Here is a 489,186-nt window from a genome sequence, read left to right as displayed (position 1 = left end):
TCTGCCCCTTTTCTGGCCAGTTTATCTGCCTTTTCATTTCCTCTATACCTGCATGCCCTGGTACCCATATTATTTTGACAATGTTGTACTTTGAGAGCTTCAGGAGAAGTGAATGGCAATACCAGACAATTCTGGATGTTAACCGGACTGCTTCTAGTGCCTTAATGGCTGCTTAGCTGTCCATAAAATGAAAATATTCTTATTCCTATAGTTAATTTTCAGATTTTCTTCAAGACATGTTGTGATAGCTATCGCTTCAGCTTGAAAGACTATAGTGTTGTTTGCCCAGGCTCATCTGGATTGATCTCTCAGGTCTTCCCCCGTTGATCCCTCCTCCTGTGCTATCCACAGTCTTTGAGCCATCAGTCGACGACACTACATCTTCTTTTTCAGTATTCCGTTTGTTGATATCCCAGTCTTCTTTTTTGATTATCTGGGTCTCAAACGGTTTTTCAAAGTTGTACTTTGGTATCATATGATCAGAAGGCATGTGTAGAAATTCCTATGTTATTACTCTGTTAATTTTACAGTGTCGTAGATTGGGTCTTTGTGCATTCCAGCACTCTGATTATGCCATTCTTTATGAACTCATTCTAGCCTGTCCTGCTTTGAAATTGCATAGTGATGGGAGATCTAGTAGAGTATTGAAGGCTTCTGTAGGCATAGTTCTCATTGCCCCAGTTATGGCTATGCATGCCATTCTTCGTAGGTTATCCAATCTACTGCTGACTTTTCCTCGACTTACTTTCTGCCACCAGATGATTGCAGCATAGGCCATCAACGGTCTAATAATTGTGTACATCCACATTACCATTGATGGTCTTTGGCCCCATGTCTTCCTGACGGCTCTTTTACATGCATAAGCAAGTTCTTGGCCCGGGTTATGTTCCTTTCTACATGTGGGTTCCAGGTTAGATTTTTATCTAACACTACACCTAGGTGCAGTGCCTGTTCTTCCATATATATATCTTGTCCAAATAGCTTCAGTGATCTCTTTCCCTCTAATTTTTTCCTTCTTGTAAAAGGGACCAGAGTTATCTTGTTCGGGTTGAACTGATAGTTGTTTGTCCCGACACCAGTACTCCTTAAGGTTAAGTGATCTTTGCATGAGGTCCTGGATAGCACTCATCACCTTACCTCGTACCACAATCACTAGATCATCTGCATATCCTTGTGTATAAAAACCAGCTATGATTTTGTTCACCACGAGGTTTCACAGCAGAGGCGAAAGAACTCCTCCCTGAGCACAGCCTCGGGTGGTCCTAACCATCAGCGTTTCTTCAAACAGGGTTGCTTTTATCTTCCTTCTGTTTAACATGGATTTAATCCATTTGATGACGGTTTTACTCACCTTACTCTTTTCCAATGCTTTGATCATAGAGTCATAGGTTGTATTGCTGAAGGCTCCTTCTATATCTAGAAATGCCGCTGACAGGGACATACTTTTGACGCAAGTGTAATAGACTAATATAACTTGGTAACAATATTCCTTAACCCATGGGTAAATAATGAAAATATTGATTATTATTATTATTATTATTATTATTGTTATTGTTGTTGTTGTTGTTGTTGTTGTTGTTGTTGTTGTTGTTATTATTATTATTATTACTTGTGAGGTATGGCTATGAAGTGTTTACATCCATTTAGTATTAGTATTATTATTTATTTACGTAGTTGTGTACGAACCTTAATTGGTATAATCACAATCATATTATTTGTGAGGTTTTGTCATGAAACATCTGCTGTATATATATTAATATGAGTTTATTTAATGTAAGAACACGTAATTAATAGTATATAATTTATTATTACCTGTATATATGATGTATGATCCAATGTAACATCGTGCAATACACTGTAATAAGTCCAAAACAATGCATTGTACAACTAGAATTGTATAGAGAATTCTTTACATTGTAAATAAGCTACTGGAAAATCCTGAATTTATGAGAAAAGTTTGTTATGTCATATCCTTCTAGAAGCCTGGCCAGGCAACGTATATAAAGAGGCAGTCTTGTGAGTGAGAGTTGCACTGTTTTGAGGATACTTGTGTGGAAGTCGTGTTAGCCAAGTGTTCGAAGTCAAGTCAAAATCAAAATCAAAATCTCTTTATTTGCAAATGAGGTGTCTACCTCGGTGGCAAATGGTACACTAAAATACATTATTGTCAAGCACTAAATATTAAATTAACAAGAGAAGAAAATTTTTCCTATAATACAATATTATACAATTTACGCTAACAATGTTTTCTATTAAACACACAGCTCATCCTTAATAAATTTATATTGTTTACAAAATTCTACTTATAATATCTCCTGTACTACTTACAAATATAGTCAACTGATATACAGTATGTGGAATTACTTCAAATGATACTATACAACTGGTATAACATTAATATTTACATTGCATTTATTTATTTATTATTATTATTTTTTTTTTTTTTTTTACCCTTCTGGATCCTAAGTAGCATAACGACCTGCTGCGTCTTAACCAGAGCCCCTTTTGCCACCACTTTTCAGAGTTCCTGAAGGGCCTTCACAGCTACCGTAGCGGTCCTAGGGCCCTCGAAGTCCCCACTGTACTTCACCCCTACAGGCAGTCCCCTACTTTGGCTGTCCAAACTCCTTAGACCAGGGGATGGAATTAATTTATTCACACACATTTTTTTATTTACAATAACCTGCACTGGTTGAATGCCCTCTAACACTTCATTTATTTTCTCTGTTGCTGTTTATTCTCTTCTTGAATATCTGTACAGATTTTGGAAAAGGATCAAACACTACCCCTGGTAAACTGTTCCACTCCTTCACACCCTTCCCAATGAATGAGAATTTACCCCAATCGCTTCTGCTAAAATTCCTTCTAATTTTATATTTGTGGTCAGTCCTGCCGATATAATTATTTTCCAACTGAAGCCTCTCACGGATATCTCCCCATGCTTCTTCTCCTGTATAGGCTCTATATAATCCTATAAGTCTAGTTTTCTCCCTTCTCTTACTTAAAGTTTCCCACCCAAGTTCCTTTAACATTTCTGATACACTACTCTTTCTCCTGAAATCCCCTGTTACAAATCTTGCTGCTTTCCTCTGCACACTATCTATTTCTTTTATTAGGTATTCTTGGTGAGGATCCCAAACACTGTTTGCATATTCCAATAATGGACGAACCATACTCAAGTAACTTTTTTCTTTTAATTCTTTGTTGCATCCCTTAAGTAGCCTCATTATGACATGTAATGATCTGTATGCTTTCCCAACAATGTCATCAATATGACCCTTCCAGTGCAAATTACTTTCAAATCTCACACCTAAGTATTTGCACTTGCCATCTTTTGGGATAACTACCTCATCCAAAGTATATTCAAATTCAGTTTTAAAGCTCCTGTTTGTAAAAGTTGTAACAGTTGATTTGCCTCCATTAACCTTCATATTATTTTCTTCAACCCATTGTTAGATACTTTCAAGGTCCCTTTGTAATTCTGAACAATCCTCAATGTTGTTTATTTCTCTATAAACAATTATGTCATCTGCATACAATCTTATTTTTGATGTTATATTGTTCCCTAAATCATTTGCGTATATTATGAAAAGTAACGGACCGATTATACTACCCTGTGCAATTCCCTTCCAAACTTTCTCTTCCTGAGATACATTATTTCTTACTTTGACTTTCTGAACCCTTGATTTAGAAATGCTTTTATCCAACGTGTAACCCTTACGACCAATCCTATTCCCTCCAATTTCTTTAATAATATTCCATGTTCCACTCTATCAAAGGCTTTGGAAAGATCTATGGCTATGCAATCTAACTGACCTCCTGAATCCAACTGATCTGATATGTCCTGCTGAAATCCCACCATTTGTGCCTCACAAGAAAATTTCTTTCTAAATCCATACTGGCTCCTCATGAACCAATTTTTATCATCACATATCCCTCTGATGTACTTCGATATTAAACTCTCCAGAATTTTACAAACTATACTGGTCAGGCTGATTGGTCTGTAGTTCTCTGGTTTCCTTTTATCACCCTTTCCTTTATAAATTGGTATTATTATAGATTCTTTCCATTCCTTTGGTATTACACTATTATTTATGACATAGTCAAAGAGAAATTTTAAATAAGGCACTATGTACCACCCCATTGTCTTTAATACCTCCCCAGTAATTTGATCACTTCCTGCTGCTTTTCCTTGCTGAAGCAGTTGGATTTCTCTGAAAATATCTTCGTTTGTGAATGAGAAGTATGTGAATTGGTTTTGTTGGAACTGTAGTTGACATGCAACTGTTGCAGTCTCTCCTTATTCTTCATAGTAGTGTTTTGTTTATCAAGATGGCAGTTCATTAGTGCGTGCATGTGGAAGATGTAAATACAATTTGTAAATAAATAGTGTACACAACTGACAACATTTTGTGTGCGTCTTCGTGAATACGTCACTTTCCAGAGCATATTTCCTCTTCTGGCTCAGAATCTGAGGACGATGTTATATCAAAAGGACTATCATTGAAATTATTATTATAATTGTCATACAGTTTATTCAAATCCTCTTCGCTACTGCTTGAGTATATCAGCTTTCTTCTTTTACACTCTTCATACCACTGCCCTTTGGTTTTCCCTTCTCTAGTTTTATGATAATTTTTTCCGGGGTGTCCGTCAGGATGCGGCTTTTGGCTCCTTTCAGACTTTTTCCCACATTTTTTCTCAGTGGGGCCTTTGGAAATGGTCATATCTGTTCAGGTGATGTTATTTGAGTGTTAGGGACTGTTGATTCTGCTTGCAGTTCACTGGTACTTGAGCTGGCAGATGGAGAGTTTACTGCAGTTTTGGACATAGAGGCTGTAGTACTAGATTTTTCATTGGGAAGAGGGTGATCTTTTACTCTTGAACCAAGAAAATCTGACTCAGAAAATATTTCAGAGTCGAAAGGACGGATGCCACTTTTCGTAAATCCTGACAGGATATTTCTTGGTGGAAATGCCTGTGTGATTGCAGTGGTTGATAAGGCAGCTATGTTATAAATGGAAATAGTCTTGCCTAGATTAGACAACATCCAAGAGTCACAAGCAATGTTGTAATACTTTTTCAGAGGTCCAAACACAGCAATATCTAACGGCTGGAGTTTATGGCTGCAGTGAGGAGGTAGTGTAAGAAGAATGATATGATTCTCTTTGTAAAAGTTCAGAGATTCAATAGAAGTGTGGCTATCATGGTTGTCAAATATAAGGGGAACTGGCTTATCCCTGTTGGAGAAGCAAATCTCTTAAAATAATAATTATTATTATTATTTATTTTCCTTAAATTGTACTTGTACAATCTCGGAGTGGTAGATGAAGAAAGGGCAAGCCCCACATACTTGGAAATGCCTCCTTCCCCTGCATTTAAGGACACCTTTATTCTCCGTCCTGCATAGTAGTGAGAATAATAGTAATCCACCAGCTGTAAAAATCATACAACCACATTTCGAGACTTGTAGTGTAGATACAAAATATTAGATAGTATCTTGCCTGCTATAATCTTGTGTATCTTTATGTGTGTATCTATTAGAGCATGTGTTATTGTGTTTGAGTCATCAGTCCATAGACTGGTTTGATGCAGTTCTCCACACCAGCCTATCCTGTGCTAACCTTTTCATTTCTATGTAACTACTGCATCCTACATCTGCTCTAATCTGCTTGTCATATTCATACCTATGAACCATAATATATTCCTCGGCCTATGTAAAGGTAAAGGCAGATTTCAAAAAAAGGGTGCACCGTTGGCATGTAAAGTACGTAAAAGTCAACCGTAGTTGACATCACAGCAGATGTGAGGTACACTAGAGAAAGCTAGATCTACATTTGTGGTAGGAGCTATAGCAACTACCATAGGAATAATTAAGTGATTTCACCAATATGATAATTCCCTTTTATTTTTAGGATTAGCTTTAATTACTCTAACCATAATTCAATGATGACGTGACATCACACGAGAAGGAACATACCAAGGCCTTCATACATTAACAGTAAGTAAAGGATTACGATGAGGTATAATTTTATTTATTATTTCTGAAGTATTTTTCTTTATCTCCTTCTTCTGGGCTTTTTTTTCATAGAAGCCTTTCACCTAGTATTGAATTAGGAAGACTTCCTTCACAATTCTTACCGCCAACACTTCAAAAATCAACTGAACAAGTTTTGGGTGCCTTAAGATGCGTCCTATCATTCTATCTCTTTTTCTCGTCAGATTTACCCAAATCGATCTCCTCTCACCAATTCGATTCAGTATATCTTCATTCGTGATTCGATCTATCCATCTCACCATGCCTTTTCTAGATCTACAAACGCCATGTATGTGGGCTTGTCCTTCTTAATTCGATCCTCTATGATCAGACGTTAAGTCAGGATTGCTTCACGTGTTCCTACATTTCTTCTGAAGCCAAACGGGTCTTCTCCCAACTCAGCTTCAACTTGTTTTTCCATTCTTCTGTAAATAATATGTGTAAAAATTTTGCTGGCATGAGATACTAAACTAATGGTGTGGTAGTTTTCACACTTGTCCGCACCACCTTTCGTGGGAATAGGTGTAATACATCCTGCCGAAAATCCAGTGGCACTACTTCTCTCTCATACATCTTACACACTAAATGGAATAACCTTTCCATGCTGGTTTCTCCTAAGGCAATCAGTAATTCAGAGGGAATGTCATCAATTTCATGTGTCTTGTTCCTATTTAGGTCTCTCGGAGCTCTGTCGAACTCTGACCTCAAAATTAGGTCTCCCATTTCATCAGCATCAACAGCCTCTTCTTGTTCCAGAGCCATATCATCTACATCTTTACCTTGATACAACTGTTGGATATGTTCCTGCCATCTTTCTGCTTTGTCTTCTTTCCCTAGAAGTGGTTTTCCATCTGAGCTCTTAATATTCATTACACCTAGATTTCCTTTCTCCAAAGGTTTCCTTGATTTTCCTGTATGCAGCATCTACCTTTCCTAGGACCATACAACCTTCAACATCCTTGCACTTCTCCTTCAGCCAGTCTTCCTTAGGTATCTTGCACTTTCTATCCACTTCATTTTTTAATCGCCTGTATTTGTTTCTGCCCTCTCAATTTCTTGCATTCTTGTATTTTCGTCATTCATCAGTCAGGTCTCCTGAATTATTGATTGGATTATTAGTTGATCTTTCCTTCCTTCCTAATATTTCTTCAGCAGCCCTACTGACCTCATTTTTCACGACTGTCCATTCTTCCTCTAATGTGTTTCCCTCAGCCTTTTCAGTTAGTCCTTGTGCAACATGTTCCTTGAAACAATCCCGCGCATTCTTTTCTTTCAACTTGTCTAGATCCCATCTCCTTGCACTCCTTCCTTTCTTCAGTTTCTTCAACTTCAGATGGCATTGCATGACCAGCAAGTTACGTTCAGAGTCCACGCCCGCTCCTGGGGATGTCTTGCAATCCAACACCTGGTTTCTGAATCTCTGCCTAATCATAATGAAGTCTATTTGATACCTTCCAGTGTCTCCAGGTCTCATCCACATATACAGCCATCTTTGTGGTGTTTGAACCAACTATTAGCAAGGACTAAATTATGATCAGTGCAGAATTCATCAAGCGGACTTCTTCTTTCATTCCTTTGCTCCAATCCGAATTCTCCTACTGTATTACCTTCTCTTCCTTGGCCTACCACTGCATTCCAGTCTCCCATCACAATTAGATGCTCGTCACCTTTTACATATTGTATTAAGTCTTCTATCTGTAAATATACTAGAAAATACACATGGCTTCGCTCGCGTGGATTTCGTATTTTGATAAAAGTAATCATTCCTCGGCATTGTACTAAGACATTATCTAAAAATCCCCAAAGTATAAAAACTCACCGAAAAATTGAGCTTCATTTACCGCAAAAACACTTTGTAAACCACGTTTGTGGTATTACCTTTTCGGGCTAAGACGACCATGCGACATAAAACTGTACATGTGAGAAACAGTCTTCTCTCAAGTCGAAAAAAATACATGTTTCTTTATTTTTAAAGGAAATTCCAAATACCCATTTTCACATCTGTAACAACTTCACTTTTTGAGATATAAGATCCTCATAAAAAATAATTCCACTCTTTTTCACTTCTTTTCACCCCTGTTAAGTGCCTTTTCCAGAAACAAAAAGGTCCATGTTCCTATATTTTTAAAGGACTTTCCAAATACTAAGTTTCATGCCTGTAACATGTTGAGTTATTGACATATACTGTAGATATACCGGTACTCATTATAAAAATTCACCCGCTTTTTCAATTCTTTTCAGTCCCTTATTTGCACTTTCCGAAAACAAAAAATATCTGTTTTTTAATTTTTAGATGAAATTCAAAATATGAACTTCCACATCTGTAACAGCTTCAGTTTTTAAGATGTAAGTATCCTCATAAACATAATTCTACTCCTTTACTTATTTTCAACCCCCCCCCCTCCTTAAGTCGAGTTTTCGAAAGCAAGAATATACGTGTTTTTTTTTTTAAGGAGATTCCAAATACCAATTTTCATATCTGTAACATCTTCAGTTTCCGAGATATAAGTATCCCCATACAAAGAATTCAACTCCTTTTCCACCCCTCCCCCCACCCCTTCAGTTGATTCCCTCTTCCAAATAAGCGTGTTTCTTTATTTTTGAATGAGATTCCAAATACAAATGTTCACTTCTGTAACCTTCAGTTTTTAAGATATAAGTTTCTCAATAAAAAGAATTCAAGGGTTTCACTTCCTTTCACTCTCTCCCCCTTAAGTGAATTTTCCAAAAACATAAAATACGTGTTTCTTATAAAGGAGCATGCAAATACCAATTATCATGACTGTAACAACTTCAGTTTTTGAGATATATGTATCCTCATGAAAAGAATTAAGCTCCTTTTACACCGCCCCCTCCCCCAAATTGATTCCCCCAGCCCCAAATGCGTGTTTCTTTACTTTTAAAGAAGATTCCAGATACCAATTTTCACGTTTTTAACATCTTTAGATTTTGAGATATAAGTATCCTCGTACAAAGAAATCAACTAATTTTTAAAGTCATTCACACCCCCTTCCCCCCCTTAAGTGGTTTTTCCGATGGCAAAAAATACACGTTTCTTTACTTTGAAAGAAGATTCCAAATACAAATGTTCATGCCTGTAACATCTTCAGTTTTTGAGATATAAATATCCTCATAAAAAGTGTACCGGGTGGTACACCTCCATGCCGCTTATTTAAAATTTGCGCCAATTGAAACTCCTCTGCTGGAGGAAGTCTGAACTTTATCTACGGTATTAATTTTCAAGTTTCTCAGAAGATGTCACTACTTGGAAATTTTGGAGTTTTTGAACTGGGTCATTTTTGATGTATTTTTGTTTTACCTGTAGTAAAAAGTGTGAACTTTCTCTTCTAGAGGACACTACTGAAAATCTACAATGGTGCACCCTAGTGCGAAGTGAAAGAACTGTTTTTTTTTTTGGAGAAAATTTAATTTCAAAAGTTTGTTTCTTGTTAAATTTCTTTCTGTTATTGTTTAAGTTGGCTGTATACCCCTTTCTTTCCCCTTGTTTTGAATTTAGCCAATCCTGAATTTCTCGAATTAATTTTCCACCAATAATATGTTTCTTCTTCGCATTGTGTAGGGGTTTTCTTGGTGAACCAATAAAATCCTTGTGGGAGGGTGTTCTCATTCCAAAAACGCCTCGAACTTTCCGCGAGAGTATATAAACTGCTGATTTTCGGGTCTCGATGCCACTTCTGTACCATCTTTCAGTGTGTAACGTACATAGCAGGGGGCGGGAAGCGCCTCTTTCTTCGGGCAGCAGTTCAACTACCAGGTAATGGCCATTTAATAACTTCTTTTCTTGCTAGCTCAGCAGTTTAACTCTCGGGGCGGGTCCGAAGCGTTTCCACCATGTAACTTTCCCTAAAATGTAAAGACACTTTGTATTTATTCTATCTTTTAAGATACATATTGGGATAGAGAGTGCTTAACCCTCTCGAGCTCCCACTCATATTGTTTTGAGGTGAACTTATTTCTCACAACCGATTCTTCCTTAATGTAATGTAAATTGTTCTTTTCTAAAGTCACCTCTGTAGTATGGGATTAGCCCTTGCATTAGTGGTCTAGAGCCAGATTAGGTTTTAAAACAAATGCATTAGGAGTGCAGATCGCCTCCTCTCAAGTTGGTATTTTAGAGGCCATGTAATTAACCTTTTCTCACTTAATAGGCCTCAGTAGGTTGGGTATTTTACCCCTGTGTTTATGTCCTTAGAGGACAGCTTGAAGGTGGAATTTGGTGTGGCCTTTGACAGGCTTAAAATTTGAGAGCGGGTTGCTCTTTCTTGAAAATTTTGTTTTCTGCGCGCCTCAAGGAGGCTTTACTGTGTAATTTGGAGCAAGTGCTCCTGGGTATGAACGGGGTTTTCCGCCCCTCTGTTGAAACTTGTGTGGGGGTAAAACTGGGCTAATTGCTCAAGAATTGTGAGGTCGGGGCTCGAAGCCCAAAGCCTGTAAATATTGTAATTGTACTTTTATTGCCTTGCTACTCTGTACCTGTCTTTCGTGTTATTTCTGAATTTTGAAAAGAGAATATAACCTTGTTAAATTTTACATTAACTTTAATTTCGTAGTTTGAGACCCGTTCACACCCACACCTTCTTTCACCTCTACCTACCACAAAAATACGGTAACAAAAAGAATTCAACTCTTTTTTCACCCCCCTCCCCGGTTAAGTGATTCCCTCCTCCAAAAAAGGCATGTTTTCAAATTTTTAAATGAGATTCCAAATACAAATGTTCACGTCTGTAACCTTCAGTTTTTAAGATACAAGTTTCTCCATAAAAATAATTCAATTGTTTCACTCGTTTCCACTCTCCCCCCTTAAGTGAATTTTCCGAAAATAAACAATACGAGTCTGTTTATTTATAAAGGAGCTTCCAAATACCAATTATCACGGCTGGAACATTTTCAGTGTTTGAGATATATGTATCGTCAAAAATAGAATTAAACTCCTTTTTCACCGCCCTACCCCCAAGTTGATTCCTACCCCCCCACCCCACAAAAGTGCGTGTTTATTTTCCAAGGAGATTCCAAATTCCAATTTTCACGTCTGCAACATCTTTAGTTTATGAGGTATAAGTATACTCATACAAAGAATTCAATTAATTTTCTAATTCATTCACCCCCCTCAAGTGGATTTTCCGAAGACAAAAGAATACGTGTTTCTTTGGTATGAAAGAAAATTCCAAATACAAATTTTCATGTCTGTATTATCTTCAGTTTTTGAGATAAGTTTCTCCATAAAAATATTTCACAGTTTTCACTTCCTTTCACACTCTCCTTTTAAGTGAATTTTCCAAAAAATACGTGTTTCTTTATTTATAATGGACCTTCCAAATACCAATTTTCACGATTATAACATCTTCAATTTTGTGATGTCTGTATCCTCATAAAAAGAATTCAACTCGGTTTTCATCCCCCCCGCCCCCAGCAAGTTGATTTTCCCCCCAAAAATGCGTGTTTATTTTTAAAGGAGATTCCAAATATCAATTTTCACGTTTGTAACATGTTTAGTTTATCAGATATGAGTATTCTCATATAAATAATTCAACTAATTTTTCAATTCTTTCACCCCCTACCCCCTGTTAAATGGATTTTCCGAAAATAAAAGAATACATGTTACTTTATTTCTAAAGAAGATTCTAAATGCCAATTTTTACATCTGCACCATCTTTAGTTTTATACATATAAGTATCCCCTTAAAAAGAATTCAACTAATTTTCAATTCTTTCACCCCCTCCCTTAAGTGGATTTTCTGAAAACGAAAAAATACATATTTCTTTTTCAGATATGAGTATTCTCATATAAATAATTCAGCTAATTAATTATAATTTATTGAGATATACTGTAGAATGCTTCATTTTAAAAATTCACCCCTGTTTTTCAGTTCCCCTTAAGTGGATTTTCCTAAAACAAATTATCTGTGTTTCTTTATTTTTACAGGAGAATCCCAATACCAATTTTTACATCTGTAAACTTTTAAGTTTTTGATATGCCGACATCCTCATTTTAAAAATTCACCCTCCACCCCTCGCTTTTAACACCCTTAGCGATGGAATATCCGAAAATCCTCCCTTAGTGAGCACCTAAACCCTAATATAAATGTATCCCCAAAATTTTGCTTCTTTTTGTCGATGAATCCGTCAGTTAGTCAGGACATGTTATTTGTATATACGTATTTGGAATATTTTTTAAAAATAAAGAGACTCTTTTGTTTTCGGAAAATCCACTTAAGGGGGATAAAGGATTGGAAAATTAGGTTTTTTTCCTTTTTTTTTTTCCTAGTGGCTTTACGTCGCACTGACACAGATAGGTCTTACGGTGACGATGGGATAGGAAAGGCCTAGGAGTTGGAAGGAAGCGGCTGTGGCTTTAATTAAGGTGTGAAACCATGGAAAACCACCTTCAGGGCTGTCGACAGTGGGATTCGAACCCACTATCTCCCCAATGAAAGCTCACAGCCGCGCGCCCCTAACCGCACGGGAAACTCGCCCGGTAGTTGAATTCTTTGTATGAGGATACTTATCTCTCAAAAACTAAAGTTGTCATAGTTGCTTATTTTCTTTATGTTCTCTGCGAAACGTAAATAATTTCATCTTATTTTCTTGACACGGCATAAGCCCAAAACCGTATACAGTATCATGTCTATAAGTACGGGCCGTGAAAGCATCAATGGCAACTTGTATATAATAACTTGTCCTGACTGACTGACTGACTGACTGACTGACTGACTTATTCACCATCGCCAAGCCAAAACAACAAATGAAATTTTGGGGATACATTCATATTACAATGTGGGTGCTTACTAAGGGAAGATTTTTGGATATTCCATCGCTAAGAGGGTGAATGTTTAAAATTAGTGTATCTATATCTCAAAACCTGAACAGTTAAAAGATGTGAAAATTGGTATTTGGAATCTCCTTTAAAAATAAACATATATTTTTTTTTGTTTTCTGAAGAAACACTTAATGGTGGTAAAAAGGACTGAGAAGGGAGTTGAATTTCCCTTAGGATACTTATATCACAAAAACTGAAGATCTTACAGGCGTGAAAATTGATGTTCGGAATGTCCTTTAAAAATAAGGAAACACGTACTTTTTTGTTTTCAGAGAATCCACTTAAGTAGGTTTGTACGAAGGTCTGAAAAAGGGGTTAATACCTTTTATGAAGATACCTATATATAAAAAACATGTGGTGTTTTTTTTTTTTTTTTTTTTTGGAAAATGAACTTATGGCAGGAAAGGGGGGGGGGGGGGGGTGAAAAGAAATGAAGAAAGAGTTGAATTATTTTTATGAAGATGCTCATATAGCACCTGAAGATGTTACAGACATGAAAATTGGTATTTGGTATCTTTTTTTAAAAATAAAGAGACGCGTGCTCTTTTATTTCGAAAAATCCATTTTACGGGGGTGAAAGGATTGGAAAATTAGTTGAATTCTTTTCACGAGGATACTTATATCTCAAAAACTGAGGATGTTAAAGACGTGAAAATTGGTATTCATAATCTCCTTTAAAGGCAAAGAAACACAGAACAACATAACCCTAAGGGGTTTGACTTTGGGGAGGTAGCTGACGACATCAACATTCATTTCTCTCAGACCGTTTGACATACAAGCTTGATATTTCATATGATAGTTATCCTACATGTCTTGGATTTTAAATAACTACTGATCTTAAAATACACCCCTAAGGTGTTTTGACCAGGATGGTAAGGCCTGAAAACATAAATATTCATCTCTCTGAAACTGTTTCACTTAAGAGTTTGCAATTCCACATGATAGTTACTCCTGTATGTAATAGATTTGAAATAAAAAGTGGTCTTAAAACAATGCACCCCTGAGGAGTTTTGACTGGGGGAGGGTATGAGGCCCGATGATAAAAATATCCATTCCTGTGAAATTGCTTAACATACGAAGTTGAAATTTCACATGGTGATTATTCCTCACTGTCTTACATTTGAAATAAGAAGTGGCCTTCAAACAGTTCACCCCTAAGGGGTTTTAACTGGGAGGGGGGGATGTCTGATGACAAACATATTTATTTCTCTGAAACCGTTTGACGTACGAGGTTGAAATTTCACACGATTGTTGCTCCAATATATCTTAGATTTAAAATAAGAAGTGGTCTTGATACAATATGTTCCTAAAGGGTTTTGACCGGGGTTTGGGACCTGATGATAAAGTACCAATTTGTCTGAAACCGTCAGGCATACATGGTTGAAACTTCACATGATGATTGCTCCTGTATGCCTTACATTTTAACTAAGAAGTGTAATTAAAACAACACACTCTTAATGGGTTTTAACTGGGATGGAGGGGGAGGTTCTGCTGCCATAAATATTTATTTTCTCCATAATCATTTGTCATACGAGGTTAAATTTTTACATGATGCTTGCTCCTATACGTTTTAGATTTTAAATAATAACAGGTATAAAACAATATACCCTCAAGGGGTTTTGGCTAGGGGTGAAGACTTACGACAACATTATTCATCCCTCCAAACCGTTTAACATACAAATTTATAATTTTACAAGAACTTTGGATGTCGTAGGTGTCAAATATGATACAGTATAATTCAAAATATGTCATGTACGGTATATAACGATTGGAACCATATAGAAGTTGAAGTTATAAATCTAAGTCTTCACAACAGCCTAGGTACTCGACCAGTTTCTGATTTCTCCTCTTTATTGCCAAAAATATTTATTTGTAAAACTTAGGTGTTTAACTGAAATAATCTTAAACTTGGTACAAGACTGAAGGAACATTTTTGAGATTGTATACCATTAATGGTAGGCTACTACGTAATCTTACACACATTGAATGTCTGATTTTTAAAGATTTAAACCTCTCAAATTACCAATCAAATCCACAAGCTTAATTCCTGTACTAGGCCTAAGTAATAATGGAGGTAATGGAGGTTTAATCTTGTTTTTTATCAAAAATCGGTGCTGCTCAATAAACATAAAATTCTTTCTTAGAATTTAAATAAACATTAACAATACAATACACCCCTACAGGGTTTGACTGAGGGGTGAGGAATGATGATAAAAAGTGCATTTATATGAAACCATTTGAGCTACGACAAAATACATACAGCTATGATATCCTAGGTGTTGAATAACATACGGTCAGAAACAAATTTAACCCCTCAGAGAGTTAAATGGGGGTTAAGATCCGGAAACAAATATATTCATTCCTTCCTCCAAAACTGTTTTAACGTACAAAGACAAAATTTCAAATAGTGGAATATATTTTAAATCCTAGGTGTGAAATAAGAAATACTTTTTTTAACGTTTCACCCCTAAATGTTAAAATGAGGTTAGCTCCGGAAACAAAATTATTCATCCCTCCAAAACCGTTTGACGTACAGAGTTGTAATTTTTACGAGAAGATTCTTCTTTTATGATCTAGGTGTAAAATATCGTATACTTCAAAATATTCCTCCGCTAAGGGGTTTGGATAGTGGTTGACTCAAAAGCACAATACTGTATCCATTCTTCCGAAACTGTTTCAGGCACAAACTTAAAAGTTTACATGAAGGGTGGTTGTCTATATCCTAGATGTTAATAAATATTTTAAAACATTCACCCCCTAAAATAGCATTCATTCCTCCATTACTGTTCGACGTACGAAATCAAAATTTCACAAGTTGGTCGCTTTTACGTCCTAGATATTAAATAAGATAGCGTTTAAAACATTCCAATTCTTCTGTACGTGTTTCAAAGTAAGTGTTAGATCGGAAAATAAATAATAGTTCCTACAAAACCGTTTGGCGTACAAATTGAGGGTGTCTTTTACAGGCTCAGCTAACAGTGGACTCTCGGAAATGTAAAACTTTGAGTAATAAATTTCAATTTAAAAACTTAGTGATATTTTGCTAGTCTTCATATATTTTTGCTATTTCTTTATCATCCGCTGAACTAGTAGGCATATAAACCTGCACTCTTGTGGTGGGCATTGGTTTGGTGTATATCTTGACAACGATAATCCTTTCACTATGCTGGTCATAGTAGCTTACCCACTGCCCTAATTTCTTATTCATTACTAAATCAACTGCATTTCCCCAGTTTGATTTTGTGTTGATAATTCTCTGGTCTCCTGACCAAAAATCCTGTTCTTCCTACCAATGTACTTCACTTACACCAATTTCATCTAACTTTAGTCTATCCATCTCCCTTTTCAGATTCTCTAACCTAGCACAACGATTCAAACTTTCAACATTCCACGCTCCGACTCGCAAAATGTCAGTATCCATCTTCTTGATGGTCGCCCCTCTTGTGCAGGCCCCTGGAGGTCCAAACGGGGGACTATTTTACCTCCAGAATATTTTACCCGGGAGGAAGCCATCATCAGTACATCATTCATACAGAGAGAGCTGCATGTGCTTGGGAGTTAATTACGGCTGTAGTTTCCTGTTGCTTTCAGCTGTATAGCAGTATCAGCACAGCTAAGCCATGGTGAGTATTATTACAAGGCCATATCAGTCAATCATCTAGACTGCCGCCCTTGTCCGAAAGGCTGCTACTCCGCTTGCGATAAACCATTCGTCTGGTCTCACAACAGATATCTATCCGACATGGTTGCATCTGCGGTTTGGCCATCTGCCTCACTGGAACGTGCAAGCCTCCGCACCGCAGCAAGTTCACATGGTTTGCAGGGTAGGTATTAGAGCATAGTAGGATAAAATAGCAGTACTAATAATCTGTATACTCATTTAGCTTTGTTGATAATCTGTGAGTAGTTCTTGCGAATTTTAAACTTGTAATTTTCATTTCTGTTTGTGCTTTGTAATAACATATTGTAATTAGGATACATCTGAACGTAGTGTAAAAATTATTCTAGTATATTATTAGAAATTAAGGTGCTTATTCTACTATTGTAAAATGTTTGTGTAGTACAGTATAGCAGAAGTATCCTTAGAAACCCTCTTACTAGAATTCTGTTGTAATTAGGATAGGATTAACTGCAGTTTAGAATTGTGTAATTCTTGTGTATTCCTTTCAGTATTCGTTAATTAATGCCACTTTTTTACTGTTAGGGTGTTGTAGGATTAAAATATAGTCTGACAAAGTAGAATTGTAGTGCAGCAGTATATAAATTACCCTATTGTTGTGTGATCCTTGCGCGCTATCCCAGACAATATTTTTTTCATTTAATTTTTTTTTCTCAGAATAACTCATTTTATATTTCCTTTTATTTTCATTTTTCCATAAGAATGGCTAAGTAGTGCAAGTGTAGGAATTGTTGGTGTGACCAGGCATTAAAAAGTATGAGTGAGGAGTTCAAGAGTTTGAGGGAGATAATTAGGATTCTCTCAGAAGACAAGAAGGAAGGTAGGCCTCCCTCAAACAATGTACAGGATACAATAGGTGTAAAAGAGGGATGGGAAGGTAAGGGGATAATTGTAGAAGACAGGTGGTCTAATGTTTTAACGGGAAAGGAGATTGCAAGCTAAGGGCTCTATTCAGGATCAGAATTCAGGACAGGTGTCTGTCAGAAATCGGTACGAGTCACTGCCGGTAGAACAACAGAGGGAAGATCAGGAACAGGGAACTGTTGCTGAGAAGTGTGGAAATAAGATAAAGGGAAAACGTAGGAAAGGGAGCCAGGGTAGAGTGTTATCCAGGAATTAGGTTGAGGCAGATGTTGAGGAAAGTAGAAGAGGAGGAGGAGGGAAAGGAGAAGGTGCTAGTGTTTCACATTGGTACCACAACGTAAGGCAAGCAGGTATAAGTACCAACATATTTGGGGATGTGTGGGATCTGGTAAATGCAGCTCAGGTGAAATTTAAGGAAGCGGAGATTGTTATCAGTGGAATACTGTGTAGGAGGGATACTGACTGGAAGGTGATTGGAGATTCAAATGAGACTATGGAGTGCATATGTGGGAAACTGGGAGTGAGATTTCTAGATCCTAATGGGCGGGTAGGAGATAGGGATCTGCACTCAGATGGCCTTCACTTAAACCGCAGTTGGACGTATAAGTTAGGAAATTTGTTTAGAAGGGTTATAGGGAGGTACATTCAGGGAAACAGGGTGGTCTAGGGGGTGGTGATAATAGTACAGGGATCTGGAAATCAAGTAGGGATGACAAAAATGTTAGTGTTGAACTGTAGATGTATCGTAAAGAAAGGAATGGAATTAAGTAATTTAATAGATATATACTTACCAGATATTGTAGTAGGATTTGAATCATGGCTGAGAAATGATAAAATGAAGCAGAAATTTTCTCATGGAACAGGAGTGTCTATCGTAGAGATAGGATAGGAATGGTAGGAGGGGGAGTATTCATTCTGGTGAAAGAAGAATTTGTAAGCTACGAAAAAGTTAAAGATGACAAACATGAAATTCTAGGTGTAAGGCTCATTTCTAAAGATAATAGGACCGAGCTCGATAGCTGCAGTCGCTTAAGTGCGGCCAGTATCCAGTATTCGGGAGATAGTGGGTTCGAACCCCACTGTCGGCAGCCTTGAAGATGGTTTTCTGTGGTTTCCCGTTTCCACACCAGGCAAATGCTGGAGCTGTACCTTAATTAAGGCCACGGCCGCTTCCTTCCCACTCCTAGCCATTTCCCGTCCCATCGTTGCCATAAGACCTAATTATGTCAGTGCGACGTAAAGCCAATAGCAAAAAAAAAAAGATAACAGGCAACTTGATGTCTTTGGAGTGTACAGATCGGGAAGGGGTAGCGCTGACACTCATTCAGAATAATTTGATAAGATAATCAGCAATGTGGGAATCGGTATGGAAAGGAATGTGATTTCTAGTGGGAGATCTCAGTTTACCAAATATCAATTGGGAAGGTAATGCAAATGACAGACAATGGGTTGATATATAGTACCAAATCTGAAGTACTTATTTGATTATTGTTTGCTGACTGAGCTATACCTAATGAATGGAGAGTTGCTATAGTAGCCCCTTTGTATAAAGGGAAGGATGATAGACATAAAGCTGAAAATTACGGGCCAGTCAGTTTGACATTTATTGCATGTAAGCTTTTGGAAAGCATTCTTTCTGGTTGTATTAGGCATTATTGTGAAATTAATAACTGGTTCAATAGAAGGCAGTTCGGGTTTGGGAAAGGTTATTCCACTGAAGCTCAGCTTGTGGGATTCTAGCAAGATATAGCAAATACCTTGGATTCAGGAGGTCAAATAGATTGTATCGTGATTGACCTGTCTAAGGCATATAATCATGGGAGACTACTGACAAAAATTTGTGCAATAGGACTTGACAAAAGAATGATTGAATGGGTGGCTATATTTCTAGAAAAGAGAACTCGGAGAATTAAGAGTAGGTTCGTCTGACCCTGTAATAATTAAGAGGGGAATTCCTCAAGGCAGTGTTATTGGACCTTTATGTTATCTTATATAATAAATGATATGAGTAAGGAAGTGGAATCAGAGATAAGGCTTTTTCCTGGATGGTGTTATTCTGCATAGAGTAATAAATAAGTTACAAGATTGCGAGCAACTGCGAAATGACCTCGATAATGATGTGAGATGGACAGTACACAATGGCGTGATGATAAACGGGGTTAAAAGTCAGGTTGTGAGTTTCACAAATAGGAAAAGTCCTCTCAGTTTTAATTACTGTGTTGATGGGGTGAAAGTTCCTTTTGGTGATCATTGTAAGTACCTAGGTGTTGTTATAAGGAAAGATCTTCATTGGGGGATAATCACATAAATGGGATTGTAAATAAAGGATACAGATCTCTGCACATGGTTATGAGGGTGTTTAGGGGTTGGGGTAAGGATGTAGAGGAGAGGGCATATAAGTCTCTGGTATGACCCATGGTTCCAGTGTATGGGACCCTCACCAGGATTACTGGATTCAAGAAGTGGATAAAATCCAAAGAAAAGCAGCTCGATTTGTTCTGGGTGATTTCCGACAACAGAGTAGCATTATAAAAATGTTGCAAAGTTTGGGCTGAGAAGAGTTGGGAGAAAGGAGACGAGCTCCTCGATTAAGTGGTATATATATAAAAATAATGAAGGTGTTGTTTAATCCACCTATTCAATACTTTATTTCCACTTATAGTGGTTACATAAACATAACACTTATTTGGGACATGTTTCGCCCTCAATTTAGGGCATCTTCAGCCTAAAATAATCTTCAAAAGTACATATAGTATTACAAATAAAAGCTGAAAGATTAGCTAGTTATTAAAATTTGGTACATATAATCTGAATATTGATATATCATTAAAAACATGTTAATGAAGCACTGTCACTGATACTAAAACTATCTTGTCAGAGACTAAAACTTCATCCATTAAAAATACGTAGTTCTAATTAAAATGGTTCAAATAAAATTGTTTTCGGATTATCAATGTGATAATGCATAATGCCAACGAAATAAGGGTGTAAACATAAGCACAAAAACGTATGTCATATATACAATATGTTCAAGGCCGCTGCTAAAGTCGTAAGCGTGAAGGTATTAAAACATTCAAAGGTAGATATACGTAAAGGCGAAACTGAAGCATTAGTAGAATTATTGTAGAAGAAGTGGCCCTTTGTACAGATTGGAAATATTGTCAGAGACCTTTGTCGAGAAATGTTGGTAGATTCTGGAATAATGTTCACTGTAAGAGAAGGAAAGGAAGTCTTAAGATGGTGAACACAAGGAGAGAATTCTTTTTACTTTGCCTAGAATAAATGAGGACTTAAGTGTTTGTTGAAAGTTGTTGCTTGTTATCTACCGTTGTGTTGGTAACCGCCCTTCTGTTGGCTCTGAGTCTCGTATTGTAACTGTGCTGCAGAGTCGGTAGTGAACTCGGAGGGGAAGGAATGGGGGAATGTGGAAGGGAGGAGAGGATGGGTGGAGTTAACTGTGACGAGGCTGACGAAGGGGCGGAGTTATCAATTTTGCTGGAAGTAGGCCTATTACCCCTAGGTATGGGTGGAGTATTAGAGTATGAAGAATTAAATATTTTAGGTGTCCTAACTTTATTTGAACTATCTATCTTTAATAATTTAGGCGTTAATTCATGTAACAAGCTTTTACTGTCCGTGATGTAATTAAGATTCCACTCCTTATTATACGTCTGGTCTAAATATATATGTGTGTCGGTGCGACGTAAAGCAAATAGCAAAAAAAAAAAAAAAAAAAAGAGTCTGACAAGATAGTTTTAGTATGATCAATGACAGTGTTTCATTAACATGTTTTTAGTAATGTATCAATATTCACATTATATGTACCAAATTTTAATAACTAGCTAATCTTTTAGCTTTTATTTGTAATATGATATGTACTTTTGAAGATTATTTTAGGCTAAAGAAGCCCTAAATTGAGGGCGAAACATGTCTCAAATAAGTGTTATTATATTTATGTAACTACTATAAGTGGAAATACCGAGCTCGATAGCTGCAGTTGCTTAAGTGCGGCCAGTATCCAGTAATCGGGAGATAGTGGGTTCGAGCCCCACTGTTGACAGCCCTGAAGATGGTCTTCCGTTGTTTCTCATTTTCACACCAGGCAAATGCCGGGGCTGTACCTTAATTAAGTCCACGGCTGCTTCCTTCCAATTCCTAGGCCTTTCCTATCCCATTGTCGCCATAAGACATATCTGTGTCGGTGCGACGTAAAGCCAAAAATTAAAAAAAAAAAGTGGAAACAAAGTATTGAATAGGTAGATTAAAGAACACCTTCTTTATTTTTGAATTGTAAATTTTCAATTCGGACCAAAAATGAGGTTTATAACATGTAATAAGTGGTATATTCTGAGCTGTCAGTGGAGAGATGGCATGGAATGACATTAGTAGACGAATAAGTTTGAGTGGTGTCTTTAAAAGTAGGAAAGATCACAATATGAAGATAAAGGTGGAATTCAAGAGGACAAATTGGGTCAGCTATTCATTTATAGGAAGTGGAGTTAGGGATGGTAATAACTTACCAAAGGAGGTGGTCAATAAATTTCCAGTGTCTTTGCAATCATTTAAAAAAGGCTAGGAATACAGCAGATAAGGAATCTGCCACCTGAGTGACTACCCTATATGTGGATCAGTAGTGATTGAAAAAATTGAATACATAAACTTTACTGATTATTTACAAATGTGTAGATAATTTTAAATTTACATATTTACACTCAAAACACTGTACTCTTAGAATAATAATTGTCTTGATTTATGCTATACATATTAAAAGACCCAATCATTTATACTGTGAGTTATATCCCTGTATACACACACATTCACAACCACTCTCGCACCTGCACGCATACACATTAATTCCCATTCAACTGTTCTTGCACACATTATTCTTGAAATTCTAATTTATACAGGTTATACACAGATAATCTACAAAATTATTGACAGTCATCATCCTGAAGAATTTGTGGACCCTCTTGATCCTGGCAGGCACCCATTTAACATGTGTTCTTTGAAATGCACTCTGGGGAAAACATAGTAAGTTGGGTGAATATACCACTAGTAGATATTGTTGCACTAAGAATCACCAATTACACTTCGTTCTGCTGATGTTGCCTGGCTCACTTGCTTAGCTCCTCTTGTAGCAATTTCAATCTGTGGAGGGGGTGGGGGCTATCTCCTGTTTCATTTCTCTCATTAAGTTAAAATTGGCCTACATCTCGACGATGAGGGTTATATCAGAGGGAAGGTTGAGAAAATCTCCACGAAGAAACCTGTCTTACATATTAAACGACTTTAATGCAACAGTAGGTTGCAGCAGCTGAACTGAATGTTATATTCCCTTCCATTTCTTTGAAACTTATTTCTTCTATGGCCAGTCTTTATCTTACAATGCCTCAAATTTCTTTGTTACTTAAAGACAGAATCCCATGGGTTCATGATTTCAAGGTAAGAAAATAGCATAGTGTTCAGGATGCTATTTAGAAAAAGTGACTCTGGAAGTTTTACCCTTATCTTTCTTCTTCAGTTAATCCTACGTGTTCCGCCTACAATTTTTCAAGTTTAGATATGTGTCTATCGATACTAACACCTGTATTTTGTATTTAAACCCAAAACATGACTTAAGAGTAGTAGTCTTTTGTTCGTGTACCAAATACAATTTATCCAACATAATCCTTTGAACAGTTTGAGACAAAATGATTGCTCCCTTTTGCTTCAAAATGTTTCAGAAATTGAGAATTCATTGGTAAAGAATTTCTTCTGTTTTCAAGTATGAGAATTTGAGAAACCCTATTTGAGTACACCTTTGAAAATTAGAGATATCTGAGAATTGCAGTCACTCTTCCATTGCTCACTGAAAGCTGTAGGGACATTTTTGACTTTTGATGTGCCAGATCTAGCTTAGTGCATTTCAACATGCTTAATCTTGCAAGTCTGTCACTCTACATTCGGATACATTAACTATGTTAGGTCAGCAACTTGATGTTCCTATTAGCCGAAAAACTTGCGTGCACAGCCATAAATGTTGGAATACTACTGTATTTGAAATACTGCACTTCTATCAAGTTCATTTTCCAGTTTGAGCTGCATCATCATTTTATATAACCAACTTTTAGAATACATTGCATTATTCTTAATTTGAGGTAATCAGTCTCCCTGGCATTTAAAATCAGTTGTTTCATGTATCTTATGTATAGATTGCTGACTTTTTTAAATACATTGCAGTATTCTTCATCAAAATGACTGATGTACTCCTACTCTATCTAAGGTAATCAGTCCCTCCAAACACTCAGAAAAAGAACTTCACAATAGTTTAAAGGATCACGGAAGTTTCCCCTCGAAGATTCCAAGTACTTGCCTTCTCTAATGTCAAGAATTCAACAACAATGTGTTATTTGTAGTGCAAATTGTTTATTATCATCATATATATGTGAGAGTTCCATGAAATTCCACTCATGCATTTGGGAAATTTCAAATATGCATGCTGCAGTTCAACCTTGACTAACAACTACCTGTACCAGATTTGATCCTATAATATTTTAAATTTCTCTGCCAATGTGGCAGGAGCAGTTGCATCCACTTTTTTATTTTGTGATTTTTTCTTCAACAAATGAAGAAAACTGATATACTTCATAATCTGGAATATTTTCTAATATTGTGCCCACTTTCCTTTCCTCAAACACTGTTTAGAGATGTGAATTTTATTATAAAAGATTAGTTAACTTTTCTGCTCTTTATGGTGAAAATTAGTTTTATGTACTTACAAATTTATATTCCCTTTAGGATTTGCAAGGTTATTGTCTAAAATTTGAAGGTTTTTAAATTATATTAGGAATAATATAATTTTGTTGAAATAATGTACATTGTTTATCCATCTTTTGCCAATCAGTGATGCATTAACATACAGGGTTATTCACCTAAGACCGAGCTTGATAGCTGCAGTCACCTAAGTGCGGCCAGTATCCAGTAATCGGGAGATAGTGGGTTTGAGCCCCACTGTCGGCAGCCCTGAAGATGGTTTTCCGTGGTTTCCCATTTTCACACCGGGCAAATGCCGGGGCTGTACCTTAATTAAGGCCAAGGCTGCTTCCTTCCACTTCCTAGGCCTTTCCTATCCCATCGTCACCATAAGACCTATCTGTGTCGGTGCGACATAAAGCAAATAGCGAAGAAAAAAAGGTATTCACCTAAGATGCTACATGGAAATAACATCTAAATCATGAAAGATATCAGTATTCTGTTTTCATAGCCCAGGGGCTTATAAAATAATGTGCTACATATTCTCATGGGGTGATTAATATCCGAGATATTGATAGCAACTCCATATTTTTAAATGGAACGGCACAAATTCGTACAGCGGCCTAAAAGTTCAACTGCGTACAAATTCAAATATGTAAGTATTTTCAAAATTAGACATTTACTTTTTGAGATATTAATACGAACAGTATGCGCAGTTTTGCATGTCGCATCAGACAGGGTGCAGTCGGGCAAGGACATATTGACGTGGAAGCAGTTTCCTGGGTGTGATTACAGCCACAGATTTGATACCAGGCATATAAGCATATCGTACACATGTGATGGGTTTGCAAAGTGTGTATAACAGGCAAACTCATGACAGGACAGGGAGGGTTGATGTGTTTAAAAGGAATAAAATAATAACTTTGGCTTCAGAATTGAGAAATAAACATAACACAGGACACCTGAAGAGCTCCTTCTAGAAAAGCAAATTAATAATGTAGTAGCGTGCATTCAGGTTCGAGTCCTGCCTCTCTCGACCTGAAAGTGATTTTCATGGTGTCCCATGTTCAACACCAGGCAAATACCGGATTGGTACTTTAGAGATAGGCCACGGCCATCGTCTTTTCCAAATCCTTCCCATTCCCATCCTTGGGGAAAGATGCCAAACTGAACGCAATCTGGTACACATGGATTTCAAAACAAACCAAACAAAACAAAGAAACTTCTATCTCCCTTCCCTGTTGTGTGTTCGGTGGATCAGCGGTAGAGTGTCGGCCTCCGGATCCCAAGATAGCAGGATCAAACCCGGCAGAGGTAGTCGGATTTTTGAAGGGCGGAAAAAAGTCCATTCGACACTCCATGTCGTACGATGTCAGCATGTAAAAGATCTCTGGTGACACATTTGGTGTTTACCCGACAAAATTTATTAAATCTCAGCCATAGACGCCCAAGAGAGTTTCGGTTTACTCGATCTGCCATCTAGTGGGGGACTAGAGTAAAATGGAATGTCGAAATTGACGAGCAGACAGCCAGATGGCGTCAAATTGAAATGTCTGTACACGGTAGCTGAGGCCATACGATTATTATTATTATTATTATTATTATTATTATTATTATTATTATTATTATTATTATTATTATTATTATTATTATTACCAGTCGTACAGTAACGTTGCACACCCAGGGTATGTTACGGTACATCACATTATGTGTGCAATAGTTTACAGTTCATGCCTGGTATCCATTCTGGGGCTGAAATCAATTGCAGGAAACAGCTTGCGTGCCAATACATTCTTGGCCAACCGCATGCTGTCTGATGGGGCACACAAAAGCCCAAATGCAGTTTTTATTGATAGCTTAAAAAGTAACTGCCCGATTTTGAAAATACTTACATATTTGAATTTGTACGTGGTTGAACTTTTAGGCAAGCTGTATGTATTTGTGCCATTCCATTTAAAAATATGGAGTTAGTATCAATATCTCGGTTATTAATCACCCCATGGGAATAAGTAGCACATTATTTTACAAGCACCTGGGTATCATTTACGAATATGAAAACAGTATACAGGGTCATTAATGGTTTAGATATTATTTCCATGTAACACCTTAGGTGAATAACCCTGTATAACACTTGCATGAAGATTTATTTAAATATTTATAAACTTTATAATAAAATACAGTACTTTTCAAAATATGACTTGTCATTTCCAAATATTGATTTTCCCATTTCAATAGAAGTTATCATTAAAATATACTGCGAATTTCTTAGTAGGCCACAAAGTTTGTTTTTTGTTTTCTTTAAAACTTATAAATTTGTACATATCTGCTTTTGTCAGATTTACACAGATTTAATATAGGTTGTGCATTACAGTTTGCACAGCCCTCACAAACTTTTGAGATTAGTAAAATAATATTTAAGTAGGCCACTCAGTACATGCATGTTTTTCAGGTGGCATATTCATAGACATCTTATGGATGCCTCATAAATAAAGATTTCCTGGTCTCCTGTTTTGCTTATGCGGTAATTCAAAGTTATATTGCCTTCTTTTGTTTGGTCCTTTTAAATGTAGGGTACATGTATTTCTGGTGGTTCATGTTTGTGGACTACTGTAGTCACGTCCTAGTTCGTGAACCATGGGCAACGGCTGAGCGGCCTAGTAAGTGGTCCTGAGAGTCGGGATACCAGTTGCTATGGAATGGGAGTGGGCATCTCGGACATATTCTCAGTCCTGGCCATCCTTGTGCTCAGGCGGCTAGGACTATACAATCCACTGGTGGTCCATAACCCGTTAGAGGAGAGATCCTCACTTGGACTATGTGCAAGTAGGGCAGCATCCTGCTTCATGAATCGACCGAGCTCAGAACATTTTAAGCAAACCTCGGACCTATGGGAGTAACGGAGTCCCACTCCCATTTGACAGGCGAGGGACTCCTTGGAAACAACTTGGCGAACGAAATGGAATTCGATGGGGAGCTATCAATATTAATGGGGCTTATGGAAGAAAGAAAGTAGAACTGGCTGAGTCAGCAAAGAGAATGCATCTGGATGTGCTAGGAGTAAGTGATATTCGGGTAAGGGGAGATAACGAGGAAGAGATAGGAGATTATAAAGTGTACTTGACGGGTGTTAGAAAGGGAAGGGCAGAGTCTGGGGTAGGGCTCTTTATCAGGAATACCATTGCACGGAACATAGTTTCTGTTAGGCACGTAAATGAGCGTATAATGTGGGTAGATTTGTCAGTTGGAGGAATTAGGACTAGAATTGTGTCCGTGTATTCACCATGTGAAGGTGCAGATGAGGATGAAGTTGACAAGTTTTATGAAGCATTGAGTGACATCGTAGTCAGGGTAAACAGCAAGGATAGAATAGTGCTAATGGGCGATTTCAATGCGAGAGTTGGGAATAGAACTGAAGGATACGAAAGGGTGATTGGTAAATGTGGGGAAGATATGGAAGCTAATGGGAATGGGAAGCGTTTGCTGGACTTCTGTGCTAGTATGGGTTTAGCTGTTACGAATACATTCTTCAAGCATAAGGCTATTCACCGCTACACATGGGAGGCTAGGGGTACCAGATCCATAATAGACTATATCTTAACAGACTTCGAATTCAGGAAATCTGTTAGGAATGTACGAGTTTTCCGGGGATTTTTCAATGATACAGACCACTATCTGATCTGTAGTGAACTAAGTATCTCTAGGCCTAAGGTAGAGAAAGTGAAATCTGTCTGCAAACGAATAAGGGTAGAAAATCTCCAGGATGAGGAAATTAGACGGAAGTACATGGAAATGATTAGTGAGAAGTTTCGAACAGTAGACATTAAGCAGGTTCAGGATATAGAAAGTGAATGGGTGGCATACAGGGATGCTGTAGTAGAAACAGCCTGGGAATGCCTTGGAACAACTGTGGGTAAAGATGGGAAAAGGCGAACATCTTGGTGGAATGATGAAGTGAGAGCAGCTTGTAAACGTAAAAAGAAGACTTATAAGAAATGGCTCCAAACAAGGGCCGAGGCAGATAGGGAGTTGTATGTAGATGAAAGAAACAGAGCGAAACAAATAATTGTTGAATCCAAAAAGAAGTCGTGGGAAGATTTTGGTAACAACCTGGAAAGGCTAGGTCAAGCAGCAGGGAAACCTTTCTGGACAGTAATAAAGAATCTTAGGAAGGGAGGGAAAAAGGAAATGAACAGTGTTTTGAGTAATTCAGGTGAACTCATAATAGATCCCAGGGAATCACTGGAGAGGTGGAGGGAATATTTTGAACGTCTTCTCAATGTAAAAGGAAACCATCCTGGTAGTGTTGTGAACAGCGAAGCTCAAGGGGAAGAGGAAAATGATGTTGGTGGAATTATGCTTGAGGAAGTGGAAAGGATGGTAAATAAACTCCATTGTCATAAGGCAGCAGGAATAGATGAAATTAGACCTGAAATGGTGAAGTATAGTGGGAAGGCAGGGATGAAATGGCTTCATAGAGTAGTAAAATTAGCATGGAGTGTTGGTAAGGTACCTTCAGATTGGACAAAAGCAGTAATTGCACCTATCTATAAGCAAGGGAACAGGAAGGATTGCAACAACTATCGAGGTATCTCACTGATTAGTATACCAGGCAAAGTATTCACTGGCATCTTGGAAGTACAGCTTCATCCATCGAGTTCATTCCTAAATTAGCCTTCATCTCCTCATTCCGAGTACCCTCCTGCAATTGTTCCCACCTGTTTGTACCAGCAATCATTCTTGCTACTTTCATGTCTGTTACTTCTAACTTATGAATAAGATATCCTGAGTCCACCCAGCCGTTGAAAGGAAGTTGGATGAAAACCAGTGTGGTTTCAGACCACAGAGAGGCTGTCAGGATCAGATTTTCAATATGCGTCAGGTAATTGAAAAATGCTACGAGAGGAATAGGCAGTTGTGTTTATGTTTCGTAGATCTAGAGAAAGCATATGACAGGGTACCGAGGGAAAAGATGTTCGCCATACTGGGGGACTATGGAATTAAAGGCAGATTATTAAAAGCAATCAAAGGCATTTATGTTGACAATTGGGCTTCAGTGAGAATTGATGGCAGAATGAGTTCTTGGTTCAGGGTACTTACAGGGGTTAGACAAGGCTGTAATCTTTCACCTTTGCTGTTTGTAGTTTACATGGATCATCTGCTGAAAGGTATAAAATGGCAGGGAGGGATTCAATTAGGTGGAAATGTAGTAAGCAGTCTGGCCTATGCTGACGACTTGGTCTTAATGGCAGATTGTGCCGAAAGCCTACAGTCTAACATCTTGGAACTTGAAAATAGGTGTAATGAGTATGGTATGAAATTTAGCGTCTCGAAGACTAAATTGATGTCAGTAGGTAAGAAATTCAACAGAATTGAATGTCAGATTGGTGATACAAAGCTAGAACAGGTCGGTGGTGGGGTCATGTGAGGCGAATGGAGGAGGATAGGTTACCTAGGAGAATAATGGACTCTGCTATGTAGGGTAAGAGAAGTAGAGGTAGACCAAGACGACGATGGTTAGACTCGGTTTCTAACGATTTAAAGATAAGAGGTATAGAACTAAATGAGGCCACAACACTAGTTGCAAATCGAGGATTGTGGCGACGTTTAGTAAATTCACAGAGGCTTGCAGACTGAACGCTGAAAGGCATAACAGTCTATAATGATAATGTATGTATGTATGTATGTATGTATGTATGTATGTATGTATGTATGTATGTATTTCTGATTTTATCTTCCCTTCTTCCATATGTATTCTGTCATATGTATGAATTGTATATTGCTTTGTTATACTGTATTATTATTATTATTATTATTATTATTATTATTATTATTATTATTATTATTATTATTATTATTATTATTATTATTATTATTATTATTATTTCTGTAATTGGAGTAGTATTGACTCTGTTGATGATAAATAAACAAATCAAATCAAATGAAGTACCTTTCTGTTGTATAAACAGAGTGTTTTCTGCATGTTGATTTTTTTACAGTTGAGCACTTTGTAGATTCAAAATTTAAAATAATTTCATTCAACACAAGGTTGGGTGATGCAGTTGGCTTAACGCTTACTTCTTGTGCTCAGCATTGCAGGACATTTCCTGTGTAGGTAGTTATAATGAAGGGTGCTTAAATAAGAAATTTTCAAATCAGTAGATTTATTGTTAAATTATAGAGCACCCTTCAGGGTGAAATTCTGTACTTAATGACTCTTACAGCAACTAACTGTTCATGAAATATCGAACATACATCATTTATTACATCAATCTCAGTATTTTACATTACAGAAGGTTCAGGGAGAAACAGGATGAAACTGATAAGGAACTGTTTAGTAAATCAGTGAAGTTTGCTTTGAATAATTGTATTTTAACTTAACTATACAGCTAATTAAAAAATAAATATGACATGAGTAATTTAGGTACTATATTTAACATGTTGAGTGCCATCATATGGTGACACGTTTTTAATTCAAATTTGATATAGCATGCAACCATATAGTGACAGTTCTCGAAATCTGAGTTGGCGTGACGCCAAATGGCGACGCAACAAGGTTTTAGGTGATGTGGTGTTGAAGGTAATGTGTGCCATCTATGCACGTTACATTGGTACTATGAGAAGAGTGGAGTACATGGCCTATACCAACTGTGTATTTCTACCATGTGTCACCAAGTGGCATGACAATATTCTTCTGTATTCATTGACTGGTGAACTATGCAAACATTGTGGATTCCTAAGACATAGGTGATTGAGTGGGTGAAAACAGTAAGATGAATCAATGTTTCCCAGAAGGGGCCACACGTTGTTCTGACAAGTATGGCTGGCAAGGCCACAGAGATGGTATCAAAGAATTCAAACTATGCAACGATACAGGCTACATCTACAAAACCAAAGTATATGCTGGTATTAAACAATCATACTCCACTTTGATGGAACTTATTGATCTATACCTACTGAGTGAGTTGACATGTGGTTAGGGTCGCATAGCTGTGAGCTTGCATTCGGGAAATAGTGGGTTCGAACCCCACTGTTGGCAGCCCTGAAGATGGTTTTCCATGGTTTCTCATTTTCATACCAGGCAAATGCTGGGGCTGTACCTTAATTTAAGGCGTTCAACATTAAAAACTTCATAAGCCCATGGCCGCTTCCATCTCACTCCTAGCCCTTTCCTATCCCATCATCGCCAAAAGATCTATCTGTCAGTGCAACGTTAAAAGAAAGAAATCCATATCTGGACAGTGGTCACTTTCTCTGTGCTAATAGTTACTACACACCAATTAATTAAGCTAGCTGAGATGCTATTGGACCGTAAGACACACTTTATGGCACGATTATGAAAAATAAAAATGGTTTACCAAATAATTTTGTAAAGTTTAAATAGGTTAATGTGAGCAGTTATGAAAATATTTTCAAACTAGTAGCATTATTCAGATAAATGAGTACTTTTTTAGTATTTCTAAAAGTTGTTTGTTGGTATCAAGGCCTTTGGTTCAGAAGGTTCCGGGTTTGATTCCCTTTTGGGTTGAGAATTTTATTTCTGTGCGGTTAATTCCTGTGATCTGGGGCTGGGTGTTTGTATCAACACACTCCTCTTCATAACACTCACAGCACATTACAGTACGAATCACCACAGAAACGTGCCTAATGAATACAGGGTTGGTGCCAGAAGGTCATCCAGCCATAAAAGAGAGCCAAGTCCATATGTGTGACACATATTGCAACTGACCCCACGAGGGCGTGGGTAAAGTGGTACAAGAAAAAGATATTCAGAATGATACTGCATGGCATCACACTATATTTTGTGTCACGCAGAAAGTCGTGTCACCATAAGGCATCACACGTGAGTTTGATATGATGGGATACTGTTTACTTAGTACGTCATATAAATCAATTCCAAGATTGTATAAACAGCCTACATTGTGTATATTTGCTTTGTCACCAGCAGAATATTATTAAAATTCATTACTGGCAACACAGGAATAATGTAGTATAATCAGCTCGACACTCAACATGTTAAGAGTAAAAAAGAGAATTATCTCTAATACTATGATGAACAGCTCTGCTGCGTGGTAGATCATTCATTCTTCATCATGAGAATACAATCTTTCTCTGCTAAATACAACTTTGAAATGTTTCATTAATTTAGAATACTGGTTATTAACTGATATTAATACAGGAAATTAAGCATATAGTGTAACATATATAGTACTTGAAAACAGAAGGGCTATAAACAATTGGAGATCAAAATAATGCAATTCAAGTTGGTTGGGTGAAGACTACTAAGAATTACAGTATAAGTGAAGTTAAGTACCCAAGTACAAACGTAACAGTTCTATAACAAGGAATATAATTTTCTTTGAATATAGTTTTTCTCTCTTTGCCTGGCAATATCATTTAAATTAAAGTACAGTATATATAGTCTGTAATCCTTCTCTTACTAGTTTTACATATCCAAATCTATAGAATGCATATGAGAGAAATAACATGTATTTCCTTAAGTTGTTTATCATGCGAGACAGTTACTTGGAGAATCCTGCACATTTGAGCACCACACGATCCTACTCAGGCACTTGGCACCTCAAAACTACTTATTTTGATGTGAAAGTGTCTTGCTGCACACTCACTTCACACCAACTCTGCCCTCATAGTTTACAGCATATCTGTAGTTTCCTTAACCGCTAACTCAAAAATACTGTTCGTTACTATTTTAGTTAAAGTAACAGGTACTAGAAGTTCCTTATTTATCTAACAGTTGGTAAACAGGGTGGAAGGTACAAGGAATAACAATGTCGGATACCAGTTCAGTCACAGTGGCTTTAATTTGAGTTGAATGATGATTTGATTTTATATTTAATACCAGAACTATTTTGTAACAATTTTTTTATAATGTGTAATCATGTTCTATGGTGTTTTCCAGAATTCTGATATTATGATCCTTAACATAAACATTTGTAATGCAATTGTGTTTGTTACCAATATTTTACCTTTTTAAAGAATGCAACTCACAAAAACAACATTTAGCCCTACAATGTATAATATAGCAGAAACAGAACACTGTTCTTTCATTAGGATGTGGTCTGTGGTTTGCCAGAGCTAACTAAAAAAATCATTTTGTAATTTAATTTACTGTACTAGACATAGTAAACTCTGTAACATAGTTAATACATGAAAGAAAATAAAATGTCAGATGAAGATATCATCACATAACATGTTGCAGTATGGTTGGGTGCTAATTCATTCACACTTTGATTTCTTTTTCCTCTCAAATAAGCCAATGTGTTCAAATGCACAGTTTCATTAGTACTTTATTAAGTTTTATATATATAGACTCTTAGTTACAGTTATCTGATACTACCCCAGAAATATTGCCTTCCTCCCTGCATACACTAGAAATAATATCACTCTTATTACAGAATATATCTTGAACAACATTTTTAAAATATTTTATAGTACAATATTTCTGAAACTTTATTTCTAAGTTGCAATGAAGTAATAACAGTTTGTGTACAGCTCTATATATCATTTCTACTTACAATACCTACTGCCTAGTTAATGGTCCTTCACACAGTATCAGGCCCACACTTTTTCACTCTTCATTTGAGAGAGGAAAAACTCCAGGAATCTTCAGGAAAAGGGATCTGTATTATTGGAGATAACTTCTATTACTGCAATTGCTATACGTATCTTGAGAAGTAGGTTAAAATACTAGCCTACCCTTGGCATCCCAGAAATACTTTTCCATGCTGTATCACCACAACTCCAGATTAATACTGGAATGATATTTAACAATAGAAGCCACATGGGTGCTTCTATATCATTTAAACCCCAAATAAGTACAGATGCACTAGCACAGATACCACAGCCACTTAGGTTATCAGTATATAGGTTTTGTTGACCATGATGTCCCAGACCACTTACATGAGGCAATGTCATCGTCAAATTGGATCTGTTCCAAATTTTAATTTTCATCTGTTTCAAATGGGTTTTTATACTTTCTGATCATTTTCTTTTGCTAATGTGAATCAAGTGTATTTTGAGTCAATTGTACATTGTTGCTATGTTTTACTGTGGCATTAAATTAAAAGAATCACCATTTTGTTGCCAAATTGGCACCTTTTAGAGATCTAGGCTAGGTAAAGGGGAAACTGAAGTTCATTCAGTTCAGATTTATCTATTATTCGTAACTCAGGCGATTATCAGAAATTTCTTTTGAATAACAGTGTAACATTGACCTGTCGAAGGCATTTGATAGGGTGGATCATTGGAGACTGTTGGCAAAAATGAGTGGAATTGGACTAGACAAAAGAGAGACTGAATGGGTGGATATATTTCTTGAAAGTAGAAGTTGGAGAATTTGAGTATGCGAAGTTTTATCTGACCCTGCAATAATTAGAGGAGAATTCCTCAAGGCAGTGTTACTGGACCTTTATGTTTTCTTATATATAAATGATATGAGTAAAGAAGTGGAATCAGAGATAAGGCTTTTTGCTGATGATGTTATTCTGTATATAGTAATAAATAAGTTACAATACTGTGAGCAACTGCAAAATGACCTAGATAATGTTGTGAGATGGACCGTAGGCAATGGTATGATGATAAAGGGGGTTAAAAGTCAGGTTGTGAGTTTCACAAATAGGAGAAGTCCTCTCAGTTTTAACTACTGTGTTGATGGGGTGAAAGTTCCTTTTCGTGATCATTGTAAGTACCTAGGTGTTGTTATAAGGAAAGATCTTCATTGGGGGATAATCACGGGGTTGTAAATAAAGGGTGCAGATCTCTGCACATGGTTGTGAGGGTATTAAGGGGTAGTAGTAAGGATGTAAAGGAGAGGACTGCGTAGGCTACTCCACGGTATGCACTAGCCATGCGTCTTGGTAGGTGTGCTATTTACCAACTGATGAGCCCAACTTAGCACACTGGGGCAAATCGCTGGCAACCAGGAATGAGTTAGGTGGAAAATTTATTTATCCAATAACGGACCAACTATATTGGTATTATAAATTTACTCATTCGGAACAAATATTTCAGGTTCCCTATGGGAGTCAACATCTTTATTATAAGGCATGTTCCGAGCTGTCAGTGGCCAGATGGCGTGGAATGACATTAGTAGACGAATAAGTTTGAGTGGTGTGTTTAAAAGTGGGGAAGATCACAATATGAAGATAAAGCTGGAATTCAAGAGGACAAATTGGGGCAAACGTTTGTTTATAGGAAGGGGAGTTAGGGATTGGAATACTTTACCAAGGGAGATGTTCAGTAAATTTCCAATTTCTTTGCAGTCATTTAAGAAAAGGCTATGGAAACAACAGGTAGAATATCTTCCATCTGGGCCACTGCCCTAAATGCAGATCATTAGTCATTGATTGAAACGATGAAAAGAAACTGTAAAACTTCAGAATTAGGGTACATTTCCATTTTACTTGTTAGAGTGAACTGTAAGGTTGTTCAGATAAAAAATAGCAGGGAGTAAAGAATACAAGGAGGTGCCTTGGATCTCCGAGTGTGAAGTCCAATAATGGTGAAGTACATAGGAGGCATAGTCATATCCTAGGATACTGTCATCTATTGCTCTAATAACACATACTGTAGTGAAGAGCTGCCAGTTTCATCACCACCGGGCGAGTTGGCTGTGCGGTTAGGGGCGTGCAGCTACGAGCTCGCAATCGGGAGATAGTGGGTTCGAACCCCACTGTCGGCAGCAGTCCTGAAAATGGTTTTCCGTGGTTTCCCATTTTCACACCAGGCTGTACCTTAAGGCCACGGCCGCTTCTTTCCCATTCCTAGGCCTCTCCTGCCCCATTGTCGCCATAAGACCTATCTGTGCCGGTGCGACGTAAAGCAAAAAAAAAAAAAAGGGTTCCATCACCGCCAAACTAGACTACTAGTGAAAAGGAAGTAGGCAAATTCAAGTGATGACAGTGACTTAACACATTGGAGACGGCCATATTTGAATGTGCTATCCTCCAGAAATCGTGGGATTTTTAATGGTTTGTGAACATTTTTCAATGCTAGGGTAAGCCTTGATTATAACAATGTTTGGAATGCATAGAAAGATCACACTTTCTTCTACACAAAAATGAGTTTTAATTATCATAATAGTGCAGCAATTTTAAAATATAAATTTATGAAAATAACATGTTTTACAAACGAAAAAAAAATCTGACGCAGCTATGGATGCCAGTTCGGTTAATATTTCGAAATTTGACTTTGTGGGCACATCTACTGAAACACACTAATGCAGATTCTAACCTAATTAGTCAATTGACACCGGTAATCTGGTTTACAACAAGGAATTTGCATTCCCACTGTTCTTTGTTTGACGACGGTGTTGCATCGAGTTGCTGCAGGTACACGGGAAACACCCACATTTTTAGGAAGCGGTATAAAATAGTATTACAGAACCCACTTCAAGGAAGCGATGTAAAACTACGTTACACTTCACACCAGTTTGATATGAGCTCATTTTCTACATTTACTAACCTGAAGCGCCAGAATCATCATGTTTACTTAGTGTGTAATTGTTATCCTTATTCTCATTTTCAGAAATCGTGTCTTCCATAAGAACATCCATTATGGATTCGTTGTCGAAATTTCGTACACTTGAATCAGACATGCTAAATATTCACAAGAATTACGCAAACTAGTCTGCCTCTCGAACACACACTCTTCCTGACTGCATGTACCGTACGTACTTTTCCGCCCATTTCACAGCTGAGAGTCAACGATGACGCAGCCGTAGGTTATGTAGGAACGTGGCTGTGTTATCAATGTTTTGAAAGAAGAGCTCTCGACTTATGCTCATAACTAGTATATTTTATGCTTATAGAAGCATTCAGCAGTATCTTATTGAAGCCACAGCACGCTGAAACGGCAAATACAATTTTTTAGCTACAGTGAAATCATGCCCGTAGATTCTCCGAGCTCCGTCAGCAGCAATGAATTAGCGCGCCCGTAGTTTCTACGAGCGGCGTCTCCAGTGTGTTAAGCACCATGACCTTGGTAGGGAGTTTTAACTAACCACATCAAAGGAATATAATCTTAAGGAATACAACTTGCTTGATAAATCCTACAAAATAAAAAAAATAGGGTAAGGCATGAACATTTTGCTTGCTTCTAACAAATGCATGAAAATCTTTGTTTTTGATGTGATGTTAATGGTCTCTCTGAACACATTAAGGTCCCTCATTATTCGGCCTAATGGTGTCTACTTACAGATAGCTCAAGTCTCAGAGCTGTTGTACTCCACAAGGAGAACAAGTTTCCTTCCATACCAGTAGCTCATTTTTCACAACTTAGATATATGAAAATATCAAGCTGCTCTTGGAGAAACTAAAATATGGATGCTACAAATGGGATGTTTGTGGTGATTTTAAGATGTATGGCTTTCTTCTGGGGCTTTAAAGTTGCTACACCAAATATGCTTGCTTCCTCTATGTGTGGGATAGCGGAATACATGATCAGCATTATGCCAGGAAAGAATGGCCAGCAAGAAAAGAAATTGTTCCAGGTGCACCCAGCGTAAGAAATGAGCCCCTTGTGTCCAGGGAGAAGATCCTGTTATCACTACTCCATATGAAACTTGAACTTGTTAAGCAATTCATCAAAGGTTTAGATAACAACATTGAAGCTCTGAGCCTCATCTGACAAATGTTCCCCAGCTTATCTACAGCATAAATATAAGGTGGAATTTTCACCAGACCTCAATTTGTGTGATATTAAAATCAAAAGAACTTGTAGATACAATGACTCTTGATGAACAAAATGCTTGGAATACTTTTAGAATGGTAGTGTGACAGTTTCTGGGAAGCAATAGAAGTGAGAGTTATGTGCAACTACAGTATAGAGAATTTGATAGTCACCATGTACTTGGATGTAGCATGTCAATGAAAATGCACTATTTGTTTTCTCATATTGATTTCTTTAGGCCAAATTTAGGAGCTGTAAGTATTCTTTCATGTATCATACTTCAGTAGGTCGTACCTGTGTTATAGGTGCATATACCTCTGCTAAAAATTACCCCAGTCTGCACCATCACCAAAGAATTCACACAAACTTGTTAAAAACGATGGAAAGGTGAAATCATGCTTGTTCTGTTTGAAAAATAAAACAAATTGGAGTTTTAAGTGCATGCTAACAACTAATAATAAAGCCACGGTTTACCGCACAAACTTCCACGTTCGCGCTTTGAAGGAGTCATACAAGCAGCTCCTGACACAACCATCACATGGCCTGTGCCGTGTGGACAGAATGATCAGGCCTCTGCTGAACTTCACTGCTAGCAAGGAAGGTTTACTGGTTACCATGGCAATGATATCACGCACATCATTTCGAGCACCCAGGCCCATCTGGTCACACATCTACACAGTCAATTGATTTCACTTTTAAGAGGCTTTACACAGTCAACCAGCGTACGTACCAGCCTACACACTATACATTAAATTACATAAAATAATCATTCCTATACGAATCATTGCAGTATGTCTCACGTTGTACATATGAAGATATTACTGTATTATTAGTTACGCAGGTGGAATCCAAACAAAAGTGTATGTAATATCCCTTGAACTTCTGAAAGGAAATAAATTAGGTCCTCAGTTGGTTCACAGGAAAATCTGAATGCTTCTGAAATACAAGTAAACTAGGCTGGGCCTCCTATGCCTCCATCCAAAAACCACCCTTGGTTTACTGGATTAAAATTGATAGGAGATACTGAGAGTTGCAGAGATCGCCTGTACTTTCTCTACTTTGTCCAGTTTAACGCCAATATGCAGTCATTAAGATGTGCATGAGGGACATATACTGAATATGTATGCTTGTCGCTGAGGGGGAGAGAACTTAAGGAGAGAAAATTATGATTGCTTTTTAATAATTTTCAGAATAGGAACCCTTAATTAAATGGATGGAAACCATAACGGTATAAGTGACATTTAAAAAAAAAAAGAGTTATGTGCTGGATGTAACTCCGGGAGGATGTATCCTTTCACCAGCACAGAGATACAAGTGATAGCGGTAATATTCTGTGCTCTAGTGATGGGTGGTATAACTACAAATAGCATGTTTTATATGAGTGTTGAAGATGTTTAAGTGCCTTTTTCTCGGAATGACCAAAATGCTACTTATACCGTTATGGTTTTCATCAATTCAATTATTCTTGAATTTTTACAATATCATAGTATATGACTGTCTCACAGAATAATGCAATTACTTTTTTTTAACGTAGAATGAAAAAATCATTGGTTTGATACCTGAGAGGAATTGAATCTAAAAGTCTGATGAGAAGAAATTGTCAAAAGTTAAGTACTGAACTGATAGAAAATTTGTCTCTTTATTGACACTTATTGTTTTTCAGCACTTACTGCCCTCCAGTGGTTGAAGAGTGTAGTTATGGATTTATACCAATAGTATAAAGTGTGGAAAGCAAAAAATTCCCTTTGTGGTTGTGTGTGCAAAAAGGGTATTTGTTTCAAGAACTGCATAATATATTGTGAAGAGAACTGTTTGAGCACCCTATAGGAGACCAAACGCTTCATTTCTCATGACTTTCTGATGCCAGAAAGAATTCTTGTTTTGGGTGTTCTGTTCTATGTCAGAGAGTGTGGGAATTTTCCATCCTCATGCAGTAAGATGCGAGGGCTGCTCTGGTTGAAATTTTGCGTGTGATTGGTCGATTGATTCCATTGTTTTGGAAGGGTGATGAATTTAATTCTTGTTAGCTAAAGAAAGAAAAGTCTGATTAGAAGCCAATGAAAAGATTTGAATGTCACAGTCCAAGGAAATGGTCCAGTGTAAAGTACTATTCCAGATAAATAAGGAATGCGATGAAATGAAGTTAATTACAAGTCCAATAAATTATATTAGGGCTAAACCATGTTTCTAAACAACAGAATTAAATACTATGCTAATAATCATTGTGATAAATTAGCAGATTTTAAATCAGAGATAGGTTTATCATCCTAAAATTAATCATAACAAATCCCTGATTAATTAATTCTTAAATAATTGTCAAGATATATAATCGTATGGCCTCAGCTACCGTGTGCATACATTTCCATTTGACGCCATCTGGCTGTCTGCTCGTCAATTTCAACGTTCTGATTTACTCTAGGCCTGCTAGATGGGAGGTCGAGTAAACCAAAACTCTCTTGGACATCTATGGCTGAGATGTAATGAATTTTGTCGGGTAAACACCAAATGTGTCACCAGATATCTTTTACATGTCAACATCGTACGACATGGAGTGTCAAATGGATTTTTTCCGCCCTTTAAAAGTCCGACTACCTCTGCCGGTTTGAACCCGCTATCTTGGGATCCAGAGGCCGATACTCTACCGCTGATCCACTGAGGCAGCTAATTGTTAAGAAAAATAGGTTGACATAAACCTAATAATAATAATTATTATGGTAAATTTTGGATCATTATTCTTGTGGAAAACTAAGTACTGAGTAATTAATTAATTAAAAATAATTAAACTTGAATCAATTGATAGCTTCATTTGGATAAGGAAATCAGGGATTGTAAATAGGATTTAAATACGGTAATATAAATAAGCTTGTGTAAGATAATTACTGTAGATATTGGACAAGAAGGAAAATAATAGATTGTGAACCACATGGTTAAATGGAATTAATCCTAATATTGGAATAAAATTAGGTGAGGCAATTATTATGCTCAACTGAGTGAGGATGATCTTTGAATTATGTTAGGGAGATTCTAATAATGATAGAATCTATGAAGAATGTAATTTGAGCATACAACTATGATAGTTGAACTTCAGTTCAGGAGGACAAAGTTTGAACTATGTGTAAATAAATCATGGTCTTCCTTTAAATTAATATAGACTAAATTTCCTCCATTTTTCAGTTAATATTTTAGTACGATCAAGTTGTGAAAGCAGTGGAGAGTAACCAGGTGTATTCTCGACGTAGTAATTAATTCAACAACAATAAAGGTGTTTTAATTTAATCCACCTATTCAACACTTTTATTTTCACTTATAGTGGTTACATAAATAGACTCACAGTTAAATGGGACATGTTTTGCCCTCAATTAAGGGCATCTTCAGCCTAAAAACAATCATCAAGAGTACAACTAATATCAAAAGTGGAAGCTAAAAGTTTAGCCAGTTATTAAAATTCGGGACATAAAAATGTGAAAAATGATACAATATATAAAGATGCTAATGGAAACACTGTCAATGATTAAACTATAATCTTGTCGGAGACTAAAACTTCTTTCATTAAAATTCCAATTAAAACAGTTCATTTAAAATGTTAGTGGAAAACCGAAGTGGTAATAATATAAAGCCAACGACATGAGGGCGTGAACACAAGCATAAACATGATTGTCATAAATACAATATGTCCAAGGCCGCTGATGAAATTCGTCAGCATGAAGTGAGACAGACGCATCAGTTGAAAAATTGTTGGTGGCCCTTAGCACCGGTAGGTAATACTATTGGCTGAAACCTTGCCAGGAAATGTCAGTAGATACTGAAATAATGTTTTCTGTGAGAGAAGGAAAAGATGAAATAAGAAGTTGAACGTAAGGAGAGAATTCGGATTACATAAATTGAAACAGATGAGGACTTACATGTTAGTTGAAAGTTATTTGTTATCTACTGTTGTGTTGGTTGCTGCCGTTCTGTTGGCTCTGAGTCTGGTGTTGTAACTGCGCTGCAGAGGCGGCAGTGAACTCGGAGGGGAAGGAATAGGGGAGTGTGGAAGGGAGGAGAGGATGGGTGGAGTCAATTGTGACGAGGCTGACAAAGGAGCGGAGTCAACCGTATTGTTGGAAATAGGCTTAATATCTGTAGGTATCGGAGGAGTATTAGAGTATGAAGAATTAAATATATTAGGTATCCTAAATTTATTCGAACTAACTGACTTTAATAATTTCGGCATTCGTTCATGTAACATACTTTTACTGTCCGTGGTTTCATTAAGATTCTGTTGCTTATTGTACGTCTGATCTAAATAGATATATAAACTTTCTAATTCGTTCAACATTCTCCCTTTTTCTATGTTTCTAATTATCGCTAGGTCTTTCTCTATGGATTCAAATCTGTGACCAGTCTCCCTCATATGCAAACTCATCGCTGAGTATTTCCTATGTTTTTCCACGTTAACATGTTCCATGTATCTTGTCATAAAACTTCTCCCAGTCTGTCCAACATATGAAAAATTACACTGAGTACATTTGAGTCTGTATACTCCTGATCCCAAATAACGATTTTTATCATAATTAACTTTTATATGATTAGAGAATATGGACTGGTTAGTATTAGTAGTTCTAAAAGCTATATTAAAATTATGTTTCTTGAATACGTCAGTAATCTGGTGTATAGCTGGATTATTAAAAGTGAATGTAGCATACTCAGTTTTTTGTTTTCTGGTATCAGATTTGTGGATAACTTGTTCTTAATTTTATTGATTAATTTGTTGATCATTTCTATTTTGAAACCATTTTGTTTAGCGAGGTACCTAATATAATTTAATTCTTTCTTTAAATTTTTGGGAGATAGAGGGATTCTAAGTGCTCTATAAATCAGACTATGAAAAGATGCTTGTTTATGTGAATTTGGATGTAAAGAAAAATTGTTTATAGTTGTAGATGATTGTATTGGTTTTCTAAATATTTGGAAATCAAAAGTGTTAACCTTACGCGTAACTGTTACATCTAGAAAATTCAATGAGTTATCGACTTCGTCCTCTTTCGTGAATTTCAAATTAGGTTCGATTTCATTTAACTTATTTAAGATTTCTTGACTGTTCATGACATCTTTGTTTATGATTACAAACGTATCATCTACATATCTCAACCATAAATCAATTCCTTTAATTTTTGCTATTATTTCGTTGTGTTCGATTGAATCCATAAATGTCGGCAAGGATGCCCGATATTGGATCACCCATTGCTAATCCATTCTGTTTATAAATATTATTGTTAAACGAGAAGTAATTATTGTCTAACACGAAATTTAACAATCTAGTGAATTCTTCTAGTTCCATTTTACTAAGATTACTGTGTTTACAAATATTATCATGAATGATATTAACAGTTTTATCTTTCGGAATATTCGGGAACATATTCACTACATCATAATGGTTGTTTATTATTAAAAGTGTAATGTCTTTTCAAAAAATTATGAATGTATTTGGAGACCTTATACGTGGGAGAATTTCGACAATTGATAATCGGACGAATCGGAATATCTTTTTTATGTATTTTGGGCAAAGCTCTAGTTTCTGGGAGCCTAGGATTCATATTGATAAGTTTTAATTGTTCTTGTTCGGTAAAGGTTTCAACCAATAGTATTATCTACTGGTGCTAAGGGCCACTTACAATTTTTCAACTGATGCTTCTGTCTCACTTCATGCTGACAAATTTCATCAGCAGCCTTGGACATATTGTATTTATGACAATCATGTTTATGCTTGTGTTCACGCCCTCATGTCGTTGGCTTTATATTATTACCACTTCGGTTTTCCACTAACATTTTAAATGAACTGTTTTAATTGGAATTTTAATGAAAGAAGTTTTAGTCTCCGACAAGATTATAGTTTAATCATTGACAGTGTTTCCATTAGCATCTTTATATATTGTATCATTTTTCACATTTTTATGTCCCGAATTTTAATAACTGGCTAAACTTTTAGCTTCCACTTTTGATATTAGTTGTAATCTTGATGATTGTTTTTAGGCTGAAGATGCCTTTAATTGAGGGCGAAACATGTCCCATTTAACTGTGAGTCTATTTATGTAACCACTATAAGTGAAAATAAAAGTATTGAATAGGTGGATTAAATTAAAACACCTTTATTGTTGTTGAACTGTAAATTTTCAATACGGACCAAAAATGAGATTTATAACATGTAATAAGCAGTAATTGTAAAATTCAAGGAGTGAGAATTTCACAATATCTTGTTATTCAAGCAGCAGTTTAACTGGAAGAAAGTTGTGTTATTGTTTTTGTTGTTTTTGCTTTTTGAATAAATGTCCACCTATTTTTTGTTTTCTATTTCTTTTGTTCCTGCATGTCATAGCCACATGCCCATTCTGTTACATTCCCCTATTATTAAAAAAAAAAAGTTTGTTTAAAATGCCTCGATAGTAAAACCAGTCACACAAATGTTCCACATTGGGAAGCCTCCTGGTCTCCGATTGAGCTACCTGCGGACGGAGGGGCACTACTAAGCATGATTTGGGACTAAATAGAAAGGGAACTTTTGTCAGCACCAAGTACAAGGTCTAGAGCATCAAATATGGCTGTGGCACTATCATCCTCAGGAACACATTTGACATCTGTATGCCTCCATGCTCAACAATTTTGGTGCATGTCTTCAGCATTACCCCTTACAAATTTACTCTTAAAGTGTATGTTTTCCCACAGTAAATTACTATAAGTAAGCATATTTAATCCTTTTGATAATAACTACATCTGTAATGGAGAAAGATCTTCTATTTTCTTGCATTAAGTAATCTAAATGTTGATCCTCAGAATTTAAACAGATTCAGCCTTCTGATCCATTGTTATACAGCTAACTCCCGATTATCCGGGTGCGGATTATCCGGTTTGCGGGTTAACCGTGCACCCCAAAGATTTATTGTATTACAATTTTTATTTTATTTCCTTCATTTTGTCATGGCATTTTGAATACATGTGTTCTGATCGCTTGAAATTTGAGTGCGCTCTCGAGTGCAAGCGTGCTTTGTTTGAGAACTAAACAATGTACTGTACAGCATTCGCTTCTTGGTGTTCTGTGATAGCAGTCATGGCTACGAAGCGAAAGAAAGAGCGTGCTTTTAAATTTAAAACAAAAGCTTGAATTAATTGAAAAGTTCTAAAAAGGAGAATTGGTAAAGAAATTAGCAAATGAATATGGGATTGGTTAAGAGACATTATAAAAGGCAAACAGAAACTCTTAGAATTAACTTGTTATATCTCAAGAATGTTCTACCAATAATAGAGGTAAGTAATTTTTAAATTGGCCTACGTTATTGATAAAAGTGGTTACTGAATTTGGTAATTGTTTGACATTATAGCATATTCAAACAGAATTGTATGTTTTATATTATTAAAAGTTCTGTTATGCATTAAAAAGCACAAATTCATATTATCTGTTTTTTCAGTTATCCATTCAAATTTGTCCAGTGATTAGCCCACACAATCGAGAGTTTGCTGTATTTTAGATCCCATCTTCTATGTAACATACAAACAAATAAGAATTTGAATATACTGTACTCTACTCATAATAGCAAAATTCTTTTATTTGAGCACCAGTACTGTGTGGGTAGTGTATAATTCTGCTCAACATCAGTTTCTAGATGCTGAAACCACATGTAATCTTCTCAGCATCACAGGTGTACACCGGGCAAGTTGGCCATGAGGTTAGTGGCGTGCAGCTGTGAGCTTGCATCCAGGAGATAGTGGGTTCGATCCCCTCTGTCGGCAGCCCTGAAAATGGTTTTCCGTGGCTTCCCATTTTCACACCAGGCAAATGTTGGGGCTGTACCTTAAGGCCACGGCTGCTTCCTTCCCATTCCTAAGCTTATCCTATTCCAATGTTGCCATAAGACATATCTATGTCGGTGCAATGTAAAACAAAATACTTTTTAAATTAAAAAAAAAAAAAACAGGTTTACAACCACTATGTCATAAACAGTTGAACTTTTGGTGATATAACTTGAATTACCCTGGGATTTGCATACAAAATCATAGTACAGATCAGTCACACTGGAGAAGAAATATGAATCATAACCATGCCTTGATATTATTACGGCATTTATGTTAAGTACAGTACAGAAGTTCTCCAAGTTCAAGTTGTGTGTGTTTAATGAGATTTGTGCAAGGATATTGGAATGAAAGATCATAACACATGAACCTGGAGAAGGTCCATTGGTCACAGCAGAAGGATATTTACTCAGCAGCACCAAAAGGATTATTGTAGCTAGATAATGAAATATAATACATAGTAGTAATATCTGTATTAGAAATTAAAAGCAATCTCTGATATGCTAGACATATTGAATTCTAGCATAACAGTAACAATGACATGTACTTTAAATCTGGAGTAAGTACATACATAACAGTATTTAATTATATCTACATTGGAAAAGTCCATCAAGGAGATTGTATGAAAATATAGTAGAAAACAGTAACAGGTCATTTCCTGCTGTTTCCTTGAAATTGTTTATAAGTCAACAAACAATCAGGAACTTGTAGCTCTTACAAATTCCTTACCATACACTATAATCAAACATATATACATTACTATTCTCAAAGTTAAAGGAATGATTTAATACTATTACACAACTTAGGCCTACATAATACTTTCTGCAACACTTTTTACAAAACTGCAACTGCAAAAATGAAAGTGAACCTGAAATATCTGTCACTTTCTAGCCGTCACTTTCTTGTGCGGAAGTGTGAAATATATTATTTAGTTCACAGTTTACAGTTCACTGAGTATTGTCATTCACTTCAACATTCTGCAACGGATACCGATGTGAATAATGTGGAGGTTCTAAAGGCAGAACAACACACAAAGAAGGCACTTGAGAAATATAAATATCAGTTCAATCCAGTACACCAGAAATCCTAATACACCAGGTTTTTACATGAAGTTTGCTTCCAGCTTTCTACACTATTAATCACCGTATCAAAGTCGATTACTGAATGTTCAGGTTTATTGCTTAAATAATGATTACCTACTATATTATACTAGTTGGTAATCTTGGTGCTTGAGTTAGATTATGAAAGACAACTGTTATACTGATATTTTGCATTATAGAATACCCAAATCAAATTCTGAAGAACAACCACTTTATTCCTTCTCCTTAACCTGGCAGTAGTGCTTCAGTATAAAAATCTGGCTCATCTTCATCTGGGTCAGCATCTGCTTCTTCACTGTCCAACTGAAAGGAAAGAGCATAACTGTAATTCATGTATGTTCTTGTCTCCTTTCTGGTGCTCAGTGTTGTGCATTCACACACTTGTTTCCATTCCATGTACAGTATGTATGTATGTATGTATGTATGTATGTATGTATGTATGTATGTATGTATGTATTCTTCCAAAGCATAACAAAGTCAGTAACTATTTTGAGTTATTTTAAGTAACATGCAAAACTACATACACAAAAAGCACTTGATATTAGGAGTGTTTCAGTAAAAGATTTGTTAAGTACCCAAACTGACTTGAGTTTTTTAAAAAAGTAAAGAAAGAAAGAAAGAAATGTTTCATATTTTCAGATCTAGTCATGTCTCAGTTCGCTGTATTTTACAGCCTATATATATGATTGTTGTTATTATTGTCAGACTTGTTGGCTGAAGGGTCAGCATACTGGCCTTCGGTTCAGAGGGTCCCGGGTTTGATTCCCAGCCAGGTCGGGGATTTTAAACTTCATTGGTTAATTCCAGTGGCTCAGGGGCCGAGTGTTTGTGCTGTACCCAACATCCCTGCAACTCACACACCACACTATCCTCCATCACAATAACACGCAGTGACCTATACATGGCAGATGCCACCCACCCTCATCGGAGGGTCTGCCTTACAAGGGCCGCACCCTGCTAGAAATAGCAACACTAAATTTATTTTTATTATAATTAGTAGCCAGCCCTGCAGTGTAGGGGTAGCGTGCTTGCCTCTTACCCAGAGGCCCCGGGTTCGATTCCCAGCCAGGTTGAGGATTTTTACTTGGATCTGAGGGATGGTTCAAGGTCCACTCAGTCTACATGATTACAATTGAGGAGCTATTTGATGGTGAGATGGTGGCCCCCGTCCAAGAAGCCAAGAATAACAGCCAAGAGGATTCGTCACACTGACCATACGACATCTCATAATCTGCAAGTTTTCGGGCTGAGCAGAGGTCACTTGGTAGACCATAACCCTTCGGGGCTATTGCACCGTGGGGTTTGGTTTGGTTATTATTATTATTATTATTATTATTATTATTATTATTATTATGGTTATTATCATTTTTACATTTTCCAGCAGACTTCCACTTATCTGTCGTTGTTTTGTAGGTTCTTTGTTGACAACCGTAATCTTAGATTTTTTTTTGCGCTAGTGGTTTAATATCGCATTAACACATTGAATATTTTCAATGATGCAAGGATGGGAAAGGACTAGGATTGGGAAAGTAGCAGGTTTGGCCTTAATTAAGGTACAACTGCAGCACTTGCCTGGTGCAGAAATGGGAAACCACGGGAAACCATTTTCAGGGCTGTCGACGTTGGAATTCGTACCCACTATCTCCCAAATGCAAGCTCACAGCTGCACGACTGTAATTGTACAGCCAACTCATTCAGTGATGTTAGTTTTTACAATGTTAAGATTTAAACTCTACTCTTAATGTATGGTGCTGCCATGTTTTATTGGTGAGGAGTTTCTGAGAATGGTGTCATCAGTGTACTTAATATTATTGGCTTTACGTCCCACTAACTACTTTTACAGTTTTTGGAGATGCCGAGTTGCTGGAATTTAGTCCCGCAGGAGTTCTTTTGTGTGCCAGTAAATCTACCAGCATGAGGCTGAAGTATTTGAGCCCCTTCAAATACCACCGGACTGAGCCAGGTTTGAACCTGCCAAGTTGGGTCAGAAGGCCAGCGCCTCAACCGTCTTAAGCCTCCCAGCCCAGCCTTAATTTGTTGATCGATACTCTGTTTATCTCCTTGATACTAGCTTCTGGACTTTCCAGAAATAGAAGTACAGGGTATTATGCAATTAAAAATCATTCAGTGTTTGACTATGCACTAAGAAACTAACAGACACTAAAGAGACTGCCAGACTGACAAATGCCCGCAGCAAGCGGGTGAATCAAACCTGTGTCCATGACCTTGGCAGAAAAAAATATACCCCTGCTATCCTTCCTCGCAGCTCATGCTAAGTCTCCACTACTTGCTGCGGTGCTATACCAATCGGTTACCTGTGATGAAGGACATTTGGTGCGTATTTCCGCTAATAACTTTGTTATTAATTAAAGAAAATAAACGAAAGAATTGGCTGATAAGACAACAGGGCTTGTACAAATTGCTTTCTTTTTAATAATTCCTATAATTCCTTGTTTCAGCCAGCTAAAATGAACAAAAATATAATGTTTTCTCCACAAAGTGGCGGGGCATCTGCCCTCGTCCCCTCCCCTCCCCCAATCGCCGCTACTGTACACAAGTATCAGTTTACAGAAGAGGGCATCCCTTAGAGCATTTCCTCCTCCTCATGGTCATCATCATGGCGCATAGCTTGCAGCCACTGGCTGGGTCTGTGTACAATAAAAACATCTCCATCATCTTCTGTCTTCCCACCAACTCTCTATCATCACTTTAGGCCAGTCCTCCACTATTTTTTTCATTTGTTCCTCCACTCTTTTCAGCTGATTCTCCCTTGGTATCCTCTTTACAATTTTCCATCTAATCCTTGATTCCTCTATCCCAGCCATTCCCAAACTGTGATCTACGGCTATAATCCAAGGGGTCCGCAAAGATAATGTAAAGAGCGAAATCTTATTGTACACACACAATTCATAGATCGTTATAGTTAAAATCAGTAACTATGTCTTCACTGGTGTACTATATAACTTGGGTGATAGATGGCATGTTGTTTCCTCCTTGATAGTTTGGTTTGGTACACAGACTTACGCCAAGGCAGTCAAGTGTGTCACCTGATGATTATCGACCGGGCGAGTTGGCCGTGCGCGTAGAGGCGCGCGGCTGTGAGCTTGCATCCGGGAGATAGTAGGTTCGAATCCCACTATCGGCAGCCCTGAAAATGGTTTTCCGTGGTTTCCCATTTTCACACCAGGCAAATGCTGGGGCTGTACCTTAATTAAGGCCACGGCCGCTTCCTTCCGACGCCCAAGCCTTTCCTATCCCATCGTCGCCATAAGACCTATCTGTGTCGGTGCGACGTAAAGCCCCTAGCAAAAAAAAAAAAGATGATTATCGAGAAGCAAAATGTTGACTCGCTTGTTTGAACTGCGAGATGAAGTTAGACCTTTTCTTCTCGACAGGATATGTAACTCAAAAACTTGTTTAAGGATGTCTCATGGCTTGCTTGTTTAGCAGACATATTCAGTCACTTGAATGAATTGAATTCAAGTCTGCACGGAATGCAAGTCCCGCTCTTCATATTCCAAGACAAAATTGATGGAACAATAAAGAAAATGAGTACCTATACAGACACGCCAAATCAGCAAAATCGAATTTTATCTTTCCTTACACTTAATGCTTTGTTGTCTGCAAATGAAGAAATACCACCAAACAGTGTAAGTAATATAATGGTAAAGTAAACTCGTGTCCTCATCCCGATGTGGTGCAGCTCTTTTCAGTCACACCCCCATTGGAGGTGAGCTGCATGTACCATTTTAACCACATACAAGCCCTCCTGCCATTCTTAAATTTCTGGCTACTGAACTCAATAGCTGCAGCCGCTAAGTGCGGCTAGTATCCAGTATTCGGGAGAAAGTAGGTTCGAACCTCACTGTCGGCAGCCCTGAATATGTTTTTCCGTGGTTTCCCATTTTCACACCAGGCAAATGCTGGGGCTGTACCTTAATTAAGGCCACATCCCCTACCTTCCCACTCCTAGCCCTTTCCTGTCCCATCGTCGCCATAAGACATATCTGTGTTGGTGCGATGTAAAGCAACTAGCAAAAAAAAAAAAAATTCTGGCAATGCTGGGAATTGAACCCAGACCCCCGAGGGCGGGAGTTGAGTGTTCTAACTGTTACACTACGGAGGTGGACTATATAATGATAAAACACCTGGAATTCATAGGATCTATACTCAGACAATATTTTGTCTTTGAGAAAATAAGGGTCAGAAACCTCTTCTTGGAAAATGAACATAAACTGCCCTACTTGGAGGAATATCAACAAAACGAAGTATCTTGCAACTCTTATTTAAAGACCCTGTATCACAACTACACGTGTCTGATCGATTTCTGCATCCAGGCACGTCCCCTATACCCTGCCATTTCTAGAAAGGCAGTACTGCATGTGAGTGTACATTTTCTCCTCTCACAGAAATGAAAACTAAGTAAAGAAACAGAGCTAATATAGAAGCTTTTCCTAAATATTGCTTCCTTAGTTTTAATATTCATCTTGGTAATTTTTCGTTTTCCTTCTAGATTTCATATCGCACAACATGACCGGATGGCAGTTGATTTCCACTCAACGGTCTGGTGGGCATTAAATCAATTTGATCAACTGTATGTGTGTGAATTTGTAACATTTTAGAAGTTTTTATATGAAGCGGAACAACAATTCTTCTGAATCAAGTAATTATTTTTGTATGAAACAAATTTTAAGGACAGAAGAAACTTTTAATGGCATCATCATCATCATCATTTATTATGTAGAACTGTTCTGACTTCATCACATTACATCTAGTGACTTCTTCACCTGATGATGATTCAACATGCACTTATATTAATTTCTAACTGCCATATATCAGATGAGAGTGAATTTTATTCATGTTTATAACATTTAGTATATTAATTTTAAGTTAATTCTAGACAGGTGAAGATCAATGAGTCATTACTGATCTGCATTTAGGGCAGTCACCCAGGTGGCAGATTCCCTATCTCTTGTTTTTGTAGCCTTTTCTTAAACGATTGCAAAGAAATTGGAAATTTATTGAACATCTCTCTTGGCAAGTTATTCCAAACCCTAACTCCACTTTGTATGAATGAATGTTTGCCCCAATTTGTCCTCTTGAATTCCAACTTTATCTTCATATTATGATCTTTCCACACAAACTTATTCGTCTACTAATGTCATTCCATGCCATCTCTCCACTGACAGCTCAGAACATACCAATAACAGTAAATTTCCACCTTTTTGATACTTAAGTATACAAGATTTGATGCGGGAAATGACTGAGCTCGATAGCTGCAGTCGCTTAAGGTAAGGACACCACCATCGAAAAGTTCCAAACATTGGTGCCGACTCCACGGGAGCACTTGCCCCCATGTATATAGTGGTACGGGGACATAATCGTGTTTTTGCTCCCGTAAAAATGTTTGATATATTCATCCTTGCCCCCGTCCTCAAGACGAAAAGTTGGCGCCTGTGGTGCCAATGAGTGTATTTGGGTAATTCTATGAGAACTGTCCCATCCATTACTAAAAGACACATTTGTTATGATGTTAATGTTAAAAATCAAATAGAGAAATAATAAAAAAATCATAGTTTAAGTAAAATACCTACTTTACAGACCACTCCAAAATTAAATAATATTCAGTGTTATTTGCACAGATTTTTAAGTGACAGATGAGACGTTCTCTTTCAAAAGCATTTGAGCAAAATTTTAAATAATTTGATCTGATTTTAAAAATTCAGGACATTTAGGAATTTTAAAAAATTCAGTCAGGACGTCAGGACAAATGCTCAAATTCAGGACAGTCCTGCTTTTTCAGGATGTATGGCAACCCTAACAAGAGATGAAAAAGAAGTTTTTGATACAGATCAATAGCATTTGACTAATCGTAAGTCTTCATCCGTGCAATAAATAAGGTTGCTGATCATTCTCTTCCTATATTATTTTGCTGTTGTGAGCAAATCTTGTTTTATTTTCTTCAGTAAAGAGATTATTATTATTATTATTATTATTATTATCATCATGATCATCATCATCATGTCCGGCTCCATGGCTAAATGGTTAGCGTGCTAGCCTTTGGTCACAGGGGTCCGGGTTCGATTCCTGGCAGGGTCAAGAATTTTAACCACCATTGGTTAATTTCTCTGGCACAGGGCTGGGTGCATGTGTCATCTTCAACATCATTTTCATACTCATCATGACGCGCAGGTCACCTACGGGAGTCAAATCGAAAGACCTGCACCTGGCGAGCCAAACATGTCCTCGGACACTCCCGGTACTAAAAGCCATACGTCATTTTTTTGAAAATCATCATCATCAACATCTCATAAACCTGAAGGGTAGTCATGAGTGAATTTTAACTAAAATTTGACCAAAAATACCAATTTTTTTTTTTTTTTCTATACCTTGAAAGCCCCACACCCTGCTCTAGAAGAGACACGTTAATTTTGTCTCTTGGTACCATTTTTAAATGACTAGGGCTGAGCATGGTTAATTAAAAGCTCTGTGAGATTATGGCAACTACTGTAATATGGTGGATCTGTTGATTTTTAGATGTTTATTTCACTCTCTTACTACCCCATGTAGTGTTAGGTTGGCATTGATATTTACCGCAACTAACCGAGTGAAAAGAAAAGGACCCACCTATGGGTCTGGGCTGACGAGGCACGTTGCATGTAAATGTTTATCTGCATCCATCCTTCTCTGATGAAGGCAGCAGCCAAAAATTTTGGACCTACATCTTTCTTTTGTGTGTACTCTATCTACACATCCTTACATGGTAAGTCGCGCTACTCCCCCTTCGTTTCCCATACCTAAATACACAACCTGTGTCCGAAAAGTTCAGTGAATGGTCTCATGAAATAAAGACAATGTAAGTTACACACAGAACTCCTTTACTGGCCTTGAAAGTAATCTCCGTTAACTAAAACACACTTTTGACTTCGACTGTAAAGCTGCTGAAAGCTGGCAGCAAACGCTTCTTTTGGAATCTCCTGGAGAACCCTAGTCATGCGTTGTTGCATACCTGCTACACTGTCGAACCAGTGGCCTTTCAGGGCTAATTTAAGACGGGGAAACAAAAAAAATCTGCCGGCACCAAATACGGAGAATATGGAGGGTGTGGAAGAACAGTCACCGAGCGTTCAGCAAGAAACTGGGTCACGCGGATCGCGGTGTGTGGGTGGGAATTGTCGTGGAGGAGCTTCCACTGTCCACTCCGGTACAGTTCAGGCCGAACCCATCTGAAGCGTTGCAGTAGCTGTTTCAAAACTCCCTTGTAGAATTCCGTGTTGGCAGGTGTACCCGCACGTACAAATTCGTGATGAATGACACCACTCCTGTTGAAAAAGGCGATCAGCATTGTCTTAATCTTGGACTTGGTGCTCATCTGTTGCACTCGTTCGATGTTGTCTGGAGATGGGCCTGTGGTTGGTTGACCCGAACGTGCCTTGTCCTCAACACCTTCCTTTCCACCTCAAAAGCATTTAAACCAGTCAAAAATGCACTTTTTACTCACTGCTTGAGCGTGGTAAACTTGCACTAACATTGCGTATGTTTCCGTTGCCGTTTTGCCTAGGTGGAAGCAAAACTTCATGTTAACACGTTGCTCCGTTTTGCACTCCATTGTGCAATGACACGAGTCCTCACACTGACTCCGTGTGATGTGTTGCAGCGTTCAACTCTGTTTAACTGTGTTGAGTTGACCGATAGGGGGCACTTGGTGTCATGTCTTGCAATGCCTATGCTCGAGCGCATCGTGCGAACTAGCACGGTGTATAAACTAGGCGACCATTCACCAAACTTTTTAGACACAGGTTGTATATTTCTCAAAACTAAATTTATTTATACTTCTCTTCCTTCAAGAAGTTCCTTGAGTCACCATTTTCATGCTATGTGATTGAAATTTGTATATATATCAATATACAGAGAACACAAGTTGCTATGGATCTATGTCAGTTACATATGAGGGCATGTTCTGATTTGCATAAAAAGTTGCTATCTTGTGTGAAGGAAAAAAGAAATGCAGTACATTTTAAGATGGTAGGAATGGTCTTTGAATGAGCTCTATAGCTGCAGTCACTTAAGTGTGGCCAGTACCCAGTATTAAGGAGATAGTGGGTTCGAGCCCCATTGTTGGCAGCCCTGAAGATGGTTTTCTGTGGTTTCCCATTTTCACACCAGGAAAATGCTGGGGCTATACCTTAATTAAGGCCACGGCCGCTTCCTTCTCACTCCTGTCTCTTTCCTGTCCCATCACCGCTATAAGACCTATTTGTGTTGGTATGACATAAAGCAAATTGTAAAAGAAAAAAATGTCTGTGCCTACAAGTCAAATGTGCAAGTTATAAAGTGATATAGGTGTTTAGAACCTATCGACATACATAAGCTCAGATGATATAGATGTTGATTCCCATAGGGAATCAGAAATATGTGTTCCGAATGAGTAAATTTATAATACCAATATAAATGGTCCGTTATTAGACATCTGGAATCAACATCTATATCATCTGATGGCCAAGCAGGCATCAATTTTTGGTAGTGAGACAAAGTATCTCATAGTGCATTAGCACTGCCAGTGGCTACAATTAGCCTACGCAGTGGCCTCCACGGTATGCACTAGCCATGCGTCTTGGCAGGTGTGCTAGGTACCAACTGATGAGCCCAGGCTAGCACACGGAGACGAAACACTGGCAACCGGGAATGAGTTAGCTGGAAAATATATAATGTCTAATAACGGACCATTTTTATTGGTAATATATAAGCTCACCGGCCAAAAAATGTCAGCCCTGGAGAAATCATACAAGCATCATTTAATACCATGTAACTCTGCTCTCGACTTGATAACCGCCTGGATTCATTTATGAAGCGAGGCCCAAAGGTTGTGCAGATACATCACACCCAGGTTAAGCCACTCGCTGAGGATTTTATTGTGCAATTCTGCCAAATTGCGGGGACGCTGATGTTGGCGTTTTACCCGCTGTTTAAACATGTCCCACAGATTTTCAGTGGGATTCAAGTCAGGTGATTTTGCAGGCCAATCAAATTGTAATAGGGTGGGGGAGTGTTCATAAAACCAGTCACATTTGTGTCCAGCCCGATAAACTTTGCTGTTGTTATCTTGAAAATTCCAGGTACCAACAGGATAATCATCATGCAGATGTTAACTAAAAGGCAACACCTGATTACGTGGAAATGTGCTGGTTCATGTTAGTGGTCACCTCAGTGAGCGGACGCAATCCATGATACGAAAAACACCCTGAAATCATCACAGGCCCATCTGTGACTTGAACCTGACAGTGCACACATCCAGGATGAAATGCTTCATTTGGCCTTCGGTGCACTCGACGACGTGCATCATTGGAATACAGGCAAAGACGTGGTTCGTCAGACCACATTATGTTCCAGCAATCGGCTACTGTGCAAGTTCGATGATTTCTAGCCCATTGAAGATGCACAACTTTATGTGCCTGTGTGAGCAATGGCCTCTTGTGAGGTGACGGACTCTAAATGTTCCTTGCATGCAGTTCCCGTTGCAATGTTTCCTCTCTAACAGGTTGGGATGGACCTTCATTCACTGACTGCAGTAATTCCCATTGGGTTTGGAAGCAATTTTGATTCACAAATCGTGAAACGCATCTTCGGTCCCTCTCAGGATCTTTTTTCCAAGCACAATTCTGAAGTCGTGTTTAATGGCCACATGTAGTAAACCACTGCTTATAGACATGTTGAACTGTCCACTGTGAAACACCAACAAATTCAGCAACTTCACGCACCACATGGCCATGGGCACGGCAAAACACGATTGCCCCATTTTACCACTCTGTCACAGCCTTACATCTACCCATGTTTACGTACACTGTCCGCTTGAAACATCAATGTCTCACTGATCACTACAGTCTTGTGCTCACATAGAGGCAGTGCACGTGCGGTTGAGCATGGGACTCATTCCCTGCGCCCTTTGTACAGGTTCAACGATCCATCTGTCCGTGTGCACTAGGGTGACTAATTATTTGTCCGGTGAGCGTATATATACATATTCTATACTATGGAGTATAGTGTATAATATCAATTGTTACACAAGGAACTTTTTGGTAATCATCATCATCATCATCATCAATGTCCCACTCCAGTCGCCCAGGTGTGGTTCTTTTTGGTAATGCAGCTACTAATTTCATAAAACATTCAGCAACTCAGAAAATAAGAGACATTTTGGAGAAATGTGTATAAAATTGACAGGAATTAATGGTAAAGATGTCATAGTGTTAAGATGAAAATGTTTCTAACTTCCAGATTTTAATTATGACTAATCTTAACAACATCAAGCACCATTAGGAGCTTTAGTTTAATTAAAGCAAGAAATAAGTCTTACCGCTCGGAGTTCAGCTGGAGTAAAAAGGAAGCGGAGTTGAGCTCTTAACGGTACCATGAGGATGAGGAAGAAGGGAAACGCTAGAGCTGCATCCGTTGATTTCACAATCCACAACACAATCAGGCAAAGTAGTTGGATGACTGTGAACATATGCATCTTCAGTGTATGGACCTAGAACAGAAACATCTTAATTAATATTTCAAATATATTCAAGTAAAAATATACCAGTGATTGTTCATACAGTTCAATACCATCTTGTGAAGATCACATACAAAACTATTATAACTGGATCATCTTAAGATAAAGGGCACAATAACTGATCCATTAATGTATTTTGACACTTGCAGGTCATTTTCATCCACTTTTCTGAACTGAATACTCCTGAAAGAAGGTAGGATGTGCAGAAGAATCTCTTCTGGAAGTCATTCCACACTAGTAGAAGAATCTCTAACTTTTTACATTTGTTTCAATTCAGTCTGGTCAGCTTTCACACACTTAAATTTTCTATAACATAACAGTATTTTGAAAACATTTTCTTTTCTTTGGTACTATACACATTGAAATACTTCTCCACTTAGTCACCACCATTATTAAGGCACTTCTCATAATGGGGCACCACATTTTGTATGCCTTCATCATAGATTGATATGCTTGTGATGGAAGACACCCAAGGCAGAGATAGTAACAAAATTGTGTGAAGTCTGTCCTCATGAACTTTTGCCTCAATCACACACACCGAATCATCTGTGATGATAGATGGTTGGACGCTCTGCTGGATATCATGGACATATTGATGACTTTCTTTGAACATTCAAACCTATTTCCTTACCATTTCATCCACTTGATGATGAATGTCAATTGGTTTAATGTTTCATGCATTCAAGAAATGAATCATGGACAGTATCTCACAGTTTCTGGGTTGATGTATAGTCTTGAAGATTTTAAACATTCACTACTTGATGGCTACACTAAGTAACTGTCTCCAATGTTATGAAGGCCGTATTAACAGATGAAGGAAACCACTGTACGTGCTTGACATTGCAACTGCAGTGCTGCTAGAAACAGTACTTTCTAAAGAAATAAGAGACAAAGTCACCTCCGTACAGGCCATGACGGCCCTTGGAGGAGTGGAAGGTAAAGGCTTCCACCATTGTTAACCGTGGCACATGATGGGGTAGAGTGGTTAGCTCTATGCCTGGCCGCCTTTGCACCCAGGAATTAACCTGGTACTCATTTTTGGTGTAGGCTGAGTGAAACTTAGGGCCATATGCACCTCCGGAAGTGGAAATCTCGTTTCTTAAATTTTATGACTTCCTGACAGGGATTCGAACCCACGTCCTTCCGAGCGAACCGAGCATGCCTTTACCGCCTCGGCCAGGCAGCCCCTTTTAAAGAAATACCCCTTGTAAAATAAATAAAATACACACAATTCTCAACACCCAATTATTATTGTACTGTACTTAGATTATACAGTAATTGAAAGATTTGGGGGGGAAAAGCAGGTAAGTCACCTCCCTTTAGAACTCAGAAAAAACAAATTTTTAATTTCAAAATGTTACTAAATAAACAAATTTTAATTTCAAAATGTTACTGAATAAACAAAAAGTAAGTTATGTAATCTTATGCTTTGAATAACTGAAGTTCAAAATGGTGTAAATTGAATTAAGTTTGATCCAGTGCCCAGTATGTCACTGCTAAGTCAATTATGACAAGAAATTGACTTAGCTGTTTTTATCCCCGACCTTTCAATTATGTATTACAATTAGTTTCAGAACTATTATAATCAAATATTATTGATTTAGAATATAATTATGTATTATGTTAAATTTTACAGTTATGTATTCATCATAATCATCACCACTTGCTGTTCTGTTTAATTTTGTAGCATTTTAGTCAAATTATGAAACAATGGTTAAGTGCCCTAACTTTGCCACCATAAAGACAATATCTATCTGTCTATATATCTATCTAAAGAACACTGTAATACATATCGTGAGGCGCACGGCTGTGAGCTTGCATCCGGGAGATAGTAGGTTCGAATCCCACTGTCAGCAGCCCTGAAAATGGTTTTCTGTGCTTTCCCATTTTCACACCAGACAAATGCTGGGGCTGTACCTTAAATAAGGCCACGGCCGCTTCCTTCCAACTCCTAAGCCTTTCCTATCCCATTGTCGTCATAAGACCTATCTGTGTCGGTGCGACGTAAAGCCCCTAGCAAAAAAAAAAAAAAAAATACATATCGTGCTATGCAGTCTCTTAAGTTTCACAAAAGAGGTACCTTCCAAGCTTTTTTTACAAGTTGTTTTACGTCGCACCGATAATGGGATAGGAAAGGGCTAGGAGTGGGAAGGAAGCGGCCGTGGCCTTAATTAAGGTACAGATCCACCATTTGCCTGGTGTGAAAATGGCAAACCACGGAAAACCATCTTCAGGGCTGCCGACAGTGGGGTTCGAACCCACTATCTCCCGAATACTGGATACTGGCTGCACTTATGCGACTGCAGCTATCAAGCTCCATCCTTCAAAGCTTTACACCATTTTCATATTTATACAACATACATGAGAGGCTGACATTTGCACACAAAATGAACCATGCCATGCGAAAGAAACCACTTGAATAAAAAGTAATGCCTTGAAAACAATTTTAGGATTGCATTGTCAGGTCAGAGCTATGGGGAAGCGAAAGTTTGAGGATGGCTGCCCAGTGGTTTTTCCTCTTAAAACAATAATCACCACCAAAGTAGATTTTGCAAGAAGAAGGTTTATCTTTTGGCTAGTGGTTTAATGTCAAAAATTACTCAGATAGTTTTCCAGTGATGGTGGTACAGGAAAGGGTGAGGTGTGGAAAGGAACTGGTACAGCCCCCAGCACCTGCCTGGTACAAAAATGGGAAAACCATGGGAGATCCATCTTAAGGTTTGCCACCACTTCCCAAGTGCAAGGTTACTACTACACAACCTGTACTGCACAGCCAACTTGTGCAGTCATTTATTTATTTAATAATTAGTGACTGGTATCCCTTAAGAACTTGGTTATTTAGAAGGAGATCACATATTAACAGAAATATCTTACCCTTCGTACATATGCTACTTGAGGATGGTGCTTAACGGGCATAAGAAACAGTTGGAGACGCTCAAAGAACTGAATTCCGTTCATGGAAGATATACCCATATAGAGGAAGACTCCATATAAAACAGATATTGGAACCAGACGAAGAAGTGGAGCCATCAAAACAGATATGCCCACGAAAATGGCTACAATCAGAGCACTTAGCCGTTGTTCTGAAACAGACAAAAACAGAAAAAGGAATGTTTTATTCCATAATTATAGTTGTACATAAGTATACAGTGAAACCAGACACAGAGAAAGCACTGTTTTTTTTAAGATACCAACAAGAATATGTAACACCCATAATTGAGTTCATATTTAGTTTTTAATTACACTCGTCCTGTGCTTTGAAATATTGGCAGTTTCTGATACCACCAGCCTGCTTGATGTAACCAAATGGCTTGGTCAGTTACTTGTTATATTTCTTTTCCCAAGATAGCAGGTTCAATGGTGACAGAAGTCAGTGATATTTAAGAGAGTTTAAATGGCACAGCTCTGTGGTATTGGCATCCAGCATGTTAAGGAATTGCTACGGGACAAAATTTTGAGGTTCCAACATCTCTTAAAATCCATTGAAATTAAAGAGATGTAAAACCAATATCATCATCATCAACTGGTTCCTTGTCTGAATGGTCAGCATACTAGCCATCAGTTCAGTGGATCCTGGGTTCGATTTTCCTGGTGGATGTCTCAAATATTATTACAGTATTATAAGTCCACCTGTTCCTGGTGGAGTCGAGGATTTTAACTATGAATGGTGAAATCACCTGGCTTGGGATCTGGATGTTCTTCTTAATACACTTCTCTTCATCTCCATACAACACATCACACTAGCAACTCCCATAGAAGCATACAATAGTGAATACCTCCCTCCCCATACAGTTGATATCAGGAAGGGCATCCAGCCATAAACCTCAGCCAAATCCACAACAAGTGCTAAACCCAGTAAATTGGGAAAAAGGCCAGAAATATTATTATTAATAATGATGATGTAACTCGGTTCAAATAATCAGTGACTTAGGTATGTGGAGTTTCCTTTAAAGCCTTTTTTTTAAAAATTTTTTGCAACAAGTCCAAGCTAAGAAGTCCACATAATTAATTCAAACTTATCTTCATTTAATATTTTCTTGGTTTTAACTTTCTTCATTTGAATTTTTAAATCCTACTGCAAGGATTCACCATGGACATACACAATATAAGGACGAGTAAAGAGAAAGTGTGCTGATCTACCGCAAGATCGTATGGTTTAGTGCAATGCTGGGAAACATTGAGAGTGATGTAATAACCTATTATTTGTGCAAGAGCGAATAGTGAGTTAATGTAACACTGGTTCTTATTGCAGTTCAAGCTCCAAAAGAGGAGCAGCATACTGTGCTGAGATTGGTGTCATTACCAAAAAAATATTGCAACATGAACCACTGAATGACTGCAGTATACAGCAAGAATCGAGCTACAAAGAAGATGCTTGACCAACATTGTGGCGGCCAATAAAGATGAGGGTGACCAAGGACAAGTTGGCTGGACACCATCTTGAGAGATCTGGAGATGTTAGGGATCTGAGGTGGAGAAGATGAGCTCTAGACCAAAGGAAGTGGGTGGGTGCTATAAGAGAGACCAGGGCTGTAGCACCACTAGAATGAATGTGTAAGTATATGGTCAGACTTCTTTTTATTGGTTGCAAAGGGATGCTGGTGCAAATGTTTCCAGCTGCAAACATGACCCAAGACCTGGATAAAGCTATCATATTACAAAAGCAGACACAAATGCACAGGTTAATACATTGCTCCAAGATCAATTCTGGAGTGCTGGTGACGTGGCCTTAAGAAGTGAACAGTAGATGTGGCTCGTTGTACATGATTATTAATGAGCATTCAGACTACTGCCAAAGTTCTAAGTGAGAAAATGAAGTCGGAGAGTAGTTATCACATTTACCCATCTGTAAAGAAGAAGTCAATGTATTTCTGTATCAGAGAGGGAGGGGAGAGCACTTGAGGCATTCCATCAGAATCCCTCTCTGCATATACCTCTCTACTCTGAAACAATGATGCAGGGATATTCATGTAGGCCACTTAACTGGGTTGTTACTATAAGATTTCAACATAAATTTTCATGGGCTTTGCCACTTAAAACACTTTTTAATTGTAATATTGGTAAAGGGAACATGCATCATGTGTTCCTATCGCAAAAGTCTGTTGCTGAAGGAAGTCAAATTTAATTGGTGGAAACAGGGATGCAGTTAAATGAACGAAGTCGTTCAAATGAATGAGGTAGTTCATTTGTGGTGTCTTCATGGAAACAGCTCTCTTGGCACGTCGTTCAAATGAACGAGGCAGTTTATTATGAGCTCTCTTGGCAACAGCACTAGCGGCGTGAGGAGAGGTAGTTTTCCATACCGCATGCAAGCTAGTATGTAAATTTTACAACAGATGGTACTTGAGTACGTCTTTGTCTTCCTTTGATTGAATGGCAAAACAGCCTTGACCCCACCCCACCTCCTAAGTTGTTTAAAGCTTGGCGGCTTTAAGCGGCGTATGAATCAGCTGTTTGCGACAGAAGAAGCTATTTACCAGCTTTATCCACGGGAAAACGTTGCTCTAAGATGATAATTGTCCTTCTTATCTGATAAAGAGCTGGGAAGATGAACCCTGTGAAAAATGTCCTGTTAATAAGGAATGTTCCTAACTAATATTACAATGATAGATGTAAGTCTTTTCAGGTGTTTGCTGTATAAAACTAGAGTTTCGTCTTAGGCCTAACATTACATTCAAAAGAGTGGAATGTTTCAGACCCTATACACTGATGATGATGATGATGATGATGATAGGGTGTATGCATGTGAATTTACAGAAGCCCATTAACTTTCGATAATATGCTCTATTGGTATGAAAAATCTAATTCCCTCATTGAGAAACATTTTCCATTAATATTACAGCATATTACGGGGAGTCGTGACTGACATTATGAACTTCTATAGTTTTCTGTCCATCACCACCTAATTTTAACCACTGACATACAGTCTCATTAGACATCATTACACATATTTTTTAGAATATTGGTCAATATAAACATTTTATTGCTTTTTACCCTGCAATATGGGAAATGCCCCTTGCGACACTTTTTTAAAAAAATTTTCGAACTTGAAATGCAGACCCATCTGTAATTAATAGTTTCGTTGTCAGGGGAGAAATGTAGGACATACACAATTTCATTTTGTCTTCATCACACCATTTTAAAAGCATAGTTCTTTGCTCTATTCACTTGATCATAAGAATGTACGGTAATTTCGAAGGAAAATGATAGAAAAACATTTTGTATACGACAAAGTGACAAAAAATATGCACATAGGTTAATGGGAATGAAAAACTCCCTCTGTAGACCGTAGTCTGCTTCCGATCCGCAAGATTGCAGGTTCAAACCCGGCAGAAGTACTCGGATTTTTGAAGGGCGGAAAGAAATCCGTTTGAAACTATATCGTGCAATATCGGCATGTAAAAGATCTCTGGTGACACATATGGTGTTTACCTTAACTCAGTCAGATCACCCACCTGGTAAAATAAAGCAGAACATCAAATCAAAATGCCTGTACATGGTAGCTGAGGCATACTTATAATAATAATAATTATAGTATTATTTATTTGTTTATTTATTTATTTATTTATTTATTTATTTATTTATTTACCAGGGTTGGTTTTCCCCTCGGACTCAGCAAGGGATCCTACCTCTACCTCCTCAAGGGCAGTGTCCTGGAGCGTGAGACTTTTGGTCAGGGGATACAACCGGGGAGGAGGACCAGTACATCGCCTAGGCGGCCTCACCTGGTATGCTGAACAGGGGCCTTGTAGGGGGTGGGGGAGATCAGAAGAGGTAGAGAAGAAGGAGGGAAGGAAGCAGCCATGGCCTTAAGTTAGGTACTATCCCGGCATTTTCCTGGAGGAGAAGTGGGAAAATCACGGAAAACCACTTCGAGGATAGCTGAGGTGGGAATCGAACTCACCTCTACACAGTTGACCTCCCGAGGCTGAGTGGACCCCATTTCAACCCTCGTAATACTTTTCAAATTTCGTGGCAGAGCAGGGAATCGAACCTAGGCCTCCGCGGCTGGCAGCTAATCATGTTAAGCACTACACCACAGAGGCGGACATTATTATTATTATTATTATTATTATTATTATTATTATTATTATTATTATTATTATTATTATTAATACAGCAATTTAACAAGTGCACTTGCTACACACATGTCCATTTCCTTTTTAAAATTTGTGCTTGGAGCTTTAAAAACAGTGATAGGGTGATAGTAATTATATTTTTTTATACAGGAAAAACTGCACAGTTTTTTAAAGCCCAACATTGAAATACTGCCAGGCCTATTTTGAACGAAAATAGCCAAATTTTCACTCTTGACTCACCTTACCGTAGTTTAGGGTACTATTTGCTAAAGATGTATTTGTATAGAGAAAATATTCGTAAGGCTTATGTGGTTTATGATGGTGGAAATTAAGAAAACTTTCGCGTACTCTGTGTTAATAGCAGAATGTGAAGTGTACTTCTGTCCCTAGGTAGGAACTTCTCTGTAGCCATTTGTATACCAAGCGAGTTGGCCGAGTGTTTAGGGGCGCAGCTGTGAGCTTGCATTCAGGAGATAGTGGGTTGGAACCCCTCTGTCAGCAGCCCTGAATATGGTTTTCCGTAGTTTCCCATTTTCACACCAGGCAAATGCTGGGGCTGAACCTTAATTAAAGCCACTTTCTTCCAATTCCTAGCACTTTCCTATCCCATCATAAAGCAACACACACACATACATACATACATACATACATACATACATACATACATACATACATACATTATCATTATAGACTGTTATGCCTTTCAGCGTTCAGTCTGCAAGCCTCTGTGAATTTACTAAACGTCGCCACAATCCTCGATTTGCAACTAGTGTCGTGGCCTCATTTAGTTCTATACCTCTTATCTTTAAATCGTCAGAAACCGAGTCTAACCATCGTCGTCATGGTCTACCTCTACTTCTCTTACCCTCCCATTGCAGAGTCCATTATTCTCCTAGGTAACCTAACCTCCTCCATTCGCCTCACATGACCCCACCACCGAAGCCAGTTTATGTGTACAGCTTCATCCATCAAGTTCATTCCTAAATTAGCCTTTATCTCCTCATTTCGAGTACCCTCCTGCCATTGTTCCCACCTGTTTCTACCAGCAATCATTCTTGCTACTTTCATGTCTGTTACTTCTAACTTATGAATAAGATATCCTGAGTCCACCCAGCTTTCGCTCCTGTAAAGAAAAGTTGGTCTGACAACAGACCGATGTAAAGATAGTTTCGTCTGGGAGCTAACTTCCTTCTTCCAGAATACTGTTGATCGCAACTGCGAGCTCTTTGTATTAGCTTTACGACACCTTGATTCAATCTCACTTACTATATTACCATCCTGGGAGAACACACAACCTAAATACTTGAAATTATCGACCTGATCTAGCTTTGTATCACCAACCTGACATTCAATTCTGTTGAATTTCTTACCCACTGACGTCAATTTAGTCTTCGAGAGGCTAATTTTCATACCATACTCATTACACCTATTTTCAAGTTCCAAGATATTAGACTGCAGGCTTTCGGTAAAATCTGCCATTAAGACCAAGTCATCAGCATGGGCCAGACTGCTCACTACATTTCCACCTAACTGAATCCCTCCCTGCCATTTTATACCTTTCAGCAGATGATTAATGTAAACTACGAACAGCAAAGGTGAAAGATTACAGCCTTGTCTAACCCCTGTAAGTACCCTGAACCAAGAACTCATTCTACCATCAATTCTCACTGAAGCCCAATTGTCAACATAAATGCCTTTGATTGCGTTTAATAATCTAACTTTAATTCCATAGTCCCCCAGTATGGCGAACATCTTTTCCCTCGGTACCCTGTCATATGCTTTCTCTAGATCTATGAAACATAAACACAACTGCCTATTCCTCTCGTAGCATTTTTCAATTACCTGGCGCATGCTGAAAATCTGATCCTGACAGCCTCTCTGTGGTCTGAAACCACACTGGTTTTCATCCAACTTCCTCTCAACCACTGATCGCACCCTCCCTTCCAAGATGCCAGTGAATACTTTGCCTGGTATACTAATCAGTGAGATACCTCAATAGTTGTTGCAATCCTTCCTGTTCCCTTGCTTATAGATAGGTGCAATTACTGCTTTTGTCCAATCTGAAGGTACCTTACCAACACTCCATGCTAATTTTACTACTCTATGAAGCCATTTCATCCCTGCCTTCCCACTACACTTCACCATTTCAGGTCTAAATTCATCTATTCCTGCTGCCTTATGACAATGGAGTTTATTTACCATCCTTTCCACTTCCTCAAGCATAATTTCACCAACATCATTCTCCTCCTCCCCATGACCTTGGCCGTTCGCAACATAACCAGGATGATTTTCTTTTACATTGAGAAGATGTTCAAAATATTCCCTCCACCTCTCCAGTGATTCCCTGGGATCTATTATGAGTTCACCTGAATTACTCAAAACATTGTTCGTTTCCTTTTTCCCTCCCTTCCTAAGATTCTTTATTACTGTCCAGAAAGGTTTACCTGCAGCTTGACCTAGCCTTTCCAGGTTGTTACCAAAATCTTCCCACAACTTCTTTTTGGATTCAACAACTATTTGTTTCGCTCTGTTTCTTTCATCTACGTACAAATCCCTGTCTGCCTCGGCCCTTGTTTGGAGCCATTTCTGATAAGCCTTCTTTTTACGTTTACAAGCTGCTCTCACTTCATCATTCCATCAAGATGTTCACCTTTTCCCATCTTTACATACAGTTGTTCCTAGGCATTCCCTTGCTGTTTCTACTACAGCATCCCTGTATGCCACCCATTCACTTTCTATATCCTGAACCTGCTTACTGTCTACTGTTCGAAACTTCTCACTAATCATATCCATGTACTTCTGTCTAATTTCCTCGTCCTGGAGATTTTCTACCCTTATTCGTTTGCAGACAGATTTCACTTTCTCTACCCTAAGCCTAGAGATACTTAGTTCACTACAGATCAGATAGTGGTCTGCATCATCGAAAAATCCGCAGAAAACTTGTACATTCCTAACAGATTTCCTGAATTCGAAGTCTGTTAAGATATAGCCTATTATGGATCTGGTACCCCTAGCCTCCCATGTGTAGCGGTGAATAGCCTTATGCTTGAAGAATGTATTAGTAACAGCTAAACCCATACTAGCACAGAAGTCCAGCAAACGCTTCCCATTCCCTTTAGCTTCCATATCTTCTCCACATTTACCAATCACCCTTTTGTATCCTTCAGTTCTATTCCCAACTCTCGCACTGAAATCGCCCATTAGCACTATTCTATCCTTGCTGCTGACCCTGGCCACGATGTCACTCAATGCTTCATAAAACTTGTCAACTTCATCCTCATCTGCACCCTCACATGGTGAATACACGGACACAATTCTAGTCCTAATTCCTCCAACTGACAAATCTACCCACATCATTCGCTCATTTACGTGCCTAACAGAAACTATGTTGCGTGCAATGGTATTCCTGATAAAGAGCCCTACCCCAGACTCTGCCCTTCCCTTTCTAACACCCGTCAAGTACACTTTATAATCTCCTATCTCTTCCTCATTATCTCCCCTTACCCGAATATCACTTACTCCTAGCACATCCAGATGCATCCTCTTTGCTGACTCAGCCAGTTCTACTTTCTTTCTTCCATAAGCCCCATTAATATTGATAGCTCCCCATCGAATTCCATTTCGTTCGCCAGGTTGTTTCCAAGGAGTGCCTCGCGTGTCAAATGGGAGTGGGACTCCGTTACTCCCATAGGTCCGAGGCTTGCTTAAAATGTTCTGAGCTCGGTCGATTCATGAAGCAGGATGCTACCCTACTTACACATAGCCCAAGTGAGGATCTCTCCTCTAATGGGTTATGGACCACCGGTGAATTGTATAGTCCTAGCCGCCTGAACACAAGGAGGGCCATGACTCAGAATATGTCTGAGATGCCGACTCCCATTCCATAGCAACTGGTAGCCCGACTCTCAGGACCACTTACTAGGCCGCTCAGCCGTTGCCCATAATTCACGAACTAGGACGTGACTACAGTAACCCACAAACATGAACCATTCATAAAGCAAATTGTATAAAAGTCTCTGATATCACTTCCCTCTTATTTTGGGTTCCCCAACACAAAGTAGCCCAATTAAACCAGTACTAGGTCTACTGATTTTGCAGTCCCTTTTTAACCATCCATTGATCTGCTAATGAAAATAGAAAAAGTGGGTAAATGTACTGTTTTTTGAGCTCTCATGACATATATTCGAAGAGATCTTTCCGTAAATCAATGGGAACACCCTTTCCTATACCATCACCTTGAGCTTATTCACCCTGGCTACTACGGACAGAAATGAATGCAAATGGACTAGACAAAAGAGTGACTAAATGGATGGGTATATATTTTGAAAACAGAGCTCAGATAATTAGAGTAGGTGAAAAATTATCTGTTTCTGTAATCACTACAAGGGGAATTCCTGAATGCAGTGTCTGTATTACATGTGCGAATTTCATTACCTGTGAGTAGTACCATAATGTGTGGAATACCGCGAGTCTACGCTACTTTTGATTAGTACCGTAACATGGCAAATACTATGGTTCTACTTTCCTAGCGATAAGTCCATTATGAGGGGCCGATGACTTGGATTTTGGACTCCTTTAGACTACAAGCATCATCAATGCAGTATTATGCTATAGAAGCAGTCCCTTGGTCAGTAATATTATTGTTTTACGTTAGTCTCTGTGAATGTGAGGCAGTGCGTGTCAGATCCACTGATTGTTTTAAATTCATATCCATCCATTCATTCTTCATCCTCACGTTTTGAAATCTGGTCAGTGGAGGATTTTGGACTTTTAATTTGTCATTCCATTTCATCTCATTTCATACCAGTAGGGACCGACGACCTATATGTTAGGCCTCTTTAAACAACAAGCATCATCATCATCATCATGTATGGCATTCCATTTCAGCAGCTTCCTTCCATCTACTCTCTTTACTTAAAACTGACATTCCTCAATATGAAGTTGCAGGAAAAGATTATAATTAAGATACGATCAGTAAAAATAGTTTGATAGACAAGCTTTTTGCAAAAGCAAATATAATTAAACTTAGTGATTATTTATTTTTATCTAGCACAGCTGCAAATGTTCTGTAGGCTGCCACTTATCACGTCGGCAATTTTGAACCCATTTAATTCTTATCCTTCGGGAATCTAAATAATCTAGTCCCTTTGTCTGAATGACAGGAGCGATACAATAACTCATGACAACTTAATCTCACTGCACTGTATATTACACAGTGAAGACCTTTGGTTCTAATATGACCACTGCCACAAAGAATTCTGGGAGCATGACCAGACCTGTGTATATAGACCTTGCTAAACACGAACAGCACTAAAGCACTCTGGTGGCCATTCTACCTGTCAAAGAGAATCGCAACTCTAATTATTTACATACCCACCAATGATGTTTACGTGTTCAAAGTTACATTGACATCCAACCATTTCTTCTGAGTGCTTCAATTTTTTTGTCAGGCAGTGTACAATGAGCTCAACTGGTACACACCATTCAGTCTTGAGCGAGTCTGTTGTGAATGCACCAATCACGAATGAAGGTAAGCAGATGGTTGCACGTCCATGATAAATAATTCATGGGGAATGGGTCTATTAGTCAGCTATATGGAGTTCAACAAATCTTGCTAGTTGTGAATTGTTCTGAAATGACACTGCGTTGTGAGAAGCCACGTGGAGAACAGGAGTTTGACGCACTGACTATCGTACATGTGCGTTTTAGTGTGTGTTATAATCATGAGTAAAACCTGTGTTGGGTGGAAAACTCAAACACAAGTGAACTTTTGGTTAACTGTAAATAGTATTTCAATAAATTTAGTGCGTAGCATACCTCTCTGTGAAGTAATTTTAGTTTTAAGGTCCCCAGTAACCTGCAACAATATATAGGCCTCATATGTTTATGTTAAAGACTTGTTTTTTCCATCATTTAGGCTGCTAGCCTCTGTGAATGTTTTAAGCACCTCTGTAATTTTCTATTTGCAAGTACAACTGTGACCTGCTCTTAACTTAAAATCATCCCATGTAAATGCTTTTTGCACAGGATGGACTGTGTTTTCGTACACAAAACAGTTGCATTCTTTGTCTGGGTTGGACTGTGTCATCACACATTAAACAATTATGTTCTTTGTCTGGGTTGGACTGTGTTGTACATGGACAATTGCATTCTTTGTCTGGGTGGACTGTGTTGTACGCAGAAAATTGCGTTCTTTGTCTGGGTTGGACTGTGTTCCCATACATTAAACAGTTACACTATGTGATCAAAAGTATCCGAACACCCCCAAAAACATACGTTTTTCATCTTAGGTGCATTGTGCTGCCACCTACTGCCAGGTATTCCATAGCAGCAACCTCAGTAGTCATTCAACATCATGAGAGAGCAGAATGGGGCACTCCGCGGAACTCACAGACTTTTAAACGTGGTCAGGTGATTGGGTGTCACTTGTGTCAGAAGTCTGTACGCGAGATTTCCACATTCCTAAACATTCCTAGGTCCACTGTTCTGATGTGATAGTGAAGTGGAAACGTGAAGGGACACGTATAGCACGAAAGCGCACAGGCCGACCTCGTCTGTTTACTGACAGAGACCGCCGACAGTTGAAGAGGGTCATCAAATGTAATAGGCAGGCATCTATCCAGACCATTACACAGGAATTCCAAACTGCATCAAGATCCACTCCAAGTACTATGACAGTTCGGCGGGAGGTGAGAAAACTCGGATTTCGTGGTCGAGCGGCTGCCCATAAGCCACACATCATGCAGGTCAATGCCAAACGATGCCTCGCTTGGTGTAAGGAGCGTAAACATTGGACTATTGAACAGTGGAAAAACGTGTGGAGCGACAAATCACGGTACACAATGTGGCAATCCAATGGCAGGGTATGGGTATGGCGAATTCCCGGTGAACGTCATCTGCCAGCGTGTGTAGTGCCAGCAGTAAAATTCGGAGGTTGTGGTGTTATGGTGTGGTCGTGATTTTCATGGAGGGGGTTTGCACCCCTTGTTGTTTTGCATGACACTATCACAGCACAGTCCTACATTGATGTTTTAAGCACCTTCTTGCTTCCCATTGTTGAAGAGCACTTCAGGGATGGCGATTGCACCTTTCAACACGATCGAGCACTTTTTCATAATGCACGGCCTGTGGCGGAGTGGTTACATGACAATAATATCCCTGTCATGGACTGGCCTGCACAGAGTCCCGACCTGAATCCTATAGAACACCTTTGGGATGTTTTGGAATATCGACTTCGTGCCAGGCCTCACTGACCGACATCGCTACCTCTCCTCAGTGCAGCGCTCCGTGAAGAATGGGCTGCCATTCCTCAAGCAACCTTCCAGCACCTGATTAAACGTATGCCTGCGAGAGTGGAAGCTGTCATTAAGGCTAAGATTGGGCCAACACCATATTGAATTCCAGCATTACCGATGGAGGGGGCCACGAACTTGTTCGTCATGTTCAGCCAGGTGTCTGGATACTTTTGATCACATAGTGTATGTTCTTTTTTTTGGGGGTTGAACCATGTTATCATACATGAAACAATTGTTCTTTGTCCAGGGTGGACTGTGTTGTCGTCCATAAAACTGTCACTTTCCTTGTCCAGGATGGACTGTGTTATCATTCATAAAGCTATTACATTCTTTGTCTGGGTAGGACTGTGTTGTTGTAAAAGACATTGTAGAGGAGATCTGTAAGTGTACTTCTGCCTCATTGACCAATAATATCATTCACCCTGGACAAAAAACATAAGAATAGTTTAATAGACTGTGAAAGATTTTAACTCCATTCATCAGATGTATTTCTTTATTTACCTTGACATTTGCTTACCTTTAACTTCAATTATATGAGGCTTGTCTCCTGGAGCATGAGTCCGAGACATCACAGTGACTGCTGCAACATGAGCAATGGAGCGAACAGTAGCTGCACACACCCATGGAGCTCCCATAATTCCACACCCTACATTGACTAGGCATATGAGGACAATATCCAAGTGGAAACCACATCCTTTCTTCAGTTTCCTGTCCTTCTTGTCAATTATCAATCTGAAAATTATGATCTATACAGTGGTAGCAAAATACGAAATAAGGATACATACATGGATAATAAAGTGAGAAGCATTTGCATAGCCCTGACATTTTCCCATTAAATATTATCCAACTTAACCCATTTTCAACCTAAAAATGAATGTAACGCAATAAGCCATTTCAATGAAAAGAATATGGAATGAGAATTTGTAGTATTATCCAGTGAGTAATAATATTACTTTGTTTTGGTGTGATGATGGGGTACAGATCTGTCTACAAGAAGTGTGTGTTGAGTTATCTGATACTTGCAAACATGTCATTGACCTCCAACTTCTTTGCTGGACTCCCTGGTAACCGTCAGTAGCCCTTTATGGACTTTATGTATCCCAACAACAGCTTATACAAAAAAAAATCACATCACGTCCATGTTATTAAAAATGTGCTTGTGGAGCATTCTGAACCATTTCAGCAAGTGTTGTGGCATCCGTACTCACCCAGCATATAAACTCAATTGAGTATTTATGGACAAAGTTGGAAGGGCTATTTAACACCCAAGATCATATCAGGGAAAACTATATAAAACTATATAAAACACCTCTTGACATTTGTCCTTAAGTTTTGCTTCTATTTGTACAAGCTAAGCCATATCAAGTTTTACAAACCATGCAAAATGAATACTGTACTAAAAAAATTTCATCAAATTATATTCCTACAGAGGTAATATGTAATGGCAAGTCATAAGCTAGACTCTCCCACTCAACAAAGATCTTGTTGCATATATCTCACTTACCTAAAACACAATCTCATTCACCATGTTCTTCAAAGAGTGGGGTCCTATTTCATATTCATAGCCAAGGAGACAGGAAATGCACATTAAGGAATTAATAGTCATAAGTAGAGCCCAGAAGTTAGGGCAAAATGCCTTTTTTATCTGACTGGATATATTGAAGAATCAGATGGAGATAAATATGTTTTCATGAATTTAGAAAGTGTAGAGACAATTTTTATTTTTCCTTTTTTGCCTGTTTTGGCTTCCGTTGCCTATTTTAAGATTTAAAGCCTTTTTTGCCTTTTTTGATCGTTTGCAATTTTTTCTGCGATTTACACATTTTAAAAGGCACATAATGAATTTCCATACATCAAAGACAAAAAAAGGTTGCACAAATTAAATTACATATTGCCGTCACAAATATCTGTTTTAGAATATTGTTCCCTGTAAATCGCTTATTTGTTTTCAGGCATTCGAAAGCTTATTTTCTCAACCCATTAACTTAACCTCTGTAAATATCAGAATATTCATTAGTGAAAGGAATGCACAAGCATAATGAATACCAGAAAAGAGAGAGGATGAGGGAAGTACGTCTCTTCTTCCTCACACCCCTTTTGCTGTGACATTGCGTAATTACCTGGTATTCCCGATTTTGAAATGATAAGATAGTGCAGAGGAAGGGAGGAAATCATTTCTGTCTAACAGGTCAAACATAAAAGAAGCTGTTAGTCTACTGTTGAACTTGTTAAAGGTAACTCGGGTGTTGGCGCTGACTTATTTATCATGCCGAAATTTTCATTGTTGCGTGGTAAATTACATGGCTATGTTCGCGAATTCGGTTCGGATACACTTCGTACTGATGGAGCTATACTCTTTCGCAAAATCTGTGAAAAATCTATTAATCACGAAGAAAAGTACTTTATAACTCAACATTTTGCAACAGCGAAACATAAGTCTAGGTTAAATATTGTTGGCCCTAACAAGGGGGCATTCCCTACTCATCACCACCGATTTCACTCAAATTTAGCCGGGCTGAGTGGCTCAGACGGTTAAGGCGCTGGCCTTCTGACCCCAACTTGGCAGGTTCGATCCTGGCTCAGTCCGGTGGTATTTGAAGGTGCTCAAATACATCAGCCTCGTGTCGGTAGATTTACTGGCACGTAAAAGAACTCCTGCAGGACTAAATTCCGGCACCTCGGCGTCTCCGAAAACCGTAAAAGAGTAGTTAGTGGGACGTAAAACAAATAACATTATTATTATTGTCACTCAAATTTATAGAACATGCAGGGCTTGGCTAGAAATGAAAGTACCCAAAGTGGGAACTCCAGATGGCCAAGTGTATAGAAAATAAAAATAAAAATGTTGACGCGGCTCTCGCACCGTATAAGCCACTTACGTTAGTGCACACGCCGAGCAGTAGTTGGCGTAGCGGTAAGAGCTCGGACCAGTAACTCGATGGTCCTGGGTTCCACTTTTTCTCAAGTTTTATATTATCATTTTCCAAGAGGTGAATTATTTATTTATTTATTTATTTATTTATTTATATGCAAAAGGCAAATATTACATCATTTTTTAATGAGCGCATAATTGTAGAAAATTTGGAGTTCCAAACTTTTCCGACGTGTTCAAACAGAAATTCTTATTTTTTCCCCTTTATTGGCTATCTCCCCTCCTTGGGGAATGTGCCATAAACGTGAATAGTCATTTCAAATAAGATTCGTTTTCACCTGAAGGTTGCTCCTGGCGGCTGTACACGAACAATAGATTCTTGGTGCAGGTAGGAGACAGGTGTTCCTGACCGTTAAGGATGATGCTAGCTAGGGAGCTCATTTGTTTGTTAGCTCTTGGCCAAGTAACTTGAATTGTGTGAGAATACTGTTAGAATATTCTGAAAGATATCGAAATTTTTGTGAGGAAAATATTGTGGTAAAATGGACAATGTCGGACAAAAATGAAACTAATATGCTTGGAACGTCAACAGAAAAAGAACAGGAGCCAGGCGATAGCATCCACAGCGAAGCGTCGAAGCAACGATTGAAGACGGCGATGCATTATAGCTTACATGTTTTGGCCGAAGAAAATCTAATCTCATCAGAAAGTTCTGAAGCGATAACCGAAGAGCACATTCAATTGGGAAATAAAATACATGAGAAAGTAGTGGAAGTTTTACCAGAGTATCAGTTTATATGCGACGAAGAGTTGATCTGGCGTGAAAAAATCGACCAATAAGAAGAATATCAAATGTTGGAGGGTGCCAGATCGTTGTCAAGTGATGAGTATGAACCCAATGAAAAGAAAATGAAAGAGGATCCAGATTACGTTGCACTGGACAACAAAATAATGGTGGTTAATTTAGCCAAAGTGCATCCAACGTGGAGTTTAAAAAGTTTGCAAACAAAAGGAACATCTCGCTTGAAACATATGCGAGATTTGAAAATTTGGAAACAACATATTAAAAATGGTGGAACTCGGAAGGATAAATAGAATACAATTGACTCGTGGACATATGATCACTTCGGAGAAGCGCGATGTTGTAACCAGCAAGTCACCACAAGAAACTTGCAACAATGGGCACTTGCTGCTGCCAGTCAATTTCCGGAGTTGAAATTCAAAGCCTCCGAATCGTGGGTCATCGACTTTAAAAAAAGACATAAGATTCATCAGAGGAAAATTACAAGATTTGTGTCGGAAAAGGAGACAGCTACACAACAGGAAATCCTTGCTGTGGCAGATACGTTCTGACTCCTAACTCGAGCTCTCATTCCTCCATACGACAAGGATTTTGCTATCAACACTGATCAAATGGGTAAGTCAAGAATTCTTATTTCTCTACCTCAAGTGAAATAGTCTTTAACGGCGCGAATAATACATTTACATTCGTATATTCTCTTTCCAGATTGCCAGTACCAGTCGACATATAACCGAACCCTGGAACAGTTAGGGGTAAAAACGGTTTTCGTAAAAAGAAAGGATATAAACAAAGTAACCCACCATATACAGCGCAATATGCTGTGAGCCTTTCCGGAAAGTATTGCCAAAAGTTTACGTATGCTTATAAGAGAATACTGGCTCTTTTGGACCGAGGATTAAAAAACCGGTGGATGAATACGCAACAAAATACAAGAATGTCGTCATCACTTTTGTATACAAAAATTTTAACGGATGTGATGAAGCCATACGTACAAAAGAACAAATTTCTTCTGCTGATTGACTCATGGGGAGGACAAACAAATCCGCAATTATACGACGAACTCTTCCTAGATGAAGAAGAATTGCCAACTTGTAGAATCAAAGTAATTCCCCCTAGATGTACTCCACTGGTGCAACCCTGCGATGTATGTTTCTATCGTCACATCAAAAACTTGATTTAAAAAAATACAAAATTGATCTCATCTCATCGAGCAAGAAACAGAAATAACTTCCCGAGAAGACTGCATAAAAATACATTTGATTGTTGAACATCAATTATCCGCACCAATATTCGGTAACATGTTATGTTATGCATGTTTCGCTTGTAAACTTTGCGATGAGAGAGAATGCTTTATGACTGTCAATCAATTATTCTTTTCTATGGAGACGTTGGAACAACGATGTGGTTGTAAAAATGCGGCGTTTATAACTTGTGCTAGATGCAGAAGTAATATTATTGTTTCTCCTGTTCCTACGATTAATATCATCCTGATACATGTACATCATTGAATGTCAATGAATAAAGTTTTGAATTTTCATGTACAAAGTCTTTTCGTACGCGCTTTAATTACAATCCCTTGTTGAAAAGCCTGACAATGAAATCCCAATGTTTTACCTTTTCTATGCCTTTTGCATATGAATAAATAAATAAAATGAATTATTCACCTCTTTGCTTAATTGAAAAATGAATAATATAAAAGTTGAGAGCAAAAAGTCTCCACACGGGGAGTCGAACACACGACCATCGAATCACCAGTCTGAGCTCTTACCGCTACGCCAACTACTGCTCGGCGTGCGAACTAACATACGTGGCTTATACGGTGCGAGAGCCGCATCAACATTTATATTTTTATTTTTATTTTTATTTTCTATACGCTTGGCCATCTGGAGTTCTCACTTCGGGTACATTCATTTCTAGCCAACCCCTGCATATTCTATAAATTTGAGCGAAATCGGTGGTGACGAGTAGGGAATGCCCCCTTGTAAGATCAATTTAATATCAACAGCAGTTACAACATCCAGCAGGCAATCTCAGTTTTCCCTGGATCTATGTAAAGCTTTCTTGGACTCTGGAATTCCTTTCTGGAAACTGGAAAATCAATCCCTCAGGAAGTTTCTGCAGAAGTACACTAAAGAAGAAGTTCCGTCAGAATCCACATTAAGAAAAACGTATTTGAATATCTCCTTTGAAGAGACCCTGCAGAGGATTCGAAGCAGAGTTTCAGAAAAGAAGATCTGGATCTCCATTGATGAAACTACGGATGCAGTGGGACGTTACATGGCCAACGTCATCATTGGAACTATGGAAACAAATTAAACTGACCTATCATCAGTATTTCTTTTGACGACAGAAGAGATGGAGAGAGCAAATGGTTCCACACTGGCACAGTTGTTCACAAGTTCATTAATGTTAATCTGGCCGGATGGAATACGGCATGATGGTGTCCTACTTTTTGTCACCAAAAAAAAAAAAAAAAAAAGCAGCCACAGCCTTGAAATTTCTCTTTCTTAAAATGCTCTACCTCACATGTCTAGCCGATGGACTGCACAGAATTGCTGAAGAGATAAGAAGTTTGTATCCTCACGTGGATAAGTTAGTTTCGAATACCAAGAAAATCTTCCTAAAATCACCCTCCCGAATCCAGGTTTTCAAGGACGTGGCACCAGAGCTCCCTTTACCTCCATAGCCGGTTTTCACCAGATGGGGAACCTGGATCTCTGCAGTCATAGGTATATTACAGCAACAATTTGAACAAGGTACGCGAGTTACTTCATGCCGTATCAGTAGACGAAGTTGCTTCAGTTCGCATGGTAAAAAAGTTGTTGGACCACGAAGATCTCAGCAATGATCTGGCATTTATAACAGCACATTATAGTGTGATACTTACTTTCATTGACCTGTCTCATTCTTATCCTTGGCTTTGACAATATGAAAGTGACAGGTATGAGTGATGCTAGTAATGCCATTCCTTATGCAGCCAGTCCCTGCTATGAATGGTGTGAAAATGTTGCTCATAGGGTCGGTTCATGCATGGATTTCAGTGGGCTTGGCAGACTGGTATGCAATAGCAACTTCTGGCTCGGCGAGGAAAGCAACAGGAAACTACCTCACTCCTCATTTCCCTAGTACGCCTCTTCAGTGATGCCTAGGTAATCTATGACAGCTGATGGTGGAGCTGTTGAGGATCCAACCAACCTTAGGGCTGACGACTGAACATACATACACTGGAAGCAATCTTGAAGTTGGAGAAAAGAGATGATTCGCTGATATCATCTATGGCGATCTTCGAAGATGCAGTAAATCAACTGCTGCAAGCAGCAGGAGAAAAAGGAAGCAGTGTTAGTGAAAAGTGTAAACGTGTTCTGAGTGCTAATGTGGACATTGAAAATATGAAGAACATTCGTGATGTTCTGAAAGGTGAAAATTCTGTTTTAACTGGCATGTGTCCTTCCGAAACAGCTTGTTTCAAATTTGCGCCAATCACTTCATTGGAAGTAGAACGTTCCTTTTCCATGATGAAAAACATTCTTTCTGACAAGCGACTGTCTATGACAGTTGATACTTTGAAAAAGCACCTTATTGTTGCTTGTAACGAAGAAAAGTAAGAGTAAGTATGCTAATTATGTGATAAATTGATAATAAAGAAATGAATGAGTTCGGTATTTAAAATACATATTTTCATTAATAATGAGTGAGATTCCTCTTTGCTTTCACTGCTAATAAAAGTCTATTTTAATTACAGTAGTGCCTATTTTCAGTATTTCAAGTGCCTTTTTGCCTGCCTATTTTAACCAAAAATAAATGCCTAACTTCCGGGCTCTAGTCAAAAATTAAGAACCAGTGTCAACAATGAACTTGAAATTTCCTATTTGGAAGACTATTCAGAACTTCACATAATAGGCCAAGCCAGTAACTGGGCACTGCTACACACTGTGTGTCATTGAATATGACAAAGAGGACTTGGTTCCTATTGGGTTGCAGTAATTATGCTGTAATATTTAAGATGACATTACAAACCATTTTGCCTAATGAAGATATGATATACAAATAGAAGAGAAGACTGAATTGTTTGATTTTGTAACTTTATTTATTTATTTAATGAATGGACAATATAGACATATTTTAGGACAAATACAGGTGCAGGTTAGGTTTTGTGTGTACAGTATAACTTGAAAACAATTTTTCATATATGTTATAGGTTAGGTTATGTATTCAGGTTGTTTCCAACTTGTTCAGGAAGCTTCTAGTTGTATGTGTGCCGACTCAAGAGAAGTCTGGAGAAATGATGTACCAAGGACGTCTGCATAGCAATTCTAGGTCTTTGTGGATATCTTGAGGTAATATGCTATAATGATAAACTTTTAGATGTGCAGATATTAATTCAAGAGAATTCTAGAACATGGACATACCAAGGATTTCTGGATGTCAGTTGTAAAACTTTCCAGGCATTTTTATCTTGAAACATAGCCAACATATATATAAAGAGTGGTGATCATGTTGTGAGTCCATTGTTGAGTTCAGTTTAGTTGTTGATTTGTAGTAGTTCAGTTGTGATGTTGAAGTGTGTTGTTGATGTTAGCATGTGAGCACAACAAAGTGAGTTTAATGTTGATTATGCTTGGTGGATGAATTGTTAATTGTACTGTGTATTTTGTATACATGGAAGTGGGTGTTTAGTGAAAATATATACGGGTAATCATTGATTATAGTGATTTTTTAAAAATTGATATATATATCGTTGCACCTTTATTAATACCTTTGAGATATACAAATATGTACGTAACAAAGAAACAATGATTACTGGTCAAGGATTCTTGTTCATAACAACTGAAAATCAAGGTTTGCAATCAAGTACAGAATTCTGCTTTCTGCTGTAAATAATAAAAGGCTAGGAGGGAGACATGTTACTCACTCGCATATGTGTGTTTCCATGAAGAGGAGGATGTAGACCAGAATTGCTGGTGCAAGGGCAGCAAATCCAATCCACACAGCTGGTAGATCAGCCGGTGAAACTATCCACCCACGTTCTTCTGGTTTCGATGGTGAAAGCCCCTCCGGAACTTTCAGTTTTTCGGTATAAGTTGCTGAAGTAAAGTAGTCAAGGGCAACCATTGACACGATTGCAATGGGTACTCCAAAGTCACCGAGTGCTCTTCTTGCCTAAAATAATGTATATTGAGTACAGTTTCTATATGATATAAAAATAGAAAATAAGGAAGCTATAACATTCCAATTAGTATATTGTTATACATAATTGACTCAAAAATAGGAAAGTGTTTCTTCATACAACATCTAGATATTATGCCATTTACAAAAAGAAAGGGATGATGATGTCCTATTGTATGGGTTTGTTCTAGTCCTAGTTTATAAAAAACCTCATGTTCAAGAAAGTTCAACATACACACATACATACATACATACATTACATACATACATACATACATACATACATACATACGGTGGCGGCGGCTGTAACTTGATCCAAGTATATATAACTTCTTCCTGCATACATTAACCAGTTCAACTCAGTTTATGGATGTGTTTGCGATGACTAAACAGACCAATCCTGGCATAAAACATACGCCCATACAAATTACACTGAATGGAGGGCGGGGTTGTAACTAGGGTTGGGCAGACCGGAACATTCAGTTGTTCCGCAACATTAGGAGCTTGGAGGCGGAGCGTTTCGGTACAGAGTGCCGCAACATGGGACGCGGGACTGTAACTGCATAGTAGAGAGAGAGACAACATGACATGCTCCGCGTCAGCTGGAATGTGCCTGTAACGAACGTGCTGTGTCGAAGGCGGCACTAGATAAACTAGTTGGCCTTGGCTGTGTGCAGAGGACACTTCGGACGCGGGGCTGTAACTACGCACTGCGCAGTAGAGAGAACTTCGAGAGGCAACATTACATGCTCCGGGCCAGCGGGACTATGCCTGTATCAGTGTATCGAACGTGCTGTGTGTACTGTGTAGTTTCTAATGGCCATGGCCAGCATAAAGCTGCACGAAACGCGAACGAACAGTTGGAACACTGAAATTCGCGCACAATAATCTCGTTTAAAGGCTGCGTTTAGGTCAAGATTTTTTCGATCAATACGAAATACAGATAACACAGTTACAATGGCAGTACAGGTGTTTAAAAGTAACTAATCTAAGGATATTTCCACCAGTTGAATGTATCGGCAGGTATTGTAATTAGGGCCAGGATAAAACTTCACGGCACGTGAAAAACCAGTCGAAAATCTGAAATATGCACCCAGAAATATCATGTCTAAAATGTTTTTAGGATAAGAATGTCTTCATTCATTCTGAAATACACCTGTCATAATTACACTGGCAGTAGATGTGTTTACAAATGTCACAATGTTATTTTCACTAATTAAACATATACTCGCACAATTAAAGAGATATTTACCGAGCTCGATAGCTGCAGTCGCTTAAGTGCGGCCAGTATCCAGTATTCGGGAGATAGTAGGTTCGAACCCCACTGTCGGCAGCCCTGAAAATGGTTTTCCGTGGTTTCCCATTTTCACACCAGGCTGTACCTTAATTAAGGCCACGGCCGCTTCCTTCCCACTCTTAGCCCTTCCCTGTCCCATCGTCGCCATAAGACCTATCTATGTCGGTGCGACGTAAAGCCACTAGCAATATATATATATATATATATATTCGTCAGTACCGGTACTCTATTTACGTACACGATATTAAAGCAGAACACTAAAATACAAATTAAACAGTATATACTATACAAGGAGAATACGAAAATAAAAATTAAACACTATATACTGTACTAGGAGAACACGAAAATAAAAATTAAACACTGTAACTTATACTGTACAAGAAGAGCACGAAAATAAAAATTAAGTGAAACTACCGACAAATGTTAATCTTCCAATAGGCTACAACACTTTAAATGGTGCTCAAAATGTTCACGGCATATTTTCATTCAGGAACATGATTTTAGAGTTGCAGGGATGTTGGGGACAGCACAAACACCCAGCCCCCGGGCCATTGGAATTAACCAATGAAGGTTAAAATCTCTGACCCGGCCGGGAATCGAACCCGGGACCCTCTAAACCGAAGGCCAGTACGCTGACCATTCAGCCAACGAGTCGGACATTGTGCCGGTTGAAGATCCCTTTGCACACAAAATAGAAAAAACATATATTGTATTTCACTCTGTCGGGTTTTATTCTAGTAAAAAAGTCCCAAACAGGACTCCGGTGCGACGTCATGGAAAGTTTACCGTCCTTTGTACGGTGTATATTCCTAGGCTTCAATAAAAACACACTTATAGAACAGTTGAACACAAAACAGAACACATTAAGTTATTCGCATGTACCGATTTACTACCGAAGGCCAGTGGCAGGCTGCAACGGAACTCACAGAACAAAGAGGATATGACAGAACACGGAACACTCCAATACGAGCAGCACATGGCGGGACTGGCGGCGGCACGGGCACACTGCACTTCCGTCTAGCGCCTGACACTCAGGAGCCGTCATGAGCCGTCATCGGCTATATCCGCTGTCACTTGACTCATGGTGCCGAACGCATCGTGTCGTCACAGGTCCCGCTTTCCTTTGATTACTGCGAATCTCGAAGTGAAACCAATTAAACTAGTGTATTATTTAATTGTAAAATAGCCAAGTATAACTTCGTGTGCCCAGTATGTTGTACCCGTACTTCATTTTATTATACACAAGACTTTCTTTCTTTTCTTTCTTATAGTGTAAGCATTCTCGAAGATCCCGCGTGAAAAGATGCTTCCAGTCAGTTAACTGTAGCTTGCGGTAATGATGTGAAGTTTGTTAAAACGTGGACTTGAGTTTCTTTCTTTCAGAATGTTCAGTGAAATCATCACTTAAGCTAGTGAAGTGTATTATTTAATTCTCTAATAGTTGTGAATAACTTGGTGGGCTCAGTATGTCAGAATGTTATACATCCTTTAATTATAGGAAAACTTGAATTGTCATTTTAAGACGAAACATTCAGGTGAAGAAGTGATATTTACAAGTCATGTAGATGTAAGTGTTTCAGAATAATATTAGCGACTTAGTTTCTCTTTAAGGTGTTAGAAATAATGAATGTGTACCTAGTAGCATTAGAACCGATTACAAATTGGGCAAGCGATAGCATTGTGAGCGTTCAATTATATCACTGAGCCTGTAATTCTGTTCACAATACACTCTGAACTCGAGGAAAGTGAAAATCATAAGTTCTGAAAAGCTCATGCAGAGGGAGAGTGTGGTGGCTAAATATCCTGCTACGCGATCATGCACAAACTTAGCCGATAAAAATGAAATGGCGTATGGCTTTTAGTGCCGGGAGATCCCAGGACGGGTTCGGCTCGCCAGGTGCAGGTCTTTCGATTTGACTCCCGTAGGCGACCTGCGCGTCGTGATGAGGATGAAATGATGATGAAGACAACACATACATCCAGCCCCCGTGCCAGAGAAATTAACCAATGATGGTTAAAATTCCCGACCCTGCCGGGAATTGAACCCGGGACCCCTGTGACCAAAGGCCAGCACGCTAACTTAGCCGATGACGGCTCCTGAGTGTCAGGCGCTAGAACAAAGTGCACACGGCCGGTATCGACAGTCAGCTAGTACATGTAATTAATCTCATAATGGAACCGTATTGAGGACAATATATTAAAATTATAAAATCCTTTTAATCACAACCACCTACTCAATACATTATATTACTCATTGAATTATAAAACAATCATGAGGTGTCTTAAATAAAGGAACATGTTTCGTTCGACATAGCGAACATCATCAGCCTTAATTTACAAGGATTAGGTCAGGGCCCTGAACTGAATGATAAAAATTGTTAAAAAAGTGACAATACCATAATAAAAAGTAAAATGATAACATTAAACATGAAATTATAACGATATGTACAGATTAACAGCAAGAATGCAGAGGAATACTTTGAATGATGGTAGTCTATAGAGTTAAAACAAACATGAGGTTGTAAAAGTAAAAAGATACAGATGTAGTAGATCCCAAATTATAAGTCAATGTGTGAAGCGTGGACCAATCGCCGACCATGGAGCTCCTAATTGAGCAAACCAAAAGTTAAAATAGAGTCTACTGAACAGCGCGAGCCAAGCTGAGTCAGTCAAAAGGCGCAAAGCGACGAAGCTAAGGTTGAAATGACGTAAACTTCAGTAGTTAGGAATTCTGTAGGAGAGCCAACACAATGCCAGAAGGAAATACTGGTTGAACTAGTCCGTATTTACACGCTAGCAGTAGAATTAAACTTATACAACGTAGGACACCAATGTGGACTCGTTAAGTAACTATAACTTGAAAGTAGGGAGAGTTCCAGCAAACCAGATTGAATGGAGCAGATTATGGCGCAATTGGAGTTAGAAATCTGAAAAGAAAGAAAAGGGAGGAAATATAAAAATATGTTATAATGAAAAAAAGGTTAGTAAAAGTTAGACGGAGGCTTACCCTTGGGACTAGTGTGAGGTGTTCACTAACGTTGGCTGCGCGAATCAAACTGGCGAGTAACCTTATTGCTGCTTCTAGTATTGTATGTATGTATACGTAGAGGCGGGGAGTGAGTCATGTGAGGAGGAGGGGTGACCGATTCCTTAGGCGGGTCGGGTAATCGTGGAGGGGGTGTCGCATGAGAGGGCAGTAGAGTAGTAGTTGTTGTATTATTAACAGTTGTATAATTAAAGATTCTCGTAAAGTTATTATTATTTATATTGAAAAGAGAGAGTAGTTCTGGAATTTTCTCGATTATTGGACTTTTAATTTCTGAAGTATCATTTAAATTTTGATGCCCGTTGAAATGCTGGTCTAGGAATATGTAAATGTTCTCAAACTCTGTCATAAGTTTACTTTTATTGACGTATTTCAAGATTTGAAGGTCTTTTTCAATTGTAGTAAAACTGTGGCCAGTCTCTTCCATATGGGTGCTCATGGCGGAATACTTTTTATGTTTCGAAGCGTTGTAATGTTCAAGGTATCTGGTCAAAAAACTACGTCCAGTCTGTCCGATGTAGGAGAATCCACAATGGGTGCATTTAAGCCTATAGATACCAGAGTTCGAGAATTTATTGTGATTAATGTTAACTATATTTGAATTGAAAAATATGTTACGGTTCGTATATCGGGTTCTATAAGCGATATTAATATCGTATTTCTTTAGAGGGTTAGTAACTTGAAATAGGCCTGGATTTGTGTAGGTGAAGGGAGCATATTTCGTTTTTTTAGGCTTGTCTGGAATCAATTTTGTTGCAGTTTTTAATTTTATCTTGTTAATGATTTTATTAATCATTAAGGGGTTATAGCCGTTAATTCTGGCTAAATCCTTAATATAGTTTAGTTCTTTTTTGCGATTATCAGTTGTTAGCGGGATTTTTAATGCTCTATAGACAAGACTAAAAAATGCAGCCTGTTTATGAGATTGCGGATGTAAGGAATCGTTTCTTATAGTGATGGGGGCACAAGAAGGCTTTCTAAATATTTGAAAAATGAACTTATTATTCTCTCTTGAAATGTTTAAATCCAAAAAGTTTAGAGAACCATTGATCTCATCTTCCTTAGTGAATTTGACATCATTGTCAAGCTCATTAAGGGATGTTAGCACACTATGACTATCGTTTTTCTGTGTATCTATAATGGCAAAAGTGTCATCAACATACCTTAACCATAATTGAAGACCATTAATATTATTGATTATTTTGTTATTTTCCAAATCATCCATAAAGATATTAGCTAGAATGCCCGAGATCGGGTCACCCATTGCTAGGCCCTTTTGATGATATATTCTATTATTGAAGGTGAAATAGTTGTTATTAAGTACAAATTCTAACAGACTGATGAAATTATCTATTTCGCATTTGCTAAGGTTACTGTGTTTTAAAAGGTAGGCGAAGGGGAAGGGCGCTTCTGACGGGATAGCAAGTCAATATCTCGGTCTCGCTTAAGAATGTTTCGGAGCAATTGACACTCCGTGTTCCGGAACAGCGGAACATAACGGTGCACCGGCACAGTGTCCCGAAACAGGGACATAGTGCCCAACCCTAGTTGTAACTGATGGAGTTTTCTTGCTTTTCGCTTGGCCTCTTGATGTCTGCGGCATTCTCTTTCAGATAAGTTGACAGCGGTAGATGTAGTGTTCCGCCACATTGAACGGTCCACGGCACGTTCTTCCCATCTCCTTATATTTATACCAGTTGTCTTCGTGTTGTGTTTCAGCTGGTCCTTAAAATGCTTAAGAGGGGCTCCATGAGGTCTACTGCCGGAGCAAAGTTCACCATAAAGAATTTGGCGGGGAAGTCTGGTATCACCCATGCAGTGAACATGGCCTAACCTTCTCAGTTGATGAGCGATGATTGTTGCCTCAATGCTATTTAGCTCCACTTTGTCAAGAACTGCTGTGTTGGTCATGTAGTCCTCCCACTTAATATTCAAGATGTATCTCTTTCTGTTGGTGGAAGCGCTCAAGTTTTTTGATATCACGGCAACAGAGTGTCCAAGTTTCACAGCCATACAGCAGCAAAGAAATGACAACAGCTTTGTACACCATGAGTTTGGTATGCAGTTTTAGGTCATTATTCATGAAGGCTGTGTGCATTAACTGTCCGAATGCTGCATGAGCAACCCCAATTCCTTTATCAACGTCCTTTTCACAGGTACACCGTTTAGACTAGATGCTTCCAATGTGTTCCAATGTTGTGTCTAAGATGGAGATACTGAACTCCGGAAGAGTTAATCCTGGGGCAGGTTGTGCAAGTACTTTTTGTTTGCATTAATGGCAAGACCAAAGTGATCCCATGCAGTTTTAAAGCAGTTGACTGACTGTTGTAGTTCTGCAGGTGTTAGAGCAGGAGATGCGTTGTCATCGGCATACTGCAGTTCTGTCATCTGGGTAACCAGAGTACATCTTTGAGAGCGAAGTCTTGCCAGATTGAAAAGGCCGCCATCAAAACGAAATTTAATCTCCATGCCTAAGTTGTTTGCAGATGATTCATGCAGCATGGCAGCCATGTACAGTGCAAAGAGTGTAGGAGCAAGCACACAGCCTTGTTTCAATCCATGAGTGATTGGGAACGAATCTGATACTGAGTTACCTTGAAGAACCTGTCCAGACATGCCATCATGAAGAGCTCGAACCAATTTCTCATAATGTGTAGGACATCCAAAATGTCTCAATACTTTCCACATAGCAGATCTTGGTACTGAATCAAAGACTTTTTCCAGATCATAGAAAACTAAATACAGAGGCTGCTGTTGCTCTCTGCATTTTTCCTGGAGTTGTCTAGCACAGAAGATCATATCTGTTGTGCCTCTGGAGGTTCGGAAACCACATTGAGACTCAGGCAAAATCCTCTCTGAGATAACTCAGAGCCGGTTTAAATAGAATTCTTGCAAGAATTTTACCTGCAATTGACAAAAGCGATATACTACGTTAGTTCCCACATACCCTACGATTGCCTTTTTTGAAGACAGTGATGATGGTAGCATTCTTCAAGTCGTCAGGTACTTCTCGGGTTTCCCAAATCAAGAGGATGAGTGTGAAAAGTCTAGTCTTCAAGGGCATACCTCCATTTTGTATCAGTTCCAGAGGGATGTTATCAGGACCAGGAGCCTTTCTTTGTTTTAGTTGATTGAGTGCTTTGGTGAAGTCTCTGTATGTGGGTGGAACTGCCATCCAGGTTTGTTGGGGTTGCTGAGGGACATTACAAAGAAAGTCCTCAGCGACATTGGAGACACGATTTAGAAGCACAGAGAAATGTTCCTTCCAACGCTCTGAAATTTCTCCATTATCAGTTAAAATGATGGAGTTGTCAGCAGTCTTCATACATACATACATACATACATACATACATACATACATACATACATACATACATACATACATACATACATACATACATACATACATACATACATACATCTTCATTATAGACTGTTACACCTTTCAGCGTTCAGTCTGCAAGCCTCTGTGAATTTACTAAACACCTCGACAATCCTATGTTTGTAACTAGCTTTATGGCATCGTTTAGTTCCATACCTCCCTTATTTTCTGTCATATATAGTGCCTAAATGCTTGTGCTTAGTTTTCTTAAGTAACAAATCACCATATTTTGGAAATACATCAGTGTCTCATCTTGTAAACATTAATGACTGCTTTACAGTTCCTTATACTGCTGCTAGATCAGACCACTGACTCTTGCTGAATAGAATTTGAATGCTTGTTTTGAAAAGTAGCAAGCATGTGTTCCGTGGTCTTTGTTTTTCACTCGTTCCTACAATGACATCATGGTGTCTTGTTTTTCTGAGTGATACTGCCCTAAATGCAGATCAGTATTGATTGATTGATTGATTGATTGATATTGATTGATTGATTGATTGACTGACAAACTGGAATTCAGGATCCAAACTGGATGATGATAATGATGACTTATGATTTCTGCATTCTGTCAGCAATTTGGGTAAAGACACATGTCCAGTTATGATGATAATAGCAATACGCCTCTCTATTTACCCAAATGTTTTGAACTTCATCACACAAAGTCAACATTTTCTTAATGGGGACCTTAGAAAGAGGATTGTTTTTACCAATCACATTTCTCTTTCCTTTGGATAGCATATTAATGCTAATGTAATAATTTTTCATGTGGATTTGAACAAAATTAATTACAGGCATGTTTTGAAATAAATGAATACATAAAAAATTAAAATATAAACCCTGTATATTGGCCCCCCTTCATATTGCAGTGTCAGAAATGAAAGAACCAAATGAGTTCAGTGCTGAGCCAGATAATTATAGTTTAAGTACAAAAAGAATAATTTATTTAGCTCAGGAAGTTATAAAGCCTCAAAATATGGCTAAAATGAACAGTATACAGCAACTGACACATTATAAATATGCCAGTGTTCAATGTATTAAATCACTGGAAACTAAGTGTAACTATCACCGTCTTGGTCTCCCTCAACTTCTCTTACAATTTATGACTGACAGTCAATTATTCTCCTAGGTAACTTGTCTTCCTTCATTTACCTCACATAACCCACCACCAAAGCTGGTTTGTGTGTACTGCTTCATTCACTGAGTTCATTCCTAACTTAGCCTTTATCTACTCATTCCAAGTATACTCCTGCCACTGTTCCCACCTGTTTGTTCCAGCGATCATTCTTGCTACTTTAATGTCTGTTACTTTTAACTTATGCATAAGATGTCCTGAATCCACCCACATTTAAATTTTTTTAACAATTTGTTTTACGTTGCACCGACACATATGGGTCTTTTGGTGATGATAGAATTAGAAAGGGCTAGGAGTGGGCAGGAAGTGGCCGTGGCCTTAATTAAGGTACAGTCCCAGCATTTGCCTGGTGTGAAAATGGGATATTACAGAAAACCATCTTCAGGACTGCCGACAGTGGGGTTTGAACCCACTATCTCCCAAATACTGGATACTGTTACAGGTCATTATCCTTATGGTTAATCTGATAATAGGAAATTATTTATTGCCCACCTATTCAATACTATCCACCCATTAGGTGGTTACAGTTTCATACAATTATATCTCTTTATGGGACATGTTTCGCTCATTTAATGAGCATCTTTAGCCTTAACTTAATCTTAAAATGATGACCTTGAAAAATAGTGAACATATTAAAAAGTCAATCGTCAGTATTAAAATTACATCACCCACAACATCAAGTTTTCTTTTTTCATTACAGATCCCACTATCCGTTTAACACATTTGAAGATCAAACATGAAGCTTTATACTTTGTAAACTGCGTAACACAACCTTTTATCTACACTGAAAATAAGTTTGACAGCAACTTCAACCGGGTCCTACTTTTGGCTTCCACACACATTCTACATTCTGCCTGTTGTGTCTTAAGGCAATATGATTTCTAGTGTATTCACAGTTCATCATGATGACCTCTAGATTAATACATATATCTCAGATACACTACGTCAAATAAGTTTTGTGTTCAGTTTCGTTTCCGTAAGATTGGAGTTTACCGTCTAGCAGTTTTGGGATTATAAAAGCTTACTACTGTCTATAAGATGAAGATCTATTATTAGTTTCAGACACAAGGCTTTGGATTGACAATGTGATAATTCCAATCACTCAAGTTATCATGTTTTATGAAGTGTTTAGTATCGTCTCTTTTTTTTTAGATGTAATTTAGTTTTTAGAGACTATGGTGATATTTTAATACTGACAATTGACTTTTTAATATGTTCACTATTGTTCAAGGTCATCATTTTAAGATTAAGTTAAGGCTGAAGATGCTCATTAAATGAGCAAACCATGTCCCATAAAGAGATATAATTGTATGAAACTGTAACCACCTAATAGATGGATAGTATTGAATAGGTGGACAATAAATAATTTCCCATTATAATTGTTGTTACTGGATACTGGCCGCACTTAAGCGACTGCAGCTATCGAGCATGGTCACCCACATATCACTTCAATAAAGCAAAGTTGGTCTGAAAACAGACCAGTATAATGATAGCTTTGTCTGGTAGCTGACTTCTTTCTCACAAAACACTAGCGGCAACTGGGAATTAAAAGTGGGGAGCCACAAACATTTGTAGACAACAACAACAACAACAACAACAACAACAACAAAAGTACCAGTGGTCTGGGGGACGTGGTCGGTGGGGGGCAGATAAGTGTTTGATGCTTTCTGAGCAAATTTTGACAGAGAAGTAAAGGTTGACACTTTAAAACTTAACTGCGGTAATAATAGTTTTGATACTTTTATGCAGTACTACCTATACAATAAAACTTTCACAAAAGGAACAATTACACATGTATTAAATTAAATAGAAGTATGGCATGATTATACATTAAAAATTTAAAAAAATCTATAATTTGGCTACACACTAAGAAAGAAAGACACTAGCTAGAACTACACAGACGCATTGACTGAGTGAGAATGCCAGACTGACGAGTGCGCATGGCAGGCGAGTGAAACATATCTCATTGACCATGACTTTGGCAAAAGTATACCCCTGTTTCCGTTCTTCACAGCACATGATAGAAGTCCAATTATTATAGCATGTTACAAACATGCTGGAAGCCCTTAGCTTGAGGGGAAAGTAGACGAAGGAAGGTAGTGGAGATTATTAACTACTGCTGAGCTATTGGGAGCAAAATGAAGCTTTGTCACCCTAACATAGTTGCCAGGAGCCGACATGAACACTTCCGTAGCAACTAGCGAAGTGAACATTCCTCCCCTCTCAGGCATGCTGCAGCATATGGACTAGTCCGCATACAAAACTGATTTAGTGCACAACTAAGGTTTTGCGCCATTACATACTAAGCGTGCTTCTACACGCTACTGTGCGTCTCCACTACTTGATATGGCGGTGGTGGGGGTGGTGGTCGTGATTACAGTTTTAAAAGGTAATACTACTAGACAACCATCCTCCCTTGCTGTGGTGCTGTACGAATCGGTTAACTGTGTTAACTGATTTTTTTCTCCACAATGTGGAGAGGCAACTGCCCCCCACAATCACTGCCACTGTTACAGAAAAATGTTGATCACAACTGCGAGATCACTGTATTAACATTGCTGCAACTTGATTCAGTCTCATGTACTATACTACTATCCATGATTAGTGGATTCCTCACCAACATAAATTTTCTTTACTTTTGATCTTTTCTTTGTCAATAAAATTGTTTCTTCAAATTCCATATCTTATTCTTTGTGTTACCTTGGCAAAATCGTGATATCTCCTATCCCTGTTTCAAGCATCAGCCTCATGAACAGTCTGTCCCTATGGATCCTCATGACTCCTGACTTCTAGACAGGCTCCATATACACATGTTATAAAAGAAATTTGGTTGAATCTGAAGATGTTCTTGCAGAATGGAACATATCATTCTGTTATTAACACTTTCATCACTACCATATTTTAACATCCATCCATCAATCAATCAATCAATCAATCAATCAATGAATGAATGAATGAATCAATCAATCAATCAATCACTACTGATCTGCATTTAGGGCAGCTGCTCAGGTGGCAGATTCCCTATCTGTTGTTTTCCTAGCCTTTTCTTAAATGATTGCAAAGAAATTGGAAATTCATTGAACATCTCCCTTGGTAAGTTATTCCAATCCCTAACTCCCCCCTCTATAAATTAATATTTGCCAACATTTTTCCTCTTGAATTCTAACTTCCCTTCATATTGTGATCTTTCCTACTTTTTAAGACACCACTCAAAACTTATTCGTCTACAAATGTCATTCCACCCCGTCTTTCCACTGACAGCTCGGAACATACTACTAACATTAAATCAATAAACGTAAATATCCACCTTATTTGATACTTATAACTGCTTTAAGCAAATTAATTATTTATAGTACATGTTTCGTTCGAATGTTACAATGCATAGATGAAATTACAAAAAAAATTTCATCTTCTCAAGAAACATCATAAAAAGTACCTTGTTATGCTTAAAAACTATTTGAATTTAAAAGAAAAATACAATTCAAATCTGTGAGGAGGGTTGAGTGGGGCAGAGAAATGGGAAGGGAAATGGATCTACTTTGTTCTAACCTATTTTGAAACAACTTCTACTCACTTGAACAGATGTCTTCTTTTTTTTGCAGACTTTTGTTCACTATGAAGTCTTGTTTCCTAGCTGTATATTATTTAAAAAGTTTTTGAAAAATATATATTTTTGTCGATGTTCTGATTTATCACAAAAATTTAATCTTCAACTGCACTTTTCCAAGACGAATGTTGTCGTTTGTTTTAATTTTATAAAAATGAGTCTCTTGAATTCCATTTATTGCGGAAACCTACTGTGAAGATGGTGAGCTGCATCAGTTGCCGTTATACCCCTCCACGGACACAGTAGATTGTCGTAATAATAAGATTTTGGGGAAGCTCTTTTCACAATAATAACAACAGTAAGAGAGCAATGAGCTTCAGGGATATTTCAGGTGCATATTTACTTTTATTGATTTAATGCAAATAAGATTTGATACAGGAAATTAAGCTGATTTCTTGCAAACACATCCCTTAGTCGAGCAGCTCGTCTCCTTTCTCACAAGTCTTCCTAGCCCAAACTTTGCAATATTTTGTAATGTAATGTTTCTCTTTTGTTAGAAATCACTGGGCTGCTTTTCTCTGGATTTTTTCCTAGTTCTTGAATCGAGTAATCCTGGTGAGGGTCTCATACACTGGAACCCTACTCCAGTTGGGGTCTTACCAGAGACTTATATGCCCTCTCCTTTACATCCTTACCACAACCCGTAAATGCCTTTACAACCATGGGCAGAGATCTGTACTCTTTATTGACAATCCATTTTATGTGATCACTCCAATTACGATCTTACCTTATATTAACACCTGGGTACTTACAATGAACCCCAAAATAACTTTCACCGCATCAACACAGGAAATAAAACTGAGAGGACTTTTCCTATTTGTGAAACTCACAACCTGACTTGTAACCCCGTTTATCATTATACCATTGCCTACTGTCCATCTCACAACATTATTAAGGTCATTTTGCAGTTGCTCACGATCTTGTAACTTATTTATTACTCGGTACAGAATAAAATCATCTGCAAAAAGTCTTATCTCTGATTCCACGTCTTTACACATATCATTGAAATATATATATAAGAAAACATAAAGGTCCAATACCACTGCCTTGAGGAATTGCCCCCTTAATTATTACAGGGACAGATAAAGCTTCGCCTACTCTAATTCTCTTGAGTTCTATTTTCTAAAAATATAGCCACCCATTCAGTCACTATTTTGTCAAGTCCAGTTGCACTCATTTTTGCCAGTAGTCTCCCATGATCTACCCTATCAAATGCCTTAGATAGGTCAATCGTGATACAGTCCAATTGACCTCCCGAATCCAGGATATCTGCTATATCTTGCTGGAATCCTACAAGTTGAGCTTCAGTGGAATAACATTTCCTAAACCCAAACTACCTTCTATCAAACTAGTTATTAATTTTGCAAACATGTCTAATATAATCAGAAAGAATGCTTTCCCAAAGCTTACATGCAATGCATGTCAAACTTTCAGCTTTATGTCTATCACCCTTTCCTTAAACACAGGGGCTACTATAGCAACTCTCCATTCATTTGGTATAGCTCCTTCATGCAAACAATAATCAAATAAATACTTTAGATATGGTACTATATCCCAGCCCATTGTCTTTAATATATCCCCTGAAACCTTATTAATTCCAGCTGCTTTTCTAGTTTTCAGCTTTTGTATCTTACTGTAAATGTCATTGTTATCATAGGTAACTTTTAATACTTCTTTAGTATTATTCACATCCCCTATCTGGACATTATCCTTGTAACCAACAATCTTTAGATACTGCTGACTGAATACTTCTGCCTTTTGAAGATCCTCACATACACACTCCCCTTGTTCATTAATGATTCCTGGAATGTCCTCCTTGGAACCTGTTTCTGCCTTAAAGTACATATACATACTCTTCCATTTTTCACTAAAATTTGTATGACCTCAAATTATGCTTGCCAACACATTATCCTTAGCTGACTTCTTTGCTAGATTCAATTTCTTATTAAATTCCTTCAATTTCTCCTTACATCCACGGCCATTTCTAACTCTATTTCTTTCCAGCCTGCACCTCCTTCTTAGTCTCTTTACTTCTCTGTTATAATATAGTGTATCTTCACCATTCCTTACCAAATTTAAAGGTACAAACCTATTTTCACATTCCTCGACAGTTGCTTTAAACCCATCCCAGAGTCTGTTTACATTTTTATTTACCGTTTTCCACCGATCGTAGTTACTTTTTAAAAGCTCCCTCATGCCTGTTTTATCAGCCATATGGTACTGCCTAATAGTCCTGATTTTAATATCTTCCTTTCTTTCACATTTATTTTTAACTACCACAAAAACAGCTTTGTGATCACTAATACCATCTATTACTTCGGTTTCTCTATAAAGCTCATCTGGTTTTACCAGCACCACATCCAGAATATTCCTCCCTCTAGTTGCATCCATCACTTTCTGAATCAGATGCCCTTCCCATATCAACTTATTGGCCATTTGTTGGTCATGCTTCCTGTCGTTCGCATTATCTTCCCAATTGACATTTGGTAAATTGAAATCACCCGCTACAATCACGTTCCTTTCCTTATCGTTTCCCACATAGCTGATTATCTTATCAAATAATCCTGAATCAGTGTCTGCCCTACCCTTTTCTGGTCTGTACACTCCAAAGACATCAAGTTGCCTATTATCTCTAGAACTGAGCCTTACACCCAGAATTTCATGTTTGTCATCTTTAACTTTTTCGTAGCTTACAAATTCTTCTTTCACCAGAATGAATACTCCCCCTCCTACCATTCCTATCCTATCTCTACGACACACACTCCAGTTCCGTGAGAAAATTTCTGACCGAGCTCGATTGCTGCAGTCGCTTAATTGCGGCCAGTATCCAGTATTCGGGAGATAGTGGGTTCGAACCCCACTGTCGGCAGCCCTGAAGATGTTTTTACGTGGTTTCCCATTTTCACACCAGGCAAATGCTGGGGCTGTACCTAATTAAGGCCACGGCCGCTTCCTTGCCACTCCTAGCTCCTTCCTTTACCATCATCGCCATAAGATCTGTCTGTGTTGGTTCGACCTAAAGCAACTTGCAAAGAACATTTCTGCATCCATTATATCATTTCTCAGCCACGGTTCAACTCCTATTACAATATCTGGTAAGTATATATCTGTTGAATTACTTAATTCTGTTCCTTTCTTTACAATACTCCTACAGTTCAGCACTAACAATTTTATGTCACCCCTACTTGATTTCTAGTTTTCACACCCCTTAATGGGATTTTCTGAATACAAAAAAAGATACGTGTTTCTTTATTTTTAAAGGAGATTCCAAATACCAATTTTTATGTCTGTAAACTTTTAAGTTTTTGTGATTTAGATATCCTCATTTTAAAAATTCACTCCCCCCCTTTTCACCCCTTTAGTGACGGAATATCCAAAAATCCTCTCTTAGCGAGCACCTACATGTTAATATGAATGTATCCCCTAAATTTAATTCCTTTATGTGCAGTAGTTATGGCTCGGCGATGATGAATCCATCAGTCAGTCAGTCAGTCAGTCAGTCAGTCAGTCAGTCAGTCAGTCAGTCAGTCAGTCAGTCAGTCAGTCAGTCAGTCAGTCAGTCAGTCAGTCAGTCAGTCAGTCAGTCAGTCAGTCAGTCAGTCAGTCAGTCAGTCAGTCAGTCAGTCAGTCAGTCAGTCAGTCAGTCAGTCAGTCAGTCAGTCAGTCAGTCAGTCAGTCAGTCAGTCAGTCAGTCAGTCAGTCAGTCAGTCAGTCAGTCAGTCAGTCAGTCAGTCAGTCAGTCAGTCAGTCAGTCAGTCAGTCAGTCAGTCAGTCAGTCAGTCAGTCAGTCAGTCAGTCAGTCAGTCAGTCAGTCAGTCAGTCAGTCAGTCAGTCAGTCAGTCAGTCAGTCAGTCAGTCAGTCAGTCAGTCAGTCAGTCAGTCAGTCAGTCAGTCAGTCAGTCAGTCAGTCAGTCAGTCAGTCAGTCAGTCAGTCAGTCAGTCAGTCAGTCAGTCAGTCAGTCAGTCAGTCAGTCAGTCAGTCAGTCAGTCAGTCAGTCAGTCAGTCAGTCAGTCAGTCAGTCAGTCAGTCAGTCAGTCAGTCAGTCAGTCAGTCAGTCAGTCAGTCAGTCAGTCAGTCAGTCAGTCAGTCAGTCAGTCAGTCAGTCAGTCAGTCAGTCAGTCAGTCAGTCAGTCAGTCAGTCAGTCAGTCAGTCAGTCAGTCAGTCAGTCAGTCAGTCAGTCAGTCAGTCAGTCAGTCAGTCAGTCAGTCAGTCAGTCAGTCAGTCAGTCAGTCAGTCAGTCAGTCAGTCAGTCAGTCAGTCAGTCAGTCAGTCAGTCAGTCAGTCAGTCAGTCAGTCAGTCAGTCAGTCAGTCAGTCAGTCAGTCAGTCAGTCAGTCAGTCAGTCAGTCAGTCAGTCAGTCAGTCAGTCAGTCAGTCAGTCAGTCAGTCAGTCAGTCAGTCAGTCAGTCAGTCAGTCAGTCAGTCAGTCAGTCAGTCAGTCAGTCAGTCAGTCAGTCAGTCAGTCAGTCAGTCAGTCAGTCAGTCAGTCAGTCAGTCAGTCAGTCAGTCAGTCAGTCAGTCAGTCAGTCAGTCAGTCAGTCAGTCAGTCAGTCAGTCAGTCAGTCAGTCAGTCAGTCAGTCAGTCAGTCAGTCAGTCAGTCAGTCAGTCAGTCAGTCAGTCAGTCAGTCAGTCAGTCAGTCAGTCAGTCAGTCAGTCAGTCAGTCAGTCAGTCAGTCAGTCAGTCAGTCAGTCAGTCAGTCAGTCAGTCAGTCAGTCAGTCAGTCAGTCAGTCAGTCAGTCAGTCAGTCAGTCAGTCAGTCAGTCAGTCAGTCAGTCAGTCAGTCAGTCAGTCAGTCAGTCAGTCAGTCAGTCAGTCAGTCAGTCAGTCAGTCAGTCAGTCAGTCAGTCAGTCAGTCAGTCAGTCAGTCAGTCAGTCAGTCAGTCAGTCAGTCAGTCAGTCAGTCAGTCAGTCCTATATATATATACACTGGTATCTAAAAAAGGGAAAGAACATAATGTTACCCGTAATGCACAATGATAATGCCATTGATCCTAGCTCAGGTGAGACAGAGAAGCGTGAGGGATTTACGTTCGATAACCTCACATAATATGATAAGGACATAGTGGATCACTTAAAATCTGAGTGTTCTGTTTCAAGAATAAATAATCACTGGCCTCTTTCTATCTTCTTCAGCCTTATAAAAAACTGAGCAATAAATGCAAAAATCATTTACAAGGCAAATACGAATATTTGCTCCCGAAGGAAATTTCTCATACGATTCAGTTATTGATCCTCGTAAGACCACATCTGTTCAGAGGCATGTCAAATCGAACCCTTCTTTTCATCTCTAGGAGAAACAAAAAAAATTTCCAGAGTGGACTAGCTACCAAGAAATGAACTTGCAGGAAAAAAATGTCTTCACAGTCCCATAAAAAATATTAGTTTTACTCAAAATTTCAGTAACAGTTGCTCCAGGCCCATGTAAAAGGCACACAGAAGAAACAGCTTAAGTGTGCAAATGTTCAAATTGTGGACAGCATGGGAAAGCCACAGATATATTTTATGTAAAGAGAAATTAATTTTAATTTATCTTAATAAATACTGTATTTCAAACATCACATAAAAATGTTTTGTAAATTTACTCTACTGCAATAAACAATTATAAATGCAAATGGTGTATGTGAGATAAAATCTAACACACGAGTGATGGTGTGTTAGAAATATAGTGATCCTGGGTTAAGAACATCTCGTACTGGTTCTTCCTTATTTCACTACCTGAACATTGGTAATTCCTTACAAACCCAGTCCCATTAGTTTGTTGGGTAAGCAAATTCTGTTTCCTTTGTTCCACAAAACTCATTGATCTTGATAAGTCCGAGGCTAGTGGAAATCATTTTAGGTTTCATATGATGATTAACTCTAATGTACGGTGCACATGGTTCCAGTGAGAACTTAATAAACTGGGGATCATTCATGAATAGTGTAGTCCAAGATAGCCGAGCACAAGAAGATCTGGTACTCTGATTTTGTCCAAGATGCTCCTTTTTATTCCCTTGTACTGGAATCGTGACTGTTAGACCAACTTACTAGGCATGATGCAGGACACAGAAACAAGTACTGAAAACCAAGATGGTTGAAAAAACGGGAAGTTCAACCAGAAGGAAGGAAAGAAGTGCTAAGCTTTCTTTTCACCCGATATTGCAAGATATTTTTACAAAATGAGTGGATATTAACAATAATGGAAGCCACCACTTTGAAAAATTTTACACATGAAATAATACTGGTAGTCTACAGTACATGGTATATTTAAATGAGAATCTCTAATGATCTCTGTTGTGAATAACCAGTTCTGTAAGAATAAAAATTCGGAGAAATATTCAGTTTCGGTTCCCAGTGATCTGTACTTACCCACTGTAAAACTACACGTATGTAACAAGGTGGTGTCGTAGTAGTAGTAGTTGTAGTATACTTACATTCCTTCCAAGGAATTTACTGTTTCGGAACTGCCGCAAGTAGTAGGCTATGAAGAAGGTACCCAGTGCCAGAATCAGACAAAACAAAGCCGTATTTGGTTGATTAATCAAGTCCTGATGCATTGCATTCATCATTAAAGATGGTCTGCTCCCATTGGTGAACCTGTGCACAAGAGATCAGAAAGGCAGTTGAGAAAAAATTAAAGCAGCTCGTATGAATTAGTAGAATTTTAAATATATGTTATGAAAGTCTGAGTCAATTGGGAACACTTTTGGCCTTGAAAGGCTACGTAGAAGTGTACAACCAAACAGTTGCTATGTTGCGTTATCCTGCCCGCTCCGCAAAGAATTTCACTGTAGTAAATACCACTTATGCCAGATCAAATTACTTTTACTTCATGAAAATGACAATTACGGAAAGAGTTTCCCATTTGAGACAGACTGTACTGTTGTTTGCATGTTTAGTGTGGCACCAGGCTTGACTCAGGGGATTGGTGAAGTGGCTATACTAAACTTGTTAGTTGTTTTCTATGGAATAGAAAATAGACCTATCATATTACTTCTAAAACTATATATTTAATGCCACTTCAATTGTTATAGATTTTAAGATATATCAGATGCCAGAATTTTGCCCCAAAATGAGGACATGGTTCAAGCATTTAAGTGTTCTAAAATGCAAGCTGACTGTATCAAAATTTGATTTGGTTATGTCATTTCTAAGGCTCGGAAATTCATGCCCTAAAAAACTAAGAAATATGCGTGCAAATATGCTCTTAAAAAAATTGAAAATATGCCAATAAATATGCACTATTAAAATGAAAAATGGCGGTAGACAAGTCAGGTTAGTATGATAATAATAAACATACATTTATTCCTTGGAGGTTGAAGCAGAAATGGTCCCGCTGTCAATGCTGAGTGATGAATTGATCACTTTGCACACATTTTCATCTGAAAAACATCATCTCTTGTCTCGCAAAACACTTTTGTAATGTGAACATTTTTTTTTCCACATCACAAGATGTTATTGGGGCATATTTAAATGATGATAACTGCTCCACAGAAAGAGGCAAATTGATCTACCAATGGGAAAGAATTGCGTACTGTCTCAGCAATGCGATTAAGAGCATGTGCCAAACAAGTTATATGAATTAAGTTACGAAAAATTCCTTTCAGTGTTTGTCCAGATTTTAACATCGTTAAAAAATAAAAGTAGCTGGTCGTATTTGATTCCAGATGGCCATAATAATTTCAATGAGTCCATCACACACTGCGTTACAGTTACATTGTTAGTGGCCGGCAATTCACACATATTAAGAAGATATGGTATCGTCGTTTGTTCCTTATTTAAGGCGCCCACAATTACATTAGCAAAAAATCGGCCCTCAGAATCAGTGATTTCATTAATAGACAACCACACAAACTGATCCGCTAATTCAACTTGTAAATTTGACAATACGTTATTGTAACGTCCTACGTAAGTCTTACGCAATGTACTTGCTTGAGGCACATGTTGTCGAGTGTATTTGGCAAGAAAATGTTTTAATGTGGGGTTATTAATTTTATACAAGGGAATATCAGCAGCTAAAAATGCTTGGCACAAGTTGTAAGAAAATTCACTAATCCTACTTCCTACTTTCTGAACAGGCTCTTTATTTGCGAGTTTGCTAGTTAAATTCTCCATATGTTTTGCTGTGTTTGTGTGTTGAACTATTTGAAATCTTTTCTCACTCTCTATAGTTTTCTCACATGCTCCACAGAACAGTACCCTATTATCTGTAGATATCAAGTCACCTGAAAACTCCTGCTGTAAATTAGTTAATCTACAACTCGAAGTTGCTCTTATTTTCAGCACTTAAAGAACTTTTTAATGGACACTTTATATGCGAAACATAGTTTGGTCACAAACAGTTCACAACACCATTACATGACTCAATGGACAGCCAGTCGACTGCTAAAGTGCTAAGCACAAAACGCGAGGGTAGATGATGAAACAGGGGATTCACTGCGTGACATCATAACTCCTCATCACATGACAAGTTGCATCATCATGCGCAACATTACTGCCAACATCAACCAGATGAAAAAACTGATTAAAAATACTGTAAAACCATTAAACTGATTAAAATATGCCATATAGGCACTAAAATATTAAAATATGATGCATTTATCAAAATGAAATGAAATGGCGTATGGCTTTTAGTGCCGGGAGTGTCCAAGGACATGTTCGGCTCGCCCGATGCAGGTCTTTTGATTTGACTCCCATAGGAGACCTGCGTGTCATGATGAGGATGAAATGATGATGAAGATGACACATACACCCAGCCCCCGTGCCAGAGAAATTAACCAATCAAGGTTAAAATTCCCGACCCTGCCGGGAATCGAACCCGGGACCCCTGTGGCCAAAGGCCAGCACGCTAACCATTTAGCCATGGAGCCGGACGCATTTATCAAAATCACTAAAATATGCAGTTATATGCATCATTTTCAAATGACTCAAAATTCCATAATTCGTGCACATAATGCATAAGCATACATTTTAACCCCTAATAAAAAACATGCAAAATGCATGAACTCCCGAGCCCTAGTCATTTCTATTTTACTTCAATTAATCTACAAAGATAAGTACTTCCATCTAGTGTGAATAGCACACCTGGAAGAACGCCCACATTCTAATCACCTGTCATGGCCCAGTCATAGTTTTCACTGCTATGGTTATTGCTCATTTTAAGGATAGGGGCAACATGGTCATCAACCCTATTTATTAGGTGTCATGAAAAAATTCTATTTTCTTGTTGGGAAAACAAATGAAAGTTCTTGGTAACCCTTCAAAATCAGTAATCAATATTGCTCGTATCAAGCTAGGGAATTAATGTTTTGAAGATAAAAGTGACATTTGCAATGCCCTAAATAATTATTTTATCTCAGTCCCTGCAAGACTTTCCTCAAATATTGTTCCACATCCTGAATGAACTGCTACAATCAACAATCATCCTTATTTCCTTTTCTTAGAACCATGTTCTCCAGAAGAAGTGTTTGCAATTATCAATTCTCTGAAACATGCTCACTCAGTTGCTAGCGATGGTATTTGCAGTAAACTTCTCAAAATCTGTAATTCAAGCACTCTCTGGTCCAATATCTGAACTTATCAACTGCTCTTTGGCAATAGGCATTGCCCCTGATTCATTAAAGATCTCTAGAGTGGTTCCTATACACAAAGAGAATGATAGATCCGACCCAGGAAACTGCCAACCCATCTCGGTACCACCTGAATTATCTAAAATATTAGAAACTGTTGCCAAAGTTAGGCTCATTAGTTACCTCAAAAAATGCAATATGGCTTCAGAGAAAAGGCTGGGGTGAATCTCACCATAATGGATATTATAATTGAACTTCAAAATTATAGTGATAAAGGTTACAAGACTGCTGGGTTGTTTATTGATTTAAAAAAGGCTTTTGATACTGTTAGCCATGAACTTACGATATACAAACTGGAAAAGGCAGGTGTGAGAGGTCCCTCATTGATCTGGTATAAGGATTTCTTATCAAATCGACAACAATATGTTCAGATTGGCATGAATAAAAGTGAACTACAAAAGATCTCCTTTGGTGTAAAACAAGGTTCCATACTGCATCCAATTTTGTTTCTCATTAAATCATGCACGTGCTATATGATTGTCCCATCAATGATGGGTACTACAGTTAATAACTAAATAAAAGAAAAAGTAACAACTCTTAACCCCTTCTCAGCGTCAACCGCTTATAAGCGTCATCCAAGTTTGTGTGTTTATTACAGATTGGGTCAACCGCTTATAAGCGTCGGAAATTTATAGATACCTCCGACATCTATTGGCCTTAGTTTGCAACAAAGTGCTACATTTTATTTCCATGGAATATCGTATTCCATGTAAAATTCATGTGGCCATGCACATGTGTTTTCCGTGTAGTCAGCAGTCAAAGCAATATGGCTTCCACGCTATAACCCCGGAGTGTAAACAAAGAAAGTAATTTAGCAGTGATATTGAGCGAATGCTCTTGCTTTGAAATGAAAGTGAAAGTGACCGTTATTCTTCCAAATCAAGTGATGAATTCCACGATGACAGACCTGAATGTGAATAAATTGAAGATGTTCAGACTGACTGGGTTACGTTTGGAGGGCCATGCAACAGATTTGATTTTACCGGCAATAGTGGGGTTAATACCAACTTTGGGATAATCCCAAACCATGGACAATATTCAAACATTTTGTTAGTGATGAAAAATTATGTGAAGTAAAAAAAAAAAAAAAAATGCAACATTTGGAAAATTAATGCTCAGTTAAGGGGTTAACAGTAAACTTACCCAACAGTGGCATCATCATATTCTGATGGGTCTGACATGGTAGTATACAGTTCTGTGCTGTTTTCTGGCACTGTTCCATTTTCTAACCATTTGGTTTCATTTAATAACAACTCGGGGCAGTAGTTTGGTAGTAGAGGATGCTTCTTGAAAATCTACAACAGAAAAATGATGAACTCAGTGATAAGAAAATAATATGATCAAGTGGTATGATCATCACTCTGCACAATCATAAAAATATTTTAAACATTTTTCAGCATTATCCACACCAGCTGCAGGATACATATTTATTGATCAACTGACAAAAGACAGACAAATTGACCTATTTCTGAAGGAGCTCATGAGATAATTCCCAAGTCCAAAAATAACACAGAATTGAATTATTCCTTAATCTAAGTAGCTGGACTGGAATATTGTCTTGAACTTCCACTGTTCTACAAAGTCAAAGATGGGCATTCTAAAAACTTGACAATGGAGGATGGTTAATATTGGTTTTATGTTGAGTTTATAACAAACAAACTTAAGTAAAAGCAAAGTCACCTCCGTACAGGCCATGAAGGCCCTTGGAAGAGTGGAAGGTAAAGACTTCCACCATTGTTAACCTCGGCACGTGATGGGGTAGACTGGTTAGCTCTATGCCCGGCCGCCTTTGCCCCCAGGAATTAACCTGGTACTCATTTTTGGTGTAGGCTGAGTGAACCTCAGGGCCATATGCACCTCCGGAAGTGGAAATCTCATTTCTTAAATTTTACGACTTCCTGACGGGGATTCGAACCCACGTCCTTCCGGGCGAACCGAGCACGCCTTTACCGCCTCGGCCAGGCAGCCCCTAAACAAACTTAAGTCCAATCTATTAACCCTGAACTCCTGACATTCTTTATTATATTCCTCAGAAGTTCTGTTGCATTCTGAATTAATATTTCCCCTAAAATCTTTCCTAAGATTAAAAATAATTAATACAGTATCCATGTCTTGTAATCTAAGTTCTTAAAAATTACTTTCCTTAATTCCCATGAAAGTCAATCCTATTTTGGATGGCAATGACAGTAGGCATACATGTATCTAAGGAGGTTGTGTGCTTACTTAAAACAAGTCTCTATTTTAGAAGAAAGAGAGTTTCAGATGTTTCTGGCATGAATCAGATACATTGTAGCAGTAATTTCAGGTTTGTCATAAAATTTAGCATAGGGTTCAAATGCAAATATCCTGCCAGTGTATGAATTCTTCATACGATATTGGATATCAAAGAAAGACAATGAAAGAGAGGGAATTAGAAATGAAGAGAGTAGGAAGGAAATTGGAGCAGAAAGTTGAATGACGGAATTGACAGGAATAAACTAAGATGGTTTCAACATGTAAAGAGAATGGAGGAGGGAAGGATCCCAAAATTAGGTGATGAAGATTAAGTTTGAGGGAAAGAGAGTGAGACCCAGAGACTTGATCAAGATCAATATAAGAAGAACCTGGAAAGGAACAGAATTGCAGAAGAAAAATTACAGAATGAGAGAGGAAGATGGAGAAGTACCATAAATGCCTCAGCCCGACTGGTGTTAGATAAGGTAAAATGATAAACATGATCAGTTGCGTATACTGAGGGCTACCAAGGCTATTGGTGAAGCCCAAACCTCAAATGAGAATGATGGAAATCTAAAGCACATTATAATGTAAGCTTCTAGCACATTGTTCCATTTACAAAACTTGAACACAATGAGATAATACGTCGCTCGTATTTCTGAGTGTAAGGCATCTGAGAATGACATTGCAGCCCACACGCTGCATCCCTCTCCCCTTGACTCACCTCACGCGGCTTGCTGTTGAATGCCCAATGGGTGCGGGGACCGGGGGATAGGTGTGCTAGGCTTTGCTCCGTCAGATCGTCACTGCTGACAAAAGAGAGATAGCTCAAAGACTCGGAGTTCTCCAGAAGTTTCCAAATTGACACACGAGTTCCTCATCGTATATACTTCCTCACCTTATACTTCTGACTTAATTATACAGATAACAGAGTGATGTATTTCACTTCCTTTTGCTTCTACATCCTTGTAGGAAGATACTGCAGGGCTGCTGTTATAGGAGTAATAGAGTTTTATTTTTATAGGCAGATGCTAAAATGAAAATGAATCTTTCAGGTTTAATGTTATCTTTGGATGGTTGGAATAGAACCCATGATGATGGGTCAGACACCACCACATAACCCAGTGGACTATGGGTACAACTGCTGGTAGTGCTGTATAATAATAATAATAATAATAATAATAATAATAATAATAATAATAATAATAATAATAATAATAATAATAATACATGGCATCTGTATTCTGCAAAGGCTTGTTGGTGATTTAATTTTAATTATTAACAAAATATAATTCACCTCCCATGTAGATAAAAATCCTGTGAATATGCACAGCTAACATTATATTTGCATATTTAATTGTTTTTGAGAACAATGTATCTGCTAGGAACTTATACAGTACCACATGCTCATTTTCTTTTTTACTTACTGTACATACAAGAGGCAATTATAGAGATGGAAACAAAAATAGATGGAATTAAAATCAATGAAAAACATTTAAATGGTGGCCCCAGTATGGAGGATTCGTCTTGCCGACCACACGACACTTTGTAATCTGCAGCTACTGCCCTTCGGGCTCTTGCACCAAGGGGTTTGGATTTTTTTGTTTTTGTTTTTTGTTAAGGAGACTGTGGAAAATGATAAACTGCTTTGTGGTTCTGGTACACCAACTCAACCCAAATATTTTCCATTATATGCTCTTTACAGTCCCGTAATAAATAATGCTCTGCGATGCAGTTTTCTTTCTGCTGCTGGGTCATTAACTGGAATCTGCTGCATTTCTTCTTCTGCTTTGAATTGTTATAACAGAAAAGATATTAACTTTAGTCATGTTTATAACCTGGCAAGTTGGCCGTGCGGTTAGGGGCGCACAGCTGTGAGCTTGCATCCAGGAGATAGTGGGTTCCAACCCCACTGTCAGCAGCCCTGAAGGTAGTTTTACCTGGCTTCCCATTTTCACACCAGGCATATGCTGAGACTGTACCTTAATTAAGGCCACGGTTGCTTCTTTCCCACTCCTAGTCCTTTGCTATCCCATCGTCACCATAAAACCTATCTGTCAGTGCGACGTTAAGCAAATTGTAAAAAAACTTCATATAAAAATTTGAATTCATTGTTAAACAGCATTCTTTAATGTAAAATGTAACTCTTTTCAAAATTAAGTACAAATTACAAATAATCTGGATGATTAAAATTTTTAAAAATAAACGGATATTTGAAAATATAAGATTTAAGAATTGTATAAAAACTGATATAACAAATGAAACAAAAGAAAATTAAGCAAAAATGGTCACTAATATGCACAATATTAATTTGAATGAATGAAGAAAATTTCTGTTGTAACAAATACATTTTTAGATCTGCCCAGTTCTGGTTCAAAGTCATGAGAAGCCTATAAAAGCTGCTCCGGAAAGAACAAGACACACTGAGAAGTACAGAAAAATGGAAAGCTGTACAACTAATTTCTTCCTTATTCCTTACGTATTCTTCAGAAGCCAACCAAAATTTGAATATGGTGAGCTGAGTCATAGAGTATAACACTTGAAAAGACTATGTCCTCTTTTGATCTTTGTGTTCTATTTGCAATGTTCATTCATCTCATATAACCTGATTATTATTGTTTAACCAAATGATACATTCTAGTAAAATAAAATGGCGTATGGCTTTTAGTGCCGGGAGTGCCCAAGGACAAGTTGAGTTTGGCTCTCCAGATGCAGGTCTTTCGATTTGACTCCTGTAGGCGACCTGCACGTCGTGATGAAGATGAAATGATGATGAAGACGACACATACACCCAGTCTCCATGCCAGCGGAGTTAACCAATTACGGTTAAAATTCCTGACCCTGCCGGGAATCGAACCCGGGACCCCTGTGACCTAAGGCCAGCACACTAACAATTTAAACGTGGAGTCGGACATACATTCTAGTATTAATAGCAAATACTTACAGCATAAAGCTTCTCCATACTCTCAACGATGTACAGGAGCGAGATAAGGGCTGCAAATATCTCTTCTGTGAATCTTGTGAATAGTTTCACAAGCACGCTGCCCTCAAAACAAACCACAACTAGAGCAATGACACCCAGCCATAATCCAATATAGACTCTTACAGTGAGGAAACTGATACCATTTTCTATACAAAACTGTAACAAATGAAGCAAACAGAAATGTTAATCATCACAGCACAAGAAATCAATCAATCAATCAATCAATCAATCAATCAATCAATCAATCAATCAATCATCATTGACCTGCAGTTAAGGCTGTCACCCTATGCATAATATGAAGGCTTTTTTTTAACCTCCGATGGGCAATAAAAGAAAGACACACTGACATAACAAAACTATTTTATCATTAAAAGTTTAGTAGTTGCATACTTATTTTTCCACATAATCGCCAAAACAGTTTAGGTATTTGTCGTATTGTGACACCAGCCTTCGAATGCCCTCTGCAAATAAGTCTGCCGCCAGTGAGGTAATGTAGGTCTGGACAGCCTCCTGAAGTTCTTTGTCCAAATAAGCCTGCCGCCAGTGAGGTAATGTAGGTCAGGACAGCCTCCTGAAGTTCTTTGTCTGTCTGCCACAAATGGAGGTTCATGATCAGTGAACATTCTACAGCAATCCCGCACATTTTAAGGTCTTCTCTGTACACAATTGTGACTCATCATTTAGGAACCAGAAACTTTGTTCACATTGAGTCCCAGCAATGTTGACTGACGATCACAAAACTCAGCGAATGACATTAGCCGTAATGTTTCTCACACATTACCATAGCGATGGGGAAGAGTTTTTAAAGTCTATCGTTACTGGCGATGAAACCTGGAGTCCTGTATGACACTCCAGAAACTAAAGAACAGTCTAAGCAGTGGATGTATCCTTCTTCTCCAAACAAGCCCAAAATGTTTAAACCTGACACTGAGCAACAGAAAAACAATGGCTACTGTTTTTTGGTACCATAAACGTGTCTTGTTGGTGGACTTTATGGAGCAGGCGGCTGGACTCAGAGCCAACAGAAGGGCAGCTACCAACACAACAGTAGATAACAGACAGGGGCAGCCGTATCTTATGTGCTGAAGTGCTGCAGCACATTGCCTATTGGGAAAATAAATTAGTTTTAAAATATTATCTACAATCAAATACAGTGCATTGAAAAAGACGTCAGCCAAAGAATAGGGAATTATTCAATTCCCCTCACAACCAGGTAACTACGGGTAAGCTCCATGCCGGGTGCTGTGCGATCACAGCTCAGCGAGCCTTTAGCCAGAAACCAGGCACTCTGCCTTTTGCGCATGCGTGCCAAACTTTTCCGATACAAAGAGAATGTGTTCCGATAGGCTGTGGAAACAACAGCCAAGACATCACTTCACAGCAATTCTTCGTTCGACCACAGAGAAGCAGCACTTGCACTAGTCACACTTGCATTACGAACGATATGAGAACGTGGCAGCTGGCACCCTCTTGACTCAGCGGTAGTGTTCAAGAGGGGATCGCTCAAAGCAAATGGGAAAACAAAATACTACAGAGCTGTTTGCGCCAGGTCTTTTAATACCAAAGAGGATAGAATACTACCAATCTGCCTATTCCATAGCCACATTTGTAAATCGATGAACTATAAAAATTGTACTTTTTACGTTGTCAAAATAAGGACATGATATTCTGATTTTCTTTAATTAAAAATGTCTAGTTTATAAATGACACTATAAAAACATAACATATAATTTTGCATTACAACGTTGCTGGTTTTATTTCAATGATGTTGGTAACATTGGGAAGTTCTGTTTTTGCGCGCTCACACCAAGTGTTTGAGATCGTAAATATTTTGCCATTGCAGCTGTGAATGTGTGTTTAATTATATAGTTTTATAATTTTTTATGAGGAATGTCTATATGTGTTGGGGTTGTTTGCGTGTTTGTTCAGTATGGAAAACACAGTGGAGAGCCTCTTGAAAACCACATACCGGTGTGTTTCTAAATATTTTTATTTTTTGGAGTGGGGATGTGTTACAGCACACAACTGATTTTCTGCACCAGCCGCCACTGATAACAGATAACAACTTTCAACTAACATAGAACATTTTCCAGTATCTACTGACATTTCCTGACAAGGTTTCAGACAATAATATTGCCTACCAGTGCTAAGGGCCACTTCTACAATAATTCAATTGATGCTTCTGTTTCACCTCATGGTCACAAATTCATCAGCGGCCTTGAACATGTTGTATTTATGACATTCATATTTGTGCTTGTCTTCACGCCCTCATGTCATTGGCATTATGTTATTATCACTTTGGTATTCCACTAACAATTTTAAATTAATCATTTGAATTAGAATTTTAATGGAAGAAGTTTTAGTCTCCGACAAGATTATAGTTTAATCATTGACAGTGTTTCCATTAACATGTTTGTATAATGTATCACTTTTCACATTTTTATGTCCTGAATTTTAGTAACTAGCTAAACTTTTAGCTTCTATATTTAATATTAGATGTACTCTTGAAGACTGTTTTTAGGCTGAAGATGCCCTAAATTGAGGGCAAAACATGTCCCATTTAACTGATAGTCTGTTTATGTAACCACTATAAGTGAAAATAAAAGTATTGAATAGGTGGATAAAAAAACACCTTTATTGTTTTTGAAACATACCACTTAGTCGAGCAGCTTGTCTCGTTTCTCCCAAGTCTTCCCAGCCCAAACATTTTAACATTTTTGTAACGCTACTCTTTTGTGGGAAATCACCCAAAACAAATCAAGCTGCTTTCCTTTGGATTTTTTTCACTTCTTGACTCAAGTAATCCTGGTGATGGTCCCATACACTGGAACCATACTGTAGTTGGGGTCTTACCAGAGACTTATATGCCCTCTCCTTTACATCCTTACTACAACCCCTAAATAATCTCATAACCATGTACAGAGATCTATACCCTTTATTTACAATCATATTTATGTGATTACCCCAATGAAGATCTTTCCTTACATTAAGACCTATATAATTACAATGATCCCCAAAAGGAACTTTCAACCCATTAACGCAGTAATTAAAAATGAGAGGACTTTTCCTATTTGTGAAACTCACAACCTGACTTTTAACCCCGTTTATCATCATACCATTGCCTACTGTCCATCTTACAACATTATCGAGGTCATTTTGCAGTTGCTCACTATCTTGTAACTTATTTATTACCATACTCTGTACAGAATAACATAATCTGCAAAAAGCCTTATCTCTGATTCCACTTCTTTACACATATCATTGATATATATATATAAGGAAACATAAAGGTCCAATAATACTGCCTTGAGGAATTCCCCTCTTAATTGTTACAGGGACAGATAACGCTTCGCCTACTCTAATTCTCTGAGTTCTATTTTCTAGAAACATAGCTACCCATTCAGTCACTCTCTTGTCAAGTCCAATTGCACTCATTTTTGCCAGTAGTCTGCCATGATCTACCCTATCAAATGCCTTAGGTAGGTCAATCACAATACAGTCTTAATATACATACAGCTGATGTATCGTGACATAACCTCACATGTTTTGTTACACAAGACGGATAATACAACACACAAATAATAAATGATACGACCAAGATTTGTACCAAATAAAGTCCATACATAACTATGTAAATAATAATAATAATAATAATAATAATAATAATAATAATAATAATAATAATAATAATAATAATAATAGATGTAAACAACTTCATAGCCACCTCACAAGTAGTAATAATAATAATAATAATAACAACAACAACAACACCTACTAATCGAGCTTGATATTTCTACTTTTTACCCATGGGTTTAGAGAATTGTTTTCAAGTTATACTAGTCCATTACACTTGCATCAAGGTAAACACAACGGGAGGTCAGAGTGGGGAGAGGGAGCATAGAAAGAAAATGTAAACATAAAGATGACAAATGAAAGAAAATTAATGGATGCAGAAAAACTGTGAATGATGAAGAGAAAGCCAGTCTTTTTAAAGATGGCAGTGTAATAAGATGAGGAGATTGTCCTTGTTCTTTTGTGTTTTCATTTTATGCTGTCTTACTATACTGACACCGTATTCTAGGGTTACCCAGTTTTTAAAATGTCAATAAGGGACACGTCATGTTGACATGACATAACGACATTCGATCAAGGAAACAGACTTATAATTGACCACACTATAATTACTGCCTGACAAAAAAAAGTTAAGCACCCAGAAAGAATGGTTAAAAGTGAATGAAACTACATATGCTGAAAGACCATGTGCCTTTAATGAACTGAATAAAATATGGAATATGGAATGAAAGAGACAAGGCCATTGGCAGTTACAGCTGGAATATTGGCGCCAGGTCAGTAGGGTGTCGCACCCCCACCTGGCCGCAATGCATGCCCTTATGCGGTTTGGAATGGTGTCGAACAGCCTTTGAATCCTCCCCTGAAGCAAATTCGTCTACAGTTGTTGCAGCTGTCTCTCCATATCCCGCAAGTTGGTACTGGGACGGAGTGCCCTTCCAATGTCATCTCCACGTGTTCAGTGATGGAGAGATCCGGGGAACTTGCTGGTCATGGGAGGACCTCAACACGCTCTAGGCATCCCATAGACACACATACTGTGTGTGTGGACGTGCATTATCTTGTTGGAACAGAGTCCGAGGGTGCTGTGCCATAAAAGTCTGCCGAAGCACTATTAGAGATGACCTGAACACATATCCTATGGCTCCCCACAACATGATGCCAGGGATTACACCTGTGTGTCTTTCCACAATATGGGCAGGATATGCCCTCTGCTCTTGATGCCACCAAACCCACAGCCGATGGTCATCGGAGGTTATGGAGAAGCAGGACTCATCACTGAACATGATGCGACGCCAGTCGTCCTCTGTCCATGCCTCCCGGGCAAGGCACCATTCCAAATGTAGGCATTGGTGTTCTGGTGTCAATGGCAACTGACACTTGGGGCTAGAGGACCCCAATCCAGCGGATTCAAGTCATCGAGACACTGTGCGGAAACTCACAGAATGTTGTAGATTTTCCATTACATGCTTGCGGATGGCGGGTGCCGAAGTCATGGGATCCCGCAATGCTTGGCACACCATACAATGGTCCTCCCTCGAGGTGGCGTTTCTTGGTCGACCTAAATCTGCACGACGTGATTGAGTGCCCTCATGTACCCAGTGATTTCAACATCGGGCCACTGTGACATCTGAGTGGCCCACATACCTGGCAGTTGCACGATACGACCAACCAACCTTATGCAGTCCCACAGTGCGATCTCTGTCAAATGCTGTCAGTTGGTGGATAGGCTGTCTAGCACATCTGCGAGACAGCACGGGTTCTTCGTACTGTATGTAGTCCTCTCCGCATGTCTGACTCACAGCAGTAGACTGGTAACAACTTATTGACAACAGGATGGTGCCATCATGAATGCACTCTGGTGGCTGTTCTACACATTACAGATCCTTGTAAGTCTAATAATTTACTCACACATCAATGGTATGCACGCATACTGAAATGGGATAATATTGGACCACTCCTTTTGGGTGCTTAACTTTTTTGTCAGGCAGTGAACACTGTAGGCACAGACTTTATTGCAGTATTTTGCCGTTTGATTTTCTACATAGAAAGTTTAAAACTCATATTTTTCTTCACTTTTAGCTTTTTTTTTTCAATAATGCTTAACACTTTCAACACTATCCCGTGCAGGATACGGGCGCACTGCTTTCCTGGTTTTGGAAGGCGCCCGTATATCATATGGGCATGATTTACGCTCATGTTTATAGGCAGCTGCACATATCCCATACGGTTCTAGTCCCTTGCTATCGGGCGAGTTGGCCGTGCGGTTAGGAGTGTGCAGCTGTGAGGTCGCATCCGGGAGATAGTGGGTTCGAACCCCACTGTCGGCTGCCCTGAAAATGGTTTTCCATGGTTTCCCATTTTCACACCAGGCAAATGCTGGGGCTGTGCCTTAATTAAGACCATGGCTGCTTCCTTCCCATTCCTAGACCTTTCCTGTCCCATCGTCGCCATACCTATCTGTGTCGGTGCGACGTAAAGCAAATGGCAAAAAAAAAAAAAGAAAAAAAAAAGTCCCTTGCTTGGAGGTTGTAATTTATCTAGTGTTCACTAGAATGCAGCAGTTATTGGGAAGTTCAAACCTAAATGATAAAAAGGGTAGTTTCTCCTTGCCGTGACCTCTAACCGAAGGACTCAATGTGCCAGGTGCTGAGTGCGCCAAATATGTCGCGCTCTCAGTTGTGTTACTGTATAAACATGTCCTCATGCCGGCTCAATGATAGCGATATCTTGGATATATCATCATGAGAAGCAGGCTCAGAAATGGATGACAATGATGATTACTCTGCTTACAAACCAAATAACATATCAAGTGATAGTCCGGGCAAAATTTTTATTTGTTATGTCACTTTCGAGTGCAAGTTTCTTTTGGCTGCATTATTTTACTCCGAATACAAAGAATAGAATAGAAATAATTCACCTCTCCTGAAATTGGGCTTCAGGCTACTGTATCAAAGCAAACTATTCCTAAATAGGTAAATTTTGTATTTCAAATGTACTTGTGCTTATTTGTGGCTTAGGTAGCCATATTAAATGATTTGTTTTTATTGTTTGAGCAGGCTTATGCTGTTGAAACGGGACAGTACTCCAGACCTTCAAATACGGAAAGTCCCATATAATATGGGACACCTGACAATCCTACTGTGTTCAGAATGCAGTACACCTTGTTGACAGGACAATCATACATAATGTGCAAAGTTATCTATCGCCTCAGCTATTTTCTGCCAATATTCAGGCGAGCTGTTTTACTTGGGATGCAGCAGTAACCCCATCTTTCCGAGATGAGTGGCAGCAGAACAGACAAATTACATCACAACAATGGTCAATATAATGCTATTGTTGATCAGTTTTATGAGCTTTCGATATTGTCTGCCTTTGCATTCAGTTTTCTTCCGACTCTGGGATCTTAGAGCATCTATTGTAAAGACGGTTCTTCTTCCTCCTTTTATGACTCCCTCTTGTCTTATTCTTCAAGCGATCGTTCCTTTACGTTTTTTTCTCATTTTTTATAGTCGTCTCCCCAGTTTTCCTTGTTGATATGGACTGATGAGCACGGGATTTTACACCTTCAGACAATCATGACAAAAACCATCACCAATTAACACAATTAAACAATATTTGCGTGTTAACAACGCTTGGCGTTGATATGAACTAAGCAACAAAAGTCTAAATTCTTTATTCTATTATCATAGTTGGTATGGCAAATCTGTATAAGATATAAATGACTGAAACTTGTATTCTCTAGAACTTTTGTTATGGTATGTAATACTTTTTGATAAGACCATTAACATTGGGTATTTAAAAAATTACATTTTAGGCACCTTCCCCTAAACTACCATTTTATCCAGCATGAATGTCCGACTCGTTGGCCGAATGGTCAGCACACTGGCCTTCGGTTCAGAGGGTCCCGGGTTCGATTTCCGACCGGGTCGGGGATTTTAACCTTCATTGGTTAATTCCAATGGCTCGGGGACTGGGTGTTTGTGCTGTCCCCGACATCCCTGCAACTCACACACCACACATAACACTATCCTCCACCACAATAACACACAGTTACCTACACATGGCAGATGCCGCCCACCCTCATCGGAGGGTCTGCCTTACAAGGGCTGCACTTGGGTAGAAATAGCCACACGAAATTATTATTATCCACCATGAATAAAAATTATTTATAGACTAGACTGTAGCACTTTATTCCCAGAATTTACATACCAATTTTCATTAAATTCTGTTCTCCCATTTTCTCGTGGCTCGGAGTTGATATGGACTTAACAAAAAAAAAAAAAAAAAAAAAAAAAAAAAAAAAATTCACAAATATCTCTGTTATCATAGCCGGTACAGTAAAAATTTATAAGACATAAATGACCGGAAATATAATTATATATAACTTTACTTATATAGTATTTATTGATAGGACCATTAATAACATAAATATTTGGGAATTACATTTTAGGCCTTCCCCTAAACTACCATTTCACTCAGCATGAATAAAATAATTTATAGCCTAGATTGTAGTGCATCATTCCCGATTTTACATACTGATTTTCATTAAATTCTCTTCAGCCAATTTCTCATGATGCCTGTACAAGCAGACATGACATGATGAAAAATTAAATAGTGCATTTCCTTGTTACTGTGGCCACAACCAATACAGAAATACCGTTCTTTCTAAATTCCGAGCAATGTACAGACAAAACTCTTATTATATATATATACTAGCAAGATACCCATGCTTCACCACGGTATTATAATGAAGTTTATAATTGAATGCTTAATGTTTTATATATAATCCGCCGAAATTCGAGATCTAACTCGTTCTGAGAGAATCCGCTAAAATTCGTAATCTGACTCGCTTTCTGAGAGATTACGGCAAAGTTCCTCCCATATTTCAATCTTTCCTTCCAGCAATCGATTTTGTACTTCCCGGGCTAGGTCCAGGTACTCCACCCGGTCAGTTGGGCCCCTAAATCTTTGCCATCTTTTCCTATAAGCATTTTTAATATGGATCAAATCCTTGAGGAGATCTGGCGTGGTGTCGTCTTGGGTGTCTTGGCGGTATTGAACCCGCGGCCGGACTGCATTACCTGGCCAGGACCCGTTTCTAGCACGGTCTGCACATTTTGACAATGGTCCAGAACATTATTATTATTATTATTATTATTATTGTACCGGGCGGTACACCTCTACGCGATGCAAGTTCAAATCTTGCGCCAATTGAAACTTCTCTACTGGAGAAACCCGGAACTTTAACAACTGAACTAACTCGACGGTTTATCAGAAGATGTCACTGAGTGTTTTTGATTTGCTTTTGTTTTTCATTGATCAAGAAGTGTGGACATTCTCTTACAGATGTCTCTACCAAACCTATGATAACGCACTCTGGTGTAAAGGAATGAACCTTCTTGGAGAAATGTTGTATTCATAAGCTTTGTCTTTACTAAATTTTGTTCTGTGGTTTGTGGGTTGGCAACATTAATCCTTTCTTTCCGCCTGTTTTGAATTTAGCCAATCAGTAATTTCTGTAATTAATTTTCCTCAATCATAGCTTTCTTCTTCGAATTTCCATGTGTAACTCCTTGTCAACCAATAAAAATTGTGTGGGTGTGTCTACTCATTCCTGAAAGGTCTCGAATTTTCCGCAAGGGTATAAAAACTGCTGATTTTCTTGTCTCCGGGCCACTTCAGTAACATCTAGCTTAGTGTGTGGATATGTAGCAGGGGGCGGGAAGCACCTCTTTCTTCGGGCAACAGATCTCCAACAAGGTAATGGCCTTTTAACATCTTTATTTCTTGCTAGCTCAGCAGTTTAACTCTCGGGGAGGGTTCGAAACCTTTAATATGTAAACTATTAAACATGTAAACCCTTTTCCTGGTAAACTTCAGTTTTTTTTAAATTTTAATTCGGGGATAGAGAGTGCCTTACCCTCTCGAGCTCCCCTTCATTTGAAATTGAGGTGACTACGTTTTCATAACCGTTTCTTCTCTTCCTTAATGTATTAAAGTTTTCTCATACGAGTCACCTCCCTAGCTTGGGATTAGCCCCTGTGTATTGGCCTAGCGCACTTAGGTTTTAAAATGTAGATTTAGGAGTGCAAATTCACGCCTCCATCCGTTTTGTTTTGGGCCATTCAAATTAACCTAGTTTTTGCACACTAAGGCCCAGTAGATTGGGTACGAGATACCCCTGTTTCTTTATTATGCCTTGATGGCAGTTTGTGTAAAAGTCTGTTATTGCCTTTATAGGCTTGAAAGATCGAGAGCGGGTCAGCTCTTTATGGTGTTGTGGTAAAAATGCCTTAGAGAGGCTTGAGATGTAAAGTTGGGAGTTAATGCTCCATTTAATTAAGGGTTTTCTGCCCTTTGGTAATTTGTGGTTATGAGCTGAGAGCTCAGACTTTGGGGCTCGTAGCCCAGAATTTGTAAAATTACATTGTACCTGATATTCTTGTTATTTCACCTTGTGAAAATTGTTTGTTGTCTGTTGAAAATATAACCGTTGTTTACATTTTAAATTCATATTTCGGACTTATACTTAGACCCATTCCAGCCTGCACCTTCTTTCACCTCTGCTGTTCCACAGATACCTCGGAACAATTATTATTATTATTATTATTATTATTATTATTATTATTATTATTATTATTATTATTATTATTATTATTATTATTATTATTGATGGGCTGGAACCCTCAGCAAAATGCAAGACCGCTACTTGGCGGTAAATTTCATCTGCATTACATGTGACCAGCACCATCGTCACGCGTAGGCAAGTGCACGAATGATATACTTCCGTGCATTATTGACCTTTTTACAGAGGTAAACAATTGCACGGTCAATTTCATTCCTATCGTTTATTTCAAATGTGTTTAAATTTTTATATATATACCAGGGGAATCTACTGTAATCTAACTTTATTTTCTCCAAAGGAAAAGATATTTCTTGAAAACGAACCCAGGAAAGATTAATGACCAGAATAAGTACATTATGAACAGTAAAATCAATTGGTATCAACTCCTTTTTTCACCCCACCGCCGTAAATACATTTATCCCCCCCCCCCTAAAAAAGGAAGGCGTGTTTTCTTATGTTCCTTTCACACTCCCCACTTAAGTGAATTTCCTGTTAAAATACTTGTTTCTTTAATAGTAAAGGAATCTTCTATATACCAATTATCATGACTCTAACATCTTCAGTTTTTGAGATATGTGTCCTCATAAAAGGAATTCAACTCCTTTTCGCCCCTGCCCCCCAAGAAGATTTCCCCCCAAAACGCTTTTTTCTTTGTTTATAAAGGAGATCCAAATACCAATTTTCACGTCTGTAACATCTTTATTTTTTATTAGAGGCAAGTATCCTCAAACAATTCATTCAATTAACTTTTCAATTCTTTCACCTCCCCACCTCCCTTCATTGGTATTTCCGAAAATACATGTTTCTTCAATTTTAAACCAGATTCCAAATACCAATTTTCACATCTGAAAAATCTTTCATTTTTGAGATAATAGTAACCTCATACAAATAATTCAACTCATTTTTCAATTTCCCTTTAGGTGGATTTCCGAAAACCAAAATATACGTATTCTTTTTTTTTTAAAGGAGATCCCAAATACCAACTTTCAGGTCTATAATATATTCTGTTTCTGAGATATAAGTATCCCCATTTAAGGCATTCAACCCCCTTTTCACCCCTCCTATTGGGATTTTCCATAAACAAAAAAATATGTGTTTCTTTATTTTTAAATGGGATCTGAATACCAATTCTTACATCTGTACACTTTAAAAGTTTTGCGATATAGATACACTCATTTTAAAAATTCACCCCTCCCCTTGTCATCCCCCATTAATTGGATTTTCCAAAAACAAAAAATACGTGTTTCTTTATTTTTAAAGGAGATCCCAAATATCAATTTTCAGGTCTGTAATATCTTCAGTATCTCAGATATAAGTATCCTCATTTTAAAGTTTTGAGATATAGATACACTGATTTGAAAATTTCACCCCCCATTTCACCCTCTTAACGAAAGAATATCCAAAAATCCTCTCTTAGTGAGCACCTACATGTTAATATGAATGTATGCCCAAAATTTCATTTCTTTATGTCCAGTAGTTTTGGCTCGGCGATGATGAATCAGTCAGTCAGTAAGTCAGGACAAGTTACTTTATATATATAGATTTCCTGTATCACCAGACTTCATTCAACTGCACACCATTACTTTGAATTTATTTGTTTTATACTTGTCCTCCTTCTCCAAGACTGAGCTTCCCATCCAGATCTTCTGCAGACTCAGATAAAATAACAATATTATCAGAAAATCTCAAGAGTTTACATTTCCTCTTCTTGGATTGTGATTCCCTTTCCAAATTCCTTTCTGATTTCCTTAACCCCCTGTCCTACATAAATATTGAAAAGTAGAGGGGACAAACTGCAGCCTTGCCTCACTTCTTTCTGGATTTCTGCCTCTTCTTCATTGTCCTCGAATCTTATCACTGCAGACTAATGTTTGTACAGTTTGCAGATAATTCTTTCTTGGGATCTGATCCCGATCACCTTCAGTGTCTCAAATAGCTTGATCCAATCAACATTATTGAAAGCCCTTTCTCCATCTGTGAATACCATGTATGTGGGCTTGTCCTTTTTATTTTGATTCCCTAAGATAAGAAGTAATGTCAACATTGCTTCGCGTATTCCTACATTTCTTCTGAAGCCAAATTGATCTTCTCCTGACTAAATGTCGCTTATTGAGTATAAAATGGATTATAAACTACAGTATACTGAGCCAACCTTCTGCAAATCTTGGGATCAGGAACACTTATTAATTTCTATCAAAATATCACGCAAAATCTTTGAACGTCAGAATATTGCTACTGTGATGAAAGTTTAGCAGCCTCTGGGGATCTACAGTAAAACTGGGACATGCAAAATGTAACCAAGTGTTGTTTTACGGGGTGAGTTGGCTGTGCGGTTAAGGGCGCACACCTGTGAGCTTGCATCCGGGAGATAGTGAGTTCTAACCCCACTGTTGGCAGCCCTGGCGATGGTTTTCCGTGGTTTCCCATTTTCACACCAGGCAAATGTACCTTAATTAAGGCCACGGCTGCTTCCTTCCCACTCCTACCTCTTTCCTATCCCATCGTCGCCATAAGACATATCTGTGTCGGTGCGACGTAAAGAAAATTGTAAGTGTCGTTTTATTAATATCGTTGATTTATTGTCACCCAAGTACAAGGCGAGTCCCTTAAGAGCTGCTGTCCTTCCGTAGAATACTCATCAACTTCGATGAATAGATAATTCAATTGGTCTCAGGTGTGAAGTGGAATGCCCAGGTTTTGTCAACCATGACAATCGAGTCCAAAAAGCTGTCTGTTTCATCTACATAGCAACAAAGGCCAAACAACAATCATGTGAGTGGCAGCATCCTTCTTTTCCCAAGCTGCAAAAATTCAAACAAACACCGACGTTGAGGTCAGAGATGAGGTTCAACAATTTCTGAAAGGCATGGCGGTGAGCTGGTATGACATGGATTTACAAAAACTGTCACTGCATCTATAAAACTGCATCGAGCGAAATGGTAATTATGTAGAAAAATATAAAAATGTTCAACCTTTAGTAAGTATTATACAGGGTGTATCCGTGATGATGTTACAAACTTTCAGGGATGATGGAGGATGGCAAATGAATCAATTTGAGATAAGGAACCATATTCCGGAAACATTCAAGTCAAATTTATTAATAATACAAGTTGTTTAACCATCCACAGAAAGTGCAGGCTTTGAGTCGTTCTGACTTCGCACTTCAAGTTGTGTTCAGCCAATGGGTCTTGCAGCGCCTTGCAGTCGAGCCTCACTTTCCTGCGCATGTGCTTTTCACAGATGAAGGTTGTTTCACCAGATGGAATGCTAAATAGTCCAATAGTCATCTTTGGGCCAATGAGAATCCCCATGCTACAGTTGTGAAGACCCATCAGCACAAACTTCTGGGCTCTAGTTATCACAGACTAGCTGAGACCATGATATCGGTGAGCAAGCTATACGAGTTAGGTAACTGTTGCATCATCCACTCACCCAGACATGGCACAGGGAATAACTGGCACTTGGCAGAGGCTCACACTATATATGGGTTTGATCCCAGTTGAATTTGGTGGCATTTAAAAGGGTTTAAATAAAACAGCTCCATGTTGTTAGCTTCTAGCCAGACAAAGAACCCATGCAGAACAAAACTTTGATACCCTTGCAGCTCTTAAAATCTATAAAAATTGAAAAATATTGAACAAATAACACTAATATTTAGTGTTTCAGAAAGGCAGTGTTGGATTTCACACCACATAGAAAGTTTTAAGTGCACTGGAAGGCCTGCATGAGGTAAATATTGAAATACAAACCAGTGTAATGCCCTTCTATAAATTTACCAAACTAGCTTCTTACGATGTGGAGTAAAATTTTTCCACGTACAGCTCAGGGTTCTGCAATGAGGATAGTTATAATTCTACCAAAAGTAAACATATAAAAGGGGAAGAAATGAGAGTGACAGTAGAACAGGGGTATCTAGTCAAATTATGTGGACATCTATGAACTCTGAAAGGCAGTGACACTGAATCAAAAACAGAAATACAGAATATTGCTGTATATCATTTATACACAGGCTGGTTCAAATATGGACATTAGTACTGTTGCAATTTAGCTGAGACCTGATCCCAATTTCTGTAGAAATAAGAATACCATAAACATTTGATGAACATTATACTTACACTATAGAGACTTTCATCAAATAGTAGTAGCGGCCCAGTTGCTCCAATAATGATGAGAGGCTGCCCCGACAGAAGAGAGAACACAATTCCAGCAGCTGATGTAGATATTAATGTTTCTGATATACCAATCAGGTTGTCAGTCTTGTTACCTGCACAGGGAAATGATCTCATCACATTGCTACTCTGTGATCTACATAGTATTCTGAAATTAAGGGAAAACATTAAGAGGGAAGTATTCAATTATTTCAAAACTATGAGGGCAAGTCAATAAATATCTGCAATTTTGCTCTAATTGATTGTCTTTAGGTTGGCTCTACGGCGTTGCGTGCTCACCAGCTGCCAGATGGCACCGTTGTCTACGTCTGTGGTAGGTTTCAGTGTTATCAGATCAGTACAGCTTTCGCTGTTGCGACGTAAAGATGGCCGTGCCACTTCTGTGTACACCAAGGAAGAACAGTGTTCCATAATCCATTTTTTTGTGGTCTGAGGGTGTACCAGGAGCGGAATTTCATAGAACATTTCTGGTCATTGTCAACTTTTTCATGGAGAGGTTTGTGATAGAAACAGCAATACACAAATACCGGTATACCAGATGGTACTGCTCTGTTCCATGTATGTTCCTCTATCATTACATGGGGGAAAATACAGCTCACATTTCTCCAGTACCTCATTAGCATTCATCCCAAAATCCATTTCAAAGGGAGAAGAGGGCTTCCATTCCTGGATTTGCTTGTGAAGAGGGAAGTACCACACCTTGCCTACAGTGTGTCAAGAATCCAACACAACATGACTTGTAAGTGAACAAATATTCCAGCCATCACTCCAAATGGAAACAGATAATGAGAACCTCACTACCTGAGCAAAGTAAAACGTTAAGTCAAATCTGTCGGTACCAGAGAGAAATGGAGCATCTCCTTTCAGTCTTGTAAGCTCATGGATACAGAAAAAAATTATATCAAGAGAACTGTTAACCTTCACCCACACTTTGAGAAGAAAGAGGAAGAGATATGTGAGACAAATGCAATCCTCCACACATCCTAATAATTACCAACAGGATCAGCAAGATTTTAAAGCATTACAACTGATACACTAATGGCATCCTCAGTTCATTTATAGTTATGAATTTCATTGGGTTCCGTATTGAAGTGGGATTTCAGTAATTAAAATTCTTTTAAGGTCCACCTATTCAGTACAATGACATTTTATTATGATTCACTCACATGTCAAATGGTACTAATTTCGGCATCTATGTGCCATCATCAGCCTTAAGTACAAATTAAACAATTATATGCATATTCTTAAAACATCTAAAACACATTTTAACACATTATAAAATACATTACTGTAATGACACATAAGATAAGATAAAATTATGTTACAAGTGATTGCTGTGATATAAAATTCTTAAAATTCCGGCAGTTTGTTATATAGTCCAGTCTGTGTACATCCGGAATAAGTGAATTTGTGCTGTTATATGCTTGAAGGAGAAATTAGCTAAGTTAGACGTTGGAAGCAATGAATGGAAGTTACTAGAACCATTACAATCATTGAAAGAGAATTGACTCACCTTGAGCAGCATGTTGAACGTGTTTTTTACACAGACGGAGCCGGACAATGTGTGTGTGCAGCAGTAATAAAGGAGGCGAGGAGAAGAAAGGAGGCGGAGCACCTGCGGGGGAATGGAACGAAGGCGGGGTGGAAGGATGGGGTAGTGGGTGTAATTGACGGGAGTGTGTATTGCAGATTACTTGGAAAATCGAACTGTTTTTCGATAGTTTGGTATTTTTAAGCCAATTGATTAAAAAGATCAAAAAAGGATATTGGGTTTCTCGTAAATTTGCTGTTTGGAGAACTTCCATATCAGATTCAATGTCGGTAAATTTGTGATTAGTGTCGTGCATATGTAGACATATGGCTTATCGCATTGACATGTTCTGAATATCTCATCACAAAATTACTTCCTGTTTGACCCACGTAAGAGCACGAACTGCCAGAATTTTGAGAATTTTATATCACAGCAATCACTTGTAACATAATTTTAAATTATCTTATGTATCATTACAGTAATGTATTTTATAATGTGTTAAAATGTGTTTTAGATGTTTTAAGAATATGCATATAATTGTTTAATTTGTACTTAAGGCTGATTATAGCACTTAGATGCCGAAACTAGTACCATTTGACATGTGATTGAATCACAATAAAACGTTATTGTATTGAATAGGTGGACCTTGAAAGAATTTTAATTACTGTAATCTTCAGTTCACTCAGAAGGAGATTAGAAATGAGATATCCTCTTCTGGAGAAGCACATGGCCTCAAGGTTCACTCAGTCTACACCAGAGATGAGTACCAGGCTAATTCCCGGAGGTATAGAGCTAACCTACATAGTGCTAAGGTTATGGATTGTGGAAGCCTTCATCTTCCACGTCTTTTTGCTTTGCTTTGTCGTTAGTAGTTTAAATATAGGATATTGCAGTTAAATAACTATGATATTGATGTGTGAAGCCGTATTGCTCATGAAATAAATTTGCAAATGACACTAGGTGAACCAACAGCTCCTCATTATTCTGGAAGATAAGTCTTTAGACAGTGTATAAATTTCTGGTAAGACCCCAATTATATTATGGTTCCAGTGTATGGAACCCACACAAAGATTACTTGATACGGTACATGAAATGGGAAAGACCCAAAGGAAAACAGCACATTTTTTGTCTGGGTGATTTTCAACAAAAGAGTAGTGTTATGAAAATGTTGCAAAATTTGGGCTGGGAAGACTTGGTAGTAAGGAGACAAACTGCTCGACTAAGCTTACTGTATGTTCCGGGCTGTCAGTGGAGAGATTGCACGGAATGACATTAGTAGGTGAATAAACTTGAGTGCAGCTTTTAAAGGTAGGGAATATCATAACATGAAGATAAAATTGAAATCAAGAGGACAAATTGGGGCAAATATTCATTTATAGGAAGAGGAATTAGGGATTGGAATAACTGAGGTGCTTGGTACTAGATAATGACAAGCCACAAACTGAGCAATAATGAGATTTGTTCTCCTTTTGTATCTGCTAGAGCAGGGGTGATCAACATATGGCCCACAGGCCAGACTTGGCTTGCAAAAGCATTTTGTGTGCCCCCCTAGCCAAGTTTCCATAATGTGCCTAAGTTTCAGTTTATGATTTTCGTAGATACCAGAAAACCTAGTTAATAAGAACTTTGTTAAAATTTATGGAAAGCTTGGGACATCCACAGGAAGTTGCCAGTTTACACCCGGATATTTAAAGTTGTTTTGTGAATGAAAATGTCCCGTTCCAAACGTAGAAATTTGAACGGTGAGTGCCATGCTTTTAAATAAGAATGGATTGATGACTTTTTTTATATTGAGAACAGTGGAAAAGTAATATGTCTGGTATGCAAGAAAAATATTTCAGTTTTTAAAGAATACAATATCAGACAACATTATGATTCTAAGCACAGATTTGTATATAATAAATACAATGGAGTATTATAGAAGGAAAAGGTTTTAAATTTAATGCAAGGTCCCACTACTCAAAAACAGATGTTTATGAAAGATATTGAGGAAAATATAGCTGCAGTGTGCACTAGTTATAGAGTTGCACTTTTATTAGCTGTGAAAGGGAAACCATTTCTCGTGGTGAGTTTGCAAAGAGTCCGCCTCTGTGGTGTAGTGGTTAGTGTCATTAGCTGCCATCCCCAGAGGCCCCAGTGGCTCTGCCAAGAAATTTGAAAAGTGGTACGAGGGCTGGAACGAGGTCCACTCAGCCTCGGGAGGTCAACTGAGTAGAGGTGGCTTCGATTTCCACCTCAGCCATCCTGGAAGTGGTTTTCTGTGGATTTTCCACTTCCCCTCCAGGCAAATGCTGGGATTGTACCTAACTTAAGGCCATGGCCGCTTCCTTCCCTCTCCCTTCCAATCTTCTCATCTCCCCGCAAGGCCCCTGTTCAGCATAACACGTGAGGCCGCCTGGGCGAGGTACTGGTCATCCTCCCCAGTTTTATCTCCAGACTCAGAGTCTGAAGCTCCAGGATACTGCCTTTTAGGTGGTAGAGGTGGGATCCCTCGCTGAGTCCAAGGGAAAACCGACCCTGGAGGCTATACAGATAAAGAAGAAGAAGAGAGTTTGCAAAGAACTGTATACTTTCTGGCATAGAAAATGTGTCCTGAAATGAAACAACTGATAAATTCTGTCAGCTTATCGTGAAGTACAATGACAATAAGAACAAAAGAACTCTGGGCAAATCTGTGCTCAGAACTGCGCGAAAAATCAAAATCATTGGAGTTCTTTCCGTTGGCTTTGGATGAAAGTATTGATGTCCGTGATACAGCACAACTTTTAATTTTTATTTGTGGCATTGATAAGGTGTGCAAAATAACTGAGGAGCTGGCATCCTTAAGAAGCATCCATGGAATTAGTACTGTCATAAGTTTTGTCAGTAAAATCTGAACACGCTCTAGTATGATAATTGTGAATGAAGAATCGTGGCAATGCTGTATGTTGTCATCCACAGGGTCACCTTCACGACTCTGCCAGTAACCGGCTTGCAGTGTGCCAACAGCAGGCAGCAGTGAAAGATGGAGAGGGGAGTGTATGAGAATCATATTATTTCGTAGCGGAAAGCGAGCTAACGAAACTTTTTTCTATGCTAAAACCTCTCAGTATCAATGAACGATTTGTGTTTTGGATAATAGCATGGTTTAAACAAATGGGTGCAACTGTTGATCACATCAGATCAGGCCATCCGAAGTGTGTGTACTGAAAAGAAGTTGTGGATGCTGTTTGTGCAAGTATTCAATGCAATCCTTTGCGTAAACAAACAATTTTGTCTCGTGAAATGAATATAACTCTATGAACTACATCACATATAGACATGATACTGTATAGGCTTTTGGGCTTATGTGCTCTGTGTTATCAGAAGAAAATCTCGAATGTCCACGAGAAAGGCTTCTTAAATAATGACTTTTGAAATTTAGATGTTATAATAGAAGTGGAAATGGTACATTCATTCATCACCAGATGGCTCCCCGGATGTGGCACAGCGCTAGCGTTTGAAGCGGAAGCTGACCGAACCATCAGAATCACATACAGTAGAACCCTGTTTATCCGAAATAAAGGGGGCAGAGTCACTTCGGTTGACGCGTTTTCTCGGATGACACATGATAAATATTTTAGGAACTTAAATGTCGAAAAAATACATAAACTCTGTTAAGCAAAGGTGCATACTGTATATTGTATTAACATTAATATGTTTACATAATGTCACTCATTGTACAAAATCAGTGATTTTCTTCTGAAGTTTCTTGGTGCAGTATTGTCATTCAGCTATGTCGCGCCACCGTTTAATCAACAATACACCAGCTGGTGTAGGTTCATTGCTTTGTTCAACAAAGCGCAAAGCAATCTGAAATAATGAAACATTGTTTTTGTTACTACTGAACTGAATACTGTATACAGTAATTTTATTATAGTACTGCAATTAAAGCAGTACTGCAATTAAAGCGTGTGGTACTCTATTTTAATAAAAATTCGAAATCAGTCTTACCTCCAATGCATTAAATCCATCATCTAATATAACGCGATTCTCAGAACTACTATTGTCAAGGTCAGAGTCGTCTGCATGATCTTCCTGACGAATAATACAGTAATAATAATTATTATGATAATGATGATGATAATAATAATGCAGTAGGTAATAATAATAATTCCTGCTTGTTCAAGAAAAAATGTATCTTGGAACGAACTAGAGGGTAAGAAACTCTTTTGTTTTATACTACACGTGCATTCTGGCATAAGTCATAATATAAAAATAGGGTTTGCCTAGTAGCTCTCAGCACATATAGCAAGAGAATTAGTAATATCAATGGCTAAGAATGAGAGGGTAAAACAAAATATTAAAATACAATTTTGCCAGAGCATTTCGGTTAAGTCGGGTTCCGGTTAAGCAAAGTTCGGTTAAGCGGGGTTCTACTGTATTTTAAAGGATGATTTACATGTTGCTGCTTATAAAAGATACATACAGCATTTGCTAACTGAAAAATTAAAGGAGATATACCGGGTTCGATCCCAGGCTTTGTTGACGACGTATGGGGAGAGCAAGTATTTGTTCATCGCTGCTGCTGACTGGCCTAGTGGAAGTCCGAACCTCAATCCATAGGATTATTCTCTGTGACAGAGCTTGAGGCAATAGCATGTCAGAAACAGCATTGCAATATTGATATGTTAAAAAAATCAATCACGCCAGCTATCAAAAACTTTCCACTGTACACTATTCGTGCAGCTATTGATGAGTAGTCTCAAAGTCTTCAACACTGTGTTGCCACACATGGTGAGCATTTTGAATATGAGTATGTTCATTCTGTAGCATTTTTTGTGGTTCTTCAGAATATATATTAATTGATTTGCATAGTTTTATGCATTGAAAGTACTGACAGAATTTATGGCAGTACTGTGTACAACAGGCGAAGACTTGTTACTCCAACTGAGTGAGACAATGAAGGATCTCGATTTAGGATGGGATGGGTTGGCAGCTATAACAACAGATAGAGTGAGGAATACATAGTTGTTTTTTTCTACAATTTGTTTTATGTCACACTGACACAGATAGGTCTTACGGAGATGTTAGGATAGAAAATGTCTAGGAGTGGAAAGGAAGTGGCCGTGGCCTTCATTAAGGTACAGTCCCAGCTTTTGCTGGTGTGAAAATGGAAAACAGAGAAAACCATCTTCAGGGCTGCCGACAGTGGGGTTTGAACTCACTATCTCCCGAATGCAAGCTCACAGGTGAGTGACTCTAACAGCATGGCCAACTTGCTTGATAAGCAAGGCTTATGAGTGGTACAAAAACTGGATTAATTTTAAGAATAAGAAATAAATTTACAAACAGAAATACTGATATGCCTCTTGAACTACACAGCATTATTCATAAACAAGTGCTATGTGGAAAAGTATTAAATTTACAACATGTGATAAACACAGTGACATCTACAATTAATTATATTTGATCACATGGACTCAATCATCAGCAGTTCCAGTCATTTCTGTCTGAAATTGATTGTGATTATGGTGATGTATTTTATCATAGCAAGGTACGCTGACTTCGTTGTAACCCTTCTTTCATCTTCCTGACAAAATACATGTAAGTACGTTTCTGAACATGAAATGGAATGAAGTGGCAGAATTTGGGGACAGAAACTGGATGTGGGATTGAGCATACTCACAGATTTAACACAACATCTAAATAATTTGAATAAGGGATTACAAAGTAACGGCAAGCTTTTAAATGAAGTGTATAGGTATATGTTAGCATTCCAAAATAAATTGAAATTCTTTTGACAACAATTAGAGAAGGGCATGTTCACACAATTTTCATTTTGTACTGAGCTTCAAGAAGCATACACAAACAGTTCAGTGCCATATGATCAGTTTATTATGTTGACTGCCTTATTGAAGACTGGGTTCGAAAACAGATTTAAAGACCTTTGTATGAGTGCAGAGAAAATTCATTTGTTCAAAAATTAATTTTCAGTTGACGTCGGTGATGCTCCTGTGCAGCTACAGGTCAAATTAATTGAACTTTAGGGTTTTTCCCAATCTAAGGGACAAGTTTGCAGATGGAATTCTTATTCACTTTTAGACGGAGCACTTAGTAATGAAAATTTTCTTGATTTCTTAAAGTTTGTAAGAAAATACAAATTTGCATTTGCAACTACTTACATTTATAAACAAACATTTTCAAAGATTAATTTTATAAAACCATAATTACAATCCTAGATCAGTGATGAACACCTACATCCCATTCTGAGGATGGACACAGCCATAATTCAACCACTGTCACTTCCAGCGAATTGGTATGTTTATCCGAAGTTACAGAGTATTGTTTATTTTTCTCTATTTGTTTTGTATTGTCGAACAGCCATGTGAGAGGGTGGCTGGTTGAATGGTTGGTGATTGAAGAAGGGGGTACGTAGGTGTGTGGATGGAGTTGTGTGTTAGGGAAAGACAGCGGGGGAGAATAATGTGACCTGCGGTTCATATAGGAATCTGCCATTCGGCCAGCCCACAAAATTAATTTGAGCACCACTGTCCTAGAAGATGGCAAGCTATTGGCAGAGTAGTGTTTGAAGAAACCAAAACATGATAGATCACACCCTATTGTTATGTATTACACCAAAATAAACCATCTGATTTATGGACTTTTTTTGAACTTTCAGATGACTCTCCTGTAAAATTAGCTTAATGTGCCTTACCATTATTTAGCCCCAAGTGTCTCAGTTTATGAAGGAAAATGTTCAATAAATTTCAAAGTTCTATGAAATCATTTAAGAAAAGGCAGCAAGCTGGCTTGTAGATTACAGCTGACCCCGTACTCGTAGTAAGTTCGCACAATACACTTCCTGTTGTACGTACGTTTCTCTCACATATGGGACTCTTTAGAGCATTCCAGTTTTATATTATTAAATAATGTATACCTGCTGGAGGGGTTTCACAAAGAAAACAATTTTATATTAATTGTGATACTACAAGGATTGACATTTAATGCGATGTTGATGATGCTTGTTTAAAGGGGCCTAACATCTAGGTCATCGGCCCCCAATGGTACAAAAGAAACAAAATGTAATGACAATTTAAAAGTCCATAATCTTCCACTGACCATAATTCAAAATGTGATGATGAAGAATGAATGGATGAATATGAATTTAAAACAATCAGCAGATCCGACCTGCAATGCCCCACCTTCCCAGAAACTATCTTAGAACAATAGTATTACTGATGAAGGGACTGCTTCTAAAGCATAATTCTGAATCGATGATGCTTGTCTAAAGGGATCCAAAATCCAGGTCAACGGCCCCTCATAATGGTACTTATCACTAGTACCATAGCATAGACCTATGGTGTTTCTCAAATAATGGCACCACTCATAGACAACGCAAATCCATGGTGTTCCTCACATAGGTGTTGTAATCATGGGCACTGGTATTCCCTTGGTGTTCCTCACTTAGTGGGTAGTAATCACAAACAACGCAGACCTACAATATTGCTCATATAGTGCTACTAATCACAGGCAACGCCCAGATCCGTGGTGTTTATCGCATAATGGTACTTATCACAGGCAATGTAAGTCCATGGTGTTCCAAATATAGTGGTACTAATCACAGGTACTGTAAACTCACAGTGATACTACTCGCAAGTAAAGGCACCCTATGGTGTTCTCCACGTGATGGTATGGATCACAAGCAGTTTCATGGTTCTAATACAATTATCCCTTGGTTGCCCCTTTTAGTCACCTCTGACAATAAGCAGGGGGATATCTTGGGTGTATTCTTCATCTGCGTCTCCAGCCCATGGAGGTTGACATGTAATGTAGTCTTTATGTAAGAGAGGTAACTTAAGGGGTCCAGCTTTTCAATACAAATAAATGTTATCATATTTACTTGGAACTAGTTTCAATGCTTTTTAGCGTCATCTTCAGCCAAAAGATGAGAAATAAGCATAGGTACATACATACAAACATATACATTACACAAAATATCATAACATCGTGACACTTTTTGAAAAATTAGGGGTTAAATTCTGTGTAATACACTGTTTGATGAATCTTATATCCTTGCATATTTCCCCAATTTTGATTTTTAAGCCCAAGTATTGGTAGGCTATCGATTTTGCCTGGTTGGCTGCTTCATTTAAATTTAAGAATTTAAATTTAAGAATTGTAATGTAGTCTATAAAAAGCCGGTAAAATAAAACTTTGTTAAAAGGGGCAGCTAATTCATCTGGTATAATTGAAAAGAACCTTTATTTAGGTTAGTGATTAACTGACTAAATTTCTATTACAAGCAATAAATTGATACAGCAAACTCCTAACTATCCAGGTGTGGATTATCTGGTTTGTAGGTTATCCGTGCACCTCCGAGGTTTATTGTATCATTTGCTTTATTTCTGTCATGGCATTTTGAATACATGTGAAGCGAGTGCTTGTAATTAGAGTGTGATGGCAGCATGCTTTGTTCGAGAACTACACACTAAACAATATACTGTATAGTAGTTCCTTGCTGGTGTTCTGTGATAGCAGTCATGGCTACAAAGTGAAAGAAAATACTTTGAAATTTAAAACAAAAGCCTGAATTAATTGTAAAGGTTGAGAAAAGAGAATCAGCAAAGAAATTAGTGAATGATTATGGAATGGTGTTCAGACAGTTAGAGACATTAAAAATAGTAGCAAACAAGAACTATTAGAATTTAATAGAAATTGCAGCCCCTCAAAATAAAAATGTATGAAGAAGTTGACTTATGAATACTTGGACGCAGCACTATTACAATGGTTTCATCAGAAGAGATCAGTAGGGATACCAATTTTGGGTGCTATGTATGCTGAAGAAGCAAAATAATTTCAAGGGGCCTTAGGTTTGGAAGGTTCATTTTGTGAACCATCAGGTTGATTTATAAGGTTTAAAGTCCTATATATAATACGGTAAATTGTATTTTCAAACAGTATTGTATGTTCTGTATTATTAAAAGTTTCACTGCACATTAAAATGCACAAAATTGTATTATCCACATTTTCAGTTATCTGTGAAAATTTGTCCAGTGTTTAGCCTGGATAAGCCAGAGTTTGCTGTAATTATAATTTTTGTGTTTTATAGCTGAAATCCACAGGTCCTAATAGCTTCTTCTTCTCCTTCTTCTTCTTCTTCTTCTTCTTCTTCTTATTATTATTATTATTATTATTATTATTATTATTATTATTATTATTATTCCTTATACTCTTCCACAATTATCTGAGGTTACCACTGTATGTCTTACAGCCGGTTGCCTTTCCTGACGCGAACCCTATGTAGAGGGATGTTTTTCACCATTGCCTGTTTCTGTGGTGGTTGGTAGTGCAGTGTATTATATTTAAATGATGTGCATCAATGTGATCAGAATCACCTATCCCCAAAGTTAAGAGAAATTAATCAAACACGATTAAAATCTCTGGCCCACCCAGAAATCGAACCCAGACCTTATGATCCAAAGGCCACCATGCTGACCATTCAGCCTACGAGACAGACACAGGTGCTAACATCGTTCTTCAGTTATTTAGTCAGGCTGTATATTTCTCAATAGTAAACAGCATCAATAATGACTTGTAATCAAATAATTGGATTTAATTTAATATGGACACATACATACTTACATACATACATACATACATACAGTATCATTATAGACTGTTATGCCTTTCAGCGTTCAGTCTGCAAGTCTCTGTGAATTTACTAAACGTCGCCACAATCCTCTATTTGCAACTAGTGCTGTGGCCTCATTTAGTTCTATACCTCTTATCTTTAAATCATTAGAAACTGAGTCTAACCATTGTCGTCTTGGTCTACCTCTACTTCTCTTACCCTCCGTAACAGAGTCCATTATTCTCCTAGGTAACCTATCCTCCTCCATTCGCCTCACATGATCCCACCACCGAAGCCAGTTTATCCATACAGCTTCATCCATCGAGTTCATTCCTAAATTAGCCTTTATCTCCTCATTCCAAGTACTCTCCTGCCATTGTTCCCACCTGTTTGTACCAGCAATCATTCTTGCAACTTTCATGTCTATTACTTCTAACTTACGAATGAGATATCCTGAGTCCACCCAGCTTCCGCTGCCGTAAAGCAAAGTTGGTCTGGAAACAGACCGATGTAAAGATAGTTTCGTCTGGGAGCTGACTTCCTTCTTACAGAATATTGTTGATCGCAAGTGCGAGCTCATGGCATTAGCTTTATTACACCTTGATTCAATCTCACTTATTATATTACTATCCTGGGAGAACGCACAACCTAAATACTTGAAATTATCGACCTGTTCTAGCTTTGTATCACCAATCTGACATTCAATATTGTTGAAATTCTTACCTACTGACATCAATTTAGTCTTCGAAAGGCTAATTTTCATACCATACTCATTGCACCTATTTTCAAGTTCCAAAATATTAGACTGCAGGCTTTCAGCACAATCTGCCATTAAGACCAAATCGTCAGCGTAGGCCAAACTGCTTACTACATTTCCACCTAACTGAATCCCTCCCTGCCATTTTATACCTTTCAGCAGATGATCCATGTAAACTAGAACAGCAAAGGTGAATGATTACAGCCTTGTCTAACCCCTGTAAGTACTCTGAACCAAGAACTCATTCTATCATCAATTCTCACTGAAGCCAATTGTCAGCATAAATGCCTTTGATAGATTTTAATAATCTACTTTTAATTCCATAGTCGCCCAGTATGGTGAACATCTTTTCTCTCGGTACCTGTCATATGCTTTCTCTAGATGTACGAAACATAAACACAACTGCCTATTCCTCTCGTAGCATTTTTCAGTTACCTGGCGCATACTGAAAATCTGATCCTGACAGCCTGTCTGTGGTCTAAAATCACACTGGTTTTCATCCAACTTCCTCTCAACCACTGATCGCACCCTCCCTTCCAAGATGCCAGTGAATACTTTGCCTGGTATACTAATCAACTAAGGTTAAGTTATAAGGAGATTCCCACCTTCCAATAATTGTTAATTTCTTATAGCTAGTTTATTGTCTGCATAACATAATCCAGCTTAATCTCTAGGTGTATACTAAATAGAACATGTTTCATTCCGATTATGGAACATCTTCAGCTAATAGATTTAACAAAAAAATTGCAGGACAGTTAAAACACATAATGATTATGGTGATGAAATAAAATGTTCATTCATGTTGGGTTAAAATTTCCAACAAGTCAATGTCCAAGTAATGAATAAAATTGGCGTAAGAGGTCTTCTTTTATGCTGGAGATGTATATGCTTGTTGATCTTGAAGATAAAATTAAGAATATACAAGATTTTCTTAAAATAACTTGAAAACAACTATAGTTGAAGTTGAGTTTTGAAGTTAGACTGTTAAATTGAGTCTGAAACAAGAAGAAATTAAGTAAAGAGGGGGATATTTTAAAGGAGAAAACCCTGTAAGAATGTATGTTGGTGTGGTTAATACTAATCAATGAGATACCTCGGTAGTTGTTGCAATCCTTCCTGTTCCCTTGCTTATAGATAAGTGCAATTACTTTTTTTGTCCAATCTGAAGGTACCTTACCAAAACGCCATGCTAATCTTACAACTCTATGAAGCTATTTCATCCCTACCTTCCCACTATACTTCACCATTTCAGGTCTAATTTCATCTATTCCTGCTGCTTTATGACAATGGAGTTTATTTACCATTCTTTCCACTTCCTCAAACATAACTTCAACCAACATCATTTTCCTCTTCCCCATGAACTTGGCTGTTCGCAAAACCACCAAGAAGATTTCCTTTTACGTTGAGATGTTCAAAATATTCCCTCCATCTCCCCTGTGATTCCCTGGGATCTATTATGAGTTCACCTGAATTACTCAAAACCATGTTCATTTCCTTTTTCCCTCCCTTCCTAAGATTCTTTATTACTGTCCAGAAAGGTTTCCCTGCTGCTTGACCTAGCCTTTCCAGGTTATTACCAAAATCTTCCCACAACTTTGTTTTGGATTCAACAACTATTTGTTTCGCTCTGTTTCTTTCATCTACATACAAATCCCTGTCTGCCTTGGCCCTTGTTTGGAGCCATTTCTCATAAGCCTTCTTTTTACATTTACAAGCTGCTCTCACTTCATCAAATCAAATCAAAATCTCTTTATTTGCAAATGAGGTGTCTACGTCGATGGCAAATGGTACACTAAAATACATTATTGTCAAGCACTAAATATTAAATTAACAAGAGAAGAAAATTTTCCTATAATACAATATTATACAATTTATGCTAACATTATTTTTTCTATTAAACACACAGCTCATCCTTAATAAATTTATATTATTTACAAAATTCTACATATAATATCTCCTATACTTGCAAACATAGTCAACTCATATACAGTTTGTGGAATTACTTCAAATGATATAATATAATTGGTACAAGATTAAAAAAATTTACATTGCATTTATTTACTTTTTTTTTTAACCTAAGTAGCATAACGACCTGCTGCGTCTTAACCAGAGCCCCTTTTGCCACCACTTTTCAGAGTTCCTGAAGGGCCTTCACAGCTACTGTAGCGGTCCCAGGGCCCTCGAAGTCCCCACTGTACTTCACCCCTACAGGCAGTCCCCTACTTTGGCTGTCCAAACTCCTGAGACCAGGGGATGGAATTAATTTATTTACACACATTTTTTTTTTTTTGCTAGGGGCTTTACGTAGCACCGACACAGATAGGTCTTATGGCGACGATGGGATAGGAAAGGCCTTGGAGTTGGAAGGAAGCGGCCGTGGCCTTAATTAAGGTACAGCCCCAGCATTTGCCTGGTGTGAAAATGGGAAACCACGGAAAACCATTTTCAGGGCTGCCGATAGTGGGATTCGAACCTACTATCTCCCGGATGCAAGCTCACAGCCGCGCGCCTCTACGCGCACGGCCAACTCGCCCGGTACACACATTTTTATTTACATTAACCTGCACTGGTCGAATTCCCTCTAACATTTCATTTATTTTCTCTGTTGCTGATTATTCTCTTCTTGAATATCTGTATACATGTTGGAAAAGGATCAAACACTACCCCTGGTAAACTGTTCCACTCCTTCACACCCTTCCCAATGACTGAAAATTTACCCCAATTGCTTCTGCAAAAATTCCTTCTAATTTGATATTTGTGGTCAGTCCTGCCAATATAATTGTTTTCCAACTGAAGCCTCTCATGGATATCTCTCCATGCTTCTTCTCCTGTAAAGGCTCTATATAATACTATAAGTCTAGTTTTCTCCCTTCTCTTACTTCAAGTTTCCTACCCAAGTTCCTTTAACATTTCTGATACACTACTCTTTCTCCTGAAATCCCCTGTTCCAAATCTTGCTGCTTTCCTCTGCACACTATCTATTTCTTTTATTAGGTATTCTTGGTGAGGATCCCAAACACTGTTTGCATATTCCAATAATGGACGAACCATACTTAAGTAACTTTTCTCTTTTAATTCTTTGTTGCATCTTTTAAGTAGCCTCATTATGACATGTAACGATCTGTATGCTTTCCCAACAATGTCATTCACATGACCCTTCCAGTGAAAATTACTTTCAAATCTCACACCTAAGTATTTGCATTTGCCATCTTTTGGGATAACTACCTCATCCAAAGTATATTCAAATTCAGTTTTAAAACCCCTGTTTGTAAATGTTGTAACAGTTGATTTGTCTCCATTAACCTTCATATTATTCTCTTCAACCCATTGTTGGAAACTCTCAAGGTCCCTTTGTAAATCTAAACAATCCTCAGTGTTATTTATTTCCCTATAAACAATTATGTCATCTGCATACAATCTTATTTTTGATGTTATATTATTCCCTAAATCATTTACATATATTAAGAAAAGTAACGGACCGATTATACTACCCTGTGCAATTCCCTTCCAAACTTTCTCTTCCTGCGATACATTATTTCCTACTTTGACTTTCTGAACCCTTGAATTTAGAAATGCTTTTATCCAACGTGTAACCCTTACGTTCAATCCTATTCCCTCCAATTTTTTAAATAATATTCCATGTTCCACTCTATCATAGGCTTTGGAAAGATCTATGGCTATGCAATATAACTGACCTCCTGAATCCGATTGATCTGATAGGTCCTGCTGAAATCCCACCAGTTGTGCCTCACAAGAAAATTTCTTCCTAAATCCATACTGGCTCCTCATGAACCAATTTTTATCATCACATATCCCTCTGATGTATTTTGATATTAAACTCTCCAGTATTTTACAAACTATACTGGTCAGGCTGATTGGTCTGTAGTTCTCTGGTTTCCTTTTATCACCCTTTCCTTTATAAATTGGTATTATTATAGATTCATTCCATTCCTTTGGTATTACACTGTTATTTATAACATAGTCAAAGAGAAATTTTAAATAAGGCACTATGTACCACCCCATTGTCTTTAATACCTCCCCAGTAATTTGATCACTTCCTGCTGCTTTTCCTTGCTGAAGCAGTTGGATTTCTCTGAAAATATCTTCATTTGTGAATGAGAAGCTTCTTGTTTCCCTCTGTGTCTCTCCTTCTCTATCTTCTGTTTCGGTTTCCAACTCCTGACAATCATCTACTGAATCTCTGAATTCCCTACTAAATAGGTTTGCTTTCTCAGTATCTGTTAAATAGAGTTCACCCTCTTGTCCCACCATTAAAGTAGGAAAAGTCCTCTCAGTTTTAATTACTGCGTTGATGGGGTGAAAGTTCCTTTTGGGGATCATTGTAAGTATCTAGGTGTTAATATAAGGAAAGATCTCCATTGGGGTAATCACATAAATGGGATTGTAAATAAAGGGTACAGATCTCTGCACATGGTTATGAGGGTGTTTAGGGGTTGTAGTAAGGATGTAAAGGAGAGGGCATATAAGTCTCTGGTAAGACCCCAACTAGAGTATGGTTCCAGTATATGGGACCCTCACCAGGATTACCTGATTCAAGAACTGGAAAAAATCCAAAGAAAAGCAACTCGATTTGTTCTGGGCGATTTCCGACAAAAGAGTAGTGTTACAAAAATGTTGCAATGTTTGGGTTGGGAAGAATTGAGAGAAAGAAGAAGAGCTGCTCGACTAAGTGGTATGTTCCGGGCTGTCAGCGGAGAGATGGCGTGGAATGACATTAGTAGACGAATACGTTTGAATGGCGTTTATAAAAGTAGGAAAGATCACAATATGAAGATAAAGTTGGAATTCAAGAGGACAAACTGGGGCAAATATTCATTTATAGGAAGGGGAGTTAGGGATTGGAATAACTTACCAAGGGAGATGTTCAATAAATTTCCAATTTCTTTGCAATCATTTAGAAGTGGCTAGGAAAACAACAGATAGGGAATCTGCCACCTGGGCGACTGCCCTAAATGCAGATCAGTATTGATTATTGATTGATTGATTTGGATTCCTTTTCCTTTTAGATTCCTGATATATGAATACAACTTTTTCCATTTCCCTTTGCGGTCATTACCCTCTTGAAGTATGCCATTCATATAATTCTCTTTAGCTTCCTTTTTCACTCTATTCAGTTCCCTCATTAGCTGTTTTCTAGTTTCTCTACTCTCCCTACCCTCTTTGATTTTCCTGTTTACTATTCTACATTTTCTTTTTAATTTTCTTATTTCCCTTGTATAATAAACAGGGTCTGAGGTCATTTTACCCTTCTTAACAGGTACAAATCTCTTCTCTCCTTCCCAAATGATTCCTTTAAATTTAGCCCAAAGTGTATCCACATTACTCCCTTCACTTATCCAACAACTGAATTGTTATTTAAGGTAAGTCCCAAATTCATCAACTTTCGTTTTTCTGTACAATCTTTTGTCTTGTGTGACCTTCTTATTAAGCCTTTTTGGTACCAGTCCTACATCCATTATTACAGCCTTATGGTCACCTATTCCTTCAATTACCTCAGTTTTATCAACAATTTCCCATGGTTTAACCAAGAATACATCTAGTAGTTATTGAGACGAGTCGGTTCTTGTACTACTTGTGTAAATCCTCCCTCCCAAATTAACTTATTTGCCAGTTTCTGTTCATGGGCTTCACTTGCAGCTCCATTCCATTCAACTTCAGGCAAGTTTAGATCTTCCCCATTTATTATCATATTATTGTTTTTATGAGTATAATATATTATTTTCTCAAATATTTCCATGTCTCTTTTCTCTCTTCCAGGCCTGTATGTTCCTATAATTCCCACCTCCTTCATATTATCACAAACTAATTTTATCCCTAATATTTCATCCCTTTCATCGGTAAACCATTCATGTGAACAATAAGTTTCCTTCATCAGAATAAACACACACACACCCCCCCCTCACCTTTTTATCTCCTCGGTCTCTACGATAGACTGTGTACCCTTCTGGAAATACTTCTCTATTACCCACCCCTTCTCTCAACCACGATTCCACTCCTATCACCACATCAGTCTCATAAGTTTCCATCAATGTACTGAATTTTAATTGTTTATTTACTACACTCTGACAGTTTACCAAGAGCAATCTCAGACCCCCTTCCTCCCTAAAACTTGACTGTTGCAATTGGGTAACTTGAAATTCCTTACTTTCCTGAGTTTCATTTTCTAGTTGACTGAGCCAGCTTGAAGTACAGCTGGCTCTTTCTACTAGTTTTCCTGGTCAGTATTATAACTCAAAGGAGTTGCCTTTTTTTACAGTACATATCTTAAGATTAATAAAATCTAGAACAATATTTGCTATCTTTCGTTTACCTGAATTGTTTAGATGAAGGCCATGCTTTGAGTAACAGTGTCTCTCGAAACTGCTGCTATCAATTACCTGTGTATTACGAAAATGTTTACAAATTTTAACCATATCTGTATTAACTTTGTCCACTTCAATGTTCACACATGAGTGTCTAATCAAATCATGCCTGTGGGGCACCTTCACTACAAAGATGTTAGTGTGAGTCAACTTACCTAGTGTACACTTAAGTTGAGAAATTACATTCTTAGCGTTGTTGTGAGCTACGTCATTCGTCCCGCCGATGATCACTACTGCATCACGACTTCCGAGATTTCTTGCTGCCTGTTCCGTGTTTTCCAATACCTTCTTGATTGGAGCCCCAGGATAGATGACGGTCGATGCTGCAATACCTTCATTGTTCATTTTCTCCGCAATTCACCTCGCCTGGCTATCACCAAATATAAGAATGTTCAACATTTTCGCCGGTGCACTGTGTGGGATTTTAGGCCTAACTTTGCTTCTTGTAACAGATTTTGCGCTATACGTTTGACTGCTTCCCATACGGATAAGTCCTTGCGTATCGCTTACTTCCCTCAAGGCTGAAAATCTATTTGTGGTGTCAATTACAAAGTTGTCCTTATTTAACTGTACACTTTTCCTCCTAGAATCTGAAGCAACTTGACACCACGCGCTAGAATTCACAGAGCCACCTGTTTTCTGAGTGTTTACTGGTACCGGTACTTTCGATTCCAGTAAACGTACCTTCTCCTTTAAAATCTCATTCTCCGCTTTTAATGCTTGTAAATCCTGTTGCAATAAAGCGAAAATTACAAGTACATTATCATTACCTCCATCCTCCAAGGAATGAGACGCCAGCGATTCGTTAACCGTTGTAGGCCTAGGTTTGTTACCGCTATTCAGACTGCTCTTGCCACAGCTCACACAGGTCCAAGTATCTTCATTTTTAGCAAAACCAGCACTACATATACACTCAAAATGGTACCAAATCAAACACTTTTCACACTGGATACCATTCTTCACTCACTTCTTGTTTACACCACACTTATTCCCAATTATTTCGCAAGAGAACCGAGAGCTATCTTCACTTACAGCCTTTGCTGACGCCATCTTGTATTGTTACTCCACCAAGATGTTCACCTTTTCCTATCTTTATACACAGTTGTTCCTAGGCATTCCCTTCCTGTTTCTACTACAGCAACCCTGCAGCCATCCATTCACTTTCTATATCCTGAACCTGCTTACTGTGTACCGGTACTGTTCCAAACTTCTCATTAATCATATCCATGTACTTCTGCATAATTTGCTTGTCCTGGAGATTTTCTACCCTTATTCATTTGTAGACAGATTTCACTTTCTCTACCGTAGACCAAGAGATGCATAGTTCACAACAGATCAGATAGTGGTCTGTATCACTGGAAAATCCCCAGAAAACTTGTAGATTCCTAACAGATTTCCTGAATTCGAAGTCGGTTAAGTTATAGTCTATTATGGATCTGGTACCCCTAGCCTCCCATGTGTAGCGGTGAATAGCCTTATGCTTGAAGAAGTATTCGTAACTGCTAAACCCATACTAGCACAGAAGGCCAGCAAACACTTCTCATTCCCATTAGCTCCCATATCTTCCCCATATTTACCAATCACCCTTTCGTATCCTTCAGTTCTATTTCCAATTCTCGCACTGAAATTGCCCATTAGCACTGTTCTCTCCTTGCTGTTGACCTTGACCACTATGTCACTGAATGCTTCATGAAACTTGTCAACTTCATCCTCATCTGCACCCTCACATGGTGAATACACTGAGACAATTCTCATCCTAATTCTTCCAACTGACAAATCTACCCACATCATTCGCTCATTTACGTGCCTACAGAAACTATGTTGCGTGCAATGGTATTCCTGATAAACAGCCCTACCCCAGATTCTGCCCTTCCCTTTCTAACACCCGTCAAGTACACTTTATAATCTCCTATCTCTTCCTCGTTATCTCCCCTTACCCAAATATCACTTACGCCTAGCACATCCAGATGCATCCTCTTAGCTGACTCAGCCAATTCTACTTTCTTTCTTCCATAAGCCCCCTTAATATGGATAGCTCCCTATACACAGTCTCCTCAAAATGCTGGTGTTATGTTACTCATTAATTCAGAAGTAGCCCTTTTTGGTTCTTTGACACTGTAGAAATCAACTATAATTAAAAGCAAAAAAGCAGAAAATGGACTAAGTACCATAAATCTGGCAGCTGAAGAACTGGGTGGACCACTGAATAAAAATAGTGACTTATTTGAAATAGCACTTATCAAAGCACTTCAGTTTTGATTGATGGAACAGAGAGGATCTAGCCTTTTTCACCATGTGATGAAAATTTAGCTAGATAAGCTTGAGAAGTTTCTGATGGCCCGATGCACTACACTGCACAGTGGGAAGCTCCAGGAATAACCTGAAGAGACGGGGGTTCAGCACAAGTGATACAAGTTGCGAATGTGGACAAGAACAAACTACAAGGCACACGCGTCAGTGCCCTCTGTGCCCAACATTTTGCACAGAGGATGATCACCTACAAGCCACTCAGAATGCATTGGACATTGCAAAATACTGGGCATGTGTAATATCTCACGTGTTATGTTTTGTGAACTTCAAACTGACTTGTACATTAACTGTAAATTTGTATGTTTTCGACTCGAGTATAATAATAACCTCATAATATGCAGGCTATTGGGCTGAGCAGCGGAAGCTTGGTAGGCCAAAGCCCACAATGACTGCAGTGCCATGGGGTTTGGTTCACTCTATATGCACGTACTTACGTGGTAAGTTGTTTCTGTCCAACTGTTGCCTGTACATATCAATCACAGTTTAAATTAATATCAGTAACACAGCTGCACAAAATTGGTACGTTTCTCCATATACTGATACAAAGCAAAAAGTCTAAAATTACTGGAAAAAGTGAAGAAACATATCACTGAACTCACCCATAAGTCCACCAAATGTGATAGCTCCTGAAAGTGCTGCAAAGTACATGAAGATGGCAGCAGCAAAGCATTGCAAGTTGCAACCATCTCTGAAATCAGCTATATAATGCGGGAATCTTCTCTTTATGTCATTGTACAGTCCTCCAAATGGCTTCTTTGTCCTCTGAAGAGGGTCATCTGGGGGTCGTTTATCGTCACCTGAAGCGACAGTTTTCACTGCAAAATGAAAAGAAACAGTCAAGGAATAAGAAATCCTTTAAATAATGTTATACACATGGCAATAAGGGTATTTAGAGGTTGCAGTAAGGATGTAACAGAGAGGGCATATAAGTCTCTGGTAAGACCCCAAATAGAGTATGGTTCCAGTGTATGGGACCCTCACAAGAATTACTTGATTCAAGAACTGGAAAAAATCCAAAGGAAAGCAGCTCTATTTGTTCTGGGTGATTTCCGAAGAAAAAAAAAAAAAAAAAGAGTAGTGTTACAAAACGTTGCAAAGTTTGGGCGAGGTTGACTTGGGAGAAAGGAGATAATCTGCTCAACTAAGTGGTATGTAATACCAATATAGCTGGTCTGTCATGGGACATGGTATGTTCCAAGCTGTCATTGGAGAGATAGCGTGGAATGACATTAGTAGACGAATAAGTTTGAGTGGTGTTTTTAAAAGTAGGAAAGATCACAGTATGAAGATAAAGTTGGAATTTTAGAGGACAAATTTGGGCAAATATTTGTTTATAGGAAGGGGAGTTACGGACTGGAATAACTTACCAAGGATGATGTTCAATAAATTTCCAATTTCTATGCAATCATTTAAGAAAAGGCTAGGAAAACAACAGATAGGGAATCTGTCACCTGTGCGACTCCCCTAAATGCAAATCAGTAGTGATTGAATTGTGACTGGTTTTATGTATATAACTAAAGTAGTTCCTTTTTTTTTTTTTTTTTTTTTTTAAGCATTCACTCCCTGGAATCTGTATTAACAATAAATTTTATGGGAAAAGGTAGGAAATTATATAAAAGTAGCAGAGGTAATAATAATGCTATACAGTCACAATCCCTTTAACTGCTCTCTCAAGAGGTTCTGGAATGTTAAAGTGTTACCCTGAAAAGAAATTCTTTAAGATATCAATGAATTTAGCGATATGGGTCTTTTTCATTTCAGCACTCGTGCTAACCAACTACATCAATATTTGAACCCATAACCTTAAGCACAAGAGACAAATGGCTAACAACCTGCACTACTTAGCCAGTACTACCAAATACTGTATAGCGCCAATACTGGACACACAGTGTTAAAGAAGCATCAGCTACTACTAGCGCTGCAAGAGGTCTAATCTAATGCACAGTTGGTGCTCAGAAGGATTGGTGCCCTTAAGTTTACTAGCAGATGCTTTTAGATTTTTATAATGAGCTGTAAAGCTGGAACACTGCGTTGGTATATTTTTGCAAGAAGTATCAATTGCAGCAAGTGTCTTCTTCATATTTCCAAGAGATAAGGTTATGTAAGTAATGGTAGAATAAAAATTCTTCCTTATAAAACTTTTCAGCTCTAGTTTTATATATCTGTTAATAATGATATTTGTTTGTGGTGTCGACCTCTAGAGATCGTTTGCCACTACTTGCACCATATGATATGAACTTGCATGTAATTGGAATTGCGGAAGTGTAAAGTGTTTAATGTGAGGAAAGGAACGTTAAGGACGACACAAACACCCAGTCCGCAGGCCAGGGATATTAATCGTTTACAATTAAAAACCCGACCTGGCCGGGAATCGAACCTGGGGCCACCGGGTGACAGACGGACGTGTTGCCTCCTACATCGCGGGGCCGGACTAGTTTAATATAAAACTAGTGTCCAAAAGTTAAGCATAAGTTACGAGTAAGCAGGGCAACAGGAAATAGACCGCGAAACGCACGACATATGCACCTACCAAACTTACATGTTCGCTTTGTATAGGAAAGGAGTATTCTCTGTTTTGAATAGCAGTGTAACCGCAAGGTAAACACAGCCAGTGCCTGTGCCTCATATTCCCTCAGTCGTGTTTGCACCGTTATAGTGTGCGGGGTGTAGCCTCGTGGTGAACATGACAACATAATGGAACAATGACGCCATTGGACCCCGTTTTGCAGGCTAGAATACTCATATGCCTGGAAGCAGGCCAGACACAGACTGAAGTCGCCATATCGTTGAATGTGTCACAAGTGTCATTTCCAGGCTTTGGAGACGATTTAGAGACACAGGAGATGTTAGTCGTAGGCCAGTACCAGGTCAACCAAGGGTAACCACCCCATAGCAGGACTGATATCTGGCCTTAACCGCCCGATGAAATCTTAGTGCACCTGCAAGACAATTGTTTGTGGAGCTTGCAGCCGTCTCAGGGGTTGCCGTTTCCCAGCAAACTGTGTACCGGAGACTCAGAACAGCAGGGCTGTTTGCCCGACGTCCAGCGGTGTGCATCCCGCTCACTCCAGCACAGAGATGAGCCTATTTACTGTGGAGCCGTCAACATCGAAACTGGACCATGAATGAATGGAGGCATGTGGTCTTCACAGATGAATTCCGCTTCAGTTTGCAGAACGATTCCCATTGCTACATTAATCTGGAGAGGACCGGGTAGCCGATACAACCACAGGAACATCGTGGAACTGGACCAGTATGGTGGTGGCGGCATCATGTGTGGGGCGGCATCATGTTGAATGGCCGTACGGACCTGTACATCTTCATGAGTGGTCCGAGGAACACTGGCTCGGAGATACAGCGATGAGGTACTGAGACCACATGTTTGACTCTTCAGAGGTGCGGTTGGTCCAGACTTCCTCTTAATGGACGATAATACCCGACTGCACCGCGCTGCTCTGGTGGATGAATTTCTGGCTGGTGAAGACATTGACATCCCATGGACTGGCCAGTGAGGTCTGCGGATCTGAATCCTATAGAACATGCCTGGGATGCATTGGGGAGGCGAATTGCATCCCATCAGCCTCCACCAAGGACCCTCCAAGACCTTCGCATTGCCCTTTTGGAAGAATGGTATCGACTGTCACACGAGCTCTTGGACCATCTGATAGAGAGCATGCCATGTCGCTGTGAAGCATGTGTGGCCGTTAGGGGTAACCATACACCCTATTAACAGCATATTTTATTATGGAAGACATTGCCAAGTTTTGTTAGTTGTTGTCAAAGGTGTACCTTAGCTATCAGAACCTTTCTAACACTGGTTTTTTGGAGAAGTTGTGTGACATATGGTGTGTGAGTCAGCTTCCGTTTGTTCAGCAATCCGTCTGACATTCTTATCAGGCGGTATGCCCTTGTTTAGTGATTATGCTTAACTTTTGGACACTAGTGTAGTTCTAAAGATTGGACTATCTATTGTTGTTATAATCTTGTATTCCAATCTTGTTGTTCTACTGAGCGGGTTCCTTTAAGCCAAGTTGCAGATTTATACACTTTATTCAAATGATACTGTCTTGAGAAACTGATGAACAATAATATTTTTGCAAAACATTTCCATTCATTGTATTTTAGGAATCTGAATTTAACCAGCCATTGGTAAGACGCATTTTTATCATTCATTTACAGTCCATTTAATACCACACGTAATGTTCAACTTACCAATATGGTATCAATTCATGGTAATAGCTTGAAGAACAAAGCAGTTCCTGCTCTGAATTTATCTGGAAGGAAGATGGTTTCCAGCACAGAAGACCTAGTCCAAAGACGAGAATGGCAAAATCGAAGACTATTCTTTACATGAAACAGATCATTTTGTATGCAGTAGAATATTGTAATGCTCCGTGGTAAGAAAATAATCAAGTGCGGTGTTTCTCCGCTAGAAGCCTAAGATTTGAGTGCATTTTTGCCTGCGGGGGGGAGGGGGGGTGTGATAAAATTGAAAAATTAGTTGAATTATTTGTATGAATATATATACAAAAAATCTAAAGATGTTATAAACATGAAAACTTGTATTTGGAAACTTCTTTAAAATTAAAGAAACACGCATTTGGGGGGAATCAACTTGGTACGGGTGATAAAAACGGAGATGAATTCCTTTCATGAGGATACATATATCTAAAAACCTGAAGATGTTACACTCACGAAAATTCGTATTTGGAAGTTCTTTTAAAGAGGCGGGTACTGTTTATTTTTGGAAAATTCACTTAAGTGGGGACTGTGAAAGGAAGTGAAAAAATTGAATTCTTTTTCTGGAGAAACTTATATCTCAAAACTGAAGGTTACAGGCGTGGAAATTGGTATTTGGAATCTCCTTGAAAAATAAATACGCATTTTTTTGGATGGGGTGAAACCAACATAACGGGCGGCGGTGGAGTGAAAAAGGAGTTGAATTCTTTTCATGAAGATACTTATATCTCAAAATCTGAAGATGTTAGAGGCGTGAACATTTGTATTTGAAATCTTCTTTCGAAGTAAAGAAACGTGCTTTTTTGTTTTCGGAAAATCCACTTAAGGGGGTGAATGAATTGAAAAATTAGTTGAATTCTTTGTTTGAGGATTCTTATATCTCAAAAGCTAAAGATGTCAAAGATTTTCACGATTTTATGCTAAGTTTTTAACATTTAAAGACCGAACATTACTACCTACTGGCCATGGGTACCGTAAAGTGGGGTAACTTCGGCCATACAGGGTAACTTCGGCCACTGACGAATAGCGATACTTATTTTCTCCTACCTCCTAAACTGAAAAAGATAAACCACTTGCAACAACTGAAATGCATGTACAATAGAATGTTCTATCAAAACTCGGTAGTCCAAAGAACACTGGCGGTCCCATTTTTGAGTCAATCCATTTTTTTCGCAGCCCCGACTATTGTCTTATCTGGTAACAGCAGAAAACAAACTGTTCTCTAGCCCCAGCATTCGATTCTCCATTCCAGTGGTTTATGGGGTCAAAATGTAAGTATGTCTGGTAACTGATCAACCTAATTTGATGCATTTTATTCAAATAGGTTCTTCAGGGAATAGTTTTGTGATGAAAGTTGTCCACTTCCGGGGTAACTTCGGCCATGCCAAGAACGTACAGGAAAACATTACGCGGCTGCGGGTTTTGTAATTACAAGCCTGTTTACTTCAGGAATGCTTTAGAAGAGATTAATAAAGCCACAATAACAATAAACGGGGAAGTTTATCCCGACAGGGAGGAGAAAGACGGTTCCAATTTTCAATGATAAAATAGACGGAAATCAGTTGACATGGACGAGGCGCAATTAAGAACTTGATTGACGGCCCAGATATTTTCTAATTTAGAAGACAGTGTATTATGAGAATAGTCTACAAGATTGCTTCTTTTTCGATCTCCTTTTCCCTCCATACTATTGGGCTTTATGATTTTCGTACTTTTTATTTATTATCTTTTGTACCATTACGAATAATTATGCAATGCAACACGTAATTTGTAATATCATACAATGCTTGTATGCTTAAGCTAAATTAAATAGTTTCTTCTTTGTGAAAAATGCGAATTTGATCACTATACTTCTGTTTCACCACAAATCGTTTTAATTTGTTTGTGATTGTTGATACTGAGCTTTTTGCAGGCTTTTAAAAAACATTCACAGTGGCCGAAGTAACACTACATCGAAGAAAACTTCGTTTTAAGAGATATTTTTATGGCGGCCGAAGTTACCCCAAAACATGGGGTAACTCCGGCCACTCTTTCGATAATCATAATTCATTACTGAATAACAATTAGAATTATGTTCATATTTAGAAATGAAGAACAAACATGGCAGAACTTATATTATATTTTTCAGAAAATTAGAGGGAATATTTCACATTTTAATTTAAAAAACATACGAGAAAGTGGCCGAAGTTACCCCGTTTTACGGTACATACTGCAAGGCGCAAGTACAACTTGCAGAACCGTAGGTCGGTAATGTCTATGAGGTTGAGCCAGAGGTACTCCTGAAGCCTGTGGTAATGTGATGGGGAGGGCCCACATAAAATAAACGGTGGTACTGCATGAATTATTTTTCGTTTTCGTTTGGTGAAGAAAATTTCAAGCTTTAATGTTCAACATACGTTCAGTGTATTAGATGTACCAGCAATTCTTAACTGGGGCTAATAGCTTTACACTCATATGTGATGTGGATTGCCATAGTTGAATATATATACGATTTTTCACGATTTTACGCTAAGCTTTTAACATTCAAAGACCGAACATTACTACCTACTGGCCATGGGTACGTACTGCAAGGTGCAAGTACAACTTGGATGTGTAATACCACAAACATGGTTTACAAAGAATTTCTGGGATAAATGAAACTCAATTTTTGGGTGAGTTTTTATACTTTAGGAATTTTCAGATTATGTCTTAGTTCAATGCCAAGGAATGTTTACTTTGATCAAATTACGAAATCCACATGAGCGAATAATTTAGTTTTATATATATAGATAGATAACTTGTCCTGACTGACTAACTGATTCATCATCGCCAAGCCAAAACTATTGGACATGAAGAAACGAAAACTGGGGATACATTCATATTACAGTGTAGGTCATACTAAAGAACTATTTTGGATATTCCTTCGCTAAAGGGGTAAAAATGGGGGGTGAATTTTAAAATTGAATGTATCTATATCTCGAAAAGTTAACAGTTCACAGATGTTAAAATTGGTATTTGGAATCTCCTTTAAAAGTAAAGAAACAAATATTTTTTGTGTTTGGAAAATCCCTTTAAGGGAGTGAGAAAAAGGTGAAAAACTTGTTAAATACCTTTTACGAGGATAACTGATGTTATAGACATGAAAGTTGGTATTTGGAATTTCCATTAAAAATTAAGAAACACATACGTTTTTGTGTTTGGAAAATCCACTTAAGGGGGCTGAACAGGTGTGACAAATGGGATGAATTATAAAAATGAGCATATCAACAGTATACCAGTATCTCAAAAACATAACATGTTACAGACATGTAAACTGGTCCTTGGAATCTCCTGTAAAACTAAAGAAAAACACATAATTTGTTTTTTGAAAATCCACTTATGGGGAGGAGAAAAGGGGGTGAATTAAAATGAGAACATCTATAGTATATCTCAAAAACCTAACATGTTACAGACGTGAAAATTGGTATTTGGAATCTCCTTTAAAAATAAATACATATTTTTTTGTTTTTGGAAAAAACACTTAAGGGGGGAGGTTGGGGGGGTAAGAAGGACTGAGAAGGGAGTTAAAATGTTAAATGAGGATACTTATATCTCAAAAACTGAAGACGTTACAGATGTGAAAATTGATATTTGGGATCTCCTTTAAAAATAAGAAAACACATCTTTTTTGTTTTTGGAGAATCCACTTAAGGGGGTTTGTACTAAGATGTCTGGAAAAGGGGTTAATTTCTTTTATGAGGATACTTATATTTCAAAAACTGGAGAAGATGTTACAGGCATGAAAATTTGTGTTTGGAATCTTCCTTATAAGTAAAAAACATGTATATTTTTGTTTTCAGAAAATCAACTTAGGGGGTGGGGGATGAAAAGAAGTGAAGAAGGAGTTGAATTATTTTTATGAAGATACTCATATATTAAATACGTGAAGATGTTACAGACATGAAAATTTGTATTTGGAATTTAAAAAAAAATAAAGTGACACATACTATTTTGTTTTCAAAAAATCCACTTGAGAGAGGGTGGGGGGCAGCGGTGAAAGAATTGGAAAAATAGCTGAATTCTTTGTATGAGGATACTTATATCTCAACAACTAAAGTTGTCACAGACATGAAAATTGGTATTTAGAACCTCATTTAAGAATAAAGAAACATGTACTTCTCTTCTCAGAAAAGCCACTTAAGGTGGAATGGGGAGAGGTTGAAGGAGTGGAATTCTTTTTATGAGGATACTTGTATCTCAAAAACAAAAAATGTTACAGTTGTGATAATTGGTATTTGGAATCTCCTTTATAAATTTAAAAAACAAGTATTTTTGTTTCTGGAAAGGCCACTGAAGGGAGCATGGAAGGGGGGCGGGGGAGGGGTGAGGAAGGAGTCAATTTATTTTTATGAGGATACTTATATCTCAAAAACTGAAGATGTTACAGTTGTGAAAATTGGTATTTGGAATCTCCTTTATAAATAAATAAACATGTTTTTTTTTTTCTTCATTAAATCCATTTAAGGGTGGTTGAAAACAAGTGAAAAATGAGTTGAATTCTTTTCATGAGGATACTTATATCTCAAAAACTGGAGATTTTACAGACGTGAAATTTGGTATTCATAATCTCCTTTAAAGGTAACGAAACACAGAACAATACAACCCTAAGGGGTTTGACTGGAGCGGGGGTAGCTGATGACAACAATACTCATTTCTCGCAAACCGTGTGATGGTTGTCCTACACGTCTTAGATTTTAAATAACAATTGGTCTTAAAATACACCCCTGAGGTTTTTTGACCAGGATGGTAAGTCCTGAAAACATAAATATTCATCTCTCTGAAACTTATGAGGCTGTAATAGATTTGAAATAAAAAGTGGTCTTAAAACAATACACCCCTAAGGAGTTTTGATTTAGGGAGGGTGTGAGGACCGATGATAAAAATATCCATTCCTCTGAAATCGCATAACATACAAGGTTGTATTTTCACATGGTGATTACTCCTCACTGTCTTACATTTGAAATAAGATGTGGCCTTCAAACAATTCACCCCTAAGGGGTTTTAACTGTGCGGGGTGGTGGTGGTGGTGGTGGTGGGGGAGGGTGATGTCTGATGAAAAACATATTTATTTCTTTGAAACCGTTTGACATACGAGGTTGAAATTTCACATGATTGTTGTTCCTGTATATCTTAGATTGAAAATAAGAAGTGGTCTTGATACAATATGTTCCTAAAGGTTTTTGACTGGGGTTTGGGACCTGATGATAAAATACTAATTTGTCGGAAACCGTTTGGCGTACGAGTTTGAAACTTCACATGATGATTGCTCCTGTATGACTTACATTTTAACTAAGAAGTGTAATTAAAACAACGGACCCTTAATGGGTTTTAACTGGAGTGGAGGGGGAAGTTCTGCTGCCATAAATATTTATTTCTCTGTAATCATTTGTCATACGAGGTTAAATTTTCACATGATGTTTGCTCCTATACATCTCAGATTTTAAATAATAAGAGGTCTTAAAACAATATACCCCCTAGGGAATTTCGCTAGGGGGTGAAGACTTATGACAACATTATTCATCCCTCCAAACCGTTTGACATACTAATTTATAATTTTACAAGAACTTCAGATGTCGTATGTGTCAAATATCATACAGTATAATTTAAAATATTTCATGAATATAAGATTTGAGACTGTATAGAAGTTGAAGTTATAAATCTAAGTCTTCACAACAGCCAAGGTACTCAACCAATATCCGATTTCTCCTTTTTATTGCCAAACATATTTATTTGTAAAACTTAGGTGTTTAACTGAAATAATCTTAAACTTAGTACACGACTGGAGGAACATTTTCAAGACTGTGTACCATTAATGGTAGGCTACTACATATTCTTGCAAACACGGAATGTCTAATTTTTAAATATTTAAACCTCTCAAATTACTAATCAAATCCACAACCTTAATTCATATACAAGGCCTAAGTAATAATGGAGGTAATGGAGGTTTCATCTCGATTTTTATCAAAGATCGGTGCTATTCTATAAACATAAGATCCTTCCTTAGATTTTAAATAAACATTAACAATACAATAACCCCCCCCCCCTACAGGGTTTGACTGGGGGGGTGAGGAATGTTGATAAAAGATGCATTTGTATGAAACCATTTAAATTATGACAGATTACATATGATATCCCAGGTGTTGAATAACATAAGGTCTGAAATAAATTTAACCCCTCAGAGAGTTAACTCTTCGTGGGCGGAAACATATATATATGGTCAACGTTTCTTACGCTCTGGGCGAAAACATATATATGTATGTTCCATTCGAAAATCGCGGGCTTATTAGCCATGGAGCTACCGAAATATGCTCGGAGATAGCAGGAGCTGTTCTCTCAACTCTTTCGGTGAGGGAAATCCCTGCAGTATCTTGCTGAGTTTGTTCTCCTGTTTGTTGGAGTTACGTAATACATACATTCCGTGACAAAGTTTTCTCGTGTGCATACTTCTTGCGTATTTTCCCGGTTTTCCGGTAAAATGGCATTGCAAAAACAGATCAGTGATACAGACAGGGTGTCAATATTGGATGATACGGTCGAAGAATTGTCTGATTTTAGTGAATGTGAATCTGAGGACGAAAATTCTTTCTCGAGCTCGTCTGAGTGCAACAACGACATGAGTGACGCTGACACAGACAGCGACAGAGCGGACATCTGGACGGACGTGAGTAATAGCGACCCTGGGCCAACAAATATTATTCCCGTTCATAACATTGATCAAGGGCCAATATTACCATCACATTTTGATACTGATACGCCCCCTGTAGAATATTTTCATCTATATTTTGATGAGAAAATATTTGATGATATTCTCAGTGAAACTAAATTACATGGGGACAAAAGGAAAATACAAGCAACGCTGACCATAAAAAGAAAAGAAAAAAAAAAAAGAAAAGCAGAATGAGAAATTGGCATCACCCAACAATGCGTGACATTAAAGGCATTTATTGGAGTTTTGAGGATCCATCACATTGACACTTACAAATTCAGGGTATTATTTGTGTACAGCGTAGGTTCAACTGCTATGACTATATTCTGACAGATTGTTTTCACTTTTTAATGAACAAAGACAAAAAATTAAACCAAAATATCATTGAAAATAGTTTTATGTACATGTATTTCATAATCAAATAGCGAATATTTAAGATTAACTTAAATATTATATTTAAGTGGTCTGCCTATTCAATACATATGTAATTTATTATGTTTAGTACATGTTTATTCCCCTAAGGGATATCATCAGCTATAATAAACTACAATAACATATCAGAATACCAAAATTACAATATTAAATTGGAAAGACACATTAAAAACATTGTTGTATGATAGGACATTTAATATAAAATATTGGCAAACTTTGTTAAAGTTGCAAGTCATACAGTATAATCAATAAAACAGGTTGTATTGTTCATGAAACTCTTGATGGTAAAGTTCGTGGGAACTAACAGTTGTATTCATAAAAATCTTAAAATTATCGTTGTTGTAAACAAGAACTCTTGATTTAAAATATTTCTTGATGAAAGATCTATAAGATATTTGATGGACATTCCTTAATTTTTACATAAGATTGAACGCTTCAGGATTTAAAGTTAGAAAGAAACGTCAAACTTTAACGTGTCACACTCTCGGTGACACTCAGGTCGTTACCCCTAGGACACGCCCTCCCACTTCACCTCCACATTCCCCGCTCAACATAGCAACTACCAGTACTTGTTTTGAATCAGATACACACTTACCCCAGCAGAAGCAAGTCCTTTACCACACATCAGAGCCAATAACAAGGAAGTAACACGATTTAAATCATATTATATTATTTCATCTTCTAACTCTCTTTACTTACACTTAGTTTTTTCTTTTAATTTCAGACAGAATATTATTCAGTTCTACAAATAACTTTACTGCTTTGGCCCCGTGTTGACTTTAAATTATTATTATTATTATTGGAAACGCACACATGCCGTGCAGAATACCATTACATTACATTTACATTACATATACATTACATTTCTTTGCTATAAGCTACGATGGATTTCTGTCTATTCCTGCATTTTACAATATGGTATCTATCACAGAATTCCAAGCACAACTCACACACACATTCATTATTTGGTTCGTGAAATAATTTGTTACAGCACACCTTGTGGTGGAAACCATGGATCGCCAACCTCGTCGTCACATGTCGCATATCATGATTAGCTTCCATCCAGGTCCTGTCTTGCATAGCAGATGTTGCATAGAAGTCCTCCGGTATGTTGTTTTTCTTCTCATGCAGATCTTGTATAAGCTGTTTGAAGCTGGTACAAGCTGGAAGTATGAGCTCGCATCTCAGATCCTCTATTAGGAAGGTCTCCCTGGTAAGCTCATACACTAGCCTCGATCTTGCATTCTGCGGGACTCCTAAAATTCTCTTCAGGTATCTAGCCTTTACCTTATTATAATAGAGAAATAAAGAGACTAAGAAGGAGGTGCAGACTGGAAAGAAATAGAGTTAGAAATGGCTGTGGAAGTAAGGAGAAATTGAAGGAACTTACTAGAAAATTGAATCTAGCAAAGAAGACAGCTAAGGATAACATGATGGCAAGTATAATTGGCAGTCATACAAATTTTAGTGAAAAATGGAAGGGTATGTATAGGTATTTTAAGGCGGAAACAGGTTCCAAGAAGGACATTCAAGGAATAATTAATGAACAAGGGGAGTGTGTATGTGAGGATCTTCAAAAGGCAGAAGTATTCAGTCAGCAGTATGTAAAGATTGTTGGTTACAAGGATAATGTCGAGATAGAGGAAGAGACTAAGGCCAAAGAAGTAATAAAATTTACATATGATAACAATGACATTTACAATAAGATACAAAAGTTGAAAACTAGAAAAGCGGCTGGAATTGATCAGATTTCTGGGGATATACTAAAGACAATGGGTTGGAATGTAGTACCATATCTGAAGTACTTATTTGATTATTGTTTGGTCGAAGGAGCTATACCAGATGAATGGAGAGTTGCTATAGTAGCCCCTGTGTATAAAGGAAAGGGTGATAGACATAAAGCTGAAAATTACAGGCCAGTAAGTTTGACATGCATTGTATGTAAGCTTTGGGAAGGCATTCTTTCTGATTATATTAGACATGTTTGTGAAATTAATAACTGGTTCGATAGAAGGCAATTCGGTTTTAGGAAAGGTTATTCCACTGAAGCTCAACTTGTAGGATTCCAGCAAGATATAGCAGATATCTTGGATTCTGGAGGTCAAATGGACTGTATCACGATTGACCTGTCTAAAGCATTTGATAGGGTGGATCATGGGAGACTACTGGCAAAAATGAGTGCAATTGGACTAGACAAAAGAGTGACTGAATGGGTTGCTATATTTCTAGAAAATAGATCTCAGAGAGTTAGAGTAGGTGAAGCTTTGTCTGACCCTGTAATAGTTGAGAGGGGAGTTCCTCAGGGCAGTGTTATCGGACCTTTATGTTTTCTTATATATATAAATGATATGAGTAAAGGAGTGGAATCGGAGGTAAGGCTTTTTGCGGATGATGTTATTCTCTATAGAGTGATAAATAAGTTACAAGATTGTGAGCAACTGCAACGTGACCTTGAAAATGTTGTGAGATGGACAGCAGGCAATGGTATGTTGATAAACGGGGCTAAAAGTCAGGTTGTGAGTTTCACAAATAGGAAAAGTCCTCTCAGTTTTAATCACTGCATTGATGGGGTGAAAGTTCCTTTTGGGGATCATTGTAAGTATCTAGGTGTTAATATAAGGAAAGATCTTCACTGGGGTAATCACATAAATGGGATTGTAAATAAATGGTACCGATCTCTACACATGGTTATGAGGGTGTTTAGGGGTTGTAGTAAGGATGTAAAGGAGAGTGCATATAAGTCTCTGGTAAGACCCCAACTAGAGTATGGTTCCAGTGTATGGGACCCTCACCAGGATTACCTGATTCAAGAACTGGAAAAAGTCCAAAGAAAAGCAGCTCGATTTGTTCTGGGTGATTTCCGACAAAAGAGTAGCGTTACAAAAATGTTGCAATATTTGGGTTGGGAAGAACTGAGAGAAAGAAGAAGAGCTGCTCGACTAAGTGGTATGTAATACCAATATAAATGGTCCATTATTGGACATTATAAATTTTCCAGCTAGCTCATTCTTGGTTGCCAGCGTTTCGCCCTCATGTGCTAGGGTGGGCTCATCAGTTGGTACCTAGCACACTTACCAATACGCTGGCCAGTGCATACCGTGGAGGCCACTACGTAGGCTAACTGGAGCCACCGGCAGTGCCAATGCACTAAGAGACTTTGTCTCATCACTAAAAATTGATGCCTGCTTGGCCATCAGATGATATAGATGTTGATTCCCATAGGGAATCTGAAATATTTATCCTGAATGAGCAAATTTATAATACCAATATAAATGGTCCGTTATTGGACATTATAAATTTTCCAGCTAGCTCATTTTTGGTTGCCAGCGTTTCGCCCTCATGTGCTAGGGTGGGCTCATCAGTTGGTACCTAGCACACTTACCAATACGCTGGCCAGTGCATACCGTGGAGGCCACTACGTAGGCTAACTGGAGCCACCGGCAGTGTGCTAGGTACCAACTGATGAGCCCACCCTAGCACATGAGGGCGAAACGCTGGCAACCAAGAATGAGCTAGCTGGAAAATTTATAATGTCCAATAACGGACCATTTATATTGGTATTATAAATTTGCTCATTCAGGATAAATATTTCAGATTCCCTATGGGAATCAACATCTATATCATCTGATGGCCAAGCAGGCATCAATTTTTAGTGATGAGACAAAGTCTCTTAGTGCATTGGCACTGCCGGTGGCTCCAGTTAGCCTACGTAGTGGCCTCCACGGTATGCACTGGCCAGCGTATTGGTAAGTGTGCTAGGTACCAACTGATGAGCCCACCCTAGCACATGAGGGCGAAACGCTGGCAACCAAGAATGAGCTAGCTGGAAAATTTATAATGTCCAATAACGGACCATTTATATTGGTATTATAAATTTGCTCATTCAGGATAAATATTTCAGATTCCCTATGGGAATCAACATCTATATCATAAGTGGTATGTTCCGAGCTGTCAGCGGAGAGATGGCGTGGAATGACATTAGTAGACGAATAGGTTTGCAGGGCGTTTATAAAAGTAGGAAAGATCACGATATGAAGATAAAGTTGGAATTCAAGAGGACAAACTGGGGCAAATATTCATTTATAGGAAGGGGAGTTAGGGATTGGAATAACTTACCAAGGGAGATGTTCAATAAATTTCCAATTTCTTTGAAATCATTTCGGAAAAGGCTAGGAAAGCAACAGATAGGGAATCTGCCACCTGGGCGACTGCCCTAAATGCAGATCAGTATTGATTGATTGATTGATTGATTGACAGGTAGTATCTTTAACCTAAACGGGTCCATAGCTGTGCTAATCGATAGTTGTGTGATGTTTCTGATTTCATTCATAGCTCTAGTGGCCGCCACTGCTCTAGATCTTATAATGTTGACTTTAAATCCTGAAGCATTCAATCTATATATATAAAATAACATGTCCTGACTGACTGACTGACTGACTGACTGACTGACTGACTGACTGACTGACTGACTGATTCATCATCGCCGAGCCAAAACTACTGGACATAAATAAAATTTTGGGGATACATTTATATTAGGGTGTAGGTGCTCACTAAGGAAGGATTTTTGGATATTCTGTCACCAAGGGGGTGAAAAGGGGGGTGAATTTTTTAAAATGAGGATATCTATATCTCAAAAACATAAAAGTTTACAGACGTAAAAATTGGTATTTGATATCTCCTTGAAAATAAAGAAACAATTTTTTTTTTTTCAGAAAATCCCATTGGGGGGGACGAAAAAAGGGGGAAAAGTGGTTGAACACCAATTATGAGGAGACTTGTATCACAAAAACTGAAGATGTTGCAGACATGATAATTAGTATTTGGAATCTCCTTTAAGAATAAAGAAACGCACATTTTTGGGGGGGAAATGCATTTGGGGGCGGGGGCGGTGAAAAAGGTGTTTAATTCCTTTTTATAAGGATACATGTAGTGGTATCTCAAAACTGAAGATGTTACAGTTGTTATAATTGGCGTTTGGAAGCTCCGTTATAAATAAAGAAACAAGTATTTTTGGTTTTCAGAAAATTCACTTAAGGGAGAGGGTGAAAGGAAGTGAAAAAATTTAATTCTTTTTATGGAGAAACTTAGATCTCAAAAACTTAAGGTTACACATGTGAAAATTTGTATTTGGAATCTCCTTTAAATATAAACACACACTTTTTGGAGGGGAGGAATCAACTTAATGGGCTAGAGTGAAAAACGGGTTGAATTTTTTTATGAGGATACTTATATCTCAAAAACTGAAGATGTTAGAGGCATGAACATTTGTATTTGAAATCCTTTTTCAAAGTTAAAAAACACGTGTTCTTTTGTCTTTGGAAAATCCACTTAAGGGGGGTGAATGAATTTAAAAATAAGTTGTATTCTTTGTATGAGGATACTTATATCTCAAAAGCTAACGATGTTAAAGACTTGAAAATTGGTATTTGGAAAATCCTTTAAAAATAAAGAAACACGCACTTTTGGGGAGGGGGGAATCAAATTATAGGGTAGGAAACGGGGGTTGAAAAAGGAGTTAATTACTTTTATGAGGATAATTATATCTCAAAAACTGAAGATGTTACAGATGTGAAAATTAGTATTTGCCATCTCCTTTAAAAATAAACATACATTTGTGTTTTTTCGGAAAGTCGACGTAAGGGGTGTGGGGTTGAAAATAAGTAAATAAGGAGTTGAAATATGTTTATGAGGATACAAAACTGAAGCTGTTACAGACATGAAAGTTGGTATTTTGAATTTCCTTTCAAAATAAAGAAACACATATTTTTTGTTTTCGGAAATTCCACTTAAATTCACAATTAAGTATTTATTTTCCACCTAGTCGATACAATGATTGCTTAAGGCAATTTTTAATGGTCAAAAGTGGTACATGTTTCGTATATTATCAACATCTTCAGCCACATAACACTGTTTAGCTGATTTTATGTAATTCCACTTAATGCGGGAGACTGGTGGAAAGAAGTCAAGAAGAAGAAGAAGAAGAAGAAGAAGAAGAAGAAGGAGAAGAAGGAATTGAATTTTTCTTATGAGTATACATTTATCTCAAAAGCTGAAGGGGTTACAGACGTATGGACATGAAAACTGGTATTTGGAATCTCCTTTTAAAAAATGAAACATGTAATTTTTTGTTTTCAGAAAATCCAGTTAAGGGGCTGAAAAGAATTGGAAAAGCGGGTGAATTGTTAAAATGAGTACTGGTAAACCTACATTATATGTCAAAAACTTAATATGTTAGAGACAAGAAACTTGGTATTTGGAAAGTCCTTTAAAAATATAGGAACATGTACCTTTTTGTTTTCGGAGAACGCACTTAACGGGGGGGGGTGTGTGAAAAGAAGTGAAAAATAGTTGAATTATTTTTTATGAGGATACTTATATCTTAAAAACTGAAGATGTTACGGATGTGAAAAATGGTATTTGGAATCTCCTTTAAAAATAAAAAAATGTGTATTAATTTTTTGACTTGAGAGAAGACTGTTTCTCACATTTAGAGTTCTATGTCGCATGGTCGTCTTAGCCCCAAAAGGCAATACCACAAACATGGTTTACAAAAATTTCTGGGGTAAATGAAACTCAATTTTTGGGTTAGTTTTTATACTTTAGTAATTTTCAAATAATGTCTTAGTACAATGCCGAGGAATGATTATTTTGATCAAATTACGAAATCCACACGAGCAAAGCCGCGGATAATTGCTAGTCGTATATAAAAATTAAGAAATTTCCATCAAATACTTTATAGATCTTTCATCAGGAATATTTTAAATCAAGACAACAATCACAACAATGATCATTTTAAGATTTTATGAATACAACTGTTAGTTCCCACGAACTTTATCATCAAGAGTTTAATGAACAATTCAACCACTTTTATTGATTATATGACTTGCAACTTTAAAAAAGTTTGCCAATATTTTTATATTAAATGTCCTATCATACAACAATGTTTTTAATGTGTCTTTCCAATTTAATAATCTAATTTTGGCATTCAAAAGTTTAATGAACAATTCAATGAGTTATTGATTATATGACTTGCAACTTTAACAAAGTTTGCTAATATTTTATTTTAAATGTCCTATCATACAACCCCGGTCTAGAAAGCCAAGAATAACGGCCGAGAGGATTAGTCATGCTGACCACACGACACCTCATAATCTGCAGGCCTTCGGGCTGAGCAGCGGTCGCTTGGTAGGCCAAGGCCCTTCAAGGGATGTAGTGCCATGGGGTTTGGTTTTATCATACAACAATTTTTTTAATGTGTCTTTCCAATTTAATAATGTAATTTTGGTATTCTGATATGTTATTGTAGTTTATTATACCTGATGATGTCCCTTAGGGGATGAAACATGTACTAAACATAATAAATTACATATGTATTGAATAGGCGGACCACTTAAATATAATATTTAAATTAATCTTAAATATTCGCTATTTGATTTATAGTCAATACGGGATTATTATCTAAAATGAAGCTGTTAAAGCTTGTTACATGTAATATATTTCATAACAGCGGACTACAGTGTACTTCAAGTTAACCACTGTTACATCATAAAGTGGAGTGAGCCTTGTGCCGTTCTTCCAATGAAAAAAATGATTTTACGATTTTTATTTTGCCTACAAACCGCTTTAAATTTGGATTTCCACTCCTAAACAAGGTATGTGGTATATTTAGGCATATTTTCATAATTTTAGTAAATTTCCCAAATTTTCATGCATTTTAATTTTTTATTTTCTTTGCCGCCTACAGCCATAAATGACCGCTGCCCGCGAAGTGTTAAATGGGAGTTAAGATCTGGAAACAAATATATTCATTCCTTCCTCCAAAACGGTGTAACGTACAAAGACAAAATTCCAAATTGCGGCATATATTTTAAATACTAAGTGTGAAATAGGAAATATTTTTTAACGTTCGACCCCTGAATGTTAAAATGTGATTAGCTGCGGAAATGAAATTATTCATCCCTTCAAAACCGTCTGACATACAGAGTTGTAATTTTATGAGAAGGTTCTTCATTTATGTCCTAGGTGTAAAATATTGTATACTTCAAAATATTTCTCCCCTCAGGGGTTTGGATAGTGGTTGACTCTCAAAAACATAATATCCATTCTTTCAAAACCGTTTCAGGCACTAACTTAAAATTTTACATGAAGGGTGGTCCTCTATATCCTAGATGTTAATAAATATTTTAAAACATTCAACCCCTAAAACAGCATTCATTTGTCCATTACTGTTCGACGTACGAAATTAATTTTTCACAAGTTAGTTGCTTTTACATCCTATATATTAAAAAAGATAGGTTTCAAAACATTCCAATTCTTCTGTATGTGTTTCAAAATGAGTGTTAGATCAGAAAATAAATAATAATTCCCACAAAACCATTTGACGTACGAATTGAGGGTGGTTTTTACAGGCTCAGCCAACAGTGGACTCTCGAAAATGTAAAACATTGACTAATAAATTTCAGTTTAAAACCGTAGCGAAGCACGGGTATTTTGCTAGTGTCTACATAGTGTAAAATACAGTCCTTGATTCAGTCTGTCTGTGACAGCTAATCTCAAGAAACACTCAATGGATTTTTATGCTGTTTTCAACATTCTATAAAGCATTTCTCGAGAAGGGTTTGTATATAGAAACACTCTTCTATGACCAAAGAAAGTGGAGTAGTATTGATTTCGGTAGAGCAAGTCAAAGGTAAAAGGACATTCTGTGTGGCGTTTTGTTCACGCTGGGTAAACCATTAAAGATATATCTATACTATGAGGGTAAAAATTGTTCAGCACAAAATGTTCTACAAAAAGTCCATAACAGTATGTATCTATCTTTAATACATAAAATGAACCAAAACCCTATGGCGCAACAGTCCCGAAGGGGCATGGTCTACCAAGCAACCGCTGCTCAGCCCGATGGCCTGCCGATTACGAAGTGTCGTGTGCTCAGAATGGTGGATCCTCTCAGGCATTATTCTTGGCTTTCTAGGCCAGGGCTGCCATCTCACCGCCAGATAGCTCCTCAATTGTAATCATGTAGACTGAGTGGACCTCGAATCAGCCCTCAGATGCAGGTAAAAATCCCTGACCTGGCCGGGAATCGAACCTGGGGCCTCCGGATAAGAGGCAGGCACGCTATCCCTACACTGCGGGGTCAGCATCTTTAACACATAGCTCACTATAAATGTTTTTAAATTGCAGTTTGCAGAAAGAACGTCAATTTTTTTTCACGCGTGTACTGATTTTAGTGAAGGAAGACGAAGAAAAAAAACGGTCATCTGTGTGACTTTTTGGCTTATGCTGGCTTATACTATATAGGTAAGAATTATTCAGCACATTATGTTGTACAAAAATGTCTGTGAAAGCATTTATCTATCCTTAATACATAAACCATTATAACTGATTTTATGTTACAGTTTGTAATAAAATACTGTCAAATTTCAAAACATCTCTTTAAATTAATCAGTTAATCCTTATCAAGATAAATTTTTACTAATCCCAAGTAACAAATGTAGATTAAAATATAATTTACAGTATGCAATTTTCATAAATGTTTTCAGAGATATTGTTGTTTTCATTTTATTGCTCTGTATGGAAATGTAAATGATCAGCTTCCGAGCAAGTGAGAAGATTGCGAGCCACCATGGTAGTCTCTCACCCAAGCTATCAACAGCTTTGAGCTCGCCTTTTCTGTATTCTGATTGTAAACATTTTGTTCCACAATCTGGTAGGAGTTTTCATGGTTATTTGATGCACATTCGGCTTCATTTGATTCCATCTGTGAACATTCCTTGCACAGGCTACACAGTCGAGTTGGTACTGGAGAGAGGGGGGATGTGTTTCGGGTGTTGCTATTAATTTTATGCCTCTCAGTGCACGCTATGATACAATAATAGTTTTCCAGTGATGTTCCATTATTTATATAAAATCTGTGATAAACCATCATGCTATGATTGAAAGCGAATATAGATCGTAGTACATTGTATTCCAAATACGTAATCTACACTTGCCAAAGTTATGCAATGGGATGTGACTGGTAGTAAAACCTTTGAAAAATTGTTTGATTAAAGCTACTATTTTAAATGGCTGTGGCACAGGAGAGATGGTCGTAATAACAAGAATCCCTATGCATCCTTCCAATTTGCCTTTTGATTTCAAACGATTCCAAATACCGATAAGAGTCTGCTTTGGCATGAGAAGAAACAAAGCAAAGAGTCAGACACTTAGCATGGCTGGAGTTAATCACAGTGAAAAATGCTTTTCTCATGGACAGTTTTATATGTCCCTTCTGCATGTTACATCAAAACAAAAATTTTTCATGTTCATTACTGGAGGAAAGAACGAATAATGTCATATACAAGGAAATGTTATAAGTCATCGGTTAAGAGTAGCCTATCGCCTGAAATGCATATTTGGTCCCATCTGAAGCTGGGGTGGGTAGCTATAGATTAATGCCTACCGGGCATTGGGATTTATCATACGGAGCACTAAACTGATCAGGAAGACGAATTCATTCATAGCGCTCAATAATGCCTTTGTACAAATAAAACTGGAATATGCTAGCGTTGTATGGAATCCAAGGTTCGATAAATATATTAAGTTAGTCGAAAGAGTGCAAAACTGTTTTGTAAGATTCCTTCATCACCAAACACATGGCCATGGTGCCATACAAAAATTTACTAACCAGTGTCGGAATGACCAGTCTTGAAAATCAGAGAAAAATAATTGATGCCAAGTACCTGCATAAATTATTAAACAATAAAATAGATAATATGAATTTACTGTCTCTATTGAATTTTCGCGTACCTCGCTTGCACTTCAGAGAACGCAGCATGTTTAGGACTGTAAGAGTTCTGACGACCGCCCACAACCATTCACCACTCTATAGGTTATGTAACAACTATGTGTGTGTCGTGTGGCCTCCGGAGAGGCTTAGTGCAGGTCTTTTGATTTGATGCCCACAGGCGACCTGCGCGTCTTGATGAGGATGAAATTATGTTGAAGACGGCACATATACCCAGTCCCCGTGCCAGGGAAATTAACCAATCATAGTTAAAATTCCCGACCCTGCCAGGAATCGAACCCAGGACCCCTGTGACCAAAGGCCAGCACGCTAACCATTTAGCCATGGAGCCGGACATGTAACGACTATAATGGAGCTGTTAGCATGGACAATAACTTGGACTTCGACAGGTCAACATCCAAATTCATAAAACGTTTTTCACCTACACTGCCACGACACTAAGCATTAAAATCACGTTGAAAGCCATCAAAAAGTTATAGGTACTGGATAATTTAGTTATTATTTAATTATTAAGAATTTTATTTTTATTTATTAGGATCTAAGACTTGTATCAATGTAATTTAATGAAAAATTTAGTTATTAAGATTATTTTTAGTTATTAAAATCTAAGACTTGTATCAATGTAATTTAATTCATAATTTAGTTATAAAAAATTGTATTTTTAGTTATTGATATCTAACATTTGTGTCAATGTAATTTAATAAGTAATTTAAAGATTTTTAGGTTTACTATAATTGGGGTCTACTACCCTGTTGTAAACTGGCTATTAAATAAATGAATATACTGTAATAAATGCTGATTCAGAATTATTTGATAAGATAATCAGATATGTGGGAAATGATAAGGAAAGGAACGTGATTGTAGCAGGTGATCTCAATTTACCAAATAAAAATGAAAGAGAGGAAGATATTAAAATTAGGACTATTAGGCAGTACCATGTGGCTGATAAAACAGGTATGAGGGAGTTAAAAAAAAGTAACTATGATTGGTGGAAAATGGTAAATAAAAATGTAAACAGACTCTGGGATGGGTTTAAAGCAATTGTTGAGGAATGTCAATTGGGAAGGTAATGCAAACGACAGGAAGCATGACCAACAAATGGCAAATAAGTTAATATGGGAAGGGCATCTGATTCAGAAAGTGATGGAACCAACTAGAGGGAAAAATATTCTGAATGTGGTGCTGGTAAATCCAGATGAGCTCTATAGAGAAACTGAAGTAATAGGTGGTATTAGTGATCACGAAGCTGTTTTTGTAGTAGTTAAAAATAAATATGAAAGAGAGGAAGATACTAAAATTAGGACTATTAGGCAGTACCACATGGATGATAAAACAGGTATGAGGGAGTTTAGAAAAAATAACTATGACTGGTGGAAAATGGTAAATAGAAATGTGAACAGACTCTGGGATGGGTTTAAAGCAATTGTTGAGGAATGTGAAAATAGGTTTGTATCTTTAAAGGTGGTAAGGAATAGTAAAGATCCACTATATTATAACAGAGAAGTAAAGAGACTAAGAAGGAGGTGCATACTGGAAAGAAATAGAGTAGGAATGGCTATGGAAGTAAGGAGAAATTGAAGGAACTTACTAGGAAATTGAATCTAGCAAAGAAGTCAGCTAAGGATAACATGATGGAAAGCATAATTGGCGGTCATACAAATTTTAGTGAAAAACGGAAGGGTATGTATAGGTATTTTAAGGCAGAAACAGGTTCCAAGAAGGATATTCCAGGAATCATTAATGAACAAGGGGAGTGTGTATGCAAGGATCTTGAAAAGGCAGAAGTATTCAGTCAGCAGTATGTAAAGATTGTTGGTTACAAGGATAATGTCCAGATACACGAGGTGACTAATACTAAGGAAGTATTAAAATTTACCTATGACAACAATGACATTTACAGTTGGATACAAAAGCTGAAAACTAGAAAAGCAGCTGGAATTGATAAGGTTTCGGGGGATAGACTAAAGACAATGGGTTGGAATATAGTACCATATCTAAAGTACTTATTTGATTGTTGTTTGCATGAAGGAGCTATACCAAATGAATGGAGAGTTGCTATAGTAGGCCCTGTGTATAAAGGAAAGGGTGATAGACATAAAGCTGAAAATTACAGGCCAGTCAGTTTGACATGCATTGCATGTAAGCTTTGGGAAAGCATTCTTTCTGATTATATTAGACATGTTTGCGAAATTAATAACTGGTTTGATAGAAGGCAGTTTGGGGTTTAGGAAAGGTTATTCCACTGAAGCTCAACTTGTTGGATTCCAGCAATATATAGCAGATATTCTAGATTCAGGTGGTCAAATGGACTGTATCGTGATTGACCTATCTAAGGCATTTCATAGAGTAGATCATGGGAGACTAATGGCAAAAATGAGTGCTATTGGACTTGACAAAAGAGTAACTGAATGGGTGGCTAAGTTTCTAGAAAACAGAACTCATAGAATTAGAGTAGGCAAAGCTTTATCTGTCCCAGTAATAATTAAGAGGGGAATTCCTCAAGGCAGTATTATTGGATCTTTATGTTTTCTTATATGTATATATATTTATATCAATGATATGTGTAAAAAAGTGGAATCAGAGATAAGGCTTTTTGCAGATGATGTTATTCTGCACAGAGTAATAAATAAGTTAGAAGATTGTGAGCAATTGAGAAATCACCTCAATAATGTTGTGAGATGGACAGTAGGCAATAGTATGATGATAAACGGGGTTAAAAGCCATCAGACCAGCCTTCGGGCTGAATACCCAACATACAGTAAGGATGTAAAGGAGAGGGCATATAAGTCTCTGGTAAGACTCCAACTAGAATATGGTTCCAATGTATGGGACCCTCACCAGGATTACTTGATTCAAGAACTGGAAAAAATCCAAAGAAAAGCAGCTCGATTTGTTCTGGGTGATTTCCGACAAAAGAGTAGCATTACAAAAATGTTGCACAGTTTGTGCTGGGAAGAGTTGGGAGAAAGGAGATGAGCTGCTCGACTAAGTGGTATGTTCCGAGCTGTCAGTGGTGAGAAGGTGTTGAATGACATCAGCAGACGAATAAGTTTGAGTGGTGTCTTTAAAAGTAGGAAAGATCACAATATGAAGATAAATTTGGAATTCAAGAGGACAAATTGGGACAAATATTCGTTTATAGGAAGGGAAAATAAGGATTGGAATAACTTACCAAGGAAGATGTTCAATAAATTTCCAATTTCTTTGCAATCATTTAAGAAAAGGCTAGGAAAACAACAGATAGGAATCTGCCACCTGGGTGACTGCCTTAAATGCAGATTAGTATTGATTGATTGATTGATTGATTGATTGATTGACTGATTGATTGATTGATTGATTGACTGATTGATTGATTGATTGATTGATTGGTTGATTAACACCATAATTGGATATTATAAAAAATGATAAACATGTACTTAAACATGGTTTATCTCGTACAGCCCAAAAGAATAAATTAAATGCAAAAGAATAAGCAATTTAAATACTGATGTAATTTGCACATTTATTTGGGGTAGCTTCCAGGTATCAAGCATCTTTCTTGTTAGATGGGTTCTTCAATGAGTGGAGTTGGGTTCAGCGCATTGATTAGCCTGAGACAGTTTTATTAGACGAACATCTGACAAGGAAGAAGGAATCTGGGTTTTACATAACAGTAAATCTGCTGTTCACATAGGTACACAGTCACAAACATACTGGTGATTTTAGCAGCCAGTCTGCGTAAATGTGGAGACCTTTCTCAATAATGGTTTTGTAAGAAATCCTGAAGATTTTTTGCACGATAGACGATATTTATCTTGGTTTGTCTGGTCACTCAGCAGTGTTGCAGATGTTGCATTTGGTCAGGGGAGAGAATGGGAGTGTAACTGCTATGTGGAAGCGACGAGTGATGTTGCTATAGGGGCAAACGTACAGTCAATAGAAAGTGGCCCAGAGCTTGACCTCGGCAGTGTGAGGGCCATGCTGCCCGCTATCACATATTCCTGTATATCCTTCCTCAAGGTTATGTCATCTCGACTTCTAGTTTACAGTTCTCGAGTATAGAACAGCTTGTATCTGTTCTCTCTTCCCTGCCTTGTGGTCTCAGTTCAGGGATGGGTTAAGTACTTCTTCTTCAAGAATTCAACCAATTTCTATTTGCCAATATTGACCATTTTCAATTTAATGACGTTCATCCAAGAGAAATTCAATGCAGGTTGCCCACATTTCACCTCTCTCCCATTTAGCATTTTGCTTGCAGGAAAAAGACTAGGATTTTCTGAGGCATTAACATTTTCAGTCATTCTCATAATGGGCTATTATTTTGCTGAGGTTGTCACTTCCAAAGGAACTTTATATCTTGTTCCAGATTTTAATTAGGCTGCTCTGACATGGCTTTTGACTGATTGTTACTTAGGAGAAAATGTTACTGTTCTATCTCTGTCCTGGAAAATGACATTGCATAATAAATTTTTGTTTAATTTAATTTCTCCAGAGGGGCTTCTCTGTCCGAAGCTGCTGTCCTTTCTAGAAAAGGCCAACAAAGAGAGGTGAGTTAATGGCTGCATAATTTACTCCATTACTGCAGCAGATACCAGGTAAGACAGCCAGACACACACCAAATATCCATAAAACTACAAATCAACACAATCAACAAAAAAATGCAAATAATACATTTAAAATTGCATACTGCATGAAAATAACTAAATAAGTCTTAAATTCCCCTAAATGTTATCTACAGATATAAAATAAAATGTAAGACATGATATGGATCTGTTTTGCCACATACAGATACTGGTCAGAATTTGGGCTATGACAACAGTTAACAGTCGTCCTGATTATGACTTTTCTTGAAAGAGTCTTTGGTCAACTTAGAAGATGTAAATAATATACACAGTTTGAGAAATCCTACGTATTCTAAACCTCACAAATTATATATAACACATATTCTTGGAGACAATCCTGGTCCTAAAAGGTTTAACCCCACAGATTATACATAACACATATATTTACAGACAACACCCACAGGATGTAAAAGTAGCTCAATTCCATGTGGGGGCTCTTAGCAACAAGGGCTATAATTAGTTGCAAATTATGTTCTAGGTCACTATCGTCTTTGAATGCCTTATGCTTAAAAGAAAAATACAACTAATTTACCTTTTTGAGCTTCTTCAGGATCAAGTAGGCGTGTGTTCTTCCTGCGCCTTATCATATCACTTTTTGCTTTGAGTTCTCCAAAGGGAAGTAAAGCCTTTCTTTCCCAATCACCAGGCGGAAGTACAATACTGTCATCCAAAAACTCATTGATGGCCGAGAGAAGTTCTCTGCGTTCGGAGGCCTTGTAAGCGACATTATGGAATTGCTAAACAGGTAAAAAACACAAAACATAAATTATATGAGGCATAATTAAGGCAAAACTGCACATAGTCATTCTTGATTTTATAGCCTTCAAGATTTATACCATACGAATGATGAATGCTATGATTAAGTCTGGATGTTTCACAAAGAGCTATAGTGTACATCCTCAGCAGAAACAACTGCTTCTCTAGATAGCTGGCTCAGAGCAATTCTAAAGGAGAAGTGACGCATAGTATGAAAGCAAGTTGGTTACCCAGAAAAAAATGATAACTCAATGTGTGCTGAAGTTAACAAAGTTTCTGTACCGCATTATATATATGATACATATTTTCACAACAATCTATATACTATATATAAAATAAGAGTTTTGTCTGTACATTGCTCATAATTTGAAAATAATGGTATTTCTGTATCGGTCATGTCCACAGTAACCAGAAAATGCATTTTTTACTTTTCCGTAATTTCTGTCTGTCTGTCTGTGTGTATGTACACGCACCACTAGAAAACGGCCAAAGAGAATTTAATGAAAATCGGTATGCAAAGTCGGAGAATAAGTCGCTACAATCTAGGCTATAAATAATTTTATTCACGCTAATAGAAATGGTAGTTAAGGGGAGGGCCTAAAATTTAATTTTCAAGTATTTATGTTTTTAGTAGTCCTATCTTCATAAAAATTGGTATGCAAAGTTGAGGAATACGTCGCTAAAATCTAGCCTAAGAATAATTTTATTCACCTTGAGTGAAATGGTAGTTTAGGGGAAGGCCTAAATGTAATCCTCAAATATTTATATTATTAGTTGTCGTATCGAAAAATATTACATAACCAAAGTTATAGCGAATTAAATTTTAGACCATTTATGTCTTATAGACTACATTTTTACCGTACCGGCTATGATAACAGATATTCATGAATTTGTATTTTTGTTGCTAAGTCCATATCAACGCCGAGGGACGAGAAAATGGGTTAACAGAATTTAATGGAAATCGTATATAGAGTCGGGGAATAAGAAACTACGGTCTAAGCTATAAACAATTTTATTCATCCTGGATGAAATTGTAGTTTAAGGGAAGGTGCCTAAAATGTAATTTTTAAATACCAATATTATTGCTCCTATCGAAAAGTACAGAATACAATTTCCGATCATTTATCTTTTATTCAGTTTTACCGTACCGATAAGAGTGATAAGAGTGATAAGAGTGGTATTTCAGAGTCGGAAGAAAACGAAATGTGAAGGCCTATAATATCGAAAGTGCATAATGTTGATCAACAATAAGATTACATTGACCATTGTTTATTGTGATATTCTTTGTCTCTTATGCTGCCTCTCAACTCTGATAGATGGGATTACTACTGCGTACCGAGTATAACAGCCTGACTGAATATTGGCGGGAAATAGCCGGGGAGTTAGAAAACTTTCTTCTTTAGCAAGTCATTCCTCTGGTTCATACATTTTCTGATACAGCTGGTACGTAACACACTGGATCATCATAGTATTTCAGATATTCGATCCCTACTCTGACGCGCTGTTTTGAATGAGCAGTGTGCAAACTTAAGGTAGAGCCTCACTTAGTGGTGGTGGTAGTAGTAGTATGGCCTGGTCTAGAACAACAATTTAGGCCTTTTCCAAATTAAAGCACCACAATATTCACTAAATAACTCAAAATTCAACTCTGAAAAGAGCCGTTTCTTAAGAAAAGCTTCTTTCTCTTCATTTTTATTAAATTCTACATTCAATTTATTCCAAACTATCATTGAAGAGGGGGTTTCTCTTCTGGCCTGGAGGAAAAATTTGCCTTCAAGTCAGATAGATATTTCCGCCGCCAGTGTAGTAAATTGATATTTTCCGACTCATCGGGTACTCCTAGGAAACAGAATATTAATTGGGCATAGTTTTTGCCCTGGGAGTCCGCACTATTCGACCCTCTCTCCGCCGAAGAAAGCCGAAGAGTGTTCGCGGATCACGGCTGTCTGCGGTTTGGTCATTCCAGGTCTGGAACTTTGGACTGTTAGATAGGCAGTGTAGTCCTGTTCGTTAAAAGTGAGAAAATGTGTGGTGTTTCATTTGAACGAGTATTTCATAATATGAAAGCATTGCTTTTAATCGCGCCATTCCTATTGACGTCAGTTCGGAAAACCACTAAGACACTTTTTCTGAGGATGTAAAAAGGCATTATAATGAAAATATCCCAACCTGATTGTGACTGATGGTATGAAATTGGGTCTACCATTACAGTGAAAATTCCCTCAGTCTTCATTTGAGAAAAGATGTTTGGTGACCTCCCATCGCGTTTCTAGGGTAACATTAAGAGCTATACAATTTAAGATAATCTTGCTCACAACATGTACACTACCCAACCTAGAATTCTGTATACAATGTAGAATCCCGTAGCGAAGCACGGGTACATCAGCTAGTATAGAAGATAGGAAAACTTAAACGGGTCCACCTTTTCAATACAAAAATGTTATAGTTTATTTATAACATATATTTGCACTTGGAACTAGTTTCGACGCTGTTTGGCGTCATCAGCCAAAATGTGGGAAATAGGCTAGCATGTAGGTATTTATATTACACAAGGCGTTACATTAAACAATACACATCTTACAAGGAGATAAAAACAGGGACGAATATAGAAACAAATGAATCGTTGAGAAAGCAAAAGTTATACATATTAAAAATAACCTTAACCACACATCTTGCAGTGCGAAAATTTTCGTCTTGAATGATTCCTGAATACAAAACACACGCGCACACATTTCTGAAGAGCCAGCAGGCAGGAAAAAGTAAAGTGAAACCTTAAGAGTTCTTCTGAGAAGAGTTCATCATTTTTTCTATGTTCCGACTAACTAATGAAGTCTCCCTTGAGTTCCTGATAAACATACACAACAGGAAATTCTCCTTCACTCTCAACAATAGCTATAAAGACCAACAGTAAATTTCATTTTAAATACTGTGCAGAGACGTGAAAGCATGATCTTGAACATGATATAACTTCTTCATTTAACCCAATTTTTTACACAAGGTGTTACATTAAACAATACACATCTTACGAGGAGATAAAAACAGGGACGAATGTAGAAACAAGTGCATCGTTGAGAAAGCAAAAGTTATACATATTAAAAATAAGCTTAACCACACATCTTGCAGTGCGAAAATATTTGCCTTGAATGATTCCTGAATACAAAACGCACGCGCACACACTTCTGAAGAGCCAGCAGAGCCCCCACCCCACGTAACGCTGCAACAATACACCACAAATACTGGCACAGTCAACCTCCAAACTCTCAGAAAACGTATTCCTTAATACCAATTTTATATTCTTGTCGAGCTGAATACCGGACCTGTGAAGATTACAAGATTATTTTGTGCATTTACAGAATGGTGGTGTTAATGAAGCTATGTAATATAGAGAGAGACTTTCAAAGGTGGTTAAATGAAGAAGTTATATCATGTTCAAGATCATGCTTTCACATCTCTGCACAGTATTTAAAATACAATTTACCGTTGGTGTTTTATAGCTGTTGTTGAGAGTGAAGGAGAATTTCCTGTTGTGTATGTTTATCAGGAACTCAAGGGAGACTTCATTAGTTAGTCGGAACAAAAATGAAATTCTTAGATTTAAATCAGCTAGTATATACATATATTGCGCATTGCATCAAATGTTGTGATCAAATAAATAACCTAAAATAATTTGGCAATTTTACATGTGTTTACCATTAATGGGAGCAATGTTTCCTTTCTTTTGTATTGCTTTCTCTCACACATCAGACTTGTTTCTTTCATCTCTGTACACTGACTCCTCTGTCAACCATATTTTCAGCTCTCCTACAGACAGAAGAAAGCTCAAATCCTTTCCACATTCTGACCTTTATTTTCCAGTCTCACATCATTATTTATCGAGAAGAATTGTTTCCGAGATCTTCATTGAAATGACTCATAACCATGAAGAAGCCTTTCAAATTTAACTTCTATCATTCTATCCTTCTGACAAGCAACCAGGTTTATATAACAACTTGGCTTCATGGGTGACCTTTTCAACCTCTTCGTTGACCAAAAAATATATGTAACTACATCTGTTTGCAGTTCTGACGTTGTGTCAAGACAGTGTGGATTAATCAACAGTTTTGGATTCCACTAAGAAAACAGCATAACTCTTTGTAAAATTTAAGAATAGTGATAGTTTGTACAATCATTGGGCTATAAAATTTATTAGAACTCATTCTATGTTACTTACTGAATTAGACATCAACGTGGAGATAGATCTACCAATTTCATGATAGTCCAAATCAGCAGTACTTGGCCCCAACAGGATGAACAAGAACCGGACTGGAATGGTCACCTGCATTGGAAAACACATAAGCATTATATTTTCTGTTTATGTGTCTTTGCGAAAGACATGCCCTAATCATTCATTACAGCACTCTTCTGCATATATTTACTTATAATTTAAATTACTGTTGGTAAACAATTACTTCTAAAAATAAGCTACAACTCACACTCATTGGTAACATTAGATGGATGTATAATGTTTTTTCAAAAGCTCATTAAAAATAAGTGACTTTATTACAAATTTATTACCTTCGTACTTATCTTCATTATGATGCATCAAGAATGCAAAATAGTGACAAGAAGGAAGAGTTACTGCACTGTGAGCAATGATACACAATTAAAGAAGAAAGAAAGACATGAGACATGTATGCACTCATGACATAAATGACTACAAAAAAAAAAAAATATATTAAGTAAAAACTACTGTCTCCAACTATTTAGAAAGTTTGTGAGGCTTCACATTAAGCTTCTCTTGCTTATATGCAGGATTTAATTTACCAGACAGAAATTTAAGAAAACAGATGGAGACTTGTATGCTAAGTTTAATGTGCAGTCTCTCCTTATAATGCATCTTCTAGAAACCTTGCATATTGAAACAAGCATCATACTCACAGATTAACAATTTGATCATTGGTGTACCAGAGTAAATAATAAAATAAAAAAAACCTTCCTGAAAGTTATTCTGAATAAAATGCTCTAGGTACAAGAAGACCTGGAATGTACAACTGTGGTGAGGATAAACAGTCACGTCATGTTATTGTGACCACTTCCTACATTTGATGTTTTTTTTTTTTTGCTATGGGCTTTACGTCGCACCGACACAGATAGGTCTTATGGCGACGATGGGATAGGAAAGGCCTAGGAGTTGGAAGGAAGCGGCCGTGGCCTTAATTAAGGTACAGCCCCAGCATTTGCCTGGTGTGAAAATGGGAAACCACGGAAAACCATTTTCAGGGCTGCCGATAGTGGGATTCGAACCTACTATCTCCCGGATGCAAGCTCACAGCCGCGCGCACATTTGATGTTGACAGCATGTAGCCCATGAAGTACGTTGCATGTCATGAGCTGGTGTGGTGGGTGTATAGGCCATCTGTATGCATTGCAATCACTTTTTTGTCATAAGTAAGTGGGTTAATTAATCCTAGCTACGTACAGGGATGATTATCCACTTTCAGAAAAAGTGTGGCAGTATTTCTGAAACAGCATAGTTTGTGAACTGTTCGTGTGCTGCTATGGATAAAGTGAACAAATGGCACCATTAATGTGAAAGGTGAATGGTTGGCTATGAAGGTGCATGAGGGCAGACTGTTGTGAAACAGTGCAGCAGTTCATCATCCAGGTGCTACCAGACATGTGTCTAAAACGACAGTTCAGTCAACCCTGTTGTCCATGGGACTCTGAAGCAAATGGATGGTCACTGCCCTTATTCTAACCATTGCGTATGTTATACTAGCAGCTGTGACAAGCTCAAGGTTTAGTGCATTAAAATATGGGCCAAGCGTTTTCAGCTGCAGCCACTAGATGTCAGGCTTATGCGCTGTTTCGCGACTAGTTTACATTGCTTTGTATGCAAACAGTGCACAGTGTTATAAAAATTCTATTAGTAAATGAAAAGTGTTTCAACCATCTGTGGGTGCTAATATTTTCTGCAGAGATTAATAGCACCTTCTGAGATTGTATAGTGAAGTTGCACGAACAAAATGTGTAAATATAGTGAGTAAAATCTCGTGTAGTCTAGAGCAATACTGGTGAATATTTTAGATATTTTTTCATATTTATTAACTCGTTTACATAGTTTTAAAATGGTTCATTGTTGTGTTCCATATTGCACATCGGGTGATTCCAGAAAGGAAGACAGTGTCACGTTTCATAAATTTCCCAGAGACGCCGAACTGAGGGACAAATGTACTTCAGTTATTTCTAGGCAGGGAACAAAGCCATCAGGGCACAGCGAGTATTTCCAGAGACAACTCAAGTTCCGCTTCCTCAGGATGTTCTACACTCCTCTTGAGGGTAGGTTACTAAAGGCATTTTCCGAATTGAACAAATTTTCATTTAAAAAATGTTTTACTGTACGCAACTCAGTTGACAACATCTAGCATTATCTGAGCTACGCTCACGGGATAGTTGATCCTTAATCCGATTTATCAGTAGAAATTTGTTTCTTTCTTTTCAGAAACACCCATTAACATCAAACTCTCTACTTTAGCGATGATTGGTGGCTATCTTCTTCAAGTGGTGGAAGTAAATACAAAATGTTCTTCTTGCTTAGAGCCGACATCGTACGACATGGAGTGTCAAATGGACTTCCTTCTGCCCTTCATAAATCCAGCTACCTCTGCTGGGTGTGACCCTGCTATCATGGGATCAGGAGGACAACACTCTACCACTGATCCACAGAGTTAGTGATATTTATGTGAAGAGTGAAGAAGATCCTAAGAAACTGTTGGTTGCCATAATATGAGCCTTTTACTAATTTAAGGAACTCATTGTTATTGGGTTTTGTGAATACTTTATCTAGAGAGCATATAGTGAAGCATTCACATAAATTGTGAAATGCTCATCAAACATTAATGAGAAGAGTAAATTCATTGCTTGGCTTCAGGAGAATGTACAAAAAGAGTCGATATTCTAGCTATTGATAAGCAAAGACAACATGCTTTCAATTTTGACCCAACAAGGTGGCTAGAATTAAGCAAACAACAGCCACAAAATGTAAACCTTAAAAAGAAACAGTATGATTACTTGCCAATGTCCTCGTATATGAAGGAAATGTATCTGTGAAATCGATCGCTATTTACGGTTCTTTAGTAGACGTGAGAGGAACCCAATCAATACTGATAGTTTATATCTGGAAGAAATTTCAATTAAAGAAAAGCTTCCTGTCAGCATCAGCCAAGGTGGTGATAAGAGCGTAAGTCCTCCTTCTGACAAACCAATTTTATTCTCAAAAATAAATTTGTTTAACACTTTCAACACTATGCCCATGTGAGATATGGGCACACTGTGTTCCTAGTTGCGGACGGCGCCCGTATATCATACGGGTATGGTTTTTGCGCGTGTTTACAGGCAGCTGCACATATCCCATATGGTTCTCGTCTTGCTTGGAGATAGTAGTTTATCTAGTGTCCACTTGAACGCAACTGTTATTGGTAAATTAAAACTGAAACGATAAAATGATAGTTTCTCTTTGCCGTGACCTCTACCGGAGCACTCAATGTTTCGGGTGCTGAGTGCACGAAATCTGTTGCACTGTCAGCCATGTTACTGTACAAAACATGTCCTCACGCAGGCTCAATGGTAGTGATATTTTGGATATTTTATTGGGAGATGCAGGTTCAGAAATAGATGACAGTGATGAAGACTCTACTTAGGAACCAGATAACATTTCAAGTGATAGTTCAGACAAAATTTTTAATTGTTACATCACTTTAGAATGCAAGATTTTAGATGCATTATTTTATTCTGAACACAAATGATAGAATTACTTCACCTCTGCAGAAATTTGGGCTTATTTTTTCATTTAGATGAAGAAACACAGGCTGATGATTCACCTGTACTGCCAAAAGAAAGTAGATGATGGTGCAAGGAGTGCAAGGTTGGACTCTGTATAACTAAATGTTTTCAGGGCTATTATACCAAAATAACTTATTCATAAAGAGGTAAGTTTTGTATTTCAAATGTAATTGTGTTTATTTGTGGCTTAAGCAGCCACAATGATTAATTTTTATTGTTTGAGCAAGGTTAATGGTGTAACTAAAATGTAAAAGTTTCTTCAGTACATTTTTAAAATTACATTCGATATGTACCTCCCGATTAAGATCTTCATTTTGGATGGCTGACACCTTCATATGATACAAAAATCAGGTATGTACTATGTTTTGCTCTTGTGTAATACATACATACATTATCATTATAGACTGTTATGCCTTTCAGCGTTCAGTCCGCAAGCCTCTGTGAATTTACTAAACATTGCCACAATCCTCAATTTGCAACTAGTGTTGTGGACACATTTAGTTCTATACCTCTGATCTTTAAATCGTTAGAAACTGAGTCTAACCATCATCTTCTCGGTCTATCACTACTTCTCTTACCCTCCACAACAGAGTCCATTTTTCTCCTAGGTAACCTATCCTCCTCCATTCGCCTCACATGACCCCACCACCGAAGCCGGTTATGCGTACAGCATCATCCATCGAGTTCATTCCTAAATTAGCCTTTCTCTCCTCATTCCGAGTACCCTCCTGCCATTGTTCTCACCTGTTTGTACCAGCAATCATTCTTGCTACTTTCATGTCTGTTACTTCTAACTTATGAATAAGATAACCTGAGTCCACCCAGCTTTTGCTCCCGTAAAGCAAAGTTGGTCTGAAAACAGACCGATGTAAAGATAGTTTTGTCTGGGAGCTCACTTCCTTCTTACAGAATACTGTTGATCGCAACTGCGAGCTCTCTGTATTAGCTTTACGACACCTTGATTCAATCTCACTTACTATATTACCATCCTGGGAGAACACACAACCTAAATACTTGAAATTATCGACCTGATCTAGCTTTGTATCACCAATCTGACATTCAATTCTGTTGAATTTCTTACCCACTGAGTCAATTTAGTCTTCGAGAGGCTAATTTTCATACCATACTCATTACACCTATTTTCAAGTTCCAAGATATTAGACTGCAGGCTTTCGGTACAATCTGCCATTAAGACCAAGTCATCAGCATAGGCCAGACTGCTTACTACATTTCCACCTAACTGAATCCCTCCCTGCCATTCTATACCTTTCAGCAGATGATCCATGTAAACTTCGAACAGCAAAGGTGAAAGATTACAGCCTTGTCTAACCCCTGTAAGTACCTGAACGAAGAGCTCATTCTACCATCAATTCTCACTGAAGCCCAATTGTCAACATAAATGCCTTTGATTGATTTTAATAATCTACCTTTAATTCCATAGTCCCTCAGTATAGCGAACATCTTTTCCCTCGATACCCTGTCATATGCTTTCTCTAGATTTACGAAACATAAACACAACTGCCTATTCATCTCATAGCATTTTTCAATTATCTGGCGCATACTGAAAATCTGATCCTGACAGCCTCTCTGTGGTCTGAAACCACACTGGTTTTCATCCAACTCCCTCTCAGCGACTGATCGTACCCTCCCTTCCAAAATGCCAGTGAATACTTTGCCTGGTATACTAATCAATGAGATACCTCGATAGTTGTTGCAATCCTTCCTGTTTCCTTGCTTATAGATAGGTGCAATTACTGCTTTTGTCCAATCTGAAGGTACCTTACCAACACTCCATGCTGATCTTACTACTCTATGAAGCCATTTCATCCCTGCCTTCCCACTATATTTCACCATTTCAGGTATAATTTCATCTATTCCTGCTGCTTTATGACAATGGAGTTTATTTACCATCCTTTCCACTTCCTCAAATGTAATTTCATCATTTTCCTCCTCCCCATGAGCTTGGCTGTTCGCAACACCACCAGGATGATTTCCTTTTACATTGAGAAGATGTTCAAAATATTCCCTCCACCTCTCCAGTGATTCCCTGGAATCTATTATGAGTTCACCTGAATTACTCAAAACACTGTTCATTTCCTTTTTCCCTCCCTTCCTAAGATTCTTTATTACTGTCCAGAAAGGTTTCCCTGCTGCCTGACCTAGCCTTTCCAGGTTATTACTAAAATCTTCCCACGACTTCTTTTTGGATTCAACAACTATTTGTTTCGCTCTGTTTCTTTCATCTACGTACAAATCCCTGTCTGCCTCGGCCCTTGTTTGGAGCCATTTCTGCTAAGCCTTCTTTTTACGTTTACAAGCTGCTCTCACTTCATCATTCCACCAAGATGTTTGCTTTCTCCCATCTTTACACACAGTTGTTCTTAGGCATTCCCTTGCTGTTTCTACTACAGCATCCCTGTATGCCACCCATTCACTTTCTATATCCTGAACCTGCTTACTGTCCACTGTTCGAAACTTCTCACTAATCATATCCATGTACTTCTGTCTAATTTCCTCGTCTTGGAGATTTTCTACCCTTATTCTTTTGCAGACAGATTTCACTTTCTCTACCCTAGGCCTATAGATATTTAGTTCACTACAGATCAGATAGTGGTCTGTATCATCGAACAATCCCCGGAAAACACGTACATTCCTAACAGATTTCCTGAATTCGTAGTCGGTTAAGTTATAGTCTATTATGGATCTGGTACCCTAGCCTCCCATGTGTAGCGGTGAATAGCCTTATGCTTGAAGAATGTATTCGTAACTGCTAAACCCATACTAGCACAGAAGTCCAGCAAACGCTTCCCATTCCTATTCGCTGCCATATCTTCCCCACATTTACCAATCACCCTTTCATATCCTTCAGTTCTATTCCCAACTCTCGCATTGAAATCGCCCATTAGTACTATTCTATCCTTGCTGTTGACCCTGACCACGATGTCACTCAATGGTTCAGAAAACTTGTCAACTTCATCCTCATCTGCACCCTCACATGGTGAATACACGGACACAATTCTAGTCCTAATTCCTCCCACTGACAAATCTACCCACATCTTTCACTCATTTACTTTCCTAACAGAAACTATGTTGCATGCAATGGTATTCCTGATAAGGAGCCCTACCCCAGACTCTGCCGTTCCCTTTGTAACACCCGCCAAGTACACTTTATAATCTCCTATCTCTTCCTCGTTATATCCCCTTACCCGAATATCACTTATTCCTAGCACATCCAAATGCATCCTCTTTGCTGACTCAGCCAGTTCTACTTTCTTTCTTCCATAAGCCCTATTAATATTGATAGCTCCCCATCGAATTGCATTTCGTTCGCCAAGTTGTTTCCAAGGAGTCCCTCGCCTGTCAAATGGGAGTGGGACTCCGTTACTCCCATAGGTCCGAGGCTTGCTTAAAATGTTCTGAGCTCAGTAAATTCATGAAGCAGGATGCTACCCTACTTGCACATAGTCCAATTGAGGATCTCTCCTCTAACGGATTATGGACCACCGGTGAATTGTATAGTCCTAGACGCCTGAGCACAAGGAGGGCCATGACTCCGAAAATGTCCGAGATGCCCACTCCCATTCCATAGCAACTGGTATCCCGACTCTCAGGACCACTTACTAGGCCACTCAGCCATTGCCCATGGTTCACGAACTAGGACGTGACTACAGTAACCCACAAACATGAACCATTGTTGTGTAATAATTAATTAAAATTCTGGAAAAAGGCGCAGTTCCCTGCAAGGCTCCATGTTAAGATATGGTAGTGTTGAAAGTTTTAAGTACAGTATGCCTTACAGCAAACCTGATGATGTTCAGGATATCCGGAGGGGAAAAAAAAAAGAAAAAGAAACTCTTGAATTAATGAAATTTATACCCAGCCAACTGCAGTAAACTGATAAGAGTTTCCAGGATATCTGGAAAAAATATCTTGTGAAAAAGCAAGCCAGCTGCGAAAGATGAAAAATTTCAAAATAATATCATAAAAGTCAACTTGGAACATATAAAAACCAATTTGTGTTAATGTCATTGCAACAGCACATTGAAAATGATACAGATCATTGGATTTTATAGGTACAGTAGTCCACTGAATCCTATATTGCAAATACTCGTCTATGAGGCATGAAACTGTCAGAAGAGTCTTGAATAATTTACTTCATGGACTGAGGTATTCTTAATACTGTTACATCCTCAAACGACTGTCAGCCCTGTCATAAACACCTTCATTATTTTCTGGAAGGGTTTAGTGAGTCAGACCGGGACTACCCAGCTGGTCTGGAGAGCATGGCCAGCCTCTCCTTGTATTATTCAGTTCGTCTGGTTTCCCCTTGCGCTTTCCGGAAGGGGAAATGAGAAACTTCCCTCTCCAGCTGCACTGCAAATTTTCCAGCACTTCATCACCCAAGATATACATACAGGGCTGCCGCAAAACAGAAGTTGTTGTGTGGCAGTGTCAAGTAAGTACTTGGACTGAGGTGGCAGAACTGCTGGCTGCCGTCAGTGTCTGAGTACCGTCGTGTATTGAGCGGAGTACAGTCTGAGTGGTGGACTTCCTTTGGAGTCACGCTAAGGAACAGTCCTGTGTTGTGGTGACCAGTAGCCCTGTGTCTGAGCTGGTCTGTGAGCAGCTGTAGTGTGTGAAGTGACTGAGTGTGCAGGAGCAAAATTGAAAGGTGGGTGGTCCATCAGAATTACCGCCTTCCAGGTAATACCAGTGAGACGGACTACGTGCTGTGAACAATTAGCAGAGTGTGGTCATTCATGGTTGGATACAACTGCGTGTTTAGCCTACATATGTGTGTATTGATTTAGGTCAACCTACATTAAATTAGATTACATTGATAAAGCAGACAGTGTTTTATTTTTAGCAATACCCTTAAGAATATCATTTCAGCATTAACTGATGATGGTGATTATTATTATTATTATTATTATTATTATTATTATTATTATTATTATTATTATTATTATTATTATTATTATTATTATTATTATTATTCGAATAACCCTTTTGAGGTTACGATAAATCAACTCTGGTTACATTTCTATGCATTTAACTTTCTTCGTTTCCAAACTTCCTTCATTTTCTGAGAATGTTGTTCCTTTTCCTCTTGAGTCCATCTTCTTCCAGTTGTTAATTTCTTTCTCTCCTGAAATCCTGCCTTTCGTGTTACTTCTCTGAAACGTGTTAACTTTTCTATTGTATCTATTTTAATTCCACTGTTTTTTATATCCTTTTCAATATCAATGAACCATGTTGCCTTGCATTTGTACCTGTTCAATAACTTGAAGATTTGTCTAGTTAGTCTATTGTTATTCATTCTATAAATGTGTCCCAAAAAACTGGAGTCTTCTTTTCCTCATTACAGTTGTCAGTTTTTCAACTTTTAAATGTAGCTCTCTGTTTGATTGTAGTCTAAATTCAGTATTGTTGTTTCTTATAGGTCCCAGTATTTGTCTCAAAATTCTTTTTTTCAACTTTTTCCAATTTTTCAAGATCTCCAGTTCTTGTAAATATAAGAGTTTCTGCTGCATATAAAATTTTTGGTCAGGCCACAGTTTGATAATGTCTTAGTTTCATGTTTCAGGATAGAGATTTCTTATTGTATATATTTTTTGTCATATAAAACATCCTTTCCATTTTATTTACTCTTATATCTATAGCTACCTTTTCTTTTGTGTTGTTTGTTATCCACTGTCTATTGTATATTATTACAGTTACAACAAATTATACAGACTTTAGTACTGTTTCTCAACAGCTGGGCTGAGCGGCTCATATGGTTAAGGTGCTGGCAACGAGCTAGAAAGAGGACTATAGAGCGGCATTTTACAGCTTCATTAATAGAGCAGTAAGAATACCATTAAATAGAAATGATTTTAATAAAGAGATAAACATTATCCAAGTTATCGCCAGAAGAAACGGTTATCCCAAGAGCTATATCAATAGGATAAAGAGTAAGGTCGTGAATAGACCTAACACTCTACTTGTAAATAAGAAAGAAGATAAAAAGAAATTCGCTACATTCACTTATATTAATAAACAATCATACGGTTTGGCTAAACTCTTCAGGAAACACAATATCCATGTATCCTTTAGGAAAGATAACAATAATAATAATTTATTGTTCATTTCGAATAGCGTAAACACCAACAGTAGGTTCAGTAGGTCAGGAGTATACAAACTGTCTTGCCAAGATTGCGGAAAAAAGTATGTCGGACAGTCGGGTAGAAGTGTGTTGGTACGGTATGAAGAGCATGTCAATGCACGAAGACATTCTGGATATTCTGCAATGTGTGAACCCATGCATGAAAGCAACCATCATTTCACCAATATTGAACGAGACATGGCTTTATTACATTCATTAAACAAAGGTAAACACATGAATGCCTACGAGAAATTAGAAATATACAAGTTGCAAAAATTTGATAGTGAAAACAGCCTAAATGAATACATGGCAGAAGACAATCAGTTGTTGAAATTGGTGACCCAATACCCTAGAAAGAGGGCAAAAGAGAATGAGATCATGCGCGTAAGGGGGGAAGTATGACTATAGTATCAGGGGCGGTACCTTCCACCCCTCTTTCCATCCACTGCGCATCCCAATGTAATCCCGCAACCAGTTGTCGTACAACACCAGTTGCTTTCACATCTCTTCAACATATGCACACCACACGTAATATTTACATCAACACACTGGTAAGGTTTAATATTTTTGGCCCGTTGTATTCTCATTTTGTTCATGTCGGAGCCTTTTTGTTAATTTCTATTTCCTTTCCTTTTTACAGACCATTTTAAATTTATTTCAACCTGGTTGCATAATACACCCATTAACCGAAGATAACGGCAGGACTTCTAGTTTTAATGCAACTTCATTTATTCTTATACAAATCCAATTGAACTTCGCAAGATAGTATTACAACTCCAAGGACACTGTAAACTCACATTAATGTACGACCCTGTGTTCAATATTGTAATTCATATAGACATTATTTTAACACCTATTAATGGCGGATATCGGCAAGACTTCAAGTTGTAATGCAATTTCATTTATTCTTAACTCAACTTTATTTGAACTTTGCAAGATAGCATTGCAAGATCAAGGATACTGTGAACTCATATCACCATAAGACGCTGTACTCAATATTTAATCAGACATTACTATATTGTGTTTTTATTTGTACATAACAATGTGGGATTTAATTCCATGTTTTTTACCATCCAAATCATTTAAATGTTACATTGTAATGGTCATAGTTTTGAATTTTTAATGGGGGCCCCCCTATTTTACCAGGTCTTATTGTATACTGAATTTTAGTCCACTAGCTGAGGAAGAGAATGCATAAATATTCTCGAAACATGTACTAGATGTTAAGGTGAATGGTAAATAATAAATAGTATTGACTAGGCGGACCATCTACCTACATATTTGCTGTTATTAAGTCAATACGTATCCAATACCGGCCACTATGGCCAAGATTATTAATAGCTAAGTAGATGTCTTTCAATACCTACATTATGGTAGGGCGGCTCGGCATATAGTGCAAACTCGCATAACATTTTTATTCTTCTCCGTGGGTGGTATTGATGTGTATGACAAGATTCATCTTCAAAGCATCAGGTGCAAAAAACCTCCGATTATCATTTAACACATTCTTGTAAGAAGAGAAGCCCCTTTCTACGTCACAAGACGTTATTGGTGCATATTTAAATAATATTAAATCACTGCTGCCGAGTATGCACTCGTCTTGATATGTACTGGTACCTTCTCCTCTAAGAACATCATTTATCTTGCACACACAGCGAAAACCGTCACTTCGATTACCACATTTTAAAGTTTCCATTTTACACTGACACCAACTATTCCACGTGATTGTTGTGCTGAAAGTTCAACAATTCTCACAATTTCAATACTTGCATGAATGTCTAAGCTAGCAGATTCTAAACGAATAATTGCACTCGATATAATTCCAAAGTTCGACTTAATATAATGCCAGACTTTCTGACAAACTGTAGGAAAACAATTCCTGCGCAATCTTGATAGAAGAGGCAGAGTATTCCATTTGTATTAACTACAGATGTGATATGGAAAAGCAGTTTTGTAAATACTAGTTCACATTCGGAAAGTTGACGATGATTTTGCATAGCAACAGCTGTTGTCAAACCGCCAAAATATGACCAAAATATGACGTTTCTACGAAAATAGCTCAAAATATGACCTTATGACAAAAAATAGCCAAAATATGCATTTATATGACAAATAAAAATCACTGAATTGTTACAATAACCACCTGATTTGCACCAAAATCAAATCAGACAAGAAAATAGAGACAAAGAAAAAATATGACTTTTCCTAAACATCCGAGCCCTAGTGATCGTACTACCAGTGGATCCTCCTGGACTAACAGGTGGTTGCAAGTACAGTAACGACAGATACCAGAAAACCGCCCTACTGCAGAAAGTAAACAGAACAACGGACACAGTGTCTCATGGCCTCCTTGCTGTAGTGTTATGCTGGACTGTGTCAAATGGGTCCAACCATTCATTGCGCTCTTCAAACACATTCATGTAATTCATTCGTACTTTTCATTGTTATGTATGTTGGTCTACAAACAATTGCAAAGTGCTTTATACAAACGTTGTTTAGTTTTATATGAGGAATGCAAAAACAAAATAAAAAATCTTGGTTCCCATTTTAAAAATGTCATGTGACCCTCAAATGACCATCCAAATGTTCCCCCAATAAAACATGACAAATAGCATATTCCTTCCCCCTTAATATCAAGCAGCTTTTATTCCAGACAGTTCTTTATACAACACTTTGTTTTTGAGATATTGTACAGTCTCAACTTACATGGTCAACTCTGTATAATACAATTAAATACAAAATAATATATAAATTGATAAAATTTTACAACTGTACACATTAATCAAATGGTACAAAACTCTTATGACACAAATGTGAAAACTCCATGTCTTTCTTTAGGTTGCAGTAATGTTCTTACAGCCTGATTGTGGCCTATGGTAAATTCATCCCTTATATTTGGAAAGATGAATGAAACCATACTTTCTGCATGCAGGAACTGCATACTGAATGCTGGAACCTAACATGAACAGTTTTATCCCCTACCTCAGTTACCTGCCCAAGATGAAGTTTTTCTTCTTTCTTTAAGCCTTTGTTGATGTCATATTTGAACAATTCCATCAGTTAAATACTGCTCTTCTATGAGGTCAGCACTGGTTAGTTGCTTGATTTCTATGGATGAACTTTAGTGCATTTATTTTTTAATGTTGAGTTAGGAATATTCCTATGTCCAAGAAGTTTTCTCAGTAAGAGTTTATAACACTTGATAGAAGTAAGTCCTTCCTGTGAATAAATATGACTGACAGGTATGTCTGTGGTATATCCAAACTCAGAACAGATTCTCCTGCTAAGGAAATAGTAATGTATCAAATCAAATAATAACAAACGAAATGCATTATTGCTATAGACTATTATAGAAAACAAATTTACATAAAATTAGACTCACCAGTGCTGATTTTGACAAGAAAAACACCAGATTTTCTTGAACTTGTATGTGAGTTTTAACTCTGCTTCAACTACTAAGCAAAAATATACTACAATGGAAAGGCGAGCTAATGACAACAAAGGCATATACCAGAGCAGCAGCAAACTAAAATCTTGTGCTTTAACTGTAACATTGTTGCATGTTTTACTATCATTTTGTCGCTGTATACAGAAATGTCTGAACTTACAGTGTCGTCCGTAGACACCCCATTTGACGGTACCACACTAATCTGTAGTAGATACTCCCTTCCCATGGCTTTACAGAATTGGAAAACCAGACAGCTAAAATATACTTGCAGAAAACACATTTAAGAACATTGAAGAAAACCTGCCTCTTCAAATTGGGACAAATATGATTTTTGAAGGAACAAATTGTACAAATCATGGAAATCATGGCGTAATGTATGGAATGTATGTTGCATATCATCTCTTAATCAGATATCAGCAACTATATGTGATGCATTTCTCTCAGTAATAAAAGTAATGAACAGCAAACCATGAATAATTAACTACTGTATTATAACCATGCTACAGTAAAGTGAAATGGAAATGATACATTATAGACATCAGGAACTCACCTCGGTGATAGATGGCATTAGTATGCCCTCGGCCAGTCGTACAAATGCAATTGTTGGTTGGTCGAGAAAGTCAACAGCTCCCACCAGAACTGTTGTTGCTTCTGCACCAATTGGAATTCGCTTGAGTATACTTTCTTTCTGGGCTTTCCGTAAGTCTTCACTGGAAGATCCATATGTTTCTTCTTTAATATCCACCTAAGACGACATAAATAATCCCTTTTTGATACAATGTTTTCATGTTACCACCTCCATTTCCAAGAATTTAACAAAATAGAAACAATACAAACCAAGTTTTTGTGTTATTTATAATTTAAAAAATATAACTTCTCATAATATCATCATTTAGTTTCTTATAGGACTCTATTGACTGACTTCAAATTAATGCAGCTCAGTACATGTAGAACATTAGGTCAACAGACATTTCTTTTCAAGAACATTAATTTTAATGTTTGAGACAAATACTTTACTGCTCTGCTTCAAGCACTTCACTTCTCAAAAATTCTCCAGTTATAAAAATCTGTGATCATCATCATTATCATATGCATCACAATATGAAAACTAAAGTTGGAATTCAAGAGGACATATTGGGGCAAATATTCGTTTATACAGGGTGGCGCACAAATAGTTCACACATTTGAAAAGCAAATATACAATGCAACTTACTTACTATGTTGTTAAAATTTCACGTACACCTTCCCTGTTTTATGGAAATAACTCTGGAGGTGACACTGCTGCTTTGTCTCCAAATGCCTGCATTCCAGTGAGCTTTCTGCCATGGCCGACCACTGCTGACTCTCCGTTCAGCAGCGCGCCAAAACAGTTATCGTTTATTACGAATCAAAGAGTGTTACAAAGGAAATTTTGAGCTGTATTTCAGACTAGGTGGGCACGAGCAAGGAACACCGTCCTTCGCTTATACAGTAACTTTGAAGAACAAGGCAGTGTGAAGGAAGAAAAGCGACAACGTGCATCAGCAGTTCGGTCTCCTGAAAATATCGCTGCGCTGAGGGTCGCTATGCAGCGCAGCCCACACAAGTCAACACGGGAGCTTCAAGAGAAAGTGGAATATCGCACCATTCAAGAATGTTACACAGTGACCTTCAATTGTACCTATATAAAATGACTGTACTACACAAGCTAACAGATCTTCTCAGGCAGAAGAGTTTGCAGTACGCGTTATGGACTCAAGATAAAGATGAAGTACTGTTCAACAGTTGGTTCTCTGATGAAGCATATTTTCAGCTCAACGGGGTGATTAATAAACAAAATGTGCGGTTTTGGGCTACAGAAAAACCAGACATTATTCACGAAAAAACGACGTAAGGGGAAAAAGTGAGTCTGTATGTAGGTCTGTTCAAGACATGGGTTAACGGGACCATTTTTTCTTCAGTCAGACAGTTATTGCACAGCGATAGAAGGACATGCTGGGGAATGAATTCATGCCTCAAATTCTTGCTATCCCTATTCATACGCAGTGGTTGGTGCAAGATGGTGCAAGATGGTGCAACACCTCAAACGGCTAACAATGTTCTTAATTTTTTGAGGGGAGTATTTGGTGATCGTGTAATGTCTCATCGTTACCCTCAGTACAATGATAATGGCGGATTCTTCTGGCCTCCTTAAAGCCCATATTTAAATCCTTGTGATTTCTTTTAATGGGGCTATTTGAATGAAAACCTCTTCGCTTCAAGACCTCAAGGCCGCATGGAAAAGCATGCTCGAATCGTGCAACTCTGCAGTGAAATTCATGAAGACCTGTACCGCGAAATCATCAGAAACACGCTTACTCATCTCGAAGAGGTTGTCTGCCGCAGTGGAGACCACATTGAACATGTGATATAGTGAAATGTATTTCCAGGGTCCATGATGCCTGTGTCTAAAATGTCATTAGTGTTCTGTGAAAAATAAAGTTGTTATTCTAAAATTAAATGTGTCAACTATTCGTGCGCCACCATGTAGGAAGGGGAGTTAGGGATTGGAATAACTTACCAAGGGAGATGTTCAATAATTTTTTTTTTTTTTTTTTTTTTTTTTGCTATTTTGCTTTACGTCACACCGACACAGATATGTCTTATGGTGACGATGGGATAGGAAATGCCTAGGAAGTGGAAGGAAGCGGCCATGGCCTTAATTAAGGTGCAGCCCCGGCATTTGCCTGGTGTGAAAATGGGAAACCACGGAAAACCATCTTCAGGGCTGCCGACAGTGGGGCTCGAACCCACTATCTCCCGATTACTGGATACTGGCCGCACTTAAGCGACTGCAGCTATCGAGCTCGGTGTTCAATAAATTTCCAATTTCTTTGAAATCATTCAAGAAAAGGCTAGGAAAACAACAGATTGGGAATCTGCCACCTGGGCAACTGCCCTAAATGCAGATCACTAGTGATTGATTGATTGATTGATTGATTCCAGCTGTTGGTCAGATCTGCTTGGAACATAAGCCTCTCCATCTCCTCTTGTCTTCCCACCATTTCTCCCTCATCACCCTTGCCCTGTCCTTTCCTCTTTTCTGTACACACTCTTCCACTCCTGTTATCCACCTGTCTATGGGTCTTCCTCTTGGTTGTTTTCCTGTTATCTCCATTTCATGCATCCTCCTCGGTATCCTTTCCTCTATCATTCTCTTCATGTGTCCATACCATCTAAGTCTAGATGCTGCTATCCTGTTCTGTAGTGGCTCTTCTTTTACTATATCTGTAACATTCTCATTTCAAATCTTATCCATTCTTTTCACTCCTATCCTGCATCTCAGAAATTTCATTTCACTTGCCTGATTACCCAAATTTTTTCTGCATACCGTACTTCAGAATAAGTACATCGTGTGTTCTGTATATCACTCTTTTGCTTCTCTGAGGGACATCCTTGCTCCAAACCTGGATTCTGACACTTTTCAGGAATGCTCCTGCTTGTCTTCCATGCTCAATATCACAGTTTTTTCCTTTAGAAAATTCTTTAGAAAGAAAAAAATGTGTGATATATTTAACAAATTATCTACAGAAAATACATAATTTTTTTCCAATCCCTCTATTTTCAAATATTTTCAAACAATATTTGCATCACAATTAATGAAATATCAGAAGAAGCTGATTCTACACTGAAATATGATGTCTATACGACCACAGCCTGTTGTTTTAATCAATTAAGCTTGGTGAATATGTGTTTGTGTATTCATTATCCTTATTGTTTATTTTTTCTGAGGTAGTTTGTCTTCCACATACTTACTCAGAAGGAAAATCTACCCATACATACATACATACATACATACTGTACCGTGAAGGCCTAGGTCCTGGTCCATAGTTATCAAAAGAAATGTTGTTGCAGCATATAAGATCCGTCCGACGTATGAACATCTAAGTAATAGAATGTTCCGGTATGTACCAGACTCCACGAGTGCGCTAGGCGGAGTCAAGTGACGTCACCTATCGTTCAAAGCTCACCTCCCCTAGAGATGTTTCTCGAAAATATCTTTCTTTTCGCAAGTTTTCAATGCCTGTACCAATTTTAATGGAACAAACGCTAAATTGTAGCGGACGTCATAAAAATTAATCCCTGTAAATTTCAAATTAATCCATCCCATGGTTTCTGAGTTATAATGATTTAAAATCTAACAGAAATTACGCACTCACGGTCACATGGCCGAGAGAAACTACCCCTCCCAGCGCCAGCTATATATGCCACTGGGTCAAGGTTAACAGGTGGTGGTGTTGATTTGAGTTCAGTTCATTGGAAGCAGTCCAGTCTAGCAGTGTAGTATGTGTATGAGTAAGGGAGAGGGGAGACTGGCCCTCGCATAGTATGTTCGTGCAGTCTCGAAGACAGTACTTTCCGTCGTGTTTCGCGGAGATGACATTACGGGATCGAAATCGCCATCGTACTTGAAAAAGAACGTCGCACCGTAAGTAGTCTATTGTGCCGTGACTACGATATAATTTACAGACATTTCGAAGTATAACACGTACGAAATCAGTGAAGTTCGAAGTTATATATTGGACATTCACAAACTAGAACATGACGTGTGGACTTAATTAATTTCACACAATATTAAATTACCAACAGAAACTGTCGTGTACAGTAACTCTAACTACTCTAGAACTTATTTTCTAACATAGCACATCCTTGGACTGTGTCTCTTTATTTATGTGCCATATTAGGACATGGCGTGTTACAGTGATAAACTTGGTGAAAGTTAAGAACCTTTTCTAAAATAATATAGTTCTATCAACATTAGAGAATCAGTGTTATCTGTCAGGATGACGATTCAAAGACTGTGGTCAGAGACGGTAATGAGAAATATTACGTATTTGCACTGTGTTGGACGTTCTCAGTGATGATTTAAAATAGTTTTTTTTTTTTTTCAACAAGGACTGTGATCATTCAATTGACATCCTAAAATTAACATACAAATTGGACTGTGTTTAACAGTGAACGATAGCATCTGTCAATACTACTTGCATGTTCCATGTGTTAAAATCATGTCCACGAGCAGCAGAAATCTTGAGAAAATTCTACAAGATCCAGCTACCTTCAACATCATTTCATCTATGACATCAACGTGGTTTCTTCGTGGAACTTCAAGTTCGAGTCATCATCCGCACCCGCGGAATGTTCCAGATTCTCATCAGTATTTGTAAGCCAAATTTTCTTTAATAAGTGAGTAGTCACAAACTGACTGACCTTTTTTTTTTCTCTTACAAATCTTGAACAGTGGTTTATCCAGTGCTGCGTGTGACGATACTTTGTAGTTCTCCATCATTACTCAAAAATCATCTTTTAATGATAAATCTATTTTCAAAATCTATTTCACAGAAGAAAGACTTTAGGAGTTTCAAGTGTTCTAAGTTTCAAGGCTAACAAACTGAGAAACTCTCAACAGAAGTTCAAATTCTTATTTTCAATTATAAATGTGTTCATGTCATGTCATAATACTTAGAAAGACTTTAGGTGAAAAACTGATACTTTGTGTTTTCACAAAAGACTATAGGATCTGTGAGATTTATTTATTTTCACAAATTGCACTCAAGAAGATTTACGTTAACCCTTTTGATTTCGACATATTATTTGAATCCTATATCAACATTGCAGGGTGGTGAATTAATTAACATTATTAATAAATTGTTTGAAAAAGGTATAACCATCTATTATTCGCCCTGCGAGTCTATCCTGCTCTGTACCGGCTCCAAACCAACTTCCACTACCTGAGATCCTTCTCATGCCTTATGCCCCAAACTTTTCCTGGTACAATACATACATACATACATCATTATAGACACACATACCTTTCAATGTTCAGTCTGCAAGCCTCTGTCAATTTACTAAATACCTTCACAATCCTCTACTTGTAACTAGCTCTGTGGCCTTTTATTTTTACCTTTAAATCATTAGAAACTGAGGGGCTGCCTGGCCCAGGCAGTAAAGGTGTGCTCGGTTCGCCTGGAAGGACAAGGGTTCGAATCCCCATCAGGAAGTCGTAAAATTTAAGAAATGAGATTTCCACTTCCGGAGGTGCATATGGCCCTGAGGTTCACGCAGCCTACACTAAGAATGAGTACCAGGTTAATTCTTGGGGGCAAAAGCGGCCTGGCGTAGAGCTAACCACTCTACCCCGTCAAGTGCCGAGGTTACGGATAGTGGAAGCCTTTACCTTCCACCCCTCCCAGGGCCTTCATGGCCTGTACGGAGGAGACTTTGCTTTTTTTCTTTTTCATTAGAAACTGAGTCTACCCTCTTAATTAGTGATAAATAAATAAATAAATAAATAAATAAATAAATAAATAAATAAATAAATAAATAAATAAATAAATAAATAAATAATTAATCTACTTCATGTATTTTAACCACATATGTTTTTACAGAGTATGCTTTGGCCTGCCACTAGATCTATCTTGTACTGCAAGTTCAAACAACTTACTAAACTGAAGATTTTAAGCAAACTGTATGCACTGAATTCTGTAATAAACATGATAGGTAGTTTGTATAGAGTCAGAAGGGAACTCATTTGATAGCTTTCTCAATATGAGTGTAATGAGAGAGAGTGAGTGAGTACAATATAAAATATAGGTCAGGAATTGCTTTCAAATTTTCATCTTGAGTATATTAATTCAGAAATACTGTTTACAAGCCTGATGCTACAATAGGTTTCTAAATAAAGTGAAGATGAAGATCATCATCATGATTACAATTTTTTTTTAGAAGTTGTTTTACGTCGCACTGACACAGATAGGTCTTATGGCGACGATGGGACAGGAAAGGTCTAGGAGTGGGAAGGAAGCAGCTATGGCCTTAATTAAGGTACAGCCCCAACATTTGCCTGGTGTGAAAATGGGAAACCACGGAAAACCATCTTCAGGTCTGCCGACAGTGGGGTTTGAACTCACTATCTCCTGAATACTGGATACTGGCTGCACTTAAGCGACTGCAGCTATCAAGCTCGGTGGTTATCATCTAATATGGCATAAGCTTAATTTTAAATTCATTTTACATCCCACTAACTACTTTTTTGGCTTTCTGGATGCTGAGGTACTGGAATTTTGTCCCACAGTAGTTCATTTATGTCCTGGTACCAACACGAGGCTGGCGTATTCGAGCACCTTCAAATACAAGCGGACTGTGCCGGGCTTGAACCCGCCAACTAGGGTTCATTTCTACCATCTCAGCCACTCAGCCTGGCATTCAGACTTTTAAACACTGTTCCAACTTCACATTTCCCTTCTTTTTCGTGGGTTTTCTTCATCTCATATTCTCTTTGCCTTGTACTTCAAAGAAATTCTGGGAAATTCCTCAGAACCTTAGTGCCAGTCACAAGCCTGGATAACCAAGGAGAGTAAATGCCTGAATGTCTAGCCTTGGGAGCTGTACTGATGTTGAGTAAGTGCACCTGTTAAAACCCAAGAAATGCTTTGACTGACAGTCCATCTGTCAGTGCGTCTAGCAAATCCTATCTCATTTGGGAAGGGTCAGGATATATACCTGGTGCAAACTGGGACCTCTTAGCTAAGGTATGGTAACAGTGACAGAAGAATACCAGTCCTCTAGTTAGGCATTTGTCTCAAGGGTTGGTAACCCTTCCACTCAAAAAAAAATAATTGTTTTTCAAAAACTTCACACATGGGAAATTAAGGGCCGATTTAACAATTATAAAATGAGGATACCTTAGCACAGTCTATTTATGTGGTAAAGGAATTAATATATGCACATACTGTCAATATACAATTTTATTTGCAAATTCTATGTTACAAATTACATTAATTTAAAAGAAAGAAGCATTCATATTGATTATTGAAACAGATAAGAGGCCCCTGAAGTAATGGAAAGGTAAAGGCTTCCACTATCAATAACCTTGCCATCCAGTGGCATAAGGAGGTTAACCAGCTGCCACTGTTCCCATGATTTAATGTGGTACTCATTTTTGATGCAGGCTGAGTGAACCTTGCAGCCTCTCTGGAAGCTGAAGAGCACTGGGCTGAGTAGCTCAGGCAGTAGAGCACTGGCCTTTTGGGCCCAACTTGACAGGTTCTATCCTGGCTCAGTCTGGTGGTATTTGAAGGTGCTCAAATACGTCAGTCTCATGTTGGTAGATTTACAGGCATGTAAAAGAACTCATGCAGGACAAATGTTTGGCTTCTCTGTATCTCCAAAAACCATAAACAGTAGTTAGTGGAAAGTAATAAATAATAATTTTATTGTTAACATTGATGTTTTCACAGCCCGTACTTGTGGACATGATATGGGCGTTTGGGCTTATGCCACATCAAGAAAACACGCTGAAACTCTTTACATTTTGCAGAGAACTTTGCTCCACATCTTCAGAAGAAAATTTTGACTGTTCCTGAGGAAGTCTTCTACAATAATGAGGTTTCACCTTTTCTTGATGTGGCATAAGCCCAAAAGCCCATATCATGTCTATAATAATTTTATTGTTTTTATGTCCCACTTTTTATGGTTGCCAGAGATAATGAAATGCCAGAATTTTGTCCTGCAGAATTTTTTATGTGCCAGTAAATCTATTGACATGAGGATGATGTATTTGAGCACCTTCAGATACCGTACCACTGGGCTGAGCTAGGCTCGAACCTGCCAAGTTGTGCTCAGAAGGCCAGCACTTCAACCCTCTGAAAGTAAAAAACCAATAATATTATTATTAGAAGTTAGAGTCATTTCTAATATTTTTACCATCCTGGTAGAAAATCGTGCCCTTTCAGGTGGGTCAAACATGTCTTTACTGTCTTGGCTCCTTTATTACTGTTGCTTCATGTAAGGAACTTGAAACACCACGGACAGCAGCCACACAAACTTAATACATGTGAAATCCTATCTAGTCATACTTGTGTGATACTTGTGCCAGTGCGTGTATTCATAATTAACTAAGGCTTGGGTTTAGGAAGTCATTTCAACATTCACTTGAAGTTCAAGTAGATAACAAGCCCTAATCATGGCGCCAGTATTCTTTGTCGATATCTTCAACTTCATCCATTCTTCTTTGGTCACTCCTTGCATTCAATGGTCTGTTAGCTCTTTCAAAGCTGACAGTGAAAGACTGGAGACATTGTTTGCAGCTTTTTTTTTTTTTTTTTTAATACATTGCAAATGAGTTTGAGTGGAGTTAGGTCACAGCAATGGGGAGGTTATCTCAGAACAGTTAACCCAATGTTTTTCAAACTCCTGTCTACCATGTACACAGGTTTCAGTTTATTTACTTTTACAAGTCCCACCAACTAGCTCTTGTTCTCAGTCAGTAATTTTGTTGTCCTTCAACTTTGATGCTAAAATGTCACTGCAAGCAACACGTGCGGGAGGTTAATTTTCCTGAATGGTACGAACATTGACAAGGACTACAATGCAGCCAGGCAGAACATTGTGGATGAGTCAGTCTGTATTCTTCACTTCATCATGGTACCATGCGAGTTGGCCATGCAGTTGGGGTCGCACAGCTATGAGCTTGCATTCTGCCAGAAGCCCTGTAGATGGTTCTCCTTGGTTTCCCGGTCCCATACCAGGCAAATACTGGGGCTGTATCTCAATTAAGGCCATGGCTGCTACCTTCCTAATCCTAGCCCTTTCCCGTCCATGCTTCGCTGAAAATCTTTGATGTGTTAGTGCGACGTTAAACCACTAGCAAAAAAAAAAAAATTATCATGATAATCCTGTGATTGCGGCTTTGTGTCATAAATCAACTCTGTACCTTGAATTAACACAGTTTCACACCCCGCATGAACCACATTAGCTCTCTGTCGTGCACATTGGTACAACATAACCCCTGGAACATCTTTATGTTGCTTCTTTACCATATAAGAGCTATGAATCCATGTCTCATCTGCATATGTGACGAGCTTTTTTGGTCCATTTTCATTGCGTATCAGTGTATGCAGAAATGCTGTGCATAGTGCAATATTACCACTATGCCCCATCAGTATATGTGTGATGTTTGGAACATCACAACATGGATTAAATTATTGAACTGTATAATTAATTGATAAGATGTATATATTTAATCACTGATAGGTCATTTTTAAATTATTATGTATATATATAATAGGGTTTTAATCATCCATTTCACATCATCATTTCATTTCTTTGTATCGCGGCTATAACGTATTCTGAACGAACAACTTATTGTGTAAAGTATTTCAACATCATTCGTATTAATAGCTTGCAGTAAATTTTCCAATAGCCATAGTGACTGGAGTCAGCAGGCTAATTTCAGCCCATTACCAGGAAATGTACGTCATCAAGCTTACGAGAGACTGTACCCCTTCCAAACTCTGAGGAGACAGTTGAAACCTGGTAAACGCCAATTTTTCGAAGTTCGCTACCTGACGCTTTGTTTCCGCGGGAAAGTTCAACCAAAGTGAATGGACGTAATGAAACAACATGATGGATTCACAGCAATAAATAGAAGAAGGGATAAGACCTCAAATCTTACTGGACCATGTGATATGGTTGATGGAGGGAGATTTTGTAGGCTATAGACTTCAACGACAAGGACTGGAGAGACTCAGACTCAGACACACTTGGAAGGACACTCTTACAACGATTCTATGTCTGCACATCGGAGAAGATCTGAACTTAGTTCACTTCGCATCTGAGTAGTATACTACTCAAAAGTTACTCTCATTGGGACCTGTTATCTCAATGACGAGAGGTAAAGTCAACGGGAGACCGATTTTGACTGGTATAGGGCAGGAGAGATTTTGTTATGAATTTAGTTATGCTACATTTCTGTAATACGGAAGAATACAAGTGTATTCTCTCCATGAACGTAACCCATGGTGGTTTTGCTATTAAAATTAGGAGTCATTACGACTTTATGTAAGGAGTACAGTAGGAAGTGCTAAAGGCAGGAAAGTCATGGTACAACTAGTGTACCAACTACAACCATCAGCTACTACATAGATCGTATCCAGATAAGAGTCTACAAATGGTGAGCCAATGGCATAAATTACTGCAAGTCTACGCGTTACAATTCATGTTCTTAGAGTTTATTTCATTCAATTTTTCTTTTGCTTCCTTAAGTTCAGATTACGTTAATACGCCGTTATGTCACGTTTTTCATCCTAATAAATAGCTGTTTTAATTTGTATTTTCTGAAATTATTATGAATGATCCTTAACTTCCAAGTTAGTGTACTTAATGGGTTGTGTTCCGTTACCTCACCCCTGGGAGTTTTTAGAGTCTCATTACGTTTTATTGTTTTCATTATTAATTTTCAACTATCATTTTCAAGCCATAAGCTTGAAGGCTGGTGCCCATAGGATATTGTTTATGGAGAAACAATGAGATATCATTTATTTATATTAATATTAAGGTGACCTGCCACGTCATAATTTTGTCACACATCTGTGGGCCGAGTGGGTACATCACATATGTTTCAAACTTAGGAAGTTTTAAATTTTAACCCCATACTTTTTCAGAGTCTCCAGAGTGAATGTTTCCCTCCTGTAAATGTTGTTTGCTTTTGACAGCGTTATGAAGTTTACGTAAAGTGGGGATTTCCTTGCAAACTTCATGAAATTCCTGAAAGGTTCTTCGCACAACACTCATAAAATTCTTCAAGCTCTGTCTTCTTCTGACGGGGACAACTTTTACCTGAGGTAAAAACCATACTTTCATCTTCTGTGGCCTTTTCACATTGCCTAGCAATATTACGCACATTCCTTTCACTTGTACCGAAAGCTTTGGCAGCTGTTTTAACAGCTTTATGGAGAGGGATTACAAGACCAATTCATGGATGAGAGTCACTCTGTAAGGTTTCAAATGTAAAAGTTTAGTAGCCTATGGACTGAGGTTTAGAAAACATCTACCTGCTGTGCAATATGTGATAGCAACTTTTTTGTTGAGTGTTCAAATGATGCTACCTAGTAATTTCAACGATTTTTTTTTTCTCGGTTACAATTCTTTGTTTATGCTTAAGTGTTGGAGAGTTTAGTAACTCCCTTGTACTTAAGTAAGGTTAGGTTGAAGGAGGAATCCCACATTCCAATGCCTATTTGCTTTTTACTGCTAGTCTATGTAATTATAAAACATACTCCAGCTTAAAATCTAGTTACATTATTTAAAAAGGTACATGTTTCGGTCCTAATGTCCTAATCTTCAGTTAAAAAAAAGGATACAAAAATTGGCATAAATGAAATAAAAACACTTGTGATGATGATGATGATGATGATGATGATGATGATGATGATGATGATGATGATGATGATGATGATGATGATGATGATGATGATGATGTTCCTTCATGTTGAGCCAAAACACTCAACAAGTCAATGTTCATGTTTGAGATAAAATCTGTATGTAAGGGATCTTCTTTCTTCAAAATGCAGGATAAGTATGTACTTTAAATATCTTGAGGAAAGTCTTAAAATATTTAAAATGTAAAATTTGACATTATAATAGGACACATGTTGAGACATTCAGTATAGATGGTAAGAATGGTAGGGGTAGACCAAGGCATGAATATGACAAATACATTAGAATAAGTGTAGATGCAGTAATTAAGAAGAAATGAAAAGGTTAGCATAGGACAGGGTGGCACTGAGAACTGCATCAAGCCAGTCTATGGACTGGTAACCCAAACAACATCATGGTTTGTTAAATACTGTATAGTTCAAATATCTTCCAAGCTAGCCACAAATTAATTAAATTTCTTACATTGTATTTATACCAGAAATTCCTTTCTGTACAATGATCAGGAAGAACCTATTTCAGTCAAAGCACTTTATATATGGTTTATATTCACAAGCCCACAACTTTCAGTCAAAGCACTTTATATATGGTTTATAATAAAGCCCACAACTGCAGAATAGTGATAGACAGAAATGTGCAATATTTACCATATGCTGGTCAGTCTTTTGAGTCTCTTCAGATTTGTTAAGAGCGTTTAATTTGGAAGCTGGGACATTTTCCATACTTGAAATCGTTGGGAACGACCTTCCCCTCGCCCTGTCTTCATTCAGATTCTGCACAAAAAAATCCAGTATCACAGATTGGTATTACTGTCGTGAATAAATCACTGTATTAGAAGAAAGAACAGGAAACGATCAACACAGTTTCCAATCAGAAGAGCAGTAACTTTACATAGTAAATCTCTTTCATCTGTGTTATTTATTTCATTTACTTTAGAGTTTTTGTTGATACATAATAACCAATATACATTTCTTGTCTCGATACTCCAATACTTACATTCTTGAAATAAAACAGTAAAATACAAATTTCTAAATGTACCTTTTATTAAATATACTTGTTTATATTAACACTTCAATATCTGTATAATTCTAAATTAAATTATAATATATTATGGTATGCATTTCTAGTTAGTAGGTAGTTAAATTTTTTCCACAAACCAAATGTTTAAAAAGTAAAAGCAAAAAAAAAATTTTTTTTTTTTAAAATTTGTATTTGTTTTCCAGAAACTATAAACGTTTGAAAGGGGGGAATAACAGATCTTCTTTTGGATATGTGGTGATTTCATCCTCAGAAGTATTAACTGAAAATGAATTATTGTGCCATGTTTTTGTATAATGCTGCAAAGAATGCATCATATGAAATATTTTTTTATATCTTCACTATACTACTTTTAGCAAACAGTGTATAATTTTGATAAAGATCTGAAAACACAGAATATTAAAATGGAGTTAAAGCTTACCACTTCAGTTATAGATTCAGGAGCCTCCTGTTACTTATCATATTGAAGCAGTTTGTCTGTAGCAGCAGTGAGAGCACTCAAACTGTGAAAAACTCATACTTTTAAGAGGGAGTCTAACAGTATTATGATGAATCATGTTTCATTCTCTTCAATGTCTTCGTACCACAAATGAATTGCATTAGGCAATAACTGTCTTACCATCACAATTTCTGATCTATTCTGAGATGGCTTCTGTTAATAATGGGGATTGTCTCAGACACTGTAACTGTAGAAGAACTTAGGGCGAGTGTTGCTTGATCAAATTTTTAATGTATTGATCAGTAAATCAGTATGTTCCTATTGTGATACTGTAAGATTTACTGGAAGGGCAAGACCAGCAGAAGCAAATACAGTTGCTCTCTTCTGTTCTTGAAGTCCTTTTAGCATATGAAGAGTTGAATTCCATCGAGTAGATTCATCTTGAATCAGGCAGTGTTGTGGTAGAAAAGGATTTTTGTTTGTAGCATTGAGAATTTTTGTGTGTATTTTGAGGTATGTTTGTAAATTCCTACTAATTTTCTACATAACACAATGAGATTCTCAACTTTTTCTAAACTGAAAAGTCCCTTTTTCAGAACAAATTGTAGTGCATGAGCTACAAATGTCGAATAGAGAAAGTTTTCCCAAGACAAGGTACTTACTACATTACAACTGTTTTCATGGATCACAGCTAACATTTTATCCATTAAAGCTCAAGTTTCTTATGTTTTCATCAAGAAATTTGCAATATCTTCACCTGTGTGTCTCGCTTCTTCAACTGGTACCACTTCAATGCATATATGCTGAAGTTCATAGTCCTGGTATGCAAAGTGAATGGTCGGTTGATGCTGATGTCCACAGATATGCCATAACAGCTATGTTATCTGCATTTTACTCTTATGTCTACTTCATACGGTTCTGGGAGGAGTCTCTTGACATTGCTTACGAGTAGGAACAGTATATACAGGCTAATTTGCTGAATCATCTGCTTAAATCCTTTACCTACTACAATGCTATATGGCCGGTTGTCTTTATATGTATCAACGATATCCATGCCCTCAGAGCCTACTATGTATCTTGCATCCTACCGATTATTGAATTCGTGTCTCCTATTTGGTCTACCTCTTCACCCACTAATCTGAATTACAATGACCGTGTGCAGTCATTTTTCTGTGCCATTGTTAGAGCCAGAGTATCTGATTGTCGAAACTTGAGCAGTAATCACATACTGGATAAGTTAAACCTTCACCCATTTTCTAGTCGCAGGAAAGTAGCCGACCTTACATTCCTGTATAACGCTGTTAACATTTGATTTCATTTTCTAGAACCTGCATCCTTCTTTTCCCTACATGTTCCAACTCACAAAACCAGGATTAATCCACCCCTTCACATTCCGTATTCCGCCCTCTCTCTTGTTCAAAGAACTTTATTTATTCGCATACCAACCCTCCTTAACTCTTTATCGTCTGACAGGAACTTGGATGTTTTTTCTTCCTATGCCTCCTTTAATCGATTCTTCCTTAACTTAACGTAGCTCATTTTCTTCATATTCCTTTTTTCTCTTCTTATTAATGCAGTGGCTAAAAGATCCTTAGAAAGAGAAAATTCAAACTATAATTCATCTGGGTAAATTCTAAGGATATTTTTAAAATGTTAATCATAATTTTAAAAATATTAACATCAGTAGAAGAATTGACTTATAGATCTAAAAACAAAAAACAAATATATACTGACTGACAGAGCCAATGCAACACCAAGGAGGAGTGGTTCGAAAGGGATGAAAGTTGGGGAAAAAACAGAGTCGGCATGGAAGAATAATTGATGTTTATTTCAAACCGATATGCAGGTTACACAATGCGCACGGCATCGACTCAGTAGGATGTAGGACCACCGCGAGCGGCGATGCACGCAGAAACACTTCGAGGTACAGAGTCAATAAGAGTGCGGATGGTGTCCTGAGGGATGGTTCTCCATTCTCTGTCAACCATTTGCCACAGTTGGTCGTCCGTACGAGGCTGGGGCAGAGTTTGCAAACGGCGTCCAATGAGATCCCACACGTGTTCGATTGGTGAGAGATCCGGAGAGTACGCTGGCCACGGAAGCATCTGTACACCTTGTAGAGCCTGTTGGGAGATGCGAGCAGTGTGTGGGCGGGCATTATCCTGCTGAAACAGAGCATTGGGCAGCCCCTGAAGGTACGGGAGTGCCACCGGCCGCAGCACATGCTGCACGTAGCGGTGGGCATTTAACGTGCCTTGAATACGCACTAGAGGTGACGTGGAATCATACGCAATAGCGCCCCAAACCATGATGCCGCGTTGTCTAGCGGTAGGGCGCTCCACAGTTACTGCCGGATTTGACCTTTCTCCACGCCGACGCCACACTCGTCTGCGGTGACTATCACTGACAGAACAGAAGCGTGACTCATCGGAGAACACGACGTTCCCCCATTCCCTCATCCAAGTCGCTCTAGCCCGGCACCATGCCAGGCGTGCACGTCTATGCTGTGGAGTCAATGGTAGTCTTCTGAGCGGACGCCGGGAGTGCAGGCCTCCTTCAACCAATCGACGGGAAATTGTTCTGGTCGATATTGGAACAGCCAGGGTGTCTTGCACAAGCTGAAGAATGGCGGTTGACGTGGCGTGCGGGGCTGCCACCGCTTGGCGGTGGATGCGCCGATCCTCGCGTGCTGACGTCACTCGGGCTGCGCCTGGACCCCTCGCACGTGCCACATGTCCCTGCGCCAACCATCTTCGCCACAGGCGCTGCACTGTGGACACATCCCTATGGGTATCGGCTGCGATTTGACGAAGCGACCAACCTGCCCTTCTCAGCCCGATCACCATACCCCTCGTAAAGTCGTCTGTCTGCTGGAAATGCCTCCGTTGATGGCGGCGTGGCATTCTTAGCTATACACGTGTCCTGTGGCACACGACAACACGTTCTACAATGACTGTCGGCTGAGAAATCACGGTACGAAGTGAGCCATTCGCCAACGCCGTGTCCCATTTATCGTTCGCTGCGTGCGCAGCACAGCGGCGCATTTCACATCATGAGCATACCTCAGTGACGTCAGTCTACCCTGCAATTGGCATAAAGTTCTGACCACTCCTTCTTGGTGTTGCATTTGCTCTGTCAGTCAGTGTATACCAGTACCGGAAATCAATTTGATTTTTATGACAACTTTATACAGTTTTAATACTCTAGATGAGACTACATACATGTTATTTAACCAATGAATGACATGATAGTAACATTTACAGCAGATTAAAATTGATCCTTCAATGTCAGTACTGAGGATGGGAGTTTGAGATGTGAATATTACTACCATGTTATCTCACCCTATAGGCTTGTGGATTACTTTTATGATAATAGTAAAGCAGTTTAAAACCCTCTAATAAATAATCAGAAATGTCAAGCAAAAGAAGTCATACCATATCACTAGACAGGAAATGTAGATTCTAAGATCTTACCTTACTCAGTATCTCATTTATTTAGCCTTTCTAGAGTGAAATGCCTCTTCTTCTAAATATTCCATTAATAAATCACTGTAGTTTTACCAAGAAAATTTGAATGTGATTTGTCTAAATTACAATAGATACATTTCTAACATAAGGAAATTAAAATAACATGAGGAAAGAACCTGTTGGAGATACTGGGCAGACAGCATTTGAATTGTATACATCACTTTACATAGAAGTACGACAATAGCAGAGTACAAATATTGTAAATATTATCATGCATTGTACGGAGCGGTACACCCCTACGCCGCAGTTTTAAATCTTGCGCCAATAAATCCTCCTCTACAGGAGAAACTCTGAACTTTAAAAACTGAATCAACTCATAAGTTTCTCAGAAGATGTCACTACCATAAATTTTGTGATTATGAAGTTATCAATACTGTGTGGATTTCAACTTTGTTTTCCATTGATCAAGAAGTGTGGACATTCTCTTATAGATGTCTCTACTAAAAAACTATGATCATGCACCCTGGTGCGAAGTGAAGGAACTTTTTTGAAGAAATTTTGTATTCATAAGTTTTCTCTTTACTAAATTTCGTTCATTCATTTGTGGGTTGGCAATATTAATCTTTTCTTTCCGCCAGTTTTGAATTGAGCCAATCCAGAATTTCTGTAATTAATTTTTAACCAATCATGTATTTCTTCTTTGATTTTGAGTGTACTGTCTACACTGACCAATAAAATTGAGTGGGTGTGGCTGTTTTATTCATGAAAGGTCTGGAATTTTCCCTGAGGGTATAAAAACTGCTGATTTTCTTGTCTCTCGGCCACTTCATCATCTTCTAACCTAGTGTATGGACATGTAGCAGGAGGCGGGAAGTGCCTCTTTCATCAGGCAGCAGCTCTTCAATAAGATAATGGCCGTTTAACATCTTTATTTCTTGCTAGCTCAGCAGTTTAACCCTCGGGAAAGGTCCGAATCCCTTTACAATGTAAAATATCTTTCCGACATGTAATTTTTTTGCCGTTTGATGTAAAAACTTCATATATCTTTAACTGTAAATCGGGGATAGAGAGTGCTTTACCCTCTCGAGCTCTCCTTCATTTTGATTTGACGTGACTACGTTTTCGTAACCGATTTTCTACTCTTCCTTAATGCGTTAAATTTATTCAGTATACGAGTCACCTCCATTGTTTGGGAATAGCCCCTGTTTCATCGGCCTAGTGCCTCTTAGGTTTTAAGAAGTTTCATGTAGTAGTACAAATTCACACCTCCATTCATTTTGCATTTTGGGCCATTAACTTAACCTGTTATTTTACTACTAAGGCCCAGTAGGCTGGGTACAAGATACCCCCGTTTCATTTTGTGTAAGTTGTGCCTTGATGGCAATTTAGTGGAAAGCCTGGTATTGCCTTTAATAGGCTCAGAAAACTGAGAGCGGGTCAGCACTTTTCTAGTGTTGTAAGAAGTCCTCTGGGAGGCTTGAGGTTAAAAATTGGGAGCAAGTGCTCCATGTGGTAGGGGTTTTCTGCCCTTTGGTAAATATGTGTTGTGTGAGCTGAGAGCTCAGGAAATGTAAGGTGAGGGCTTGAAGCCCAAGTTCTGTTTATACCGCCAATCTTGTCTTTCCTAGGCTTAAATTGTTGTTACTGGCACCTTGTTACTTGTTGTTTCTTTTAAAAGAGAGAAAAATATAACCTTTGTTAGAGTTTTAAATTAACTTTGATTGTGTAGTTAGACCTGTTCACCCCGGCACCTTCTTTCACCTCTGCTAATCCACCAAACCACGGTAACATGCATAAATAGAAAAAGATTTCTTTAAAACATAAAATGCTATTTCAATTCAAACTTCTCATGTAATATCTCCAACTTTACATTATATACAAAGCTAACAATATATGATAAATGAAAAGTAAATTCTTTTCCAGTTCATAGAGCAACATACAGTCGAAACTGGTTAAGACATCCGTCTCTAGCAGGTTTCCCTGGTTATTATGTCATTGTTCCAAAGCCCCAGGCCATGTTCCATTAAATACATACTAAAAAACCTGGATAGCACATTTACGTCACTCTTTAGTACATTCATAACTCCCACCATAAGAAATTTAAATTAGCAGACCCTGCCATGTTGTGCATATGAAGGGCCAGCAACAACTGGCCTGGTTAAGGATTTAGTAGAGAACTTTATTTCATGGCCCCGGAGTGCAGTTGCTGTGTGCGTCTGCCTACAGCTGTAGGAGGCATGAGTCCTAAGCCAGTCTTTGCTATAGTTTATTTAGTTCTTCTTCGGGGTTGTGAACCGCATTGTTGTTTCTTGTACACTTCCTATAGTTTGCCAACGTTTCAAGTACATTGCAGTATTCTTAGTCAAGGCGACTGAAACACCCCAACTCGATCCGAGGTAATCAGTCTCCCAAGCAGCAGACGGCAAACTGTACAAAGTGTACAGAAAATAACAACATGTTCAACTTGGAAGAAGACCTAAATAACCCTACACACTGTGGAAACTTCACTTCTTTGCTATGGTTGTTTGTATCGCTACAGTAGCTTGTCTCTTATGTATTGGTGCTTAATTTTACGTTCGTAAGTGAATTGTGTAACAGGGTAAATAAATTAGGCCTAGAGTACTGTTCTTATGCATAGTGGTTTGCAGGACATTCACTTATGCAGAAGAAGAAAGCTGGACAGTTTATAAATGATGAAAAATTAAATTTTATTGAGAAAGTGGATGCTAATCCATACATGAAATGTGTGCAAATCACCCAGATGTTGGACATTCCTATGACGACTTTAAACATAATTGTAAGCAACGTGTACAGGGTCTCTCCTATAAACCCGGACAGAGCGCACTGTGTTTGTACTCTGCGCTACAGCAGTTGCCTTAGCCCAACTTACGCTTTAAGTGTGTATACAATCTTATATGAAATCTTACCTTATAAAAGATGCTGGAAGTGTCATCCTTCATAATGAGGGACTTCATACACACCATTAGGATTTTATGCACACCAATCACCAATAGCGAGAGTTATGACTGTTCACACGACCATTAAGATGAAACCAGGCCTCATCCAAAAAGAACACAAGCTGTGGGTCGAATAAACGATCATTCAATGATACAAGATACCACTCACAATATCTCACTCTTGTGGCTGGATCAGCAGGTTTTAAGCAGTGGGCCAGTGTAAACCTGTACAGTTTGATGTGTAACAACTTTGTAGCTCTGTGTGCAGAAAAAACCGAAACCCCTTCGCATTGTGCTAATTTTGTGAGGGATTTGTTCGATGACCGTTCAAGATTCGCACTAATGTCATCTAGCTTTTCCTCTATTAAAACTGTTCATGTGCGCATGTGTTTTTTATTGAGCACTGAACCAGTAGTATCATATTTATTGACAATTACATGAATCTGTGCTCGTGAAGGCGGCACTTCACAAGGAAATTGCTGAGCAAATGTATCGCGTACCCGTCGAGCCGACTTGTACTTAAAATAACTTTTACATACAAAAATACGTTCTTACAATGATAACTGCCTCACCAGCTGAGATTCAGACTGGCTATTGATGCTAGGTCGAACACATGCTCGCTCCTAGTAATGTCAAGAACTATGTACATGCCTCCTCTACAGCTTCTTATGTCTTGGAGTGTAGGAACGCTGCTGGACAATCAGGGTTTATAAAAAAAGACCCTGTATAATTCGTGTTTCTATGTATGTTTTTGCTTATATATAATAAAAATCTTCCGGGCTGTTATGCCGTGGTCCACTCCTCTCGCTTCTCCCAGACGTTTCGACTACTGCTGCGGTAGTCATCTTCTGTGGTGTCGTGTAGATACGCTCTCCTGTATCCCGCTGGCGACTGCGAAAGTTGTTTGGGAAGCAGCTGTATTTATATGTAAGTGTGTGGCCTCCAATTGGTTCGCGCTGTGCAATCCGACATCTGATTGACTATCTGAAAGCATGACCTCCGATTGGGTCGCGCCGAGCAGCTTGACGTTTGGTTGGCTATCTGAGCACACGACCTGTGATTGGTTCGCGCCGGGCATGGATTCTGACTGGGTCGCTCCGAGAAGTCTGTCTTCTGATTGGATCTCGGAGTGCACGACCTCCGATTGGCATGACAGCCCGGAAGATTTTTATTGTATTGACACCGGCCGTGAAAGCCTTCATACTTTAATTATGTTTTTGCTTGATTTTGACTATGTTGGTGTTCTTAAAATGTATTATTTCTGTATTTATTTATTTATTTCATTAATTATAATTGTAAACACTTGTTTCTTTGTTTTCATCATAATTATTTTTATGTTCATACCTAACCTTAAATTTAAGAGCAAAACTGTTTTTAACTTTTTAGCATGTTCCCTCTTTATGACATTTTTTCGGTCCCCACAAAAACATCCTAATCTGTTTTGGCTGAATTTCTATGTAGAAACTTTTTGTATTTCATCTGTCTTCTCAGCTTATATGACTGAATATTGAGCAGTTCAAAACTGAAATATGCTTCAGAACTACTGTGAAGTGTCTCCATTAGTTTGTCTTATCACAAGCAGTATTTTCATAACTACTTCCTTACAGCACCACAGTGAAATAAACTTAAATTTTATGTAGAAAGATTGCAACATGAAAAGGAACACACAATAGAATAAACACAATGCCAAGTCAATATGAGGAGGAGGAGACACATACACAGTAGTGGCAATTAGGGGGGAGAGGGGTGGGTTTGTCACCCCTCCACTTTGTGGAGAAAACTTTATTTTTTTATTCCAATTTAGCCAGGTGAAACTAGGAACCATAGGAATAAAAAATAAAAAAAGAAGCAATTTTACAAGCCCTGTTGTCTTATTAGTAAGTTCTTTCCTTTATTTTCTTTAATTATTAACAAAATTATTTGCAGAAATACGCACAAAATGTTGTTCGTCTTGGCTAACCGATTTGTATAGCGCCACAGCAAGTGGTGTGAGGAACTATAGCAGGGGTATATTTTTTGCCAAGGTCATCGATACCGAGGCGTGATTTACCTGCTTGCCGCACTCCTTCGTCAGTCTGGCAGTTTCTTTCAAGTCTGTTTGTTTGTTAGTGCGTAGTCAAATATTAAAGGATTTTTAATTGTATAATCATGCCGTACTTCTATTTAATTGTAATACAGGTGTAATATTGTTCCTTTGGTGAATCAAAATCTCAAAAAATTATTATTACATCACTTTCATTGGTAAATTGTAAACCTTGACCTCTCAGTTGAAATTCGCTCAGAGAGTATCAGAAACCTTACCATTTTGTAGCTTTTTTGTTTTAAAATTTTGATGTATATATTGCTATGTCCCTCAAACCTGGGTACTTTCTGTTGTCTGTACATTATTTTGCCTCCCCCACCCCACTTCTAATTCCCAATTGCTGCTACTGCACATACATACACGAAAACTGAAAAGGTCTCCACATCTTCAAATAGCCTGGCTTTCTCCCCATCAATCCCAGTTCTTCTACATCCATTTCTTTGTAGCCCCCACTGAGCAAAATTCTGCTTCCCATCTTCATCAGGAGGGCAGGTTTCATCTTAACAGATCTTCAGTCTGGATGAAGTATAGAAGAATGCCAAAGAAAGACAGGAAAAGAAAACTGAAGGGATAAAGATGAATACAGGATGAGGAATACCAGACAAATGCTAATGTGTGTTTCTTTTGATGTTTTAATCTTTATACATATGCCTTGATTTATTGCTTGCTTGTTCCTTTTATTTATTTCATCTCAAATTTTGTAACACTTGGAAACTTCTCATGAGGTGATACACATTATTCTCGCAGATCTTGTCATGAGCAGACTGTTTCACAACGTTACTGAACAATAAAATATCTATCCACCGACTGGGTCATGTTTGAGAATTGCTAGGATGAGAGAAATAGCAGGGAGTCTGGATAGAAATCCTACTGGTTCTTTTATATCCAGTGCTTTACTGAATCCACATCCAGCTCCATGGCTAAATGGTTAGTGTGCTGGCCTTTGGTTCAATGGGTCCTGGGTTTGATTTCCGGCCGGGTTGAGGATTTTACCCTTAACTGGTTCTGGCTCGGGGTCTAGGTGTGTGTGCCGTCTTCATCATTAGAATTCATTATAGGTAGGGCCTCATCTTCACTGACCTGCGGCTCGCCTATAAGCGTCAGCTCAAAAGACCTGCACAAGGCTTCTCTAGAGGCCACCTGCCACAGTAAATTGAATCCTCCAGTCCTTTTTGCAATTTCTTGATATCCATCTGCAGCAAGTGTCAACCAAGCTCAGTAGCTGCAGTCGCTTAAGTGCGGCCAGTATCCTGTGTTTTGGAGACAGTGGGTTCGAACCCCAGATGGTTTCCTGTAGTTTCCTGTTTTCACACCGGGCAAATGCTGGGGCTGTACCTTAATTAAGGCCATGGCTGTTTTCTTCCCACTCTCAGCCCTTTCCTGACCCATTGTCGCCATAAGACCTATCTGTGTCCGTGCGACATAAAGCAACTTGTAAAAAAGCAAGTGACAGACTAATACAGAAAAATGTAAAACTATCTCCACACAGGCCATGGAAGCCTTTGGAGGAGTAGAAATAAAGGCTTCCATGACCCGTAACCTCGGCAAGAAGTGGGATAGAGTAGTTAGCAATTTGCCTGGCTGCTTTTGCCCCCAGGAATCAACCTGGTACTCATTTTGGTATAGGGTGAGTGAACCTCAGGGCCACATGCATCTCCAGATATGGAAATCTTGTTTCTAAATTTTTTGTCTTTCTGATGGGGAATCAAACCCATCTCTGCCTGGGTGAATCCAACGAGCCCTGACACTCTAATATACACAGTATTCTTAGGCATGTTTATTCCCACATTCAGTTTGGTGTTCAGCCAAGTTGCCAAGGAGTTTCTCCTCTCCTCACTGGTCCACCTAGGAGTGCGATGTTGTGCAGTACACTGTCACTGGCATTGCACCAGAACCACATGAGGAGCACTTCATTAATATATGTTATAACACTTCAACAATTATTAGATGAGTGGGCACAGGTTTCAACATAAATGGTTTTACAATTCTTAATACTTTTAATTGATTCATAATTTTAAAATGAAAAAAGTATGATTTGATACAATCTGATGATGTTCTTCCATGAATGAAACATGTCATTCTACTTTATTAAAGTTGGTTCTTTTTCAGTTACAAATATACTACTGTCTGTCATATAGTGTAAGGTTAACGTACCTGTCTTTTAACCTGGATACCCCAGGTTGAATTCCTTGCTCATCCAAGGATTTTAAGCTTTGACCGAGTACTCAAACACGCATAAGTCAGCTTTGTGAGTCAACTGAGGAACTCTCTGATACGAGAGACAGCAGACCAGGTCGAGAAAGTCAACCAATACAGCTGGCACTCCAATGCCCACTGTTGATCTGCCGGGCAACAGTCACCTTGGCAGGTGAAGGCCATTACCCCTTTCATTCCAGCGTAGCGAGTAAGAAAGCATGACCATCTGAATGCGAGCAGCGGATGCTGTACGGGATACTCGTCTCGCTCCACTCTCGTGTCCGCAGTTGGCTCACAACGTTAAGAGAGGACATGCAAAGTTTAAAAGTATTTTATTTTTATTTTAATGCATATTAAGTCAAATGCTTATGATCATATTTATAGCACATTTTATTTAGTGAAAGCTTCCCATCCTCCATTTATATCCGCGGCTTTGGACAAGGCACTATTCGAGTAAAAGCTTGTTTTGTTTGTTACTGCAAATTTTATCTTTAATTCCCTTTATTTCAATTTTATTATGGTAATTATATGAACATTAACTTAAAATTACAATTTGTTTACCTACATTAATTGGCATACATCATTTAAAAATGATTTTTAAAGTTCTGGCAGATTTAAAAAATTGTTTTGTTTTCTTATTTCAATTTTGTTAATTACATATTATAATTTAACATAAACATTAATTTCAAATTACAAATTGTTTACCTGCATTAATTTGCATGTCATAAGGTAACTTTTTTTTTTTTTTTTTTTTTTTTTTAGAAGTTCTGCGTGTGATAAGTTTGGAAGCAGTTTTCCTGCAGTTTGTTGTATTCCTTACAACACATTTTCGTCTGGTTCCTCTTCTGCGCTTTGCAGACAATACAAGTTCTGAACGTACTCCACTCATCAGGAAGATGAGATCCTGCTGTCAGACTCAAGGGAAGTGCGGCCTTTCAAAATTTCAGAGCAATTGAGAGCAAAGTCTATAAGCACGAGCGTTTGAACATACAGCAGCAACGAGACATGAAGTGAGTAGGCCTAGCATAGCAGACACATTCCTTTCATCTTTGAACTGGTTACTCCTGTCATCTGTTGACCATAGCCATAACTATAGACTCCCAAGACAGCCATGAGAAACCTTCAAGGGCGAACTTCTCCAGCAATCTATCATAGCGAAATGTAAAACAGCCAAAATACACACAACTTCTACACCAGTCGACCAGCTATGAGGCACTGTTCCATCATGACTGCTACAACAGTCCACAGAGTACGAGGCATGGCTCCAACACAACTACTACAGCAGTCCACAGAGTATGAGGCATGGCAGTCCATCAACTATATGGCACAGCTCCCTCTGAACTGCTACAGCAGTCCACCGAGTACGAGGCACGGCTCCCTCCCGACTGCTACAGCAGTCCACCGAGTACAAGACATGGCACCAACATGACTGCTACAGCAGTCCACACAGTAACGCTTTCCAAGACAGGTACACGACAAACGTTCCACGTGTTCGATGTTGAAAATCTGGTCAACTTATGGGAAACGACATTGCTAAAAGAGAACTCTATGCATATGTTGTGTTACCTTCAACACTTACCTGTAAACATTTTTCTTGAATCTTATAAAGTTTGTAGAGAAATTCCATACTGAACTATGATATTCCATTTGTTGTATCATCATTTACCCTCCCATTTTAAACCACACCATGGATCAATTGCCTAAATTCTTCAACAGGTGGTGCCTTGGAGCTGAAACCTTTTAAATATGGGTCATAACTGGGGTAGATCAGCCAGTCCCCAGGCAACCTCCCTGCTCTGGCAACATGAGGCTGTGTATATAGGAACCAGGAAATTACGGCCGTGGTCTACGAGGAGGATGAAATGGTGAACCACAGAGAACCGAGTGGTCAATGGTGGGAGTTGAGCCCTTTCTCTTCCCGAATTCATTACAGTCAACACTTTTAGCATGCTGCCTATCCTGATCAACATGATCTAACTAATAAGTCATTTTATATGTATTTTCTTTAAATGCAGTCAGAAAATTATTTTAAAATTTGTTTTTAGAGACTTCTCTATCCACAATCACATGCAGAAGAGAGGGTGCACAGAAATAGTCCAATGCTTGCACTGTATTGCCTCTGGTATTGCTTTGCACTGTGCAGTGAACATAACGGAAAGATGCAGAAATGAAAATTAAAACAAGCCGAAGCTGGGAAATGTAAGATAAACTCACATGATTATATTAGAAATGCATTCCAAATGAATTCATGCCACTGACTGAGTAGTAGACCATGCATCAAGAGTAACATACAGCCTACTGGAGACAGTGAGGAATGCAATTACATGTTTACAGTCTTCACCAGTCTCAACTTGCCCGTTCCCTTCCTCGTCCTCCATTGATAAGGACTGCCATAAGAAGAATTCACACACAATTGTACAAATAATGATAGCAAAACTATGAGCAGAATGATATACGAAGGTTGATCAAAAAGTAAGGTGACAAAGCCTGCAGTGAAACATGTACACTTCATACAACCAACACAGACAACTGACATACATTAGATTACTTTTCGACATAGTCTCCATATAGGTTTAGACAGTTGTCACTTCGTGGGATAAATTTCAATATTCCCTCCTGGTAAAAATCCTGTCCTTGCCACGCTGTCGTGAAGTGTTTCATCTCCTCTTCATATGCTGTAACATGATCCTCCTGTTGTCCTGAATCAGCTCCTCCACACAAGCTGTGTTCAAATCTCTTGATCTGTTGATGCCGGCCACTGCAATCCTCATCAGTAACATTTTCACTATTGGCCACAAACTCCCGACACCATTCTGCAACATGCTGACGATACATTACGGTCTCTCCGCAAACCTCTACTGGCTGCTGGTGAATTTCAGCCGTGGTTACATGTTTCGCCTACAGAAATCGAATAACTGGGTGGATTTCTTCGTGAAACAAGTTTTCCAAATGAGTCGCCATTTGTATTTACCTGAAACTAGCTCTGTAGGTGGCGGGTGGCTGAAACTCTGTACGGTTGCCAATAGCATGTATTAGAATTACCGCACACTACTAATTTCTCTATAACAGACAAAACTCCGGGAATATCAACCTTGTAACCTTAGTTTTTGATCATCCCTTGTATAAGCATCAAAAAATCACAAAAATGTTTTTAAACTTCAGAAAATCACATTACTATAAAATTCCCCTAAAATATAAAAATTAAAAATTATTCTTGTTCTCCTTATCAGTACAAGAGGACCTGTGACTATCAGCTGTAAAAAACTTCAATTTCATCAACATCATTGACAAGAAATAAGGAAAAGAGAGTAAAACATGGAAGTTCTAGGCAAACCAGTCAGCTTACATCTCTCATACGATTGACTGGGATTACATTCCAATTGTGATACGACTCATTCGGTATTTTAATATCCATGCTCTTTTGTTACCACACGCACACAAAATTACAGTACCTGTCACAAGATTGATATAACAATGATAAATATGTAGAAAGTGCATCTGAAGGAAACAAATGAGACTTTTTCTAAGTTACTCCCAAAGAAAGAAGATTTAAAAAACCACCTCAGATTCATAGGTTAGGGAACTGCCAATAAGAGGAATTAAACTATTCAATAGAACATATTTAAGAATGGTTATTCCCACATTATTACATGTAGAGAACAAAATTATTCTGAGATACATGCATACATACATATTCATCATCGACCTTTAAGCATTCAGTCTACAAGCCTAGGTGAATTTACTGAAACACCTCCACAATCCTCTACTTGTAACTTGCTCTGTGGCCTTGTTTAGTTCCATGCCTCTTATCTTTAAACCATTCACCTTTTGCACTCCTATGTCGAGTGGGGCTCAACATAAAAATATTAGCTTTGCGCTCCAATGTCGAGTGGGGCTCAACATAAACATTTTGAGTCTTACTCGACATAACAATATCTTGTACTTTAAGTGCTCCTATGATGACTGTGCTTTGTTGCAGTGTTGTAGAGCTATCTTGCGGTCTCTGAGAGAACACCTTTTTCTATTTTATAGTTTGATTCAATCTCCCTTACTAAACTACCATCCTGGGAGAACACACATCCTAAATACTTGAAATGACATACGTGTTCCAGGTTTGTATTTCCAATCTCACATTCAAGTTCTCTTATATTTCTTTCCTACATCACTTTAGTCTTTGAATTTTCAGATTTGTCAAACTGCAGATATTTTCACGTTCCAACATATTAGATTGTAGGCTTTTAGCACAATGTGCCATTTAAGACCAAGTCATCAGCATAGGCCAAACTGCTTATTACATTTCCACCTGACTGAATCCTTCCTGCCACTTAATAACTTTCAGTAGATGATCTGTGTGAACTATGAAGAACAAAAGTGAAAGATTGCAGCCTTGTCTAACATCTGTAAGTACCTTGAACCAAAACTGATTTTACTATCAATACTTACTGTAGTGCAATTGCCAACATAAATACCTTTGATTGCTTTTAATAATCTACATTCAATCCCATTGAACCCCAGTATGGCTAACACCATTTTTCTTGGTACTCAGTCACATGCCTTCTCTATATCTACAAAACATAAACATAACTGTCTATTCCTCTCGTAGCATTTTTCGATTACCTGGCACATACTGAAAATCTGCTCCTGACAGCTAATATGTGGTCTGAAACCACACCGGTTTTCATCTAACTTACTCTCAACCACTGACTGCACCCTCTCTTCTGAAATGCCAGTTAACACTTTGCCTGGTACAATGATCAGTGAAATACCTCGATAGTTGTTGCAATCCTTCCTGTTCCCTTGTTTATAGATAGGTGCAATTACTGCTTTCGTTCAATCAAAAGGTAACTTACTAACATTCCACGCTAATCTTATTATACTATGAAGCCATTTCATTCCTGCTTTCCCACTATATTTCACCGCTTCAGGTCTAATTTCATCTATTCCTACGGTTTTATGACAATGAATTTTTTTTTACCATCCTTTCCACTTCCTCAAGATTAATTTCATTAACATCAATTTTCTCCTCCCTATGAGCTCGGATGTTTACGACATCAACAGAAAGATTGAGAAGATTTTCAAAATATTCCTTCCACTTGTCCAGTGATTCCCTGGGATCTATTTTGAGTTCTGATGATATTGTACACCCCAATCAATTTCTTTTTACCTCCCTTCCTAAGATTCTTTATTTCTGTACAGAAAAGTTTCCCTTTTGCTCGACCTAGCTTTTCCAGGTTATTACCAAAATCTTCCAGTGACTTCTTCTTGGATACAACAGTTATTTGTTTCTCTCTGTTTCTTTCATTTATGTACAATCCCCTTTCAGCATCAGTCCTTGTTTGGAGCAATTTCTGATATGCCCTCACCTCATCATTCCACAAAATGTTTGCTTTTTCCCAAGGTGCAAAATCAGAAAGAAATGGTGATGGGGAGAAGAACCGTAGGGCTCAATTATTAGTGTTTATTTCAGGCAGGGTAGTGGTATATAATTCCCCTGTAAGTAACTTATCCCCTCTGCCAGAGAAATGTAAACTTTAAATCTTTTTGGTTGAATTGTGTTGTTATAACAACTAGATCCCAGATATCCAAGCAAATGCATGTTTTTAAATAAGCTGGTTACAATTCTCAAACTTCACAAATATTTGTTTCATGGCTTAACAATTCCAAATAACCATTTTTTTCCCCTGCATGTTCGCAAGTTTTTGCCTTTTAAGAAAAAAAATTCATGCATAATGCATAATTTGAAGATTTTGGATTTAATAGCGAACGTTTAGATGTTTATTATTGCATAAAATGACTTTTCTTGTGACTTTGGCACACATATAATATTGACTTGCATGATAGTGCCTTCTATGGATGTTGGTTTGCAGAATTTGGGACCTTTTTTTCCACGTTATACAGTATGCCTATTACTGAGAGACGGAGAGAATGTATTCCTGGCATCCTATGTGACAACCAACGTTAGTACATGCAGTAGAAGTCCTATAATCCAATTAACGATACACTTTCTTATCTGTTGCTTGAGTAAATATTGACGTAATCCGGAAGGCCCCATGCCGATCTCTTAATTCTTAGGAATAAGCTGTCCCAGTTATACATTTTTATAAATCGAACTGTAAGTTGAGCATTACTCATTGACGGCTCATTTTTCGTCTATGTTAGACAAACAAAACAAAACTTGTATCGCACTTCCGTGACACCGTGTTATTGAGCTAGTAGCTTACAAACCTTGATTTTGCACTGAACCCTCTTCCATTGTTATCCTGGAATTTCCTACCCAGAACTCTCACTCGTCACTTTGTTATCGCAGCAGGCAATCATTACCAGTTATTGAGTACATTCAAATGAAATGGAGAAGTAGCTGTGGCAGCTAGATATAAACTGAACAGAGTGATCCGTTCAAATCCCAATTTTGAATTCGTCAAGCTTATACAAGACATATTGTATTGAAAATGCAAAAGACGTACAATTTCACCTCACTTTGTCCCAAATGTCTTCATTTAACCCTCTTGGAGCCAAGAGCCGATCTGGTCGGCCGCTCCCCATCAGCTGGAAGAGGCCAGAGCTCCGCCTCCACTCTACTACTGTAAAGTGCCAGGCCGTTTTCAGTGGAAATACATGTATTTTAAAATTCGCGTATATCTACTGGTGTATAGCAAATACCGGCCTGAAATTTTCTACATATCGACTACGCAGAATAAGAAACTGGTTTGGAGTGATATAAAGAGTCAAAGACATTTGATTGTTGATTTATAGTTGTCGAAAACGCTTATTTTTAGGAAGAGTAAAATATTTTCGCAATTTCTCTCTCAATATCTACTTTGAAAAAATAATTTACGATACAAAAGAATATACGTAATTATGTATAATGTATTTCTAAATACAATTCTATAGAATAACTAATTTGAACGAGAAAAATAAAAACGTAAAAATAAAAATTCAAACATATGTCACTAGTAAAAACAAGACAATTTTACTCACCGATAAAATTCGCGTGTATGTATCGATGTTTGGCAAATATTGACAACAAATTTTCTACGTGCGGACAACACAGTATTAAAATAATTCTGTATTATTAAATAAGTAAAAAATAGTAGTTGATATTATTTGTTTTCAGATAAAATAGTTTCTCGTTTTTGGTTTTAGTATATATTAGAAAAATAATTTTACAATACAACAGAATTTACGAAATTAAGAAATGTATGGCACTAAAGCCGTGATTTGCTTTGACCTACTAAGCGACCGCTGCTCAGTTCGGTACCTGCAGTTTACGAGGTGAATCATGGTCAGTGAGACGGATCCTCTCAGTAATTATTCTTGATTTTCCAGACCGGGGTCGCCATCTCACCCTCAGATATCTCCTCGATTGCAATCACTTAGGGTCACTTAGATTGAGTGAACCTCGAACCAACCCTCAGGACCAGGCGAAAATTCTTGACCTGGGCGGGAATCGAACCCATGACCTCCGGGTGAGCGGCAGGCACGCTACACTTGGCCCGCTGAGACCGGCATTTAGGTAATGATAGAGGACTATATGTGACTATAAGGTTTAGCAGAGAGTAAGTGAAAAGTAAATTGAAATGTAATATGGGCGGAGAATCAGACGGTAGGGCATGTTTAGGTCCAAGAACTTCCTTGAAGGAGACAAGAGGTTGAGGAATGTTTTCGGGTTCATTGGGACAAATTTCTTTTTTTTTTTTTGCTAGGGGCTTTACGTCTCACCGACACAGATAGGTCTTATGGCGACGATGGGATAGGAAAGGCCTAGGAGTTGGAAGGAAGCGGCCGTGGCCTTAATTAAGGTACAGCCCCAGCATTTGCCAGGTGTGAAAATGGGAAACCACGGAAAACCATTTTCAGGGCTGCCGATAGTGGGATTCGAACCTACTATCTCCCGGATGCAAGCTCACAGCCGCGCGCCTCTACGCACACGGCCAACTCGCCCGGTGGGACAAATTTCCACAAAATGTTCTCCAGAGACATCATCATCATCATCATATTCGTTATCACTAGTTTCATCTACCACCATATTCAGAGTAGCTTTAGTGCTGTTAGACACAATTAAACATCTCTTCTTTAGCTGCGGTAATTCCGCGGACGTGTCCGGTATAATTTCGTCGCTACTCTCTGAACTAAATTCCCTATCGCTATCTGATAAATCATCAGTGTTAACTTCGCACTGTTCTAAATACTGCATTAATTTATTGTCATCAATACCTGCTGAAAAATTATCACGTGAAAAACATGCCATTTTCCTGTCACAAATCCACTCACTGCAAGGAGCCTCTTACTGACCGGTTAGCGGTATTTGTAAACACAGGAAACGACTCTTGTGAAAGGTATAACACCCTCTTAGAACTGCCAAAGCAAGGCCAGGCACACAATAACGTGTAGCCCCTTTACTACAGGTTGTAACAAAAGTACGCACGTCACTATAGGTTGCCTCAAAATTACGTACATGACAGACTTTTAAGCCGGCCGATGTAATCGGCTCTGGCAACTTCCGACTGGATTGTTAACGGCCGACCAGATCGGCTCTGGCAATTTAAAGGGTGGATGCTCGCACTACCGCCTGGCACCAAGAGAGTCAAGTATGCACCTGTCGCTTCTTGTGATGTAGAAATGTCATTTTCTGTACTTAAGAATGGGCTGACGTTAAACAGATAAGCTTTAATCAAGACAATTTGGAGAAATTAGTTGTTATACAATGATTCAAAAGGAACTGCGTATTTTCCAGTTTATTGTTCTTTCTTTCTTAATCCTTTTACCCTCCAGGATTGGTTCTTCCCTCGGACTCAGCGAGGGATCCCACCTCCACCGCCTCAAGGGCAGTGTCCTGGAGCGGGAGACTTTGAGTCAGGAGATACAACTGGGGGGAACCAGTACCTCGCCCAGGCGGCCTCACCTGCTATGCTAAACTGGGGCCTTGTGAGGGATGGGAAGATTGGAAGGGACAGACAAAGAAGAGGGAAGAAAATGGCCGTGGCCTTAAGTTAGGAACCATCCTGGCATTTGCCTGGAGGAGAAGTGGGAAACCACAGAAAACCACTTCCAAGATGGCTGAGGAGGGAATCAAACCCCCCACTCTACTCATATGACCGCTCGAGGCTCAGTAGACTCCATTCTAGCCCTCGTACCACTTTTCAAATTTCGTAGCTGAGCTGGGAATCGAACCCAGGCCTTCGTGGATGGCAGCTAATCACACTAACCACTACACCATAGAGGCGGACTTCCAGTTTATCATGCATGTTTTCCCATATGATAGTGCATGAATGCACACAGAGATTTGATAGTACATGGAAATTCGGGCTGTAACAATAACTATTAGAAAGTTATTCCAATCGACTGAGAAGTTTATGAGCGACTATCCCTTTCTTAAGAAAGGCCAGATGAGGTGCAATTTGTCCTGATTTATTGCTTTATTAGTGGAACCTTTCTCTACCAGGGCTATGTGCTTACTGAACAAATTTGTCAGTTTGTACACTCTGTAAGGGAATTTTGTCCTATTGGCTACTTATCAGAAACACATCATCTCCAAGAAGTACAGGAGTGCTGTAAGGTCGAGATACTTAGAGCGATGACAAAGGAGGAGGGCTTCAAGTTAGTTGTATTTTTGCCCGGGTTTCAGGTGGACTTGCCAGAGTGAAACATGAACAACAGGCTGCAGGTGCGGATTTGACACTGCTACGTTTCTTTACTGCTCAAGGTCTGGCAGTCATTATATTATTTCTATATTATGTGTATTATTGCTGATGACTTGTGAAAATATGCACAGTAAAAATCATTAATTTCAGGAATAAATGATATGTGTTCTGCATTTTCCTCATTAGTTTATAGTGAAGGAATCCCCCCCGCAATTTTAGTGGGAGGGAACATTTGAGATAAAATCGTTGGTGAGAGGACCCCCCCCCCCGCGCGATTTTGCACTCTGCCTTTTCCCATCTTTACACACAGTTGTTCCTGGGCATTCCCTTGCTGTTTCTATGACAGCATTCCAGTATGTGACCCATTCTCTTTCTATATCTTGGATCTGGTTGCTGTCTGTTATTTGGAACTTTTCACTAATCATATCAATGTACACTGACTGACAGAGCAAATGCAACACTAAGGAGGAGTGGTTCGAAAGGGATGAAAGTTGGGGAAAAAACAGAGACGGCACGGACGAATAATTGATGTTTATTTCAAACCGATATGCAGGTTACACAATGCGCACGGCATCGACTCAGTAGGATGTAGGACCACCGCGAGCGGCGATGCACGCAGAAACACGTCGAGGTACAGAGTCAATAAGAGTGCGGATGGTGTCCTGAGGGATGGTTCTCCATTCTCTGTCAACCATTTGCCACAGTTGGTCGTCCGTACGAGGCTGGGGCAGAGTTTGCAAACGGCGTCCAATGAGATCCCACACGTGTTCGATTGGTGAGAGATCCGGAGAGTACGCTGGCCACGGAAGCATCTGTACACCTCGTAGAGCCTGTTGGGAGATGCGAGCAGTGTGTGGGCGGGCATTATCCTGCTGAAACAGAGCATTGGGCAGCCCCTGAAGGTACGGGAGTGCCACCGGCCGCAGCACATGCTGCACGTAGCGGTGGGCATTTAACGTGCCTTGAATACGCACTAGAGGTGACGTGGAATCATACGCAATAGCGCCCCAAACCATGATGCCGCGTTGTCTAGCGGTAGGGCGCTCCACAGTTACTGCCGGATTTGACCTTTCTCCACGCCGACGCCACACTCGTCTGCGGTGACTATCACTGACAGAACAGAAGCGTGACTCATCGGAGAACACGACGTTCCGCCATTCCCTCATCCAAGTCGCTCTAGCCCGGCACCATGCCAGGCGTGCACGTCTATGCTGTGGAGTCAATGGTAGTCTTCTGAGCGGACGCCGCGAGTGCAGGCCTCCTTCAACCAATCGAAGGGAAATTGTTCTGGTCGATATTGGAACAGCCAGGGTGTCTTGCACATGCTGAAGAATGGCGGTTGACGTGGCGTGCGGGGCTGCCACCGCTTGGCGGCGGATGCGCCGATCCTCGCGTGCTAACGTCACTCGGGCTGCGCCTGGACCCCTCGCACGTGCCACATGTCCCTGCGCCAACCATCTTCGCCACAGGCGCTGCACTGTGGACACATCCCTATGGGTATCGGCTGCAATTTGACGAAGCGACCAACCTGCCCTTCTCAGCCCGATCACCATACCCCTCGTAAAGTCGTCTGTCTGCTGGAAATGCCTCCGTTGATGGCGGCCTGGCATTCTTAGCTATACACGTGTCCTGTGGCACACGACAACACGTTCTACAATGACTGTCGGCTGAGAAATCACGGTACGAAGTGGGCCATTCGCCAACGCCGCGTCCCATTTATCGTTCGCTACGTGCGCAGCACAGCGGCGCATTTCACATCATGAGCATACCTCAGTGACGTCAGTCTACCCTGCAATTGGCATAAAGTTCTGACCACTCCTTCTTGGTGTTGCATTTGCTCTGTCAGTCAGTGTACTTTGATCTAATTTCCTCATCCTGGAGATTCTCTATACTTATTTGACTGCAAACAGATTACACTTTCTCTACCCTAGGACTAGAGGTACTTACTTTACTGCAGATCAAATAGGGGTCTGTATCATCGAAGAATCCCTGGAATACCTGCAAATTCCCAAAAGATTTCCTGAATTCTAAGTTGGATATGATAGAGCCTATAATGTATCTGGTTCTCATACCGTCCCATGTGTAGCAGAGAATATGAAGAATGTAATCATAACTGCTAATCCCATACTAGTACAGAAGTTCTGTAAATGCTTCCCTTTCCTATTACCTTCCATATATTCCCCATATTTACCCATCACCTTCTCATATCCCTCAGTTCCGTCTCCAACTCTTGCATTGAAATTGCCCATTAGCACTATCCTATCCTTACTGTTGACCCTGACTATGATGTCATGCAGTGCTTCATAATTGTCTCAAACTTTAGCATCTACACCCTCACATGGTAAATACAATGAGACAATTCTCATCCTAATTATTCCTCCAGCTGCTAAATCTGCCCACATCATTCACTCATTTATGTGCCTAATAGAAACTATTCCTGATGAACAGTCCTTCCCCACACTCTCCCGTTCCCTTTTTAATACCTGTTAAGAGCAGTTTATAAACTATTATGTCTTCCTCACTGTCTCTCCTTACCAAATATCATTAACTTCAAACACAATCAGACTCAGTCAGTTCTACTTTCTTTCTTCCATAACCCCCATTAATATTGATAGCTCCCTATCAAATTCCATTTCGCTCGCCAATATGTTTCCAAGGAGGGACTTCCCAGTCAAATGTAAGAGGGATTCTGTTATTTCCATAGCTCTGATGTTTGCTTAATATATTCCAAGCTTGGTAAATTCTGTGAAGCAGGATGTTTATTTTCTTACACAGAGTCTCTATGAAATTCTCTCCTCGTAGGGGTGAAGGACCGCCTCAGCACGAGGAGGGCCATGACTTATAATTGACTGACTTGCTCACTCCTATTCCATAGCAATTCTCAGATGCACTTACCAGGCCACTCAGCTGTTGCCCATGGTTCATAAACTAGGAAGTGACAGCAGTAATAATGATGGAAGGCAACTATGCTCACTATATGGCATCCAGCCATAAAAACATGCCACATAAATTTATATCACCTCATCCCCAACCCTGCATCAAGAAATGGGACCAAGGGTAGACAAATGGTGCTCTTTTAATATAGGTAGGTTTCAGTGATTCCAGTCTTCTCAAATTTGCACTAGTGAGTTGTGCCCATATTTTTCTTGGAACATAGCAGATTATGGTATGAAAATTAGCCTTTAAAAGACTAAATTGATGTGAGTAGGAAAAAAATACAAGAGAACTGAATGCCAGATGGAAATGGAAATGTAGTATGGCTTTTAGTGCCGGAAGTGTCCGAGGACAAGTTCGGCTCGCCAGGTGCAGGTCTTTTGATTTTACACCCGTAGGCGACCTGCGCGTCGTGATGAGGATGAAATGATGATGAAGACAACAGATACACCCAGCCCCCGTGCCAGCGAAATTAACTGATGACGGTTAAAATTCCCGATCCTGCCGGGAATCGAACCCAGGACCTCTCTGACCAAAGGCCAGGACGCTAACCATTTAGCCATGGAGCCGGACATATTGGTGATACAAAGCTGGAACAGGTAGATAATTTCAAGTATTTAGGTTGTGTGTTCTCACAGGATGGTAATATAGTACATGGGATTGAATAAAGGTGCAGCGAGCTCGGCGTTGCGATCAGTAGTATTGTGTATGAAGGACGTCAGCTCCCAGACTAAACTATCTTTACATCGGTCTCTTTTCAGACCAACTTTGCTTTAAGAGAGTGAAAGCTGGATGGACTCTGGATATCTTATTCATAAGTTAGAAGTAACAGATGTGAAAGTAGCAAGAATGATTGCTGGTACATCAGGTGGGAACAATAGCAGCAGGGTACTCGGAATGAAGAGATAAAGGCTAAGTTAGGAATGAACTCGATGGATGAAGCTGTATGCATAAACCGGCTTCCTTAGTGGTGTCATGTGAGGCGAACGGAGAAGGATAGGTTACCCATGAGTATAATGGAAGACTTGGGAGAAAGGGGACGAGCTGCTCGACTAAGTGGTATGTTACAAACCATCACTCTCATTTTTGTTCCGTATTGAAAACAGCGATCTCACTTAGTTTACAAAAGGAGCATATTTATTACCCCACCTACTCAATACAATTCATTGTATTCTAACTTTATCTTCATATTGTGATCTCTCCTACTTTTAAAGACACCACTCCACTCAAACTTATTCGTCTACTGATGTTATTCCATGCCATCTCTCCATTGAATTTCATTTAAAGAAACACGTATTTTTTGTTTCTGGAAAGCCCACTTAAGGTGGGAGAGGGGTGGAAAGAAGTGAAGAAGAAGAAGTTGAATTATTTTTATGAGTATACATTAATCTCAAAAACTTAAGGTGTTACATACATATAGACATGAAAACACATATTTTATTATTTTCGGAAAATCCAGTTAAGGGGCTGAAAGGAACTGGAAAAGTGGATGAATTTTAAAAATGACTACCAGTATATCTACATTATATGTCAAAAACTTAACATGTTAGAGATAAGAAACTTGGTATTTGGAAAGTCCTTTAAAAATACAGGAACACGAATTTTTTTGTTTTCGGAGAAGGCACTTAACGGGTGGGGGGGGGGGGGGGGGTGAAAAGAAGTGAAAAATAGTTGAATTTTTTTAATGAGGATACTTATATCTTAAAAACTCAAGATGTTACAGACGTGAAAATTGGTATTTGAAATCTCCTTTAAAAATAAAGGAACATGTATTTTTGTTTTCGGAAAATACACATAATTGGGGGTGGGGGTGGAGAAAAGGACTGATCAAGGGGTTGAATTCTTCTTATGGGGATACTTATGTATATTTAAAAAACTGAAGATGTTACAGATGTGGGAATAGGCATTTGGAATCTCCTTTAGAAATAAAGAAACATGTCTTTATTTTTTCGAATTGAGAGAAGACTGTTTCTCACACGTACAGTTCTATGTCGCATGGTCATATTAGCCCCAAAAGGCAATACCACAAACATGGTTTACAAAGAATTACTGGGGTAAATGAAACTCAATTTTTGGGTGAGTTTTTATACTTCAGGAATTTTCAGATGTCTATGTACAGTGCCGAGGAACGATTACTTTGATCAAATTATGAAATCAATGCATGAGAAGCTGCAGGTAAGTGCTAGTACACTATAAAATAATGATGTTATTCCAAAATTGTACCATTCACTCAAAAGACAGTCCATAATCTCAGACCTCTCAGAGTTGATGAAGTGTATCAATAATAAAGCCATGATTCTTTCATGATGTTTAACAGAGCTCTTTCAATGTTAATCTTAGTCTCAGCCACAAGGTTACAGTGGTGTATTTGGACAGGTGTGTGTGTGTCCATTTCAACATTGGGGTTGGAGTGTCATCTAGCAGCAGGTGTACACGGTTTTACATTCAGGCTGGACTTTCGTCTAGTAGTAGACATACTCATTTCAACTTGAGGTTGGACTGTCATTTAGCAGCAGGTATACTCATTTCAAGTTGATGTTGGACTGGCATCTAGTAGCAGGTATACTCATTTCAAATTGAGGTCGGACTGTGTCTAGTAGTAGACATTCTCATTTTAAGTTGAAGTTGGACTGTTGTCTAGCAGCAGGTATACTCATTTCAAGTTGGTAATATACTCTCACCTAGTAGCAGGTATACTCCTTTCATGTTGAGGTTGTACTGTCATGTAGTTGCAGGTGTACCCATTTCAAGTTGAGGTTGGACTGTCGTCTACAGTAGTAGCAGGTGTACCCATTTCAAGTTGAGGTTGAACTGTCATGTAGTAGCAGGTGTACCCATTTCAAGTTGAGGTTGAACTGTCGTGTAGTAGCAGGTGTACCCATTTCAAGTTGAGGTTGGACTGTCGTCTAGTAGCAGGTGTACCCATTTCAAGTTGAGGTTGGACTGTCGTCTACAGTAGTAGCAGGTGTACCCATTTCAAGTTGAGGTTAGACTGTCGTCTAGTAGCAGGTGTACCCATTAATACATAGAGGTTGGACTGTCATTTAAGAGCAGGTATACTCATTTCAAGTTGAAGTTGGACTGTCGTCTAGTAGCAGGTGTACTCATTTCAAGTTGAAGTTGGACTGTCATCTAACAGCAAGTGTACACATCATCACGGTGAGTTTGGACTGTCATTTAGCAGCCCGCATGGCCATTTCGAAACCGATGTTGGACTGCCATCTAGCAACAGGTGTACCTGTTACCATACTGAGGTTGACCGAGCTCGATAGCTGCAGTCACTTAAGTGCGGCCAGTATCCAGTATTCAGGAGATAGTAGGTTCGAACCCCACTGTCGGCAGCCCTGAGGATGGTTTTCCGTGGTTTCCCATTTTCACACCAGGCAAATGCTGGGGCTGTACCTTAATTAAGGCCATGGTCGTTTCCTTCCCACTCCTAGGCCTTCCCTGTCCCATCGTCGTCATAAGACCTATCCGTGTCGGTGTGACGTAAAGCAACTAGCAAAAAAAAAATAATAATAATAATAATACTGAGGTTGGACTGTCGTCTAACAGCAGGTGTACTCATTTCAAGTTGAGGTTGGGCTGCCGTCTAGTAGCAGATATACTCATTTCATGCTGAGATTGGACTGTCGTCTAACAGCAGATGTACTCATTACCACACTGAGGTTGGACGGTCATCTAGCTGCAGGTGTACCCATTACCACAGAGAGGTTGGACTGATGTTTAGCAGCAGGTGTACCCATTACCACAGAGAGGTTGGACTGTCATTTAGCAGCCCGCATGGCCATTTCGAAACTGAGGTTGTACTGCCTTCTAGCAACAGGTGTACCCGTTACCATACTGAGGTTGGACTGATGTTTAGCAGCAGGTGTACCCATTACCATAATGAGGCTGGACTGTCATTTAGCAGCAGAAGTATAACTCTACTGAAATCTTTGTGAGCCTGAATACTTAAGTTGGGTGGCCTGCTGAGTGCACCAACAGAGATCTTTAGCATGCCAACAGTTACAGTATGATTGGTAAGAACTTTACCTATCCTTCAATAATCAACTATTTCAGCTGAGATTAAATTCATGGTCTTGAATCAGACACTACACTGCTGATCCATCAAGGAAATATTGAGTTAAAAACAAGACAATTAAAGTTTTAGCTATTCATTGTTGTTCATAACAAAGCATGGTCCATGACAAGACTGTGAAGTCAAAGCTCAGTATTACAATGTTGAGTCATGGTGACATACACTGACTGTTCAGGCTGTATAGCTGTTAGCTTGCATTTGGAAGATGGTGAATTGGAATCTCACTGTTGGTAGCACTAAAGATAGTTTTCTGTTGTTTCCCATTTCCAAATCAGGCAAATAATTTCCTTTCCTATTCCATCATCGCCACAAGACCTGTCAAAGTTGGTGTGACATAAAACCAACAAAAATTCCAAAGTATTGTGGCATGGTGAGCTGCTGCATCTGTCATGAAAATGTACAACCACAGGAAGTACCGCAAGCTAGCCAACTCCAACCGCACACTTATCACCAAGGTAGGCCCACCCTCTCTCTACCCCTGTAACCAGGTGGAGGACAGCCGCTTGCAATTGGGCAGCGTCCCCACCGCTGCTATCTGGATCGTCCTGTTCGGTCATTGGAGACTTGTGGCATTATGGAAGAATCTGGATGCGCACAGAGAGTATTCACCTTCTGGAAGACTCTAGGAGGCGTGTCCCTTGTGGAAGCATCCAGATAGCGCGGGCCCAAGTATTTAAGTTAGGCATGACCTACAGGCTTGAGTGATTTGGTGTAGTTCAGCTGGTGTATTGTGTCCAATGTGTGGATTCAGTGAGTTAGTGAAGAGTGCAGGTGTCAGTCTGTTGGAGCCGAGGACTCGTTTCTGTGTGCCTGTCGTCGTGTGTGTGAGTGTCTTGGACCAGCTGCTGGAAGAGCACAACACTGGGTGCCGACATGGGGCTGTGAGTGGAGTTCGATGGACTGAGTGGACAGCGGATACTATCCAAAGCTGCGAGACTGACGTGTGGACTGCGGACCATGACAGTGCCGAGTGTGACTGAGCGGCTGAGTGAGTGTAGTGTAAGTGATCAAAGACTCTGTGTGTGTGTGTGTGTGCGTGCGTGCGTGCGCGTGTGTGTGTGTGTATGAACGTGTAGTTTTAGTGCTTAGTTAATAAATCTTAGAATAGGACGCTACCAGGTTCTGTCTTATTTATTTACCCCACCAACACGTTACAGTATTGTGTGCTGCCAGGTTTTTGCACTTTCTAATTGAAGATAAATGCAGGGAGAGTACCATGGCGATTTATCCTCATCATAGGCTAAACAGTTCCTCATTGCAATAGACACCACAATAGTACAAGTTTCACACATACATCTGATGGAAGATCAAAGTTGCCCCCCAACAATAACAGCTGTCTCATTGGGCTTCAAATGCACTTACACAAACATTGCAGCTAAGTACCTAAAATGTTGTATCTTACTTGAAGACTGGTGTAGCTCGAGAAGGTCCTCTTCATACCGAATCGGAATCGGTCGTGGTCATCAACATGACGATGCCTCAGAAGTAGGGCTCTCATTACCGTTGGCTTTTCATCAGGTTCAATCAGCTCCTCGATGACCATCTGTTCCACTACACGATATGCCACACCTGGGAGGTCCTTCTCCTCCAGGTCCAACAGTACCACACCTATGAGAACACACCATCAGATGATGAAACCCCTTAGAAGTATCATTTAAAATAGGAAGCAGTCTAAAAATCAAATTTTATTACCAAATGCTCTGTAGAGCTTACAATGTACATACCAAAATGAAACTTATCTATCAGTGTCATTTTGTCAAAGGTATATGTAAAATAAATAAGATTTTGATCTTGCTCAATACATTTAACTGTTTTGAACCTAAAAGTCTTGTGTTCCACTGGCTTTCATTTTAGTCTGTTTCTAATGAGAAATGCCTTTAATTGCCTGTAACAACCTACATCAAAGGCCTTAAGCTCAGAGCAAGGTCAACATCCTTACCCTTTTTAGAGTTGAAGTCTCCATCGTTTGTTGACTACTATTATGTTGGACCATGTCGTTCTGTGTATATCATGCATGGTGTAGCCAATAATGGAAGTCAATTTCACTTGCCTGAGGAAACAGACAACCTTGGAAGAACAGAGGTACATTGGTCACCTTGATAAAGAATGCTGTATTATATTTGAAACATCAGCAACCTGTGTATAATCTACATGAAACAATTAAATTGTCCAACCTTCATTAAGAATGTAACAACAATACTTTCCCGTGGAATAATTCTGTGTTGTGTGTGTGAAAGGTTTTCAGTCACATGACCTGTAGAATGGGATAATGTAAAATAAGACATAGCTGTGACACTTACTAATAATGAAGGATTGTACTAAATGTTCAAACATCCATAAAATGCTCATTTCTGCTATGGGAATCATACATACAGTCCCATCAAATGTAATTTTCTCAAAATCACATAATTTTTGTGACTTAACACCTTTTGCATACCAACACAGGATTATCATTCATATTGCTGCAAGGTGAAGCAAACAGGAAGAAGGGTGGCATCAAAATACCTGTTACCGAGCTTTCAGAAAGAAGCAGGCTACAATGGTTTGGACATGTTATGGGGATGGACAGAACGAGAACAAGCAAGGAATGTCTTTGACAGAGAAGTGAAAGGGGAGAGGCCAGCTGGGAGGCTAAAGAATCAATGGACAGACACAGCGAAATTGGAGGTCAGCAAGAGGAATGTCACATGGGAGGACTTACAGGAACAGAAACTATACTTTGACAGGAAGAAGTGGCGAGCGCTTGTACACCACACCCAGGAAAATGATGATGATGATGATGATGATCATGATGATGATATTGCTGCATGCATGGTCTCTCAGTATGACACTCTCAACCTCCGACGTTGGGCGGGCCAGCAAATGTAAGCTGTGGGACTTCACTGGTCCAGAGTCTAACGGCGGAGAGCCGGCACCCATTGTTCCAACACGCTACAAGTGTCGCCATTGGCCGTTGTGTTCTTAGAGGCCTCGGAAATGACTAGGCCTGCGGGCTGAGAGCCTTCTATATCTGGAGATTTCCACAAGATTTGATAGGCCGATGTATCTTGAAGGGACGGCCCCTTATACAAGGCAATGGACAACCATGGGAGGGAGGTCAGTAAGTTAGCGAGGAGTTCAGTTGAAGCTCAGCCAGCGAAGGAGAGTGGAGAGCTACAGTCATGGAGTCGCTAGGAATAACTTCAGTGCTGTGGACTCAGGGAGTTAGCGAGGAGTTCAGTTGGTGTGGTTCAGTTTGAGCATAATTTCCTTCTTCCATTTGCCTCATCTGTCCCCCATTACTGAAACAAATTATAGCTTTATCAAATGTGTTTGCCCCTAATTCATCCCTTATATCTTCAAATAAAATATAATAATATATTTTAAATAATGGAGGGAGTTGGGCGTGCGAATATAGTCATGTAGCTTTGAGCTTGCATTTGTGAGATGGTGGGTTCAAAACCTTTTTAAATCATAGCCCTTTACTGTCCTTGCATCGCCAAAAACCTTCAATGTATTAGTGTGATGTTAAACCACTTAAGAAAAAAAAAAGATAAATAACCTTGTGTTAAATATCTTCCTGCACTTGTTCCCATCCATTCAGCCCAGCAATTATTCATGCTACTTTCATGTTGCCATTTCTTGTTTATAAATAATATACAATGTGCACGTTAGCTTTAACTCAGACATAGAATAGATTGTCTGAAAACAGAAGGAGCATTGGTCCACAAGGTCGCTTCCTTCTTAGAAAAATACTATTGAACACTGCAAAGTCAACTCACTGTTAGATTTCCTATATATTACAGTATTTTAAACTTCTCTCACTATAGTGCCCGCATTTTCATTAAAACTGCCATGCTCTTTACTAGCAATTAGAAAAACAGGTTAACAGTTTAATTCTCGTCCCTCCATATTCAATTTTGTACCAAAATCTTACTCTTGTAACAGAGATATCAGCACTGCATCAGTTCATAAAATCAATCAATCAATACTGATCTGCATTTAGGGCAGTTGGCCAGGTGGCAGATTCCCTATCTGTTGTTTTCCTAGCCTTTTCTTAACTAATTTCAAAGAAATTGGAAAATTATTGAACATCTCTCTTGGTAAGTTATTCCAATACCTAACTCCCCTTCCTATAAATTAATATTTGCCCCAATTTGTCCTCTTGAATTCCAACTTTATATTCATATTGAGATTTTTCCTACTTTTAAAGATGCCATGCACAGCTCTGCCCTTTCCCGGTCTGTACACTCCAAAGATATCAAGTTGCCTATTATCTTTAGACATGAGCCTTACACCTAGAATTTCAAATGTCTCAACTGTTCAAGGGACCAATACCTACCAGTTTCTAAGCACCGTCTTAAGTTTAGAAGCGAGTGGAAGCTTAAGGAGGCCACATGAGGTCTGCCCCATCTGTCTGCGCCTTCTTCTACGTGCTCCTCATACTTGATCCATCGGGCGGTTTCTTTCCACTCACGGTCATCACCCTCACCTTGAAGTTCATCTAGCTGAACGAAGACCTATAGAACAAACCAAGAAAATATTTAAGCTTGCCGCCCATATGAATACATTAAGATTACTGAAGAAAATAACCAAGATAATGATGAAAATGAAGAAATGAATTTGTATTTATTGATACTTTTACCACATTCTTATTTAACATGCAGCCAAAATATTTGAGGAGATATTGAAAATGGGATTGAGGATGAAGTTATAAAAGAAAATGGAAGGACAAAATGACTTTAGTAAAGACAGAGCAATATTTGACCTGATTGCCACATAAAGGCACAGGATGGGGAAGATGTGGGAGTTTGGTAAAGATTTGCTGATGACGTTTATACATATCACAGAGGTCTATGACAGTATACCAAGGTGGACTGGGATGCATTGGGGAAGACATAAGTAGACTGAGTAGAAGTGGAAGTGATAAAAGCTTTGTACAAAAAATGTGTTGGTAGGTAAACACCAAAATAGGAGGAAAACAGAGAGCATAGAGAAGAGAAGAGGAAAAACAAGAAATGCTGAGTGGTGGAGAGAAAGGCATGTTGGAGGTCCTTGATTCATAAACCAACGCAGGAGAAAACTGGAAAAAAGGAACCAAAGGGAAGAGGTAATGCTTCTATTGTTTGGAAGATTGGTAAACACTTATTTGCAATACATTATACAGGGTGAAGCGTGATTCGCGCACTCGGGCGTCGCAGCGCAACTCCTCACATTCCAGCAATAAAAAAATGTCTCTTACAAAATTTGGTCTTGCGAGTATATCTGGCAGAAAAACGACGTTGAAGAGTAGCAATCTGGCAACACTGTAACCACATGTAGGGTAACTACCTCTGTCAGCAGAACTTAGTCATACTGTACAGTTGGTGCAGTGGATAGAGTTTTGGGTTAGCATGCAGGAGGTCGAGTGGTCGATCCTGGGTTGAGGCGTTTGTTTTTTATTTCGTAAATGTAGTCCAGGTGGTATGGTATCTGACATCTTGATCGTCAACAGCGATTGCAGTGGGTCCTCTAGAAACCATTTGCACTTACATACTACGATCCTAGAAATGGACGAACAGTCGTTTTCATTGGTCAGCTTTGAAAGGCGCCCTTTCCACGTCGTGGGCGTGAATTTATTCGCACCACTTCATCTACTAGATGTGAAACCTGTTTGTTTCAGCTGTCTATTTCTTATTAGTTTAACCAGGTATTGTTGTTTCAGAGTTACAAAATGTTGTCAATGTAGGATGCATGTGACCTCAGAAACGGTGTCTTACTGTATTACAGTAGGTATTGTCAGATGGAAATTAGCACATAAAAAATGTGCCTCAACCCAAGATCGAACCATCGACCTCCTGCATGCCAACCAAAAACTCTACCCACTGCACCAACTGTACAGCACGACGAGAACGTGCTGACAGCGGTAGTTACCCTACATATGGTTACAGTGTTGCCAGATTGCTACTCTTCAACGTCCGTTTTCTACCAGATATACTCGCAAGACGAAAATTTGTAAGAGATATTTTTTTATTGCTGGCATGTGTGGAGTCGCGCTGCGACGCCCGAGTGCGCGAATTACGCTTCACTCTGTATAATGTATATAATTATACAGAGTACCTCATGGTCATCACTGTAAGTACTTAGCTCTTAATATAAGGAGAGACCATTATTGGAGTAATTAAATTAACGATTTTGGAAAAAAAGGTTACAGATCTCTGCACATGGTTCAATCAATTTCAATTTTCCAGTCACTACTGATCTGCATTTAGGGTAGTCGCCCAGGTGGCAGGTTCCCTGTCTGTTGTTTTCCTAGCCTTTTCTTAAATGATCGCAAAGAAATTGGAAAATTATTGAACATCTCCCTTGGTAAGTTATTCCAATCCCTAACTCCCCTTCCTATAAATGAATATTTGCTCCAATTTGTCCTCTTGAATTCCAACTTTATCTTCATATTGTGATCTTTCCTAATTTTAAAGACACCACTCAAACTTATTTGTCTACTGATGTCCTCCCATGCCATCTCTCCAATGACAGCTTGGAACATACCACTTAATCGAGCAGCTCGTCTCCTTTCTCCCAAGTCTTCCCAGCCCAAACTGTGCAACATTTTTGTAATGCTACTCTTTTGTCAGAAATCAACCAGAACAAATCGAGCTGCTTTTCTTTGGATTTTTTCCAGTTCTTGTATCAAGTAATACTGGTGAGGCTCCCATACACTGGAACCGTACTCTAGTCGGGGTCTTACCAGAGACTTATACATGTACCGAATAAGACTTTATAACATTATGTAAATCTTAACTACAAGAACTTGTATTGTATTGAAAATGTGGTCTTAATAAACTTCTTTGTAATACTCTTGATAAACATCAAACTCAGTATGGACCAAACATGAGAATTATCACTTGTAACATACCACTTAGTTGAGCATCTCATCTCCTTTCCCCCCAAGTCATCCCAGCCCAAAATTTTGCAACATTTTTGTACCGCTACTCTTTTGTTGGGAATCACCCAGAACAAATTTGAGCTGCTATTCTTTGGATATTTTGCAGTTCTTGAATCAAGTAATTCTGGTGAGGGTCCCATGCACTGGAACCATACGTGAGTTGGGGTCTTACCAGAGATTAATACGCCCTCTCCTTTACATCCTTACTACAAACCCTAAATACCTTCATAACCATGTGCAGGGATCTGTACCCTTTATTTACAATCCCATTTATGTGATTACCCCAATGAAGATCTGTCCTTATATTAAAACCTAGGTACTTATAATGATCTCCATAAGGAACTTTAACCCCATCAATGCAGTAATTAAAACTGAGGGGACTTTTCCTATTTGTAAAACTCACAACCTGACTTTTAACCCCGTTTATTATCATACCATTACCTGCTGTCCATCCCACAACATTATCGAGGTCATTTTGCAGGTTGCTCACAATCTAGTAACTTATTTATTACTCTGTACAGAATAACATCATCTGCAAAAAGCCTTATCTCTGATTCCACTTCTTTACTCATATCATTGATATATATAAGAAAACATACAGGTCCAATAATACTCCCTTGAGGAATTCCCCTCTTAATTATCACAGGGTCATATAAAGCTTCACCTACTCTAATTCTCTGAGTTCTATTTGCTAAAAATATAGCCACCCATTCAGTCACTCTTTTATCTAGTCCAATTACACTCTTTTTTTGCCAGTAGTCATCCATGATCCACCCTATCAAATGCCTTAGACAGGTCAACCGTAACACAGTCCATTTGACCTCCTTAATCCAAGATATCTGCTATATCTTGCTGAAATCCTATAAAAAAATGAGCTTCAGTGGAACAACCTTTCCTAAACCCGAACTGCCTTCTATCGAACTAGTTATTAATTTCACAAACATGTCTAATATAATCAGAAAGAATGCTTTCCCAAAGCTTACATGCAATGCATGTCAAACTGAGTGGTCTGTAATTTTCAGCTTTATGTCTATCACCCTTTCCTTTATACACAGGGGCTACTACAGCAACTCTCCATTAATTTGGTATAGCTCCTCCATGCAAACAATAATCAAATAAGTGCTTCAAATATGGTATATATACCCAGCCCATTGTCTTCAGTATATCCTCAGAAATCTTATAAATTCCAGCTGCTTTTCTAGTTTTCAACTTTTGTATCTTATTGTAAATATCATTGTTATCATAGGTAAATTTTATTACTTCTTTAGCATTAGTCACCTCCTCTATCTGGACATTATCCTTGTAACCAACAATCTTTACATACTGCTGACTGAATACTTCTGCCTTTTGAAGATCCTTGCATCCACACTCCCCCTGTTCATTAATGATTCCTGGAATGTCCCTTTGGGACCCTGTTTCTGCCTTAAAGTACCTATACATATTTCCAAAGGTACAGTCAAAGGTTCCACCTTTACAATAACTAAAAGATTTTTTACTTAATTAACAATCAACAAAAAATCGGTACATGTTTCGTCTATCTTGTAGACATCATCAGCAGAATAATTATAAGAATAAGTACAATAGACAAGGACAAAAACACATTAAAATGATTCGGATTACCGAACACGTCAGTTAAAAATTCATGTTAATTTTTTTTTTTTGAAGAATGTTCTGGAGCACAAATATTTGGTTCTATTAAAATGAAGATATAAAACACAAGTAATAGTTTAATAAAATATGATAATATGCTTCCTGTTGTTCGCACTACCTTGCCAATTGATGTTTTGTAAATTAAGATCACCCGCTGCAATCACATTCCTTTCCATATCGTTTCCCCACATTGCTGATTACCTTATCAAATAATGCCAAATATGGTAATCGAACCAAACATTTGTGCTCCAGAATATTCTCCAAATAAAAACAAATTTAATTGACGTATTCGGTAATCCGAATTACATTTTAATACAACATCACCATGCCAAGAAGAGCTTGATTACCATATTTTATTTAACTATTGCATGTGTTTTATATCTTCAGTTTAATAGAACCAAATATTCGTGCTCCAGAACATTCTTCAAACAAATTTTTAACATGAATTTTTAATCATTTTAATGAGTTTTTGTTCTTGTCTATTGTACTTATAATTATTCAGCTGATGATGTCTACAAGATAGACAAAACATGTACCAATATTTTGTTAATTGTTAATTAATAAACAAATATTTTAGTATTGTAAAGGTGGAATCTTTGACTGTACGTTTGGAAATAAGTATATGAATGACAATACAGGCTTTTCAATGAAATTTATTTTATGCAGTACCTATACATACCCTTCCATTTTTCACTAAACGTGTATGACCGCCTATTATGCTTCCCATCATGTTTTCTTAGCTGACTTTGCTAGATTCAATTTCCGAGTAAGTTCGTTCAATTTCTCCTTACTTCCACAGCCATTTCTAACTATTTCTTTCCAACCTGCACCTCCTTCTTAGTATTTTTTTACTTCTCTGTTATAATAGAGGGGTCTTTACCCTTCCTTACCATATATGTACAAACCTGTTTTCACATTTCTCAACAATTACTTTAAACCCATCCCAGAGTATTTTTTACATTTTTATTTACTGTTTTCCACTGATCATAGTTACTTTTAAAAACTCCCCCATGCCTGTTTTATCAGCCATATGGTACTGCCTAATAGTCCTACTTTCTATCACATTTATTTTTAACTACGACAAAAACAGCTTCATGATCACTTATACCATCTATTACTTCAGTTTCTCTATAGAGCTCATCTGGTTGTACCACCTCCACATCCAGAATATTCTTCCCTCTAGTTGGTTCGATCACTTCTGAATCAGCTGTCCTTCCATTATTAACTTATTTGCCATTTGTTGGTCATGCTTCTTCTTGTTCGCATTACCTTCCCAATTGACATTTGGTAAATTAATATCATCCGCTACAATCACATTCCTTTTCATATCGTTACCCCACATTGCTGATTACCTTATCAAATAATTCCAAATCAGCATCAGCTCTACCCTTTCCTGGTCTGTACACTTCAAAGACATCAAGTTGGCAATTATCTTTAGAGATGAGCCTTACACCTTGAATTTTATGTTTGTCATCTTTAACTTTTTTGTAGTTTACAAATTCTTCTTTCACCAGAATTAATACACCCCGTCTCCCTTGTCCAACCATTCCTATCTGACCCTACGATACACAGTCCAGTTCCGTTAGAAAATTTCTGCATCAATTATATCATTTCTCAGCTATGATTCAACTCCTGTTACAATAACTGGTAAGTACAGGGCACCAGGAAATGTTCTCCGCAGCGCCTACGTGCTGCTGCACGAGGTGGCATCAGCAGTTAAGTTGGCAGCATGGCTGCTGCCGCTTGTGTCAAAACAAAACAAACAAAACAAACAACAAACAGTAAACTCTGTACTCACCACATCAATTCATAACAGATACTGTAAGTGTTGTCCTTGTGTTCGAAGACAGACTTCAACACGTCTACACATATTGTCGAAGACTTTCACTGAAGTGTCTTGCGTAATGGACTGCACATAATTAATGATATTCACATAAAGTTCATCAATCCTTTTTTGTCTGTTAAAACCGTATGCTTGCCTGTTTCCAGTACACTGTGAACTGAGCCGGTCACATGAAATTTACTTATCAAATCCCAAATGGTATCCCGGTTTGAACATTTTGAATTAGGAAACCGCGCCTGAAATTTTAATTTTACATTTTCTGTAAACTGATCGTCTTCACGAAAAGCGTATTCTACCAAAAATGGCTCTCTCTTCAGTGGTAAACATTACTGCTTATATCCAGTTGCACTATTCCAATAATCTATCTGAATGCTCGCTTAATGCAATACACACTGACAATTTTGACAGCCCACAGCTCACACATGTGGCCTTCCCTGTACTGGTATCCTGTTGACCTTGGCCTCTCGGCGAGGGAGGGTGACAGATATGACACCATGCTGCCAACTAAACTGCTGATGCTCCCTCATGCAGCAGCAGGTAGGCACTGCAGAGAACATTTCCTGGCGCCCGTTATATACCTATTAAATTACTTAATTCTATTCCTTTCATTACGATACTTCTACAGTTCAACACTAAAATTTTGATGCCATCCCTACTTAATTTCCAGATCCCTGTACCCTTATCACCGCTTCCTGGACCACCCAGTTTCCCTGAATGTACCTCCCTATAACCCATCTAAACAAATTTCCTAACTTACACGTACCACTGCGGGTTAAGTGAAGGCCATCTGAGCGCAGATTTCTATCTCCTACCCACCCTTCACGATCTAGAAATCTCACTCCCAGTTTCCCATATACCCACTCCATATTTTCATTTAAATCCCCAATCACCTTCCATTCAGTATCCCTCCTACACAGTATTCCACTGATAACAATCTCCATCTTCTTAAACTTCATGCTGCTGCATTTACCAGATCCCATACATTCCCAGCTATGTTGGTACTTATACCTGCTCGCCTTATGTTGTTGGTACCAATGTAAAACTTTACCACCTTCTCCTTTCCCTCCTCCTTCTCTTCTACTTTCCTCAACATCTGCCTTAACCTAATTCCTGGATAACACTCTACCCTGGTCCACACACTTTCCCTACATGTCTAACAATAGAATCCCCAGTGACCAGAGCCTCAAACCTACCCACCTCATTTGATCCCTACCCCTCCTGGTCAGCCCTACCTTTCCTGATGGCTGCAGAAGCTACTTCCTCCTCCCTATTCTCCCTTCCATGACCCTGTTCCACCTGTTTTTTTCCTCCCAAGTCTTCCCAACCCAAAATTTGCAACATTTTCATAACACTACTCTTTTGTCGGAAATCATCGAGAACAAATGGTGCTGCTTTCCTGTGGACCTTTTCCAGTTCTTGAATCAAGTAAACATTTTGATGGTCCCATACACTAACTGGGGTGTTACCAGTGACTTACATGCCTTCTCTTTACAGTTTAACTCCAACTCCTAAATATCCTCATAAATATGTTGATATCTGTAACTTATTTATTTACATAGAAAGTGTCCATGAAGATGTTAGGAGAGAAACTGTCTTTCTTTCAGGGCGTCTCAAGTTAAGGATCACAGGAGCACGTGAACAGCCTGGTAATCTCAAAACTCTTGGAATTTACCCCATACTGTATGATAAGAACAAGATTTTTGTACGTTGAGAATGTATTTACGAAGTTGTAAGTGCCGATTCACTTTCCGTTTCCATTTGAGTCACGCGCCACGCCAGCAGTTCACAACCCCGTTTTGAACTACAAACTTCGCATATTGCATAGCTAGATCTTGAAGGGGCAATGCTGTGGGTATGGCGAGTATGATCACAGTTTACTGTGTGATCATGGCACTGCCTGCTATGCATCCGATGGCTGTTTCATATTGAGCGGGCAGTGGACTATGGACTGCTGACCTGCTTCCAATGCTTTCTCTGAAAGTTCTTTTCAAATTCCAAAGATGGCAGCATATATCGCGTAGTCTGTGGCAGTGGATAATGCACAGAGCTGTTGCCTCAGAGTGGTTAATTGACTAATCGCATGGCATTGTTACCAGTCGCACGTGCAATATAATATTACTTATTGAGCCAAAGAGGCAATACAATGTAGGATAGCTGAGCCCCTGTTGATGTACTGACTGAGTGAGGGGCAACTTAGGCCCATAGATCAGATTTCTTTTTATCTACTGTCAGCTCTGTGTGAACACCCAAAGATTTTAAGCACACAATGCCACTGCTTTCTTTCCTTTTTTTTTTGGGGGGGGGGGGGCGAGTGAAAAGGAAAGACACATTTTGAAATGCAAGCACTAGTAGCAAGCTTGTCATATGAGCATGCACAGTGCACGTATGCAACTGCATGTTTTTGGTTTTGTGCCAATGATATTTTTTATGCAAATTACATTTATTTGATATTTAAAATCTCTGAAAGTACACAAGGGGAACCAGCAAATGAAATGTTAAGTAAATATTATAACAAGATGACAAGCATTTCATACCACTCAGTATTACAAAAAATTATGCAATGATTTCTCTGTTACCAGTGACAATTTTGAGACAATATAGCACAATTTTTGCACCAGGCAACAATAAAAATCAACATGCTGTTCTCGTTAATGTGGTTCCTAAAATGAGACATAGTACAATAGTTTTTATTTTAAAAAAAAAGTAAATGTGCATGTATCACATAGCAAATGTTAACACTTTCAACACTATCATGTCTTAACACGGATCCTGGCAATGAACTGCGTCTTTTTCCTGAATTTTAATACATTATAACACAACAGCAAAACATAGTAAATACCTGATTTTTGTATCATATGAAAGTATCATCCATGTAAATTGAAGATGTTAATCAGGAAGTACATATCTAAAGTAATTTAATTACACTAGTCTTATATAATTAATTTCGTGTGGCTATTTCTAGCTGAGTGCAGCCCTTATAAGGCAGACTCTCCGATGAGGGTGGGCGGCATCTGCCATGTGTAGGTAATTGCGTGTTATTGTGGTGGAGGATAGTGTTATGTTTGGTGTGTGAGTTGCAGGGATATTGGGGACAGAACAAACACCCAGGCCCCGGGCCACTGGAATAAACCAATGAAGGTTAAAATCAAACCCGGGACCCTCTGAACCGAAGGCCAGTATGCTGACCATTCAGCCAATGAGTTGGATACTAGTCTTATGAAAAACATAAAAAATGTACAGAAAAAACTTTAACATTCAAGTGATACCAATAACTTTGCTCAAACAATAAAAATGGATCATCTGATGTGGCTACTTAAGCCACAAATAAACACAATTACATTTAAAATACAAAAATTACCTATTTAGGAATAGTTCTCTTGGTATAGTAGCCCGAAAAACATTGGGCTATGCACAGTCCAACCTTGCACGCCTTGCACCACCATCTACTTTCTTTTCGCAGTACAGGTGAATCATCAGCCTTCATCTCTTTGTCTAAATGAAAAAACAATGCAAATTTCTGCATAGGTGAAGTATTTCTATAGTTTATATTCAGAGTAAAATAATGCAGCTAAAATCTTGCATTCAAAAATGAAGTAACAAATAAAAATCTTGCCCGAACTATCACTTGATAAGTGATCTGGTTCGTAGCTTCATCACTGTCATCTATTTCTGAACCCACTTCTCCCACTAAAATATCGCAGATATCACTATCGTTGAGCCAGTGTGAGGACATGCTTGTACAGTAACACAGCTGACAGCGTGGTAGATATGGTGCGCTCAGCACCCGACACTTCGAGTGCTCCGGTAGTGGAAACGACAAAGAGAAACTACCCTTTTTATCATTTCAGTTTGAACTTTCTGATAACTGCTGCATTCTAGTGGATACTAGATAAACTACAGCATCCAAGCAAGGAACAGGAACCGTACAGGATACGTGCAGCTGCCTATAAACACGCGCGAAAATCACACCGTATGGGATACGGGCGCTATCCACAACCGTATGGGCATAGTGCTGAAAGAGTTAACATATAAGTAATACATTAAAATTCAGTTGTCATTAGCATGGAGATGAAAGGAGTTAATAAATGATGACGATTCTGATCCAAAGTAATTAAGTACTACGATTACTCCTTTTGTCATAGGAAAAATAATGATTAGAAGTAGTATTTGCTAGGAAATACACCATACATACCTCGTGAGGGCTGTGGTCGAACATTTTTTTGATGGCTTGGAGGGGTAATACATTCTGCATACCGGTACCTTCTGGACCATCCTTTCTGCCAATGTGTATAACGGAAGGAACACTTGGCTTAGACTGGATTTTGTAACGTCTTAAACCTTTAGCGTCTTCAAAACGATGACCTAAGAAGGGGGGAAAAAAGAAACATTGTTTTACAGTAATACAAATAAGTCCATACCTTATCAATGAATAGAAAATGGTGTATACTATAGACCAAGGAATGTCAGTAACAGATAAATAAACTGCACTCAGTGAAATATCATACTCTCCTTGACTCAAAAGTTAGCTAATTTATCAGAAACTTTCATTCATCAGTGAAAACTAGTTTGATTAATCGATATCAAACATCTCTACTAGCGATGAATAAAGGAGACAAAAGACTATACTTATTCTCTTTGTCTTAAAGCCTTCGACGGTGTAGACAGAGACATACTACTTGCTAAATTCAAGACGAGGATACGATCAGTGGTGGTGATTAGAGGAGGGGCCAGGGGGTCCCCACTTTGTGGAGAACACATTATATTTTTATTCCATTTTGAAAATAGGAATGATTATAAGAAGCAATTTGTACAAGCCCTGTTGTCTTATCAGCTAATTCGTTCCGTTATTTTCTTTAATTATTAACAAGCTTGAGTACTGTTTGTCGTCTGTTCATCCCCCCCCCACCCTCTTCTAATTCCCAATCGCCCCTACTGGATACGATCTCATCTTAGCAGTCATCAGTGGGAAAATGTTACGTCTTCATGGCAAAGGACTAGAATGGGCGTCGCACAGGGTGGAGTTTTGTCACCACATCCGTTCTCGTTATACATGAACGACTTATCTGAGGTGTTGACCAATTGTAAGTAACACCTATATGCTGATGATATTCAATTATACATTCATAAAAAGCCAAATGATTTGAACAATGCAATCCCTAAGTTAAATGGAGACCTACCAAATGTTAAAGACTGGACTAGTAAATATGGTCTGAAAGTGAACCCATTAAAATCACAGGTCATCATAATTGCTACTTATAAATGACATGCTAAGCTAAAAAACACATTTAAACCCAGTGTTAAGTTCAGTGGAATACCAATAATATTTACCAATAATGTTAAGAACCTTGCAGTAGTATTCCATATATATTAAAGTTGGTGAGAACATGTCACAAAAATTTATCACTGAGTATTCTTTTCCTTACATCCCCTGAAATGGATGAGGAACTTCCTTCCAGGAAACACAAGGAAATTATTAGTTCAGAGTCTAATATTCCCAATATTTTACTATGGAGATATATTTTGTAATACAGTAGTATGAGCAAAACACTTTCATGTCGATTACAGTGCACCTACACTGCTTGTGCTCAATTCATATTAAATATTCCTGTCCAAACTCATAACAGCCCCTGTCATGGCTAAGATTGACCAAACGATATAAATATCCCACTATTTCCCTCCTCCACAGTATTCTGCAAAACAGCAAACCAGACTATCTCAGAACAGATTTTAAATACCTCTCCCATTCAGGTAGAGCTTCATCAAGGTCATCCACACGATCCCATTCCATTGTCTATTTCTGTTTATCATAGTAACACGTATAACAACTCATTTACACCTGCTACCATACGTTATTGGAACTCAATCCCAGCTGAAATTAGAGGCATAGGCAATCCGATGATATTTAAAAAGAAATCTTTAATGTGGTACGGTACTCAGTCCTGTAGAAAGTAGATCTGACTAACGTAACAAAACTAATATTTAGTTCCTGATCATCACTAAGGATACAAAATTATTGAGGTTAAGTAAATTCCTTTTAGTGATGTTTAGAATTATGATGTTTAACTAATTATCAAATGTATACTATTTATGTTACCTATTCTATAAATTGTATAACAGTGCTGCATAACATGGCTTCATAGCCCGAGCCCCACCATTTAAAAAAGGCAATAAACTAAGCTAAACTAACATTCAGGAATATGTGGGGAAAAGGGGTTCATGCATATAAACTACACATCTGCAAATTTTAACCCCTTTACATATTTATTTGATTAAAGTTTCCAGGTCACAGGTTAAGGTATGCTCGAGAAGACATGTGAAATGGTGGTACATCAATAACCTTTATAGTCACCACGATTTTCAATGCAAGCATGCAAACATGGGGAGTGGGAAGTGGAGATCTGTTGTAATCTCAGACATTTCTGTCTTGGTGCCAGTGATGGTCGTAGGTTGGTAAGAAGGAGGCCAGGTGAGCTCTTGGAACCAAGCTCTTTGTGGCGTCGACACACTGGACCTACACTGGGAGTTATGGTCTGGGAAGCAATTTCGTTTGACAGCAAAGCACTCTCGACATTTTTCCAAGAACTTGACAGCGGATTTATATGTTAGACTGATGATTGAACCGGCTGTGCTGCCATTCATTTGCACTATTCAAGGTTCTTTTTTTTTTCCAACAGGATAATGCTCGTCTTCATACCATTGCTGTCATCCAACGTGCTTGTCGACCAGTTACTTAGCCTGCAAGATCACAGTACTTTTGCCCATTAAGCACGTATGGAATGACAAATCCAGTGTCATCCAATGCCAGCAATAACAGTTGCTGATTTGACAGACCAAGTGTGTGTGCAACATATGGCAAAGAGTTCTACTTCTTATTTCTTGAGATTTTAACGTGTTTTAAAGTAGATATTTTAGTTTACAGTTTTATGTGTTGTAAATTCAAGTGTCTCCTTAGGGATTTTGATATGTTTTTTATTATTGCTGAAAAGAGAATAGATCTATTTCTCGAAACATGTATGATGGTGGTATGAATTAAACTAGTGAGCAATGTATACTACATGTATAATCAGATGTATTGACAGAGAGACCTTTATTAGCCCTGTTTCTGACAGATTGGTGAATCATTCCTATGATTCGTGATTTAATGTATTTCTGATTTTACATACAGCCCTTAGCCCCTAACAGTCCATTAAATCAAGAGTTTACTGTACCCTACCTTGAAAAACCAGGTTGGTTATAAAGGGAAATGAAGACAGTAATTTGACATACTTGTGAGATCGTCTAAGTCTTGTTCATGTAGTACAGAGACTTCTTCTGGCTGGAGGCCAATGCGCCGCTCCTCTGGAAGTCCAAAGTCTGATCCAGACCTCACACGCCATTGGGGATCTTCTTGAAGGCTGTATTTACGTGACTTATGATAATGGTGGTGATGACGGCTACAACAAAAGAAATGACATGCTATCAACAAGCTTTTAGAACTATAGTAAAACCATGATTTACTCAAATATCAAATTTAACTCAAATGCCAAATATAACACTAAAACTAGGTAGTTTAATGTCTTATTTTATTCACTGCTGTATTATATTTGAATGAAATGAAACCCTTAAACTAAAAAGAAACTTTACTTGTCAGTTCTAGATGAGGATTATACTTGTAATAATCCTAAAGAAAAAACCAATAATTATGTACAGCATATTTCAATTTACTCAAATTTGTTATGATGGAAGCCATTTTTCATCAGTTTTGACTTAGTGAATTTATAACTCTGAGGTTCTTTGGTCTACCAAAACTAATTCAGTTTAACATAAATTTAGAAACTGCCTGGAAAAGAAAACATTTATTAAGAGATTATACTTGAAAAAGATACCATTTGCGAAATGTAAAAAGATTCACCTCGTTTTCTTGATGGGGCATAAGCCCAAAAGCCAGATACAATTAATTAAACACAGAATGACATGTTTTCCTCTTGAAAGAACATAATCAGATTCTATCTAATCACATTTTTTTAAATATTTTAAATTGATGAATATTATTGAGAAATGTAAAACAATGACTAGTAAAGAGACATGAAGCATTGCTGGAGCATTTCATGAGTGCTCCAGTAATGCTTCATCTTTCATCTTCTTTGAAATATTAGAAGAGTATAAATGGAATTTAAACATGAATGTTTTTTTACATGTTTTAATAATATTAATCAATTCATTATATATTAAAAAAGTTAAAATTGTGATTTCAGAGAATCTGATGATTTTCTTTAAAGAATGAAACATGTCGTTCTGATTTCAATCAATTGTATAATTTTTCAAGTATAATCTTTTAATAAATTCTTTCTTTCTCAGCTATTTTCTATTAGCTTTGGCAGACTGAACAATCTCATAGTTATAGAAAACTTTCTTTCAGTTGTTCAGTAGCATGACATTTGAACGTGAAATAGTCCACCTGAAATTGAACACTCACTGAAGTATGAATGCTCAGATTTTGTTGTCATTTCTTTAATCAGTTCTACAAGCAAATTAACAAGAGCCATGTCCTTTTTTTTCTATTAACCCTAGAACACTAACCCTATTTCGCCACACATTATTACTAACCCTTCGTATATTTGACTACTCCAATTTATAATTGTTATATTTTCTATGTAACAGCTTATATTTGGCAAGATTTTATTTATTTAAAGTTCCTATAGTGTCATAAACTTAACATGAATCAAAATACATAGATGTTAAATAATTTTATGTGATTATTTATTAAATATAGAAAACTTGACATGTTTTATAAGAAATGAATTTTATAACACAACATATTCAAATAAACCCTTAAAATTATGAATGTGGGTTATTTATATTGCAAAGAAACCAAACCTAACAAGAAAATAAATAAGTATAAATGTAAAAAAGGCATGAAGAAACATTATACTTATAAGTTCACACTATCACTAATCGTTCGTCAATATGACGACACCCATCCAATTATTACATGAATGAGCAAAGATATCAATAATCGCACATGTCACAGTCAATAACTGCTCGAAAAAATCAGCTACACAAAATAGCGGCATGCGCGCATGTGCGGAAGGCAATAAACTATACCGTTCTCCTACCTACCATCATAAAATTTACGAAGGGTTGGGTGATCATTGTGACACAGTTAGGTATGCATATATTGCAGAACTGGAATTATTCTCTTTGTCTGCAAACATTCCCTGGGAACATCTTGTTTGTGATGGAGACAAGAGTTCTGAGAAATATACTGCTTCTGAATTCTGACCAGTGTAATCCCAAGCAACTATGGGGCTAATAAGTGGTTTGTAGCTAATAAGCAGGTAGGAGAATGAAATAGCAAACAGTCTTTGGAAATAATGTGAAAAAATAGAACCTTACTTGGTTTTGTGATATATATAATAATCATTTTGTCATAACTGCTCAAAAATTAGTTAAGATGTCTTCCTACTTACTATCTATACCGGTACCTCAATTATGGGTTAAAAACACACTGATTATTTTATCTCACTCCAGACACTGAAATGAAATTTAAGGTTACGAAGAAGTAGCCACCTGGGCGACTGCCCTAAATGCAGATCAGTATTGATTGATTGATTGATTGATTGATTGATTGTAGCACTCAAAAATAAAACAAAATTAACACAGGATGGAATAATTACAAACTTCCTGCTAAAAAGGAACAGTAAAGGCTCAGTTCAATATTAACAATGTTATTTTATCTATGACACTTTTAGAAATGGTAGATTTTCCAATGATATTAAAGTAACCAATAAAAGGTTTGTTTCAAAAATGGTGAAGAAAGTTATCCTAAAAATTATGGGCCTACAACAACATTATCATTCATTTCAAAAAATTTAGAGAAAACTATCACAAATAGGCCTTTATCCTTCTTAAGAAATGTCATGTATTTCTCCAAGTGTCAATACAGATTTTATCACAAAAGAGGCAATGAAATGATGAAAGCTGACATGATGAAATAAGTATAGGAATCCCACGATAAAGCTAGAAAAGCAAGTGATACATTTACAGATTTTGCTAAGGCTTTTGATATACACACACAATCCTCTTGTAAAAATTAGAATGTGCAGCTGTTACAGGTGTATATCTCTTAGTAGTGGCTCAAGAATTACAAAAGAAATATGTTAGTCTCATTTCCAGATGATGAAAGTGAACTGGCTAAAATACTGGTGTCATACAAGGATCAGTACTTGGACCATTTCTTCATTGTAATTTATTTATAAATTATATTGCTTTAATTGATATTCAAAGTAAGTTTACTCTCTTGATGATCTAGCAGTTTACTTTTAATTTGGAAATAAATCAGATGAATAATAATAATACATCATCATTGTAGACCGTTATGCCTTTCAGCATTCAGCCAATAATAATAATGAATGAAGATTGTGATAAGGCAACAGACCAAAGAGCAGTGGTCCTCAAAGTATGGCATGCTGATAAAACAAACAATAAATTTGATACTTACTGAGAAGTGCAGAAACAGATGGCTAAAACCCTCCGACAAACCAAAAGAAATTAATTAATGAAGGAAATACAAGACATTAAATTGGAATTTAGGAATAACAACAGTCAGAACTTTTATAAGACATTAAAACAACACTGGAAAGGTTATCAGGGACAAAGCTTAAACTTTCAGAGAAAGGATGGGGAATTGGCTGTAAGCTATAAAGAAAAATGTGATATTGTTTCAAGCTATTTTGATGAACTATTGAACTATAATGAACCCAGGGATAAATGGCCAAAAATTCTTCAAAACAAAGAAACTAAGAAGATAGTCATGGAACTGATGAACAACAAAGCTGAAGGGAATGATTCAATCACAGCAGAGATACTGAAAAGTGAAAACCATCCAGGCATTACTCCATGAATTGATGAAGATGTGCGAGACTGAAAAAATACCTGATGAATGGAAAATGGCACTGATTCACCTATTACACAAAAAAGATGAAAAAGCAGATGTCAACAATTAGCGTGGCACTTCTATTTTACCTGTAGCATATAAGGTACTCTCAAAAGCCCTTCAGACCGGGCTAGTGGAGCAAATAGATCACCAAAGTTGTGAACACCAAGGTGGTTTCAGAAAATTAGGATCACACGAGCAGATATGGAGTTTGAAAAGAGTCACAGAAAATTACACTTCAAAAGACCTGGTAGTCTTCTTTGTAGATTTCCAGAAAACATACAATTCAGTTGAATGCAAAGTATTAATTGACATCTTGAGTGAATTTGGAGTGGATGATAAAATGACAGAAATTTTCAAGCAGACACTAATTCCCACTCACTCTAAAGTAAAATTCATGGGTGGATTTTCTAAGGAGTTTGAAATTAAAACAGGAGTAGGGATAGGGCTATGGACTGTCACCGACTCCCTTTAATTGTGTGTTGGAGAAGGCTATCTGTGAATGGGGAAAAACTTAACAAGAAAGGTTTACTGAACCAAGTATAAATTGCAGGTTCAAAAAACGGTGTCAAGATCAACTGTCTAGCTTTTGCTGATGATTCAGTGATCATTTCTAGAAACACAGATACAGCTGCAGAACAGATAAATCTTTTGAAACAACAAGCTGAAAAGGCTGGACTTAGGATCTCCTTTGTAAAAACAAAGTACTTGTCTAATATCTGCACAGCTCCCCAACAACTAAAGACAAGGTAAACAAGCGGTTGGGAAAGAAATATTTTATCATACTTGATAGTAGACCGAACACATATCATAGGGTAAGTGGTTCAGGGAGCTCAGGAAGGAACTGAAAAATATTGGACTAAATCGTGAAGACACTGTTAACAGAACCAAGTACCGACACCAGATTGGCAATTTCAAGGGCTTTAATGAAGAAGAACAGCAGAATAACGAGTCGACAGCAGAAAGGAGACAGGCTGCCAGAGGGAGAATGCAACGACACTGGGCTGAGGAGAAAGCTTCGAAAAATGTGTAAGTGTTGCTTATTATGGTCTCTAAACGCCTAAAATAATAATAATAATAATAATAATAATAATAATAATAATAATAATAATAATAATAATAATAATAATAATAATAATAATAATAATAATAATAACAACAACAACAACTATATTCTGCTTTAATCTGACAGATGGCACAGAGACATTTAACAGTTGGGGGATTTATATTTGAGTTTTAATTCATTTTTCCATATGTGTGACCAGAGACAATTTATACACCAACATCATAAGATATGGAGTGCCGAATGGACCTTTGACTGCCCTTCAAAAATCCATCTGTCCTTTGGATTTGAGCCATGAATTTGAGAACGCACAGGGGTCGACATTCTAACACTGATCTGCAGAGGGAAATTAGATGTAGTATGTGAGAATGTACGTATGTATGTATGTATGTATGTATGTATGTATGTATGTATGTATGTATGTATGTATGTATGTTGAGTCCTCAGCTCGGAGGCTATTCGGATCCTCAAGAGTTCCACAACCAGGTGTCAATAAAGAAGCATACAAGAAGAAAAATACTATTGTAGATGAAAAATGGGAATTGATGATAATGATAATGACTAGGGGAGCAAGGTAGTTTGCCATCATTTTCACCAGTGAGCCAGAAGGTGTCATTACATATCAGTCTCTCAAATCCACTTAAACATAAGAATCAACCAACTTTACAATTCATTACAGCATGCATCACAGAGACTGGCCTCATTAAGGATTGGTGTTACATGTAGCCCACCTGGTGGCCATGATCATTGAAGTCTATATAGTCTGGCACCGTGGTTATCCGGTTCGAGTCCTGTTGGTCGAAAAACTTTTCACCATCAGAATATTGGCCAATAGGGTAGGGGAGTTAGTGGTATACAACTTCTAATCACTAGATTGTGTACCAAAAGCCTGGATTAAATTCCATACTTCTCCGCAGTGATCACAGAGTGAGGGCACATGACGCTGTTGATGGTGATTCGTCCGTCGGATGGGGACGTAAAGCTATGAGCAGACATCTTGGTGTTAGTCGACAGGAGTAGGCTACGTGCCGACATTGGGTTTAACCCTCTCCCTACCTCATTATCATAATCATAGCACATTCAGACACGCAAGTCGCCTATAGGGGCCAAATAGAAAGACTTACACCAGGTGAGCCGAACATGTCCTCGGACACTCCTGGCAGTAAACGCCATTGATAAATAAGTGACTACCTATGTACATACCTCAGTCATTTTCATGTTGTCATAATCAAAGATCAGGCAAAAACATAGTCATGAAAGTAACAAACTTGTTCTATCCCATACTGGAAGACAAAATGGAATGCAAACACCATCTGTTACTGGGCTGGGTTGCTCAAATGGTCAAGCCAAAGTTGGCAGGTTCAATCCCAACTCAGACAGGTGGTACATGAAGGAGCTCAAATACCTCAGCCCCGTGCCGGTAGATTTGCCAGCACTTAAAAGCTCCTGTGGGACAAAATTCTATCACCTTGTCATCTCCAAACACAGTAAAAGTAGTTGTGGAATGTTAACCCAACATTATTATTATTATTATTATTATTATTATTATTATTATTATTATTATTATTATTATTATTATTATTATTGGCTTTAAGTCCCACTAACTACTTTTACGGTTTTCGGAGACGCCGAGGTGCCGGAATTTAGTTCCGCAGGAGTTCTTTTACAGGCCACTAAATCTACCAACACGAGGCTGACGTACTTGAGCACCTTAAAATACCACCGGACTGAGGCAGGTCCGAACCTGTCAGGTTGGGGTCAGACGGCCAGTGCCTCAACCGTCTGAGCCACTCAGCCCGGCTATTATTATAATTATTATTATTAGAGATGGATCTGAACTACATCCGACTCCTTGGCTGAATGGTCAGGTTGAGGCCTTCGGTTCAGAGTGCCCTCGGTTCGATTCCCGGCCGGGTCGGGGATTTTAATCGCGTCTGATTAATTATTCTGCCTCGGGGTCTGGGTGTTTATGTTTGTCCCAACATTTTGCTCCTCATATTCAGACAGCACACTACACCACCTACCACAACGGAAACACGCAATAGTCATTACATCCTTCTATATAGGGTTGCGTCAGGAAGGGCATCCGACCGTAAAACAGGGCCAAATCCACATGTTCGACGAAGTCCGCACCCGTGACCCCACAGATGTAGGAAAACCGGTAGAAAAAGAAGATGGCGCTGGACTAAAAACTTAAGGTTATTAGGGAAAATATTCATAAATTCAGTGGGCTTGGCAGACTGATGTGATAGCATATTCTGGCTCAGTGAGCAAACAAACAGGAAACTACGTCACTCTTTGTCTCTCCAATACACCCGTTGGCAGCTGTCGTGGATCCAACCAGTCTTTGGCCAAAGGATTCGAAATACCGTACATGATATAATAATTCACTGGACTGTAATTGTGTTATTGAATGGGGAGGGGGGGGGGAATTATTTATCTACCATAATCCAATAAATATAATTTTCAATCATCAATAATTTACATCATCATCATCATCATCATCATCATCTGTTTACCCTCCAGGTTCGGCTTTTCCCTCGGACTCAGCGAGGGATCCCACCTCTACCGCCGCAAGGGCAGTGTCCTGGAGCTTCAGACTCTTGGTCGGGGGATACAACTGGGGAGAATGACCAGTACCTCGCCCAGGCGGCCTCACCTGCTATGCTGAACAGGGGCCTTGTGGAGGGATGGGAAGATTGGAAGGGATAGACAAGGAAGAGGGAAGGAAGCGGCCGTGGCCTTAAGTTAGGTACCATCCCGGCATTCGCCTGGAGGAGAAGTGGGAAACCACGGAAAACCACTTCGAGGATGGCTGAGGTGGGAATCGAACCCACCTCTACTCAGTTGACCTCCCGAGGCTGAATGGACCCCGTTCCAGCCCTCGCACCACTTTTCAAATTTTCGTGGCAGAGCCGGGAATCGAACCCGGACCTCTGGGGGTGGCAGCTAATCACGCTAACCACTACACCACAGAGGCGGACAATAATTTACATAACAAGGAGAAAATCTTGAGTACGTTACCTCTTCCTCCTGGCCTTTTTTTCAGTTTCTTTGGCGGAAGATTCATCTTTTACAGTATCTGGCTCTGTTTCCGTACCTTCCGCTGTAGTTCCAGTCTTCTCTCCAGTCTCACCTGTCAAGAAATTGTAAAAATAATTTGTAGACAATTTATGGACACATAAATACTACATGGAATCGTTTTTGCTAATTGTATTCTGAATCAAATCTAGCGAACGGTGAAAATAACTTTAGTCACTCTGTATTCTCTCACCATCCTGCGCACACATGACTGAAACAAGACTGACAACAGCTAATGGCAAGATCTGCAATGATCAATCAATCAGTGCTCTTTACGATGTGTACAGTATGAGCGGGAAACTGAAACTGATACCTTGTGCATTCTCTCTGAACGTCTGGGACTATTATTTGGATACGTTGTTGTATTATTTGTAATGTTTAGATTCACTGCAATACAAGATGGTAGTACGTGGTTGACCTGCAGTGATTTCCTTTTAATTGCAGCTATTCACTAAATGTTTGGTGCCGAAACACTCGATTGAATGAACCAACTAACATACTATAAATATTTGATTCAACATTAAGAAACACATTAAAATTTTATTGTACTTCGACGGCTTGAAGGAACATACAGCAGCAGACTACGGCCTGATAAGGGGAAGTATCAGTCAATCACTACTGATATGCATTTAGGGCAGTCGCCCAGGTAGCAGATTCCCTATCTGTTGTTTTCCTAGCCTTTTCTTACATGATTGTAAAGAAATTGGAAATTTATTGAACATCTCCCTTGGTAAGTTATTCCAATCCCTAACTCACCTTCCTAAAACGAATATTTGCCCCAATTTGTCCTGTTGACTTCCAGCTTTATCTTCATATTGTGATCTTTCCTACTTTTAAAGACAATACTCAAAACTATTTATCCACTGATGTCATTCCACGCCATCTCTCCATTGACAGCTCGGAACATACCACTTAGTAGAGCGGCTCGTCTCCTTTCTCACAAGTCTTCCCAGCCCGAACTTTGCAAGATTTTAGTTACGCTGTTCTTTTATCGGAAATCACCCAGAACAAATCGAGCTGATTTTCTTTGGATTTTTTCCAGTTCTTGAATCAAGTAATCCTGGTGAAGGTTCCATACACTGGAACCATACTCTATTTGGGGTCTTACCAGAGACTGATATGCCCTCTCCTTTACATCCTTACTACAACCCCCAAATACCCTCATAACCACGTGTAGAGATCTGTACCCTTTATTTACAATCATATTTAGGCCTATGTGATTACCCCAATGAAGATCTTTCCTTATATTAACACCTACGTACTTACAATGATCCCCAAAGGGAACTTTCACACCCATCAATACAGTAATTAAAACTGAGAGGACTTTTCCTATTTGTGAAACTCACAACCTGAATTACCATTGCCTACTGCCCATCTCACAACATTATCGAGGTCATTTTGCAGTTGCTCACAATCTTCTAACTTATTTATTACTCTGTAGTATCTTGCGCGTTTTAGCATTGCTACTTACTCGACTTACAATTTCCACTATATTTTGGTCCATTTTTAGGAAAATAATTTATTTCGCATATTACATTCTTTGGTTAAGCACATATCATTCACGAGATATTTATTGACGCCATCTACTGCACCTCCCAAAATATAACCCACAATCAATTTCTTCGGGAACTCGGTAGGTAAGCTAATTCAACAGTAACCATCTTCTCGTCATTCAAGCGAAAACCTGTTCATTGTTCTGCTTTCATTCACTAACAAAATGACAGAGGCTTTATTAGATAGACTACATAAATTGAAACGGAAACGCACTGGGGAAATGGCAAATGCTACAAGATTTTTTAATGCTATTAACAGCTTCAGTGACACTACACCGTTGAACGAAAATCAATATTACCGAGAGAGACTACAAGAGACTACGAATATTTGCCCCGATGTGGAATTTCAGCTTTATCTTCATATTGTGACACTAGACAAAATTATTATTAGCATAGGTGACGTAATACACGACCTTCTTTCGGATCAAGAGTTTGAATCTGATATCGAAAAATGTGATGAGTATATTGTCACTGCCAAACGAGCCATACAGCGCGCTACACACGGTATTAACGAAAGTATAGCCATTTCAACATCTTCTCTCAGTATTAATGCCACCTCCCCCCCCCCCCCCCCCATCTGAGTACCGTCTGAGAATCACGAGAAATTTTCAGTAAAACTGCCCACTATCAAACTTGAGCCTTTCAACGGTAACATCGAAACATGGTCTCGCTTTTGGGAACAGTTCCAATCATCTGTAGACAAGAATCAGACAGTACCGTATCTACAACTGATAAACATGTTTCCTTGAGGGGTTATCTGGAGGGAGAATCTAAACATCTAGTGGATGGTGCCGCCATCAATGCAGAAAATTATGAAGAAACCAAATGAATTTTGCAATATAAATATGGTATTTATTTATTTATTCGTATCAGAAGCATACATTTTACATTGCATAATGGTACTTAATGACATACATATCAAATAGTGTCTGCCCAAAATTTTGCCAAATCACGGGCATTAGGTGTTGCAGCCATCAAGTCCTCTATTGTGCAACTTAAAGGACACTTACTACAGTTCATGAAATGGGCTGTGGTTTGGTCTTCACCACATTCGCATTGCCTGGATGTGCCAGGAAAGCCCCACTTTACCATATTGGTTCTTGATCTACCAACCCCAGTGCGAAGCCTGTTCAGCGATTTCCACGTAGACCAATGTTCCTCGTGTCCTGGGGGGAGATGTTCAATTGGTAGCATCCAATCAGCAAGTTGAGGATTTCTAGTTCTCCATAATCTCAACCGTGTGGATTGGGCAGATTCGTTTAAATCTTCGGTTGTATTCAGGAAACTCCTCCTAGACCTCAATCTTCGGTGGGCAGGTTCATATCCATTTAATGGGTGTGCACATGAGGCAAGTGCTTTAGTTCTCTCATTCATGGATGCAACTTCTCTTCTTATATCTGGTGGGGCGATTCCAGCCAAACAGTAGATTCTATCTCGTGGAGTTGGTCTCAAGCAGCCAGTAATGAGTCGACATGTTTCATTTAGAGAAATGTCAACTTGTTTAGCATGACTTGATCTGTACCAAACAGGGCAAGCGTACTCTGCAGCGGAGTAACACAGAGCCAGGGCTGTAGTTCTCAACGTCTTTGGATGTGTACCCCAATTGGTTCCAGACAACTTGCGAAGGATGTTGTTTCTAGCCGACACTTTCTGCTTGATGTTCATGCAGTGTTGTTTGTAGGTGAGAGCACGATCCAATGTTACACCTAGATATTTAGGTGCTGGGCAGTGATCTAGTTGAGTATCTTCCCATACTACCTGCAATTTCCTTGACGCCTGTCTGTTCTTTAAATGGAAGGCACATACCTGAGTTTTAGATGGGTTAGGCTTCAATTGATTTCCTCTGTAGTAGTAGGATAGTTCAGAAAGAGCCTCTGATAACTTTTCTTCTACAACCTCAAAGCAGTTTGCTTGAGTAGCAATAGCTCGATCATCCGCATATATATGTAACTTCTGGTGCCAACTGGAAGAGGTTGGTCATTCGTATAGATATTAAAGAGCATAGGGGCGAGAACAATGCCTTGTGGCAGACCATTCTTTTGTTTCCTCCATCGACTTTTCTGATCCTGAAATTCAACGAAGAACCTACGATTTTGGAGAAGATTGCAAATTACTTGAGTCATCTTGTAATCTTTTGTCATGTTGTATAATTTGCGCAACAGTATACGATGATTAACTGTATCATATGCAACAGATAAGTCGATAAAAGCCACCCCTGTGATTTTATGATTTTCATATCCATCTTCGATAAAAATAGAATTACACAGACACATACATTTTCTTGATAATCTCAAACCCATTCGACCTTTCACTCCTGATTCTTAAAATGACATGTACATGGAATGCAATCGTCGCTTAGAAGCTCTGAGGATTCGGGGAGAAAATGTAGAAAATGACGGACGAATTCTCGCACCCAAAATTCTCCGAGCATTCTCGGAAGACATCTGCAGGCGTTGGAAAATTTTCACGAAGAAAGAGAATCTCTCGGAAGGCAATATTTCCAAAATGATGGTGATTCACCCGCAGATGAGCATTTCTTCCTATTACCGCTGCGTTTCACGTCAACACAAAATCAGCAAAACGTTTAACAGATACTGAAGGAGCACCGAAGCCATCAAGGTGCGTACTGTTTCAGTTAATTGGACCAACAGGATTGAGTAAAGTAATACGTTGTGTCTTGGACTCAGACAGTCAATCTTGCTTCGTTTATATACACCTATCAACTCGCTCAAACCTGAAATTGTCGCTGAACGAGCCGTCACCATCACTGGATTTGAAACAACTCAATCAACTTCAGAGAAATGTCGTCAAGTACGTCTTCACATTCAAGGACTTGCGACAAAAACACAACATTTATCATTGCTCTCGAAAGTAACAATGTGTATGCTGCTCATCCTACTACTCCACTAGATATCACTCTCGCACACAATCATAAGCTATTGTTGGCAGACCTCTGCTTGCCATTGAGATACTAATCGCAGCCGATCACTGTTGGAAATTGTAAAAGACACTCCTCAGATTAGTATCTCTTCCCCATTTGTTTACTTCCATCAATGTTCGGATGGATGCTTAGTGGCAATCGATCAGGTATCGTCATCAACGAAGTCAGCGTTAATCAGGTAGAGCTACTCGAAGATTTTACTACACTTGATAACCAAATAGTCAGTTTTGGAATCTCGAAAGCATGAGCATCAAGGATACCGAATCAAGATCAAAATCTCTCAGTACTAGAAACACAGAGATACTCAACGAATTCCACAATTCTCTCTGTGTAGATGACGGTAGGCGAGTAGTTTCACTTCCCGAGAAACATAATTCACTCCTAAATGACAATCGGACGAATGCAGAAATATTCTTCCAAGCATTGACAAGAAAATTCAGAACGACGTCAGGTACAAAAATATGTACTACAATGAAACGCTTACTTACATTCTACAGGGTTAAGTTGAAGTGGTCGACACGGATATCATACCAGACTTATCCTATCTACCTCACCGCGCTGTTAATAAGGAGAATGGAGATTACACGAAATGGAGAGTCATGTTTGATGCATCTTCTCATACAAATATGTGCCTATGTTCAAACGATATATTGGAAATAGGACCGAACCTCTTTCCTGAAACACTATCTGTATAACATTAGGTTCAGATTGTTCCCGTATGCCTTAATAGGGGATGTAAAGCACGAATATCTACAGCAATCTTTGCACCCCGCCGACAGAGATTTGACCAGATTCTTTTGGTATCGCGTGGTATCAGTTATAAAATAACCGTCCTCAGACAACAAATGACGTTATCATTAAACGTTTCACCAGACTACCTTTTAGACTTTCGTGTAGCCCCTTTTTTCTGTATGCCACACTTCGAGAATTAGGAACGTTACACACCAATTTATTTCCTTCAGCTGCTGTACTGGTGGACAAGTGCACTTACATGGATGACTTTTATTACTTCTACGACAGACGAAACTTCTCTCTGCACAATACATAGAGACCTTACCGCCCTCATGAGCACATACAAGCTTCCTATGTCGAAATGGGCTAGTAACTCTGAATCTCTACAAGACACTTGGAAGGCGCCGCATATAAGAACAAAAGTTCTTGGCAGTGATTGGAATACCGAGTCTGATTGCCCTCTCTCACGTCGCTGGTGATATTTCGATTTTTTTGAAACCTAGTACCAAACGCCTAGTATTTCAGGTTATTTCGAAATTCTACGACCCACTCGGATTGTTCTCACCAGTCTTAATAATTGGCAAACTATTGTTCCAGGATACTCAGTACAGAGGTATTGGGTGCTGTACCATTCCCCCTCCCACTCTTCTATAAAATATCAAAGAAAGACACACCATGTAAATAAACTCAGTAATAATCATAAGCTAAGCAGAAATCGCTGGGCATTGGAGGCCTAAGAATAGTTTATCCCATAAAAAGAAAATAATACATGTTACTCAATGGGTCCGACAGGATCAGACAGAAATAGTCTGGAGCTGAACCTGAGCCTCGTAAGCCAAAGAGAACAAGCAAAGGAGGAAATTATATCAATAACATGAGCAAGAATTAAAATAAAACGAATGGTTTATTCATAATCATAGAATGTGTTTATGACCCTCGTAAGAAAACAAAATATAGACAATAATAATACGGAAGGGCATTAATCACATCAACTTCCTTGAACAGTTCTGTAGGCCTAGAGCCAAGACCGAACAACCATTCTGGTCTAATAGTTTTATGTAATAAGTTACATGATATTTTACGCTCATAGTATTCTGTTTATGAGGGATTTTTGGCAGGTTTGAAACAATTAAACGTGTACCTATTCCTTTTCTACTGACTTAACTCGTAGTCAAAAGATAAACATCTCCTTTTTTTTTTTATCTTTTAGCATAAATACCAGTAGAACCTTTTCTTCTTTTCTAACAATCCTCAAGGAAATATCAAGGAAATCTCAAGGAACAAACAAAGAAGTCCGCTTCTGTGGTGTAGTGGTTAGTGTGATTAGCTGCCACCCCCGGAGGCTCGGGTTCGATTCCCGGCTCTGCCACGAAATTTGAAAAGTGGTACGAGGGCTGGAACGGGATCCACTCAGCCTCAGGAGGTCAAATGAGTAGAGGAGGGTTAGATTCCCTCCTTAGCCATCCTCGAAGTGGTTTTCCGTGGTTTCCCTCTTCTCCTCCAGGCAAGTGCCGGGATGGTGCCTGACTTAGGGCAACGGCCGCTTCCTTCCCTCTTCCTTGTCTGTCCCTTCCAATCTTCCTAACCCCCGACAGGGCCCCTGTTCAGCATAGCAGGTGAGGTCGCCTGGGCGAGCTACTGGACATTCTCCCTAATTGTATCCCCCGACCCAAAGTCTCACGCTCCAGGACAAAAGAAAAAGGAACGCGCAGAGCGCAACTGACCAGGAAGTGGATCACTGGTAAATTCATTTGTTGCCATAGCTACCTCGGAAATAAATAAATAAAAAATAAATAAATAAATAAATAAATAAATAAATAGAGGACAAAAAGGGAGACAAACACGGGAATAAAGCATTCAAATGGCGAAATATGCCAAACATAATAAAGCAAAAGGAACACAAACCAATCACAGAAATGTGATTTCAGAAGTGAGAGTTATGGTATAAACAATTTATGATTTTTGCTACAAGACACCAAAGTACATTAAAAGAATGAGATGTTTCTAATGATTTCAGGATGCTAATGGGCTAATTTATGGTATAAAGGCTCTCTGTAGACAAAGGCCTACTGAAAATTCTTGGTACAGGACCAAGGATTTCATGGATGTGTGGTAAATTCCATCCCTGTTTTAGAGGAATTATATGACTGATGACAGTGGGCCTATCTTTCACATCAAGTTGCTCTTCAACTCTATTCCAGACCCTGTGGGAAGGAAGGAAATCAATGGATAACTCAGGAGATACTAGACGTGATTGAAAGCGTAACTACAGGAAGTTAAGTAATGAATTAAGAAGAGAAACAGAAAAAGCAAAGAAGAAATGGTTGTCAGAAAAGTGTAATGAGATAGAGCAACTGGAGAAAGAACTGAAATATGACGTGATGTACATAGAAGCAACAAATATAGTATTCAAAGGAAAGAGAAGGAGCGACAGCAATCAGGAAATAGAGGCTACAAATGGCACAATGTTATATGAACCCTACGAAATAATGAAAAGTTTGGAAGAATACATAGAATGGCTATATGATCGGGACAACCGACCAAATGAAGAAGAACTTCAATTACAGGAGGAAGATATGGTTAAAGGGGATGAGAAAGGGGAAACCATACTGAGAAGGGAGATTGAAGCATCACTGAACGAGAAGAAAAATAGAAAGGCAATGGGAATAGATGAGATTCCTGTTGAACTGTTAAAAGCGTTAAATAAAGAAGGAAGAAAGGAGGTGATTGGATTGTGTAATCAGATATACATGACAGGAAAATGGCCAAAGGACTTTAGTGAAATCATCTTAATGTCTATAGAAAAGGAAAAGAACAGCAAAAATGTGAAGAACATAGGACATTTAGTATAATTTCACATGCAGCCAAAGTCCTACTGCGGGCGCTCAACAGATGGATATATGGAAAGCTGAATAACTTTATAGGTGAAGAACAGTTTGGTTTCAGGCGAGGAGTTGGAACAAGAGATGCCACTGGGCAACTGAAGGTGATATGAGAGAGGTACATAAAGAAAGACAGGAAGGTTTATGCTGTATTTATTGATCTTGAGAAGGCTTTTTACTGTGTCAGATGGGACAAATTGATGACAATCCTGAAGAAACATGGAGTTGATTGGAGGGATAGAAGGTTAATAAAGAATTTGTATTTAAGCCAGAGCAAGAGTGAGAATAGGAGATGAGATGAGTGAAGAAATTGAATTAGGAAGAGGTGTAAGACAGGGCTGCTCATTATCACCGACACTGTTCAACATCTATCTCGAAGAAATAATCAATGAAAGTTTTAATGGAAAAGTGGATATTTTGTTGGAGGTTTATGCGTACAGCTTCATCCAACGAGTTCATTCATAACTTAGTCTTTATCTCCTCATTCCGAGTATTCTCCTGCGATTGTTCCCACCTGTTTGTACTACAATTATTCTCGCTACTTTCATGTCTATTACTTCTAATTTATGAGTAAGATAACCTGAGTCCACCCAGCTTTCTACTCCCGTAAAGCAAAGTTGGTAAAAAATGTATTTCCTTAAAAATCAATATTTTTTGACTGAGTGAGTTTTGAAAACGAGCTCTTCAATTACATCCTTAAATGTGTACATAATTGTTTGATTCACCTGATGTAGGTTTTAATATTGTTCAACACTGGAATGAGATGAAGAAATTACGAGTGGGCGTTGGGTAACAACTGAACATTTTGAGAGAGAAAGGGTTAATGCAAAACGGCTACTAATATTCTGCAAGTCTAAAGTAAACGTGAATATTAGTTCGTACTCAATCGTAACCAACTTGGCATACGAGTATCTGATCTTGTTTGAGACCAACGCATTTGACTTACCGATCTGGAACTGAACTCTACGCAGGGCATCTGATGGCGAGCCATATAGGGAAGTATCGCCACATGACGCTGCCCTTTCTGAGATTTGAGCTTCAGACTCACTGCTCAAAACTCCTTCCTCTCTCTCTTCATCTTCTTCAGGACTGGTCATTCCAGAGAGTAGGCTGCAAATGAGGAATGAAAAAAAATGACAATGCCCTTTAAACAATAAAATTCCACAATCAAACACAGTTTTTAAAAGAGAAGAAAAATTCAGTTGTAAAAGGTGAAGCATGTTGATATTTAACACAGCGAGGCATATTTTGAGCAATCAAGTTGGCATCTTCTGATTCCTCAAATCACTTCAATTAAAAATCGCTTTAGAAAGGTATGCTTACTGAGTGAGTTGGCTGTCCGGTGCAGACTTGGTAGTTGTGAACTTGCATTTGGGAGATGGTGGGTCGAATCCCACCGTCAACAGCCCCGAAAATTATTTGCCATCGCTTTCCATTTTCATACCAGGAAAATGCTGTGGCTGTACCATATTTAAGGCCACAAGTCATTTTCTCCTGAGCTTTAAACCTTTCCTACCCAGTCACCATTGAAAATCTGAATTAGTATCCATCATCATCATCATCATCATCATCATCATCATCATCATCTTCATCTTCTTCTTCTTCTTCTTCTTCTTCTTCTTCTTCTTCTTCTTCGTTGTGCCCATTCAATGAGCGCGTCTGAACTTGTTCGTTGGACCGATGGTTTTCGTCTTCTTATCTTCCCAAGAACTCTTCATGAAATGCATCTTGCGTTCTGTGGATCACTTCCAACTTGTTTTCTCTTAAGGTTTCTCCACGAATTTGTGCTTGGCTACTATTGTACTAAAAGGCTCCACACCGAGCTCGATAGCTGCAGTCGCTTAAGTGCGGCTAGTATCTAGTATTCGGGAGATAGTAGGTTCGAACCCCACTGTCGGCAGCCCTGAAGATGGTTTTCCGTGGTTTCCCATTTTCACACCAGGCAAATGCTGGGGCTGTACCTTAACTAAGGCCACGGCCGCTTCCTTCCCACTCCTAACCCTTCCCTCTCCCATCGTCGCCATAAGACCTATCTGTGTCAGTGCGACGTAAAGCAAAAAAAAAAAAAAAAAAAGGCTCCACGATCTTCTATGATGTCATTTCTTCAAGGCCCGCCTTAGTTTCTTCCGGCCAGTTTAATTTGACCTTCTTTGAGTCGATTACTTTAAATAATCTTTTGATGCGTCTGTCGGTGTCCATTCTATAGGTGAACCTGTCAGTTAATGGGTAGAGGTCCACATTAATCCACATTTCCATTTTCTCTTATGGGACCCTGAGTTAGTATGTTCTTTTTTATTTTACGACTTGCTTTACGTCGCACCGAAACACATACTTTTTATGGCGACTATGGGATAGGAAAGGGCTAGGAGTGGGAAGGAAGCGGTCGTGCCCTTCATTAATTGCCTGGTGTGAAAATGGGAAACTACGGAAAACCAGCTTCAGGGCTGCCGACAGTGGGGTTCGAACGCACTATCTCTCGGATGCAAGCTCACAGCTCCAACCGCACGGCCAACTCGCCCGGTTAGTGTGATGTTAAAACTGACAACAGGAAGATATAAAAAAAATCGGTATACAAATATGTTGATGGATTGTAAAATTGTTGCGGAAATAGAAAAAGAAGAGAGGGCACCAGGTCTACAGATAGCCTGTAAACTAGGGTGGTTAGATGTCTTTTTTTTTTTTTTTTTGGCCGGATTGAGTGGCTCAGACGGTTGAGGCGCTGGCTTTCCGACCGATCCCGACTTGGTAGGTTCGATCCTGGCTCAGTTCTGTGGTATTTGAAGGCGATCAAATACGTCAGCCTCGTGTCAGTAGATTTTCTGGCACGCAAAAGAACTCCTGCGAGACAAAATCCCGGCACCTCGGTGTCTTCGAAACCGTTAATAGTAGTTAGGGGGACGTATATATAATTTCGTGTGGCTATTTCTAGCCGGGTGCAGCCCTTGTAAGGCAGACCCTCCGATGAGGGTGGGCGGCATCTGCCATGTGTAGGTAACTGCGTGTTATTGTGGTGGAGGATAGTGTTATGTGTGGTGTGTGAGTTGCAGGGATGTTGGGGACAGCACAAACACCCAGCCCCCGAGTCAGTGGAATTAACCAATGAAGGTTAAAATCCCCGACCCGGCCGGGAATCGAACCCGGGACCCTCTGAACCGAAGGCCAGTACGCTGACTATTCAGCCAACGAGTCGGACGGGGGGGGGGGGCGTAAAAAGCAACAACGTTATTATTACTATTCGTCCCGATCTCTTTTACCCTGTCCCAAGAACAGTGTGTTTGCCACACCAAATGTCCAATTTAAAAGAAGAAAGCATCCTGTTTGCTATATTATATTAGATCTTTCATAATCCGTTTACCCTTCGTGATTGGTTTTCTCCCCGGATTCAGCGAGGGATCCCACCTCTACCGTCTCAAGGGCAGTGTCCTGGAGCATGAGACTTTGGGTTGGAGGATACGAATGGGAAGGAGGACCAGTACCTCACCCAGACCTCCTCACCTGCTATGCTGAACAGGGGCCTTCTTGGAGGATGGAAAGATTGGAAGGGATCGACAAGGAAGAGGGAAGGAAGCGGCCGTGGGCTTAAGTTAGGTACCATCTCGGTATTTGCCTGGACGAGAAATGGGAAACCATGGAAAGCCACTTCGAGGATGGCTGAGGAGCGAATGGAACCCCTCTCTACTCAGTTGACCTCCTGAGGCTGAGTGGACCCCGTTCCAGCCCTCGTACCACTTTTCAAATTTCGTGACAGAGCCGGAAATCGAGCCCGGGCCTCCGGGGGCGACAACTAATCATATTAACCTCTACACCGCAAAGGAGAACGATATTATATTCATTGTTCTAACTGACAGGTTCAATTTCCTCAGACGGGAGGATTTAACTCTCAATTCAAAATGTAGAGACCATGCTTATTGCGAAATGTCATTTAAAAATGTGTCGTTCGTGGATTTCTATACCGCTATAATTTCCTGAAGGAAAGGGCAACATTTTTAGAGAAAATTCGCTCATTAAATAAATACGAAGCTCATTGTACACTTCATCTTCCTGGAGAATGTTTAAAGGTAATATGAGGCTAAAGTAAACTCGTGTGCTCATCCCGAGGTGGTGCAGCTCTTTCCGCGCACGAGCTGCAAGTGCCATTTTAACCACATACCAGCCCTGCTGCCATTCTTAAATTTCTGGCAGTACTGGGAGTCGAACCCGGGTCCCCAAGGACGGCAGCTGATAATGCTAACCGTTGCGCTACGGAGGCGGAAAATGAGGCAGAGAAGACATCACTCATTTCCGTGACAATCTGTATAACTACAAATCAAAAGTATTTAAAAAATATTATGGAACAAGTTCAGAATACAGAGACATAGGTTTGATGTAAGGTCTGATTAACCACCTTTAAACAGCTAACCTAACCATGCCAAGTTTTAGAATAAAACTTTTTTTCTTGCTAGTTGCTTTACGTCGCACCGACACAGATAGGTCTTATGGCGACGATGGGATAGGAAAGGCCTAAGAGTTGGAAGGAAGCGGCCGTGGCCTTAATTAAGGTACGGCCCCAGCATTTGCCTGGTGTGAAAATGGGAAACCACGGAAAACCATCTTCAGGGCTGCCGACAGTGGGATTCGAACCCACTATCTCCCGGATGCAAGCTCACAGCCGCGTGGCCCTGACCGCACAGCCAGCTCGCTCGGTTTAAAATAAAACAAAAGGTTGACAATGGTTTAACTACTGTATAATATCCTTATGTATGTTACTAGCTACTTTCCCCGAGCTCCTTTCCGCCAATATTCAGGCATGCTTGTTTACCCTCGACGCAGCAGTAATCCCATCTACCGGAGATGAGTGGCAGGAGAAGAGACAAAGCACATTACAACAATGGTCAATGTAATTATATTGTTGATCAGTGTTATGAGCTTTCGATACTGTAGGCCTTCATATTTTGTTTCCTCCCGACTCTGTGATATTAGGGCATCTAATGTAAAAGGAGTCCTTCCTCCTTTCATGACTCCCTCCTGTCTATCAATCAGTCACTACTGATCTGCATTTAGGGCAGTCGCCCAGGTGGCAGATTCCCTATCTGTTGTTTTCCCAGCCTTTTCCTAAATGATTTCAAAGAAACTGGAAATTTATTGAACATCTCCCTTGGTAAGTTATTCCAATCCCTAACTCCCCTTCCTATAAATGAATATTTGCCCCAGTTTGTCCTCTTGAATTCCAACTTTATCTTCATATTGTGATCTGATTCTTCAAGCGATCGTTCCTTTACGATTATTCCCATTTAGTATAATCATCTTCACAATTGTCCTTGTCGACACGGACCAACGACCACGCGGTTTTGCAACTTACAAAATGACAAAAACCATCTCCAGTTAACACGATTAAACGGCGTTGATATGGACCAAGCAACTAAAGTCTAAATTCATGAATTGCATTGTCATAGTCGGTATGGTAAAACTGTATAAGACATAAATGATTGGAAATTGTATTCTCTATAACTTCTGTTATGTAATACCTTTCTATGGGACCTATAACATAGGTATTTAAAACATTAAGTTTTAGAGGCCTTCCCCTAGACTACCATTTCATCCACCGCGCATTAAAGTTATGTATAGCCTAGACTGTAGTACCTTATTCCCAGACTTTACATTCCGATTTTCATTAAATTATCTGCAGTAATTTTCTCGTGATGCCCGTAGCTACCTACCTACATAAATACACTCACGTCCATAAAAACAAAACACTTTGAAAGACTAGAGATAGGAAGTTCATATTCACAGGACATGTGCACTAGTATGTTCTGAAGAAAAGATTAACATTTGAATTATGTCGGCCCTCAGGTTCAAGGTCCACATCGATATCTCGGCGCACCACCACCGACTGGTAAAATGTGCCTGCGGCTCTCGTTGTCGCTATAAACCGAAGGTAATGGATCAGTGTGAGTTGAGCAGACGCGCAGGATGTCTCGCAGACGTATGCGAGAACCGCACCGTCAAATGTGTGAGTTTGAAAGAGGGCGCATTATTGATATGAGAGAACGTGATGCATCCAACCGGGAAATTGCTGCTCGTGTGGGACGAAGTGTGTCGGCAGTGCAACGGGTATGTACAGAATGGTTCACAGAAGGCCATAGAACACGACGAGATGGGTCTGGTAGCACAACCCAGACCACCCACGGGGAAGACCGACACCTCATCCGAATGGCATTGCAGGACAGATCTGCGTCCTCCTAGGCTCTGGCGCAACAGTGGAACAGTGTAACACATCGTACACTATCAGGAGTGACAGTCCGTCGCCGTTTATTGCGGTCTGGGTTACCGGTGCGTCGTCCACTTCTCCGCCTACATTTGACTAATGTGCATAAACATTCTAGACTCTTGAGTTTTGTCTGTACATTGCTCAGAATTTGAAAAGAATGGTATTTCTGTATCGGTCATGTCCACAGTAACAAGAAAATGCATTTTTTACTTTTCCGTAATTTCTGTCTGTCTGTCTGTCTGTCTGTCTGTCTATCTGTCTGTCTGCATGTATGTGCACGCATCACGAGAAAACGGCTGAAGAGAATCTAATGAAAATCGGAATGTAAAGTCGGGTGATGAACCGCTACAATCTAGGCTTCAATTATTTTGTTCACGTTGAGTGAAATGGTAGTTTAGGGGAAGGCCTGACATTTAATTTTCAAATATTCATATTATTAGTGGCCGTATCTTAATGGAAATCGGTAGACAAAGATGGGAAATAAGTCCCTACAATATAGGCTATACATAATTGTATTCACGCTGAGTGAAATGGTAGTTTAGGGGAAGGCCTGAAATGTAATTCTCAAATAAGTTATTTATGTTATTTGTGGTCGTATCGATGAATACTACATAACTAACATAACTTTAGTTATGTCGTAAGTTAGTAGTAGTTATGTAAGAAGTTATTACATTTCCGATCACTTATGTCTTATACATTGTTACCGTGCCGCATATAATCACAGGGATATTCATGAAATTGGATTTTTGTTCCTAACTCCATATCAGCGCCGAGTCACGAGAAAATGGGTAAACAGAATTTAGTGAAAATAGGTATGCAAAGTCTGACAATAAGGAACGACAGTCTACGATATAAATAATTTTGTAAGACGCCCTAATATCACAGAGTCGAAATAAAACTAATGTGAACGCCTGCAATATAGAAAGCTCATAAACTTTATCAACAATAACATTACATTGGCCATTGTTTGTTGTGATGTGCCCTTTGTCTTCTGTTTCCACTCATCCCCGATAGATAGGATTACTGCAGCGTACCGAGTTTTTTAAAATTTGCTTTACGTCTCACCGACACAGGTAGGTCTTATGGTGACGATGGGTAGGAAAGGAATAGGGGTGTGAAGGAAGTGGCTTAGGCTTTAATTAAGGTACAGTCTGGTGTGACTGGTGTTAAAATGGGAAACCATGGAATACCATCTTCAGGGGTGCCGGCAGTGGGGATCGAATCCACTATCTCCCGGATGCAAGCTCACAGCTGCGCGCCTCTAACCACACGGCCAACTCGCCTGGTCGTACCGAGTGTACCTGTATATGGCGGGAAGTAGCTGGGGAGTTAGATAACTTTCTTCTTTAGCATGCCATTCCTCTGTTTCATACAATTTCTGATATTACTGGTATGTAACACACTGGTTCATCATAGCACTCGAGCTATTCAATCTCTACTCTGAAGCACTGATTGGACTGAGTGGTGTGCATATTTAACGGAATAATGACAGAGGAGTGTTCACGGCAGTCTGCGACCTGGTTATTCCAGTTCTGGAATTCTGGACTGTTAGATCGGCATCGTAGTACTGTTCGTTGAAAGTGAGAAAGCGTGCGGTTTTTCATTTGATCGAGTATTTTATATGATAACATTGCTTTCAATCCCTACATTCCTACGGACGTTTTTGTAATGACCTATGTTGAATTCAGTTAGGAAAACCACTAAGTCAGTCTTTCTGAGAATCCCGTAGCGAAGCACGGGTACATCAGCTAGTCTAACTATATAGATAGCTTAGTTAATATAAAAAATTATAGTATTTTTCATCTAGGCCTTTGCTGACAGGACCTAGTGTTTACAGTGCACTATGTCTTCTGGTATAGGCTACAGTAATTCTGTTACTTTCATAGATCTGTCTCTGTCTTATCCTTGGCTTTGACAATATGAAAGTGACTGAGGTATGAGCGATGCTAGTAATGCGAATACCTTATGCAGCCAGTCCCTGCTATGAGTGGTGTGAAAATGTTGCTCATAGGGTCGGTTGATGCATTTCAGTGGGCTTAGCACACTGATATGTAATAGCAACTCTGGCTCGGTGAGGAAAGCAACGGGAAACTACCTCACTCCTCATTTCCCTAGTACGCCTCTTCAGTGATGCCTAGGCCATCTGTGACAGCTGATGGCAGAGCTGTTGAGGATCCCACCAGCGGAAGCGCTGACGGACTGAACATACATACATTTTTCATCTATATATATAAAACTAGCAAGATACCCGTGCTTCGCTACGGTATTATACTGAAATGTGTAATTGAATGCTTAACGTTTTATATATAACCCGCCGAAATTCTCGATCTGACTCGTTATCTGAGAGAATCCGCCAAATTTCGCGATCTGATTGGTTTTCTGAGAGATTACGGCAAAGTTCCTCCCATTTTTCAATCTTTCTTTCCAGCAATCGATTTCGTACTTCCCGGGCTAGGTCCTGGTATTCCACCCGGCCAGCAAGGTCCCTAAACTTTTGCCATCTTTTCCTATAAGCATTTTTAATATCGATCAAATCCTTGAGGAGAACCGGAGTGGTGGTGTCTTGGGTGCCTTGGCGGTACTGAACCCGCGACCGGACTGCATTCGTAGTCATTACCCGGCCAGGTCAAGTTTCCAGCGTGGTCCACACATTTTGACGACGTTCCAGAACATTTGAATTTTTATTATTAGGGTGGGTGGTATTAGTTGAATTTAGGTTATTATTATTATTATTATTATTATTATTATTATTATTATTATTATTATTATTATCATTGATGTTCTGGAGCCCACAGCAAGATGCAAGACCGCTACTTGGCGGTAAATTACATCTGCTGCCATTGTCATTGCTGACAATGTGACCAACACCATTGTTGCGCGTAGGCAAGTGCGCGGGATTTCTGGCGATACGAGTGTATACTACCGTGCATTATTGAACTTACTATAGAGGTGAACAATTGCACGATCAATATTATTCCTATCGTTTATTTCAAATGTGTTCGGCTCCATGGCTAAATGGTTAGCGTGCTGGCCTTTGGTCACAGGGTACCGGGTTCAATTCCCGGCAGGGTCAGGAATTGTAACCTTAATTGGTTAACTTCGCTGGCACGGGGGCTGGGTGTATGTGTCGTCTTCATCATCATTTCATCTTCATCACGACGCGCAGATCGCCTACGGGCGTCAAATAAAAAGACCTGCATCTGGCGAGCCGAACTTGTCCTCGGACACTCCCGACAATAAAAGCCATATGCCATTTCGTTTCAAATGTGTTTTTTATTTATATGTCAGGAGAATCTACTGTAATCTAACTTTAAGTTCTCCAAAGGAAAAAGATGGCTCTTGAAAACGAAACCAGGAAAGATTGAAAATGATCGGTTTATGATCAGAATAAGTACATTATGAACAGTAAAATCTATTGGTCTCAACTCCTTTTTCACCCCACCGCCGTTCCCCCTCCAAAAAAGGAAGGCGTGTTTCCTTATGTTTAAAGGAGATTCCGAATACCAATGTTCAAGTCTGTTACCTTCAGTTTTGAGATATAAGTATCCCCATGAAAAGAATTCAGCTTCTTTTCACTTCCCACAAGTGAATTTTCCGGCAAAAAATATTTGTTTCCTTAATAGTTAAGGATCTTCTAAATACCATTTATCCCTACTCTAACATCTTCAGTTTTTGAGATAAGTGTCCTGATAAAAGGAATGCAACTCCTTTTCACCCCCGCCCCCAAGATGGTTTCCCCCACAAAACGTTTTCTCTTTGTTTCTAAAGGGGATCCAAATATTAATTTTCACGTCCGTAACAACTTTCGTTTCTATTAGATGTAAGCATCCTCATACAATTAATTCAATTAATTTTTCAATTCTTTCACCTCTTCCCCCCTTCATTGCATTTTCCGGGAATACGTGTTTCTTTACTTTTAAAGCAGATTCCAAATACTAATTTTCACGTCTACAAAATCTTTCAGTTTTGAGACAATAATATCTTCATACAAGTAATTCAAATAATTTTTCTATTCCCCCCTCCCCCCGCTTTAAGTGCATTTCAGAAAACAAAACAATACGTATTTCTTTCTTTTTAAAGGAGATTCCAAATACCAATGTTCACGTCTGTTACCGTACCTTAAGGTTTGAGATATAAGTATCCCCATAAAAAGGATTCACTTTTTCCACTTCTTTCACCTCCTCCCCCCCCCCCGCCCCCTTTAGTGCATTCTCCGGCAAAAAGTACTTATTTCTTTAATAGTAAAGGATCTTCTAAATACGATTTATCACGACTGTAACATATTTGAGATATGTGCCCTCATAAAAGGAATTCAACTCCTTTTCAGCCCCGACCCTAAGATGATTTCCCCCCCAAAAACGCGTTTTCCTTTGTTTTTAAAGGAGATCAAAATACTAATTTTCACGCCAGTAACGACTTTAGTTTTCATTAGATGAAAGTATCCTCATACAACTAATTCAATTAATTTTTCAATTCTTTCGCCGTCCCCCTCCCCCTTCATTAGATTTTCCGAGAATACATGTTTCTCTACTTTTAAAGCATATTCCAAATACCAATTTTTAAGTGTGTAAAATTTTTCGCTTTTGGGATAAGAGTATCTTCATACAAATAATTCGCGTAATTTTTCAATTTCCCCCCTTTAAGTGGATTTCCGAAAACGAAAAATACGTATTTATTTATTTTTAAAGGAAATTCCAAATACCAAATTTCACGTCTGTAACATCTTCAGTTTTTGAGATATCAGTATCCTAATTAAAAGAATTCAATCTCATTTTCAGTCACTTTTACCCCCCACCCACCCAATTGTTTTTTCCCAAAACAAAAATTACATGTTTCCTTACTTTAAATAAAGATCAAAAATACCATTCTTTACTTCTGTAACATGTTAAGTTTTTGTGATATACTTTAGAAATGCCCATTTTAAAATTTCAACCCCTTTTTAGTCCCCCTTAAGTGGAGTTTCCAAAAACAAATCACCTCTGTTTCTTTACTCTTACAGGAGATTCCAAGTACCATTTTTTACGTCTGTAACATTTTACGTTTCTGAGACAGACTGTAGACATTATCTTTCTAAAAATTCACCCCAATTAGTCATTCCTGTTTAACCCCCATTAATTGGATTTTCTAAAAACAAAATATATGTGTTTATTTTTAAAGGAGATCCCAAATAAAAATTTTCAGGTCTATAATATCTTAAGTTTCCTAGATACAAGATTCCTCATTAAAGTCATTCAACCACTTTTTCACCCTTTTCACCCCTCCTATCAGCATTTTCCGAAAATAAAAAATCCGCATTTCTTTATTTTTAAAGGAAATCCTAAATACCAATTTTTACACCTGTAAGCTTTTAAAGTTTAGAGATATAGATACACTCATTTTAAAAATTAACCCCCCATTTTCACCCCCCATTAATTGGATTTTCCAAAAATAAAAAATACGTGAGTCTGTATTTTTAAAGGAGAAACAAAATACAAATTTTCAGGTCTATAATATCTTCAGTTTCCTAGATATCAGGTTCCTCATTAAAGTCACTCAAACTCTTTTTCACCCTTTTTCATCCCTCCTGTCGGTATTTTCCGGAAACAAAAAATACGTGTTTGTTTATTTTTAAAGGAAATTCTAAATATCGATTTATACATCTGTAAACTTTTAAAGTTTAGAGATATAGATACACTCATTTTAAAAATTCACCCCCCTTTTCACTCCCTTAGCGAAGGAATATCCAAAAATCCTCTCTTAGCGAGCACCTACATAGTAATATAAATGCATTCTCAAAATTTAATTTCTTTATGTCCAGTAGTTTTGGCTCGGCCATGATGAATCAGTCAGTCAGTCAGTCAGTCAGTCAGTGCTTTGTCTCTTCTCCTGCCACTCATCTCCGATAGATGGGATTACCGCTGCGTCCCGTGTAAGGCGAATAAAACAGTCTGCTTGAATATTGGCGGAAAGTAGCTGGGGGTGGGAGTAGATAACTTGCACATGCTATATGACTGTCCCGTCAACAATGGACACTTCTTGCTCCCTAATATTATACAAACACATAGTAATAACGGCTGTTTAGATAAAAGGTTGATTCATTCCAGCATTATTTAGTGAGCATTTTTTCATCTACAGTAGTCATCCTAGTATAAATAAATTTAAAAAATAGGTATGCTGTGTATTACTATAGAAGGAAGCATGATTAGCGCCAGGTCGTAACCAGGAATATTTTCAGGGGGGTGGGTGGGGGAGGGTGGGGGAAGGGAGAGCGACATTACGTTTTTCTATCAAATACAAAAATCGCAGAAGCAAGTAAAAGTGCTATATTTTTTCTTTCATACAGATTTTAGAGAACTAAAAAAGTCTGAGTCCTCCTCTGTGTGTAGTCGTTAGCATGATTAGCTGCCACACCCGGAAGCTCGGGTTCGATTCCCGGCTCTGCCACGAAATTTTAAAAGTGGTACGAGGGCTGGAAAGGGGTCCACTCAGCCTCGGGAGGTCAACTGAGTAGAGGTGGATTCGATTCCCATCTCAGCCAACCTCGAAGTGGTTTTCCGTGGTTTCCCACTTCTCCTCCAAGCAAATGCCGGGATGGTACCTAACTTAAGGCAACGGCCGTTTCCTTCTCTCTTCCTTGCCTGTCACTTCCAATCTTCCCATCCCTCCACAAGGAGGCATAACAGGCGAGGCCGCCTGGGCGAGGTAGCCTACTGGTCCTCCTCCCCAGTTGTATTTCCCTGACCCAAAGTCTGGCCAACATCTACGGTATCCCCTGCCTGTTTTCTTGGGAGCGTAAACGAGGGGCGCTGAGCCTTGTCTTGTAAGAGGAACACTGAGCTGAGCAAAAAAGAGAAGGAGCCAACATCTACGGTATCCCCTGCCTGATATATTGGGGAGCGTAAACGGGGGCACTGAGCTGAGTTTTTATGTGTTGGAAGAACACTGAGCTGAGCACAAGAGGGGGAGCCAACATCTACGGTATCCCCTGCCTGTCCCTTAGGAGTTCTTTTAAAAATCTACCGACATAAGGCTAAGCACCTTCAAATACCACCGGACTGAGCTAGGATCGAACCTGGAGACGCCGAGGTGCCGGAATTTAGTTCCTCATAAATTCTTTGTAAATCTACCGAGCACCTTCAGACTCAGCTAGGATCGAACCCGGAGACGGCGAGGTGCCGGAATTTAGTTCCTCAGAAGTTCTTCCGAGCACTACCGGACTGAGCTAGGATCGAACCCGGAGACGCCGAGGTGCCGGAATTTTGTCTCTCAGAAGTTCTTTGTAAATCTACTAAGCACCTTCAGACTGAGCCATGATCGAAACCGGAGACGCCGAGGTGTAGGAATTTAGTCCCTCATAAGTTCTACCGTGCACGACCAGACTAAGCTAGGATCGAACGCGGAGACGCCGAAGTGCCGGAATTTAGTCCCTCAGAAGTTCTGCAGAGCGTACCAGGCAAATCATTGAAGTTGTACTTTTGCAATATTCATATTATCGTTTACTGAGCGAGATAGCTCCGCGATATGTGCACAGTGTGTTTCCGTAGTTTTTGATTTTCAGACTAGGCAAATCATTGATGTTGTACTTTTGCTGTATGCATATTATCGTTTACTGAGCGAGATAGCTACGCGATATGTGCACAGTATGTTTCCGTAGTTTTTGATTTTCACACTAGGCAAATCATTGAAGTTGTATTTTGCTGTATACATATTATCGTTTACTGAGCGAGTTGGCTACGCGATATGTGCACAGTGTGTTTCCGTAGTTTTTTATTTTCGTACTAGGCAAATCATTGATGTACTTTTGTTGTATACATATTATCGTTTACTGAGCGAGTTGGCTACGCAGTATAGTTTTTCGCACAAGACAAGGCGAAACATTTGAAGTTATACTTTTGATGTATTCATATTATCGTTTACCGAGCGAGTTGGCTACGCGGCGTGGATTTTATTTTCGCACAAGACAAGGCAAATCATTTGAAGTTGTACTTTTGTTGTATTCATATTATCGTTACCGAGCGAGTTGGCTACGCGGTATGGTTTTTATTTTCGCACAAGACAAGGCAAATCATTTGAAGTTGTACTTTTGTTGTATTCATATTATCGTTTACCGAGCGAGTTGGCTACGCAGTATGTGCACTGCCTTATGCATAAGATCGCGTTGTATGTTCGATAGAGATATGCCTTAACCGAGCGGGAAAAGGAGGAGGACGTTATAACAGCCGCTATCTTGAACAAACTGTTCAGAATTCTAATCTTATTTCTCTGTTCAAATCTATCCTCTTAGAACTAAGGTATCCCCTGACATGTTCTGAACACATGTTGTATCGTGTATCGTGTTCTGAACACATCAATCAATGTTCTGATCACATGTTGAAGTTAACGACATCTAGTACAGTGTTCGATTCTAGTCTTGTTATGTTTCAATCACTTCTTTTGTGATCTGAACAGATCAAACAATGTTCTAAACACATGTTGTATCGAGTACAGTGTTCGATTCTAGTCTTGTTATGTTTTAATAACTTCTTTTGTTACCTGATCTTCTTAGAACAAAGGTATCCCCTGTTATGTTCTAAACACATCAAACTATGTTCTGTACGCATGTTGATGTTAACGGTATCGAGTACAGTGTTTGATTCTTGTCTTGTTATGTTACAATCACTTCTTTTGTGATCTGCAAGTCTTAACATGCACAGTGATGTTATCGCTGCAACACGTGCACACTCTTGCCTTCGCGATGCATGTTCGATAAAGCTATGCCTCGCCAGAGGAGGAGAGGGAGGAGGAGGATGGCATAACAGCCGCCGCAGTCGTGTGCAGTAACCTCTAAGGGCTATCTTGTGTAATTAGCGTCGGGAAGGGCATCTTGTCGTAAAACTAAGGATAGTCCCCTTCAAGATGGTAGATGAGAGGTTAGGTTCGCGAATGCACTAAAGTTTTACTGTTTAATGATGATAGCTAACGCAAATTTTTCAAATTCCCCGCCACCGCTAACGCAAATTTTTCAAATTGCCCGCCACCACATGCTTGAGGTAGTAGCCGTAAAGATAGCAGCACGGTGCTCTGTTGATTAAAGATGGCTGCTGACAACTGTCAAAAAGCACGTGGGTTTGTTTCCAAACAAGACCACGTAGAATTTTTCAAATTGCCCGCAGTGCCGTAAAGATAGCAGCACGGTGCTCTGTTGATTAAAGTTGGCAGCTGTCAAAAAGCACGTGGGTATGTAAAGCACGTGGAATTTTTTAAATTGCCCACCATTACCACATTTCAAAGGTAGTAGCTAAAGAGGTCAGCACTGAGGTTTGCGATGCAAGATAGCGGATCACACCTGTCAAAAATAACGTGGCTTTGAAAAGCACGTGGAATTTCGAATTTCCCTCCACCGCATGCGTAAGGATAAGGTTTAGTGCCGTAGAGATGGCAGCACGATACTCTGTTGATTAAAGATGGCTGCTTGTCAAAAAACACGTAGTAATTGCCGCTACCACATTTAAAAGGTAGTGCCGTAAAAAGGGCAGCACTGAGGTTAGCGATGCAAGATGGCGAACGACAGCTGTCAAAAAGCACGCGGATTTTAAATTACCCACCACCACGATAAGGTATGGTACCATAGAGAGGGCAGCACTGAGGTTAGCGATGCAAGATGGCGGATGACAGCTGTAAAAAAAAGCGCGTGGCTTTGTAAAGCACGTGGCTTTGTTTGCAAACAAGAGCATGTAGAATTTTTCAAATTGCCCTCTACCACGTGCCTAAGTTGGTAACTATAAGGTTTAGCCCCGTCAAGATGACGGCACTGAGGTTAGAGATGCAAGATGGCGGATGACAGCTGTCAAGAAAGCACGTGGCTGTTAAAAGCACGTAGCTTTGTTTACAAACAAGAGCACGTGGAATTTTTCAAATCGCCCTCTACCACGTGCCTAAGTTGGCAACTCTGAGGTTTAGTCCCGTCAAGATAGCGGCACTGAGGTTAGCGATGCGTTGTTGTTTAAGGATGGCGGATGACAGCTGTCAAAATAGCACGTGGCTGTCAAAAAGCACGTGGCTTTGTTTACAAACAAGAGCACGTGGCTTTGTTTACAAACATGACCTTGCCAGAGGTCAATGCGGCGGAGGCCTCTGCGGAGGGTCCTGTGGAGGTGGAGACGGCGGAAGCCTCTGCGGAAGGGCCTGCGGTGGCGGTGGCTGGCGAATCCCTGACTTATACTACTCAAGCAGATTACAGCAGATTTCGTATGTAGTAGTTATGTAGAAATGAAAAGTTCTGCACAGGATAGGTGGCATGGAACACTGCTTCAAACCAGTATATGGACTGATGACTCTAACAACCACCATCACCACTACGCAAACACGCAATATAGGTTTTGTGTCAGGAAGGGCATCCTACCGTAAATCAGAGCTTAATCCAGATTATTCAGAACCCCAGTTAACTGGCAAAAATGCGAGGAAAGAAGAAGAACCTCTTAAGCATATCTGAAGTAAGAACTGACAACAAATGTGTCAAAATTATCATAATTTTCAGACTTATAATATTAAGAAAGTAGACACTATGTTTTTCGGTTTTTGTATTTGTAGGGAGCTAATAAAATGCCCAAATAAACCATTTTAGAATGAATAATTTGGTCTGGAGTGAAAATAATTCTATAATATGGTAGTGCAAAATTTTGTTAAGGATAAAAACAAGCAATCCATATTATTTCACGCAAAATTAAAATTTCCCGTTATGTTTTCAGAAAACTGAACTCTATTCATGGAGAAACATTTAAAGATGGCGCAGTTTGCTTAGGTTAAATACAAGAGTTTTATTGAATTTAATGGATTTAAAAACCTGTGTGTGTTGTTTAAATTCTTGAGTTGAACCTCCGTAATTCCCCTGGGTACGGCCTTGACAGGTTGGAATTTTTATCTGAAAAAGTGCATGGTGCCAGGAGGACTTCTGGGCAAACTCAAACTCAGGGAGGTGGCTCCAGCGCCGCCAGAAATACAGTACCGTACCTGGGATGAGCTGAAGGAAGATTTTTGTTTTGTTTTACTATGGAGTGTAGATTGTTTGAATATTTGGCATTTTCTGCAGTTCCTCTGAAGTAAACCGTATTCATCATCATCATCATCATCATCATCTGTTTACCCTCCAGGTTCGGCTTTTCCCTCGGACACAGCGAGGGATCCCACCTCTACCGCCTCAAGGGCAGTGTCCCGGAGCTTCAGACTCTTGGTCGGGGATACAACTGGGGAGAATGACCAGTACCACGCCCAGGCGGCCTCACCTGCTATGCTGAACAGGGGCCTTGTGGAGGGATAGGAAGATTGGAAGGGATAGACAAGGAAGAGGGAAGGAGGCGGCCGTGGCCTTAAGTTAGGTACCATCCCGGCATTCGCCTGGAGGAGAAGTGGGAAAACCACGGAAAACCACTTCCAGGATGGCTGAGGTGGGAATCGTACCCACCTCTACTCAGTTGACCTCCCGAGGCTGAGTGGACCCCGTTCCAGCCCTCGTACCACTTTTCAAATTTTCGTGGCAGAGCCGGGAATCGAACCCGGACCTCCGGGGGTGGCAGCTAATCACGCTAACCACTACACCACAGAGGCGGACGTAAACCGTATTGCTCACGTAAACTTTTTATCTAACTTAATCGCTGCAGGAGGTATACTGGGTAGATATTGGCCTATCTAGGCAGACGAACTAAGGATGTGAACATTGTTTTCTTTAACAGGTAATATACACTGACTGACAGAGCAAATGCAACACCAAGGAGGAGTGGTTCGAAAGGGATGAAAGTTGGGGGAAAACAGAGACGGCACGGACGAATAATTGATGTTTATTTCAAACCGATATGCAGGTTACACAATGCGCACGGCATCGACTCAGTAGGATGTAGGACCACCGCGAGCGGCGATGCACGCAGAAACACGTCGAGGTACAGAGTCAATAAGAGTGCGGATGGTGTCCTGAGGGATGGTTCTCCATTCTCTGTCAACCATTTGCCACAGTTGGTCGTCCGTACGAGGCTGGGGCAGAGTTTGCAAACGGCGTCCAATGAGATCCCACACGTGTTCGATTGGTGAGAGATCCGGAGAGTACGCTGGCCACGGAAGCATCTGTACACCTCGTAGAGCCTGTTGGGAGATGCGAGCAGTGTGTGGGCGGGCATTATCCTGCTGAAACAGAGCACTGGGCAGCCCCTGAAGGTACGGGAGTGCCACCGGCCGCAGCACATGCTGCACGTAGCGGTGGGCATTTAACGTGCCTTGAATACGCACTAGAGGTGACGTGGAATCATACGCAATAGCGCCCCAAACCATGATGCCGCGTTGTCTAGCGGTAGGGCGCTCCACAGTTACTGCCGGATTTGACCTTTCTCCACGCCGACGCCACACTCGTCTGCGGTGACTATCACTGACAGAACAGAAGCGTGACTCATCGGAGAACACGACGTTCCGCCATTCCCTCATCCAAGTCGCTCTAGCCCGGCACCATGCCAGGCGTGCACGTCTATGCTGTGGAGTCAATGGTAGTCTTCTGAGCGGACGCCGGGAGTGCAGGCCTCCTTCAACCAATCGACGGGAAATTGTTCTGGTCGATATTGGAACAGCCAGGGTGTCTTGCACATGCTGAAGAATGGCGGTTGACGTGGCGTGCGGGGCTGCCACCGCTTGGCGGCTGATGCGCCGATCCTCGCGTGCTGACGTCACTCGGGCTGCGCCTGGACCCCTCGCACGTGCCACATGTCCCTGCGCCAACCATCTTCGCCACAGGCGCTGCACCGTGGACACATCCCTATGGGTATCGGCTGCGATTTGACGAAGCGACCAACCTGCCCTTCTCAGCCCGAACACAATACCCCTCGTAAAGTCGTCTGTCTGCTGGAAATGCCTCCGTTGACTGCGGCCTGGCATTCTTAGCTATACACGTGTCCTGTGGCACACGACAACACGTTCTACAATGACTGTCGGCTGAGAAATCACGGTACGAAGTGGGCCATTCGCCAACGCCGTGTCCCATTTATCGTTCGCTGCGTGCGCAGCACAGCGGCGCATTTCACATCATGAGCATACCTCAGTGACGTCAGTCTACCCTGCAATTGGCATAAAGTTCTGACCACTCCTTCTTGGTGTTGCATTTGCTCTGTCAGTCATTGTATATTTGGTGTTTAACAATATTTCCTGTTTCACCTTCCTGCTTCCTACGTACTTCCCTACCGAGCGAGTTGGCCGTGCGGTTAGGGGCGCGCAGCTGTGAACTCCAAACCGGGAGATAGTTGGTTCGAACCCCACTGTCGACAGCCCTGAGGATGGTTTTCCGTGGTTTCCCATTTTCACATCAGGCAAATGCTGGGACTGTACCTTATTTAAGGCCACGGCCGCTTCGTTCCCATGCCTACACCTTTCCTGCCCCATCGTCGCCATAAGACCTATCTGTGTCGGTGCGACGTAAAGCAAAAAAGTATAGCAAAGTACTTCCCCACGACACTGCAGGCTCTGCTATTCCGCACACCATTCTCCATTTTGTTCTGTTGAATAAAAGAATAAACAACAACAGAGAAAAGAAATGTTTGTGGGCATTCGACCTGTGCAGCTTATTCTAAATAAAGACTTTTTGTGAATAAATGAATTCCATCCTCTTGTCTATGGAGATTGGACACCCGAAGTAGGGGACTGCCTGTAGGGGAGAAGTACAGTGGGGACTTCGAGGGCCCTAGGACCGCTACGGTAGCTGTGAAGGCCCTTCAGGAACTCTTGAAAAGCGGGGGCAAAAGGTGCTCTGGTTAAGACTCAGCAGGTCGTAATGCATGTCAGGTACCAAACTGGGTAAAAGGAAAAAGCAATTAAATTTAAATCTTATAGCAGTTGTATAGTATTATTGTAAGTGATTCCGCATTCCGCCTAGGGGCTGCCTGGCCGAGGCGGTAAAGGCGTGCTCGGTTCGCGCGGAAGGACGTGGGTTCGAATCCCCGTCAGGAAGTCGTAAAATTTAAGAAACGAGATTTCCACTTCCGGAGGTGCATATGGCTCTGTGGTTCACTCAGCCTGCACCAAAACTGAGTACTAGGTTGACTCCTGGGGGCAAAGGCAGCCGGGCGTAGAGCTAACCACTCCACCCCATCACGTGCCACGGTTAACAATGCTGGAAGCCTTTACCTTCCACTCCTCCAAGGGTCTTCATGGCCTGTATGGGGGTGACTTTGTCTTTGTCTTTTGCCACATTCTGTATATGAGTTGATCATGTGTGTAAGTACGGAAAATATTATGACCAGAATTTTGTAAATAATATACATTTATTAAGGATAATAATAATGTTATTTGCTTTTTAACTACTTTTTAAGGTCTTCGGAGACGCCGAGGTGCCGGAATTTAGTCCCGCAGGAGTTCTTTTACGTGCCAGTAAATCTACCGACACGGGGCTGTCGTATTTGAGCACCTTCAAATACCACCGGACTGAGCCAGGATCGAACCTGCCAAGTTGGGGTTAGAAGGCCAGCGCCTTAACCGTCTGAGCCACTCAGCCCGGCCATTTATTAAGGATGAGCTGTGTGTTTAATAGAAAAATTGTATAATACTGTATTTTAGGAAAATGTCTTCTTTTCTCTTTAATTTAAAATTTAGTGCCTGATAATGTATTTTTGTGTATCATTTGCCACCGAGGTAGACATCTCACTTGCAAATAAAGTGATTTTGATTTGATTTGAAGACATCATCAGATACGACTCCTCTTCTCTGGGACAATGAAGCCACTGATTCTAGGGATGGCTGCGTGGTCATTTTCTTCTTGGTTTAGTAATTGATTCGGTTTCAGACCTTATTTAATTTAATAAATTCAGTTTCACTGACAAATATTTCATCTTGTCACATTCTACTTGGCTGATATATGTGTCTTCAGAACAACTCATGTCTCAAGTAGATATAACTACTTACCCATGAGAAGACTCCATCGTTGAGCCCAGGGACATGGTTGGGTGCGAATGTTTTCGAACGTCGTATTTCTGAAACAGAAAATAATAGATTATTTTCTTTCCCTGAAACAATGCAAATAATATTTGAAGAGCAATTTCTGTGTTCTGTTTGCAATTTGCTTTACGTCGCGCGGACACAGACGGATCTTATGGCGACGATGGTATAGGAGAGGGTTAGGAGGAGGAAATGGTCGTGGCCTTAATTAAGGTACAGCCCCAGCATTTTCCTGGTGTGAAAATGGGAAATCACGGAAAACCATCTTCATGCCTCAGACAGTGTGGGTTCGAACCCACCATCTCCCGAATGCAAGCTAACAGCTGCACGAGCCTAACTACATGGCCAGTTCTCTCAGTAAGAGCAACTGGGTATTTTTCATAGAGCTACTATCACAACAAGGCATTCAGGCCGTGTGATATATGGGAACGAAGAGCAAGCCTGTCAGTTCATGTGACGTCAGACGAGAGCTGAGGAATGTTATGTTGTTGTGAGCACGGGACTAGAGGGGGCAGTTAGTTGTAGCACTCTCGATGACAATAATGTGTGTGCTCCTGACATTTTTTGCTAGGGGCTTTACGTCGCACCGACACAGATAGGTCTTATGGCGACGATGGGATAGGAAAGGCCTAGGAGTTGGAAGGAAGCGGCCGTGGCCTTAATTAAGGTACAGCCCCAGCATTTGCCTGGTGTGAAAATGGGAAACCACGGAAAACCATCTTCAGGGCTGCCGATAGTGGGATTCGAACCTACTATCTCCCGGATGCAAGCTCACAGCCGCGCGCCTCTATGCGCACGGCCAACTCGCCCGGTACTCCTGACATTAATCTCTCTAAAGAATATGTGCAAATTCTACAAAACCTTCGTCATCTGTTTGAGTGAAGGCTTCAAATTATTGAAACATTTCCTATACGTGTCAGCTCTTTGCAACTGTTCCCAGCAGATACCGGTACCAAATGGAACTGTTAAATTTTAATGTGATGATTTGTTGAAGGACAAATATAAACACAAGGAGGTCTTGCCGGATTTTTCTCGAATGTTCTCTAAACCAGATTTCCGACGTGTTACTGCACGGATATTATGTATGTTCGCTTCGACATATGCGTGCGATAAATTCATTTCTGTTATGAAACTTGCTAAGTCCCAATACTAAACTACTTTTTCAGATCACGACCTAACATGCAGTTTTCGATTACGAATAGCCCGGGCATTACGTCTTAACACTGATAAAGTATTTAAAGTAAAACGTAACAGAAAATGTAGGTAAATGTCAACATGATTGTTCTGCACGGTTCTCTTCTAAACTGCAGGAAAAATTGTATTATATTCTCTTCTTTTTACGTTATAACATATCTGTCCTTCATTTAATCTAGAATAATTCTATATTTTCTCTCAACATGCTGTCGAAATTTAATTTTTTAACATCGTTGACCAATTGAGGCACTGTCATGAGAAAAGTAGTAAGTCATAAAAAAGAGTATTTTACATACATACATCATCATTACAGACCGTTTGCCTTTCAGTGTTCAGTCTGCAAGCCTCGGTGAATTTACTACACGTCGCCACAATCGTCTATTTGCAACTAGTTCTGTGGCCTCATTTAGTTCTATACTTCTTATATTTAAATCGTTAGAAACTGAGTCTAACCATAGTCGTCTTGGGTCTCTCTCTACTTCTCTTACCCTCCATAACAGAGTCCATTATTCTCCTAGGTAATCTATCCTCCTCCATTCGCCTCACATGACCCCACCATCGAAGCCGGTTTAAGCGTACAGCTTCATCCATCCAGTTCATTCCTAAATTAGTCTTTATCTTCTCATTCCGAGTACCCTCCTGCCATTGTTCATACCTGTTTGTACCAGCTACTTTCATGTCTGTTACTTCTAACTTACGAATAAGATATCCTGAGTCCACCCAGCTTTCACTCCCGTAAAGCAAAGTCGGTCTGAAAACAGACCGATGTAAAGATAGTTTCGTCTGGGAGCTGACTTCCTTCTCACAGAATACTGCTGATCGCAACTGCGAGCTCACTGCATTAGCTTTACGACACCTTGATTCAATCTCACTTACTATATTACCATCCTGGGAGAACACACAACCTAAATACTTGAAATTATCGACCTGTTCCAGTTTTGTATCACCAATCTGACATTCAATTCTGTTGAATTTCTTACCTACTGACATCAATTTAGTCTTCGAAAGGCTAATTTTCATACCATACTCGAGGAATATAGTAGACTTGCCAGCACTGTGAACCAGATTATATTGAACAAATATCACGTAAAATCAACGAGTTGTGCATTTAGCAGTTTAACACACAAAGTTATACTAATTATATATCAGGCACAAATTATATGATAAAACACATTATGAAAAGTCACTGTCCAATCAGTTTGCCAGTTGACGTGTATGATTCAAGCACAAATTTTACGGTGAAACACACAATTTTGTCTTCGAAGAAATCCATCTTGGCCAATAAGTCTTTTCTTTCGCTTTGCTGATGGTTAATCTCCTTCCAAGTGATTGTAAGGATCGCGTGTGATAGGACCGTCTTCTTTTGAGGATTTTATGCTCCTTCTACGGTTCTAACTCTTTGAATGATTGCTTTATGATGACAGTTCAGCTCTGGACATCTGAGTGCAGATCTTAAGACGTTGCTTTTCATGGCTGACACAAAAGTCCCTAGGCGTCATCATGATTATATGAAATGGATGAAAATGTTTAACCTCTCTGATGGTTTCCGCAATTTCTTCTGGAATCGTTGTTGGACACACGTAATACAGTGGAATCTCGATATCTCGAATCACCTCGGGAGCAAAATTTTATTTCGAGTTATCTACATTGTACGGTTCATGTTTGTGGATTACTGTAGTCACGTCCTAGTTCGTGAACCATGGGCAACGGCTGAGTGGCCTAGTAAGTGGTCCTGAGAGTCGGGATACCAGTTGCTATGGAATGGGAGTGGGCATCTCGGACATATTCTGAGTCCTGGTCCTCCTTGTGCTCAGGCGGCTAGGACTATACAATCCACCTGTGGTCCATAACCCGTTAGAGGAGAGATCCTCACTTGGACTATGTGCAAATAGGGCAGCATCCTGCTTCATGAATTTACACAGCTCAGAACACTTTAAGTAAGCCTCGGACCTATGGGAGTAATGGAGTCCCACTCCCATTTGACAGGCGAGGGACTCCTTGGAAACAACTTGGCGAACGAAATGGAATTCGATGGGGAGCTATCAATATTAATGGGGCTTATGGAAGAAAGAAGGTAGAACTGGCTGAGTCAGCAAAGAGGATGCATCTGGATGTGCTAGGAGTAAGTGATATTCGGGTAAGGGGAGATAATGAGGAAGAGATAGGAGATTATAAAGTGTACTTGACGGGTGTTAGAAAGGGAAGGGCAGAGTCTGAGGTAGGGCTCTTTATCAGGAATACCATTGCACGCAACATAGTTTCTGTTAGGCACGTAAATGAGCGAATGATGTGGGTAGATTTGTCAGTTGCAGGAATTAGGACTAGAATTGTGCCCGTGTATTCACCATGTGAGGGTGCAGATGAGGATGAAGTGGACAAGTTTTATGAAGCATTGAGTGACATCGTGGTCAGGGTCAACAGCAAGGATAGAATAGTGATAATGGGCGATTTCAATGCGAGAGTTGGGAATAGAACTGAAGGATACGAAAGGGTGATTGGTAAATGTGGGGAAGATATGGAAGCTAATGGGAATGGGAAGCGTTTGCTGGACTTCTGTGCTAGTATGGGTTTAGCTGTTACGAATACATTCTTCAAGCATAAGGCTATTCACCCCTACACATGGGAGGCTAAGGGTACCAGATCCATAATAGACTATATCTTAACAGACTTCGAATTCAGGAAATCTGTTAGGAATGTACGAGATTTCCGCGGATTTTTCGATGATACAGACCACTATCTGATCTGTAGTGAACTAAGTATCTCTAGGCCTAAGGTAGAGAAAGTGAAATCTGTCTGCAAACGAATAAGGGTAGAAAACCTCCAGGACGAGGAAATTAGACAGAAGTACATGGATATGATTAGTGAGAAGTTTCAAACAGTAGACAGTAAGGAGTTTCAGGATATAGAAAGTGAATGGGTGGCATACAGGCAGTGGTTTAGTTGGACCAGAACGGGCCGGAACGCCGTTCCGGAAAATATTTTCCCACTTTACAATGACGGAAGATTTTTACATTCAGTAAGAAAATCTTATAATCTATACATAGCACTGAAACGTCATGAGTGTACTCTAGCGGACTAATATCCAAACTTACGTTTTATGTTCATAGGATACGGTCGATTTTAACACTGCTGGGTGGTTTTCTGGTTCTCTAATGTTGGCTACACTGCTATTGGATTCGGAGAGCGGAAAGTGAGCACAACAACCTTCTTCCACTTGTTATGTTTGTGTGAATCCAAGTGAATCCAAAATATTTACAATAAGATGGGTATCATCGAGCCAGAGAACATTGAAAGCTGTCTGGGAAAACTCTAGTGCACTAGTAAAACATTTTAGTGAGCCCAAAAATGACCACCAGAGGGACTCCAAAGAAAGGGCAAGATTCCAACGCCAAGAAAATGTGTTAACGTGTGTAGAAGTCCTAGAAAATATAGCAATTATATATGATGCTCTTGTTGAGTTGATTTGTCTGACAGAGGCTCAAAATGCAATCAAGCACACTATAAAAGTGTTTGAATCTATGTGTAACTCAGCTCCTGGAGAATACTACAGAACAGTTCTTAAAGCAGCAGAGAACAAAAAGTTTAGAAACATAGGATTACATGATTCTAAAAAAAGTTGTAAAAGTTGACAGAAAGCAGTTTTTCACAAGTCTTGTGAACAATTTAAACAACAGGCTTATGGAAAATGTGTCCGCATCATCTCATCTTGGTTCCAGCTCTAGTCAGCAGAGACATGAGAGAATGACAAAAGGTATCAGTGATTGAAAGGTTCTATACAAAAATAACTGGCCCTTCACTTCTACTTTGGATATCTACTATGGTGATGAGAGTGTTGGCAACCTTTGTAACTTTTTCCATGTGTCAGACAAGACGAGGTACATTAATGCTTTTAGAAAGTATGTCGAGACCAAGGAAATTCCAGTGGAGCTGATGCCTTTAATCAAGACTGTACAGACCATTCCCATCTCTTCAACAGAAGCTGAAGGAGCTTTCAGTAGCATGAATGAGATCCTCACCAAAAAGAGAAATAGGCTGCTGGATGCAAGATCAAGCGGACTTATTTTCATAAGCAGCGTTGGACCTCCTGTGCATATATTTAACCCACATTCATATGTCAAGTCATGGCTACGAAAGGGGAGACGTTCAGCTGATGAAACAACTTGTCGGAAACATGAGGCCGATGATATTGACACCCAATAAGAGTCCATTTGTAAATTGCTAAGGTGAGTTCCTGTAAATAATTCGTTTCAACTAAATCACTGCATACAGGGATGCTGTAGTAGAAACAGCAAGGGAATGCCTGGGAACAACTGTGTGTAAAGATGGGAAAAGGCGAACATCTTGGTGGAATGATGAAGTGAGAGCAGCTTGTAAACGTAAAATGAAGGCTTATCAGAAATGGCTCCAAACAAGGGCCGAGGCAGACAGGGATTTCTACGTAGATGAAAGAAACAGAGCGAAACAAATAGTTGTTGAATCCAAAAAGAAGTCATGGGAAGATTTTGGTAACAACCTGGAAAGGCTAGGTCAAGCAGCAGGGAAACCTTTCTGGACAGTAATAAAGAATCTTAGGAAGGGAGGGAAAAAGGAAATGAACAGTGTTTTGAGTAATTCAGGTGAACTCGTAATAGATCCCAGGGAATCACTGGAGAGGTGGAGGGAATATTTTGAACATCTTCTCAATGTAAAAGGAAATCATCCTTGTGGTGTTGCGAACAGCCAAGCTCATGAGGAGGAGGAAAATGATGTTGGTGAAATTATGCTAGAGGAAGTGGAGAGGATGGTCAATAAACTCCATTGTCATAAGGCAGCAGGAATAGATGAAATTAGACCTGAAATGGTGAAGTATAGTGGGAAGGCAGGGATGAAATGGCTTCATAGAGTAGTAGAATTAGCATGGAGTGTTGGTAAGGTACCTTCAGATTGGACAAAAGCAGTAATTGCACCTATCTATAAGCAAGGGAACAGGAAGGATTGCAACAACTATCGAGGTATCTCATTGATTAGTATACCAGGCAAAGTATTCACTGGCACCTTGGAAGGGAGGGTGCGATCAGTCGTTGAGAGGAAGTTGGATGAAAACCAGTGTGGTTTCAGACCGCAGAGAGGCTGTCAGGATCAGATTTTCAGTATGCGCCAGGTAATTGAAAAATGCTACGAGAGGAATAGGCAGTTGTGTTTATGTTTCGTAGATCTAGAGAAAGCATACGACAGTTTACCGAGGGAGAAGATGTTCACTATACTGGGGGACTATGGAATTAAAATTAGATTATAAAAATCAATCATAGGCATTTATGTTGACAGTTGGGCTTCTGTGAGAATTGATGGTAGAATGAGTTCTTGGTTCAGGGTACTTACAGGAGTTAGACATGGCTGGAATCTTTCACCTTTGCTGTTCGTAGTTTACATGGATCATCTGCTGAAAGGTATAAAATGGCAGGGAGGGATTCAGTTAGGTGGAAATGTAATAAGCAGTCTGGCCTATGCTGACGACCTGGTCTTAATGGCAGATTGTGCCGAAAGCCTGCAGTGTAATATCTTGGAACATGAAAATAGGTGTACTGAGTATGGTATGGAAATTAGCCTCCCGAAGACTAATTCGATGTCCGTAGGTAAGAAATTCAACAGAATTGAATGTCAGATTGGTGATACAAAGCTAGAACAGGTCGATAATTTCAAGTATTTAGGTTGTGTATTCTCCCAGGATGGTAATATTGTAAGTGAGATTGAATCAAGGTGTCGTAAAGCTAATGCAGTGAGCTCCCATTTGCGATCAACAGTATTATGTAAGAAGGAAGTCAGCTTCCAGACGAAACTATCGTTACATCGGTCTGTTTTCAGACCAACTTTGCTTTACGGGAGCGAAAGCTGGGTGGACTCATGATATCTTATTCATAAGTTAGAAGTAACAGACATGAAAGTAGCAAGAATGATTGCTGGTACAAACAGGTATGAACAATGGCAGGAGGGTACTCGGAATGAGGAGATAAAGGCTAATTTAGGAATGAACTCGATGGATGAAGCTGTACGCATAAACCGGCTTCGATGGTGGGGTCATGTGAGGCGAATGGAGGAGGATAGGTTACCTAGGAGAATAATGGATTCTGCTATGGAGGGTAAGAGAAGTAGAGGTAGACCAAGACGACGATGGTTAGACTCGGTTTCTAACGATTTAAATATAAGAGTTATAGAATTAAATGAGGCCACAACACTAGTTGAAAATCGAGGATTGTGGCGACGTTTCGTAAATTCACAGAGGCTTGCAGACTGAACGCTGAAAGGCATACCAGTCTATAATGATAATGTATGTATGTATGTATGTATCTACATTGTTCGCCTCTGTGGTGTAGCGGTTAGTGTGATTAGCTGCCATCCCAGGAGGCCCGGGTTCGATTCCCGGCTCTGCCACCAAATTCGAAAAGTGGTACGAGGGCTGGAACGGGTCCCACTCAGCCTCGGGAGGTCAACTGAGTAGAGGTGGGTTCAATTCCCACCTCAGCCATACTGGAAGTGGTTTTCCGTGGTTTCCCACTTCTCCTCCAGGCAAATGTCGGGAAGGTACCTGACTTAAGGCCACGGCCACTTCCTTCCCTCTTCCTTGTCTATTACCTCCAGTCTTCCCATCCCCACACAAGGCCCCTGTTCAGCATAGCAGGTGAGGCCGCCTGGGCGAGGTACTGGTCATCCTCCCCAGTTGTATCCCCAAGCAAGTGTCTGAAGCTCCAGGACACTGCCGTTGAGACTCGCTGAGTCCGAGGGTAAAATCGACCGTGGAGGGTAAACAGATAAATAACAAGAAGAAGAAGAATGGTATCAGCCCACATTCACAGTAGGCTGAGAAACTCACAACTAGGCTAGGAAGAACTGTATGTTTTATTTGTAGATTGACTACATGTTTAGCAGATACAAGTGTAAATCAATCAATCAATCAATCAATCAATCAATCAATCAATCAATCAATCAATCAATCAATCAATCAATCAATCAATAGACACAAAAATAAATAAATAAATAAATAAATAAATAAATAAATAAATAAATAAATAAATAAATAAATAAATAAATAAATAAATAAATAAATATATCACTACTGATCCGCATTTAGGACAGTCGGCCAGATTGCAGATTCTCTGTCAGTTGTTTATCTAGCCGTTTCTTAAATGGTCGCAAAGAAACCATACAAAATCCAGTTTATTTTCACATTGTCTTCTTTGCACTTCATTAGAGATTTTTGTGATATCTGAAGCCACCTCTTTTTTCACTTTCGACTCAGATAATTTATAACTTAGCATTTTATGCTGGAGTGGAGAGAAGTGAAGACTTCATTAAGAAAACTTCCAAATTTCAAATTTTTAACGATTTAAACAAAAACCAACATAACTGTTTATATATTTTTAAATATTTTTGAGTGTAATTTGATAGAATCTGATAATGTACTTTCAAGAACAAACATGTTATTCTATTGTAATTAAGTTGTTTCTTTTTCACTTATAATTCTGTTACCATTTTTTTTTTTCAGGCAGTTAACTTCTTTTTCTTCTCCGTCTTTATCTGTTCACCTTCCAGGGTCGGTTTTCTCTCGGACTCAGCGAGTGATCCCGCCTCTACCGCCTCAAGGGCAGTGTCCTGGAGCTTCAGACTCTGGGATGGGGATACAACTGTGGAGGATGACCAGTATCTCGCCCAGGCGGCCTCACCTGCTATGCTTAACAGGAGCCTTGCGGGGGTAAGGGAAGATTGGAAGGGATAGACAATGAAGAGGGAAGAAAGCGGCCGTGGCCTAAAGTTAGCTACCATCCCGACATTTGGGTGGAAGAAACCACGGAAAAACACTTGCAGGATTGCTGAGGTGGGAATCGAACCCACCTCTACTCAGTTGACCTCCCGATGCCGAGTCGATCCCGTTCCAGCCCTCGTAACACTTTTTCAAATTTCGTGGGACAGCCAGGAAGCGAACCCGGGCGTCCGGGGGTTGCAGCTAATCACACTAACCACTACACCACAGAGGCGGACCACTTCACTAATTTCTTTATTAAAAATTAGTTTCGTTAAACTGAAGAACCTAACAGTTATAAATTTCATTAGGGAAAATTGTTTCTCTGTTTCACTTGCATTTCTATTATTTTTCTGAGGATCCTCAAGTGAATTCATAACATTCCCTGTCATCCTCCCCCATGATCTAGGGCAGGGCCTCTCAAACGCTCAAAATCTCGCGCGTGCAAACCGAAGCGCAGAGGTCCTGTGCACCGTGCATCAGTCTGACTCGGCTCAAATCGGCTAAGCTCGGCTCAAATCTGTTGGGGTGGTGGAGCGCTGCAGAGCAAGTGATGAAGGGGAAACAGTTGTAGGAAAAGAGAGATACAGCGCTATTGCTCAAAATCGAGGAGTGGGTGGTCTGCACCCTGGTCAACCTAGCAAAGTCATATTTTGCACCTTGCACCGTGCAAAGCGCCGGTGCATGCACTCTGAGAGTCTCTGATCTAGGGGTAGCAAGCCTGCCTCCTACCAGCGAACCCCTGATTCGATTCCCAGCCAGGTCAGGGATTTTAACCCGAAACTGACGGCTGGGTCGAGGACTTCCTGTGAGACCAATTGAGGTGCTATCTAGTGGTGAGGTAGCGGTCCCGGTCTAGGAAGCCAAGAATAATGGTCAGGAGGATTTGTCATGCTGATCACGTGTCACCTCACAGTCTGCAGGCCCTTGTGCTAAGCTGAGGTTGTGTAGTAATAGGCCAAGGCCCATCAGGGCTGTATCGCCCAAGGGGTTTGTTTATATCAGCCATTTGTCCACAGCAAGCAACAGAGTCTACTCTAAACTAAAACGATAGTGGGTTCGAACCCCATCGTGGGCATCCCTGAAGATCGTTTTCCGTGGTTTCCCGTTTTCACACCAGGCAAATGCTGGGGCTGTGCCTTAATTAAGGCCACGGCCGATTCCTTCCCACTCCTAGGCCTTTCCTGTCCCATCGTCACCGTAAGACTTGTCTGTGTAAAGCAAGTTAAAAAAACAAACTAAAAGACTGAAGCTCTTTTCACTAGAATTCTTCTTCTGAGGATACTCAAGTGAATTCATAACATTCCCTTTCATCTCCCTCCCCTCTCCTTCCCCTTCCAACGCCCACATATTCTTCTTCTCTTCCAGTTCCTGTTTCCAGTTCTCTCCTGTGTCAGATTATCAATCATTTCGCATCAATGATCTGCATTTAGTGCTGTCGCCTACCCGGCAGATTCCCCATCATTGTTTACCTAACCTTTTATTATAGTTTTCAAAGAACATAGATATTTAGCGAACATTTCCTTTGATAAATTATTCCAATCCCTTATTCCTCTTCCTGTAAATTAAAATTTGCCCCCAGGACCTCCATTGTTGCCTGTCTCTCCACCACTCTTTTCCTGCTTCCAATTTTTCTTTTCTCTTTCTTCTTTTCAGCTCTACACTGTCCTCTACTGTAACATCCACCTCTTTTGATGTCTTCCTTGTGATCTCTTTCATCTTGGTTTCTCTGTAAAGACTTTCTTTGGAACTCAGTCTTTTCCCTTTTGCATCATTTGTCCATAGCATTTCATCTTCTTGTTTCCGTCCAGTCTTGGAGTTTTGAAACTTCAATGTTCTTTCTAATCATCTCATTACCGAGCTCGATAGCTGCAGTCGCTTAAGTGCGGCCAGTATCCAGTATTCGGGAGATAGTAGGTTCGAACCCCACTGTCGGCAGCCCTGAAAATGGTTTTCCGTGGTTTCCCATTTTCACACCAGGCAAATGCTGGGGCTGTACCTTAATTAAGGCCACGGCCGCTTCCTTCCCACTCCTAGCCCTTCCCTGTTCCATCGTCGCCATAAGACCTATCTGTGTCGGTGCGACGTAAAGCAACTAGCAAAAAAAAAAAAATCACCTCATTTCCTATTCTATATTTTCTTGTCTTTCCTATGATACCTCTAAGGAATTAGATCTCGGATGTCTGAACTCTGCTATCACCTCTTTGTGTTGTCGTCCATGTACCTTATAGGTCGAATACAGGACTTTCCCTCACACTCTGGTGAAAGCACTCTGCTTATTGTACCCTTTCCAGTATCCTCGATCCCATCTTCTGTTATTACACTTCCCTAGTAATGGAACTACTAGTTTTCCATTTACTTCTACTTCCTTCCTACTTCTTGTTATCACTGTTGTTTTACTCTCATCTGTGCTTATTCTCATTCCAAACTCTTCTATCACGTGATTCCATATATTAACTTGGTCTTGAGTTTCCATTTCATTTTCTCCCCTTATCACTATGACATCTGCAAACAACAGGGCCTTTGCCGTGTTCTTTCCCACCTTCTATTTTACACACTTGTGGGTTTCATCCGTAACAATGATGAAGGATATGGCCGGCAGTACACTTCTCTGCCGAAGTCCTGTTTCCACATACGTAGTACAGTCATTAAGTTCTGAGACTGACCGTATGATGGCGCTGTGGTGCGCTATAGTGCATGAGTGGCGCCGTGTTATGATACCATGTCAGTTAGTCTCAAGAAACAGTTGAGTGCATGCACTGGAAGCAGACCTACGGTCGTTGTTGTGACGGTGATTTTAATGCGCCCGTCGGACCTTGACATGTCACAGTTTGAGCAACGGTCAAACATCAAGTTCTGCCAGAAATTAGGCAAAACCGCTACCGAAACGTTTGAAATGATGCAGCAGGCTTACGGTGAGGGCGCATTCAGTCGCAGTGTTGTGTTTGGGTGGCACCGACGTTTTGTGCAAGGACGGGACAATTTGGAAGACGATGTGCGTACCGGTCGGCCACAAACATTTCGAACGGAACGCAAGATCCAAGAAGTTGCAACGTTGGTGCGTGCTAACCGCTCCCAATCGGTAGAAGATCTCGCAGCAGCAATAGGGGTCAGCCATTGTACGTGCCACGAAGTTCCGACGGATGATCTCAACATGCCTCGTGTCACCCAGCACAGTGTGCTACGAATCCTGTCGCAAGACCAACGTGATGATCGCATGACGATTTGTGGTGACCTCATCAGTAGCACTGTCGATGATCTGACGTTTCTCAACCGGATAATAACTGGAGACGAAACATGGTGTTTCCTTTCAGCGGTGCTTCCGGCATCTGTATCAACGTTGGCAAACGTACATAACGACCAACGGCGACTATTTTGAGGGTGGATGTGGTTCTGTGTAGGTGTACGCCGTGTAATGAGGCATCGTGTGCAACATACGGAGGCGTGTGGGTGCCTATCCTCCAGGCGTTAAGTCTCAGAACTTAATGACTGTACTACGTATATAACTTTGTTCCTCCTATCTTGTTTTTTTTTACGCTCCTAACACATTTTTATACAAAGATTTTATCACTTGCACCTTTGCTCTGTCTACTTGTTCTTCTCCCAGTCCATCCCAAATTTCCATCTTTTCCATATGTCTTAATGTGAAGATCAGATCAAATGTTATTTTCTAATTTCATCCTCGATCTTCCTGCCAATACCGGGCGAGCTGGCCGTGCGGTTAGGGGCGTGCGGCTGTGAGCTTGCATCCGGGTGATGGTGGGTTCGAACCCCGCTGTCGGCAGCCCTGAAAATTGTTTTTCCGTAGTTTCCCATTTTCACACCAGGCAAATACCGGGGCTGTACCTTAATTAAGGCCACGGCTACTTCCTTACCACTCCTAGGCCTTTCCTATCCCATCGCCGCCATAAGACCTATCTGTGACGGTGCGACGTAAAGCAAATTGTAAAACTTCCTTGCAATATCCTCTCAAATATCTTGACTGCATTCTTCTGTTGTTGTTACATTCCTTCTTATCGTCTTTCCTGTATAATGGAGTTATTGAACCCTTGCTCCAATCTTCTGGAACTCTTTTTTTTTTTTCCATTTCCCTCAAAGTAGCTTATACAACGACTGTACTCCCCCTGGGCCCGTCGACTTTATCATTTACACGGCTACATGATTTACTCTAAGTGCTGTAACACTTATAAGTAGGGCCCGGATGTTTATGCAGTAATAGGTTAGAATGCAAACTTACTGAAGCGAGTGATAAGTAGATTCTATCCGCACGATGGCAATGCTAGGAGGTTTGCATATACATTAGGGTTTCGGCCCATTAGAACCCCTAGAATTTATGTTACTCTCACTACATTACGTTAGAGCGGGCTAGTCGACATTTCCTACTAAGTAATTTTGTTACTAAATACGGGTTCTAATGGGCCGAACCCCTAATGTTTATGCAAACCTCCTAGCATTACCGTCGTGCGGGTAGACTACTTATTACTCGCTTCAGTAAGTTTGCATTCTAACCTATTACTGCATAAACATCCGCCCGTACTTATAACACTATAATTTCAAAAACAATGAACATACGATAATAATAACAGTAATAACAGTAACTACATTAATAATAAAACCTAATCGCAGTAGCCGGTGACATGACGTAACGGAGAGGTGCCGACAAGGTGGCCAGTGACAGATCATTGTACCACCTCGCACTTCATTAAGATAAGCTCTAACTTTTAAGTATTAGAGGGTATGAACAGACCGTAAACATAAAAGTTTCTACATTTCTAAACCATTTTCATGAATCAAAATCGACGGTCGTGTTGTAAGTACACAGTACGTGTTGGAGAGGTGTGTGCTACAGGACAAAAATGGCCACCCGGACTCCAATAGGATCCGAACCCACAACCTCCCGATTTCGCGTCAGTTGAACTCAGTGCCAGACCTGTAGCTAAGATCGTTTCCAACAGAACAAATACGACCTAGGCCACCATAGCCCAATTGGTAGAGTAGCCGACGCGAAAATTCAATAAAAATTTTCAACAATTAAAAAAAAGTGATTTGATGGAATCTAAGAACGAAACATGTTATTCTTTGTTTAATAGCGTGCTTTTTTTACAGGCATGTTATATGTGTTATATTTAGTGTTCAGTAGAGTGAAAAACTTTAAAGTTACTGTAATTTTAGTCTAAATTGTGTACAGGAAGGTTCTCTAATCAAACTACATAAAGGTTTTTCAAAAGTATGAATACAAATTAACAGCTGCCGACTGCTGATGAACTGCGTATCACTTTATAGTTCATGTCGCACGTCTCATTCACCAATTAAATTTAAATGTTATTCCTATAAGGCACACATATCCTTAAGTATCCGTGGGACATGGAAGTAGGTGGGTGTATTGTAATACACACTTACTCATTACATTTAAGAACAATAAGGGAGCCTTGATATGCATCTGGGTTTCAAGGGGCACATTTATTGGGCAGCGTTGATAACCCATCTCATTGGCCCAAGCTAGTGGCTGTGGATATAACTATCAGCGCTTGTTTACTTGTAGCCGTTAAGGGTGTCGAATCAATGGTTTGTTCTGCAGAACTGCATGGTAGAGTGCAGTGTTTCGTTGTGTGAAGACTGAAACATCTATGCAACTATTTTCTTAAAGTGTATGGGATCCTCACCTCACCAGGATTACTTGATTCAAGAACTGGAAGAAGCCCAAAGAAAAGCAGCTCGATTTGTTCTGGGTGATTTCCGACAAAAGAGCAGCGTTACAAAAATATTGCAAAGTTTGGACTGGGAAGACGGGAGAAAGGAGACGAGTTGCTCGACTAAGCGATATGTTACGAGCTGTCAATGGAGAGATGGCGTGAAACGACATTAGTGGACGAATAAGTTTGAGTGGTGTTTTACAAAGTAGGAAATACTACAATATGAAGATAAAGTTGGAATTCAAGGGGACAAATTGGGGCAAATATATTTTTTTTATAGGAAGGGGAGGTAGGGATTGGAATATCTTACCAAGGGAAATATTCAATAAATTTTAAATTTCTTTGCAATCGTTTAAGAAAAGGCTAAGAAAACAACAGATAGGGAATCTGCTACATTGGCGACTGCCCTAAATGCAGATCAGTAGTGATTGATTAATTGATTGATTGATTGCATGCCTGCTTGATTGATTGACTGATTGATTGATTGATTGATTGACTGATTGACTGATTGATCGATTGATTGATTGATTGATTGATTGATTGATTGATTGATTGATTGATTGATTGATTGATTGATTGATTGATTGATTGATTGATTGATTGATTGTTGCACGGATAACATATTCCAGACATCCAGCACTAAGTCTTTTTTGTTATTTGCTTTACGTCGCTCCGACACAGATATGTCTTATGGTGACAATTGGATAGGAAAGACCTAGGAATGGGAAGGAAGCGACCGTGGCCTTAATTAAGGTACGGTCCCAGCATTTGCCTGGTGTGAAAATGGGAAACCAAGGAAAACCATCTTCAGGGCTGCCAACAGTGGGGTACGAATCCACTATCTCCAGGATGCAAGCTCGCAGCAGCACTGACTCATACTGATGGTAACTGCAGTCCAATAACAATTGACTATTGTGATTCGTCTACTGTGTTAGTGCAGTAATGATGAAAAGTAACGTGTTTTTAATGTCCTCTGCAAATGTTCAGTATCATTTACGGCAGAATTGCTTACATGATTGTCCTCCTTTTTAAAAGCCAGTGTTGACAGATAATTATGGTGCATACAATTGCTTGATTGGGCGAGAATGGCATAAAACATGACGAGTGTATCCTCGTGAGTCGATGACTAGATGAGCGGAATCATCAGGACTATATTTACATAGACTAAACGCATGGTAGTCTGGGGTGTTAGCACATCACACTTTGTGTGTGTCTGTGTCACCATTATGTTTGCCCATAATGCTAATGACGATCCGAAATGAAGGGAGCTTCCATTTTTGCAAGCAAACCTGTGGCTTATGGGATAACGACATTCCACTTCTGTCGCGGTCCGCTGGGTTACCAGATTTGGCATCCATTGGAAATGGCTGAGACATGATCAAACAAGAATTACTTGCCCATAGATGTTGAAGAACTATGGGCACAGCTGAATGCTATGTGGATGGCTGTTGTTCAGGACAGTATTATCTCTGTGGTACTAAGGCAGAACTTTGGTATTTCAGGAGGCGCTTTTAAACTAAAGTGGCAGACATTTGTGAATGTAATAAAAAGAAGGAACAAGGTTTATACTTATCTATTCTGTTTAGCAAGTTGAGGGAACAAATCACTCGGTTGCCTCACTATCCATATTGAACGTATCGGAATCTTCATTTTGGGAACAGCGTATTCTACGGGCACCAGAATCATATCGGGATTTGCCATTATACTCTTCGTCGCAAGATCTGCCACATTGGCATTCGAGCTGAAAATTCGATTTGTTTGACATATCGGCCTCTGCGTTACTATTACAGATATTATTCGATCCCCGTGAACATGGCAGGCTGCTCACGCCAGGGGAGGATACAATATTAATTCATTACACTCATCCTGTATCTATGCCAGCATTATTTTAATCTTTCCTTCAGTAATAATAAAGATATTCTGTAAAATTCACATGTCTACCAAAAGTGACTCATGGTGTTCAGATATTTTAGAACAGCAATGCACCTCCAACCACCAAATATTACTGAACGTCCAAGATAAAGGAACTTGGGTTCATTTTTCTTACCATGACATGAGAGTTGGAAAGAGTCCTGTGAATACTACTTTCTAAACAACTATAGCATTATTTTTGTCAGAATTCAATGGCCACCTATAGTCACGTAAATTATGTTAATTGTGGATAAGAAGAGTGATTGGCAAATCAAGTCATATGGACAGTCCCGATCAGGTAGCATTTTATTTAGAAGGAATTTACTGAGACAGAAAAGCAGATAAACTACATATATACATTTTCATTATAGACTGTTATGGCTTTCAGCGTTCAGTCTGCAAGCCTCTGTGAATTTACTAAACGTCGCCACAATCCTCGATTTGCAACTAGTGTTGTGGCCTCATTTAGTTCTATACCTCTTATCTTTAAATCGTTAGAAACTGAGTCTAACCATCGTCGTCTTGGTCTGCCTCTACTTCTCTTACCCTCCATAACAGAGTAGCCTACATTATTCTCCTAGGTAACCTACCCTCCTCCATTCGCCTCACATGACCCTACCATCAAGGCCGGTTTATGCGCACAGCTTCATCCATCGAGTTCATTCCTAAATTAGCCTATATCTCCTCATTCCGAATACTCTCCTGCCATTGTTCCCACCTGTTTGTACCAGCAATCATTCTCGCTACTTTCATGTCTGTTACTTCTAACTTATGAATAAGATATCCTGAGTCCACCCAGCTTTCGCTCCCATAAAGCAAAGTTGGTCTGAAAACAGACCGATGTAAAGATAGTTTCGTCTGGGAGCTGACTTCCTTCTTACAGAATATTGTTGATCGCAACTGCGAGCTCACTGCATTATTTTTACGGCACCTTGATGCAATCTCACTTACTATATTACCATCCTGGGAGAAGACACAACCTAAATACATGAAATTATCGACTTGTTCTAGCTTTGTATCACCAATCTGACATTCAATTCTGTTGAATTTCTTACCTACTGACATCAATTTAGTCTTCGAGAGGCTAATTTTCATACCATTGCACCTATTTTCAAGTTCCAAGATATTGGACTGCAGGCTTTCGGCACAATCTGCCATCAAGACCAAGTCGTCAGCATAGGCCAGTCTGCTTACTACTTTTCCACCTAACTGAATCCCTCCCTGCCATTTTATACCTTTCAGCAGAAGATACATGTAAACTTCGAACAGCAAAGGTGAAAGATTACAGCCTTGTCTAACTCCTGTAAGTACCCTGAAGATAAAATAATGCCTATGAAATTTCTCCCCTTTTTAATTCCCTCAAATGGTGGCCTACATGTAGAGCCAGATCAAATGGGGAGCATTGTTTCAAAAAGCAGTTTGTCCACAAATGCTAACTTTTCAGCGAACCGGAAAAGACCAAACAATGCGCCCAAACGACCAAACATTAAAAAAACGGACAACGTAGCTTTCAACAAAGCATCCTACCATTACTGTGTCAATGTATAAACAAATAGTTTGTCATAATCTATGGCCAGTATATCAGAAAAACGAACTGAAATGGTCTGAAGAACTTAACAGCGTTTAGAACCACACGTCTGTTTAAATATTTATTGTATGTGCGCACATACTAAATTAAATATTAGTAAGTAAACATGAATATTTATGAATTCAAAATAAAAATGAAAAATTAATTAAATATAAAACAAATATCTGGATACCTAACTTTTTTAAATGACGGAAGTTGTTAACATCAACTTTATAATTGAATAAGTTTTCCCTTACAACAGAAGTTAGCATCAGCGTTATCACCGTTTGCATCACCTGTTCAGCGATACTTGAATAGAACTGCTCCAGGTGTCACCAAATCTCTGCTTTAGTAGGTTGTACACATGAGATCTGCAATTTATGTATCATGAATCTACCATACTTCGTTTCTTCTTACGGGATCCTATTGATTTCTCCCCAATAACAACATTACCTTCCATCATTTTGTCACAGAATTTAACCTATAGTTCTGAAGATACTGAAAGACTTCCTCGAAATGAAATAAGCAACAACGGTGCATTATTTACTTGCTCTGTTTCGCGGCTCACAGAAGCGCTGCAAACTCATTTTTGGTCTGACTGCACTTGGTTCCGGCTAAGCAAGTTGACTCATTGCATTTTCAACCGAAGACATACTTCAAGGCCTATATTTAGCGCGGAAAAATACTGTTTTGAACCAGACGCGTATCGTAGTACGATGCGAAGCACTATTAAGGGGACGAAACTGCATCGAAGTGAAATTTGTCCATCTTGAAACGACGCTCCTCAATTCTTGGGTACAAAAGTTAAATTTCATATTACAAGATCATATTATGAATCAGACACACTGAATGCGAGTTATTAATTCACTATGAGGTACTTACTTCTGACGACGACGTCATCTCAGTTGTGTCTAAGGCTGATGGCTGCGTCATCACTTTTTTACGCATAGATCGGGAATGGATCGATTTGAGCGGCATATGCATATGCGGATAGCTCTTTTTGCGGTGCACTGAAAAGAGAAAATTAACAATGTAGAATAATCAAATAGTAAATACAAAGAAAAAACATGAAACAATGTACTTCAGGGTAAACCATCATGTCAATAAAACCCATAGCTCCAGACGTTGTGCTAGACAAATTCAACAACAGGTTACAACTTTCTCTTATCGTACGAGGGAATAGATGAGGTGACAATCAAGTAGAGAAAGGAACGATGCACATGAAAGGGAAAGATTAAGTCCGTTATTTTAACAACACAAAATATAGGCTACCACCCATGGAGCTGCAGAACTTCATTAAACATCATTTCTGTAGAGCCTTATTAACATGAAAGATTTACCTTTTTATACTATAACAATCGCGGGGTGATCATCTAATTCGAATTATGCATTATTAGGAGGCCTACGTGCTGAGGCTCAGACAATTTCTTATGAGGTGAGATTGGCGTTGATTTTGTTGAGTTTTATTCTGTTAAGTTTCCAGGGTTATGTATGATTTATGTCTTTAACTTTTCCTCCTACACTAGCATGGCTTTCGCGTCATGTTTGGCTAAAACCAATCGAACTCTTTTTGATTTTGCGGCAAGGGTAGAGGGGGGGGGGGGAGATATGAGTTGGTTTCAGGATTTAATGTAAGGTATAGAAGTGGTGGATTTTCACTCATTCTTTTTAGCCGAGTATGCTAGAATTTTATTTATAAGAATGTTATTTTGTGTGATTTTTAGAAGGCGATGTTTTAACAATTTTTAAAGTTGAGTTTGTTGGCTTGTATATTTATTTGAGTTCGTGGAACACTTCCACGCCTTCGGTATGATAAGTTGATGAAAGTCTTATATGCCGTTGTCGTTGAACTCTTTGTTCTTTTTCTTAGGGTTGTATGTATGTTGAGTCCTCAGCCCTAAGGCTGGTTGGATCCTCAACAGCTCCACCCTCAGCTGTCATAGAAGGACTAGGCATCACTGAAGAGGCGTACTAGGAAAATGAGGAGTGAGGTAGTTTCCTGTTGCTTTCCTCACCGAGCCACAAGTTGCTATTACATATCAGTCTGCAAGCCCACTGAAATGCATGCATCAACCGACCCTATGAGCAACATTTTCACACCATCCATAACAGGGACTGGCTGCATAAGGAATGGCATTACTAGCATCGCTCATACCTCAGTCACTTTCATATTGTCAAAGCCAAGGATAAGACAGAGACAGGTCAATGAAAGTAACAAAATTGCTCTAGCCCATACCAGAGGACACAGTGCACTGTAAACACCACATCCCGCCAGCAAAGGCATATTCTTAGGGTTAAGGGTTTTTATGTTTTCTTTACTTATTTAGTGTAAGGTATTTAATTTAGTAAATATAATAGAGGATTTAAACTTCTGTCTTGCGGTACAGTACATTTCATGAAATTATTTACTTACTTATCGTGTAGCTTTTAGTGCCGGGAGTGTCCGATGAGATAGTGGATCCTCCAACGAGGGTGGGTGGCAGGATAGAGCAGTGTATGCTGTGTGAGTTGCAGATTTTTCTTCTCTTTTTAGTATCGGAATCCATCTCTTTTCCGTTTCGACTCACTTGATATGTGACTGCCCACGTGCGTGTTGTAGCGGTTAGTGTGATTTGCTGCCACTCACGGAGGCCCGAATTCGATTCCCGCATCTGCCACGAAATTTGATATGAGGCCTGGAACAGGGTCCACTCAGCCTCGGGAGGTCAACTGCGTAGAGGTGGGGTTCGATTTCCACCTCACCCACCCTCGAAGTAGTTTTTCGTAGTTTCCCACTACTCCTCCGGGCAAATGCCAGGATGGTACCTAATTTTATGCAACGGCTGTTTATTTCCCTCTTCCTTGTCTATCCCTTCCGATCTTCTCATCCCCCCCCCACAAGGTCGTCACCGTTCAGCATAGCAGGTGGGCCTGCTTGGGCGAGGTACTGGTCATCCTCCCCAGTTGTATCCTTTGATCCAAAGTGTCACACTCCATGACACTGCCCTTGAGGCGGTAGATGTGGGATTCATCGCTGAGTCCGAGGGAAAAACCAACTCTGGACGGTAACGGATTAAGAAACAAATAAATAAACAGACCGTTCTGTATGGTAGAGCGCATTGGGTTATTCAGGGAGGAAACTTAGAACGTCAGTCACTCCCAGGATCTGCAACATCGTTACTGTATCGACATTCCAGTGCAAGTCGGCCTGAGTAGCACAGGGTAGAGTGCTGGCCTTCTGAGCCCAACTTGGCAGGTTCGATCTTGGCTCAGTCCAGTGGTATTTGCAGGTGCTCAACTACATCAGCTTCATGTCGGTAGATTTTCTGGCACGTAGAATAACCCCTGCGGGACAAACTTCAGGTACCTCGGCTTCTCCGAAAGCCATAAGAATGTTGTTAGCGGGACGCAAAACCATTATTATTATTATTATTATTATTATTATTATTATTATTATTATTATTATTATTATTATTATTATTATTATTATTATTATTATTATTATTATTATTATTATTGTACCGGGAGGTACACCTCTAAGCCGCACATTTAAATGTTGCGCCTAATAGAACTCCTCTACTAGAGAAACAGTGAACTTGAAACTAGACCTAAGAGTAGCGTTACAAAAATGTTGCAATGTTTGGGTTGGGAAGAATTGAGAGAAAGAAGAAGAGCTGCTCGACTAAGTGGTATGTTCCGGGCTGTCAGCGGAGAGATGGCGTGGAATGACATTAGTAGACGAATAAGTTTGAATGGTGTTTATAAAAGTAGGAAAGATCACAATATGAAGATAAAGTTGGAATTTAAGAGGACAAACTGGGGCAAATATTCATTTATAGGAAGGGGAGTTAGGGATTGGAATACCTTACCAAGAGAGATGTTCAATAAATTTCCAATTTCTTTGAAATCATTTAGGAAAAGGCTAGGAAAACAACAAATAGGGAATCTGCCACCTGGGCGACTGCCCTAAATGCAGATCAGTATTGATTGATTGATTGATTGATTGATTGATTGATTGATTGATTGATTGATTGATTGATTGATTGATACTTAAACCTTTACTCAGAAGATGTCACCACCGTAATTTGACGTAATTTTATTATTGTGAAGTTTCATGTACTGTCTGAAATTCTACGTGTTTTGTTTACCAGTCATCAAGAAGTGTGGACTTTCTTCTTCACTGCTAAAAAACTATGATTATGCGCCCTGGTGCGAAGTGGAAGAATCATGATTTGAAGAAATTTTGTATTCATAAGTTTTCGTTTTACTAAATTACGTTCATTCATTTTTGGGTTGGCAATATTTATATTTTCTTTGCGCCAGTTTTGAATTTAGCCAATCAAGAATTTATGTAAAAAAAATCTACAATCACCTTCTTATTCTTCTTCTTCTTCTTCGATTTTGAGTGTAACTTTTAAATTCTCCAATAAAATTGAGAGGGTGGGGCTAGTTTATTCATGAAAGGTCTCGAACTTTCGCCGAAGGTTTATAAACTGCGGATTTTCACGTCTCTTGGCCATTTGATCAACATCTAACTAAGTGTGTGTGTGTGTGTGTGTGTGTGTCAAGCAGGAGGCGGGAGGCTCCTCTTTCATCAGGCAGCAGTTCTTCAGCAAGGTAATGGCCTATTAACATCTTTATTTCTTGCTAGCTCTGCGGTTTAACCCGAGGGGGAGGTCCGAAACCTTAACTATGTAACCTACTTTTCTGAAAATGTAATTTATGCCAGCTTATGTAATTTCTTCATAAAATCTTTAACTGTAAATCGGGGTTAGAGAGTGATGTACCCTCTCGAGCTCCCCTTCATATTGGTTTGAGGTGACTACGTTTTGTAACTGGTTTTCTTCCTTTCCGTAAAGTCTTAATTTATTCTTATACGAATCACCTCCATAGTTTGGGAATAGCCCCTGTTTCATCGGCCTAGTGCCCTTTAGATTTTAAGAATGCATATTTAGGAGTGCAAGTACATGCCTCCATTCATTTTGTGTTCGGGCCATTTATTTAACTGTTATTTCTTTTACACGAAGGCCCTATAGGTTGGGTACGAGATACCCCTGTATCAGTTTGCAAGCTGGGCCATAGAAGGCCAACAGGTGTAAGATATTTTTGTGTTGCCTTGAATAGGCGTAAAAACTGAGAGCCTGTTAGCTCTTTTTCAAAGTAAGATTGCTGAATGCCTTTTGAAGGCTTGATATTGTGAGTTGGGAGCCAGCGCTCCATGTATTGAGGGATTTCTGCCCTGATATAAATTTGTACTCTTTTGTAATTTTGAGCTGGGAACTCAAAAATTGTAAAACTAGGAGCTTGTAGCCCAAGAGCGTGAAAATTCTGAAATCTTGATCCTTTCCAAGTCTTGTTTTTAAATTGATATGTCATTGTTATCTTACTAAGTGAGAATTTGTTAACTTGTTGCTTTTTGAAAACATAACCTTCCATTTTAGTTTAAATTCCTTCTTGAGATAGTAGTTAGACCCATTCACCCCGGCACCTTCTTTCACCTCTGCTGGTCCACGGGTAACCCCGTATCAATTATTATTATTATTATTATTATTTCTTAAACAGCTTACCCTCCAGGGTTGGTTTTCCCTCGGACTGAGCGAGAGATCCCACCTCTACCACCGCAAGTGCAGTGTCCTGGAGCGTGAGACATTGGGTCGGGGGATACAACTGGGGAGAATGACCAGTACCTCGTCCAGGCGGCCTCACCTGCTGTGCTGAACAGGGGCCTTGGTGGGGGGATGGGAAGATTGGAAGGGATAGACAAGGAAGAGGGAAGGAAGCGGTCGTGGCCTTAAGTTAGGTACCATCCCGGCATTTGCCTGGAGGAGAAGTGGGGAAACCACGGAAAACCACTTCCAGGATGGCTGAGATGGGAATTGAACCCACCTCTACTCAGTTCACCTCCCGAGGCTGAGTGGACCCCGTTCCAGACCTCGTACCACTTTTCAAATTTCGTGGCAGAGCCGGGAATCGAACCCGGGCCTCGTGAGGTGGCAGCTAATCACGTTAACCACTACACCACAGAGGCGGACATTCTTCTTCTACTTCTTATTCTTCTTAATCTGTTTACCCTCCAGGGTCGGTTTTTCCCTCGGACTCAGTGAGGGAACCCACCTCTACCGCCTCAAGGGCAGTGTCCTGGAGCTTCAGACTCTGGTTGGGGGATACAACTGGGGAGGATGACCAGTACCTCTCCCAGGCGGCCACACCTGCTATGCTGAACAGGGGCCTTGCGGGGGGATGGTAAGATTTGAAGGGATAGACAAGGAAGAGGGAAGGAAGCGGCTGTGGCCTTAAGTTAAGTACTATCCCGGCATTTGCCTGGAGGAGAAGTGGGAAACCACTTAAAACCACTTCCAGGATGGCTGAGGTGGGAATCGAACCCACCTCTACTCAGTTGACTTTCCGAGGCTGCGTGGACCCCGTTCTATTCCCAGTACCACTTTTCAAATTTCGTGGCAGAGTTGGGAATGGAACCCGGGCCCCCGGGGGTGGCAGCTAATCACACTAACCACTACACCACAGAGGCGGACGCGGACATTTTATTATTATTATTATTATTATTATTGTTATTATTATTATTATTTCAGTGCAACAAACTGCCACCTCTTTCCAAGATAAACGATACACAGGAACTCATTTTTATATCATTTGTATTCATGGTATAAGAGATATAGAAACTCACCAAACCAACAGACAGTATATCAATGGCCCGTGATCGAGGGATTGTACTTGTGTGTCGGTGGTTTTAACATTTAGTGAGGGTTCTCTGACTAGCCTACATTTACACAGTCTCATCTAATATACTGTACAGCGTACGTATAGGATACAGGCTGAACCGAAAATCGCGCACTCGGGCGTCGTAGCGCGACCCCTCCCATGCCAGCAATAAAAATATGTCTCTCACCAAAGTTCGTCCTGCGAGTATATCCGGCAGAAAAAGGATGTTGAAGTGTGGCAATCCGGCAACACCGTAACCACATGTAGGGTAACTACCTCTGTCAGCACTCATTTTGTCATGCTGTACAGTTGGTGCAGTGGATAGAGTTTTGGGTTAGCATGCAGGAGTCTATTAAATCGAATTAGTAAAGAGACCCCCCGCTGTAACCAACGTTGACACGGATGTTGGGGCAGCTATAGCTGCTGGTAATCATGAAGAAAAAGGAATCTGAGCACTTTTAGTCATAACAGCTAGAGGTCGCGTGTCGTCTCAAAACTCACGAATTCCAGGAAGAGGATTAGTAAGAACATGTTTCTCTACCTGGGCTAGTCTGAAAACTCACGAGTCTGAAAACTCACGAGCAGGGCCAGTTCTTCTTGAATGGATTAATGTCCACCCTATTAGTGATGGGATAATGGAATAATTTTAATAATCGAATAACTTCCATCCGATTATTTAAATAATCGAATGAGTTTCAAATATCATTCAGTTATATCGCACAGAATAATCGGATGCGTCATGACTTGTTTTTCGGTTTAAGTGTGTCGGTTAGACAATCTATTGAAATAAGCGAATAGATGAACTCTTACGAAAAAATAGAAATACGCCTTTTTTCCAAATGAATCTCCAAGTGTTGAAACTAAATGAGTGAATTAACTGTCTTGATCTTTAATATCTCTAAATAAAATCCCTTATTCAAGTAAATGCCGCCTTCTGGCCGCATAATGGAACTACGTCGCGGTACTAACAACTGGCAGTTTCTTTTAACTACCAGCGGGCAATATACCTACTTTAATTTTATGTCGTCCGGCTGCATGCATAAATTTTTAGCATGCTGGCCTTTAGTCCAAGGCGTCCACGGGGTCCCGAGTTCGATTTCCGGTCGAGTCGGGGATTTTAATTTTCATTAGTTAATTCCTATAGCTCGGGGACTGGGTGTTCGTGCCGTTTTCAGTATTAGACTTCATCTTAGGTAGGGCCTCATCCTCACAGACGTACAGGTCACCTATACGGCCTCAACTCGAAAGACCTGCACCGGACCTCACCGGAGGTCTATAAATTTCTATGCGAAAGATAAAGAATGCATTATATTAGCTTTAAGGCAACAGCAACATATTTTAATAATAATAACAACAATAATAATAATACACCTCGGTCTCTTTCATTCACCAGCCATTATTTTTCCCCTGTGGGTTGGGGTGGCAGAATAACATCCACATTATCCCCTGTCTGTCGTAAGGGAAGAGTGAGTCACCGCGCACCTCATCCCTCCTGCGGTCATCGCAAGCACCTACTGCCCGGAGTCGTGAATTTTGAGACTCATTAGAATGTTTACTTTAGCTACCAGTTTGTAGTCGTGAATTTTGATACTATTTGTAACTAATTTTAGCCCGTGAGTTTTGAAACTCGTGAGTTTTGAGACGTAACCAGAGGTCGAGGAGTCGATCCTGGGTTGAGGCGTATGTTATTTATTTCGCGAATGTAGTCCAGGTGGTATGGTATCTGGCATCTTAATCGTCAACAGCAATTGCAGCGCGTCCTCTGGAAACCATTTGCACTTACATACTACGATCCTAGAAATGGACGAACAATCGTTTTCATTGGTCAGCTTTGAAAGACGCCCTTTCCACGTCGTGAGCGTGAATTTATTCGCTGTTGACGATTAAGATGCCAGATACCATACCACCTGGATTACATTTACGAAATAACGAACATACGTCTCAACCGAGGATCGACCCCTCGACCTCCTGCATGCTAAACCAAAACTCTATCCACTGCACCAACTGCATAGCACGACTAATTTGTGCTGACAGAGGTAGTTACCCTACATGTGGTTACAGTGTTACCAGAATGCCACCCTTCAACGTCCTTTTTCTGCCGGATATACTCGCAGGACGAAAGTTTGTGAGAGATAGTTTTTCATTCCTGGCGTGTGAGGAGTCGTGCTGCGACGCCCGAGTGCGCGAATTTCGGTTCACACTGTATACAGGTGGTCAGAAACAACGTGAATGGGGGATATGAGAGTTAGAAGGTTGCTCATACTGATAGATAAATTGAAAAAATCGTTATCTCATCTCGTTGTCATGTTATCAGCTGCTGAAGCTGGCCAGTTAGATCGTTTCGTGAGTGAATTCAAAAAGACTTTGCGAGGTGATGTCAAATTTGTACGTGGCTAAAGACCGGCTTGAGAGCACCAGTCGAAGAAATAAACTTCTTCAGGGCAGGGATTTGACCACGGACTTCCGTCTGACAGGATCTTCTCATAGGAACTACGCTAGGTGGAGCCCGCAGTGTGTTCGTTTTTGATGCTCAGCGTTGCTCTCAAGCCGGTCATAAGCCACATCCAGACTCGCAAAGCCCATTTAAATTCATCCGCGAAGAGATCTATTTGGCTAACTTCAGTAACTGATAAAATAACAAGGGCGTGATAATAATTATATCGTATAATTATATCGAGAGGAATAGACAGCTGTGTTTATGTTTCGTAGATCTAGAGCAGGGCCTCTCAAACGCCCAAACTCTCACGCGTGCAGAGCACGGTGCATAGGCTCTGTGCACTGTGCATCGGTACGCTTCGCCTCAACTCGGCTTGACTCGGATGGTGTAGTGTGCTGAGAGCGACGAAGCGTTTGGTGGTAGACGACGTGTTTATCAGTGAAATAGATAAGCGCACGACAACAACATAATAATGGAGCAACCTGTTCCGAAGAAAGCAAAGACTTCCGAAAGTCCATTTCAATCGAACTGCGAACTTCCGTATTTTTTTTGTTTGTTTGTCGTGACGATAACGCCAAATGCTTAATCTGTGGGACGATAATTACGTGCGTAAGAAAATCGTCTATTGAAAGACACTACAACAGACTACATTCGGAAAATTATTGTGAAATCATAGGAGACGTCAGAGAGAAAGAATTAAGGAAGTTGAAACAGCTTGAAGAAGAGCATTCTATATCCACAAATGAGGTTTGTTCCAGTACTGTAGCATTTTCATTTTGGTTACGGGTTCTGCATTTCTTAAAAATTATGTTTACATTCCTCTCAAACATGTATGTGTATTTCTAATTCACTTTTTTAATTTTTTTAATAACACTGGTAACGTTGTCCCATACAACTGTGCGTCTCCGCTCACCACACGTAAACATTTCGCAGTGGGGGTGAAACAGCAGTGAAGGTGAGGAACGGGGAGACAAGTGTAGGGAGAGAGGAGTGGGGGGTCTGCACTCTGGTCAACCAAGCAAAGTCGTCTTTTGCACCGTGCACAGTGCATGCACCACGCGCATGCACCCTGAGAGGCCCTGATCTAGAGAAAGCATATGACAGGGTACCGAGGGAAATGATGTTCGCCATACTGGGGGGACTATGGAATTAAATGTAGATTATTAAAATCAATCAAAGGCATTTATGTTGACAATTGGGCTTCAGTGAGAATTTATGGTAGAATGAGTTCTTGGTTCAGGGTACTTACAGGGGTTAGACAAGGCCGTAATCTTTCACCTTTGCTGTTCGTAGTTTACATGGATCATCTGCTGAAAGGTATAAAATGGCAGGGAGGGATTCAGTTAGGTGGAAATGTAGTAAGCAGTTTGGCCTATGCTGACGACTTGGTCTTAATGGCAGACTGTGCCGAAAGCCTGCAGTCTAATATCTCGGAACTTAAAAATAGGTGCAATGAGTATGGTATGAAAATTAGCCTCTCGAAGACTAAATTGATGTCAGTAGGTAAGAAATTCAACAGAACTGAATGTCAGATTGGTGATACAAAGCTGGAACAGGTAGATAATTTCAAGTATTAAGGTTGTGTGTTCTCCCAGAATGGTAATGTAGTAAGTGTGATTGAATCAAGTTGCAGTAAAGCTAATGCAGTGAGCTCGCAGTTTCGATCAGCAGTATTCTGTAAGAAGGAAGTCAGCTCCCAGATGAAACTATCTTTACATAGGTCTGTTTTCAGACCAGCCTTGCTTTACGGGAGCGAAAGCTGGGTGGACTCAGGATATCTTATTCATAAGTTAGAAGTAACAGACATGAAAGTAGCGAGAAAGATTGCTGGTACAAACAGGTGGGAACAAGGGTAAGAGGTACTCGGAATGAGGAAATAAAGGCTAATTTAGGAATGAACTCGATGGATGAAGCTGTACGCATAAACCGGCTTCGGTGGTGGGGTCATGTGAGGCGAATGGAGGAGGATAGGTTACCTAGGAGAAAATGGACTCTGTTACGCAGGGTAAGAGATGTAGAATGAGACAAAGACGACGATGGTTGGACTCAGTTTCTAACGATTTAAGGATAAGAGGTATAGAACTAAATGAGGCCACAGCATTAGTTGCAAACAGGGGATGTGGCGACGTCTAGTAAATTAACAGAGGCTTGCAGACTGAACGGTGAAAGGCATAACAGTCTACAATAATCATGTATGTATGTATGTTTTCCAAATTATGTATTAGTATGACCAACCTTCTAACACTCATATACTTGGTTAACGTAATTTCTGATCACCCTATACAATTTTCACCACCATTTTGTCCGACTCCAAGGCTAAATGGCTAGCGTGCTGGCCTTTGGTCACAGGGGTCCCGGGTTCGATTCCCGGCAGGGTCGGGAATTTTAACCATCATTAGTTAACTTCTCTGGCACGGGGGCTGGGTGTGTGTGTCGTCTTCAAATGTGTGATCAAAGGCCAGCTCGCTAACCATTTAGCCATGGAGCCGAACACAGTGTGGATATTATGCAATGTTTAAATGGCCAATATTTTATTCTACTTCTAATAGTAATAGTGCCTAACATCTACTCAATCGCACTGGGCTTCCATCCCGAAACCTGGAAAAAAGAAGGTGAGCTACTGTATATTACACAGCTCGTCGGAAATAAAACACTATCTCAAATTCGAATTGGAAGAAAATTATAAAATTGCGGGAGAAATTTATTACATCTTTGACCGATTGATAATCAAACAGGAAACAGGAAAATTAAGCATTTGAAATGAAATGGCGTATGGGTTTTAGTGCCGGGAGTGTCCGAGGACATGTTTGGCTTGCCAAGTGCAGGTCTTTCGATTTGACTCCCGGAGGCGACCTGCGCGTCGTGATGAGGATGAAATGATGATGAACACGACACATACACCCAGCCCCCCCGCTAGCGAAATTAACCAATCATGATTAAAATTCTCGACACTGCCGGGAATCGAACCCGGGAACCCTGTGAGCAAAGGCCAGCACGCTAACCATTTAGCCATAGAGCCGGAAATTAACCAGTTAAATCATGTCATATAATTAGCTTATTTAAAATCAGGATTTGTTTGGAAGTCATAACTTTCAGTCGTGGTATTGTCTCGTTAGAATCAATAATAATAATAATAATAATAATAATAATAATAATAATAATAATAATAATACCGGGCGAGTAGGCCGTGCGGTTCGGAGCGCGCGACTGTGAGCTTGCATTCGGGAGATAGTGGGTTCGAATCCCACTGTCGGCAGCCCTGAATATGATTTTCCGTGGTTTCTCATTTTTACACCGGGCAAATGCTGGGGCTGTACCTTAATTAAGGCCAAGGCCGCTTCCTTCCAACTCCTACGTCTTTCCTATCCCATAGTCGCTATAAGACCTATCTGTGTCGGTGCGACGTAAAACCACTAGCGAATAATAATAATAATAATAATAATAATAATAATAATAATAATAATAATGTGCGCCTGTGTGGTGTAGTGGTTAGTGTGATTAGCTGCCACCCCCGGAGGCCCGGGTTCGATTCCCGGCTCTGCCACGAAACTTGAAAAGTGGTACGAGGGCTGGAACAGGGTCCACTCAGCATCGGGAGGTAAATTGATTAGAGGTGGGTTCGATTCCCACCTCAGCCATCCTGGAAGTTGTTTTCCGTGGTTTCCCACTTCTCCAGGCAAATACCGGATGGCCACGGCCGCTTCCTTCCCTCCTCCTTATCTATCCATTCCAATCTTCCCATCGCCCCGCAAGGCCCCTGTTCAGCATAGTAGGCGAGACCGCCTGGGCGAGGTACTGGTCATCCTCCCCAGTTGTATCCCACGACCCAATATCACACGCTGCAGGACACTGTCCTAGAGGCGGTAGATTTGGGATCCCGCGCTGAGTCCGAGGGAAAAACCAATGTTGGAGGGTAAGCAGATAAAGAAAAAAAGAAATATTAATAATAAAAGTAATAATAATAATAATAAAAATAATAATTTTTTTGCTAGGGGCTGTACGTCGCGCCGACACAGATAGGTATTATGGCGACGATGGGATAGGAAAGGCCTAGGAGTTGGAAGGAAGCGGCCGTGGCCTTAATTAAGGTACAGCCCCAGCATTTGCCTGGTGTGAACATGGGAAACCACGGAAAACCATTTTCAGGGCTGCCGATAGTGGGATTCGAACCTACTATCTCCCGGATGCAAGCTCACAGCCGCGCGCCTCTATGCGCACGGCCAACTCGCCCGGTAATAATAATAATAATAATAATAATAATAATAATAATAATAATAATAATAATAATAATAATACATATATTATCATTATAGACTGTTATGTCTTTCAGCGTTCAGTCTGCAAGCCTCTGAGAATTTACTAAACGACGCCACAATCCTCGATTTGCAACTAGTGTTGTGGCCTTATTTAGTTCTATACTTCTTATATTTAAATCGTTAGAAATCGAGTCTAACCATCGTCGTCTTGGTCTCCCTCCTCTTCTCTTACCCTCCATAACAGAGTCCATTATTCTCCTAGGTAACCCTTCCTCCTCCATTCGCCTCACATGACCCCACCACCGAAGCCGGTTTATGCGTACAGCTTCATCCATCGAGTTCATTCTTAATTAGCCTTTATCTTCTCATTCCGAGTACCCTCCTGCCATTGTTCCCACCTATCTGTACCAGCAATCATTCTTGCCACTTTCATGTCTGTTACTTCTAACTTTTGTATAAGATATCCTCAGTCCACCCAGCTTTCGCTCCCGTAAAGCAAAGTTGGTCTGAAAACAGACAGATGTAAAGATAGCTTCATCTGGGAGCTGACTTCCTTCTTACAGAATACTGATGATCGCAACTGCGAGCTCACTGCATTAGCTTTACGACACCTTGATTCAATCTCACTTACTATATTACCATCCTGGGAGAACACACAACCTAAATACTTGAAATTATCGACCTGTTCTAGCTTTGTATCACCAAACTGACATTCAATTCTGTTGAATTTCTTACCTTCTGACATCAATTTAGTCTTCGAGAGGCTAATTTTCATACCATACTCATTGCACCTACTGTATTTTCAAGTTCCAAGATATTAGACTTCAGGCTTTCGGCACAGTCAGCCATTAAGGCCAAGTCGTCCGCATAAGCCAAACTGCTTACTACATTTCCACCTAACTGAATCCCTCCCTGCCATTTTATACCTTTCAGCAGATGATCCATGTAAACTACGAACAGGAAAGGTGAAAGATTACAGCCTTGTCTAAATCCTGTAACTACCCTGAACCAAGAACTCATTCTACCATCAATTCTCACCGAAGCCCAATTATTGTCAACATAAATGTCTTTGATTGATTTCAATAATCTACCTTTAATTCCATAGTACCCCCGTATAGTGAACATATTTTCTCACGGTACCCTGCCGTATGCTTTCTCTAGATCTACGAAACATAAACACAACTGCCCATTCCTCTCGTAGCATTTTTCAATTTCCCGGCGCGTACTGAAAATCTGATCCTGACAGCCTCTCTGTGGTCTGAAACCACACTGGTTTTCAACCAACTTCCTCTCAACGACTGATCGCACCCTCCCTTCCAAGATGCTAGTGAATACATTGCCTGGTACACTAATCAATGAGATACCTCGATAGTTGTTGCAATCCTTCCTGTTTCCTTGCTTATAGATAGGTGCAATTACTGCTTTTGTCCAATCTGAAGGTACCTTACCAACACTCCACGCTAATTTTACTACTCTATGAAGCCATTTTATCCCTGCCTTCCCACTATACTTCACCATTTCAGGTCTAATTTCATCTATTCCTGCTGCCTTATGACAATGGAGTTTATTTACCATGCTTTCCACTTCCTCAAGCATAATTTCACCAACATCATTTTCCTCCTCCCCATGAGCTTGGCTGTTTGCAACACCACAAGGATGATTTCCTTTTACATTGAGAAGATGTTCAAAATATTCCCCCCACCTCTCCAGTGATTCTCTGGGATCGATTATGAGTTCACCTGAATTACTCAAAACACTGTTCATTTCCTTTTTCCCTCCCTTCCTAAGATTCTTTATTACTGTCCAGAAAGGTTTCCCTGTTGCTTGACCTAGCCTTTCCAGGTTATTACCAAAATCTTCCCACGACTTCTTTTTGGATTCAAGAACTATTTGTTTCGTTCTGTTTCTTTCATCTACGTACAAATCCCTGTCTGCCTCGGCCCTTGTTTGGAGCCATTTTTGATAAGTCTTCTTTTTACGTTTACAGGCTGCTCTCACTTCATCATTCCACCAAGATGTTCGCCTTTTCCCATCTTTACGCACAGTTGTTCCTATGCATTCCCTTGCTGTTTCTAGTACAGCATCCCTGTATGCCACCCATTCACTTTCTATATCCTGAACCTGCTTACGGTCTACTGTTCGAAACTTCTCACTAATAATACCCATGTACTTCTGTCTAATTTCCTCCTCCTGGAGATTTTCTACCCTTATTCGTTTGCAGACAAATTTCACTTTCTCTACCCTAGGCCTAGAGATACTTAGTTACTACAGATCAGATAGTGGTCTGCATCATCGAAAAATCCCCGAAAAACTCGTACATTCCTAAAAGATTTCCTGAATTCAAAGTCTGTTAAGATATAGTCTATTATGGATCTGGTACCCCTAGCCTCCCATGTGTAGCGGTGAATAGCCTTATGCTTGACGAATGTATTCGTAACTGCTAAACCCATACTAGCACAGAAGTCCAGCAAACGCTTACCATTCCCATTAGCTTCCATATCTTCCCCACATTTACCAATCACCCTTTCGTATCCTTCAGTTCTATTCCCAACTCTCGCATTGAAATCGCCCATTAGCACTATTCTATCCTTGCTGCTGACCCTGACCACGATGTCACTCAGTGCTTCATAAAACTTGTCAACTTCATCCTCATCTGCACCCTCACATGGTGAATACACGGACACAATTCTTGTCGTAATTCCTCCAACTGACAAATCTACCCACATCATTCGCTCATTTACGTGCCTAACAGAAACTATGTTGCGTGTATTGGTATTCCTGATAAAGAGCCCTACCCCAGACTCTGCCCTTCCCTTTCTAACACCCGTCAAGTACGCTTTATAATCTCCCATCTCTTCCACGTTATCTCCCCGTACCCGAATAGCACTTACTCCTAGCACATCCAGTTGCATCCTCTTTGCTGACTCAGCCAGTTCTACTTTCTTTCTTCCATAAGCCCGATTAATATTGATAGCTCCCCATCGAATTGCATTTCGTTCGCCAAGTTGTTTCCAAGGAGTCCCTCGCCTGTCACATGGGAGTGGGACTCCATTACTCCCATAGGTCCGAGGCTTGCTTAAAATGTTTTGAGCTCGGTAAAGTCATGAAGCAGGATGCTTGCCTACTTGCACATAGTCCAAGTGAGGATCTCTCCTCTAACGGGTTATGGACCACCGGTGAATTGTATAGTCCAAGCCGCCTGAGCACAAGGAGGGCCACGACTCAGAATATGTCCGAGATGCCCACTCCCATTCCATAGCAACTGGTATCCCGACTCTCAGGAACACTTACTAGGCCACTCAGCCGTTGCCCATGGTTCACGAACTAGGACGTGACTACAGTAAACCACAAACTTGAACCAACAATAATAATAATGGTAATAATAATAATTGGTCCACCAATTACTATAGCTGTTAAGAAACACCAGTGTGCTGAAATTTCACATGGAGAAAGGGTAGTGGTGTAGTGGTTAGTGTGATTTAGCTGCCACCCCAGGAAATTCGGGTTCGATTGCAGGCACTGACATGAAATTTAAGTGGTATGAGAACTGGAACTGGGTCCAATCAACATCGGGAGGTAAAATGAGTAGAGGCGGTTCGATTTTCACTTCAGCCATCCTCGGAGTGTTTTTCTGTGGTTCTCCACTTCTTCTCCAGGAAAATGCTAGGATGGTACCTAACTTAAGGCCACGGCCGCTTTCTTCCCTCTCCCTTGCCTATCCCTCCCAGTCTTCCCATCCCCACAAGCCCCTGTTGAGCATAGCAGGTGGGACCGCCTGGGCGAGGCACTGGTCCTCCTCCCCAGTTTTATCGCCGACGAAATACCTCACGCTCCAGGACAGTGTCCTTCAGCCGGTAGAGGTGGGATCCCTTGCTGCGTCCGGGGGGAAAACCAACCCTGGCGGGTCAACGGATTAAATAAATAAATAAACAAATAAATAAACAAATAAATAAATAAATAAATAAATAAATAAATAAATAGCCGCCTCTGTGGTGTAGTGGTTAGTGTGATTAGCTGCTACCCCCGGAGGCCCGGGTTCGATTCCCGGCTCTGTCACGAAATTTGATAAGTGGTACGGGGGCTGGAACAGGGTCGACTCAGCCTCAGGGGGTGAACTGAGTAGAGGTGGGTACGATTCTCACCTCAGCCATCCTGGAAGTGGTTTTCTTTGGTTCCCACTTCTCCTCCAGGCAAATGCCGGGATGGTACCTAACTTAGGCCACGGCCGCTTCCTTCCCTCTTCCTTGTCTATCCCTTCCAATCTTCCCATCTTCCCATCCCCCGACAAGGCCCCTGTTCAGTATAGCAGGTGAAGCCGCCTGGGCGAGGTACTGGTCATTCTCCCCTGTTATATCCACCGACCCAATGTCTCACGCTCCAGGACACTGCCGTTGAGGTGGTAGAGGTGGGATCCCTCGCTGAGTCCGAGGTTAAAACCAACCCTGGAGTGTAAGCAGTTTAAGAAAGAATTGGGATGTGGTTGGCGTCATGAAGGTAATCTGCACGTAGAACGTGGCATAGTCCACATCAAATGCAGGCCGGAATAAATTTGGAAAGAGACCAAGAAGAAGAAGCGACGCGTAAAAAAATTATCTTAATTATATACACCCATTTGCAAAAAAGAATTTCTAAGCTACTGGTGTGGTTAGTTGAACGGTCTTGAACGTGCTGGCACACGTGGCCGATACAAGAGCTGTCAGAGGCCACTTGTACATAGTCGAACGGTGCCTCCGGTTGTGGACCACTCGACATGTCTCTACGACGCAGAACATTCGCGAAATGCGCAAGACTGGATGCACGTATCCAACACCTAGCCCGCTCTGACCAGACTGCTAGGAAGTGTTGGCGGCAGTGGATGCGTGAGGTCCACGTACACACGGCAGATGGTCTCAGGGTGCCCTCCGCTGTGGCGATAATATTACTAGTACTGTGATTTATAAGAATCAGCATTCCAGCAGCACTTTCTTTCATTACAAGTTATTCCTTGAAGCAGGCAATTACTCTGTGATTTATGCAGAGTGTATCCGTGATGATGTTACAGACTTTCAGGGGATGATGGAGGAAAAATTTGCGATCAGGAACCGTAGTCCGGAAACGTGCGAGTCAGAAGTTATTAATAATCCAAGTTGTTTAACGTCCGTCCGTTCTTAACAGACACCGGGGATAATCGAAAGGGTACGACAGACCTTTGTCCAACGATGTCATGCGTGCATTGACGCAGGAGGGCCGCCATTTCGAACATTTCTTGTACATGGAGCAGCTTGTGAAACTTGCGCAAGTAAACAGACTACAATGAGTAGAATTTTTCTTAACTTTTGACTTGAATGTTTCCGGAATATGCTTCCTTATCTCCAATTGATCCATTGCCATCCTCCACAATCCCTGGAAGTTTGTAACATCATCACGGATACACATACAGGGTAAAGCAAAATACGCGCACTTGGGCGTCGCAGCGCGACTCCTCACATACCAGCAATAAAAAAATGTCTGTCACAAAAGTTCGTCATGCGAGTATATTCGGCAGAAAAAGAACGTTGAAGAGTGGCAATCTGGCAACACTGTAACCACATGTAGGGTAAGTATCTCTGTCAGCACGTACTTGTTTATATGCTAATTTCCATCGGACATTACATACTGCAATACAGTAAGACACCGTTTCTTAGGTCACATGTATCCTACATTTACAAAATTTAGTAACGCTGAACACGTTGTAACGCACCTAGTAGATGAAATGGTGCGAATAAATTCACGCCCACGACGTGGAAAGGGCGTCTTTCAAAGCTGACCAATGAAAACGGATGTTCGTGCATTTCTAGGATTGTAGTATGTAAGTGCAAATGGTTTCTAGAAGACCCGCTGCAATCGCTGTTGACGATTAAAATGCCAGATACACACCACCTGGACTACATTTCGTTCGTAATCTGTTTACCCTCCAGGGTCGGTTTTCCCTTGGACTCAGCGAAGGATCCCACCTCTACCGCCTCAAGGGCAGTGTCCTGGAGCTTCAGACTCTAGGTCGGGGGATACAACTGGGGAGGATGACCTGTACCTCGCCCAGGCGGCCTCACCTGCTGTGCGGAACAGGGGCCTTGTGGGGGGATGGGAAGTTTGGAAGGGATAGACAAGGAAGCGGTCGTTGCCTAAGTTAGGTACCATACCGGCATTTGCCTGGAGGAGAAGTGGGAAACCACGGAAAACCACTTCCAGGATGGCTGAGGTGGGAATGGAACCCACCTCTACTCAGTTGACCTCCCGAGGCTGAGTGGACCCCGTTCCAACCCTCGTACCACTTTTCAAATTTCGTGGCAGAGCCGGGAATCGAACCCGGGCCTCCGGGGGGTGGCAGCTAATCACACTAACCACTACACCACAGAGGCGGACCTGGACTACATTTACGAAATAAAAAACATACGCCTCAAACCAGGATCGACCCCTCGACCTCCTGCATGCTAACCCAAAACTCTATCCACTGCAACAACTGTACGGCACGAGTAATAAGTGCTGACAGAGGTAGTTACCCTACATGTGGTTACAGTGTTGCCATATTGCCACTCTTCAACGTCCTTTTTCTCCCGGATACACTCGCAGGACGGACTTTTGTGAGAGACATTTTTTTGTTGCTGGCATGTGAGGAGTCGCGCTGCGACGCCCGAGTGCGCGAATTTCGCTTCATCCTGTATATTAACGGGTCATGGATTTTAATCGCTTCTGATTGATTCTTCTGGATCTGGGACTGGGTGTTTTTATTTGTCCCAACACTGTTCTCTTCATATTCAGACCACACACTACACTACCAACCACCACAGAAACACGCAATAGTGATTACATTCCTCCACATAGGGTTGAGTCAAGAAGAGCATCCGGTCGTTAAACAAGGCAAATCTACATGTGAGAGACAGTTCGCACCCGCGACCCAACAAATTTGGGAAAAGCTCAAGAAGAAGAAGAAGAGGTCTAATTTAAATTTCTTAACGAACGAACAATATTTCGCTTATCCCCAGACACTGAGCACCTGAGTCTACCTCATTGAACAAATAAAACTTCCTCCCAACAGCAGTGGTCTGTGAACCAGATTGTTGAACCAGCCACGATAACACTGCTGGAAGTAACTCTGCTGACTGCCTCCTGCTCTGACGTATATTATACTAGCCCGCTGAACGGCCACTCATGGCTCACCGCAGCTGCGCAAGGAGCAGGGGGCTGTTCCATATCGTCTAAATAAAAAAATGAAACAACAACAAAGATTTTGAAAAATATTTTCTTGCCAAGAATGGGATGTGGGAGAGGTGGGGGGAGAAGAACAGTGGCCTATTGCTAGTTACTGGCAACAAACATTAATGAAAATGAAAACTAACTCGAATTAGAGCACTTTAGTAAATAAACAAATGTCCGCCTCTGTGTTATAGTGGTTAGTGTAATTAGTTGCCACTTCCAGAGGTCCGGGTTCCGTTCCCGGCTCTGCCACGAAATTTCAAAAGTGGTACGAGTGCTGGAACGGTGTCCACTCAGCCTCGGGAAGACTGAGTAGGGGGAATTTAATTCCCACCTCAGGCATCCTCGAAGTGGTTTTCCGTGGTTTTCCACTTTTTCTCCAGACAAAAGGCCGGAATGCCACCGCTTAAGGCCACGGACGCTTTCTTCCCACCTCTTTGTCTATCCCTTCCAACCTTCCCATCCCAAAAGGCCCTTGTTCAGCATAGCAGATGAGGCCGCTCGGTGAGGTACTGGTCCTACTTCCCAGATGTACCCCCGACCAAATGTCTCAAGCTCCAGGACACTGCCCTTGAGGCGGTAGATGTGGGATCCCTCGGCGAGTCCTAGGGAAAAGCCAACCCTGGACGGTAAACGGACTAAGAAAGAAAGAAAGAAAGAAAGAAAGAAAGAAAGAATTGTTTCAACTTGCTTTACGTCGCATCGACACAGATAGGTCTTATGGCGACGATGTGATACGGGAGGCCTGGGAGTGTTGAAGAAGCAGCCGTGGCCTTCATTAAGGTACAGGCACAGCATTTGCCTGGTGTGAAAATGGGAAACCACGGAAAACCATCTTCAGGGCTGCCGACAGTGGGGTTCGACGCGACGTCAAACAACTAGCAAAAAGAAAAAAAAAGAAAGAAAGAAGGAAAGAAAGCAACAACACCGGCAACGAATGCGGGACAAATGTTAAAGCCTGTGGAAGGAGACAATTCAAATGAAGTGGTACTTAGTTGGCCGAAACGACATTAATCACAACATACTAAGGAACCAAAAAGGAGACACTTGTTTAAAAAGTTAATTAACTGAGCCTCAAACTTATTCTGTCAAGCTCAGAATGGTTATAAAGCAGTCATTAACATTTTAAGTAAGGACAGACATTTTATTTTTTTGCTAGTTGCTTTACGTCGCACCGACACAGACAGATCTTATGGCGACGATGGGATAGCAAAGGTCTAGGAGTAGGAAGGAAGCAGCCGTGGCCTTAATTAAGGTACAGCCCCAGCATTTTCCTGGTGTGAAAGTGGGAAACCACGGAAAACCATTTTCAGGGCTACCGACAGTGGGGTTCGAACCCGCTATCTCTCGAATGCAAGCTCACAGCTCCGGGCCCCTGAGCACGCGGCCAACTAGCTCGGCTACGAGGTTCCATGTGGCATTGAAAATGAACTGAATTCCCGGAAGATAATTTCCTCCACCATGGCCAGCTGCGTACTCCCAGGCGTAGATCTCGCTTTTACAGATGGAGAATTCCTCCGGTACCTCAAGAACAAAGGCGTGCCAGTCTTAAACTTGTCCAGGATATCAGAAAACCTTATTCCTACTGACCGGGTCCTAATTCAACTTACAACTGAAGAAGCTGTCCAAAAAGCCATGAATTGGGGCATATATATCAATGAACTACCACGTTACGCAGAACCGTGTCCTCCGCACATGGAAAATGACTTTGGACCGAACCCAGGAACCAAGCCACCCTCACAGTCTGCGAAACCAGGAACACGGCCACCTCCTTACACCCCACCACCCCAGCCGTTGTCCCACTCGTACACCACCCCCATTACCACCATCACCACCACCACTGCTACTACTCCCGCCTATGCTTCCCTCAATACTCCCATAACCACAGTCATGACCCACTCTTCCCCTATCATGATGTCTCCCTTTACCCCTACCCTTCCCAGTCCACTCCGACCTGCCTCCAGCATGACCATAGAGACAGGAAGACTGACATCACCACCACCAGCTCCCGAGTCCAATAGGACAACTCCGCCACCACCAGCGCCTGAGTCCAACATGAGCTGCGTTGTCCGAGGAGTAAACCCATCCATACCAACAGAACTCATCACCCATGAAATACGACGAACAGGACTACATCTGAAAAAAGCATCCAGGATCCACAACGCAGCCGGGCCGACCTACATGGTGCGGCTCCTACTCCAGCCACCCGAAGATGTCCAACACCTCATACAACAGGGGATCCAGCTCTTCGGAAGACACCATCGGGTGGAACCATCTCGCTCTCCCCCACAACCTTCCACCCACCCTTACCCATTTCGTAACCGTCCCCGTCTCCCCTCCCAACACCACCTACCTAATTCACATAACAATTTTCACCTTCTCCACCTGCTACTCACATCCCTCGCCAACATAACCTCCTTCTACCAGCAAATCCTACAGCTTCTGCTCCCTAGCAGCCGAATCTCAATATAAGAAACAAATTGTAACCCAAATAATTGTACCAAATACTTGTAACTTGTATCTAACTAACTCTATGTAAGAAAAATCTAAAAAGCACAAGAACGGAACTACACCTTTAAGCCAAGAGGCCACATCTCCACATCTCCCTAAAAACAAAAGCTCCCCCATTCCATCTCCCAACTCCAGCAAACATTACATCCCCGTCAACTCTCCTGGCCAGAGAGGTCCTAGGTCAAGCAGATGAGGCAATGCTTAGAATAATGTTAGAATACACATGACAGCCTCGTGTTTGCCGGGGTCAGCTCTGCTGAGCGAATGACGCCAGCTATATACCGCAAGAGACAGCCGGCAAAGAGCTGGGAGCGGAGCGAGTAATAACGATGAGTAATCCGGTTGTAGCGGTAGAGTGCACCACTGATCCCCTCCGCTTACAACATTGCAAGTACTCGCGGAGGACCAGAGCACAATGTAGCGCACGACAAAGGTTTAAGAGTACTGCACCTGTGTTTAATCTGTGCTTATCAAATTTGCGCCTATATTTCCTCCGCTTGTTGTGTTTTGTAGATAATATCATGTATATTCGATAATATTCGCGGTGTTAGTTTGATATTTAAGTCTGCCTCTGTACTGTAGTACATAGGGTGATTAGCTGCCACCCCAAGAGGCCCGGGTTTAATTCTCGGCTCTACTACGAAATTTGAAAAAAAGTGGTACGAAGGCTGGAACGGGGTCCACTCAGCCTCGGGAGGTCAACTGAGTAGAGGTGGGTTCGATTCCCACCTCAGCCATCCTCGAAGTGGTTTTCCGTGGTTTGCAACTTCTCCTCCATGCAAACGCCGCGATGGTATCTAACTTAAGGCCACGGCCACTTCGTTCCCTCTTCCTTGTCTGTCCCTTCCAATCTTCCCATCCCCCCACAAGGCCCCTGTTCAGTATAGCAGGTGAGGTAGTCTGGCGAGGTATTGGTCCTCCTCCCCAGTTGTATTCCCTGACCAAAAGTCTCACTCTCCATGACACTGCCCTTAGGTCGTAGAGATGCGATCCCTCGCTAAGTCCGAGGGAAAAACCAACCCTGGAGGGTAAACAGATTAAGAAAGGAAGAAAAACAAGTAGAGTACAAAAATGCAGAAATATTAGGAACGTATTTAAACTAGTAGTTTGAAAACCAGCACCCCGAGGAGTAGTGGAACCGTGTCTGCCTCTTACCCATAAACCCCGGGTTCGATTCTCGGCCAGATCAGGGACCTGGTTCTGACGGCTGGTTCCAGTGTAAAGCGTGGCTTCTTCCATTCGCAGATGCACGATAAAAGTCTGGATCTATGGTTTGTGGCTTCCTCCCATGTGATCTTAACATTCAGCTTTCGTTTTTTTAGGGGTTGCTCTTCATTATCTCCCTGACAAAGAAGTCGGCGTCGAACAGTTGATACTTAAGTCTGATCCGTGTGGTTCTCAGCTGGCCAAGGACTCTTCTTAAATAAGTACACTCCACTGCTTCCAGTCTCTTCAGGATTCTAGTGATAAGACAGATCCATATCTGAATGCCCGCCAAGCATGTTATAGGTGCAATCGTGATGTAAAAGAGGCCCAAAGCTATTCTTAGCGACAGCTTCGGAAGGTTCTTTATGCCACAAATGGACTTAATGGCCGTCCTACACCTTGCTTAGTGAAGGTTTTCCTGGTTACTTTCAGAGTTGTTGCCTGGCACTTATAGGTGTTGACAAATTCCAGTCAGTCATTAGCACAAGTGAAGACGCCTGATTTTGATACGTTCCTCCCCCCTCGCCTGAATGTTATAATCATTGTTTCGCTAGTGTTTATATCAGATCCATTTCTTTGGGACTGTTGAATCCTCCGTGTAGAGCCGGTTTGCTTTTCGGCAGCAAGATCATGCTGCAACACTGAGCACCTGGACACTGCCATAGGTCAACAAATTAAACAACATCGGGAAGACCATCTGTTTGAGTTGCGAGCCCAGATCGGCCACTCCAACTCAGACGGTTAGCAGGCTGAAGTTTAATACATTCTCCACTAGTTTCAGAAGGAGTTTTCCTTTTCCTGGCATGTCCGAGAGATTTTTCATCAGTATGGTTTTGTCGGCCGCCTCTGTGGTGTAGTGGTTAGCGTGATTAGCTGCCACCCCCGGAGGTCCGGGTTCGATTCCCGGCTCTGCCACGAAATTTGAAAAGTGGTACGAGGGCTGGAACGGGGTCCACTCAGCCTCGGGAGGTCAACTGAGTAGAGGTGGGTTCGATTCCCACCTCAGCCATCCTGGAAGTGGTTTTCCGTGGTTTCCCACTTCTCCTCCAGGCGAATGCCGGGATGGTACCTAACTTAAGGCCACGGCCGCTTCCTTCCCTCTTCCTTGCCTATTCCTTCCAATCTTCCCATCCCTCCACAAGGCCCCTGTTCAGCATAGCAGGTGAGGCCGCCTGGGCGAGGTACTGGTCATACTCCCCAGTTGTATCCCCCGACCAAGAGTCTGAAGCTCCAGGGCACTGCCCTTGAGGCGGTAGAGGTGGGATCCCTCGCTAAGTCCGAGGGAAAAACCGAACCTGGAGGGTAAACAGATGATGATGATGATGATGATGGTTTTGTCGGCTTCGTCAAATACTTTGGTATAATCCCGAGGTAGCGAACAAAAATCCAGACACATCCTCTTTGCTGACTCAGCCAGTCCCACTTTCTTCCTTCCATGTTGTCGTTTATGTCATCAGTCCGTAGACTGGTTTCGTGCAGCCCTCCATGCCACCCTATTCTGTGCTAATCTTTTCATTTCTTCTCACATCTGTTTGTCTTATTCACACCTTGGTCCACCCCTGCCGTTGCTAGCGCCTACACTTTCCTCAGGAACAAACTGAACAAGACCTGGGTGTCTTAATATGCGCTCTGTCGTTCTGCCCCGTCTTCTTGTCAAACTTCGCCAAATCGCCCTCCTCTCACCAATTCGATTCAGTATCTCTTCATTGGTGATTCGATCTATCCATCTCACCTTCAGCATTCCTCTGTGACACCACATTTCAAAGGCTTCTATTCTCTTTCTTTCTGAGCTAGTTATCGTCCATGTTTCACTTCCATACAATGTTAATCTCCAGACGAAACTCTTGAAAAACGCCTTTCTAATTCCTACATAAATGTTCGAAGTGAGCAAATGTCTTGTCTTAAGAAAGGCCTTCTTTGTTAGTGCTAGTCTGCATTTTATGCCCTCCTTACTTCTGCCATTAGTTGTTCTACTAACTAAGTAACAATATACATCTACTTCCTTTAAGACTTCATTTCCTAATCTAATATTTCCTGCATCACCAGATATCATACCACTCACTTCATCGCATTTGTTAAATATTTATTTATTTTCATCGTGTACGCCTTGTACTCTGTCCATACCATTCAGCGATTTCTCCAGATCTTCTGCAGACGACTAAAATAAAATAGCAATATAATCAGCAAATCTCAGAGTTTTGATTTCCTTTCCTTGGATTGTGATTCCTTTTCCACATTTTTCTTTGATTTCCTTTATCGCCTGTGCCATGTACTGTAAACAGTGAAGAGGAGGGGAGAGAAAACCGCGGCCTTGCCTCGCCCTTTTCTGGATTGCTGGTGCATTTACATAGCCTTTGATTCTTATCACTTCAGGCGGATTTTGTACAGATTGTAGATAATTCATCTTTCTCAGTATCTGAACTCAATCACCTTCAGAATATCAAATAGCTTGGTCCAATCAACATTATCGAATGCCTTTCTAGATCTACGAATGCCATGTACGTAGGCTGTCTTTCTTAATTCAATCCTCTAAGTCCAGACGTAGAGTCCGAATTGCTTCACGTGTTCTTGAATTTCTTCTGAAGCCAAACTGATCTTCTCCCAGTTCAGCTTCAACTTATCTTTTCATTCTTCCGTAAATTAATACGAGTTAAAATTTTGCAAGCGTGAGATACTAAATTAATGGTGCGGTAGTTTTCACAGTTGCCAGCATCTGCTTTCTTGGGAATGGGTATAGCAACATTCAGTCTAAATTCTGATGGCACTTCTGCTTTATCATACGAGGGCGAATCAAAAAGTGAGTTACACTAGCTCGCCGCGACAGCACGCTGTGTGTCGTGACCGTGGCCAGTGCGGAGCAAGCTACAGTAACTGTTGACACGTCCGATAGGAAGGTTACTGTGGTATCCCTTCGTATTGTGCGTTCACAGCGGGTTAGGCTCAACGGCGCGTCAATTGGATGTTCACTCCAAATTTGAGGTGCAACGGTCAGATTTCTGCGGGCTAAACGGTTCAATTGCACGGACAATGATCGTGAAATCACTGCTGTATATGGCGAGCGTGCAATTTCTCGCCCAGGTATTGTAAAATGGTGTAAGTAATTTGACGCGGGCGCACGGATCTCAGGAGCCTCTGTGGCTCAGGCGGCAGCGTGCCGGCCTCTCACCGCTGGTTCCGTAGTTTAAATCTCGGTCACTCCATGTGAGATTTATGCTGGAAAAAGCGGAGGCGGGCCAGGTTTTTCTCCGGGTACTCCGGTTTTCCGTGTCATATATATCATTCCAGCAACGCTCTCCAATATAATTTAATTTCATCTGTCATTCATTAATCATTACCCCAGAGGAGTGCGACAGGCTTCGGCAGCCGGCACAATTCATATCCTTGCCGCTAGACGGGGGCTTCATTCATTCCATTCCTAGCCCGGTCGAATGACTGGAAACAGGCTGTGGATTTTCTTTCATTTCTCGTACGGATCTCACGAGCGAACGTCGCGAATATAGGCCCGCAGCGTTCAGTACCGTTGCAAATGTTGATCATGTGGATGGGATCATTAGAGAGAATCGGCGCATAACACTGCAGGAAATTGCGAGCATGCTGAACATTTCGTATGGTAGTGTGCTCTCCATTGTTCACCAGCACCCTGGATTTCGTAAATTATGTCAAAGATGGGTCCCACTTCTACTCACCGATGTTCACAAGGGACAACGATTCCAATCTCACTGGTATTTTTGCAACGGTATTCTGTGGAGGGCAACGAGTTTCTGCGGCGAATTATCACAGGGGATATGAATCGCGAGTCCACCACTTCACCCCCGAAACAAAGAGAACTTCGATGGAATGGGTGCACACCACATCACCACCACGAAAGAAGGCCAAGGTCCAACCTTCAGTAGGAAAGGTAATGGCGACAGTGTTCTCTGACATGGAGGTTGTGGTGCACGTGGAATTTTTGCCGAAAGGCACGACAATCAATTAGGTTTCGTACTGCCAATCGTTGAACCGGCTGCGTAAGGCAATTAAAGAAAAGCGGGGGGGGGGGGGGGGGGGGGATTGAGCGCCGGTGTGATTTTGCTGCATGATAACGCACCGCCAAATGTCCAAATTGCTCCAGTGACTGTGGCCGCAGCAACATCCTCCATAAAGTCCAGACTTAGCGCCATGCAATTATCATGCGTTCGGTAAGCTGAAAAAGGGTCTCGGTGGACGAAGATTCCGAAACGATGACGAGGTGAAAGCAGCTGTTTCCAGGTGGTTGCATAGCGTTGGAGGTGATTTGTACGCATCCGGGATCGAAAAGTTGGTTGACCAGACCGAGAAATGTTTACAGTCACCCTGTGGGAAATTGAACTTACATTGTACGTTGTCATAGCCGTGTTGCCTATGTGTAGGTGGTTTCATAAATGGTCATAACTTGGAAGTGTAACTTACCCTCTGATTCGCCCTCGTACATCTTACACATCGAATTCCATTCCGTTGGCCAAGTTGTTTCTAAGGAATCCCTCACCTGCCAAATGGAAATGGGATTCTGAGCTCGGTAGATTCTGAGAAGCAGGATGCAACCCTACTTACACATAATCCCAATGGGGATCTCTCCTCTAACGGGTTCGGGACGACCGGTGGATTGTATAATCCTAGCCGCCTGAGCACAAGGGGGCCATGACTCAGAATATGTCCGAGATGATCACTCCCATTCCACTGCAATAATAATAATAATAATAATAATAATAATAATAATAATAATAATAATAATAATAGTACCAGGAGGTACACCTCAACACCGCGCATTCAAATTCGGCGCCTAAATGAACTCCTCTATCGAACTAATGTGGAAACGACTACAACAGGAACTTAGAACTTTACTCAGAAGATGTCACCATAGAAATATGATGTAATTTTGTTATTGTGCAGTTGCCTAAATTGACTGAATTTCTCCTTGTTCTGTTTGCCATTCATCAAGAAGCTTGGACACTCTTCCATAGATGACACTACTAAAACTATGATCATGCACCCTGGTGCAAGGAATAAGAAGTTATAATTTAAAGAATTTTGTATTTCTAGGTTTTTGTAACTGAATGATGTTCCTTTATTTTTGGGTTGGCAATATTTTATTTTTCTTTCCGCCAGTTTTGAATCTAGCCAATCCCTAATTTCTGTATTTAATTTTCAACCTATCACAGGCTTCTTGTTCGATTCTGAGTGTTACTCACCACCAATAAAATTGAGAGGGTGTGGCTAGTTTAATCTTGAATGATCTCGAACCTTCCCTGAGGGTTTATAAACTGCGGCTTTTGACGTGTCTTGGCCAATTCATCGTCATCTTTCTGTGTGTGCGTGTTAAGCAGTAGGCGGGCGGCCTCCTTCGTCGGCAGCTAGAACATCTTCAAGGTAATGGCCACATAACTTCATTCTTTCTTGCTACCTCCGCAGTTTAACGCGAGGGAAAGGTCCGACTCTTTAAGTATGTAACAAGCTTTTCTAAAATGTAACTTCCTTCCGGCTAAGGTAAAACCTACATAAAATCTTTAACTGTAAATTGGGGATAGGGAGTGAATTACCCTCTCGAGCTCCCCTTCATCTTGGTTTGAGGTGACTACGTTTTCTAACTGTTTTTCATTCTGTAATGTGGTGCAGTAATTCCTATACGAGTCACCTTAGTAGTTTGGGAATAGCCCCTGTTTCATCGGCCTAGAGCCCCTTAGGTTGTTTAGTGTTCATATCTAGGAGTGCAAGTATACGCCTCCATTCATTTTGTGTTCGGACCATTGATTTAACCTGTTATTCTTATTCCACGAAGGCCCAGTAGGTTGGGTATTTAATACCCCTGTAAAATAAGTCCATTTGTAAATGGTGGTTTGAGAGACCCGAGATTGATGTAATGGTGCCTTGAGAGGCCACTAATTGTAAGTTGATGCTGCCTTAAGTAGGCTTGGAAAACCGAGAGCATGGTAGCTCTTTCTCACATTTTGTAATTGTAAAGAGTGTCTCTAGAAGGCTAGAAATTGTATTTCGGGAGCGAGCGCTCCATGAATTAGGGGATTTCTGCCCATGAATAAATTTGTGCTCTTTGTAAATTTGAGCTGGGAGCTCAGAAATTGTGAAGCGACGGGCTTGAAGCCCAGGAGTTGTAAAATCACTAAAATTTGAATCTTTCTGGTCTTGTTTCTAGTTTGTCATTATACCTGACATCTTATTGTGTTCACTCAGTGAAATATTGTTAAGCTTGAAGTTCTAAAAGAAAAATATAACCTTTTACAATTTTAATTCAATTCTTGATACTGTAGATAGACCCATTCACCCCAGCACCTTCTTTAACCTCTTTCTGCTCCACGGATATCCCCGTAACAATAATAATAATAATAATAATAATAATAATAATAATAATAATAATAATAATAATAATAATAATAATAATAATAATGGGGAGATTCGTCTCATGGAACTGATGCAAAATTACAGCGTACTTGAAGAAACCTTAATTGTTGATAAGCTGCTCCCTTCTCAGTTTACTGCTTGTTGTTCCGTTTATGAGTTGAGGTATACTTCCTTCTTGCTCTTAATGAGAGGAAGTTTTATGCCTCGAAGCAAAATCAAATAATTATGAATCAATTAGACAACCAAAAGTTGAACTGTGAAGAAACTTGAGAGGAGATAATACTTACAACTGTAGTCTTTTTCGCTGAAGCTTCGCTTGCTGGTAACTGAATCAGGAGATGTAGTAAATTTGGCGAGGTCAAAACGATCTTCATCCGCCATAGCAAACACTTTTTCCATCTCCTCATCCAGATCGGCCCCCGCTTCCACGCCGTGCGCATCTTGCTGCAAGAGTAAAGACATTGAGCATAAGCAGAGATATAAATGAAATATTTTTTTCTCAAATTATGGTAGCTAAGTACAGGACAGAGAAATACCAGAGAAAGTTTTGGACACCAAGTCTCAATGGGAGATTTGAGAAGATCGTAAGTTGAGTTTTGTTATGATCAGGGAACGAATTTCTGTGTAAATACACATCTTTTAAGTAAAATGAAATGAATTATACTTTATATCATCTTTATAAATCATGACGTGTGGAAATGAAAAATGCTGTGTTTTTTAAATAATTTTTTCCATATTTTGGAGTTTATCACAAATGTTCTATATTCTTATTCATTAAAATAAATATAGTCCATATTTCGGGTAAAAAATTCATTAAATTAAAAGTATTCTAACGAATGGAGAAACAAATTAACAATTTATATTTAAATATTTAATACTAGCAAGATACCCGTGCTTCGCTACGGTATTATACTGAAATTTGTAATTGAATGCTTATTGTTTTAGATATATAATCCGCCGAAATTCGCGATCTGATTCCTTTTCTGCGAGAATCCGCCAAAATTCGCGATCTGTCTCGTTTTCTAGTAGGTTACGGCAAAGTTCCTCCCATTTTCAACCTTTTTTTTTCCAGCAATCGATTTCGTACTTCCCGGGCTAGGTCCAGGTATTCCACCCAGTTAGTTGGGTCCCTAAATCTTTGCCATCTTTTCCTATAAGCATTTTTAATATGGATCAAATCCTTCAGGGGATCTGTCGTGGCGTCGTCTTGAGTGCCTTGGCGGTAGCCTAATGAACCCGCGGCCGGACTGCATTCTTAGTCATTAGCCGTCCAGGACCCGTTTCCAGCGTGGGCGGCACATGTGACTACGGTCCAGAATATTATTATTATTATTATTATTATTATTATTATTATTATTATTATTATTATTATTATTATTATTATTATTATTATTATTATATGTTCTGGACACCACAGCAATATGCAAGACCGCTACTTGGCGGTAAAATACATCTGCTGCCATTGTCATTGTTGACAATGTGACCAGCACCATTGTCACTCGTAGGCAAGTGTGCGGGATTTCTGGCGATACGAATGACATACCTCCGTGTATTATTGACCTTATTATAGAGGTGAACAATTTGACGGCCAATCTCATTCCTACCGTTTATTTCAAATGTGTTTAAATTTTTATTTATATGCCAGGAGAATCTACTGTAATCTAAGAACGTTCTCCGAAGGAAAAGATGGCTGTTGAAAAAGAACCCAGGAAAGATTAGAAATGATCGGTTTATGATCATAATAAGTACATCGAAAGTCAACAGCCTGTTTCCTATCATTCGACAGGATCAGAGATGGAATGAATAAAGCCCAATCTAGCGGCGACAATAGGAATTGTGCCGGCTGTCGAAGCTCCCCTCTGGGGCAATGATCGATGAGTGACAAATGAAATGAAATATTGGACAGTGTTGCTGGAATGAATGATGACAGGGAAAGCCGGAGTATCCGGAGAAAAACCTGTCCCGCCTCCATTTTGTCCAGCACGAATGTCACATGGAGTGACCGGGATTTGAAACACGGAACCCAGCTGTGAGAGGCTGGCGCGCTGCCGCCTGAGCAACGGAGGCTCCTTATAAGTACATCATGAACAGTAAAATCAATTGGTCTCACCTTCTTTTACACCCCACCGCCGTTAAGTTTATTTACCCCCCCCCTAAAAAAAGAAAACTAAAAGAAGGCGTGTTTCTTTATGTTTAATGGAGATTCCAAATACCAATGTTCACGTTTATTACCTTAAGTTTTGAGATATAAGTATCCCCTTAAAAATAATTCACTTTTTTTTAACTTCCTTTCACACTACCCCCCCCCCCCCACACACACTCACAAAGTGATATTAAGGCAAAAAGTACTTGTTCCTTTAATAGGATAGGATCTTCTAAATACCAGTTATCACCACTAACTTCTTCAGTTTTTGATTTATGTGTCCTCATGAAAGGAATTAAACTCCTTTTCACTCCCGCCTCCCCCCCCCCCAAGATTGTTTCCCCCCAAAACGCGCTTTTCTTTGTTTTTAAAGGAGATCAAAATACCAATTTTCACGCCTGTAACAACTTTAGTTTTTATTAGATGTATGTATTCTCATACAATTAAGTCAATTAATTTTTCAATCCTTTAACCCCCCAAACCCCCTTCATTGGATTTTCCGAGAATACGTGTTTGTTTACTTTTAAAGCAGATTCCAGAAATAAAATTTCACATGTGTAACATCTTCATTTTTGAGATATCAGTAGCCTAATTAAAATAATTCGACACCATTTTCAGTCACATTTACCCCCCCCCCACTACCCAAGTGGTATTTCCGAAAACTAAAAATACACGTTTCTTTATTTTAATAGAATAAAAAATTACCATTTTTCACTTGTGTAACATGTTAAGTTTTTTGAGATATACTGTAGAAATTCTCATTTTAAAATTTCACCCCTTTTTAGTTCCCCTTAATTGGAGTTTCCAAAGACAAATCACCTATGTTTCTTTACACTTACAGGAGATTCCAAATACCCACTTTTTACGTCTGTAACATTTTACGTTTCTCAGATATTCTGAAGATATAGTCTTTCAAAAAATTCACCCCAATTTGCCACTCCTGTTTAACCGCCATTAATTGAATTTTCCAAAAGCAAAAATATACGTGTTTCTTTATTTTTAAAGGAGATCCCATTTACAAATTTTCAGTTCTGTAATATCTTCAGTTTCTGAGATATATGTATCCTCATTAAAGGCATTCAACCCATTATTCACCCTTTTACACCCCTCCTATTGGGATTTAGAGAAAACAAAGAAATACGTGTTCCTTTATTTTTAAGGGAGATTCTAAACACCAATTTTTACATCTGTAAACGTTTAAAGTTTTAAGATGTAGACACACTCATTTTAAAAATTCACCCCCGCTTTGCACCCCCCCCCCATTATTTGGATTCTCCAAAAACGAAAAAATACCTGTTTCTTTATTTTTAAAGTAGATTCCAAATACCAATTTTCAGGTCTGTAATATCTTCAGGTTCTGAAATATAAGTAGCCTCATTAAAGGCATTCAACCTCTTTTTCACCCTTTTCCACCCTTCCTATTAGGATTTTCCGAAAACAAAAAAATACGTTTCTTTATTTTTAAAGGAGATTCTAAATACCAAATTTTACATCTATAAACTTTAAAAGTTTTGAGATATAGATGCACTCATTTTAAAAATTTCATCCCCCCTTTTCATCCCCCATTATTTGGATTTTCCCAAAACGAAAAATACCTGTTTCTTTATTTTTAAAGTTGATCCAAAATACCAATTTTCAGGTCTGTAATATATTCAGTTTCTAAGATATAAGTATTCTCTTTAAAGGCATTCAACCCATTTTTCACCCCTTTTCACCCCTCCTATTGGGATTTTCCGAAAACAAAAAATACGTGTTCCTTTATTTTTAACTAGCAAGATACCCGTGCTTCGCTACGGTATTATACTGAAATTTGTAATTGAATGCTTATTGTTTTAGATATATAATCCGCCGAAATTCGCGATCTGATTCCTTTTCTGCGAGAATCCGCCAAAATTCGCGATCTGTCTCGTTTCCTAATAGGTTACGGCACGTTTCCTCCCATTTTTCAACCTTTCTTTCCAGCAATCGATTTCGTACTTCCCGGGCTAGGTCCAGGTATTCCACCCAGTTAGTTGGGTCCCTAAATCTTTGCCATCTTTTCCTATAAGCATTTTTAATATGGATCAAATCCTTCAGGGGATCTGTCGTGGCGTCGTATTGAGTGCCTTGGCGGTAGCCTAATGAACCCGCGGCCGGACTGCATTCTTAGTCATTAGCCGTCCAGGACCCGTTTCCAGCGTGGGCGGCACATGTGACTACGGTCCAGAATATTATTATTATTATTATTATTATTATTATTATTATTATTATTATTATTATTATATGTTCTGGACCCCACAGCAATATGCAAGACCGCTACTTGGCGGTAAATTACATCTGCTGCCATTGTCATTGTTGACAATGTGACCAGCACCATTGTCGCTCGTAGGCAAGTGTGCGGGATTTCTGGCGATACGAATGACATACCTCCGTGTATTATTGACCTTATTATAGAGGTGAACAATTTGACGGCCAATCTCATTCCTACCGTTTATTTCAAATGTGTTTAAATTTTTATTTATATGCCAGGAGAATCTACTGTAATCTAAGAACGTTCTCCGAAGGAAAAGATGGCTGTTGAAAAAGAACCCAGGAAAGATTAGAAATGATCGGTTTATGATCATAATAAGTACATCGAAAGTCAACAGCCTGTTTCCTATCATTCGACAGGATCAGAGATGGAATGAATAAAGCCCAATCTAGCGGCGACAATAGGAATTGTGCCGGCTGTCGAAGCTCCCCTCTGGGGCAATGATCGATGAGTGACAAATGAAATGAAATATTGGACAGTGTTGCTGGAATGAATGATGACAGGGAAAGCCGGAGTATCCGGAGAAAAACCTGTCCCGCCTCCATTTTGTCCAGCACGAATGTCACATGGAGTGACCGGGATTTGAAACACGGAACCCAGCTGTGAGAGGCTGGCGCGCTGCCGCCTGAGCAACGGAGGCTCCTTATAAGTACATCATGAACAGTAAAATCAATTGGTCTCACCTTCTTTTACACCCCACCGCCGTTAAGTTTATTTACCCCCCCCCCTAAAAAAAGAAAACTAAAAGAAGGCGTGTTTCTTTATGTTTAATGGAGATTCCAAATACCAATGTTCACGTTTATTACCTTAAGTTTTGAGATATAAGTATCCCCTTAAAAATAATTCACTTTTTTTAACTTCCTTTCACACTACCCCCCCCCCCCACCCTCACAAAGTGATATTAAGGCAAAAAGTACTTGTTCCTTTAATAGGATAGGATCTTCTAAATACCAGTTATCACCACTAACCTCTTCAGTTTTTGATTTATGTGTCCTCATGAAAGGAATTAAACTCCTTTTCACTCCCGCCTCCCCCCCCAAGATTGTTTCCCCCCCAAAACGCGCTTTTCTTTGTTTTTGAAGGAGATCAAAATACCAATTTTCACGCCTGTAACAACTTTATTTTTTATTAGATGTATGTATTCTCATACAATTAAGTCAATTAATTTTTTCAATCCTTTAACCCCCAAACCCCCTTCATTGGATTTTCCGAGAATACGTGTTTGTTTACTTTTAAAGCAGATTCCAGAAATAAAATTTCACATGTGTAACATCTTCATTTTTGAGATATCAGTAGCCTAATTAAAATAATTCGACACCATTTTCAGTCACATTTACCCCCCCCCCCACTACCCAAGTGGTATTTCCGAAAACTAAAAATACACGGTTCTTTATTTTAATAGAATAAAAAATTACCATTTTTCACTTGTGTAACATGTTAAGTTTTTTGAGATATACTGTAGAAATTCTCATTTTAAAATTTCACCCCTTTTTAGTTCCCCTTAATTGGAGTTTCCAAAGACAAATCACCTATGTTTCTTTACACTTACAGGAGATTCCAAATACCCACTTTTTACGTCTGTAACATTTTACGCTTCTCAGATATTCTCTAGATATAGTCTTTCAAAAAATTCACCCCAATTTGCCACTCCTGTTTAACCGCCATTAATTGAATTTTCCAAAAGCAAAAATATACGTGTTTCTTTATTTTTAAAGGAGATCCCATTTACAAATTTTCAGTTCTGTAATATCTTCAGTTTCTGAGATATATGTATCCTCATTAAAGGCATTCAACCCATTATTCACCCTTTTACACCCCTCCTATTGGGATTTAGAGAAAACAAAGAAATACGTGTTCCTTTATTTTTAAGGGAGATTCTAAACACCAATTTTTACATCTGTAAACGTTTAAAGTTTTAAGATGTAGACACACTCATTTTAAAAATTCACCCCCGCTTTGCACCCCCCCCCCCATTATTTGGATTCTCCAAAAACGAAAAAATACCTGTTTCTTTATTTTTAAAGTAGATTCCAAATACCAATTTTCAGGTCTGTAATATCTTCAGGTTCTGAAATATAAGTAGCCTCATTAAAGGCATTCAACCTCTTTTTCACCCTTTTCCACCCTTCCTATTAGGATTTTCCGAAAACAAAAAAATACGTTTCTTTATTTTTAAAGGAGATTCTAAATACCAAATTTTACATCTATAAACTTTAAAAGTTTTGAGATATAGATGCACTCATTTTAAAAATTTCATCCCCCCTTTTCATCCCCCATTATTTGGATTTTCCCAAAACGAAAAATACCTGTTTCTTTATTTTTAAAGTTGATCCAAAATACCAATTTTCAGGTCTGTAATATATTCAGTTTCTAAGATATAAGTATTCTCTTTAAAGGCATTCAACCCATTTTTCACCCCTTTTCACCCCTCCTATTGGGATTTTCCGAAAACAAAAAATACGTGTTCCTTTATTTTTAACTAGCAAGATACCCGTGCTTCGCTACGGTATTATACTGAAATTTGTAATTGAATGCTTATTGTTTTAGATATATAATCCGCCGAAATTCGCGATCTGATTCCTTTTCTGCGAGAATCCGCCAAAATTCGCGATCTGTCTCGTTTTCTAATAGGTTACGGCAAGTTTCCTCCCATTTTTCAACCTTTCTTTCCAGCAATCGATTTCGTACTTCCCGGGCTAGGTCCAGGTATTCCACCCAGTTAGTTGGGTCCCTAAATCTTTGCCATCTTTTCCTATAAGCATTTTTAATATGGATCAAATCCTTCAGGGGATCTGTCGTGGCGTCGTATTGAGTGCCTTGGCGGTAGCCTAATGAACCCGCGGCCGGACTGCATTCTTAGTCATTAGCCGTCCAGGACCCGTTTCCAGCGTGGGCGGCACATGTGACTACGGTCCAGAATATTATTATTATTATTATTATTATTATTATTATTATTATTATTATTATTATTATTATTATTATTATTATTATTATTATTATATGTTCTGGACCCCACAGCAATATGCAAGACCGCTACTTGGCGGTAAATTACATCTGCTGCCATTGTCATTGTTGACAATGTGACCAGCACCATTGTCGCTCGTAGGCAAGTGTGCGGGATTTCTGGCGATACGAATGACATACCTCCGTGTATTATTGACCTTATTATAGAGGTGAACAATTTGACGGCCAATCTCATTCCTACCGTTTATTTCAAATGTGTTTAAATTTTTATTTATATGCCAGGAGAATCTACTGTAATCTAAGAACGTTCTCCGAAGGAAAAGATGGCTGTTGAAAAAGAACCCAGGAAAGATTAGAAATGATCGGTTTATGATCATAATAAGTACATCGAAAGTCAACAGCCTGTTTCCTATCATTCGACAGGATCAGAGATGGAATGAATAAAGCCCAATCTAGCGGCGACAATAGGAATTGTGCCGGCTGTCGAAGCTCCCCTCTGGGGCAATGATCGATGAGTGACAAATGAAATGAAATATTGGACAGTGTTGCTGGAATGAATGATGACAGGGAAAGCCGGAGTATCCGGAGAAAAACCTGTCCCGCCTCCATTTTGTCCAGCACGAATGTCACATGGAGTGACCGGGATTTGAAACACGGAACCCAGCTGTGAGAGGCTGGCGCGCTGCCGCCTGAGCAACGGAGGCTCCTTATAAGTACATCATGAACAGTAAAATCAATTGGTCTCACCTTCTTTTACACCCCACCGCCGTTAAGTTTATTTACCCCCCCCCCTAAAAAAAGAAAACTAAAAGAAGGCGTGTTTCTTTATGTTTAATGGAGATTCCAAATACCAATGTTCACGTTTATTACCTTAAGTTTTGAGATATAAGTATCCCCTTAAAAATAATTCACTTTTTTTAACTTCCTTTCACACTACCCCCCCCCCACCCTCACAAAGTGATATTAAGGCAAAAAGTACTTGTTCCTTTAATAGGATAGGATCTTCTAAATACCAGTTATCACCACTAACCTCTTCAGTTTTTGATTTATGTGTCCTCATGAAAGGAATTAAACTCCTTTTCACTCCCGCCTCCCCCCCCAAGATTGTTTCCCCCCCAAAACGCGCTTTTCTTTGTTTTTGAAGGAGATCAAAATACCAATTTTCACGCCTGTAACAACTTTATTTTTTATTAGATGTATGTATTCTCATACAATTAAGTCAATTAATTTTTTCAATCCTTTAACCCCCAAACCCCCTTCATTGGATTTTCCGAGAATACGTGTTTGTTTACTTTTAAAGCAGATTCCAGAAATAAAATTTCACATGTGTAACATCTTCATTTTTGAGATATCAGTAGCCTAATTAAAATAATTCGACACCATTTTCAGTCACATTTACCCCCCCCCCACTACCCAAGTGGTATTTCCGAAAACTAAAAATACACGGTTCTTTATTTTAATAGAATAAAAAATTACCATTTTTCACTTGTGTAACATGTTAAGTTTTTTGAGATATACTGTAGAAATTCTCATTTTAAAATTTCACCCCTTTTTAGTTCCCCTTAATTGGAGTTTCCAAAGACAAATCACCTATGTTTCTTTACACTTACAGGAGATTCCAAATACCCACTTTTTACGTCTGTAACATTTTACGCTTCTCAGATATTCTCTAGATATAGTCTTTCAAAAAATTCACCCCAATTTGCCACTCCTGTTTAACCGCCATTAATTGAATTTTCCAAAAGCAAAAATATACGTGTTTCTTTATTTTTAAAGGAGATCCCATTTACAAATTTTCAGTTCTGTAATATCTTCAGTTTCTGAGATATATGTATCCTCATTAAAGGCATTCAACCCATTATTCACCCTTTTACACCCCTCCTATTGGGATTTAGAGAAAACAAAGAAATACGTGTTCCTTTATTTTTAAGGGAGATTCTAAACACCAATTTTTACATCTGTAAACGTTTAAAGTTTTAAGATGTAGACACACTCATTTTAAAAATTCACCCCCGCTTTGCACCCCCCCCCCCATTATTTGGATTCTCCAAAAACGAAAAAATACCTGTTTCTTTATTTTTAAAGTAGATTCCAAATACCAATTTTCAGGTCTGTAATATCTTCAGGTTCTGAAATATAAGTAGCCTCATTAAAGGCATTCAACCTCTTTTTCACCCTTTTCCACCCTTCCTATTAGGATTTTCCGAAAACAAAAAAATACGTTTCTTTATTTTTAAAGGAGATTCTAAATACCAAATTTTACATCTATAAACTTTAAAAGTTTTGAGATATAGATGCACTCATTTTAAAAATTTCATCCCCCCTTTTCATCCCCCATTATTTGGATTTTCCCAAAACGAAAAATACCTGTTTCTTTATTTTTAAAGTTGATCCAAAATACCAATTTTCAGGTCTGTAATATATTCAGTTTCTAAGATATAAGTATTCTCTTTAAAGGCATTCAACCCATTTTTCACCCCTTTTCACCCCTCCTATTGGGATTTTCCGAAAACAAAAAATACGTGTTCCTTTATTTTTAACTAGCAAGATACCCGTGCTTCGCTACGGTATTATACTGAAATTTGTAATTGAATGCTTATTGTTTTAGATATATAATCCGCCGAAATTCGCGATCTGATTCCTTTTCTGCGAGAATCCGCCAAAATTCGCGATCTGTCTCGTTTTCTAATAGGTTACGGCAAGTTTCCTCCCATTTTTCAACCTTTCTTTCCAGCAATCGATTTCGTACTTCCCGGGCTAGGTCCAGGTATTCCACCCAGTTAGTTGGGTCCCTAAATCTTTGCCATCTTTTCCTATAAGCATTTTTAATATGGATCAAATCCTTCAGGGGATCTGTCGTGGCGTCGTATTGAGTGCCTTGGCGGTAGCCTAATGAACCCGCGGCCGGACTGCATTCTTAGTCATTAGCCGTCCAGGACCCGTTTCCAGCGTGGGCGGCACATGTGACTACGGTCCAGAATATTATTATTATTATTATTATTATTATTATTATTATTATTATTATTATTATTATTATTATTATTATTATTATTATTATTATATGTTCTGGACCCCACAGCAATATGCAAGACCGCTACTTGGCGGTAAATTACATCTGCTGCCATTGTCATTGTTGACAATGTGACCAGCACCATTGGCGCTCGTAGGCAAGTGTGCGGGATTTCTGGCGATACGAATGACATACCTCCGTGTATTATTGACCTTATTATAGAGGTGAACAATTTGACGGCCAATCTCATTCCTACCGTTTATTTCAAATGTGTTTAAATTTTTATTTATATGCCAGGAGAATCTACTGTAATCTAAGAACGTTCTCCGAAGGAAAAGATGGCTGTTGAAAAAGAACCCAGGAAAGATTAGAAATGATCGGTTTATGATCATAATAAGTACATCGAAAGTCAACAGCCTGTTTCCTATCATTCGACAGGATCAGAGATGGAATGAATAAAGCCCAATCTAGCGGCGACAATAGGAATTGTGCCGGCTGTCGAAGCTCCCCTCTGGGGCAATGATCGATGAGTGACAAATGAAATGAAATATTGGACAGTGTTGCTGGAATGAATGATGACAGGGAAAGCCGGAGTATCCGGAGAAAAACCTGTCCCGCCTCCATTTTGTCCAGCACGAATGTCACATGGAGTGACCGGGATTTGAAACACGGAACCCAGCTGTGAGAGGCTGGCGCGCTGCCGCCTGAGCAACGGAGGCTCCTTATAAGTACATCATGAACAGTAAAATCAATTGGTCTCACCTTCTTTTACACCCCACCGCCGTTAAGTTTATTTACCCCCCCCCCCTAAAAAAAGAAAACTAAAAGAAGGCGTGTTTCTTTACGTTTAATGGAGATTCCAAATACCAATGTTCACGTTTATTACCTTCAGTTTTGAGATATAAGTATCCCCTTAAAAATAATTCACTTTTTTTAACTTCCTTTCACACTACCCCCCCCCCCCACCCTCACAAAGTGATATTAAGGCAAAAAGTACTTGTTCCTTTAATAGGATAGGATCTTCTAAATACCAGTTATCACCACTAACCTCTTCAGTTTTTGATTTATGTGTCCTCATGAAAGGAATTAAACTCCTTTTCACTCCCGCCTCCCCCCCCCCCCCCAAGATTGTTTCCCCCCCAAAACGCGCTTTTCTTTGTTTTTGAAGGAGATCAAAATACCAATTTTCACGCCTGTAACAACTTTATTTTTTATTAGACGTATGTATTCTCATACAATTAAGTCAATTAATTTTTTCAATCCTTTAACCCCCCAAACCTTCTTCATTGGATTTTCCGAGAATACGTGTTTGTTTACTTTTAAAGCAGATTCCAGAAATAAAATTTCACACGTGTAACATCTTCATTTTTGAGATATCAGTAGCCTAATTAAAATAATTCGACACCATTTTCAGTCACTTTTACCCCCCCCCCACTACCCAATCGGTATTTCCGAAAACTAAAAATACACGTTTCTTTATTTTAATAGAATAAAAAATTACCATTTTTCACTTGTGTAACACTTTAAGTTTCTTGAGATATACTGTAGAAATTCTCATTTTAAAATTTCACCCCTTTTTAGTTCCCCTTAATTGGAGTTTCCAAAGACAAATCACCTATGTTTCTTTACACTTACAGGAGATTCCAAATACCCACTTTTTACGGCTGTAACATTTTACGCTTCTCAGATATCCTGTAGTTATAGTTTTTCAAAAAATTCACCCCAATTTGCCACTCCTGTTTAACCGCCATTAATTGAATTTTCCAAAAGCAAAGATATACGTGTTTCTTTATTTTTAAAGGAGATCCCATTTACAAATTTTCAGTTCTGTAATATCTTCAGTTTTTGAGATATATGTATCCTCATTAAAGGCATTCAACCCATTATTCACCCTTTTACACCCCTCCTATTGGGATTTAGAGAAAACAAAGAAATACGTGTTCCTTTATTTTTAAGGGAGATTCTAAACACCAATTTTTACATCTGTAAACGTTTAAAGTTTTAAGATGTAGACACACTCATTTTAAAAATTCACCCCCGCTTTGCACCCCCCATTATTTGGATTCTCCAAAAACGAAAAAATACCTGTTTCTTTATTTTTAAAGTAGATTCCAAATACCAATTTTCAGGTCTGTAATATCTTCAGGTTCTGAAATATAAGTAGCCTCATTAAAGGCATTCAACCTCTTTTTCACCCTTTTCCACCCTTCCTATTAGGATTTTCCGAAAACAAAAAAATACGTTCCTTTATTTTTAAAGGAGATTCTAAATACCAAATTTTACATCTATAAACTTTAAAAGTTTTGAGATATAGATGCACTCATTTTAAAAATTTCATCCCCCCTTTTCATCCCCCATTATTTGGATTTTCCCAAAACGAAAAATACCTGTTTCTTTATTTTTAAAGTTGATCCAAAATACCAATTTTCAGGTCTGTAATATATTCAGTTTCTAAGATATAAGTATTCTCTTTAAAGGCATTCAACCCATTTTTCACCCCTTTTCACCCCCTCCTATTGGGATTTTCCGAAAACAAAAAATACGTGTTCCTTTATTTTTAATGAAGATTCTAAATACCAATTTTTACATCTCTGAACTTTAAGACTTTTGAGATATAGATGCACTTATTTTAAAAATTCACCCCCCTTTTCGCCCTCGCATTAATTGGATTTTCCAAAAACAAAAAAAATATGTGTTTCTTTATTTTTGAAAGCGATCAAAAGTACCAATTATCAGGTCTGTAATATCCTCGGTTTCTGAGATATAAGTATTCTCTTTAAAGGCATTCAACCCATTTTCACCCCTTTTCATCCCCCCTATTGGGATTTTCTGAAAACAAAAAAATATGTGTTCCTTTATTTTTAATGAAGGTTCTAAATACCAATTTTTACATCTCTAAACTTTAAAACTTTTGAGATATCGATGCACTCATTTTAAAATTCACCCCCTTTCACCCTCGCATTAATTGGATTTTCCAAAAGCAAAAAATATGTGTTTCTTTATTTTTGACAGCGATCAAAAGTACCAATTTTGAGGTCTGTAATATCTTCAGTTTCTGAGATATAAGTAGCGGTATCCTGATTAAAGGCATTCAACCCCTTTTTCACCCTTTTCCACCACCCCTGTTGGGATTGTCTGAAAACAAAAAAATACGTGTTTCCTTATTTTTAAAGAAGATTCTAAATACCAATTTTCACATCTGTAAACTTTTAACGTTTTGAGATATAGACACACTCATTTTAAAATTTCACCCCCCTTTTCACCCCCTTAGCGACGGAATGTACAAAAATCCTCTCTTAGCGAGCACCTACATCTTAATATGAATATATCCCCAAACTTTCATTTCTTTATGTCCAGTAGTTTTGGCTCGGCGATGATGAATCAGTCAGTCAGTCAGTCAGTCAGTCAGTCAGGACAAGCTATTTTATATATATAGACTAGCAAGGTACCCGTGCTTCGCTACGGTATTACACTGAACTTTATAATTGAATGCTTAACGTGTTATATGTAATCCTCCAAAATTCGCGAACTGACTCGTTTTATGAAAGAATCCGCCAAAATTCGGGATATGAATCGTTTTCTGAGAGATTACGGCATAGTTCCTCACATTTTTCAATCTTTCTTTCCAGCAATCGATTTTGTACTTCCCGGGCTAGGTCCAGGTATTCCACGCGGTCAGTTAGGTCCCTAAATCTTTGCCATCTTTTCTTATAAGCATTTTTAGTATGGATCAATTCCTGAAGGAGATCCGGCGTTGTGTCGTCTTGGGTGCCTTGGCGGTACTGAACCCGCGGCCGGACTGTATTCGTAGACATTACCAGGTCAGGATCCGTTTTCAGCGCGGTCCGCACAATTTGACGACGGTCCAGAACATTATTATTATTATTATTATTATTATTATTATTATTATTATTATTATTATTATTATTATTATTATTATTATTATTAGTTCTGGACCCCGCAGAAAGATGCAAGACCGTTACGTGGCGGTAAATTACATATGCTGCCATTATCATTGTTGAGAATGTGACCAGCACCATTGTCGCGCGGAGGCAAGTGTGCGGGATTTCTGGCGATACGAATGACATACTTCCGTGCATTATTGAATTTATTATAGAGGTGAACAATTTGACGGTCAATCTCATTCCTATCGCTTATTTCAAATGTGTTTAAATTTTCATTTATATGCCAGGAGAGTCTACTCTAATCTAAGAACGTTCTCCGAAGGAAAAGATGGCTGTTGAAATCGAACCCAGGAAAGATTAAAAATGATCGGTTTATGATCGGAATAAGTACATCGAAAATCTACAGCCTGTTTCCAGGTATACGACAGGGTCAGAAATGGAATGAATAAAGCCCCATCTAGCGGCGACAATAGGAAATATGCCGGCTGCCGAAGCACTCCCCTGGGGCAATGATCGATGAGTGACAAATGAAATGAAATATTGGACAGTGTTGCCGGAATGAATGATGATAGGGTAAACCGGAGTATCCGGGGGAAAACCTGTCCCGCCTCGTTTTGTCCAGCACGAATGTCACATGGAGTGACCGGGATTTGAACCACGGAACCCAGCTATGAGAGGCCGGCGTGCTGCCGCCTGAGCAACGGAGGCTCCTTGTAAGTGCATTATGAACAGTAATATCAATTGGTCTCACCTCCTTTTACATCCCACCGCCATTAAGTTTATTTACCCCCCCCCCAAAAAAAGAATTAAAAGAAGGCGTGTTTCTTTATGTTTAAAGGAGATTCCAAACACCAATGTTCACGGCTATTACCTTCAGTTTTGAGATATAAGTATCCCCATAAGAATAATTTCTTTTTAACTTCCTTTCAGCCCCCCCCCCCCCAGTGAATTTTCCAGCAAAAAATACTTGTTTCTTTAATAGTAAAGGATCTTCTAAATACCAACTATCACGACTCTAACGTCTTCAGTTTTTGATTTATGTGTCCTCATGAAAGGAATTCAACTCCTTTTCACTCCCGCCCCGCAAGATGGTCCGCCCCCAAAAAAAACGCGTTTTTCTTTGTTTTTAAAGGAAATCCGAATACCAATTTTCACGTCTGTAACAACCTTATTTTTATTAAATGTATGTATTCTCATACAATTAAGTCAATTAATTTTTCAATTATTTCACCCCCCCCCCCCTCCATCATTGGATTTTCCGAAAATGCGTGTTGCTTTACTTTCAAAGCAGATTTCAAATATCTAATTTTACGTCTGTAACATCTTCATTTTTGAGATATCAGTAGCCTAATTAAAAGAAATCAACACCATTTTCAGTCACTTTTACCACCCCCCTCCACTCAAGTGGTATTCCCTAAAACTAAAAATACACGTTTCTTTATTTTTAATAGAGGTAAAAATACCATTTTTCACTTCTGTAACATGTTACGTTTTTTCAGATATACTGTAGAAAATCTCATTTTATAATTTCACCCCTTTTTACTTCCCCTTAGGGGGAGTTTCCAAAAACAAATCACCTATGTTTCTTCACATTTACAGGAAATTCCAAATACCCACTTTTTACGGCTGTAACATTTTTCGTTTCTCAGATATCCTGTAGATATAGTTTTTCAAAAAATTCACCCCAATTTGCCACTCCTGTTTAACCGCCATTAATTGAATTTTCCAAAAGCAAAGATATACGTGTTTCTTTATTTTTAAAGGAGATCCCATTTACAAATTTTCAGTTCTGTAATATCTTCAGTTTTTGAGATATATGTATCCTCATTAAAGGCATTCAACCCATTATTCACCCTTTTACACCCCTCCTATTGGGGTTTAGAGAAAACAAAGAAATACGTGTTCCTTTATTTTTAAGGGAGATTCTAAACACCAATTTTCACATCTGTAAACGTTTAAAGTTTTAAGATGTAGACACACTCATTTTAAAAATTCACCCCCGCTTTGCACCCCCCATTATTTGGATTCTCCAAAAACGAAAAAATACCTGTTTCTTTATTTTTAAAGTAGATTCCAAATACCAATTTTCAGGTCTGTAATATCTTCAGGTTCTGAAATATAAGTAGCCTCATTAAAGGCATTCAACCTCTTTTTCACCCTTTTCCACCCTTCCTATTAGGATTTTCCGAAAACAAAAAAATACGTTTCTTTATTTTTAAAGGAGATTCTAAATACCAAATTTTACATCTATAAACTTTAAACGTTTTGAGATATAGATGCACTCATTTTAAAAATTTCATCCCCCCTTTTCATCCCCCATTATTTGGATTTTCCCAAAACGAAAAATACCTGTTTCTTTATTTTTAAAGTTGATCCAAAATACCAATTTTCAGGTCTGTAATATATTCAGTTTCTAAGATATAAGTATTCTCTTTAAAGGCATTCAACCCATTTTTCACCCCTTTTCACCCCTCCTATTGGGATTTTCCGAAAACAAAAAATACGTGTTCCTTTATTTTTAATGAAGATTCTAAATACCAATTTTTACATCTCTGAACTTTAAGACTTTTGAGATATAGATGCACTTATTTTAAAAATTCACCCCCCTTTTCGCCCTCGCATTAATTGGATTTTCCAAAAACAAAAAAAATATGTGTTTCTTTATTTTTGAAAGCGATCAAAAGTACCAATTATCAGGTCTGTAATATCTTCGGTTTCTGAGATATAAGTATTCTCTTTAAAGGCATTCAACCCATTTTCACCCCTTTTCATCCCCCCTATTGGGATTTTCTGAAAACAAAAAAATATGTGTTCCTTTATTTTTAATGAAGGTTCTAAATACCAATTTTTACATCTCTAAACTTTAAAACTTTTGAGATATCGATGCACTCATTTTAAAATTCACCCCCTTTCACCCTCGCATTAATTGGATTTTCCAAAAGCAAAAAATATGTGTTTCTTTATTTTTGACAGCGATCAAAAGTACCAATTTTGAGGTCTGTAATATCTTCAGTTTCTGAGATATAAGTAGCGGTATCCTGATTAAAGGCATTCAACCCCTTTTTCACCCTTTTCCACCACCCCTGTTGGGATTGTCTGAAAACAAAAAAATACGTGTTTCCTTATTTTTAAAGAAGATTCTAAATACCAATTTTCACATCTGTAAACTTTTAACGTTTTGAGATATAGACACACTCATTTTAAAATTTCACCCCCCTTTTCACCCCCTTAGCGACGGAATGTACAAAAATCCTCTCTTAGCGAGCACCTACATCTTAATATGAATATATCCCCAAACTTTCATTTCTTTATGTCCAGTAGTTTTGGCTCGGCGATGATGAATCAGTCAGTCAGTCAGTCAGTCAGTCAGTCAGGACAAGCTATTTTATATATATAGACTAGCAAGGTACCCGTGCTTCGCTACGGTATTACACTGAACTTTATAATTGAATGCTTAACGTGTTATATGTAATCCTCCAAAATTCGCGAACTGACTCGTTTTATGAAAGAATCCGCCAAAATTCGGGATATGAATCGTTTTCTGAGAGATTACGGCATAGTTCCTCACATTTTTCAATCTTTCTTTCCAGCAATCGATTTTGTACTTCCCGGGCTAGGTCCAGGTATTCCACGCGGTCAGTTAGGTCCCTAAATCTTTGCCATCTTTTCTTATAAGCATTTTTAGTATGGATCAATTCCTGAAGGAGATCCGGCGTTGTGTCGTCTTGGGTGCCTTGGCGGTACTGAACCCGCGGCCGGACTGTATTCGTAGACATTACCAGGCCAGGATCCGTTTTCAGCGCGGTCCGCACAATTTGACGACGGTCCAGAACATTATTATTATTATTATTATTATTATTATTATTATTATTATTATTATTATTATTATTATTATTATTATTATTATTATTAGTTCTGGACCCCGCAGAAAGATGCAAGACCGTTACGTGGCGGTAAATTACATATGCTGCCATTATCATTGTTGAGAATGTGACCAGCACCATTGTCGCGCGGAGGCAAGTGTGCGGGATTTCTGGCGATACGAATGACATACTTCCGTGCATTATTGAATTTATTATAGAGGTGAACAATTTGACGGTCAATCTCATTCCTATCGCTTATTTCAAATGTGTTTAAATTTTCATTTATATGCCAGGAGAGTCTACTCTAATCTAAGAACGTTCTCCGAAGGAAAAGATGGCTGTTGAAATCGAACCCAGGAAAGATTAAAAATGATCGGTTTATGATCGGAATAAGTACATCGAAAATCTACAGCCTGTTTCCAGGTATACGACAGGGTCAGAAATGGAATGAATAAAGCCCCATCTAGCGGCGACAATAGGAAATATGCCGGCTGCCGAAGCACTCCCCTGGGGCAATGATCGATGAGTGACAAATGAAATGAAATATTGGACAGTGTTGCCGGAATGAATGATGATAGGGAAAACCGGAGTATCCGGGGGAAAACCTGTCCCGCCTCGTTTTGTCCAGCACGAATGTCACATGGAGTGACCGGGATTTGAACCACGGAACCCAGCTATGAGAGGCCGGCGTGCTGCCGCCTGAGCAACGGAGGCTCCTTGTAAGTGCATTATGAACAGTAATATCAATTGGTCTCACCTCCTTTTACATCCCACCGCCATTAAGTTTATTTACCCCCCCCCCAAAAAAAAGAATTAAAAGAAGGCGTGTTTCTTTATGTTTAAAGGAGATTCCAAACACCAATGTTCACGGCTATTACCTTCAGTTTTGAGATATAAGTATCCCCATAAGAATAATTTCTTTTTAACTTCCTTTCAGCCCCCCCCCCCCCCAGTGAATTTTCCAGCAAAAAATACTTGTTTCTTTAATAGTAAAGGATCTTCTAAATACCAACTATCACGACTCTAACGTCTTCAGTTTTTGATTTATGTGTCCTCATGAAAGGAATTCAACTCCTTTTCACTCCCGCCCCGCAAGATGGTCCGCCCCCAAAAAAAACGCGTTTTTCTTTGTTTTTAAAGGAAATCCGAATACCAATTTTCACGTCTGTAACAACCTTATTTTTATTAAATGTATGTATTCTCATACAATTAAGTCAATTAATTTTTCAATTATTTCACCCCCCCCCCCTCCATCATTGGATTTTCCGAAAATGCGTGTTGCTTTACTTTCAAAGCAGATTTCAAATATCTAATTTTACGTCTGTAACATCTTCATTTTTGAGATATCAGTAGCCTAATTAAAAGAAATCAACACCATTTTCAGTCACTTTTACCACCCCCCTCCACTCAAGTGGTATTCCCTAAAACTAAAAATACACGTTTCTTTATTTTTAATAGAGGTAAAAATACCATTTTTCACTTCTGTAACATGTTACGTTTTTTGAGATATACTGTAGAAAATCTCATTTTATAATTTCACCCCTTTTTACTTCCCCTTAGGGGGAGTTTCCAAAAACAAATCACCTATGTTTCTTCACATTTACAGGAAATTCCAAATACCCACTTTTTACGGCTGTAACATTTTTCGTTTCTCAGATATTCTGTAGATATAGTCTTTCGAAAAATTCACCCCAATTTGTCACTCCTGTTTAACCGCCATTAATTGGATTTTCCACAAACGAAAAAATACCTGTTTCTTTATTTTTAAAGTAGATCCCGAATACCAATTTTCAGCTCTGTAATATCTTCAGGTTCTGAAATATAAGTAGCCTCATTAAAGGCATTCAACCCCTTTTTCACCCTTTTCCACCCTTCCCATTGGGATTTTCCGAAAACAAAAAATACGTGTTTCTTTATTTTTAAAGGAGATTCTAAAATACCAATTTTTACATCTATAAACTTTAAAAGTTTTGGGATATAACACACTCATTTTAAAAATTCACCCCTTTTCACCGCCCCATTAAATGGATTTTCCAAAAACAAAAAATACGCGTTTCTTTATTTTTAAAGGAGATCCCAAACACCAATTTTCAGGTCTGTAATATATTCAGTTTCTGAGATATAAGTATCCGCAGTGAAAACATTCACACTACTCCCCCCCTTTTCCCCCCTCCTATTGGGATTTTCCGAAAATAAAAAAATATGTGTTTTCTTATTTTTAAAGAAGATTCTAAATACCAATTTTTACATCTGCAAACTTTAAAAGTTTTGAGATATAGATGCAATCATCTTAAAAATTAACCCCCCTTTTCACCCTCCCATTATTTGGATTATCCAAAAACAAAAAAGTACGTGATTCCTTATTTTTAAAGGTGATCCTAAATACCAATTTACAGGTCTGTAATATATTCAGTTTCTGAGATATACGTATCCTCATTAAAGGCATTTAACCCATTTTTCACCCTTGTTCACCCCTCCTATTGGGATTTTCCGAAAACAAAAAAATACGTGTTTCCTTATTTTTAAAGGAGATTTTAAATTCTAATTTTTACATCTGTAAACTTTTTAAGTTTCGAGATATAGACACACATGTTTTTAAATTTCACCCCCCTTTTCACCCCCTTAGCGATGGAATATCCAAAAATCCTCTCTTAGCGAGCACTTACATCTTAATATGAATGTATTCCCAAAATTTCATTTCATTATGTCCAGTAGTTTTGGCTCGGCGATGATGAATCAGTCAGTCAGTCAGTCAGTCAGTCAGTCAGTCAGTCAGTCAGTCAGGACAAGCTATTTTATATATATAGACTAGCAAGATACCCGTGCTTCGCTACGGTATTATACTGAAATTTATAATTGAATGCTTATTGTTTTAGATATATAATCCGCCGAAATTCGCGGTCTGACTCGTTTTCTGCGAGAACCCACCAAAATTCCCGATCTGACTCGTTTTCTATTAGATTACGGCATGTTTCCTCCCATTTTTCAATCTTCTTTTCCAGCAATCGATTTCGTTCTTCCCGGGCTAGGCTCAGGTATTCCTCCCGGTCAGTTGGGTCCGTAAATCTTTGCCATCTTTTCCTATAATCATTTTTAATATGGATAAAATCCTTCAGGAGATCCGGCGTGGTGTCATATTGGGTGCCTAGAAGGCACTGAACCCGCGGCCGGACTGCATTCTTAGTCATTACCCGTCCAGGAGCCGTTTCCAGCGCGGTCCGCACATTTGACGACGGTCCGGAACATTATTATTATTATTATTATTATTATTATTATTATTATTATTATTATTATTATGTGTTGCTGGAATGGATGATGACAGGAAAACCGGAGTATCCGGAGAAAAACCTGTCCCGCCTCCGTTTTGTCCAGCACGAATGTCACATGGAGTGAACGGGATTTGAACCACGGAACCCAGCTGTGAGAGGCCGGCGCGCTGCCGAGGATCCTTATAAGTACATTAAGAACAGTAAAATCAATTGGTCTCACCTCCTTCTACACCCCACCGCCGTTAAGTTTATTTACTGGCACCCCCCCCCCCCCAAAAAAAAAATTAAAAGAAGGCTTGTTTCTTATGTTTAAAGAAGATTTCAAACACCAATGTTCACGTCTATTACTTTCAGTTTTGAGATATAAGTATCCCCATAAAAATAATTTACTTTTTTCACTTCATTTCACACTACTCCCCTCCCCCCTAAGTGAATTTTCCCGCAAAAAATACTTGTTTTTTAATAGTAAAGGATCTTCTAAATACCAATTATCACGACTCTAACTTCTTCAGTTTTTGATTTATGTGTCCTCATGAAAGGAATTCAACTCCTTTACACTCCCGCCCTCCAAGATCGTTTCCCCCCAAAACGCGTTTTTCGTTGTTTTTAAAGGAGATCCAAATACGAATTTTCACGTCTGTAACAACTTTAGTTTTTATTAGATGTATGTATTCTCATTCAATTAATTTAATTAATTTTTCAATTCTTTCACCCCCCCCCCTCATTGGATTTTCCGAGAATACGTGTTTCTTTATTTTTAAAGCAGATTGCAAATATCAAATTTCACGTCTGTAACATCTTCATTTTTGAGATATCAGTAGCCTAATTAAAAGAATTCAACACCATTTTCAGTCACTTTTACCCCCCCCTCCACCCAAGTGGTATTTCCGAAAGCTAAAAATACACGTTTCTTTATGTTTAATAGAGATAAAAAAATACCATGTTTCACTTCTGTAACATGTTAAGTTTTTTGAGATAAACTGTAAAAATTCTCAATTTAAAATTTCACCCCTTTTGAGTTCCCCTTAAGTGGAGTTTCCAAACACAAATCACCTATGTTTCTTTAGATTTACAGGAGATACAAACACCCACTTTTTACGTCTGTAACATTTTACGTTTCCAAGATATTCTGTAGATATAGTCTTTCAAAAATTCACCCAATTTGTCACTCCTGTTTAACGGCCATTAATTGGATTTTCCAAAACTAAAAAATACGTGTTTCTTTATTTTTAAAGGAGATCCCATATACAAATTTTCAGTTCTGTAATATCTTTCGTTTCTGAAATATATGTATCCTCATTCAAGGCATTGAACCCATTTTTCACCCTTTTACACCCCTCCTATTGGGATTTACAGGAAACAAAAAATACGTTTTCCTTTATTTTTAGAGGAGATTCTAACTACCAATTTTTACATCTGTAAATTTTAAAGTTTTAAGATGTATACACACTCATTTTAAAAAATTTACCCTCCCCCCTTTTTACCCCCCAATATTTGGATTTTCCAAAAACGAAAAAATACGTGTGTTTATTTATTTTTAAAGGAGATTCTATATACCAATTTTCACATATATAACCTTTAAAAATTTTGAGATAGATACACTCATTTTTAAATATTACTCCCTTTTCACACCCCCCTAAATTGGATTTTCCAGAAACAAAAAAATACGTGTTTCTTTATTTTTAACGGAGATCCCAAACCCCAATTTTCAGGTCTGTAATATCTTCAGTTTCTGATATATAAGTAACCTCATTAAAGGCATTCAACCACTTTTTAGCCACTTTTCACTCCTCCTATTGCGATTTTCCGAAAACAAAAAAATACGTGTTCCTTTATTTTTAATGAAGGTTCTAAATACCAATTTTTACATCTGCAAACTTTAAAAGTTTGGAGATATAGATTCCTTCATTTTAAAAATTCACCCCCTTTTCACCCTCCCATTAATTGGATTTTCCAAAAACAAAAAATTACGTGTTTCTTTATTTTTAAAAGAGATCAAAAGTACCAATTTTCAGGTCTGTAATATCTTCAGTTTCTGAGATATAGGTACCGGTATCCTGATTAAAGGCATTCAACCCATTTTTCCCCATTTTCACCCTTTTTCACCCCTCCTATTGGGATTTTCTGAAAACAAAAAAATACGTGTTTCCTTATTTTTAAAGAAGATTCTAAATACCAATTTTTACATCTGTAAACTTTTAAAGTTTTGAGATATAGAGCAACTCATTTTAAAATTTCACCCCCGTTTTCACCCCCTTAGCGAAGGAATATCCAAAAATCCTCTCTTAGCGAGCACCTACGTCTTAATATGAATATATCCCCAAAATTTCATCTCTTTATGTCCAGTAGTTTTGGCTCGGCGATGATGAATCAGTCAGTCAGTCAGTCAGTCAGTCAGTCAGTCAGTCAGTCAGTCAGTCAGTCAGTCAGTCAGGACAAGTTATTTTATATATATAGATTTTTACTTCTTGAAGACTACAACTCTTGTACAGTGTGCCAGTGGTTTCCCGATTATTTCGAAATTCGGGCATTCCCTTTCATTGATTTATGGAAAATTCTTCATGCCATGCATAAACTCTGAAGCAAAAGCAAAAAACCAAAGTCATCTCCGTACAGGCCACGAAGGCCCCTGCAGGGGTCGAAGGTAAAGGCTTTCACTATCCATAAAGTCAGCACTTGGTGGGGTAGAGTGGTTAGCTGTACGCCCGGCCGCCTTTGCCCCCAGGAATTAACCTGGTACGCATTTTTGGTGTAGGCTAAGTGAACCTCAGGGCCATGCGCAGCTCCGGAAATTGAAATCTCGTTTCTTAAATTCTACAACTTCATGACAGGGAATCAAACCCACGTCGTTCCGCGTGAACCGACACTGACTATGGACCCGGCTGTTTTTAAGTGTGAGTGAACACTGTGTCTTACTTTGAACTCAGTTTCTGAAAACTGACTTATTTGTTCACATGTCTGACCCGTTATCTCATGAAGTATACAAGCTAAGGAGATAATTTTTTTGCAGTTACTTTATGGTCCGCCTCTGTGATGTAGTGGCTAGTGTGATTAGCTGCCACCCCCGGAGGCCCGAGTTCAATTCCCGGCTCTGCCACGAAATTTGAAAAGTGGTACGAGGTTTGGAACGGGGTCCACTCAGCCTCGGGAGGTCAACTGAGTAGAGGTGGGTTCGATTCCCACCCCAGCCATCCTGGAAGTGGTTTTCCGTGGTTTCCCGCTTCTCCTCCAGGGAAATGCTGGGGTGGTACCTAACTTAAGGCCACGGCCGCTTGCTTCCCTCTTCCTTGTCTATCCCTTCCAATCTTCTCATCCCCCCGCAAGACCCCTGTTCAGCATAGCAGGTGAGGCCGCCTGGGCGAGGTACTGGTCATCCTCCCCAGGTGTATCCCCGACCCAGAGTCTGAAGCTCCAGGACACTGCCCTTGATGTGGTAGAGGTGGTCCCTCGCTGAGTCCGAGGAAAAAACCAACCCTGGAGGGTAAACAGATAAAGAAAAAGAAGAAGTTATTTTATGCCTTAATGCAGCTACTGAACTAGAAAAAAGTATTTCCCTTTATTGGTTTCTAATTTAGGGCAATGTTTATGACTGTTTTGTTAAACTGTGGAACATTAAAGAAATTAAGGAATGTACAACTGTTCACTCAATCCACTTCATTCTAGTTCAGCACCTAGGGGAAAGTTGTAATTATCAGTGGTAAAAATTTCAAAACTCTAACCTTAATATTTCCTGAGATATTGAGGTGTATTTTCTGTCAAATTAACCTCCCTGATCAAATCGGGTTCTGCCTTTAAATATCACATAAATAAGACACAACCCCAGCACTCGCCTGGTGAACTAAAAAATCATTTGTCCGTATTGTCCTCATGTGCCTTATCCTTTTTTGGACCTTTAAACTCAGGCGTTTACCTCTGGCCACGATTTCCTTTCTCTTGTCTTCTGCCCTGGACGCGGCTCCAACCGCCGGTCAGATACTCGGACCAGATTTATTAATTCACATCAAGCAAATCCTGGATACGTACCTTAGTTAAAGCCAAGTAAATCCTGGATCTGTACCGGACGTTGATTGATAGAGAGATAGATAGATATGGGGATATATTAAAGGCTACGGGTTGGGATATAGTGTCATATCTGAAGTAGTTATTTGATTACCGTTTACATGAAGGAGCGATACCAAATGAATGGAGAGTTGCAATAGTAGCCATAGTTTATAAGGGGAAGAGTGACAAACATAAAGCGGGATATTACAGGCTAGTCAGCTTGACATGTGTTGTTTGTACGCTCTGGGAAAGCATTATTTCTGATTATGTATTAGGCACGTTTGCGCCATTACTAATTGGTTTGATAGAAGGCAGTTCGGGTTTAGGAAAGGTTATACCAGTGAAGCTCAACTTCTAGGATTCCAGCAAAGTATGGCAGATGTTTTAGACGCAGGAGGTCAAATGGACTGCATCGTCATCGACCTATCCAAGGCTTTTGATATGGTGGATCATGGGAGATTAATCAAGAAAATGAGGGCTATTGGACTAGACCAAAGAGAGGTTGAATGGGTGGCTACATTTCTAAAAAAAAAAAAAAAGAACGCAATTAGAGTAGGTGAAGCGTTATCTGATCCTGTAATGATTAAGAGGGGGATCCCGCAGCGCAGTATTATTGGAACATTATTTTTTCTTATGTAGCCTCCGTGGCTCAGGCGACAGCGCGTCGGCCTCTCACCGCTGAGTTCCGTGGTTCAAATCCCACTAGACAAAGCGGAGGCGGGACAGGTTTTACTCCGGGTACTCCGCTTTTTCCTGTCATCTTTCACTCCAGCAACAGTCTCCACTATTTCGTTTCATTTGTCAGCCATTTATCATTGTCCCAGAGGAGTGAGACAAGCTTCGGCAGCCGGCACAATTCCTATCCTCGGCGCAAGATGGGGTCTTCATTAATTCCATCCCTGACCCGGTCACTGACTGGAAAACAGGTTGTTTGTTTATGTTTTCTTATATATATAAATGATATGAGTAAAGATCTGGAATCACAGATAAGGATATTTACGGATGATGTTATACTGTATAGAGCAGTAAATACATCACAGGATTGTGAGTGACTGCAGGGGACTTAAACAATGTAGTGTGATGGACAGCAGACAATTATATGAATGTAAATGGAATGAACAGTCAAGTAGTAAGTTTCAGCAGTTTTAATTGCTGTGTTGATGGGGTGATAGTACCTCATGGGGAACAATGTAAGTATCTAGGTGATAATATAAGGATTGATCTTCACTGGGGTAATCATATTAACAAGGTAGTTAAGAAAAGTTACAGATATCTTCACATGATTATGAGATTACTTAGGGCTTGTAGTAAGGATGTAAAGGAGAGGGCGTATAAGTCTCTGGTAAGACCGCAGTTTAAGTATGGATCCAATGTATGGGACGTACACCACGACTACTTTATACGAGAACTGAACAAAGTCTATGGAAAGCAGCAAGATTTGTTCTGGGAGATTTCCGGGAGTACTGTTATGAGAACGTTGCACACGTTGGGCTGGGAAGACTTGGGAGTAAGGAGACGAGATGCTCGACAAAGTGGTAAACTATGTTTCCAGCTATCAATGGTGAGTTGGCGTGGAATAACATAAGTACAAGATTAAGCTTGAGTGAAGCTTTTAAAGTAGGAAAGATCATAATATGAGGATAAAGATGGAATTCAAGAGGACAAATGGAGGTAAATATTCATGTATAGGTCGAGGAGTAAGGGATTGGAATAAATTATCAAAAGGAATGTTCGATAAATTTCCAAGTTCTTGAAAATATTTATGAAGAAGCTAAGGAAACAAGAGATAGGGAATCTGCCACTTGGGCGACAGCCCTAAATGCAGATCAGGTTATTGATTGATTGATTGATTGATTGATTGATTGATTGATTGATTGATTGCCAAGCCTATGTATCTCCTATGTGCTTCCTGGAGGAGACTAGTGAATTAGCCGATCGGGAAGCTCCCAGCCGGCCGGGAGGGCATCACTGGTTTTTCCGTGTATTGTTCTCGTCAGCAGGTTTACCTGTGAGTTTCTAGGAGATTCAGCGGGAATGTTTCGCCTGTAGCCACTTCGCGAATGCTCTGTTTCGCATCACCTGACCTACTGTATAAAAGTGGAGGCTAGCCGCGTACGGTCGGTCAGAGATGGGCTCCGTGTTGGAGCTATAGTCAGTGTTGGGCTCGGTGTTGGGGCTATAGTTAGTGTTATGGGGCCCATTCACAGTCGAGCCGGTTGGCGAGCCCGTCCATGTATAAAATCCACACCCCGAACCCGACTGGCTCGACGGTGACCATACACTGGCGAACCCGTTGGCGGACCAGTCCGCCAGTCTGTATTGCAAATAGTACGTGCATTGCCTAGTTTTTGTTATATAGAAAGTGGGTTCGAATCCCACTGTCAGCAGCCCTGAAGATGGTTTTCCCTTTGTTTTCCATTTTCACACGAGGCAAATGCTGGGACTGTACCTTAATTAAGGCCACGACCGCTTCCTTCCAACTTCTAGGCCTTTCCTATCCCATCGTCGCCATAAGACCTATCTGTGTCGGTGCGACGTAAAACCACTAGCAAAAAAAAGTTTTTGTTATGGCCCAACGAAAACGTTCCAAAGTGGCTGTAGCTGCTGCAGAATTTGTGCAATGATGAAGTAAAGAAGAAGAAACGTGTGTGAATGAAGGAATGGTTGAGAGATAAACTAGGATTTTCACACGTCAGCCTATTAAGAACTCTGTGCGTACAAGAACCTGCAGATTATAAGAACTTTATGCGTATGGATAGCGACAGTTTTTGCGAAAAATTGTTGGAGTTGATTCGGCCAAACATAGAGAAACAGGAGACACACATGAGAGATACCATCTGTGCTGAAGAGAGGTTAATTGTAACATTGCGATTTTTTTTTTTTTTTTGCTTTACGTCGCACCGACACAGATAGGTCTTACGGCGACGGTGGGACAGGGAAGGGCTGGGAGTGGGAAGGAAGCGGCCGTGGCCTTAATTAAGGTACATCCCCAGCATTTGCCTGGTGTGAAAATGGGAAACCACGGAAAACCATCTTCAGGGCTGCCGGCAGTGGGGTTCGAACCTACTATCTCCCGAATACTGGATACTGGCCGCACTTAAGCGACTGCAGCTATCGAGCTCGGTCATTGCGATTTCTAGTGACAGGGAAAAGTTATGAAGACCTGAAATTTAGCAGTGTAATATCTCCTCAGCTACTTGGAAAAATCATTCCTGAGACGTGTTGGGCAATCTTCGATACTTGCAGTCGGAATATTTGCACGTAAGTGGGCCTACACAATTTTTATTGTGATGTATTATAAGATATTTTTTATAAAACAAACGTAATATTCTTTTAAAAGTGATTAGTTTGGGAAATGTTATTTCACTACTACTTATGACATACAGAAAATTCCACTACTGTAGTAATGTATGATACATAGCCTACTTACAGTATTAACAAGTTAAGTGCAGAGGCGCGAAAGTCATATATGTCATAGCACAATGGTCTATAGGCTAATAATATTTGTACGAGAGTATCGGGAGACCATGTATTCTTCTTCTTCTTCTTCAAATTACTATTATTACTATTATTACTATTATTGTTGTTATTATTATTATTAGCGTTCGAATGTCGCACTAACACATGGAAGGTATTGCGTGACGCAAGGATGGGAAAGCTCCAGGACTCGCTCGGTACATTTCAATAAATTCTTCCCGGAACTGCTTATTCTTCTCAAAAGTCATTGTTAGTTGAGGTAGGCCTAATTAACTCACACAGAAACCAAATTAAGCTACAGACGAAACCACAGTGAGCCGGTCAGGTAGTGGCCATACACACACTGACGGGTTGGCGAACCGGTCGGGTTCGCTGGTTTAGCAGTCGAACCGCCAACACGAACCCAACCTCGAGCCCAACCCTCAACAACCCCCCATACACCTTCGAGCCGGTCAGTGCGACCAAGGTCACGAACGGGCTCGCCAACCCGCTCGACTGTGAATGGGCCCCTTTAGGCTCCGTGGTGGAGTCAGTGTGAGACTCAGTGTGACAGAGGTGTTGGCTGTCGCTAGATCTGGTCGAGAAGCCGTTGTGATGTCGGAGAGTCCAGTGAGTAGGTGGGCTGGAGACGACCTGAGAGTACTGTGTGTTTGTGTATTTCTTTGGACTGAGGATCAGCGAAGGAAGACGCTATCGTGAGTGTGAGTGTAAATGGACCTATGTTAATATTCGCTGTCGAGAATATCGTCCAGCTGTAGAATAGTATTGAGCTGTGTACTCGTAGTTGTTCACTGCATGTGACTCTATGAATTACTGGCCTGTCCCTTGAGTCGAGCCGAGGAATAGTCAACATGTGTTGTGTATTCCGTAGCCCTTTGTTCAAATCCAACGGTCTACACACAGCTGATGTACGAGGTGACTGGACTTTGGAAGTGAAAGTAAGGATTAACCGATGTAGCAACACCAAAGGGCCGGACCGCCTGCTGTGCTGCAAGGAGGAAAGACTTGACATTTAATAGACAACAATTGGTAAGTGTGGCCATTCATACCTGAATATACTTGTGTGTGTACATTTATTGGGTCATCCTGAAATAAATTAGAGGAATAAACCAGACGGACTTGTATTCGTAACAGTACAATAATACGGGGCGAGTTGGCCGTGCGGTTAGAGGCGCGCAGCTGTGAACTTGCATTCGGGAGATAGTGGGTTTGAATCCCACTGTCGGCAGCCCTGAAGGTGGTTTTCCGTGGTTTCCCATTTTCACACAAGAAAATGCTGGGGCTGTACCTTAATTAAGGCCACGGCCGCCTCCTTCCAACTCCTAGGCCTTTCCTATCCCATCGTCGTCATAATACCTATCTGTGTCGGTGCGACGTTAAGTCACTAGCAATAATAATAATAATAATAATAATAATAATAATAATAATAATAATAATAATAATAATAAATGCTCCAGATACCACGACAGCTCCGCGGTGTCCACTTTTACCTTGATTTCAGGCCGTAAGGACAGGACATTTCACTTGGAAAACATCTCCTACCCATTAACCGAAATTCAAATTACGACCAACTGGTAGATGAGTAGCCAGTGACAATGTGATTCGGGTGTTACGTACAAAGTGCCGGAATTTTGCCCCAAAATGGATTCCTTCATGTGCAAATAAATCTAGCATGGGTCTTTCGTATTTAAGCACCTGCATATCTCACTCAACTGTGTCAATATGAGATCTCGCTACCTATCCGGCTATTCAACTGGTCAAATAAAAGGCTACAGCGACAAGGTAAATGAAATGTCGTATGGCTTTTAGTGACGGGATATCCCAGGACGGGTTCGGCTCGCCTGGTGCAGGTCTTTCTATTTGACTCCCGCAGGCGACCTGCGCGTCGTGATGAGGATGAAATAATGATGAGGACAACACATACACCCAGCCCCCGTGCTGTTGGAATTAAGCAGTTAAGGTTAAAATCCCCGACCCGGCCGGGAATCGAACCCGGGACCCTCTGAACCGAAGGCCAGTACGCTGGCCGTTCAGCCAACGAGTCGGACAACGACATGGTATGTATGTATGTGTAAAATAGCAAAGGCGTATCATTAACGGGTTCGAACCCCACTGCCAGCAGCTCTGAAGAGGATGATCGCGGCTTCCAATTTTCACACAAGGTTGGAGTTGTGCCTTAATTCTGTGGTACTTAGGCAGAACCCTGTATGTCAAAAGAAAGATCTAATTTTCAGTTAGAATGTCATTACGGTAGATTTTGCGACGAAGGGTATGATGGCAAGGCTCAGTATGATTCTTGTGCGCGTTGAATACGCTGTTCCCAAAATAAATATCCCGGTATGTGCAACATGGATAGTGAGGCAACCGAGTGATTTGTTTCCTCAACTTGCTGAATAGATGATGATGATGATTTTTTTTAAGGGGCCTAACATCTAGGTCATCGGGCCCTAATGGCACGAGGTGCAACAAAATTAGAATTAAAACTTATCCACTGACTAGAATTTAAGGGAATGATAATAAAAACATGATCTAAAGGGGTCCAAAATCCAGGTCAACGGCTCCTCACAATGGTACTAATCACTAGTAAAGCAGAACCATGGTGTTCCTCTTACAGGGGTACTAATCACAGGTAACGTAGACTCATGGTGTTTCTCGCTTGTTGGTACTAATCACAGGTAATGTACACCCATGGTATGTCACACACAATGGCACCACTCACAGGTAACATAAACCCATGGTGTTTCGCACATAAGGGTACTACTTACAAGCAACGCCGACCTATGGTGTTCCGCACATAGTGGGAATAACCACGGGCCAATTATACTCACAGTGTTGCTCCCAATAGTGGTACTTCTCATAGGCAATGTAGACCCACGGTGTATCACACATCATGGTATCACCCACATGCAACAAAAACCAATGGTGTTCTTTATATAATGCCACTACTCCCATAGTAATCCTCCCCCGTTGATACTAATCACAGACCCAGTTGGAGGCCGTAGCGGTTCGAGTTCCTCAGGTAGTAGTGATCATTGCTCTACAAGGGAGCACAACGAGGCACATGTAGTAGTACTAATCGCAAATAAAGTCGACCCCATGGTGTTCATCGCGTAATGGTGGTACTAATCGCAAGTAAAGTCGACCCCATGGTGTTCATCGCGTAATGATGGTACTAGTCGCAAATAAAGTCGACCCATGGTGTTCATCGCGTAATGGTGGCACTAGTCGCAAGTAAAGTCGACCCATGGTGTTCATCGCGTAATGGTGGCACTAGTCGCAAGTAAAGTCGACCCATGGTGTTCATCGCGTAATGGTGGTACTAGTCGCAAGTAAAGTCGACCCATGGTGTTCATCGCGTAATGGTGGTACTAATCGCAAGTAAAGTCGACCCATGGTGTTCATCGCGTAATGGTGGCACTAGTCGCAAGTAAAGTCGACCCATGGTATTCATCGCGTAATGGTGGCACTAGTCGCAAGTAAAGTCGACCCATGGTGTTCATCGCGTAATGGTGGCACTAGTCGCAAGTAAAGTCGACCCATGGTGTTCATCGCGTAATGGTGGTACTAGTCGCAAGTAAAGTCGACCCATGGTGTTCATCGCGTAATGGTGGTACTAATCGCAAGTAAAGTCGACCCATGGTGTTTCGCACGTAATCACAAGCATTCCCATGGTTCTAATGTCACCTTTTACGACAGGCAGGGGATACAGTGGGTGAATTCTTCGTCTGCGTCCCCTACCCACAGAGGGTGAACTTGCTGAATAAATAATAATAAAACTAGTTCCTTCCTTTTATTATATTCACAAATGTATGCCACATCAATATAGAGGTAATTGAAATACAATATGAATTTCAGCGAGCTCGATAACTTTTAAAAGCGCTTCCTGAAATATCAAGTTCTTTTACATATTGGGTTCTGCCTTAGTACCCCAGAATTACGGCCATGTTCGCTTCTTTCCCTGAGCTAGTCCATGTCACCCATGGGGTCCTCTGGATGAATGTAAGCTTTACGGTCAGTTCCATGTCCAGTTCCCGTTACCCCCAGTAATTTTTCTGGTACTCATTTTGATATACGACAACCGAACACCAGAGCCATATATTTCTTCAAAATTGGACTGTTGTTTCTAAATTTTTCAACCTTCTGACGGTCAAGTGAACCTATGTCCGACTCCATGGATGAGTGGTCAGCGGTCCTCGGGGCCCCGGGTTCGATTCGCCGCTGGGTTGAAGGCAGCCAATGGCAGCACTCACAGGTAACACAAACCCATTCCCTTGGCTAGGGGATTGGGTATCTGTACTGTTCCTAACATCCCTGCAAATCATGCACCACACGCAACACCTAAACTCCACAATGACACCCAGTTTCCCATACACGGCAGACGCTGACCACTTTAGCAAAAGCCACACGATATTATTATTATTATTATTATTATTATTATTATTATTACTATTATTATTATTATTATTATTAAAACTGAGTCGTTTTGAGCGAATCGCACACTATTTATCGTCTCTTCTAGGCAGCTTGTTCTGTATGTGTGTTTAAAACATAATGGCCTGATGCCCCATCCAGTCTGGTCTGTAAGTAAGGTACCATTCAGGGACTAGCCCGAAGTTGAAGAGGGAGAGACGACCTCAGCGGCGCAGTGTCCGGCTCCATGGCTAAATGATTTGCGTGCTGGCCTTTGGTCACAGGGTTCCCGGGTTCGATTGCCGGCAGGGTCGGGAGTTTTAACCATAATTGGTTAATTTCGCTGGCAGCGGGGCTGGGTGTATGTGTCTTCTTCATCATCATTTCATCCTCATAAAAACGCACAGGTCGCCTACGGGAGTCAAATCAAAAGACCTGCATCTGGCGAGCCGAACTATTCCTCGCACACTCCCGGAACTAAAAGCCATACGCCATTTCATTTTTTTTCAGTGGCGCAATCGGTTAGTCGCTACCCTTCCGTTTCAAAGATAATGGCTAAAGTCGGTGGTATTTGAGGGTGTTTATAATGAGAAAAAATCGTGTTTTAGCCTACTATAGAACTACCACAGCGAACACTTTGACCTTGAAATACTACAACAGTTGAAGAGACGTTAAAGAAATAGCTTTAAACCGAAGAGGGAAACCAAGAAAAACGAATTATCTGGTGTGTTACGAATTTAACCCACAACTCTTCTAAGTTTTCCTCACGAGGCTGATGAGTAAACCTACATGATTGTCACATACCGATTTTTAAGAAACTTTGCATATCGATACCTGTGAAAAATACTGGATTTCGATGGCTTTATTTTAAAACCTCGTATGTCCAATGCTCTTCCTACCCATTGTATTCCTTAAGACTGGTCCGCCTCCCAGTCACATAATTATACGCAGTCTATCAGAACAATTTTCGTTGTGTTCATTTTCCTATGCAAATGTATAAAAGGGAAATGAACCATACATTATACTGTAGGAGTGCGTAAATTCGCCTTGCAAACAACATCCCTACAATACGGTACGGTAAGATCCTGGGTTCCGTGGTTCAAATCCCGGTCACACTATGTGAGATTTGTGCTGGACAAAGCGGAGGCGGACTGGTTTTCTCCGGGTATTCCGGTTTTCCATGTCATATTTCATTCCAGCATCACTCTTCAATATCATTTCATTTCATCTGTCAGTCATTAATCAATGCCCCAGAGGAGTGCGACAGGCTTCGGCAGCCGGCACAATTCCTATCCTCGCCGCTAGATGGGGGTTTCATTCATTCCATTCCTGACCCGGACGAATGACTGGAAACAGGCTGTGAATTTTTAGGAAGAGCATTGGGACATGGTACGATTATTTTAAAGAGCGACATCGATATGTATTTCTTTATTCCCGGAATGGTGGAAACTAAACCCAATGTGTACACGGTGTTTGCTGAGCGTAACAGGAATTACATTGATAATTATAATCATAAATGTTGTGGGGGTTGTTTGATGTCGTTCAGGCTAAATCGGGGAGTTAAAAGGGTTATATTCGGAATGCTACAACCAATACGGCGACTGCTTTGGTGCGATTTCGTCACACAACGAACACATATTTTGTTGAGACCCGTTTTCTCACGTTTATCAGTACAATAGGCTATTAAAATATACGTACCGTATAAATTACTTAAGACGAGACATTACATACGATGATACAGTCGTAATGGTGCAGAACGTATGTGAACTTTATTACTGCAAAACTTATTCGCAATAAATGACTATTGTATAGCTGCTAAGGAAATCTCATGATACCGTGTGTTTGTTCCTCGGAAATAAAATGTTATCAAACTTAATTGTTATCAAAATATAATTCTCCCCCACATGCGGATACCCACAACAAATATCTAGAGGTTTAGTTGTTTCTGAGAAGAGTATACCTGCAAGGAATTTACGGAATGCAATGCGTCTATTCCCTTGTTAATAATCATGTTATTAGTTTTGCGTCCCATTAACTACATTTAAATGGTTTTCGGAGACGCCAAGGTGCCGGAATTTTTGTCCCGCAGGAGATCTCTTACATGCCAGTAAATCTATTGACACGAGGCTGACGCAGCTGAGCACCTTCAAATACCAACGGACTGAGCCAGGATCGAACCTGCCTAGTTGTGCTCAGAAGACCAGCGCTGTATCACCTGAGTTAATTAGGCCGGCATTTTTTACGGGAGTGGAAGTTGGGTGGACTCAGGATATCTTATTCATAAGTTAGAAGTAACGGACATGAAAGTAGCGAGAATGAATGCTGGTACAAAAGATGGGAACAATGGTAGGAGGGTATTCGAAAAGAAGAGATAAATGCTAAGTTAGGTATGAACTCGATGGATGAAGCTGTACGCATAAACCGGCTTCGGTGGTGGGGTCATGTGAGGCGAATGGAGGAGGATAGGTTACCCAGGAGAATAGTGGACTCTGTGAACCTTATCGTTCATGATGAGAGAACATAATATTTAACGCATGAGGAACGCTGTGGCAGGGAGTCGAAATCGGGATGGCGCACAGTGTGTCAAATCCCATATCTAGGTGGAAAAAATTCACTGCCGCAAATCAATGCGAAACCTTGCTCATTCGATAGTGAACAAACCAGATGGTGACCTTCGGTCTTCCTTTCCGCTTTCTGGTACGTAGGAGGGAGGTGACAGGTGCTGAAACGTCTTCCTGGCAGTTATCAGCTCAGTTGATTGGAGCTGTCGGAGTGAACCGAACTTTGTGTTTCTAGTGATTTCAACGAGGTGTTGTATTCTGTGGCTCATGGAATAGTGAAAAGAGGTATGTGTTCTCACTTTTATGCATAATACAAGCGTTCTGCACTAAATAAATTATTTACAATGCGTTGTAAAAGGAAGCAGTTGTAGAAAATTAGATTGTTTTAGGATATGCTCGAAAAAAACTTTATGAGTGCCTCATAGTGCCACTTTACTTTAAACGTCATTCGGTGAGAAATTTAATGTAGATCTGTAGTTTTTGGTTGCGCACGAATGTGCATGATGGTTTATTTTCTTATTTTCAGTGACTATGTGGGCGTTACCGCGAGAAGAATTTTTCAACGCATGGTGGTCATGTCGTAAAGAGCGGCGTTCAGAAGTCATATTTCAATATGTTATGAATAAATTAGAGCCTACAACTCTTACTGACACTCAGTTTCAGGAGCTAAGAAACATAATTAAGTTGATATCCCGTAATATTAACAAAACACGGGAGGGTGCAGGATGAAGAGAACAACGATTCCGGGAAAAATTCGGTGATTGGTTAAATGGGACGGATTTCATCGTGTTAAGTGAACAAGACGACATTGATCCAGCGTGTGATCCGAAAACAAGTTGTGTCCCTAACAAAGCCGGCCGTCATCCTAAGGAATTTAAGGACTTCCTTAAAGACGAAGAAGCAAAAAGTGTGTGATATTGGCGAATCGTGTAGATTGGACGAAGTCGCGTTTGCTGCTGAAGATTCTTTTCGATCAAGCGGGAAAATATGAAGGCTTAATAAAAAGATTTCATGTACTACTAGCTGCTCTTTCTTCTGGCTCTGAAGTAAATTCAAAGAATTTGGTGCGCAAACCGCGGCTTTGTATGTTAAACTATATCCATGGTAGTATATGCCCATTACTGTGCATAAAAGTTTAGTACACAGTACTCAAGTAATTAAACATTTTCTTGTGCCAATCCTTATGTGAAGAAGCTCAAGAAGCTAGAAACATTGTCGGAGGTTTCGTGAACTTCATACTCGAAAATGTAGCAAGGATTCAACGAATAGAGACTTACTTAACATGTTGATGACATCAAATCCCTTAATGAACAAGTACCGAACAGTGCCACGTAAAACTCCTGGTAATCTACCTATGGAAGCTATTGAGTTACTTACTGACTCCCAAGATCCTTTCACATTAATTGAAGAAGACCAGTATAGCAGTGGCTATATTCTCTGGACTCTACAGACGAATCAGGGGACGAATGAATATTGGACATGTTGTTATTATGAACGGGATGAAATTGATGAGACAATTACTTGTAAATACTGCAATATGATCCTTTCACGTTTTTTATGAAATGTTTCTGAGTGTAATCTTGACTTTTTAATGTGGAAATACAATATAATATATATAATACTACTGTTTTCGTGTGTAAGGTGTGTTTACTAAAACTACGTCATTAACAGGACTGGAAAATGAAATTTTGTTATAAAGAAGTATTGTTATGATTTTGACGTATATATTTTTATTAAAAATAAATGTTATTCTTTGTTCATATTTCGTTGTTCTATGTTTAATACTAATTTAAAATACGTTTTCACTCTGGAAGAATTTAAATACAGTGCCTTCGTCTATTCCCTCAAATAAGGTGTAACAAGAATACTGGACTGAAATTCTCATTGTTATTCATATTTTATCCAGTTTTAAATAGTATGTTTACCATTATTATAAACTATAATATACACATCCAAATCGTGTTTTTACTCCCGTAAATAGACGATTCTTTTGTTGCTTTCGGTCATTTTTTAAACCTCCCCTTGCCCCTCTTCCCCGTATATTTACCCTCGAATATCGTACACTTTAGACAATGCCAGACATGAATTCAGCGACCTAGAAAACGGTATATTGCCAACTTTTAATAGGATCCCAGGACTATTAACGACGTTATTAATTTGTTCCACCTAGAACTGGGATTCGACACACTGTGTGGCGCGAAGAGTAGCTTGGCGAGCGAGGGGGGCAGAGCAAGCCAGCACGGGCGTGGCAAGATGTGTGAGAGAGCAAGAAAACATAGAATAAAGGAAAGAGCGACTCGAATGTTGTTAGGGGATTCACATGTGCCACCCTGATAAGAAGAAACGGGGCAGAAAGCAGGACTGGCAAGTTATGAAATTAGGATGATAACTACTATTATGAACGAAATTCGAAGAGACCAAAATGATAGAAAATTTCATCATAATTTACTGAGTGCTCCGGACCGATCTGATGTGTTAATATTCATCGCTTTTCTTTACATGACTCGATCGGAATGATCGTGGGAACCAAGCTCTCATCTGAACAAAGGAATAGCGTGTGTATCTTGGGGGTTACCCTTGTGTGGCGTCTCTGTCTGAACTGATAAAAAAGGAGCGCTAAGTGGAAAGGGGGTCATTTATTCTTTCTCGCTGTGGAAGTTGGACATGAAGGAGGCTGCGTCGTGAACTCGCGTAAATCACACAAAGAATATGTTTCAGAATATGTAGTATCGAACAATATTAATAATTGTAGCCTGGAGAAATAGCCAGTACCCGAAATAGGAAGTGCATAATTAATAAACTATAATCTAGATTTCGTGTGCGGTTGCATGCTGTAAAATTGGTCAAGTAGCTTTCTACCTGTTAGTATTTCTAGCCCTAACTCATAACACGCAGAAATAAGAGTGATCGGAGTGCGCAAACAGACACCTTAACTGTGTGCATAAAATTGCAGTTATCGCGGTACGGGAACCTACGACAAAAGCTGTTATAGCACGAGACCTTCCAACACTCTGCACTCAAGCGAACGGCATCGCGTTGGACCAACACCAGGAACTGAGCCGAGGACCAGCTACCCAGGACGATGATAGCGAGATGTTGGGATAAACCAAATATACCAGGGTCCGGCATGGAGGAGCCGTGAGGTCACCATGTTACAGATAAGTTTGAACAGATTCTCTTAGCATGAGATAGGGACGGTTAGCTTCGCATATTTTGTAAATAATCATTCACGAAGCCCATATGGCAATCATATCACTATGCTCAGGACTTATGCATTTGTAGTAAGTGTTTTAGCTTTGTATCATCTGTTTATGGTAATGAGGGAATTAGGATTGAATTAGGTTTGATTTATTGTCATGTGAAATAACGTTATTCCTTTGGGGAATCGTCGTATAGAAGTTTTGCGGAGCTAGGGTCATTAAAACCTAAAGGACATAGATGCCTTATAAATATCGTGTGGGAGACCCTTACTGGAAGTGCTAGGCAACCTAAGAATATGGACTGCATGGTATATAAATGTGTATGAGTTTAACAGGCATGCAGATGTAGCCGAGGGCCATGTATCCTCAACGTTGTGTTACAGAGGGTTATCAAAATTATACCAGCGAGTTTTCACATGGCTTTGCACGTGGCATGAACTGGGGTCCAATGCATGAAGAGATGAAGGTTACGAATGATACTCCGGATGATTTGAATGCCCTGTAGCAAGGCCCGGGGTAAAGGCCTAATTATGAGTCTGAGGAAAGTGACTCCCGTTTAAGAGAAATGTTTTATTATGTTATTGAGAGGCCGAAAGCGCCCACAGTTTGCCCGGTATAGAAGAGATGAAAGTCCGCTCAGCTGAAAGCCGCATTGGAATGCTAGTTAGAAGGGACCAGTTTGTCACGTGATGAAACCCAGATAGGAGGGAGGCTCGGCCGTGTATTTGTGTGTCTGCTGACGTAATGTTTCGTTTATAACCACGAGGGAGAGACGAACTTGTCGATCTCTTTAACAAGAGTAGGTCAATGCCATCGCCCAGTAAAACGACCCCGAGAGAGAGGCTACTACACCAAGCCCGCAAGACCAGTGTACTGTATTTCTTTGCATGTGTTTATTTCAGATCAGGTGGTATTTTGTGATTTGTTCAGTGGTGTTTTATTGTGTTTTTGTTTTGTTATTATTGTTTGCCATTTGATTGTACACTGTTAGAGGGGTCGCATGCAAGGATTCTAGGGGCTGCGAGTTCTATTCTCGTCCTTGACTATGTTAAATTCAGTGCCTTTTGGAGGTATCAGAAAGTCCTATATTAGCATTCGTGTGCTGTTGTATCCCAGGTTCATGGGAATTGCTTAAATTTTAGTCCCTTTATATGTGAACTGTTCTGTTCCTTATCTCGTGAATCATGGCGTTTAAATACGACGATTATAGTCGAATCTGTTCAAACTTATCAATGTGTACGACGCAGCGTTTGTGTAACGTCCCCACGGTCTCCGAAGTAATTAATTTGTTTTGCTGCCACTTCATGGCCACTGATGATATACTTGTAATAAATTTGTTACCAACCCAGTAAGGTACATAATTCGGCGTGCCGTCACGTGGGGCTATTTTGTTGTTTTGTACGGCATTTTCGATACCTTTTTCGGCATTTGTGGCATTTTCGTAAGCATTTGCTTGACAGTTATTGAGGTCCCGTGGCACTACATTAATTTGGCAAAACGGCACATCTGTTGTGGAGGGTAAGAGGAGTAGAGGGAGACCAAGACGACGATGGTTAGACTAAGTTTCTAACAATTTAAAGGTAAGAGCTATAATGAACATATATGCATGTACGTATGAGATCTTTTATGTGTCAGTAAATGTATCGACACGAGGCTGACGCATCTGAGCACATTCAAACACAAACGGACTGAGCCAGGATCGAACCTGCCTACTTGGCTCAGAAGACCAGCGCTCTATCATCTGAGATACTCAGCCCGGCATTTACTTATTTTTTATTCTTAAGCGAGCGGCTATACAATTGGACTTTACGAGGTTAAGAAATCAGTGAACAGACTCTCGCTATTTCCACATCCTGGATGTTGCGCGAGAAATGAATGGCACCGGTACGCACTTCAGTTAACAACTATATATCGAATCTATCATTTTGAAGCTTGTCCTTTTGACCCCGGAGACATAAGAAAACTCCAATGAGCATGTTACCCTTTCATATAATTCTACTGATGCCCATTACTCTCAAAAACACCACGCACACGCAAAGGGTCGTTTCAACCTTCAACATTGTGCCATTGCTAAAATAATAAAATACGTGTCGAACATTTGTCATATTCTACGGATACGCAAAGTTTCATTATAGTCTGAAGGAGGAGGTTACGTAGATTTACCCGCTGTATCCTGTTCCTCATTTAGGATTCTACTCCCCCGATTCTTTCTTTGCTGTCGTTCATTAATCAGTTAATAGGGTTCTTTTCATTTCTTTTCCAGACATCGTTTCTGGTTTCAAATACACGATCCACTGACAACATGCCTCAACGGTTTTATTGGTCTTTAAGGATCTATTTTACGGATGTCCCCCTCATGCATGGGCACACACCTCAGTTTTAGTGACTACCACAAATTACAAGCTTCATTCAAGAACAAGTGTCTTACGCATCGATGTTAAAATAAGACTGTTATTTGTTGTCAATTATGACAGTCGATCTGATCGTCACTGTTAAGATCACTTACCAGACTTTTTGGAGTGGCTTTTAAAGTGTTTTATGTGTGTTTATGCATTTAGACGGAGTCAGGTGATCAACGTTTTATGTATCAATGATGACTAACAAGGTCCAAATAAGAAATGTGGATATAACTGATACTAAGATATAATTGTATTCACATGTGTTTGTATTGAATAGGTGGACCATTTAAAACCAAATCATACGTCAGGATTCCAAGATTTAAATCAACATAGAGTGCGTTTACATGCAGGATTCAGATCGATCTAAGTACACTTCCCGTATTGGAAACGCCATGTAAACGTGGACTAAATTCGGATTGAGTCTCAAGGTCGATACGGTAACATCTGGGATCATATCGTACTCGGTTCGAACTGAGTTGCATGCAAACACGGATCGTACTGAGATCGTATTGAAAACGACTGTGCACACACTCCATGTTTGTTCTGTAGAAATAACAAATATAATAAGCCAGTAAATATATTTACGGTACATGTATAAATGATCAACAACTTCTATCATGTTACAAGACGGCCAGTCTTTGCGATTAACAAAATCACGATAACCTACTGTTGGGGGTAAAATTGAAACATACGATCCATCTATTGCACCAATTTATTTGGAATACCACACATACTTTCAAAACAGAAAGTTATCTCCTGGTCTTCTGCATTTGACGTTTTTAAATTCTAAGTAAAATGCTTCACATACATCGTACACACATTTGTGTGATACGATGACCTAGATGTCAGGCCCCTTTAAACAACAACTATCATCATCATCACATTTGTGTACAATTGACTTATGTGTTCCAAACTGGTTTGCAACCCCGCGATATTCTGCACATGATGCTAGTTTGTATAAGGCTATGGCAACTTTCTTTTCAACAGAAATGGGTTGTCTTACACAAAATTCACTGGATTTAAGGTATGGTTGAAGATATTGACATAGATACTGAAATGTTCCATAACTCATCCTAAAATTTTCTAGCCAGTTCTGTTCTGTGAAGTTGTGTTTCACAACGCGTTCCTACCACTCATGACTCCTCTCTTTAACCCAACAGCGTTTCTTTCTACGTGTTTTAGTTTTCAGAGTTGATTGTAGGTAAGCACAATTCTGAATTACGTAATTGTTGAAATCCACAGACGTGTTTTCTTAACATCCATCCGTAATATTTAACCTTAATTTTATACTAAATAACTTCAGTACACATGAAAATATAATTACTTCGGAGACCGTGGGGACGTTACATAAATACTGTGTCGTACACATTGATAAGCTCGAACAGATTCGACCACACTCGTCCTATTTAAACGTCATAATTCACAAGATAAAGAACAGAACCCTACGCACATAAAGAAACTAAAATTTATACAATTCCCATGAACCTGGGATACAACATCACACGAATGCTAATACAGGACTTTCTGATACCCCCAAAAGGCACTGAAGTTAACATAGTCAAGGGCGAGAATAGAACTCGCAACCTCTAGAATGCATGCGTGCAACCCCTCTAACACTGTACAATCAAATGACAATAATAACAAAACAAAAACACAATAAAACACCACTGAAGAAATCACAAAATACTACCTGATCTGGAATAAACACATGCAAAGAAATGCACTGGTCTTTCGGGCTTGGTGGAGTAGTCGCCTCTCTCTCGGGGTCGCGATTAGTTATATCCATCAAAGAATGTACGTGATATCGATTTTACAACAATTCTGCATCGTTCGTATACGTCGATGTTGCCTGGCGGATTCAATTCGATACTCACATACTACATGTAAACGAGGATCGTATTCAATACGATAAGTGTACTCAAATCGATCTCCATCCCCTTGTAAACATACTAATAGCAAGGCCGAGAATCCAGTTCAGAAATCAGTACAGTAAACTAATGTGCAAAGAGACAGATTAAAACTTACCACTACCCTCAGTATCCCGTATAGAGTTCTTAACTACATTGTTTTAACAAAAGCACTTACTGTGTCCATCCCGGCGTGTCGTGGTTAGACGGACAGGCAGACACTGGTGGCCACGTGGTCACAATTACTAGCTCACGCTCTCCCGATTTTTAAGAGCTGCGATGTCGCAAACCGCTGTCATAATTCAATCTAGTCCATTGGTAGCGCCTCGGTGTTAAATATCCGTGAGTCTTGCACGGGCCATGAGTTACGAGGCGATCCAATAGCAGTCCATTCCACACTCAGTGTGGGCCCAGCCAGAGGTCTAGTCGCTAAGAAGTAGTGTGGACGTCAATTAACGGATTGTAGGTAGGGCCTGCATAGCTGAGGAGGTGAAGGCATACTCGGTTCACCAGAAAGGACATGAGTTCGAATCCCTGAAAGAAAGTCGAAGGATTTAGAAACGAAATATCAACTATTAAAGGACAGATCTCGAGGTTTACTCATTGTATATACAAAACGAGTACCAGGTTAATTGTTGGGCCAAATGTGGCTGGTCATTGAGCTAACCACTATATCCTCCTTAGTGTGAGGAGATGAATAGTGGTAGCCTTTCTTTTCCACGCCCCAAGAGGCCTTCATGAATTTGTTCTTTAATGGATTTAATGGATAAATCAGTAAACTGTTTTCTGTGACTAATTTTCAACACAATAAAGGAACTGAGATACACACTTGATGATTAAATGCCGCGATTCGAGATCCAGGTCGCAATGAATCTTTTCAAGGAGTATTCTACGTTGATCACGGGGCTAACGTTAATTCAGGGATAAGACCAGTTAACTCGTCACCGTAGGATTATAACACACTATGTTTGCAATGATAACCTCCAGTATATGATTTTTCTTCCTGCCAGCCATGTATCATTAAACGTGTTACTCAACTACGTAGCAATATTGAAACACGGGATTCCCTGAGAGCTCAGAAGTTAAGCAATATTGTGCGTGGTCATTTTTAGCTGGGTAGCTCACATACTGTTGGCTAAAGAAGGAGGAGAAAGATACTGGCAACACTACTGCAAGTATTCCACCTTAGGATGTCTAATTAGTGGCATTTGGCCTAGCTGCACTTGGATCTTGCACAGTACCAATATACATACATATACTGCTCACCTAGGCCGTACTCAGATTTTTTCGGAGGGGGTTAGGATTTGTCGGGGGGAGGGTACATACTTTTTTACTTTCAAATATATTTTACAGAAAAAAGTTTGAAAGAGTTTTAGAGCAGTACCTTTTACAACTGAATGGGTGAAGTAGAAAGGTCTGTTGGGCAGACATGTGTGCAGTGCGACACAAAGATTTGTTTAAAATGGAGGTAACAATGTGTTATGTTTCACTGTAAATATGAAACTATTTAAAGGTTTGATTCATTTTTTTAACTCCTAGTGGCTCGGTAACATGAAAATATTCCTACATGTTTATTGAAACTGATTTTTATGGTGCAAAAGTATTGAGAACATAAAAAAATCTGTATATCTTGCCAAAATTAAAATTTCAATTTATTTTTCAGTAAATTTCTTAACTATATTCATAGAAAAATATTTAAAGATTGCACAGATTTTATATGTTAAAATCAATATTATTTATTTTCAAAATGCTTCTTTTTATAATCTTTCTAATTTATTGAAGGCTGTTTCAAAACCCGTGTAACTTATGCTGTTTAAATTTGTCAAGTTCACTTTTATTTCGGAGGGGGTTTGAACCCCTAACCTCCTCCTCCCTCGCCCCCACCTGGTACGCCTTGCTGCTCACCGTCATAACTAAGCGTGCTGAGACACGTCCCACACCACCGCTGGGAAGTCAAAGTGAAATAGTACGAGTTGGAGCCTTGATAATCCGCAGCAGTCATGATGATTATTGTACCTACCCGTGGCGATTTTGGATTAAAGTAATAAATACAAGGTCTCAATCAATCAATCAATCAATCAATCAATCAATCAATCAATCAATCAATCAATCAATCAATCAATCAATCAATCAATCAATCAATCAATCAATCAATCCTGATCTGCATTTAGGGCAGTCGCCCAGGTGGCAGATTCCCTATCTGTTGTTTCCCTAGCCTTTTCTTAAATGATTTCAAAGAAATTGGAAATTTATTGAACATCTCCCTTGGTAAGTTATTCCAATCCTAAACTCCCCTTCCTATAAATGAATATTTGCCCCAATTTGTCCTCTTGAACTCCAACTTTATCTTCATATTGTGATCTTTCCTACTTTTAAAGACGCCACTCAAACTTATTCTTCTACTAATTTCATTTCATGCCATCTCTCCGCTGACAGCTCAGAACATACCACTTAGTCGAGCAGCTCGCAACATACCACTTTGTCGAGCAGCTCGTCTTCTTTCTCCCAGTTCTTTCTAGCCCAAGCTTTGTAACATTTCTGTAACGCTACTCTTTTGTCGGAAATCACCCAGAACAAATCGAGCTGCTTTTCTTTGGATTTTTTCCAGTTCTTGAATCAGGTAATCCTGGTGAGGGTCCCATACACTGGAACCATACTATAGTTCGGATCTTACCAGAGACTTATATGCCCTCTCCTTTACATCCTTACTACAACCCCTAAAGACTCTCATAGCCATGTGCAGAGATCTGTTCCCTTTATTTACAATCCCATTTATGTGACTACCCCAATGAAGATCTTTCCTTATATTAACACCTAGATACTTACAATTATCCCCAAAAGGAACTTTCACCCCATCAACGCAGTAATTAAAACTGAGAGGACTGTTCCTATCTGTGAAACTCACAACCTGACTTTTAACCCCGTTTATCAACATACCATTGTCTGCTGTCCATCTCACAACATTATCGAGGTCACATTGCAGTTGTCACAATCTTGTAACTTATTTATTACTCTATACAGAATAACATCAGCTGCAAAAGGCCTTACCATACTGCCTTGAGGAATTCCCCTCTTAATTATTACAGGGTCAGATAAAGCTTCGCTTACTCTAATTCTCTGAGATCTATTTTCTAGAAATATAGCAACCCATTCAGTTATTCTTTTGTCTAGTCCAATTGCACTCATTTTTGCCAGTAGTCTCCCGTGATCACCCTATCAAATGCTTTAGACAGGTCAATCGCGATACAGTCCATTTGACCTCCTGAATCCAAGATATCTGCTATATCTTGCTGGAATCCTGCAAGTTGAGCTTCAGTGAAATAACCTTTCCTAAAACCGAATTGCCTTGTATCGAACCAGTTATTAATTTCAAAACATGTCTAATATAATCAGAAAGAATGCCTTCCCAAAGCTTACATGCAATGCATATCAAACTTACTGGCCTGTAATTTTCAGCTTTATGTCTATCACCCTTTCCTTTATACACAGGGCTTACTATAGCAACTCGCCAGTGGTACAAGCGTACGGAAAATGTGTAAGGGAAGGAATACAGGAAATAATTCTCGAAAAGTGACAGTAGTGTGGGTGACATTGTCGCTGGTTTCGATTCAAGATGACCAAGGTTCGAAACCTTGCAAGTACATGAGTTGGTCTACCCCTTCGTCCCGTTTCTTGATACGGGGTCGGGGATGAGGTACTATGTATTCTATGTATACTATGTATTCATATGGCATGTTTAACGGCCAGATGCCCTTTCTGACGCCAACCCCAGTTGATGAGCTAATGAGGATGAATTTAATGATGGTGAATGAAATGTGGTAAAGAGGTGGAAGGATTCGGCTGTGGCTTATAAACTGTAACTGTCCCAGAATTTGCCTGGAACTGAAAATAAGAACCACAGAAAATTATTCTCAGGACAGGACTCACGCGTCTTCTAAATGCGGAGCTTAGCTTCATAGCCACACTCCGCTTGGGCAAGCAAATACACGAGGGAATTTTGAAATAAAATATCACGTTTCTGTGTTTCGGACTCCACATACTGTTTAACTGGATTTCCCTTGGCTATAATCACGATACCACAGATCAAGCACAACAGCATTTTCCCCTTAGAAAAGGGGTAAGAACGTTGTTTATTAAGGGGCCCGTAGACGTGCAATATTATTGCGCAATATCGGGGTTTGTGCAATATAATTGATAGTGTGTATTTAATATTGAAAAGTTGTGCAATATATCGTACGAAATCAAAAACTTTTAAATATATTGCGCAAATAGAAAAATACTGTGCCGTGTGCTGGCAATATTGTGCAATATGCCGTCCTCCCGCCAGTTGGTATCAACAAGTGGGGGAGAACATATCGTGATGGCAGACAAACAGGTGGTGAAAAAGTTTATTATGGAGTGTATCGAAGTGTACCATGGCCTTCCGGGTCTATGGGACGTTAAGAGCAAAGATTACAGTAATCGCGTTAAAAAAAGGTGAACAGAAGGAGTTGCTTATAGAGAAATATCGCGAAAAATACCCAATCGCCGACAAGCAAGAAGTTGTTTAAAAATGTCAGTTCTCTGCGTGCAAACTTCCGGAAGGAAGTGAAGCGGCTTCGTGATACAGAAAAGTGTGTTCACCAAACAAGATACCGGCATGGACTGACTATATATTGCCACGCATATTGTACATCTATGACCGCTTTGCACAATATATTGCACAACCAACAATATTATCTCCACACGATTCTATTTATTGCACAAACCCGATCGTTGTGCAATAATATTTTACGTCTGTGGGCAGCTAACAATATATTGTACGATCCATTTTGCGCAATATTATTGCACGTCTATGGGCCCCTTTAAAACACAGGGCGGGGAGGGCAGATGAAACCAGAAGTTCGGCTTGAGCGCATAGTATCCCCTGCCTGTAGTAAGAAGCGACATGTCTCACAGTGTACCGTAAGCAGTAATCAGCATACAACTAACATAAGGACTTAAGGGTTGTCTTCCAGAATGTGGGACCAAGAGCAGTTCCTGTATTGGTTTCCTTTTTAAACCAGCCCCCTTAAGGCATGGGAAATATTTAATTTGTCTGCGAATTTGTACGTGACTGCGTTGTTGTTGTTGTTATTATGTTACGTTGCAAGTTAAGGACAATATTTTAACTTACTTTCTGTACATTTCATATTAATTTCTATGCAATTGATTCCAGTTATTAAATTAAAGTACTTCTTATTTCGAAACAAAGAAATGTCTTGTTTTGATTCAATTCCTTATTATTTTTTGTTATTTAATATAAACAAACCAAACCAAACCCCATGGCACTACAGCCCTACCAAGCGACCGCTGCTCAGCCCGTAGGCCTGCAGGTTACGAGGTGTCGTGTGGTCAACACGACAAATCCTCTCGGCCGTTATTCTTGGCTTTCTAGACCGGGGCCGCTATCTCACCGTCAGATAGCTCCTCAATTCTAATCACGTAGGCTGAGTGGACCTCGAACCAGCCCTCAGGTCCAGGTAAAAATTCCTGACCTGGCCGGGAATCGAACCCGGGGCCTCCGGGTAAGAGGCAAGCACGCTACCCCTACACCACGGGGCCGGCCAAATGGAAACTTGTGTCCTCATCCTGAGGTGGTGCAGCTCTTTCCAGGCACACCCCCATTGGAGGTGAGCTGCATGTACCATTTCAACCACATACGAGTCCTCCTGCCATTCTTAAATTTGTGGCAGTACCGGGAATCGAACCCGGGCCTCCGAGGACGGCAGCTAATGACACTAACTATTGTTATTTAATATACTTGAAAATTTAATTTAGCTGCTGTACCACCATGAGTACGCAGAACCCGGGCCTCCGAGGACGGCAGCTAATGACACTAACTATTGTTATTTAATATACGTGAAAATTTAATTTAGCTGCTGTACCACCATGAGTACGCATTGCCAAAGAGATATATCTACTAATTACAATGTATTTGTTAATAATAGTAGCTCCTGGCTCCCTTAACTAGAGAGTTTTCCACATTCCAGGACCAAGTCTGTCGGATATCAAGGAGTTCTCCTCTTTTCCTTTCCCCTTCATACCCTCATCATATTCTCCTTATAATCAGGAACCAACAGCTACTGTACTGGAAGGTACACCTCAACTCCGCTCATTTAAAATAAGTGCTTTAATAAACTCCTCTATCGATCAAAAGGTGAAACTGATACTACATGAACTTGGAACTTTAATCAGAAGATGTCACTACTGAAATATTACGTAATTGTGTTATTGTGAAGTTTCCTAAACTGATTGAATTTCTCCTTGTTTTGTTTTGCTATACATCAAGAAGTTTGGACATTTTTCCACAGATGTTACTACCAAAAAACTCTGATCATGCACTCTGGTGCAAGGTGGAAGAACTTACAACTTAAAAAAGGTTCGTATTCCTAGGTTTTCCATAAATGAATCTATGTTCATTTATTTTTGTGTTGGCAACACTTCTTTTTCTTTTCGCCAGTTTCGAATATTGCCAATGAAAAATTTCTGTAATTAATTTTCAACCTATCACAGGCTTCTTATTCGATTTTGAGTGTAACTTTTGAGTACAACCAATAAAATTGAGAGGGTGTGTACGGATTAGCCCAGAATCCTCTCGAACCTTCCCTGAGGATATATAAACTGCGGCTTTTCATGTTTCCTTGTCAAGTGATCGCCGTCTTTCGAAGTGTGTGTGTTAAGGCAGGAGGCGGGGCGCCTCTTTCTTCGGCCAGCAGAACATCTACAAGGTAATGGCCACATAAATTTTCTTTTCTGTAGCTACCTCCGCAGCTTAATACGAGGGGAAGGTCGGAATTCTTAACTATGTAACAATACTTTACTAAAATGTAACTTTTCTTTGGCCAAAGTAAAATAATCCTAGAATCTTTAACTGTAAATCGGGGATAGGAAGTGAGTTACCCTCTCGAGCTCCCCTTCATCTTGGTTTGAGGTGATTCCGTTTTCGCAACCTTTCTCCTGTAATGAATTAAAGTTATTTACATCCGAGCCACCTCGGTAGTTTGGGACTAGCCCCAGTTTCATCGGCCAAGAGCCCTGTAGGATTTTATATTTCATTATCTGGAGCGCAGTGTTTGCCTCCATTAAGTTTGTGTTCGGGCCGTTTATTTATCCTCTTCTTTTCCGCAAAGGCCCTGTAGGTTGGGTACTAGATACCTCTGTGTAATACTACTTCTATTTGTAATTCGTGCCTTGAGAGGCCAGAGTGTGTTAGATTTTGATGTAATTTTGCCTCGTGTAGGCTGGAAGAAACTGAGAGCCTGTTAGCTCTTTTCAAAGTTTTGTAATAATGAAGAGTGCCTCTGGGAGGCTTGACATTGTAATTTAGGGAGCAATTGCTCTTGAATTAGGGGATTTCTGCCCTTGACTAAATTAGTCCTCATTTTGGAATTGTAAATTTGAGCTGGAAGCTCAGGAATTGTAAAACTAGGGGCTTAAAACCCAAAATTGTTAAAGTTCTGAATCTTGGATTTTTCCAAGTCTTGTTTCAAGATCGCTAATGGTACCTGTCATGTTGTTATTTGTTCATTTTTGAAATTCTATAGAAATATAACCTTTGTTAAAGTTTTAATTCAATTTCTTATGTTGTAGTTAGACCCATTCAAGCCCGCACCTTTTTTTACCTCTATCTGCGTTCCACAAATACCCCGTCACAACTACAAATGATAGTAACAACATCTTCACCCTTTGGGATGTTAAATGCCTGTACTACTCTACGCACCGACTGATGGTGGTCTACAAGTCCTCGTCCAAGTTTTAAATGAGATACAATAAACACAGTCCCTCCACCAAGTGTCCGCCAACTGCTGGTGTACTGTATATATTTTCCCTGAGGCGGTCGTGACATGCTAATGCTCGCTCTTTGTTAGCACCTATTTACCACAACCGACATGTTTCTTCCTCACGAGAAGCGGAGTCGCCGAGCTGAGTGGCTTAAATATGTCATCCTCATGTCGGCACATTTATAGACACCTAGAAGATGATCCGCGGGGAAATTTTTGGCACACCGGCGTCTCCGAAAACCATAAGAGTGATTAATGGAAAGGCAATAACTGTTTCTACAAGTTGTTTAACGTCGCACCGACACAGATAAGTCTTATGGTGACGATGGAACAGGGAAATGCTACGAAAGGAAAGGAAGCGGACGTGACCGTAGTTAAGGTACAGCCCCAGCATTTGCCTAGTGTGAAAATGGGAAACTACGGAAAACCATCTTCAGGGCTGTCGACAGTGGGGTTCGAACCCACTATCTCCCGAATGCAAGCTCATAGCTGCGCGCCTCTAACCGCACGGCCAACTCCTTCCACGCCAGTAACATTATTACTATTATTATTAAGACGGAAACGAAAGATGAATGCATATAGAACATCTTATTCATAAGGTGGAGTGAACAGACATGAAAATAATGATTATTAATACAATCGGGAGGAAACAATGGCAGAAGGATGTTTGTGATGATGAGATAAAGTTCAGATTAGAAATAAACCCACTAGATAAATAATAATAATAATAATAATAATAATAATAATAATAATAATAATAATAATAATAATAATAATGGCGTACCGCCTCCGGAGAGGCCCGTTGCAGGCCTCTTACTAGTAGACGCCATATAGGCGACCTGCATGTCTGTGAGGATGGGGCCCTATCTAAGACGAATGAACCAATTAAGGTTAAAACCACCGGCCCGGCAGGGAATCGCACCCGGGACCCGATGGACCAAAAGCCAGTATACTAACCATTTAGTTAGGGAGCTGGGCAACACACTCCGCCACGAAATTTGAAAAGAGGTCCGAGGACTGGAACGGGGTCCACTCAGCCTCGGGAGATCAAATGAGTGGAGAGGGTTCGATTCCCGCCTCAGCCATCCTCGTGAATTTATAGGGATGGATTGCCACTGAGTGTAAAGAAAACAGAAGGATCTTGGAAGCGATAGTTAAACTGTCCTAATAAACTTTTTCCATTACAGAGAGGCAACAAAACTAAATATGGATAGAGCAGGGGTTCTCAAACATTTTCGGTCACGCCCCCTTCTGAAACATGAAATATCTGGCACCACCTACCTCCCCCTCATTATTCGTATTTCCTTCCTTAGCATTTCTCACAGGCTATTTCGCACAAAAACGGACCACGAGATCTACAGTATTTGCTTCTATTATTCAAAAGAATGCTGGTAAAGCCTAATTTCAAATAGCCGCCTTGATATTTATGCACTTTGCTAATAGGTGTAGAATTAATGTTGCTGGTGGGAGCAAAAGTAGAAGCGTAAGATTGCATTAAAATCTTGTACTTTATTACGACTGAATTTTTTCGAGGCACTAGATACATCACTTACATAGGGTTTGTTTTTACTACTGCTAATAAGCCACTTATCCATGGGTATGGCGGTACTTCTACTGTATCAGTTGATTGTAAATCGGGCTAACCACCTCCACTAAACGCGCAATAGAATTCACCTGTACACTGACTGCAAAGGCCTGGCTGAAATCGAGTAGACAAGGGCAGAAATAGGAGAATCTATTCTTGTAAGGAGGTGGCGGTCACGCTGTTAAGCGTTTTTTTGTCATTAGTGGTTGTTAACTGTTTGGTAAGGTGATACCGCTGCGGGTGGCAGGTGAAAGGGTGCTGTGTAGGAAACGTTACTCGCACCTTTTCTCAGAACACGTGCTGGCAGGATCTACTGGCCAGTTCTTGTGAAATAAGACAGCCAAAATACGAGTGTATTACTGTAGTCTTGCACGGCGGTGGAAGAGCTTCTTGCCTAGGTTCATGCATGTGAAAATCTGAGGATAGCAATATTTGTTACCCCCCCCCCCCCCACATGGCACTACAGCACTTGAAGGGCCTTGGCCTACCAAGTGACCGCTGCTGAGCCCGAAGGCCTGCAGATTACGAGGTGTTGTGTGGTCAGCACGACGAATCCTCTCGGCCGTTAATCTTGGCTTTCTAGACCGGGGCCGCCATCTCACCGTCAGATAGCTCCTCAATTCTAATCACGTAGGCTGAGTGGACCTCGAACCAGCCCTCAAGTACAGGTAAAATCCCTGACCTGGCCGGGAATCGAACCCAGGGCCTCCGGGTATGAGGCAGGCACGCTACCCCTACACCACGGGGCCGGCCAATATTTGTTACAGAATATAAAATATTTCGATTAGAATCGGCGCCCCCTTTTATCACTCTCTGAAGCCCCCCAGGGGGCGCGCCCTCCACTTTGAGGACCACTGGGATAGTGGGTCATGAACATTCACAGTTCGTTCACAGAGAGTTGCTGATAACGCTGAAATACACGAAGTCAACAAGAGAAATACATGAAAGTACACTAATGCGGTTATTGTTGAATGATCGCTTCAGAACAACTCGAACGCTGAAGAATTATTGCTAACAACTGACCCCTGTGGCGCAGTTGGTTAGTCGTTATCATTATGGCCAAAGGCAACAGGATCGATCAAGTCTAAGGTTGGAAGAATTTGAGTGTGTTATACTACGACCATTCCATGTGGTTGGCTTCTGGTAAATCAGGGCCTCTCAGGGTGCATGCGCTTGGTGCACGCACTGTGCACGGTGCAAAAGACGACTTTGCTTGGTTGACCAGAGTGCAGACCCCCACTCCTCGATTTAGAGCAATGGCGCAGTCTCTCTCTTTCCCCACGCCTGTCCGCTCGCTCCCCCTGTATCCCTCTTCCTCACTTGCTGCGTAGCGCTCCAAATCCGAGCCGAATTGAGCCGAGTTGAGCCGAGCTTAGCCGAGTGGCCCAGAGATGAAGCGTTGGTCCGAGCCGTGCCGAGCGGGAGCGATGCAGTGCACGGAGCTCTTGCGCTTCGATTTGCACGCGGGTGAGATTTTGGGCGTTTGAGAGGCCCTGTGGTACATTCAAGAGGGTCCGCAGCAGCCAGATCATTAGAAGTTATTATACTAATATTATTCGTGATGTATATTTTGGGTTTATGCCGTGTAGTGAACTTCAGTGAGTCAAAGTGAAATTCATACACAACTGTAACTAGTATGTGTTTATGAACAGAAATGTTGACAATGATTTATGTTCGCATTTTATGTGCGAAACAACAGAGGTAGCCTATATCTTGAATTATTAAGTCATCACAGGCTAGTTAGCGTATCCCTTAACTTAGCAAGATATAACTGATTCTTTGTCTATATGTTGCTGGGAAACGTCAAAATGAAACTCATACAGTCCTACATGGACCGGTAAGAGGGCAGTACAATGCTGTATGTCTGTGTTTCGACACCACATTCAGATTGTTGTGGAGAGCTGTGAAGTACAGACAAGTTCCGGTGCTGTCATGGGGCGCAAAGAGGACAATCTTCGAAAAGAAGGAGAACTGATGGTTTTTCACCATAAGAGAGGAAAATCACTCCGAGAAATTGGTAAACTTGTAAAGAGAAGTCATGAAACTGTACACGCAGCATTGAAAATAAAGACAAATTGAGTGGGAGAAAAATCTTCAACCTCAGGGACGAACGTTGGAAAGTAGTGAACTCGTGTCCTCATCCTGAGGTGGTGCAGCTCTTTTCAGGCACATCCCCACTGGTGGTGAGCTGAATGCACCATTTTAACCACATACCAGCCCTCCTGCCAGTCTGAAATTTCAGGCAGTACCGGGAATCGAAATCGGGCCCCCGAGGGCGGCAGGTAATAACACTAACCGTTACGCTACGGAGGTGGACACGTTGGAAAGGAAGACAAATTAATAAAAATCCAGCGATTAGTGCTCAGAAACTGGCGGTGATGGCTGAGGAACATATCAACAAGAGAGCACGTCCAGGAACTATTCGACTTATCGTAAGGAAAAGTAACAGGCATGAGCGGATAGATAGGAAAAAGCAAGATTAATAGGAAGAAAAGCTGGGCTTCGTTAAGGAGAATATAGAAAAAGATCTTGACTTCTGGAAGACCGTTAGTTTTGCAGATGAAAGCAAATACAATTTCTTCGGAGCAGTTGGAAAGGTTTAGGTCTGAAGAAAACTGTAATATATTCTGTTACAATTTTCAGATTTATTTCTAGAACTTACGATTGTAAATCATGTGGTTAAAAATCAGTTGTATTAGATTGTCACTACGTCAGAATTGGACGATGTATACGTCATTGGGTCATGTGGTCGTTCAAATAAAGCTCTCTCATTGGCTACTCCTATCTCGCCTGTCCACAGCCTAATCTTTCCCCTGACCTCGAGTCAGTCGTCATGTAGCCTGCACCTGATTCATTTCGACTCTTTAGCTGATGTGGTACTTTAAAAATAACGTGTATTATTACTGGTTATCTACCTCAAGGCGTTTCATACGTAAAAGAAACCAAATGAGGAATTGAAATCCAGCAATCTACGTCCAAGTGTCAAACATGGCGGCGGTAGTGTAACTGTCTGGGGGTGCATGTCAGCTAGTCGACCAGGAGAGTTGACTTTATTGATGGGACTATGGATTCAACATGTGTATCTAAATACACTGAAAGGGCATTTATGACCTAATGCTCAAAAACTTGGAATACTTGATCGATTTAAGTATTACCAAGATAACGAATCAAAGCACAAAGCTCATAAAGTACAGATGTGGCTGCTGTATAATTGCCCAAAAGTACTCGAGACACCTCCACAGACACCAGACTTAAACGTGATAGAAAATCTATAGCATTACTTGGAAGTAGCGATAAGAAAACACCAGATTTCGAACAAAGATGATCTGAAAACGGCTATATGTGAAGAATGGAATAAAATAGACCCATCTTATTGTGAAAATTTGGTACAATCTATGCGTAACCGTTTAAGAGCCGTGAAAAGTGCTAAATGGTATCCTACAAAGTAGGCCCTATTGACCGTTAAAAACATTGTGTTATTAGAAAAATGAAATGGCGTATGGCTTTTAGTGCTGGGAGTGTCCGAGGACAAGTTCGGCTCTCCAGATGCAGGCCTTTTGATTTGACTCCCGTAGGCGACCTGCGTGTCGTGGTGAGGATGAAATGGTGATGAAGACGACACATAGCCTACACTCAGCCCCCGTGCCAGCGAAATTAACCAATGATGGTTAAAATTCCCGACCCTGCCGGGAATCGAACCCGGGAACCCTGTGACCAAAGGCCAGCACGCTAACCATTTAGCGATAGAGATCGCTCAGGAACTACTTGAGGGTGTATGAGTTTTACTTTGATCTGTTTCGTGCATGTTTAAGAATAATGTATTAATTTTCTTTGTAAGTATAAGAAATATGAGTTGATTTACTTTGTAGCTTAGTAGAGAAATATTTATTTGTTAAACCAGAACCAAGACAAAAATAAAGTAATGGATTTTTTTTGTTGAATCCAAATAAACAAGCTTTCCTCTAGTGTATGAGTTTCACTTTGACTCACTGTATATAAACACTCTCAACGCGTTTCAAAAGGAACCTTGCCTCCTTCATCAGGAGAAACAGAAAAATTGAACATGACACATCAAAGGTTGTTAGGGGAAAGCAACAAGGAACTTAAAATGGTGCCCTTAGATGTAATAGGGACGCCATTTTAGCCCCATGCTAGAGACAACGAATGGCAACAGTAAAGCATCATTTTCTAATGGTTGTGATTTACCTCAGTGAATCATGGCTACCTATTATCAGAACCATTAGAAATCTTCTTTTTTTTCTTGCTATTGGCTTTACGTCGCACCGACACAGATAGGTCTTGTGGCGACGATGAACCATTAGAAATGATGCTTTACTGTTGCCATTCGTTGTCTCTAACATGGGCCTAAAATGGCGTCCCTATTACATCTTAGGCAGTAGCGTAGCCAGGATTTCAGTTTGGGGGGGGGGGCATTCATCCAGAATTTGATTTTGATAGGTGTCCAAACTTCTGGAGTTTAGGTGGTATAGAATACCTAAAGAGGAAATGAGTGCCCTTGGATCCAAGTAAGTGGTGGATTCGTGCGGATTCCAGAAGCTAATAGTGATCTTCTTCTTCTTCTTCTTCTCTTCCCCCGATTTTCCCACATCTGTGGGGTGGCGGCTGCGAACTGTGCCGCACATGTGGATTGGGCCGTTTGACGGCCGGATGTCCTTTCCGATACCAACACACTGTTCTGTGTTTCTTTGGTAGTTGGTAGTGTAATATGTTGTCAGAATATAAAGAGGAAAGTGTTGGGACAAACACCCAGTCCCCGAGCCAGAAGAATTAATCAGACGCAATTAAAATCCCCGACCCGGCCGAGAATCGAACCCGGGACCCTCTGAACCGAAGGCCTCATCACTGATCATTCAGCCAATGAGTCGGACTCCGGAAGCTAATATTAATATACATTATATATAAAATGCTTAATAAAAGTACATTCGTTAAAACTCCTGGGGTGTCCGGACTCCTTGCATGACAACACCCCCCCCCCCCCCGCCGGCTACCACTGTTACTCCCATCCCAACATAACTGCAGCATTTCATATATTCCGAGTACAAGTGAAATACATGCAAGAATAAACAGTTTGAGTAAAGATGCAATATTCTGGTTTAGAATAAATACGGTAATGGTATTATAATAATGGTCATGTGATAAGCAATAAAGAAGTGACGTTTTATACAAATAATGCGGCAAAGAAATACACACACACGCACGCGCGTCGAATACAGGTTTCTCGCCCTTCCTGTCTATGGCTAGATGATGAAGCCACGAGAATGATGGCCCACCGTGACTCGTTATTTTGACATTATAAACAATCCCTAGATGACACAGACTTCGAATCTTATCGCATCTTAAGAAATCGCACAAAGCAGTTAATCAGAAATTTAAGAAAAGGTGTATATTTCCGGAATTTAGCCAACAACTTAAATTCGAATCGTGCATGGGACCAACTTAGAGCTCTGGGAAGAGGAAAACATCAACAGAAACAGACATCTAATAACATTCCACTTGACAATCTGAACGATTACTTTAGTAGAATAAATATTCAACCTACCTCAATTAACTGCACCGACTCACCGCCCTCCCCTCCAGCTAATCCACCATTCACATTTCACAGAATCACAGAAAATCAGGTTAAAGAGGTTTTGTGTTCCATTAAATCAAAGGCTACAGGTGTAGGTGATATTCCTATTACTTTTATACATAACATTATCGGTGCTGTCCTGCCTATACTACTGACGAACATACTGAACTACTGTTTACTAAACGGAACCTTCCCTAATGTCTGGAAAACAGTCAATATAATACCGGTACCTAAGAGTTTAGACCCGCAATCACCCTCTGTCTATCGTCCTATGTCTATACTCCCTGCGCTTTCTAACGCCTTTGAACGTTTAGTATACGAGCAAGTTCTGGAATACCTAAATAAAAATGCTCTTTTGGACCTTTTGCAATCTGGATTTAAGAAGGATCACAGTACTGCGACAGCACTTTTGAAGGTTACTGAGGACATTAGAAACGCTAGGGACAATCGACTGCTCACTACACTTATCCTTCTTGACTTCAGTAGCGCCTTCGACACTACAGTAATTCCGACTATGATAAAGAAAATGAAACTGCTAAATTTCAACGTGGCTGGGCTTAAGGTTTTTAGTTCTTATTTGAGTAACCGTCAACAGCGTGTAACAGTAAACGACAAGGCCTCTCAATGGAAAATGAAACTTAGTGTTGCCCCACAGGGCAGTGTTCCAGGGCTCCTAATTATCTGTATTTATATCAATGACATACCATCTGTGACAGGAAATAACACACACCACCTCTATGTTGATGATCTTCAAATATATCGACACTGCAAGACAAGATATTAACAATGACCTCCGACGACTCAATATATGTGCACAACGAAATTCTCTAATACTGAACTACACAAAATCTCAGGCAATCATAATTGGATCACGAAAATTACTAAGCTGCTCATACAATGTCGCAATCCCGCCTGTCCTACTGAATGGTAACACTTAAAAAGCTCGGCGTAATGATGAAGGAAGCAGTTGATTGGTCTGATCACACGAAAGAAATACGTAAAAAGATTTTTGGAGTGCTTCACCCTCTTAAACGGCAGAGGGGTGTATTTCCATTTGAGCTACAGGCCAAACTCATGTAGACACTAATTCTCAGTAATTCTTAATTATTGTGGCGTTGTTTTAGTTGACATGACGAGAGAAGAAACACTTCAACGAGCTCTGAATTCCTGCCTGCGATTTATTTACAATATGGGATACGATGTTCATATCACCCCATTCTATCAGGCTCTCTCATGGCTGTTGTCTGATAAACGTCGGCAGCTACACACTTTAACGATGTTGTTTAGAGTGGTAGCTGAAAGTCAGCCACTGTATATTTCTTCTAAATTCATCTTTTTATCATCATTTCACAACTTAAATACACGATCTAGATTCATTCTTTCTATTCCACTGCACCGCAAATATAAAATTAATAGATCATTTGTGGTGACTGTCGCCAAATTATGGAATTCCCTGCCAGCTCAGGTCAGAGAAACTGGCCTTTTTTTTTTTTATCACGCTTTAAGGTTGCCTGCCGAGAATACCTGCTGAGGACAGCTGAATGAATGGTTAAAGTTTGAATTTGTGCGTGCCTGAGGATTAGTCATTTTTAAGAGTTTTTAAGTCCGGCCCCGCGGTGTAGAGGGCAACGCGTCCGCCTGTCACCCGGCGGCCCCGGGTTCGATTTCCGGCCGAGTCAGGGTTTTTTAATTGTAATGATTAATATCCCTGGGCTGGAGACTGGGTTTTTGTGACGTCCTTAATCTTCCTTTCCTCACACAAAACATTCCACATTACCGCCATTCCAATTACACGCAGGTTCATCCAGTATGGTGCCAGTAGGGGCATAAGATACACATGGGTCTACGCCCCGAACAAATAGCATTTTATTTAAAAAGAGTTTTTAATATTAATTTGTTTTAATATTAATTTAGTTCGTATATCTTTTTGCTATTTGCTTTACGTCGCACCGACACAGATAGGTCTTATGGCGACGATGGAGCAGGAAAGGCCTTCGAATGTGAAGGAAGCGGCCATTGCCTTAATTAAGGTACAGCCCCAGAATTTGCCTGTATGAAAATGAGAAACCACAGAAAACCATCTTCATGGCTGCCGACAGTGGGATTCGAACCCCTTATCTCCCGGATGAGAGCTCATAGCTGCGCGCCCCTAACCAGAAGGCCAATTCGCCCGGTAGTAATTTATTTTCAATTCTATTAATTTATGTAGTTTTAACTATTTTAAGTATCTCAGAATTTTATTTAAGATTCTGATTAGTATGTGGTTAAGTGTTTTTTGCCAGGGGCTTTACGTCACACCGACACAGATAGGTCTTATGGCGACGATGGGAGAGGAAAGGCCTAGGAGTTGGAAGGAAGCGGCCGTGGCCTTAATTAAGGTACAGCCCCAGCATTTGCCTGGTGTGAAAATGGGAAACCACGGAAAACCATCTTCAGGGCTGCCGATAGTGGGATTCGAACCTACTATCTCCCGGATGGTGGTTAAGTGTACGAGAGGACCTAGAGCCCCAACTTCGCCACTGTACAGAAGGCACTAATAAATAAATATATAAATACAAATAGAATGTAAAGCGTACAGCCCTGAAAATGGTTTCCTGTGCTATCCCATTTTTCATACCAAGCAAATGCTGGGGCTGTACCTTAATTAAGGCCACGGCCGCTTCCTTCCCAATCCTAGGACTTTCCGAACCCACCGTCGCAATAAGACCTATCTGTGTTGGTGTGACGTAAAGCAAATTGTTAATTAGTTTCCCTCGCAAGCCTGGGATACATAATATAGTAGTATAAAGTTACAGTTTAGTGACGCTAATATTCATATGTATAATTGTTATTAACGTGCCAGAAACCACCGACACAAAGCTGTTGCCATTTCAACACCGCTTTAAGGGCCACCGACCCAAGCCGGGATTTGAACCTGCGAACTCGGACTCAGAAGGACAGCGACTCAACCAACTGAGCCTCATGAAAAAGAGGCGTTTGTGATTATTGTTATAAATAGATGCAGTTAGTATTTTTATAAAGGTTTTATGAGGAGCATTTATTTAAGGGGTACTTTTTCCAATTGTCCCAAATGCACGTGGCCGGACAGAAGAACTAGCTTCTCTGTTCACTTTTCCAAACCAAACTACTTGGAGTAACAGCCCCGAAGGGCCATCGCCTACCAAGCGACCGCTGTTCAGCCCGTAGGCCTGCAGATTACGAGATGTCGTGTGGTCAGCATGACGAATCCTCTCCGCCGTTATTCTTGGCTTTCTAGACTGGGGCCGCCATCTCACAGTCAGACAGCTCCTCAATTATAAACACGTGGGCTGAGTGTACCCTAAACCAGCCCTCACATCCAGGGGGAAAACCCTGAACTGCCCGGGAATCGAACCCAGGGCCCCCGGTAAGAGGCAGGCACTCAACCCCTACACCGCAGGGCCGGCTGGTTACTTTTAGGTCTCCTTATTTCAGAATAATTTGACTTAGGCATCCTGCAGTCGATTCCCGGCACTGACAGAGTTAAGAAAGGCATGGGGTGGGGAAGATATAGCCTTGTTTGTGGGTGCAGTAGAGTTGGCCTTGAGTCTCCCGTAATCGAAATATCTACGACCTGGAAGGTAGTCACCTTCACTGGGCGTAGTACCAAAGTGGTTATTTTTTAAGAAGACAAATTACATGAAGATTCCACTTCCTCACAAACGAAGAACAACATTATCAATTTTAGGAACAGTTTCAATAATGTAGCCGGTTTATGTTAAGAGTACAGAAGCTATGATTGTATATGGTAACAATCAAAACCATCAATATCTACTGAAGATCCGTCACCGCACGCGGTACGACCGGCTTTCTTTTCATATCTACCGGGCGAGTTGGCCGTGCGGTTAGGGGCACACAGCTGTGTGCTTGCATCCGGGAGATAGTGGGTTCAAACACGACTGTCGTGAGCCCTAAAGATGGTTTTCTGTGGTTTCCCATTTTCACACCAGGCAAATGCTGGGGCTGTACCTTAATTACGGCCACGGCTGCTTCCTTCCCACTCTTAGCCCTTTCCTTTCCCATCGTCGCCATAAGACCTACGATGCGACGTAAAGCAAATTATAAATAAAAAATAAAACATATTTTCACAACCCCTTCCAAGGAAAAGTTGTATCCACGCTAATGGCCTGTAATTACACGCCACCCACTGAAATTATTTTGTTGGTACGCCACTGCACCCACTCACCATTTAAGGTACAAGGTAAGCCCGAAGAATGGTTGGATACTCAAAATACACCACCATAAATGATGCGGATATGGCTCAAAAGTATAAAGAAAGGTAAGGGACGGGATCTAGTGTTTTAAGTAGAATCCGTATCAATAGAACGTGACTTCCCATTTTAAAATAGTTTCATGCATCGACAGCGATTTAAGCCTGGGCCGTCCTGATGAGAAGATAGAACCACTGGAGCTGAGTTATCACGCCCTCCAATTAAAAAATATTTACCCGCACTTTTGATAGTGCCGTTTGAGGTTCCAATCGGTCCCCGGGCATTTCACAAAATATATAGGCCTACCGATCGAACTTAAGCACGCATCCACGATTGTCTTGCTCCTGTTAGAATTTTTAAAAAACTTTTTCATAACTTACCGAGGATCCACATAGTTTTGGCTTCTTAGTGACAAAACGGTCCCTCTTCAAAAAAGTTACTTATATGGCACAAAATGGGGAACTAACGTGCAGTTCAAAATCTCTTCACAGTCTTTCCAACGCTGCAACTTAAACACAGCACATCTCTCAACCGCGGTACAACCCGAGGATCCCTAGGATATTGTTGTTTCCAGGAACCGATGTAAAAAAGCTGATACGATGTTGTAAGCTTGCAACTGTTTCTGGCCGTGGCCCCCGTGGTGTCGTCCCATTTGCGATCAGTCCCATTTGCGATCACTCAGGTAGAATACAAGACTAATATATATTTGACGGGTTAAGCATTGTCCCATTTGCGGTCACTCTTATCAGTGACATACAAACAGTCAGGTTGTTGTGAGGGAATTCCCTACTGAAGGACTGGTACAGGAAGACATCCCTCAAGTAACTGGCGAAACTACATACTAGGATTCTTACGAATCGTATGTTGACTCATTAAATAACTTATACAGTATTTACCGTTTGAGACTGGTGCGTTAATATGGGGACTGACAGAGCTTAAACAGAACTCAAATGAACCTTTTCTTTAGAGTTACCAGATGGTTGTGGGTGTAAAAGCGGTTAAATAAGTTTTAAGAAGTCGGACAAAAGATGGGCGTATAAAAACCGTTGACACTTTGCTTCTTCGATAGTGCTACCCTTTTTGAAGCAATTGTAACTCATCTCAAACTTAACAGTTAACTTACACTTTCTTATACAATAGGGGGGCACTATTAAATTACTGTTTAAATAATGCTCAGACTGTTCAAACATTCATACTGACACTTCAAGTAAACAGCTGCTCAATATATAATCAGCCTATATTCATCTATCTGTATGCATGTCTACCCCTTAGTCTCGTTTCTTGATACCGGGTCGGGATGAGATGAGATTAATGTATGCGGTATGTTTCTACGGCCGGATGCCCTTCCTGGCACAAACCTCAGTTGAGAAGCTAATGAAGATGAAATGTGTTAATTGGGTAAGGGATGGGAGGACTCAGCTCTGGCCTATGGATAGGAACTGTATCGGCATTTGCCAGTGAAAATATCAAACCACAGAAAACTATTCTGAGAACAGCCGACGGTGGGGTTCGAACCCACGCGTTTCCCGAATGCAGAGCTTGGCTCCATAGCCGTGGCGCGTTTAAACGCGCGGCCACTCATCCTACTTTCACCTGTATAAATAAAATGATAATTTTTGTCTGTACGTTCGGATTAGATGTACAAGATTCTGTACATGTTTAGATTAAAATAAGCTGAAGAAACGATAATTCTGTAATGATAGCGCAAAAAGAAGAGATTGTATTCGGGAAATAGTGGGTTCGAATCCCATTTTCGGTAGCCCTGAAAATGGTTTTCCGTGGTTTCCTATTTTCACAACAAGCAAATGCGGGGGCGGTACCTTAATTAAGGCCACGGCTCCTTCCTTCCCACTCCTAGCCTTTTCCTATCACATTGTCGCCGTAAGACTTATCTGTGTCGATGCGACGTAAAGCCAGCGATTATAAAATGCATGTCACCAAACATCCCTGACTTTTCCGTAAATTTCTGGAAGAGTATCCATTATATAAAGCACAAGACTTGCCTTTCTTCGTCTCAATGACCTCCATGTCGCAAGTAAGCACGCAGATAACAACGCAACAACAAAAGCTACATCAACGATGGATGTCTACAGCTGAATTAATTACAGTAGTCTATGTTAAAAACTGTACACTAATTTTACCTTTATTTTTTGCTAGTTGCTTTACGTCGCGCCGACACAGATAGGTCTTATGGCGACGATGGGATAGGAAAGGTATAGAAAAGGCATAGGAATGGGAAGGAAGCGGCCGTGGCCGTAATTAAGGTACAGCCCCAGCATTTGCCTAGTGTGAGAATGGGAAACCACGGAAAACCATCTTCAGGGCTGCCGACAGTGGGGTTCGAACCCACTATCTACCGGATGCGAGCTCACAGCTGCGCGCTCCTAACCGCACGGCCAACTCGCCCGGTACTAATATTACCTCAAAACCTCAAGAGAGAGGGAACGGGTTGGAAGAATCCTTATCACAAAGTTGTGTGGAGTACTCCCTAATTATTAGCAGTTCCCCTGCTACATGGTCGTTGGAAAACCCTGATCGGCTGCTGATAATTTTACAGTGGTCGCAAATGGGACACGAACTGGTCTTTTTTCACATTCTTGTTTACCACTGTATGGAAGTGATCGCAAAATTTGTCCCATTTGCGGTCACTTCCAGTTCGGAAGAAAAAAGGAATGCGAAGAAAGACCAGTTCGTGTCCCATTTGCGATCACTTTAAAGTTATCAGCAGCCTGTTGGGATTTTCCAACGTCCATGCAGCAGGGAGACTGCTAATTAGGCTAGACTCAGCGATTCTCCCAACCCCTCCCCGTAGTTCTATTCGCACGAATATAATGTGATTGATTTTACGTCTTCTAACTACTTATTAATATTGAAAACCTTTCCTTGCGGACAAAGTACTACGAAAAACGTAAAATGCAGCAATTTACTCAATTGTGCCGAAAGTTAAAGAGCTAAAAGGCCCAAAAAAGGTTTCAAATCGTGAGTCTTGGATAGCTCTATCAAAATAAAATTAAAATCTGAAAATCACTTAGTAGTATAATTGGACAGTTCGGCGGCCACCTCCACCTCAGGCTCCCAGTGGCCACCTCCACCTCCACCTCAGCCAGAGGCCTCCCAGATGCCTCCTCCACCTCCACCTCAGCCAGAGGCCTCCCAGAGGTCTCCTCCACCTCCCGCGGGAAATTTGAATTTGTAAACAAAGCCACGTGCTTTTTGACAGCTGTCATCGACAACAACGCATCGCTAACCTCAGTACTGCCATCTTGACGGGCCTAAACCTCAGTAGTGCCAACTTAACCTAACTAGCGCGAGGTAAACAAAGCCACGTGCTTTTTGACAGCCACGTGCTTTTTGACAGATTTGTAAACAAAGCCACGTGCTTTTTGACAGCTCTCATCAACAACAACGCATCGCTAACCTCAGTACTGCCATCTTGACGGGCCTAAACCTCAGTAGTGCCAACTTAACCTAACTAGCGCGAGGTAAACAAAGCCACGTGCTTTTTGACAGCCACGTGCTTTTTGACAGATTTGTAAACAAAGCCACGTGCTTTTTGACAGCTCTCATCAACAACAACGCATCGCAAACCTCAGTACTACCATCTTGACGGGCCTAAACCTTAGTGGTACCAACTTAACCTAACTAGCATGAGGTAAACAAAGCCACGTGTTTTTTTTTGACAGCCACGTGCTTTTTGACAGATTTGTAAACAAAGCCACGTGCTTTTTGACAGCTCTCATCAACAACAACGCATCGCAAACCTCAGTACTGCCATCTTGACGGGCCTAACCTTAGTGGTACCAACTTAACCTAACTAGCATGAGGTAAACAAAGCCACGTGTTTTTTTGACAGCCACGTGCTTTTTTGACAGCTGTCATCCGCCATCTTTAAACTACAGAGCACCGTGCTGCCCTCTTTCGTCACCTGTCATCGGCAGTGCTGCCATCTTGACGGGCCTAAACCTTAGTGCTACCAACTTAACCTCACTAGCTCGAGATAAACAAATCCACGTGCTTTTTGACAGCTACGTGCTTTTTTGATAGCTGTCATCCGCCATCTTTAATCTATAGAGCACAGTACTGCCCTCTTTAGCTACTTACCTTTGAAATGTGGTGGCGGATAATTTGAAAAATGCTTTTCGACAAGCAGCCATCTTTAATCCAGTGAGAACAGTGCTGCCCTCTATGTGGTGGCGGCAAATTGAAAAATTCCACATGCTCTTGTTTGAAAACAAACTCACGTGCTTTTTTGACAGCTGTCATCTGCCATCTTTAATCTATAGAGCACAGTGCTGCCCTCTTTAGTTTGAAATGTGGTGGTGGTAAATTCCACGTGCTCTTGTTTGGAAACAAAGCCACGTGCAGCTGTCATCCGCCATCTTTAATCAACAGAGCACTGTGCTACTATCATGCGGGCAATTTCATCACCTGTCATCCGCCATCTTTAATCCACAGAACACCGTGCTGCCCTCTTTATGGCTACTACCTTAAGCACGTAGTAGCGGACAATTTGAAAAGTTCTGTTAGCTATCATCCGCCATCTTTAATCAAGAGAGCACCGTGCTGCCATCTTTAGCTAGAAACCTTTGAAATGTGGTGGCGGCAAATTGAAAAATTCCACGTGCTCTTGTTTGGAAACAAACTCACGTGCTTTTTCGACAGCTACCATCCGCTATCTTTAATCAACAGAGCATAGTGCTGCCCTCTTTAGTTTGAAATGTGATGGCGGCAAATTCCACGTGCTCTTGTTTGGTAAACATAGCCATGTGCTTTTTTGACAGCTGTCATCCGCCATCTTTAATACAGAGAGCACCGTGCTGCCCTCTTTATCGTAGTAGATGTAAATTCGTCACCTGTCATCCGCGGTGCTGCCATCTTTAGCTAGATACCTTTGAAAAGTGGTGGCGGATAATTTAAAAAGAGAAATTCTACAGCAGCCCTCTCTCGACGCTAATTGCATAAGATGGTGGCTATACATGACTCCTTAAGGGTGCTTACGCAAGATGGCTGCTATACACAGGTTCTTATGAGACGCCCTTGGGATGCTTGCGCAAGATGACAGTTATACATGGCTCCTTATGAGATACCCTAGGGATGCTTGCGCAAGATAGCGGCTGATCTCATGGGACGGCTTAAGGGTCCTTGGACAAGATGGCTTGAGACGCCCTAAGGATGCTTGCGCAAGATGGCGGACACAAGATGGCAGCTATACATAACTCCTTATGAGACGCTTTAAGGGTGCTTGCGCAAGATAGTTGCTACTCTTAGCTTAGAGGCTAACGTGTCGTGATAGTTCGATTCATTAAATTTAGGGCTTAAATGCAAAATGTTAAATATATCGAAAACGGTGCACCGTAGAGCAAAACGGACAAAATCTTTCTGCCTAATACCTAGGTTCGCAGTATGAGGAACAAGAAAATCATAGTCTAATGATGGGATCAACGGTTCGGTTCCTACTTAGGCCCTTTGGCATTTGCTCTGTTTTAGCTTGTATTGAAGCGAGTCTTCGTAACATGATCAGGTCTAGCTATGGTAGAGAGTATAACGTACCGTGCAGGTTCGATTCATTAAATTTGGAGGCTTAAATGCAAAATGTTAAATATCTCGAAAACGATGCATCGTAGAGCAAAACGGACAAAATTTTTCCGCCTAATACGTAGGTTCGTAGTATCAGGAACAAGAAAAAACATAGTCTAATGATGAGATCAACGGTTCGATTCCTACTTAAGCCCTTTGGCATTCGCAGCTATCTATTTCTACAAGATGGTGGCTGCTCTTATGAGAAACAAGATGCCTTGAGACGTCCTAGGGATGCTTACGCAAGATGGCAGACACACAATGGTGACTATACATAGCTCCTTATGAGACGGCCTAGGGGTGCTCGCACAAGATGGCGGCTACTCTTATGAAGAAAGCTAGCTTAGAGGCTACTGCGCAAGATAACAGCTGCTGTTATGCATGTGGTGGAGAGCAATTTGAAATTCTATGTGCTTAATCAACAGAGCACCCTGCTGCCCTCTTTAGCTGAAATGTGGTGGTGGATAATTTGAAAAATTCTTTTGACAGCTATCATCTTTAAAAACAACGGCGACTATACATAGGCTGTTAAGGTCTTATCATTCTCCTCCTCCTCCTCCTCCCCCTCCTCCTTCTCTACCTCCTCCTCCGCCTCTTATGTCAAGGCATAGCTTTATATCGAACAAGTTTAAACCTGCATCGCGAAGGCAAGCGTGTGCAGCGATAACATTATTGTGCATGTTTAGACTTTCGAAACATAAGAAGAGTAGAATCAAACGCTGTACTCGATACGACATGTGATCAGAACATTGATTGATGCGTTCAGAAAAACAAAATAAGTGATCAAGACTAGAATCGAACAATGTACTCAATACATCATGTGTTTAGAATATGTCAGGGGATACGCTTGTTCTAAGAAGATCAGATTGAAACATAACAAGACTAGAATAGAACACTGTAATCGATGTTGTTAACTTCAACATGTGATCAGAACATTGATTGATGTGTTCAGAACACAAAATAAGTGATCATGACTAGAATCGAACACTGTACTCGATACAACATGTGATCAGAACATTGATCGATGTGTTCAGAACACGAAATAAGTGATCAAGACTAGAATCGAACACTGTACTCAATACAACATGTGTTTAGAACATGTTAGGGGGTACCCTTGTTCTAAGAAGATCAGAATGAAACATAACAAGACTAGAATCGAACACTGTAATCGATGTTGTTAACCTCAACATATGATCAGAACATTGTTTGATGTGTTCAGAGCAAAAGTACAATTTTGATGATTTGCTTAGTGTAAAATCAAAAACTATGGAAACACACTGTGCACATATCGCGTAGCTAACTCGCTCAGTAAGCAATATTGCAAAACTACAACTTCAATGATTTGCATAGTGTAAAAATCAAAAACACACTGTACCCATACTGCGCAGCTAACTCGCTCGGTAAACGATATAGCCAAAGTATAACTTCAAATTATTTACCTTCCATCATTCGTCTTGTGTGTAAAAATCAGTCGAACAAGTTATCGCATAAACATGGCTGAAAAAAAATCGTGATAGGGTATGGAACCCAGGGGTTACATCTTATCAGAAGGGCAAAAAGGATGAAAGGACTCTTCCTCCTCCTTACCGCACATTCCTTGAAGGGCTAATTGGCTGAAGGGCTAATGGGCTAAAGGGCTAAAGGGCTAATGGGCTAAAGGGCTAATGGGCTAAAGGGCTAAAGGAGCAACAACCTCGTCGATCGCTATCAGCAAGAACGCTTGTACTTTGTTAAGTGTAGAAAATTAATCTTTATTTGTAAATGGTTTCATGTTCAGAACAAGGAATGGAAAATCCCCGAGGTGCGATGAGTTACGTTTTTCGAACTAGTGTTTGGAACACTGAACTTTTCAAGATGATAGCAGAGAGTTTAGCAATGTTCTGTTGTTGGATTTTAAATTCCGCGCTACAACATGCATAAGGTGGTAGCCTTGAGGTTTACCGCCGTAAAGATGGCAAGAGTGAGGTTAACAATGTTCGGTTGTTGGATTTTAAATTCCGCGCTACAACATGCATAAGGTGGTAGCCTTGAGGTTTACCGCCGTAAAGATGGCAAGAGTGAGGTTAACAATGTTCTGCTGTTGGATTTTAAATTCCGCGCTATAACATGCATAAGGTGGCAGCCTTGAGGTTTACCGCCGTAAAGATGGCAGAAGTGAGGTTAGCGACGCTCTATTGTCCTTCAAAGTGAGGTTAGGGTTCGTCAAGAAGACAGCTGTCAAAAAAGCACGTGGCTATGTTTACCAAACAAGAGCACGTGGTCGTGACGTCACGGTCACGTAGTATGTTGCCTCAGCATGTAAAGTTCAATGTCTACACCTACGTAGTTAACACTCTGCTATGTTCACAAGATTTTTTACACATAACTATTCTTTATGCTTTAAGTTCATGCACATAGGCTATGCTAAGATAGCAGTACAAACACATGCGAACTTTGTACATTCTAATGGAATAAGTTTAGTACTGTGTGCATCATGGATACATGATGTGGGCACGCATTTAATCTTGACTATACGTAATGCTGCTGCTTTGTTTACAAGATTTTTATACATTGCTATTCTTTATGCTTTAAGTTCGTGCACGCACAAGCGATACTCGTACGCTCTAGCAGGAGAAGTTTAGTACGATATTCGATACATACATTATCGATAGGTGATGTGTACACGCTTTTGAACATAGCTCATCTTTATGCTTTAAGTTCGTGCACAGGGGTTTGGGATACACAAAAGCGATTGCTACATGCTCTAGCGGAAGAAGTCTAGTACGATAGTCGATGCATGTAAAATCGATAGGTTATGCTAAGATAGCAGCACACTTACATGATTTTAGCACAATCTAGTGGAAAAAGTTTAGTATGATAGTCGTTTCGTGCAAAATCATTAGGTAATGTGTAAACGCTTTGAAACAAGGCTATTCTTTGTACTTTAAGTTCATGTGTACAGGTTATGCTAACATAGCAGCACAACCTAGCGGAAGAAGTTTTGTACGAGACATGCAAAATCGATAGGTGACGTGTACACGCTTTGAAACATGGCTATTCTTTGTACCTTAAAGTCATACGTATAGGTTATGCTAAGATAGCAGCACAATCTGGCGGAAGAAATTCAGGGTGATCTGTACACGCTTTGAAACAAGGCTATTCTTTGTACTTTAAGTTCATGCGTCTTAGTTATGCTTGCGATAGTCGATGCATGTAAAATCGATAGGTTATGCTAAGATAGCAGCACACTTACACGATTTTAGCACAATCTAGTGGAAGAAGTTTAGTACGAGAGTCGATGCTTGCAAAATCATTAGGTAATGTGTACACGCTTTGAAACAAGGCTATTCTTTGTACTTTAAGTTCATGCGTCTTAGTTATGCTAAGATAGCAGCACAATCTACCTGAAGAAGTTTTGCACGAGAGTCGATACATGCAAAATCGATAGTTGATGCGTACACGCTTTAAAACATGACTATTCATTGTACTTTAAGTTCATGGGTATAGGTTATGCTAAGATAGCAGCACAATCTAGCGGAAGAAATTTAGTACGAGATTCGATGAATGCAAAATCAATAAGTAATGTGTACACGCTTTGAAACATGGCTATTCTTCGTACTTTAAGTTCATGTGTATAAGTTATGCTAAGATAGCAGCACAACCTAGCGGAAGAAGTTTAGTACGATATTTGTTGCATGCAAAGTCGATAGGTAATGTGTACACGCTTTGAAACATGGCTATTCTTTGTACCTTAAGGTCATGCGTATAGGTTACGCTAAGATAGCAGCACAATCTAGCGGAAGAAGTTTAGTACGATATTTGTTGCATGCAAAGTCGATAGGTAATGTGTACACGCTTTGAAACATGGCTATTCTTTGTACCTTAAGGTCATGCGTATAGGTTACGCTAAGATAGCAGCACAATCTAGCGGAAGAAGTTTAGTACGAGAGTCGATGCTTGCAAAATCGATAGGTAATGTGTACACGTTTTGAGACATAGCTCTTCTTTGTTCTTTAAGTTCATGCGTCTTAGTTATGCTGAGATAGCAGCACAATCTACCTGCAGAAGTTTAGTACGAGAGTCGATACATGCAAATTCGATAGTTGATGTGTACACGCTTTGAAACATGACTATTCATTATACTTTAAGTTATGGGTATAGGTTATGCTAAGATAGCAGCACAATCTAGCGGAAGAAATTTAGTACGATATTTGATGCATGCAAAATCAATAAGTAATGTGTACACGCTTTGAAACATGGCTATTCTTTGTACCTTAAGTTCATGTGTATAAGTTATGCTAAGATAGCAGCACAACCTAGCGGAAGAAGTTTAGTACGATATTTGTTGCATGCAAAGTCGATAGGTAATGTGTACACGCTTTGAAACATGGCTATTCTTTGTACCTTAAGGTCACGCGTATAGGTTATGCTAAGATAGCAGCACAATCTAGCGGAAGAAGTTTAGTACGAGAGTCGATGTGTGCAAAATCGATAGGTGATGTGTACACGCTTTGAAACATGGCTATTCATTGTACTTTAATTTTATGGGTATAGGTTATGCTAAGATAGCAGCACGATCTAGCGGATGAAGTTTAGTTCGATGGTCGATGCATGTAAAATCGATAGGTCATGTGTACACGCTTTGAAACATAGCAATTCATACTGCTGCTCTGTTCCCAAGACTTTTAAGCATAGCTAACCCTAATACTGCTCTTAACGACGTCGAGCTAAGGATTGATTACGTGACCGTGACGTCACGACCACGTGCTCTTGTTTGGTAAACATAGCCACGTGCTTTTTTGACAGCTGTCTTCTTGACGAACCCTAACCTCACTTTGAAGGACAATAGAGCGTCGCTAACCTCACTTCTGCCATCTTTACGGCGGTAAACCTCAAGGCTGCCACCTTATGCATGTTATAGCGCGGAATTTAAAATCCAACAGCAGAACATTGTTAACCTCACTCTTGCCATCTTTACGGCGGTAAACCTCAAGGCTACCACCTTATGCATGTTGTAGCGCGGAATTTAAAATCCAACAACCGAACATTGTTAACCTCACTCTTGCCATCTTTACGGCGGTAAACCCCAAGGCTACCACCTTATGCATGTTGTAGCGCGGAATTTAAAATCTAACAACAGAACATTGCTAAACTCTCTGCTATCATCTTGAAAAGTTCAGTGTTCCAAACACTAGTTCGAAAAACGTAACTCATCGCACCTCGGGGATTTTCCATTCCTTGTTCTGAACATGAAACCATTTACAAATAAAGATTAATTTTCTACACTTAACAAAGTTCAAGCGTTCTTGCTGATAGCGATCGACGAGGTTGTTGCTCCTTTAGCCCTTTAGCCCATTAGCCCTTTAGCCCATTAGCCCTTTAGCCCTTTAGCCCATTAGCCCTTCAGCCAATTAGCCCTTCAAGGAATGTGCGGTAAGGAGGAGGAAGAGTCCTTTCATCCTTTTTGCCCTTCTGATAAGATGTAACCCCTGGGTTCCATACCCTATCACGATTTTTTTTCAGCCATGTTTATGCGATAACTTGTTCGACTGATTTTTACACACAAGACGAATGATGGAAGGTAAATAATTTGAAGTTATACTTTGGCTATATCGTTTACCGAGCGAGTTAGCTGCGCAGTATGGGTACAGTGTGTTTTTGATTTTTACACTATGCAAATCATTGAAGTTGTAGTTTTGCAATATTGCTTACTGAGCGAGTTAGCTACGCGATATGTGCACAGTGTGTTTCCATAGTTTTTGATTTTACACTAAGCAAATCATCAAAATTGTACTTTTGCTCTGAACACATCAAACAATGTTCTGATCATATGTTGAGGTTAACAACATCGATTACAGTGTTCGATTCTAGTCTTGTTATGTTTCATTCTGATCTTCTTAGAACAAGGGTACCCCCTAACATGTTCTAAACACATGTTGTATTGAGTACAGTGTTCGATTCTAGTCTTGATCACTTATTTCGTGTTCTGAACACATCGATCAATGTTCTGATCACATGTTGTATCGAGTACAGTGTTCGATTCTAGTCATGATCACTTATTTTGTGTTCTGAACACATCAATCAATGTTCTGATCACATGTTGAAGTTAACAACATCGATTACAGTGTTCTATTCTAGTCTTGTTATGTTTCAATCTGATCTTCTTAGAACAAGCGTATCCCCTGACATATTCTAAACACATGATGTATTGAGTACATTGTTCGATTCTAGTCTTGATCACTTATTTTGTTTTTCTGAACGCATCAATCAATGTTCTGATCACATGTCGTATCGAGTACAGCGTTTGATTCTACTCTTCTTATGTTTCGAAAGTCTAAACATGCACAATAATGTTATCGCTGCACACGCTTGCCTTCGCGATGCAGGTTTAAACTTGTTCGATATAAAGCTATGCCTTGACATAAGAGGCGGAGGAGGAGGTAGAGAAGGAGGAGGGGGAGGAGGAGGAGGAGGAGAATGATAAGACCTTAACAGCCTATGTATAGTCGCCATTGTTTTTAAAGATGATAGCCGTCAAAAGAATTTTTCAAATTATCCACCACCACATTTCAGCTAAAGAGGGCAGCAGGGTGCTCTGTTGATTAAGCACATAGAATTTCAAATTGCTCTCCACCACATGCATAACAGCAGCTGTTATCTTGCGCAGTAGCCTCTAAGCTAGCTTTCTTCATAAGAGTAGCCGCCATCTTGTGCGAGCACCCCTAGGCCGTCTCATAAGGAGCTATGTATAGTCACCATTGTGTGTCTGCCATCTTGCGTAAGCATCCCTAGGACGTCTCAAGGCATCTTGTTTCTCATAAGAGCAGCCACCATCTTGTAGAAATAGATAGCTGCGAATGCCAAAGGGCTTAAGTAGGAATCGAACCGTTGATCTCATCATTAGACTATGTTTTTTCTTGTTCCTGATACTACGAACCTACGTATTAGGCGGAAAAATTTTGTCCGTTTTGCTCTACGATGCATCGTTTTCGAGATATTTAACATTTTGCATTTAAGCCTCCAAATTTAATGAATCGAACCTGCACGGTACGTTATACTCTCTACCATAGCTAGACCTGATCATGTTACGAAGACTCGCTTCAATACAAGCTAAAACAGAGCAAATGCCAAAGGGCCTAAGTAGGAACCGAACCGTTGATCCCATCATTAGACTATGATTTTCTTGTTCCTCATACTGCGAACCTAGGTATTAGGCAGAAAGATTTTGTCCGTTTTGCTCTACGGTGCACCGTTTTCGATATATTTAACATTTTGCATTTAAGCCCTAAATTTAATGAATCGAACTATCACGACACGTTAGCCTCTAAGCTAAGAGTAGCAACTATCTTGCGCAAGCACCCTTAAAGCGTCTCATAAGGAGTTATGTATAGCTGCCATCTTGTGTCCGCCATCTTGCGCAAGCATCCTTAGGGCGTCTCAAGCCATCTTGTCCAAGGACCCTTAAGCCGTCCCATAAGATCAGCCGCTATCTTGCGCAAGCATCCCTAGGGTATCTCATAAGGAGCCATGTATAACTGTCATCTTGCGCAAGCATCCCAAGGGCGTCTCATAAGAACCTGTGTATAGCAGCCATCTTGCGTAAGCACCCTTAAGGAGTCATGTATAGCCACCATCTTATGCAATTAGCGTCGAGAGAGGGCTGCTGTAGAATTTTTCTTTTTAAATTATCCGCCACCACTTTTCAAAGGTATCTAGCTAAAGATGGCAGCACCGCGGATGACAGGTGACGAATTTACATCTACTACGATAAAGAGGGCAGCACGGTGCTCTCTGTATTAAAGATGGCGGATGACAGCTGTCAAAAAAGCACATGGCTATGTTTACCAAACAAGAGCACGTGGAATTTGCCGCCATCACATTTCAAACTAAAGAGGGCAGCACTATGCTCTGTTGATTAAAGATGGCGGATGGTAGCTGTCGAAAAAGCACGTGAGTTTGTTTCCAAACAAGAGCACGTGGAATTTTTCAATTTGCCGCCACCACATTTCAAAGGTATCTAGCTAAAGATGGCAGCACGGTGCTCTCTTGATTAAAGATGGCGGATGATAGCTAACAGAACTTTTCAAATTGTCCGCTACTACGTGCTTAAGGTAGTAGCCATAAAGAGGGCAGCACGGTGTTCTGTGGATTAAAGATGGCGGATGACAGGTGATGAAATTGCCCGCATGATAGTAGCACAGTGCTCTGTTGATTAAAGATGGCGGATGACAGCTGCACGTGGCTTTGTTTCCAAACAAGAGCACGTGGAATTTACCACCACCACATTTCAAACTAAAGAGGGCAGCACTGTGCTCTATAGATTAAAGATGGCAGATGACAGCTGTCAAAAAAGCACGTGAGTTTGTTTTCAAACAAGAGCATGTGGAATTTTTCAATTTGCCGCCACCACATAGAGGGCAGCACTGTTCTCACTGGATTAAAGATGGCTGCTTGTCGAAAAGCATTTTTCAAATTATCCGCCACCACATTTCAAAGGTAAGTAGCTAAAGAGGGCAGCACTGTGCTCTATAGATTAAAGATGGCGGATGACAGCTATCAAAAAAGCACGTAGCTGTCAAAAAGCACGTGGATTTGTTTATCTCGAGCTAGTGAGGTTAAGTTGGTAGCACTAAGGTTTAGGCCCGTCAAGATGGCAGCACTGCCGATGACAGGTGACGAAAGAGGGCAGCACGGTGCTCTGTAGTTTAAAGATGGCGGATGACAGCTGTCAAAAAAGCACGTGGCTGTCAAAAAAACACGTGGCTTTGTTTACCTCATGCTAGTTAGGTTAAGTTGGTACCACTAAGGTTAGGCCCGTCAAGATGGCAGTACTGAGGTTTGCGATGCGTTGTTGTTGATGAGAGCTGTCAAAAAGCACGTGGCTTTGTTTACAAATCTGTCAAAAAGCACGTGGCTGTCAAAAAAAAAACACGTGGCTTTGTTTACCTCATGCTAGTTAGGTTAAGTTGGTACCACTAAGGTTTAGGCCCGTCAAGATGGTAGTACTGAGGTTTGCGATGCGTTGTTGTTGATGAGAGCTGTCAAAAAGCACGTGGCTTTGTTTACAAATCTGTCAAAAAGCACGTGGCTGTCAAAAAGCACGTGGCTTTGTTTACCTCGCGCTAGTTAGGTTAAGTTGGCACTACTGAGGTTTAGGCCCGTCAAGATGGCAGTACTGAGGTTAGCGATGCGTTGTTGTTGATGAGAGCTGTCAAAAAGCACGTGGCTTTGTTTACAAATCTGTCAAAAAGCACGTGGCTGTCAAAAAGCACGTGGCTTTGTTTACCTCTCGCTAGTTAGGTTAATTTGGCACTACTGAGGTTTAGGCCCGTCAAGATGGCAGTACTGAGGTTAGCGATGCGTTGTTGTCGATGACAGCTGTCAAAAAGCACGTGGCTTTGTTTACAAATTCAAATTTCCCGCGGGAGGTGGAGGAGACCTCTGGGAGGCCTCTGGCTGAGGTGGAGGTGGAGGAGGCATCTGGGAGGCCTCTGGCTGAGGTGGAGGTGGAGGTGGCCACTGGGAGCCTGAGGTGGAGGTGGCCGCCGAACTGTCCAATTATACTACTTCACTTCCACCTGGCAAGTTCGCCGTGCGGTTAGGGGCACGCAGCTGTGAGCTTGTATCCGGGAGATAGAGGGTTCGAACCTCACTGTCGGCAGCCCTGAAGATGGTTTTCCGTGGTTTCCCATTTTCACACCAAGCAAATGCTGAGGCTGTACCTTAATTAAGGCCACGGCCGCTTCCTTCCCATTCCTAGGCCTTTCCTATCCCATCGTAGCATTAAGTCCTATCTGTGTCGGTGCGACGTAAAGCATCTTGGAAAAAAAGAAAGAAAAAGTGTCCCTTATTGTATAATGGGGATAAGGAAGTGTAATTTTACTGCTAAGTTGGAGATGAGCTACAATTGCTTCAAAAAGGGGTGTCGTCCTGATTGCGAACAGAATTGGGGTCAGTATACGCAGTCCTAAATTACTAATTCATCTCCTTCGTGTACAATCTATCGTGCGTCATTTGATGTATAATGGGAAAGTGCCCATTGGGGGGGGGGCGGCATTCATCATAAAAAATATTGCAAAGCAAATCTATCACCGTTCAGACCAAGAAGGACTTGGAGTAGTGGAAGATAAAGGCTTCTACTATTCGTAAAATCGGGAGTAAATTGTTAACTCTATACCCGGCAGCCGTTGTCCCCCTGAGAATCTACTTCGTACTCACTTTTAGTGTGAGCTGAGTAAATCCCAGCAAAGTGTGCCTCTCCAGAAGTGAACATCTCGCCTCTACATTTTTCGACTTCCTGACGGGGAATCGAACCACGTCCTTTTGCGTGAAAGGAGCACGCCTTTACCGCCTCAGTTAAGCAGCCCCTGTTGATGCAAAATATTCACAACTGTATGCTTTGGAACAATAATACACTGTTGAACAGGTCTTGTGAATATTATGTAAATATATGTCTATGGAAATGCGGTAACTGTATATAAGCACACTATGTAGAATATAATTGCATATTTTAATATTGTAATTTTAAGTGGGGATGGAGGCACATTCGTGTATGTGGGGCTATGACCTTTCGCCATTCACCGTCCCTCAAATGTACCTACAATTTGAGGAAAATAAATAAATAAATAAATAAATAAATAAATAAATAAATAAATAAATAAATAAATAATAACAACAGTAGTAGTACGGTCTCAACTATCATGCGCAGACATTCTGATTTGATGCTAATTAGGTTGCTTGAGTGTAATCCTGACGTTACATATTACTCTGCCAGAAGGTAAAGAAACCTCTCAAGGGCGATCTATGGCTGATTTTTTTAAATTATGTCGGATAAACACTACATGGTCCGCCTCTGTTGTGTAGTGGTTAGTGTGATAAGTTGGCACCCCTGGAAGCCCGAGTTCGAATCCCCGGTCTGCCACGAAATTTGAAAATTGGTACGAGGGCTGGAACGGGGTTCACACAGCCTCCGGAGGTCAACTGAGTAGAGGGGGATTCAATTCCCTCCTCAACCACCCTCAAAGTGGTTTTCCGTGGTTTCCCACTTCTCCTCCAGGCAAATGCCGCGATGGTACCTAACTTAAGGCCACAGCCGCCTCCTTCCCTCTTCCTTGCCTATCCCTTGCAATCTCCCCCCCCCAAAAGCCTCTGTTCAGCATAGGAGGTGAGGCCACCTAGGCGAGGTACTGGTCATCCTCCGCAGTTGTATCCCCCGACCCAAGTCTCACTCTCCAGGACACTGCCCTTGAGACGGTAGAGGTGGGATCCCTCGCTGAGTCCGAGGGAAAAAACAACCCTGGACTGTAAACGGATTAAGAAAGAAAGAAAGAAAGAAAGAAAGAAAGAAAGAAAGAAAGAAAGAAAGAAAGAGACTTATTTTACTTTTAGGATCTGCTTTACGTCGTACCGACACCGATAGGTCTTATGGCGACGATGGGATAGGAAAGGGCTTGGAGTGGGAAAGAAGCGGGCGTGGCCTTAATTAAGGTACAGCCCCAGCATTTTCCTGGTATGAAATTGGGAAATCACAGTAAACCATCTTCAGGGCTGCTGACACTGGGGTTCGAACCCACTATCTCCCGGATGTAAGCTCACACCTGCGCGCCTCTAACCGCACGGCCAACTCGCTCGGTAACCCTAAATGTATCACCAAAGAACTTTTACATGGGATCCGAAGACAGACGCTGCCAATGGTCTACAAAAGGAGCGTATTTTAGCAAATACACCTATCTTCATAGCTGTGCGGGTGTTGAGGTATCGAAGCGCCCGAGTAGCGTTTCGTCCGAATTCCATGAACAGGCAGCTTAAGGGTTCGGCTGTCGGCAGCCCTGGATGATTTTCCGTGGTTTCCCATTTTCACACGAGGCAAATGCTGAGGCTGTACCTTAATTAAGGCCATGACCGCTTCCTTCCAACTCCTAGGCCTTTCCTATCCCATCGTCACCATAAGACCTAGTAGCAAATAATAATAATCATAATAATAATAATAATAATAATAATAATAATAATAATAATAATAATAATAATCTATTAATAATACAACTCTCACTAATCCACCATAAACAAATGCCCCTCTAGTTATGTTACACAATAAAAAGGATGTTCTAAATCATAAGATTACCCCAAACTAAATTATTAAACATTTTCAATAAGAAAAATATTTTTATAAATATTGTTGGGTTATCTAAAACATCCCAATGTACCAGTTAATGTTACTACTACTAAAACAAAAATTTCATATGAGACTGTTTTGAAAATTGTATCTGTTTTATGTATCCCACGTCAACACTAATCTCTTGTTCGCAATCTGGACAGGGTATATTTAGTTGTTCGGAATCTGGACGGGTTTTGCCTTGTCCGCAATCAGGACACAACCCAAAAAGTTTCGCAATGTCGAGGAAGTAGAGTGTTACAGCAAAACATTTATTTTTAATTTGAAGAAGTTTAACGGTTTAATACGCCCTGCTTTTCTCCTGCATTTCAAAAATCATTTGATTACACCCATAACCATCTGCTAACCCTAAATAAAAAGTACAAATAAGTCCTATTTAGTCTCCTTGTCCCGATATTAACGCATCGTACTCAAGCGGTAAACATAATTAATTTAATGAGTTTCAGCATCCGAATCCTAGCACGCAGCTGTCGCCAGTTATATAAAAGGCTGTCTGCCTGTACCAGTCCTTGAGTAGGGAAAGCCATATCCCCACTGATAAGAGTGACCGCAAATGGGACTGACCGCAAATGAGACCGACCGCAAATGGGACGACAGCATCGCAAATGGGACACAACCGCCCCCGTTACCTCGATGGTCAAGATCTGGCCCCCTACTGAGTAATCCCTGGCTAATTGCCCTTTTCCTCATGTCTTGACATTTGTCAACACACGGTTACATTCCCAATACTGAGGCCTTTACACGGAAATATCCCCGCGCATCAAAATCCTAAGTATTTTCCTTTCATTCAAACAGTGCAAATATGGAGAATTATGTATGGCCCTATTGAGCCTTGCTAGTAGATTCTGTGTCGCTACGTTAATTTAACATCTCGGCGTATTTTAAGTTGTTCGTACCGTACGTAAAACAACAACTGATCCTCGCTCTAGTTTCAGTAAACATTTTGGGGGGAGGGCCAGGCCAGGTGTTATGGCGACGATGGGATAGGAAAGGCTTAGGAGTGGAAAGGAAGCTGCCGTGGCCTTCATTAAAGTGCACCCCAAGCATTTGCCTGGTGTGAAAATGGGAAACCACGGAAAACGATCTTCAGGATTGCCGACAGTGTTGTTCGAACCCACCATCTCCCGGATGCAGGCTCATAGCTGCGCGCCCCTAACCGCACGGCCAACTCTCCCGGTGAAAGAAATAATAATAATAATAATAATAATAATAATAATAATAATAATAATAATAATAATAATAATAATAATAATAATAATAATAATAAAGTAAACTCGTGTCCTCATCCCGAGGTGGTGCAGCTTTTTCCAGGCACACCCCCAATGCAGGTGAGCTGCATGTACCATTTTAACCACATACCAGCCCTCCTGCCACTCTTAAATTTCTGGCAGTACCGGGATTCAAACCCGGCCTCCGAGGACGGCAGCTAATAATACTAACCATTACGCTACGGAGGTGGAAATAATAGTAATAATAATAATAATAATAATAATAATAATAATAATAATAATAATAATAATAATAATAATTTTACTAACACATCTCCCACAGCGGAGATTAGATTAAGCAGAAGGGACGCTGCAATAGCGCAGTCAGCCGGCTAAACACAGTAGAAGACAAACGCGCGTGGAAGAGAGCTCTTCGCTTTCTGAAAGCACAAAGCGACGGTTCAACCACTCGTTATCGGACACGCTGTGTGTATGGTCGTTCGGAACTTCTGAATTACACGTGAAGAGATCGAAAGTAGCCATCACCCTATGACAGCCATTTTATCTTCGGCTCCAGAGTTTTATCAAGGCATTAGCTAAGAAACAAGTCTCTGGCTTCTCGTCAGTGGCGTATGCTGGGATCAAGACATGGGCTACCACCAGAATTAGGGTTACCCCTTTTCGATGGCTGGTTTAGTGAAGCGGTTTTAGCTGCAGATAACAGCCAACGAGAAGCCTGCTATCTGTCAAGGCTGCTTCAAAATCTACTGCCCTGGCCTCTACCACTATCAATAGGCTACTCAACACCTTATCAGTGCAGAGAGTAACCTAAGGTTTAGCAAATTAAAGTCCTTAGCAAATTGAAGTCAGGCATTTTGGCTAAATGGATAGAGTGCGATGGCCCCAGTTCAATTCTCAGAATCAACACCCTCGTACTCTTAACTCCCCCGGCTCTGGGACTGGGTGTTTATGACGTCTTCGCCATTTATTTCATCGTCATTACATCACCACCGAGTTTATACAGATGCAATGCACCATTATTTTTATTATTATTATTATTATTATTATTATTATTATTATTATTATTATTATTATTATTATTATTATATCATCATCATCATCATTATCTGTTTACCCTCCAGGTTCGGTTTTTCCCTCGGACTTAGCGAGGGATCCCACCTCTACCGCCTCAAGGGCAGTGTCCTGGAGCTTCAGACTCTTGGTCGGGGGTTACAACTGGGGAGTATGACCAGTGCCTCGCCCAGGCGGCCTCACCTGCTATGCTGAACAGGGGCCTTGTGGAGGGATGGGAAGATTGGAAGGGATGGGCAAGGAAGAGGGAAGGAAGCGGCCGTGGCCTTAAGTTAGGTACCATCCCGGCATTCGCCTGGAGGAGAAGTGGGAAACCACGGAAAACCACTTCCAGGATGGCTGAGGTGGGAATCGAACCCACCTCTACTCAGTTGACCTCCCGAGGCTGAGTGGACCCCGTTCCAGCCCTCGTACCACTTTTCAAATTTCGTGGCTGAGCCGGGAATCGAACCCGGGCCTCCGGGGGTGGCAGCTAATCACGCTAACCACTACACCACAGAGGCGGACATTACTATTATATAAGAAATTTAATTTTACAGTAATGAAATGGCGTATGGCTTTTAGTGCCGGGAGTGTCCAAGGATAAGTTCGGCTCGCCAGATGCAGGTCTATTGACTTGACGCCCGTAGGCGACCTGTGCGTCGTGATGATCCCCGTGCCAGCGAAATGAACTAATTATGGTTACATTTCCCGACCCTGCCGGGAATCGAACCCGGGACCCCTGTGACCAAAGGCCAGCACGCTAACCATTTAGCCATGGAGCCGGACAATTTTACAGTATTACCAGCGGTCGTACCCATCGTTCCCTGGTTTATTAGCTTCCTCGGGGGATCAGTGATGGTGTACGACCCATGATCACGGGTTCGATCCCAACCAACAAAAGAGAACACTAATCCTAAAAGATTGCATTTCAACTTAGCAGAACTGACCTGTAAAAAGAAAACCAGCAGCCCTGCAGTGTCTTCCTACAAAGATGTAGAAGTAGACGGGAGTGAAATACCAGCACTCTTATCTATATAATTAATTCAGAAGTATAATGAAGAACACTTCGTGGCGACCTGACGCAGCGAAGCTTAGCACACCTATACCCCCGGTCCCCTCACCATTCGGACATATAGCAGCCAGCCGCGAGGGATGAGTCGAGGGGAGAGGGACGCAGAGTCTGGGCTGCAAGATCAGTCTGCGACGCCTTGTTCTCAGAAATACGTGCGACGCTTTATCTCATTGCTTTAAAGTTTTGGAAAATGTGCGAAATGTCAGATGCTGTAGATTGCCATCGTTCTCATTTGACTACTGGGCTTCACCGATAGCCTCGGTAGCCCTCAGTATATGCGGACGCTGTTCGAATCCCGGCGAACGCATACGGAATTTAAAAACATGAAACATCACGTCCATGCAATTTGGATTCCACGTAAAATGGTAGGTCCCGTGACTATGATCACGCTGTCAACAGTCACTTAGAATTGGAATTTTACAGACACACTCAATCCCAGAGGAAGGAAGCTGTCGAATTGCCCAGTGAATTAGACAGGAGGTGTTTAATCAATGCCGCTAACCTGTTGGTGCAGGAATCATGACCGGTGGGTGAAGTGCACGGTACGCAAAATGTCAATGAACACGACCTCTTCACACTCCAGCTCGTCACGTCACTTCTATCTAGGACATTTCCATTAATGCTCCGTATTTCGTGTCGGGATAAGTTGTGCTACATGGAAAATGAACATCAGCAACTTTTCAAAACCAGTAAGAAATAAGACTGAGAGTTGTTAGACCTAACCGTAAAGTCGCGTAATACTGCAGCCATGCTTCTATAATAATGTTCGTAGTATGTAAAAATATTCGTTGATATTAGAACAAAAATGCAGGCCTCCGTGGCTCAGGCGGCAGCACGCCGAACTCTCACAGTTGGGTTCCGTAGTTCAAATCCCGGTCACTCCACGTTAGATTTGTGCTGCGGGGAAGGTTCTTCTCCGGGTACTCCGGTTTTCTCTGTCATATTTCATTCCAGCAATACTCCCCAATATCATTTCATTTCATCTGCCAGTCAATGATCATTGCTTCAGAGGAGTGCGGCAGGCTTCGGCAGCCGGCACAATTCCTATCCTCGCCGCTAGATGAGGCCTTCATTCATTCCATTCCTGACCCGGTCGAATGACTGGGAACTGGCTGTGGATTTTCATTAGAACAAATAATTTTATTTTTTTACCACCGGTATGTAGACTAATAATGCACTGTCCCAGCTCACGAACCTACGATCAAGGGACTTTGATGTTGATAGTAAAAGAAACTTCGCAGTGCAGACATGTCGTGGCGAAGCAAGAATGAATTCCTTTCGGAAACACGCAATTCCATGCCAATCTACGCTGCAGTACACATCTAAGGGCTAAATACGTGAGCACTAGGCAGACTTCTTAGTGTACAAACACTTGTGAAGCATTTTACGAGTTGTATATTCAGCTAGCCTAATGTTCAATGGGGGCGCGTTGCCGCAGTCCTCTACCTTCTCGGCTCCCAACCTCAGTTTCTCGGGTTCGAATCCCAAGTATGACCTTCCACGGGACTGGTACGTGGTAACAGGAAGAGTATTCGACCTTAAACCTCTGGCCAAGCTCGAAATTGATTGTGGATGCTTTATCAGCTGCATTCACACATGGGAATTTATCGCTGTCGTTCTTGTCATCATTCATGGGCTCTCGCATCCGAGGACCAAATAATCTATGTACTGTATGTATACTGTATTGTGTGTGGCAGCTTAAGTTTAGGTTCAATATATCTCAAAATACATAACGTACTTACGATCATTGTTAAATGGTAGTCGATTAGCACCTGGGAGACTGATTACCTCGGATCGAGCAGGGATATTTCAGTCGCCTTGACAAAGAATACTGGAATGTATTCGAAATGTCGGTAAACTGCAGGGAATGTACAGAAAACAACAACCCGGAAAAAGAACTAAATAATATTTCGAATTGTTTTGGAAATAGCTCTCTGAATAAATACAATGCTCTCGCGCTACCTTCCTTTCGGTGTTGTTTTCAACCAACGGAGGAAGAAGAAATTGCACGGAGATGGTATCAGAACAATATGGAAGATGGGCATAATTTTCAATCAGCGTTCAGCAAAGAATTCTACACCGTCAGGGTAGCGTGTAGTTATGCATTGTCGTGTAAAGAGGACCACTGTCAGGATTCCCAGATGAATGTCTGAAAATGCCTAATGGTTAGGCCTGGCTAGAATGTCATTTCCGATCGACCGGTCGATCACGCTTTTATTTCGGCGGTTGGCTAAACGTTTTCTGATCCAGAAATACCCCAGTTCTCTGGTAGTGCGACAGATCGCATTAGTAAACTAACCTCTCTGAATCAGAGGTGCAACGGAGACAGAAGGAGGTTGGTAACACGTTTGGCTTGCTCTCTGACAATTAGAATAAATAAAACAATTTCCCTCACTTAACAAACCTGCAAGATCACCCCGTTTTTGAGACAGAAGTCGAGAAATTTGCAATGTCCTTCAGAACCTTGAAACTTGCAAATTTAGCGACTCCAAAAGAATATAAAAGATGTTGTTCAGTAACGTTATTTCCCATTCAGACAAGACTTAGACATACAGAATATTGTAGGGAAAATCAGTACGACCTTTTCCATGTATAATGCACCTCTTGAGGATGCGATAATAATTCTTCGACGTGATCCGTTCTTAAAGGCCCGATGATCAGAAGAATCATTTTTAGAAATAACTGTTCTATTCTAGCGAATTCAATCCGCTTCTGGAGTAAAGGGCTCTTCCCCCACCACCCAAATTCTTCCAAATTCCTGCACGTGACAGAGGATATCAGAACCATCTGGTTGAAGGTCATCCCCTGGCTTGCTGTCCATCCCTGGGGTACCAATCAGTTACCACCCGTGTCCACTAACTGGGATCCATTCTCGCTCCCCAACTCCACTTTTTGAGCCCAGATTTCTCTTCCAAAGTCCTTTACTCCGGATTTTTGCCCTGTTTAAATATTTCCTAGCAACTTCTTCCCATTGTTCAATCAATCAATCAATCAATCAATCAATCAATCAATCAATCAATCAATCAATCAATCAATCAATCAATCAATCAATCAATCAATCAATGATCTGCATTTAGGGAGTCGTCCAGGTGGCGGATTCCCTATCTGTTATTTACCTCATATTTATATTTCTTTATAATTGTTTACTTAGTTTTTCTTAAATATTTTCAACGAACTTGGAAATCTATCCAACATTTTACTGGATAATTTATTCCAATTCCTTACTCCTCGTCCTATAAGTGAATATTTGCCCCAATCTGTACTCTTGAATTCCAATTTTATCTTCATATTATGATCTTTCCTACTTTTAGAAGCACCACTCAAGCCTATCCTTCTACTTATGTCATTCCACGCCAACTATCTACTGACAGCTCCAAACATATCGCACAGTAGAGCATCTCGTCTCCTTACTCCCAAGTCCTCCCAGTTCCAAGTTCGCAAATTTTAGTAACACTACTCCTTTGCCGGAAATCACCCAGAACAAATAGTACTGCTTTCCTTTGATTTTTTCTAGTTCTCCTATCAAGTAGTCCTAGTGAAGTTCCCCTATACTGGAGCCATACTGTAACTGCGGTCTTTCCAGAGACTTATAGGCCCTCTCCTTTACATCCTTACTACAACCCGTAAATACTCTCATAACCATGTGAAGAGATCTGTACCCTTTCCTAACTACCTCGTTGATACGATTACGCCAATGAAGATCATTCCTTATATTAACACGTATGTTCCTCCATTGTTTCCCATGCGATACTATCACCCCATTAACTGAGAGGACCTTTCCTCTTGGTGTAACTTACAACTTGACTTTTCAAAATATAGGCTATATAATGTTCTGTACAGTTACCATTGATCTTAATTACTTTTTCAAGGCTATTGGTCATGAGTTTAGTTTTGCTTCATTAATTATAAGTCCAACTTGCTTGTCGTGCACGTTTAGGGTCGTATTCGAGAACGATACTTTGAGCGGGTACTTAACAAAATCTACTTTGATAGGAAAGTCTAAATTTGCTCTAAGTCTGTTTTATAGATGCTACTTTCTTCAAAGTAGACTTTGGCTGAAGTAGAGTTTGCAAAGTCGAGATTTTATTAACTATATTTGAGGTTGGCAATGATAATGTCTGCAATAATAATAATAATAATAATAATAATAATAATAATAATAATAATAATAATAATAATAATAATAATAATAATAATAATAATAATAACGGAAACCAAGGCAAGAGCGGCTTCCGTCAAGTACTTTTATTTATTACTCATAAGGCCTAGCGTAGGCCTATTGTAATTTTTCGTGTTTACTTTATCTCAACCATAGAAGAAATTTAAAAAAAAACAGTTTGTTAAAACAACTTCTTCTTAATCTGTTTACCCTCCAGGATTGGTTTTCCCTTTGGAATCAGGGAGGGATCCCATTTCTACCGCTTCAAGGGCAGTGGCCTGGAGCTTCAGGCTTTCGGTCGGGGATTCAACTGGGGTGAATGACCAGTACGTCGCCCAGGCGGCCTCACCTGTTATGTTGAACAGGGGCCTTGTGGAGGGATGGGACGATTGGAAGGGACAGGCAAGGAAGAGGGAAAGAATCGGCCGTGGCCTTAAGTAAGGTACCATCCCGGCATTTGCCTGGAGAAGAAGTGGAAAGCTCCGGAAAACCACTTCAAGGATGGCTGAGTTGGGAATCGAAGCCACGTCTACTCAGTTGACCTCCCGAGACTGAGTGGACCCCATTCCAACCCTTGTACCACTTTTCAAATTTCGTGACAGAGCCGGGAATCGAATCCGGGCCTCCGGGGGTGGCAGCTAATCACGCTAACCACTACTCCACGGAGGCGGACTTGTTAAAACTTGAAAAACTGAGATCTTTTCCTACTAATTATTCTACTGACAATAATGGCTGGCTTACACTTCGTAAGTGAGCAGAAACTACAGTAGTGGAAGATTGCCCATAACAGAACAGAACAGAAACTAGAACAGGGGCTGGCTGGCCGCGGCGGTAAAGGCGTGCTCGGTTCGCCCAGAAGGACGTGGGTTCGAATCCCCGTCAGGAAGTCGTAAAATTTAAGAAACGAGATTTCCACTTCCGGAGGTGCACATGGACCTGAGGTTCACTCAGCCTCCTCCGAAAATGAGTACAGGTTAATTCCTGGGGGCAAACGCAGCCGGGCGTAGATCTAACCACTCCACCCCATGAAGTGCCGAAGTTACGGATAGTGGAAGCCCTCCAAGGGCCTTCATGGCCTGAACGGAGATGACTTTGCTTTTTTCTGCTATAACTAGAACATTGTGCTTATAAATTTACGATAACCTCTGTTATGTGTAAATATTCCTATAAATAATAGGCCTAAATGAATTACTCTAGTAATTCACAATTACCCGTGGCATAATATCTTAAAGCAATTGGCAGTTCTATTGGAGGAACAGGTAGTCCTCTTTGATTTTCCGTCATTAGTGCGTTTTCGGACATCATAAAGATGTCTTACACATTTCGTTTATCGAATCTGTACCCAACTTTGAATTCGCTATCCGGGTAAAACTCAATCGTGATTTTCTTGGACATATTCGAAATCTTCCACAAACTGGATTATGTTCAGAATATCCGCCATTGTATTATCCTCTACAGCCGACTTTGTGAAGTCAAAGTATGGGCCACTGGCGACTTTGAGGCAAAGTCTACTTATCACAAAGTCTCCACTATGAATAGGAAAATGGTGACTTTGGTGGGTATAAAGTCGACTCTGCCTCAAATTCTTGTTCTCGAATACGACCCTTAGATCTTCTACCATCTCGAGAAATTCTAGGGCACTCTCCGAGAAAAATACAATGTCTTCTGCGAACCTGACCATACTAGAAAATTAGAAAATTAGAAAGTTAGAAAATATTGCTTTGAGTCAACATATTTGTGAGAACTTGGAACTAACGAAGACAAAACATCGTTCCAGTTCAATGGATCTTTATTTGCGAATCCCAACACCCTCGAACCCAAGTTCTCTCACCAACTCCTACTCCCACCAGCCCAGCCAAGATACATCCACCCTCCTACGCATAGTACTCCTCAAGTTACTTTCGACCATAAACATGTCCCTATTGCACCCCCTGCCAAACCAAGATCACAATCTATATTAACCCTCCACCCACATCCACAACAAGTAAAACCATCCAGCCATGAATAAGACCAAAAGTCCTCACTTCTTACTTCCTCACTCCCCAACTGGAACCTCGGGTATAGCCGAGGCGGAGCGCCACAAGCTGCTAAATTACATAAATGCTGCTTTTCTAAATTTTAAACATCTGCACACTCACATAAATTATAATTTATAAATTAAAATATGTGAGTCACTACAAATACCACCGGTACAGTCCCGTTGCCATACCAAAGCAACATTCGGCGTGGTCAGTACCTGGATTGGTGACCACCCAGGACTACCACATACAGATGCACACTAAATTACTGTTTCAGTCAACAAATAGCATGGCCGTTGCCCTGGTCACACACACATATACCGAATTACAAATTTAATTTTTTATACATAAATCAATCCCCACATAACGAATAATTACATCGGGCGAGTTGGCCGTGCGGTTAGGAGCGCGCAGCTGTGAGCTCGCAGCCGGGAGATAGTGGGTTCGAACCCCACTGTCGGCAGCCCTGAAGATGGTTTTCCGTGCTTTCCCATTTTCACACCAGGCAAATGCTGGGGCTGTACATTAATTAAGGCCACGGCCGCTTCCTTCCCATTCCTAGGCCTTCCCTGTTCCATCATCGCCATAAGATCTATCTGTGTCGGTGCGATGTAAAGCAAAAAAAAAAAACCACGAATAATTACTTCCCCTTTCATACATACATACATTATCATTATAGACTGTTATGCCTTTCAGCGTTCAGTCTGCAAGCCTCTGAAAAGTTTACTAAACGTCGCCACAATCCTCGATTTGCAACTAGTGTTGTGGCCTCATTTAGTTCTATACCTCTTATCTTTAAATCGTTAGAAACTGAGTCTAACCATCGTCGTCTTGGTCTCACTCTACTTCTCTTACCCTCCATAGCAGAGTCCATTATTCTCCTAGGTAACCTATCCTCCTCCATTCGCCTCACACGACCCCACCTAAGCCGGTTTGTGCGTACAGCTTCATCCATCGAGTTCATTCCTAAATTAGCCTTTATCTCGTCATTCCGAGTACCCTCCCGCCATTGTTCCCACCTGTTTGTACCAGCAATCATTCTTGCTACTTTCATGTCTGTTACTTCTAACTTATGTATAAGATATCCTGAGTCCACCCAGCTTTCGCTCCCATAAAGCAAAGTTGGTCTGAAAACAGACCGATGTAAAGATAGTTTCGTCTGGGAGCTGACTTCCTTCTTACAGAATACTGTTGATCGCAACTGCGAGCTCACTGCATTAGCTTTACTACACCCTGATTCAATCTCACTTACTATATTACCATGCTGGGAGAACACAAAACCTAAATACTTGAAATTATCGACCTGTTCTAGCTTTGTATCACCAATCTGACATTCAATTCTGTTGAATGTCTTACCTACTGACATCAATTTAGTCTTCGAGAGGCTAATTTTCATATCATACTCATTGCACCTATTTTCAAGTTCCAAGATATTAGACTGCAGGCTTTCGGCACAGTCTGCCATTAAGACCAAGTCGTCAGCATAGGCCAAACTGCTTACTACATTTCCACCTAACTGAATCCCTCCCTGCCATTTTACACCTTTCAGCAGATGATCCATGTAAACTACGAACAGCAAACGTGAAAGAATACAGCCTTGTCTAACCCCTGTAAGTACCCTGAACCAAGAACTCATTCTACCATCAATTCTCACTGAATCTCAATTGTCAACATAAATGCCTTTGATTGATTTTAATAATTTACCTTTAATTCCATAGTCCCCCAGTATGGCGAACATCTTTTCCCTCGGTACCCTGTCATATGCTTCCTCTAGATCTACGAAACATAAATTTTAAAAAAATAATAATTTATACAATTGTTACAGACCGAGTGAGGAGCGCAATTAAGTGCACCGGTATCGGTATCTCTTTCACCACCCATCTCTCCTTGATAATGGCTCTCGTTACAGTATAAGCCTGATTTTAGGAGCTTGGCAGATGGCTTTAAACCATGATAGGCCCCTTTCTCTTCCATCTGGTATAGTAAAATGGAACATCGAAATCGACACATACGCAGCCTAAATGGCGTCCAATTAAAACACTTGCCTCCACTGTTGTTAGCACCATAACGCCTACAGCACTGATATCTTCTTTCTTCCGTTTTGTCACTTAATTGGTCGACAATGACTTTCTTTTAATCGTTTATAGTTCCAAATTCCCGGGACCGAGGGTCGGTACGTCCTTCTTTCACCACGCTACAGAGGTCACATCAAGGACAAAGTCGCAACTGCGATAATAGCAATGCACGACATCTTACACATAAGGAATCTCTCAGTGGATACAGCGATAAAGCTATTCAGGGTGAAGATCTCGCCTATTTTGAGTTACGGATTGCGTCTAATATGGGACCATTTTTCTAAGAGCAATCTTCTGGAATTGGAAAAGATCAAGGCAATTTATCTAAAAAGAGTACTCAGCGTATCTAAATTTACCCCCTCACGGTTGGTATATGAGCTGGTGAGAGAAATGTTCTTTATAGAGGATCTTCGAGAATGTATGCTATTACATTCTACACCTGTCTATCAGAGTGCGTTCAAAGAACTACAGGACAAGAAGAAAGATATATGGAGCACGTTTTACACCAAGGATACTATGATGACTCAAGATTGGCAACGTCCAAATTACGACCTGCGACATATCATGACGCGATTCGCTGTGCATAGATTCCATCACAAAATATGCGACAAGACAAGACATCACGACGCTACTAATGACTGTATTTGCAAATTGTGCAAGAAGCAATGCGATCGGTACCATCTTCAAGAGTGTACGGAATGAACAACGTCGTTGACCTCATTTTGTAGTGAATGAGCAATGTACGATATCGTATTTATTTCTTGGCCATTGGCTGCATTAAATTCTATAATTATTAAAACACTTGCACATGATAGCTGAAGCCTTATTACTACTGCAGTGACACTTCTTTAAATCGACCAGATGATAAATAATTTAACAAACCAGTCTTTTGCTAGTTGTTTTCACGTCGCAGCGACACAGACAGAGTCTTCTTAAAGGGAATGTCAAACTATAAGGCGTGTTCAAAAAGTCTCCGTTTTGAGGCGTTGCTGCAGCGGAAATGCAACGTAGCGAGAATCCGATGCCGGTATATAAGCACGGACATGTAGGCAAAGGGATTACTGTCCAGATCATCACACCAACCAAGCAAACATCCCAGCCAAGTCAACCATAAACCACGAAAATGTTCTCACTTGCTCACAAGAAACGGCCTTCTAGCCCCACTTCCCATCAATAAATAACCATCAAACTTCAAAGCAACACCTAAATACTTCCTTAACCATCAGCAACCTAGCACAAACCTCAAAAACAGTAATCTTTAACTCGGCAACCGAAGCACTGGAAACTAACCGAACGTCGAGGCGGGACACTTACATATGCTACAACTACACATACTGTCTTTTCTAAATTCAAAGTGTCTTAAATAACTGACACACATGAATATAATTATATTCTTTTAAACAATCCAGCGGCAAGGCGCGTTTATAGTTAAGCAACACCGGGCGTGGTCAAGGTTTGGATGGGTAACCGCCCAGGCCTGGCCCTTATCGCTGGTACGAAATAATTTAGAAATATTCATTAAACACCTAACCATGGTCAAACACGCACGAGAAGGTTGAATGGAGCCTATTTCGTACTACAGTAGATCACTATACATATATTACTATTATTATTATTATTATCACCAATTACACATTTTTTATTCTTATACTTATTGTTCTGAACAGACCACGTGAGTAGCGCACTAGCGAACCGGTACTGGTATCGCATTTGGCCCCCCTCGGAGGTGCCCAAACCGTAACTTTTGGCCAAAGGGGTTAGTGTGGCAGTCGAGTCGTGTCGAGGTGCGCGAACTATGGCGTTATTACCAAATGCGACAAAACAGGACCAACGTGATGTTATTCTGTTCTTGGATGCCGAAGGACAAACACCGATGGACATCCATCAGAGAATGAAGACTCTGTGTCGAAAACCACCGTTGTGGAATGGTGCACGAAGTTCCGTTCGGGTCGCGTTTCGACACAAGACGCCAGTAGAGCTGGGAGGCAACAACAAGCGGTTGGTGGATGAGGCGATTAGGGCGGAGCGGCACATAACCTGATCTGTTCCAATGCGATTATCAAGCCTTCGGTCCCCTCAAAAGGACCCTGGAGTTTGGACGCTTCCTGCTGGACGAGGTTGTGCGGACTTCTTCACGTAGCAGGACACGGTGTTTCACCAACGGTGATCTTCAACCTGGTGGGATTAGTGCCTCTATGCTCACGGCTATTTTGCCTGATTAGCATCCCGATTCAGGACTCTACGGCCGTCGAATGGAAACTTTTTTGATCATCTCTTATATTAACTACTAGCACGAAGCCGAAAACTTAAGGAACCGAGATTTCCACTTCCGGAGGTGCACTTTGTTGTATACAAGGAACTTGGTATACAGTAACACAACATAAAGTTTATTGCTTCAATAGTTTTATACAGTATTTACAACAAAAAAGAATAATGAAACTTGTCTTGAAGCTTGATTGATTGCAAGCAGTTAATGCTATTATTAAATGATAGACTGAAAGTCTGTGGCACAAATATATATTTACAAAGAGAGAGTCCTATATACACATTCACACCTATCTTGAGGAGATAGTCTATTCCACTGGGAAATGTCCTTGGATAGTCGAACACTATCTGCTGTGGGATAACAAGTGTAACTTGTAGGGAGAGTCGCGTTAGTAGAATGCTAGTATTGGACTTAGACTATAGATGTCAATATAGCACAGCGGTTATGGACTTAGACTTGCAAGGAACTTGCATCAATATCTTAATTCGCAGAATGCTAAGATAGTCGTCGGAGCACTGGTGAGGACTTGAGAGTGTGGCAGAATGCTTGACTCGGGGCTCCACGTGGCTACGGGAATCAGGGAAGATGAGGCAATGTCCGGAGGTGAGACCTCACAACCAGCAATCTGTCCACCTGTTCAAGACACATTTTTAAGAGGAATGCCTTCGTGTATGACTTGCGGTGTGGTCTGGTCGTTGGACACTGGGGTAGTCCTCGGTAAGGCGAGGAACGTCGATCCTTATATAGCGCTGGCTGACGTCACAGACGAGCATGCCAGGCGCAGTGCAGTCCTCTCGTAGGCTCTGGAAACACCGGTGATGCGGCGGGTTGCGGAGCTTGTAGGCGCGGAGCTTGAGCGCGGAGGACACACAAAACACACTTGGCCCTGGAGTTCACTCAGCCTACAACATGTACCATGTTAATTCCTGTGGGCAAAGGCGGCCGGGCATAGCTAACCACTCTACCCCACCAAGTACTGAGGTTACGGATAGTGGGAGCCTTTGCCTTCGACCCCTCCCAGGGCCTTCATGACCTGTGTGGAGATGACTTTGCTTTGCTTTTAACTACTAGCACGAATACTACAACATTACAGAAAGTCCGTATGAGCGATATTTTCATACCATTCATAACAAGGACTGGCTGCATAAGGAATGGCATTACTAGCATCGCTCATACCTCAGTCACTTTCATATTGTCAAAGCCAAGGATGAGGCTGAGACAGGTCAATCTTCTTTTTCTACCGCTTATCCCACACCTGTGGGGTCGCGGGTGCGAACTGTGTCGCATAATGTGGATTTGGCCCTGTTTTACGGCCGGTTGCCCTTCCTGACGCCAACCCTATATGAAGGGATGTAATCACTATTGCGTGTTTCTGTGGTGGTTGGTAGTGTAGTGTGTTGTGTGAATATGAAGAGGAAAGTGTTGGGACAAACACAAACACCCAGTCCCCGGGCTAGAAGAATTAATCAGAGACGATTAAAATCCCCGACCCGGCCGGGAATTGAACCCGGGACCTTCTGAACCGAAGGCCTCAACGCTGACCATTCAGGCTGAGACAGGTCAATGAAAGTAACATATTCACTGCACTGTAATCACGACATCTCGACAGCAAAGGCATTATAAGTGTAATAAGTAGAGCCCGGATTATATGTAATATAAAAATGAGAAATACGTACATAAATATGTAGCTAAAATTGACGAAATATATAGTTAAGTATGTAATAAATATGTAACTTAATATCTAAGCTTTATTTGATGTATTCTTGTACACAGAAAAGGAAATAAAACCGAAAAAGTTAAAAGTGCAGATATTATTCAAACTCTCAATTTCATTTGGAGGCGCAATTAATAACTAAATAGTTTTATAAATTTTCTGCAGTCATCGAATGCCTTCTGGCCGTTAGGATATTCTTGTATATAGAAAAAGACCTTTCAACTTCATATAAAGTCACTGGCGCGTGTTTCAAATTGCCTGGCAAAGAAATATTTAATTGTTCAAGCAAGGAAAGTCCTTATTAAGAGAGAAGAAATTTGATCTCATCAAACACAAATATGCTTATTACAAAACTTTTTCTGATGACTTTTGTGTGGAGTGTAGCCCTTTATGGAAGTGAGGAATGGGAAATAACCGAAGAAGAAAGAAAGAAAGAAAGGAAAAAAGAGAAAAGGCGCTTTTGACATATGGCATTAAACCGAGGACTGTCGAAGGGATCACAGAGGAAGAGTCACTAAATCTGAGAGGAAATGGAAGATTGATAGACACAGCTCGAGATTTGCACCGTCAACATAGCTAAGGGATGCGATTCTTCGACAGAATATCAAACCAAACCAAACCAAACCAAACCAAACCAAACCAAACCAAACCAAACCAAACCAAACCAAACCAAACCCCATGGCACTACAGCCCTTGAAGGGCCTTGACCTACCAAGCAACTGCTGCTCAGCCCGAAGGCCTGCAGATTATGAGGTATCATGTGGTCAGCACAACGAATCCTTTCGGCCGTTATTCTTGGCTTTCTAGACCGGGGCCGCTATCTCACCATCAGATAGCTTCTCAATTCTAATCACGTAGGCTGAGTAGATCTCGAAACAGCCCTCAGGTACAGGTAAGAATCCTTAACCTGGACGGGAATCGAACCCGGGGCCTCCGGGTAAGAGGCAGGCACGCTACCCTTACACCACGGGGCCGGCTTTTCTTCGACAGAATACCTTACTTTAAATTATTAAATTATTTTTAGATGTTAGAGACGTACAGGCTTTTAAAACAGTTTTCAAGTGTTTAATTAAAAAACTTAAATCGATGTAAAATTAGTGAAAAGAAAATAATTGTGTTTTCTTACAAATGCGCCAAATCTTTCAATATATTTAAAATATGTAATACTTATCAAAATATTTACTATGCATCGAAATGTGTAAAAAAAAAAATGTAACTTTAAACTCCTGGAATAATGGTCCTTTTAGTGTGATTCGCCGACATTTTAGTTTTTCTTGTAGCTACATATATGGGAACAGAATATGTAGTTACATATAATCCGGGCTCTAGTAATAAGTCAGGTGGAAGCTCGTCATTCCAAGAATACAGCACAGAGGAGAGTACAGTTACAAAAGTAGAATGAGCGCATTGTATTTTATGAGTTCCTCGCACTCCGCCTCCGTGGCTAAATGGTTAGCGTGCGGACCACTGGTCCAACGGGTCCCACAATCGATTCCCAGCCAGGTCGGGGATTTTAACACTCAATGACTAATTTCTCTGTATTGGCAGTTGGGTTAAGTAGGGCCCCATCAGACATCAACAAGGCGTCAACTCAAGATATCTCCACCACGCCTCTCCGGAAGCCATACGCCATTAAGCTACTCGCAGGTACATTTATCTCAGAAACACTTGAACCTGTGTTTGTTGTGGATATCCACAGGGTATCTACAAGGGGGGTGTATTATATTTGGGTAATTATTGAAATTAAGTCGGATAATATATTAAAAGTGAGGAACATACAATACCTCGCGCTTATTGTTTTTTTGCGACCACGCAATAAATATATTTTTCACATTTTTCTGGTCGTCTGAAAGTAGACATATTGATATTTTATGACCAAAATTCATGGTTATTGGTCGGGGAAATATATGATCATCTTAAGGAGGGTTGAAAATACAGCGGCCGTTTGATAACATTACTCCGAGTCGGATAAATGTGGTTTGTATTAGCTGTAATAATAATAATAATAATAATAATAATAATAATAATAATAATAATAATAATAATAATAATAATAATAATAATAATGCCGTATGGCCTCCCGAGATGCCCGGTGCATGTTTTTCTAGAAGATAGTCTATAGGCGACCTGCATGTTTGTGGGGATGGGGCCCTGCCTAAGATAATTTTTAATGATCAAGACGGAACACGCACCCAGTCCCCGAGCCAGACGAATTAACCAATTGAAGTTGAAATCCCCGACCTGGCCGGGAATCGAACCCGGGAACCCCTGGAATAAGGTCATAGAACTAACCATTTAGCCATGGAGCCGGACTGGATTGGTGATACTAAGAAGGCAAAAGCTGGCGGATCTCGTCTTAAAGGGTAAAGTTTGATAAAGTTGGCCAGCCTTGCTCCATAAAATCAATCCTGAAGCGAACTTTTAAAGGCTGTCCATTAGAATCGGAACTGTGTGACATCATTTGAGTGTTGTAAGAGTGGCAGTACTCTCGTGCTAAAATTACTCAAAATGTGATTTGTAGAATTATGACTCAATTACGAGGTGGTCTTTGCCTCGTCAACTCGTCCATCATTTGACAAACTCAATTTTATTATCAACTTCCGTTCGCTTGGTTGTGTGGGCTGCGCATTCTTTGATTTTCATGTAATAGCTTCATATACATTCGCGATGCAGCTATTTACCCTCACATTAACTAACGGAGGTTACCAAAGTACAATGATGTTATAATAGCGAATACATGAACGTAAACCCGTGATTTACACCGAACTAATGTTCAGTTCATGTGTCAAAGACTAATAACGCACACCCTCGATGGCAAGTGGTAAAGTTTTTGTGCAGTACGACTCGGTTCAGAACAAGGAACCGGGCGAGTTGGCTGTGAGATTGCTTCCAGGGTAGTGGGTTTGATCCCCACTGTCGGCAGACCTGAATATGGTTTTCCGTGGATTGCCCTGTTTCAAATCAGGCAAATTTGGGACTGTACCTTAATTAAGGCCACAGCAGATTCCTCCCGACTACTAGGCCATTCCTATCCCATCGTCGCCATAAGACCTATCTCTGTCGGTGCGACGTAAAACAAATTGTAACAAAAACACAAACAGAACAAAGACAAGAAATTCAGCAAGAAAGTAACAATTAGAGTGAAGGGTATTGAGAAGCAGATTATTATGGCAGAATGTAAGATTAAAGGTACATTGTCGGAATTTTGTGGAATTTTCCATAATATGAGGAGTGTCTGTTAAAAAAATCCGCCTCTGTGGTGTAGTGGTTAGTGCAATTAGCTGCCACCCCCGCAGGCCCGGGTTCGATTCCCGGATCTGCCACGAAATTTGAAAAGTGGTATGAGGGCTGGAATAGGGTCCACTCAGCCTCAGAAGGTCAACTGAGTAGAGGGGGGTTCGATTAGCACCTTAACCATCCTCGAAGTGGTTTTCCGTGGTTTCCCACTTCTCCTTCAGGCAAATGCCGGGATGGTACCTAACTTAAGGCCACGGCCGCTTCCTCCCCTCTTCCTTGTCGATCGCTTCCAATCTTCCCGTCCCCCGCAAGGTCCCTGTTCAGCATAGCAGGTGAGGCCGCCTGGGCGAGGTACTGGTCATCCTCCCCAGTTGTATACCTCGACCCAAAGTCTCACGCTCCAGCACACTGCTATTGAGGCGGTAGAGGTGGGATCCCTCGCTGAGTCCGAGGGAAAAACCTACCCTGGAGGGTAAACAGATACAGGAGAAGAAGATATTCGGCGAAATGTTTAAAATAGTTCGAGTTCAATTTGGGTAGAATTTGCCCAAATTGTGGATGCTCTGACAAATAACTGCGTTGGTTGTATGCAATGTCTATAGTATTTTGCCATGGGATTCCAACCCACCATCTCCCGAATGCAAGATCACAGATACAGTGGCTAACTTCCTTGGTTATCTCGTTTTACCCGAACATCGTTAATTCCTAATTCATTCAGGCAAATTTTCTATGCTGAATAAACCAGTTCCACTTTCCTCCATAAACACGGTACCTATATGGCACGCAGCGAATGGTGTGGTCGGCACATTCCGTGGACACGAATTATGTCATGTCGTGGACTGATGAGAGCAGCTGCCACCCTCCTAATCCTCCTGGTAACACTCAGCTCGATAGCTGCAGTCGCTTAATTGCGGCCAGTATCCAGTATTCGGGAGATAGTGGGTTCAACCCCCACCGTCGGCAGCCCTGAAGATAGTTTTCTGTCGTTTCCCATTTTCACACCAGGAAAATGCTGGGGCTGTACTTTAATGAGGCCACGGCCGCTTCCTTCCCACTCCTAGCCCTTTCCTGCCCCATAATCACCATAAGACCTATCTGTGTCGTTGCGACGTAAAGCAACTTGATAAGAAAATAATCAGGGGGCTGTACATGGCAATGATCTGCCACAGAATGAACTTGGTGTACAAACAAATTATGAACATCTACAACAAGAAGATCTCGATCAATGCAAAACTCAGACATGATCAGATAATAATGAAATGACAAACAGTTTCAGTACCGGGAAAGTCCGAAGACATGTTCGGCTCGCCAGGTGCAAGTCTTTTGATTTGACGCCCGTAGACGAACTGCGCGTCGTGATGAAGATGACACATACACCCAGCCCCCGTGCCAGCGAAATTAACCAATGATGGTTAAAATTCTCGATTTTTTCGAGAATCGAACCCGGGACCCCTGTGACCAAACGCCACTGAATGTTTGAACTTGACAATAGTATTAGTCAAGAAGTTAGAACTCATAGAGAGAGAAATTGAGAGGAAGACGGAACCCCAAAGAATAGAGGATGGATCATGCACAAAGAAAGGAAACTAAGAACTGTACCTCACGACGGAAAATATTTCAGACACCATCCGAAAGAGAAGAGCCATGCTCTTTGGACACATCTACAGAATGGATCCGGAAAGACTGACCAACGAGGCAGTAACGCAATTTGAGACCAGGAAACCTACGGTGCGCTGGCATCAGGAGATGAAGAAGGGAAAACAAGGAACGGAAGTCAGCAACAGGGAAGCTTACAAGTCGATAATCAAGAACACCAAGAGTTTTCAACCGGGCGAGTTGACCGTGCGGTTAGGGGCGCGCAGCTGTGAGCTCGCATCCGGAAGATATTGGGTTCGAATCCCACTGTCGGCAGCCCTGAAGATGGTTTCCCATTTTCACACCAGGCAAATGCTGGGACTGTACCTTAATTAAGGGCACGGACGCTTCCTTCCCATTCTTAGTCCTTTCCTGTGCCATCGTCGCCTTAAGACCTATCTGTGTCGATGCGACGTAAAGCAAATAGCGAAAAAAAATCCAACCAAAAGTCTATCTCCAAGATCCAAGAACCGTGGAGGGGAGTGAGGAGGAGACTGCTGAGTGAAAGAACAAAGGGTTATTGGGAGAGGACCAAAGCCCGCAAACAGCTGAAATCGAACTAAAGTGGTCAACAGTCTGCCAAAACGAAAGAAATCAATATCCCACAATACCAACTTTGTGCTTTTGTTGGGTTTCTATTGCCTTTGCGTAGCTGACTGCATACTGATTTTGTTTTTACATAGGTCTACCCTTCGTAATGTATAATGTACGTACAAAGACATAGCAAATTAAAAAGTGCGCTAAAACAAATATTCCCAACTTTTTGTAGTCTTTATATAGCGTAGTCCTGCTGTCCCTGAACTTAAACACCGAATTTCGAGGAATACTGTCTTAACCTGACTTCCCGTGATGTGACAGACAGACAGACCATATGGATGGACAAACAGAAACTGAGATGAACCTATTTTTGACTTCCGTGTACTTAATCCCAAGTAATTAGGAAGTGTGAGGAAAAATTATAAATTTTCTTATACATGGTGGTCGGAAACAGCGTGAACGGGGTATATCAGGGGTCTCCTAATTATTGGAACCTGATGCCACATGTCAAGCTCCAGTCTCAGTGAGGGCCGACGCAAGACATTTTATCAGAAATAAGAGACTACAAATACATTTGAAAAAGTTTTCAGTACCGAACGGAGTGGCCGTGCGTGCTAACACGCTACGGCTAAGGAACCAAGCTCTGTATTCGGGAGACGCGTGGGTTCGAGCCCCACCTTCGGCTGTTCTGAGAATGATTTTCTGTGGTTTTCCGTTTTGACTTCAGGTAAATGCTGGGACAGTTTATATTCATAGGCCACATCCGATTCCTTAAATCTCATTGCCTAATTTCATTCACCATTATCCATTTCACCTTCATTACCTCCTCACTGAGGTTTGTGACAGGAAGGGCGTCCGACCGTAAAAAGCAAACCACACAATTTCATCATCTCTTATCCCCGACCCCGTATCAGGAAACGGGACATACATACAATGTTTTCAGTACACAGTTCAAAACTCAGTCCGCCTCTGTGGTGTAGTGGTTAGTGTAATTACCTGCACCCCCCGAAGGCCCGGGTTGGATTCCCGGCCCTGCCACCAAATTGGAACAATGGTACGAAGGCAGGAACGGGGCCTCGGGAGGTCAATTGACTAGAGGGGTTTCGATTCTCACCTCAGCCATCCTCGAAGTGGTTTCCCGTGTTTTCCCACTTCTCCTCCAGGCAAATGCCGGGATGGTACCTAATGCCATAGCCACTTCCTTATCTCTTCCTTGTTTATCCCTTCCAATCTTCCCATCCCCCGCAAGGCCCCTGTTCAGCATAGCAGGTGAGGCCGCCTGGGCAAGGTACTGGTCATCCTCCCCAGTTCTATACCCCCGATAAAAAGTCTCACGCTCCAGGACACTGCCTTTGTGGCGGTAGAGGTGGGACCCCTTGCTGAGTCCGAGGAAAAATCCAATCCTCGAGGGTAAAGGGACTGACAAAGAAAGAAAGGATGTTTAAAACTCAAGTACATTTTGTTAGAAGTATGAAATTGTACTCTAAATCCAGAAATCTGTCACACTGGGGCTCTAATTTAGTCTGCTGAATAACTTAATTATCTTTCAAATGTTGGTCACATACGTTACCTCTGTGAACGTAAGCTCGCAACTATAAGCAGTCCCTGAAACAGATAAGGAACGCCGTGCAAAGTCCTTCATCTTGGGTTAGTTTCCTTCTGGTAAAACTAAACGAGGCTTACTTCCTCGAACTTGTAAATCAAAGAGTCCCGTTTGCAATGTTGGTTGAACATCTTCGGTTTCATCAGTAAAACAGTTCTGGAACAGGCTGATCACCTTACAACGTACAACTAAGTATGTGAACCTCCCGGAGAACTGTTTCTTCAGATAACCAAGAATTTTCATTGCAAAAAAGGAGTGCAAACCATGAATTTTGCTCATCCTTCGGTGACTGGCAACTAACAAAGTGTGCAAAATTTTCCTGTGGAATGTGTCGTTCAAGAAGTATCAGTTCCAGTCTAAAAAACTTGGACATGTAAGTAAAAGTTACAGATAACATTGCACTCCCCTCTAAGTTGTTTATTCAGTTCATTCAACTGGAGAGCAACATCAATCACAAATGCCAGTTTCCACAGCCGTTCCTTGTCACACAGGGACTTCACAGGTTTTTTTTCTCATTTATAGATATTTCCGTTTCTATTTCCAAATAAGGAAACCTTGCAAAATTTTACCAGAGCTCAACTAACTCTGTGGTACGGGAGATCAGATTGCAGTGATCCTACCTCTGTAGAAAACATCATGAGATCTTACGAGATTTACTACAGACATTACCGTATTCATTACAGAGATATGTCCACCGCCCCCACCGAGAGGGTTTCCTGATGGAGGATATACAGTGTATTAATAATATAACTGGCTTCGTATCCTGCAGTTAGTCTTCCAATGGAACGTGCCTTTTATGGCACGCATATTTTCCCCGCCATCTGCTACAACACGTCTGAGCCGAAAAAGAGGAACTTAGTACTTTTCAGATAAAGTTTCCTGCATATCCTAACCTGCTGACATACACTGCACGTTGATCATACCTGCTAGTTCAGCAGCAATCCAGAAAGGAGTGAGGCAAGGTTGCTTTTTGTCTTCCCTCCTGTTCAATGTTTATATAAAATAGGCAGTAAAGGAAATCAAAGAGGAATTTGGCAAGGGAATCACAATCCAATGAGAAGAAATCAAAAACCCGGACATTTGCCGATGATATTATTATTTTATCTGGGACTGCAGAAGATCTAGAAAAATTGCTGAATTGTATGCACAGAGTCTTGGCTAAGAACTACAAGATAAAAATAATTAAGTACAAAACAAAAGTAATGGAGTGCAGTCGAACAAAATTTATGCAGGTAATATTAGATTAGGAAATGAAGTCTTAAAATAAGTAGACGAATATTGTTACTTGGGTAGTGAAATAAGTAACGATAGCAGAAGAAAGGAGGACATGAAATGCAGGCTAGCACAAGCAAAGAAGAGCTTTCTTAAGAAAATAAATTTGCTCACTTCGAACACTGATGTAGGAATTAGAAAGATGTTTTTGGGGACTTTCGTTTGGAGCGTGGCATTGTATGGCAGTGAAACATGGATGATAATTAGATCAGAAAGAAAGAGAATAAAAGATTTTGAAATGTGGTGTTACAGAGGAATGTTGAAGGCGAGATGGATAATTCGAATCACGAATGAAGAGATATTGAATCGAACTGGTGGGGGCAGATCGATTTGGCTGAATTTGACGAGAAGAAGAGATAGAATGATAGGACACATCTTAAACACCCAGGACTTGTTCAGGTGGTGTTTGAGGGAAGTGTAGGCGGTAAGAATGGTAGGGGTAGACCAAGGTACGAATATGACGAGCAGATTGGAGCAGATGTAAGATGCAGCAGGTATGCAAAAATGAAAATGTTAGTACAGGATAGGGTGGCATGGACAGCTACATCAAACCAGTCTATGGACTGATGACTCAAACAACAACAGTTCATCGTTAACTTCCGGACTCTCTGCTAAAAACTATATAAAAATCTACGAAACTCAAACAGTATTATCGACATTTGTTGACGCGTCTCGGGCATTGAGAACCACAGATACTTCGAAGCCTTTTCTGTCAACAGAGTAGAAAGATTACAGCCAATTGCCACTCTGTTTGCTGAAAGGCTAATAGCTTTTCGCTGTGCGACTTTCTCAACAAACAGTTCTTCAGCAGCAATTAAAGCACACTTTTTAACGTAGTCACCGTCGGCGGTGGTCTGCCTCATTTGGCGATTTCTCTGGTAATTAGTAAACTTACTCTCGTAACATTTTCTTCAGCATGTTTCTTAACAATATTTTGTTGAAAACAACCCTCATATGTTTTAATATTTGGAGTTTTCACCATCCATTTATATTTTGTAGTACCGACGAATATTGTACTCCTTAATAACAACAATTAGTTAATTACAGATCACACACATCAATTTGTACTCTTTCTCTACAATGGATACAAGGTGTTTCAAAATGAATGTCGGGGTTTTAAGGCTCAGTAACACTTATTACATTGAACTTACAATTATAAATAATACATCGAACGAAAGAACAACTCAAACAGTTTGTTCTATAAGTGTTCGTTGCTGTGCGCATGCACTGGTTCCTGTGCCTAGTATGCCGGATGACAGAGCTTCTTTCAAATGGCCTCCACGTTCACCCGATCTGACGCAATGCGATTTTTACCTTTGGAGATTCGTCAATGATCGTGTATTTGTAGTTCCGCTCTCAGCTGACCTAACCGATTCAAAGCAAAAGGATTGCAGCAGCTGTTGCAACAATTATTCCATACACAATGAGCAAGATGTGGGATGAACTCAACTATCGACTCGATATGTGTCGTGTGAAGAATGGTGCTCACATTGAACACTTGTAGGACAAACTGTTTGAGTTGCCCTTTCATATGATGTATGTATTATTTACAAATGTAAGTTCAATGCAATAAACACTACAGAGCTTTAAATCTCCGATATTCGTTTTGAAATACCCTGTATTTTGATGGACATTTATAATTGAAGATAGGACATTCTCTGTGCACTTTTCCCCCTTTTAATTTGAACCAACATAGCACACACGTAGGCCTACTACAACAAAGATAACCAAATAATAATAATAATAATAATAGGCCTAATAATAATAATAATAATAATAATAATAATAATAATAATAATAATAATAATGTCATTTGCTTTACGTCCCACTAACTACTTTTACGATTTTCGGAGACGCCAAGGTACCGGAAGTTTGTCCCACAGGAGTTCCTTCACGTGCCAGTAAATCTACCGACACGAGCCTGACGTATTTGAGCACCTTCAAATACCACCGGACTGAGCCAGGATCGAACCTGCCAAGTTGGGGTCAGAAGGCCAGCATCTCAACTGTCTGAGCCACTCAGGCCGACACAAAAATAACCAGTCTTGGAGTTAACTTCAAATACGGAGACAGTGAACGCGGCCTCCTGGATAGCTTAGTGGAAACCCCGTGAAAACAATATCGGAAACCACTGCCCCTCACTTATTCACGAACAGCGCAAGTTTCTTTACAATTTACCTTCCGTTGAGATAGGTCTTATGGCGACGATGGGATAGGAAACGCCTAGGAGTTGGAAGGAAGCGGCCGTGGCCTCAAGGTACAGCATTTGCTTGGTGTGAAAATGGGAAACCACGGACAACCATTTTCAGGAATGCCGACAGTGGGATTCGAACCCACCATCTCTCGGATGCAAGTTCATAGCCCCTAACCGCACGGCCAACTCATCCGGTGAGTGCACCTCAAACCAGCCCACAAGTCTAGATACAATTCCTGACCTGGCCGGGAATCAAACCCGGGGCTGGCTTATGAAAAATATGTGCGATTCATTTACTCGAAGCATGGGTTTCTGTGACCCGAGCGTCAAGGCAAAGTCTTTGTAGCTTCTTTGTCTCATAATTAAGCATTGAATTACCATGGCATCAAACTCGTTAATTTTAAATTTCATATCCAGTGGCGTATACTGAGGGCTACCAAGCCTATCGGTGAAGTTCTGTAGTTAAATGAGAACAATGGGAATCTAAAGCACATTGTAATGTAAGCATCTGACATATTGTACCATTTAAAGAACTTGAAGCAATGAGAAAAAACGTCGCACGTATTTCTGAGAGCTAAGCATCGCAGACTGATCTTGCAGGCAGGCTCTGCGTCCCTCTCCCCTCGCCTCGTCCAACTGGTGAGGGAACCGCGGGGATAGGTGTGCTAGGCTTCGCTCTGTCAGATCGCCACTGTTAACGAACAACCAAGCGTTGCTCGTCTTATTATAGTTCCTCACCTCATACTTCTGGCTTAATTATATAGATAACAGAGTGCTGGTATTTCAATCCCGTCTACTTCTACATCTTTGTAGGAAGACACTGCAGGGCTACTGTTATAGGAGTAATATAGTTTTGTTTTTATAGATAGATCTGCTAAAATGAAATTCAATATTTCAGGTTTATTGCTCTCTTTTGTTGGTTGGAATCGAACCCGTGATCATGGAACGTACGCCATCACTTATCTCCCTAGGAAGCTAATAAACCAGTGAACCATGTGTACTACTGCTGGTAATGCTGTAAAATTCAATATTTTAATAATAATAATAATAATAATAATAATAATAATAATAATAATAATAATAATAATAATAATAATAATAATAATAATAATAATAATAATGGTTCATAGCATCTGTATAGGCTTGATGGTGATCTAATGAGAATAAAATGAATGGCGAAGACGTCATAAACACCCAGTCTCCAAGCCAGAGGAATTAACAGTATGAGGATGTTGATTCTGAGAACTGAAGCGGGGCCAGCGGACCAAAGGCAAGCATTCTATCCATCTAGCCGCAAAGCTAAGGACTGTAATGTGCTAAATCGTAGGCTACCATCTCAACCGATCAGGTCTTACTGGCAGCCTACGCCTTGATCCCAGCATACGCCTCTGTTCATATCGTTGAAAGGACATATGAGGATAGTTTCCAAGAACAAGAATACGAGATCGCTAAATGATTTCCTTAGTTCAAGGAGACATGATAACAACGTAGCATGCCACCCGCAATTCCCTCTGTCCGTCCCTCTCATTGCACGCTCAACATCATGGAGATACCTGCTTTCTAAAAAGTGTCCATCGTTTGCCGCTAGCAACCATTTGTGCGGTCCAAGACATTTATTTCCTTCAATGTATAAATGTACTGTGGATCTGCACTTTTCATAGTCATAATTACAAACTTTCGGCGATTGGACCTGGACCAGTATGTGTGCAGTGAGGCCCTGGGAAGTTACGAAGAGACTTAACATCAAGTGGAGACCGTGGATTCCATTATACTGCAGGAAGTTGCACTCAATTGTTTTCAAAACTTGGCGAGTGATTAGTGACAGATAGAGGGGCAAAGGCATGAGCGACAAAGATTAAATCTAGGAACTTGACGTAGAACTTAAGACTTTCTTTTACAGTTCAAACATTATGTAAGAGAAGTAATAATAATAGCGGAGTAAAGTTAAACTTTTGTGACCTTTATTTCGCCCCTCAAGAAGACCTCAGTTAGAGAGAACTTCACCGTCGTCTGGAGGAGAGGTTTTATGTTAGCCGCACTTCAGAAGTAGCTGGGACTGTTTACAAGTTACGTAGTGAACCACATTATGAAGTACACTATATTACGGCACAAAGGATACACTGAGGCGGTAGCGTAGCTGGTTAAACGCTCGCTTATCCTCAAGACTGTAATCGAATGGCAATCAAATCAGTCAACACTGATCTGCATTTAGGACAGACGCCCAGGTGGCAGATTCCCTATCTGCTGTTTTCCTAGCATTTTTTAAAATGATTTCTAAGAAAGTGGATATTTATTGAACATCTCCCTTAGTAAGTTATTCCAGTCCCTAACTCTCCTTCCTATAAACAAATATTTGCCTCAATTTGTCCTCTTGAATTCCAAATTTATCTTCATATTATGAGTTTTCCTATCTTTAAAGACACCACTCAAACGTATTCGTCACTAATGTCATTCCATGCCATCTCTCCGTTGACAGCTCGGAACATACCAATTAGTCGAGCAGCTAGTCTTCCTTCTACCAAGTCTTCCCAGCCCAAATTTTGCAACATTTTAGTAACACAACTCTTTTGTTGGAAATCACCTAGAACGGACTCCCTAGAATTTTATTTATAAGAAGATATGGCAGTTATGATGAGTGTTGAAGTTGAAAGCCACCCCTCTTTGGAAATTATAGATCAAACGTTTCTATAACGTGGTCATACCCATCTAGAGTGTGAAGCGGATCTTGCTCGGATAGAACGAGAGAAGAAACTCAATCCATTTGAAATAATGGTACCCAGACATTGGTAAATTTTGTATGTATATACTGCAGGAATATTGAGCCTGGGGAGGCCACAACTCGCTCTACAGCAGGGATAACACTGTTGACCATGCACTGAAATGACTAGGAGTTAAGTCGGCAACTTGTCCGTCCACGCCGTTAAGTGGCTACGCATACCTTCCAGGCGTTCTAAATGGCGATACGAACGGACTAGGTCCATAACCTCAAACGTTACATCTGGATCCAGGTTATGTTTAAATACTACAACTCCAAAGTCTTTGTATCGCTGTCACTTCACGGTATTACCCCTCTGTATCCTGTATCCTTTGTCCGTACGCAGTATATACCAGATATACAGCGTGTACCAAATTCGACGGCAAAAATTTAGGAATGGATTCCTCACATAGAGAGAAGAAAAAAAGTTAATTACAACATGGGTCCGGAAACGTATACTTACAGATTTATTCAAACATTTGTACATTGACACCGTACGTCTGTAACGGCAGCTGAAACACTTTGAGCATGTACTAGAGGAAATGTTCAAAGTTATGACCTTCAGCTTTAATACAAGCTTCCGCTCGTCGTCGCATGAGGTAACGCACGCGATCAGAAATGCCTCGCGTAGTGCGTACTGCCTGAGAAGTTGTCACGATGCGCTCGCATGAAGTTGCTTCATCAGGAACAGGAGTCACATACACGAGAAGCTTAACGTGTCCCCATAGGTAAAAGTTCAGGGGGTTCAAGTCAGGAGATCATGGTGGTGGCCAAGCAATCGGTCCTCCTCTACCTATCCAGCGCTCAGGAAAATGGGTATTCAGGTACCTGCGGGCAGCAGACTGAAATGTGCGGGAGCACCATCATGCATGAAAAACATTTGTCGACGGGCTGCAAGTCGCATGTCTTCCAAGTAATCAGGCAATGCAGTACGCAAGAAAATTGTTTAGTTTTGTCCAGTAAGCCTATTCGGAAGAACGTAGGGTCCCAACAAGGAATAACCAGCAATGCCTGCTCAGATATTAATGACGAGCTTCTGTCGATGAGACGATTGGATGATTGCATGAGGACATGTAAATTATTACTAAAATTAATTTGTGTCCAAAAGTTTGAATAAATCTGAAAGTATACATTTCCGGACCCATGTTGTCATAACCTTTTCTCCTTCTCTTTATGTGAGGAAACCATTCCTAAATTTTTGCCGTCGAGGTTTGGTACATCCTGTATATATACCGAATAATAAATTATGAGAATATATTCTTTATTTATTTATTTCTGATATAAAGGCCAAAGGCAGCCTTTTGTGCAAGTGGAGGCACATGCTTCCCCTAGTGCATCGTCACTGCACTGCCCTACATAGCGGGCTTGTAGTGGTGTCTCAACGGCGCACTAGCCGCCAGCGTCTTGGTAAGGTGTAGCAATCCAACTGATGAGCCCACTGCTACACTGGGGCGAAACGCTGGTAATTTCACGATTGAAAAAGCCTAGATAGCTTAATGTTTTTATTCTTTATTTATTCCTAAAATTTACAATTCTTTTATTAATCATCGTTATCCGGTCGATTAGATTAGCAGTTTGCCTTTCCCTACCACTAGCAGTGCTAATGTGAGTCAGTGCATTGTTTCACGTAAGCACCACTAGGAGCGCTAATGTGAGTCAATGCAGAGTTTCACTTAAGTCCTTAAGCCCTTATAACTACATTCGCTGTGGACATTTGTAAAAGGAATCAAGCAGTGCCTGGGGGTATTGAACCAAAGAACACATTACAGCAAGGATTATGTAAAGAAGTTAATCTGGCCGGAAGTGAGTTTCGAAATGTGTTTTTTAGTTTAGTAGAGTATCCATGACTCGCAATTTGAATTCTTTTCGGGCCCAGCCCTTCAACTTTCGGCACAATTGAGGAAATTGCTTAATTTTAGGTTTTCGTAGTGTTTTCATCATGAACAATACAACTGCTCTGTTTTCGTGTTAAAGATTGCAAAATGTTGTCTAAGCAACGTCTGATTATAAGGTGGAACTATGTGGAAATCTGTTAGATTTTGATTGTTCTATGGTCGATTTCTATTCTGTTCTCTGTTAACAGTGGTTCCTATCAGACGACTGCGCAAGGACTTCATCACTCCGGAGCATCACTTGGATATTTACTTCCTCTTTGTTTCACAGCGTGTAGAGTTTCCTTTACAATTACATCTCAGCATCTGCTTCATGCCTATGACTTCAGCTTCCATCCTTCATTACAATTATGTTATCAGTATTACTGTTAGCAAGCATCCGCGCATTACATCTTCTTCTATCAATGTATCTCCAATAACATTTAGTTGAATCTCTGCTCCATGAGTGATAATGATATATATACTCGTCCTTCACTAATTTTTTGGGACTTAATTACTCTAGCCATAATTCAATGACAAATTTTGAAATATCCATTATATTTTCCACATTTATAGCATCAAGGAAAAGGATAAAACAAAAACCATTTATGGACATTTTTATGCTCGGATTATTTCCTTTCGATGTTTAAAACATGTGGACATTCTGTTAGTGGGCATTTTGCATTGGTCATTGTGACTTGGAAGGGAATGAATCCCGTTCCGGCACTCAGTCCAGAATTAGAATCCTTGGACTTGTTGGGAATCGAATCTGTGAACTCCAGGAAAGAGACAGGCGTGCTAACACTGTACCACGGGGCTAGTAATAATAATAATAATATGAATTAACATCCGTTCAATTGCACTGTCTTTTACATAAAGCAGTATGTCATTTTTTGACTTGAAAAACACACTTAAACGCCGACCTTCGGCGCCAGCATTGTATCACACAATCTGTGACATCATTAACAATGATATTTAACACACATTCTAATTGCTAATGGTCTTTAACAGCGGGCAGGGTATCGCAAGTTCTTTAAAGTGAGGAAAGCCAAAACAGGAAGTGGATTTAAACCCCATCAAATGTACTAACTCGATCCGATATCGAACCTGATATCTTGAGAAACATATAATAATGACATCCAGCTCAGGAAGAAACACAGCTGATAACCATAAAGAAATTCCAAGAGTTAGATACCCCAGAAAAGGATAAAATGTCATTTAAACTACGTGATGATGATGCTTGCTGTTTAAAGGGACCTAACATCTAGGTCATATGCTCCTAAGTAAACTACATATGTTGTAATGGTCCTTATCCCTCCAGTACCGTTTTGTAATTTAAGAGAAGATCTCACACCAAAGAGCCCAAATGTGGTTGTTCGTGCCTAAATACAAATTCCTTTAAGAAAATCCCAGTCCTGTAAAAGTCTGACCTGTAACTTCAGACGATAGTTAAAACGACTGACAAACATAGTGGGAATAGTAATAGATAATTAAAAAATAGCACCTTTGAGTCAGGAGAAACAATAATACAAGCTTTCCCGTGCTTCGTCAGGTTATAACTTCGAAGGTAAAGATTTTATGAGTTCAGCTCAGACTGCTCGTCTCGTAAGAAGTCGATTCTCTAATATCGTCTTTCCACGTTCATTATGTTTCTAATGAACTTGTAATTACACGGAGACTTACTTCAATTTTAAAAGAACGTATTAAACCGATAATATCACAGTCAAGTGAACTACATCTTCGTCACTGGCTCTACTCGCTAAAGCTTAAGTAAGTGGCTATTAACATTATACACAGATGGACTTCAGTTAGATCTCATTAGCTTCACGTTTTATGTGTCATATATTAATTGTCATTTAGTTTGTGACCCTTTTACAATATAACGTTCAAAACGTGAAGATCTTCGTTCTCTGTGAAATGAAGGCAAAATATTGTAAGAGAGATACATTTTGCGTACCTACTCCTAAAATAGGTCATTCATCGTTGTAGAGATTTTATCGAATAATGTACAAAGGTAAATACATTTGATGAATTACGTAATTCGTATGGACGCGAAATGCCAGACAGTCTTTCTGTAGAAATATAAGTAAATAGTGCGCACGTTGGTTAACTGAGTCTTTCAATTCATTCGGGAACAAAGTGGTGCAACTATGTTTGGAACGCGTGAAGTCGTTAGGGAATTAATGTGTGCTATTTACAAGTCAAACATTTTCGTTCAGGAATTATAGGAGCACGGAGTTTGGACCTAAAATCCGTATCAGCAGTAATTATACCCAAAGAAAAAATTATATTGAATCACAAATCAGAAATAAATTAAGAACAGCACAATGTTGAACTTCAATGTAGATTTTGCAGGTAAAAATTTCAATGCAATGCCTTGCTCCTTGGATGAATGGTCAACATAGCAACCTTTGGTTCATAACGGCCTCGGTTTCGATCTCCGGCAATGCCAGAGATTTTAGCGACGTTTGGTTAACTCTTCTAGCTCAAGGGTTGGGTGACGTTCTTAAACTACATCTACATAGAACACACCATCCAACTAACCACCGCAGACACATGCAATAGTTAATACATCCCTCCACATAGGATGGTCAACAGGAAGGGCACCGGGTCGTAAAACTGGGATTAGTCCACAATAATTTCCCAGATAATTGGAAAAAGGGCCAGAAGAGAAAAGTATTTCAAGTAGCCTCTATTATCGTAAATATTTTTCAGCTGTCAATTATCTGCATTTTTACAACCCAGTCATTTCCCTACAGACCATGAAAGGCCTGGGAGGGGTGGAAGGCAATGGCTTCCACTATCCATAATCTCAGCACTTGGTGGGGTAAGCGGCTAGCTCCAAGCCTGGCCGCCTTTGCTCCCAGGAATTAACCTGGTACTCATTTTTGGTGTAGGCTGAGTGAAACTCAGGGCCATGTGCACCTCCGGATGTGGAGATCAAGTTTCTTAATTTTTTCGACTTTCTGACGGGGATTCGAACTCACGTCCTTCCGGATGAACCAAGCACGCCTTTACCACCTCGGGTAGGCAGCCCATACTTTTATAATAATAATAATAATAATAATAATAATAATAATAATAATAATAATAATAATAATAATAATAATCCTAGAGTAAAACGGAACGTGGAAACTGACGAGCAGACAGCCAGATAGCGTCACATTGAAATGTCTGCACACGGTAGCTGAGACCATACGATTAATAATAATAATAATAATAATAATAATAATAATAATAATAATAATAATAATAATAATAATCCTAGAGTAAAACGGAACGTGGAAACTGACGAGCAGACAGCCAGATAGCGTCACATTGAAATGTCTGCACACGGTAGCTGAGGCCATACGATTAATAATAATAATAATAATAATAATAATAATAATAATAATAATAACAACAACAACAACCAGAAGAAGAAGTAGAAGGCACATGGCAGATCAATGCTACGACAGAACGACTTAAGATGCTGCGCATATCGACCAAACCACCTGGCACTGAATTGCCACGTAAGATTTGGTCGGTTCTTAACCGAATAAGAAACAAGACTGGCAAGTGTGCCGATTTCCTGCACAAATGGAAGAAAATAACTTCTCCAAGTTGTGACTGCGGCGCTGAAAAGCAGACTGTTTACCTTGTAATTCAAGAACGTCCTCTGAGACCTTTCCCTGGCGATCCAGCAGAGTTCCTGGTTATGACGGATCAACTGACTACATTCGTGGCCTGGCATTAGTTTGTAATTTAAGATAATTGTGAATATTAATTTTTTAGTGATGTAGCCATACCCTAAATAAAATAAAATAAATAGAAGAAGAAGAAGAAGAAGAAGAAGAAGAAGAATGCTATTATTTTAGATCCTACTGAATAAGTTACTCTTACGATTTTCGAAGACGCTGAGGTGGCGAAAATTTTGCCCTGCAGGAGTTCTTTTACGTGTAGGTAAATCTACCTCCACGAGACTGACGTATATGAGCACTTCCAAATACCACCGGACTGAGCCAAAATCGAGCCAGCCATCCTGGGCTCTACCATTTGTGCCACTTAGCTCTGCTTGAAATGTGTGTAGATGTTACTCCACAATGTACGTTATTTTGTTACAAGCTGATTTACGTCGCACCTACACAGATAGGTCTTATGGCGACGATGGGATAGGAAAGTGCTAGGAGTGGGAAGGAAGCGGCCGTGGCCTTAATTAAGGTACAGCCCCAGCATTTTCCTGGTGTGAAAATGGGAAACCACAGAAAACCACATTGTACGATATTTTAAAACATTTGCTATAGGCTACAAGTGCTAAATAAGAACATTCAAAAATGATAAGAAAAATCTCAAAACATAACGCAGAATGTCGAAAGTTTCAATTGCATAATGCCTAAAAACAGAATCGTTGTGCATTGCTAACTGAAGGCTAGCGGTTCACTTTCATAAGGCAGGTGCTAAAGAACCAATCTAGTGGGGATCACGTCGAAACATTTGTACGGAACGAATCACGTGTCTAATGTTATCACGAAGAGCTTTGCGAACATTGTGTGTGCAAGTACAAGGTGAGGCTGTCACGTAATAAACTGATCACTAACAAAATTACATTTGAAATGCAGGGTTTGGCACGAGTCACTGAGAACCAGTACTGCATAGGTCAGTCCCCGCCATGTTCTAGTGTTCGACATGGTAGCTTCTGCCCGCTTTTGGTTCGGGGATCTCAAAGCGTGGAAAAGAGCAGGGAAATAGTTAAAACGTTACTTTTGAAGAGGCTAACAGCCGCTCAGTGGTGTACGAGTGGCGTACCCGCTTCTTACCCGAGGGCCTGGGTTCGAATCCTGGCCAGTCTAAGGATTTTAATTCTGGTCGGTAGGCTGGAACGCAGGGTACACTCAGCCTCATGAGATCAACTGAGGAGCTACCTGATACGAGAAGCAACGGACCTGATTTTGGAAGTCAACCAATACGGCTGAGGATGTAGTCACACTGACCACGTGACACTTCAATACCTGCATGCCATCTGGAAGGGCAGCAGTCACCATGGAGGTCCAAGGACCTCAATGGGCTGTTGCGCCATGAGGTTGTTGTTGCTAGAAGTGGCTTACTGTGGTTTCCGTTTCAGCTCAAGCTGAGGTTTTTGTTTTACGTCCTATGGCGACGATGGGATAAGAAAGGGCTAGGAGTGGAAAGGAAGCTGCCATGGCTTTAATTAACGGACAGCCTCACCATAGCCTGGTGTGAAAATGGGAAACTACGGAAAACCATCTTCAGGGGTGCCGACAGTGGCGTTCGAACCTACAATCTCCCGAATCCAAGCTCACAGCTGCGCTACCCTAATCGCTCGGCCAACTCGCTCGGTCATAGTTCTTCAAAGAATAAGTGAAGGGCACAGATAAATTGTCCGGCTTCATGGTTGGTGTGCTGGCCTTTGGTTAGTCGGGTCCCGGGTTGGATTCCCGGCAGGGTCGGGAATTTTAACAATAATTGGTTGACTCCGCTGGCACAGGGGCTGGGTGTATGTGTCGTCTTCATCATCATTTCATCGTCATCACGACGCGCAGGTCGCATGCGAACGTTAAATCAGGAGACTTGCACCTGGCGTGCCGAACTTGTCCTGGGACACTTCCGGCACTAAGAGCCATACGCCATTTTTTTACGGAGCAATTCCCTTCTGTGGTTAATTGGATGAACCCAAAGATACTCTTGAGTTGTTTTCATCGATAGCGTCGTTCAAGTATCGTGTGCAACCCATCTTCACTGAACGCTCGGATGTTACTGTCGGTTATTATTATTATTTTTTTTTTGCTATGGGCTTTGCGTCGCACCGACACAGATAGGTCTTATGGCGACGATGGGATGGGAAAGGCCTAGGAGTTGGAAGGAAGCGGCCGTGGCCTTAATTAAGGTACAGCCCCAGCATTTGCCTGGTGTGAAAATGGGAAACCACGGAAAACCATCTTCAGGGCTGCCGATAGTGGGATTCGAACCTACTATCTCCCGGATGCAAGCTCACAGCCGCGCGCCTCTACGCGCACGGCTAACTCGCCCAGTACTGTCGGTTATTAGCCGTATAACAACTTATCCGGCAATTCTCCGTGGCGCCAAAAATATTGTCGTGCAAAGCTGCCTTAATGTGGTGGAGGAATGCTGACAACTCCCTGCGCTAAGGGAATGAACCGTTCACTGTTAAAATTTCACGACCCGGCACGGAATCGATTCCGGGACCCAAAGGACCGAAGGCCAAGTCGTCAAACAGTCATCTGCAGAGATTGATATGCTAAGCATTGAGACGACGACATAACTAGTTCACCAAATATTGCAACACCCCATATGGATAGTGAAGAACAATCTGACAAGAACTCCCTGTGGTCTCCCTCCCATGCCCTATCCCTACAGTGCTAAATTATCGACATTTCATGTACCTTTTCTCAAAACGTATCTATGAAAGATGTATGAATTTTTATGGTTTAGGATATGTAGGGGAAGGTGGGGCAAAACGGGGTATTTAATGTTTGGACCTGGTTATTTCTCATCAAATAATATAAAAGTATTATTTCTATTGCATATATGCATTTAGTACACTGTCATGAAGTACAAAATATTTCTAGAACGAACATCTATCCCTTTCAACTCTTAAAATAAATACATTATCAAAAAAGTGTCTTTTGCCCCGTTCTGCCCCTTATGTGGGGCAAAATGTGGAACGTTTATCTTTTATAAGTTCAATATCAAATATACCTTACCAGAAAATGTAAAATGAATACACAGTTCTATTCACATAATGCATGAATGTGTGTGGCATCCTCGTCGTCTGTATCACCACCTGCAAATGAATTATGGCTCCATTTCTTGCATGACAGGCATCTAATCCATTCACAACAGCCTGAATGGCTTCTTCCATGGATACACTGCACCACTGTTACCTTTCCGTCTTCTTTTTATGTATTCTTTGTTGTATGTCCGTCGCTCCCTTCTCGATCCGCCAGCCAGCTACACGCGTGCCAGTGTGTTATTCTTCGAGCCTCGACGCGCAGCCCTCAGTGCGCGTGCCTGGAACGTCGTGTGTGCTATATAAAGGAGCTCCTAGCCTGTCCAGACACCCACTGACCCCGGTGTCCAGCTCCAGAATACACCCTACGTCGAGCACGGAGGCTACTCCTCTTGAAAATGTGCTTCGGCCAGGTGGACTGAATTTCTGGCAGTAAGAGGTCTCACCTCGGGTCACCGCTCCTCTTGCCTATTCCGCTGTCCATACCAGTCTTACCATTATATGCCACTATCATTCCCTAGCTAATACTAGCTCCCATTATCGACTTAGTTTCGCTAAGTTGGAACTCTTCAGTCACTGAACTTACGTTAATGAACTCAGACACTTCAACAAGGAAGGACTCTCTGAGATATTTACGTCAGTGCTTCTGATAGTTTTCGACTATCAAGAACTTTTCATGTCACAAAGACTATCTTTCCGAAATAGTAGTGAACGTGAATACTCCAACGTGTATATAGAGTACAAAGACAGACTCTTTCTCCAAATTCATAGTTCAATTTGCTTCGAGATAACTTTCAGTTTTGTTAGTGTAAATATTGTAATTTTACATGTGAAGCAAATAAAGAAGTTGTGCTTTTTGTAAACCCAACCTTGTTTACAACATTCTTACCATTCCAAAACATAGAACCGAAAGAGGAATCCATAAGACTAAATAAAATGTGATCAAAGAAGAAGTGGGGCAGAACGGGGTACTACCCCATTATGTCCCACCCTGTTTTGCCCCACAAGCACATTTTTACAGTTATGAGATCTAGACAGCAAAAGTAATTCAAATATTTTAAGTAATATAATGGAATAAGAAGCTCATAAGGCACACTTCCAAATAATAACATAACATGTTATCTGAATGTATGTAATTTCTACTTATTCGAGATGAAAGAATGCTGACCAGTTGCAAAGCAAAGGCAGAATACTATACAGTGGCCAAAATAACAGAGGCACACGCAAGGAATATCGGTGAACTGCCGTGTGGTAGCAGGTAGCCACGTGATGTCAATGTTCTGAAAGATTCCGACAGATTGCACCACTTACCGCGGAGATAAGAGCTATACCCCGTTCTGCCCCGCTACCCCGTCTTTCCCCACTTTCCCCTACCATGACTTGCTGCGGAAGCGTATATAATTATAATTGTAATTATCATTATAATGTTTAATAAATATTTTTTAAGTGTCAAGAAAATGATACACTTTACAGAACCCAATTTTCATTAAGATGACTACAAATTTGAAAGCAAGCAATTAGATACCTTTAGTATATCGACGGCGGGCGACCATTACCTCGCATTCCACAACGCTCTTTCTGGTCGGTAGATGCAGAGTGGGTTTCGGCCCATAAATGGACACGGCTGGTCCGTGGTCCAACAGCTCTGCACTCTGACCAGCCAACCGAGCAGAGGAGGGGTGGCCACGGCTCTACCGTGGCTCTACACCTCTATAATCGGGAGACGGGACAGGGCTTGACCTCACGGCTGGCCCCAACCGTCGGCTGTCCTGAGAATGGTTTTCCGTTTCCCATTCCCTGCACTAACGCGAATGCCGGGACAGTTCCTAGTATAGGCCACGGCCGCCAACTCCCTCACCTTCTCCGCGCATTTCCTCCACCGTCACAAAGACGGCGTCACCGTCACAAAGACGGCGTCACCGTCTAAGAGGCCCACCTCCCCCTTCAGGGGAGGAATGAAAACATTTTCGTAGTAGGCTCTTTCTGTCCATTATTTTCCATAAAACTGGTTAAGCCTCCCGGCCACACATGAATATGCACTCCATCAGAACAATGTTCGTTGCATTCGTTTTCCTATGCCATTGTGTAAAGGAAAATGAACCTTGTTGTGACGTACGGTAGGAATGCACGGAGGACGTACTATATAGTTTTACACTTGATTTTTCTACCCAAACGAACTGCATTGCACATCAGTTGTTACGTTCACCTTCTCAACATAATCTCCTTGTAACTGTATGCACCTTTGCCATCGATGTGTCAGTCTCTCCAGACCTTCCTAAAACCATTCTTTCAGAGTGCTGCGTACCCATGCCTTGACAGCTGTGTCCAGTTCTGCAAAATTCGCAAAACGGCGACCACACAGGGGTTTCTTCATGTTCCCGAACAGGTGATAATCACTTGGTGCCATGTCTGGTGAGTACGGTCGGTGTGGCATCACCGTGAATCCCATTTGATCAATGGCAGCGGCGGTCTCTCGGCTAGTGTGGGGCCGGGTATTGTCCTGTTGCGGAAGCACACCTTTAGCCCATTTTCCTGGCCGCTTAGTTTGAATGGCACGACGTAAGCGTTTAAGGGTTGCCACATATAACTTACTTCAATGTTAATCGTGGCCCCAAATTCCAGCCAGTCAATGAGGATGACGCCCTTTGTGTCCCAGAACACCAGAACACTGTCACCATTCGCTTGCCAACTGATGGCACTATTCGATATTTCTTAGGCGGTGGACTGCCCCTATACTTCCATTGCATCGACTGTTGTTTCGTTTGTGGCTCATGGTAATGGAGCCATATCTCATCACTAGTCACAAGCTTAGCCGTGAAGTCGGCAGGATCTTGATCATTGCGTTGCAAAAGTTCTCTGCACACGTCCACACGCCTCTTCTTTTCATCTGCAGACAAGAGTCTAGGCACCCACGTGGAAGACACCTTCCCCAACTGTAAGTGGCCGTGCACGATCCGCTGCAGGGTGTTTCGGCTAATTCCCGTGGCTGCCTCCATTTCCGTAAATGTGATGCATTTGTTTCCTTGGATTGCCTGTTCGACCCGGGCAATGTTGGCTGGTGTTGATATTGCCAAATTCCTTCCAGAAGGTTCACTTGTCCACCGATGTGCGCCCTGTTTTCCAACCTTCCACCCAGTTGTAAACTGTTTTTCGTGACGGCGCATGGTCTCCACAGACTGCCACCAAGCGCCGATGAATTTCTGCTGTGGTCACGCCTTCTTTCCATAGGAACCAAGTCGTATATCGCTATCCCTGACGGTTGCTTTCCATGCTGTCTGCTCCTACGCTGACCGTGTTGTTATGAAATGGCTATGGCGAGTGCATTCGTTGGCCCCTGTGCGTGTGCTGCTACCAAACGGTGGAACAAGACACTTTTTACACATCGCCACCTTCAATAGTGAAATGTGAACCATACCCGGACTACCAAAAATAAAGTGAAAACTAATATACACAGTTAAAAAATTAGTGGAACATGCTTTGAACGTATGCCATGCTCCACAAAACAATACCTCACACCCAGGTATATTACCAACTAAACCTTTATTCTTTACTGTTGAAGTATACAACAGAACAACGATGGTTTTGCGTTCATTTTCAGAATATAAACGGAAATGTCCAAATAGGGGCGAAAACAAAGTGATAACAGCCCACCAGGGTGGATATTTATCACAGTTGGGGAGCTTCAGTGTAGTGTTTGTCCTCCACGTGCATTTATCACAGCTTGGCACTTACGTGGCATGCTCCGTATAAGTCGATGGAGGTCACGTTGCGGTATCAAGTCCCATTCTTCAATGAGAGCCTGTTCAAGGTCTTGGAGAGCCTGTGGTGGAACAGGACGCCCACGAACACTTCTGTCAAGCCTATCCCCCACATGCTCGATAGGATTAAGGTCGGGACACACTGCTGGCCATTCCATCTCTTGAATGCCCACTTCTCGCAAGACAGCTCTGGTGATGCGCGGTACATGAGCCCAGGCGTTGTCGTGCATGAGTACGAATTCAGGGCCAACACCGTATGCAGCAACCAACACATGCTGTATCAGTATCTGCTCGATGTACCCCGCAGCGGTAAGATTACCACGGAGGACGACAAGATACGTACGGCCATCAACACTGATGCCACTCTACACCGTCACAGAACCTTGTCCGAATCGGTCGCCTTCCTGGACAACATCTGGCACGTACTGCTTACCACGGTGTCTCCATACACGTTGACGTCCATCACGATGTGTCAGGGGAAATCTGGACTCGTCTGTGAACAACAAAGGTCTCCATCGGCGAAGTTGCCAGTTGACGTGGGTACAGGCAAACAAAAGGCGAGTTGCGCGATGTTGCTGCATTCAACGGGGCACTCGAACAGGACGTCTGGGTCGTAAGGTCACTTCTCTTAACCTGTTCCTTACTGTCTGGTCAGATACCGTGACTGCAGTGATCCTCCTGATGTCTTGTTGCATTTCTCTGGCAGTTCCTGAACGACGCCGCAAAGCATAGATGGTCAGATATCGGTCATCCTGTGGGGTTGTCATGCGTCCACGACCTCGTCAAACCCTCCTTGTGAGCTGGCCTGTCTCACTGTAGCGATTCCACAAGCGTTGAATAACTGATGAAGAGACATTGAGATCCACAGCAACACGACGAAAAGTCCATCCTTCCTGGATCCAGGTGACGGCCCTTGCGACTTGAATCTCATTATGATGTATCATGGGATGTGCTGGTTTACGTACAACGTGCTCAAATGTGTACCACACAACGACACACGGACGCACCGCTATTCACTTTGTTTTGAGGGGTCACCTGACAGTTTAATGCATGGCTACGCCTACAGATGGAGTATAACTTCGATTTGACATACCATGAGTAGCTCAGGTCTCAATGTATGCCGTACGACTATTGGAACCGCAGCTACCAAATTAACGTTCACATACCAAACGTTACAAAACATGTTCCCCTAATTTTTTTGAACTGTGCAGTGCGCCCCTCGTATATCGATGGCTTTCTTTTAGATCTTGGTATGTCCCAATGCTCTTCGTACCCATTAAAAGACTGGTCTCGCCTCCCAGCCACATATTTATATGCAGTCCATCAGAATAACTGTCGTTTTCTTCGTTTCCTATGCTAATATGTAAAGGAAATGAAAATGAAAACCTACAACCTGTTTTCCAGTCTTTGATCGGGTCAGGGATGTGATGAATGAATCATATATAGGCTATTGGTAATGTAAAGGAAAATGAACCTTAAATACATTATACTGGAGGAGTGCGTAAATTCGCCATGCAAACAACATCTCTACATATATATAGAGCTATCATTTTATGAGTCCATTTTATGTTTTCTTCAATATACTAGGGCCAATTTCTTCCAGCTCTCGTCTAATTAGAGGCGCGATGTACTTCATGATGTTGCCAAATAGCCTAATTACGTTCTTGACGCAATATATGTTAATGTTACTGTCTGATGGCCAACAATGGAATCACACAATTCCTTGCGCCCATGTCTAACGATATTAATTGATTTCTACATGAAGATGGCGTTACAGAGATTTTGTTGTCGGGTAATCTTTGTTTACATTCAGCACGCGGTTCAGTGGGCTGTCTAACTTAACCTCCAGACGAACCAACTCCATTCCTTTAGTGGTCTTGTACTCAGTATTTCCGCATTTTGTTCCAATTTTGACAGTGTTACATTCAGTTTTCTCCTGTTAGCATAGGCTATAGACTTTGGCGGCGCCGGCTCCGCGGTGTAGAGATAGCGTGCCTGCATCTTACCCGGAGGCCCGCGTTCGATTCTCGCCCAGGTCAGGGTTTTTTCCCTGGATCTGAAGTCTGGTTCGATGTCCACTCAGCCTAAGTGATTAGAATTGAGGAACTATCTGACGGTGAAATAGCGGCGCCGGTCTAGAAAGCCAAGATAACGGCCAAGAGGATCCGTCGTGCTGATCACACTAGACCTCGCAATCTGCAGGCCTTCGGGATGAGCAGCGGATGCTTGGTAGGCCAAGGCCTTTCAAGGCTCTTGCGCCATGGGGGGATAGACTTTGGAGGCTCAATGAAGAAACGGGAGAATCACATCGAAAATATTGTTAGGTTACACATCTCTTGACATGGTTATGAGAGTATTTAGGGGTATGAGAGTATTTAGGGGTATGAGAGTATTTAGGATGTAAAGGCGAGGGCGTAACGAAACATGAGTCCAAGATTTTCGCAAAGGTTAGGATAGTGTTACTCGTAATTGAAGAAGCTTTGCAATATATTTATGAATAATTTATTTTTTTGTCTTTGATGCATTTTATTACTGCATTTTGTTTTTTCCTGTTATCATTTTTGTCGTAAACGAATATAATTCGATCAAACTCATTATTGCATTAATGTTCACTAAGGTTTAAAACAGGGAAAATAATGGTAGAACGCAACATATTTTCAAAGTTTAGCATATACTAGCTGATGTACCCGTGCTTCGCTACGGGATTCTCAGAAAGACTGACTTTGTGGTTTTCCTAACCTGAAATCAACATAGGTCATTACAAAAACGTAAGTATGAATGTAGCGATTAAAAGCAATGCTATCATATAAAATGCTCGATCAAATGGAAAGCCACAAGTTTTATCACTTTTAACGAACAGTGCTGCGGTTAGATTGCGGTGCCAATCTAATAGTCCAAAGTTCCAGAGCTGGGATGACCAGGCCGCAGATTGCCATGAACACTCATCTGCCATTATTCTGCTAAATATGCACACTCGTCATTCCAATCAGTGCCTCAGAGTAGGGATTGAATAGCCCAAATGCTATGATGAACCTGTGTGTTACGTACCAGTAGTATCAGAAAATTTATAAACCAGGGGAATGTCATGCTAAAGAAGAAAGTTATCTAACTCCCCAGCTACTTCCCATCAATATTCAGGCAGGCTGTTACACTCTGTACGACTGGGCGAGTTGACCGTGTGGTTAGCGGTGCGCAGCTGTGAGCTTGCATCCGAGAGATAGTGGATTCGAACCCCATTGTCGGCAGCGCTGAAGATGGTATTCCGTGGTTTTCCACTTTCACACCAGTCAAATGCTGGGCCTGTACCTTAATTAAGGCCTAAGGCACTCCTAACCCTTTCCTATCCCATCGTCGCCATAAAACCTATCTATGTCGGTGCGACGTAAATCAAATAAAAATACTCTGTACGCAGCAGTAATCCTATCTACCGGAGATGAGGGGCAACAGAAGACACAAAGCACATCACGACAAACAATGGTCAATATAATGTTATTGTTGATCAATGTTATGAGCTTTCTATATTCTAGGCCTTCACATTTAGTTTTCTTTCGACTCTGTTTTTTGTAAAATATTTTATACCATAAACTGTAGTTTCTTATTCTCCGACTTTACATACCAATTTTCATTAAATACTGTTTACCCATTTTCTCGTTACTCGGCGCTGATAAGGACTTAGTAACAAAAATCCAAATTCATGAATATCTTTGTGATCGTAGCCAGTACGGTAACAATGTATAAGACATGAATAATAGGAAATTTAATACCATATAACCCTTGTTATGTAGGATTCATCGATTACACCTCTAATAAGAAATATTTGAGAATTAAATTTTAGGCCTTCCCCTAAACTACCATTTCACTCAGCGTGAATAAAATAATTTACAGCCTAGACTATAGCGACTTATTTCGTGACTTTGCATACCGATTTTCATCAAGATAGGACTACTAATAACAGTATCTGAGAATTATATTTTAGGCCTTCCCCTAAACTACCATTTTTCTCAGCGAGAATACAATTATTGATATCCTAAATTGTAGCAAGTTATTCCCCAACTATACATACCCATTTTCTTTAAAATACGACCACTAATAACATAAATAGTTGAGAATTCAATTTTAGGCCTTCCCCTAAACTACCATTTCACTCAGCGTGAGTAAAATGATTTATAGCCTAGATTGTGGGGGCTCATACCCCGACTTCACATACCGATTTTCATTAAATTCTCTTCAACCGTTTTCTCGTGATGCGTGTACAGACAGACAGACAGACAGACAGACAGACAGACAGACAGACAGACAGACAGACAGACAGACAGACAGACAGACAGACAGACAGACAGACAGACAGACAGACAGACAGACAGAAATTACGGAAAAGTAAAAAGTGCATTTTCTTGTTACTATGGACATGACCGATACAGAAATACCATTTTTTCAAATTCTGAGCAATGTACAGACAAAACTCTTATTTTATATATATAGATTGGTTGATAATGAATGATACAGATCAACTGGCACGATTGTATGTTGTATATACCACCTACACCAACACACTTAAAAATTCAAAATCATTATTATGGCATTCTGCTAAGTGCATATAGAAGAAATAAACATGTCCTGGACTTCTTCATAACAAATACGCATTTTGTGCTTCAAATTACCCGCGTGAAACATTTTTGTCGCGCTATTGTTTCGTTTTATATTTGAACGAATTTTCGTGTTGTCATAGGGGGGAAGTGGAGCCCGGGGCATGTTGTTAACAATTTTTTTTTTTAATTTTTAGGTGAATAGTAAACGAAAATTCAATCTTGTTGACAGAAAGAACGAATCTTTATCATAAGAACAGTGGTAGAAGACTTCTAGAACATGCACACATTTGCCGATAAGACGCATTGTTATCCGCTTAGGTATTCTTTAACAACATCGGGACAGGTTGTTATATGAGAGGGGCACTTTGTTACATAGAGCAAAATGTCATTGAAAAAATCATAAATGTTTATCATTTTCATTTTAAACTGAAAATATGTTTAGGCCTACTCATTATATATAACATAATTAATATAATAGTTAATCACCTTCCCCTATGGCCTAATTAACATTATTTTACACCAGTACTCTAAAAAGTGTCCGTCTCTGTGGTGTAGTGGTTAGCGTGATTAACTGCCACCCCCGGAGGTCCGGGTTCGATTACCGGCTCTGCCACGAAATTTGAAAAGTGGTACGAGGGCTGGAACGGGGTCCACTCAGCCTCGGGAGGTCAACTGAGTAGAGGTGGGTTCGATTCCCACCTCAGCCATCCTGGAAGTGGTTTTCCGTGGTTTCCCACTTCTCCTACAGGCAAATGCCAGGATGGTACCTAACTTAAGGCCACGGCCGCTTCCTTCCCTCTTCCTTGCCTATGCCATCCGATCTTCCCATCCCTCCACAAGGCCCCTGTTCAGCATAGCAGGTGAGGCCGCCTGGGCGAGGTACTGGTCATTCTCCCCAGTTGTATCCCCGACCCAAAGTCTGAATCTCCAGGACACTGCCCTTGAGGTGGGATCCCTCGCTGAGACCGAGGGAAAACCGACCCTGGAGGGAAAACAGATTACGAACGAACGAACGAACGAACTCTAAAAAGTTTATAATGGTCGGTGTTGAGGTTCATTCACCCAGCCTATAGTGAGGACAAAAATGTGAAAAAATCCTCTCCAAAATCATTTGAAATCCTGAAGAAACCAACAAGAAAACATAATCAACATAATCCTTATTACTGTATAATGATTTACTAGGGTTGTTCATTCAAAAGGCATGGCCGAGGCTAAGTTTCTGCTCTACATTCGTAGCCATCAACGCTATCATCGTTATCAGCCTTACGATTATTGTAAAAATAACATTGATTTTTAGAAGCATATTGAAGGTGAGACCAAAACTTGCACGTTTTGCACTGAATCCATTCCTCCCTAATTTTTCTTTCATACCAATACCCTTGGCATTCAACACATTTTTCGTCGTCTGAAGAAGAGGAACTGGAAGCCCGGCACTTTATTTTAACCTCCTGCTTCTTCTTGGCGACCACTTTATCAGATTTTGTTTGTCTCTTTGTAGTTCCAAGGCGTTTGAGTTTTTCTTTCCCGGACTTCTTCTGCTTCTTCTACTTCTTTACGACCATTAGCTTTTCTGCTTCGTTCACCTGCTTTTGAGTATGGACGAATTTCTTGCCGTAATGCTGAATTTCCATCTTCTAACGGTTCTGGTAATTTGAGACTGTCAGTGCTAATTGTAACTATGGATCTGCTTGAGCCAGGCTTGTCCCGCGAAGAAGCGTCTTGCGTTAGTTCTTTGGAACTGCGACGAAACAGCTGTTACAACAGTCTTCTCAGCAAAATTTTGGCAGTAAAAGGTGTAAAGCAAGTTGGTGCAGTAACATCAGAAGAAAGGGGAAAGTTAATTCGTAGTTAGCGCAGCTGGTGATTCTGTTCCTCCCCTTTTCATTTTCCCGAGGAAATTCTTTCGAGATACTGTGAAACGGTGCAAAGTCATTCAAAGAATTCTGAACGCTGTAGCAGCTTTGCTGATAGAAAAATTATTCGATCTTACTTCTAAAGCGGCTGCTTCAGAAATCTTCATGTCTGTGTTACCCCTGTCACTTGTCTTATTACGAAAACGAACCGTGTTGTCTGTAAGAAAAGAGAACCGAAATAAGAACAGCATGGGGCACGTTGTTACAAGTATCAGCATGTAACCTTCCAGGGTTCTCCAGCCATATTAATTGTAATTCTGCAGTCCAAATACGTGATATCACTGGATATCAAAATTATCCGCCATCGGCAATTATTCTTTGAGACCTGTTAATTTAACTATAGTCAACTGTAAATAAGAAGGCTATTGGAATCATATTACATATGTTAGAACATCATTTATTATTATATTATAGAGTAGGAATTGATTATGTATTTTTTTTTTTTTTTTTTTGCTATTTGCTTTACGTAGCACCGACATAGATATGTCTTATGGCGACGATGGGACAGGGAAGGGCTGGGATTGGGAAGGAAGCGACCGTGGCCTTAATTAAGGTACAGCCCCAGCATTTGCCTGGTGTGAAAATGGGAAACCACGGAAAACCATTTTCAGGGCTGCCGGCAGTGGGGTTCGAACCTACTATCTCCCGAATACTGGATACTGGCCGCACTTAAGCGACTGCAGCTATCGAGCTCGGTATTATTTATTGTAATGTGGTCAGTATGTTTAGACAGGGTTTGTGTCATTTCATCTCATATCTGTGTAAACGGAAAAGTTATTCCTGAAGGTGGGAATATGGGATGACTCACTGGGTTTAACTCATGACCACATGAATATACAGCGACCCGCGCGCAAGGCTAGCGCAAGCTACCGACTACTTCGTCGACAAGCCTACTGGTTACTCGTGAAGAAGAGAGGGAAGATATGATATGTGATCAACCAATCATATGCTACGATGGTAATGAGACTTGATATGAAGCAGTTACCTAGGGAGGGGATAGCTCGTGTATATTATCCCGCATGGAGCAATCCAGATATACATGGAATGACATTAGTAGACGAATAAGTTTGAGTGGTGTCTTTAAAAGTAGGAAAGATCACAATATGAAGATAAAGTTGGAATTCAAGAGGACAAATTGGGGCAAATATTCGTTTATAGGAAGGGGAGTTAGGGATTGGAATAACTTACCAAGGGAGATGTTCAATAAATTTCCAATGTCATTGAAATCATTTAAAAAAGGCTAGGAAGACAACAGATAGGGAATCTGCCACCTAGGCGACTGCCCTAAATGCAGATCAGTATTGACTGATTGATTGATTAATTATATTTTTTCGGGACAGTGAGTTGTCGCTTCGAGAGACAGTACGTAGCTGCTGTGATGCTGTCGGATCAGCATGAGACGGAGTTGCACACGGCTTGTAGTATATTATTCTGGACGAAGAACTACGTTAGTTCAAGTGTACGGTACTTGGTACAAGTCTGTACTGTATCAGGAGAACAGTTTAGTTGGATTGAGGTTTCTGATAACATGGAAAAATTCATAACACTGAATTTTCACTTTCTAAGGTCAACGGTGATCAATTTTCACAAGCATAGGGCCAATGTCTAATTTACAGACTAGGCAATTAGGGAGTCCTAGTCCAGATAGTCCAAACCAAAATAGCAGAAGGAAGGAATGATGTCCATGGAGTCAGTTTACAACGAGAAAAGGGGAACGAGTAACCACGGAATACAGATGACCTCTACGGAAGCTACAATTGGTGCGCCACAGTTAGATAATGCAAGCAACAGTAAATTATAGTAACGTTAAATTCTTAATTCCCTCCAAGCTAAAAGGAACTTTTCCGACTCATCTCACTTTTTTTGTTTAATAAATTCATTTGACCGGATATTGCGTTAATTTTCTTTCTCAAAGCGATACTTAATGGTTAATTATTTAAAACCCTACCCCTATGATTTAAGTATAAGTCTCTATGCTATTCAATATAAATTTTGCTGTACAGTTTTGCTTAAAACTGTAAAGCTGGCGCACAGTCAAGAAATAGAGAAATGGGAAACCATCGAAGGATAATTGATATTCTATTTGCGTGGCAATTTGCGGGCAAGCCACATATAGTTTATATTTATATTCATGTCTCCCCAGCTATTACCTTTCGTCTCCTCAAGTGTGAAGCTAGGAGAGGGAACAGTTACAAGCATGCCCCGCGTGGTAAGTAACAACTAGCCCCCGTGGCCGCCATCTTACATTTTGTGTCATAGTTAACGACACAGGTAAGACAGAATTATCTTAAATCAGAAAACAAAGGCTTATATCTGAGGGTTTCAATCACAAACAGGAAAAAAAGTGTCCCAAAAACCGTAAACATAATTAGATTGATGTAAAGCCAGTAACATTATTATTATTATTATTATTATTATTATTATTATTATTATTATTATTATTATTAGCATTTGTTAATCCGTTTACGCTCCAGGTTTGTTTTTCCCTCTGACTCAGCGAGGGATCCAACCTCTACCGCTTCAAGGGCAGTATCCTGGAGCGCGAGACTTTGGGTCGGGAGATACAACTGGAAAGGTGGGCCAGTACCTCGCCCAGGTGGCCTCACCTCCTATGCTGAACAGGGGCCTTGTAGGGGGGTTAGAAATGTTGGAAGGGATAGACAAGGAAGAGGGAAGGAAGCGGCCGTGGCTTTATGTTAGGTACCATCCCGGCATTTGCCTGGAGGGGAAGTGGGAAACCACTTCGAGGATGGCTGAGGTGGGAATCGAACCCACCTCTACTCAGTTGACCTCTCGAGGCTGAGTGAACCCTGTTCCAGCCCCCGTACGACTTTTCAAATTTCGTGGCAGAGCCGGGAATCTAAGGCGGGCTCCCGGGGGTGGCAGGTAATCACGCTAACCACTAAACCACAGAGGCGGACATTCTTCTTCTTCTTCTTCTTCTTATTATTATTATTATTTAGTGTGACGTAAAAATAATAACATGATTAACAATCTGAATCTCTTCTATATATATGCACCTCATTTCCTGACCTGAGGACTAAGAAAACTCAGTTCGCTGCAAAGACAAAGAAGCCTGTATTACCGAAGAGTCCAACATTACTGACTGATATCCTGATTTAAGTTACAGCTGATTCGGACGATTGATCATACCCTCCCAAACGAAGCTGCTAATTTCCACGTACTTGAAAAGTGAATTAGTATGCAACCTCATATCTCCAATATATCCTTCCTACTCCATAATTTCACCAAATAATAATTAGTTCATGTCTCTCTCATAGCCTTCAATTTCCACTTCTGTCATGGATATCACCCATCAGCTCTGTCTTCCCTATTCGTTCTTGGTAACGCATAATTCAATACATCTTACATTTTCTACCTCCTTCCGACCTCCACCTACAGGAAGGCAATTGAATGGTGCAAGATCTAAGGAACAGGGCGAGTTGGCCGTGCGGTTAGGGGCGCGCCGGTGGATAGTTAGTTCGAACCCCACTGTCGGCAGCCCTGAAGATGGTTTTCCGTGGTTTCCAATTTTCACACCAGGCAATTGCTGGGGTTGTTCCTTAACGAAGGCCACGGCCGCTTCCTTCCCACTCCTAGGCGTTTCCTGTCCCATCGTCGCCATAAGACCTATCTGTGTCGGTGCGACACAGGGAAGATAGAATTATCTTAACAGTAAACAAAGGCTTATATCTGAGGGCTTCAATCACAAACAGGAAGAGTGTGTCCCCCAAAACCATAAAAAATCTAAGGAGCCTACGGCGTGTGGGAAGAGTATGCGTATGGCTTTTAGTGCCGGAAGTGTCCGAGGACAAGTTCGGGTCACCAGATGCAGGTCTTTTGATTTGACGCCCGCAGGCGATCTGCACGTCATGATGAAGATGAAATGACGATGAAGACGACACATACACCCAGCCCCCGTGCTAGCGAAATTAACCAATGATGGTTAAAATTCCCGACCCTGCCGGGAATCGAAACCGGTACCCCTGTGGCCAAAGGTCAGCACGCTAACCATTTAGCCATGAAGCCGAATTGTCTCAACTGAAAGAACTTCATGAATAATCTTTGTCTGACAAGTTTCAATGTGGTGCCTTGTAAACATGGAGGAGGGTCACAGAACATTGCAACACAGGGCGTTTTAGTCTTATCCACAGCCAATCGCTCATCTCCTCATCTGGACTACATGAGATACAATCGTGCAGCTCGAACGTGTCGTGTTCAGAAACTGATATAGCGGTCCTCTTGAAAATTAATTACCCGATATGGATAGTGCTTTCTCGCGTTCTGTGTCAAACGTTCCGGAAGAATGTGCAAATATTGGATCGAAATGAGATGAGATGACCATTAGTACAATGAAGTACCCAAGCCCGATCAGATGACATCAACCGGCGACAGGACAAAGAGACATGATCGCCATGGTAACGCTTGTCAGTGTGCAGAGCTTCCTGTGACAGACAGAAGTCTTTAGGGAAGCTCATATGGTTTGAAATTAATGTAAATTCAGCTTGACAGATACACACCCGTCAACATTTTGATCAATGAAGAAATTCCTTGATGACAATTTTATCTCAAACTATTTCACGTTTTCGTAATCGCCTAGGAACCGTATACAAACAATATGGACGTCTGGAAGAATTCGCCAGAGTTTATGAATGGTTCTGATGTGCGCTTTCATTTAAATGAGGTCATTCAGGGCTAAAATAATAATAATAATAATAATACTAATAATAATAATAATAATAATAATAATAATAATAATAATAATAATAGTAATAATAATAATAGTAATAATAATAATAATAATAATAATAATAATAATAATAATAATAATAATAATAATTGTACCGGGAGGTACACCTCTACGCCGCAAGTTTAAATATTGCGCCAATAAGTACCCCTCTACAGGAGAAACTCTGAACTTTAAAAACTGGATCAACTCATTAGTTTCTCAGATGTCACTACAGTAAATTTTGTGATTACGAAGTTGTCAATACTGTGTGGAGTTCAACTTCTTTTGTTTTCCATTGATCAAGAAGTGTGGACATTCTCTTATAGATGTCTATATTAAAAAAACTATGACCATGCACCTGGTGCGAAGTGGAAGAACTTTATTTGAAGAAATTTTGTATTCATAAATTTGTTCTTTACTAAATTTCGTTCTTTCATTTGTGGGTTGGCAATATAAATCTTTTCTTTCCGCCAGTTTTGAACTTAGCCAATCCAGAATTTCTGTAATTAATTTTTGACCAATCGTGTCTTTCTTCTTCGATTTTGATGTGTAACTGTATGCTACCCGATAAATGCCTGTGGGTGTGTCTTAATTATTCATGAAAGGTCTCGAATCTTCCCCGAGAGTATAAAAACTGCTGATTTTCTTGTCTCTCGGCCACTCGAACAACATCTAACCTAGTGTATGGAAGTGTAGCAGGAGGCGGGAAGCCCCTCTTTCTTCCGGCAGCAGCTCTTCAACAAGGTAAAGGCTACTTAACATCTTTATTTGTCGCTAGCTCAGCAGTTTAAACCGCGGGGAAGGTCCGAAACTTTTATTATGTAACCTATCTTGAAACATGTAATTTGCCGTCGCTTTTGTAAAACGTCACATATCTTTAACTGTAAAACGGGGATAGATAGTGCTTTACCCTCTCGAGCTCCCCTTCATGTTGGATTTGAGGTGACTACGTTTTCGTAACCGTTTTTCTACTCTTCCTTAATGTGTTAAATTTATTCTGTATACGAGTCACCTCCGTAGTTCGGGAATAGCCCCTGATTCATCGGCCTAGTGCCTCTGAGGTTTTAAAAGGCTTCACGTAGGAGCGCAAGCAACGCCTCCATTCATCTTGGTATTTTTGGCAATTTACTTAATCTGTTCTTTTTCCACTGAGGCCCAGTAGGTTGGGTACGAGATACCCCCGTTTCATTTGATATAAGCAGTGCCTTGATGGCGATTTAGTTTAAAAGTCTGGTATTGCCTTTAATAGTCTGGAAAAATTGAGAGCGGGTCAGTTCTTTCTAGTATTTGGATATGTGCCCCTAGGAGGCCTGACATTGCTAGGTGGGAGCAAGTGCTCCATGTTATTAGGGGTTTTCTGCCCTTTGGTAAATATGTGGTTGTAAGCGGAGAGCTCAGGAATTGTATAAAGTGGGGCTTGAAGCCCAGTTTGTTAAATTATCTCTATAACTTGTTTTTTCCTGGTCTTATACCTGATTTGTTAACTTGTTGTTATTTGTTAAACTCTGAAATTCTATGTGAAACTTTTGGCTATTTTCGAAAATATAACCTTTAACGCAATTTTAATTCATATCTCAGCTTTGTAGTTAGACCCATTACAGCCCGCACCTTCTTTCACCTCTGCATTCCACGGGTAACCCCGTAATAATAATAATAATGATAATAATAATAATAATAATAATAATAATAATAATAATAATTTCGTCTGGCTATTTCTAGCCGAGTGCAGCCCTTGTAAGGCAGACCCTCCGATGAGAGTGGGCGGCATCTGCCATGTGTAGGTAGCTGCATGTTTTTGTGGTGGAAGATAGTGTTATGTGTGGTGTGTGAGTTGCAGGGATGTTGGGGACGGCACAAACACCCAGCCCCCGAGCCATTGGAATTAACCAATGAAGGTTAAAATCCCCGACCCTGGACCCTCTGAACCGAAGGCCAGTACGCTGATCATTCATCCAACGAGTCGGACATTCAGAGCTGAACAGGGGGAATATATTATTGTGTTTCTCTAAACGTTACAGTGCGGCACGGCTTTGATGTTCGTTGACTTGTGACAGCTTCCGTAGACTGAAGCCGCACCAGTGAGAGTCGTGCGATATACAGTAAAAACCTGAGATTGCTTGTTGACAGTTTCTTGTCAAGTCCGCGTGGAGCGACACGCTGGGTTGCGATGTCTTGTCGTCTGGTTTCATCTTGTGCTAGATCGCTTGAGAACGTGGGTGGTATTATTAATATTATTGCCAAAGCTGCACTGAAGAAAGAAAACCGACACCTCCGTTTCCTGCATTCGTAACACCATTTCTTGAAAAGTTATGTTCTCAGATGTACTAACTTTTCTGTACGTTAACATGTACAGCATGTTTGTGGAAGGTAGGGATGAATGTGCGCAGTTCGTATAATATTTTATTCAGTCAGTTTACACATGAGATACAATCGTGCAACAGCGCGGCACATCAGAACAATTCATAAACTCTGGCGAATTCCTCCAGACGTCCATATTGTTTGCATACGGTTCACAGGCGATTACGAGAACGTGAAGTAGTTTGAGGTAAAATTGTCATCAAGGAATTTCTTCATTGATCAAAATGTTGACGGGTGTGTATCAGTCAGGCTGAACTTCCCCTGGACTGAACGAGGGATCAAACCTCTCTCGCCTGAAGGGCAGTGCCCTGGAGCGTGAACCATTTGGTCAGGGATACAACTGGGCAGGAGTACCAGTACCTCTCCCCGGCTGCCTCACCTGCTATACTGAACAAATTCCTTGTGAAGGATGGGAAGATTGGAAGGGAAGCAAGGAAGTGGCCATGGCCTTAAGTTAGGTACCATCCCGGCATTTGCCTGGAGAAGAAGTGGGAAATCACGCAAACCACTTCGAAGATGGCTGAGGTGGGAATCGAACTCCCTCTACACAGCTGACGTCCCAAGGCTGAGTGGACCCCGTTCCAACCTTCGTACGACTTTCCAAATTATTTGGAAGAGCTGGGAATCGAACCCGGGTCTCCGGGAGTGGCAGCTAATCACACTGACCACTACACCACAGAGGCGGGCACAGAGAATATTTCAGATGGAGAAACATAAGACTGTAAGAGGAACAAGTCTTGTACAACCACGACAACGCGCCAGCTCACACATCGCTGTTGATTCTTGAATTTTTGACAGATACGAAGACAACTGTTCTTCCCCATTCACCTCACTCACCTGACCTAGCACCACAAGACATTTTCTCTATTTCCCAAAGTGAAATGAACACTTCGAGGACGACGATTTCAGTCAATCGAAGAGACGAAACTGAAAAAAACTGGCGGAACTACGCTCCATCCCCGAAAGTACCTACCAAGACTCCTTCCATAGTGCAAACGGCGTTGGGAGCGTTGCATAAATAGAGAAGGGGAGGCAAAGGTAACTAGGTTTGTGAGTGAGTCCCTTAATGTGTTGTTTTTTGAACATAACTTACTGCGCTAATGGGCGTGATGGCCAAGTGACAATGCTTTCCACCAAGGCTGCCACGGTTCGAATCTCGGCCACTGTATGTGGGAGTTTCTAAATGAATAGCAATGACTATGTGATTAGGTTTCAACATAAAACTAGATGTCTGATGGCTAAGTGCTTTTCCTCTGCTACTTGTTTTATGTTGCTCCGACACAGGTCTTATGGTGACGATAGGATAGGAACCGACCGTGGTCTTAATTCAGGTACAGCCTCAGAATTTGCTTGGTGTCAAAATGGGAAACCACGGAACAACCACTGTTAGGGCTGCCGACAGTAGGGTTCGAACTCAGTATCTCCCGAATGCAAGCTCATAGCTACGTGACCCAAACTTGCTCGGAAATGGCTAAATGTCACTAGATAAACAGCCATATAAATTTACAAGCTGGCATTTTTAATTTGTGCCACGGGGAAAAACAACAGGCACATTGTGTAATTTTGCGGACTTGTGATTGCGGTGTGAAAGTCCTTTAAACTGAATTATCAACGAAATTAATTTCCTGTGCCAGGCGTAATGTTTCCCACATTAATTTCGTTTTTAATTGAAAATATCCTTTTCGGAAATCCATTATTCTCTCAAATAATGTAGGGTCTGTCTAGCCTAAGGGGTAAAGGCGTGTTCGGTTTATCCAGAAAGACATGGGCTTCATTCCCAATCAGGAATAGATAGAATTTAGACACAAGACTTCCACTAGTGGAGATTCACATGGACCTGCAGTTCAGTCAACCTGCAACATAGATGAGTATCAGGTTAATCCTTGGGGGCAGGACGAGACTTCCACTAGTGTAGATTCACACGGCCCTTGAGTTCTGTGAGCCTGCATCACATATGAGTACCAGGTGAATTCCTGGGGGCAGGACGAGACTTCAACTTGTGGAGATTCACATGGCCCTGGAGTTGTCTGAGCCTGCATCACATATGAGTACCAGGTTAATCCCTGGGGCAGGACGAGACTTCAACTTGTGGAGATTCACATGGCCCTGGAGTTGTGTGAGCCTGCATCACAGATGAATACCAGGTGAATTCCTGGGGGCAAGACGGGACTTCACTTGTGGAGATTCACATGGCCCTGGAGTTGTGTGAGCCTGCATCACAGATGAATACCAGGTGAATTCCTGGGGGCAAGACGGGACTTCACTTGTGGAGATTCACATGGCCCTGGAGTTGTGTGAGCCTGCATCACATATGAGTACCAGGTGAATTCCTGGGGGCAGGATGAGACTTCCACTTGTGGAGGTTCACATGGCCCTGGAATTCTGTCAGCCTGCATCACAGATGAGTACCATGTCAATCCCTGGGGACAAGAGGAGTAACTTACACCCTTCTGCTATTGAGAAGACGCGACCATGACATAATAACGATTTAATTCATGAACGAAAACTTTTGTTCGATATTTTTCAAATCGCGTCGTTCGTTCTTCTCTCACCAAAGAAAGGTGGTTTGATTTAGTTGCCGGGAATACGTCAGATGATGGGGATGCTGATATAATTGCCATCTATCGGTATCTTCGAAATCGAAGAATAATAAGAAACAGAAAATAGTGGATACATCCTTATACAGCAAATAAGGATGAGTGAGACGTAGGTCTTTCTTCTAGAATTTCGTCAATGAGCGCCAGTGCCTGTCTTTTAAATTTCCGTGTTTTGTTGGTCATTCATTTGATGGAGATCTGGGAGTAGATTCAAAGAGGAACATTTTCTTCAGATCATTGTCTTCCTTTCTGTCCCTTTTTTTACGTCACGATATTCAATGAAATATTTGTCTGCTTCAGACAGTTCGGTTTGTTTCTTCTTGCCCATATTATAATTGGATTTTGTATGTCTTCTGTTCATTTCTTCAATACCTGCTTCTGAACGTTACACTTCTGGATTGTTATTGCTAGTTTCCATATCCTAGGAGGCTTGATATATTTCCTTGAACTTGTGTTTCAGCCACAGGCTTGACGTATGATAATAAGAACTGTATATTTTCATGAAGTAGAATGGCTTCTATGCTTTCGCCGATGAGCCACTTGATTGTGGTTTCGGCTTCCTTACAAAAACTGTCCTTAAATTCTTCCATTTCATCTTAAAGCTTTCGACTACAAAACATAAGACGGGCGCTATAAGAAAATATTTAGCGTGTTTTAATTTCTAATAATTATACAACTCAGGTATTAATATAAGTAACGTATTAACTAATTCTTTCTTGCTTCTAATTACTTCTCAGGTATTTGGTAGGATGCTCCCTCGACGCGCTTTTCTTTCATTTTGCCCTTGGAAACAACAGTACAAGAAAAAACATACGTTACACGATAATTGCTTTCGGAAAGTTTACACAATGAACATGTAGCCATACCGAATAAGGAGGAAAGGAAAGTAATCGCAGACAGATATCATGAACTGTGGAATATCCTAGACTGCCTTGAGTCGTTAATTAGGTTTCAGAAAATTCCTGGTGGTGGATCTAAACATTTTAACTAGAAAGGTTTCCAGTTATTCATTTCAATGGCGTGTAGTGCTGCCGATCGAAACTTAATTATGACAGAAACAGGATATGCTGGCAGGAATGGTAATGCTCGCACTTTTAAGGCATCAAGAATGCGTGAATGTCTGCAAAGAGAACTAGATTTGCCAGAGCCTAAGCCCTTACCACCTGACGGTACGGAAGAAGAAAACATTCCATTGTACTTAGTGGCCGATGAGCCGTTTCCATTGCAAAGGTATCTAACGAGACAATACCCGAAGATAAAACGGAAAATAATATTTAATTATCGATTAAGCCGAAGTCGAATGTGCTTTCGGCATGATGTCCCAGAAATGTCAAGAGTTATTGCGTACTATTAAATGTAAACAGGAACAATCAATTACCGAGCGAGTTGACCGCACGGTTAGGGGCGCGCAGCTGTGAGCTTGCATTCGGGAGATAGTGGGTTCGAACTCCACTGTCGACAGCCCTGAAGATGTTTTTCCGTAGTTTCCCATGTTCACACCAAGCAATTGCTGGGGCTGTATCTTAATTAAGGCCACGGTCACTTCCTTACCACTCCTAGCCTTTTCCGATCCCATCATCGCCATAAGACCTATCTGTGTCGGTGCGACGTAAAGCCAATTGTAAAAAAATAAAATAAAAAATCAATTATGAACACAATTCAAGCTGTCCGCATTGTAAACAATTTTATAGGCCTACAACAGCGATGTAGAGGAAGATTCTGGCAAAATAGGTTCCATATACCAGAAGGCATTGATTTGTTTCTTGATGGTGAATGATCTAATGGAACAGATTTGAGGTACTACTTATACTATTATTTCCCTAAAGGAATGATGTTAAACTTATCATTTGAAATATAGTGTAACTGACTGTGACACGTCCTACTCACGTGTACTTTTGGCGACTTTTGTCCAAACCTTCTCATTAAAATTTTTCTCGGAATATTCTCGCAGTTTATAATTATTGAGACATGGACACCTTTTCACTACCTCCACAAGATTAATGTTGATTTCTTCGCTAGCCATTGTACGTAATTCTCGCACAATTCGACATGCCCTGTGGCCAGAAAATCAGTTAACCCGCATGGAGTCGCGCACTCATTTGCAACGTTAGCAGTCGCGCGGGGTGTTGACTCTCATTTCATAGTACTACTTATATAACGTTTTCAAAAAAGAAAATGCATTATGTATAATGCAGATCTACAAACGTCTTCGATTCAGAGGGCCCAATTTCGATTGCATATGATGAATTACTCAAGTAGTTCATTCCTTAACTAAATATGTTCCAGAATATTATGTTGCGTAACCTCAAATTGTAAATTCTGCGAAGAGAGGTTCTCCTTACGACAAATACTGAAACAAGGCTGACCGCACAGCTATGTCTACTTTGATTGCAAATTTTGTAAAGATGTTGGAAGTTGTAAAATATCGATCAGGCAAGCACCTGAAAAGTGGGAAGGGGGTGGAGTTTCAAAAACTTCCAACAAATGATGTGAAATATATCGAGCCCAGGGGTGAAGGAAATCCATACCTTACTGACTGAATTTACCGGAATGTCAGGTAGTAGTGCTCAACAAGCTCTCTGGACGTAACAGTGACTGGAGCATTGTCTACTCCCGGAAAGATAGCCTACTCAAGCGAGGAAATCAGCAGTACGACGTGAGGTGCATGAGTTCTCTTTTTAAGAATGACCCCACAACCTTGAATAATATGATACTTTCAGTAAATTTACACTTTGATTTCCCCAGTTCAAGAGGTCAACTCTCTGTGAACTGTTAAAATCTATAGGATTTGTCTATTCTTACGGCATTTATTTTGATTTTCAGTGACAATACAAGTTTATTATTGTGGTTCAGGGCGGTTTCTTTGATGAACATACTAAGTGAGATATCGACGTAATTTTTTCCTTAGGAAATGTTTCGTTTATATTTTCCAAGTATACGAACAATGTCACAATGCTATCATTCATAGGACCGGGAACTTTTAGTTTATTAGTGACCTAAAATTCACTGAATAGCTTTCCACGTGGCGAGACATTCCTGACCAATCAGGAAGTTGATTATTATTATTATTATTATTATTATTATTATTATTATTATTTTTTAAACGGGCCTAACATCTAGGTAATCGCCCCCAAAGCAGGGACTTTTCCCAGATGAGGAATATTGTGGCTTGGTTTACATCAGACATCAGGCCACACCAAGCAGACCAGTGACGGGCACAGTTTGCTAGTACAGCATAAAATGCTTCACAACCATACATTTCCGAATAGACTAATGCTTGTATGACTCACGGGCAGCAGACCTCCAGCCATTTAGCACCAGTACTCACCTAGAAGAGAGAGAAGAACTACATTAATATTCTATATATAATACAATGGAAAGATATGTTGTACAGTGTACCATGAAATTAAAGGCTGCAGGACAGAATTACACGACAAATCAGGGTCAAGGAAAATTTAAGAGGAAATAAAATTAAAAAAACTTATCTCCTAAAGCAGTATTTAATCTCGATCTAAACTGGTCCTTTCGTACTAAATTTCTACCATTTATAGAAACCAACTTGGCTGACGCCGGTCTGAATTTAGACAATGTAAGGATTTAAAAGTCGAACAGACGACATGTCTGAGTTACACAAAGAGAAAATCACGCTAACATCATATGAAAAGTTAAAGATATAAATCAAACATAACTCTGAAAACTCATAAGCCCATTAAACAATATACAGCTTACTTCAATAGAAGTAGGTTGAATGATTACACATAATTCACTTAATAATGCATAATTAGAATTAAATGATCAACCCGCAGTTATTTCCGTATAAATGCGGTATCACTTTATATGCTGTGATCATAAACCACCGATCACCAAATTTATACTCAGTACGAACACAGCGACTTACAGTTCCAAAGTTCAGAAGAGATCTCCAACAACACGAAAAGAACATGTCCTGACTGACTGACTGACTGACTGACTGACTGACATTCATCATCGCCGAGCCAAAACTACTGGACATAATTTAATGAAATATTGAAGACACATTTATATTAGAGTGTAGGTGCTCACTAAGGGAGGGTTTCTGGATATTCCGTCGCTAAGGCGGTGAATTTCTAAAATGAGTATATATATCAAAACCTTACAAGTTTACAAACGTAAAAATTGGTATTTGCAATCTCCTTTAAAAATAAAGGAAAACATATTTTTTGTTTAAGAAAAATCCAATTCAGGGGGTGAAAAGTGGTGAAAAGGGGTTCGAATACCTTTTATGAGGTTACTTACACTGACTGACAGAGCAAATGCAACAGCAAGAAGGAGTGGTCAGAACTTTATGCCAATTGCAGGGTAGACTGACGTCACTGAGGTATGCTCATGATGTGAAATGCGCCGCTGTGCTGCGCACGTAGCGAACGATAAATGGGACACGGCGTTGTCGAATGGCCCACTTCGTACCGTGATTTCTCAGCCGTAAGTCATTGTAGAACGTGTTGTCGTGTGCCACAGGACACGTGTATAGTTAAGAATGCCAGGCCGCCGTCAACGGAGGCATTTCCAGCAGACAGACGACTTTACGAGGGGTATGGTGATCGGGCTGAGAAGGGCAGGTTGGTCGCTTCGTCAAATCGCAGCCGATACCCATAGGGATGTGTCGACGGTGCAGCGCCTGTGGCGAAGATGGTTGGCGCAGGGACATGTGGCACGTGCGAGGGGTCCAGGCGCAGCCCGAGTGACGTCAGCACGCAAGGAGCGGCGCATCCGCCGCCAAGCGGTGGCAGCCCCGCACGCCACGTCAACCGCCATTCTTCAGCATGTGCAAGACACCCTGGCTGTTCCAATATCGACCAGAACAATTTCCCGTCGATTGGTTGAAGGAGGCCTGCACTCCCGGCGTCCGCTCAGAAGACTACCATTGACTCCACAGCATAGACGTGCACGCCTGGCATGGTGCCGGGCTAGAGCGACTTGGATGAGGGAATGGCGGAACGTCGTGTTCTCCGATGAGTCACGCTTCTGTTCTGTCAGTGATAGTCACCGCAGACGAGTGTGGCGTCGGCGTGGAGAAAGGTCAAATCCGGCAGTAACTGTGGAGCGCCCTACCGCTAGACAACGCGGCATCATGGTTTGGGGCGCTATTGCGTATGATTCCACGTCACCTCTAGTGCGTATTCAAGGCACGTTAAATGCCCACCGCTACGTGCAGCATGTGCTGCGGCCGGTGGCACTCCCGTACCTTCAGGGGCTGCCCAATGTTCTGTTTCAGCAGGATAATGCCCGCCCACACACTGCTCGCATCTCCCAACAGGCTCTACGAGGTGTACAGATGCTTCCGTGGCCAGCGTACTCTCCGGATCTCTCACCAATCGAACACGTGTGGGATCTCATTGGACGCCGTTTGCAAACTCTGCCTCAGCCTCGTACGGACGACCAACTGTGGCAAATGGTTGACAGAGAATGGAGAACCATCCCTCAGGACACCATCCGCACTCTTATTGACTCTGTACCTCGACGTGTTTCTGCGTGCATCGCCGCTCGCGGTGGTCCTACATCCTACTGAGTCGATGTCGTGCGCATTGTGTAACCTGCATATCGGTTTGAAATAAACATCAATTATTCGTCCGTGCCGTCTCTGTTTTTTCCCCAACTTTCACCCCTTTCGAACCACTCCTTCTTGGTGTTACATTTGCTCTGTCAGTTAGTGTATATCTCAAATACTGAAGACGTTACAGGCATGAAAATCGGTATTTGGAATCTCCTTTAAAAATAAAGAAACACGTATTTTTTCCTTTTGGAAAATTCAATTAATTGGGGTGAACACAGATAGTTTTTTTTCGGAAAATCCGCTTAACGGGAAAACAAAAAAAGGGCGCGAAATTTAGAATGAGCATATCTACAGTACTTATCAACAACTTAACATGTTAGAGAAGTAAAAATTTGTATTTTTAATCTCTTTCAAAAATAAGAAACACGTATTTTTTTGTTTTCGGGAAAACCACTTGGGGCGGAGGGCGGATAGAAGGACTGAAAAGTTGGTTGAATTATTTTTATTAGGATACTGATATCTCAAAACCTGAAGATGTTACTGACGTGAACATTGGTTATTGGAATATCTTTTAATAATAAAGAAATGCATATTTTTTGTTTTTGGAAAATCCACTTATGCGGGGGTGAAAAAATTAAAAAAATAGTTAAATTATTTGTATGAGACTACTTATATCTCAAAAACTAAATATGTTGCAGGCGTGAAGATTGGTATTTGGAATTCCCTTTAAAAGTAAAGTAACACATATTCCTTTGATTTCGGAAAATCCAACTAAGGGGGGTGAAAGATTTGAAACATTAGTTGAATTATTTGTATTGAGGATACTTATATCCTAAACTATCGCAAACTAAAGTTGATATAGACGTGAAAACTGGTATTTGGTATCTCCTTTAAAGTATAAAAAGCGCATTTTAGGGGGAAAATAAACTTTAGGGTGGGGGAGGGGGTGAAAAGGCGTTGAATTCTTTTTATGAGGACACATACATAAAAACTGAAGATGTTACAGTCGTAATAATTGGTGTTTGGAAGCTCCTTTATAACTAAAGTAACACGTATTTTTTTGTTTTTGGAAAATTCACTTAATGGGAGAGGGTGAAAGGAAGTGAAAAAATTGAATTCTTTTTATGTGGATACTTACACCTCAAAAACTGAAGGTTACAGGTGTGAAAAGTGGTATTTGGAATCTCCTTTAAAAATAAAGGACACGCATTTTGTAGGGCAGGGGGGGAATCAACATAATGGGGGTGGGGTGAAAAATTAGTTGAATTATTTTATTATTTTTGTGAGGATACTTATATCTCAAAAACTAAAGACGTTACAGACGTGAAAATTGGTACTTGGAATCTTCTTTAAAGATAAAGAAACACTATTCTTTTGTTTTCTGAAATCCACTTAAGGTCTGGGGGGGGGGAGGGGAGAAATAGAAAAAATCGTAGAATTATTTTTATGAGGATATTTATATCTCTGAAAGCTAAAGATGTTACAGACGTGAAACTTTGTATTTGGAATCTCCTTTAAAAATAAATACGTATTTTTAATTTCCGGAAAATCTACTTAAATGGGGAGGTGGGAGGGGTGAAAATAAGTAAAGGAGGAAAACAAATTTTTTTGTTTCCTGAAAGTCCACTTAAAGGGAGAGGGGGTGGAAAAAAGAGAAGAAGTTGAATTATTTTTATGAGGAAACTTATATCTCAAAAACTGAAGATGTTACGACGTGGAAATGTATATTTGGAATCTCCTTTAAAAATAAACTTTTTTGTTCGGTTTGAGAAAAGACTGTTTCTCACATGTACAGTTCTATGTTACAGGGTCATCTTAGCCCCAAAAGGGAATAACTAAATTCCGGCACCTCGGCGTCTCCATGAACCGCCGTAAAAGTATCAATCAATCATTACTGATGTGCATTTAGGGCAGTCGCCCAGGTGGCAGATTTCCTATCTCTTGTTTTCCTAGCCTTTTCTTAAATGATCGCAAAGAAATAGGAAAATTATTGAACATTTCCCTTGGTAAGTTATTCCAATCCCTAACTCCCCTTCCTATAAACGAATATTTGCCCCAATTTGTCCTCTTGAATTCCAACTTTATCTTCATATTGTGATCTTTCCTGCTTTTATTTTAAAGGCACCACTCAAACTTATTCGTCTACTGATGTCCTCCCACGCCATCTCTCCACTGACATCTCGGAACATACCACTTAATCGAGCAGCTCGTCTCCTTTTTCCTAAGTCTTCCCTGCCCAAACTTTGCAACATTTTTGTAACGCTACTCTTTTGTCGGAAATCACCCAGAACAAATTGAACTGCTTTTCTTTGGATTTTTTTTCCAGTTCTTGAATCAAGTAATCCTGGTGAGGGTCCCATACACTGGAACCATACTCTAGCTGGGGTCTTACCAGAGACTTATATGCCCTCTCCTTTACATCCTTACTACAACCCCTCAATACCCTCACAGCCATGTGCAGAGATCTGTACCCTTTATTAACAATCATATTTATGTCATTACCCCAATGAAGGTCTTTTCTTATATTAACACGTAGATACTGACAATGATCCCCAAAAGGAACTTTTACCCCATCAACGCAGTAATTACAACTGAGAGGACTTTTCCTATTTGTGAAACTCACAACCTGACTTTTAACCCCGTTTATCATCATACCATTGCCCACCGTCCATCCCACAACACTATCGAGGTCACCCTGCAGCCGCTCACAGCCTTATTTATTACTCTGTACAGAATAACATCATCTGCAAACAGCCCTATCTCTGATTCCACTTCTTTACACATATCATATATATATATAAGAAAACATAAAGGTCCAACAGTACTGCCCTGAGGAATTCCCCTCTTAATTATTACAGGGTCAGATAAAGCTTCGGCTACTCTAATTCTCTGAGTTCTATTTTCTAGAAATATAGCCACCCATTCAGCCACACTTTTTTCTAGTCCAATAGCACTCATCTTTACCAGTAGTCTTCCATGATCTACCCTAGTAGTAGTTAGTGGGACGTAAAATAAATCGCATTAAACATTATTATTAGAAAATCCTTATCCATTCATTACTTTCCAGAACAGGGGTAATCTGTATGTGCCTACGACAGATTTTCATGTGTGCAAACTTACTGAGATGTATTTCGGAGAGAATACATGTATTGGTTTAAGCCCAGTCATGAAAGGGAACATGCCAAACGACGTCACAGCTCAGTTGTATGTAACATTTTTTTTTCAAGTTAAAGCTCACATACTTTAGACCTAAACTCAAAACGACACGCACGTTTATCGCCCTAATAGTGTAATTTCATCACTGTACTTGAAGTTTCACCATCAGAATGTTGGCCGGCAGGGTAGGGGAGGTGGTGGTATACAATGCATAATCACTAAATTGCGTGACAAAAGTCTGGATTAAATTCCAAACCTCTCCCCAATACTCATATGGAGTGAAGGCATATGACGCTGTTGTTGGTGATTCGTCCGTCGGATGGGGACGTTAAGGCTTGAGCAGCCCCCTTGGTGTTATTCGACAGGAGTAGGCTATGTGCTGGCAACGGGTTTCACCCTCTCCCTTTCTACCATCATATATCACGTGATTCATTTAATCTCATTAACTCCTCCGATGAGGCTGACGTTAGGAAGGGCATCCTGTCATAAAAACTCGCCAGGGAAGATTCATCTTGCCTTATACCCGACCCGCTAGAGAAACGGGACAAGGAATGGACAAACAAACAAACCTGAAGATACGTGTGAATCATGCTATAAGAGAGTTGAATGGATCGTTCTAAAAGTAGTTGGTTATTTTTAAGCAATGGTAAATTGATATACCAGTCTTTCTTTTTTAACAGTAAAATGAAGGACCTAATAGGTCTAATTGATTGATGGTATTGTTATTATTTCGATGTACTTTTAATTATTATTTAATTATTGTAATTATATCCTGTCCAATATGCCCGTTTCGGCTACTAGTGACATAAGACTGCGGCGGCACGCTTTCAGCTTCAGAATCCTGCTGCTCATTGCCAGTCTATATCTATATGTCTGTGGATGGGACTCGACCAACGACCCTCTTGATAGGAAGCCAGTGACGATGTCACTCAGTATCACGCCCCTTCTAGCTGCACAGATGGTCATGTTGATATTCGTTAAGTCCTCACTACGAACCAAACTTTGTTCACTGCTGACACAACCGGCCAGCAGGAACATCGTACGGTTTACGGGAGTGATAGCATTGGTTTGCGTGAGGAAGTGAACTCTCAGGTCAGTGATATGTTACAAACTGTGCAGTAAGAATAATGGCTGCTGAGAAGAAGATTAGTTTGAAACGTTTGCGTGAAAAAAGAAAGAACCTTTTCTCAGAATTCTAGTATTAACTGGAGCTAGGGAAACGGAGATACACCGGGCGAGTTGGCCGTGCGCGTAGAGGCGCGCGGCTGTGAAGCTTGCGTCCGGGAGATAGTAGGTTCGAATCCCACTATCGGCAGCCCTGAAAATGGTTTTCCGTGGTTTCCCATTTTCACACAAGGCAAATGCTGGGGCTGTACCTTAATTAAGGCCACGGCCGCTTCCTTCCAACTCCTAGACCTTTCCTATCCCATCGTCGCCATAAGACCTATCTGTGTCGGTGCGACGTAAAGCCCATAGCAAAAAAAAAAAAAAAAAGCAAAAAACGGAGATACAGAATTGCGAGTAATACTGTAGTTGACATAAATATACAGGCCGCGTGCCTATTAATCAGTCTTAAGATGTTAAGAGAGGACAGCAGGGCCGCTTTGTGTAACGAGAGTAGGGAGCACAAGAATGAAAACAGGATGGCACGAAAACATTTCCTCCAAACTCTAGAGCCATATAAAACATCATTCTACTCCGAAAGTGCAGTATTAGCATGTTCTGGTGAAATATAATGATACGATCATATGACTTATCTTTCTTTCATAATCCGCTTTTATATTCAGGGTTGGTTTTTCCCTCGGACTCTTTGAGGGCAGTATCTTCTAGCGTGAGACTTTCGGTCGGGGGATACAACTGAGGTGCAGGAACAGTACCTCGCCATGACGGTCTCATCTGCTATGCTGAACAGGAGGGGGAGGGATTGGAAAGGATAGACAAGGAAGAGGGAAGGGAGCAGCCGTGGTCTTAAGTTAGGTACCATCCCGGCATTTGCCTGGAGGAGAAGTGGGAAACCACGGAAAACCACTTCGAGGCTGGCTGAGGGTTGACCTCCCGAAACTGAGTGGATCCCGTTCCCGCCCTCGTACTACTTTTCAAAATTCGTGGCAGAGCTGGGAATAGAACCCGGGCCTACGGGGGTGGCAGCTAATCACACTGTTCACTACACCACAGAGGCGAACATCATATGGCCTACGATGACCAAAAGGGGATCATATCTAGTAGAGTTTAGCGGAAACTGTGACACGACTCGTGTGTTCCCACAGGAACATTACTGGAGCTATCGTCCCGTTAGCGTTCTGGGCTTTGGTCCAGACGATCCTGGGATTTTAAAGTTAATTAGTTAATTGTTCTGGGTCGGAAATAGGGTGTCTTCATCATTAGAAGTCATCTAACGTAGGACTCCATCCTCACAATCATGCAGGTCGCCTATAGGCCGTCACCTCGAAAAAGATCTGCACCAGGCCGCGCTGGAGGCCCTACGCCATAATTAGACTGGAACCATTTTGATTTACGATCACTATACATTACGCTTACTTGTAGATAATTCCTCCCTCTGCTTAATATATTAACTTTAAGTGAAAGATAATTATTTTCTGTTGTAAGACCCTGGGTTTGCCTATGTGGTGTAGTGGTTAGTGTGATTAGCTGTCACCCCCGGAGGCCCGGGTTCGATTCCCGGCTCTGCCACGAAATTTGAAAAGTGGTACGAAGGCTGGAACGGGCTCCACTCAGCCTCGGGAGGTTAACTGAGTAGAGGTGGATTCGATTCCCACCTCAGCCATCCTGGAAGCGGTTTACGGTGGTTTCGTACTTCTCCTCCAGGCAAATGCCGGGATGGTACCTAACTTAAGGCCACGGCCGCTTCCTTCCCTCTTCCTTGTCTATCTCTTCCAATTTTCCCATCACCCCGGAAGGCCCCAGTTCAGCATAGCAGGTGAGGCCGCCTGGGCGAGGTACTGGTCATCCTCCCCAGTTGTATCCCCCGACCCAGAGTCTGAAGCTCCAGGACACTACCCATGAGGCGGTAGAGGTGAGATCCCTCACTAAGTCCGAGGGAAAAACCGACAGAAGAAGAAGAAGAAGAAGAAGTTGTTATGTTTTTTGCTAGTTGCTTTACGTCGCACCGACAGAGATAGGTCTTATGGCGACGATGGGATAGGAAAAGCCTAGGAGTTGGAAGGAAGCGGCCGTGGCCTTTATTAAGGTACAGCCCCTGCATTTGCCTGGTGAAAAAAGGGAAACCACGGAAAACCATATTCAGGGCTGCCGACAGTGGGATTCGAAGCCACTATCTCCTGGAAGCAAGCTCACAGCCGCGTGCCCCTGACCGCACGGCCAACTCGCCCGGTAGAAGAAGAAGTAAGAACTTGGAAGAAACATGTCATTTTTGCCGGACTGAGTGGCTCAGATGGTAGAGCGCTGGGCTCTTAGCTCAAGTTGGCAGGTTCGGCCCTGGCTCAGTCTGGTGGTATCTGAAGGTGCTGAAATACGTCAGCCTAGTGTTGGTAGATTTACTGGCACGTGGCTAAATGGCGAAATGGTTAGAGTGCTGGCCTTTGGTCGCAGAGGTCCCGGGTTCGATTTCCGGGAGTGTCGGGAATTTTAACCGTAATTGGTTAATTTCGCTGGCACGGGGGCTGGGTGTGTGTGTTGCCATCCTCATCATTACATCCTCATCACGACGCGCAGGTCACCTGCAGGAGTCAAATCAAAAGACCTGCATCTGGTGAGCCAAACTTGTACTCGGACACTCCCGGCACTAAAAGCCATACGCCACTTCATTTACTGGCACGTAAAAGAACTCCCGCGGGACTAAAATTCCGGCACCTCGGCGTTTCCGAAAACCGTAAAAGCAGTAGTTAGTGGGATGTAAAGCCGACAACATTATTATTATTATTATTATTATTATTATTATTATTATTATTATTATTATTATTATTATTATTATTATTATTATTATTATTATTATTATTATTGAAAAAAGCCTTTGCTGGCGAGATGTAGTGTTTACATTGCACTATGTCTTCTGGTATGGGCTATATCAAATTTGTTACTTTCATTGACCTGTCTCAGCCTTGGCTTTGACAATATGAAATTGACTGAGGTATGAGTGATGCTAGTAATACCATTGCTTATGCAGCCAGTCCCTGTTATGAATGATGTGAAAATATCGCTCATAGGGTCGGTTGGTGCATGCATTTCAGTGGGCTTGGCAAACTGATATGTAATAGCAGCGGCTGACTCGGTGAGGAAAGCAACGGGAAACTACCTCACTCCTCATCTCCCTAGTACGCCTCTTCAGTGACGCCTAGGCTATTTATGACAGCTGTTGGCAGAGCTTCAGAGGAGCAAACCAGCCTTCGGGCTGATAACCCAACATACACATTACTGAAAATGAAAACCTACAACCTGTTTTCCAGTCAGTGATGGAATGGAGCCCCCATCTAGCGGCGAAGATAGGAATTGTGCTGACTGCCGAGGCCTGTCGCACTCCTCTGGGGCAATGATGGAGTACCCAGAGAAAAACCTGTCCCGCCTCCGCTTTGTCCAGCACAAATCTTACATTTGAACCACGGAACCCAGCGGTGAGAGGCCAACGCTGTCGCCTGAGTCACGGAGGCTCTTCTATTGTTATTATTAAAACGTATTAATCCCTCAGGGTTTTAAATGAGGGTTAAGACCCGAAACTCATACCTCCGGAACCGTTTACGTATGAATTGCGGTAGTAGTCACTTGCACGTTCCCCATAGTAGCGAGTGGCCTTCGTAGAAGGCTTGATGCAGTTCTTTCGATCTGGCTCCCATGGGCAACCTGCGCGTCTGCGTCTGACTAGGACGAAAGCTAATGCTGAAAACGGCACAAACACCCAGTTCCTGAACCAAAGTATATACCTAATGAAGTTGAAATCACCGTTCTAGCCGGGATTCGAACCCGGTACACCTTAAACGAAAGGTCAGTACGCTAACGAGTTAGCCACGGAGCCGACAGTTCTTTGATGAACACAGACCGTGACTACTTCCCTCGGCATCTCCTGTGTCTTTCGACTTCGGGGCACATGACACAATCCGAGTACCAGCGTTCTGATCACATTTCTTTGGCGTGTGTATAACCTACAAGAGCATGCGGAGGAGGTGTGTTATACTGAATTGAGGCAGAGCTAAATGGACACAATTTTGGTAGCAAACAGTATGAGCACATTTTGGCCCTTCCGTGCGGGTATTCTATCCTGACCAGTCTCCATTTTACAGGTGCCAGTTGGTTCAAGGCAGGACCAGATAGAGCTTATCGATTGGCCACCTTGGTGGGGTAGACGAGCCTCATTGAGAATCTTTGTGAGGAGACAAAGAGCGCTGATAACTAGTCTGAGCTGCTGCTAAGGAAAGACGAGCGCTAGGTGGAGAGTGAGGGCCGCTGCTCCTCCTAATGGAAGACCACAAACAAACTCAATAATAAAGGACAAATACTATGCATATAACAGCGACAGTCGCAGAGAAATAAAAACTGCAGTATGTCGGTGCACAGGACGAGAACTCGCGACGAAACGACTGTAATGAAATGGCGTATGGCTTCTTTTTTTAAATTGGCTTTACCTCGCACCGACACATATACTGTAGGTCTTACAGTGGCGAAAGTGTAGGAATGGGAAGGAAGCGGCCGTGGCCTTAATTAAGGTACATCCCCAGAACTTGCCTAGTGTGAAAATGGGAAACCAAGGTAAACCATCTTCAGGACTGCCGACAATGGGGTTCGAACCCACTACCTCCCGGATGCAAACTCACAGGCGCGCGCCCCTAACCGCAGGGCCAATTCGCCCGTGGCGGGAGTGTCCAAGGAAATGTTCGGCTCATCAGGGTGTAGGTCTTTTCATTTAACGCCCCTAGCTGATCTGATCGTCGTGATGAGGACGAAATGATGAAGATAACACATACACCCAGCCCCCGTGCCAGCGCAATTAACCAATGATGGTTAAAATTTCCGACCCTGCTGGGCATCCAACCCGGGAACCCTGTGACCAAAGGCCAGCACGCTAACCAATTAGCCATGAAGCCGGCCTAAATGAAAGTAAAGACATCGTATTCGAACACGTGGCTAAAACAGAAAGCTTTTTTACCATTTGCTTTACGTCGCACCGACACAGATATATCTTATGGCGGCGATGGGATAGGAAAGGGTTAGGAGTGGGAAGGAAGTTGCCGTGGCCTCAATTAAGGTACAGTCCCATCATTTGCTTGGCGTGAAAATGGGAAACCACGGAAAACCATTTTCAGGGCTGCCGATAGTGGGGTTCGAAGCCACTATCTCCCGAATGCAAGCTCACAGCTGCGCACCCCTAACCTCACGGCCATTCGCTTGGAACAACACGGAAAGTAACGTAAACTTCATTTACCAAGGATCTTCAATACAACGTGAATCACTCTGTGCGTCAGATGTTTCCAAATTCTTCTTGTACCTGTCTGTAAGTGGCACGGATTATACCAACAACGAAGGCAAGAAACATGTCACCAAGTGAGTTGGCCATGCTGCTCGCACCGCGTAGCTGTGAGATGGTGGGTTCAAGCCCTGCATGTGGTTTTCCGTGGTTTTCCACTTTCAAACCAGGAAAAAGCTGGGGCTGTACATTAATTGCGGCCAAGGACCCTGTACCATCTTTACCTCGTCCGAAAACTTCGATATCTAGAGTGACCTTAAACTTCCAGCAGGAGAAACCCACCAAAAATATTTCACTAGTCTGAACTGAAGCTACCAACCGTACGATATTCTCAGCGTAGCCAATACCACCAGGTCACGGCGGTTACTGTTCAGCACCGCAGTACATACATTTTCTATCCATGGAGTATCCAGCGATGAGCAGCTTACACACGCTGATATGTAGGCTAATGGGAGTTATGATCGTTGTAGAAGGTATGAATCGTGTATGAAGGGTTAGGAAAAATATTTTAAAGTCGAGAACTGGTTCGTGAGACAGTCCGTGAAACAATAATAGTTATTCTTTCTTTCCTTTTGAATCTATTTACCATCCAGGGTTGAATTTCCCCTCGAACTCAGCGAGGGACCCCACCTCTACCGCCTCCAGGGCAGTGTCCTAGAGCGTGATACTTTGGGTCGGATGAAACTAGGTAGGCCTGGAGGCAGTGGCGGCTCGTGGATATCAGCAGTGGGGGGCGCGCCTTAGTTTCATAATTCCATAATACATCTCAAGTTCTTCAAACCATGTTATCAAGATACACACTTCGAACACTATACGGTGCAATGCATATGTAATTATTATTATTATTATTATTATTATTATTATTATTATTATTATTATTATTATTATTAACATCTGCATGTTCTTGTCCACGATCGAATTATGTTTACGAATAGTTTCATTGTAGTGATCACTCAAACAAGACACGACATTGACTTTACCAAGCATTTCAAAGTCCATGGTACTATTGATATCACACCTGTGGTGATCCATTTATCTCCTTTCCTAGAACGGGAGAATAGCAGGCAAGGAATGCAGAAAAGGTTTCTGAGATATCACTTCCACATATCCGCGCGTTCTTGTTATATACGTCAGGAGAATTAATTTGTCTTTGAAAAGCCCTTTGTCATTTTCCTTGGTTTCCGGTTTTTCAACGAGAAGTCTGGTGTCGGCCTACCACACTCCTTCAGTTCGACTTTCTTTTCGATAGAAAGAGAAGAAAACGTTAGTTCTTTAATATGTTCGACGGTAATCATACCGTACGAAGTGGAAACATAACACTACGCCTACATATAAATCACAACCTTTCTCCTAATTTCACCTCGTCACAGTCACCTCACGAGAACATTCGTCAACACACAGCTAAACATCGCGCTCTCCAGTGAGAATGGCCAACATGAGTCAAGTGCGAGGAGACAGTAGTTACAGTCGTTACTCGTTTCGTTAGTTAATAATCCTAAAAATTACAAGAGTATTTTAAATATATACCGGCACATTTAACTCAGGTAAGTGCCTCAGTAAAATAGTCCCTAGTTTTAGGAGAGAAATGGCTCAAACTGACCCCTGTTAAATAGAAATCAAATGAGCAATGTTTCGGGTAGGTTGGGTGCAACGATAGGCCGCGGCAGAAACGCGCCGGAATCTCCGTTAGAACAGCACATCTCTATTGTGCCTCTGATTGGCTCCCTCAAGGCCAGTCGAGCGAGACTCGGAGTATTTGGTCCGCTATGAGAGAGCGCCCTCCTGCGCAGGGCCAGCAGCCCATCGGGCCGCAGTACAGTACAACTCGCGCCCTTGATAATAATAGAAAAATATTTCCCTTGTTAACACTTAAGATAAAAATTCCCTAATTTAATGGAACCCCGTGGAGGGTGCGCGCCTTAGCGCCTCCCAAACGAGCCGCCACTGCCTGGAGGAGAAGTGGGAAAACAACGAAAAACCACTTCGAGGATGGCTGAGGAGGGAATAGAAACCCCCCTTCTACACAGTTGACCTCCCGAGGCTGAGTGGACCCCGTTCCAGCCCTCGTAACACTTTTCAAATTTAGTGGCAGGGCCGGGAATCGAATCCCGGTCTAGGGGGTGGCAGCTAATCACATAATAGTTATTTCTTCTTTCTTAATCCTTTTGCACTTCAGGGTTGATTTTTCCCTCGGATTCAGCGAAGGATACCACCTCTACCGCCTCAAGGGCAGTGTCCTAGAGCGTGAGACTTTGGGTCGGGGATACAACTGAGGAAGAAGATCAGTACCTCGCCCAGGCGGCCTCACCTGCTATGCCAAACAGGGACCTTGTAGGAGGTGGGAATATTGGAAGGGATAGACAACGAAGAGGGAAGAAAGCGGCCTTGGGCTTAAAGTTATGTACCATCCCGGCATTTGCCTGGAGGAGAAGCGGGAAACCTCGGAAAACCACTTCGAGGATGGCTGAGGTGGGAGTCGAACCGTCCTCTACTCAATTGACCTTCCACGGCAGAGTGGACCCCGTTCCAGTCCTCGTACCACTTTTCAAATTTCGTGGCAGAGCCGGGAATCGGACCCGGGCTCCTGGGGTGGCAGCAAATCGCAGTAACCACTAAACCACTTAGGTGGACATAATAGTTATTACTGTTCGTTCCTTTCATCTAGCCCGTGAACTTGGAGCTTGTAGAGTCGATGTGATTTTGAGTTCGTTCTGTTGTATTTGTTACTGGGACCGGAGGAGCCATAGTCCGGATGTTTGACTGAGGCTAGCCTGCTAATTAGAATCTAATTGCACAACAAGTAGAACCTGTAAACCGAGCAAGTAGATACGCGGTTTGGATCACGTAGCTGTCAGCTTGCATTCAGAAGATAGTGGGTTCAAACCCCACTGTCGGCAACCCTGAAGATCATTTTCCGTGGTTTCCGATTTTCACACGAGGCAAATTGTGGGGCTGTAGGCCTACCTCAATTGAGGCCCTGGCCGCTTCATTCCCACTCCTAGCCCTTGCCTATCCCACCGTCGTCACAAGACCTGCCTATGTCGGCACGACGTAAACAAAAAAGTAAAAAAAGAAACATGCCAAAATCGGTAATCAAACCCGAGTCATCCGACAAGGAAGGTTATATGCTAACTATGAGACCACGTAAAGATGTAAACAAGATATTATTATTATTATTATTATTATTATTATTATTATTATTATTATTATTATTATTATTATTATTACTACTACTATTAACAAATACATTGCAAATGGGAAATATCCCGGTGGCAATGGTCACTTACAGTAATGTATTAATAAAGTAAACATAATATAATTACCCAACAAACAAACAAACAAACAAACAAACAAACAACAAGAGTACAACAAGCAAATCCCTGGAAAGAAAATATTACATGAAATATTACTAGTTTAATTTTTAAATTCTAAATCCATCAACATATACAAATTCACACAAAACTTAAGTATGTCCCAGTGCTTAACACTACAGCTTACAATACTATAGGCTGAACTTACTACTAGCTTAACATTACCAGTGTTAAAAAAAGTAACGTTAGAGACATTGGTAATTACCCAACAACAACAACTACAACAACATGAGTACTAACAAGCAAATCCTTGGAAAGAGAATACCACATGAAAAACTCCTAGTTTCACAATCTAAACCAAGCGGAAAATCACTTTCAGTGTCCGTAATTTACAACTTTTACTTTTCACTTTTCCTAATACTACTCCAGGCAGACCTTCCCTTATAGCTCTTATAAAGACCACACAGGCGAGCTCTAATTCTTCTAGATTCAAGACTTTCCCAATTAATGGTATTCCTCCTATTCTCGGTTACGAAACGCATCGCTCTTCTTTGAACTTTTTCTAGGGAATTTATTAAACCCACGCTGTACGGATCCCAGCACGCAGATCCATATTCGAGAATCGGTCTTACCAAGCATTTTTAAGCTTTACTTTTGGCACCAGAATTAGCTTTCTTGAG

General features: G+C 40.2%; 1 protein-coding gene across 1 annotated transcript; it reads right to left on the bottom strand.

The window, feature by feature from the left end:
• Window positions 1-46,157: 46,157 nt before the first annotated feature.
• Ae2 (Anion exchanger 2) lies at window positions 46,158-283,488 on the bottom strand. The gene is made up of 21 exons (XM_067139840.2): window positions 283,454-283,488; window positions 263,267-263,430; window positions 254,156-254,267; window positions 246,420-246,586; window positions 243,346-243,515; window positions 233,078-233,255; window positions 230,159-230,364; window positions 200,568-200,693; window positions 188,240-188,434; window positions 174,486-174,590; window positions 170,052-170,256; window positions 143,334-143,549; window positions 122,108-122,256; window positions 107,756-107,950; window positions 103,741-103,892; window positions 99,403-99,565; window positions 80,272-80,519; window positions 72,203-72,417; window positions 60,186-60,394; window positions 57,114-57,284; window positions 46,158-47,062 (listed from the first exon to the last, which is right to left on the bottom strand). Exons 1-21 carry the CDS (start codon window positions 283,486-283,488, stop codon window positions 46,985-46,987), a joined length of 3,459 nt encoding a protein of 1,152 aa, XP_066995941.2. The 3' UTR covers window positions 46,158-46,984.
• Between the last annotated feature and the right edge of the window lie 205,698 nt (window positions 283,489-489,186).

The sequence above is a fragment of the Anabrus simplex genome, chromosome 2 (assembly GCF_040414725.1).
Source record: "Anabrus simplex isolate iqAnaSimp1 chromosome 2, ASM4041472v1, whole genome shotgun sequence".
Lineage (NCBI taxonomy): Eukaryota > Metazoa > Arthropoda > Insecta > Orthoptera > Tettigoniidae > Anabrus > Anabrus simplex.
Note: the sequence above shows the minus strand (reverse complement) of the source record. Positions and strands in the feature narration are given on the sequence as shown.

What these genes read in the sequence shown, in the direction of transcription:
- Ae2 (XM_067139840.2), bottom strand. Translation starts at nt 283,488, where the DNA reads ATGTCCCTGGGCTCAACGATGGAGTCTTCTCATGG. An exon ending in CACATTTGGTGGACTTATGG is followed by an intron (nt 122,257 to 143,333) that starts GTGAGTTCAGTG and finishes TTCCCTGTGCAG; the next exon opens with GTAACAAGACTGACAACCTG. An exon ending in ATGGAAACACACATATGCGA is followed by an intron (nt 72,418 to 80,271) that starts GTGAGTAACATG and finishes CATAATTTTCAG; the next exon opens with ATTGATAATTGACAAGAAGG.